The sequence below is a fragment of the Schistocerca nitens genome, chromosome 2, assembly GCF_023898315.1.
Source record: "Schistocerca nitens isolate TAMUIC-IGC-003100 chromosome 2, iqSchNite1.1, whole genome shotgun sequence".
NCBI classification, from domain to species: domain Eukaryota; kingdom Metazoa; phylum Arthropoda; class Insecta; order Orthoptera; family Acrididae; genus Schistocerca; species Schistocerca nitens.
The window spans coordinates 170,175,229-170,716,212 of NC_064615.1; the positions used below are offsets into that span (position 1 = coordinate 170,175,229).

At 43.2% G+C, this 540,984-nt stretch overlaps 1 protein-coding gene, 1 non-coding gene and 2 pseudogenes across 2 annotated transcripts; 1 reads left to right on the forward strand and 3 right to left on the reverse strand.

Annotated features, from left to right (window-relative positions):
- Positions 1 to 18,092: 18,092 nt before the first annotated feature.
- Trnas-cga (transfer RNA serine (anticodon CGA)) lies at positions 18,093 to 18,167 on the reverse strand. The gene has a single exon. It is a non-coding gene; the product is annotated as a tRNA-Ser (tRNA).
- A 16,460-nt stretch (positions 18,168 to 34,627) lies between these two features.
- LOC126234901 (uncharacterized) lies at positions 34,628 to 482,589 on the forward strand. The gene is made up of 12 exons (XM_049943641.1): positions 34,628 to 34,745; positions 71,095 to 71,247; positions 184,048 to 184,239; positions 279,971 to 280,250; positions 347,430 to 347,559; positions 367,707 to 367,931; positions 386,076 to 386,233; positions 425,322 to 425,410; positions 446,565 to 446,719; positions 446,813 to 446,993; positions 463,580 to 463,950; positions 476,426 to 482,589. Exons 1-12 carry the CDS (start codon positions 34,628 to 34,630, stop codon positions 478,760 to 478,762), a joined length of 4,389 nt encoding a protein of 1,462 aa, XP_049799598.1. The 3' UTR covers positions 478,763 to 482,589.
- LOC126237733 (U6 spliceosomal RNA) lies at positions 179,056 to 179,154 on the reverse strand (annotated as a pseudogene).
- On the reverse strand, positions 455,247 to 455,364 carry LOC126238633 (5S ribosomal RNA; annotated as a pseudogene).
- Positions 482,590 to 540,984: the final 58,395 nt, after the last annotated feature.

Below are 540,984 nucleotides of genomic sequence, written 5' to 3' on the forward strand. Positions count from 1 at the left end.
ATGTAAATAAAAGACAGGTTCAGGAGTGGAATTAAAATTCAGGGTAAAAGGATACGATGGTGGTGGTGGTTAGTGTTTAACGTCCCGTCGACAACGAGGTCATTAGAGACGGAGCGCAAGCTCGGGTTAAGGAAGGAGTGAGAAGGAAATCGGCCGTGCCCTTTCAAAGGAACCATCCCGGCATTTGCCTGAAATGATTTAGGGAAATCACGGAAAACCTAAATCAGGATGGCTGGAGACGGGATTGAACCGTCGTCCTCCCGAATGCGAGTCCAGTGTGCTAACCACTGCGCCACCTCGCTCGGTAAAAAAAAAAAAAAAAAAAAAATACGATTTCCTGGTTACATTGCTATTCTGAGTGGAAGTGAAGAAGAAATACATGATCTGCTGAATGGAATGAACAATCTGATGGATATAGAATATGCATTGAGAGTAAACCGAAGAAAGACCGCAGATATGAGAACAGGGTTAAAAGATATCAATGATACGATTTCCTGGTGACATTGCAATTCTGAGTGGAAGTGAAGAAGAAATTCATGATCTGCTGAATGGAATGAACAATCTGATGAATATAGAATATCCACTGAGAGTAAAACGAAGAAAGACCGCAGATATGAGAACAGCGATAAACGTAACATCAAGGTTGATGGTCACGAAGTATACGAAAGTAAGAATTCTGCTACCTGCGCAGTAAAATAACCAGTGATGGACGGAGCAAGGAGGGCATAAAAAGCAAACAAGCTTTGATAAAAAAGGCATTTATGGCCAAGGGAATTACACTAGAATCAATCATAAGCCTTAATTTGAGGAAGAAATTTCTGAGAAAGTACGTATGGAGCACAGCATTGTAGGGTAATGAAACACGGATTGTGGGAAAACCGGAACAGAAGAGATTCTAAGCATTTGAGATATGGTGCTACAGACGGAAGTTGAAAATTATGTGGACTGATACGGTAAGGAATGAGGAGGTTCTGCACAAAATCGGAGAGGAAAGTAATGTGTGGAAAACACTGACAAGGAGATGGGACAGGTTAATAGGATGTCTTTTAAGACATTAGGGAATGACATGATGCTAGAGGGAGCTGCAGAGGGCAAAACCTGTAGAGAAAGACAGTGATTGAAACAATGCAGCAAATAATTGAGGACGTAGGTTGCAAGTGCTACTCTTAGATGAAGATGTATTAGTGGCGGGCCGCATCAAACCAGTCAGAAGCCTGATGACTCAAAAAAAAAGGAAACAAATTCAACTCTCAACGAAGGACGAAGCAACCTCAGTATAGTAAGACAGGTAAGAATCTTGAATAGAACTCGAGCAGACCTGATTAAATTTTCGATGTCTATACTTATTTTCGAAAATAATAGTACTGATAAATGAATAAGTTGCATCTGATGGCGTAATATTTCAGGAAAGATGATCTTCAGCATACCTGTAACAGAAAAGTAAGCAGCATATTACGATATCGACGTAAGAATGACTAGTGAGCTCCTAGGAAGGATGGTATAAGACAGGAAATTAGTTTTCAACTGTACTATTTACATGGAAGAGGCAATGACGGAAATATAAGGAAGATTCAAGCGTAGGATTCAAGTATGCGGTGAAGGGATATGAATGATAAGATACGTTGACGATATTGGTACTTTCACTGAAAATAAAGAAAAATTGCAGGGCTCGTTGAGCGTAATGGAGTACAGAGTATAAAAATAATTATTAGTAGCAGTATTGATATTAGCTATAAAACTGGCAACACTGGGAACCAGGAAGTAGATGAAGAAATTCGGCTGCCTTGGATGAAAATAACACATGACGGACGGAGTGAAGTTGACATAAAAAGCAGATTCGAGAAGGTAAATATGGCTTTCCTGGCCAAGAGAAGTCTACCAGTATCGAACTTCGGCCTTGATATGAGGAAAAAATTATGAGAATGTACGTTTGGAGCATATCATTGTGTGGTAATGAATTATTGACTGTGGGAAAATCGGAAAAGAAGAGAATCAAAGCATTTGAGATGTAGTCCTACAGAAGGACGTTGAAGATTAGGTGGACAGATAAGATAAGGGATTAGGAGGTTCTCAGGTGACTCGGCAAAGAAATGAATAGATGGAAGATTATGACAAGAAGATGGAACGAGATGATGGAATATGCGTCAAAATATCAGGGACTTATTTGAATCGTATTAGAGGGAACTGTTGAGGGTAAAAACTGTGGGGAAAACAGAGACTGGACAACGCCCAACAAATGAATGACGACGTAGGATGCAACGGCTACTATGAAGGCCTATTGTAACCAGTGAGAAGACTGATGACCCAATAAAGGAAGAATAACGAAAAGGTCTGGAAGGAGCTGGAATAGGCATTGTAGTTTTTCTTTGCGATTTAGTTATTGTGGTCTTCAGTCCAAACACTGGTTTGATGCACCTCTCCAAGCTATTCAGCCCGGTGCAAGCGTCTTAATGACCATGCCCCTTCCTCTATCTTTTACTAATTGATTGGTTTTCTTTTTCTACAGTCTGATGAAGCCTAACAATGGGAAAAGACGTCACCGACCTTAAATAATTTCGCAACGAACACTGTTTTTTATTCTGAAATGAAAGCCTGTATTTTATTGACTACCTAACCCCCCCACCAATTCGCGGCTAACATCTGTGGCACACACTCCTCTATTCCGCGATAATACAAAACGAGCTGCCATCTTTGGACTTTTTCGATGGTCTCCTTCAGTCGTATCTGACACCGCACAGCAATACTTCAGAAGAGGGCAGACAAGGGCGCTGCAAGCTATCTCTTTAGTACACCTGTTACCTTTTCTATGTGTTCTGCCAATAAATCGCAGTCTTTGGTTTGTCTTCGCCACAACATTATCTATGTGATCATTCCAATTTAAGTTATTCTTAATTGTAATCACTAAGCACTTTGTTGAATTCACAGCCTTTAGATTCGTGTGGTTTAGTAGAAGTCTCCTGGTAGAATTTAGCTCAGAGCATAACTTAATCATAGCTAACACTTGGTTCAGGGGCAGATGTGGACTCTGACCACAATCTATTGGTTATGAACTGTAGATTAAAACTAAAGAAATTACAAAAAGGTGGGAAATTGAGGAGATGGGACCTGGATAAACTGAAAGAACCAGAGGTTGTAGAGAGCTTCAGGGAGAGCATTAGGGAACGATTGACAAGAATGGAGGAAAGAAATACAGTAGAAAAATAATGGGTAGCTTTGAGAGATGAAATAGTGAAGGTAGCAGAGGATCAAGTACGTAAAAAGACGAGGGCTAATAGAAATCGTTGGGTAACAGAAGAGATATTGAATTTAACTGATGAAAGGAGAAAATACAAAAATGCAGTAAATGAAGCAGGCAAAAAGGAATACAGACGTCTCAAAAATGAGATCGACAGGAAGTGCAAAATGGCTAAGCAGGGATGGCTAGAGGACAAATGTAAGGATGTAGAGGCACATATCACTGAGGGTAAGATAGATACTGCCCACAGGAAAATTAAAGAGAGCTTTGGAGAAAAGAGGACGACTTGCATGAATATCAAGAGCACAGATGGAAACCCAGTACTAAGCAGAGAAGGGAAAGCACATAGGTGGAAGGAGTATATAGACTAGAGGGTCTATACAAGAGCGATGTTCTTGAGGGCAATATTATAGAAATGGAAGAGAATGTAGATGAAGATGCCATGGGAGATATGATACTGCGTGAAGTGTTTGACAGAGCACTGAAAGATCTAATTCGAAACAAGGCCCCGGGAGTAGACAGCATCCCATTAGAACTAATGACAGCGTTGGGAGAGCCAGTTCTGACAAAATTCTACCATCTGGTGAGCACGATGTATGAGACAGGCGAAATACCATCAGACTTCAAGAAGAATATAATAATTCCAATCCCAAAGAAAGCAGGTGTTGACAGATGTGAAAATTACCGAACTATCAGTTTAATAAGGCACGGCTGCAAAATACTAACACGAATTCCTTACAGACGAATGGAAAAACTGATAGAATCCAACCTCGGGGAAGACCAGTTTGGGTTCCGCAGAAATGTTGGAACTCGTGAGGCAATACCGACCCTACGACTTATCTTAGAAAATAGATTAAGGAAAGGCAAACCTACGTTCCTAGCAATTGTAGACTTACAGAAAGCTTTTGACAATGTTGAGTGGGATACTCTCTTTCAAATTCTGAAGGTGTCAGGGGTGAAATACTGAAAGGCTATTTACAATTTGTACAGAAACCAATGGCAGTTATTATAGTCGAGGGGCATGAAAGGGAAGCAGTGGCTGGGAAGGGAGTGAGACAGGGTTGTAGCCTCTCCCCGATGTTATTCAATCTGTATATCGAGCAAGCAGTAAAAGAAACAAAAGAAAAATATGGAGTAGTTATTAAAATCCATGGAGAAGAAATAAAAACCTTGTGGTTCGCCGATGACATTATAACTCTATCAGTGACAGCAAAGGACTTTAAAGAGCAGTTGAAGAGTGGACAATGTCTTGAAAGGAGGATATAAGATGAACATCAACAAAAGCTAAACGAGGATAATGGAATGTAATCAAATTAAATCGGGTGATGCTGCCGGAATTAGATTAGGAAATGAGATACTTAAAATAGAAAAGGAGTTTTGCTATTTGGGGAGCAACATAACTGATGATGGTCGACGTAGAGAGGATATAAAATGTAGACTGGCAATGGCGAGGAAAGCGTTTTTGAAGAAGAGAAATTTGTTAACATCGAGTTTAGATAGAAATGTCAGGAAGACGTTTCTGAAAGTATTTGTATGAAGTGTAGCCATGTATGGAAGTGGAACGTGGACGATAAATAGATTAGACAAAAAGGGAACAGAAGCTTTCGGAATCTGGTGCTACAGAAGAATACTGAAGATTAGATGGGTAGATCACATAACTAATGAGGAGGTATTGAATAGAATTGGAGAGAAGAGAAATTTGTGGCACAACGTGGCTAGAAGAAAGGATCGGTTGGTAGGACACGTTATGAGGCATCAAGGGATCACCAATTTAGTAGTGTAGGGCAGGGTGGGGGGTAAAAATCGTAGAGGGAGACCAACGGATGAGTCCACTAAACAGATTCAGAAGGATGTAGGTTGCAATAGGTACTGGGAGATGAAGAAGCTTCCACTGGATAGAGTAGCATGGCTGCATCAAACCAGTCTCTGGACTGAAGACCACAACATCAACAACAGTACTCACGTGGATGACTCCACACTTTTCATTGTTTAGAGTCAACTACCACGTTTCGCACAATGCGAATGTGTTGTCTAAATCATTTTGCAGTTGATTTTGACTATCTGATTACTTTACAAGAAGGTAAACGACAGCGCTATCGGTAAGCAGTCTAAGAGAGTTGCTCAGATTGTCTCCTATGTCGATTAGTTATATCAGGAGCAGCAGAGGGCCTTGGGGAGCGCTAGATATAACGTTTTACAGTATGACTTCCCGTCAGCCTCTAGGAACTGTGACCTTTCTGAGAGGAACTCACGAATCCAGTCTCACGGCTCACTCGATACTCCACAGGAAAACAATTTGATTTTAAGTCCGTTGTGAAGGACGGTATGAAAAGGCTTCAGGACATTTAAAAAGTATGTAATCAGTTTGACATCCCATGTCGATCACACTCATTACATCGTGTGAATAAAGAGCCAGTTGTGTTTAAAAGCACAATATTTTCTGATTCCGTGCTGTCTATTTGTCAATAAATTGTTTTCTTCTTGGTAATTCATAATGTTCAGACACAGTATATGTTTGAAAATCCTGCTACAAATCGACTTTAGTAATATGGTTGTGTACTTCAGCGGATTATTCCTATTTCCTTTCATGGGTATCTGTATGTCCTGTGCAACTTTCCAATCATTACGTACTGAATTGTAACAGTAAATTGTTTATTTTGTAATGATATCAGTCACATTATTATTTTTTTAATACGTTGGTACACGTTTAAACTTGTTTCGCTAATCACCAGCACGCAAAATTGAAACAGAAATTACTGTAATTATTTGAAATTAAATATTTGATAACACACAAACTACAGGTAATCTTGATGTAGATGTTCCTAGAGGGGAAATGGGGTGGGGAGAGGTTTCGTGGAGGGCAGCTGAAATATTCGGAACACCTTACCTTGTCGACAGTGTAATTACCTGTGTTGGGCCCTTGATAAAGTTTTGGCGTCAGTTACTTGGTTACACTATTAAACATTATCACTGCTTGTCAGAGGTTTTCCTTTCGATTTCTGCGTTTCAAACATGAAGGAACAATAAGGGGAGAATGCCCAAAGGGCTAACGCTGTGCGTTGCTTTAAAGCGGCGCCTCCATATTTGATGCCCCAAAACGTTAACAGACTACAGTTTAAAAACGTTTCTTGTTCTTAATTTCTGTTGGTGTGCATAAGCGGTTGTTTTAAACAATAACTGTAGAGTGCTTTCGTGAATAGCACTGTTGCAGGAAGACATTTTTAATAGTTTCTTGGTCTTAAATGCATATCTGATCCAGTAAAACGACGCATTTGGTCTCGTTGATCTAACTTCCGTTTTGTTATACGTTCCAAATAACGAGGAAGAGAAGAATGTGACGGTAGAAGGCTATTTTCGTGACCCAGCATTTTCCTTGACATGGACTGACAAAATATTTCTTTCTGTGTCCTTTTGCCAAAAATGCTGAGAACGTAATGTCCTATGTTTGAACGGTTTTCAATCTTTCATTCTCCAAGAGTTTTCTCTGAGACATTTTCGAGTTGGACTAAGAGTAAATCTTAAACCAAATGACAGAAATAGAATCACCACCGTAAAAGTAAACAGTGCAACAACAACTTATGTATAGGCAAGGAAACATCGTTTGAATGAGTCCACTTACTAAACAAGTACAATTCATTTACAATTTGCGCTGCAGTCAGGACAATTTGTGCACCCATAAATGATGGAAGCGGGCATTTTTTTCTCAAAACCACCAGAAATTATAATTTGGGCAACTCACATGGCAGATATCGGCTTCAAATTTGTGACGCCATAGCAAATCCCCTTATTATACTTCCGAGGTTCCAAATTTCTGCGTGACAAAGTCCGAAGTACCACCTCTGCCATGCAAAGAGAATACTACATAAGCAGTGCAACATTCATTTCCTAAATACACAAGATGCAACACAACGCCATACCAACAGCAGTCGATAAAACCATTCCGTTCGTATCCTCCAATCCACAGCCATCAGCATCAAGATTACATTACACAGTTTATGAGTTATCAAATAGTTAATTTCGAATTATTTCAGTACTTTTTATTTTCATATGCAAGTAATAAAATACATTTGTTTATAAGCAAAACTTGTTCCAAATGCAAAGCATTGTATTGAATTTAAAAAAAAAATGTGGCTAGTAAGAGCACAAAACAAATAAATTAAAAGCTAAAATTTTCTGCTCCTCAGTACGTCTTTCTTTGGTTGGTTCTGAACCCACTTACAAACCTTTCTTTTAATTTCTTCATTGTCTCTTTGATTACGGAGTGCACAGTAGAGGAGAAACACTGCCTTCAATTCTTTTTAATTCTAGTTATTTTCTCGTGCCCTTCCATTACTATTGTCTCCTCTTGACTGTTGTACGTAGCAGTTTCATCTAGTGGAAAAATATCTTACTGTGTGATATTTTTCGTTATTATTGTAGAGTTTAGGGTACTAGTACATCGAGCACACTGATGAGTTTCAGCGCTAAACTTGGAAATAAATATGAGTTTCCTATGACTGAACAGCTGTCGTAGCTAACGTATAGTGTGTTCAGTCATGCGCCAAATACATCTCACCTAAAACCGTAAGTAACAGCTAAAACAGTGTTGATTGTTTCCATTAGTATTACAGCCAATGTGAAATGATAACTGAGTTTAGCGTTGTAATTTAATACAGAGCTAGATTAACAGTACAATGCGCAGAACATACATCGTGTTGCAAACGATAACATCTCGCAAGCGCGAATTACAAACTTTAAATCAGTTTGATTGTTACTCAGTATAACTTAGTTTAGCTTTCTGTCAAGAACAAATTTCGTTAAACTGTTACCATGAAGTAGACGTTAAAATTATGAAAAAGCACAGTTTTTCTGAAAGAGAACACGAATGGTTAAATAAATTCCAAAATGCGACTCACTTCACGTTATTAGGAAAAACTGGATAATTGTGGTAATATCCGCAATAGACGCTTATATTTAAGTAATTTTGGTCTGCTATACAACAAATAACATGGTGTTTCAGTTAGGTAAATTTTGAAAATACAGAATGCTAAACATTTGTATAATTCAATTATAGGAGTATGCAGGTAAGCAATATGTCATTATAGAATTTTTCCAGATTGTTCACTTTTAAATACGAGGATGTCAGGAATTTTTCATCTCGTCGTTTTGAGCGATTGCCGCATTCCTGCCCCAATATTTCCTTCTTTTGTTATTTTTTTAAGCAGATCTTTATTCGGTTCGGCGAGAAGCAGCAGCTAGTTCAACGCGCTGCCGCAACGAGCGCTACATGTCAGTATCTGTTGCAGGATCCATCTACCGGAGGGAAGCCGAACTTTTTATTATGTGCCGCACTTTGCAAATAAAGCTGCGTCCATGCTATAATTTCCCTTTTTTCGGAATAACAACACTGTTATGTAAATAAACTTCTCACAATGGTTAATATACACAATACTCTGCCCCAGAGAGAACGTACATCTCTCCTGCGGTGACTGAACATGATGGCCGGAATCGAAAATCATTTATTTCATGCGTCATCGCTTGCTGACCATTTGTTACTGTCAAGGTAATTTATAACGAACGTGCGCACAACTCATTTTACCGATAATTTATAGTACCGTATTTTCCTGGTGACTTTTATTGCCCTTTTTTGCCGGTAGAAGGTCAGCGAAACCACAGAAACGAAACAGATTTTGATATGTAGAACGCGCTTGCAAAATAAAGCGTAATGGAACTGTTGGCCACTGGTAGCCTTGCAATCCCGGTCTTGCACCAGTACTTTTTTCACGAAACGCAATACGTTTATCAACAAAATACACGACGAAGGTAACAGATATGCTAATATACTGCATAATTAATTCCTTGTGGCCACATAACGTCAGACGCTCCAGAGGAAAGCATGATAGGACTGCTAACTTCCTCAAGGAAATGATAAATGTCAAAAACAATTTTTTTTAAATCTTTGTCTTAAAAATTCTTCGTAGTTTCCTGAGGAATAAAAAAGTTTACTTCGAGGAAATTATACCCGAAATTAGAGGAATTTAAAAGTGTCTGCACATATGACGACGCACCCATGTGACGCAGACACTTCAGTTGAAAACGAAATTTTATTCTCATTTGTTTGTTTTTTATGACATTTTCGGCTCGAATGCCGTAGTGACAAGAGTATTAGGGAATTAATTATACGGTAGTACTCAAAACCCAAATAAGAGTGTTAACAATTGTACGTGGGAACGCATACTAAAATATGTTCCGGTAGGATGTGCTCTGCTATGTTTCAATAATGGTGCAGAGTCAAGATTTAAGGTTACTGTATTGGTGGTAGTCCCAGGTGGACTAAATAAACAAAGATCTTTAAATGACATTGGCTGCAGTAGACTCTTCGAAGCGGAGAAAGCAGTGCTGGAAGTCACCGCAGAAGCATTAATAAGATTAAGTCTGAAAAAGAAAGGGGAGGGAGAACAACACTAGATACAGGAGGGACATGGATCTGGGATACATTAGTGCTATGTAGGGTAGCTTTATCTTGAATTTCTCGGACGTTCACTTTTTTGATGTTCTGGTATACAGCGGTTAAAACTATTAAACTTATCTAAAACGAAGACTACTGTCATGAGTCAAACATGAAAATTAAAGCCATTTTTAAAACAAAACTCATGAGTCAGTACTGAAATTTTTGATAATGATTATTAAAAATGTCCTGATCCAAATTTGTGAAAGCAACATTTTTCTTAAAAGTTTCTTTAAACATAACAGTGTAAAGAACTTCCAGTATAAAAAGCTTTCTAGATATGTGTACCTATGCTGTACATAATTAAGTGTGAGACCAAAAGCTGTTGTTCATACATCAAATACTTCCCAAAAGATCCGTTGGAAAACAGTAAGCATTACGTGGGCTTCCAACTCTTATTCTTTGAGCAGCACTACTTAGAAATAGCAGAATTTGAAATCTCCTCTGTTCACAAACCAGTACCCTTAAGATGTTAGGGGACAAGATCTTGTTCACTAACGGTGTGCTGTGGATGACTGCAAGAAAAAGAAGAACGAGCTAGCGTTGCAGTCAGTCCAGCAGCACCATAAAAACTCGGTTAACCCACAGTAGCTGTCGTATTACATCAGAAAATTTACCACTTCAATCGAATTTCGGATAATTAGATTTACAAATTGAAACACAGGTTACAAAACACCGTCAGATCCTAAAGTTACTCTCTTATCGATAATATGTTTAAGTCATAAAATTAAGACGAGGCTGGCAAGCTGTTGATTTAGCAACAATTGCAAGCACACGAGGCCAACTGAAAACGAAGATAAAAACCTTTCAGTAGCCAAGATCGTATGAAATCGTCTTTATTTTAGAGAAACGCTTTTGACAGATGTATCGGTCGTTCTTTGGTCTTCAGAACTAATGAACGTGTTCATCGTGAGTTAGAGCCTAATGCCACGTTGTCATTATGGTGGATAATGTATATAGCACCGCATACAAATGTTTGTCAGAAACACAACATTTGCAGTTAAACAGCAGGTTGTGCTCAAGGCCGTGTCCGTACACGTACCGCTCACAGACGATGATTAATTCTGAAACATCACAAAACATAGTGAAGTGCCACCTTTTATCCACCATAATGACAGCGTGGCATGAAGCTCTAACTCACAATCAACGCCTTTAGTAATAAACATTTTTACTAAAACAGCTATATCTGTCGAAGCCATATGTTAATAATAAATAGGAATTTATGCTGTCTTGTTTACTGAATGTTTTTTAACAAGTACAACAGACCCCTCCTTCTAATTTCGCAATATGAGAAATTTCAACCAAACGTGTAGTGATTGAATGGTTACAACACGTGAGCACGCAGAAAATTCCGTTGTACAGCCCCATGCTTTAATAAAATGCTCGTGAAATCGCCCATAAAAAGGGAATTTCAGGGGTGTGTGTTCTGATGGCTGACAATAACGTTCTCAGAAGAGGCATAAAATCAATTTTTTTTTCAGTATCTGCGGGAAACACATAGAGCAAACGAGGAAAATGGCAATGGGTGGGCGCGGGAACTTCAGTGGAAGCTCTCTGATTTGTGTCATGCAAGATATGTGCTTAATATGGATAAGCCGGCGTTTTCTACAACTTGATACTTGAAAAATACTACATGTCCAAGGCGAGAAATGTCATAGAGGAAGACGGAGCAAGGAGAGAGTGACGGCAGAGGGATAGAGAAACAATTAAAATCGCTCAAAACAGGAAAGGCCATTGGACCAGATGGGATACCAGTTCGATTTTCCAGAGAGTATGCGAAGGAACTTGCCCCCCTTCTTGCAGCGGTGTACCGTAGGTCTCTAGAAGAGCGTAGATTTCCAAAGGATTGGAAAAGGGCACAGGTCATCCCCGTTTTCAAGAGGGGACGTCGAACAGATGTGCAGAACTATAGACCTATATCTCTAACGTCTATCAGTTGTAGAGTTTTGGAACACGTATTATATTCGAGTATAATGACTTTTCTGGAGACTAGAAATCTACTCTGTGGGAATCAGCATGGGTTTCGAAAAAGACGATCGTGTGAAACCCAGCTCGCGCTATTCGTCCACGAGACTCAGAGGGCCATAGACACGGGTTCCCAGGTAGATTCCGTGTTTCTTGACTTCCTCAAGGCGTTCGATACAGTTCCCCACAGCCGTTTAATGGACAAAGTAAGAGCATATTGACTATCAGAGCAATTTTGTCATTGGATTGAAGAGTTCCTTGATAACAGAACGCAGCATGTCATTCTCCATGGAGAGAAGTCTTCCGAAGTAAGAGTGATTTCAGGTGTGCCGCAGGGGAGTGTCGTAGGACCGTTGCTATTCACAATATACATAAATGACCTTGTGGATGATATCGGAAGTTCACTGAGGCTTTTTGCGAATGATGCTGTGGTATATCGAGAGGTTGTAACAATGGAAAATTGTACTGAAATGCAGGAGGATCTGCAGCGAATTGACGCATGGTGCAGGGAATGGCAATTGAATCTCAATGTAGACAAGTGTAATGTGCTGCGAATACATAGAAAGAAAGATCCCATATCATTTAGCTACAATATAGCAGGTCAGCAACTGGAAGCAGTTAATTCCATAAATTATCTGGGTGTACGCATTAGGAGTGATTTAAAATGGATTGATCATATAAAGTTGATCGTCGGTAAAGCACATGCCAGACTGAAATTCATTGCAAGAATCCTAAGGAAATGCAATCCGAAAACAAAGGAAGTAGGTTACAGTACGCTTATTCGCCCACTGCTTCAATACTGCTCAGCAGTGTGGGATCCGTACCAGATTGGGTTGATAGAAGAGATAGAGAAGATCCACCGGAGAGCAGCGCGCTTCGTTACATGATCATTTAGTAATCGCGAAAGCGTTACGGAGATGATAGATAAACTCCAGTGGAAGACTCTGCAGGAGAGACGCTCAGTAGCTCGGTACGTGCTTTTGTTGAAGTTTCGAGAACATACCTTCACCGAGGAGTCAAGCCGTATATTGCTCCCTCCTACGTATATCTCGCGAAGAGACCATGAGGATAAAATCAGAGAGATTATAGCCAACACAGAAGCATACCGACAATCCTTCGTTCCACGAACAATACGAGACTGGAATAGAAGGGAGAACCGATAGAGGTACTCAAGGTACCCTCCGCCACACACCGTCAGGTGGCTTGCGGAGTATGAATGTAGATGTAGATTTAGATGATCATGATGATCTTGTCTTGCAGTTCAGATGGTTCTGAGAAGCTCAAATCATTCGTGATTGGAAAATACATAAATCGACGTTGTTTTAGAAATGTCAGTCTGTTCAATCTGCCACGCTACTACAGGAATAACAATAAACACTGGATGACCAAATCTCTGTTACGCAGCTGGCCCTTGAAGGTTCATCTACAAATGGCTGCGAGGAAGACAAATGTTTTGCTAACTCCGAAACACTGCTCGACACGTCCGTTTGATGATTTGAGACTTGCAAACACAGTCGTTTGAAACCATGAGCCGTTTTCAGCCAATGGATCAAGGAATAATCGCTTCAATGAAGCGTAATTACAGACGCCGACTGGTTAAGGCTGCCATGAGACAAATCGAACTAAAAGAGACAGTTCTACATTGGAACGTACAGTAGGCTATCTGCAGTATATCTGTTGCTTGGGATGAAGTTGTATTAGAGACTATACCTAACTGTTTTAAGAAGGCCTGGACAGCAACTGATAACGCCGCGGAAAATGAAGAGGAATCCTATGACCCAACATCTGAACTTACAAATGTGGTTACAGCTGTACCCCGTGATACTGCTCTCCTACAGGCTTACCCCAGTTTGGTGCGCTCTTGTAGCGCGAGTATGTAACGGTGTACGCAGGCAGAAAACAACATCTGTGCTGCTAAAGAACCAGTCACCAGTTCTACTGATAATGCGGAACAGAATGACAGTGCTTTACTGTCATATTCTGAGGAGGCACATGAAGATATAATAATGCCAACCCGCGCTGGAGTTGCAGCTGCACTGCAGTTGCTGTGCCTGCGAGATTTGCTGCCACTTACGATGTCTCCATGCCATTTCAGGCTCTTCTGGGTATGGTATCTACAAACAGTTCCATAAATTACTAACAAAAGTCCGAAAAACAACATTTCATGCATTTTTCAAATGATGGTATGAGATTAAAAGTGTGGAAAGGATTAGAATTGCTGTTGACTATGACGTGTATTCTCATTACAACTTAGTGCGTTTAAGAAGGGTACATTAAAGTGTTCCTTTAGATTATCGTTAGTTGTATTTCCTGACGCAGTACGTAAATGGGTACAGTACTGCTCCACGAAATGTGTGAAAACAAATTATCGCAACCATTTGAACAACATGTACATATCCTCTCTTATTAAACAAATATCAGAAATACTGTTATACATATACATATTTTTTTCTTAGAGTTGGTGAAAACAGATCATCCTCATTGGCTGGTACCCTCAAGAAGAGAAAAAGTGAACTCAACAGCCCATATTTTTACAACTAAACACGAAGACAGCAACTTTACAAATTGCTCCATTCTACATAGACCCCCTAAAGGGAAAAAGTTAACTGTGTTGGAGAACTTCGAAGTAACGAAACATCTTAGATCATCGGGTCACTTAAAACTTAATGACTAATTGGTCAGTAAAAATCAAATCCTCTATCATACCACGATGTCCTCATTGCCAAAGTTTTCTTGATTTACTTTCAGATTTATTCCATGATTGTTTTTGTCTCTCTCACGTACTTGGCTCCCACCACTGTGTTTTGGTGTTCACTTACGTTTGTCCCCTGAACTTTTTTTAAAATCTAACCAGTCCTTTTCCCGTCCTCCTTTCCACCTTCAGGGGATAGGCAAAATAATGTGAATAGTGGTAGTAATGCGATGGTTGTATTTGACGATCAACAACGCAGGTAAGGCACGTGTCGCGCTAGACTGTGCGTGTTCATTACGAATTAGGCCTCACTGCAGGTTGTTTACGAGTAGTGCATTCAGGGGCCTAGGTCGATGTGCAATGAAAGACATATCAGAGTTCCAAAGACGACAGATTGTGGGGGCCCGATTAGCTGGAGCATCAGCAACCAAGACAGCCAAGTTTGTTTCAAGAGCAACTGTTTCAACAGGCATGACAGCCTACACAAAACTTGGAAATACATCATCGTGTAAACGTAATAGTGGGCGTAAATGAAAACTAAATGACAGAGATCGTCGTGCGCTAACACGAATTGTGTCAAAACCACTGACAACTTACGGCGACTAAACTTACTGTAGAGCTCAATACCCATCTTCGAGACCACGTATGTATCGACAATGTCAGCGAATATTCACGGACTAGCTGCTTCACCGAAACCATTAGTGGACAACCAACGTAAAGAAGCGTAAAACATGGTGTCAGGAGCTTAAATCCTGGACGGCTGATCAGTGGAAACACGTCAGATGGTCCTACGAGTCAATGTTTTCGTTATTTCTAACATCGGGCCGGGTTTGCGTCTGGAGAACGCCAAAGAAGCTTATAATCCTGATTGCTTGATTCCAACCGTTAAGCATGGAGATGGAAGTGTAGTGGTATGGGTAGCCGTATCATAGTATTCTGCCGGTCCCATCTTTACTCTCAAAGGCCGTGTTACAGCCAACGATTCTATGAACATTTTAGGTGATCAAGTGCACCACATGACTCAAATGTTGTTCCCCAACAATGATGCCAGATTTGAAAACGATAATGCACCAAATCACACAGCCAGGACAATAGAATCGTGGTATGAGGAGTATGCAACTGAACTGTAGCTTCTTCCCTGGCCAACACAGCCCCCAGACTTCAACATTATCGACCACTTGTGGAAGGTACTGGAGCACAGACTCATCAGCAGATTTCCGCCTCCCTCGTCACTGCAGGAGTTAGAAGAGGTTTTCATCGAAGAGTGGCATAACACTCCACTGGTGCCTATACAATAATTGTACGCCGGTATTCCAAGAAGAATCGCAGTTCATTTATGGACAAATGGGGGTCCAACCCCTTATTAATAAACCACAGATACAGGTACAGGTACAGGTGTTCACATTATTTTGCCTATCCCCTGTACCTATGTCATACCAAAGCGTCTTTCCCCTCCCTTCTATCCCCTCCTACCTTTCCTATCCTCACCAAACCCTCTTTCGCTTCCCTTCTTCCCCTCCTACTACCACCTTTTCTCTCTCTTCCCACCCTCCCTCCTCCCCTCTCCCCTTCTTTCCTCCCTCATTCTTTTTTCATAATTTTCGTTTTCTTTTTTTTCTATTCCATTTTATTCCTTTATTTGAAGATTTACGCATTCGATTACTATTTTGTTATTGACCACTGTAATTGTCGTTTCATTCTTGTTTATTTCTTACACAAAATTTTTCTCATTCTAACTCACATTTTATAACTCACATTTTTTTAATTATTTTTTTTGCAGTGGGAACTATTCTTATAGGCTCACTACTTAACGTCTCGATTTTATATCACTTAATGATGTGTACTTTATTATTTTAATATCATCAGCCTACATAAGTCGTTTAATTCATTTTACGCTCACTACTAGCACCACCTCTCGGCGCCTCCCATCAACTTCCGCTTTAACCTCAATTTACTCCGCATTATCGTCTACAGTACATGTTGTAGTGAAACATCTGCCCTTGAACCTGCATCTGTCTACGCAGTTTGCTACTGGTCCTTGCTAATTGTATTTATTTACGTTATGCTGAATACTCGGCTTCGCGTGTATTTCGTGGTTTGTCGTTCCTGGTCTTCATTTTTGTCGTTTCAGAATTTTTATCTTCAGTCTGATGATTGCCTTTTCGCTTCAATTATTTTTCCATGGTTTTAATAATGACTAAAGCACCTACCACCTTGGTTTTTAATTCTGACTAGTTCGGCCTCCGCTGCCTTTTTATGGTATGTTTGCGTCCTCGCACGATTAGCTTATTCTGCCATTTAAAAGATTAGATAGGTACAAATGGCTCAGAGCCCTATGCCAGTTAACATCTGAGGTCATCAGTCCCCTAGAACTTAGAACTACTTAAACCTAACTAACCTAAGGACATCACACACATCCATGCCGGAGGCAGGATTCGAACCTGCGACCGTAGCGGTCGCGAGGTTCCAGACTGTAGCGCTTAGAACCGCTCGGCCACTCTGGCCGGCGATTAGATAGGTTCGCGTATCTGAAGTTTTATGTAATAATTACATTGTCACGTTTTGCTGTTAATCTGGTGATGCGCTATAAGCGCGACATGCGCTATTAATCATAAATTTTGCAACAGAGACTGCTTTTTATTTTCAACATCGTTAATTGAGACTTCGTTAAGCTGAAATACCTATTTTTCGGTCCCTCGAAATTCAGTCAAAGGATGGTCTACTGTACAATGAATAACAGGAAGAATTCAGTACTGTGATATTCTAAGGTTAATATTAAACTTTTGAATGTTTTGACGTTGTTCAGTTTTCTCGGAGAAGCTTTCCAAAAGCAGCATCGACTGGAACGCTTATATTTCGGAAGCGATAGTTGAGTAAAAGTGTGTGACAGTTCCGTCATGTACCTCGTGTAGCCATGAAAGGAATAGGAAAAATTGGGAAAAGTACCTACGCGTACCGACAGTAATTTTCCTGCAGTCAGGAACAGGATATGGAGTACCTAATACACATTGGCGTGTACTGCATGTACATTTACATGTACATACAGATTTATACCGGGTGATTCAAAACAGCGAATACAAACGGATCTGGCACACCGTACATACAGCAAGGTAAGCAATCACACAGGGACCAGGGATCGCAAGGGCCATCCTGGGCTACTAAATGGCCCTGCAGTTATTTAATTACATGCTACAAATGGACGCCCACTACAAGAGATGATCGAAGTTTAGTCCGGATGCATCGAGACACGCCTGTCATCTACACAGCATTGAACGACCCACACTTTCAAAGATACCTGATGTATCTCAAAGATGTCATGCTGCCGCAATATCCGTGACTTCTAGGTCGTCCAGAAATATAACAGGGTTTCACAGACAAGGTTTTTCAGAAACTTCCTGGCAGATTAAAACTGTGTGCCCGACCGAGACTCGAACTCTGGACCTTTGCCTTTCGCGGGCAAGTGCTCTACCAACTGAGCTACTGAAGCACGACTCACGCCCGGTACTCAGAGCTTTACTTCTGCCAGTACCTCGTCTCCTACCTTCCAAACTTTACAGAAGCTCTCCTGCGAACCTTGCAGAACTAGCACTCCTGAAAGAAAGGATATGGCGGAGACATGGCTTAGCCACAGCCTGGGGGATGTTTCCAGAATGAGATTTTCACTCTGCAGCGAGTGTGCGCTGATATGAAACTTCCTGGCGGATTAAAACTGTGTGCCCGACCGAGACTCGAACTCGGGACCTTTGCCTTTCGCGGGCAAGTGCTCTACCAACTGAGCTATCGAAGCACGACTCACGCCCGGTACTCACAGCTTTACTTCTGTCAGTACCTCGTCCTCTACCTTCCAAACTTTACAGAAGCTCTCCTGCGAACCTTGCAGAACTAGCACTCCTGAAAGAAAGGATATGGTGGAGACATAGCTTAGCCACAGCCTGGGGGATGTTTCCAGAATGAGATTTTCACTCTGCAGCGGAGTGTGCGCTGATATGAAACTTCCTGGCAGATTAAAACTGTGTGCCCGACCGAGACTCGAACTCGGAACCTTTGCCTTTCGCGGGCAAGTGCTCTACCAACTGAGCTACCGAAGCACGACTCACGCCCGGTACTCACATCTTTACTTCTGCCAGTACCTCGTCTCCTACCTTTCAAACTTTACAGAAGCTCTCCTGCGAGAGTTGGTAGAGCACTTGCCCGCGAAAGGCAAAGGTCCCGAGTTCGAGTCTCGGTCGGGCACACAGTTTTAATCTGCCAGGAAGTTTCATATCAGCGCACACTCCGCTGCAGAGTGAAAATCTCATTCTGGAAGGTTTTTCAGATACTGTCACAGGAAAGAATCGATGGGGACAGATTGGGTGATCATGGTGGCCACGCGACTGGCCAACCGCAACCAATTCAGTGGCCGGAAAGGCTTGCCTGCAGATGTGCCCTCACTTTGTTGAAATGCGCGGGGGCTCCGACGTGCTGAAATCGAAATCGGCCACGAACAGACATGTGAACATCATTCAGCATGTCCGGCAGAATCTATAGCAAAAATACGAGATATACGTGCGACCTTCAAGTCAGTCCGGGAGAATGTACGGCCGAATTAAACAACCTACGACAATGGCAGCCCAAAAGTGAAGGATACGTTTGTGTTGTGAGGTATACTTACGTGCAGCACGAGGGTTCATATCCGCCCTCGTGTGCAGGTAGCGAACGTCCATCACAACCGCCAGTGAGAACTCTAACAATACCACCACTTGCAAAGTAGATTAGAAATCAGATTAATAATGTTGCTCACGCAGCATATGTTCGCTTTATCGGGCAACAAAAAAGCTATTGACTGTGGATGGTATCGTCAGAATCGAAATAATGAGGTCACTGTAAATAAGTCATTAATTTGGAACTTATCTTGAATGGATTCCAACTTAGATTTCGTCGAAGTCCTTATGGCTCATCTTGTTGATCCTAGGGAGATTCCACTTCGGCTGCTAGAAGGTCCGGATCTGTATTTTGGCAATATTTGAAGACCTAATAAATGCGTTTTTCAGGAAATTCTTAATGATCAACCAATCCCAGATCGGAACAATGGCATGGTAGAAATAATTTTTGACTTGGTATTCACGATCCACATTTTTAATAAACTTCTTGTAAATTCACATATACTTCTTAATTGTCACATCATCAAGAAAACAGATTTGTATCAATCTTCACATATTTAATTTCCACTTTAACCAAACACAAGGCTTGACTGTTATTTTACAAAGCGAAATAACGACATAACTTCTCCAAAGTCAAACAAAGACTGCCCTGTGCGCATTCGCACCAAAACGGTTACAAGTGAGTCAAAGATTATGACAGTCTCACAGAAATGAATACACACAAGAACCATATCACTGTAATATATCGATACATCGGAGTAACTATACATTAATAAAACCAAATGTGTATATTGTCACAAAAATATGTCTGTTACTTCACAGAAAAATAGTTCGATATTACTGGTATCGAGTACTGAGGTTGGACTGTCGTAATGGTCACGTAAATAAAGAACCATTACAGAACGCAGCCTCGCATTTGAATTGGGCACTCGCTATGAAGCTTCTATCCGAAGCGGATTCCTGGAGAAATCCAGCTGCAATAACTGGTCGCCTTGGAAACGAAACGGCTGCAGTGTTTCGTCTTGTCTAGGGAATATTAGTGGCGCGGGACCAACCTCGTGACTTGTTGACGGCGCACATGGCATGCTTTTGAGAAAGCTTTCTTCCCCCGCAACTGTCCGTATTGTTCGTTGGCGACCTTCATCCGGCTTGTGCATGTGGAACGAACCGGTTTCGCGCAATCGGCGATGCAGGTTGGCAAATAATGAGTGGCACGATACCTTTCTATCTGGATGCTTCGCACGATACAGTCGCATTGCCTCTCGTCCACTGCAGTTGGCTGTGCCACCAATCAAATGCATCTCAGCCATTTCGCGGTACTTGTAGATAGCTGTGGTACTCGGAAACCTCCAAGGCGTTGAATGGCGACGGTCTCAGTGCTCACCGCCCGTGCTCGTATAGCAACACACTCTCGTCACCGTAGCGCCCTCTCGTGGTGTCTGCGACCCCGGTTCCTATGTGATTACTGATCCTTGTATCCGCGGCTCGTGGTCTTGCGGTGGCGTTCTCGCTTCCCACGCTTGGGGTCCCGTGTTCGATTCCCGGCGGTGTCGAGGATTTTCTCTGCCTCGAGATCACTGGGTGTTGAGTGTCTTTCATAATCATTTCAGCCTCATTCACTTGCAAGTCGCCGTAGTGGCGTTAAAGAACTTGTGGAGCGGTGGCCGAACCGCCCCGCGAGGGGACTCCCGGCCACCAATGCCATACGCTCATTACTATCATTATTACTGATCCTTGTTGCATGCCTGATGTGCCACGTCAGTTTGTAAAGATTTTTTTGAATCACCCTGTATCTAGACACACAAACGGCATTTCAGACACTGAAATAATTAGGTCCAAATTCAATAGCCAGAGTAGCTGAGATAGTAAACAGAATTTATGACACACAAATTTGACCCAAAAGTCTTTACTTAAGAGGCGAAACTCAAAAGAATGAAAAGACTATATGATAATTAGATTTATGAGTGATTTTCTAAAGGCAGGTACGAGAGGCATACTAACGAGAGCTGAAGTGAAAATTGAGACACACGTTTGGGAAGACCAGTTCGTGTTCAGAAAGGCTAATGGAACAGGAGATGCTTTAAGTTGTCTCAGAATAACTGGATAAATAATGATAAAAATTAATAAGTAAGCAGGCATATATTAATTTTATCGAATAGGAGGAGGCATTCCAAAGAATTATTTGGAGTACAGTGCTGACAGTTTTAAAATATTTTGGTGTAATCTGGCAAGAAGGTTAATAAAGGACGTGTACACAAAGCAGAAAATGACAGAGTAGGGAAGGAGGAGACAGAAGAGATGACCAGTGGAAGGGATGTAAGGTAATCATGCTCACTGTCGCCGAAGTTGTTCTACATACATGTGAAGAACTGGTAGGTAGGGTAACAAAGGACGCCAGTAGTACTGTGATTGGAGGAGAAATGATACAGACTGTAAGATACGCGAATGAGCAAACAGTCGTAAGAATAAGATAGAAGGAAGCAGGTGGAGATTAGTGTTTAACATCCCGTCAACAAAGAGGTCATTAGAGACGTACACTACTGGCCATTAAAATTGCTACACCACGAAGATGACGTGCTACAGATGCGAAATTTAACCGACAGGAAGAAGATGGTGTGATATGCAAATGATTAGCTTTTCAGAGCATTCACACAAGGTTGGCGCCGGTGGCGACACCTACAACATGAGGGAAATTTCAAGCCGATTTCTCTTATACGAACAGCAGTTGACCGGCGTTGCCTGGTGAAATGTTGTTGTGATGCCTCGTGTAAAGAGGAGAAATGCGTACTATCACGTTTCCGACTTTGATAAAGGTCGGATTGTAGCCTATCGCGATTGCGGTTTATCGTATCACGACAGTGCTGCTCACGTTGGTCGAGATCCAATGACTGTTAGCAGAATATGAAATCGGTGGGTTCAGAAGAGTAATACGGAACTCCATGCTGGATCCCAACGTCCTCGTATCACTAGCAGTCGAGATGAGAGGCAACTTATCCGCATGGCTGTAACGGATCGTGCAGCCACGTCTCGATCCCTGAGGCAACAAATAGGGACGTTTGCAAGACAACAACCATCTGCACGATCTGTTCGACGACGTTGTGCAGCAGCATGGACTATCAGCTCGGAGACCATGGCTGAGGTTACCCTTGACGCTGCATCGAAGACAGGAGCACCCACCTTGGTGTACTCAACGACGAACCTGGGTGCACGAATGGCAAAACGTCATTTTTTCGGATGAATCCAGGTTCTGTTTACAGTAACATGATGGTCGCATCCGTGTTTGGCGACATCGCGGTGAATGCACATTCGAAGCGTGTATTCGTCATCGCAATACTGGCGTATCACCCCGCGTGATGGTATGAGGTGCCATTGGTTACACGTCTCGGTCACCTCTTGTTCGCACTGACTGCACTTTGAACAGTGGACGTTACATTTCAGATGTGTTATGACCCGTGGCTCTATCCTTCATTCGATCCCTGCGAAATCCTACATTTGAGCAGGATAATGCACGACCGCATGTTGCAGGTCCTGCACGGGCCTTTCTGGATACAGAAAATGTTCGACTGCTGCCCTGGCCAGCACATTCTCCAGATCTCTCACCAATTGAAAACGTCTGGTCAATGGTGGCCGAGCAACTGGCTCGTCACAATACGCCAGTCACTACTCTTGATGAACTATGGTATCGTGTTGAAGCTGCATGGGCAGCTGTATCTGTACACGCCATCCAAGCTCTGTTTGACTCAATGCCCAGGCGTATCAAGGCCGTTATTACGGCCAGAGGTGGTTGTTCTGGATACTAATTTCTCAGGATCTATGTACCCAAATTGCGTGAAAATTTAATCATATTTTAGTTCTAGTATAATAAATTTGTCCAATGAATACCCGTTTGTCATCTGCATTTCTTCTTTGTGTAGTAATTTTAATGGCCAGTAGTGCAACATAAGTTCTAATTAGGGAAGGATTGAGAAGCAAAGCGGCCGTGCCCTTTCTAAGAAACCATAGCGGCATTCGCAGTACGCAATTTAGGGTAATCACAGAAAACCTATGTCGTGATGGCCGAACGAAGATTCGAACCGTCGCCATCCCAGTGCGAGTTTAGTGTGGTAAATGCCCGCACGGCATTAAAAGAAGCACCAGTTAATGTAGTCATAGACGGTAAAAAGGTAGGACAAGTAAAATACTTTCTGTACATAGTAAGATTAATGATGTGGTACGGAAGGTTCCACAAGAAATAAGGAGAATGACATCTAGGGGAAAAAGAGCAATTGATAAGTTGAAGCACCTACTAACATCTAGAAGAATACCAATGGAACTGAGGAAAAGATTTGCTGGATGTTATGTGTAGAGTGTAGTGCTGTACACAGTGGATCATGGACAGTTAGAAAAGAAGGAAGAAATTTTGAAAGTTTTGAAATTTGGGTGTTGACAAATATGCTTAAGGTGAAGTGGGCCAGTAGATGGTAGAATGAGGAAGTGATGAGTACAATAAGAGAAGAAACAAAATTATTGGAATTAATCAGAAAGAGGGAAAAAATTTTGGCTGGGGCATATACTGCATAGGAATTGTCTGTAATAAATACTTATAGGGGGAAAAATGCAAGTAATGGTAGGAAAAAGTGGGAAGAAAATTACAGTCATAGACGACATTAGAAACCTATGAAAATAAAAACAGATGAAGGAAGATTCTAAGAACAGGACACAGTGGGGGGCCTCCAGTTGAATTCTGTCATGAGATAGTATACTAAAAAAGAAAGAAGAAGACGCAAATGCAGCTGACTTTTTAAATACTCTCCCAGCGGTATGAAGAAACCTAACTACGTCTCACTTACCGGTAAAGTAACTGTCTGGACTATTTAGCACGACAAAGAAAAATTAGCCTATGAAATATTATAGCTCAGTAGTACAAAAGGGCATTCCATGAAGTTTTAATTACAACCTGAACAAAAGTAAAGTTACCTAATTATCTACGTCTGTTTGTTTGTTTGCAGGCACACAACACAGTATATGCGCCACAGTAGCGGAGCACGCCTTAGGAGCTAAAGCAAAGTCACACACCCCACTGGTAAAATGGGAACGTACTGAGCCCTCCTACTTGGGGCGATCCAGCGGCGTGTCTCGGTATTGTGGTGCATGGGTATAATGCGTACCAGCAGAGGGAGCATGTTCCTGCAATTAAAAAATAATGATTACGTAACCATTTTCTTTCACGATGAGAATTAAAACTGTGTCTGCCCCCCATTTCACTTGTCCTGCAGATAAAATTCAAATGTATGTAATGGCAGCTATCAGTTATTAGCCCCACTGACAAAAACTAAAAGAGAGAGAGTTATTTACGAGTTGGTAAGGAGGAAGCGACGCGAAAAATTTTATTTTCTTATTTATTTTCTTCTGGGTGGATCTCAACAGCATCAACACGTTTCCACCAGGCAGTGTTTTAAACTACTTTATTTGCGCGAGTAGCTTTCAAGTGCATCTATAGAAGCCGATATGGGCACATCGTTGTCAATTTGATGAAGACTGAAAAAGGACAACGTCTAGAACAAGCAGTGCAAATAAATTTGTTTAAAACACAGATGGTGGAATCATGCCATTTTTCAAATTTAACAAGAGTGTTGGTGCAAGGAATCAAACAGGATGACCATTATTGAACTATATGAAAATAATGTAAATGAATTTTCAAATAACTTTCGGAATTCAGCCAGGTAACACTTTCAGCGACCGCCGAGGAACGTGCATTGGAGTCGGCGCCTTTAAAACCCGCCTGTTTCTTTAGATACGTCGACGATACCTTCGTTGTTTGGTCTCACGGTAGGGAGAATTTGAATGTCTTTCTAGAACATCTGAACTCGATCCACCCGAACATTCGTTTTACGATGGAGGTGGAAGAGGATGGTTGCCTTCCCTTTCTCGACGTGTTGGTTAGGAGGAAGGATGATGGATCATTGGGACATGCAGTCTACAGGAAACGTACTCACACCGACTTGTACTTACAAGCTAATAGTTGTCACCATTCTGCTCAGCGTGAAGGGGTACTTCGTACCTTGGTACACAGGGCACATGTCGTTTCTGACGCTGAGACTTTGCCAGCTGAGCTGTCCCATCTTGAAGTTACATTTCGTCAAAATGGTTATAGTGATAGACAGATTGAACGTGCGTTGCGCTATCGACCAACTGTACATCGGGTGATTGATGATAATTCTGAGTCAACACCTAAGTCTACTGCCTTTTTGCCTTACGTAGGAAACACGTCCAATAAGATCGGTCGTATTTTACGGAAATACGATGTGAAATGTGTTTTCCGACCTCCATCTAAAATTAGAGCACTTTTGAGTTCCGTTAAGGATGATCTTGGACTGCGTAAGGCGGGTGTATATCGTATTCCTTGTAGCTGCGGCATGGCTTATATTGGTCAAACTATCAGGACCGTGGAGGACAGATGTACTGAGCATAAACGGCACACACGATTACAGCAACCAAACAGATCTGCAGTTGCCGAACATTGCTTGGATACTGCTCACCCCATGTTATATAATAACACCGAGATATTGGCATGCACGTCCAGCTATTGGGACAGTGTCATTAGGGAGGCAGTTGAGATTAAATTAGCGAGCAACCTCGTTAACAGGGATGGAGGTTTCTGTTTAAACTCTGTTTGGAATCCGGTTCTCTCCCCTGTCAAAAAACAGGAACAGAGTCAATGCTGCCTCACCTGCGAATTCATAGTCTCACTATCGATAGCTCTGACTTTGGTCATCTTTGGTGGCACTAGTGTTCAGTGTGTGTGTGTGTGTGTTATCTTTCCTGCTTCTGTCGGAGAACCGAGGTATTAAATTTGCATGTACGCCGCCTGTCCGTTGCAGTTTGCCTTGAAAATGGCGGGGTGTTCTCCCGCCGAAATATCGGCGGTCGCTGAAAGTGTTACCTGGCTGAATTCTCGGAAGTTATTTGAAAGTTGTATACGCCAGGAGAAACTCAGGTCTCAAAATGTAAATGAATTTCAAACTAAAGTGTTCACACACTTTATTTAACATGTAAACGTCACTACAGATATTCGGATTTAGATAATGACATGTTCGATATGCCTGACATCATTGACGATGATGTGGCGCAGATGAATAGCGAAATTCTGCATGACCCACTGAAGTGTCCGAATATCGCTGCTGTCGATGAACTCAAGAATTACTGTTTTCAGCTCAGAAATGGTTTTGGGATTGTTGCTGTACACCTTGTTTTTAATATAGCCCCAAAAACGAAAGTCGCATATGCTCAGATCCGGAGAAAATAGCGGCCAATCGAGGCCCAGGCCAGTAGCCTCTGGTTACCCCAGACGAAGAACACGGTTCCCAAAGTGCTCCTCCACGACATCACTCTCTTGCTTCGATGGGGTCGAGCTGCGTCTTGTATGAACCACATCTTGTGGAAATCAGGGTCACTTTGTATAGTGGGAGTGATATCACCTTCCGATACATTTACGTACCGTTCGGTAGTCACCGTGCCTTCGAGAAATATGGTATCAATTCTTCCGTGACTAGGCTGCTCACTACACAGAGACTTCTCGATCACGAAATGCGGTTTCCCAGCCCCCAAAATGCACTAATTTTGCTTATTGACGAACCCATCCAAATGAAAGTGGGCTTCGACGCTAAACCAAACCAAATGCGCATACTAACTCCCATCACGCCGCGCGGCCAACCATGCAGTTTGAACGTCCTAACGCAAACCTTTCAAATATTGAGACGGTTTTATTTCATATAGTTCAGTAATTGCACTCTGTATGTAAATCGTCAATATACAGTATAATTTTACAGTTAGAGTGGATACCAAACTGTCTCTTAAATGTTTTTTGTACTACACGGAATATTCTGCGCTCCGTAAGGTTCGGTACCTTCGCAGACCATATATGACAAACGATATTCGATCTTAAAGAGAGCTGATTCGGGAAACACGTCGATAAAATAATTATATGAAGATATTACACTTAAGAGACATGAAACTTAAAAGTGAAAGCCCCATCACTTTGTAAGGTCCAGTTATAGAGTGAGAGGGAAATCCACTAAAAAGCTTCTTTTTTTCTGGCTGGGAATTTACCACTGCCGCATTTTGACCTTCTTTATTCACTTGATTTTAATTTTGGTCGTCACTTTGTATTTTCAACGTCCATTTTTTTATCGTATGTTAATGTCATTGTATACCAGTAGCATCATATCATTTCACATTTGGGGTGCGCAGTAAGGTGCAGCGCCAGTTTAAGACCCAAGCGACAAAATCCCTTTGGGGCCCAAGTGCAAAATTTGCGTACAGAGGGCAACTTAATTAGTAGCGAATACTGACACGGTTGGAAGAATATCTTAAGAGAAGGAAAAATAATCATTAAAATGAGATCCAAAACGAGCCGTTTACGACGCATTTTGGGAATGTATCATATACAGTCCAAGTTAGCATAAAGACATTTCATTAAGTTCCCATCTAATTGGTCTCCAATTTTACTCAGTGCTTGAGTTAATAAGAGATATAATCCACTGCTTTTTGCAGTTTGTGTTTCATGTGTCACCCTCGCAGTACTTTATTAATACACTGGCGTACTAAACTTAAATACGAAAGTAGCTTTGTTTGACGTGTCACTGCCAAGCAATAAAGCTCAATGGAACTTGGACCATACATAGATAACTGAAAGAAGTACGAAATGAGATCAGGAAAATGCTGGGATGGTTCCTTTCAAAGGGCATGGCCGATTTGTTTCCCATCCTTGATACAATCCGAGCTTGTGCTCTGTCTCCAATGACCTCGATCTCGATGACACGTTAAACCAAATCTTTCTTTCATCTTCCTTCTTCCTTTATTCAGAATGAAACTACCAGAAATGACATAAATAGCACTGAAGTGCACGCGATTTATGGTGATTCCCTACACTACGAAAGGCGGAACATTGTTCTTATTAGGTTGTGTAATCATCACGGACGGTAGAGCATGATCTGTAACGTTCTCCCGTGCTGGCCACAAGATTAGTAAGTCATAGTTCTTGTGGTGTCGCGCTGCGATGCTTCACCAGTGCGGCTGCAACTGCTGTATGGCCGTCATTGCACGTGGAGGTGCCGCAATACGTCACCCCAACGCATTCCAGACGTGCTCGATCGGATTTAAGTCGGGAAACAAGCTGTCAATTCGCTGAATATCCTCTTGTTCCAAAATCTCCACCATAGTTGTTCTATGGTCGCTTATTGTCATCCTTAAAAATAACGTCAGAGCCAAATGCACCCCTAAAATGACGCAAATGGGGAAAGAGTACCTTTATAAGTTTGTGTACCACGTTCAAAGACATGGAGATTCGTTACACTCAACATAAAACCAGGGCCACCAATACTCTACCATGTTCGACAATTATCCTGTGTGCATTAATTCATTACATATTCCCACCTCTCACTATAAAGGGGTGTCCACCCCCGGTAGCTGAGTGGTCAGCGGGACAGAATGTCAATCCTAAGAGCCCGGGTTCGATTCCCGGCTGGGTCGGAGATTTTCTCCGCTCAGGGACTGAGTGTCGTGTTGTCCTAATCATCATCATCTCATCCCCATCGACGCGCAAGTCACTGAAGTGGCGCCAAATCGAAAGACTTGCACCCGGCGAATGGTCTACCACCGGCCGGGGTGGCCGAGCGGTTCTAGGCGTTTCAGTCTGGAACCGTACGACCGCTACGAGCGGAGGCGCTAGCCACACGACGACCCGACGACCCGACTATAAAGAGGTACGCCCAGAATCATCACTCACTTAATCTGCTCTCATCCGAACAGAGAACGTAACACCACTCCTCATTGATCCGGCGCTATACTCTTGGCACCATCGCAAATGTTGACGCCGATGTACGGATGTAACAGGAACACGACGTCACCCTGTCGCCGTGGGGCTTGAGATTATGTGCCCCGCAGTCGTATTGAATGTAATTGCTATTGCACCTGCCCTTTGACATGGGTCCGTTTTTATTTGCTGCTACAGTTGACCAAAGTCGACCACATACCCTGCTTCAGGCAGCAATGCCTGTGTTTCGAAACACTCCCTATCCACGTGAAACAATGCACTCAGCATTACCAGATTCCTGGGCCAGAGTGCGCCCACTGTAACATGGCCGGTAGATGCGTAACCGGCAGGGCACAACGTGTGGGAAGAGAATTAGTGTGGGAATTACAGACAGGCGCTGTAGGGGAAATGCCGAGCGCTGGAGGGGAAATCCGTTCTAAACTGAAGCGTATGTAACACATTTTTGCAAATATTAAGCGGAACCCATCCACGCCCACACTTCCGTGGTCACCATTCAAACGTCACCTCTGCTTGGGTACTATATAAAAAGAATTCCCCTGAAAATGGAACAAAAGCTGTGACACATTTTCGCCTGACTTGTTACCCATTTGTTACTTTCAGAGAAATGTCATGAGTGGAGAATTTTCAATAAGACATACATTATTCTCGTTGCCATGTGAAAAATGGCTCCTTCTACCAAAACAAAGCGGATTTTACACAGTGTCAATTCACTAACATGTTGTGCAGACGCAACTGTCAGAGACTACTGGAAGAGTTGTTTATTAAGTTTATTATGTGAGGAACTGAGGAAAAGTAAGGTCAGTAGTTCATGGAAAAGCACATCCTCATTACAAAAATAAGTGTGTAATGTCTTCACTCCTGTTGTTCCAAAACCCATAGCATATCTAATTTAACCAGCTATCGATTGCCCTTAAAAACTACGTTCATTTATCTATAAAGTCCGTAGTTAGTGGAATAATGTGGTAGATAATGAAGTTTTGTGTAAAAACCGTGTGGCAAAATTTGTGTGCTATCATTTGCCAAAACGTCATTTCAGTATTTCAAACAGTTTTTGAAACATGAGGAATGTTGTCGGTATTTCACTCTGGCTTTATCGCTGGCGCACACGATCGCAAATGAGTGTGCTACAACAGATCAGTTTTCTCAGACTGGTGACAAATACAGACCTCCACCGAAGTCTAAAGAAAAATTCAATATGTTAACCGTATTTCACACGCAGCAACATACGAAAAATCGTGGTGACACCTGTTTTTCATTGCAAACTTTTAGAGGTTTCACTCAGTGTCTTACTTCAACGTAAATATCACAGTTACTATGACCATTAATGAAATGATGAGTACATTATAGTGAAACTGACAATTAAAACTATAAGCAAAGCAAAAATAGGTTTATCTACAAAGAAGTTTCTGTAAAACCGTTTGAAAAGGACTGCAGGGTGCGCGCCTCGATACCGTCATCGACGACTGACCGACATGGGGACGCACACTGTCGCCATCCACCATCGAATGAACGAATGAACTTGACCAGAGCTTTGAACTAAACCTGGCCACTCCGTATCGCCCACCGTGTCCTGAGCGGATTCTACTCACGTCACACATCGTCCTCCTTCCAGTTACTCGATGACATTCGTGTGAAGTCGTTCAGATGTTGCCTCCAGGCCATGTTGTAACGAAGAACGCCACCACAGTTCGTCGTCTCTGCTAGCTGATTGAACCCCCCCCCCCCCACACACACACACACGCAGTCTTTTCCAGTTCCTTCAAATGCCTAGTGTTGCGAGGCCAGCCCCATTTGGCACTTTGCTCGCTCACCTCACGCTAAGTGACGTCCAGGTTTCTGTGCATGATTGCGAGACTTCTGGCACATGTTACCACTCTTTCATTCATTTCCACCGAGTTGTTAATGTTATACGTCACTTTATCTATCTCGTTCTTAAGTTCTGCAGGGCACTGTAGAATACTTATCATTCGTACCAGCCATAATTTCTTTTTTTCTTTTTCGGTTGGACACGTAAGAAGTCTGCCCATGTTTATCAAGATTTTACTATTTCCATGGCAGATCTTCTGAAATTTAATAACTTCCTGGTCGTTGCCTTCACATGTAGCATAAAACTTACTTTGTTAAGCTGTGACTTACAGCTAACATGTCAATATAAACTTATGCGGTATGTTATGTATTTCTCTCCCACTTTTTCCAATGGAAAGTGAAATAACTTGTAAAGTATTGCTAAACTAAAGAACAGTACAAATTTTATATTTTACACTTATTTGGATAATGGCCCATTTTTATTGAAGCTACAATAATACGGTAGGTCTAGTTGCTGTTAGATGTCTGGAGAGCACACACTACTCGAAAGATTTCTACAGGATCCAGTTACTATAGGCGACCTGGATTATGTGCACATACTACTGGAATACTTCTGACGTTCCCCAGCGTTGAAACTAGTAGCCTGAAAACTTTATTTAGGCTACTAGTTTCAACGACTGATAGTATATGTTTCTACAAGAGTAGGACCGACCGCTGTTCCTCACTTTATATACTTTTATGATAGATTTACGATTAATTAAATCAGATGGTAGCTTTAAGGCGCCTTTACAGATGTTAAGTGGAGTTAGTGAACTCATCACCACCAGCTACATGTGGTTTATATTTGTTGTATACATTAACGAATTTTAATAAAGAATGTGACAACTCCGCCGGCCGCTGTGGCCGAGCGGATCTAGGCGCTTCAGTCCGGAACCGCGCTGCTGCTACAGTCCCAGGTTCGAATCCTGCCTCGGGCATGGATTTGTGTGATTTCGTTAGGTTTAAGTAGTTCTAAGTCTAGGGGACTGATGACCTCAGATGTTAAGTCCCATAGTGCTTAGAGCATTTGAACCACTTTTTTTTTGCGACAATTCCTACACAGTACATGCTGAGCGGTTCCTTTTCTACTTGCGAGTTCATGAACGTGCTCTAATTGCCTAATAGACACTTGTTCACCAGCCGTTTCCACAGCACTCCATTTTTGGTCTGTTCGATACAAGTCCCTAAACAACACATATAAAATTTTTAATACACTCGTTTCTCTCATCTTATTTCAGAGCCTAAGATTTGCGAAACTGACACATGGTAACAGGCGCTACACATTCTTATGAGGCGAATTAATCTACTCTCAGGAAAACCTACCTAAAATGCACCGAAAAACTAACATTTGCAGCCTACACAAGTTTAAGCAAATTCTGCCTACTGTTCTTTGCTTCAATTTTCTGATACGAGTACAGACAAGTCTAGAAAAAAACTCAACTCTAATAAAGCTCAAATGCATCAGATGATCCTCCACGCAGAGAAGTTAAACGCATACTGATAGCATGGAGCCCACAACCAGAGCCTATGTTGTTAGGACTTGCCTCTATCCTAGGAGATTTCACTCTCCCAGGCTCAGCACCTGTTTTGTGACGTCACATACGCTTCCTGTCAGCTGTCGCAGGCTCTACATACCGGAGACAACGTGTTGTCTCATTGAATACCCGCTCTCCGCCGTATTACCGACGTTAGGTAACGTCGACTATGGCCGAAATTTCGATAGGTAATCCGCTGGGTACGTCAGGCGCTGCTGGCTGTTTCCCCTTTGACTTTCAGCAAAGGGCAGTTCCTGATTACCAGATTTCGCGCCAGTGTCATGGATTAAACACCACCTCTCCTCCTTGTCTCGTGAAGTACGTATGCGATACTGCTGACGGGCACCGTCCATCGGAGGGGATGTTAAGGTCGGTGGCACCCTTGGCGCCCTTCGAGAGAAGTAGGCTATATGCCAGCACCAGGTTTCACCCTCTCCCTTCCCTCATCGTCATATAACGCAAACAAGTCGAAACACTACACATCCGTCCATTACAGTAGTCTACACGTATCAGATACACTTAAAACACAGTCCTCGCACCTTACGAAGGAAAGGTGCCAGTGTGCACCAAGAACAGGAAAAACCGTTCCAATTAAGCAGCTTAACCTGCCCTTCGAGGTCTCCCAGCCAACCGTGACGTACAATTTTAAAATCTCTTCTCTCCTACTTTCTCCAAATATTCATTATACGAGGGTTGGAACTCTAATAGTGGCAATTATATATTTACAGCTCGTACAAAATAGATACGCGTTTCAAAGTTTTACTGAGCTTCAAAGTAGTCACCAGCATTGTGTATAACCCGTTGCCAGCGATGTGGAAGTCGTAGAATACTCTTAGCAGTGCCAGCTGTCTTGACAGTTCGAGCGGCGCGGTCTATTCCCAGACGAATTTATAGCAGTTCTGAAGCGTAAGCCGTGAAGTGTTTCCTTCAGTTTAGAAATTGAGCTGAACTTACGAGAGCTTAAGTCAGGGGAGTGCAGAGGGTGGTGTAGCACTTAGCAGCCCCATCAGTCAAACAAATCAGTAACAGCTTTCACTGTACGTTTCTGAGCATTGTCCTGCAAAATGCAAGAAAAGGAACGAACGGGTGAGACATTCTTGAAATTAAAGAGAACATTTCTAACCGCTCCAAGAAGAGAGTCCCAACGGAGGCTACAACAGAGGCTACTCTTCGGAAACTGGGAAGAAAGGCCTTTTCATCTAGGTCTCTGATAGATGTAACAAGCAGTGGAAGACCCGAGACATATGGCAATGATACTGAAGTCCCTGAACGCTTAAACGCATCATTGCTTTGTTCGCCAGATGACCCTGCGATTTAACTTAGGAGATAGACTAAAAATCAGGATTTACAGATTTAGTACATGCCTTAGCCTGTCTTGACTGTGACACACTCTTTGGAATCACGAACTTAGCAAGAGTAAACCACAAGGAATAAAAAGTTATGTTCAGGATGTATATAAACCATACTGCACTCATAAGTATCGAACGACATTAAAGGGAATCAGTAGCCTATCCCTATCATTCTGCAAGCTGTAAAGGAGACCAAGAGAAATTTGGCAACGTGATTTAAATACAGACAGAAGAAGTAACAACTTCAAGGTTTACGGATAACTCGTAATTCTGACAGGGATGAGAAAGGGTCTGGGAGACGGAATGGATCGTGACTTGAGTAGAAGTTATCTGGTGAACGTGAAGAAAACTAACCTAAGGGTAATGGAGTGCAGTAAAATTGTGTTAGGTGATTCAGAGGGAATCACATTAGGAAATGGTGCACTGAAAGTGGTGTACGTGTATTGCCCTTCGAGTAGCAAAATAGACGATGTTCATAGTAAAGAGGATATAAATGACAAACTGGCAATAAAAAGACACACCTTTCTGAGAGACAGAAATACTGTAACATCTGATATAAATGTTAGGAAGTCTTTTCTGAAATTATAGTTATTTATCTTGAGTGCTTTATGGATTGGAACGATAAGTAGTATAAAAGGTTTCGAAATGTGGGACTACAAAAGATTGCTGAAAATAAGATGAGCCAATTATGAAGAGGTTGAATTACTGAATTGGGGAGAAATTGTTTGTCACGAAACGTCCTGAGGCACCAAGGTGCAGTAAATTTGCTTATCGAGGGGAGGGTGGATGATGAAACACAGTGGAATCACACCACGTAGTGACTACATCAAATAGGTACGAGTTGATTTGGAGATGAAGAGGCTTCTACAGGAAAATTGGCACTGAAAACTGCATCGAACAAGTCACCGCTCTGAAGGCGACAACAACAACCGAAGCGATTACACGGGAATTCTCGAAAGGTGGCATTACGTACAGATAAATACATTAGAAAAAATCCTCTTCTGTTTTCTGGTAATGGGCTCAAGTGCTTACGCACATCTACTAAAAAAAGACGATCGGAATACTATGCTGCACGAGCAGCTGCGCGTTCGTAATCCTGATTCAAACTGTGACGTCGCACTGCTGGGCGAGGCACACCGGAACCGTAATTATGCAGCTATGGCGGGGAATAACCTCGAGACTCGTAAACACATGCACACCCACGCACGCAAAAACACGCACACACATACGCACACATACAGAGCAGTGTTTGGAGCTTACCGCCCCGCGAGTGCTGCTCAACTTAGAAAAGAGGCTTACCACAGCTTAGGTTGGCAAGTGGGTAACTACTTCTGCAGCGCCCCAGACGCCAACTAGTCCAGACCGTGTAGCACCCCCGCTCACCTCCCACCACCCGCCCCCTCTGACCAGATTTACCTCCTGCGCGGTGCATTTAACTTGCAGGAGAACAGGTGGGCGTAGCGAGCGCTTTAGCTGCACCGCAGCAGCAACGCTACCTGGAAAACTCGTAGCGACATGGCCACGTTTTTTTTTTTTTTTTTGCTTGCCTTTCCTTTTCAAGCAACGAGGTCAGGTGTTTTATTTTCTTGCAAATAAAAATTACATTTTCGCTACGGATGGGGAAGTAAATGAGTTGTGTCGCATCTGGGCACACATTTAACAAGAAATATTTGTATATGTGGTGAATATGTTTCACGGTTTCGGAATCTAAACGCCTGCTTGTAGTATCGAAGGATTCAGCTTAGAAAGTAAGTCATGTATCAACTACTGTCGATGGAGGCTCAACCTCTGTTGTATCTCTGTGAACTACCAATGAGTACTGTGGTGTCCCGATAGAGTGCCTCGTCTCCCGCCTTTTAGAATGCTGTCCGCACTGTCTTTCTCTCACAAACAGAGGTCCTTAGCAGTGGGATCCACCTTTTGAAATCACCTATGTGGTGATGTACACTCAAGCGCATAAGATACTGGTACAGGCATGCGTATTCAAATACAGAGATATGTAAACAGGCAGAATACGGCTTTACGGTCAGCAATGCCTATATAAGACAGCAAGTGTCTAGCGCAGTTGTTAGATCGATTACTGCTGCTGCAATGGCAGGTTATCAAGAGTTAAGTGAGTTTGAACGTGGTATTGTAGGCGGCGCACGAGCGATGGGACACACCATCTCCGAGGTAGCAATGAAGTGGGGATTTTCCCGTGCGACCTTTCCACGAGTGTAACGTGGATGTCAGGAATCCTGTAAAACATCAAATCTCCGACATCGTTGCGGCCGGAAAAAGATCCTGCAAGAATGGGACCTACGACGACTGAAGAGAATCGTTAAACGTGACAGATCTGCATCCCTTCCACAAATTGCTGCAGATCCAATGTTGGCAACTAGTGTCAGCGTGCAAACCATTCAAAGAAACATCATCGATTTGGGCTTTCGGAGCCGAAGGCCCACTCGTGTACCCTTGATGACTGCACGACACAAAGCTTCGCTCTTCGTCTGGGCCATCAGCATCGGCATTGGACTGTTGATGCCTGGAAATATGTTTCCTGGTTGGACGAGTCTCGTTTCAAATTGTATCGAGTGGATGGACGTGTACGGGTATGGAATCCATGGACCTGTATGTCAGCAGGGGACTGTACAGGCTGTTGTAGGCTCTGTAATGGTGTGGGGCGTGTACAGTTGGACTGATGTGGGATCCCTGATACGACTCTGATAGGTGACATGTACGTAAGCATCGTGTCTGATCACCTGCCTCCATTCATGTCCATTGTGCATTAGGACGGACATGGGCAATTCCAGTAAGACAATGCGACATCCCTCACGTCCAGAATTGCTACAGAGGGGCTCCAGGAACACTGTTCTGAGTTGAAACACTTCCGCTGGCCACCAAACTCCCCAGACGTGTACAATAACGAGCAATCTGAGATATCTTGCGACCTCCACTCCCTCGCATTCTTACGGATTTACGGACACGCTGCAGGATTTTGACGATCTCATTTTCCTCCAGCACTACTTCAGACATTAGTCGAGTCCATGCCACGTCGTGCTGAGACATTTCTGCGTGCTCTCGGGGGCCCCACATGGTTTTAAGCATGTTTACCTATTTCTTACGCTCTTCAGCATAGATTAAAGTCCCAAGTTTCACACCCTCCAGTCATTCGTGCTGCTGGGCTCTCGTTTGCGAGTAATCAACGAAAAAAATTCTGTAATGTGGCGTTATTCTCTTCAGCTTCGAAAAATGTGCGTTAGATAACTTACTTGAGCAGGGTAACAGTTGAGGTACAGGCCTCACGTGCCAGAGGTTGTAGTATCCGATCTCATCAGAAGCTCTGGAATTTTTTATTTTTAAATCTTTATCATCATGTAAATTTGCTTATCATTTTTATTCAGTTAATTGAATTACATGTAAATTTATATGTGATTTGCTTTGTCGGATCGTTTTAATCAGAGTGCTCTCATTTTTCTTCCTATAATTCTATTTCCACTTGGAATATTTGTGCTTGTGATTTTAATTATTTTTAAGTATTAACTTCGATTTAATTTCTTCCGTTTTATCACCCTATATTTTTGCCCATGTTATTCCATCCGCTATACGTTCTTCATTTTGGCTGAATTTCATTTTATGTATAACCCCATCTTTCGTTTAAACCTTTATCTGCGTAACTTTGTCGATAGTGGAATAAGAATTAATATTTTAAATATTTTTATGACGTTAAACACCCAAAAAAGTATATCATGTAACGAGAAATACGCAGTTTCAAAGGCTTTTGATTTTTAACATATTAATCGGTAGTTTCAAATGTCTGAATATTATGATATATAAAAAGAAATAACTATATGCACATGCACAAGGATCCCAAGTGCAAACTAATGACTGGAATAAAAATGAGAGCAGTTGGAAACGCTAATATATCGATTAAAATGATGTGTCAAAGCAATAAAAATAAAAAATACATATTATGCAATTAATTGAATGTAAATAACGTTCAAAGCCATTTCAGTACAGATTTAAAAGTGAAACATTACAAAGAATTTGATGCGAGCTAACCGACAACCTCTTGTACTTGTGGACTGTGTCTTCACCATCAACACGGCGCAACCAGTCTGTTTAACAGTTCTTCTTTTAAAGCTACAGTGCATTAAGCAAAATTCCAAAATTTTTTTCGTCTATTGCTGGTAAACGAGGGCCCATCAGGGAGAATGGCTGCATTGTACGAAACTTGGGACCTTAACTTACATCACCCTATACATGATTTAGAAACCTCGATACCACCGATGGATACCTAACCTTGTGAGTCGGTGTTCGTCGCCAAGTCCATTCGAGTCTCCCTGTAGCTATCCAGTGGACACGGCCCCTGTTGTGTGTCGCGCTGTTCACTCTAGCTCATTAGAAGACGCGCACCCGCTGCACTGCATTTTGAGGAAACTTACTGTAATCAAAAGGGTCGGGCTGGTGACGGACCGAGGCGAGCTGCGTCTAAGGAACTAGCTGTTTCCGACTTTGTTCACTGCGCAGCCAGCGGACCGCAAAAGACCATTAATTTGGTGGGACGCCTAGCTTAAAACATTGTCTTTCAGTCTTTCTGTGTCCCATAGCCAATTACTGGAGCATTGGCAGAAGACAAATCTTGGGTAAATTTATTTAAGTTGTAAGGTTGCAGATTACTGCCATTAGAATGAGATTTTCACTCTGCAGCGGAGTGTGCGCTGATATGAAACTTCCTGGCAGATTAAAACTGTGTGCCGGACCGAGACTCGAATTCGGGACCTTTGCCTTTCGCGGGTAAGTGCGGGTAGCTCAGCTGGCAGGGCACTAGCCCGTGAAAGGCAAAGGTCTCGAGTTCGAGTCTCGGTCCTGCACACAGTGTTTATCTGCCAGGAAGTTTCATATCAGCGCACACCGCTGCAGAGTGAAAATCTCACTCTGGAAACATCCCCCAGGCTGTGGCTAAGCCATGTCTCCGCAATATCCTTTCTTTCAGGAGTGCTAGTTCTGCAAGGTTCGCAGGAGAGCTTCTGTAAAGTTTGGAAGGTAGGAGACGAGGTACTGGCAGAAGTAAAGCTCTGAGGACGGGCCGTGAGTCGTGCTCGGGTAGCTCAGTTGGTAGAGCACTTGCCCGCGATAGGCAAAGGTCCCGAGTTCGAGTCTAGGTCCGGCACACAGTTTTAATCTGCCAGGAAGTTTCACTGCCATTAGGTTTGTTATTCGTACACTCATCCTAGGTTATGTCTTATGTTCTATTTATGCTCTGGATTCCGCACTGTTTGTTTTCCTTTCTACGTTTTTCAGAAATTTAACAGCTTTTATTGAGTAATTACAGGCTCTGTACGTAATCTGAAGTCTGTTCCCACATCTTTATTATTTGCTATTTTTTATCCATTCGTACTGTTTTATGAGAACTGCGTTATGAATGATACAGCTGGCGTGTACGGCAAGTTGCTGCGTGGAATTTTCGCCTGCATGAGGTGGGGTGCACGTCCAGTCCCGGTGACAGTGAATGACTAATGATTACACTAAAACACTGCCATAAATTAAAGTACCGTTTCCGAGCCTATCAGCAACTGGACTGTGCAGTTTTATTTGTTTGTGCAGTACTGGCTACAAGAAATAAAATTGTTTTTTTTCGAATAAATATTTTCCTGCTGCTGTTAAACCTTTCGGCGCGTAAGGTCGTGGTCCACGAGATTCTCCTGATCCTAACATTTCGACCGGAACCGCGCTAAACTTCTTTAGAGGCGTTGCTTCTCCGTTGAGTCTGCAAGACTCAGCGGAGGAGCGACGCCTCTGAAGATGTCCAGCTCAGATCTGGACGAAACATTAGAAAAAGAAGAGTTTCGCGGACCACGACCCTATAACCAGAATGGTTTACCAGCAGCAACGTCATCCAGTCGCGAAATCCTTCAATCTATATAATTTCTTGGCCTGGCAACTTCCATCCTAGCTTCTCGCTCTCAACCTTGCAGAAAGCCTTTCCTTTTTTGCCGACTGTGATTCGAATTCCTCACCCAGCCCGACAATCGATACAGAAGACAGGTCAGAGATATTCAGCCAATACCGCAGAAACAAAATAAAGCTGTTAGAGAACTGAAGTCTACTGAATGGAAAAAGGCAGAGGCAAAAATTTTATTTTTTTCTTGCTATTATGGATTGTAGAGAGAATTCATCTCTTCATCCTGTGCCCTCGCCCCATTTTGCACTTCATTTAAACGCTGGTATCTGCAAGGTATTGCAATCAAAGACACTGAAACTGAGAATTTCGCAAGTAGAGGCACAGTCTCTAGTCTTCGTTGTCGCCTCGCCTAGTGCGGCTGTTAAGCATCTTTAATTAAAGATGCTGCAGTCTTCTACATGAAACCTGGAATTTACCAACATCACTACTGTAAAAGATATTCTATGTTACCTCTGAAGCCTAAGAACATCAGAATTGTTCTATTCTGGTTTTGCTGAGGCAAACTATGTATGTAAAAAATTGGCAAAGTGAGGAATGCACTTAATTCTAAACTCAAACAGTTAAAACGACGACCCCCAGTATACGATAAACATATCATCGCCCACTTGCATGCTTCTCTTTTTACTCAATTATTCATTACTATTCAGTAATAACAGAACTCACAATAGGTAAAAGTGCAGTTGAAGATATAGAAAAAGCTAAGAGCAAATGTCAGGCTACCAGAAAAGAACTGATGCGCATCCACATCTCCATAGCGGATACTTTCCAGTCAGGACGAAGGATGGGAGCTCGGGAGCAGAGTCGATGTTCCCCATTTGTATTTCTGATATACGGTAATCCATCTGCTTCCTGATATGGGCGTTTATACACATTGCAGTTATAGAAGAACGACGTAAACAGATGACGAGTAGCTTAAGAGCTCTGGTTCAAAGCGATGATGTCACACGTATGAGAGTTAGAGCAAAGGAGTTGAACGACTAATAATAAAGAGGGAACTGGAATTCGTTAGTACGCTGTTTTTCTTTCAGAGTATCAGAATTTCTTCCTTTCGTCTATTACGTGGTCTCCAAATGCTGATTTTCCTCATTTCTGTAGACTCTCATCGGCTTCTTCTCAGTCCATTTTCTGTGCTGATCAGATCGTTGACTGCATTCAACAGGTCCTGCAATTATTCCTCATTTTCACTGGTAGCATTGTTATCAGTGAATCATGTAGTCCCGGCGGAGATTCGATTCCTCCCTCGGGCATGGGTGTGTGTGTTTGTCCTTAGGATAATTTAGGTTAAGTAGTGTGTAAGCTTAAGGACTGATGACCTTAGCAGTTAAGTCCCACTAGACTTCATACATTTGAACATTTGAATCTTATAACTGAGATCCTCTCACACAGACCTTTAATCCTACTCGTAAACCTTTCGTTTATGACTATCATTACTTCTTCGATCTGTAGACTGGACGGTGGAGTAAAAGAGACTGGAGTGGTGGCGTAATACCCTTATAAAATCAAAAATTGTCTGTTTGTTTTTGATTCTTATAATTCTGTGTTCGGTCTTATACAAAATATGAACTCTATGGGTCACATTTTTGGCCGGGAGTCCTCTTCCACGGAGATTGGCCACTTGATCAAAGTTTCTTTGCGAGGGGTGTTCAATAAGTAATGCAATACTTTTTTATCGGCATATTTCGGTCGAAAAAATGCGGGATCTGCTGTGGAAAGTCGTGGAATATTACTGCTTCAGCCCCTATAGCTTCAAAAGTTCTGGTAGGTGGCGGTCCTGTAGGTACCTTCCAAAATGGCTTCTGCAACGGAGGTGCGTGGCAAGCAGACAGCAGTCCTTGAATTCCAGAGTATCACAGATATTCATAGGCGCTTGCACAGTGTCTGCGGAGACCTAGCAGTGAACAAAAGTACGGTGAGTCGTTGGGCGCGGCGCCTTTCATCACCGAAACGAGGGGTTACACCGACGTGTCAGATCTCACACGTAGTGGTCAGCCGTAGACAGCTGTGACTCCTGCAGTGTTGGGACTTACGGACGCTATCATTGAAGTGGCTCGACAGATCGCAATCAAACACCTCAATGCACATCCGTACGTCTCTGTTGGCTTGCGCACCCCAGTGTGGCTAACAAACTTTCATCGGTCTGTTTTTCTTCATTCACCCTTCGGCCTGGGTCTCGCATTGTCGGACTTCCATCTGTTTGGCCCAATGAGTGATGCACTCCACGTGGACGATGGAGAGGTTACTGATGCAGCAAGACGTTGGCTCCGACCAGCAGAGTGGTACCATGCGGGCATATGGACCCTCCCAGTAACATGGTGTAAAGCCGTCGCGTGGAAGAGATTATGTTGAAAAACAGAGTTTTGTAGCTAAAAGAGTGGGGAACAATATGGTATATCGGAATACTGAATAAAACCAATCTGCTTTCAGAAAAAAATGTGTTTCATTACTTACTGAAGGCCACTCTTATTTGACGCTGATACGTGATTCCTTAATCGTACCACACTTACACACCATATCTTAAATACCATAAAAGAGGAAGCGGGATGGAATCATGGTTGGCAGTCACAATTTATAATTAAGACAATTTATTGACATTACTCTTTTAAAAAATTTGACAATTACAAATTGTGGACGAGCCATTGGATAAAACTTTGCAAATACAGTTAGAAACCCAACGTACTCAGTACTCTAACATACAATTCCAAATTAAGATAACAGGGTTACTGACAAACTCCCAAATATCACTTCCCTCAAAATAGATATAATGAAACAGTTAGAGGTAAATGGCGACTTAATAACACTTGAACACTAGTGCCAAGCTAAGATGTCATTACATAACATGATAGAACCACTTAAATCAAGAAACTACAACAGAAACACTGATCTTAGAAACATAAATATTCACGTACTCAGACGTGTTAAAAAAAATTATTAGAAAAAGCTGCACAAAGAACTCAGCAGATGTCATGCAGTTTACTGTTTAGCCAGTTGCCAGTCCCTAATATTTAAGAAAACAAGTTCATACACAAACAGGTTGCATACAATATATATCTATATATATATATATATATATATACCAGCTGGGGATTTTCTCTGCCTCGGGATGGCTAGGTGTTGTGTGATGTCCTTAGGTTAGTTAGGTTTAAGTAGTTCTAAGTTCTAGCTGTTAAGTCCCATAGTGCTCAGAGCCATTGGAACCATATATACCAGCTTAACCCGCCTTGACGGAAGGAAGATAAATATTAAACTTAGAAGGACGATATGTGAACAACTCCGGTAGTGGCCAGGTTCTTAAACACTGCCAGGCCTGGACCTCGGATAGCATTTCACTCCCCGCCAAGGCGCTGGCACAATTGAAAGTTTCTGCCCGAATCACAAAGACATTCCAATAACTCTGAAGCATAGAAACACTCGAGAGAACGTTTGACTCACTTACACAAGGACAACTGTATTAGTAGAATGCAGGCCTTAAAAACGGCAACATAAAATAATTTGATTGCAAGAGATACAAAGCACTAGTAAAACTTCTGAGAAGATTTCAAATAACGGCCACCATTTAACTAGACCAACTGAACTCTTCCACACCGTCTTAAGGTTCAACGAAGAAAGTCTCACCATAATAATAAGTTTAAAATCTCTGAATGCGTCGGTGAACAAACAATTAAGATGACTTACTCCGTATCAGGTACACAATACGAGGGAGCGGGTTCCACAGCTTCACCGTTTCCCTTCAAATTTTGTTCCCAGCGAAGTCACAGAACTTTTATCTCCAAGATGCTCATGTCAGCAAAACGCCCAACCAATTCACACCACAACGTGTAATGGCCATCACGCTCGTTCGTCAGCCGTTGACACTCGTCTCCCCGCGAATGTCTCGAGATCTCGAGGGTTACCCGCCGAAGGCTAACAACCAACTCGCTTCGCCTGCCAAGCCACAAGATAAGACACGCGAAAAGCAAAGATAGCGTACCTCAACCACGATCGATCTCAACGATACATGAACAAAATAAGACTGGAGCCACCTCGCCATGGCTTAGACGCGACTTCGGAGAATTGCACGTCCACAATGATGAAAGGACACACACAAACACACACACACACACACACACACACACATATACACACGAGACGAGCTTGCGCGCACGCATTCCAGAGTGGAGGTAAGTTCTGACTGGGCTGGGAATCGAACCCGGAGTAAGGCAAGAAAAAAGGAATAAAAGTGAGATAGTGTTAATACTTTCATCCTTCTTTACCCCCTCTGCATTACAGCAGATGACGTGTCATTGAGCACATGCAGTACACGTGAGGTGCCTAGTTGTTTCCACTGCCCTGTGTGGAATACATAAGTTCTTGTACACTTCACTAACCTGCTGTCTTCATGATGATGATGTCCCCAGCGCAGAAAACAGCACGCAGGTCGTGGATTCTTTTTCTTGAGGCTGAAATTAACTTCGCAAGGAACTGCTGCTACGAATAAACTATAACTCATTTGGGATGCCACTCGCGTTTTTATTGATATAGACACGAGAAACTGTTCTTGATCACAACGTACTGAACATATCTTTCCACAGTCATTACATCTGGCTAAAATAACATGAAATAAATCCTGCCACAGATGACATGTCTGTCTACTGGAACGGTCAGAACTGGAGAGCCGGACTGCCCGAGACACTTCGCGCGCCAAGCCAGCAAGGCGTGACCCGAAGACCACCGAAGTGCATCGGCAGTAGTATCGTCAGTCTTTTGTTTTAGTAATACTTTTATTTTAATAATTTTGAAATGACTGATTGATAGCTGGCTTTTGAGAGACGTTTATTTAAAAATGAATTAATTTGGATGACAGGTTTAATTAATAATAGCAACTAAAGTTGAACGTTTTGGCGCCCTACCGCCGCGTCATGCTGGCGGTCTTTCTCACGGGAATGGTACCGAATCTAACATCTGTCACCGGTACCTCATCCCACATTGCGTCATCTCTATGCTTCTTGCATCTCCACTGCCCTGGGAATAGCTTCCTGGAGACTAATATGATGGCTCAATAAGCCAGAAATGTTACAGGGGTCCTGTGGTGCAGAGTCATCAACGCTAACCCCAAGACCAAGAAATGCTGATTGTATTTGTACAAACAATATATCACCCATCTTTCCTTATAATGTACATCTATTTTTCCAAGAATTTCAACACCAAGCGTTATTTTACGTCGTCGAAGTCATTTTCTTGGACGTCACATCCTTTGTGTGTGTCCCGTTTTTCTTCAGACCTGTCCAGTATTATGAAACGCAACGTCATGAGGGCCTCTTTGGTGAGTTCACCTTTCTTGAAGCCAGACTGACCGCCATCCAACATATCATGAATTCTCTTTTCCGTTCTTCTGTATACGATTCTTGTCAGCAACTTGTTTCGAGCGATCTGAAACAGGGATATAAATATAGTTCCCAAGTGCTATGATGTTGCTTACCGCCATTTGCGTATCTCAGAGCCAGAGTGCGCTGTGACCTCCGCACTGCCAGAGTGCAGCAGCTCCTCGGAGGCCTGCTATGTGCAGAGCGGGCTCGCGCAGCGGCTAACAGCCCCTGTCCCCCCTCCCCCCCCCCCCCGCCCTTACTCATACCCCGCTCCAGTTGCTGCGCAGACCGCCACCAAGCCTCTCTGGCCAGAGGGCGCAAAGTATAGCCAACTAGTAGGCGGCGGTGCCGTGATAGGCTTATCGCACTGCTGCTTGTACATTGACTGATACATTGTACTTACCCTTTTTTAATCCCTGACGCGAACAGAGGGGTGTTACAAGCTCAACGTCTGTATCAGTGTATCTTTATGTGGCTTCATAGTTCACAAAAGAGAAGACAGATTTTAATTCTATTTTTTTTTAATTTGACAGGTATTTTAATCTGGATGTCTCTTAGCTATGTTCCAAGAAAGTCTGTTCAGCTGTTTAAATTTCATCAGGTAAATTAAGTAAAAATATTTCCCCCTCAGCATGCTGTTTTCTTACGCGCAACACAATACGTAAGAGCTACATCAGGTTACGTAGTAACATACTGTAGAACTCAAAAACGTTCAAATAAAAGCCCAGGACAACAAATGTTTATCTTTTACGGCTCGCCAAGAATGATGATTTTTTGCTTTAAAATTCGCCATTTTATCACCTAAAAAGCAGACGTTTGGATCAAAATACTGTAACCTTCATGTATAAATAAAAATGAAAATAATTAAATTAGGGTAATTAAATTTTGACGTATGAAAACTGATAAATCTTGCATAATGAAAAACTGAAAAATTTTGACGTAAGCAGCGCTACGCCAAGGCCCTGTGAAATCAGTCTGACACTGTCCGCCGGCCGGAGTGGCCGTGCGGTTCTACGCGCTTCAGTTTGGAACCGCGTGACCGCTACGGTCGCAGGTTCGAATCCTGCCTCGGGCATGGATGTGTGTGATGTCCTTAGGTTAGTTAGGTTTAAGTAGTTCTACGTTCTAGGGGACTGATGACCTCAGATGTTAAGTCCCATAGTGCTCAGAGCCATTTTTTTTCTCTGCCCGTGAGAAATAAACTGAAAAGTTCTTACCTTTTGATGGTGTCTCCGGATGACGCTATCTGTACATCTGCTCGTAAATGGCACTGCTTAGTGCAATGCTGGCCGATCTACTAACAGTGGATAACATTTGTCTGATATCTGAATTACAAGAAAAACTGACCCTACTTAGTGACACAGCTGGTCGTCTGATTACCAAAGAGCGCATGACTATGATGTGACAAAATTTCTGGAATATTTTAGTTTAGATAAATGACTGGATCGGGACTGGCAATGACTTAGGAGAAATTATTCTTTTATAGTTGACTGGTAAAAACAATTACATTCTGAATTTTTTTTTACTTAATTGATAAAGATCTACAATCCATTACACGGGAAAATTGAATAATTTTACAAATCTGGGTCAACTGGTGCTGAAGAATCACAAAAGAAAAGATTGAACCAAACTCATATTAACATTTCAGACAAGTAGCTTATCTACGCGCATGCCAATAAAAATAATAAAATTTACCTTACAATAGATGGTTGACCTAATTACACTGTTGATTTTTCATTATCTTAACAATTATTCATTTATTCATCATCATCTCATTCCATGGTATCACTTAGCTCTGCGGATGATCACAATTATTATTCAGTTCTATATAATAAAATTTTACAATTTTTCCTGCACAGTGACTTTAACAACTACAAACTATAAACTGCGCTGTACCAGTGACAGACTACAACTACACTGTAGCAGCGAGCGACTGCAACTGCCGCAGAGACTGCTCTGACCTGCGACTCTATTGCAGCTCTCTTTTAACAGGGGCAAAGATATTTTGTGTCTCAGGCAGCGCCTGTGAATTGTCATTCTAGCAAGTGAGCAATACATCGAGATTACATTTGCTCCAGCAGGGTGGTGAACTCTTATATTAAAGTAAAATGGGCATTACATATTATTTTTTACTACTTAGAGGGTTTTTCTGTCAAAGCTTTTTTTAATTTTAATTTAAGTTTTCTGATTAGAGACGCGATCTCAGGTGCCTCATGTGTTGCTAACTGAACTATGACTCGATTTCAGCCGATCGAGAACTGCAGATGGCGACAAGCGTTGGGTAAGAAAGTCGTGCGACGTTAATGCTCTGCATTTAATGTGACAAAGGGGAAAACATACGGCTCTGAACAAAGTTTGGACCGTAAAAATCCTATGGACGAGCCGTACGACGTCTGTTTACGCCCTGTACCAGTGTTAGTAAAATAATTTACTAAAAGATGATCATGCGGTCGAACAGCTAATAGTAGACAAGTTATGCGAATTACAAATTAATGAACACAAACAGAGAAACATTTGAAATAAACGTACAGCAACACTGCAGACTGAAATTTCAAGAACAGATGGCCGATTCAGTACGAAGTAAACTCTTTCTGTTTAAGCCCTGTTCCTGTGTTAGTAAAATGATTTACTAAAAGGTGATCATGCGGTCGAACAGTTAATGGTAGACAAGTTATGGGAATTATAAATTAATGAACATAAACAGAGAAACATTTCTAATAAACGTAGGCAACACTGCAGACTGAAATTTCAAGAACACATTGCGCATTCAGTACGGTGTAAACTACTGCTGAATTGTGATCCTACAAAGCAGCTATTTTATATGTAAATAAAGCTAATTACTGAAACATATCAACAGAACTTGAATTATCTAGAGTGACACGAAAGATTACAGAATCTCCACTAAAATGAAAGTGTGACGTTTGACCAATACACAAGTTCCTCACCCGCATTCTTAGACGCCCGTAACCAAGACCCGATAAGTCATCCGAAGTGTCTCTACCTGAATAAAATCACACCACTCTGCCGTATTCTCTGATGGCAGAAAGCTATTGCCTCTCATTTTCGCTCAGTGCCCAGAACTGCTCTCTTTTCTCTTCCGTCCCTCCTGCTTCCAGAAGCACCTATTTCCCCATCAACATCCACCAACGTCATCATACCTCTGTAGCTCCGTACCAGGTTACACACTTCGTACAACGCTTTGACATACACATAAACAGCACTAATGGTCAGGTTATGTCATGATGTGTCTGCTGACAGCAGTTTTTACCGTTTTTACTTGCAGATTTGTGCTTCTGCCGCACCCTCATTTATACTGTTATGTGCCTGCTAATTATCATTTGTTATCATTTTTAATTGCATATCTCATTAACACTGACATACTTGCACTTTAACCGCACCCCTACTTTTATTATGATCAACACTGACTACGGATTAAAAAATCGATTCACTAATAACTGAATACTGCTTCATTTTTTCAGTGTAAGTGTAGGGAACGGTCTGCTTCGACACCCTTATATACAGGGTGTAAATTCTAAGTTGACAAACCAGAATAACTCGAAGAATAAGCTTCTCACGAAAAAATGTGTAGAATCCAAAGTTGATTATTTTCGAGGGGGGACATCTGCTGGTGCTAAAATTATCCCGCCGCCCCAGCCCCCTGGGAGTGGGGACGGAGGCAACGTAAAAATTTCAAATGGGACTCCCATTTTTTATTGCAGAATCAGATTCTACATAATAAACTACCTACATTTTGTCTTAAACATTTGTTTTGATTCTTGGTAGTTGGTGCTGTAATTCAAGAAAGTCCATGTTCTCATTGTTGAGTGGAAAATGATTGTTGTTGTTGTTGTGGTCTTCAGTCCTGAGACTGGTTTGATGCAGCTCTCCATGCTACTCTATCCTGTGCAAGCTTCTTCATCTCCCATTACCTACTGCAACCTACATCCTTCTGAATCTGCTTAGTGTATTGATCTCTTGGTCTCCCTCTACGATTTTTACCCTCCACGCTGCCCTCCAATGCTAAATTTGTGATCCCTTGATGCCTCAAGACCTGATTACGGATAAATAAAAAGTACTTATTTACTTACTAAATTTTGAATCGCTAAAGCTAAAACTCTCCCTCTCTCCCCATAGGGTGAGGTTTGAGAGTGAAGAATTAGGGAGTTACAAATGTGGAAACCAGGGGCTGGGGTGGCAGTCTAATTTTAGTACCAGCATATGTCCCCGTCGAAAATAATCAACTTTGGATTCTACACATTTTTTCGCGTGAAACTCATTCTTCGCGTTATTCTGGTTTGTCAACTTAAAATTTACATCATGTATGTAAACTCACTATTATATAATGTTTTATATTCGTTGTTTGTACATGGTGATGGCTTCTTTGCAACACAGTTACCGGACATTTTTTATTGTGTATCTTAAAATCATTTATCACCTAGTGTTTGTAAACATTTGCGGTGGAATGAATGGTTTGATTGTGAATATGTTCATGACTGCCCTTGGTAATTTTGTATACGGTGCATTCCATTCGATTGACTGACTCACTGCTCCGCCATTTGCTGTGCCAGCCTTCCTGGCTCATTCCAGTTTATTAAAGTGTCTGCTATGTCTGTCATTAGCCAGCTAATCCTCTCTTGTCCATGGGCCTTCTCAGCATCTGCTCAGCGGAAACCATTTCCAACCTCCTTCTCCTCACTCTGACTTAAAATCTACTTAACTAATTGTTATGTCACCCTGCAGTTCTGGGATTCTCCTGACACCCATTAAGTTAAGGTCTTCTATTGTAAGCGCTTCCCGGTCGCACTTGCTGGGCGGACACTATATCTTGACCGCACAACAGATATTAACTACTTGTTATGGTCAGTTACATCCTAGGGCTTCTTCCTAGAGTAGGTACTTGATAGTGGCCATACTTCCAGCCAACACACAATCTGCAGAAAGTGAGCTCGCGTGTGGGACAACTCGAGGCTTTTCCCCCATTATGGTGACATTCGCTGATCCCGCTGCGCCGACCTTCACGTACAAGCGCCGCCTTTAACGATTTTATAGAGACAATCAAATAATTTTTCTTTGTGAAGATTGTTGTATTGTTTCTGAAAATATACACAACTCAAAGTTATGTTGTGAGCCTTTCAACCAGTTCTCGAAACACATTTCTACATTTTTATAGTTGTACTTCAAGAATTTTGTCTACAGCTCCTCGAAGTGATGAAAACTGCAGCAGATGAATTTTAATTTTTTGTTTGCAAGAGAAGAAATATGAGCCGTTAGGTGATATTCTGGATGAGTACGGGCAATGAGACATTAACCAGACACAAGTATATAGACTGTCACAAGTATATAGACCGTCTCATGCTACAGTAGTACATTATTTAGACCATACGTGTTTAACTTTTTTCAAAGAATCTTCAGTAATTACAATAGCAATGTCCTTATTCTTATCAATCTTTTTGTCAAGATCGTAAAATGTTCGCGTTTTCTAATTTACTATTATTTATTGCTAAACAGTATTTTTTTTGGTCATTAGCCTTCCGACTGGTTTGATGCGCCGCCACAAATTCCTGTCCTGTTCCTACCACTTCTCCTTTGCAACCTAAGTCCTCAATTATTTGCTGGATGTATTCCAATCTCTGTTGTATTATATTTAAAAAGTTACTTGAAATTTTTGGTTTCCTGCGCCATCACTAATGTTCTGCTACATATAAGTGTTCGATTTTAATACACGACACTTCCACTGACACTGAATATACTTCTGTTTTCATGTTGTGTAGATTCACTTGCGACCCGTTCTTATCTTTTGATGTCGTTGCAACCGATGGTCTTTTCTTGTGGTTTTGAAGTTGTGGAAGCGTCTGATACTCCTCTGAGTATATGTTTATATCTTTCTATAGATATAAGTGTGTGTGCGTGTGTGTGTTTGTGTGTGTGTGTGTGTGTGTGTGTGTGTGTGTATGTGTGTGTGTGTGTTCTCGTGATATACCAGCCTGGCACCGGATCCGTTTTTTCTAAGAAAAGCATTTCCCGCGAAAAACGGCGTTTCACCCATGTTTTTGTTTGAGCAGAGAGACCGCTCTGTAAAAAATATATTTATTCTGCGCTGGCCAGATGCCTGGCACCGTTCACTGTACTGACCCTTTTCAGGTACTGACCCTGGGGCCTGACGTAGCGTGGTCACGGCTAATGGGATCTTGACCGCTTGCCGGCCAACACAGGGTCATGCAAAGGTCTAACTGCCACTGTCCTGGTCGCTCCACCCGCTCCGAGAGGAAGCACTCGTGCCCACTCTCCTTGCCATATTGTTTTCGTGCCTACTCTTCCTGTTACATTGCTGTCGTAGGTACTTTTGTCATCACTCGTCCTGTAGCCATCGCATTGCCGCTTTGCGATCGGTCCTTACGATGTTGCCGTCATCCCAGGCATTCCATTTTTCTCAAAGTTCAAAGTTTGCAATAAGCTGAACTTGTAACACTTCTGGAGAAGATGTTCTGAGATCCCCATCTGGAAAGTTGCAGTAACTTTAGAAAAACCCAACAGTGATCATATTCTCACCCAGTCTTCATACGGAGGAATTGCTTTTTTCTCTTCTGAAATTCAGAATACAAAAGGCTCAAAATTCTTCCATTACATCCCACTCGAGCATATCTTTCGTAACCTTGGGTCAATTTCAGCTAGTGATGCATAAAATCTTAACAAGAAATTTATGTTAGGAAACTGTTTAAGATTTCTGTGTTTTAGTTAAAACAGATAAGACTTTCCATGTCTTAAGGACAATAATGTTGAGTGGTGCTGCGTCTTATATGCGCACTACACATGAATCCTAACTTTTATACCAGTACAATGCATCTCTACATAATTAACCGTCATTTATCGGAGACTAGTACTTTGAGACAATATATATAAAAGGTAGCTTTTCGTGTTTCTCTCTATTCCTTAACAAGCCATCCACACACATTATAAAAATGGAAGCACATGTATGTATGTATGTTCCACATCTCCTCTTAAACTACTTGTCCGATTTCAAGCTAGCTTGGTATGTATATTACTTACTGTGTGGAAAGAAACTCTGTGGGGGTAAGACCACGTACCTATCAAAGGAGCGCAAGTTGCTGTGGAAGAGCAGTATAGCTCACGACGCTCGAATTCGTAGACCTCATTCATCCAATATTTGAGAATGAGAGAACCTGGCGACTTGCAACGAACGTTACACATAATATCAGACCATAACAAAACTTTTCCTCGCTGAGAACCGCTACATAATGATGAAAAGAAAGAAGGTAATCACTCACTACGTTTTGCTCGTTCAAGCAGTAAAACTGCAATATTTTTGCTACTTACTGATTGACGACGCATTTTGCAGGCAATATTCACATGTACCCTTAAATGGACCTGCAAAATTTTATCACTGTACGACAAACAGTTCAGGACAAAAACGCTATAAACACTGAGGTGCGTGAAAAAAGCTACCGCATTGGGTTTAAATTAATTACTACCTTGATATTAACTCTTCTCACAACAGATTCCTTAAAATGTATCCAAGTATTCCGCTAAATGCTCTACGAAGTTATATCATTGTACGATACATAGTTTAGGAGATATGGGGTCGTAATTAAAGAGACGCGTGACAAACTGCCACTTCATTCATGATTTTTAAATTTATTACATCTTTACAACTTACTCTGTTCGCATCACATTTCGCAGATAGTATCCAAATATACCACTGAAGGTACCTGCGGAGTCATGTAGTTGTATCACACCGTTTTCCAGAGATATGACGTCACAGAGATTGAGCTGCGTGCAAACGAATCCGCAGGTCGAAATTAGCTACAGATACCGGTGAAATACGTGTACAAATACGCGTTAAATATGTTGAACACATGTGACAAATGCGCACCCTAGCAAAGCCGCAGGTAAATAGCTCCTCCTAAACACCTGGACCGATTTCTTACCAAATTTGGTACACATATTATTTACTATCTGGAATGAAATAATGTGGGTGAAGGAACCAACAGCCTCCTATTGTTGTGGTGGTGAGAAGGTGGAGAGAGAAGGGAGGAAGAAATAGAGGCATACACAGAGAGAGGGAAGTAAGACATGACACGGATATGAGAGAGGTGGAGATGTTCTGTCTGAGAGGGAGTGGGGGAAAGTACAGAATGAAAGGATGTAGACAGAATAAGAGAAGGATATGGTCAGAGGGGGGGGGGGGAGGTGGATATGGAAAGGGGAGAAGATGGACAGAAGTAGGAGAGGAGAAGATAGAGAACTTGGAGCAATGATGGACATAAGGGGAGGAGGACATAAGGGGAGGAGGACATAAACAGAGAAAGGAAGGAGGAATGGGAGGAGGGGGAGGGGACACAAAAAGGAGAGGAGGAAATGGACAGGGGGGAGGAGATAAAGGGAGTGAGAAGAAGATAGAGGGGCAGGAAATTGACATTGAGGACTCAGAGAAGGGTAAGAGGAGATGGGCAGAGATTGCAGGAGTAGTTGGACAGGGGAGGAGTAAGTGGACAGAGTGGTGAGTAGCAGATGGACAGAGTAGCAGGAGGAGATTAGGCTGTGTCGGAGTTGAACAGAGAAAGAAGAGAAAAGGAAATGGGCAGAGAGGGGGAGTCAGAAAATTAAGATGTGACGGAGATGAACAGAGAGAGGAGGAAAAGGAGATGGACATAGAGGGTGGCAGTGGAGGTGGAGATAGAGAGAGGAAGGAGGAGATGGGCCTATAGAACTGGAGTAAAGACTCGCTCGAAAACGTCGGCTACTCTGGTAGTTTATCGAGTAATACAGACGATCCCTAACTGCAATACTTTTTTGTGACTTCTAGTTCTGTTGTGGTTGAATTTGTTATTGGTGCTTATTTTATCCGTTCCTTGAATTTCCTCTAGAATTTTTATCCCCACACTTCCCTCTATTACACTCTTCCCTCTGTTACCAAGTTCACCATTCATTCATTAGGATGTGTCACTTTTATTATAAAGCTTTGCCATAAATTTTTTCTATAGACAATTCGATTCAGTATCTCATTAGTTATTCGATCTACCCATCTAATCTTCGACATTCTACTGCAGAACCACGTTGAAAAATCTTTCTATTCTCTTTATGTCTGAACTGCATATCGTCCACTTCCATTTCTGTACAACGCCACATCGCTGACAACTCAGAAAACTCACTTGTGCTGTATGTTTCTCACTTCACAACCGCACAAACAACACTTCGTACAGTATTTTCAAAACTTCTGTTGATCGCAACCGATGCAACCCTCTAGCGGTTCTAGGCGCTCAGTCAGGAACCGCGCGACTGCTACGGTCGTAGGTTCGAATCCTGCCTCGGGCATGGATGTGTGTGATGTCCTTAGGTTAGTTAGGTTTAAGTAGTTCTAAGTTCTAGGGGACTTATGACCACAGATGTTGAGTCCCATAGTGCTCAGAGCCATTTGAACCATTTGATGCAACCCTGGGGAGACCACATCTGTATAACATAATGTTATGTTAGATCGGATGAGATCCTCATAGTATCTAAAGGTAGTCCATGGTTTACTTTTGAAGAACTATGGGAACAAATATTTGTTTCAGTCATGGACAGATACTTCTGCAAATTACTTTTTCCTGCAAATATTTTCAATATTATTTATTTTATGCAAATTAACAACATTTCTACTAGATGACAGCATTTATTTCATCGACCGGTTTTTAATCACGCCAACTGACTGTATTAAGGATTATTCTATCTGGCTGACAATAATGCCAAAATTCATTACTCGTACAGAGCGAAATGGAGCAGTGATTGCCACATAGGACTCATATTCGGGAGGGTGGAGGTTCAACTCACGATCTCGACATCCAGACTTAGGTTTACCACGACTTTCCTAAGTCGTGATCCAAATATCGGGATAGTTTCTTCGGAAAGCGTACGGCAGATTTGCTTCTCTGTCCCTTCGTAATCCGGACTTGTGCTTCGTCCCTAATGACAGCACTGTCGATGGGACGTTAAATTCTAATCTTCCTTCATTCCTTTTTATTATGTGTACATAATTCCTATCCTTAAGATAATGAGAAACCACATAACGAATGTTTGTAAAGACAATTTTCTGCAATAAACATTTTAAATAGAATGGGGAGAATGTTTTAGTAACGGAAGGAAAGTTAATACAGCTTGTCATTTATAAAACTCTTTGAATGTGGACTTAACGGTCTTATACGTCCATTTATATCTATTTCGTTTGATCTCTAACAATGGAGGCTTTTAGTTTCTCCGCTCCTGTGACTTTGCATCAGCATCGCCTTCTCGCTCGAATATTTCACATGCAGAAATTTGTCTTTCATATGACGTGCGAAAATTGGAAGTTCAATGAAAACTGGGAACAACGCTATTAAGGAAGAACTGAGCGCAAAGTAAACTGTAGGTGTCAGAGGCGGAAATATATGGCCAAGGTATTCAAATTTATTCGAGAGGGGGGGAAACGATTTGCTGGAAATACTTCTTAGACTTTGCCATTTAAATTGGGAAAACATTATAGCCTTCTCCACTTCCGTGGTAGCTTCCTTCTGCATATTCTCATATTCTCGCTTTAACTTCATAGAAAGGATTTCATTTTGAAGAATTTGCTACTCTCAAGCAAATATTTGCGGTCGCCCTGTTCCTTCTGCTTTATACGAATACTTCTTGCAGTCGTCTGCTGGCATTATACCATCTGTTCCGCGGAACTGATCTTTCTTATCAGGAAGTACTTGAATAAAAGAAAAAAATGGGCAAGAGCGAGTATGACTTAGAATTATTTTTTACACCTGCCAAGGGACCAAAGACCGTAGCTGTGACATAAATTAATAAATTCTATCCGATCCTGAGAAAAAGGAGTCTTTACAGACTGGCAGACAAACAGACCGCCGGATAACCTTTTACATATAAATATATCGTGTGATATCATTATAAATTAACAGTTTTCTGATTTATTCCTTTGGTTGTGCTTTAGAATCTTGTTTTGTGCCGAATTTCATGATTCTAGATCAACGAGAAGTGCCCTGGAGGTTCTGGTGAGTGAGTTTGTCAGAATGAAAATATGTGACGTAAATAGCCGTACCTCAGAAGCTTACATTTATTATGCCGTCAAGGGACATAAATTTCAACTTGGTACTTTTACCCGTTCTGTCAGACAGACAAACAGAACAACAGCCAGAAAGACGGTCAAGAAGGTGATCGTATAAAGGTTCTGTTTTACCGATTCAGGCACAGAACTCTAAAAATGAACTGGTCGTACGGTGTTATTGGCCGGGAAACCCCTTCGGAGGTAGTTCGGCTACCTAGTGCATGTCATTTTATCTGACGATAATTAGGCCCATCCCTTTCAAAAAGTATTGTTGTTTGTTGCCCTCGACAATCTGAATTCTTCTGCGGCCTACGACATCCTCTGGCCCATAAGTTCTGCCCAGGCTTTATTTCCACTTTTAGTATGTGTTCATTTGCAATATGCTACACGCAATTTATTTTTGCTGTAATTACTTGCAGTTCATACATTCCAAAGAACTGCGAGACAGTCGGCTGTCCCTCATATTGGGAGAACAGCAGAACACAAGTTTGTGTAGAGCCGTCGGATGTCATCGCTATAATTCACTAACATCAGAAATGTGACTCTCTGGAACCGTTATAAAATGAACCCGGGTCGCTGATCTACACTATTCTGTGAAACTTATGGGCGAAAGTATGATGTGTCACTGCCAAGTAACGTTGTTTGATGAAATATATCCCATAAATAGATATAACTACTATAGAGTTGTACAAAAGGTAACTGAAAGAAATACGCGGTGACAAGAACAGAAATGACACTTTTATTCAAAGACAATAATTACCATTAAGAAACTTTCCTGACAGATTAAAACTGTGTGCCGGACCGAGATTCGAACTCGGGACCTTTGCCTTCCGGTAAGTGCTCATCCAACTGATCTACACAAGCAGGACCCATACGCCGCCCTAAGAGCTTTACTTCTGCCAGTACCTTGTCTCCTACCTTCCAAACTTTACAGAAGCTCTTCTGCGAACCTTGCAGAACTAGCACTCCTGAAAGAAAGGATATTGCGGAGATTTGGCTTAGCCACAGCCTGGGGGATGTTTCCAGGATGAGATTTGCACTCTGCAGCGGAGTATGCGCTGATATGAAGCTTTTCTGGCAGATTAAAATTTTATGTCGGACCGGGAATCGAACTCGGGACCTTTGCCTTTCGCGGAAACATCCCGAGTTCGAGTCTCGGTCCGGCACACAGTTTTAATCTGCCAGAAAAGTTTCATATCAGCGCACCATCCGCTGCAGAGTGAAAAATCTCATTCTGGAATTACCATTAAGTCACCGCGATTTTTTATAGTCTCTTGGATATTAAAAACGGCGGGACGTGGCTGTTAATATGTTGTGTGATCACCACACACAGCAGTGCATCTTCTGCAACGTGCTCGTGTGCTGTCCACAAAGTTGACACGGAGTTCTTGTGGTAGGGCGTCCCATTACTCCATCGGCGTGGGTGAAAACTGCTATATGGTTGTATATGCATGGGGACGTTCTGCAATTTGTCTCTCCAATGGCTCCCAACTGTGTTCGATGGGATTTAAGACGAGAGGGAGGGTCAGGCCAGTCCAATCGCCGAGTATCTTCACATTCCAATAGCTCCTCCATATGCACAGTTCGATGCGGTGGCGAATTGTTATCCACCTGGACCACCAGAGGGGTCCTGTTCGATAATGTTGGAGGTATCTTGAAATGGCGAGAAGTGCGACCACGTAATGCAACCAGGAGCATTGTCAAACATATTCGTTCTAATGGTCCTTGTGTTTTGGCGTGAGGACGAATAAGGTTGTATGACCGTACTTACCTCCAAATCTGTGAACACAGTACATCAAACCGCTCAACCTTATTGCGACACTGCACGCCTGCTCTATGTGCGCCTTACCAGGGGCGCATCCGCTCCTGACTTGATATTTGTGGGTGACAGATAATTCGCGACCACTCTGAACAGCGCAGCTGTAGGAGCTCTTGAAACGAGAGCATATCCAACGACGGACTAGCCTGCACATTCCCCCATCTCAAATCCCTTCCAGCACAAGTGCGATGCGTTGCGGATACGTGTAGCAGCACGTTCACATGCACCAACGACCGCGCTGGCGGAGGAATGGAAAACCCAACTTCAGTGCATTTAAAGTCTTTGAATAGAAGTTTCATTGCTGTTTGTCTCACTGCTTGTTTAAGTTAGTTACCTTCTGTACTGTACTGTGGTAGTTTCAACTAACGTCCAAGTTTCTTCCAACTTTGTTAGTTGGCAGTGACATATCATACGAAAGTTACTTTCGTCCTTAAGTTCTGCACAGCATTGTAGTAGGCTGTTACATTTGTATTTGCGGTTGACGCTTATTCATACTGATGTCAACGTTCGGTCAGCGGCTCCCGCGCCTTCGACATTGATGAGGAAGGTGCAAACCAGCAAGTTTCTAACGAGCTACGCCTCGAAGCAGTTCGTTCGAAGTCTGACAGCAGAGGAAATGCTCGTCAACTCAAGCAGCGAGATGGTAGCGTGGAGATTTTGACAACTCAAAACTGATCCACCCTTATGTCAGCATCTGAACCTCCCTGCAGTAACGTGGATTACACTCGTCTAGCGGGAACGTTTTACTCGGTGGTCCTATGGGTACTTCCCTGATGGAAACGGCCCAAATTTCATCATCTCATTTGATGTCATCTGTACATACAGTGGCACAGCATTGCCTTCTACAATCACTCACCGACGGTATCCAATTACGCAGCAGTCAGATTCAACTTCAGTCACTGCAGAGCCTGATTGTTGAAGCGAAAGAAACAATCGATACTAACTACCAAAGGGTGCGTTTACCCCCTATACATGTAGAATATGGATTTTCATTGAATATGTTTTATGCTCTTGACTTACGACTTCCGGGAGAGTACCAAATCTACTCTGTGGCTTTGAAAGTAGAATCTACAAACATCGAACGTGTAAAACTAAGATCGTTCTGTTTGTGTAAGTTGTCGTAGACATCCAGAAGGTGTTCGATTCAGTCCCTCCTGTCAATCAGTGAACAAGAAAGTAACTTAGAAATATCCGACCAGCTTTGTAATTAGTTAAATAATTTCTCGGCACGTGGAACAACATTGTTAACAAGATGGAATCGAGAGATGTGAAAACAGCGTAAAGCGGCAGTCTAAGAGAGTTTTGTAGCGTCGTTGCTGACCGCGGTAAATATGGCGGAGCACAATGACACGGTTTAAGGAAGATGCTTGCATCTGTAACGTCCTCACAACGCCAGAAAAGCGTAGTGCAATGTAGAAAGGCGTGCAACGTATGTAAACTTACTCCAAGGATGATCCCCAATATAATTAAAAGTTAGGCATGTATATATATCCTACTTATATCCCACATCAAACCAGTCACAAGACTGGTTAGAGAGAGAGTCATATATATATATATGGTTCCTATTTAAAGAAACGCTGATATGTGGCCCGGTCACGATCACTGTACGAGAGAGAGAGAGAGAGAGAGAGTCATCAGCCTTGTGACTGGTTTGATGCGGCATGTAAGTAGGCGAAATGAAGAAGCAGTGATGACTAATAAGTGATAGTAATGAGTTTCTCAAGGTTGGAATTCAAACTCACGTAGAATTTTTTTAAGGACATCATATTCGCCACTGACTGTAGAAATTATTTGTTTCAAAATTACAGTTTCGGCCTTTGGGCCATTTTCAAGTGCTACAGTAGAAACTAAAAATTATACAAAAAATAAGCACTGAGTGTATACACAGAAATGCACAAACATGTCATGACAGTAGAACATTACAAAAATGATGAAAATCATACATTACTTATATTTGGTTTTAGCACGTGTTAGCCTTTAAAATACTTCGACATGTATTCATGTCATCGTTAGAAATAAGGCTTTTCATTGCAGCGAAGCTCTGTCTATCGCGAAATGATGTAAATTACCTGAACTGTTACCAGTGTTAACTTCTTCATATAAATCACTAAAAATCAATGTTATAATACGCACTTTACATGTTAACTAAGTCCGTTGGCTTGAAAATACGTTCACAAGCAGGCTGTCTGTGCACTTATCAGAGATAGTACATTTCAGTAATAACAGTTGTGAGCTTCATATCATAACATCTTTGTATATCTGTTGACAACATACAGATCTGTAGGTGATGACGCAGTCGTAAGGTACGAGACGACAAGATAGGAAAAAATCTATTTATAAATCAGTAGCGTAAAAATACACACGTTATTCACTGAAAAGGTCTCACCCTGTCTTGGCTACTCATACATAACATGGCAACAAAAATCTTATAACAGAGTAGCGTAGAAACACATACGTTAATCGTTCAAAAGGTCCTACAATGACTTAGGTAATCATATAACACATGGCAAGAGGAATTTTGTTTGTGTATGCATTACAAATGATTAAAAAACACTGTATATAGAAAACGCTTTGCAGTGATATATGTTGTGCTCCAATGATGTGACCAGCAGTGGAGCACAACAAATCAGAACAATACATCACAAGACGCAGCCTCGTGAATACAGGATGTGACTTTTTACCGAGACCTAATAGAAGAATGTAGTTACGTTAAAACATATTTAGATACTATGACAAATTCCGAAGTGCTTAAAATACAGTCAATAAGGGAGTAAACCGTAATTATACAGTACTATGTTGCACTGCTAAAACAGATTTGGTAAGCACTCTAAAGGTAAAATGAAATGAAGATGATAAATTTAATTTACTAAAATAAATTGTATGGGAGTGTACTTGACTCTGTCTCGTTATCACATATAAAAACTGCAACACAATAAAAAATATCGGCAGCACTTGTTACACAGCATTTGTGAAGAGCTGGTAAAATACATCACATAGCAATAAATTAAATAAAGACGAAAATAAAAAGTGGTTACACATATGATTCTTCCATGTTACCAAATAAAAACGTTGGAAGCACCATGAATATTATGAAATCAAGGTACAAACGTTTCTGTAAAAAATGTTAGGGCAATAAACACACATCAGATGGGAAGGTAATGCGCCCTAATTCCATGTTACGTGCTGTCATTTGCACATAAAATAGAATGGAAATTACCTACAAAATTTATTTGTGGAATCAGTTTGATCGTTACGTAAGTCATTAGGATGATTTTAATGCAGTTCTAAATTTATATTTCTTGAAGAATCTTCATAATTCTACTTTTAATCACTCTATGTATTACTTTGAGAGTTGAAACTGTGTTGCTCTTCATACGTGTATTCTCAATTATAAGCTTATTGAAGAGGAATATAATGCTCTCTGTCTTCCTAATATGTTCTATAAACAAAACAGAATGTGGTACATGCACAAAACGTTATCTTGGACAACTGGGTGGGCGTTCACTGACAGGAAGAAAGAAATCTCCAACTACAAGGAGACATCCCCACAACGAACATACTAGAAATATCAGCTGTACTGCAGCTCATCACACAGTACAACTACTACACATTCAACAACAAATTTTTAATCAACAAATAGTAAATCCAAAGCAATGCAAAATAAAATATTGATACAGATATGTAGTCGTTATAATTTGCCTAACAGATGAATTGCAGTCTCGTATGAAGGAACTTCACGAGGAGAAAACACCATCCACCCACAAATACAGTTCACGATAGGAACACAAACCGATGAAAAACTCAATTTCTTAGATCGCATCGTACACAAGAGAAACTACAAATACAAGTTTACAATTTATAGGAAATCCACAATCACCAGCCCATCAGTCATAACCAATCGAATCACCCCATAATTCATAAAGAAGTGAGCTTCAGATATTTACTACACAGACTAAACAAAACAATAATGAACAAACATAATTATACAGAATAATCTAACGCAATGAAAGAAACTGCGCGGTAGAATGGGTATGATACATAGGCTATAGGTAAAACGAAATCACAAAACATAGACACACACAGACACAACACAACTCACAACGAATCAGCAGACAGTAAGAAACTAATGGTGTATAATGAGTTACAACAACAAAGTTACAGACAGGGTGGGAAATTAACTTAAGAGACACGGGCTCAAAATAGCACACAGAACCAACAACACAATACGGAAGAGTCTCTGAAGAAACAGAGCCAACACTGACAAATATCATCCAGTCTGGGATATATCAACTAGCTTGTAACTGCTGTCAATCCGTATACGTGAATCAAACACGCAGGCATTTTAGAACGAGGTATACACAACACCCCAGAGGACTGAAAAGCGACATCGATTGTTGGTATGACTCGAATTGTGGTTCAGAGCTGAATGCAGTAAGATTTATCAAAATGTAGGAAGACACCATCTTCAGAAAATCGCTTAGGACTTTTTTAGAAAAGATTTTCAATAATCTCTTCTTTGGCTTTCTCTCTTATGGAGTTTATTATAACACTAGTATGATCTGCAAATGTACCGACTGTTGAATGTTATTTGGAAGATTATTCACATACATAAGTGGATCGAAAACTGAACCCAATGGGAGTTCCTTCATAATTTCTTTCTTGTCTAAAATTTTCTACCCTTCCTTGTTTGAATTATTCAGCGCAACGTTTTACTTTCTGTTTGTGAAGTATGGTTCAAACTAGTTGGGTACAAAGCTGCCAAAAACATTGAACTTAAGTTTCTCTGAGAGCGTACCGTGGTTTGCACCAGTGGTCACGAAACTTATAAAGCTTCCGAGCTGTTGTTCCGTTTTTGAATCCTACTGTGAGCTGCCAATAGAAACGACAGAAATAATAACTTTAAAAAAAAAAAATCTTGCGTTTGTTTATTGCCTGTCCACTTACATTTACAGTACGGTAAACAATAAATAAAATTTAATTAAATCAGATATGAGAAACATAAATTGAAACCGAATTGTAACTAACAAGGAAACCGAAGAATACTTTGTAATAAATTACAAATGTAAGAATCAATTTTTACAAGATATTAACTTTGATGAGAGGGATGGCAAAACTCATCAAAAAGTTTTCTAACGTTAGGAGACCAGCTAGTAACTGCGCGGAAGAAATACGCAGTTATTAGCGTGTTATGAGCTCAATGGAGCAATCCAGGTTATCTAACGTGACCGTTCATGCGATCTACCGAAAACGACTGAACTGTGCCGTCCAGCGCCTTCGCAAGATCACAATAAATTCCAGCTGGCGTATTTTATTACTAGCTGTTGCTCGCAGCTTTACTCACATGTCAGTAAAATTAAATGCAGTGTGCTTACGGCTTTATTGCCCAAGACACCCCATTTGGGATTTGCTACCGCTTGCTGCAATTGAGTCTTGTTATTTGACGCTCCTTCGCCGACGCTGTGAAAATTACGAACTACCAGTTTAATAAGTCACGGCTGCAAAATGCTTACACGAATTCTTTAGAGATGACGGTAAAAACTCGTAGAAGCGGACCTCGGGGAAAATAAGTTTGGATTCCATAAAAATGTTGGAACACACAATACAGACCCTACGACTTATCTTAGAAGATAGATTAAGAAAGGCAAACATACGTTTCTAGCATTTGTAGATTTACCGAAATCTTTTGGGAATGCTGACTGGAATACTCTTTTTCAAATTCTAAAGGCGAAAGGGGTAAAATACAGGGAGCGAAAAGCTATTTACAATTTTTACAGAAACCAGATGGCAGTTATAAGATTCGAGGGGCATGAAACGGACGCAGTGGTTGGGAAGGGAGTGAGACCGGATTGTAGCCTCTCCCCGATGCTATTCAATCTGTATATGGAGCAAGCAGTAAAGGACACAAAACAAAAATTTGGAGTAAGAATTAAAATCCATGGAGATGAAATAAAAACTTTGAAGAATGCCGATGACATTGTAATTCTGTCGGAGACAAGAAAGGAAGTAGAAGAGCAGTCCAACGGGATGGACAGTGTCTTGAAAGGAGGATATAATATGAACATGAACGAAAGCAAAACAAGGATAATGGAATGTAGTCAAATTAAATCAGGTGTTGCTGAGGGAATCAGATAAGGAAATGAGACTTTTAAAGTAGTAAATGACTTTTGCTATTTGGGAAACAAAATAACTGATGGTGGTGGAAGTAGAGAAGATATAATTGTAGACTGGCAATGGCAAGGAAAGAGTTTCTGCAGAAGAGAAATTTTTTAACATCGAGTATAGATTTAAGTGTCAGGAGGTCGTTTCTGAAAGTATTTGTATGGAGTGTAGCCTTGTATGCAAGTGAAACATGGACGATAAATAGTCTAGACAAGAAGAGAATTGAAGCTTCCGAAACGTAGTGCTGCAGGAGAATGCTGAAGATTAGATGGGTAGATCACATACCTAATGAGGAGGTACTGAACAGAACTAGAGAGAAGAGAAATTAGTTGCACACCTTGACTAGAAGAAGGGATAGGTTGGTAGGACATGTTCTGAGGCATCAAGGGGTCACCAATTTAGTACTGGAGGGCAGTGTGGAGGGTAAAAATCGTAGAGGGAGACCAAGGGATGAATACACTAAGCAGATTCAGAAGGTTGTGGATTGCAGTAGTTTCTCAGAGATGAAGAACCTTCCAGAGGATAAAGTAGCATGAAGAGCTGCATCAAACCAGTCTCTGGACCGAAGACCACAACAACAACAACTACCTGAAGCCACGAATTGTTGACGAAGAGTGATGATGATGGTACTAAAATGAAATGTGGTCTTCCTAAAATTATTAAATAGCTTAAAATGAGAAAGAAATAAAATAAAAAAAATGTAATTTAATGCAGCGCAAATTTTTAACATTTTTTTGTGCATTAAGGTCACATGTCCTGAGGTATCTGCCTATCAAACACGGCTGCAGTTGCGCATTATCATCAAATGCAGCCTCACTGAAAAAAAAAACCATGTTCTATATGTACAGGTACGACTTCTCTCTATTTTTCTTACGGCATTTAAAGGACTTAGTTGTTGTTAGTCTCCAAGTGTCTCAGAAGCTATAAGAGACGCTGAAGTTCAGCGGCTAAAATGCGACGTGCTTGTGTCTGAAATTAGAACAGAAGTATGGATTAAACACGATGAGGCTTGTACAATCGTTGTATTCGTTACGTTGAATCGTTATCTAAGTAGCATATAAAACAATAAAATTCGTAAATGTGACGAAGTTCAAAAGTCAAAGTGTAAATAGCTTTCTGAAAGAGTAATTATTGTTCCATATTTCACGTTATACTCTTCAGATGTATAAATACCTTGTACTACCAGCTTTCTAAAGTAGACTGTGTCCTTCCCCTGGGTTAAAGCTATTTGCATTTTGCACAACAAATTTCATCAAAATCGGTTCAGCGGTTTAGCCGTGAATGCGTAACAGACAGAGTTACTTTCGTATTTATGATATCAGTATGGATTCAAGGCTTGTAATATTTGGTGAATAAATGTATAATCAGTATTCTCAATCGACAAAACCTCTGGAAATCAAACTGAGACATGCTAAGAAATTCTCCCTACTTAAATGTGTGTGCATTAGTTTTTCGAATATTTTCGAGAGAGAGATAGAGAGTATACAATACTAGAAACTTCAGTGACGGTTGTTAGTTATCCTAGTTGCTTAAAGTTTTGTGGAATGACGTTTTTTATGTATTCTCTTCGTTTTTTTAACTGAATGATATAACCCTATTTCTGCTGCTGCATTTAGAAATTAACTGTTAAAAGTTCTCGCAGGTTGTGAGCTATCAGTCACAACATTGCCCTATTATTTAATTATTATGTTATTTTGTACACTGACTAGTTGGCCTGTCTCAGAATATCCCGTACAATTTTCATCTACATGTACATGACTACTCTGCAATTCACATTTAAGTACTTGGCAGAGGGTTCGTTGAACCACAATTCCACTCCCGAACAGCGCGCGGGAAAAACGAACACCTAAACCTTTCTGTTCAAGCTCTGATTTCTCTTATTTTATTTTGATGATCATTCCTACCTATGTAGCTTGGGCTCAACAAAATATTTTCGCATTCGGAAGAGAAAGTTGGTGACTGAAATTTCGTAAATAGATCTCGCCGCGACGAAAAACGTCTTTGCTGTAATGACTTCCATCCCAATTCGCGTATCAATCTGCCACACTCTCTCCCCTACTACGTGATAATACAAAACGAGCTGCCCTTTTTTGCACCCTTTCGATGTCCTCCGTCAATCTGACCTGGTAAGGATCCCACACCGCGCAGCAATATTCTAACAGAGGACGAACGAGTGTAGTGTAAGCTGTCTCTTTAGTGGACTTGTTGCATCTTCTAAGTGTCCTGCCAATGAAACGTAACCTTTGGCTCGCCTTCCCCACAATATTATCTATGTGGTCTTTCCAACTGAAGTTGTTCGTAATTTTAACACCCAGGTACTTAGTTGAATTGACAGCCTTGAGAATTGAACTATTTATCGAGTAATCGAATTCCAACGGATTTCTTTTGGAACTCATGTGGATCACCTCACACTTTTCGTTATTTACCGTCAACTGCCACCTGCCATACCATACAGCAATCTTTTCTAAGTCGCTTTGCAACTGATACTGGTCTTCGGATGACCTTACATGATACTTACAGTATCATCTGCGAACAACCTAAGAGAACTGCTCAGATTGTCACCCAGGTCATTTATATAGATCAGGAACAACAGAGGTCCCAGGACGCTTCCCTGGGGAACACCTGATATCACTTCAGTTTTACTCGATGATTTTCCGTCTATTACTACGAACTGCGACATTCCTGACAGGAATTAATTTGTATAAGGGCGTACATTTTCAGCACAATATTTAGTCTTTCCAACCCTTTATTCGTAGTAATTTTGCTTTAGCGTTTTAAATCAGCTGTTCATCATAGTCGCGTACTTCATTTAATGTTTTACGTAGTATTTTCATCTCTTTCTGTGTTACACTAACCCTCGTTTCAGTTGCCTCTTTTTATCTCTTTAGTATTAACCTGTGTTAAGGTTGGTTAGGGGTGCCCAAAGATTTATTTGTTTACTTAAATTTTAAAAATGAACGGTATCTATTAGATGAATTACTCAAATTTATCTTGTGTTGTGCTGTGGATAAAGAGCCGTTAAGCCCTGAAAATTGATTCCCATGGTGGCAGGGGGGGGGGGGGGTCGCGAAGTTATCTTTGGGATAGCAGAGCTGTTTCTGGTAACCTGTGTGCCGTAAGCCCTCCATTGCGTGCAGTCCAGTGGCTGCTTACGGAAGCGAATGGAGGTGTGGACAAGTGCCGTCAGTTGGTGGAGAACCAAGAACAGAACGCCTTCTCCGAGCTGGGACACCAAGGAGCTGTCTACTGGACCTCTTTAATAGTCAGCGAGGGGCGTGGCCGCAGTGTTGACACAAAAAACCCAGTGGGGTGGCTGGTGTCTTTTCCCGGGCAGAAGGTGATCACATTATTATTACGCTGTCAACGTGACTGAATTTGTTGATGCCATTTAATAGAAAATTATCTTGTTATTTTACCCTGTGAGAGCGATCTGTTCTGTATGTCGTATTGTACATGAAACAGCATTGAGAAATTTGCCTAGACAGTCCGATAGAAGCTTGAATGTAGCTTCGCCTCAGTCACTTCTCAGTGACAGGAATGAGCATAGATCTTTATTTAGCTGAGTGCTATTAGTTATCCTTAGTTAAGACAGAGAGTTGTCTACTAGTTTCTTGTACTGCGGTTAATTCCCGAGCCCACGGGCCAGACATTGTGAAGTATTATAGACTCACTGTTAAAAGCTGGGGAAAAGTCGAGTGCAATTTGTTTTTATTATGTTAAAGGTTTTTTATGAAGAGTTTTTCTTGTTGAGTCCTGCCCTCAAGAATCTTTTGAGCTGTGCGTTAAGTTCTGTTTTGTTATCATTTCTCTTTTGTCGAGAAGAATATTTTCTGTTCAAGAAGTTCTCTGTAAAATTGAGCCCAAGCCTTCACAACCCCCAGCCAAAACCCTGTTCCACCCACATCCTACGTTATTTCGGTGTAGGATAAAGAACTAACGGTTGCTTCGCGTAATCTTCTGCAGTTTACTAATATTAACCCAAACTAACGCTAATTGTAGCATACAAAATGCTATCTGTGGTTAATTTTCTTTTCTGTCTGTTCGGCATCTAAGCAATTATAGTACGTGTTTTACGATGATGCCGTGTACTGGTATAAGGGTATAAGTCGTGTGCGTCCGCTGGGACTTTCATGATGAAATTTAAAAGCCCTCCCTGCTGCTCGGAGACTTTTCAAATCACGGAGGGGTAATTCATGTTCGAGGTGAAAGGGGAGGGGGCTGTGGAGTAAGGGTGGGAGGAGGAGGGAGGAGGGTGGCAGGAAGAAGACTTTTTCGAAAGTAAACAGCCGTTTTGATATTTATAAAGGGCTGCCCCCGATGCGACGGAGCTGATAAATGGGCGATTTCTCGCTCAGCAAGTTTTTAAATTTCAGCTTCTTAATCGAGTTTCAACCGCAGTTCCGTGTTCCTTGACGGGTTTAATTTCCTGGTGACGCATTACTTAATCTTTGAAACATATTTCTCGATTAAAAAGTTCCTCAAATGGGATGAAATACTTGCCAAAAGTCTTATTTAGAATTACTTGATAATCAGGTATTTAGTGATCTGCAGAGCTGAGCTTTCAGAGATTGTGCTGAATGTGAAGCCTTACCAGACAACATTATTCCCCTTTCGTCTTTAGAAACTACTGACTATTTGTTTCCGTTAGAAATCCTAGCTGGTACTCGTAATCTGGTCTCTAGTTGAAATTACAGCTGCTCGTGCAAACTTACCACATTGCGAACATGCTTATTAATTAAAAAACTGTTCCAGAGAAAAAGGAAAAACACGCCTGGTAATTTTTAAAGACAAATGTCTTTGCGTAGGACCTATCATAAACGCAGAGGATCAGATTGTAAAAACTAACTGTATAACGTAACCTGAAATACTTTAAACCTTATTCTCGTGTGAGGCGTAGTCAAGATTTAAGCATTGCAAATCATCAAGCAAAACTGTTTTCATTATTTTGCAAGATATCATACGAAATCTGTTAATCTTGTAACTACTAGGTCATGTACTCACTGAAACTGAGATGTAAATTCAGGACTAATCTGAAATTTAAAAGATGATACATGGGAATGTAAGTTGAACCTGTCTAAATTCTGATTTTCATATATTGAAACAAGCTGTTTGTCTCGTTTCGTATAAATATCATTTATCTGATTAGTAATCAGCCTGCTACTTTTTAGTATACTTTTATTCTGTGCTTAGGGAAAGGAAGGCCTCGTCGCCTATGAATTCCATATTTGACTGCTGTAGACAATTCTTTGTTGTTACGTAGAAATATTGGTCAGTATTCCACATATTTCAGACATTGAAAGATGGTCCACACCTCTACCGACTCTCGGAAGGAATGAACGCCGTCTCAAATTGTATTTCCAATTTCCGTTTACCTTTTTCCGGTGGGTATGACGTGTTAAGAATTTCAATGTACAGTGCAGTGCTATTCCAGTTATTTTATCATCGGCTATCCAATTTTCTCCATTTCAGGCCAGTCACGTATCATCAGTACCAAAAAAACAAACATAAAGAGTGTAGGTTGACTACATCTATGGTCTTATAAAAGATTATTCGTACATACATTATACACGTATTGTGTACATACACTGTGTCACGTAATTATATAAAAATACGCTTACAAAAACTGTTCAACTGCTTGTTCTACAGTTGAAACGCTTAGACATTCTAAAAGGTTCTGCTACTGTATAGTATGCTTTGTATATAATATGAAGTTTCCTAGCTTTAATTCGTTTTCCTGTTACTATTCCCTTGTTCTAGTTAAATGGGAAAAGCAGCTGATTTGGTCGGTTGAGCGATAGTTGCGTATCTGCTTAAAGCTGTTGCAACATCTACTCTACAAATGCTTCTGCGTGAAAAGTAGCCCAGAATCACCTCCCACTCTATAAAAAATCTACCTACAACCAAAACTATGTATCCACAAACTGTTATTCAACTTTAACTCGTACACTAACGTTTAACTACAAGGAACGTAATCTGCATTGAACTTTAACTGGCCTGAGTACAACTTGTCCTTATATTAAATGCGCAAATGAAGTAAAATAATTATCTGTACCCTAATAAAAATATCCACTTACCTCGCGTCTTGACAATATTGTTGCAGATTTCTCGAAAGCACAACAGCAAGCAGGCAGCGACTAAGCTAGACGTCAGTTTTTAAGTAAAATTTCCAGTCACAATTCAAACTGTTGCAAAGCATATGGCGTAATGTGGTAATGCGTAGTGATAAACCAGCTTTCAACAGTGAGATGGTGACAGAAACTATTCCTATGAAATGATACTCCAAGACAATTACTTTAGAATGAAGAATGTATTCAAAAAGACAGAGTTAAACTTCGCGTGATCTTCACACATCACGCTGGTCTGAACGATAATATGCTTCATATACTGAACAATGATTTGAAAACCATGTTAACAGAGAATTTCTATAAAAACCACACAGCTTAGTGAGTTGGCATCTCAAAGCATTATTCAGGGAAGTGGGCCGATCTTATTGTAGTTCTGAGCAAGTTAACCAGCAGGCCATAGCCATTCGACAAAGTAGCTAAGCAGTGCTACAGTCGTACCTCGAACTTCAACTCTTCAAAAAATAATAACATCATTCGAAATTTGTATTCTTGTCGCCTTCCACTTTATACATCATATCCATCCTTTCTATCCTTTACAATAAAATTTTCTTCGTCTAACAGATATAATCACAAGCCAACACAGCACTATTGAAGATGTCCATCGCCTACCACATTTCAACTAAGACTCCACAGAGACAAAGAATGTGTCTCCACAGGACCAAAGATTGTTCAACAGTAACAAAAATTTCTCTCTCTCTCTCTCTCTCTCTCTCTCTCTCTCTCTCTCCCTGACGTGCACATCGAAAACTTACAAAAATCAAAATGACATGCCCACCTTATACTGTATCTGGTGACTTGAAACACTGCTCGTAATGTAACAAGTTGTTGTCCTTCTACAATGTACAGTCGCATAAGGAAAAAGAAACAGGACATTTAGATTTGTTAAGTGCTAATTTTTAGCAAATCTTTTCACAATAATATTTCGCAGACGCCGGTAATCGCCTCATAAGACTTAAGAGATTTTGGAGGTGGATAATAATTGTGTCACGTTGAGAACAACGTACGCATCATGTAAGACTGTACCGAGTGGTAAGCCGTACGCGTTCCTTTCTCTGTGCAGTGTCGCCGCGAGTGCGAGAGAAGTTCCCCGTGCTGGTGTTCATCCACGGCGAGTCGTACGAATGGAACTCGGGCAATCCGTACGACGGCACCACGCTCGCCAGCTTCGGCCGCATCATCGTCATCACGCTCAACTTCCGGCTCGGCATCCTCGGTAAGTACTGTGCAAGTACGCGTGAGTGACTGCCTATACCGCTGTCGCCTTACCTCGTCCGCAAAAAGCATCGATATTGCGCACACTACTAAAGAACAGTTTCTCGTGGAATAATACGGTACGTTCAGGACAAATCCGACCCAATGCAGTAAGCAACCCACTGTGGTTTTACAAACAGTCCTGTCAGAGGAACATCCGCAACTGAGCATTAAACCAGAGGATTAAAATACCACTACAGCTGTAAGGTCCAATTATTAAACACATGACCCGTTTCGAGTTCTTATACGCCCATCTTCAGGTTCTCATGCTCTGCGCTCGCTGGTAGCACACCGCATCTTGTAGGCGTCCACCGCGGCGCTCGGGGTCACAGAACCAAGTTACGACACCCGAGACCGGTCGTGTGTGTTTAATAAAACAACCTTACAACTCTAGCGGTATTTTCAACCTCTGGCACTGTGGTTTTACTTTTTTTCACTCATCCTATCTTGCAATTGCGTGACTTGCATGCCATTTGTCGCAGCAACTGTTGTTATTTACTCCTTGACAGCGCTGTGAGAGTCTTTAGAATAATTTAACTGTCCGACACAAACACATTTAAAATATATGATCAAAGTATCCGGACAGTTTTGCGTAATGCGGAATTGACTACTACACTGGTGTCGAAAATTAAAGCAACAAACGGAAATTTATCAAGTTTGCATTTATTTTGCCACAAAACAGTATAAACAGGCGACAGTAAAGTAGAAACAATGTAAAGAATACATAACGTAAACAATTCAAACATGCATAACGGTAGACAAAAATGTTTTTCGTTTTTTTCAACTTAACGGATTTGCACACGCATTCCGACAACTGGTTAATGTGCTCAGTATGGGATATGACCACATATGGCAGCAACACAGGTCTGACAACAACGGGGCATGCTGTGAATAATGTCATAAATCTCATATTGAGGAAATAACGCCCATACTTCCTGCAGAGCTGTACACTAGTCATGGAGTGTGGTTGGTGGTTCCAACCCGTGTCCCTAGTGCATCTTAGACGTGCTCTACGGGATTAAAATCGGAAGAGCATGTAGACCACGATATCAGTTCAATATATTCCTCTCAAACAAAACATGAGCCCGAAAGGGTACAGTACCGCCCGACATTGAAAATAGGTACAAAATACTTCATTATTCTTGTCAGAACAACACATTTTTTGTGTAAAAATAACTCAATTTCAATTAATGCAGCGAAGCCGGATACCAGTGTGGGAAAGAATGACAATTTATTTATTTAATTGATCGCATGTGCACTCCCACAAAGTAAATCCCTACATCCAGTTTGGTGAGATCTGTGAAATGAATGAATGTATGGTCGTCTGCTAACCGCAGATAGTGAATGTGGATATATGATCATCTTTGAGTCGATCCTTTGGCCACCTTTGGTGGGACCAAAGAGATGAAAGGTACCAGAGCTTTGAGCGCCTGAAATGTGGCTGACCAATACGATAGCAAGGTGCTTCCCCCATCTCGACAGAGGTGCGAGATGACCTACAGAACGGCCATATTTCAGCACTCTGCCGCTGGATCTTCTGCTGTTAAGACCTGTTTTAGTTGTGCTCAGTAATGACGAAAGACTGGAGGCATGGTATGCATGTGGAATATTTAAGAGTAGTTTGAATTAATAATTTCTCTTTCTCAGGAACTTTTGTGGGGAGAATTAAATGTCAGGCAGGTAATATTAAGGGGATTGTAGTAATCTTCGGTAGTGACCAACGGTCACAATGAAACCACGTGTAGTTATAAGTTGAAATCCTTCCGTGTGCTTAAGTTAAGCTGAATTACTAGCGTGTGTACAATAAGTTGAAATATTTAAGAAATAGCGTGTGTACCATAAGCTGAAATATTTAAGAAATGGCGTGTGCAGGACTTGAAATTAGGGACGAGTACTTCCACGTGGTGAGTACTGTGTGAGTCTCAATCTGTGTATGAGACAAAGGATAAAGAGAAGTACTCGTCCATGATATCTGTTGAGGACTCGCGTGTGTGATGATTATGTTCTTAATGTTAAGTTGCGTGATAGGATTCCGTGTGACGCTAGATTTAAACTCTGAGAGAGAATCAACGTGAGTCGGCCGTCTATCCAGCAACGCCACTTGGCTTGCATTGCACAGGAAGACGTGCATGTATCTCCAGAGTTCATAGTAGGAAAGTAGAATTACAAAGTGGGGCAGTGTCGTGTGAAACTGGGATAAATATTAATTGAAGTGGGAAAGCTGAAAGTGATAATGTTGTAACCATTCTTTGTGTAGTATTTCATATTGTTGTGTGGTGTATGTCATGTAATTTGGGTATGTGTGGTTTGCATGGGGGAGTAGCGAGGTAGTTTCAAAAGATTAATGGGTTATGCTTGTTCCTTCTATATCGCTCGGTCTGGAGGAAAGTTTCGTGATGATGATTGTGAGAGTCGAAGTGTGAGGTATAATAAAAGATCCACCATCCTATCCAGAAAGTGCACTGTAGCGGTAAATAAATTACGAGACCATAATATAGAGATTCACTAATGTAAAGCCATGCCCACTGGGCGGAATTTCTCATGTGATATTGTTGTAGGTTATAGAATTTGTGTGTTTAGGTTAGAGAATTTATCGGAATAAATCAGATAGTGAAAAGAAAGAGATTGGTAGACTTTTCCCTCAAATTGTATGTTGTCATAATGTCCCGAATTTATAATGTGTGCGCCATTCATATTCAGTGGGATGGCCACGTGTTAATAAAAGCCGTTAAATAAAAGACAAAAAGAAAATGTGGTATTGCCAGTGCGTAATGTACAGTCAGAGTTCTGTAAATTACTGATAGTCAGATATGCGTTTCCGTTGCGTAGTAATCATATAGGAGGATAACTTGTAACTAAGTGTGAGTACTTGAGTTCGTTACTCGTCAAATAAGAAAGAATCCACTCGCTTGGCAGACCACTCATCTTGCAGGCCTGACTGCTTGATGCCACAGTATGAGCAAGGCATGTGGGTGCCTCTCAAGCCATCTGTTCTCTAAGAGATCCAGCATTATTGTCCATCAGTAGGAAGTCAAGGGCACATGAGGTCTCAAGATCTCGTCACGATACTTGACAGCAGTTAAAGCTTGCCGATTGACCCGTACAATTTCAAGAAGAGGTGTTCGTGTGGTCATTATAATCCATGCTCACACCTTTAGGGATCTCCTCGATATTGATTTCTTTCCACAAGATCCACGTTCCCTCCACATGAGAATCCATCGAAAATCATTCTCCGGATGAAACTGGGACTCATCTGCCAAAAGACCATTGGTTCACTATTCGATCGTCCAGGTGGGATGTTGACGACTCCATTATAACGTTTTCTTCTGCAAAGATGTATCAGAGTTACACATGCAGCAGGTCTCCAATAATGAAGACCGTTCTGCCGAAGCCTTCTGTACACTGTTTGCCACGATACAATGCATCCTGTGCATGCTGCGATGTAAGATGGCAGTAGCCGTGCAGTACTAAGGGCGTACCGTCTTGCCTTTACAGCCAACGTCAAACGTGGTCGGCCCTGCCCTAGTCTTCGCGATACAGGTTCGGTCTCTATAAACTATCGCCACACCCGGGAAACAACAGAACGATTCACATTATGCCAGCGGTCCATATGGGTTTGGGACTGTCCTGCTTGCATTCTTCCTAGGTCCTCCACCTCAGAGAATCAGGTAGACGTCTTCTCTGTGCCATGCTGCACCGTCTGTGATTGTGTACACAGCGATTGTGGATGTGGGACTACCCGGCAAGCACTATCCAGTTTGATAAGCGCCCTATTGTCATCGTGGGCGTGGTTGTCCGTTGCCCGAAATGCCATGTTCCGTGCAGAACATGATCGTACGGACATCTGTTCAGAGTGTGTATGATTATATCGTGAATGAGACACAGCACGGGGAAATAACAGTTTATACTTATTTTGTAAATAAAACCACCTTTTCTTGCTGCAGCTTAATTTATTTTTCCCAGACGCGTTTCGCCTGTTTCATACTCTAAGGCACATTCAGTGGGATAGCTTGTTGGCGTCTGCGTTTCCTCTCATCTGGTCTGGAGGTCGCACTACCATTTTATTTCCGAAACTTGACCACAATTTCGTATTCTGAACTTTTTCTTCCACATTGTTCACCATGTTTCTCCTTCTCCTTTGTGGTGCACTACTGTTCTTTTGTCACTAGTTTCGAACACTCTGCTTTTAACAGTTTACGTTGTTAAAAGCACAGTGTTCGAACAAATAGCTGTATCTAGTGATAAAAGAACAATAGAGCACCACAAAGAAGAAGGATAATCATGGTGAACAGTTCTGAAACGTCCCCTTAGAAGAATTATACAAGACTGTGCTTAAACTGACACTCAATATTTTTAGCGCAACGCAATCTGACTTTCAAAAATCCCTACAAAAAAAATGGCCCTGACTAACATTAACCTATACGTTTCACAAATCGCTTACCTCACAAAAATCTTGGTTACTCGAACTACTGCAATACAGCGAGCGCCACTACTGCCAGCTAAATAAAAGATTCAAACTACGGAAGGCACTAACTACTGATAGGGATAGTTAGCAAATGAAAGATTTTAATAGATAACAAACAATGTATTTACCTTAATATCAACTAAAGTCACAATATATATAGCAGTTCATGACATCCAGTCTTGCAAATTTCAAAACTCCGCCATTTCTTTCCCCACATCCACCACTGCTGGCGGCTCACCTCCAACTGCGCAACGCTACACGCTGTTCGCATCCAGCTGCCCAACACTACAATGGCAGACAACAATGCAAACTAGCCACAGACTGCACACAGCACAGCCAGTGATTTTCATACAGAGCGCTACGTAACGTTGCCAATAAGAAAACATAAACAGCCTACTTACACAGTGTGAAAGAAGAAGTTCAGAATATAAAATTGTGGTTATGTTTCGGAAATAAAGTGGTATTGCGACCTCCAGACCAGATGAGACGAAACGGAGATGCCAACAAACTATCCCACAGAAGATGCCTTAGAATAAGAAACAGGCGAAACGCATCTGGAAAAAATAAATTAAGCTGCTGCAAGAAAAGGCGGTTTTATTTACGGAATAAGTAATTCTGTGCTTGCTGCGGAGGATGATCACGTAAACAAACTGGTTAATAACAGTTTGTTGCTTTAATTTTGGACACCAGTGTCGATGTCACGAGAAATCGACGAAAGATTATAAAATAAGGCGGGCCGTATTGAGTTGCCAGTAGGGAAGCAGTAAGAGTGCAGAGCGTCGGTCAGGAGAGCGAACTTACAGGAACCACTGGATGTCACCTGTGTAAACAATCCATCAGGGACATTTCAACCCTTCTAAAACCACCCAGATTGACTGTTGGTGATGTGCTTGATAAAATTTAGGCATGAAGAAACATACATAGTTAAACCAAGACCAGACGGGCGTCATTGAACGGACGGTCAAGGACCGTCGAACATACGGAGGTTGGAGTAAAAAATCGCGTGAAATCATTAGAAGGAATCATTCGTTACTTCCAAAGTATTACTACCAGTCCAGCTGGCACAATGACCGTGCACAGGGAGTTAAAAAGGATGTTACAGTGGTCGAGCAGATCCCCAAGAGCCAAACATTTCTGTAGTCAGTGCTAGATGGTGTCAAAAACGACGTCACTGCACAGTGGATGACTGGAAAGGAGTGGTTCCGCTTAATGAATCACGCTGCATCCTATGGCAATCCGATGGAAGGGTTCGAGTTTGAGGAATGCCTCCCATAATGCGTAGCGCCAGCAGTGAAGTGCAGAATAGATGTTGTTCGGGTGTGGCGTGGGCGGTGGGGGTCGGAGGGGTGGTGTTTTCCGAGGTTAAGATTTGACTCCATTATTACCTTTAAGAAAGTGCCGAATGTGGAAGAATATGAATACGTTTTACAGCATAGTATACTGAGTACAGAAAAGGAACAGTTAGGAGACGATGATTGTTTTTATCAGCATCATAATGCACTCTGTCATAAAGGAGCAACTGTGAAGCAATGCTTAGTAGTCAATAATGTTCCTCAAATGGACTGTCCTCCGTGGAGCCCCGACCTGAAACTTGTGCAACAGCTTTGGGATGTGTTAGAAGACCGATTTCGCCCGAGAATCTTGTGTCCAACATCATTACCCTTTCTGATTTAGGGTCTTGAGGAAGAGATAGCTGCCATTCCTTCACGTACATTCAGACAGCTCAAAATGACCCCAGAAGGTGTGAAGCCGTCATGAACGCGGATGGTTGACACACCACCTATCAATGTGCACTAAAATATGTTCGTAAGCTTTTGATAAGATGGTGCATTTCTAAACAAATTACGAGACTATGAAATAGAGGTCGTGGTGCAGTCCCATCACTAAATGGTTAGCTGAGCACCGACTGAAATAAACTTTATAGTGCAAAGCAATATGCTCACTGATGCACTCAGCCACGTTGACAACCTAGCTTCCACTGTGGTACGACTGAACCACGGCCTGTATTTTTCATCTGAGGATGGCCGAAAATGAACATGTGGTCGTGCCAGATAATAAAATTATTCTAAAAACACTAACTCAGGTCTCTGTTTCGACAGTAATGAATGTATTTTCGTAGCTCTTTGAGTTATTCGAGTATAGTCTATCGAATTCTGTGAATGAATGGTTGCATATAATTGAAGCTTACATCCCTATGTGTTCATTTAAGTAAACACGTCGAATTTCTGAAGAACTATTCCCGAATTCCGGTATTCTAACGAAAATTTCATATTTTCCAAGTTATTGGTTGACCACATTTATGCATTATAAAATTTATTTCGGTCATACTGGTTTTCAATGTGCAGTCATTATCAGTAGTTTCGTGGAAACTCCTGTTAAACGAATGTAGGAGCCTGAATGATACGTTGACTCTTGACTAGTTTTGAAGCACTGTGAAGCACTTATCAACCCAAATGAAGTTAATCGCTTTCGGCTGCCTTTGGTACTAAATCTTCCAACACAGATAACGCTACCAGGCAGCGACTTTCAATTAAAGTGTCCTCCTTTGTTCGGGAATTACATAATGTTTGTGCGAGAACAGGTTGTGACGTAGGAACGACGACATATGGAAGTTTGGGTCTGACCATGTTTCGTGCATGGATAGCTAAAGCGTTTAAGGAGGCCGCTCGCTAAAGCGGGAAATCCGGGTTCGAGGCCCGGCAGGCTCAAATTTTCATTTTCATCATATACAGAATATGGTTGTCAGTATTCGAAACAGATACCTATAATTAAATGAGTCGCTAGCCTCACTATAAAGCCTTGACCCCGTGGGACAAGCGAAATTCACTGACGCTTTCTGACTTCTCATTTCCAGAATGCTTCGCATCCGTTGAAAGGATCAGCAAACTATGGAGATACCAACGCATAAAAATGCGGGTCAGTAAGTCAAATTAGGTGAATAACCCTTATGTGACTTACATCTGCCATACAAAAATGTAACAACAGTCTGTAATGCAGCGGCAACACAAAATATCTGACAACACTATAAAGAAAGAAAAGACTACATGCTTAAAAGAGCACGTCGAAATAAATGCGGAGCGAAGCTCTTTGATTAAAATTATATCCGAAGTTAGACTATTAGGATAATGCCAAGAAATTTCTGGCTTCAAGTAGTTTTTGAGACATTATTAAGTTTCAGTAATAGCCTTAGTGACTCAGAAGTCCACCTAGAAACTAGTCACAGAAAGAGAACACTATGGATCATCCAGTCCTTTACCGAAAAAAATGTCCCTTCCTCTCTCCCATAGACGAACTAAGAATTCCCTTCAGCGCAATACCTTGAGTTACGCTGAGGTCTCCACTTTCCGCCCCTCGAAATAAAAGAACAACCTCTTCCTTCGTCCAGCGTACCCACTGCTGCCTTAACATCTCTAGTCTGATTTTACGCTCGCCAATAAGACCTGGCGGCGGCAAACATCATCCTAAAACTGACTGTACCCGCCTCCTACCACCTCCTATACTCCGATATTCATTGCTGATCTCTTCCCTCTTCTGACTGTTTCTCTCACAAACATCCACAGAATGGTGCTCACATTGGTCACTCGGCTGCTTTACATCCTTCCGCTTTGCTTTCCCCTCCCAGGTTATTTTCCCTGTATGGCTAACGTCAGTGAACCACAACAATCACCTTTAAAAATAAAGTAACACGTGGTAGCTTCCAAACCGATATACATTCTATGTCTGCAAATAGCCTCGGAGTTCCCTGAGCTGCTGTCTTGACTGCAAGTAGGATATCTCCCTGGTAATGGTCTTTGGCGAAAGAGTGGGCATGGTGTATATTGAGGGCAGGAGGCCGGCTTAACTAACCCACTGGTTCAAGTGCCGTGGGCGCGCCGGACGCTGAAGAGTTAACACTTCCTCGACAATGTTTACTACTAAGCCATTCAACCAAAGAGTGACCGTTATAGAGCTTACCGATTTCTACCGTTTACAGTCTTATTAAAAGACACGTTTTTCTTTACGGGACATCCACAACCGCTATTCGTCATGAGTGATGAATTCCGCTACAGTTGTAAAAACTATTTATTTCTAAAAAAGAAAGCACATTCCAGTTTTAGGACATGTGTCCCATTTTCAGATGCACATTAAAATTTGAGTTCACAAAGGATGCATAACTGAGATTAGATAATTTAAAATGTGTTAAAATAGTGCACTCATTGTAAGTGGCGTGCCAAAAAAATCCTCGTCGTTTCTAGGCCTGCCACAAAGCGTTTCGCAGAAGAGGACAGTAGTCTGCGTTTGGGGGAGCCCCACGCTCGTTCCGCGTGAAGAAAGATGTGCGAACACAGTGCTGTAGAGACACGTATCAGACATGTACGAAGCGCAATCCACTGCTGGTGGGAGCGGCCGTGTACCCGCAACGTTAGCGGGGTTTCGCTGCAGCGGATGATACACTCCTGGAAATTGAAATAAGAACACCGTGAATTCATTGTCCCAGGAAGGGGAAACTTTATTGACACATTCCTGGGGTCAGATACATCACATGATCACACTGACAGAACCACAGGCACATAGACACAGGCAACAGAGCATGCACAATGTCGGCACTAGTACAGTGTATATCCACCTTTCGCAGCAATGCAGGCTGCTATTCTCCCATGGAGACGATCGTAGAGATGCTGGATGTAGTCCTGTGGAACGGCTTGCCATGCCATTTCCACCTGGCGCCTCAGTTGGACCATCGTTCGTGCTGGACGTGCAGACCGCGTGAGACGACGCTTCATCCAGTCCTAAACATGCTCAATGGGGGACAGATCCGGAGATCTTGCTGGCCAGGGTAGTTGACTTACACCTTCTAGAGCACGTTGGGTGGCACGGGATACATGCGGACGTGCATTGTCCTGTTGGAACAGCAAGTTCCCTTGTCGGTCTAGGAATGGTAGAACGATGGGTTCGATGACGGTTTGGATGTACCGTGCACTATTCAGTGTCCCCTCGACGATCACCAGTGGTGTACGGCCAGTGTAGGAGATCGCTCCCCACACCATGATGCCGGGTGTTGGCCCTGTGTGCCTCGGTCGTATACAGTCCTGATTGTGGCGCTCACCTGCACGGCGCCAAACACGCATACGACCATCATTGGCACCAAGGCAGAAGCGACTCTCATCGCTGAAGACGACACGTCTCCATTCGTCCCTCCATTCACGCCTGTCGCGACACCACTGGAGGCGGGCTGCACGATGTTTGTTCTTTTTTCGATTTCCAGGAGTGTAGTTTGTGGTTCCGTAGACCTGATGTTGGCGGTTACATTAATCCACATTTTGAGCGTCAGAGGGCATGAGCAGTCCACTCGTTAACGTTTCGGGTACAGGGCCACACCCGCCGAAAATTCAACTATGGTTGTGCTATGCACAGATCTAAACCTGGCAGGCCTGGGAATCAAGAGGATATCTTAAAGATCTTAAACATGGCTGTGGATCAGCACTGTATAAATCTGAAGAGGTTGAAAAAATCAGCCAACCAGTTGCATAACAAATGTTTACTAGCCCTTGACGTAGGTTTAGATATTCCGAAGAATATCTTCTTCAGAAGAAGTGGGCCCCGTTACATCACCTGGCGGCTTCAGCTAAGGTAATGTACCACGAAGTGATGTAACAAGGCTCACTCCTTCCGAAGAAGATAGTTTTAGAAATATCGAAACCTAGGTTAAGGGCTAATAATCCTTTATTTGCAACTGGTTGGCTGATTTTTTTTTCAACCTTTTCTGAAGAGGATATTCAGTTGCAAGCCATGTTACAGGGATGCAGTATTGTAACACATTTTAACCTAGTTTAACCTCAGTTATGCATCCTTTGTGAACCCGCAATTTGATATGCATCTTAATATGGGACTTACGTATGTTCTGAAACCGGTCTGTGCTTTCCTTTCTAGAAATAATTTTGTACAACTGTAGCGGATTTTATCACTGATGCTTATTAAATGAGTTGTCACAGAAAACATAGTCAAGAGAATATTAATGGGTTATTGATAACGACTAGAAAGCTGAAACCGGTGTAACTGCAAGATAATATTGTGACCATTGACAGAAAAGGACTTCCTACTAACAACAAGTAGTGTTTATAAGTTGATAATGCATTGACGGCCTGTTATGACGTATCCAATTCTAAATGTAAACGAAAGCCCTATGTTGGACCCATTAATTATGGACAGCCAGAAAAAGCTTCCAGGTGGCTACCAACAGCTTTCAGACGTACATTTTATCATTGTGCACATAAGTCCTCATATCTGAGATCTCACCGCGTTTCGTGTCATGGAATACTTCAAACTGTTAAAAGGGGTTCAAGTATAGGAAGTACTTACTTGAAATCATCTTTAAATGGCCAACTTGACCCGATCTTGAATTTTACGGATGATCAATCTTGGTTTTACAATTACATTCATGTAGCTCTCATTGTGTAGGAATAGCGTCTGTGACCAGTGATCATAACGTCTGCGGTCACGGGAAAAAATTCAGGCAGCCCTAGAATTCTGAACAAAAATCATCAGAAAAAGCGACCAGTATAACAAGTCAGTCTCGTTCTACCGACGACAGAGAGCGGAGGAGCGGACAGGATATTTGGGGAACCTCTTGCTCTTGGGATGAGAGCGCCCCAAAAAGTCGGATGAATACGCAATGGCAGACGGCATGAGGATGAGAAAGGCAATAAAACCACTCCATTAAAGAAACGTAATTAGATTAGGAAATGAGGCACTTAAAGTAGTAAAGGAGTTTTGCTATTTGGGGAGCAAAATAACTGATGATGGTCGAAGTAGAGTGGATATAAAATGTAGACTGGCAATGGGAAGGGAAGCGTTTCTGAAGAAGAGAAGTTTGTTAACATCGAGTATAGATTTAAGTGTCAGGAAGTCGTTTCTGAAAGTATTTGTATGGAGTGTAGCCATGTATGGAAGTGAAACATGGACGATAAATAGTTTGGACAACAAGAGAATAGAAGCTTTTGAAATGTGGTGCTACAGAAGAATGCTGAAGATTAGATGGGTAGACCACATAACTAATGATGAAGTATTGAATAGAATTGGGGAGAAGAGGAGTATGTGGCACAACTTGACAAAAAGAAGGGACCGGTTAGTAGGACATGTTCTGAGGCATCAAGGGATCACAAATTTAGCATTGGACGGCAGCGTGGAGGGTAAAAATCGTAGAGGGAGACCAAGAGATGAATAAGCAGATTCAGAAGGATGTGGGTTGCAGTAAGTACTGGGAGATGAAGAAGCTTGCACAGGATAGAGTAGCATGGAGAGCTGCATCAAACCAGTCTCAGGACTGAAGACAACAACAACAACAACAACAATGTGTATCCACAGAAAAAGTAGTTCACAGGACAAGTAACCTGTAATTGACAAAGTTCAATGATTGTATGTCCATTGGCTAAAGATACCTTATTGGATCCCTGTTTGGATCTCCGGAGGGGGATTGCCAATGTGGAGGTAACCATTAGAAAGAGACTGAATAACCAACGAATGGGTAATACTCTACAAGTCGGAGCAGCGAAGATCAGATGCCTGAATCTAGTAGGGAAGCTACAAAATATGAAAAGTGTAATGCAAAGGCGTAGTCTAGGTGTAGTGGGAATCATCGAAGTGGAATGGAAAGAAAATAAAAAATTCTGGTCAGAGAAATACAGGGTAACATCAAAAGCAGCAGGAAATTATATAACAGGAATAGGATGCGTCATGAATAGGAAATCAGGGAGACTGTGAGTTACTGCCGATAGTTAAGTGACATGGTAGTTCGCATCATAATCGACAGCAAGCCAGCCTCAACAAACATATTTAAGGCATACATACCGACGCCATAAGCAAGGTGAAGGGATCGAGAAAGTATTTGAGGATACTGAATAATTCAGTGAAAAGAGGTGATTATGTAGTAGCAATGGGGGATTGTAACGAGGTAGTACGTTAAGGAAGGGAAGAAGGAATCCTGGAGAATATGAGCACGGTAGTAGGAATCAGAGAGGTTATTAATTGTGCTCTGCAGTGAATTTCATCTAATAACACTATTCAGATACAGCGGGAGAAAGAAGTATACCTGGAAAAGGCCTTGAGATACAGGTAGATTGACTACGCCATGATCAGACAGGTATCTGAAATTATATGTAGGGTTTATGGCGTATCAAGGGGCAGATACACACTCGGATCACAGTTTAGAGATGATGGAGAGTGGGCTAAAGTTTACGAAAACAGTCTAGAAGAGTCAGTGAGCAAAGAAATGGGATATTGAATTAATGAGGGATGAAGAGATGTCCTTAATGTTCTGAGTGTATTGTTGCTATAATGAATACCACAGTAGACAGTTCAGGTGGTGAGGAATGAACTACTCTAAAAAGGGTAATAAAAGAAGTTGGACAAACAAATGTACAATGAAGGTGACTGCGAAGAAACGTTAGGTAACAGAAGAGATACTTCAGCTGATACAGGAAAAAACGAAGAAAAAATGTTCAGGGAAATTCAGGAATACAAACCTACTTCACTAAGCAGTGAAATAAATAGGAAGAAAACGGACGCAAGAGCGAAATGACTACAGGGAGATAGGATAAAATCGAAAAGAAAATTTTGTCCAAAGAACTGATTCTGTAAATACATTTAAAATTCAAAACAAATTTCTTTGAAATTAAAAACAAGGATGTCAACATTGAGTGCCATGGTAATTCTACTTTTAAGCGCAGGGGAGAGAGCGGATAACTAGAGAGAGTATACTGAAGGCCTCTACGAGGGGGAGGATTTGTCTAGCGACGTGTTTGAGGAAGAAATGGGAGTCGATATACACTATGTGATCAAAAGAATCCGGATACCCATAAACACATACGTTTTTCATATTAGGGCATTGTGCTGCCACCTACTGCCAGGTACTTCATATCACAGACCTCAGTAGTCATTAGACATCGTGAAAGAGCAGAAAGGGGCGCTCCGCGGAACTCACGCACTTCGAACGTGTTCAGGTGATCTGGTGTCACTTGTGTCATACGTCTGTACGTGAGATTTCCACACTCCTAAACATCCCTAGGTCCACTGTTTCCGATGTGATAGTGAAGTGAAACGTGAAGGGACACGTACAGCACGAAAGCGTACAGGTCGATCTCGTCTGTTGACTGAAAGAGGCCGCCGACAGCTGAAGAGGGTTGTAATGTGTAAGCAGACATCTATCCAGACCATCATACAGGAATTCCAAACTGCATCAGGATCCACTGCAAGTACTATGACAGTTAGGCGGGAGGTGAGAAAACTTCGATTTCATGGTTGAGCGGCTGCTCATAAGCCACACATCACGCCGGTAAATGCCAAACGACGCCTCGCTTGGTGTAAGGAGCGATTGAACACTGGAAAAATGATGTGTGGAGTGACGAATTACGGTACACAATGTGGCCATCCGATGGCAGGGTGTGGGTATGTCGAATGCCCCGTGAACGTCATCTGCCAGCGTGTGTAGTGCCAACAGTAAAATTCGGAGGCTGTGGTGTTATGGTGTGGTCGTAGTTTCCATGGACGAGGCCTATACCCCTTGTTGTTTTGCGTTGCACTATCACAGAACAGGACTACAGTGATGTTTTAAGCACCTTCTTGCTTCCCACTGTTGAATAGCAATTTGGGGATGGCGATTGCCTCTTTCAACACGATCGATCAACTGTTCATAATGCACGGCCCGTGGCGGTTACACGACAATAACATCCCTGTAAAGGACTGGCCTGCACAGAGACATGACCTGTATCCTATAGATCACCTATGGGATGTTTTGGAACGCCAACTTCGTGCCAGGCCTCACCGACCGATATCGATACCTCTCCTCAGTGCAGCACTCCGTGAAGAATGGGCTGCCATCCCACAAGAAATCTTCCAGCACCTGATTGAACGTGTGCCTGCGAGAGTTGAAGCTGTCATCAAGGCTAAGGGTGGGCCAACATCGTATTCAATTCCAGCATTAGCGATGGAGGGCGCCACGAACTTGTAAGTCATTTTCAGTCAGGTGTCCGTATACTTTTGATCACAAAGTGTAGAAGGCATAGAAGATCCGGTATCAGAGTCAGGGTTCAATATAGGTTTGGAAGACTTGGGATCAAATAATTCAGGTGGAATAGACAACAACAATCTTTCGGAATTTCTGAACTCAACCAGAGGTGATGCATGCAATCGTCTATTCAAGTTGGTGTGTAGAATCTATGAGTTAGAAGACATATCATCAGACTTTCGGAAGAGTATCATTCACATAATCCCGAAATAGCAAAATCAAATACACTCCTGGAAATTGAAATAAGAACACCGTGAATTCATTGTCCCAGGAAGGGGAAACTTTATTGACACATTCCTGGGGTCAGATACATCACATGATCACACTGACAGAACCACAGGCACATAGACACAGGCAACAGAGCATGCACAATGTCGGCACTAGTACAGTGTATATCCACCTTTCGCAGCAATGCAGGCTGCTATTCTCCCATGGAGACGATCGTAGAGATGCTGGATGTAGTCCTGTGGAACGGCTTGCCATGCCATTTCCACCTGGCGCCTCAGTTGGACCAGCGTTCGTGCCGGACGTGCAGACCGCGTGAGACGACGCTTCATCCAGTCCCAAACATGCTCAATGGGGGACAGATCCGGAGATCTTGCTGGCCAAGGTAGTTGACTTACACCTTCTAGAGCACGTTGGGTGGCACGGGATACATGCGGGCGTGCATTGTCCTGTTGGAACAGCAAGTTCCCTTGCCGGTCTAGGAATGGTAGAACGATGGGTTCGATGACGGTTTGGATGTACCGTGCACTATTCAGTGTCCCCTCGACGATCACCAGTGGTGTACGGCCAGTGTAGGAGATCGCTCCCCACACCATGATGCCGGGTGTTGGCCCTGTGTGCCTCGGTCGTATGCAGTCCTGATTGTGTCGCTCACCTGCACGGCGCCAAACACGCATACGACCATCATTGGCACCAAGGCAGAAGCGACTCTCATCGCTGAAGATGACACGTCTCCATTCGTCCCTCCATTCACGCCTGTCGCGACACCACTGGAGGCGGGCTGCACGATGTTGGGGCGTGAGCGGAAGACGGCCTAACGGTGTGCGGGACCGTAGCCCAGCTTCATGGAGACGGTTGCGAATGGTCCTCGCCGATACCCCAGGAGCAACAGTGTCCCTAATTTGCTGGGAAGTGGCGGTGCGGTCCCCTACGGCACTGCGTAGGATCCTACGGTCTTGGCGTGCATCCGTGCGTCGCTGCGGTCCGGTCCCAGGTCGACGGACACGTGCACCTTCCGCCGACCACTGGCGACAACATCGATGTACTGTGGAGACCTCAAGCCCCACGTGTTGAGCAATTCGGCGGTACGTCCACCCGGCCTCCCGCATGCCCACTATACGCCCTCGCTCAAAGTCCGTCAACTGCACATACGGTTCACGTCCACGCTGTCGCGGCATGCTACCAGTGTTAAAGACTGCGATGGAGCTCCGTATGCCACGGCAAACTGGCTGACACTGACGGCGCGGTGCACAAATGCTGCGCAGCTAGCGCCATTCGACGGCCAACACCGCGGTTCCTGGTGTGTCCGCTGTGCCGTGCGTGTGATCATTGCTTGTACAGCCCTCTCGCAGTGTCCGGAGCAAGTATGGTGGGTCTGACACACCGGTGTCAGTGTGTTCTTTTTTCCATTTCCAGGAGTGTAAATGCGAGAACTGTGGCACAAACATGCGGCTGATGCATCCAGTTGCTGAAAAGAATATTATACAGAAGAATAGAAAAGGTAACTGAGGATCAGTTAGATGACAGTTTGGATTTCGAAAAGGTAAGGGCACCAGAGTGACAGTTCTGACGTTGCTACTGATAGCGGAAGCAAATCTTAAGAAAAATCGAGACAGGTTGAAAAAATTTGTCGACCAGAAAAAAGCGATCGAAAATTTAAAATAGTACAAGATGTTTGAAATCTAGAGAAAAAGTTATAGATAAGACCGATAATACAAAACATGTACAAGAACGAAGAGGAAAAAATGGTGAATTAAAGAGGAAAAACGAAGTTCTCGAGTAAAAAAATGTGTGTGAAATCTTATGGGACTTAACCGCTAAGGTCATCAGTCCCTAAGCTTACACACTACTTAACCTAAATTATCCTAAGGACAAACACACACACCCATGCCCGAGGGAGGACTCGAACCTCCGCCGGGAGGAGCCGCACAGTCCATGACTGCAGCGCCCGAGACCGCTCGGCAAAATCCCGCGCGGCAGTTCTCGAGTTAAAAAGGCATGTAATCTTTCACCCTTATCATGAATATATACATCCAGAAGCAATGACGGAAAAATTCAGGCGGAAAGGTTATCAATGATAAGATTCGCTGATGACATTGCTCTCCTTAGTGAAAGTGAAGGGGAATTAAGGGACGTATTGAATGGGGATGATCAGTCTAATGAGCAGAGAATATGTATTCACAGTAAACCGAAGAAATACGAAAGTAATGAGGAATAGCAGAAATGAACTAGCGGTAAACTTAACATCAAAAATGATATCTACGAGGTAGTCGAAGTTAAGGAATTCAACGTATAAGTGACACAACAGTATTCTCAACTGTTCGCGTAACGACGGTAACAGGAATTGCGGATCTGTCTGAAGGCTGTTCCATATTTTATGTATACAAAGTGTTTCCTGTTGAGAATGTACTTTTGTACAAACATAGATAACTAATGTAACAAATCGAGTAAATCATGATTAACATTATTGTTCTGTAACGTTCGTCTGGAGACCATGGGTTCCTTTTACCACAATACTCAAAAATATCTCTTAACCTGCTCCGGACGTTTGTCGATCGATTTCGTGTTCATGTTATACAACTTACCAAACGGCTTGCATCTATGATTCTCAGGATATTATGTGTGCTAGCGGCCTGCTTTGTTCCATGCGAGCAGTGCTTTCTGAATTAGTACTGAATGAGGAACAGCAAATATTATCCAGTAAGTGGAAAATAAAACACTGACAACTCTTTAAAGAGACAAATGATATCGACCGGTAAAAAGTATAAATTAGCTTCAAGACCTGAAGCCTACGAAACGTTCATAAGTATCAACACTGGTGGAAGAGTCCTCTACGGCCGCATCGCTTAACCTCCATGCGCTCGCGCTAGTAACAGTCACGCGAGCGCTCGCGCGGGCGGTCGGCCGACCGCCCGAGAGTTTTCATCAGTCTCTTGAGGTTTTCCGTTTTTAAAGGTCATATTTCTATTAAATATCGACATAGGATATCTCACACAATATTGGAAACACATTTGTAATCAAAATTCTTTATTTAACAATAAAATATACAATGGAATACAAAAAGGAACCCAAATATCCAAATGAAATATAAGAACATTTTCTTAATTGTAATGTTTTGGGACTATGTAATGTAATACTTGAGACTAGAATTATTCCTGTCTTAACTCGTCACAAGAAAAGCTAATTTTGCTTTGAAAAAGGATTTTTGATTGAAAACGTCACAACATCTCTGTCAGATGAAAATGCTGATCAGTCTGTATCCATTTCATTTTCGTTTTGAGGCTGACAACAATTATTGCACGTAACTGTCGTGGTTGAATGTCGTAGAGAGAAGGTTTCTTCCACATTCACGGCATTCTCGCTTTGTTTTTATATTCTTTTTTGAGCCACACAAATAACATATTCCTCTCCTTGTAGGGGTTGATACAGCTGGATAAACTACGTCATTCTCTCTCTAATTTTCCAAAAATACTAACAAATCTTTTGGTAAATGCTTCAATTCAGCTCTTTCTTTCAGGTTTTCGCTCATCTGTACCAAAGATAACGCATGTAAGAATTGTCTTCTCGTTTTTTTCTTTCATATTACCTGCGTTGAATTGAAAAGTGCGTAACGAATTTATTCCTGCCAAGTCAAGTAAGCGGAAAAATATACATGCAGGCCACCTTTGTGTTCTTCTTGATGTTGAAATTCTGGAGCACATGCACATTCACTAGAGAATCGGAAGAGTCTATAAAATTGAGGAATTATAGGGGAATTACAAAAAGAAATACTTACATTCCGAAGTAGACGAGTAGAACAAAGTCTCGTAAGAGCTCGCAAGGCGGTAACTGGCCTTTTTGTAAGTCCCGTAAGTGCTCGCAAGGCGGTAAACTGACCGCCGAACGTGTTCGGACCTATTTGAACTTGTCCTGAGAGGCAGAGAGGTGCGACTTGGACGAACTTTGAGCAGCATATGTCGGAAAAAGGTGCAACTAGAGAATACATGTCCCTCCCGCCGCCTCGTTACCTTTGTGGAGTAAGTATGGCGCGAAATTGCAAGAAGGTGGTCACTTCACCGCCAGCGCGAGCGCTTGAAGTTTAAGTACTACGTTTACCCTGGTGAGTTTGTTTACTATCTGTCTTTTTCTCTACATTTTTCTCCACGCTCTCTACGTACGTAACGGCATTAAGCCTATCCCCGTGATACGCTTTCAGGTGCCCTCCGGTGACGGCTTTGAACGCATGCAGTATTCATCGCGGTGTCAGCGAGTGCAGGAACTGACGGCATGTTCGGCCGCCACGGAATTGGTGGCGCCACGGCGCGGCGGTCGTGAAAGCGGCGGTGCGCCTTGAAACTCAATCCGCAGCGGTCGGCCGGTCCATTAGTTCCCTACCCCCTTCCCCTCCCTCTAGCCCTGCCCACCCAGGCGTCGATAAACGTGGTTGCCGGGGGTCCAGCGGTCAGCGGCGGCGATCAGAATGACTGCCTGCCTCGTCAGCCACTTGACCGCATCACTCTGCTACTGGGTGGGAGTGGGGGTGCGGGTCGGCGAGCTAACGCGATTGGCTTGGCTGGAGCACAATCAGACACCCCACTAATAGATCTGAACCTCCCTCCTCCTTCTCCTCCTCTTCCCAGCCTTTCCACACAACTTGTAGAAGTCCCCCGCCTAGGTTCAGAATTTTTTACAATTTGCTCTACAATCAGTTCACCTTTAGTTTAGTCACTATGTTTTATTTCCCACAGCAGATTACCTTTCATTATGTCTACTGCAGACATCGAACGCTGCTGCAGTTTTTATACGAGGGTGAGTCAAATGAAAACCTTAAATTTATAATAACAAATCGAAATTTCGGGCCGTTATCCTATATGTTGGTAAGCGTGCTACAAACAGCGTGCAGAAAATGGCCTGTAGGTGGCAGCATAAAGCAGATGCACACATACCATCGCAGTATCAGTATAAAGATGGCCGCCCCACTTGCGAATTGCACCAGGGAAGAACAGCGTTCTGTTATTCGGTTTTTGCATAGTGAAGGTGTGAAACCTGTTGAAATTCATCGACAAATGAAGATTCAGTGCGGTGATGCATGTTTGTCACAGCAGCAGGTCTACGAATGGAGTAGGAAGTTCGCAAATGGCGTGACTTCAGTGGAAGATGCTCCTCGTCCAAGTCAGGTACAAAGAGTTGTGACTCCACAGAACATTGCAGCAGTTGAAGCCATAGTGAAGGAAAACCGCCGAGTGACACTGTATGACATTGCAGCATGTTTACACATTAGTCATGGGTCAGCACACCACATTGTGCATAATGTGCTCCAGTTTCACAAAGTGTCTGCAAGATGGGTGCCACGGCAGCTGACTCCTGAAATGAGAGAACGACGTGTTGATGCTTGTGAAGAACTTCTTCGGCACTTTGAACGAGAGGGTGATGGCTTCCTTGCTAGAATCGTTACTGGGGACAAAACCTGTGTTCACTTCCACCAACCGGAAACGAAGAGAGCGAGCAAGGAATGGCGCCATTCCTCGTCACCAAAACCAATGAAGTTTCGAACAGAAACATCAGCAGGGAAGGTTATGATGACTCTCTTTTGGGACGAAGAAGTCGTCATTTTGGAGCATTAAATGCCTAGACGGACCAATGTCACTAGTGCATCATCCGCAGATCTCCTAAAAATCATCTCCGGCCTGCAATCAAATCAAAGCTACGTGGATTGCTGTCAGCAGGTGTCCTTTTGCAACATGACAATGCAAGGCCCCACACTGCCCGTACAACAGTTGCAACAATCACAGACCTGCATTTTGAGTGTCTTTCTAGTCCACCATATTCACCAGACCTTGCCCCAAGTGATTTCCATATGTTTGGACCACTCATAGACGCAATGCGAGGAAACAAGTTCCGTTCTGATGAAGAGGTACGCCACGTGGTGCATAAGTGGTTGCGCGGACTAGGAAAAGAATTTTTTTTAAGGAATTTATGCACTTTGTAAGTGCTGGAGGACTTGCATTGAGCGTGGGAGAGATTATGTTGAAAAATGATACAACCATGTACCATTTCTGCACAATAAATAATATTTTAAAAAATATTTAAGGTTTTCATTTGACTCACCCTCGTATAATAGCTACCTGTCTGGCAGTGCTTGAAAGACAATCCTTAGGAGAAACACAACGTACACAGCTCAAGGGTATCCAGACAACTGTTAGCGGACATTCGTATGGGGTGTGTCCATCATTCACCTTTATGACCACTTGAACTCTCCTGGGGATATGTTAAGTGTGTGTGCGAGTGCCTGTGAAGAAATGCAGCCTATTATTTCCCAGGAGCAAAACCCGACAAGGTATTGTACACTGGTGTTGACAATCCAGTACATCAACAAAGTTTCCAGCTGGGTTCATTTCAGGATTCTGGGCAGGCTAGTCTGTTTGAGAAATGTTATTTTCCTCAGACCTTTGGCTAGTAGACGCTGCTTTACGAAAGGGTTCAATGTCATGGTGATACAGTCATCATCGCCAAACTGTTCCTCATCTCAGTACACAACATCTACATCTACATCTACATCTACATGGTTACTCTGCAATTCACACTTAAGTGCCTGGCAGAGGGTTCATCGAACCATTTTCATACTATATCTCTACCATTCGACTCTCGAATGGCGTATGGGAAAAAGGAACAACTATATCTTTCCGTTCGAGCTCTGATTTATCTTATTTTATTGTGTTGATCATTTCTCGCTACGTAGGTGGGAGTAAACAAAATATTCTCGCATTCGGAAGAGAAAGTTGGTGATTGAAATTTCGTAAATAGATCGCACCGCAAAGAAAACCGCTTTTGTTTCAGTGATTGCCACCTCTACTCGCGTATCATAGCAGTGACACTCTCACCCGTATTGCGCGATAACACGAAACGAGCTGCACGTCTTTGAACTTTTTCGATGTCCTCCGTCAATCCTACCTGGTAAGGATCCCACACCAAGCAGCAATATTCCAGCAGAGAACGGACAAGTGTAATGTAGGCTGTCTCTTTAGTGGGATTGTCGCATCTTCTAAGTGTTCTGCAAAAAAAGCGCAGTCTTTGTTTCGCCTTCCCCACAATATTATCTATGTGGTCTTTCCAATTTAAGTTGCTTGTAATTGTAATTCCCAGGTATTTAGTCGGATTAACAGCCCTTAGATTTGTGCGATTTATCGTATAGCCAAAATTTATCGGATTTCCTTTAGTACCCATGTGGATGACCTCGCAGTTTTCATTGTTTAGTGCCAATTTCCACTTTTCGCACCATACAGAAATTCTCTCTAGATCATTTTGTAACAACGCAGTGAAATGTATTTATATACCTCCACAAGTAGTGTTTTATGAAGTGTAATTAAAGGGCCGAACCCTACCCATGAAGGAACACCCTCATGACGTAACACCATATCTTCCGTATATCACTTTTGGCACTACAAGTGGTAGCAGATAACGTTCCCCAGACATTCACAAAACTCAAACTCTTCCATTGGACTGCCACATGGTGTAGCATTATTCATCACTCCGTACCGCTCGTTTTCAGTCTTGCATTCTCCGGTGGCTTTGCTCTTTACATAGCCTTAAGCCTCGCTTAGCATCAGTGCAGAAATGCTCGACCGTTCTACCCCATTCTTTTCCAGACTGGACTGTTTCGAGTTTTGAAAACCACACCTCCGCAGTGACTAACGGCCCATTGTGTGTCGGTACATGAGGCCTACTTGGTCGTGGTCCAGCAGTGGTTGTTCCTTCACGATTCGACTTCGCAACCACATCGCAGACAGTCTACTTGGGCAACTTAGAAGGGTTGAAATGTTCCGGATGGGTTTGTTACTCAGATGCCATCGAGTCACTACGTTCAAACTTACTGATATCTCCTAAACAACCAGTTCTGCTTTTCTACTGACAAGATAATACTCTCTGCCTCGTTTCATAATGGCTTGCCTGTCTCTCGTGACATCTGCGAGGGTAATCGCAAAAGTAAGGTATTGTTGGTCGACTTTATGCCCACTGGGACCACAATTAACGGTGACAGGTACTGTGAGACTCTGAAAAAACTGAAACGGGCAATTCAGAACTAGAGAAGAGGAATGTTGAGCAAGCCGGCAGGAGTGGGCGAGCGGTTCTAGGCGCTACAGTCTGGAACCACGCGACCGCTACGGTTTCAGGTTCGAATCCTGCCTCGGGCATGGATGTGTGTGATGTCCTTAGGTTAGTTAGGTTTAAGTAGTTCTAAGTTCTAGGGTACTGATGACCTCCGAAGTTAAGTCCCATAGTGCTCAGAGCCATTTTTTTGAATGTTGGGCAAGAGCGTACACATTCTGCAAGACAACCCTCGCCCACACACCACTCAGCAAACCGTTACTCTCCTGCAACTGTTTCAGTGGAATATAATTACCCATCCACCCTATAGTCCTGACTTGGCGCCCCGTGACTAACGCCTGTTCCCTAGGTTAAAAGGACATTTGGCCAGAAAGCGATCCAACTCCGACAACGAGGTGAAAGATGAGGTTCATAACTTTGTGAACAGCATGGCGGCGAGCTGGTATAACATGGGCATACAGAAACTGCCTCAGCGTCTACAAAAATGAATCGACAGAAGTGGTGATTATGTCGAAAAATAGCTAAATGTTAAAACTATAAACTGATGTGAACCATTGTAGAAATAAACAGGTCTGTGTACTTAAAAAAATAGGAGAGCTTTCTTTTGGGATTACCCTCGTAGTTGTCAATTCTGCCTTACATAGAGGTGTTTGGATACTTTTGATCAGACAGTTTAGTTCTCACGAAACCTTGTGGGATAAATTTATAGTTTTCGAAGTGGACGTTGCGACCAGTACCAGGCAGCACCTAATATTATGATCATGAGAATATGGTAAAGTAAATTAGGGCATATGATAAGAAACTTTCCCCTTTCCCATTAAGCGAATGGAATACTTATTTACTCTTACTCTCCTGGTCCCACAAACAGCAGTCGGTTTTTGGCCTCTTCAAGTATCCTCTTCCACAGTATTCTGTCTTCGGCATCTTCTTTCCTGGCTCTCAGGACCTGGAGATCCTTGGCAACCAGGTCTCCTAGAGGTCTTTGTCCTTCCGGTTTATCCTCTGAGACTTCTCTCAGTAAAGATCTTTGCTCTCTTCTATAGACCGGCCAGTCTTAGTCTTCTTGGAAAGCGAAATGTAGTAAAAATAAAAAATAATATTAACACGATGCACCTTCGGTCGTGTTCTATACAGTGCGGAGTGCTTGTGCTCATTGTCGCGTCTTTCACTAGATTCTTGTTTTCTTCTTACACATTTGCCGTGGGGCCCTAGGCGGGAGGCACTGACGGCGCCTCGCGCAGCATATACAGGGTGGTCAGAAAATGTATGAAACTCTTGTAGGAATGTTGCACGGCAGTTTGTACTGAAACATAATTAAGAAAAAATGCGATACGTTGCGACGTTTGTGAGTTATTTGTAAGTGGGCTACTTCTGTGTTGGCAGCGCTGTGTAGTGCTTTGCATTGGATCTCTGACTGCGCTCTCTTTGTAAGAGACTCTGTGGCTGGTAGGACTCGTTGTTGGAAGTTAATCGGCAGTTGTGTTGGGCAGTTGGAAGTTAGTCGCCAGCAGTGATGGAAGTACTGTTGGGCAGTTGGAGGTGAACAGCGAGCAGTGATGGATGTTAAATGTGAGAAGTTGGCATTGATGGAGGGTAGAGGCCTGAAGTGTTAGCGTAGGCTAACGATCAAGAAGTATCCGACTTGGGGACTGAAAATTATTCATGATTATATACCTTTCTACTAGATGTCAATGGCGATTTATATTCGTGTTTGTACTGGATGTCACATTATTAAGGTAAAAAATACATTGTTTGGTTTGCAACAAAATCTTTCCTTTGCTAACCACATGCTTATTAGTAGTTAGTGGATTTAGTAGTTAGAATCTTTTAATTACTTGGCAGTATTGACGCTTGCTGTATTGCAGTAGTTTGCGTAATGATATGTGAGGTAAGTGCTTAATGAAATGTATAGGTTACTGTTAGGATTTCTTTTTAGTCAGGGCCATTCTTTTGAATTAATTATTTGAAGTCAGGTTATTTTTTTTTTATTTTGTGGTTCAGTGTTGACATGATAAGAAAAGGTAAAGAGAAAGTAGGCTCAGTACGTTCATTTTTACTCAGCTGTTTCAGAATAGGATAACGTACAAGTTTCATCTTCTCAGTCATTCTGCAATTTAAGTACAGACACACTCATTTAAATAAAGAGGCTTCATATTTAGCATTGAAATTAGCCAACCGGGTCGTCGCGCGCTCACATTCAAGCAGCCTTCCAGGGGCGGTGTTGCCCTACGAGTGCTTTGTTTGGTCAGCTGAAACCTGAATTTAGGCGCGACGACCTCGTCGGCTAATTTTTATTAACATTTATGTCTCGGTACAACCTACATCACTGGAAGCGTTTCATTTCTGACTACACTGTAAATAGTGTGAAATTGTAAGCTCGGACCCTACTGTTCAAAAGATGCGGGAATTTGCAGCCTCAGAACTCGGCGCCCAGGCCAGCATACGGAATCCACAGGAGTCCGGTCAGGCCACAATTCGGCGTGCACGGTGGTGACAGAGGGCGTCGCCAGACACACGTCTTCACGCATTCGTCGTGTCACATGCTGAAAATAGACACGCAAGTATCCCACCGCGAGGCGCTTGAGCTCCGGACAGAAGTTCCATTGCAGCCAACAACTGGAAGACATTCACCTTCGCCGTGCCCAAGGACTCAGCCGCCGCCCTAGAAATCACTGCGCTTCCACGACCACGGGACTCTTACGTGCTCGGCAACGAACCAGCTGAGATTTGGGATCATTTGTGCTGTTGTTCTACTGATCGACAAGATAGTGCCACACTTCAGGGTCTCTGTCCCCGTTGGATTTAAAAACTTTTCGTGACTGTTGGACTCTCGATACTTCAGCAAGTGAAGTTCCTATGCAGGCTTTTGTCAGCTGTTTTGTTCTTTCTATACACTGAAGTTGGCTGCAGATTTGTTTACTAAAACCGAGTTCACGTTCTGAATACTGCTTTATTTGGTTACTTAAAATGACTGACTATTTCAAGCATTGTTGATTAATTATTTAATTCGTGAACTTGTCATTCTAAACTAATTGCATTGGGAAGAAATTTCATTTATTTAATTTTTGGAGGCTGATGTTACGTTCAGGCTCTCAGGAACTGGAGCAGTATTGATACTATGCTTATTGGTAAATTCGTGTGATTAGTTGCCTTCTTTGTGGATCTGTCCTAGAAAAGGATACAGAAGTTTTCAAATTCTAGACCAAAGAGTGGACCAGGGTGGGGGAGTTTGAGATCCGACCCTGTACAGAGTCACGGAATTTTCCACCCAATTACCAGGGATGGTGCTAGCGACATAGAGGGGTTTCCAATTCTGAACAAATGAACTGGAAGCTGGTGTAACACCTTTGCATTCTGAACATGGAGAGACAACAAAAAATGGACGATGTGACTTTTCCAACTAAATTATGAAATAAACAGGTAGTAACTTGTTCCATTACCACCCATTGTCTTAGTAAGTTGCTATCTAAACTAATTATTTGTAAAGAATCGTTAATCCACCCTGTGAAGAAAACAGTTCTCAGAGATCAACTATGCGTAATGTTAACCATGAACTTCGATTATTTAAAATCAACAGAAGCCCGTTTTACTTCTCAAACTTAAAGAAAGTAACCACATCAGAACTTAGCAACACACATCAAAAGCTGCTGAGAATATTTCCGGGTTGTACGGCAGTTGTCCATGCAACTCTTCGATCCCTAACGCTTCATCCAAGGCTACGTTGGACATCTTCGGAGGTGCTCCTGGTTGTGCTAAGTCTTACCGACTGACGAGTCGGACGTCGAAGAACGGCCTAAGTACTGTGGAAAGTGGTCGTGGTCTGGATTTCACGTGATAGAAGAGATAAACCTTGTCAAAGATAAAATATTTTTAACTATGGATTATAGTTCCATGGACCACGGCCATACAACCCGGAAAAATTCTCAGCAGCTGAAACATCCGGTCGTGAAACCCTTCATTGTATGATTATACATCAAAAGAACGTATAACACAAAATCTCCGACAAATGAATTGTTCAAATGGTTCAAATGGCTCTGAGCACTATGGGACTTAACATCTATGGTCATCAGTCCCCTAGAACTTAGAACTACTTAAACCTAACTAACCTAAGGACATCACACAACACCCAGTCATCACGAGGCAGAGAAAATCCCTGACTCCGCCGGGAATCGAACCCGGGAAACCGGGCGCGGAAAGCGAGAACGCTACCGCACGACCACGAGCTGCGGACGACAAATGAATTCGTGAATAATTAAGGAAACTATTACAGTTTCCAGAATGAGATTTTCAGTCTGCAGCGGAGTGTGCGCTGATATGAAACTTCCTGGCAGATTAAAACTGTGTGCCGAACCGAGACTCGAACTCGGGACCTTTCCCTTTCGCGGGCAAGTGCTCTACCAGGAGAGCTTCTGTGAAATTTTGCAAAGTTGGAGACGAGGTGCCGGTGGAAGTAAAGATGTGAGGACAGGGCGTGAGTCGTGCTTGGGTAACTCAGATGGTAGAGCGCTTTCCCGCGAAAGGCAAAGGTCCCGAGTTCGAGTCTCGGTCCGGCACACAGTTTTAATCTGCCAGGAAGTTTAGATTACAGTTTCGTTTAGTTACAACTGTAGAAGCTAACTCAAGTCGCACTTGGTAATGAGAATGCATAACTTCTAATTTAAAGTAAACCCAGTTTACGTACTTGACAGCTGTCATACCACCACCAGCAGCGTGCCCAAGCCAATAGGGAACGAGCAACTTCGGTACGATTGGTCGGCGCCCGAGACCTAATGGTGGACGCTGAAAGTTACGCGCGCTGATCATATCATTACAAAACACGAAAATATGTCTCATACAACACTGTACATATACATCAAAACACACCATCTGAAAGAATAAGTAAAAAACGCATGCAATAACAGCTACAATAAAATAAGTGAATGAGGCAGAGAAAATAAATAGTAAAAACTACTGTTAAAGGTAGGCTAAAGAATGTCAACCCTGCTTTACGGACACACTTTATAGAGACTACATTTAGTTTTAAGAAAACTAAATATTTAATTACAGAAGAAAATGAAAGAACAATTTAAACAGTTTAAAATGCTTTCAGTCTTTATAGGTGGAGAGCGCTTCTCTTTGCAGCTTATCTGTTTGTAGATGATGTTTTGTGACGTCAGCGGCAGTTTGTTGGTGCTGGTGGGGTAATTAATGTAGCTCCATCAGTAACTGGACTGTCATGGAAACTTCTTCTTGCTTGGTATGGGTTGTTCCAGGTGGTTAGGTTTGGTTGGTTGGTTGTTTGGGGGGAAGAGACCAAACAGCGAGGTCATCGGTCTCATAGGATTAGGGAAGGAAGGGAAAGGAAGTCGGCCGTGACCTTTCAAAGGAACCATCCCGGCATTTGCCTGGAGAGATTTTAGAGAAATCACGGAAAACCTAAATCAGGATGGCCGGACGCGGGATTGAACCGTCGTCCTCCTGAATGTGAGTCCAGTGTGCTACCCACTGCGCCACCTCGCTCGGTCCAGGTAGTTATTCCAGCCTTCGTTACATTCCTTACTCCAGTTAGACATACATGTTGTGTACCTCCAAGTTCGTATGTGTACATCATCGTCAGTGCAACACCCCGTACACAGTTCCAAAAACAGTCAGTGAATCCTGACGACGATGGCGGAGATGGTCAACGAAATCTCGAGGATTTTATTCGAATTGACGCGGCTTGAAAACCGAGAACGTTCTATTCAAAGACGTGACTATACAGCAAGCAGGACTAAACTGATACAGGTTGCAGTAGTTATTCAGTGATTTAGAGACCTACACGGTCGTCTTCTGACTGATACCACAATTATTTCCAAAATGACAAATATTAATTATTCCTATTAACAAAATATAAACATCTTTCATAAATTGTGGTTTGACAATAGACAATAGAAATATCCACGTCTTACATGGTTTTCACTGTGATCTTATCTGTCAAACATTATTTGATTACGTTTTTGCCCACTATGGGGCGATAAGCGTTTTAATTTCCATGATATGTAAATCATTTTCCATAAAATACTTTATTTTCTTTCCAGTGTGAGGCCTCTCATTTTTAAGTCTCGGTATCCCATTCGAATGTACTACAGTATTTCGTGTGCCGCTGTGTTCAGTATAGCGCATGGAAAAGATTCGAATAGTGTCCCATGCGGACATTCACATATAAATTTTGACATAAAGGACTCTGCGGCCATGATGATACTTCACGGCCTGCTCATTGTAGGCTTGCCATTACCACCTGCGTAATATTCTACTGTTATCCTAGAATACTTTTGTAAGTTCACTTCTTGCTGGACATAGTCTGTCGGGATACCGCTGTGGGAACAGCTCAACTCTTCTCTTCGTGTTCCTCCTGCATCCCAGCAAAGAAATAGTACGGGGTAGAGAAGTAGCATATCTGGTTTCCCTTGGTTTGTGAAGTACATAATTTTTTCCACATAAGTAGGACAAAAAGCACTCCAGCGACACAGACAGAATGAAATCCATTTCCTCTGTACGATTTTTCCAACACTATCGCGGCGTCGCAACACTCTATTTCGTCCTTATCAGACGTGGCGTATTTCTTTATTTGGGCACGAAATCACGGACTTCCGCAGAAGACAGCGACCAAATTAATGCTCAAAACAGATAAGTCTCAAGTTACAAATATAGTAATTTTTCCCAAAATACCAATCGGATTTTGAAGAGAGAAACGCCATTGAATTCGCCTCTTTTAGAATTACGAACCAAGGAGCAGAAATTACTATAATTCCATTTGAAAAAATTTAACAATTAATGTTGCTGTGGAAAGAGACTAAATTTCGTTTAGTGGGGCCTACTTCACAATTCACATGGGTGAAAACAGAATTACGGAAGTCAGCAGATTTTCATGGTTTCGTCATTCAAGGTATAGTCTTCTAGGAGGTTGAGCCGCGTCGTGTTCAGTTACTTCCCAACGATTGACGTTTCGGCCCATTTGTTTGGATCTTATTCAGGATCTGTAGCTCAACGTGAACATCAGAAGATCTTTTTGACTTATTTGCTGCGATATTCTTCAGGATTTTTAGATAACTGTGAAAGACAGAAGATTCTGAAGAACATCCCAGCAGAGAGCTCGAAACGTTGGCCGTAAAGGGTAGAAGAAATCGAACATGCCGCGGCGAAACATCCTTAAGCCGGCCGTTGTGCCCGAGCGGTTCTAGGCGCTTCAGTCTGGAACCGCGTGACCACTACGGTCGCAGGTTCGAATCCTGCCTCGGGCATGGATTTGTGTGATGTCCTTAGGTTAGTTAGGTTTAAGTAGTTCTAAGTTCTAGGGGACTGATGACCTCAGATGTTAAGTCCCATAGTGCTCAAAGCCATTTGAACCATTTGAACATCCTAAAAGATTTTACCTTTAGAACTGCGATATCTCAAACGGTTCCTTAAATATATGAAGAGAACAATTAAACTAAATCGCCTTGTATGAGGAAAACATTGACAGAAAGACAGGGCAGAACGACAGGACAAGTGTAACGACGTCGGAGATTATCTTCTACGACCGCAGAAGACAGAAACTTTAGTGGAAGACAGATATTGGAGTTTATACAACAAATGATTTGGGACTTCTGGTATTAGTGCCAGTCTAAGATGATCTTGGAACAAGAGAGGCAGTTGTGGCGCGCTGCATCAAACAAGTAAGGAAACTGATGAACAGAACAAAATCAATAGCGAGTAACGTGTCCCAATGTGTATTTTATGGGATTGGATGACACATCAGTTGAAACGTCCCCTTAGAAAAATTATACATGACTGTGCTTAAACTGACACACAATATTTTTAGCGCAACGCAATCTGACTTTCAAAAATCCCTACAAAAGAATGGCCCTGACTAACATTAACCTATACGTTTCACAAATCACTTACCTCACAAAAATCTTGGTTACTCGAACTACTGCAATACAGCGAGCGCCACTACTGGCAGCTAAATAAAAAAATTCAAACTACGGAAGGCACTAACTACTGATAGGCATAGTTAGCAAATGAAAGATTTTAATAGAGAACAAACAATGTATTTACCTTAATAGTCATCAAAAGTCATAATATATATAGCAGTTCATGACATCCAGTCTTACAAATTTCAAAACTCCGCCATCTCTCTCCCCACATCCACCACTGCTGGTGGCTCACCTCCAACTGCGCAACGCTACGCGCTGTTCACATCCAGCTGTCCAACACTACAATGGCAGACAACAATGCAAACTAGCCACAGACTGCACACAGAGCAGCCAGTGATTTTCATACAGAGCGCTACATAATGTCGCCAACAAGAAAACATAAACAGCCTACTTACATAGCCCCCATGCTCCCCACAAAAAATTTTACAAATTGTTTTGGGCAGTGGCCAATAATGATTTGATAAAATTTTTCATAATTACAATAACAAAGATATCAAATGCACACTTATTGATACAATGTTGGTCAAAAGCTAAAAATTTTTTCACAGTCCCATAAAGACAGTCCTGATCATTCATCATAGTAAAATTACAGTGTTTTTCTTTTTTCCTCAAAGTCTGAGCAGTAAAAGAGAATGGACACGGAAGTAGTGGATTTCCATGCAATCTTGAAGAAGTAGTGTTGTCCTTCCAACGGAAAGACAGTGCTGACTCTTGACATGCAGACAGGTAATGGGCCACAACAGAGCAAACCCACCGCAGAGTCAGTCGAAGTATTGAAGGATATTGGTAGGTAGGTCATCACAGAGCAGTTGAGATTATGGTATTGGTGGGCCACCAGAGGTGCAGAGCCACTACAGTCCTTGTAGAAATAATGTGATTGGTGAGTCAGCAAAGGTGTAGACCCACTGTAGTCCTTGTAGAGATGGTTAGCAGCCATCTGTAGCAACTGAGCAGGTGCACAATCACCATAGAAGAGTCTTGTGGACAATATAGCAAGTCCATGAACCACCACTTGTGCACTCACAAAAAGTTTTTTGAAATTTCCTTAGAACCAGCAATGCTGTTATCCAGTCCCTTGCTGAATTATTAACACACGTGCAAACACTATCAGTCCCTACTTCTCACATATTGTCCATATACCATGACCAACAGAAACGTGTGCCGTGAAATCTAACTTACAAGTTACTTAATTTGATGAACTTGTGTCAATTACAATTTTATAACATACGAATACAATAACAAAGGTAAAAAATACATCATTAAAGAACATAGTAGTACAGATAACATTTGTAGTAATATAGGCTTTACAAAAGAATCGAACTAACAAATACATCAGTGTTACAGGAATTATGACATAAGTAAATACATATAATAATGAGAATAGTTTTCGAAACATTAATTTCACACATGAGCATTAAAACAAAACAGAATAAATAATGTCTAAACATCTTTACAAAGTAAATAACGTAGTATTTGATAAATTCTACAACATAAATCTTATTAGCTAAAAACTTAAAGACAGGAAAAAGACAAATACACAAGGGTACATAAACACATAGCGGAATAATACAAAAGGAAAGATAGGGTTCGTTTTCAGTGTGACATTTGGTATTGCAGTCCAACCCAAAACTTCGTTCTGTAGATCTTTCCCCCTGTTTCAACATTTGTTTCCACCAAAAAAAATCCTATCCAAGCATGCTTTCTGTATTCTGTTCACATCCTCTTTCAAAATTCTTTTTTGGTCAAACCATTTTCTTATAGCTTCCCAATGCATTTCTTCCAATTCATCACAACTCGTTCTCTTATATAGCCTACCCCATCTTAAGCTAACAAATAAATTAACTGAGCTCAGTTGCTAAACTAAGGGACGAGGCAATGCAGCAGCACAAAACAATTAACACAAACAGCAATGACAAAAAAATGTAAATTGGCAAAGCAAGCTACAGTAAATCTAAATTACCAAGCAAATGCAACATTACAACTAATATGAGCCAATGTGCGGCAACAACAAAAATAGATCAGTAGTAAAACTAGCTTAACAGAGTAATACAAAGTGAAATTTAGTAGCACTATGCCTGGCACAGTAGCAGTAAATGCAATAACTTATACCTAAACATGACAAAGCTCAAGCAGAAAAAATATTACAGTAAAAATGACCATGTCTAATATCTATGTCACATCTTAACACTAGAGTGATGCATCACCTTGACTTACTTTAGCAGATAAGTTACCAACCTGTTAAAAAACTATTTTTGCAATTCCTGTGAAGGGAAATGTCTATTTGTGCTCTCTTTTCTACGAAAGTACATCATAAAATTATTCTTTACTGGGTCTGTAGACAGAAAATAGTGATATTAGTACATCTATTAATTTTATTTTAACCAATGCTGCTGCAGCTAGAAACTTGATATTAAACAAAATGAGCAATCTCTCAACTAGAAAGACAATAGATGTAAAATGTTTCTCATCATTTCATCAGGTATTTTAGTAAATATCATAAATTAAGAGCTCCACATTGTAATCATATGTTTTCAAGTGTGAGCGTGTTGTATTTGCGATGCTTTCCGTAAAGGAATGTCAATAGCGAGGATAATGGCCTCTTTTTTTTTTCTCTCCACCTGTGCCTCTAAAAGGCACACACTAATGGCTTTCTTCCAGGCGACTGTCGTGCAGCTGGGTGCCCACGACCCATTACGTGCAGGTGGTCACTTAACTTTCTTAGCCCGCATCTCGTGGTCGTGCGGTAGCGTTCTCGCTTCCCACGCCTGGGTTCCCGGGTTCGATTCCTGGTGGGGTCAGGGATTTTCTCTGCCTTGTGATGGCTGGGTGTTGTGTGCTGTCCTTAGGTTAGTTAGGTTTAAGTAGTTCTAAGTTCTAGGGGACTTATGACCACAGCAGTTGAGTCCCATAGTGCTCAGAGCCATTTGAGCCATTTAACTTTCTTACCGAAATATTTACGACAGCAGTTTCCGCTACAGTGGCAGTCTCATATAAAAAAATTTCACAGGCTGAGAATTTGCGTTACAAATGTGTAGAAACAAAATGCTATAAATATAACAGTATCCAAAAAATTTTCGCTGGCATTGTGATACATTCACGCATTTACACACATTTCATAACTCTTAAAGTACGATTCTTGGTTTCCAACATCCTTTTTCACAAGTCAGAGTCCCTAACCACTACTCATTATTCCTTACCTTATTGCACGTATAAATATTCGTTGACACTTCTTCAATATTTCATTATAACAAATACGTAGCATAATCAAATTCCCCATATAGCATCAGCTTATTGATCAGAAACATACCTCAGCAGCATAATACACATCGTCGTCGTAAAAATAACATCATAACACCTCAGTCAAATCTCAAAAACGTCGGAGCTTTCTGCAATAATTTAAAAACCTAAAAAAAATTCTCTGCTCATTTCAATAGTGTCATCTACCTCAAACGTACTTTAAAAATCATGATCCCCCACCAAATACATCATTCAAAGCTCTCATAGCATCACAATGGTTCCGAAAAAATATGAACAGTTCACAAAGTACAGACAAAATACAATTTCATAAGTATGAAATTATCCAACTGTGTGATTGCGTAAACATGTGTCACTGATGTAGTAAAAAAAATGTTGATCTCTCAGTTAAATGATCAGATAGCTGTGTAATTTATGTGTTAGAGAAATATGGTACCGAAGTGTAAAGTTGTATAAGCAAATACCATATTAGCTAGGGCTCCTTGTGCTTGCCAAACACATGGTACACAAAGTAAGCGTGTACCCCCCTGAGATTAATGTAATTATACTGTCAGGTGTTACAGACTACAGCAATGGAATGAAATGTATCAGGGAAAACCTTCATATCATTGTAATTCAAAAATCTTTAAAAATAAATGTTTTAAGTTCAAAATTAATCACTCAGATATGTGTCCCGCTATAAGATAATTCTGTGGAAGTGTCGTAGTTATCGTCCTCCGAAAACTAAGTTCTGCAGAAGTCAATGTACTTACCTCACAATCAACAACAGTGAAATGCTATGCGTATAGATATCGTAGTTATTACGTACATTACTGTATAAAGAAAGTACTATACTGTAACGTATTGTTGTGCTACGAAAAAGACTGACTCATTGTAGCTATACCACAAAGTTACTACTAAAACATGTTTTACTTTCCAGAAGAATTCAGAAAAACTGTGCAGATATAAAACAGAAACACCGCAAAAGCAACATTGTAAATGGTCACTCATTAGTAGCGTCATGATAAAATCGTGTATCTGTCACATAAACTAACCACTATGTTCTCTGGTATCTCTCAGAAAGTACTTTAAATCCAGAATGAATTTTCAAGTAAACCTAAATGTTGCATTAAAATCTCATTAGCAGTACCAGTATATGTTCTAAATATGTGAGCCTGATAGTCGTTGCGTAATCATGCAACTAACAAGCAAGAAAGTACAAATAACAACACTGTGTCGTCTGTTCACTATAACAATGCATTTGTAATTACTTCTCTAAATAAGTTCCTTAGGTTCTTGACTGGATAGTTAACTTCAAAACATTGTTGCATGTTAACAGTTTCTCAGTGTAACAAATTGTACTAGTAATGTAAAGTGAAAAATTTTGTGACAGAGACTAAACTAAAAAGCAGATTATCTCTCAATAAACGATTTTACATGTGAAATGTGGTGCAATCTTTTACCGTTTCTAGTATGCAGAGCTCCAGCTTCAACGGAATTGTCATATGGTATATGGTACATCGGTAAAGAATGGTCATTTTTCTCAAGGTTAGCGTCTATGTTATTGCCTGCGGTGTGAGTCATTGTCTGCTATCTCTTTGTTGGCGTGCGTCGTTATTGGGATTAGGAGACCTAACTTCTACAAATTCACCTTGTCAAGAGTGCCCTTCTCTGTTTGAATCCCGCCAGTTCTGATGAAGTTCAGGTCTGTCGTTATGATTATATCGTCTGTCATCATGTCGGTAGTTCCTGTAGTTTCTTTCTTGTCAGTTAAGTGGTAGAGAACTTCTCCCTGAATTATCACTGCACGGTAGACCGTTGCATCTGAAGTTATTCTGTCTCCCGTGATAATAATAGTTCTGGTTGCCATATTGTCTGTTTCTATGACTGTTTCTGTCATACTCATTACTACGGAAATGCGATCTTTCTCTGTAACTATTACTACTCTGCCAACGGTCTTCATACAGGTGTCTGTTTTGGTCAGGAGTGTGTTGTGAGAATAGCCTTGTCGTGTCCAGTTATTATTTCTTTCATCGCGGAATTGTGACGGATATGACCTGTAATTGTTGTGTTCTTGTTTCCGCATTCCGCGATTGTCAGTGTCAATTTCCAATTCTTGTAACAGTCCCTGAAAAGCTACAATGTCATCTTTGCAAAGTCCTGCCAAAATAATATGTCGTAAATGTTCAGGTAATTTGATTAAGCAAATGCGGATGAGTTCTGAGGGGCCGTATGGGTTTGACAGGTACTGATTCTTGTGCAACATGTGTTCAAAATATTTCACAAGACTGGAAAATTCAGATTGTTCGAAATGTTTCATCATTATGATGCTATGTTTTACTCGGTCTTGTGTAGCTTGAAACCAATATGCTGAGAGGAAGGCATGATAAAATTCTCCTTCACTGTGGCAATCGTGAATGACCGATCGCATTCTTACATCTGGTTCATTCTCTAAATAGCCACACATAAATTCTAATCTGTGCTCTAATGACCAGTTGTGAGGAAAACAATGAGAGAATTGATGAAGCCACGCCTGTGGATGAATGTCGTTGCTCGAATTCTTAAATGTTTTGAATTTATGTGTAGTAATAAACAGCTTATAGTCAAAATCATCATGTCTGCGAGTCGCATATCGGTCATTGTTACGTCGTGTCGGCGGTTCCATCTCAAAATTCGGTACACGTTGCCAATTTCTTTCATAATTTCCGAAATGCCCTGTGTTATTATTTTGTGACTTTTCCGTATTTCTAAGTTCCTCTTCCTGTGTTGGAGCGCGAGTGTCCTCTGAAATATGTAATCCTTGTATTACTTGTGCCAACTGATCTTGTACTTCCCGGATTTCTCTTTTGTACTGTGTATTGATTTGATTTCGATTTTGTTTGAATTTTCTAATTTGTTCATACTCTTCAGTGTCAGTGAAGGCTACTGAACTAATTTCCTCCATGTGTCTTTCAGAACCAATTTTCAGAGTATCTACTGTGTCCTTTAAGTTTTCATGAGTTTTTGCAAGTTGCGTAACCGAATCGGTAGATGCAACTGAGTCAATCTTAGCTTGCAAGGTCTCATGATTTTCATGAACAATAGTTTGCAATTATTTTATGGCTGCTTCGTGATTCTGTAATACATTTTCATGCCGCGAAAAAATAGGTTGGAAATGCTCACAAATTTGTGTTTTTACGTCATTACAGACTTTTTGACATTTCAATTCAATGTTATGTAACTCAGTAGTTAAATCTTCACGTGTTTGTTCAAGCGTGGTGTCTAACTTCCGAAGATTTTGTTCCATTGTGTCTAAGTTTTAAAGCTTTTGCTGTGTTTGTCTCTGATTTTGTTCCATTGTATCTAACTTTTGAAGCTTTTGTCCCATTTGTTGCATTAATTGTAATAACAATGCACTGGTGTCTGAAACATATTCCTCAGTGCTTTTCGGCAGTGAATTTGCACCGGCAACATTCACATTTTGACAAGCGGAAAATGTGTCTTGACTCATTTGAGAAAACGGTGAGAACCCAAAACCTGAGTCTACAGTATTTCTGAGGCGAGCTGTTGCCGACCGATCTATCGATAATGCTTCCCTGTTCACTACCTGTTTCACTGTCTACACCATTATTTGACGCCCGCTCCATTTCGCTATTCACAGTTACCAAATTGCTACTTTGAATGTCTGTTAATTCATTACACAGTGGTGCTGATAAGCTACGCTCGTCGTCACTATTATTTCTCAGTTTACTTTGGAGCCTAGTGTTACGTTTTTCACAGGCTATTATTGTCACAATATTTCACATGATAACACAGAAAAGTACAATTTGAAGAGAAAAAATAAGAGAACACATTAACATAGGGCTGTAAATAATATCTAGTTAATTGCAAGCGCAGCTGCGAAATACTTGGTGCAAATCTACATGCATGCCACAACTGTTTTACTGTACAACAGTGACAGACTGCAACTACAAAGGAGATTCTCTCTACAATTACGCGCTAGCAATAAACAAAAGCTACACTAATTACACAAACTACAAGAAAAAAATCAGAAGATTCCTGTGAGGTATCCTCAGCTAAGGGTCGACATATGAAACGTCCCCTTAGAAAAATTATACATGACTGTGGTTAAACTGACACACAATATTTTTAGCGCAACGCAATCTGACTTTCGAAAATCCATACAAAAGAATGGCCCTGACTAACATTAACCTATACGTTTCACAAATCACTTACCTCACAAAAATCTTGGTTACTCGAACATCTGCAATACAGCGAGCGCCACTACTGGCAGCTAAATAAAAAAATTCAAACTACGGAAGGCACTAACTACTGATAGGCATAGTTAGCAAATGAAAGATTTTAATAGAGAACAAACAATGTATTTACCTTAATAGTCATCAAAAGTCATAATATATATAGCAGTTCATGGCATCCAGTCTTACAAATTTCAAAACTCCGCCATTTCTCTCCCCATATCCACCACATCACCAACTGCGCAACGCTACGCGCTGTTCACATCCAGCTGCCCAACACTACAATGACAGAAAACAATGCAAACTAGCCACAGACTGCACACAGCACAGCCAGTGATTTTCATACAGAGCGCTACGTAAATGGTTCAAATGGCTCTGAGCACTATGGGACTCAACTACTGAGGTCATAAGTCCCCTAGAACTTAGAACTACTTAAACCTAACTAACCTAAGGACATCACACACATCCATGCCCGAGGCAGGATTCGAACCTGCGACCGTAGCGGTCGCGCGGTTCCAGACTGTAGCGCCAGAACCGCTCGGCCACCAGCGGCCGGCAGCGCTACGTAACGTTGCCAATAAGAAAACATAAACAGCCTACTTACACAGTTTCATTAGGAAAAAAAGTGAAAACTGGTTGTGTGATGAGTGCGTTGAGAACAGAGCAGAGTGAGGGGTTTGTAACGCGTAGGGCGCGTGGCCGGAAATGGCGTGTCAGATCACAGAGTGCTGCTCATGCGAACGCGCGGTCGTCATTAATCCCGCAGCTGTCGGCACGCAAATAGTCTGCGGCTAAGCGGCACTTACCCCGGCGCGGGCATTCGGAACTGGTGTTGCATAATCTCGCGCACTGCTCGCTGTTTCTGCCTGCGTGTAGCATGCGCAAGTCGCCCTAGCAAGCTGTTGACGAGGCAGCTTAAGCGCTGTGTCGCAGCACGTCATCTAGCTGGCGCACTAAACATTAAGTACTGAACGTACAGCGCGAGCCGCTGTTTGCTTCTCATATCAAGTCACCACTTAGTCTATACTTCCGAATGTACCACATAAATCTCTGCTAGCACACTCATTTCTGAACGTTGATGCACTCTTGTTGCGGCAAATCCCTTCCTGTTTACGTTAGGTCTGTTACTCTATTGTCTCACGTTTCTCGCTTTCTGATGGGCTGTTACTCATATAATTTTAATTGTCTCATACAATAACTTTAGCATGCTTTTCCATTACATCACTGTGAAACCTTCCCGTCTCCTCTATATCTCTTTTCTTTTTGTTTTTACGCAACCTTCCCTTCTATAATAACCTATGAAACCTTTCCTTAGGATTTCTATCTCTTGGTAGCAGTTACTTCTGTAAAATATCTGGGAGTATGCGTGCGGAACGATTTGAAGTGGAATGATCATATAAAATTAATTGTTGGTAAGGCGGGTACCAGGTTGAGATTCATTGGGAGAGTCCTTAGAAAATGTAGTCCAGCAACAAAGGAAGTGGCTTACAAAACACTCGTTCGACCTATACTTGAGTATTGCTCATCAGTGTGGGATCCGTACCAGATCGGGTTGACGGAGGAGATAGAGAAGATCCAAAGAAGAGCGGCGCGTTTCGTCACAGGGTTATTTGGTAACCGTGATAGCGTTACGGAGATGTTTAATAAAGTCAAGTGGCAGACTCTGCAAGAGAGGCGCTCTGCATCGCGGTGTAGCTTGCTCGCCAGGTTTCGAGAGGGTGCGTTTCTGGATGAGGTATCGAGTATATTGCTTCCCCCTACTTATACCTCCCGAGGAGATCACGAATGTAAAATTAGAGAGATTAGAGCGCGCACGGAGGCTTTCAGACAGTCGTTCTTCCCGCGAACCATACGCGATTGGAACAGGAAAGGGAGGTAATGACAGTGGCTTGCGGAGTATGAATGTAGATGTAGATGTAGATGTAGCTTAATAATAACAAATGAAATCTTCCCTTTCAAATTTATTCTCTTTCTCAATCTTCGCATACAAATTTAAATGCTGCTTTTTAAAAGTTATTTTCTGATTATTTCGACGAAACATAGAATGTGTCGTCGTCGTGGCCCTCAGTCGTTATCTGCAATAACCCAAAACTGTTCCTTACCTTTTTTACTGTTACTGGATCTCCATCTGACTGCTACATCGAACTGCGACATGACTATACTTACTCTGGTTTAATATACTCTATTAAATGCTAGTGGGCTGTCATAATAAGTGGCTGTATTTATTACTAAAGCTGACGTTATGCTTTAATAGCAAAGCTGACGTTATTCTTTAATTAATTTGACTGAAGTTACGTAATTCATAGCTACACTTTTTCTTGACAACAATAAAACTTTTGCAAAGTTCTAAGTTGATGGTTTTTGGGATGGATTATAATCAGTAATGCTACATTGCTGTCAACAATTAATTATATTCTGAAAACGTTTCTTCAAATATTTACTGCTGGTTATGAAATTATTTTACAAACGTTCAAATTGGACTTACTTTTTACAGTAATCGTACAACTAGCATTGCGCAAACATACCTTCAGTAGTCTTGAGTTTCTCAAAGAAAATAATTCAATAATATTAGTTCCTCTGATGATAATAGTTAGTTGATGTCTCTGTACATCCGTTTATAATGTCTTGTAAATCATAGCTGGTGGCTGGCAGGCACACTGCTCCTCTTAACCTCTCGCTTCAGACCTGCTACCAACTCGCTTCACATCTCGCTTACTATTGACTTCCTACGAACGCGGAAGTGAGGCAACTCCTGCCAATAATGCTTTCTGGTGCTGACAATCCCTGCTTTCATTACAAAATGTATCAATGCCGGTCTTTCCCGCTCTTTCTTAAAATCTATCCAAACGCGGTCTCTCCCGCCCTTTTTAAAATTATATCAATTTGCGATCTCTCTTGCCAACAATACTTGGTGCAGACATTCCCTACTACCACAATTATTTCCAACATGACAACTATTAATTATTCCTACTTAATCCTATTAATAAAATATAAACATCTTTCATAAATTATGGTTTGACAATAGACAATAGAAATATACACGTCTTACAGCTGATTTACTAATACAGAACAGATAGTATTTCTTACATCTTCCTCATCGCAGACATTAGGTGACAGTAACTGTGACCATCAATTTTGATGCTATAGCTCCAGTTCCTCAAAAAATTATATATTTACAAGACCGGTTTCGACCCCGAGGCTTTTATCAAATGCTCACTTACAAGAGGAGTAGTTTTGTGAATTGACGACAAACTGCACATGGTTCTATGTCTTACATTGGCGCAAAGGATTCCATCGTATATTAAATGTTTTTCTAGTTTGTACTAATCTTTCCATCTTGCACATAAAAGAGATCAAATTAATACTCCAACACGCTTTACTAAAATTTATTCTACTAGTTTTGTGAAATTCTTGGATAACAACAATCTAAATATTATTATTTTTACGGACTCCTTTTGACTAAAAGCAACAATAGCGGTAAAAACGTTTAATCAACGCAGTTCCAAAACAGGAGTTGGTTACCATGACCACATCTTTATATTTTATTGCTTGAGTGATTTTGTTTACTTATTTTATTTCTTAAAAGAGACTGGTTCCTGAATTGTACTTGATATATCAAGTGCATTTCTGACACAGCTCGCAGTCTTGAACCTTCAGGGCCCCAATACGTTCGATTGGGTTCAAGCTTTGAGATTTTGTGGGCCATTCGAAGACCAGTACCTCCTGGTACAGCCAATTTTATATTTTCGATGTGGGCACGATGATGTTGTCGTAAACGAAAACAGGCATCTCTTCTGTTGGATAAAGAGCTTCAGTAGTTATCAACATACATTCCTCCAAAACGCGCGGGCTATGTGTGTGCGATGCATTTAGTGTTTGCAAGTTACGTGCTCATCGTGCCGTCTCCCGTTGCGTCTATTACAGCGCTGCGTGACGCGGAAAATGATAATCTTTACATCTTCGTTACTGTGTGAAAAGGTAAAAAAAACTATGGATACCCATCCGCGAAAGAATATTTTCATAATTTCGAGATTGGAATTCGCCAAGGCGAACGAGTGTCCAAATGCTCTCGAAAAACAGTACTGTAAAACTAACATCCTACATCAAAGTAAGAAGAGAGCAAGTAGAAAATCTACAATTTAATCATAAGGAGCGAACCTACTTTCAAACTTTGCTCTTACTCACTTGTTAGTGTGCCAGCACGTAATCTGTGAGTGTGCTGGTAGCTTTGAGTTAACATTAGCGACAGGTTCTATCTCAAAGTTTATCGTTAGTCCAGTGGAAGGAAACTTGACGAATATGAGTGTTTTTAACAGTCCCATGAAAGTTCGCAAAGAAGCAATAAAATATGGAACCTAAAATACCTATCAACCCGTAATTACAATAGTATTAGGGGCTATCAGGTATAAATTACTTACTATCAGTACGCTATACATGTAATAAAACACTACTCGTCAAACAGGACTGTCCTAGACGAGAATTTCGTCTTGAACTCTAATTAATTGTAAATCTTTGTTTTCTGACCGTAAGAAACCAGTAGAGAACCGGTAGGAAATGTTGCCACATCAGTTGAAAGTAATTCAGTTGTTATTAACAACCCCGAAACTAAATAATAATCTTGAACACAGTGGAGGCGTCCAAAATGCTTTAAAACAATGTGCACTTCCACCTTTGGGAGTATGTAGAGACAGCCGTGAGAATTTAAGAACGTGGGATAATGATTCATTACCTAACAGTCAAGGCCGGCTAGTAGTATAACTGTAGTAATACCGGGGCAAAAAACTGTAGAAGTCCCAACCATTAAAGGGTCATTACAGTCAGTCATTACAGTCACTGTCGGACAGTTTACAACAAACAACTCAGAAACATCCGCGATAGAGGTCGTTCAGGGGAACGCGATTGCGGTGCTACGGTGATAAGTCTTGAAATGCGATCGATGGACGATCCGGTGGAAATTTCTGGAAATTGGCTATCTGGAAGAACAGAACATCTGCTGACGGACACAACGGAGTCTGCTGGCACAGAAAAGCCGAGTCAAGTTCTGACTGAAGTCTAAAAGGAATATGCCTGCAAGTAGTAACGAGAAGTGACAAAGCAACGTAAACAAAGAGCCGACAACTTCTAACAGCGCGACTGAAGATATAACAGTATGTGACTCGGAAGCGATCGCCCATGCCGATCACCATTTGTTAGCGCGCAGTAGTAAAGGAGTAAAGAAAAGGACAGAAGCTGGGGATTGCACAGTCAATTAGAACCAAGCGGAAATACAGGAAAAGAGAGGCGAAACTTCCAATCATTCCAGAAACCAGACTTATTAAAATATCAGGAACAACAAGTACAGACTACCGAACTGAAAAGAAGTAATTTACACTCACAAAGGACCGTATTGATTGATCAAAGTTATAAAATTTGCGCTTCAAGTGAAAAAAAATATCAGTTAAGCTAAAACCTACGTGTCTAAAAAGACTCTTGTAGTGGCGTGTAAAGCCCTCACACTTTCCTTTGTATTAATTTTGGCGGCTATTGGACAAGAGTAGGTGAAGCTAATGCCCACCCGGTCAGCCGTCGGTCTAAGGCACTGCTTCACGGGCGGGAAGACGTCACGGTCCCCGGCAGGAATCCGCCCGGCGGATTAGCGTTAAGGTACGTTGTGCCGGCCAGTCTGTGGATGGTTTTTAAGGCGGTTTCCCATCTGCCTTCGCGAATGAAGGCTGGTTCCCCTTATTCCGCCTCAGTTACACTATGTTGGCGGTTGCTGCACAAACACTTTCTCCATGTACGCGTACACCGTAATTACTCTACCACGCAAATATTGGGGTTAGACTCGTCTGGTGTGAGACGTTCCTGGGGGGAGGGGGGGGGGGTCTACCGGGAGCCGAACCGCACAATAACCGTGGGTTCGGTGTGGGACGGCGGTGGGGTGAGTGATCTGCTGCAGCCTGTTGTGGGGCTGTGAACCACTGAGGACTACGGAGGGGACGAAGCCTCTCCGTCATTTCTAGGTCCCCAGTTCAGTACAATACAACGGGAAGCGATATGGAGGAACATTCTTTGTTCCTGAATGAACCTGACTGTGTTGCCTAATACGAACATGTGTCTCTTTTACTTTGAAAATATTAATGTTCCTCAGTAAAAACGGAAAAATTTGACTATGATACAATAACAGTGCTAATCGTATTATTTCGTTCTATTGACCTTCTGGCACGTAAAACACTTCCAAACAATGGCTAGGTCAACCACGCTTGTATTACCTGTAAAGCATGTTCCACTTTTAAACTGAAGTTGCAGTTGCTGTAATGGGTTTCCGAATTAATCTATCACGTTAACACTTTTAACAGCTGCATTTTTATGATATTTGATAATGTTTCCCATCAGCCTAAGGTACAGAGCAACTACGACCAAACGATTTCATCAACAGATTTCATAAATACTTGCTCAAAGCTTTCACGAATAAACTGAATAACTAATTAACGTTTCCTTACCAACCGAAGTTTGGTTTCGTAGTTGCTTTCAGTTTCGTAGTTGCTCACTTTAGCAAATTATTGATAGAAGTTTTTGCTCCTTACGAGCCGTGAGCAATGACTATGGTCACATAACTGCGTGTGACCAGTAGTGCTTGGGCACTGTTGGCGTGAAGAGCAAGACAATGTCCCCCACCAGGGAAAAGGCATGCTCAGGTCCAAAAGTTCCAGAAACCGGCGATGTGTGAGGGAACTATTTACTTCTTTAGCTCACCAAAGATACATCATGCTTTACACCCACCGCAATATATTTTTTTTCAAAATAGCCAGAAAATTTTGACCCAACAAGAAGATTCCCAGAAAAAGAAAATAACTGCACACTCACGAAAAGTCCAGTGTATTGTCGTCACAATGTGGTACACTGCTTTGCGAAACTTAAGGACGAAATGGATAAAAGAACGTAACACATTACTTGCTTGATGACAATGAATGAAACATGTTGCCAAAGGTCATCAAACTCGCATGTCACACGACGTGAGTTGAGCTCGACTAAGGAGCCAAATGCCCCCCCTCCCCTTCCCCGCCCACCAGATACGAAGTAGTTGAAGGAACGGAAAAAGACAGTCCGTGCCAGTCAGCGAGTAGGTATGGTGCAAATGTGGCTGCGTTCTTCATTATGACATGCCCAGTGACAACACCTCGATGACAACATTGAAATGACTCCACACTGAGAAGAATCATCGTGAAACTAGAAGAAGGACGAAGTGTGGTAAGTGCAGCCCAGGGCTTTCGTGTTGCTCATAACATTGTTTTACGTGCATGGGGAGCGTTCCAAACCACAATCACAGCTTCCAGAAAAGAATGGAGATGGTTGAACACGGTCAGCTACAGCATTACATGACCGCAACACTGTATAACAGAGATGACGGGACCCACATAAAACAGCGGGTGCAGTGGAGACCACATTTAACAGGACAGGAAGGTACACAATCTCACTACGCACAGTGGTATGGCCACTGCATGGGGATGGTCTCTCTGCCCGGTGACCAGCATGTTTCGTTGCGTTGCGTTGACAATCGCACATCGATGGCATCGTTTGCGATGGGGCCAAGAACATAGAAACTGGACCAATCAGGAGTGGGGTCACAAGCTAATCTTCTCGGGTGACAGGAGACTTATTCCGTGTAGCGAATCTGGACTACCGTTGCTGTAGATGCACTAGTTACAATCTTTGACCCTACAAATGTTTCAATGCGCGCATATTTACGAACTCTGCACCTGACGATGGCGGGACAGTGGAAAATCGCTGTGTAAAACGGAATAATAAATATTGTAGAATTTTGTAGAAATGTCGAGTCTGTTTTCATTAATAAAAGTAAATAGCTCATGAAAGAAATATGTGCCGATTTTCAAATAATAAGGAGCCGGCAAAGTACCCTGTGTCCTTGATTTGGCGCATATAAAGAAACTTGTGGACTCTTTTTCTCCTCGAATTGAGGCCATCGCCTAAGCGAGAGATGGCGTTACACGATGGTAACGTCATGTTTGCTTGGGGACAGTGTGCTAATGCACCTTGACACAGTTCATACGTAACACCTGAGGCTGTCTCTCATTCCAGTGCCAGAAGTAATAGGCGCACGAGGAACGCTTTAGTTGATAAATAAGAGAAGAAGAAAGCTCTGTTTACCGGTACAATCCCAGCCAGTCCTAGGCTGAAGAAAGTTTTCGGTATGACTGTACGAGTATCGTCCACATATTATTTGTGAAGCAGTGGGATCCACTCGTGTATGGTATAGGTATCAGAGATGTTAGCCTGACCTGGACCGATACTACGCCACAAAGTAACGACCGTTATCCTGCGACAACGGCCACCCTGGGTAAGAGATTTACTCGGCCTTTCACGCCCACTCAGCCTAACACGGTGGCTGTTGTTTTTTACGACACATGCGGGTTCCGTTCACAACCGGTTCAAACATCGAAATGCACGATACAAATGCTAAATAAGGCTACAGAATTAAGGGATATCCAACTTTAAGCGTATTTTAAGGCCATGTTGTGGTTCCGAAAAGGTCATTCACCTACGGATATAGATTTCAAATTCAAAATTAAATGGCTTCTTTTCATTTGGTAAATGAGCATAGGATATTGGATAGTTAATGAGATTATCGAATTTAAACACTTCAGCAGGCACGCACATGCAACTCCATCATTAGGAAAAAAAACAGGGGGGGGGGGTGTAGATTATGAAAACAACCCTAACTATTAGATCATAGTCCAACTTATTTTCGTGACAGACTAAATGTTTTGTCTCCTTCAGTGGAGGATATCTGCAAATAGGTCGTGGCTTTTATTTTCTCTGAACACAGTAGTTAGTTGTCAACTGAAGTGTCACGTGTTAGCCGTGGTCGTTGTACCTACTCTTCACATATCAAAAGCTGGAGATCATTAAACGTAACTCCACCCTTATTCCAATAGACTCTGTAATCGCACTTAGCAATCTCAGTTGCCTCTCTCTGGTTCGTGGACTTTCAACTAACATTTATTAAACAGAGTTCTGACATTGGAAAACTCTACTCTCTCGCACTTTGGCTCAAACAGAAAAATATTCACATTGACAACGGATTAATTTTTGGAACTAGTTCTCTGTGACTAACAAAAAGATCGCTAAATAACTATGAAAAAGTCGTGTTTGTGTAATTGATTAAATATTGCTGTAGAAAACCATTGATTGTTGACAGACTTGTTGTCTGTGTGGATGCTGACTTTGCCGTCACCCTTACTTATATTCTTTTCCTTAAAATTTGAATAACTGATATACGAGTATAAGGCTGTTCGTCTTCGCTTGTGATTCATCCTCTGTCATTTTATCTGATTATATGTTCCTTTGATCATGTTTTCTGCCATGCTGCAGGATGGCTAGAAGACAAATGTCAGGATGCAGAAGCATATATCACGAAGGGTCAGATAGATACTGCCTACAGGAAAATTGAAGAGACCTTTGGTGAAAAGAGAACCATTTTACAAATATCGAGAGCTCAGATGGAAAACCAGTCCTAAGCAAAAAAGGGAGCAGAAAGGTGGAAGGAGTATGTAGAGGGTCTATAGAAGGGCGATGTACTTGTAGACTATGTTATGGAAATGGAAGAGGATATAGATGAAGATGAAATGGGAGTTATGATATTGCTTAAGAATTTGACAGAGCACGGAAAGACGTAAGTCTAAACAAGGCCCCGGGAGTAGACAACATTCCAATAGAACCACTGATAGCTTTGGGGGACCCAGCCATGACAAAACACTTCCATATGGTGAGCAAGATATATGAGACAGGCGAAATACCCTCAGAAATTCAAGAAGAATATAATTATTCCAATCGAGAAGAAAGCAGGTGTTGACAGGTGTGAAAATTACGGAAGTATCAGGTTTATTAAGTCACGGTTGCAAAATACTCACACCAGTTCTTTACAAACGAATGGAAAAACAGGCTAGCTCTTCTGGTGATCCGGCTGGCGGCTGCAGTTCTGATATGATGAGTGACCTTCGCAATAGATTGTATAATTCGGTCCTCTCGGCATCTCAGTAGAAAGACAAGGGAGGCCAAAAGGTGCTCCTTCCTGTTCCGAAGCTTGTCCAGCTTCTTGATTTTGCTGTGCATCTCCTCGCCGTAGAGTTACTTGATGTGTGATCTGAGGTTTCCCCGGCTTATAGAAATCTTGAAAATTTCTCAGGTATTCAGCTGGGTAGCGTCGTCCAAAAGGCGCGATATTTCGGCAAGCCGACTTCTTGCAATCTTCAGGCATTCTTGGAGTCTGATTGATCTCTGACAGATGCCGACTTTCTATAATCTCGATCCTTCTCAGACTGTGAAGCCTAGCAGCTGAATTGCAGCACTTGCAGGCCGTGTTCCGCACGAACGGTTATAACAACTGGCAGATAAAACGCGCCTAAAGACCGAAGAAGCCGAGACCACAGCCTTCCGAGGACGAAGACAAACCGGTTGGCAAAGATTGGCAGAATACTCAGAAAATATAATGTCAAGTGCGTGTTTCACCCTCCATCCAAAACGAAAATATTATTAGGATCAGTTAAGGACGACTTAGGACTCCGGAAACCGGGAGTTTACAGCATCCCTTGCCAGTGCGGGTAAATATATATAGGCCAGACCACCCGGACGGTACGGGAAAGATGTAGTGAACATAAACGGCACACAGACAACGCAGAGCCGACCAAGTCCTCCGTGTCAGAGGACTGCATCTCACATGGACATGACATGAACAACGATGGCAGAAAGGTGTTACAGCAATCGAACACCTTCTGGGACTGTATCCTCAAAGAGACAGTGGAGATCCGGCTGCATGAGGAACTAATAAATAAAGACAGCGGTTTCCAGGTAAGCAAAGCCTGGGATCTTTGAGTATGATTAAAGCACAACGACAGATTACACGGAAATCCACTCCTGTCAGGGCACCTGAAGAAGAAGAAGAAGAAGCATTGTCACCACGACGGCAGAGATCCTCGAGCGGAAGGACTGCGGAAGGACTGCGGCCCACGATCTGTCGCGGGGCGCCACGCTTCCCCCACCACCCAGCGCCGCCCTTCCCCCACCACCGGCCGCGGACCCCACGGAAGCGCCCAGACGGGGGCTGCGGGAGAGGGGTCGAGATAATATGAAGTCGGCATCCATCAGAGATGAATCAGACTCCTAGAACGCCTCATTATGGCAAGACGTCGGCTTGCCGAAATATCGCGTCTTTTGGACGACGCTACCCAGCTGAATACCCGAGAAATTTTCAAGATTTCTGTACGCCTAGAAAGCCTCAGATCACAAATCTACTATTGTCAAACATAGACCTTAATTTGAAGAATAAATGTGTGAGAATGTACGTTTGGTGCACAGCGTTGTATGGGAGTGAAACATCGATTGTGGGCCAAGCGGAACAGAAGAGATTCGAAGTATTTGTGATGTGGCGCTACAGATGGATGTTGAAAAGTATGTGGACTGTTAACGTTAGGAGTTAGGAGAGGAATATGTGGAAAACAGTGGCAATGAGAACGGACAGGATGATAGGACATCACTTGGGACATCAGGGAATGAGTTACATGGTAATACGAGGAGCTGTAGAGGGCAAAAACTGTAGAGGAAGACAGAGATTGCAATACACCCAGCAAATAATTGAGAACGCAAGTGCTACTCTGAGATGAAGGAGTTGACACAGGAGAGGAATTCGTGGCAGGCCGTATTAAACAAGTTAGAAGACTCATGACTCAGAAAAAAAATTAAAAAAAGGAATGAAACTACCGGCCAGCTGCAACAGGCGTGGGACTCCACCCAACAATCCGTCATCGGCCACCTGTACAACACAATGCATGCACGCTTCCGTGCTTGCATTCAATATTCTGCCGGTTACACCGGTTATTAATTTGCCAGCATTTCACATTTGCAATGACCTGTCTTGTGCTTAAATTAAGATGCGACCTACAACTTTAATTCTCTAAATATGTACCTAGAAACGTGTTATTCCCGAAAATTCATAGCTCTACATTTATTTTTCTGGTGTTGCGATTTTTTTCGTCAGTGTAGTTCTATTGTATACTGTACCATACTGTCAAATATACCGTATCATTGTAGACGTCTAGGCTTTGATGCTTGCATAGCCCGCTGTTGGTCTAGGAGAATCACGACGCTCAGACGATGTTACGTCAATTCAACGCATGAACCTGCAAGATCAAGCGAAAGCGGAGCGTCCAGATTTCAATTTCTATTTACGAGAAAGTTAACCTTCGATAATTTAGAACGTTTGTTTCGCGAGCGGAAGAGTGAAGGGAAAAGCGTTACGTAGAACTGCCTTGGTGTAAATGTTACAAAACGTGAGTAGCCACAGGAAAACACCGACACAGGTAATCATTTTATCTGTAGCGTGGACATGAAAATATGACTAGTCAGAAACAAACAGACAAAACGTTTCGCAAATAGGCAAAAGTATTTTATACGCCTAATTTCTTTCTTTTCCTCCTCCCAGAGCTGCGTTTTCCATGAATACGTTTAATTAAGCTGTCTGTTCCTCTCATCACGCATTACCTAGAATGTTTCACTCTTTTTTTTTCTTTCTAGCACTGCTTCGCTTCATTCTCCAAAGGCCCAACATTATTTTATGTAACAGAAATTATTCTCCTCTAGTTTCACCTACGCTATGGGTACGTTGTGCTACTCTCGCTGGTTGCAATCTCAGCCACGCAAATAATTTCATAGTAACAAATATTGAAATACCTGAATGCTGACTTCAGATCTCAATGGTACTGCATCCCACTACTAATTAGAATAATCTCATGAACCATCAACACTGGCCTTCAGTTCTAACAGAATAAATTCTGCTTTCTACTGTCATTTTAGCTACCAAATTGCCTTTTCCCACAATTACTCGGTGTGTGAAATATTTAAGACAATGTACTATTTTCATATATTATACAAGTCGTATAATTACCTTATATAAATTTGAGGAATAGAAGAAAAAAATTATTCAAGACAGAGTCCGATCTTGGATAGCAGAGGCATGTACTGTAAAACACGAGGAAAGGTAAGATGATACACGAAGACGACGTACGTGTTTATGCTGATAAGTTTCCAGGGGAGCAGCATCCGATACTGTTTGAAAGGTAAGAGAGTTAGGTGATCGGAAACCTACATAAATATAATGTAAAGAGTGTAAATATCGTTTGCTGGTCAGTCAGTGGAATCACCCACAACTTACAAGTATCTAGGAGTTTCTGTTCGAGGTAATTTAAGGTGTAAAGACGTCTAGGAGTGTGTAAGGCCGGTAACAGACTCAGATCCATTCGAAGATAAGGAACCGTCGCTCGACTGGCTACTGAGCATTGTTTATCGATCGAGGACACTTTCCATATATGATTAAAATATTCAAAGAGGATTCGCATGATTCTACAGAGGTTTATTTAGCTGACATGGGAGTCACTGAAATGTTTATCGAGCTGCAGTGGAAGACATTCGAAGGAAAAATATTTTTCCATTAGTCTTCCTACTAGATTAGTGCAGCTCGCTACAACTTCCTCTCCTATGCCAATCTTTTCATCTTGCAAGGGACATCTCTCACACGAACAGGAATTTGTATTTAAACATTTCTATGCAGACGCATCTCACACTCCTAACCAAGCCTGCGATGGCGTGTAATTGTGTCTCGCTCTTGGGCTGTACACATCAGTGCTAGCAGTCCTTGATGAGGAGCGAGGGGGGGGGGAGGGGGAATTAACTCTTACAGGCTATCAGCTACCACAGGAAATAGTTGTCGTGTTTAGTATACTTGTGTCAGTACTGACGTATACATATACAGCAAAATGGAAGGAAACCGTGAATGTCTGGAACGTTTTAAATATATTGGTATCGAAGTTAAGAAGGCGGTATCCAACGGAAGAACAGGAGGATTATACTTTCGCAATGCTTTTAGTGGATCCTATTATTAAAAAAAATGAATATTAATTTAACCGTTCAGCTGAAGCTACGTTGGATATGATTGCGGATGAAGAAAACTACTTTATAGACGATAACGTGAATAACAGTTGTAATGGAAATGGAAATGGCGTGTGGCGAGAGCCTCCCGTCGGGTAGACCGTTAGCCTGGTGCAAGTCTTTTGAGGTGAAGCCATTTCGGCGACTTGCGTGTCGATGGGGATGAAATGATGATGATTAGGACAACACAACACTCAGTCCTTGAGCGGAGAAAATCTCCGACCCAGCCGGGAATCGAACCCGGGCCGTTAGGTATGACATACCGTCGTTGTGACAACTCAGCTACCAGGGGCGGACAAGATTATAATGCTAGAGGCAGTGGTGGAAAAAATACTCGTCTTAGAGAAGCTAACAGTTCTGGCGAGTATGAACCTTCATAAGAACATAGCCAGAGCGAGAGCACCAGCAGCAGCGAGTACTGTTTGTATAAAGCGTTTATTTTGCATTTTGTTTACGACCTTCCACTAAGGAAGGGATTCTATTAGTGTTTATCTGCTCTGCATAGTAACTAACAGTTCTTGATAAAACTTTACGTAGTTTTCGTGTTAGATTTCTTAGTGTTTTCTTGATCGTTTAGAACAGAAAGCGCCCTAAAACCGTCTTTTGTTTGTTTCGCGGCCGTTAGCCACTAGTCACTTGAATCAGCAGTTGTCTTGAGACAGCCAGAGCGAGAGCACCAGCAGCAGCGAGTACTGTTTGTATAAAGCGTTTATTTTGCATTTTGTTTACGACCTTCCACTAAGGAAGGGATTCTATTTGTGTTTATCTGCTCTGCATAGAAACTAACAGTTCTTGATCGTTAGGAGAGAAATTTATTTTGTACTTATTTGCTGCGCTTAGCTTTTAAATAGTTTTTCTGGGAAAACATAGCGTAGTTTTCGCGTTTCGTATTTCAGTGAGTGTTTCTTGATTATCAGAGTAGCTCATCAGAAGATTATCTTGGGAATTTGTCACCGTATAGAGTAGGGTAAACATAGTCATGTGTAGGGACTGTGGTTGTTGTGAGCGGACGCAAGGAGAATTGGCCACTCTTCGGGGGCAGGTGGAGGCTTTGTCTGTTAGGCTCATCGAGCTCGAGGCGCAGGCGTCGGCTCGTAGTGGCGTTGGGGCAACTGTGGTGAGACCTATGCCTACTTCGGTGGCCTTGGAATCACATGGAACCCCTGATGTCGCTGCGTCTTCCGGCAGTGAGCATCTTACCGGTCAGCCATCACTCCAGGGTGAATGGCGGACAGTGGTGGGCTCGCGCGTGCCTGGCCGAAAGGCGAAGGTGGGATCTGGCAGCGTGGCAGCTGCCTTACCCCTTTCCAACAGGTACGGGGTACTTCCTAGTGGTGATGACATCGTTTCCGAGCCACCACAGGATGCCTCGCCTGTTGGGCCAGTGGCCGATTCTCCGGCAAGGTCCCGACAGTCACAGAGGGCGGGCCTATTAGTTATAGGGAGCTCCAACGTTAGGCGGGTTATGGAGCCCCTCAGGAAAATAGCGGGTAGGTCGGGGAAGAATGCCAGTGTGCACTCGGTGTGCTTGCCGGGGGGTCTCGTCCGTAATGTGGAGGAGGCCCTTCCGGCAGCTATTGCACGCACTGGGTGTGACCGGCTGCAGATAGTAGCACATGTCGGAACGAATGACGCCTGCCGCTTGGGTTCTGAGGCCATCCTTGGTTCCTTCCGGTGGCTGGCTGATTTGGTGAAGACAACCAGCATCGCACGCGGAGTGCAAGCTGAGCTTAATATCTGCAGCATAGTGCCCAGAGTCGATCGCGGTCCTCTGGTTTGGAGCCGTGTGGAGGGTCTAAACCAGAGGCTCAGACGACTCTGCGACTATAATGGTTGCAAATTCATCGACCTCCGTTATTGGGTGGAGAACTGTAGGGCCCCCCTAGACAGGTCAGGCGTGCACTACACACCGGAAGCAGCTACTAGGGTAGCAGAGTACGTGTGGCGTGCACACGGGGGTTTTTTAGGTTAGAGGGACCCCCCCCCCCTTGGGCGAAACGATAAAATACCTGACGGCTTACCAGAGAGAACATCAGCATCGTTGATAAAGAACGTCCGTCCTCAGAGACCAAAAACAGGAAAAGTTAACGTAATATTGGTAAACTGCAGGAGTATCCAGGGCAAGGTTCCTGAATTAGTATCGCTTATTGAAGGAAATAGTGCGCATATAGTATTAGGAACGGAAAGTTGGTTAAAACCGGAAGTGAACAGTAACGAAATCCTAGACACAGAATGGAATATATACCGCAAGGATAGGATAAACGCCAATGGTGGAGGAGTATTTATAGCAGTAAAGAATTCAATAATATCCAGTGAAGTTATTAGCGAATGCGATTGTGAAATAATCTGGGTTAAGTTAAGTATCAAAGGTGGGTCAGATATGATAGTCGGATGCTTCTATAGACCACCTGCATCAGCAACCGTAGTAGTTGAGCGCCTCAGAGAGAACCTGCAGAACGTCGTGAAGAAGTTTCGTGATCATACTATTGTAATAGGGGGAGACTTCAATCTACCAGGTATAGAATGGGATAGTCACACAATCAGAACTGGAGCCAGGGACAGAGACTCTTGTGACATTATCCTGACTGCCTTGTCCGAGAATTACTTCGAGCAGATAGTTAGAGAACCAACTCGTGAAGCTAACGTTTTAGACCTCATAGCAACAAATAGACCGGAACTTTTCGACTCCGTGAATGTAGAAGAGGGTATCAGTGATCATAAGTCAGTGGTTGCATCAATGACTACAAGTGTAATAAGAAATGCCAAGAAAGGAAGGAAAATATATTTGCTTAACAAGAGTGATAGGGCACAAATCGCAGAATATCTGAGTGACCACCATCAAACGTTCATTTCTGAGGAAGAGGATGTGGAACAAAAATGGAAAAAATTCAGAAACATCGTCCAGTACGCCTTAGATAAGTTCGTACCGACTAAGGTCCAAAGCGAGGGGAAAGATCCACCGTGGTATAACAATCATGTACGAAAGGTACTACGGAAACAAAGAAAGCTTCATCATAGGTTTAAGAGTAGTCGAATCATAGCTGATAAGGAAAAGCTGAACGAAGCGAAAAAGAGCGTAAAGAGAGCAATGAGAGAAGCATTCAACGAATTCGAACATAAAACATTGGCAAACAATCTAAACAAGAACCCTAAAAAGTTTTGGTCATATGTAAAATCGGTAAGCGGATCTAAATCCCCTATTCAGTCACTCGTTGACCACGATGGCACCGAAACAGAGGACGACCGAAGAAAGGCAGAAATACTGAATTCAGTGTTCCGAAACTGTTTCGCTGCGGAAAATCGTAACACGGTCCCTGACTTCAGCCGTCGCACGGACGCCAAAATGGAAAATATTGAAATAAACGATATCGGAATTGAAAAACAACTGCTATCACTTAGTAGCGGAAAAGCATCCGGACCAGACGAGATACCCGTAAGATTCTACAGTGATTATGCTAAAGAACTTGCCCCCTTTCTATCAGCAATTTATCGTAGATCTCTGGAAGAACGTAAAGTACCTAGCGACTGGAAGAAAGCGCAGGTCGTTCCCATTTTCAAGAAGGGTCATAAATCAGATGCGAATAATTATAGGCCTATTTCGCTTACGTCAATCTGTTGTAGAATAATGGAACATGTTTTATGTTCTCGTATTATGACGTTCTTAGATAATACAAATCTCCTTCATCATAACCAACATGGATTCCGCAAACAGAGATCATGTGAAACTCAGCTCGCCCTATTTGTCCAAGAAATTCACAGTGCCGTAGACACTGGCGAGCAGATTGATGCCGTATTCCTGGACTTCAGGAAGGCATTTGATACGGTTCCGCACTTACGTTTAGTGAAAAAAATACGAGCTTACGGAATATCGGACCAGGTTTGTGATTGGATTCAGGATTTCCTAGAAGAAAGAACACAACATGTCATTCTTAACGGTTCAAAATCTGCAGATGTAGAGGTAATTTCGGGAGTACCGCAAGGAAGCGTGATAGGACCTTTATTGTTTACAATATACATAAATGACTTAGTTGACAACATCGGTAGCTCCGTGAGGCTATTTGCAGATGACACGGTTGTCTACAAGAAAGTAGCAACATCAGAAGACTCGTACGTACTCCAGGAAGACCTGCAGAGGATTAATGAATGGTGCGACAGCTGGCAGCTTTCCCTAAACGTAGATAAATGTAATATAATGCGCATACATAGGGGCAGAAATCCATTCCAGTACGATTATGCCATAGGTGGTAAATCATTGGAAGCGGTAACGACCGTAAAATACTTAGGAGTTACTATCCGGAGAAATCTGAAGTGGAATGATCACATAAAACAAATAGTGGGAAAAGCAGGCGCCAGGTTGAGATTCATAGGAAGAATTCTAAGAAAATGTGACTCATCGACGAAAGAAGTAGCTTACAAAACGCTTATTCGTCCGATTCTTGAGTATTGCTCATCAGTATGGGACCCTTACCAGGTTGGATTAATAGAAGAGATAGACATGATCCAGCGAAAAGCAGCGCGATTCGTCATGGGGACATTTAGTCAGCGCGAGAGCGTTACGGAGATGCTGAACAAGCTCCAGTGGCGGACACTTCAAGAAAGGCGTTACGCAATACGGAGAGGTTTATTATCGAAATTACGAGAGAGCACATTCCGGGAAGAGATGGGCAACATATTACTACCGCCCACATATATCTCGCGTAATGATCACAACGAAAAGATCCGAGAAATTAGAGCAAATACGGAGACTTACAAGCAGTCGTTCTTCCCACGCACAATTCGTGAATGGAACAGGGAAGGGGGGATCAGATAGTGGTACAATAAGTACCCTCCGCCACACACCGTAAGGTGGCTCGCGGAGTATAGATGTAGATGTAGATGTAGATACTTAAACAAAATTTTCGGAAGAACGTGTTGAATGTTTTTATGGTGTTTCGTGGTGAATAAAATACGTCTCCACGTACAGTTGCGACCTAACGCTTCTTACTGAAGAGACAACCATCTATTAAAATCACATCGGAAAATTAATATTTGATTATGGAGGAAAAAAGACGTAATGAATATCCATTTCAAAGAAATAAGGCGATCAAAGGACTGGAGGTGAAACAACACATTCTATCACAGTTTGACAAGAAATGGTGGAAACGCGTCAATTACAGGTACCTGAAATTATGGGCAATGCAAAAAGCAAGAGAAATTGGGCACATCAAGTTTCAATCTTCTTCAGCTTTCATAGCACGTCTCAAGAAATAACACAGAAAGTGCTGTAGACACATCACTGCTTTCATGACAGCCAGAGATGTGCTGGAAGACCAAGATATACGGCAGTCTGGGGCCCGTTTCGTCGAAGAAGTAAACCAGAAAACAGCAAGTTTCTAGATATAGTCACAACTCACAATGCATTTGGACCAGTGATCAAAGTGGATTTAAATATGAACTTAGTTGTGGGGCGACACTATCTAAAAAGGGGAAAAATCGACAGTTACCTCGGTCCAATCTTCACACAATAAAAGTCAGAGTTATATCATAGAAGTTAATTATATAATGGATGTTGTGCTTTCAGTGAGTGGACGCCTGACAAAAAATGTATATTTGTCTTCAGGAAAAAAAATCAGCCCGAAATTTAAAAAGGCTACTGAAAATAGTATTCCACCAATCATACATTTGGAGGCTAACAAAAATGGAAAAATGTCGAAAGATACTTAAATCATTTTTCGTTAATGTTGTTGATGACAATGTCGCAAATAACCAGAAGTGTATACTGTTTTGTGATTTTTGGAATGCTCACAAGGACACAACAATAGTAATTGCTTCATCTGCGGGTAAAGACATTGACTGCATGCTCATTCCGCCAAAAACAACAAATTACGCACAGTCTGCGGAGGTATATTTCTTTCGGCAACGCAGAATATATGGAAAAAGGATAACAGACTCCGTAAGGACTCTCTGCAGCGATTTCCTCACTAAATTAGGAAGCAGAATTTTGATAATAAACATCCATTGCATTATTAATAACCAGCTGTCTGCTCTAGTGTATCAGCCTATATGATTCATTATTTGTAGCAAGCGGTTGGGTACACTATTCCCGCACATACTGCTTAATTCAGGAATCTGATTCAAGTGACATTTGGCTTTGCATATCAAGTATGTTATTCTGACGACTGTCCAGATACTGCTTTCGCCAAATATACATATTGTTTCATGCATTTTGTTGACGAGTCTCACGTACATATTTAAAGTCCAACAATGAGCAAACTAACAATGACAAAGGCAATGCTTTCACTTTCCTCATTACAGTGACACGTAAACCTTCTAAAGACAACTGGAACACCGAATTCCTCTTCGAGCCGAGTAACTTCCCTTGTCAGAGCAGCATTTACGCTAAACGTCCTTCATTATTTGTCGGATGCAATCTTCTACGATTTCTCCCTGTCCTTCTAGTACCATAGAAATTATTCCTTTACATCTTAACACGTGGCTTACCATACTGTCCCTTCTTCTTGTCAGTATTTTTCGTATGGTCAGTTTTTCGCGAACTGTGGAGGACCTCCTCATTGTCCAACTTAGCAGTCCGCCTAATTTTCAACATCCTTCTATAGCACCATACATCAAACACATCAGTTCTCTTCCTTTCCGGTTTTCACACTGTTCCTGATTCACTACCACACAGTGCTGAGCTCTTGATGTACATTCTCAGAAATTTCTTCCTCAAATTATAAACATGTGACTTTTGCTAAATATTTTACATACACGTGGAGAAGCCATAGTGAACGTTTCGTTGCGTCCTTACAAATAAAGATGACGCAATTATTAAATTAATATAAAATCCACTAACATATTCATACAGCATGGGAAATAACGAGTCCAATGAGCGCAATCATGAGTCGACTGCGTGCACATTAAGTGAGTTGTATATCTAAATATGCAAAGTTCTTGAACAAAATCAATTTTATTCGGGATTCTGGGCCCGCCGATGTGTTGCTGCTGTGTAGGACTACCGGATTATAAGATCAGAATAATTTTGATACCCACCAAGCATGTTGAAAAAAGGCTCAAGATAGCATGGACCATTGAAGGAAAACGAGCTTTTTAGTTAAAACTGGCTTTGCGACCACGCTGGCAGGAGGAAGACCTTTTTTCTAAGTGTGCCCGAGTGGTGCCATCTCAAAACGGACAACTTAACAGCCTGGAAGTCGTTCTTGACCCGCCGCACAGAAAACCGGAGGAGTGACCAACGCAGCCTCCCCTGTAAGGTTGGCTGCGGGAACTACGTTTTACTGAGAAATTCACACCGTCAACGCAGTAAAAATAACGAAAATTGTTCTTCCACGCACTTCAACAGTCTGTTGTCGATGCATTTCGTTTTTTAATCGTTAGTGGAAATTGGCGAGGAAGTCTGTCGGCAATTTAGGTAGCACCATGTTCTGGATTCCATCACCTTGGAGTCAGTTGTCCATAGAGTAATCACCGTAAGATCCAGTCTCGCTGTAAGGGGAGGTACGCGGTACGACTGTCACCAAAGCTACGTACGCCAGGAATCTGTTCTGTGAGCCCACTGCACACCACACTCCGATGCTACTTTGGTAAAAAATTCTGTAGACACCGCCCTTTGCATACGAATATTATTCATCCACACAGTGTAACAAAGTCTCCCCACTTTACCTCACAGCTTCGTCTCGGGTTTTTTGCTAAATTTGGCTCCCCAGGGGCTGGACGAGCTTCTTATACATCTTCTGGATTTTTCTTTTATAAATACATGGCACATGGAGACAGGAGATTAGTGCACAAAATCCAGCATTGTGGACTAATGTGGTCCCATTTTGCAAAGACTACTTCGATTTTCTCCTTTTATGTTTAAAAATATGCAAAAATTAATTGACACTGGACCTCTTTATTACTTGTTCGTGGCCTTGCCCCTGTTACCACTTCCGCAACTCTTTTTGGCCGAAATATCTGCTGTAGCTTTCGTTCTACGATGTTACCACCGTCAAGCAGACAGGAAGATCTTTCAGCTATGCTATCACGCATCTGGAGATAGTGGGAGGAAGTTACAACTGGGGCAGCAGGTATGATAGTTACCACCAATAGTATTCGACCATTTCATTTGCTACCATTTATCGTGATTATTGAGACTAATTTCATTTAACAGTCACCTCTAGAGTTGCTAACGCAATGGAGAGAAATTAATAAATTGTCCATGGTTGTATATAAAATGTCCGCTGAAAGGTCAGCGCTGCTGACTGCCACGCGGAGGAGCCGGGTTCGATTCCCGGTACTGCTAGACATTTTTCCTTTGTGGAAAGACTGGTTCAGGATGCACTCAGCCTCGTGAGGCCACCTGAGGAGCTACCGGATCGAGTAGTAGCGGTTCAAAGGCCAAGAAACCCGACAACGCCCGAGGGAGAGGTGCGCTGGCCAGACACTCCCCCCCCCCCCCCCCCAACACTGCGTCCAGGGACGCCAGTGGCAGAAGATGATATGGCAGTCAATCGGGTCCGTCTGAGCTGTCTAGAGCCACAACGGGTAACTGTACCTTCTTACAGATGAAAAACAAATAAGCCAGCCATAAAAATAAGACCTGCGGCTGATACTAGAAGACCTTTCAGCCAGTTATGTCCCCTTTGGGAATCTTAATCTACTTCTTGCACCATATTTCCTTCGTCCTTCAATCCTTGCTTGTTTCTATTCTAGCAGAATTCCTTCATTACATCATCAACGTGATACACCAAATGTGATGTTAGGTTTATAATTTGTCTCATAATTCGTCTCTAATAATTCGCATTGCTCTCCTCTTTCTTTAGGTTCATCTCAATCCATTTTACCTATTCATTCCATTCAACCAGCCCTGTAATTCTTCCCCGGGTATCCGCGGATGTGTTCTCGTACCACCGTGAATTTTAATGCCTATCCAGAACTTTCCATTTACTTTCGTCATTGCTTGTTCGATGTGAAGCGTTAAACAGTAGGAGAGAAATATACCTCTACTATTTGTTCCACATAAAACGTCCCCTTAGAAAAAATTGTGAATTACTGTACTGGTAAACTTGCTACGTTGTTTGATTTTCAAACAGCTGAGCTAAACTGAACGCACTCAGACATTTCTCTCTCTACTTATTCTGATCGTCACTAAACTGAGACACAATATTTTTAGCGAAACGCAGTATGACTTTCAATAATCCACACAAAAGAATGGCCCTGACTAACAATAACCTATACCTTTCATGAATCACTTACCTCCCAAAAATCTTCGTTACTCGAACTACTGCAACACAGCGAGCGCCAGTACTGCCAGCTAAATAAAAGATTCTAACTACTGAAGGCACTAACTACTGATAGGTACAGTTAGCAAATGAAAGATTTTGATAGAGAACAAATATGTACTTATATATCAGTTCATGACCTCCATCTTCACAAATTTCCGTTTTCTGGCTGACACACGTCCAGATCGTCCGCTTATAGTAACCTCTCAAAACTCTGGCATCTCTCTCTCCACACCCGCCACTGCTGGCAGCTCACCTGCAACTGCGCAACGCTACACGCTGTTCCCATCCAACTGTCCAACACTACATAAGCGAATATTCCAACAATGAGTCCAACCAGCCACAGACTGCACACAGCACAGTCAGTGATTTTCATACAGAGCAATACGTGGCGTTACTAACATAAAAACCTAAACTGCCTACTTACACACAGTGAAAACGGTAGAATTCATACAGACTTGTACCGAAAATCTCTAGTTCCTTGTACCTTTCTCGAATGGAACGGGAATGAGGCGTGAAACAGGGAAGGGGCAGGCTGGGACAGAGGCAATGATACTAGAACGCTGCGTATGTCCAGCATACATCATGCACATCATGCGGAGCCGTGTGGATTAAATGTGCAGATCTGATTACGTAAGTTAGGTTGCCTATCCTAAGGTGTGTGGAATACTTCTCGAGTTTGTTTTCTTACGTCCAGTCTCTACTAAAACATCGATAGCTTTTCCTAGGAAAAAGAAAGAAAAACTTTATCAAATGAGAGGAAGTGTGCGATGGTCGTTAATGGACGAGTTGACGAGCTTTAGAAAAAATTAATTAATAACTCGTAAATTTGTGAATTTGGCACAATAGATTCGAAGGAATATGTATAGTGTGTGAGGTGCCCTTCTGGTTACATTGAGGTCATTGACACCAAGCATTCATTTTAAGCCCACACTTAACGATAAGATAAACGGTAAATCATATACTCAGTGGAACTCGTCTGTAAATTAGAACATCTAAAAAATGGTTCAAATAGCTCTGAGCACTATGGGACTTAACATCTATGGTCATCAGTCCCCTAGAACTTAGAACTACTTAAACCTAACTAACCTAAGGACAGCACACAACACCCAGCCATCACGAGGTAGAGAAAATCCCTGACCCCGCCGGGAATCGAACCCGGGAACCCGGGCGTGGGAAGCGAGAACGCTACCGCACGACCACGAGATGCGGGCGATTAGAACATCTGGAGGACTTTCAGTGTTACATGAGGTTTGGTCCTCCTGCAACTACGTTTATATTCCGTGGAGAACGGCGACATTAAGATGGATAACGTACAGATTCAGAAGGATGTAGGTTGCAATAAGTACTGGGAGATGAAGAAGCTTGCACAGGATAGTGTAGCATGAAGAGCAGCGTCAAACCAGTTTCAGGACTCAAACAAAAACAAAAACAAACAACAAAATATAACTTCACGTGTTGAGAGTGTGTGTGATGCATACCTTCAGTGACAGTATCAGTACCTTCTCTGCCCTGGACGGTGTACTCTGATACTTCAGGGAAGTATGTCATAAAACCTTTGTCCACAACTGCTCTAACTGGCCCTTCATACTCTGCGACAGAACTGGTCCCACACATATTATATCGCTGACAGATCTGGAGATCTCGCCGGCCTCGGGAGTGTCTCAGCTTATGCAGACAGTTGACACAGACATGTGTCATCCATGTACGGGTATTATCCTGTTGAAAAATGCCACCAAGACACTATTGCATGAGATGTAACACTACCATTCGTGACCTGAAGACATACTCGATGGGTCTCGACAGAATGACGCCAGGAGTAACACCGTTCTTCCTCTCCAAAGCACTGGAAAAATGGCATCTTCCCCAGGTCGTCGCCATTCTTGACGACGAGGGTCATCCAGGGTAGTGGGTATCGTGCTTCACCACTGCATCAGGAGTCCATAATTCCCACTCACGGCACCTCGCCAAATGCAGCCGTTTGTGTTGTAGTGTTAACGGTAGTTTGCGCGTTGGACGGTAATTCTAACCCGGCTGCTGACAGTCTCCAATTAATGGCGTGGGATGATACAGTTCGTTGCAGGGAGACCAGTACTTGTTTTCGGAAGGCAGGCGCTGATGTGAAGGACGTAATGTTTTGGAGCGCAATACGGTGATCCTCGCCTGTGATGGTCAGAAGTGGTGGACTGTGGAACCTCCCAAGTGAGGGTACTGCACGAATCGACCAACCGGCCCAATAGTGCAGATCCTCCATGATGCTCCTTTCAAACTATATAAGTTACTAACGACGCTTTCTCACTAGAGTGTGCAGCATCTCCTTATCACCGCAATGATCACACGACAAGTGACGTATGCCCTATCAGACCTAGTAACCAGTGCACTCTGGTTGTCGTTCTACCTGTCACTGAGAAATGCAGCTCTAATCATTTTCATACCCGCCGACTGTGTGTTCAAGACGTGGACAATATCTTCTGGTCGCATCACGTTTTCTAACAGGCAATGTATAATTATTCTTCATTCCTATTAAATTTTCTAGTAGTGTACAGGAAGAACGTGCTACTGTACTGTGTTATATGAACCTAGATCCGTATAATTTAATGTCACGCTATTTTTGTTTTTCACACAGTGGTACAATCGTTAGCATTTCTTAATTTAAGTGGAAATACACATAAAGAACCTGTAGCACTCTTAATTAAAATACGCACATTATCATTATACTCTAAAAGCAGTTAGTGGCAAATTGTAATTCGTGTGATTTAATATTTATTGATAATACTAAATGCATCGAAATAGAGGAATATGACATTTATATTAGAGTAACTGTTCACCTGTATCAGTTCTTTTATTTTTTTTAAATTAATATTTTCCACAAGTTTTTAAGTAACTTCTTTTTAATAACTGTCCTTAACATTCTCTAATTTATAAGATGTTGGAAGGTAAACGCTAAAATTGATATCCACGAAGAAAATATTAATATTAAGAGAGGGTTCTACATTTTTTTGGAAATATTAACCGGCTTGAAAACAGCAGAAAAGTTATTACGTGGCCTTGGAACTTGGGTACAAGCGTTTAGTGGGAACTGAAAAGCATTGAAAACCGCCTGTTATTTAAAGATAACATAAAAACCGCAACAATAAAGCGTCCCGCATGAGACCGCTCGCAGATACACGTGTATCGGCACGTACGTAAAAGAGAAAAAGATCACACGTCAAATGCTGGAATAATGATTGTTTTCTCTGAAAGTAAATTACTTTCGTTGCTCCGCGAAAGGTCGAAACAATGGCACGAAATCGGATTTCGCGGGCAAGTTCAGAGAGTTTGAACCGTCAGCGAGTGCTTTCACAATGTCATTTCCAAGCCGAATATTGTTCGTGCGCCATTTATGCAGCCGTACCTCTTTTATTTCTTTTTTCCTTTTATTTTCGTCGAAAACGGGGAGTTTCAAAAACTCTGCACGCTCGATAATGAACAATGCAGTTGGCGTAGTGTGGTGGTGAGGGCAGCGCGGCGATCAGATGAGTGGGCTGCGGGGGATGGGGGGGGGGGCGGGAGGAGAGTGGTGGCAGAGTCGGAGAACAAGTGAAAAGCTGCAAAACGCTGGCCACGGTGCTTTCGAGGGGCGGTAACGGGGCGAGTTTGTGGCGAGCGTATATAACAACGCTTCCTGATCGCAGGATTTCATCAGGGCCCATACGTGTGTCTAACGCAGCAGGTGGGACAATTTTAGAGGCTTTCTGAATCGCTCTGACGTCTGGCGGAGCGTGCGAACAGGAGTCACAAGACGTATGTTCGTAGCCGCCATGTCGTGACGTTTCCAACGCGCCACAACAATACACAGTGGCGTGTAGTGCGTGTCGAGTGCTGCGTAAATCACGAGATGGAAATTGGCGGTCTGTGTCCTGAATCCAGAGTTCGCCCGAGTGCAAAGGGCGCGGAAGGCTCGCACAGTCGCGAGCGTGAGCGACAGGGCGATGTGGTCAGCGCAGTTCGTCGCGAACGCTACGGTGCGTGTAAGCCCGGCAAAGAGCGTTCTGTTACGCAGGAGCGGCTCCGAATGTCGTCGCTGTATTCACTGGCGTGTAACCGCAGTCCTGCCGCGTGTCAGTGACCTCTGAATTAATGGCCGAGTTTTCCTAGAACGTATGTCGTTGGGCAGACCCACCACTCTGGCAGAATGAGCACCAGGCAACAGTGGATCTCCATGACCGCACCATGGTTTGGCGGCACTCACTCGTCTGCAGTGCAGGCATCCCGCTAGTAATTTCAGTATTTTGACTGTAACACTTATAGTGAATAGTGAGGTATTGGGACAGTTTTTGAAAGACTAATCAACTGGTGTGCAGAAAAACTAGCGATAGCAGAACACAAAATAGTTTATATGTTAGTAAAAGGAACATTATCAAGAACGAGAAATCCCACAATCAGAATAAATGACCATCCTGTGAAAAGAAAAGATGTAGATATCTTGGAATTAACATCGACGGAGAGCAAAATTTTCGTACACATGTAGAAAGAGCCTGCCAGAGACGAAAGCGTTACGGAGATGATAGATAAACTCCAGTGGAAGACTCTGTAGAAGAGACGCTCAGTAGCTCGGTACGGGCTTTTGTTAAAGTTTCGAGACCATACCTTCACCGAGGAGTCAAGCAGTATATTGCTCCCTCCTACGTATATCTCGCGAAGAGACCACGAGGATAAAATCAGAGAGATTAGAGCCCACACAGAAGCATACCGACACTCCTTCTTTCCACGAACAATACGAGACTAGAATAGAAGGGAGAGCCGATAGAGGTACTCAAGGTACCCTCCGCCACACACCGTCAGGTGGCTTGCGGAGTATGGATGTAGATGTAGATGTAGATGTAGAATTAAAACCCTGAAAAAAGAAACAGGAGCACTTGGCCAAAGAGGATTTCAGCTGCCACTAAGCGCAATTAAAAAGTACCACAACGCTTACTTATTCGATATTGTGGGCTGTTGGCCACACGTTTGGACTCATAGTCATGAAGGTAAGGATAGTACAGGCTCTACGGCGAGCACAGAGACGTGTACTCCTGCGCCTTACAGACGTATACGGAGCAACACCGACCGAGGCGCTGTTCGTAATATTAGGTCCATAGACATAGCCGTAATAAAGAGACGTGCACAATATTGGCTCAAAAGAAGCGAATATGATAAGCTACCGGAGACATAAGAGCAGTGTCGTATTAGGAGATAAAGGTTTGCATTGATAGAGAATGACAAGAAATATGGGACAGGGCAGAACAGGGAGCACAGCCTGTAATTTCCTTCCTAACATAAAAGAAAGAACCAGAACGTGTGACGCTGTTCACTCTCAGCTCGATGGTGATGGGTGTGCCAGTCGATATGACGTGGAACGGCGTCCATCGATTAAAACGCCAATCTATAACTATTAAAAAAAACTCCTCCCGTGGTTTGGTTACTTTCAGATACTTTACCTCGAAAATGATATCACTGTCTCGATGGAGCAGCGCGCCGGAGTGTGTGCACCGCCCTTGCTTGTAACGAAAGCAATTGCCTTCCTTGTTTGTCGATCTTCGTCACTTATAAATCTAGTGCCTGCACCACTCGATAATGCGATGCCTCCATTGATCTGAAATGACCAAAAGGCCCTTGCGTGTTCGCGACAGACTCTTCAGTTTACGCGAACTTGCTAACTATAGTTCTTATGCCCGGTTTGAGACTGGTTATTCAAACGTTGAAAAATAGTGTCTTGAATCATCATTCCATCACCCGAACCGAGGCCACATTATTAATTTTGCGAGGATATTAAGTGGGTTAGTTGTTATTCCGTCGTCAAGGCGTCGCTACGTCGCGTATTCAACAACTGCACGACTTAACTCCAGAGATAACATACCCTTGAGCAATGTTCAGAATGCGTCGTAATTTTGGTGTACAGCTATTGCTGTTCACATTTAAATTACAACTATTTCACTTGGCACTTTATGTTATCAGAATAATCAGTTAATTCCACGAATACACTTTAAATGTCCATGAAATGATGTAGACGAAACGGAGAATAAAAGTTGAATTAATGTTTATTGTTCTTCATAATTACTGTCTGGCCCTACGCTGAGCACACACATCGATGTGTCATTTAGGGAATTACGTCCGTTAACATAAGTAATCCTGACTTTGACGATAACTTGTGACAATACGGCGAAATTGTTTAGTTGTGGCCTACTCAAGTCTAATAATCGAGTTTATGTCGGCGATCAGTCTCTTTCGATGTCCTTTGATGTTCTTGACTATTAAGTATCACGAAGGCTAAGTCCCATCACAAATCGATAATCACACGATTTACTTTTCTGTCACATACATCAAAATCCCGTTATTTGTCTAACGGTAAAGATGATCCTATTCTAGTCCGTCTTCTGACTAATACTGACAGGCTAAATCGTATAACTTTAAACTTCAAGTCAGTTTTAAAACAATCTAGCAACGCTTAAAATGCGTACTACTGTTGCAGAATACAAGAGAGAAGTGAAGTTAACATATTCATTGCCGAGTTACATTGTAATCACAGCGAACTTAATGCAGCTACAACTCTCTTCTGGGATAAATGTTATCTTTGGTCGATTTATGGTCTGGGTATAAACCTTTGTCAATAATAATTTTTGAATTCTTTCTTTAAAGTTTCTGTTTTGTATCACATGGTATCCTTTCAGTCAGTCCTTTCTTCATGATAATCAGTAGTATTTATATAACTACCCTGTTACTCAAACTGACAAGAGTGTAAATTTTGTTGTCAGAAGCTGCTGTCACTGTGAGGATGACTAATTTTGCTATTTCCTTTGCAACAAAAGGGTGGTCATTATGGGTTCTGTATTTGGTGTGTTACAAATGACATACTTCCTTCTGCGTTAAGGGAGCTATACACTATTTTTCGGGACATGTTCCATATCACAGCTGCTTTCTAAAAATACGACATCACCCTACACACTTTGTAAGGCTCCGCATTTTATGGACGTCTTACATGAAGTAATTAAAACAGCACTTGTATTTAAATTTTGGTTAAAGATCGAGTACAAGTTATTTAGAACATGGACATGTGTGGGCAATAAGGATGATGTTATTAATCCTCTATATTGCATGCTGAAGGGATAATTGCAAGCCAGAAGACGGCACAATATTTCTTCTGTGAAACCACGGGAAACATAAACGGGTATTGTAAACTTGTAGGCTGCTCTGCGCTGTGTGGCAGGGACGGTAGCATCTCTGTATGGGCTGCCTCATGACAGTGTCGCTGCGGACGGCCACGTTCCATAGTCAGTGACACTGCAGAGGACGCTGGCCTGCTGGCTAAAAGCCATCTCTTAGCAGTACACGTTAGTATAGACTCGGGCCGTGAGAGTTTGCGGAAGGTGGAGTGGGAAGCGAAGGCTGTTGCGGCGAAACGGCTCCAGCCACCTGCAATCCATTGGCCACAACTTAAATAAAAAAAAAATACAACAGCCATCGTCTCTTCTAAAAACTAGGCCGGAGTGGGAGTTTTGCTGGAAATTTCCACTGAACTGCTACGTGGACTAGCACGGATTGGCGGAAGCTGTATGTCTCAAAGTAGGAAGGGGGAAATGGCTTACAGACGAGCCCTATGATTGGACAGGAAAGTTCTGTCCTGCTGCTGTTCATTTTCAATAGTAGAGATGTGTTCTGTGTCAAAGGCAGTCGGGTCTGAGCGTTCTCGGTTAGCGGAAAGGACGTGTCTGTGTGTGCGCCATTTCGTGCACAGTAGAGGCACATAGCGTCCGATTGATTATCTAGTGGATGTACCAGCGCATCTCTGTGAGCTGTATATTCGACTCTCAGTAAGCAGATTGGGGGAATTAAGGAACTCTGAGAGCAGTTGGACGTTTGAAGTACCATTTATCCTCGCGTGCCTGTAGTGAGACTCTACCTAGTCAGTAGGTTAGCAGCTGATCTGACTTGTACATGGCACGATACCAGAGCTTTCAAAGGGAGGAGTATTACCGATAATATTAGATCAAGTGAGTGGGCACCTTTCAGAGCTGCAGCGAGTGTCAGCCGATGATGCCCGAGTCGCTTTCACTGTTGTTCGTTCAAAAAATGGTTGAAATGGCTCTGAGCACTATGGGACTTAACATCTGAGGTCATCAGTCCCCTAGAACTTAGAACTACTTAAACCTAACTAACCTAAGGACATCACACACATCCATGCCCGAGGCAGGATTCGAACCTGCGACCGTAGCGGTAGCGCGTTTCCAGACTGTAGCGCCTAGAACCGCTCGGCCACTCCGGCCGGCCACTGTTGTTCGTTTTGGATATCGTGATACCGCAGCTCGGTAGAATATAGGGCATCAATTTAATAAATGTGTTGAGTTCCATGCCATTGTGCCGTATTCCAAAGCTGTCAGATACATTTAGGCGTTGGTTACTTTTCTTGCTATAACTCGGAGTCATCCTTTTTTGTCAATATTTAGTCAGATCTCGCAATTTATTTAAGAGGGCCAATGAGTTCAATACGTATTAATACCAGGTCAAACTCAGAGTGATATTTAAGGATAGGAGATATTATTGTCAGTCGAAACTTTCAAGTGAATACAAAAAATGATTTTGGCAATACTTCTTTTGCATATTTATAATGGGTGGTTATAATTAAACTTGTCTGTAACACGATATAACATGAAAACTAATCACTGTACACGTACCAAACTAGGTAGCATTAATGTGCAGAGTATGGGAAGCATGATTTCCGTGCGTCACAGCGCCACCGTCCAATTCCAACTATGGCCTCCAAGTGCCTTCATCAGTCATCGTGATTCATAGTCTCACATACCTGACCAGTCCAAGTGCACTTGCTGACGTGTCAACATGAGATTGGACACAAGGAGCAGGGCATTATTGGTGAAGCTCTGTTATCAGAACAACAGTAATATTGCGGCCTCACTTCGAGAATATCACTGGCTGAAGGGTTACGTAAGGGTCCTCTTTCTCCACCTGCTGTGTGGAGCATGACGAAGACGTTCGAATCAACTGGAGAACTGGGCATCGCTCTGGGAAGAGGCCGATGACCGGTTGCACCACAAATGGTAGATGAAATCGCTGCTGCTACGGCAGACAATGCTGCACGCAGTTCCTGATCATCAGGCAGTACGTGTGCTGTGTCGTGGCAGTTGAACATCACATGGTCCACTGTACGGAAGGTGCTTCGAACCATTCTCAAATGATATCCAAACAAGATCCGTATCATACAGCAGTTTTGACCACATAACGACATGTTGACTTCGCTCTCCACTTTCTCGCAACGATAAAAGTTGACGAGGGCTGGCCATGGACCATCCTATGGACAGACGAAGGTCATTTTTCTTTGATAGTTGAGGTGAACACACAGAATTGGTGAGTGTGGGGATCTTCACCTCAGTCACTAAACATGAAGTTCCTCTGCGTGGTGAACATGTCACCATATGGTTGGGCTTCACAGTTACGTTCATCATTGGTCCATTCTTTTTTCAGTAGTCTATCACTTGTGAGACAGGTTCAGATCTGTCTTCCTAACGCAGTTGTGCAATGGCGCTCTAGTGTGTTTTAGGAATTTGGTGTTGACCCTACGGCATGCAAGGTGGGAAGGTACTATCTCTTGCATGTAGAGTTCAGAAGAGAGCAGCAGTACAGACAGTCTTGTAATCAGACAATGATCTCAATGTTGGTTCCGCTACACTTCCTGTAAAGAAAATGTTATCACTAACAGAATTCAGGTGTAACTATATGTTAGCAAAAAATGAAAACCTTAGATATTCGTTATTAAGGTTTATTTTTACTGTTATGTATCACTTCATGACATAGCAATGTTGGCAAAATTACGTACAGGATGGTAAAATATTGATACAGGGTGTTCACAACTGTGAAGCCAAATTCCTAACTGTTATAAGGTTCTTTAATGGTAAGATGGTTAATGACCATGTCTAGGTGTCGATAAAAATACAAGCAAATGAAATAAATTGTGGCCAGAGAATCAATTACGCTAAAATGCACAATGAAAATAACCAAAATTGGATGGGGGTCGGTAAAGAGCATTCAAAAAGAAGTACACAATTAAAATCATTCCGTAATCTAAGAGTAAAAAGCACTCTACAGTGGCTGATAAATCCTTTTCATTAGATCAGATATCTCGTGTTTCTGCTTCAGTTAAGCCCGACAATCATGAATATGTTTAACTACAGTTCATGGTTGAATGTACAAAAATTAGGAGAGACGGAGAAGACCGAAGCTCTGAGTGTCAATTGAATATCACTTGCTAGCATGATCACCTTGCATTGGCGGCGGCAGTGGGAGCTGTCAGCGAGAGCTGTTAATCTAAGAATGTATTCTAAATCTCTCTCAACTGTTAAACACCAGTCTGATACATTTCCTACAGCTTCTGTGAAGCCGAGTCTCCTGTTTACACCCTAGCCAAAATAACTGGCACAGTACACGCTATTTGGTTCAATAGTGCATACATCATTGCCCTCAAATCGCTCGCAAGCGTTAACTGTCAGTGATGCGATTCTCCATGCTAGGAAGCTTTGCAGTTTAACTCCTTACAAGACGAGCCTGTGAACAAGTGTTCACATAAGTACTCTCGCAGTCGCCTCAGGGCAGTGCAAGTAGCCTTGCTGAAACACTCGACTATTTTCTGCAAGACCAGAAGCAAATTACTCTGTCTACAATTTGCCTGTATCAAAGCTGGTAGCCACGTGTTTTCTTTCTGGAAAATCAGGGCGCTTGTACTTGTCATATCTCCACCCACTAGAGTTTTTGTAGCCAATCACAGATGTCGTTTCTTTCGTAGGGCACAGTTTAACATCTGCTACGTAATACTGAGATAAACAGCTATTTCTTTCGTGAGAGTTTTAACGTACGTGGCTACAGTTAGTCACCAATGTTTTGAGTTGGGTTTCTCCGGATGTTTATCTGTGATCTCTGGCCATGTACCTGTAGAAAGGGTTTCTTAATGGTCGTCATTAAAAGCAGGAACTTGGGCTGCTTTGCCAGTGACCTACGCGGTGGCTGCGGTGCTTCATTGTGTCCACTATGTGTCCCGTGGCGAGGGTTTCTGCTGGGTGAGATGGCATACCACCGAAAAATTCTCCTTCCGCCTCAGAACTGCATCTCGTAGATCAGGTCAGGGAAATTACTTGCGTGCAATTACCAGTATGAGTGTTAGTGGTTTATACTCACGAAATGTCAGTTTGTTAATTTGCTTTGCTTTGCCTATCAATAAAATTCGTACATTTTCACGTAAGTATGTCGTGTGACATATTGCGTTAGCTGGAACTGTTTCAGGAATTCAGTGTAAGGTATAATATTTATTTGACACCTTACAATAGCTTCGCGCTCAAGGTCCAAAGACGTCCTATGTGACTGGCCAATGTTACTGCTATATGCATCTTCAGCTCATTATTCCCGCCCTACAGGAGAGAGATACATTGAACTCAACAGTTTTCATGCAAGATGTGGCCCCACTGCACATCACCAATCAAGTTCACCTGCTTCTACCAAACACATTTGGTCGAATTAGCAGCCGATCGTTTCCAAATGCTTGGCCAGCATGATCATCTGATCTCACGCCCTGTGATTTCTGATTGTGGGGCTACCTGAAGGACAGGGTTTACCAAGGGAACATTCACACACGTGCTGATCTGAAGCGCAGTGTATCAAGAGAGGTAGCCAGCATACCTAAGGACATGCTTTGTTCTGCTGCGCAGATGGACGCTATACTGAGCCCCTTTCGTAACAGTAACGGGACTGGTATGTAATGGTGTGATGTACCATAGCAACACATTAAAAGTTTTTCAGATGAATTGGTTCTGCATTATTTCCCTGTCCAATGTCCTCGACATTAATGCATTAAGCTTGGTACTTGTAATTAGTTTACGTGTTATAACTTGTTAAATAGGGAAAGTTTAGTAATAACCACCCAGTATATAAATTCTTTTCTCTCTTTATCATTTCCCACCATCCCCTACCAGCTTGTGAATGTGGAGCAATCGGCACTGTGGATCACATCGTCTGGGAAAAGTATTATTAGACAACGTGTTACAGACAAAGACAGGAAAGCATTTGGTAATACGACAGTCCGTAACACAATAAGGAATGGGGAGCCATGGCATAAGTTGAACTCGCTGACAGCTAAAATACCGGCTTATGAACTGCAGGCCTACATGGCTGAGAGACCACCAAGAAGAGGCCAGGGCAGAACATCAATCTACAACAACCTTCTGGAAGCAGTGAGGAAATAAACCTCGGGGAGGACCAGGAAAGATGTCCTGAGACCCTGACAGCAGCGCAACCCATGTGAATCCTGAGTTGCACTTCAGCGCGCTGGGGGCTAACCATCCCGACAAACGAGAAATACAGCTTGGTTCTGTTGCCAATTACAGCAGTGTAATGCAGCGTTGTTTAGTTTAGTGCTTTGTATGTAGTGTTGTGTAGTACTGTAGTCCAGAATTATAAACTACAAAATTTGTGATCTGCCAGTGCTGCAGCAGCGTGTGCCTTCTGGATTCTGGATGAACAAACGAGGCGTATTCGGAAAATAAGGCCCAATTAAGCGCGAAATGGAAACCACTGATGAAAATCCGATGAAACTTCACACAGATATGTTGCGCAGTGTCTTTAGTGTGCCTGTCGGTCGCTGCACGTAGAAGTGTTTCCCGCCAAGGATGGGGATATGGTGAAAGATTTTGCCTGGAGCTATGCAGCCCACATAACATAAATGTCATGCGTTTCTTTCTTCAAGACAATTTTCAGCTGCATTTTGCCAGGGCAATGAAGATGCTCCCGCATCGTTTTCGTTGGACAGTGTTTGATCACCCACAATAAAGCTCTTAATTTGGTCCCTCCGTTGTTCATCTATGCTGACATGAACCGCTGGCTACGAAGACAACACTTTGATACAAACAACGAAAGGCAGATAAGGGTAGAGAAATGATGGAAAGCACAGGCGGCTGCTTTGTGTGACGAGGGTACTACAAAGTTTGTACAACGCCACGACATATGTCTATGTCGGAGCGGCGAACATTTAGAGAGGTAGCTGGAAGGTGTGGCTAACAGTTGCAAATAATTTTTTTTATTTTCTCTGTGGTTTTCATTTCGCGACCAATCGGATGTCGTATATCTATGCGATGGATGGCCAAATGGTAATAAGTAGACTCGTTTCTTAGTTATTATTATTTCTCTTTTTATGTAGATATTCTACACATATTTTTTTCCATTAAACAGCATAATGCTTAGTTATTGGCTGGTTTGGTTCAAATGGCTCTGAGCACTATGCGACGTAACTTCTGAGGTCATCAGTCGCGTAGAACTTAGAACTAATTAAACCTAACTAACCTAAGGACATCACACACATCCATGTCCGAGGCAGGATTCGAACCTGCGACCGTAGCGGTCGCCCGGCTACAGACGGTAGCGCCTAGAATCGCACGGCCACTCCGGCAGGCTTTGTTATTACTAACTCATTTCTAATTAATTATGTCAAAATATTATGTACTATATTCATGCCAATTCATGTGCAACGTTCGGTCTGTTCTTTCATGTAGATAACAGACTAAAATTCGGAGTGAGTGGAGGGAGGTGTTACTGCAAACAACAGCTGAAGGCACCAAGCCTACTTACGGCGCAACATCGTTATCGGGCCGTCAGTGAAGCATTTATAACGTGGTCGCGTTTGTGTTGACCGCTATGCTGATACTAGTGACGCAGCGGAGCCTCTTCTGCCTCCAGAATGTGGCATAATGTGTCAGCTAGTAGCGTAATGGTAAAAGTCCTGCACCATAGATAAGATGTCGCCAGTTCGAATACATTTACTGCTAAATTTTTTACCGTCTCCCAGGTAGATGCTATTTTTCTTGACTTCCGGAAGGCGTTCGATACAGTTCCGCACTGTCGCCTGATAAACAAAGTAAGAGCCTACGGAATATCAGACCAGCTGTGTGGCTGGATTGAAGAGTTTTTAGCAAACAGAACACAGCATGTTGTTATCAATGGAGAGACGTCTACAGACGTTAAAGTAACCTCTGGCGTGCCACAGGGGAGTGTTATGGGACCATTGCTTTTCGCAATATATATAAATGACCTAGTAGATAGTGTCGGAAGTTCCATGCGGCTTTTCGCGGATGATGCTGTTGTATACAGAGAAGTTGCAGCGTTAGAAAATTGTAGCGAAATGCAGGAAGATCTGCAGCGGATAGGCACTTGGTGCAGGGAGTGGCAACTGTCCCTTAACATAGACAAATGTAATGTGTGGCGAATACATAGAACGAAGGATCCTTTATTGTATGATTATATGATAGCGGAACAAACACTGGTAGCAGTTACTTCTGTAAAATATCTGGGAGTATGCGTGCGGAACGATTTGAAGTGGAATGATCATATAAAATTAATTGTTTGTAAGCCGGGTACCAGATTGAGATTCATTGGGGGAGTCCTTAGAAAATGTAGTCCATCAACAAAGGAGGTGGCTTACAAAACACTCGTTCGACCTATACTTGAGTATTGCTCATCAGTGTGGGATCCGTACCAGATCGGGTTGACGGAGGAGATAGAGAAGATCCAAAGAAGAGCGGCGCGTTTCGTCACAGGGTTATTTGGTAACCGTGATAGCGTTACGGAGATGTTTAATACACTCAAGTGGCAGACTCTGCAAGAGAGGCGCTCTGCATCGCGGTGTAGCTTGCTCGCCAGGTTTCGAGAGGGTGCGTTTCTGGATGAGGTATCGAATATATTGCTTCCCCCTACTTATACCTCCCGAGGAGATCACGAATGTAAAATTAGAGAGATTCGAGCGCGCACGGAGGCTTTCAGACAGTCGTTCTTCCCGCGAACCATACGCGACTGGAACAGGAAAGGGAGGTAATGACAGTGGCACGTAAAGTGCCCTCCGCCACACACCGTTGGGTGGCTTGCGGAGTATAAATGTAGATGTAGATGTAGATGTCCTGTGCGGCAAGCTGTGTGTATGGGATCTTCCAGTACAGCGGTGTGTGTGGATTGAAGAATGCTGGCTGAATAAAAGTTTTCGACACTCCTCACACAATAGGCAGGTTGAGGCCCACGTGATGATCGTGGCACAGAGTCAGTCAACGTAACAGCGGCTGACAGCGATGGTAGACCTGTTGACGGATGGCGGTTGTCCCATTCGCAGCACTGCGAGCTTACGACCGGGCTTTCTTATTATGACCGTGGCCAAAGGAGTGTGTGCAGACGCCCAGAGTCGAACCTAGGTCGTCTGAACAGTGAGGCTGTGGAACCCAGTGAGAGATCTCGCAGAACCATAATAACTAGCTTACATCTCGTTCACCGACGTCGTCATTCAGATAAGGGTAGGCCACGGCATGCGAAAACACAATCGAGGATGTTGAGCTGCATGAATGGAAGCCAAAGCACGAACTGTCTCAACTTTTCTCGGTCCTTCTAGGAAGTACTGGGTACAGCATGTCATTTCATTTAGCACTGCGAAGAGGAATTTTTCGGTCGGCACGACTTTCTTCACTTCGTCAGAATTGCGGTGTCTGCTCTGTTTATCCATCCCTATTCCTTCGTGGTATAATGGGACAGGGCCACTGGCTGTCTGCACCAAAGGTGACACTATAATCAACGGTTATCCCAAGCTTTTAAAAATGACCAGGAATGACAGAAGAATTATTCAGTTGCATAATCAAAGGGTACCGCAGATTAACTATGAAACAGCATTGCAGCACCCCCCCCCCCCCCAGAACATATTTAAAGGTTTAGTTGACAGAGGAACAGTAAAATGTCACAGCGATCGACAGAATGGGTTCATTGATATGATTATCAAGAAAGAATTAGTGCTAAATTTGCGGGCATGAAGTACATGATGAGATTGATGGTACAAAAGGTAAATTTTCAGAAGTCAAATGGTTCAAATGGCTCTAAGCACTATGGGACTCAAAATCTGAGGCCATCAGCCCCCTAGACTCAGAACTATTTAAACCTAACTAAAAAAAGGACATCACACACATCCATGCCCGAGGCAGGATTCGAACCTGCGACCGTAGCAGCCGTGTGGTTCCGGACTGAAGCGCCTAGAACCGCTCGGCTACAGCGACTGGCCTTCAGAAGTCACAAGTACTATAACAACTGCTACAGTTTTCGATGGCAATGAATGAGGAATATGGAGACTTTATGTAGTAATGAAAGGTACACTGGTTAAATCAAGGAGCATGCCTGGAGCTACTTCGTGACCTACAACCCACTATTGCTTAATTTATAAGGGAAAAATGAAAGCAGGAACGACCATTACAACGTCTAGAATGGATTGCAGACCTCTCGTTTTAAGTAGACTTCGCCGCCCATTCCCTGCAGTAAGACGCCTCAAAGACCGACGTTAGATGCAATAGGGCAACGAAATAACTCGATGGTGAAAATTTGTGCCGGACTGGGATTCGAATCCACTTCTCCCGCTTGATGCGAGTGGTTTTCCTTAACCACCTCGGCCATCCGTACACACTTACTGTCTGACAAAAATTCTCAACTTGATACGCACTAGTAGCGTCCCCTGTCTATTCAGCTACTTGCTCGTAGCGTGCCATACTCCTGGGCATGACTGACTTGGTAACTTCAGTGCGGATGCACAACAGGGTCCGAGATGCTTGTGGGAACTCAGGGCTCGCTGCAAGCAAGTAAGTGAATGGCAAGTAAGTGTGACACGTCAAGTATTTGGGACAGGTGGGAAGTGTGTCCAGCCGAGGTGCTAAAGGCAGCTGCTTGCATTAAGCGGGAGATCCGTGTTCGAGTCCTCGTCCAGCGCAAATCTTTTCTCCAACGAATTATTTCGATATCAGATTGGGACAGGCGTCAGTCCCTCCTTCAAATTTTGATGTATACGGCCGCTGTATAAAAAAACAGTGCGATATCTGTTCCGTCGGGCAAGTCTGACAGAAAAGACACCATATTTATTTTAGATTTGATAGGAATGTATTTAAAAAGTAACCGTCCTGAGGAAGGAATAAATTCTGACTCTCATTCATATGTACATTTTAGAGCATTTTTCGCGACCATTTGCCATTATATATGGGCAAATGTAAAAAGAAAATGGATCGTCAGTGTAATTCGGACTAAATAAAACAAATCCTTTTACTTTAACACTGTTCAGTAGGCTTACGTTGTTTTCCTCAGGAAGAGTTTCCGCATCTCCATAAAGAAGGTGCAGACGTTGTAAGATATTTCGATGAACATGTTGTTGTTGTTGTGGTCTTCAGTCCTGAGACTGGTTTGATGCAGCTCTCCATGCTACTCTATCCTGTGCAAGCCTCTTCATCTCCCAGTACCTACTGCAGCCTACATCCTTCTGAATCTGCTTAGTGTATTCATCTCTTGGTCTTCCTCTACGATTTTTACCCTCCACGCTACCCTCCAGTACTAAATTGGTAATCCCTTGATGCCTCAGAACATGTCCTACCAACCGATCCCTTCATCTAGTCAAGTTGTGCCACAAACTCCTCTTCTCCCCAATTCTATTCAATACCTCCTCATTAGTTATGTGATCTACCAATCTAATCTTCAACATTCTTCTGTAGCACCACATTTCGAAAGCTTCAATTCTCTTCTTGTCTAAACTATTTATCGTCCACGTTTCACTTGCATACATGGCTACACTCCATACAAATACTTTCAGAAACGACTTCCTGACACTTAAATCGATGTTAACAGATTTCTCTTCTGCAGAAACGCTTTCCTTGCCATTGCCAGTCTACATTTGATATCCTCTCTACTTCGACCATCATCAGGTATTTTGCTCTCCAAATAGCAAAACTCCTTTACTACTTTAAGTGTCTCATTTCCTAATCTAATTCCCGCAGCATCAACCAACTTAATTCGAGTACATTCCATTATCCTCGTTTTGCTTTTGTTGATGTTCATCTTATACCCTCCTTTCAAGACACTGTCCATTCCGTTCAACTGCTCTTCCAAGTCCTTTGCTGTCTCTGACATAATTACAATGTCTTCGGTGAACCTCAAAGTTTTTATTTCTTCTCCAAGGATTTTCATACCTACTCCGAACTTTTCTTTCGTTTCCTTTACTGCTTGTTCAATATACAGATTGAATAGCATCGGGGAGAGGCTACAGCCCTGTCTCACTCCCTTCCCAACCACGGCTTCCCTTTCATGTCCCTCGACTCTTATAACTGCCATCTGCTTTCTGCACAAATTCTAAACATCCTTTCGCTCCCTCTATTTTACCCGTGCCACCTTCATAATTTGAAAGAGAGTATTCCAGTCAACATTGTCAAAAGCTTTCTCTAAGTCTACAATGCTAGAAACGTAGGTTTGCCTTTCCTTTATCATTCTTCTAAGATAAGTCGTAGGGTCTGTATTGCCTCACGTGTTCCAACATTTCTACGGAATCCAAACTGATAATCCCCGAGGTCGGCTTCTACCAGTTTTTCCATCCGTCTGTAAAGTATTTTGCAGCTGTGACTTATTAAACTGATAGTTCGGTAATTTTCACATCTGTCAACACCTGTATTCTTTGGGATTGAAATTATTATATTCTTCTTGAAGTCTGAGGGTATTTCGCCTGTCTCATACTTCTTGCTCACCAGATGGTAGAGTTTTGTCAGGACTGGCTCTCCCAAGGCTGTCAGCAGTTCTAATGGAATGTTGTCTACTTCCGGGGCCTTGTTTCGACTTAGGTCTTTCAGTGCTCTGTCAAATTCTTCTCGCAGTATCATATATCCCATTTCATCTTCATCTGCATTCTCTTCCATTTCCGTAATATTGACCTCAAGAACATCGCCCCTGTATAGACCCTCTATGTACTCCTTCCACCTTTCTGGCTTCCCTTCTTTGCTTAGAACTGGGTTTCCAGCTGAGCCTTTGATATTCATGCAAGTGGTTCACTTTTCTCCAAAGGTCTCTCTAATTTTCCTGTAGGCATTATCTATCTTACCCCTCATGAGATAAGCCTCTACATCCTTACATTTGTCCACTAGCCTTTCCTGCTTAGCCATTTGGCACTTCCAGTCGATCTCATTTCTGAGACGTTTCTATTCCTTTTTGCCTGCTTCACTTGCTGCAGTTTTGTATTTTCCCCTTTCATCAATTAAATTCAGTATCTCTTCTGATACCCAAGGATTTCTACTAACCCTCGTCTTTTTACCTACTTAATCGTCTGCTGCCTTCACTATTTCATCCCTCAAAGCTACTGATTCTTCTTCAAGTGTATTTCTTTCCCCCATTCCTGTCAATTGTTCCCTTATGCTCTCCCTGAAACTCTCTACAACGTCTGGTTTAGTCAGTTTATCCAGGTCCCATCTCCTTAAATTCCCACCTTTTTGCAGTTTCTTCAGTTTTAATCTACAGTTCATAACCAATAGATTGTAGGCAGAGTCCACATCTGCCCCTGGTAATGTCTTACAATTTAAAACCTGGTTCCTAAATCTCTGTCATACCATTATATAATCTATTTGATACCTTTTGGTATCTCCAGGGTTCTTCCATGTATACAACCTTCTTTCATGATTCTTGAACCAAGTGATAGCTATGATTAAGTTATGCTCTGTGCAAAATTCTACCAGGCGGCTTCCTCTTTCACTTCTTAGCCTCAATCCATATTCACCTACTACGTTTCCTTCTCTTCCTTTTCCTACTGTCGAATTCCAGTCACCCATGACTATTAAATATTCATCTCCCTTCACTACCTGAATAATTTCTTTTATCTCATCATACATTTCATCAACTTGTTCATCATCTGCAGAGCTAGTTGCCCTATAAACTTGTACTACTGTAGTAGGCGTGGGCTTCGTATCTATCTTGACCACAATAATGCGTTCACTATGCTGTTTGTAGTAGCTTACACGTACTCCTATTTTTTTATTCATTACTAAACCTACTGCTGCATTACCCCTATTTGATTTTGTATTTATAACCCTGTATTCACCTGACCAAAAGTCTTGTTCCTCCTGCCACCGAACTTTACTAATTCCCACTACATCTAACTTTAACCTATCCATTTCCCTTTTCGAAATTTCTAACCTACCTGCCCCATTAGGGGATCTGACATTCCACGCTCCGATCCGTAGAATGCCAGTTTTCTTTCTCCTGATAACGATGTCCTCTTGAGTAGTCCCCGCCCGGAGATCCGAATGGGGGACTATTTTACCTCCGGAATATTTTACCCAAGAGGACGCCATCATCATTTAATTATACAGTAAAGCTGCATGGCCTCCGGAAAAATTACGGCCGTAGGTTCCCCTTGCTTTCAGCCGTTCGCAGTGCCAAAACAGCAAGGCCGTTTTGGTTAGTGTTACAGGGCCAGATCAGTCAATCATCCTGACTGTTCCTCTGCAACTGCTGAAAAGGCTGCTGCCCCTCTTCAGGAACCACACGTTTGTCTGGCCTCTCAACAGATACCCCTCCGTTGTGGTTGCACCTACGTACGGCTATCTGTATCGTTGAGGCACGCAAGCCTCCCCACCAACGGCAAGGTCCATGGTTCATGGGGGGGTCGATGAATATATGTGATTGAAAGCCATTTTTATGGCAACCTGAAAGAGAATGTCTGCATCTATCCATATGCCCACAATTTGTACCTGATAAAAATTATATTACGTCTTCAATGCACGAAGAGTAATTAATTAATACTGAAAATGTGATCTGATTGTGATCTACGTTGTTGAGATATTTTAAATATAAATGGAAGTCCTAGGCAGTGTGAGAGCATTGCCATCTAAATACGGCACGTTTGCACGATCCCCGTATTCCCTCTCCTCATTCTTAGACAGCCTGGCATGTCAATGTGGAAATGTGTAGCCAGACAAGAGAGCCACGCACGCATGCAAGAGCACACATTGCTCGCATGCTGCATTCTGGACCGTCCCTGTCCTGGACGTAATACTTACTGATGAAGTTACTTGGCTGCCTATCCGACTGATATGACTGGTTCTCAAACTGCACCATACAAGAAAACAGTGCCAATGGAATTAAACTACTGGCTGAACTAGAAGATGTATATACTTACCATGCGCAGGTGTGTTATGAGAGAGGCTCGGGTCCTATCACGTGATTGCGTATGAAATATTGCTTTACGGTATAGCATGTAACATTCCAGCTCACCGCTACTGTAGACTTCAACTTTGACGAACGCTATTCCAACATCATTGTAGTGCACAACTGACCAGTTAAGTAGTTGGCTGGACTGTGTAAACCTTGGCTAGTCACTATGGTCTGCCTAAGGCTGCTGCTGCGTAATATACTACTGGCCATTAAAATTGCTGCACCAAGAAGAAATGCAGATGATAAACCGATATTCATTGGACAAATATATTATACTATATCTGACATGTGATTACATTTTCACGCAATTTGGTTGCATAGAGCCTGAGAAATCAGTACCCAGAACAACCACCTCTGGCCGTAATAACGGCCTTGATATGCCTGGGCATTGAGTCAAACAGAGCTTGCATGACGTGTACAGGTACAGCTGCCCATGCAGCTACAACACGATACCATAATTCATCAAGAGTAGTGACTGGCGTATTGTGACGAGCCAGTTGCTCGGCCACAATTGACCAGAAGTTTTCAGTTGGTGAGAGATCTGGAGAATGTGCTGGCCAGGGCAGCAGTCGAACATTTTCTGTATCCAGAAAGGTCCGTACAGGACCTACAACATGCGGTCGTGCATGAAAGGTTGGGTTTCGCAGGAATCGAATGAAGGGTAGAGCCATGGGTCGTAATACATCTGAAATGTAACGTCCACTGTTCAAAGTGCCGTCAATGCGAACAAGAGGTGACCGAGACGTGTAACCAATGGCACCCTGTACCCTCACGCCGGGTGATACGCCAGTATGGCGATGACGAATACACGCTTCTAATGTGCGTTCACCGCGATGTCACCAAACACGGATGCGATCATCATGATGCTGTAAACAGAACCTGGATTCATCCGAAAAAATGACAATTTGCCATTCGTGCACCCAGGTTCGTCGTTGAGTACACCATCGCATTCGATCCTGTCTGTGATGCAGCGTCAGGGTTAACCGCAGCCAAGGTCTCCGAGCTGATAGTCCATCCTCCTGCAAAACTCCTTTACTACTTTAAGTGTCTCATTTCCTAATTCCCTAATCTAATTCCCTCAGCATCACCAGATTTAATTTCACTACATTCCATTATCCTCGTTTTGCTTTTGTTGATGTTCATCTTATATCCTCCTTTCAAAACACTGTCCATTCCGTTCAACTGCTCTTCCAAGTCCATTGCTGTCTCTGATAGAATTATAATGTCATCGGCAAACCTCAAAGTTTTTACTTCTTCTCCATAAATTTTAATACCTGCTCCGAATTTTTCTTTTGTTTCCTTTACTGCTTGCTCAATATACAGATTGAATAACATCGGGGAGAGGCTACAACCCTGTCTCACTCCTTTCCCAACCACTGCTTCCCTCTCATGCCCCTCGACTCTTATAACTGCCATCTGGTTTCTGTACAAATTGTAAATAGCCTTCCGCTCCCTGTATTTTACCCCTGCCACCTTCAGAATTTGAAAGAGAGTATTCCAGTTAACATTGTCAAAAGCTTTCTCTAAGTCTACAAATGCTAGAAACGTAGGTTTGCCTTTTCTTAATCTAGCTTCTAAGATAAGTCGTAAGGTTAGTATTGCCTCACGTGTTCCAACATTTCTACGGAATCCAAACTGATCTTCCCCGAGGTCCGCTTCTACCAGTTTTTCCATTCGTCTGTAAATAATTCGCGTTAGTATTTTGCAACTGTGATTTATTAAACTGATAGTTCGGTAATTTTCACATCTGTCAACACCTGCTTTCTTTGGGATTGGAATTATTATATTCTTCTTGAAGTCTGAGGGTATTTCGCCTGTCTCATACATCTTGCTCACCAGATGGTAGAGTTTTATCATGACTGGCTCTCCCAAGGCCATCAGTAGTTCTAATGGAATTTTGTCTACTCCCGGGGCCTTGTTTCGACTCAAGTCTTTCAGTGCTCTGTCAAACTCACGCAGTATCTTCTCTCCAATTTCATCTTCATCTACATCCTCTTCCATTTCCATAATATTGTCCTCAAGTACATCGCCCTTGTATAAACCCTCTATATACTCCTTCAACCTTTCTGCCTTCCCTTCTTTGCTTAGAACTGGGTTGCCATCTGAGCTCTTGATATTCATACAAGTGGTTCTCTTCTCTCCAAAGGTCTCTTTAATTTTCCTGTAGGCAGTATCTATCTTGCCCCTAGTGAGACAGGCCTCTACATCCTTACATTTGTCCTCTAGCCATCCCTGCTTAGCCATTTTGCACTTCCTGTCGATCTCATTTTTGAGACGTTTGTATTCCTTTTTGCCTACTTCATTTACTGCATTTTTATATTTTCTCCTTTCATCAATTAAATTCAATATTTCTTCTGTTACCCAAGGATTTCTATTAGCCCTCTTCTTTTTACCTACTTGATCGTCTGCTGCCTTCACTACTTCATCCCTCAGAGCTACCCATTCTTCTTCTACTGTATTTCTTTCCCCCATTCCTGTCAATTGTTCCCTTATGCTCTCCCTGAAACTCTCTACAACTTCTGGTTCTTTCAGTTTATCCAGGTCCCATATCCTTAAATTTTCACCTTTTTGCAGTTTCTTCAGTTTCAATCTGCAGTTCATAACCAATAGATTGTGGTCATAATCCACATCTGCCCCTGGAAATGTCTTGCAAACGTCCCCATCTGTTGATTCAGGGATCGAGACGTGGCTGCACGATCCGTTACAGCCATGCCGATAAGACGCCTGTAATCTCGAGTGCTAGTGATACGAGGCTGTTGGGAGCCAGCACGACGTTCCGTATTACCCTCCTGAACCCACCGATTCCATATTCTGCTAACAGTCATTGGATCTCGACCACCGCGAGCAGCAATGTCGCGATACGGTAAAGCGCAATCGCGATAGGCTACAACCCGACCTTTATCAAAGTCGGAAACATGATGGTACGCATTTCTCCTCCTCACACGAAGCACCACAACAATGTTTCACCAGGCAACGCCTGTCAACTGCTGTTTGTGTATGAGAAATCGGTTGGAAACTTTCCTCATGTCAGCACGTTGTAGGTGCAGCCACCGGCGCCTACCTTGTGTGAATGCTCTGAAAAGCTAATCATTTGCATATCACCGCATCTTCCTCCTGTCGGTTAAATTTTGCGTCTGTAGTACGTCGTCTTCCTGGTGTAGCCATTTTAATGGCCAATTGTGTATTGGCCAGTAGTGTATTAAGTAACTTACGTCAATGAATGTTTCATAAATACTATTATGGTGTAAGCAGTTCGACACCAAGGAAAAATTCGTCACTGTCGTCATCGAAGATGGAACTAGTGCTGCAGCCGACAGAAGTTACTATTCTTTCAGAGGTCCAACAATTCGTGGTTTCTTAGGACGTTTATATGAAAGTGTTGTTCATCTGTAAAGGTGAGAGTGTATAGAACTTGTGTGACCCATTCTTGAGTACTGCTCGAGTTTTTTCGATCCCCACGGCACATATTAAAGGCAGGCATCGGAGTAATTCAGAGGTGTGGTACTACATTTGTTGCCAGGAGATTCGATCAACACGCGAGTATTATGGAAATACTCCGTTAACTCATGTGGGAATTCCTGGAGGGAAGTAGTTCTTTTCATGAATCATTACAAGTTTAGAGAACCGACATTTGTGACTGACTGTAGAACAAATCAACTAGCACCATCGTACATATCTGGTATGGATCGTGAAGACGAAAATTAAATGAGTAGTGGTAGTACCTTATACACTGTGTGGTAGCTTGCGTATTATACAGGCTGTAAACGGTACGAGCTACCAAAATTATAAAGACGGTACATCTCGACGTAATTGACAGAAAAGTCTAATGAAATATCGTTGTAGCATGTTCCTTATTTTCGTATTTCTAAAAGAGATATATTTGTGGGGTGGATAGTAGAGGCATTTCTGTTTACATTTACAACCGTCGGTACACGACGTGGCTTGTGGATTGTCGACTTTAGACACGGCGGTCAGAGAAAGGTAACGGACGAACCAGATCAATGTAAAAGTTGGACGTGCACAAATGGTTAAAATGGAACTCAGCACTGTGGTACTTAACATCTGAGGTCATCACTCCCCTACAACTTAGAACTACTTAAACCTAACTAACTTAAGGATATCACACACATCCATACCCGAGGCAGCATTCGAACCTGCGACGGTAGCAGTCGCGCGGTTCCGGACTGAAGCGCCTAGAACCGCACGGCCACCGCGGCCTGCTGGACGTGCACAACGACGCGGCGTGGCGGTCAGCTGCTGCCGAAACAAGCAACGTAAACTGTCAGTGGGTTGTCAAAAGCGTGTATTTCGGTTTACATGAACAACGAATTAAGTACAACCAGACGTTTTCTCTTTTACAACATTACCATAACGAAGGGCGTCGTAGTAAAGAAAATCTGACATTAAATAATATGTGTACAAAATGAACCAGTACCACGTCATTCTTTGTTCAGTAATTACAATGAGTTGTTTCCTCTTTTACAAAAATACTATAAAGTTAATTAAATTCAGATTGTGTTCCTTTTCTATAACAGTACCGTAAATAAAATGAGACCCACATTCGTTTGCATCCTCTTTCACCCGTACTATAATAAGTGTTCAAAATGCGCAATATACTATTGACAAAGGCTTCATTACGGCGAACCCAGTTGCGTCGCACTCCTTCAAAAATGGTTCAAATGGCTCTGAGCACTATGGGACTTAACTTCTGAGGTCATCAGTCCCCTAGAACTTAGAACTACTTAAACCTAAGTAACCTAAGGGCATCACACACACCCATGCCCGAGGCAGGATTCTAACCTGCTACCGTAGCGGTCGCACGGTTCCAGACTGCAGCGCCTAGAACCGCTCGGCCACTCCGGCCGGCAGCACTCGTTCAAACACATGCAACATCGAAAATTCTCTGTGTAAGTTCGTCCACATTATTTATTTGTCGAGTGTAAGTTTGTTTCTTCATCTGGCCCTAAAGGTAAAAATTCCATGGATTTAAATCAGAACTACCTGCGGGCCATCGACATGGATCAAAACGTCCTATCCACCGTACTGAAAATCGTCTACTCGAAAATCTTCGTACACTGTGATCAATATGGGTTGAAACACCATCGTGAAGGAACCACATGTTATGACGCATGGCTGACGGAGTGTCTTCTAATAATGTTGGTAGCAATGTTTCCTTTACAAAGGTTCGGTAATTTGTACCAGTCAGTCGTGCAGGTAATACCAAGGCGAAATAACGTAATCATCGATGACAGCCACCTCTACATATCCGGAAAAGCGATGCTGAAAATGTGTTGTTACTACTTGTCGCGGACTGTGTACACTCCACGTGTGCACGTTATGGAAATTAGTTATTCTGTCACTATTGAAACATACTTCATCTGTTACGAGCATTTTATTTACAAAATCATGCTGCGCACTTTGTAACAAAAAACCACTCTGAGAACTGTCGTTGCGGAGGAAAATCATTCTCTTCCAAAGCGTGTGCACGTTGATGAAAATCTTTTGGGTTTCCAGTTGTGTGGCCGTACTATAAAACCACGACGTTTCTGTGAGTGACATACTCATCACCTTCTGACGAACTATCGACATTTTGCTGATGCAATGTAGATGTTAAATGTGGTAAGGCCGCAGACGTTCCTCTGTGAAAGTGCGGTGAAAGATTGCGAGCGGTACACCCACTTGGCAGGCGACGCTTCTAGTACTTTGGCTATGGTCTTTGTTCTTCAGCTTCCAATGTACGTTCTTCGCGTTATTGGCCTCTGCCTTCTGCGCAGGGCAGTAAAGAGCCAGGATCTCTCAGACTATTCAAATTAAATACGTACTCTTAGGTTATATTCCCTCTCGTTATGTTTAACAATAAAATGAAAGCGTATCAGAACAGACAATACATTTCATACATTAAATGTAAAACGGTTAAGATAACTATTCTACAGGGTGATTCAAAAAGAATACCACAACTTTAGGAATTTAAAACTCTGCAACGACAAAAGGCAGAGCTAAGCACTATCTGTCGGCGAATTAAGGGAGCTATCAAGTTTCATTTAGCTGTACATTTGTTCGCTTGAGGCGCTGTTGACTAGGCGTCAGCGTCAGTTGATGCTAAGATGGCGACCGCTCAACAGAAAGCTTTTTGTGTTATTGAGTACGGCAGAAGTGAATCGACGGCAGTTGTTCAGCGTGCATTTCGAACGAAGTATGGTGTTAAACCTCCTGATAGGTGGTGTATTAAACGTTGGTATAAACAGTTTACAGAGAATGGGTGTTTGTGCAAAGGGAAAAGTTCTGGACGGCCGAGAACGAGTGATGAAAATGTAGCACGCATCCAGCAAGCATTTGTTCGCAGCCCAGGAAAATCGACTCGCAGAGCTAGCAGAGAGCTGCAAATTCCACAATCAACTGTATGGAGAGTCCTACGAAAAAGGTTAGTTATGAAACCTTATCGTCTGAAATTGGTTCAAGCACTGTCTGCAGCTGATAAGATTAAAAGAATCGATTTCTGTGATTTTATCCTTGCTCAAATGGAAACAGATTAATCTTTCGTTTCAAAGATTGTGTTTAGTGGTGAAGCAACTTTCCACACTAACGGGAAAGTCAACCGTCACAATGTCTGTATATGGGGCACTGAGAATCCGCGGGAAACAACTCAGTATGAACGTGACTCGCCTAAGGTGAACGTTTTCTGTGCCATTTCAGCCAATAAAGTTTTTGGTCCCTTTTTCTTCGAAGGTCCTACTGTAACTGGACTACAGTATCTGGATATGTTAGAGAATTGGCTGTTCCCTCAGCTCGAACAAGAAGCACAACAATTCATATTTCAGCAGGATGGAGCGCCACCACATTCGCACTTATCTGTCCGTAACTACCTGAACGTCAACTACCCGAGGCGATGGATCGGCCGCCAGGCAGCCCGTGACAGAGCACTTCATCACTGGCCTCCAAGAAGCCCTGATCTTACCCCCTGCGATTTTTTCTTATGGGGGTATGTTAAGGATATGGTGTTTCGGCCACCTCTCCCAGCCACCATTGATGATTTGAAACGAGAAATAACAGCAGCTATCCAAACTGTTACGCCTGATATGCTACAGAGAGTGTGGAACGAGTTGGAGTATCGAGTTGATATTGCTCGAGTGTCTGGAGGGGGCCATATTGAACATCTCTGAACTTGTTTTTGAGTGAAAAAAACCTTTTTAAATACTCTTTGTAATGATGTATAACAGAAGGTTATATTATGTTTCTTTCATTGAATACACATTTTTAAAGTTGTGGTATTCTTTTTGAATCACCCTGTTCTTCGTTACGAATGAATTAGAAAGTAATGGAGTAAAAGTAGAGAATTATGGTGATACAAACTTTTGGTGAAAACCAAGAAATGTCGATCGTGCAGGAAATTTTTCGTTGTGGGAAGCCTTCTTGATAAATTCGTACAGCTGCCTCCACAATACTTTTTACCTTGCCATAAATCAAATGAATGATGCCCAAACAGCGATGTTAAACCTCCAGTCCGTCCCAATGTTTAACGGAATTGCAATAACGTGTGCACAGGTAACTCGACTCCTGTCAACGATCGGCTTACTACAATGACTCAATACGCAGGCCGTAGTTGCCTCAGTGTTTGCGAGGCACGCTGACGATATTAATACGCGCAGCAGTAACTAAGACCAACCAACTGCTTAGATAATTGGACCTGTGTTGGAAAAGAGCGGAGCAGGTGCCCTGCAGTGTTTTAATCCTATCTGATGAATTCTCCCAGTCCACTGTGCATAATGTTTACACAAGTCACGTAAAATCCGGGTGCACAGTCCATTGTCTACTTGTGTGAAACCGCCGGCCACGGTGGTCTCGCGGTTCTAGGCGCGCAGTCCGGAACCGTGCGACTGCTACGCTCGCAGTTTCGAATCCTGCCTCGGGGATGGATGTGTGTGATGTCCTTAGGTTAGTTAGGTTTAAATAGTTCTAAGTTCTAGGGGACTGATGACGACAGCAGTTGAGTCCCATAGTGCCCAGAGCCATTTGAACCATTTTTGTGTGAAACCGTTGTCCCGCAAGTAAGTATTTTTTCCTGAGACAAACGTAGGAAATACCATACTGCTGTGTCTATGTTTTTCTGAATTACGATGCAAAGTTCCTTTTGTAGACGCATGGTTGACGACATATAGAAGTTTGGATTTGACCGTGAGTCGTGCACGGATAGCCGAATGGTAAGGCGACCGCTCGCGATGAGCGAGAAATCTGGGTTCGAGTCCCGGTCCGGCACAAATTTTCATTGTCGTCATTCCGATCTGCAGCCGATGGTTGTCCATATTCACAGTTTCAAATACATTTAACGTAGGAAACAAACAAACATGCTATTAGACGTTTTAAAGTAATTACTTCTGTTCTATTAATAGAATTTTTGGGCCCCGTATACCGTTTAAATCCTGTATACTCGTATTTGGACTCAGATGTAGATGTGCTGCGCACAACTCGCAGGCTGTTCTTCCATCAGCACTTGCACGTCACTGAGGTTATCTTTTTCTTGCCACGTAAACTTTCACCTATGCTCGTATGAGTTCAATAGAACTAAAAAGAGCATGATGCGGTGGACGACTGATAATACGCTCTGTCCTTTCGCCACGGTCAGTTCTACGACATACTAGCGTGGGGATTTTGGCTTGTACGGTTTTACAGGATCCATTAATTTCAACTTATTCAACGCGGGTTCGGTTTTGGGGATTCCGGTTTGTACAGCTTTTCACGTTCTATTAACATTTTGCAGTCCGCACGTCTCGTACAAATTTATTCGCTTCACGCTGGCAGCCCTAATTCGGATTACTTGGTTTGTAGCCAACCGCTTGTCACCTTTCCGTTGATGACAAGTTTCAAACACATTGACTGCTGCGCGCTTTAATTTTTCCGGAAATCCTCTATTTTGCCGTTTCGTTCCACAAACTCAAATTTTCATTTCAAGTAACTTCTCTGCAAGTTCTACACTGTTATAATAATTATCAATGTATAGGTGATGCCACTTTCCATAAGAAGGTGTCAATAGTTCCCTCACTGTTTTAGCTAAAGGTTGTCCAGCGCTGGAATATATCTGGAATGAGGAAATGTATCCCGTACTTGAATCACACAGCATCCGAATGAGTACGCCGTATTTCGTTATTTTCAACGGATTGTAAACTCTAAAATTTAACTGTCCACGCCACGGTATCATTCTTTCATCAGTTGAGATTTTTCGGCTTAGATTAAACTTTTCTTTAACCTTTTTCGAAAAGTGATCAATTATGAATTGCACAGTCTGTCTTCTTCGTCTGATTCATCCGAATCAGTTGGGAACCGTAGCGTTTGCCGAATTCTTCTTGGACGTATTTCACTATCTTCCGACGACTCTGCTTCATTTTCATTTTTGATATCCAATGTCTTCTTCCCAATCGTCGAAGTTGTCCGGAACGTCAGACAAGCCGTCCGCGCATTAATCGTAAATAATCGTATCGTCTCATTCGTCTGAAAAGTGCACAAGCATTTATAAAAAAAAAGTCTTGTTGACGTGTGTAACTTATTTTTACCACAACAAAACACGAACAGAATGAAAACGATACTAAGTGCTGTCACCGGCCACTGCGCGATACTTTGCACACGACACCAATGCGATGTCGCCGGACGGCAAAGTGTTAATCTCACCTTGTTGACTGCAGGTTCAGTTTTGGGGATTTTGGCTTACACAGATTTATAGTTTCTATTAATTTCATCTTGTTCATCGCGGGTTCGGTTTTGAGGATTTCGGCTTGTACAGCTTTACAGATTCCATTAATTTCTCCTTGTTCATGTTGGTTCAATTTTCTCCGGTGGAGTACTTCTATGCGCCCAGAGCAAAAAAATATCCTCTTTCCTCAACTGCACTGTCGGAGCCACGACTCGTACAAGGAAGAGGTATGGTACATTGTCCGTTACTGTCATTTGAAAGGTTACTACTTTTTACTTAATTAATTTTGATTGGCGTTCTCCGTGTAATTCTGTTCGTAAAGCTCAGCTTTAATGTATTTTTATGGAAATGTTCATTAACAATCTTACACATTGCTCAACAAGAAAACAATGTAAACTGATATTGAAATTCATTAAGATCAAAAACGCGTAACGCAAGAATGAAACACCACGTACTGTTGACGGAACAAGTACGTCTTTCTTTTATCATCATTTATTTGCTCTTTGCTTTGCTACGCTCTTAGGCTCTCTCGACAAAAAAGTAAATATTCCTGGGTACAGTATTATCTTTATGGGTGAATGATGAATGGGGATAATTGCAGTGAAAGCGGAAATATTTCACAAAAAAGCACATTTATTCCTTACACTGACTGTCAGAAAGCATTTTAACTGACAGTAATATTCATGTCCACTGAAGGTGGAAATGGTAATGGTTTTCACTAATCTTTATATTGGTCTCCTAGCACATAAGGGAAATCGTCACACAAAATTTGAAAGTGAAGTTAGGACGGGATCTGAAGACGTGGCATCTCACAAACATTCACATGCAATTAGTGCGACACTGGGTGTGTATCCAGAGCTACGTGATATCGAAACAACGTAAGCAAAGTTAGAAATTGTCAAAGCAAACACACTGCCTCTCTGGTCGCAGCTTCTGATGATCCACATGCAGTTGACAACATGTAATTGAATGAATTTAGTTTGGCGCTTCACGTTAACCCATTCATTAATCACCATACAGAAAAAGGTGATGCGTAGATCTTGGACATAAGGCCACATGTCTGATTCTACCATACGGGAGAGGGGGTTGGAGATGTGGTACATTGAACGCTATCGAAAGTCCAAGGAATTATTTTGAAGACCTATTTTCGCTAAAGTTTGAACTTTGTAACAAAAAATACTTCGTACAAGAATATTTATAGTACTGACACGATTATCACGAAGCAGATACCTGCACAGCAATGGCGGAAACATGGTCACACACCAGTTACCAGAAATCTCATTAAAACAGGAAAAATATTTCTTGAAATGGGGCCAGCTTCTTATTCCTTGAATCTAACTCTTGATGGAAATAAACTTACTCAGATAGTTCATTAGGACCCAATTAATTCACAGCACAGAAAAATGGCGGTTGCAGAGGAAGGGGGGATGGAGTATCCGAAATATCATTAATATTAACAGACAAACTAATTACAGCCTCATTGATTTCAAATTAACAAGCCTCTAACGTATGAAGGACCACACGAAAGCGTATTCTTGACACTAGGCAATCTATAACACAGGTGATGACGGGAACAGGTGGTTTAATGCCACTCACCAAGAAATTTCCCTTAAATTAGAGTGTGTTACTGTGAACAGTTCAGTGATAGGGTTGTTCTTATCAGAATCGACAGCAAACCATCACCGACACCGATAGTTGAGGTATACATGCCGACGTCCCAAGCTGAAGATGAAGAGATACAGAAAGTATACGAGGATATTGAAAGGGTAATACAGTAGGTAAAGGCACACGAAAATATAATAGTCATGCAGGACTGAAATGCAGTTATAGCTGAAGGAATAGACGGAAAGGTTACAGGAGAACATGGGCGTGGGACAAGGAACGAGAGACGAAAAAAACTAATTGAGTTCTGTAATAAATTTCAGCTGTTAGTAACGAATTCTCTGTTCAAGAATTACAAGGTAAGGAGGTGTTCTTGGAAAAGTCCGGCTGACACGGGAATATTACAGTTAGATTACATTATGGTCAGAAGAGATTCCGAAATGAGATACTGGATTTTAGGGCCTACCCCGGAGCAGATCAGACTCAGATCACAATGTAATAATGATGAAGAGTAGGATGAAGTTGAAGAGATTAGTCAACAAGAATCAATACGCAAAGAAGCGGGATACGAAAGTACTAAGGAATGTCGAGATACGCATGAAGTTCTCTAAAGAATAACCCAGTAGACAGTACAGTTGAGGGCGAATGGACATCTAAGAAGAGAAATCATAGAATTAGTTACAAAGAAGGTCGCTGCGAGGAAGCCAATGGTAACAGAAGAAAAACTTTAGTTGATCGATGAAAGAGAAAAGTACAAATGGAAATTCAGGAATACAGAAATATGTCGCTGAGGAACGAAACAATTAGGAAGTGCAGGGAAACTAAGAGGAAATGCCTGCATGAAAAATGTGAAGAAATCGGAAAGGAAATGATAGTCGGAAGGACTGACTCAGCATATAGGAAAGTCAAAACAAGCTTCGCTGACATTAATAGTAAGCGTGGTAGCATAAAGCGTGCAACGGAAATTCCACTGTTAAATGCAGACGAGAGAACGGATAGTTGGCAAGAGTACATTGAAGGCCACCACGAGGGGGAAGATTTGTCTGATATGATAGAAGAAGAAACAGGAGTCAATGTAGAAGAAATAGGGGATCGAGTATTAGAATCAGAATTCCAGAGAGCTTTGAAGGACTTACGATTACAACAGGCAGAACGGATAGATAACTTTCAAATGGTTCAAATGGCTCTGAGCACTATGGGACTCAACTGCTGAGGTCATTAGTCCCCTAGAACTTAGAACTAGTTAAACCTAACTAACCTAAGGACATCACAAACATCCATGCCCGAGGCAGGATTCGAACCTGCGACCGTAGCGGTCTTGCGGTTCCAGACTGCAGCGCCTTTAACCGCACGGCCACTTCGGCCGGCAGATAACTTTCACTAAGAATTTCTAAAATCATTTGGGCAAGAGAAAGTTTAACCACTATCCACGTTGGTGTGTAGAATGTTAGACTCTGGTGACATACCATATGACTTTCGGAAAAATATCATCCACACAATTATGAAGACTACAAGAGCTCAGAAGTGAAAGAATTATCGTACTATCAGCTTAACAGCTCATGTATCAAAGTTATTTACAAGAATAATACACAAAAGAATGGAAAAGAAAATTGAGGATGTGTTAGATGACGGCGAGTTTGGTTTTAGGAAAGGTAAAGGCAACATTCTGGCCTTGCGGTTGATAATGGAAGCAAGACTGAAGAAAAATCAAGACACGTTCATAGGATTTATCGACCTGGAAAGAGCGTTCGATAATGGAAAATGGTGGAAGATATTCGGAAGTTTGAGAGAAATAGGGGCAAGCTATAGGGAGAGACTGGTCATGCGCAGTATGTAGAAGGACCAAGACGAAATAACAAGAGTGGACGACCAAGAACGAAGTGCCCTGATTAAGACAGGTGTACCCCGGGATGCCGTCTTTCGTCGCTACTTTTCAATCTCTACAACGAAGAAGCAATGATGGAAATAAAAGAAAGGTTCACGAGTGGAATTAAAATTCAAGGTGGAAGGATGTCAATGATACGATTCGCTGATGACATTGCTATCGTGAGTGAAAGAGAATTAGATGATCTGGTGAATGGAATGAACAGTATAATGAGTACAGAATCTATATTGAGAGTAAATCGAAGAAGTACAAAGTAATGGGAAGTACCAGAAATGAGAACAATGTTAAAATTTAACATCAGGATTGATGGTCACAAAGTAGATGAATTTAATGAATTCTACTACCTTGGCAGCATCTACATCTACATCTGCATTTATACTCCGCAAGCCACCCAACGGTGTGTGGCGGAGGGCACTTTACGTGCCACTATCATTACCTCCCTTTTCTGTTCCAGTCGCGTATGGTTCGCGGGAAGAACGAAAGCCTCCGTGCGCGCTCGAATCTCTCTAATTTTACATTCGTGATCTCCTCGGGAGGCATAAGTAGGGGGAAGCAATATATTCGATACCTCATCCAGAAACGCACCCTCTCGAAACTTGGCGAGCAAGCTACACCGCGATGCAGAGCGCCTCTCTTGCAGAGTCTGCCACTTGAGTTTGCTAAACAGCTCCGTAACGCTATCACGGTTACCAAATAACCCTGTGACGAAACGCGCCGCTCTTCTTTGGATCTCCTCTATCTCCTCCGTCAACCCGATCTGGTACGGATCCCACACTGTTGAGCAATACTCAAGTATAGGTCGAACTAGTGTTTTGTAAGCCACCTCCTTTGTTGATGGACTACATTTTCTAAGCACTCTCCCAATGAATCTCAACCTGGTACCCGCCTTACCAAAAATTAATTTTATATGATCATACTACTTCAAATCGTTCCACACGCATACTCCCAGATATTTTACAGAAGTAACTGCTACCAATGACGGAAGGAACAAGGAGGGCATCGAAAGCAGACCAGCATTGGCAGAAAGGGCATTCCTGGCCAAGAGAAATCTACTATTACCACACATAGTCCTTAATTTGAGGAATAAATTTCTGAGAATTTACGTTTGGAACACAGTACTGTATGGTAGTGAAACATGGGTTGTAGGAAAACCGGAACACACGAAAATCTAAACATTTGAGATGAGGTGCTATAGACGAATGTGGAAAATTAGGTGGACTGATAAGGTAAGGAATGAGGAGGTTCTGCATAGAATCGGAGAAGAAAAGAAAACGTGGAAAACAATGGATGAGAGGACATCTGTTAAGACATCAGGGAATGACTTCCATGGTACCAAAGAGGGCTGTAGAAGGCAAAAACTGTAGAGGAAGGCAGAGATTGTAACACATTCAGCGGATAATTGATGACATAGGTTACAAGTGCTACTCTGATGTGAAGAGGTTGGCACGGGCGAGGATCTCGTTCCGTGCCGCATCAAACAAACCAGAAGACTGATAACTCAGAAGAAAACAACAATTAAAACTTCCATGTATTTTATCCGCTTAAACTGATGCTGAAAATCAGTCATTACCGTTTTCTGTCACTAACCAGCGCTTTTTAATGCCTTTCCTTTTACCTTTACCCAGGAACCTTACGGCACGCCCGCCCACTACACCCCCCAGTAAAGTAACTTAAGTATGGTGGAATCGCAGAGACAACGTTTCCCTATTCAAACTCCTTGGAGGGGAAGGTTCTTATGGGCTCCCTTATCTTTTGTGTAAAGTTCAATTTGCTGGAGTTAACTACTTAGGTTAGGTTGGTACTATTTCATTCTATTCCCACTATCTACGGTTAGCTCTAAGCTTTCCTGTCTTTACCTCATTGTAGCCCAAATACTTGCACACACAAACACACTGGAGTGGAAATGGATACAAGGAAATGGAGTGACACATTCCAGAAAAGGCTTCATATTTCTGTCAACTGAGCATAGTATACAGGATGTTACAAAAAGGTACCGCCAAACTTTCAGGAAACATTCCTCTCACACAAATAAAGAAAATATGATATGTGGACATGTGTCCGGAAACGCTTACTTTCCATGTTAGAGCTCATTTTAGTTTCGTCGTGCACCTACGCTCAATGGAGCACGTTATCATGATTTCATACGGGATACTCTACCTGTGCTGCTAGAACTGTGCGTTTACAGGTACGACACAACATGTGGTTAATGCACGATGGAGTTCCTGCACATTTCAGTCGAAGTGTTCGTACGCTTTTCAACAACAGATTCGGTGACCGATGGATTGGTAGAGGCGGACCAATTCCATGGCCCCCACTCTCTCCTGACCTCACCCCTCTTGACTTTCATTTATGGGGGCATTTGAAAGCTCTTGTCTAGGCAACCCCGGTACCAAATGTAGAGACTCTTCGTGCTCGTATTGTGGACGGCTGTAATACAATACGCCATTCTCCAGGGCTGCATCTGCGCATCAGGGATTCCATGCGACGGAAGGTGGATGCATGTATCCTCGCTAACGGAAGACAATTTGAACATTTCCTGTAACAAAGTGTTTGAAGTCACGCTGGTACGTTCTGTTGCTGTGTGTTTCCATTCCATGATTAATGTGATTTGAAGAGAAGTAATAAAATGAGCTCTAACATGGAAAGTAAGCGTTTCCGGACACATGTCCACATAACATATTTTCTTTCTTTGTGTGTGAGGAATGTTTCCTGAAAGTTTGGCCATACCTTTTTTTAACACCCTGTATAAAGTTAATTACAGTTTATCATTCAGATACCATTTAACCGTATTAATTTAGGATCATTTGAACCTAACAGGCCCGCCCTGCGTTGTATTCAGCGAAATATTTAGTGTCAGTGATTTGGAAATCGGTTCCGTGAAACCTGCAGAGTTCATTTCGTCATGATGGTCGTTTAGCTTCCTGGAACGAAACAGCAATAAGCTGTTCAGGAAGCAGCCGCTCACCGAGCCAGCATGGAGGACGACTGAACTGCCAGATTGTCTTTCCAATGCATATTGCTTTTGCTGTTTGTTAAGCTGTGCGCTTCGTTCAGCCTTCTGTCAGAGTATTAAGTCCGTGAGAGAATGTAATGCTCCTCATAGCACAAAAAAAATGGTTCAAATGGCTCTGAGCACTATGGGACTCAACTGCTGAGGTCATTAGTCCCATAGAACTTAGAACTAGTTAAACCTAACTAACCTAAGGACATCACAAACATCCATGCCCGAGGCAGGATTCGAACCTGCGACCGTAGCGGTCACGCGGTTCCAGACTGCAGCGCCTTTAACCGCACGGCCACGTCGGCCGGCCTCATAGCACACAGATAACGGCATTTCCTCTCTATCAACCTTCTAATAGATAATTTTTTCTTACTGGAAAGCAAGGTCATCGAGACAGTTTCGCACACGCTACTTACTTCCATCAAATAACTTCGTTTCCTTGAGACTGAAAAGAAATTTCTTTAACATATGGTGCTCCTTGCGCTAATAATAAACAGGTACAGGCATTCAGATGAAATGTGTCCACATTGGTTATCTAGTCTGCCGTGTTTCTTCTTGCCCGATGTTTCTCACGTTCCATCTTTTATTTCTGCCGTACAATTAATAGTACCGTACGCCTGTAAAAGTATAGTGCGGAAGCTGTTCAGTGCATCACTTTTAAAAAATCTAAAATCGGATTCCCAATATTGCACTCCAATTCAAAGTACTCTACTAGAGAGCACACAAATGTCCTTTCCAACTTTCGATACCTGTGGAGCTGGCGAACGGAATCTCCGCTGTTTATTTATTTATTTTCTGCAGTCATAAAATCTGCTCTCCTTTGTATCCGACCAGGTCGCTCAATATATCAGTACACTGTAAAGATGGACGCCTGTTTTTACGATTTTCAATTTCAGTTATGAATAAACGTATTGGCATCACGGCATGCTAGCATGTAAAACGTAAGTTGTGACTTTTTTTATAACTTTTGGCCTTTTTGAAATCTATCAATACCCATTTAGGCACGTAGATAGTCGGCCATTCTGCTGTGTTTTGAACATGGCCATTCACTTCGCATTTGTGATAACATTGTAATAACATCTACTGTATTTACACTGTCTTTTTATAAAATGTTAATAAGGTAATCCTAGGTAATAAGACCTGTCAAAAAGGACCACGTGTATGGATTAAAACCTAGGTCAAAAGCTTTTGACTACTATCTTCCGCAACTGGTGGCTGTTTTTACTAACTATATTACATTTCCACAGTTGCTACTGCAGCCATGCTTAAGATTCTAGACATGGATTCGATGATTTCCATTAATCTGACCTGGTGGGAATCCCAAACACTCCAGCAGTACTCAAGAATTGGTCGCAAATTATCTCTCAATAAACCGGGGTTCACAAATCGGCTTCCCTACACCCGATTTTACGCGCTCATGATATTTCGTTGCACTTTGCAACAATGTGCCTAGATATTTGATCGATCTAATTGTCTACAGCTTCCCTCAACTAACAGTGTATCTGAGTATTAAAGGATTGTTTTCTCCTACTCAACTACATTAACCCACAATTTTACACATTTACAGCAGGCTGCAATCCATCACACTAAATCGAAATTCTGTCCAATTCATCTTGTATCGTAGAGTAACTTAATGTGACCCTTTCCTATAGACTAGAGCGTTATTATCAAACTGTCAGAGACTGCTGCCCAATGTAACCGACAGATCATTTGTGCATATAGAGAACAAGAGATGCCCTACCATACTTCCCTGAGGCACTAAAGACGATACTCCTATCCAGGACAAAGTACGGAGCTCTATTAAAAAAAAAGTCTTCAAGACACTCACCTATGTGAGAACCTTTTCTTTATTGTCGGGTCCTCTTTAACAATCTGTAGTGAGGCAACTTGTCGAACGCTTTCTGAAAATCTAGGTCAATGGAAGCTGCTTGCTTCCCTTTATCCAAGATTCGCAGGATATCGTGCGAGAAAGGGATCAGTCGAGTTTCGCACCAGCAATGCTTTATAATGCCTGCTGATAAGTGGAGAGAAGATTTTCTCTCTCAAAAACATTTATTGTATTCGAAGTTGGAATACAGCGATGGATTCTCATGGAACGTGTCAGTACATGAAATTACAACATAAAATTAATAACAGATAAAAGTAAAATGTTTATGAACCAGAAAAAGCCGAGCTATAAGAGTAAGTGAACACCATCAATAATACAAGAAGAATCACCTTAATTTTTCAAGGAACTCGTCGACAGAGTAGAAAGAGTGACCTATGAGGAAACTCTTCAGTTTCGGTTTGAAAGCGCGTGGATTAAAGATTGACAAGATTGCGCACTTAAGGTTTAAATAAGGATATACTGAAGGAAACGTCACAAATTACAGTTATATTTTTACTGTCATTTCATCTGAATTTTGCCTGTTATATGAGAGAGTCTGAAAGTCATAGAAACAATTTAAATTGTAATTCGCCCTTAGTAAAAAAAGTGAAGCAAATGCGCAATCTTACCCGACCGTGGGGTAAGAGTGCGTTTCTAGTGGGGTAAATCTGCGCATTATTATCAGATGAGAAAAACATATGTATCATTTAGTTCTTCGTCTTTTATTTAATTTATAGCGTACATAAACGTAATATACCTTGTTTCTCAGCATATAACAGTTACTGTTGATAGAATATTTGACCTAATGAACAAATCTAGGCCTGTCATCAAAAACATGCAAAAATATTCCTGTCGGACGAAAATCTTTTTAACAGAGATCACAAATGAAGTGTCCAGAACATTAATAACAAGAGCAGGATTCATGCCACCACTCCTCGCACTTGAGACATTGAATCCAGTCGTCTGTTCGTGGATTATTGTATTTTTCATTACAGCCTGGACAGTGAAAAGTTTGTGAGTTTTGTGAGTTTCTGTGTTGGTTTCCGATATATCTTCATGCCAGTAGCTGCCAACACCCTTCACAGACCATAGGTGTCCTTAAGACCTTAGTGGATCGGGCGCACTGTATATCCGATAAAGGCAATTTGCAAGAAGAGCTCACAAACCTCAAGAACATTTTTAAATCAAATGGATTTTCTCCGTAACTAATTCGTAGAGCTTTCGATACAAAACGTAAAATGCAGGTATGTGATGGGGAAGAAGATAGTACTTCTTTCAGATCTAGTGCGTTTTTGGCCTATGTGGGTGCTCTTTCCTCGAAGATAGGCCGTATTCTTGAGAAACACTGTGTTAAGGTGATCTTCCGGACCCCACGAAGATTGCAGCTTTACTCGGCTCTGTGAAGGACGATTTACAGCTTCGTAAAGCGGATGTGTATCAGATTCCTTGAGAAGTCGTACATAGGTCAAACAATACTCATCGTTCATGAGAGGTGTGAGGAGCATCGAAGATGCACACGCTTATTACAGCCAGACAAATCAGCTGTGGCCGAACATTGTATTGATACAGGGCATTCCATGAATTACAGTGAGGTGAAGATTTTAACATCCTCCTCTTATTTTTGGGAATCTGTCCAAGGAAGCTATAGAGATTAGATTAGCTAATAATTTATCAAATAGAGATAATGGTGTAATTTGGACAAAGCATGGAATCCGGCTCTTGGGGGTAATTAAACTGCAGAGGAGCCGTCATGGTGTCACCGCCGCCGATCGTACATCCATAAGCGAATCGAATGTCTGTACGCATTCGTCACAGGCGGCGCATGTGTAAGCGTATTTCTCTGCCGCCGACCAGCATCTGTGACCCGCATGCGCAGTACCGCCGCGGCGGAGCATGTAAGACCGCGCTTGGCATCTTGTCGTCAGTCTTGTGACTCACTCTGAAGATGGCCGGACGATACGCGGCCGAAATATCAGTGGAGGAAATTTTATTTTCGCGGCTGCGTGACCGAAATTTAATGGACTCTTCATTACGCCACGATAAGTTGAAAATAAACAACAATTAGTAGTTTAGTTTCACTAAATTCAACTGCGCCTGCACAACATTCAAATATCTGTTCAGTGCAGTGTCGTGATACGTCTATGGACTCAAATGGAATACGGTATTTTACGTATATGCCCACTCCCCCACCCCGCAAGGAACTTCTTGAAAAACAGCCGGCTGATCCGTATCCTAGTAAAGGAAGCCTCTGAACTGTCGAATTATTTAAGTGGTGCTCCTACATACCAATAATTTCACAGTCAACATCTATAATCATTTCACTAACTTTATCTCTAATACCTCTTATATTTTGATGAAATGTGCTAATTCCTTCTCTACTTGGAAAGATGACATCCTCTGAAGGTGAGCCCTTAGAGGGACTTCCTTTAAGCAGGTATACCTATCAGGTGACATCAATCTAAAAAAATGCAGCTCCAAAACCAACTACTACAGGAATTTTTGTTATCTGCATAAACATAACTGTTGTTTTTCTGCTCAGTACTAATGTGATTATTTTGCACATATACTTGTTTAATAAAATATTTGGTTTGGAACCGTTTTATTTGAGCAAAACAACGAGAGAACGATGCTCCACAGAAGGTTGAGCACTTACGAATGATAACAGGTGCACCAGTAGAGATGGACGATCGATGCACCAGCTGGTAGGCACTGAGTAAAACCGACGGCCTTAGGGGACGAGGCATCTCATCCATCCTCAGAAGAGAAATGTAAATTGGCCGCCTGAAGCCGCGAAACTTCGCGTAAGTTTCCCTGCGTAACCAGCGCGAATACTCTGGACACGGTCGGTTGTACCGATTTTGCCGCCCCTACAGAATTTTCAAGCGCCGCCTTCCACCCCTCCCCCACCATACCCCCTCCCGTTTTAACCCCTACTTGTATTTTCAGATATAATGAACTTTTTTCACAATGTCATTCATCCATGACCTCTTATTTCCACGTATCACACTTACTCATTCGTCTATTTGACGTTTACACGCCCATAAGACCAGAGCCTGGTATGGGGAATCACTCAGTGAAGCAGAAGTGAAAATTTGCAGTGTCTTGCATCTTCAGTTATAACTGCAAAATTAATCATGGAACGAAAATAGTGTCCCTCTCAGAACACATAACTAAAATCCGTTCACTTTTTCTCTATCCCTGAGCTGATGGTAGCGTGGGATGTGAGACCTGTTACAACCAGCACAGCCGAGTACCGTATCTTCGATAGTATCGTCTTCTGCCGTTCAAAGTTGAACATCACAATATAGCGCGTTCCTTACATATAAACGCTGAGTTTGTTGAAAAAAGTATATAAATCACCAGTGACTGTTTACTGTGTTCGTAGTGCTTAAAGGGAAAACAGCTAAATTCGAATATCGAGATGGAGCACTTTTCGTCATACTACAACCAAGATTCACTGCACAAAACAAGCAGTTTTGAAAGCACTTTACTGTATCGAAAATTAATAATTATGTAAACAGTTCGTGCAGGTAATTTTAGTTGTCTTAGCTCCAAAATAAGCTCTGACAGTTTTCCGTATTATTTTTAACACTTAGGAAGAAAAGGAATCAGGGAAAAGTTAAAAGAAGATCCAAACTAAACAGAAAAACTAATTAGGGAACTTGATGATTGTGATCATGATGGTGTTTGGTTATGTGGCGCTCAACTGCGCTGTTATCAGCGTCCGTACTATATCCCAATCTTTTATCAGTCCGATCTCGCCACTTTCATGGATGATGGTGATGATGAAATGATGAGGACAACACAAACATCCAGTTCCCGGGCTTAGAACGGGGGCAGTGGCAAGAACAAGAGCAATGTAAATGGTATTAATGGCAGATCGAAAGGAGAGGGAAATCTGGGGAGACAATGGCACACATCCTTCCACGTGTAAAAGCCCATTAATCACAATGTCTGGATTCAGAAGGCTGTGGCTTGTGACGGGAAGTGCATATTTTACTTCCTCTTTCTCAATTTATTACAAAGTGTTTTTTTGACGACAGCGCTATAGGTATTTACGGAATAGTTATGCCATCTTATACTGACATTTACCTTTTTTTCTTTATTATGAAGTTTTTCGCATCCGCAGGGGTTTTCAAGCTGACGTGTTGTGTAGGCGTACGACAGCAATATAATTGCCAACACTGCGAGTTGCAATCTTTACTGTCTGAAAGACGCAGCCAAGCAGACCAACTCCAGCTCATCCCTTGCCGACTTTTTCACAACACCATAGACAATTTCCAGTAGGACACTCTATTTTATGACTGATTTATACTTACAACTTATACTCAAACTTCTTCATTTACACAAAACTTCCGGTGTTTAATACATTCTTTTGTAACCATATTAAAATTTAAGATTTCGGCTCCCCCAAAAATCTGCTGCATTGGAAGGTGGCACGATTCGAGCTTCCTACCCTTATCCCTCGAGCCGGCCCTTCTTCTGTGAGAAAGCAGAGGGAGGAAATTATGGGAAAGTTATTGCTGGAAGTAAAGCTGTGAAGACGCTACGTGAATCGTGCATGGATAGCTCACAGCCGGCCGCGGTGGTCGAGTGGTCCTAGGTGCTCAGTCCGGAGCCGCGCGACCGCTACGGTCGCAGGTTCGAATCCTGCCTCGGGCATGAATGTGTGTGATGTCCTTAGGTTAGTTAGGTTTAAGTAGTTCTAAGCTCTAGGGGACTAATGACCACAGATGTTAAGTCCCATAGTGCTCAGAGCCATTTGAGCCATCTTGATAACTCACAAGCTAAAGAAATTGCCCTCGAAAGCCGAAGGTATCGAATTCCAGCCTCGGTCCGGCACACAGTTTTAATGTCTCAAGAGATTATATAAAATTATCCGGGGGAAGCTTCTCTTATTGTGTGTGTTCTTTATCATCTATCACTTCAATATAATGCTACACGACAGTGTTAGCGCCGGCCGTGGTGGCCAAGCGGTTAAAGGCGCTACAGTCTGGAACCGCGCGGCCGCTACAGTCGCAGGTTCGAATCCTGCCTCGGGCATGGATGTGTGTGATGTCCTTAGGTTAGTTAGGTTTAAGTAGTTCTAAGTTCTAGGGGACTGATGACCTTAGAAGTTAAGTCCCATAGTGCTCAGAGCCATTTTTGACAGTGTTAGCTCTAGCTGCAAATACCCCTATAACTGATGGAAGTACTGTCACACTTTTCAATACGACCCTGATGTTCATGTATCGTGAATCTGTTGCCCACTGGGTGACATAATTATCTTAATCACCTTCTTACTTGAGCCGATGGCTTTAGTTATTGCGCTTCGCCCAGATGTATTAACTGTAAAGTATACTCATGTGTCTCTACCGGTCTGAATTCATACATTCGGCCAAAGTTATGATTATTCACTCTATTCAAACTATGCTGTTTTTGTTCCTCACATTCAGAAACACCGCACAGGATTAATGAATGAGGGGAAAACTGTGAACGTTTTAAAAATATATTCTTTTTACAACTAACGTAGGTTGTAGACAATATTTCGACTGTAATAAAAGTCTTATTTAGACCAAGCGTGTTTCGATCTCTTTCAAAGTATCTTCAGGGGTCACTGTAAGAGTGCGGTTTCTCTTATAAATCCGTTTGCCAAGATCATAAACATTTATTATGTCTTAAATTACACCTATTAAACAATATTAAATTAATATTACAATTCATGGTTTTTCCCTATCTTTCTTCAACACATTTTAGGTTTTACTGCACTGCGTTTCTTTAACATGGTATATATATGCGTTTTCATGTTATGCAGATGCATACACATCCCACATACTTTGTTTTGCTGTTTTGCTGTTGAGGATATGGAACGCGCTGCTACTCTTCAGTGTCTATGCGTTTACATTTTTCTTTCCCTGTGTGTATGTGTGTGTGTGTGTGTGTGTTTGTGAGTGTGTGTGTTCGCGTCTGGGTGCGTTTATGTTCCACACAGAGGAATAGCAGGCGCTTTCACAACCAGAAAAACAAAATACGACCACATTCCGCGACATCAAAACAAAGTACACTAGCTGACATTCTCTTTATCTCATGTACGATTGTACAACTTTGGTCTTAAGCGTTTTCAAATATTTCATGGATTCATTATTTGTATATTGCTCCTATCACTCCACGTAACGGTCATAAAAAGGTTGGAAATAATTTTTCGTTATTTTAGGAGCACGTTCTCTTCGTCCGTAAAATATTTGAAAATGGCCTGAGGCCGAAACTGTACAATCGTACGTCAAATAAAGAGAATATCAGCTGAAGGCATCACAAAACAATTCTAGAAATTCATCGCAAGTGGAGATACTGTCACAGTGAAGTTTATAAAACATACTAGGTTTAAGCTGTCTCCATACCAATTTCATCGAAATCGTTTCATTGTGTTAGTTGTGAAAACATAACAGACACAGTTACCTTCGCATTTATAAAATTAGTATGGACTGTGCTGTACATCTTGCTCAAAGCGAAACCTGCATAGCAAAAAATTACTAGTGCAGGTAGGCTCGACAAACTAGAGGTCGCTTAAATGACTCCCAACTACAGACACGATACGGGAGTTACTAACTGCTCACTGGCGGTCGGAAATGCACGGTTAATAACCAGTGTGAAACGGTGGGTCAAACTAATACTGGACAACCTCTGTGACCAGCTCTCCTGGACTGTTCAGCAAACACTTCGATGAATTCCTGTACGATGAATCAACAGTGTATAGCTGTGTGCAGAAGTAGATTCCGCCGTGCGGAATGGCCGTGCGGTTTCAGGCGTCATATCACGGACTGCGAGTCCTCCCGCGGGCATGGGTGTGTGTGTTGTTCTTAGAATAAGTTACTTGAAGTTAGTTTAAGTAGTGTGTAAGTCTAGGGACCGATGACCTAAGCAGTTTGGTCCCTCAGAAATTCACACACACAAGTTGGTTTGACTCTGTAATTGAGTTTCCTAGTATTTAGTATTCCCCATTTTCCCTTTCTTTTTAGACAACTGATCTGATGATTACTTCCTATGAAATCTACTCCGGTAGTGGTTCAAATGGCTCTGAGCACTATGGGACTTAACATCTTAGGTCATTAGTCCCCTAGAACTTAGAACTACTTAAACCTAACTAATCCAAGGACATCACACACATCCATGCCCGAGGCAGGATTCGAACCTGCGACCGTAGCAGTCCCGCGGTTCCGGACTGAAGCGCCTAGAATCGCACGGCCACCGCAGCCGGCTAAAAAATGTGGAACGCTTCACGATTTTGCGTGTCATCTTTGCGCAGGGGCCATGCTCTGTATCGTTCCAATTTTAGTATATGTACCGCCGAAGCGAGTACGACTAGTGATATCATAGAAACAAAATGCCTTTTGTGCAAGCCGTGAATTACGATTTTAAGAAAATTTTACTACGAACTTCATTTTAAGTGTACAGCGGTTTATTCTAAAGACTGGTCGAAAATTCACGGACTCTGAAGACACAGAGTGGAGCCCTCTGACCGAACACGCTGAACTACCATGCCGCGCCATTTGGCTCTCCGTCCTCGGCTCACGACCAAACCCCAACTTCCATATGTTCTCAACCGTGCTTGTGCAGCCTGTACTCGTACATCCATTATGTGTATTCCAGTACAGGCGAGACATTTTACTTGAAAGTCACTTACCCGACGTCGGCGGACAAATACGATATTGTATGCGTGTCGAAAGGAACTTGACGCCGTAATTCAGAACAACAAAGGCACTACAATATCGTATAATAAAAATGGGGTGAAAGAAGGATAGATGGGACGAGAAGGAGAGGGCTGGATTCCGTATGTTTCTTTTCTTTTTACTTTGACGGAAGGCTGTAATGAAACTCCAGTGAAACAATGAACAGGAGTCCGCATCTCGTGGTCGTGCGGTAGCTTTCTCGCTTCCCACGCCCGGGTTCCCGGGTTCGATTCCCGGCGGGGTGAGGGATTTTCTCTGCCTCGTGATGACTGGGTGTTGTGTGCTGTCCGTAGGTTAGTTAGGTTTAAGTAGTTCTAAGTTCTAGGGGACTGATGACCATAGATGTTAAGTCCCATAGTGCTCAGAGCCATTTGAACCATTTTGAACCAATGAACAGGAAAATAAAAGCAAATATACACCTAGATCCATAACTCAAATATTCCATTACTAAAACCTATAGTCACTGCACTTAACTTGACAGAGCAGCTAGGCAGTATTCATTGTCAAACAAGTGACTGCGGGGTTGCCAAATTGCTTTTTTTTTTTTTTTTAACGTCCTCTTTCTACCGAAAATATTCACGGGAGACTTGCACTATTAGTGCACGTATTCTGCGTCAGTCTATGTACACTGACATTAATAAATATGCCAACGACAAGAAAGACATGTGCGTAGTAATGAAAAGCTGATAGGCATGTTCCTACATCATAAAAGTGACGTCTGTTCAGATTTTGCGGTAATAGCATAAGAGTGACGCAAGTAGCACCATTATGAGGATGCAAATCAGACTGGCTTTAAATAAACGCTGTAACTGTCGATGAACCATAATTAGCCGGCCGTGGTGACCGAGCGGTTCTAGGCACTGCAGTCTCGAACCGCGCAACCGCTGCGGTCGCAAGTCCGAATCCTGCCTCGGGCATGGATGTGTGTGTTGTCCTTAGGTTATTTAGGGTTAAGTAGTTCTAAGTTCTAGGGGACTGATGACCTAAGAAGTTAAGTCCCATAGTGCTCAGAGCCATTTGAACCAAAGTTACCTTTGAGATTGGACATGGTGAGTTGATGTTAGTCAGGAATGCCTTTAACACAACAAAGTCACCATTATCAACAGATCACTCAGTTTGAACGACCTCGCGTAACAGGGCTACGAGAACCTGGATGTCCCTTCCGCGATACTGCAGAAAGACTTGAGAGAAATGTATCTGCTGTTCATGACTGCCGACAGCGGTGGTCACGGGAAGGTATCGAAGACCGGGCAATGGTCACGTGACACTACGGAGAGGGAAGCCCGTCGACTTCGACGCATGGATGTAGCTTGTCGTAATGCGTCTGCAGCAGCAATTTCAGCGTCAGTTTACACCAGATTGACGCAACGAACTGTTGTAAATCGGTTACTTCAAGGACGCTTACCTCCAACAGCCGCCGTGTGCACTTCTGTGGTGACAAGCGAGGGGTTACTGGAGGACAGGGTGCAGATTAGTTATGTTTTCTGCTGAAAGCTGATTCCACCTCGGTGCCAGTGATGGCATTATGTTGGTTAGAAGGAGAATGGGTGAACGCCTGCAACCAACCTGTCTGCATGCTAAACACGCTTGACTCCATCTACAGCTGTGGTCTGGGGTGCGATTTCGTATGACAGTAGGAGTACTCTAGTGGTTATCCCACGCACATTGACAGCAAAACTCTATATCTGTCGATCTGTTATGCTGGCGTTCATGAACAGCATTCAGGGTGATGCTGTCCAGCAGGATAACACTCACCCACATACCGCTTCTGTAACCCAACGCCCTCTACAGAGTGTCGACGTTTTGCCTTGGCCTGCTCCATCAGCAGATCTGTCTCGAATGAGGCTCGTATTGGCCATCGTCGGACCATAACTTCAGCGTTATCCACAACTGGTATTAACCGTCCTTCTATTGACCAACAGGCATGAACTACAAATCACTAACTGACGTCCGGCATCTCTAAAACACAGTGTAAGGAAATTTGTATGCTTGCATTCAACATTCTGGCGGTTACTCCGGCTCTTAATACACTACTGGCCATTAAAATTGCTACACGACGAAGATGACGTGCTACAGAAGCGAAATTTAACCGACAGGAAGAAGATGCTGTGATATGCAAATGATTAGCTTTTCAGAGCATTCACACAAGGTTGCCGCCGGTGGCGACACCTAAAACGTGCTGACATGAGGAAAGTTTCCAACTGATTTCTCATACACAAACAGCAGTTGACAGGCGTTGCCTGGTGAAACGTTGTTGTGATGCATCGTATAAGGAGGAGAAATGCGTACCATCACGTTTCCGACTTTGATAAAGGTCGGATTGTAGCCTATGGCGATTGCGGTTTATCGTATCGCGACGTTGCTGCTCGCGTTGGTCGAGATCCAGTGACTGTTAGCAGAATATGGAATCGGTGACTTCAGGAGGGTAAGACGGAACGCCGTGCTGGATCCCAACGGCCTCGTATCACTAGCAGTCGAAATGACAGGCATCTTATCCGCATGGCTGTAATGGATCGTACAGCCACGTCTCGATTCCTGAGTCAACAGATGGGGACGTTTGCGCAAGACAACAACCATCTGCACGAACAGTTCGACGACGTTTGCAGCAGCATGAACTATCAACTCGGAGGCCATGGCTGTGGTTACCCTTGACGCTGTATCACAGACAGGAGCGCCTGCGATGGTGTGCTCGACGACGAACCTGGGTGCACGAATGGCAAAACGTAATTTTTTCGGATGAATCCATGTTCTGTTTACAGCATCATGATGGTGGCATCCGTGTTTGGTGACATTGCGGTGAACGCACATTCGAAGCGTGTATTCGTCATCGCCATACTGGCGTATCATCCGGCGTGATGGTATGGGGTGCCATTGGTTACACGTCTCGGTCACGTCTTGTTCGCACTGACGGAACTTTCAACAGTGGACCTTACATTTAAGATGTGTTACGACCCGTGGCTCTACCCTTCATTCGATCCCTGCGAAACCCTACATTTCAGCAGGATAATGCACGACCGCATGTTGCAGGTCCTGTACGGGCCTTTCTGGATACAGAAAATGTTCGACTGCTGCCCTGGCCAGCACATTCTCCAGATCTCTCACCAATTGAACACGTCTGGTCAGTGGTGGCCGAGCAACTGGCTCGTGCCAATACGCCAGTCACTACTCTTGATGAACTGTGGTATCGTGTTGAAGCTGCATTGGCAGCTGTACCTGTACACGCCATCCAAGCTCTGTTTGACTCAATGCTCAGGTGTATCAAGGCCATTATTACGGCCAGAGGTGGTTGTTCTGGGTAGTGATTTCTCAGGATCTATGCACCGAAATTGCGTGAAAGCGTAATCAAATGTCAGTTGTAGTATAATATATTTGTCCAATGAATACCCGTTTATCATCTGCATTTCTTCTTGGTGCAGCAGTTTTAATCGCCAGTAGTGTATACTAGCATTTACATTTGCAAAAAAAAAAAAAGGTTCAAATGGCTCTGAGCACTATGCGACCCAACTTCTGAGTTCATCAGTCGCCTAGAACTTAGAACTAATTAAACCTAACTAACCTAAGGACATCACACACATCGATGCCGGAGGAAGGATTCGATCCTGCGAACGTAGCGGTCGCTCGGCTCCAAACTGTAGCGTCTTGAACCGCACGCCCACTCCGGCCGGCTTGCATTTGCAATGGCTTTTCTCGTGTACCTCTTAGCTAGTGAACTTATGATGTTAATTTATTACCAAGACAAATCTTTTGCCGAAACTTCGTCGCTCAACATGAAATATTGCTTGATGATGGGATTTTTTCCGTCTGTTTATATCCATGTCAAATCTGAAATTTTTTTCTGTATAAGGAAATTTGTTCTTTATGCTGTAATGCTCTTAGGTGACTTTTTAATGATTTTAGACGCGAGATTGGTACAAAACTATGTACCAGTTTTCAAAATTGTAATATGAACCTAAATATTCACTGTTGTAACAAAAATGGTTCTAATGGCTCTGAGCACTATGGGACTTACCTTCTGAGGTCTACAGTCCCCTAGAACTTAGAGCTACTTAAACCTAACTAACCCAAGGACATCACACACATTCACGCCCGAGGCAGGATCCAACCTGCGATCGTAGCGATTGCGCGGTTCCAGACTGTAGCGCCTAGAACCGCTCGGCCTCCACTGTTGTAACAAATTAACTGATCAATCACTAACCACCAAGCAAAATGGCAAAAATAGTATTCAGTTATACTGTGGACTATAACTAATCAACTACTTACATGTATTCTGGCTGGCACAAGCTGCTGCAAACTACTACATTGACTTGATATATCTTTATAGTGGTACCCAACGGTTGCTAGCGCTTGTATATTATGAAATGACTAAACATTCACAAATGTGTATATGAGGTTTCCATTGTGGAATCATATTTCTGTTGCAGCTAAGACACACTAAAAGACAATGTACACAATTGTAACCAGAAGCTCTTGAAGGGTTAAGGAATTTGTATACGTGTGTAACGTGGAGTATCGCGCTGTTGCAGGTTTCCTGCGCCCGGAGTTCGGTCCGGACTCAGCGAGCAACCTGGGGCTGCTGGACCAGATAGCGGCGCTGCAGTGGATCAAGGACAACATCGCCGCCTTCGACGGCGACCCCACTAACGTGACACTCATGGGCCACGACACAGGCGCCGCCTGCGTCAACCTGCTGCTCGTCTCGCCCATCACGGAGCAAGGTAAGTGGCCAGGCGGTCACGTCCGAGGGGACAGTGCCGAGCAGGTGGGAGCAGCGAGCACGAGGTTGGACCCAAGGATTCAGCGCGTTAGCTAGTTCGGACTACACTAGGAGCTACAGTGTCTCGTTCTTTGACAGTACGGGTGTTGTTTAGTACGTAAACTAACAAGATGATAAACCTTCCAGCTTGTCAGACCGCACCCTTTTGGTCTTGAGTTTCTTCTTGCACAGCCCACGTTTGAACCTTGAACTGGAATACGAAGGAAGAGGACCACCTTCTCATTCTTTTATGTACGGTATGAACGCACATTTTTCAGTCATAACAAAATAAAGAAACCTTTTACTTGATCAGTTCTACACTACGGATGTCTGTAAAGTGATGTGTGGCTGTTACTGTGTCCACATTATATGATAAAAAGTATGAGGAACCCCTATATAATGTGGAACTGACTGTTACATATCGAGAGCGGCAGATTCGCCAGTATAAAAGGATGCGAGGATTATTGTGTTGTCAATAGGGAAGTGGTAACAGTAGAAAGGTTCGGTCAGCAGAGCTCAGTGACTCTGAACGTGGAGTAGTCGTTGGATGTCATCTGAATAACAGATCCATCGGCAACGTTTCAGTCCTTCCGAAGCTGCCCAAATTGACTGTTGGTAATTTGACTGTGAAGGAATGACCACAACTAAACCAAGACCAGGTAGACCACATGGAAGAGATAGCGGGGCAAAAATGGTCATTGCGGGCAAAGTAGTCGGGTTCTAAGAACCCTACCTCAACAAAGGTCAAAAATTAATTAAGATTGTAGTGTTGCTCACGCTGCTAAATATTGCATTTTCGGGCAGCCACAAAGTTATATTATGTTGCAGGTGTCATTAGAGCACAGTTAATAAAGTCATTTCATGAAATGATGGATAAACTAGGCACTCATCTTTACGTGTTTCCCACGCTGGTCTCGTTGTGAACTCATGGCCCAATTGTCGAAAATCTAAGTGGTAATGATTCCAAGCTCGGATGCAAAGAGGCCTTGGTGTTATTCTACGATATTCAAAAGTTTTATAGATGTGTTTCATAAACCATTCTTGAAGATTAAGCTTTTGCAAGTTAGCACAATGGTGATGGAAAAAAGTAATCAGCACTCCGAATTTAAGTTACACTTCTTCTTTATTACTTTTGTTGCAATATCACGTAACTCACAAAACATCACTTCAAAATATAAAACGTACTTGAAATTATGTTCCTCACTGTTAAAGTTCACATTTTATAAACTGACTACAATTTGCGTCTTTTCAACATGACGACCCGGACTTGACTCTCTAATAACCGCTTACGCGCTCAAAAATCAGAGTTACAAGTACGATAAAGATTATAGTGACAAAAGAAAGTATTCACATAAGAATAATACCATTGCAACATAAACATATCGAAGTGTCAAAGAACCTCTACATTACTGAAATCAAATCTGAATGTTGTCTCAGAAGTATGTTAACTACTTTACAGAAACACAGTAGAATATTGCTGGTATCGAGAAGTTGAAGTGAGGTGCCGCAATGGTTACGTAATTCAAGTACCATTACAGGGTGGTGGTGGTAAGTTCCTATGGGACCAAACTGCTGAGGTCGTCAGTCCCTAGGTTTACACACTACTTAATGTAACTTAGACTTACGCTAAGGACAACACACACACCCATACCCGAGGAAGGACTTGAACCTCCGACGGGGGTAGCCGCGCGAACCATGGCAAGGCGCTCTACGCAGCACGGCTACCTCGCGCGGTTGGTCGTCGGAGTACTGGGGGCTAGATGGTGCTCACAGGGTACGGGAATTCCTATAACTTATTCTACCTAGAGGATCCAATCACCCTATGAAGCCTAAATCTTCTGCTGTGTTACTCCTTCGAGTTGTGGATTTCAGTTACCCTGATGTAAGGTAATTGGTTAATTTGAGTATTGCTACGGAGAGCAAACGTACAGGTCTTTTTTAACGAAATTGTTGATTCCATAACCGTACCTTAATTACTGAAAGTTCGGTCATGGTATTAGAGGGTATAAAGCTTTTATGTAAAGGCTTCATTGATGGGAAAGAGGCCATCTCTACGACGGCTTCTGGCTAATTTTGTATAATGGGAAATGTAAAAGCAAGAGCCGTAAGAAGGGCTCCGCAACCATATTTACAGCAGGTTCTTGTAACCGTGAACTAGAAAAGAGACGAAAAGGAAAACAAAAGGAAGATTTCGTGGGAGTACTGGGGGCTAGACGGTGCTCACAGGGTGCGGGAATTCCTGTAATTTATTCTACCTGCAGGATCCAATCACCCTATGAAGCCTAAATCTTCTGCTGTATCACTCCCCCTAGTTGTGGATTTCAGTTACCCTGATGTACGGTAGTTGGTTAATTGGCGTATTGCTGTGGAGAGGAGATGCGCATGTTTTTCTAAAGAAATTGTTGATTCCCTAAGAGTACCTTAATTACGGCCATGGTATTAGAGGGTATAAAGCTTTTATGTGAAGGCTTCATTGCTGGCAAAGTGGCCCCTCGACGACGGCTTCTGGCTACTTTGTATAACGGGAAAAGTAAAAGCAGGGGCCGAAAGGAGGGCTCCGCAGCCGTACTTACAGCAGGTCCTTATAAAAGTGTATTAGAAAAGAGAAGGAAAGGAAAATAAAAGGAAGAAAAAACGGAAAACAGTTGCAGAGAAGAAAGATGGTAAAAGGAAGACTGTGAAGAGCAGGAAAACCAACCCCAGAAGAGCTATTTTTCACGACAACGATCAAGACAGAGAGTGCATGTACTGCGGAAAAATATTTTCAAATTCAAGGCCAAAAGAGCAGTGTATTTAACGCCGATTGTACTCCCTCTGATCCCCCAGACTTTCTTCAGGAGTTCAGGGACGCAGTTTGACTTTCGTGTTTTGTGTAATTAGAATCAAATTTCACATTGAAATATACACTGAAGCGCCAAAGAACTTGGAAGAGGCACACGTATTCCAATACAGAGATTTGTAAACAGGCAGAATGCGTCACTGAGGTCGCCAACGCCTATATAAACCAACAAGTGTCTGACGCAGTTGGTAGATCGGTTACTGCTGCTACAACGGCAGGTCATCATGACTTAAGTGAATCTGATCTTGGTTTTAATAGTCGGCGCACGAGCGATAGGGCACAACATCTCCGAGGCAGCGATGTAGTGTGGATTTTTCCGTACGATAATTTCACCAGAATACCGTGAATATCAGGAACCCGGTAAAATATTAAATCTCCGACATCGCTACGGTCGCAAAAAGATCCTTCAAGAAGGGGACCAATGACAACTGAAGAGTATCGTTCAATGTGACAGAAGTGCAGCCCTTTCGCAAATTGCTGCAGATTTCAATGCTGGCCGTCAATATCGACGCGCAAGTCGCCGAAGTGGCGTCAAATAGAAAGACTTGCACCAGGCGGGCGGTGTACCCGGCGGGAGGCCCTCGTCACACGCCATTATTATTATAACAAGTGTCAGAGTGCGAACCATTCAAAGGCCAACTCGTGTACCCTTGACGACTGGACGACATAAAGCTTTGCTACTCGCCTGGGCCCGTCAACACCGACATTGGACTACTGACGACAGGAAACATGTGGACTGGTCGGACGAGTCTCGATTCAAATTCTATTGAGCGGAGGACGTCTACGGGTATGGAGACAACCTCAAAAATCGATGAACCCTGCATGTCAGCAGGGGACTCCTCAAGCTGGTGGTGGCTCTGTGATGGTGTGCGACGTGTGCAGTTGGAATGATTGGGACCTCTGATATGTCTAGATACGACTCTGGCAGGTTACACGTAAGTAAGCATCCTGTCTTATCATCTGCATCCATTCACGTCCATTGTGCATTCCGATAGGCTTGGGCAATTCCAGCAGGACAATGCGACACCACACACGTCCAGAATTCCTACAGAGTGGCTCCAGCAACATTCTTCTGAGTTTAAACACTTCAACTGGCCACCAAACTCCCGAGACATGAACGTTATTGAGCTTATCTGCGATGCTTTGCAACGTGCTGTTCAGAAGACATCTCCACCACCTCGTACTCTTACGGATTTAAGGACAGCCCTGCAGGATTCATGGTGTCAATTCCCTCCAGTACTACTTCAGATATTAGTCGAGTCTACGCCACGTCGTGCTGCGGCACTTCTACGTGCTACGCGATATTACGCAGGTGTACCACTTTCTTTGGCTCTTCAGTGTATCTAGTTCTTCTTAAAGCAGTTTTTATATTTGTTTTTTTTTATTTAAGACTTAGTAGTCGCTTTGCCCGCTTATTTCGGGCAATGTGTCCATTTTGCACATTGTGAAAAATGAATTGTTTACGTACTTAATTTGATCGTAAGCTAGTTAAACTAGTCGATAATACACTTCAGTGGTTGCAGATTATAATCGCTCTTTTCTGTGCATTACCGTATATTGCTGCTTTGCTTAAAATAAAGGAATATCTTAGCCTTGCCAGTCTGGCTCGATCTCCCTACTGATCGTCAAGAATTGCGGATGATGATGATGACGTTTGGTTTGTGGAGCGCTCAACTGCGCGGTCATCAGCGCCTGTACAAAGTCCAAATTTTTACACATTCCAATTTTTTTGCAGTCCAATCTACCCACTGTCACGAACGATGATGATCGTGATGATGATGATGGAATGATGAGGACAACACAAACACCCAGTCCCCGGGAAGAGAAAATCCCCAAACTTGCCGGGAATCAAACTCTGGACCCCATGATCCAGACCACGAGCTGCGAACTGTGGAGGATATTCGTAAATAGCCGTATGAAGTGAGGGTAAGGAATCAATCCTTAGTCCCAAAGTTCTACCAGCAGTCCCTCTAGCATAATGACTGTGCAGAGGGAATTAAAAAGTATGGGCTACAGTGGTCGAGCAGATCTTTATAAGACACAAATTTCGGTAGTCAGCGCTAAGCGACGCTTGAGGTGATGTTGAGAGCAACGCCACTGGAGTCAATGACTTGAAACCAGTGATTTGGAGTGATGAATCACGCTGTATTCTTTTGTAATCCGTTGGAAGGGGTTTGGTATCGCGAGTTCCAGGAGATCGATAGCTGTCTCGTGTCTAGTGCAAGCAGTGAAGTACGGAGGCAGTGGTGTTAAAGAATGGAATTGTTTTTCTTGGTTAACACCTTATCCCTTTGATACATACAGTAGAGGAACAGTTCGAAGACGATGATTGTATCAGCGTGACAGTGCATTTTTCCATTAAGCAGTTTCTGTGAGGCTACGGTTTGTGGACAATGTTAATCCTAAAATGACACTGGTCTGCTCAGTGCTCAGAGTCACGACATGAAACCAATGTAATACCTTTGCGATGAGTTAGAACATCGACTTCGCTCTAGATCCTAGCATTACTATCTTCTCTCGTTTCCGTTCTTGAAGAAGCCTGGCAAGAACACATTCAAAGAATGCGAGAAGTGAGAATACCTAAAATAATATACAAAAAAGCACTTCAAGGAAAAAGGAACGTCGGGATTCCTAAGAAGAGCTGAAAATATAGCTGCAGTTGAAATTGGAACCGGTAAGGACGCCGAAAAGAAACTGGATATGATAATGATGCGGAAATAGAAGGGGCGATCTCAGTCTTAAAAAGCTGTAGGCACACGAAGGCAGCTGTCCCGTTCATGAAACGCCATTAACGGGTAAGCTTGCGCTACCGTACGCCTCAGTACCTAGAACACTACATAGCAGAGCGAAACCAGACGTCTTAGACTTTTAACGTCGAAGGTAGAAGTTCTCACAACCGGCCATGGTGGGGGTTAACATTGAAGTGCAGCTGCCTTCGCTGAATTCTAAGGAGCGGGACCCATGTGGGAGGAAGCATTGAGGTCCGAACGGAGGACGACTGAGATACCTGCAGAACTGACAGAATAAGTCTACTGGCACTGAAGTCACCTCCATTCCGTGCTCAGTTACATAGGGTGAGTCTTACAGGCTAAATAGAATTCATTTACTGTAAGATCTCCTCTCTTTTCGCAGTCGCATTATACAAGGCGTAGCAAAAGATGTGGGAACACGAAAAACACACACATTACTGTGCCTAATACAATGTAGGAAAATCGTTGACATTCAAAACGGCTTCCAGTCATCACGGAATCGATAAATGCAGGTCCTGTATGATATTGAGCGTGTACGATTTTTGTACAAAATAATGGCAAGTCCAGGTAACGACTATGGATGTGGGTATCGGTATGCACCCTTTTCTAAAAGTACACCACAAATGCTCAATGTTACTGACTCCTGGAGACTGTAGTGGTCAGGGTCGACGCGACAATTCATCCCAAAAACAGTGCTGGAAGAGGCTTGCTGTTTGTACAAGGACCGTGTCATCTTGGAACACAGCCTCACCAATGGGTAACAAATATTGTACCTTGGGAAGGATCTGATCGGCCAAATGTTTGACAGTAATGAGACTTGTCAAGGTACCCATAGAGCCCACGGAATACCAATATGGCTGCCCAAATTATCACCGAACCCTCACTATGTTCTGGGACGTAAACTCTGCCAGAATTTTGAAATAAGGTGATGCAAGGCTCGTCCGAACAGTGACTTTCTTCCATTTCTCTAAAGTCCAGGCACCATATTTGCCAGTTACCGACTCCTATACCACTGATGAGTAGTTTTGGACTTCCAGCACGTACTTTCGTCCGCCTTGTGAATTAGCGGATGATGTTCTTCCGGGTTGCCCGTATGCGACATAAATCTTCCATATAGTGCGTTTTGAAAATCCACACATTTCAGCTCCATTGGGTGAGGAATTTCCTCGAGACAGTGAAGTTGCTGTTCATGCATCAGCACGGCTTTGGAAACCATCGCTCCTGTGAAACGCAATTCGGCCTTTTTACACATGATATCTTGCGAACCATGGATGAAGGGTATCAGACGGATGCCATATTCCTTGACTTCCGGAAAGCTTTTGACTCAGTGCGCCACTGCAGACTCCTAACTAAGGTACGAGCAAATGGGATTGATTCGCAAGTATGTGAGTGGCTCGAATACTTCTTAAGTAATAGAACCAAGTACGTTGTTCTCGATGGTGAGTGTTCATCGGAGACGAGGGTATCATCTGGAGTGCCCCAGGGAAGTGTGGTACGTCCGCTGTTGTTTTCTATCTACATAAATGATCTTTCGGATAGGGTGGATAGCATTGTGCGGCTGTTTGCTGATGATGCTGTGGTGTACGGGAAGATGTCGTCGTTGAGTGACTGTAGGAGGATACAAGATGACTTGGACAGGATTTGAGATTGGTGTAAATAATGGCAGCTAACTCTAAATATAGATAAACGTAAATTAATGCGGATGAATAGGAAAAAGAATCTCGTAATGTTTGAATACTCCATTAGTAGTGTAGCGCTTGACACAGTCACGTCGATTAAATATTTGGGCGTAACAATGCAGAGCGATATTAAGTGGGACAAGCATGTAATGGTAGTTGTGGGGAAGGTGGATAGTCGTCTTCGGTTCATTGGTAGAATTTTGGGAAGATGTGGTTCATCTGTAAAGGAGGCCGCTTACAAAACACTAATACGACCTATTCTTGAGTACTGCCCGAGCGTTTGGGATCCCTATGAGGTCCGATTGAGGGAGGACATAGAAGAAATTCAGAGGCGGGCTGCTAGATTTGTTACTGGTAGGTTTGATCATCACGCGAGTGTTACGGAAATGCTTCAGGAACTCGGGTGGGAGTCCCTAGAGGAAAGGAGGCGTTCATTTCGTGAATCGCTACTGAGAAAATTTAGAGAACCAGCATTTGCGGCTGACTGCAGTACAATTTTACTGCCGCCAACTTACATTTCGCGGAAAGACCACAAAGATAAGATAAGAGAGATTAGGGTTCGTACAGAGGCATATAGGCAGTCATTTTTCCCTCGTTCTGTTTGGGAGTGGAACAGGGAGAGAAGATGCTAGTTGTGGTACGAGGTACCCCCCGCCACGCACCGTTGGTGGATTGCGGAGTATGTATGTAGATGTAGATGTAGGAAGTACCAACCATACGCGCGCTAACGATTTGCCAACGTCCCCATTCACTTAGCTCCGACATACGCACTCAGTGCACAAAATTCTTTTCTGACGACGACTGATACTTACAACGTATTGAGGACATTGTTCAGGTGACGTTCGCAGTAAACTGTAACAGCACAACCTGAAGGCTTGGCTAGTATCTGCATTTATCTTCAAGCATGCATTTCTCGCGGTTTTTCCTTGTCCAAATTCTGTAGGTTAAAACAGGCTTTTGGAACCGTAATAAGAGTCACATTTAGACCACTGCCTCAATAAGACTTTAACTACAATCGCAAAAGATTTCTATAGTCTATATTTCTTGCATCCGAATACGTCTAGAAAGGGTAATTATATATCCTGCGGATTTCTTCAAGCTATATCGTGCGATGAGTAAGTTTGTGTAGCTTATGATGTTTATTATTCTCCAATTATGACACCGACAGTGTTTTTTATCTTTTTGTAAGGAAATGCACGATTTTTTTCTGATACTATAAAGAGTTTTAGGATTTGAAAAATACAGCAAGCGTAGAACTCAATCAAATAGTAGCAAAGAACGCCGCAAACCTGTCTTACCGTCAGGAGAAGGGGTCCGTACCACATGTAAGCGAACCCGTGCCTCAGGCACTGTTTCTAGTGTGTATCTTTGTGTCTGTAATATCACGTGCTCACAATGCTGACGTTAGTGTTGAGAGCCTTCTCGCTACAAAGCGATTCTGGCCCGACGTTACTGCACGCGGAATTTCATCTGGATTTATCGGAGCGTAGGCAGGTGCTGCACGGCATTTCATGTCTTCTGGAATCGTATTTCCTTTTGACATCTTCATTGAAATTTACCCACACAGAAAATGCCAGAAGTGCACCCACGGAGCACGCAGGCCATTTTGTGTTTCGCGAAGACAGGTCTAATTCCCTCCAACTGTTCTGTTCAGATGGTTTGGAATTACCTACGTGGAGTGGACGGGACATCCGTCTTGCGTGGTACCACACGGATGTCTTATGTCCCGTAGAGTGCCTAGTTGGCGAATGTAGTTACTTGTGCCTTCTAGAAGGGATCAACGATACGACTGCTCAAAATCCCACACCATGCGCTAACCACTATTGTAATTTATCGGCTTCTCTCAGCCGACGTGAATTTACTACTGACTAGTAGCGCATAGTGCGAATATAGATTTGTCCATGTAAAAGTTGCTGCATTCGCCGACATAAGCTCGCATAGAGTCGCAGCATCACTTTGCAGTTTTGTATTCGCTATTCGTATGATCAGTTTGGGTTCCGCAGAAATGTTGGAACACGTGAGGCAATACTAACCTTATGACTTATCTTAGAAGAAAGATTAAGAAAAGGCAAACCTACGTTTCTAGCATTTGTAGACTTAGAGAAAGCTTTTGACAATGTTAACTGGAATACTCTCTTTCAAATTCTGAAGGTGGCAGGGGTAAAATACAGGGAGCGAAAGGCTATTTACAGTTTGTACAGGAACCAGATGGCAGTTATAAGAGTCGAGGGGCATGAAAGGGAAGCAGTGGTTGGGAAAGGAGTGAGACAGGGTTGTAGCCTCTCCCCAATGTTATTCAATCTGTATATTGAGCAAGCAGTAAAGGAAACAAAAGAAAAATTCGGAGTAGGTATTAAAATTCATGGAGAAGAAGTAAAAACTTTGAGGTTTGCCGATGACATTGTAATTCTGTCAGAGACAGCAAAGGACGTGGAAGAGCAGTTGAAAGGAATGGACAGTGTATTGAAAGGAGGATATAAGATGAACATCAACAAAAGCAAAACGAGGATAATGAAATGTAGTCAAATTAAATCGGGTGATGCTGAGGGAATTAAATTAGGAAATGAGACACTTAAAGTAGTAAAGGAGTTTTGCTATTTAGGGAGTAAAATAACTGAGTGTGTCGAAGTAGAGAGGATATAAAATGTAGACTGGCAATGGCAAGGAAATCGTTTCTGAAGAAGAGAAATTTGTTAACATCGAGTATAGATTTAAGTGTCAGGAAGTCGTTTCTGAAAGTATTTGTATGGAGTGTAGCCATGTATGGAAGTGAAACATGGACGATAACTAGTTTGGACAAGAAGAGAATAGAAGCTTTCGAAATGTGGTGCTACAGAAGAATACTGAAGATAAGGTGGGTAGATCACGTAACTAATGAGGAGGTATTGAATAGGATTGGGGAGAAGAGAAGTTTGTGGCACAACTTGACTAGAAGAAGGGATCGGTTGGTAGGACATGTCCTGAGGCATCAAGGGATCACAAATGTAGCATTGGAGGGCAGCGTGGAGGGTAAAAATCGTAGAGGGAGACCAAGAGATGAATACACTAAGCAGATTGAGAAGGATGTAGGCTGCAGTAGGTACTGGGAGATGAAGAAGATTGCACAGGATAGAGTAGCATGGAGAGCTGCATCAAACCAGTCTCTGAAGACCACAACAACAACAACATTCGTATGATTTTAACCAGTATGAATATCGTTGCCTCCAAGATTTTGCTGGAGTGAAATGCTTTGCAATGTACTGGTACTCGCTGAGCATCCCTTCGGCTAATCCGTTCTGCACAACAAAGCTGTCTCATAGTGATATGAGCAGTGTGTGTTACCACTGCTAAGTATAAGGTTTCTTTTATGAACTAAAATAATTACCTGCTTCTGTCAGAAAAATCGCCACATTTGCCGCTACACATTAGTGAAAACGACTCCCCTATTTATCTTGGTCTGGATATGTTTAAGGTAGTCTGCCTTAGCTGTGTGGTACTAACAGCGACTAGATGACCGTAGGTGTATTAACATTATATGCATAACAAAACAATAATGACGCTTTATTGAGAGTGTTGTGCTATTTGGTACATGAAGTAATCATCAGTATGTCATAGTAAAATTCATTACTTTAATCGTCTGAATGTTATATTATTTGATAGCTTACCGTTTCTGATGGAAATATCACACGTTTGCATACTATCCGACGAAACTCAGCTTGACAATAACTCTCGCCGCGGATAAGAGTAACGGCCTTATGGTGTAAGGTGAGAGCCTAGCCGATGTCGCATATAGAGGCACGTGGGTCCGTCACTGATGATCTGTCCATGAAATAATGCGCTGAAATATGGTGCCTTCCATATTTGGTGTTCGTCTATCATTTACAACGCCTGATGACTTCTCCAGTACTATTCAATTCAACTACCTCACATGACGGGCTGGGAGGAAGTGCCGAGCCTTTAACGAGACGTGTAACTCCAGCTGATTGTTTTCCATGTGGAACTGTATTAATAATTAACATCTCTCACAGCTTCATACGAACTTATGTGTCCCATGAGTTAACTCCCCCTGTACTCTAATGATACTAGTAGATATGTGCCTGTGTTTGTATTATGTGTGTACGATCTGTGTACTACAGTAGATGATGTTAGAGCTAGAGGAAGTTTATCTGCAGCAGAAGTCACCAAATCAAATTATTTTCGACTTTACTGTGTACCAAATCAGAATGTAGTGTCTGCCGACAAACTGAATGTTGGAAAAATTTGCGTAAGTTCTAACACAGGTGTAGTTACCAAAGATATTGATACACCATTCTCATGTACTGGAGTATGTAATTTTTAGAAGTTGTAAGTTACTAGTAGTAATGCTTTGCACTAAATAAATGTTAAGAATTAGTGACAATGGGTCATGCATGGCTCAGTTTAGAATTGTGGCTTGATCTAGTCATAGGGTCGAGCAACACATCACTGCTTTCATGCCCAGCAGCTAAGCTCGGAGCAGGAAATAGTTGTAACCTGTATCCTTCAGTCTAATTATCCAAGCATTTTCACGTAATTCGAATTTTGAAATAAAAACTAGTCGTAATAAAACAGTAATAATAACAACAATAACGGAGTTGTATCCTGCTGAATAAATCATGTAGTCCACACAAAAGTATTTAAAGTAGAATGAACTGATCATTTATTCAGTCACTATCATCAAGGAAATCGTTAAAAATGGTGGCCATTTAGTAAGTCACTTACATGAAAATAAAAAAAATAATATTTTCAAATGCAATAAAGTTTGCTTGTATATGTAATTAGAATGGTAGTAGATTTAGCAAATATTATTTAAACATCCCTGGTATGCAAAAAGCAGTCCCATTCCGTGAAACACAAAACATTCGCCCGCTGATAAATACATAAAGTCCACTATTTGCGATCAGCATATCAAAACTAGCTAAATCATTAGTAGATTTAGCATTCTGTTCACTATCAGTTCCAAAATCCAACCAGGATAATTGAAGCCTCGTGAAATGTTAAAAGTCCTGGCCATCTCCCAATCTTTGAGGCCCACTTACCTGGGGATTTTTCTGAGTATGAACCAACAACTAGAAGTTTAAGAATAATCAGTTAAAACATGATTTTAGTACATGCTTGCTTATGAAAGACAAATTTGTCAAAATATGTAGAACAGTAAAGTTGGCCAGTTCAATAGATACATCTCTTTAAGCAGTGGTGGTATCACATATTATACACAAATCACCACTTTCAAATTACGAATGTCATTAGTACGGGCCAAATTAATATTTCCTTAAATAAACTAGAAATCAAGGAATAGTCTAGATATATATAGGGACAAGTATAAGGATTTCCATGTTGTATTCATTTTTATGTAACTGTGGAGAATATGATGATCTGACACACTCACATAATTAAAAAGATATAAAATATATAATAACTCAATAAATAAAATATGTGCAATAGTGTTTCTTTCAGGGATGATAGCCAATGTCCTAAGACATCATCCACTACCTTATTTGTCATTTACTAATTTTTAACAGTTTTTGGAAGATTATTCGTTTATTGTAGTTTTCGTGATATTTAAAACATTAACATTTCAATGCATGCATCCCAGTGCCGAGAACATGCTGCTGTGATCGGTTTTGTCTTGCACTGAAACCGTGGATTACTGGTGAATTTCCAAATATTTAAAAGCAGTCATATTCTGCCATGTTGTGAACGCCGCCATCTTTGGAGCCACATACACTTGGACCACGTAGCAGACCGCCGATTACCTGCCGCTGGGTGTTCCCTTGCCGACAAATCCGTGGCTTAGCACGACAATCCAACTGGCTCCCCTCACCTTTGTCTCACCAGCTGAACAAATACTTACAATACCATAACTTGATAGCTTTTATTTGATTTAATTCTCACTTATTGTGCAGTATCACTTGCATTTTTTTGAAAATTTTATGACATGTTTCGGTCACTGTGGATCGTCTTCAGATGTACATAGTCGAACAGACAAGACCCGTTGTAGACACATCTACTGAGATCTGAAGACGATACAGAGATCTCGCAACATGTATACAGTTAAACTTTTCAAACTGAAACTGAACAGTAATTGCAAATAACGAGTTTTTTAAATATCAGTACAGTTGCTGTTTCGCTCGAGACGAATAGTTCGGCTGCAGAGAGAACTTTTATTTGGTTGATAGCTCGCCAGCATATGCATTATGATACACGTCTATTACGAAGGTATGGAAGGATTTAGCATTCCATTGATGAAGAGATCTTTAATGACGAATAATTGTATCTGACTGTCTCCACCCTTTCACAAGTAAACTTGACTACTGGTTCCTAATCAGCTAATCACTGTGTGAGATCTTTGGTTGTCGATCTTAATACCCTGTAAATTCGGATAACACACTGAGAATAAAATCTTCTCTCTTTTCAAGCCGCGTGAATTCGAACAAAATTCTGGAGCTTTCGATGGCCATCTCAGCTATCGAAAGCTCAAGAATTGTATTCCAACTGAAACGTCTTGAAAATCGAGAAAATTTTTTTCAGACACGCAGCCGTGAAAGACTCCAAGGACAGGACACTGAGATTCCCAGAACTGAATTATACAGAGGATCTATCGCACTCGTGTTGTAGTTCTTCTCAAATCATTTGGAAGGAGCATTACATGTAGAGATGAGTAATGGCAGAGATAGAGAATCGGATTAGAGGCTGATCATCAAACATAGGTTGTCTTATAACCGATAAATAACTATATTGGTTTTTTATACTGTAGCCTCGTACTTATATATTACCCTACATCATACTTTTCTTTATTCTATTGGTATTATTGATGTACGTCAAAGTGTGGCGTTACGGTTGTGCCAATTGAAGACTCTTTCGTGCAGTATTACGAAATGTTACAATTGTGAACTATTTTTTTTATTTTCACAGGCTGCACATTTAAAAATGAAAATGTAAAGACCTCGGATCCAGAAATCTCCACAACATATTTTCCTTCTTGCTGAATTATTGTGCTTTTACTCTTCCCGAGTATTTTAGTTTTTTCCCTCCCGACGTCCATTTCCAGAGAAACACAAAATTTGCTCTTAATCCGGGCTCCTGAAACGCACAAAACCGCGGCCACGAGGTGGAGCTTTATCAGATGATTTTTACCCTCTCGGCACTGAGAGCTCTCCACAGTGGCTTAGCTCGAGCCGTTCTTTTTTCCTTGAGATAATGTCCATTAAAACGTACATCACAATGTGAAAAAAATATTTTTAATGGCCGTGCATTCTTGTACAAAAATCCCTCATTTGCATAGGCGTAAACTCCGCTCATAAAATACCGCTCAGGCGTTGCTCGTTAAATACGGGTATCTTTTACCGGATTCACAGATCTGAGGAAGGAATCTGGATCGCTATTTCCTGGAGTCTTCTGAAATTAATAGGAGACAGGTATATTTTACTACGTCACCTCATTTAGCCTATATTCCGATGTCCTCGCCATATGCTGTATTAACGATTCTCACCACTCTTCCTTCCGCTTTCCAACGCCATCTCACAGCCTTTTTCTCATTTTTCTCCACCCTTTCCATCCACATTCGTATTCTACAACCCGCTGTTAAGTGCATGGCGGAGGTTACTTCCAACTGTACTAGCATTAGGACTTTTTCTGTTCCTTTCACTTAAGAAGCATAGGAAAAATTTTGGAATGTTTCTGTGCGCGCCTTAATTAGCCTAACCTTGGCCTCGCCACTGCTGCAGGAGCGATACGTAGCGGGTTGTAGTAAGAGGATGGTTTTATAAGTCTGGTAAAAAAGAAAGAGAACATGTTTAAATGATAATTAATTGAAACCCTCACTTGCCGACAAGTATTGTTAATATACCTCGATGGGGACAACTGAAAATCTGTGCCCCAACCAGGACTCGAACCCGTGATCTGCTTACATGGCAGACGGTCTATCCAGCTGAGCCACCGAGGACACTGATAAATAGTACGACTGCAGGGACTTATCCCTTCCACGCTTCCCGTGAGACCCACATTCCCAACTGTCCACAATCTACATACGTAATGTACCTAATAGGTATTTGCCCATCCACTCATTACTCGCGCACACTAAGGTAACGATTCCCGTAAGAGTTGGGGTAACATGTGCGCATTCACCCAGACGAAGGTCAATGGCTGGGTACCCTTTAACTACATATATGAAGATAGTATCATTGATGACCGTGCAGCTTCTCTAGAATAAATGAGGGTTTCAATTAATTATCACTTATTCTAGAGAAGCTGCACTGTTATCAATGGTATCTGTTCTTTCGAGAACAGTTACTATGTTCGAAAACATGTTTGTTTCTTAAACAACTCACCTTAATTCTCGACATAGTCTCCTTTGACGGACGTACACTTGGTCTAGCGATCCTATAGTTTTTTCGGTCCATCCGGAAAACAGGTTCCGTCAAATTCTGCAAAGTACTCGTTGACTCCAACTTTCGCTTCCTCATTTGACGAAAATTTCTTCCCAGCAAGCAAGGTTTCTATTTAGGCAACAGAAAGAAGTGACTTGGGGCTACGTTTAGTGAATGGGGTGGATGGGAAACTCATTTAAAGCCCATTTCATGAACTTTCGCCATTTATCGTTGCTGTGTGGGTTGGTGCATTATCCTGGTGAAAGAGCTCTTTTTTGGGTGCCAACCTCGATCTATTTTCAGCGAACCCTAGTTCCAAACGATCCACCAGTGAACCATGTTAGGATCCAGTTATGGTTCTGCCTTTTTCAAAGTAATCTGTGAGGATTAATCACTGGAACCCCAAAAAGCGGTGGCCTTCACCTTACCAGTTGACAAAATAGGCTTCTTTCTTCTTCGGTGCACTTTCACCCGCCTTTGTCCATTGCTTTGAGTGGCGTTTTTGGCATGCATTAATAGAACCAGGTTTCATCAATATCAACCAAGAAATTTTTGCGGATTGTGATTTAACATCGCTGTTGAAATTTTGTGCCGGATAGGCTTTTGGTCGACTTTGAGCAGTCACGACAGCGACTTTGCAGACAATTTCTTCATTGCCAGTACTTGGTTAAAGATATAATGCACTCACTCAGTTGGGATGCCTACAGTCTAATTAATCTCTCGAATCTCTATTCGGCAGTCTTGTATTGTCATATCATGGATTTGGTTAATGGTTTCCTTTGCAGTGAGCTCAACTGGACGACTGGAAAGCGCGTCGTCTTTTGGTGCTTGCCCGATGTGTGTATACAGCATCTCTCTGACACTCTCCTAATCGTTCAACAAACTTTTAAACGTTCGTGCTGCCGTTCTTTCGACACGTTTACAACACACTATTAGTACAAATTGATTCGGGTTCCACACACATCGGAAACAGTGTAAAATGTATCGCACGAGTATTTTATTAGAAACTCCCTGCATGTAACGAAGTCTGCCACCTGCTTTACTTACGACTTCGCCCATACCACCATTCCGTTTCAAATCCCTACGTCCAGGTATGAGTTGATTGATTCCAGTTGTGACTCATCCATACTGTACTCGCAAGATACTTCGTCTTTTCGGTGTGTTAACTATTCTATTTTACATTCCTGAACATTTAAAGTATTTTGTAAATACTTCAGCCATTCTGAAATCTTATCAGTATCCGACTGAGTATTTGTGCTGTTTGTTTCAGACAGGAAAATAATTCCATCTTCTGCGGAAAGTCTGAGACTGCTGTTAATTACAACAAACATTAGCTGATCAGGAAGAAAGGAGAAGGTGGGAATCGGTGTGGCCGGCAGTCTGTGGTGCTAGCGGTACATTCCTTATTTTTCTTTTTTTTTGTGGACACAACGTGCTTACTATAAACAGAGAACGAGAACAAAATGTTTTGAGACCTTCAGCCGCATTAAATATCTACGAGCACACGGCCGAGTACTTCTCAGGTGCCTAATTGCTTTGTTCTCTACCTCTCGCTATCTCTCTCTCTCTCTCTCTCTCTCGCTCTCTCTCTCTCTCTCTCTCATACTAATTATGGGGTCGGAGGGCCCAACCATGCTAAGGATAAAACAAGCGTGGCAGACACGGAATGAGCACATTGCCTTATTCGGCGATGGACTAAGCAAGTGGCGTCAATCCGGTATCCTAACTGTATAAGGACGAGGCCAGTAAACGTACGGCATTATTTTTAACCTACTTTCCTTACGGACTGACGAAAAAAACGGCTCTGTAACTTGTCAGTATTACTATCAAGCCCGCTTCCACAGTTCATCCAATTCAGTTGTAAGCAGCATTGAGCTGTAACAGTCGATTTTTCTTCAAAGAAAGCGTAGTTCAGCAATTACAGCACACCGTCACTCTTTTCGTAGTTTCTTCGTGTCATTAGAAACGCAATACAGGATTTGTAGGTCCGTCTTGCTGTGAACACTTTTTTTGCTATCCCCGAAAACGGCGACATGAACTATTACGTTTTATCAGAGCTGGACATATTCGTCACTGTTAGGCTATCATATAAATATAGTGGGGAGAGTTAAGTGCGTAAGATATAAACTTTCACGGCAGAAAATGTCACAATAAAATATTACGGGCTGTCATGCAGTCTTCGAACAGATTTCACTTTGTAACCCACCGTTTCGTCCCCATTTGAGGGGTCATTTTCAAGGGAAATCGTAACTTCTTTAAGGGCCCGGTCCAAACCCTGGACCGCTATTAACTGCAGAAAAATTCCGTTTACGCGTCCTCCTGAGCAGTGGTGTAACGTCAGATGCTTTGCTACCCGAGCTCAATTGACCTTTGTTTATCACCCTCCACTGTTGCTTTCACCCTGGTACACATCTTCTTCAGCACCAGGATCCAGATGTCAGGAGGAGGGCGTAAATCAGACACTTAAAGTAGCTATGACCCCCTCGAAAATGTCATCAGCAGATGGAAACGAAACGCTGGGTGTTATTGTGAAATACATTCGACTACGGCATAATAGCCCGGAATATTTTATTAATTGTGATTTAAATGTGTCTTGCAGAACTATGGAAGTAAGATTAGGATATATCGTCCTATCGACGACTTAACTAGAGACGCCTTAGGGGAGGTTGGGGAAGGAAATCGACCTTGCCCATCCAAAGGAACGAAGTCAACATTTGCCTTCAGCCATTTAGGAAAGTCATGGAAACATAGATCTGTATGGCCTAACTGTGGGTCAGCATCGTCATCTTCCTGCAAATGCAGTGGCTATTCACTGCCCCAAACGATTAGGACTCAAAGTATTCATTAAGGTACTCGAGGACAACTATCGACGTTCCGCATGAGGAATCACAACACGTTAACAACGTTGTAATTTATGAGCAAACCGAGTTCCGAATTCGAAGAGTTCGTCCGGTTATGGAGCACATTCTCCTTCAGTTCGACAATGCCAGACCATACATGCGATCTGCGACATCTGCAGCAGTCTATTGCCTTGGGTTCACTGCCATCGACCATTCTCCGTATAGTCCCGGTCTGGCCCCATCCGATTTTTATATGTTTCCAAAACCTAAAGAACACCATAGAGGACTTCACTTTCATAGTGATGAGGCAATGCAAGCAGAGGTGAGGTTCTAAGTCAAACTGGTCTCTCGTTGAGAGAAACTTGTTCGTTGCCAAGTAGGTTATGTTGAGAAATAAAACATGCCGGGTGTTTCCGTAAGAGCAAGCAAAAATTTAGCAGGATATGGAGGAAGCTCCACTGAACAACCTGAGGTAAGGGAACCTGGGGTCGGAGAAGCCAGCTTAAAGAGGTAATGGGAATAAAATCACATTAGTGTACTTTTTTAGTAACATTTATTACAGTTAACTGCAAATACAATCATTGACACAATGAACGTACCGTTTGCACTGTATCTTACAAAATATGCTGAAACTGACGGCCGTGAACCTCAATGCTAGCATGACATTGGCGAACAAGATTCTGACGCACGCTAACAAATATCCCTGGTGTGTTTCGAATCACATCACAGGCAGCTACAATTCTGGCAACTAATTTCATCTCCGGATCCGCTACGGTCCCGTACACTAACGCCTTAAATGTCCCCATAGGAAATAATCGAGGAGACTGAGGTTAGGTGGCGTGGTAGGCCATGGAATAGGACGGCCCCTTCCTATCCAGCGAACGGGAAATACAGCATTGAGATGATTGCGGACATTCACATTGAATTGAGGACGTTCACTGTCGTGTTGTACTCACATCCTCTCACGAACAGCTAAGGATACGTTGTCAAACAAGTCAGGTAGAACTCTTTGTATCGACCTCAAGTACTGGTGGCCATTCAGATGGCCAGGTAGAAGTTGTAGGCCAATGAGATTCTCGCCTACAATGCCGGCCCAGATATTCATAGCAAAACGTACTTGATGATTCTGTCAAGGGACAATGTAAATACGATACAACAGCACCCTTCTGGACAGGTAAAGTAAACGAAACCTGCATCATGACTTCTTAGTAATCAGACTCGTCCTCCTTGCTTCCTTGGGGGACATAAATTACATACATGTAAATAAACAGTATAGTACATGTAAGCTTGTACGCAATAAATAAGCAGGAAAAAATATTCGTAAACCCCCCCCCCCCCAGGTTCCCCATGTCAAATTGTTTAGTGGAGCATTCTGTACGTCCTGTTACATTGTTGCTCACTCTTAGGCAAAAAGCATGCGCAGACCTGAAGAATAAATATCTAGCCGGCCGAAGTGGCCGTGCGGTTCTAGGCGTTGCAGTCAGGAACCGCGAGACCGCTACGGTCACAGGTTCGAATCCTGCCTCGTGCATGGATGTGTGTGATGTCCTTAGGTTAGTTAGGTTTAACTAGTTCTAAGTTCTAGGGGACTAATGACCTCAGAAGTTGAGTCCCATAGTGCTCAGAGCCATTTGAATCAATAAATCTCTAGAATGTTAATAATTTTTGTTTTATGTGAAAGCTTGGGAAGTCTTCGCATAAAAAATTCGGAGGCAATAATTTTCAGCACGCCCTTGTAGAAGAATATCTTACTGTTGAGTTCATGGTAGCGTTCTCGCTTCCCACGCCCGGGTTCGATTCCCGGCGGGGTCAGGGATTTTCTCTGCCTCGTGATGGCTGGGTGTTGTGTGATGTCCTTAGGTTAGTTAGGTTTAAGTAGTTCTAAGTTCTAGGGGACTGATGACCATAGATGTTAAGTCCCATAGTGCACAGAGCCATTTGAACCATTTTTTTTTTTTTTTTGGTTGAGTTCACTGACAAACGTTTCCCGCTTGTAGTTCCATTTAGCGTAGACTTCGCCAATGGACAGGTCATTCTCTCCAATATAGCCTGCTCCCTGTCGGCATCTTTGTAACTACATTTCTGTGTGCCTATCTAGACCATCAGTCCCTTCGTTCAGGTCGAGCCGGTAGTTGCGAGACACCGCAGAGAGCAGACAACTGATTCAGCCTGGCAAGCTCCATGGTGAACGGAATGCATATTATTGTTTCTTGTCATTTGTTACATTAAGAGTGTTGTACTTCTAAAAAACATTGTGTTGTGTTTAAACATGTGAGCGGAAATAAATAAAGACTGGAGAGTAGTGAGTACTCCTGCAGTATACACTACTAAATTAGTTGTACGAACGCAGGAGCTACAGACCTTCAGCAGAAGAGTTGCGTACACTTACTTAATGTTGAGAAATAGTCACCGGTACTAGTTCGGATAAGAAAAAAGGCGTGCACATCAATGCAGACCGAAAAGGCCGCGTTCTCTTTCAGTAACACATTAGAGCGTATTATATGGAAAAACATGTGAGTTAAGAAGAAAAAAAAACATGGATCATTCGAAGGCAAAACTTCATAGAAATGTGTGCAGTATTTCATATGATTCTTGCGCAAAACTACTTTAAAGTGTGTGGAAACTGTAAGTGACGGTGAATCTTGGTTTGTAGCGTTTAAATTTCGACTTACCTTAACAACTCATGTCATAAATGGCTCAGACTATTTCACTGCACTAAGCAGTATGTTGTTATGCGCAGCACTCCTCAGTTACAAATAATTTCTGTTAATAGCACGATCGGTTTCGAAGGCTGAGTTTGATCTTCAGTTGCTACCCGATAATTATGTAGTGATAAATGGTGGTGGTCGAGCCAGTCAATCACCAACATCAAAGTAAAGCATGGTAAGGTGTTACCAGCAACCGCGGCGCCTGCCACGACAGGACTAGACGACACGACACGAAATGAGGAGATTAAGGCTCTAGTAAGGGGTACTGGCGGGTGCCTGCAAGCGCACTATGCTGCACTTCTACCTAGTCTGGTGTAGCTCTCTCTCTCTTTCTCTCTCTCTCTCTCTCTCTCTCTCTCTCACACACACACACACACACACACACACACACACACACACACACAAACACACTCACTTTCGAAAATGGCAACACTGAGCGACCATAGCATAGTTTCGGCAGTTTGACTCGAGTTAAGAATATGTATTTTGCGCTGTTATTTGTGCAATTTATTTAGTGAGTGGAAACGGTCGAGTAACTTGAAAATGGAAAAGCAGGAAGAAAGAGAGACTTCCTCTGTGCCAAGTGGGTCGAATTTCAAAACAACTACAGCAAGATGCACTTTGACAGGAAGAAGACGGCGACTGAAAAAGGCAACTGATTTTAGGCGGCAAAGCAAATCCGTAATGCACAGTGTCTACAAATATTTAAAACTAATTGTGGACAATGGTGATGAAATGTTAGCATCTGTGTGCATACTCATTAGGAACGATTTGTGGAAGGCCGACATAACCAATAGCGATGATATCAAGAAAGGCAATGATATGTTATCAAAAAATCAATTAATATAAGAAAAAACATTGCTTTCGTACAGGCTATTTGTGACGTTGGATTACGAACCATGCAGCGTGCATGACGTGAGGGAAAATTCTTGACATTCAGTTCTGCAAGGAAAAATATTTAACAACTCAGCACTTAACCAAACCAAGCGATTTTGATAAAGACGTTGCCAGTCGGACAGTCAATGAGTTGACTTCTGAAATTTTCCCGGCGTATTTCGTCTTCCAATAATTTCCGGGTATGCAGCCGGCAGAATGTCGACGGGATCCGGCTGCATACCCGGAAATTATTGGAAGTCAATGAGTTTTACGACAGTGGCGAGTACCCAATATCAGTAATATTTCGAAAAAATTTAATTGGAAAATAAATTTTACTGGCTCTCCTGGCTCTATGAGAAACATATTCAACAATATAAATTTTAAATACAAGCGTCCGAATGACGATAGAAGATTTCTACATGAACGGAACGACACAGCGGCTTCCAGACCTAAATTTTTGCGGAAAATGCATTCGCTGCGTACTTTGAGACTCATATTCTATTTGGATGGAGGGTTACTTAGAAACATTCACTAAAGTCCTTATGACAGAATTCGATCCAAAGTGGGATCTTCAGGTACATGCTGGGAAAGCGCCCATGCAGATTGTTGAGCGCGTGGCGTCAGTGAAAACTCGTTTTCTTAAAGAAAGTAAACGAGTCTACAGATGTTGCACAAGGAACATATTAGAAAATCTCCATCCGGGAATGAACATAACTAAGTTCGACCAATTTTGTATTCTCGTTAGCGTGTTAATTTGGTCGATATTGCGTTAGTTATATTTTCTGCCCTAATATGCGTTTTTGTCAATGGTTTACATCCATTTACACTTCATATGTACATATAATTCCTAGTGTCGTCTATAATGATTCTGTTGTGAATTTTCCAGTTCTTCTTATTTCTGTGCTCGCTCTCCGACTGTCTATAGTAATTTTACGTGTTGTAGAGACTGCAAATATAAATCGAATAACAAGGCTTTTATAATGTTTTTAAATTCAAATAACGTCCATGTACATTGCTTCTATAACGATATGACTGACACAGCGTATATCAATATTTTACCGAAAAGACGTAGTTATATTGATTTTGACCAAAGCAGCAACTACTGTAATGAGTAACAGAGGGGCATGTGACTGTGAAGTGCCTGTGACACATGGCCTGGCAACATAGTACTAACAGCCACCTGCCAATATGGTGACCAGAGCTATAGTCACTTCCTTGTCATGCTGTAAACTCGGGTATCATGACTGGTAGTCCTATGCTCCTTGCTGTTGTTTGACACGAATGAGTAACTGGCCCGATCGCCACACATTTATGTTTCCACAGATGCGAGTATTTAGTGACACCTGAAGATGAAGCCTTAGGTCTCGAAACCAGTCGATCATAAACAGAAATTACTGGCAATATATGTTCCTCAGTTGCGATTATTACTCAGATCAAATATTTTCTGCATCACAAGAGAATATATGAATGACGTAACTTACAAATAAGGCTTTAAAGTCTTTTATTTTCAAATTAATCATCTTTCTGCATCTACATCTGTATGCCTACTGTGCAATTCACATTTAATTACCTACCAGATAGTTCATCGAACCACTTTCACACTATTTCTCTACCGTTCAACCCTCGAACAGCGCGCCGGAAAAACGAATTCTCCTGGAGCCAGTTCCGATTCTCTTATTATGATCATTATTTCTCCCTTTGTAACTGGCTGTCAATAAAATATTTTCGCATTCAGGGGAGAAAGCTGAAGATTGAAATTTCGTGAAAAGTTCTCACAGCAAAGAACTATGCTTGTGTTTCAATGATTGCCAGCCCAACTCACGTACCATATCCGTGACTCTCACCCCCTATTTCGCGATAATACAAAATGAGCTACACCTCTTTGAACATTTTCGATGCCATCGGTCAATCCTATCTGGTAAGGATGCGACACCTCACAGCAATACTCTAGTAGAGGACTTACAAGCATATTGTACACCGTCTCTTTAATGGACTTTTTCCATCTTTTAAGTATTCTGCCAGTAAAACTCATTCCTTGATTCACCTTCCTCACAAAATTATCTATGTGATAGTTCCAAATTACGTTGTTCGTTACGTCCAGGTATATATTTGAACTGACAGCTTTTACATTTGTGTGATTTGTCGTGTAACCAATTTATGGCTAATTCCCACTTCTCACAGTACACAGATATTTTGTCTAAATCATTTTGTAGTTAGCTTTGTTATTGTGATCACTTTACTAGACGGTAAATGACAGCATCAGCTGCAAACAATCTAAGACAGCTGTTCAGATTGTATACAAGAAATCACGAATTTGGTCTCATAACTGAGTCGATACTCCATAGGCTTAGAATTTGATTGGAAGTCACTTATGAGGAACGGTATCAAAAGGCAACTGGAAATCTCGATGTATAATATCAATTTCAGATGTCCTGTTGATAGCACTCATTACATCAAGAGAATAAAGAGGTTGTAGTCTTACACAAGAACGATATTTTCTGCGGCTGTGCTGACTGCGTGTCAATTTTTTTTGGGACTTAAAAAACATCTATGGTCATCAGTCCCCTAGAACTTAGAACTACTTAAACCTAACTAACCTAAGGACATCACACAACACCCAGCCATCACGAGGCTGCGTGTCAATAATTCGTTTTCTTTGAGGTAATTCATAACGTTCCAACATAATTGAAGAATATATCTTTAGACGCATGCACACACAACGTTGACGTATTTTTTATAATTACGTTTGAGAGCCAATGTTTCACTTACCCGTCACAAATGTATAGTGTCACCACCACTGGCTGCACAACAGACGTCCTGATGGTAGCAAAACTCGTCCCATATCTTTAAAAGTGTGTCTGCAATACTTAATAAACTGCCGTTGCTGTTGCTATACGACGTCATAGTTCAATCAAAAATGTTGTAAGTAACTGGCAAATTGACGCCGGTAGTATGGCATTCGTTCACGTGCAGAGTGAGAATCCAAAATATAGTATCAGCTCGGAGTCCTCCCCGACCTGAACAGGTAGGAAATCTTCAGACTTCTGAACCATATGATAACGTGGCTTGGTGAGTGGAAAACGCATGTCCTCCAAAAGGAGAAGGAATTGCGGGTTGCCCATCATTGGAGGGGCGCAGAGGTAACGCGATAGTAACTGTTGTCGAGTTCCAGAGACGATGCTCATCAGTATCCTCGCTGTGGCAGCGTGTGCGTAATGGTGGTTCAGCCACTCCAATAAGGTGAATTCGCTGCTTTGTCGGGTATATATCGCTGACGACACGGTACCACAGGCCTCGTGCGTTGGTCGTAAGGAACGGCACATGGAAGTTCTTAAACACCATTGTCCAACGGTTATCTGAGCAGAGGTTCTCCAACGTATTGCGGTGCGTTGCGAAAAGAACTTGTAAAAGTCTTTCATTCGTTGTGCGCGCGTGGTCGGAAGGGCTTCACGTACACAGATGAGTTCGGCAAAGTAGATAGATACGCGGGAAAGTATTGTGGCAAGGTGGGCCACATTGGCCAGGATAAGAACCTCAGAGAGGCTGCGCCTAAGGGATGTGGAAGGTCGACGCCAACAGCTTGTCATAGTAATTACGTATAAAGCGGATGTCCTGGCTCTAATATGGGCGAGATCGTGGACCCTGCTGAGATGGGGAGGTTGAGGGTATCATAGGTGATCTTAAAGATCTTTCCCACCGATACGAAGTACCAAAAGGCCGCCTGGGATTGTCGTCCTGTGACCATTGGCAGAGGGAAAATTTGGGCAACATGTACAACCTTGTGCGTGACATAGGTGTTGACATCGCCACTCGTTGGAGTGGGTTCAGCCTGTGGTGGGAGCTGTGTTAGATGTTGACTCCTATCGTCTGAAGCAAACGGCGGAGGCGTACGCCGCCGTGGCGTCTTAGTGTCTGGTAAATGCGATACCCAGGTAACGGGGTTTGTCCACTGTAGTCAGTGGCAGTGTTCTCTCGCCTTGGAGGCCACGACCCATGTTTATAATCGCTTATTTGACCACACTCCCTTATTCACAGTAGTAATGGATGTTGATACACGAGCATATTTTACATCATAAACAACAATTAATGGCGTAAAAGATGCATCCCGAGGTTCTCAAGTGCTGTCGAATCCATGCGATGGCGTATGTAATTTCGTAGGTTTAAGTGCGAGAAGGAGGTCGTCGTCATATGCCCGGCAACTGAAGGTATGGCTACTTAGGGTGATTCCCGTGAAGCGGGGTAGGAGGCCTCCGATATGGGGCTCGAGGGCGATTGCAAACCTTCTAGACCACCGTTCTGATTACCATAAACAAATTCGAATAAAAATTCGATATTATGTGTCTCCAATTTTATTGGTTACAGAGAGAGAGAGCTGTTAGATTATCTCTTCTTAAGTTGCCAATCCTAAGATTGATTTGCAGCAGCTCTTCATTCAGTGCGATTGTCGGCCAGCCTCTTCAATTCCGTGAAACTTCCGCATCCTAGGTCCTGCATTATCTGGCTTATGTACTTTCTTCTAGGTCTGCCTCTTGCCCTTTTGCCCTCCACAAGGCCTTCCGTTATAGTGTGGAGAAGACTTTCATGTCTCAGAATGTGTCCCATCCATATATCTCTCCTCTTCTTGACCGTCTTCCAAAGAACTGGAACTTCCTCCGCTCTCTGCAGGACTTCTTCATTTCTCATCCTGGCCGTCCATGGAATTTTTAACATCCTTCGCAGACACCACATTTCGAATCCTTCAATCCTTCTTCTTTCGTCCTCTCCAAGTTCCCAGGTTTCGCTGCCGTAGAGAAGCACACTCCCAACAAAGGTCTTTATTAACCGCTTCCTTAACGACAGACTTATCATATTTCATATAGCCCAAAGTAATACTTGCGGAAAGTGTTAAGCATTAAGTTAAAGTTGATTTGCGTAAATTCGACACTCGACTTCAGTATATTACGTCGCGACGTCGTGTACCTCGTCTGAAGTCACCTTAGAATTCCTCTATCAGAGCTGGGCTTTTGATTACCCGAGCGATAAATTCGGTTCTTATGTTTACTTCTTCTTTGATGACTTTCCCATTCAACATCCACACAGGCAAACATGCAGAGGGGTAGATCTGACGACGTTGCTGGGCAAGAGGCGTCACCATTTCTATCGAGTCATCGTTCTGGGGATGTTACATATGATGCGTTTCCTGGCGATTAGAATGTGGAGCGGCTCTGTCATGCTGAAAGAATATACCCATCCTTGCAGCCTAAAGATCCTCTTCTGCAGTAATAATGCTAGAAGCCCGTTTTCCAGGAAGTGTTGGTAAGCGGTCGCTATAAGACGTTGATTTAGCACAACAGTTCCAATGAACTGTCTATCTGCCTATATGTAATAACATACCAGACCTTTACAGAGAAGCGTTCTGAAAGTGTGTACCCACAAAGACGTGTGGGTTTTCGTTGGACCATGGAAGAGATTTACTATTTATACTGATAAGGTCATGAGTTAAAGTACTTCATCAGTAATCAGTATTAATGGAATAACACGACGATTCGCAATTAGCCAACACTGTAATTCCAATGGGGACAGTACCGTACAAATGCTGAATAGGTCGCCTAGGAATACGTCTCTACTGGTGAATGAAAGACTAATATTACGCATTGCAGGACGTCGCATTATCAAATATTAGTCAGATATGAAGTTATTAATTCGTCAGTTGTTGACGTTTTACTAAGTGACCTATTGAGCATATGTGCAGCATTGTACCAGATATACGTATGATGTGGTCGTATGGTTTCTGTACGGCTTCTAGTCGCATCTCCAAATAATTCCAATCGTCTACATTCATTTCGTTCTTCAAGATGTTTAATTCGCTGTAATTAAGGGTAGGGTCTGCTTACGTAACGGCCATCACGTGCACGTAAGTGAAATATCCACACGTTTACAATTTCTGCGTCTGCTTGTTGATGGACTATGCTGTAGCATCTGAATAATGCTTCCTTCTTGATCCACATTCCGTCCTTCTGCCTGTTCAGATTAGATACGACTCCTCCACACAACACCAGTTTCACTCAGTTTAGTGATAACACGAATACACACTCTTAACCTGGACTGGTAATTTCTCTGTTAATGATTGGACAAATATTACAAGTAATTCGAGAATCAGCCGTTGTAATACTTCAAACTTAAGTCTTCTCAACTCTAAGAACACTTTATTCTAGAGAAGTATAACAAGCAACAAACAACTCAATCAAATCACCCATTTCACTTTGTCGATTATAGACCTCGATGTACCTCAGTGGTTTTCAAACTTTCTGGGTCCGCGGCTGTTTTGATCTGAACGTAAACACACGCCTACTGAAAGGATCTTTGATCCAGCTGTATTGATAAGCTTGGTCTGGAAAGTACTTCTGATACTAATTGCTGAGCTCAATTAAATGATCCACAAACATAGACTTCAATTCTTCACTCAGCTGAAAGACACTGTCTTCCAAAACAGCGTGAGGAGCAGGTTAAAAATTTGTGTAATTTGTTAACCCTGAGGGTCAGGGAAAACGCACTTATATACACTTTCTTCCAGAATAGCAATTTCCATCTGGAGGGTGGAATGTTTCTGACAGTTGTAGAATGGTGGCCTCATTACCTTGAAGACATATATTCGAATAATAGGGTTCTCCAAAGACGTCACAAGGATACTTCAGCTTCAAAACAAAATCACTATGAACTTTTCGGAATTTATATGATTCTCCTACACTAGGAAAGAGTCAAATACATTCTTGAGTACGTACATCAATTTCTACCCATTTGCACGTGAAAATGAGTGAGAGTTACTGGAATAAATGGAGGGTCAACGCACGTTTTCTGAAAATAAACTGCGACAGGAAATTAGTGCAATCTTTAAGAGGTTTCCCATTCACTCAAGATTTATTTTTGCAAACAGTATACAGACAGGGTGGTCCATTGATCGTGACCGGGCCAAATATCTAACGAAATAAGCGTCAAACGAAAAAACTACAAAAAACGAAACTTGTCTAGCTTGAAGGGGGAAACCAGATGGCGCTATGGTTGGCCCGCTAGATGGCGCTGCCATAGCTCAAACGGATATCAGCTGCGTTTTTTTAAATAGGAACCACCACTTTTTATTACATATTCGTGTAGTACGTAAAGAAATATGAATGTTTTAGTTGGACCACTTTCTTCGCTTTGTGACAGAGGGCTCACAATTTTAGACGAACAGTTGGAAACCGGTAGGTTTTTTAAAATTAAAATACAGGTACGTTTGAATATTTTATTTCGGTTGTTCCAATGTGATACATGTATCTTTGTGAACTTTCTGATAACGTATGCTGTAAATACCACATTGATGCAATAAATGCTCAAAATTATGTCCGTCAGCTTCAATGCATTTGGCAATACGTGCAATGACATTCCTCTCAACAGCGAGTAGTTCGGCTTCCGTAATGTTCGCACATACATTGACAATGCGCTGACGCATGTTGTCAGGCGTTGTCGATGGATCACGATAGCAAATATCCTTAAACTTTCCCCACAGAAAGAAACCCGGGGACGTCAGATCCGGTGAACGTGCGGGCCATGGTACGGTGCTTCGACGACCAATCAACCAGTCATGAAATATGCTATTCAATACCGCTTCAACCGCACGCGAGCTATGTGCCGGACATCCGTCATGTTGGAAGTACATAGCCATTCTGTCATGCAGTGAAACATTTTGTAGTAACATCGGTAGAACATTACGTAGAAAATCAGTATACACTGCACCATTTAGATTGCCATCGATAAGATGGGGACCAATTATCCTTCCTCCCATAATGCCGCACCGTACGTTAACCCGCCAAGGTGGCTGATGTTCCACTTGTCGTAGCCATCGTGGATTTTCCGTTGCCCAATAGTGCATATTATGCCGGCTTACGTTACCGCTGTTGGCGAATGACGCTTCGTCGCTAAACAGAACGCGTGCAAATAATCAGTCATCGTCCCGTAATTTCTCTTGTGCCCAGTGGCTGAACTGTACACGACGTTCAAAGTCGTCGCCGTGCAATTCCTGGTTCATAGAAATATGGTACGGGTGCAATCGATGTTAATGTAGCATTCTCAATACCGACGTTTTTGAGATGCCCGATTCTCGCGCAGTTTGTCTGCTACTGATGTGCGGATTAGCTGCGACAGCAGCTAAAACACCTACTTCATCATTTGTTGCAGGTCGTGGTTGACGTTTCACATGTGGCTGAATACTTCCTGTTTCCTTAACTAACGTAACTATCCGGCGAACGGTCCGGACACTTGGATGAAGTCGTCCAGGATACTGAGCAGCATACATAGCACACGCCCGTTGGGTATTTTGATCACAATAGCCATACATCAACACGATACCGACCTTTTCCGCAATTGGTAAACGGTCCATTTTAACACGGGTAATGTATCACGAAGCAAATACCGTCCGCACTGGCGGAATGTTACGTGATACCGCGTATTTATACGTTTGTGACTGTAACAGCGCCATCTATCACAAAGCGAAAAAAGTGGTCCAACTAAAACATTCATATTTCTTTACGTACTACACGAATATGTAATAAAAATGGTGGTTTCTATTTTTAAAAACGCAGTTGATATCCGTTTGACCAATGGCAGCACCATCTAGCGGGCCAACCATAGCACCATCTGGTTTCCCCATTCAAGCTAGACCAGTTTTGGTCCTTGTAGTTTTTTCGTTTGACACATATTTCGTGAGATATTTGGCCCGGTCACTATCACTGGACCACCCTGTATATGGAGTATATGAAATGCATACATTTACAGATCAATAGCCCAGGAAGTTTTGAGTTACGGGTATCGACCCATGCTGAAACATCCATACTGTAACAGGTGTAGACTCCACGGGCAGTAGTGCAGAAGCTGACACTGGCAACCAGTCGATCGTCCAGACGGCGAATGCTGTCCTTGGGTACATTATGCCACGCTAGCTCGATCTATTCAAGTGCTGTGGAAGATTTGAAGGTGGACGAGTCGCACGAGTCACTTCTCGTTCCCTCATATCCTGCATGCGCTCAATGGGAGGGAAGTCCAGAGATCGTGCTGGCCAGAGAAGTTGCTATACAACCTTCAGAGCACGTGGAGTTTCATGGGCAGTGTATAGGCGAGCAGTATCCTGTTGAAACAACACATTACCTTCCTGTTACAGGAACGGTGAAAGGACGGGTATAACAACTTTCTATACGTACTGAGCGCTGTTTAGCGTCGTCGTCCCCCCGCCCCCCGCCCCCCCCCCCCGCCCCAGAAACAACAATAGCGGTCGAGAGTTATAGCTTATAGCACCCCGGACCATAAGGCCTGGGTAGGGGCCAGTGTGGCTTGGACGATTGCACTCTAAGAGACAGTGGTCATCAGGTCTGCATCGTACGCCCAGATGACCATCTAACTAAACTAAACTCCTCCCGCACAGGCCATGAAGGCCCAAAGGTACCGACAGCCCACAGGCGTCACTGGATGCGGATATGGAGGGGCATGTGGTCAGCACACCGCTCTCCCTGCCGTATGTCAGTTTCCGAGACCGGAGCCGCTACTTCTCAATCAAGTAGCTCCTCAGTTTGCCTCAAAAGAGCTGAGTGCACCCTGCTTGCCAACAGCGTTCGGCAGACCGGATGTTCACTCCAAGTGCTCGCCCAGCCCGACAGCGCTTAACTTCGGTGATCTGACGGGAACCGGTGTTACCACTGCGGCAAGGCCATTGGCAGACGACGATGACTTGCATGCAAACAGAATCTGCTTTCATCGCTGAGGATCACGGCGTGGTCGAGCCGCGCGTCGATGCTGCTGCGTGACTGGAAGACGGAGGTGTGCGTGTCTCTAGTCCCACTGCTAATAACCGATTCGTGCCGACACGTCTGAGCCCATAACCCCTCTTATCTGTGCTGTGGTAGCCAGGAAGCACGAATGCGTCTCCCTGGCCTGCTTGCTTCACACGTTAGCGCCACACTGAGCCTACTGGCATTCCCTTATTAAAGGGTGGATGCAGATGACGCTCTGTTAGCAATCCCACTACGCTCTCTGTTGGCGAACGACGTTGAAACCGTAATCAGTAAATCTGCTATACCCGAGGTTGCATATGCCTATTTGGATCAACACTGAGTCTTCTTTCCACGTGTACTACTTTTTTCCCTTCTATGTATCTCGATTAGAGTGGCCTCTTTTTAATAAAGTTTACCATCTCTATCGCAGATTGAAGGATCTCATGAAGGGCAGGAGCCACGCTTTTTGCTCTCATTGATCCTCGGTGAATAAGACACTGCGTACAAATAGCATCAGGAAAGACTTCACAAATCAGAGCTTAGAATTCTGTGTAACAGCCACCCATAGTAACCTCCATCTGTACACACACCATCACGAGTTTCCCAATTAGTATTGTTTCGTTGCATAAAAAAGTGTACTATTTCGAAATATCTGTTGCTTTAGTTCCAAGTTTTATTTTTAGTAGAAAAGAAGAAATTCATGAGATTTGTTGTCGTATCTAAATCGCTCGTAAGTAATTAGAAGCGCTCGTCATGGTTGTCTGTAGCTTCACCAAAGTGATAGCGAAGCCACCAATACCTTTGAATTTTCCAAGCAACTGGTCTTTACTGTCGTCAGCCACATCGAATATTCAACTAATAATGTCTAATAAATGCCCACTTGTCCGTAGCTTGTCAGTTGACTCAAAGACCATGTCCAGAATAGCTGGTAAAATAGGGAGGCTTCTTGCTCTTTGCTGTACGGTAGGAAACTTTGTAAGATGGAAGAAATGCCTTTTTAGGAACCGTAGCTTCTTTAGTGAAAGATTTTTTTCTTGTGGTTTGCTTACCAGACTACTGAGATTTGACTCCAAATGTAGTTTCATTTCTTTAGGAAACATGCTCTTAGTAACTAGCACTTTGATGCGAACGACACACTGTGATCGTTCTTCATTTCGAACAGTAGTATACACACAATCGAATTACTGCCGTACTACCTGCAGTTTCGTTTATTCGTGTCTCCAAAACAACTTGACACTATTGAAATATCACTTTTCTTAGTCACATTAAAAAATATTATCCCTGTTGGCAAAGAGACACAAATGACAGATCACAAAGAACAATTATAAACGATCTGCGTTCGACAAAACTCATCTTCACACCGATTGTTAATAAAAACAAACAAGTCACATAGTAAGTTTCGACTACCATAGTAACAACATTTACTTGCCAGCCCGTTAGACGTCACTACTAGCGCGCACTCAGTTCCTTGCTTCAGAAAGGAAAATAAACGAAATTACCATTTTTCTGAAACCACCTTGACGCTCCTAATGCAAGAGCACATGACGTACTGTCTAAAAAGTCATGGTTTACCATAAATTCTCTACAGCCTAGTATTCGTTACAAAACCCATACGCAAATTCCTTATCTTCAAACTCAGCATTTGCAAATAAACACAGCATATTTGAGCGATACTATAGAATTATACATGAAGCCCCAATCAAAGTCAAAAATTTTAATTGTGTAGTTTCAAGCACCACATCACAATTTTAGTAAACCCATTTCAACTTGGGTACCAACATGATAAATGAATACTTAAATCTGTCATCAGCTGTATCTCAGAAAACAATAAAAATTGAATAAGCTATGTTGAAGGTTTGATTCAGATTTCTTGTTCCTACCTTCTCCTAAAATATCTATTATTCCTCCTGGAACAGCTTGTACTTCATTTCGACAGCATAATTACACCCCTAAGACAGATCATCTTCAAATACACGTGAATAATATTGCAAAGCGCTCCTTGGCAGTGGAACGAGGATTCACACAAAACTCTGAATTCTTTCCCGTTTCAGAAGCTACGCTTCGCAGTGTGTATCTGAAGATTATCTGCGTTGTGGGCAAAGGTGAATTTAGGCCTAGACAGACTAGGCAGCTGCCTAGTGCTAGTGATGGGGCTATTGACTGTTTTTAACAATCGATTCGTCTGTCGATTCCTTTTTCATTCAGTCGGTTTTTTCAGTCGAATTCAACAAGCGTATAAAGCTAATCTCAGCTGCATTGTCAGCTATATAAAATTTTTCACTCACACACCGTGTTGGAGTGGTTTCATTCACTGCGAGACAACCGACTGAAACAAGTCTCCGTCGGTTACGACCGTTATATGAATGTTTTCACTCACTCGCGGGGTTTGAATGATTATATTTGCATACTTTTTCTGCCTTTTCTGTTATACCAGATAGACGACTAGTGTTGATAGCTTTCTTAGAGACAAATAAATTATCTTATTTCAAGGAGATGTGAATGAAGAGTATATTTCTAAAACTAAAGTAAATCCAAAATGTATGTACACTCCTGGAAATGGAAAAAAGAACACATTGACACCGGTGTGTCAGACCCACCATACTTGCTCCGGACACTGCGAGAGGGCTGTACAAGCAATGATCACACGCACGGCACAGCGGACACACCAGGAACCGCGGTGTTGGCCGTCGAATGGCGCTAGCTGCGCAGCATTTGTGCACCGCCGCCGTCAGTGTCAGCCAGTTTGCCGTGGCATACGGAGCTCCATCGCAGTCTTTAACACTGGTAGCATGCCGCGACAGCGTGGACGTGAACCGTATGTGCAGTTGACGGACTTTGAGCGAGGGCGTATAGTGGGCATGCGGGAGGCCGGGTGGACGTACCGCCGAATTGCTCAACACGTGGGGCGTGAGGTCTCCACAGTACATCGATGTTGTCGCCAGTGGTCGGCGGAAGGTGCACGTGCCCGTCGACCTGGGACCGGACCGCAGCGACGCACGGATGCACGCCAAGACCGTAGGATCCTGCGCAGTGCCGTAGGGGACCGCACCGCCACTTCCCAGCAAATTAGGGACACTGTTGCTCCTGGGGTATCGGCGAGGACCATTCGCAACCGTCTCCATGAAGCTGGGCTACGGTCCCGCACACCGTTAGGCCGTCTTCCGCTCACGCCCCAACATCGTGCAGCCCGCCTCCAGTGGTGTCGCGACAGGCGTGAATGGAGGGACGAATGGAGACGTGTCGTCTTCAGCGATGAGAGTCGCTTCTGCCTTGGTGCCAATGATGGTCGTATGCGTGTTTGGCGCCGTGCAGGTGAGCGCCACAATCAGGACTGCATACGACCGAGGCACACAGGGCCAACACCCGGCATCATGGTGTGGGGAGCGATCTCCTACACTGGCCGTACACCACTGGTGATCGTCGAGGGGACACTGAATAGTGCACGGTACATCCAAACCGTCATCGAACCCATCGTTCTACCATTCCTAGACCGGCAAGGGAACTTGCTGTTCCAACAGGGCAATGCACGTCCGCATGTATCCCGTGCCACCCAACGTGCTCTAGAAGGTGTAAGTCAACTACGCTGGCCAGCAAGATCTCCGGATCTGTCCCCCATTGAGCAAGTTTGGGACTGGATGAAGCGTCGTCTCACGCGGTCTGCACGTCCAGCACGAACGCTGGTCCAACTGAGGCGCCAGGTGGAAATGGCATGGCAAGCCGTTCCACAGGACTACATCCAGCATCTCTACGATCGTCTCCATGGGAGAATAGCAGCCTGCATTGCTGCGAAAGGTGGATATACACTGTACTAGTACCGACATTGTGCATGCTCTGTTGCCTGTGTCTATGTGCCTGTGGTTCTGTTGTCAGTGTGATCATGTGATGTATCTGACCCCAGGAATGTGTCAATAAAGTTTCCCCTTCCTGGGACAATGAATTCACGGTGTTCTTATTTCAATTTCCTGGAGTGTATTTACTTACTGAAATACGAATTTTCGTACTTGTGGCATTAAATATCAATTTTTGGTTGGTTTTAAAGGTTTAATATCTGGTACTGCATTGTAAATTGGTGTATGCATGAATGAACAATCACTTTTTAACATGCTTTTATTAGGGTCGTTTCTTGTCTTTTTTGGGTACAAATTTTGCAATTGATTTTAAACTAACCTCCTGATAAGCTATAGACTAGAAACTCTCAACTCAGAATTGGGTGACAATGCAATCGCTTTCTTTCCTGGTGTGTGACGGAGAGTTGGTACTTGTGCAATATTAATTCTCTTTCAAGTCTGGTGTGTACTTCGTTTTTCAGTCGGTCTATCTGCTCGGTACAAATTTTGCAACTGATTTTAAACTAACTTCCTCATAAGCTATAGGCTTGAAACTTTCAACTCTGCTTAGAACTGGATGAGCCTGCAATATTTAACTCTTTTTTCTGCTGTATGACGGAGAGTACATAATTGGTGTAACACTGCCATTTCCCATTTTTCTTGTTGCAGTGGTGAATGTTACGCACTTAAGAACCACTGCTGCTAAGCTTACCTGTCAGTTCCATTCTCTCTAGTGTTTACATTCGCGATATTTTCGTGAGATATGCCTATGAGGAAGCAATACATTGACTTACTGATTTGAACAGAAACCATATGTCTTGCTGTTATCCCATCAAAATGTTTGAAATCAACTGAAAAGTTTCACGTTAGTCTGAAAAGCAGAGAATAGCTATTCAAATAGGAAAACTCTTTAATATAACGTGGCTTTAAAACTGACTAATAAAATTAAGTAATCTCTCCTGGCCCGATACAGATTTCTAAGGCCGTACATATAGTCCAGAAAATCTGTGCTTCTGAATTTAAAACGTGTGGCGTATATATGTAGCTATTGACGTAGATTTCTGTACAAAATATTTACCTTTCACACATATAAATGGCTGAATATTCAAATGATATTGCATTTGTGAACATCATCATATGTTACGTATAAAATGGAGAGAAAACTGTCGATAAAGCGAGACAAGGTTCCTTCCTTCTTCATATATCATTAAGGGGTCGATTGTGCTTACCTTTACACCCTCAAATAGGCTGTAATACGTACGGATATCCTTGATTTGGTCCTAGTTTTGAAGTCGTGCAGAGACGTGCTGGATGAATTTTTATACAACCGTCCGGGGTAAACCTGGACCTTTCCTCTCGCCTGTGGAAATTCGCTTGATTAAAAATAGATTTAATAAACCTTGGATAAAATTCATTAAATGAAGACCTGACTATAGATAGTTTCTTCGTTTTAGTCTACTAAAAACGCAGCGGGAAGCACGCTTAGCCACTTTCCTATGCGCCTACAACATTGATGACGTATATTTTACAAATGGGGATAGGTAGAAAGGTCCGGTTCGCGGCGTAATGTTCACACACTCCTTAAGCTGTTTTTTTCTTTCTTATTTTCACGTGTTGGCTATTCTAACTGCGGAAACTGTGAGAAAGAATACAAAACTCGCTGTGCTATCTAAAAATCAAACGCAGCACCTTGTTACAGCTCTAAATCGAGTCTATAAACGTCAGGGTGTAGTACTGTGGAGTCTGATAATGCAGTGAACGATTTCTAAAATAGTGCAGCGTTTGGTTTATCTGAGTCAGGCGTTTCCGATGTTAAAAACAGTAATAATGACGGAAAAAAATAATTTCAGTTAACCGAAATGACGTATATAATGCAATGATGATAGTAATTCAACGTAATGGATAATAAATGAATTCCTTCGAGATCATATCAGTAAACGTGGTGGTACAGAATACGGATTGTGATTACAGTGATTCATGATGCTGGCAATATAAATACTGACTTTACAAAGTAAATAAAGGCTGGTTTAACAGAACCAAAAAGAATGGCGAAAAACAACTAAGTCCGTTTTAGTTTACTCTCAAAGCAGGGATAGAGTACTTTGTTTCACATGTTTATTGTCTATTGTAACATCACAGTTTGCGAAATTGAACTTGGGTCTTAACGTCTGGAAAAACGGTCAGTCCGGATTAGCTGCCCATGAAAATTCAGCAGAATGTAGGAAATGTCCGTTAACTTTAAAAATAGAGGACAAATCACGGGCAGAATAGATAAGATGTTAACATCTCAGCTTGAGACAGAAGAAAAGTATTGGATGGACCTGTTGAAACGAGTTGTTGCTATGGTCAAAAATTTTTCATACAAGGCCTGCTTTTTAAGGATCAAAACCTTGGATCTGCGTCAACAAATTTCGGAACTCAGAGGCGGCACTACAGCTAATGGCAGAATTCGGCGCTTTTCTAGGGAAACAAATACAAGGGCAGCACATCGTATCTTTCCTTTCAAACGTGTTAAGTATTTGTGTCGATTCTGGTAGGAAGGGTACTGAAATACATTTTAGAAAATGTGAAGGAAACTAATCATTTTTCCACTCCACCTACGGGATTACACATGTTAATCAGCTGTCTTTTATTATTCCTGCGAGATTACGGTCCACAACCAGGCTTGCTGGAGGCCATGTTTTTAAATTACGTATTCTACATCTACATACATACTCCGCAATTCACCATACGGTGCTTGGCGGAGGGTACCTCGTACCACAATTAGCATCTTCTCTCCCTGTTCCACTCCCAAACAGAACGAGGGAAAAATGACTGCCTATATGCCTCTATACGAACCCTAATCTCTCTTATCTTATCTTTGATGTCTTTCCGCGAAATGTAAGTTGGCGGCAGTAAAATTGTACTGCAGTCAGCCGCAAATGCTGGTTCTCTAAATTTCCTCAGTAGCGATTCACGAAAAGAATGCCTCCTTTCCTGTAGAGACTCCAACCCGAGTTGCTGAAGCATTTCCGTAACACTCGCGTGATGATCAAACATACCACTAACAAATCTAGCAGCCCACCTCTGAATTGCTTCTATGTCCTCCCTCAATCGGACCTGATAGGGATTGTTGTGTCGATTCCCTAAGGTCTCGACACAATGAGTGGCTAGGTGCACGCGAAACTAACGCAGACGGGCGTAAATTCTGAAACAGGAGACTGGATGAAAACTATAAAGAAAAGAAGAGAGATTTTAATATACTTAACTTTAATGTAGTCTTGTTCTTGTTGAAATACATCTCTTGCATAGTAGTAAGCAATTAGCAATGATACAACTGGCGCCTTGCTAGATGGTAGCTATGGAATAAGCTGAAGGCTATTCTATCAGTCTCTCGGCAAATGAGAGGAAGACTTGGTAGGTCTAGTCGCAAGCTATGTCGTCCGTACAACTGGGGCGAGGTCAAGTCCGTGTCTTGTGACCTGCCCTGTGGTGGCGCTACGTTTGCGAATACACAGTGGCGACACGCGGGTCCGACATGTACTACAGGACCGCGGCCGATTTAAGTTACCACCTAGCAAGTGTGGTGTCTAGCGGTGACACCACATTCCTCCCCCGCAAATCGGCGAACGGTCGTGAGATAAGGCTTCCGCCCGCCGTGGGGAGGACCCCATGTTGACGTATGCGATGAGGTGGGGAGCCTAACAACAGGCGAGGCTGTGCCACCCGCACCCGGCCATTCGGTCCGAGGGGAGCTAGGAAACGCCTGCAAACCTAGTCCAGGGTGCACGTCAACATGAGGTGTATGCGCACTTAATGAGACAGAAGGGTCGACCTCCATGTGGTCGGAGCACCCGACGGGCGAAGACGACATCTGGTCCGGAGCGGGCAAGAGGTCCATGGCGGAGGACGGCTGGTCACGGGAAGCAAGCGGCGGCGCGTGACCCAGGGAGGCGCGAGGCGGCTGCAGCGAAGCGTCCGCTGCTGGCGGCGCCGGCGGCGGCTGCGGCGGCGCGACGCCATGAGGCAAAATGGAAGGCATCGTCGGTAACACCTGGGGATGAGGCGAGCCAGTAGATGGGTCCCCAAGGCGCTGACCGGACGGCTCCGTCGCTGAAAGCAGACGGGGAGCGGCAGAACCCAGGCGACGACAGAGGCGCAGCTGATTGAGATGCCGACGCACCTCACCAGAGGCCCCCAAAACCAAATACATCGCGCGGCCGAGGCAGCGAAGAATGCGCCCTGCGAGCCAACGCTGTGAACCGCGATAGTTGCGATAATAGACAACGTCGCCAGGAGCAAAAGCAGGAGTCTGCCGCTGCACAGGAACCTGATGTGGCGGATGCAACAAAGACATCAGAGTTCGATGAGGACGACCATGGAGCAATTCAGCCGGCGAGCGACCATCGCGAGGCTGAGAGCGATATGAGGACAAAAAGAGCAACAAAGCGTCCTCCCGAGAATGCGACTCTTTCAACTTCAACATCTGTGACTTGAAAGTCCGGACCAATCGTTCAGCGGCACCGTTTGACTGAGGCGAAAACGGCGCGGATGTCAGATGTTGAATACCATTGGCCTTGCAGAACGACTGAAATTCTGCGGACATGAATTGTGGGCCATTGTCGGAAACAATAGTCTGCGGAAGACCTTCAATGCAAAAGATAGCAGACAAGGCTTGGATTGTGGCAGAAGACGTCGTGGAAGACATCCGGACAACAAAAGGAAAATTACTGAAAGCATCAACCACAACCAACCATCGAGCATTCCAGAATGGACCAGCAAAATCGATGTGCAAGCGTTGCCAAGGGGAAGTGGCTTTCGGCCATGCAAAGAATTTCCGCGGCGGTGCGGATTGTTGCTCTGCACACGCCACGCAAGAGGAGCACATATTCGTCATCGCAGCATCGATTCCGAACCAAGTACAGTGCTGTCGAGCAAGTTGTTTCGTTCGCACTATACCCCAATGTCCTTGGTGAAGAAGCTTTAAGACAGAGGACTGTAACGAACGTGGGACCACGACTCGGGATTGATCATTATCGGAACGCAACAACAAAACACCACGTCGGACAAAAAGTCTCTCCTTGTGAGCAAAAAAACGGCGAACCAAAGGATCCTCGATCCGTGACTTTGACAAGGGCCATTGCGTAGCAACAAAACGCAAAACGGGAGCAAGGACAGGGTCAGCAGCTGTGGCTGTAGCTACACGACGAAAATCAATCGGAAACGATGCGACCACGTCATCGGCTTCCGAATCAATGAACATGCAAGCAAGTTCGGAAGAATCGAATGCTTTATCCTCAGCAACAGGCAAACGGGACAACGCATCAGCGTTGCCGTGCTGAGCAGTGGACCGATACAAGATATCGTAGCGGTACTGCGAGAGAAAAAGTGACCAGCGAATGAATTTCGGCGCTGTACGTGGAGGTACAGGCTTGTTCGGATGAAAAAGCGATGTCAAAGGCTTGTGGTCCGTGATGATGGTAAAGTGACGACCATACAAGAAATCGTGAAACTTTGTGACACCAAACACAAGAGCTAAAGCTTCTTTCTCTATTTGTGAATAATTTCTTTGCGCAGATGAGAGCAATTTGGACGCAAAGGCAATAGGGCGATCATGCGAGCCATCCTTGTGCGCAAGCACAGCACCGATCCCGAAATCCGAGGCATCTACCATCAACAAAAGGGGTTTTCGGGGATCGAATGGCGTAAGGCAAGTATTTGAAAGTAACGCCGATTTCAACTGGCGAAAGGCGCGTTCGCATTCCGTCGTCCAGACGAACGGAACACCTTTACGGCGTAAGCGATGAAGCGGAGCTGAAATGGAAGAAGCATTGCGCACAAATCGGTGATAATAATTTACCTTACCCAGCACACTCTGTAGCTGTTTTAAGTTCTGAGGTGACGGCAAGTCCTGAATGGCACGAAGGTGCTCTGGACTCGGATGTATTCCTTGGGCATTTATGACATGCCCCAGGTACGGTAAGTCACGAGCAAAAAACACACATTTGTCCTTCCTCAAGCGAAGACCATTCTGACGCAATACCTGAAATAATGTTCGGAGATTTTGCAAATGTTCTGCTTCTGTCTTTCCTGAGATTACAATATCGTCCAGATAGTTCGCAGCAGTAGGGACCGACGCACAAATAGTTTGTAAATATTGCTGAAATAAAGCAGGGGCGGATGCACACCCGAATGGCAGTCTTTTGAAGCGATACAAGCCAAGATGCGTGTTTACCACCAAGACGCGCTGGGATTCTTCGTCCACAGGTATTTGCAAGTACGCATCTGCTAGGTCCAATTTTGAAAAATATTTTCCCGGGCACAGTTTGTCAAAAAGATCTTCCGGGCGGGGCAAAGGAAAAGTAGCAGTCACAAGTTGCGGATTCACAGTTGCCTTGAAGTCCACACAAAGTCTCAATTTTCCGGAAGGTTTTGGCAAAATTACTAAGGGTGAGGCCCAGAGAGAAGCCTGCACACGTTCAATTACACCTTGAGATTCTAATTCGGCCAATGTTCTTGCGACCTCATCACGCAATGCGTGGGGAACATTGCGCGCTCTGAAAAATTTTGGTTGCGCGTTATCTTTCAGTTCCAAATGCGCTTCATAGTTCTTAGCGCAACCAAGGCCCGGTGCAAAAATGTCTGCAAATTCTTCACAAAGACTAGAAACACTGGCGGAAGGCACAGTCTGATTCACGGATAGGACCTGATTTACAATAGACAAATTAAACAATTGAAACAAATCTAAGCCAAACAAGTTCACTGCACTAGAGGAACGAAGAACATAAAATGACACAAGTTTTGTCTGTCCCTTGTATGTTGCAATAAGGCTGCACTGTCCTAACACAGGTATGTGCTGTCCTGAGTAACTAGTTAACGTAACATTTGCGGCACGCAATGGCGGGGCGCCCAGTTGTTTGTACGTGTCGTGATTGAGCAATGAAACTGCAGCTCCGGTATCGAGCTGGAATGGTATCACTTTGCCTGCAAAGTCTAAGTCCACAAAAAGTTTATTGTCTGGTTGACGACAAGAGCGACTGTCTCGTGCAATTTGAACTGATACAGGTCCAGAAGCACTTGCAACTTTACGGGATTTCCGGCGACGTCGACGCACACTTTGGGTGGGACGAACACAGTCACTGTTAGCTAAAGTGTCACTGGACGGGTGGGAATGAACGACATGAATGTCCATGGGCGAAGGTCCACGAGCCTGATTGTCCTGGGTTCGATTCCGGCGCGAAGCAAAGGGCCTGGAATTTGTGTGATTGTCTGATCTTAACTTTTTCTGGCAAACACTTTGTACATGTCCTTTCTTTTGACAGTAAAAGCAAATAGCTTGGCGTGACGGGCAATTTTCACGCGAATGTCTAGTTGCACACCGCGGGCAAGATTTCACTGCAGTTGCTTGCTTACGCGGCGCACGTGGTTGCAAGCTAGGCGGCCGCTGCGAAGTCGGGCGCGAGGGCCGCTTAGCGTCCCGTGCAGCGGGCCCGGCGGGCCGATTAATGTGACACACTGCTGGCGAAGTTTCAAATGATTCCTGAGCAGAGTCAAGTGTGTCTTGCCTGTCCAAAATGTCTATCACTTGTTGCAGGGAGGGATTAACTAGCTTCAAAATCTGTTCCCTTATGCGAACATCAGAAACGTTCTGTGCAATTGCATCACGCACCATAGTATCTGAATATGGGAGGCCACATTCACAGGCAAACGCGCAGTCTCTAGTAAGGCCTTGCAAAGTTGCTACCCACTCCCTGTTAGTCTGACCGGCCGTACGTTTTGTACGAAAAAACGTATACCGTTTGGCAACTACATTTACTGTTTCTTTGAAATAGGCATCTAAAGCAGACAAAATTTCGTCGTAGGACAGAGTTGCGACGTCGCGTCGGGGAAACAATTTCACTATCACACGGTAGGTAGACACACCGACACAAGAAAGCAAAAACGGCTGCCGCTCTTTACCTTGAATTCCATAAGCAGTGAGGTGGAAGTTGAACTGATCGGCCCACTCAGTCCAGCTTTCGTTATGGGCCTCAAAGGGCCTAAATGGCGGTGCGACAGCGTTGTGTGGCTGCGGTAGCGATGAAGCGGCTGCCGCCGCATCGGTTTGCAGCGCACGTTGACCCTGGACGAGCTGTCCAAGGGCTTCCAATAACGCCTGCGTCTGCTGATTCTGCAAGCGAAAAAATTCGGACAGTACATCTGGAGATTGCGGCGAAGCCATGACACAAGCAAATTAGAGCAAGTATAACACAAAGACTGTAACGTGGGCGCGGCACCACACCTCGTCGCCAAAATATTGTTGTGTCGATTCCCTAAGGTCTCGACACAATGAGTGGCTAGGTGCACGCGAAACTAACGCAGACGGGCGTAAATTCTGAAACAGGAGACTGGATGAAAACTATAAAGAAAAGAAGAGAGATTTTAATATACTTAACTTTAATGTAGTCTTGTTCTTGTTGAAATACATCTCTTGCATAGTAGTAAGCAATTAGCAATGATACAACTGGCGCCTTGCTAGATGGTAGCTATGGAATAAGCTGAAGGCTATTCTATCAGTCTCTCGGCAAATGAGAGGAAGACTTGGTAGGTCTAGTCGCAAGCTATGTCGTCCGTACAACTGGGGCGAGGTCAAGTCCGTGTCTTGTGACCTGCCCTGTGGTGGCGCTACGTTTGCGAATACACAGTGGCGACACGCGGGTCCGACATGTACTACAGGACCGCGGCCGATTTAAGTTACCACCTAGCAAGTGTGGTGTCTAGCGGTGACACCACAGGGATCACATACGCTCGAGCAGTACTCAAGAATACGCCACACCAGAAATTCTATAAGCGGTCTCCTTTACAGATGAACCACATCTTTTCAAAATTCTACCAATGAACCGAAAACGACCATCCGCCTTCCCCACAACTACCATTACATGCTTGTCTCACTTCATATCGCTCTGCAATGTTACGCCCAAATATTTAATCGACGTGACTGTCAAACGCTACACTACTGATGGAGTGTTCAAACATTACAGGATTCTTTTTCCTATTCACCTGCATTAATTTACATTCATCTACATTTATAGTTAGTTGCCATTCTTTACACCAATCACAAATCCTGTCCAAGTCATCTTGTATCCTCCTAGAGTCACTCCACGACGACACCTTTCCGTACACCACAGCATCGTCAGCAAACAGCCGCACATTGCTATCCACCCTATCCAAAAGATCATTTATGTAGATAGAAAACAACAGCGGACCTACCACACTTCACTGGGGCACTCCAGATGATACCCTCACCTCCGATTGTTATTGTTTTGGTATGTACGAATGCATATAATTGCTTTCGAATGCTAATTCTCTGTTTTTCATAACTACTTGAAGTTGAATGCAGAAAGCAACAGAAACTAGTTACCATACTTTAATTGTGATAAGAAAATTGGGGTCTAGGCTTTAAAAATTTCTTTCCTTTTTTTTGTGGATTAATAAATCCATAGCAAGCTGCAACAGCTTGCGGAATACAAATTCTTCTGTTAAAAAAAACATACTATTGTACATACACGCCTGTAGTGAGAATTCGTCATGCAGTACAAGTTCGGAAGCAGCTGTGATTCCAGCGCACGCGCAGAGGAAGGCAGGCACTGCGGCGGCTCGGCGCCTTCCAGCACCCGCGACGGCGCTGTTTCCGCACGCCGCCGCTAGAGTGTGCCACCCGCAGTTGCCGGCGCCTCCTCCACGTCGCCGCCGCCCCCGTCGCCGCCGACGCCGCTGCCGCCGCCACGCAGCCGAGTTAATGTCAATAATGGCCCGCAGATTGGTTTCATGCCCGCAGCTGTACTTCAGCGACAAAAAGCTGCCTCCGCCTCTCGCAAATACACGCGAAATGAAAAAAATCTGCACCACGGAGGACCAGTTCCATTAGACACTGCGGTTGGAGCGGGCTACGGCCCGGTGACGTCGGCATGAGGGCGGGGGAGCGGGGGCAGGAAGTGAGTGGTATGTGGCGGGGGGAGGCAGAGGCGGGCCTCCCATGTCCAGCCGGCGTTCTTCTGTCGCTGGCGACTTGCGACCCTCGTCCACATACCACCGAGATAGCCGCCGCTGGCTATAGATATCAACTTTATCCATTAGCTCTCAGAGTCATTATTGAAATGAGAATCGGCCGTTGGTTTGGAGTGAGGATAAATATCGCAAGAGTACCTGCCGTCGGGGTGGTACGAGAGAGACCTCTAGAGGCAAGGAAAGAGGGAATGTGTGTGTGTGTGTGAGAGAGAGAGAGAAAGAGAGAGAGGGAGAGAGAGAGAGAGAGAGAGAGAGAGTGAGGGGCGGGGAGAGATAGTATGAGAGGTGTTTGAAAGAGAGGGAGAGAGACGGTTCAGTGATGAAGAAGTGGTGTAGGTGATGTGAATTTCCTCTGATGATAAAACTGCCGGAGCAATGTTTGGTTTCTTCCCTTCCAGGGGTAGCATGCACCCCTCTGTTTTTATGTTCCCAGGCAATTTGTGGATGAAACTTATGTAACTGATTTTTATTCATCTGTCCGCTAAATGGTTTCATACTGCCGGCGAACACTTCCTCTCCTGTGCTAATCATTCCATATCGGAGCAGGATTATTGGCTGGATATATTTCCCATCGTGTTGTGCTTGTGATTTAACCTGTGTCTCATCATATTATACCATCTTTTATTTACTTATTTATTTATTTAACCTGATCTGATTAGCGCCATATAGCCCTCTCTTACAACGGACCAGGGTTTCACACATACAGTATCTATTACATCACAGTTACGTCAGAAAATAACAATTTTAGTAGAACTACACTCCTGGAAATTGAAATAAGAACACCGTGAATTCATTGTCCCAGGAAGGGGAAACTTTATTGACACATTCCTGGGGTCAGATACATCACATGATCACACTGACAGAACCACAGGCACATAGACACAGGCAACAGAGCATGCACAATGTCGGCACTAGTACAGTGTATATCCACCTTTCGCAGCAATGCAGGCTGCTATTCTCCCATGGAGACGATCGTAGAGATGCTGGATGTAGTCCTGTGGAACGGCTTGCCATGCCATTTCCACCTGGCGCCTCAGTTGGACCAGCGTTCGTGCTGGACGTGCTGACCGCGTGAGACGACGCTTCATCCAGTCCCAAACATGCTCAATGGGGGACAGATCCGGAGATCTTGCTGGCCAGGGTAGTTGACTTACACCTTCTAGAGCACGTTGGGTGGCACGGGATACATGCGGACGTGCATTGTCCTGTTGGAACAGCAAGTTCCCTTGCCAGTCTAGGAATGGTAGAACGATGGGTTCGATGACGGTTTGGATGTACCGTGCACTATTCAGTGTCCCCTCGACGATCACCAGTGGTGTACGGCCAGTGTAGGAGATCGCTCCCCACACCATGATGCCGGGTGTTGGCCCTGTGTGCCTCGGTCGTATGCAGTCCTGATTGTGGCGCTCACCTGCACGGCGCCAAACACGCATACGACCATCATTGGCACCAAGGCAGAAGCGACTCTCATCGCTGAAGACGACACGTCTCCATTCATCCCTTCATTCACGCCTGTCGCGACACTACTGGAGGCGGGCTGCACGATGTTGGGGCGTGAGCGGAAGACGGCCTAACGGTGTGCGGGACCGTAGCCCAGCTTCATGGAGACGGTTGCGAATGGTCCTCGCCGATACCCCAGGAGCAACAGTGTCCCTAATTTGCTGGGAAGTGGCGGTGCGGTCCCCTACGGCACTGCGTAGGATCCTACGGTCTTGGCGTGCATCCGTGCGTCGCTGCGGTCCGGTCCCAGGTCGACGGGCACGTGCACCTTCCGCCGACCACTGGCGACAACTTCGATGTACTGTGGAGACCTCACGCCCCACGTGTTGAGCAATTCGGCGGTACGTCCACCCGGCCTCCCGCATGCCCACTATACGCCCTCGCTCAAAGTCCGTCAACCGCACATACGGTTCACGTCCACGCTGTCGCGGCATGCTACCAGTGTTAAAGACTGCGATGGAGCTCCGTATGCCACGGCAAACTGGCTGACACTGACGGCGGCGGTGCACAAATGCTGCGCAGCTAGCGCCATTCGACGGCCAACACCGCGGTTCCTGATGTGTCCGCTGTGCCGTGCGTGTGATCATTGCTTGTACAGCCCTCTCGCAGTGTCCGGAGCAAGTATGGTGGGTCTGACACACCGGTGTCAATGTGTTCTTTTTTCCATTTCCAGGAGTGTAGTATTAAAATGATTTGAGTATCTGAAGTGGCGGTATGAGTAAACTATACCGATTATGAACTAACAAAGTTAATGCTGGAATTTCTTGTGCTACTGCAGCTGCAGCGACTAATAGTGATAATATTAATAATAACAATAATAGTAATAACTGTGACATTAACAAACGACAGTGACATTGCCTGACATAAGATGAATTTATAGGACTGCAATATAGAGGTTTTCTGATGTAGCAAGATCTGGGAAAAGGAAATTTAAGGAGAATTGCAAGTTCTGGGAAAAGGAAATGTAAGGAGACTACTTCGACTAAGAAAACTGGGAAAAGAGGAAGATTAGGCTTGAAAGGGGGATGTATAAGGACAATGGTAGTCTTAGTGTTGCTTCAGTAGATAAGACATTGCCTGTCTTCTGAAGCAGGAGATGTTATTTTGTTCTCTAACGTGATGCGGGAGGTTGTTAGAGAGTCACGTTCCTGGTACTTGGTTGGTTTCGGGGAAGGAGACCAGACAGCGTGGTCATCGGTCTCATCGGATTAGGGAAGGATTGGGAAGAAAGTCGGCCGTGCCCTTTCAGAGGAACCATCCCGGCATTTGCCTGGAGTGATTTAGGGAGATCACGGAAAACCTCAATCAGGATGGTCGGACGCGGGATTGAACCGTCGTCCTCCCGAATGCGAGTCCAGTGTCTAACCACTGCACCACCCCGCTCTGTCCTGGTACTGAGAAAGACTTCGAGAAACTGGCTGAATGATGGAGTGGGTCAGAAAGAATTTTGCTCTGATGAGAACGGATGTTGGAAATAAAAGAGCGTTTAAGTCGAGCAGAGATATAAAGGACAGTGTTCACTGGGTAAGACAGCAGAGAAGACAGAGGGTATGCAAATCTCTGCGCCTGTCTGCACGCACCCAGGATATCTGTGAATATAAAGGTTAAATATGAGCAAAGAGTCAAACATGACAGATGTGAACGCTTACTAATTTTCGGCAAATGTTATAGCGTCGAGAGGCACGTTTTTCCTTTTTTGGTTAATGTTTTAGCGCTGATATCATCGGAGGTTCTGAAGCAAGTACGTTGAAATGGAACCGTACATTTTTTATTTATTTTATTTATAACTGTATGCGATAGTTCTTGAGAAGTTACAGTGATAAAACGTTTGTTAATGTTGATGTTGAAACCTGTCGTAAAAAATTCGAGAAATATCCTAGAATATGAAAGCATGGCAGCCGGAAACGGCATTTGCGGTACAAACACTGCCAAGCAGCCGTGTCGGACCCCGCTGTTTAGTTGTATGCCTTAAGGTAGAACTGCGCTACGAGAATGAAGCTTTATTTTCCCTTAAACCACCTTACGACCAAGATGCAAGTTCACCTACGAAAGCAGTGTATGAAAATACCATATAGGCTGGAATCTGGCGTATCACAAAGGGCTTAGGAAAACTATTTCACATTTGTGTATCCCCCAGATTTACTTGAGCTGAAACAGAGAAATCAAGTATATTCGATAGATAGTGTACGATACTGGAAATTCTCATGAAAATCGTTAGAAGATGTAAAAAAAAAACACACAAGTAACACAATGTATATATGCACACGACCGACGATGGATGAATAAGAATGGAATACTAAGCGCTTGGATTAACTAGGTCGCAAGACAAGAAAGCAGTCTTACTCTCTTATTGTTCAAATCGCTTTAGGCAAATGCCGGGATGGTTCCTTTGAAAAGGCAACGCCGACTTCCTTTCATATCCTTCCCTAATCCGATGGGACTGATGACCTCGCTATTGGTCCCATTCCCTGAAACCAGCCAACCAACCAACCAGGCCTACAGTTCAACATGCTCATCGAATAAATAATCGCGGAATGAAAGGGAAGTTTTAGGAATATAATCAATATTAAGGCTGAAAAGATATGATGGTACTGCTATCCTCAGCAGGACCCGTTGTACTTTATTACCAGTGAAACTTTAACTGGTTGGTGACATGCTATTGAAATAGTGTACTGCTAAAAAATGGAAACCTTTTTGGATCAGAGAAAGTAACCTTCAGTCATTGATACTCTTCGTATTCCAGGTATCTTGACCTTTTTTTTATTATGGGGTCGTCCGTCTTCTGAACAGTTTGATCAGACAATCATTATGACCAGTGCCCACGGGACTAACTTCTACGTGGTGGCGTTGCGGGCGGTGGGCGTGAGAGAAACATGGGCCCTGCTACGAACATGTGACGTCACACTAGTCGGCTTGCCCGCCAGACTTGCGAAAGCTCGACTCCGTGTAGGGCTCACGGGAAACTGATATGATATTAAAAGGTACCCACGAAAGATGTTACCTTTTTGGTGTGCTGTCGAGAGCTTGCATACACTGAAAAGAGCAGTCGAAAATCATTAAACTCGTCTGAAATAGTTTCTCGCTCCCTGCCAGAGGCGGCTGCTGGGACTCTTCAGACCTCTAGTGTCACATTTTGTGGCTTACGCACCACATACTTACTTTCTCGTGGGCCTCTTCGGGCACGGGGTATAGTAAGGAAAGTGAAAAAGACACAAACAGCGAATTATTGTAGTGACAGTACACTCCACAAATCGGGAAATCCTCTGATATAAGCGGCTTTGACAATAAGTAGGTGTTCAATGGCCTGGTGCCTAGGAATAAGTTGGTAGGCTGTTCGTGTGCTAATGTCTTGAGGATCTACACTGAAGCGCCAAAGAAACTGGTATAGGCAAGCGCATTCACATACAGAAATATGTAAACAGGCAGAATACGGCGCTGCGATCGGCAAAGCCTATATAAGACGAAAAGTCTCTGGCGCAGTTGTTAGATAGGTTACTGCTGCTACAATGACAAGGTATCAGAAGTGAGTTTGAACGTGGGTAATAGTCGGCGCACGAGCGAGGGGACACGGCATCTCAAAGGTAGCGATGATGTGGCTGCTTTCTCTACGACCATTTCAGGAGTGTACCGTGAATATCAGGTATCCAGTAAAACTTCAAATCTCCGACATCGCTTCGTCCGGAAAAAGATCCATCAAGAACGGGACCAACGGCGAGTTAAGAGAATTGTTCAACGTGACAGAAGCGCAATCCTTTCGTAAACTGCTGCAGATTTCAGTGCTGGACCATCAATCAATGACAACGTGGGCACCATTCAACGAAACATCATCGATATGGGCTTTCGAAGCCGAAGGCCCATTCGTGTACCCTTAATGACTGCATGACACAATGCTATATACCTCGCCCTAGCCCATCAACACCGACATTTGACAATTGATGACCGGAAAAATTATGCCAGGTCGGACGAGTCTCGTTTCAAATTGTACCGAGCGGATGGACGTGTACGGTTATGGAGGCAACCTCATGAATCCATGGACCCTGCACGTTAGCAGGGGACTGTTCAAGCTGGTGGAAGATCTGTATTGGTGTCGGGAATGTGCAGTTGAAGTGATACGGGTCCCCTGATATGTCTTGACGAGATCACCTCCATCATTCATGTCTGTTCTGCATTCCGACGGACTTCGGCAATTCCAGCAGGACAACGCGGCACCCCACAAGTCTAGAATTGCTACAGAGTGGCTCCATTAACATACTACTGAGTTTAAACACTTCCACTGGCCACCAAACTCTCCAGACATGAACATTACTGAGCATGTGTGGGATGCCTTGCAACGTGCTGTTCATAAGAAATCTCCACCCCCTCGTACTCTTACGGATTTAAGGACAGCCCTGCAGGATTCATGGGGTCACTTTCTCACAGCTTTACTTCAGACAATAGTCGAGTCCATGCCACGTCGTGTTGCGGCACTTCCGCGTGCTCACTGGGGCTCTACACCAGGTGTAGCAGTTTCTTTGGTTCTTCAGTGTATACATATAATGTGCTTTAGGCCTGTAATTGAAGAAGTGTCATGATGATCTCTCCATCGGCAAAAGATTCCAGAATAGTCCCCCATTCGGATCTCCGGGAGGGGACTGCCAAGGGGGAGGTTACCATGAGAAAAAGATTGAATAATCAACGAAAGGATAACGTTCTACGAGTCGGGGCGTGGAACGTCAGAAGCTTGAACGTGGTAGGGAAACTAGAAAATCTGAAAAGGGAAATGCAATGGCTCAATCTAGATATAGTAGGGGTCAGTGAAGTGAAGTGGAAGGAAGACAATGATTTCTGGTCAGATGAGTATCAGGTAATATCAACAGCAGCAGAAAATGGTAGAAAGGTGTAGGATTCGTTATGAATACGAAGGTGGTAGGGTAGAGGGTGTGTTTCTGTGAACAGTTCAGTGACCGGGTTGTTCTAATCAGAATCGACAGCTGACCAACACCGACAACGATAGTTCAAGTATACATGCCGACGTCGCAAGCTGAAGATGAACAGATAGAGAAAGTGTATGAGGATATTGAAAGGGTAATGCAGTATGTAAAGGGGGACGAAAATCTAATAATCATGGGCGACTGGAATGCAGTTGTAGGGGAAGGAGTAGAAGAAAAGGTTACAGGAGAATATGGGCTTGGGACAAGGAATGGAAGAGGAGATTCCGAAGTCAGATACTGGATTGTGAGGTGTACCCAGGAGCAGATATAGACTCAGATCACAATATAGTAGTGATGAAGAGTAGGCTGAAGTTCAAGACATTAGTCAGGAAGAATCAATACGCAAAGAAGTGGGATACGGAAGTACTAAGGAATGACGAGATACGTTTGAAGTTCTCTAACGCCATAGATACAGCAATAAGGAATAGCGCAGTAGGCATTACAGTTGCAGACGAATGGACATCTCTAAAAAGGGCCATCACAGAAATTGGGAAGGAAAACATCGGTACAAAGGAGGTAGCTGCGAAGAAACCATGGGTAACAGAAGAAATACTTCAGTTGATTGATGAAAGGAGGAAGTACAAACATGTTCCGGGAAAATCAGGAATACAGAAATACAAGTCGCTGAGGAATGAAATAAATAGGAAGTGCAGGGAAGCTAAGACGAAATGGCTGCAGGAAAAATGTGAAGACATCGAAAAAGATATGATTGTCGGAAGGACAGACTCAGCATACAGGAAAGTCAAAACAACCTTTGGTGACATTAAAAGCAACAGTGGTAACATTAAGAGTGCAACGGGAATTCAACTGTTAAACGCAGAGGAGAGAGCAGATAGGTGGAAAGAATACATTGAAAGCCTCTATGAGGGTGAAGATTTGTCTGATGTGATAGAAGAAGAAACAGGTGTCGATTTAGAAGAGATAGGGGATCCAGTATTAGAATCGGAATTTAAAAGAGCTTTGGAGGACTTACGGTCAAATAAGGCACAAGGGAAAGATAACATTCCATCAGAATTTCTAAAATCATTGGGGGAAGTGGCAACAAAACGACTATTCACGTTGGTGTGTAGAATATATGAGTCTGGCGACATACCATCTGACTTTCGGAAAAGCATCATCCACACAATTCCGAAAACGGTAAGAGCTGACAAGTGCGAGAACTATCGCACAATCAGCTTAACAGCTCATGCATCGAAGCTGCTTACAAGAATAATATACAGAAGAATGGAAAAGAAAATTGAGAATGCGCTAGGTGACGATCAGTTTGGCTTTAGGAAAAGTAAAGGGACGAGAGAGGCAATTCTGACGTTACGGCTAATAATGGAAGCAAGGCTAAAGAAAAATCAAGACACGTTCATAGGATTTGTCGACCTGGAAAAAGCGTTCGACAATATAAAATGGTGCAAGCTGTTCGAGATTCTGAAAAAAATAGGGGTAAGCTATAGGGAGAGACGGGTCATATACAATATGTACAACAACCAAGAGGGAATAATAAGAGTGGACGATCAAGAACGAAGTGCTCGTATTAAGAAGGGTGTAAGACAAGGGCCTTTCGCCCCTACTCTTCAATCTGTACATCGAGGAAGCAATGATGGAAATAAAAGGAAGGTTCAGGAGTGGAATTAAAATACAAGGTGAAAGGATATCAATGATGCGATTCGCTGATGACATTGCTATCCTCAGTGGAAGTGAAGAAGAATTAAATGATCTGCTGAATGGAATGAACAGTCTAATGAGTACACAGTATGGTTTCAGAGTAAATCAGAGAAAGACGAAGGTAATGAGAAGTAGTAGAAATGAGAACAGCGAGAAACTTAACATCAGGATTGATGATCACGAAGTCAATGAAGTTAAGTAATTCTGCTACCTAGGCAGTAAAATAACCAATGACGGACGTAGCAAGGAGGACATCAAAAGCAGAATCGCTATGGCAAAAAAGGCATTTCTGGGCAAGACAAGTCTACTAATATCAACTTTCGGCCTTAATTTGAGGAAGAAATTTCTGAGGATGTACGTATGGAGTACAGCATTGTATGGTAGTGAAACATGGACTGTGGGAAAACCGGAACAGAAGAGAATCGAAGCATTTGAGATGTGGTGCTACAGACGAATGTTGAAAATTAGGAAGACAGAGATTGGAATACGTCAAGCAAATAATTGAGGACGTAGGTTGCAAGTGCTACTCTGAGATGAAGAGGTTAGCACAGGAAAGGAATTCGTGGCGGGCCGCATCAAACCAGTCAGTAGACTGATGACAAAAAAAAAGGACGGAGAAACCACAAGTACACGAGTAGGAGACAAGTTGATGGACTTCCACATCTCGTCTCAAAATGTGATTAGGACAGACAGCAACCTGTGGAAGATGCGACGACAGCTTGCGCAGAGACAAGTGTTTCGTAGCACACTGTAGAGCGCACGTTGTTGAAGATGGGGCTCCGCAGCAGAGTACCCGTACGTGTTACCATGTTGACCCTATGACATCCCCAATTACGATTGCAGTGGGCACGGGTGCATCGGTATTGGCACGTGGATCGATGAAAACGTATCACCTAGTTGGGTGAATCACATATGTTGTCACACCAGGTCGTTAGTCGTATCAGAATAAGACGGCTGCTGGAAACATTCGCCCTAGACTCAGGCGGTTGAGTATATTATGCTATGGGAAACATTCATTTCTTGTTCATGGGACTTGTGGTAGTAATTGAAGACGCCATAAGAGGGTAGGAGTACGTGAATAATACTCGGTTTAAGCATATAGGCAAACGAAAGAAAAATTCTATTTAAAAACATATTTCTAACTTGTTGCCTTAACTCTCTGGAAGGTAACTAAATACACAATGTTCACAACTCTGGAGAAAGACAGAGGTTTTTTTCGATTTTATATCGGAATGAATACTCTTTCATTCATTATTTTGTAAGAAATAAGAATTATTTTGTAAGAAATACAACTAATCTGAAACAATTTCTTATTTATTTAGCTAGAAAATACACTATGTCATCAAAAGTATCCGGACACCTGGCTCAAAATGACTTACAAGTTCGTGGCAACCACCACCGCTAATGCTGGAATTCAGTATGGTGTAGGCCCACCCTTAGACTTGATGACAACTTCCACTCTCGCAGGCATACGTTCAGTCGGGTGTTAGAAGGTTTCTTGGGGAATGGCAGCCCATTCTTCACGGAGTGCTGCACTGAGAAGCGGTATAGATGTCAGTGACGCCTAGCACAAAGTCTCCGTTCCAAAACATCTCAAATGTATTCTATAGGATTCAGGGCAGGACTCTCTGCAGGCTAGTCCATTACCGGGATCTTACTGTCGTGTAACCACTCCGTCACAGGCTGTGCATTATTAACAGATGCTCGATCGTGTTGAAAGATGCAATCGCCATCCCCGAATTGCTCTTCGACAGTGGGAAGTAAAAAGGTGCTTAAAACATCAATGTAGGCTGTGCTGTAATTGCGCCACGCAATACAACAAGGGATGCAAGCCCCTCCATGAAAAACACCACCACAACACGACCGCCTCCGAATTTTACTGTTGGCACTACACACTCTGGCAGATGACGTTCACCGGGTATTCGCCATACCCACACCCTGCCATCGGACTTCCATATTGTGTACCGTGATTTGTCACTCCACACAACGTTTTTCCACTGCTCAGTCGTCCAATGTTTGTGGTCCTTACACCAAGCGAGGCGTCGTTTGGCATTTACCAGCGTGATGTGTGGCTTATGAGCAGCCGCTCGACCATGAAATCCAAGTTTTCTCACCTCCCGCCTAACTGTCATAGTACTTGCAGTGGATCCTGATGCAGTTTGGATTTCTTGTGTGATGTTCTGGTTAGACGTGTACCTATTACACATTACGACCCTCTTCAACTTTTGGCGGTCTCTGTCAGTCAACAGATGAGGTCGGCCTGTACGCTTTTGTGCTGTACGTGTCCCTTCACGTTTCCACTTCACTATCACATCGGAAACAGTGGACCTAGGGATGTTTAGGAGTGTGGAAATCTCGCCTACAGACGCATGACACAAGTGATACCCAATCACCTGACCACGTTCGAAGCCTGTGAGTTCCGCGGAGCGCCCCAATCTACTCTCTCATAATGTTTAAAGACTACTGAGCTCTCTGACATCGAATACCTGGCAGTAAGTTGCAGCACAATGCTCCTGATATGATAAACGTATGTTTCTTTTCTGGGTGTCCGGATACTTTTGATCTCATAGTGTATATTACGTCTGCGACCACGAGACACAGCACGCATAAATATAATCAAAGAGAACAGTCTGTCAAACAAAAATGAAACTGTGGAATTGAAGAGTAATGCGCAGCCCCGTTACAGACAACCATCCATGGTCTCCCAACATAAAAAGAGACCATGTAACACAAAAGATATGAGAATATGAACACCGGCAATGCGCCGCCGGTAAGTTTGAAATTTGAGTCGTTCACGGGCCGTGTCCGGATGGCTGAAGAGGTTAACGCCACTACTAATGAGAAGCTGTATATCCGGCTTTGAGTTCTGGTGTGGCACGAAGTTTCAGCTTTCGCCGTTCCACTACGAAAGTGCCCTGAGCGGATGAAAGTCACGAATACCCACCAATCCCTCCCTTTCTTTCCCCACTCCTGATTCGTATAAATTACATGGGATCATTGCAGAAAAAAAAATCACAGAAATACAGCAACAAAGACAAGTTACGGGCGAACTGATTTAAACCATGAGCTAGATATCAGGAAAGCGTTTCATGCGGTGTCACATTGCATTCTGTTAACGACGGTACGAGCGAATGGAATACGTTCACAGATATCTTAGTGACTCGAAGACTTGTTAAGTTATAGAATCCAGTGTGTCGTCATCGACTGCGAGTGGTCATCAGAGACGAGGGTATAATCAGGAGTGCCCCAAGGAAGTGTGGTAGGACTGCTATTATTCGCTATATGCATAAATGATTTGGAGAACGGTGTGGGCAGCAATCTGCGGTTGTTTGCTGACGATGTTGCGGTGTTCTACAAGGTGTCGACGTAGAGTGACTGAAGTAGGATACGAGATGACTTAGACAAAATTTGTAGTAGGTGTAATGAATGGCAGCTTCTCTAAATGTAGGAAAATGTAAATTAATGCGGATGAGCAGGAAGAAAGAACCTGTATCATTCGGATACAGCAATAGTAGTGTCCCGCTTGACACAGTCACGTCGTTTAAATATCTGGGTGTAACGTTGCGAAGCGATATGAAATGGAACGAGCATGTATGGACTGTGGTAGGAAAGGCGAATGATTGACTTCGGCTTATGGAGAGAATACTATAAAGTGTGTTTCAGCTGCAAGGAAGACCGCCTGTAGGACGCAAGTACGACCTATTCTTGAATACTGCTCAAGTGTTCGGGATACGTACCAGATAGGATTAAAGGAAGACATCGAAGCAATTCAGCGGCAAGCTGCTAGATTTGTTACTGGTAGCTTCGAATAGCGCGCAAGTGCTACGGTGATGCTTCGGGAACTAAAATGGGAATCCCCGGAGGGAAGGCTACATTCTTTTCGAGGGAATACTACTGCGAAAATTTAGAGAACCGGTATCTGAAGCTGACTGCAGAACGGTTCTGTTGCCTCCAGCATATACTGCTCTTCAGGGGAGCCGGAGGTGGTCAAATCCAAAAAATTAAATTTTTTTTTTTTGCTGCCGAAAATTAATTGGAACATTCCTCTTTAATGTAAACTTTGAATTATTGTTCTACTCGCCCTAGAAGTGGCGTTATTACCAATTTCCCCCACGCCTGCAGAGGAGATGGGCGGCCGCTGAATGCATCTAACACACTCTCGTGACTTCCTGGCGAACTGCTTGGAATTTTCTCGGCCTGTTACGCATACAGCGCCTTATGTTACGCATACAGCGAATGTGCAAGGGTTGGCTACATTGTTTTCTGTGACAAATGAAGCGCTAAGTGCGCGGATCATCGTCTCTTTGCTGTTTACCGTTTCGAATTAGTTCAGTGTTGCGCCTGTTGTTGGTAGTATTATACTTCTTGTGTAAAGCGTTGTTCTGGTTACGATGCCACGTTTTAGTAACCGTGTATATAAGAAGAGGAAGAACGTAGGGGAAAGAAAATTAACACTAATACCAAGTTGCGATACTACAATTACTGAAACAGTGCGTTCTTCTGCTAAGCAACACATGGCCGGCCATAGCCCTGTGACATCTTCTAGCAAGAAGCTGACTGGTGGAAGTGACAGATTTCGTGAATATGTTAGTAACAGTGATGATATTAACAAAGTACTGAATATTGGATTATTATCTTCTGTGTTGAAAGAAAGTGTTCTGTGCAAAATGTTTTCAAGTGTAGGAGTGGGACTAGAGATAACAAAGCACTTTGGTTTAGCTTGTGAGATGAAGATAATCTGTGCATGTTGCAAGTATCAAGTGACTTTCTACAATTCACATGCCAGTCTCTTTGGTGAAAATGGACGATCTAGAGTGTTTGATGTGAATGTTCGACTTGTGTATGGTCTTCGATCCATTGGAAAAGGGTCTGCAGCTGGTAAACTGTTTTGTGGTATTATGAACTTGCCATCGCCTCCAAGCAAATTTGAGTACTACTGTGAACTGGTAGGATCCTCTGTTGAAGATGTGGCTTTGAAAACCATGAAGGAAGCAGTGGAGGAATCTGTAGAAATGAACGGCGGTTCTAGGGATTTGGTAGTGGCATTAGATGGTTCCTGGCAAAAGAGGGGTCATAAATCCCTGAATGGGGTTGTAACTGCTACTTGTGGTGATAGTGCAAAAGTGATAGATGTTGAAATATTATCAAAACATTGTAGGTGCAAAAATAAAATCAAAGGAGAGCACAGTGGAACCTGTGAGGCAAATTTTAGTGAATCAAGTGGAGCAATGTAAGTGGATGGAGTGAAACAAATTTTTTAACGTTCAGTTCCCAGATACAATGTTAGGTACAAATACTACCTTGAGGATGGTGACTCCAGACTATAGAGGAACTGAAACCATATGGAAATGAATTTGTAGTTGAAAAGTTGGAATGCATTGGGCATGGGCAAAAGCGTATGGGTGCACGGCTTCAAAGGCTCAAACAAACTTTGGGTTCAAGTAAGCTCAGTGATGGAAAGACAATAGGAGGGAGAGGAAGGCTTACTGATGAGGTGATTGAAAGTCTACAGAGATACTATGGGTATGCTATAAGACAAATACTAGTAATGTTAGTGACATGCGAAAAGCAGTGTGGGCATTGTTCCTTCATACTGCCTCTTCCAATGAATACCCTCAACACAGCCTGTGCCCAAAAGATTCCTGGTGCAAATATAATGCAAAAAAGGACTATGATCACAAATATGGTTTGCCAGCAGCTGTGATAAATAAATAAAACCAATTTTTCATGACTTAGCACAGCCAGAATTCTTACACAAATGTCTACACGGAAAGACGCAGAATCCTAATGAGAGCATAAACAATTTGATTTGGAAAGTGATTCCTAATAGGGTGTTTGTAAGCATAAAAACACTGCACTTTGGCATTTATGATGCACTAGCAACCTATAACCAAGGGAACAGTGTGAAGTGTGAAGTTCTGAAGGCATTAGGATTTACAGCTGGGGTGAACACTGTACGAGCACTAAGAAATATTGACAGAGAAAGGATAAGAGGAGCAGAAAGCAGAGAAAGGCATATGAAGTATGATGGAACAACAGGCCAGAAAATAAGACAGAAGAGGAAGCTTTTGGAGGATGAAGAAGAAGACCCTGATAATCCATCCTATAGGGCAGGAATGTATTGAGAAACTTTGATAGCCATTTCCTGTAAATTAGAATTTTTCGAGTATAAGGAACATTTTCTCAAAATCCACTCAAGCTAGAGTGATGAAATTTTTATACAGCACTCCTAGTGGTCAAACTTACATTGTAACACAGCCATTTGGCAATATGTTCAGTAGTTTCATATCAGTTTCATTATAAAGCAATTACTTGTAAAAAAATTGGGTCATTAATAAAAAAATAATTGGAAGGAAACTAGAAAAGATACTCCAAAATCCCTCTGTCATAAGTGCAATACTAAACCTCTCTATATGTAAAAAAATTCAAATTTCTGTATTTGGTAGTTTATTCATAAATGTTCCTCAAACTTAGTGATTTTAACATGGGCAGCATAGGCACCTCCGGCTCCCCTTAAGGACCATGAACATACGAGAAATTTGGGTTATTACGGAGGCATAGAGACAGTCGTTTTTACCTCGCTCTGTTTACGATTGGAAAAGGAAAAGAATTGCCTAGCGGTGGTACTGGGTACCCTCCGCCAGTTCGATTGCGGAATATCGACGTAGAGGTAGATGTATCAGCGATTGACATGAGAGAAGAGATCGAAGTGGAAGACAAGGAGTACCACAATGACTGAAGATGGGTGAGAAGGTGGCTTAGTAGTTATGTTACAACCAATGAGTTTGATACCAGATCAGTTCTATGATTTCTGTCCGTTACTAGATACTTCTTTCACAACTGACATGTCTGTTAATGTGGAAAATGTTAAGTTGCACCGTAGTTCGAGTGCACGTTAGACTGTAGAGCTCTCTACAACTGGCTGGGTAAGTCAGTTCAGGCAACGGCATATCATCTTCAACACGACCATGTCCAGTGAAGCACTCAGGGTCTCAAACTAACCTTTCAGCTGACATAAGCTTTATTTTTGGAGGCAAAAGGAAGTGGCGTGACTAACTGGGAAATGAAAATAGGAAGAACTGTAACCGGGAGACGTTCGGAGCACGTGTTTTGGTGCTTGACACAGGTTCAAATGGTTCAAATGGCTCTGAGCACTATGGGACTTAACATCTAAGGTCATCAGTCCCCTAGAACCTAGAGCTACTTAAACCTAACTAACCTAAGGACATCACACACATCCATGCCTGAGGCAGGATTCGAACCTGCGACCGTAGCAGTCGCGCGGTTCCGGACTGAAGCGCCTAGAACCGCTCGGCCACCACGGCCGGCTTTGACGCAGGTGAAACTAGCTCTATATGTTGACTTGTGGGGAGACGTTATGAGGGTGACAGTACTAGGTGCTTCTGCTCTTTCTTAAGCACGACAGCACATTGAATTGTGCGCAGGGATTAGGCTAGCTTGTTCCAGAGAAAGAATTCGTGAATGTTTTTATTTTACACATGGACACGGCATACTAGGTGGCTATAAGGCAAATTTTAATATGGTGAGGTGTGTATAGAGAAGCGTTATACCAAAACTACCCGTGCCTGTGTAAGAATCCACTCTGGATGGGAAGTAATTTGACTGCGATGTGTTCACTTCATAATTTCGAAATCAGTAGATTCATGGCTGAGCTGACCGTTAGAGCCGGTCATTCCACCATTTGTACTCACCCGTAAGATCTATCGAAAGAAAAAAGTAAGTAATTCCTGTAACCGAAAAATTTTGTTCAGGGGTACGAAGGTGTGTCATGGACAACATACTAAATATCATGACTGGTGCAGGCTGAGCGCGGTGGTAAGGGAGCGTTTGAAGAGAATTTTTTTCACATTTTTCTTGAATAACACGACAGACATGGCCTCTAGCGGAAGCGTAATACCAGCATAAATTTAAGCTACATTTAATGTACATGTGATATGAAGGCATACAGAGGCAGGCTACCATTTTATAATAATCGGTGGATGTGCATTCAGTCTGAGTGGGTTGCAAAGGTAAAAGTCAGACATGAGGCAAGCAAGGATTTCCCTGCTCAAAAGACGTGTTATGAATTTATCCATCATCAGATATCTACAAAAAGTCAAATAGAAAAATGTTTTATAAAACACAGTAATGGATGTCTACAGACAACCACAGTTATTGAAATCACTTAGCAGAAACTGCACTACACCTACCCAGGAGCGATAGCTGCAAGTAGATATTGCATTTCAAGTTGTATGGGAAATAAGCATTCGCAGACTACAGATACAAATCTGGAGAATACAGACCGAGAAGATATTTTTGCCATCAAGTGGCACTACAAATTATATAGTGGCACAAAGGCGCTTCAACTAATGTACACTCGACAGCAAAAAAAGTGGGTCACCCATGAATTCCAATGTGTAGGCTGCACCTGAATGTATGCAACCAACATAGCATATCTGTGTTGCACATAGTCGCAACCCTCCACATGTACAGTCGTTGTAAGAAACACAATGGGTACCGCTAGAGACTACTAGAGAACACCAGTCTTTATGACAGTCCGTCCAGATGTAAAGTAACACCACGATAGTACAGAAGAGATCAGACAGTCCTTAACGTTTGTAAACTAAACTTAATTACAATAAGTGAAATTTCAAATGTTATGGGACAACTAGTTTTGTCACATAAAACGTTCAGTAATCCTTAGGCACAATTAAATACACTCCTGGAAATTGAAATAAGAACACCGTGAATTCATTGTCCCAGGAAGGGGAAACTTTATTGACACATTCCTGGGGTCAGATACATCACATGATCACACTGACAGAACCACAGGCACATAGACACAGGCAACAGAGCATGCACAATGTCGGCACTAGTACAGTGTATATCCACCTTTCGCAGCAATGCAGGCTGCTATTCTCCCATGGAGACGATCGTAGAGATGCTGGATGTAGTCCTGTGGAACGGCTTGCCATGCCATTTCCACCTGGCGCCTCAGTTGGACCAGCGTTCGTGCTGGACGTGCAGACCGCGTGAGACGACGCTTCATCCAGTCCCAAACATGCTCAATGGGGGACAGATCCGGAGATCTTGCTGGCCAGGGTAGTTGCCTTACACCTTCTAGAGCACGTTGGGTGGCACGGGATACATTCGGACGTGCATTGTCCTGTTGGAACAGCAAGTTCCCTTGCCCGTCTAGGAATGGTAGAACGATGGGTTCGATGACGGTTTGGATGTACCGTGCACTATTCAGTGTCCCCTCGACGATCACCAGTGGTGTACGGCCAGTGTAGGAGATCGCTCCCCACACCATGATGCCGGGTGTTGGCCCTGTGTGCCTCGGTCGTATGCAGTCCTGATTGTGGCGCTCACCTGCACGGCGCCAAACACGCATACGACCATCATTGGCACCAAGGCAGAAGCGACTCTCATCGCTGAAGACGACACGTCTCCATTCGTCCCTCCATTCACGCCGGTCGCGACACCACTGGAGGCGGGCTGCACGATGTTGGGGCGTGAGCGGAAGACGGCCTAACGGTGTGCGGGACCGTAAGCCAGCTTCATGGAGACGGTTGCGAATGGTCCTCGCCCATACCCCATGAGCAACAGTGTCCCTAATTTGCTGGGAAGTGGCGGTGCGGTCCCCTACGGCACTGCGTAGGATCCTACGGTCTTGGCGTGCATCCGTGCGTCGCTGCGGTCCGGTCCCAGGTCGACGGGCACGTGCACCTTCCGCCGACCACTGGCGACAACATCGATGTACTGTGGAGACCTCACGCCCCACGTGTTGAGCAATTCGGCGGTACGTCCATCCGGCCTCCCGCATGCCCACTATACGCCCTCGCTCAAAGTCCGTCAACTGCACATACGGTTCACGTCCACGCTGTCGCGGCATGCTACCAGAGTTAAAGACTGCGATGGAGCTCCGTATGCCACGGCAAACTGGCTGACACTGACGGCGGCGGTGCACAAATGCTGCGCAGCTAGCGCCATTCGACGGCCAACACCGCGGTTCCTGGTGTGTCCGCTGTGCCGTGCGTGTGATCATTGCTTGTACAGCCCTCTCGCAGTGTCCGGAGCAAGTATGGTGGGTCTGACACACCGGTGTCAATGTGTTCTTTTTTCCATTTCCAGGAGTGTATTTGAGACAGTATATGGATTTATAAAGTTGTATGGCAATTGGAAACAAGATCTTTGCTGTCTAAAAGGTTTACCCAACACAAGCTGAACGTCGTTCAACGTTCAACGGGGAGTGGTTTCGCATCAACTTTATGTAATACTAAGCAGTTAAAAGAAAACCTAATTAACGGCGGCAACCACTCTACGGAAATCCCAACATTAACAGCGAATGACAAGTAATATCATTGTTCACATTACTCATCAACAGTTACTTGTACACGAAGTTGTACTTTAAATGACATGTCCAAAGTCTTCGTTCTAGATCCGGATGCAAACCCAGAACGTAAAGCCATAGTTAACCAAGCAAAGCTTTTTGCCTTATCGAGACTCGATCACTAGGCAGAAAGAGACGTCAAATATTGACGTTTGCACCAGTATCAGCTATCAGTTCTCAACTTGAACGTAAATGACGATAATGTTTGTACGAAAGCAGGAACCCTAACATGACAATTTCGTTATTGGTATTTAACCTTGAAAGACGTTGTATAGCGTTGCATTGTCAAGGAAAAAAGATGCACATATTTAAAATTGAAATGCCATCATGTAATGCTGGGGACAAGGATGCGAACCCAGCACCTAATCGGATTGTTGAATAAGTATGTAAAATCAGAATGTAGATATCACAGTTTGTCACCAGTAGTGGGGTTGAAACCTTAAATGACGACTGAAGTTGTATTGCCTGACCGGGATTCGAACCGGGCGCCTACCGCAGTCATTGTCTAACCAGGAACAGACGAGAAATGTCCAATGTTGGTCCACCATCAGCGAGATGTGCACACGTTTAACAAGAAACAAGGTGACGAAAACGTCTATGCTGACTGAGAGTCGAACGCCGCACACATGGTTATGAAGACACGTTAATAACTAACTTCATATTCAGCAGTAGCTAGGAGTAGCATGTTTAGTTGCAAACCTTAAGGCCTTACTCATCCCTAGTAACGTGTTCCCTAATATCTGCGATATCATGATGTTAATTTACAAGTGGATTGTCTGCCGTAAAGAGCAATGTTCTCTAGTAGTCGTGTATCATTGAGATGTAAGTGAAGTGCCTCAGCAGAAAGTAATTTCCGTCGTGCAGCACGTATTGTTTGAGAGACACTGAGTACATGTTATAAGTGCACAAAACGTGTATTATATACTAAGAATATACTATTATTTGGAGAAGCTGCCGCCAAACCTGTTTACTTTTACATTCCGCTTAGTTGTCGTGGTTGAATACAGGTTTTCTTAAGGTTACATCTAAAGCACAGCGCTTACAAGAAAGTATAGTTACCTGCGTCATGCTATTGCTAACTAGGTTAAATATTTTGTGGTAGCTATGTTTAAAATGAATGTATTTTTGAAAGTATTGTTCGTCAAATATTTGAATAAATCGTCAACTGTAGGTGTGCCTACACATGTTATAGCATAATAGCTGTAGCTGCGTTAGTTTGTACTACAGACTTGGGTAGGTTAGGTGTAACTTTTGATCCTTCAAGGGGTGATCGTGGCCATGCGGCCCGGGTCTGTACTAGCCGCGGTTCGCGAGCTACGGGCCACCCAATCTGGACGAGGCGAGATGCAAATGAGCGAGCTGGCGGTGGCGTTGGTGGGCTAACAGCCCGGGCCGAGCCAGCACGGCTGCGCCGCATGCCTCTGCCTCTGCCGCTCCGTTTGAAGTAAATATGTTTACCTCCTCTCCTGGAATCAGTATAAGAGCGGCAAGTAGAGATACACAGCAGGCTGTCTACCGTAATGGCTCACTGGGAGAGGTCTATTCGAGGTAGAGTCAAAAAATGGTTCAAATGGCTCTGAGCACTGTGGGACTTAACATCTTAGGTCATCAGTCCCCTAGAACTTAGAACTACTTAAACCTAACTAACCTAAGTACATCACACACATCCATGCCCGAGGCGGGATTTGAACCTGCGACCGTAGCGGTCGCGCGGTTCCAGACTGAAGCGCCTAGAACCGCTCGGCCACTCCGGCCGGCCGAGGTAGAGTCGTCGCTTTCATTGAGGAAGGAGGATGATCCATCAGAGAAGCTGGCAGACGGTAAGGCGTACCACATACCACTGCAACGAGATGGTGGAGGATATGCCTTGGAAGAGGCACCACGAACAGGGCTCCTGGCTCAGGCAGGAAGAATCTCACAGCAGGAAGACATGGACCAGTGTCTAGGAGCAGAGAAAATCCCTTTCTGAACGCGAAGCAGTTGCGGCGGGAGACCAACTTCCCCGGCTCCAGTGACACGATTCGCCGAAGACTGAGGGGTTCTGGACTGCATGCACGACGATCTGCCGTGAAACAAGAGCTCAGCGAAGACGTTTTATACCGGCTAGCATTTGCGGAGCTCCATCTGAGGTCGTCGTGGGACAACGTCATTTTCACTGATGAGAAGGTGTTTTCACCAATAACGACGGTCCACGAATCGTTTACAGGCCGCAAGGGACTCGCCATCGACGCGAATATGTAACCACGACGAGAAGAAGTGGCCGGCTATCTGTTGCCTGCTGGGGTTAGAATTCTGCGAGAGGGGCGGGAATTCTTCACAGGAAAGAAGGAAATCTGGACAGCGCGCAGTATGCCCATATACTGGAAAATGTGATGCTTCCGTCAGTGCGAATGCTGTACGCAGAAGGGGACGTCACATTGGAAGAGGACCATTCTCCCATTCACAAGTCTGCATTTGTTCAGCAGCGGCTCTCCACGATTGGGGTCAACGTCATGGACTGGCCGCCACGGGCGGCTGGTATGAACTCCATGGAAAACATGTGGGCTGAGGTCGCCAGAACATTAACAGAGAACTGGCCACGAAACCAACCAACTACTGCGGACGCTCTTTGGGACTGCGTCCTGGAAGCCTAGGAGGAAGTTGTTTCTTCAGGCTGTTACGTCCGACGGCTTATACATTCTATGCCAAGACGCGTGATAGAAGTACAAAATAATGAAGGATTCTGGATAAAATATTACAGTTCTTAAAATGTTTTGTTATGTCTTCTTTTTCGCCATTTTTCCTCATTGGAAGCTAGTGGGACATCGCGTGGCAACAGAAAAGATACAATATGCGTTAGCTTTCCTTTGAGTTGCCCTTTTAATTCAAGCGAGTTTCTTTTGAATATACAGTTTGTTAAGGATTCCATTTTGATTTCATTTATACCCTGTCTACATACTTACAAACTAATCAGCGTAGGTGGACTCTGTCACAGTAGTTTTTGTTATTTCAAATACGTCTCTCTCTTCCCCTCCATCCATGAATACACCCTCCGTCCTCCACACAATACGCCAACGATTTCATATTATGTTTACTCGCCGCGCTCGATTAGCCGAGCGGTCTCATGCCAAACAGTCATGGACTGTGAGGCTGGTCCCGGCGGAGGTTCGAGACCTCCCTCGGGCATGGGTGTGTATGTTTGTCCTTAGGATAATTTAGGTTAAATAGTGTGTAAGCTTAGGGATTGATGACCTTAGCAGTTAAGTCCTATAAAATTTCACACACATTTGAACATTAATGTTTACTCGTTGTTAATATCTCTTCTATCCTCTCTCACACACTCTCTCTCTGACACTATCGCCGCAAGTGCCCTTCTATTACACTCCCCCAAAACTTTGTAAACAAATCTAGCGGTTTCAATGACGCTACATTTTCTCTTTTAATTGCTGCTGTCTTTACTCTCTGTCATTCCTCTCACCACCTATGAAACCGTATTCTTCGATCTCCCCTTCCCTATAACCCTTTCTTCTTTCTGAGAACAGTCCTTCCTTATCTCTGTGTCCTAAGATAAAACGAACTGTGGCAGACATCTAAGTAAGCAATACTTTGCAAGCATTTCACGCTTATATTTTGCACTTCTGCACTTCTATCCATTCCCAGATCCCGCCCTCCTTCCTGTTACGCGTCCCTTTACATCTGTGTCTACATCTAAATGAATACTCTGCAATTCATAATTATGTGCTTGGCAGGGGTTTCTGTGGTCTGGTGGGTTAATCTTGTATTGATGTGTAAAACGTGTAGGTTCACATCTCATGTCAGGCGTAGATTTTTAACACACACAAGTAGCTCTCCTTCACCCCTAGTAACGCCAAGTGCAGAATGCCAGTAAGCTCCGTAGTTCAATATCCGCAGTAAAGATAACATCCCGTCGCAGCCGCTGTGACTGATGGAGAAACCCCGTAAGGCAGAGACTCTGTCACCAGCAAGCCGTCGTAAACTAGAAAACGTATTTCATTTAATGAACCAATCGCCATGTAAGTTCACAAGGCTCTTACTTTATTGGAAACTGATACGTAGAAAATTGTGGTGCTGGACTGGGATTAGAATTCGATTTCACTGTGTTCCCGAAGATTGCAAACTCTTCTAGGCGTCCTCGAAAGGCACCTATCCGGTTTCGAAACCTGATCAGCACAAAATATTCATTATTTCATTTCAAGCCCTAGCAAGTGCACTCCTAACTACTGGTGAAAAATAGTTGCATTTTCAACGTCTCTTCGTGCGTTGTCAGCTGTAACGTGTTCGTTTCAACTCACAGCCACATGATGAGCTTTTTATCACAACATTACAAGATCAAGGGTTTCAAAAAAATGGTTCAAATGGCTCTGAGCACTATGGGACTTAACATCTATGGTCATCAGTTCCCTATAACTTACAACTACTTAAACCTAACTAACCTAACGACATCACACACATCCATGCCCGAGGCAGGATTCGAACCTGCAACCGTAGCAGTCGCGCAGCTCCGGACTGAGCGCCTAGAACCGCTAGACCACCGCGGCCGGCTCAAAGGTTTCCTTACATCTTTTCAAGTTCAAACATTCCTCTCCACCCTACTGGTGAAAACGGATTTGGGTTTGACGTTGTGATCGTTGTGATCACCAACGACGACATGTTGTGGATTCAACTTCTAGCCAGAAGTGTATTTTCCATCACATCATTGAAAGTACAAACATGCCATTCCCAGCTATTATTGGAAAAGAATTTCATAGTTAAAGTTTCTTCATGACCACGTGTGCGTGGTTTGAAAATACATTCAGCACCGAACTTTTCGTCGCCTGCTGTCTAGCTAAAGATGCGCCCATCTCGCTACTGGTGAACCAACAATAGCTATTTATCGTCTGTTCCTGGCTAGAAGACGACGGTGCTAGATGCTGGGTTCGAATCCCAGTCAGGCAAAAACAATTCTATCGTCAATAAGGTTCCAGCATTTCACTATTGGTGAAAACATTTGATATTGAACTTCTGATTTTATGTACAGTCACGCTCAAAAGTATCCGAACGAACTGAATTGCATTTCACCTGATTCCCATGCGACCTACATAACGCAGCTGTCTAGCAGGTCCTCTAATCACTTCTTGGTACAGTCGTTTGACTATTGAAAATGGTTCCAACAAATCACCACTAGAAAACACTGCTCTGTATCGCAATAACTCAAGATGTAAAGTAATACCACGATACTAAAAATATCAGGGAACACCTCATCACAGATAAGACCGTCCTTAAGGCTTGTAAGCTCACATTTATTGCAATAAATGATATACCAGAAATGTTAGCACGTCAGATAGGTAATGCACCTAGTACGTTCGTCGTATTCATGATTTCCTCTTCAAAGTAACAAACAATACTTGATATTTAACACAAAATGTCATTAAAAATTTACGTTATTCACGAGCAGCTAGTTGAGAATATGTATGAACTTCAAATGACACGACGAACCGCCTCGTTCTGCATATAGATTCAAACCCAGGTCATGCAGGCTAGGCCGCGGTGGCCTGCGGTTCTAGGCACCTCAGTCCGGAACCCCGTGACTGCTACGGTCGCAGGTTCGAATCCTTCCTCGGGCATGGACGTGTGTGATGTCCTTAGGTTAGTTAGGTTTAAGTAGTTATAGGTTCTAGGGGACTGATGACCTCAGATGTTGAGTCGCATAGTGCTCAGAGCCATTGGAGCCAATCATGTACGCTAAGATTTCGTGGCTGACGGAAATTAACAGTCATTCCTGACTAGGCATAAAGAGAGTGATATACCTCATTTTTGGACAGTATCAGTTAGCTAATATCAACTTTACATTACATAACGTAACATTTTTAATGGACGCGAATTCCTACAAAGCATCTATTGTCCCTGTTAACGAACTACGAGATATGTTAAATATTGCTACTTTAAAAGTAACTTACTTGAAATGCAGTGAGGTAAAGCTTTGTGTTGGACAGGGAATCGAACCAAGAACCTAATCGGATTGTTATCGAAGCACAATCAACTTTGACATATCGGATTTTCTCGGCAGTAGCTAGACGTATTAACTGAAATGACGAGACGAAACATTAATTTTTCCTTCCCAGGATTCCAACCCGGCAAGTATCGCTGTTATATTCTAGAGAAAAGGAACGTTAGGTATGGGTTTGTTACACCAGCAGCGACATGTGAGCATGTTTGAACTAGAAATAATATGACGAAGTGTTCAGTGCTGACTGAGAATCGAACCCCAAACATATCGTTGTTGACTACACACAAAGAGAGGACACTTACCGAATTTTTCTCCACCAGCAGCTCGGAACAACATCCTTGAACTTACAGTGATCTCGCAAATAGTTCTGTGTCTCACTGGGAGTCAAAAACGTCAGATATCGTTAGTGTTGTCAACGAATGAAAATGCATTAAAAATGGCCGTCGCGGTGGTCTAGCGGTTCTCGGCGCTCAGTCAGAAACCTCGCGACTGCTACGGTCGCAGGTTCGAATCCTGCCTCGGGCATGGATGTGTGTGATGTCCTTAGGTTAGTTAGGTTTAAGTAGTTCTAAGTTCTAGGGGACTTATGACCACAGATGTTGAGTCCCATAGTGCTCAGAGCCATTTGAACCATTTTTTTGCATTAAAAATAAAAATTAATATCCACCAGCAGATAGGTGTTCTCATGCTAGAGCTTGATAATACATAGTGAAAGGTTTAGTGCTGGGTCCTGATTCCAACCCATACGCAATATGTGGATATTTTGAGGATTGTGCAGTTTTGAACAAAAAACAAGTTGTAGTCGAGATGTATTGTCACGAAGGGATCAAATTCCGCGTTAAAGGCGGTCTGAGTTGCATTCCCAGTTCAGAATCAATTTTATCGACATACAGAAGCTCAAATAAAAGACAGAATAAGTGTCCTGTGCCTATACACAGGGTTTGATTCGTCACTAGAAATAAATAACTGGTATAAGAATGGTTACTGGTGATAGAGTTTCTACATGTCGCCACTCCTTACTTTATTGTGGTTCCACCTAATGTCTACTTGGTAGAGAAGGAATATCATATTTAATGAGATTTTCAGACCGCAATGCCATTATACCTTCTTCACTTGGCGTAGCCAGAAGAGAATAGAATCTGCCTCTCCGTATCAAAAAACATTGGCAGAAGTTGGAATCGAACCCAGACCATCATCATAGGAAACTATCATCAGTCCAACACATCACCAAACAGTCTTCTCCACGATTCATTTCCCTATGATAACACCGTTGCGGCACACAAGATGAGAATTCTGAAACACAGGCTCCCCGTAGTGGTTTGCAGGATGTTCAGTACATTCATTTACTTGGTTGACCGAATCGCCATGAACTAGCTGCCTAGGCTACCCAGTGCATACATTCGACTCTATTTTGTAATCATCGAAATAAAATAACGTAACTGCTACCTACACAGAACTGCCAACAGTGTAGGATGCAGAAATTTAAATAGGAAATGTTCCTTTCCATTTGAGCTACTCTATTGCGCTATCTGTTTGTTGAAACCATCGTGCAGTGCAAAATAAATCCTGTAACTGTCTGTCTCTCAAAAGTCTAGATCCAGCCATATGCATTATCTCACAGTACTTTGGAATGTCGAAGTTCTGGTGGAACTGTTGTTCACTTTCAGAGGTGCTGCAGCTACACCACAGCTAGTAGCGTAACGGCAAGCGTCGCGCACTGTTGATAAGACGTCGCGTGTTGTCGTCTTGTATTACATTCGCTACTACATTTTTTTAAAACGCAATTCTGCTGTCTGCTGAAGTTATAAATTTAACGGAACATAATTCTCTTCACTTCGCAACCCAAAACAGTCGCATGTGGAGAAAAGGCTAACTTCTGCATCATTTTGTTCTTTTCATGTTTAATAGACGGCCAGGCAGCAGATGCGCTCGAAGCTTTTGTATTATGTATGGGGAGAGCGTATCGTGCCAAAATAGTCAGAAAAGTGTTTCCTGCACTAGCTGTCGTCTGGTAGTGGCTTTTTATTCTTCTTCAAACCTTGTTTGACAGCTTTAACTGAGAACAAGTTTTCTACATGCATGTAATCAATAAACTGCATGTGCATTGTCAGACTGTAATAGATAACATCAGAGAATTCGCATGTAGCGATGGTGAGTAATTTCTCTCTCATGTTTAGTATTGTTTTAACAACACTAGAAGAAACCTTACGAAAACTGTGCACTGTATTGTATGAAATGAAATACAACTACCCACGATAACCTCACGAAGAGAGTAAGTCTGTTTTAACAAAACTGAGTATCTGTACACAAGCGTGCCTCTATGTGCACGAATTAGTAAAATACTACTCACTTAGATTTCGATTGGGTCTGTGTTTAAATGATATGCTGTGTCATACTCAACAGGTATGCAAATGAGGCATTTCATAAATAAAGTTACGTATTCCTAGAAACCAAAATTTGCTTGTCAGCAGCGGAAAGAGGCGTTACTTGTCGCGCAGCATTGTAAGTTTTTCACCTCTGCACATTGAGCTGAAATTATTTTCTTGCGATTTGCTTATCAGTTCATTTCCTTCATACTTATCACCCTGGCATCGGAGTCTTAAGTGAAGAACATTATTGAATTGCGTATCGTTGACGGTCGATTCGAATTTATTCAGAGACGCTTGTATTGTATAGCAGCTTGGCAGTCAGAAAGCCGAGATCTACGACCATTAACACAACTTACTGAGTCGAGCAGCCAAGAGGATTTGATGTGTAAAGGTTTTCTTCTGATTTTGTTACAGAATTTTGTCTGGGAATTCGCAGCTCCATGAAATAATACACAAAAAAATCTCGCACGCGCTGCCCCTACCACGGTTAAAACTGACTATTTTCTTAACCGTTGGAACACGAGACACGGGCGGTACCACGGGGCTACTTTTTTTTTTTCGGGCCTCCTTCCTCCCCTACAGCCCGTCCTTCCGCTCGCCATTTGTGCCTTCTTCGGCTAGCTTCTGTGCTATGTTTGTTCCATAAGAGATAGTTGACCAAACGAAGTAAATGTGTACAAGTAAACAAAATCCCTTCTTTTGGGGTTGTAGGTCCGCCACATTCTTCCATCATTGTGCGGGAGCGATTTTTATAGGAGAGCCAGGCGTACTTCAGGCTGCTGGCGTCTCATGTTTGCGTCAGCAACTTATTAGTGCTGCTACACGAGGGCAAAGGGTAAACGAAATAGCCACCTTGTTGGCGTAAAATGAATGAGAAACTTAATAGATAATTTCATAAAGAAAAAAAAAGGAATCCTGAGATTGAACAAAATGTCGTTTGATCGTTCTTCAGCTCTGTCGGTAAGACAATGTTCGGTGCAAGAAATTTGCGTAATTTTCTTTGCATTACTTTTGTCGTTCGAGCTTTTGATGTTCTGTCATCAGGTACATCCAATAATCTGCTTCACTCTTTGGCATAGCCGTTGAGATGTAATGGACTGTCAGTCCTTTGAGCCAGTTGGCTGACCTTCTTTTAGTGTTAGGATATGGCACGTCATCAGGCTGAAGGACGTGTGTCGGTGTAATCGTGTTAGGTGACGTGCGGAGAACATGCGCTAGTTTTTGCCTGAAGAGATTCCACACGTCTTTCACATCGTCACAGACGAAGCGATGTTCTTCAGTGTCGACGATATTGCAGCTGGAACAGTTTGGTGTGTGTGCCAGACGTATCGCGTGCAATTTGGAGTTGGTGGGGATTTTTCTACTGACTGCGAGGTACCACGTCGATCGCACATTGGATGGTAGATGGGGGTCCGATATGTTGTCCTATATGTTTTTCCAGTTATAATGTCGAAACTTGTTTTCTATTTGATTGCGCAATTTTCCTTCCAGCAAGGTGTTGTAAACCTCCTTAACCCGATATATGTCCTTCTCCGGTATTCTATGGCGTACATAGCTGTATTCCACAAGAAAATGTTCATAGTGGTAAAGCTCGTGGGAGATGTGATGCACATCGATTGGTGGATCTCTGCTGACTGGGGTGATTTCACGTAAGAGATGAGCCACTAAGGTCCGCGGTGATCGTTGCCACTGTTTATAAGGTTTGCTAATGTATAGCGCTTGCGCTTTAAGGTAGATGTCTGTCAGATGTAGCCCTCCATTGCGTGTCGGTAGCGTCAAGGTATCATATGAAACCTTAAATATCTGACCTCTGCTGACAAAATAACCAAGCGCTGCTTGCATTTGGTGTGCTATGGTTCGTGGCAGAGGCAGCACTTGAGCAACATAGTTGACTTTGGAAGTGATGTATGTATTGGCCAGTTGCACTTTTTGTATTACGTTTAAATTACGCAAGCTGTGTTGTTTTATGCTTGCCCGTAATGTGGTAAGTAATTTTCTATAATTGAGAGCGGCCGTGCGGCGGATATTACTCGTATATTCTATTCCAAGGCATTTTATTTTTTCCACAGTGTTGATACGTCCAACGGCTCTGATCTCTATACCCCGACCAAGATTCATAATACCAGATTTATTGCGGTTGAGTTTAGCTCCTGACGCCAGTTCGTAGGTCGCCACAACTTCAAGTACTGTTTCCACCTCGCTTTCGTCAGTCACAAGTACTCCTACATCGTCCGCGTAGGTTTGACATATGATCTTCTATCCGTGTATATGTTGTCCACGGAGTTGCCGAGTCAGGGATACTAAGAGAGGTTCATGCGCAATCGCGAAAAGCGTCATGGACATGGGGCAACCTTGTCTTACCGAACTATGAATATTGATCGGGTGACTGAGTTGTCCGTTGACACTGACTCTTGACGTGCTATTCGTCAGTATGTTTTTCACGGAGGCTATAATTTTCTGGGGGAAGATTAACTTTATCAAAAGCATTTTTCAAAGTCAAGCGACATCAGAGCGCAGTGAATGTTGCAGGCTTCCGATATCGCTATAATGTCTCTGTAGTCGCATAAGGTCTGAAATATCGTTCTATCCTTTCCCACACTTGTCTGGTAAGCTCCTGTCACTGTACGAATAACTGAATTGTACCATTGCATCATGATAAGTGCGAAGATTTTATAATCACTATTGAGAAGTGTTATGGGTCGAAGATTCTCCACGGTTTGGCCTCCTGGTGTTGTGGGGACTAAGACTACTGTACCTTCACAGAATTCCTTCGGAAGGTCAGTGTCGGCATTTAGTATTTCATTGCAGACGAGTGTCAATTTAGCAATTATCTGTTCGCTAAAAGTTTGATAAAATTCAGCGGGTAGCCCATCTGGTCCAGGTGATTTATTCTTTGGGCTCCTCGAGATGGCATCTTCGACGTCTTCTTCCGTTATTCTCGCTGCGAGCACATCTGCTTCTTCTGGAGTGAGTCGCTCTGTCGTCCTAGCAGTGAGAGCTTGCTGCGCTGTTTCATCTGTCTGTGTATTGGCCAGCAATTCACTAAAGTGTCGATGGATCTCGTCTCGTATTGCAGCTTGACCTGTCAAGAGTCTCCCGTCTGAAGTTCTGAGTTCCGTCAGAATTTTCCGTTTTTGTCTTTTGTTCTCTTGGAGGATGTGGTACATCGATGTTGTTTCTTCTCGTGTACCGTTCTGCAAACGCGTTCGTATTTTACAGCCTTCGAGATGGTGTCTCTGCAGAGTGAGCAATTTTGCTTTTATTCTGTTGATTTGCCCATAATTTGTTATGACTGTAGCATCCCGAACGCACAAGTCTCTCAGACAGCTGAAGTAAAAGTCTAATGTCCGCTTCCGCCAGGCGGCTTTTCCACGGGAGTGCAGGCCGATGTGGCCGTGCGGTTCTAGGCGCGTCAGTCTGGAACCGTGTGACCACTACGGTCGCAGGTTCGAATCCTGCCTCGGACATGGATGTGTGTGATGTCCTTAGGTTAGTTAGGATTAAGTAGTTGTAAGTTATAGGGGACTGATGACCACAGATGTTGAGTCCCATAGTGCTCAGAGCCATTTTTTTTCCACGGGAGTAAGTTTTCATTGTCTTTATTATTGCGGGCTTCGCGCAGTTTAGCCACCACTTCAGCGCCGTACCGTACAAGTGGAACTTCCTTTCACATTCTGCCCAAGTGGTGTGGAAGGCGGCGTGACATCCAGGATCCGAAAGATGAGCAACGTTTAGCTTCCACTGACCTCTCGCACTGTAAGTTCCTTGTTTCTCTAAATTTACCGTACATATGTACGCGATATGATCAGAGAAAATAGTGGGCATAGCTCGGACCGTAAAACGTATCTGCTTAAATTGGATGTTGCGTAAATCCTGTCGATACGACTGGCAGAATGGCTGGTGATATAGGTGAAACCTAGCCTATCACCGTGCTTTAGTTCCCAAGTATCAAACAGATGGAAGTCTCTGACGATGTTCTCCAACTCCAGAGATTTGTTAAAATTCGGGGGCTACGGACACACTGCTCCGAGCACGCCACTCTCGTCATGGTATTGGTCGCTCAGCCTCATAACGCATCGTGAAAGATATTAAAAGTTGTCACTCATGTGAAGAATAGCATTTCCTTAGCCAAAAAATTGAAATTTCTGTCTCAGTGTCTTAGTTTACGTGAGGATTATATACCACGAGTCATTCAAATGGAAAGGGAATATCAAGTGAATTTAGCGAGTCGGTTCAGTACCACACGCGGAAGTGATTGTACTGTCACAGTGTTGCCAAATGTGTGACGATATTGCCAATTCTCAGCTGTGCTAGGAACAGCTCTAGAGCGTTGTAGGAGGAGAATCCTGTCCACGTATCATAGGAGGATACGGAGAGGAGACCCGGGATTTGGTTAATATGCAGCGTTTTTTCCTACCAGCTGTGTCAAACATTCAGGTGAGTAATCTTCCATCACGATTACAGTTTCCCACAAAATATATACCTTGTTACTTTGTTACAAATGATTATTTCAGTACAATAAAAAGTCTTTGGAAGTCAACTTTGCCAATCTGTCACGAAAAGTAAGATAACAAACACTTTGCACCTCGAAATATATTGCATCTCTGTGCAGTCTTGTGATCATAGAAGTAGAATTTCTTGAATTGCGCGAGAATGTAGAAAAATGTTGGTGCGAATGGAAGCTGTAAGAAACACAATTACCTAATTATTCTGTAACACGTAATAATCAATTCATTTGATAATTCAGAAGAGAAGAAACTAAATATTATACCCATTAAGACAGAAACTAAAGTGCAGATGCGGGCACTGTGCAGATCTGCGCTTTTTCATCTTCAGATCTATACAAATAATGTGTAATAACCAGCGTATTCATTGCTTTCGTAATGTTTCCCTTTTGTTTAGTCTTCTTATGATGAACTGGATCCACACCCATGAGTCTGATTTTTTTCTTTGTATCCTTCCATCTACTATCTTTGTGTGTTATTGTTCGGTGTTCAAAAAGCAAAATATTATGCCTGCTCCCACGAGGTATTAAAATGAGGTCGCAAAAAGGCTAACGAATTATAATCAAAATACAGTGAGACGTCAATTTGTCTGTCGTCATGGTGTTAAGTGGACAGAAATACTTGGGTGTTATTGTCGTCTTTCTTATTGAGATTTTCATATCACCCTGACACAATACGCCGAGATAAATGTGTATATTCTCCGTGACGAAACATCCCACATTCCATTCATCCTGATCCATTCGTTACGTGCATCGGCAGCAATGAGTGATAGGAAAGCTGTTGTGTGGTGACGAATAACAATAACAATGGTAGTAATTACAAATCAATAATCAAGGAAGTTTACTGCATTACAGACGATTAACAAAATAACCAAGAATGGCTGAGTGTTTAATTGGTGCACTGAGTAGGTGTTCTTACCACTTTGTTACTGAATTCTGTTCTAGTTGTTTGCAGAGAGAAAACAAAGAACCCTGTAGCCATACATATTGCTAGTACGACGAGATATTACCTATCAACTATCCTTGCTTTACATCACGAGACGAACATGGCGTCACTGAGCTGATATTTGAAATACATTTCTGTTTTCTCTCTCTGTCTCTCCCTATCTCTCTCTCTTTTTATTTTTATTTTATTTTCTTGAGGAAAGCATCGAGAAGCGCGATAATAAGCAAGTAGGCATATAAGCTGTTTACAGTTATTTTCATCTGGCTACATAATTCAAAAATAAAACTTTTAAGTGTGTTACTGCGTAATTCCAGTTATTGACAGTCTATTCGTGAGCTTGCTCGCATTCAGTGGGGTGAAACCTATCACAGAAGCAAGCAAAACACAAATATTTCTTGCACCATGCGCAACGCATAAACGAAATCTCGCTGGACTGACGTGTTGTCCGATATATTGCACGGAAAACACATCTGAAAAAAAAAAATGGCTCTGAGCACTATGGGACTCAACTGCTGTGGTCGTAAGTCCCCTAGAACTTAGAACTACTTAAACCTAACTAACCTAAGGACAGCACACAACACCCAGCCATCACGAGGCAGAGAAAATCCCTGACCCCGCCGGGAATCGAACCCGGGAACCCGGGCGTGGGAAGCGAGAACGCTACCGCACGACCACGAGAAAACACATCTGATTCATGTTGCTAAATACAGCTCTATCAGATATCAATTTGGAAGCGTACCAAGTGTATAAAAGTATATCTTGAAATATGCAGAAAGGCCCATAGAGGTATTCGACTGAAACATAGCCATGACCAAAATAGTAACTGGGGTCGACAGCATCGTCGTCTACCACCTTGACAACTCGAACGGTGACAGTGCTCGGCTGGTTACTTACGTTTACTGGTATCAAAGCTACAGCATGAAAACACAAAAATGTTAATAACCCGAAGATCATTAGTTTTGGAACCCATAGAAAGTAAAGATGTTAAGTCCCATAGTGCTCAGAGCCAGCCCACAGAAAGTAAAGCATTCATCAGTCGCAAGAGTGGTGTGAACACCACAGTGCTTTAATAGGCACGGACTTGTTGGAGGTGGTATGCTGTTGCTTTCATCCGACCTTTGAGTTGACTTACCTAGCCAGTTAATAGGGGAACCTACAGTTTTACGTGGCTTTCGGACCGCAGTGCAACTCGGCATTTTTCACATCAGCAAACACTGCCCCAGGGCAAATACGTGTAAAACGGCACATAAAAAATCGTGGGAATGGTGAGGGATCGAACCTGAGACCTTCGTATCCATAGTCTTGCTCTTAATCACCTTGCCACCATGGAGACAACACTGTGGTTTCTGCTTGCCATTAAAATTAAGGATCTCTCGTTTGTGCCTGCGTTGGCACTTGCGTGTCCCTTAGGAGACCTTACCTTTGGGGTTACCCTCGTATACGTGTGTGTAAACGCCTTCCAATGCCCACTCAAGAAAGACAAGTATACCTAGTCTAGCTTCAATATTACAAATACGCCTGTGTTTGTGGATGAACGCAGACTTAGGTTGATAATCATTTTGAATATTTATCAGTACTGTACCCATTGGTGTGAAAACTCGTTTTCTACCAATGATTCCCACAGCTACAGGAACACTACTTTAATACCTCTTACACAAAATACTTACGCAGTGCTATCAGACGAAAAGATCAACCTGATACAAACTGTGGGAAGTTTGTTTTACAACCTTCGTACCTGGATAAAGAGCTTTTCCTATTTGAGATATCTGTGAACGTTGCTGCATAAGACGATTTAAGAAGAAACTAAATTCCTTCAGCTACGCTAATGTTTAAAGAAATCGTGTTAACAGCACTAAATCGTGGTTTGTAAATCGTTTACCAGCCGTACTCTGCCGCATTTCACTGGTTCGAAGGCAAAAAGCTTACTGACAACTTTCGCAGAAGGGAAAGTGGGACGAAATGTCTCCCACTCGAACGTCATATTGTTTTACTTAAATGATTACAAAACTGTATAAAACGAAATATGAGGTTGTCAGTATAAGCAAATTACTGTCGTCAATATGATGTTGCACCGCCCAGGGCCTGTAATGATAAAGGGCCCGTTTATGTCAGGCATATTGTGCACAGAAGTGGAAGAGAGAGCACCACTAAATTCTACAATCCGTATGCATTTCATACACACAGAAATTACGGTTACAGTTTACTTACGGAGCCCAATGAGTGAATTGCATATTTTCCAGTGAGAAAGAGCACTGGAAAACAGTTTTCGCTACATTAGGTTACTTTGAGCTAGAATTTATGGCCAGCGCCTAAGTGTAAGGACAGTGAGTCGGATGCAGGTTTTGCAACTGTGAAATACTTTCCTTACATTATGGAAGTGAATATTAAATTTGAACTAATATTGCGAAAATTTTGCACTTGGATAGCTTAGAATGAAAATCGTTCTGTTTATTGCAAAGGAAAACAATTGATTTTCTAATACATTCTGTGTCATACACAACTTGAAACAGGTCACGTCGACCAAATCATATGGAAGAACCGACAGCGACGTATATTGGAAGGCAGTAAGATCCCTTGGCTTTTGGTTTGGCAGTATTCGACAGCCATTTCTAGGCGCAAGTAAATGAAGAAATGCTGCGCGTTTTCGTTATCAAGTAACGTCTTCATCAATTACTTTAGTTTTAATGTGATTTACGAGTAATTGCTGATGTTTGATATTAACATGAAAAGGATTCCGTAGACAGGGAAAGAACTTGTTCTTGGGCAACTACATCTATAATGACCAAAATGACTTAAATAATCTTCAAGCACATGTGTTCCAGCAGCGGTATGAAGAAAATGATAGTAATAATGACGGTGATAATCGAATTATCCGGTAACTTCACACTTCACAGTGGATTTTCTGTAACTAAAAAATTTCCTGAATTAGTGAAAATTTCAAAATGGCTTCAAATCGAGGCTATGACGCCTAGAAGAGTCTTTACATCCTGCTGACATGAGAATAGCATAATCTCCACGTCAGAAGCTTGCTTCTACTTAACCACTTAATAGACTCGCGTTTTTTTCCAGCGTGATTAGTTTAGTAACCTAAGCACATCATCCATTACAGCACACTCCTGGGGCTGGGAAATGTGGCCACAATGGTCCGGTGGAACGAAGTATCACATGTGCAATGCGTGGGTTTAGGCATTTACTTTTAAGAGGCACAAACAGATTTACTTTACCTCTGGTAACCTCAAGAGAAATCTGTTACAATCCAGAATCCGCATTAAACATCACGTTCCTTCATTCCAAACTGGGCAGAGCCGGTTTACTTTGGAAAATGACATAGGTGGAGGTCAGGGTAAACAGAAACACTGTCACCAGTAAACTTACTTACATTAGAAAATTTCATTTTATTTGATGAACTGATAGCCGTCTAGAGGAACAGGGCTCTTATTTTACTTGTACTTGATTGAACTAGAGACGTTGAAAAATTTGGTGCTGGACTCCGATTCGAATTCGTATCTCCTCTTTCGAGGATCTGAATCTCTCGGAACAGTATAGTTCAATCATTTCATTCCTTTTCCGAAGACTGCAGTCTTCTCTAGGTCTCCTCCAAAGGTAAATATGTGGGTCCGAATCCTGATCCAGTACAAAAATATTCATAATTTCATTTCAAGCCCTATCACGTGCACACCGGCCTGCTAGTGAAAATTAACGTGCATTTTTAATGTCTGCTCATGTTACCAACAATTTATGGACAAACACGCACGCATCTAACTGTTGGTGAGTAAGTAATTGATACTTAAGCAATATTCGTGGACAATAAAGAAGAACGATTGTCGCTCAGGCACAAAAATTTGTGTCCTTATTTTAGATTAAACACCTAGCAGCTGGCAAGAAAAACCGATACGTAACATTTGATTTTACTTAGTTAACAATCCGATTACGTCTTGGACTCATATCTCCGTCGCAGAACTTCACATCATGCACTTCATCTTTAAATTCATACACACTTCGTTACTTCTGAATTGAGGTATATCAGACATCTTTCATGGTTAGTTAACAGGAATGAAAGGGTCTTGATAGGAGTCCCGGTTTATTACAAAAACTGTCGTCCTTTATTTTCAAGTTTAGATTTGATTACTGATATAGGCGAAAGTTTCGGTACTTCATGACTCTTCATGGATAGTCAGCAATATGATATGATTAGATTAGATTAATACTTGTTCCATAGATCATGAATACGACATTTCGTAATGATGTGGAACGAGTCATTTTAATGAAAGATTTCTTTACATACAAGTATTCAATTTCTTTACAACAATTTTTTACCCTCTCTCTCTCTCTCTCTCTCTCTCTCTCTCTCTCTCTCTATCTCTCTCTCTCTCTGTCTCTCTCTCTGTCTCTCCCCCTCCCTCTCTCTCTCTCCCTCACTCTCTCTCTCTCTCTCTCTCACACACACACACACGCACACACACATTCTCTTTTTATTTTTATTTGTTTCTTGTGCTCGACTATCGGCGAAGCACGAAAACGTCCGTGAATGAGTTTCTTAGTTTTGAGTACAGTTACGAAAGAAATATAAAAACAACTATGAGAGTTACTGATTTATGATGCTTAGTAGCAGTCAGTTCTGAGTATTATTAGCAACTGAGCTCCAGTCCCTAAACCTAGTTACAGAAATGCGAATCAGACGCATTACGTATTCCAGGCCGTAGCAGCCGCGTCTTTGAGGCGCCAGCTACGGTCACTTCCCAGCCCGCTGTAGGATCACATCGGTTCGTCTTCTTCCTGCAGGTAATGTAACTGAGATTTGGCAACAACGCAAGGTATGTTTGGCAACTCTGTGATCGACGAGTTACTTCCTGGTGTGCACGGAATTAAGCGTCAAAGTTCAATTGATTTCTCGTGTCATTTCCATTGAATAACCTGAGTTGTTGTTGCTTGAGGTATAACAGAAGATTGTAAATTTACGGTTTTCAGCCCAGCAAAGTCATTGAACGTGGCAATCGCAACTAATCTTATCCTGTAAATAGCGGTTTACGAGTACTAGCCACTCTTGGCCTCGTAAGAGGAAGACACAAGCCAAAGTTCAATTGATTTCTCGTGTCATTTCCATTGAATAACCTGAGTTGTTGTCGCTTGAGGTATAATAGAAGATTGTAAATTTACGGTTTTCAGCACAGCAAAGTCATTGAACGTGGCAATAGCAACTAATCTTATCCTGTAAATAGCGGTTTACGAGTACTAGCCACTCTTGGCCTCGTAAGAGGAAGACAAAAGCCATGTCTATTCGCTAGCTCTGTGTTGACGTGCTGACCTCTGGAAACGCGACTGTTATGGTTCGCGGTTCCAGCCTCGCTGAATGCAACGTTTTTATCCCTTCTGTGTAAGAGCTGCAAGCAGTCAGATCAAACATCGATAAGCAAATCGTAAGAAAATACTTTCAGCTAATAGCGCAATGGTGAAAAACTTACAATGCTCCACAACAGGTAACGCCTCTTTCCGCTGCTGACAAGCAAATTTCGGGTTTCAAAGAATGTTGTTGTTGTTGTGGTCTTCAGTCCTGAGACTGGTTTGATGCAGCTCTCCATGCTACTCTATCCTGTGCAAGCTTCTTCCTCTCCCAGTACCTACTGCAACCTACATCCTTCTGAATCTGCTTAGTGTATTCATCTCTTGGTCTCCCTCTACGATTTTTACCCTCCACGCTGCCCTCCAATGCTAAATTTGTGATCCCTTGATGCCTCAAAACATGTCCTACCAACCGATCCCTTCTTCTAGTCAAGTTGTGCCACAAACTTCTCTTCTCCCCAATCCTATTCAATACCTCCTCATTAGTTACGTGATCTACCCACCTTATCTTCAGCATTCTTCTGTAGCACCACATTTCGAAAGCTTCTATTCTCTTCTTGTCCAAACTAGTTATCGTCCATGTTTCACTTCCATACATGGCTACACTCCATACAAATACTTTCAGAAACGACTTCCTGACACTTAAATCTATACTCGACGTTAACAAATTTCTCTTCTTCAGAAACGATTTCCTTGCCACTGCCAGTCTACATTTTATATCCTCTCTGCTTCGACCATCATCAGTTATTTTACTCCCTAAATAGCAAAACTCCTTTACTACTTTAAGTGTCTCATTTCCTAATTTAATTCCCTCAGCATCACCCGATTTAATTTGACTACATTCCATTATCCTCGTTTTGATTTTGTTGATGTTCATCTTATATCCTCCTTTCAAGACACTGTGCATTCCGTTCAACTGCTCTTCCAAGTCCTTTGCTGTCTCTGACAGAATTACAATGTCGGCGAACCTCAAAGTTTTTACTTCTTCTCCATGAATTTTAATACCTACTCCAAATTTTTCTTTTGTTTCCTTTACTGCTTGCTCAATATACAGATTGAATAACATCGGGGAGAGGCTACAACCCTGTCTCACTCCTTTCCCTACCAATGCTTCCTTTCATGCCCCTCGACTCTTATACCTGCCACCTGGTTTCTGTACAAATTGTAAATAGCCTTTCACTCCCTGTATTTGACCTCTGCCACCTTCAGAATTTGAAAGAGAGTATTCCAGTTAACATTGTCAAAAGCTTTCTCTAAGTCTACAAATGCTAGAAACGTAGGTTTGCCTTTTCTTAATCTTTCTTCTAAGATAAGTCGTAAGGTTAGTATTGCCTCACGTGTTCCAACATTTCTACGGAATCCAAACTGATCTTCCCCGAGGTCCGCTTCTACCATTTGTTCCATTCGTCTGTAAAGAATTCGCGTTAGTGTTTTGCAGCCATGACTTATTAAACTGATAGTTCGGTAATTTTCACATCTGTCAACACCTGCTTTCTTTGGGATTGGAATTATTATATTCTTCTTGAAGTCTGAGGGTATTTCGCCTGTCTCATACATCTTGCTCACCAGATGGTAGAGTTTTGTCATGACTGGCTCTCCCAAGGCCATCAGTAGTTCTAATGGAATGTTGTCTACTCCCGGGGCCTTGTTTCGACTCAGGTCTTTCAGTGCTCTATCAAACTCTTCACGCAGTATCTTATCTCCCATTTCGTCTTCATCTACATCCTCTTCCCTTTCCATAATATTGTCCTCAAGTACATCGCCCTTGTATAAACTCTCTATATACTCCTTCCACCTTTCTGCCTTCCCTTCTTTGCTTAGAACTGGGTTGCCATCTGAGCTCTTGATATTCATACTAGTGGTTCTCTTCTCTCCAAAGGTCTCTTTAATTTTCCTGTAGGCAGTATCTATCTTACCCCTAGTGAGACAAGCCTCTACATCCTTACATTTGTCCTCTAGCCATCCCTGCTTAGCCGTTTTGCACTTCCTGTCAATCTCATTTTTGAGACGTTTGTATTCCTTTTTGCCTGCTTCATTTACTGCATTTTTATATTTTCTCCTTTCATCAATTAAATTCAATATTTCTTCTGTTACCCAAGGATTTCTATTAGCCCTCGTCTTTTTACCTACTTGATCGTCTGCTGCCTTCACTACTTCATCCCTCACAGCTACCCATTCTTCTTCTACTGTATTTCTTTCCCCCATTCCTGTCAATTGTTCCCTTATGCTCTCCCTGAAATTCTCTACAACCTCTGGTTCTTTCAGTTTATCCAGGTCCCTCTCCTTAATTTCCCATCTTTTTGCAGTTTCTTCAGTTTCAATCTGCAGTTCATAACCAATAGATTGTGGTCAGAATCCACATCTGCCCCTGGAAATGTCTTACAATTTAAAAACCTGGTTCCTAAATCTCTGTCTTACCATTATATAATCTATCTGATACCTTTTAGTATCTCCAGGATTCTTCCAGGTATACAACCTTCTTTTATGATTCTTGAACCAAGTGTTAGCTATGATTAAGTCATGCTCCGCGCAAAATTCTACAAGGCGGCTTCCTCTTTCATTTCTTCCCCCCAATCCATATTCACCTACTATGTTTCCTTCCCTCCCTTTTCCTACCGACGAATTCCAGTCACCCATGACTATTAAATTTTCGTCTCCCTTCACTACCTGAATAATTTCTTTTATCTCGTCATACATTTCATCTATTTCTTCATCATCTGCAGAGCTAGTTGGCATATAAACTTGTACTACTGTAGTAGCCATTGGGTTTTGTGTCTATCTTGGCCACAATAATGCGTTGACTATGCTGTTTGTAGTAGCTAACCCGCACTCCTATTTTTTTATTCATTATTAAACCTACTCCTGCATTACCCCTATTTGATTTTGTATTTATAACCCTGACCAAAAGTTTGTTCCTCCTGCCACCGAACTTCACTAATTCCCACTATATCTAACTTTAACCTATCCATTTCCCTTTTTAAATTTTCTAACCTACCTGCCCGATTAAGGGATCTGACATTCCACGCTCCGATCCGTAGAACGCCAGTTTTCTTTCTCCTGATAACGACGTCCTCTTGAGTAGTCCCCGCCAGGAGATCCGAATGGGGGACTATTTTACCTCCGGAATATTTTACCCAAGAGGACGCCATCATCATTTAATCATACAGTAAAGCTGCATGTCCTCGGGAAAAATTACGGCCGTAGTTCCCCATTTTGCTTTCAGCCGTTCGCAGTAGCAGCACAGCAAGGCCGTTTTGGTTAATGTTACAAGGCCAGATCAGTCAATCATCCAGACTGTAGCCCCTGCAACTACTGAAAAGGCTGCTGCCCCTCTTCAGGAACCACGTGTTTGTCTGGCCTCTCAACAGATACCCCTCCGTTGTGGTTGCACCTACGGTACGGCCATCTGTATCGCTGAGGCACGCAAGCCTCCCCACCAACGGCAAGGTCCATGGTTCATGGAGGGTTTCTAGGAATATGTAACATTATTTATGAAATGCCACGTTTGCATACCTGTTGAGTATGACACAGCATATCATTTAAACACAGACCCAATCGAAATCTAAGTGAACAGTGTCTTACTAATTCGTGCAGATAGAGGCACGCTTGTGTACAGATACTCAGTTTTGTTAAAACAGACTTACTCTCGTCGTAAGGTTATCGTGGGTAGTTTTATTTCATTTCTTACAATACAGTGCACAGTTTTCGTAAGGTTTCGTCTAGTGATGTTAAAACAATACTAAATATGAGAGAGAAATTAATCATCGACGATACATGCGAATTCTCTGATGTTATCTATTACAGTCTAACAATGCACATGCAGTTTATTGATTACATGCATGTAGAAAACTTGTCCTCAGTTAAAGCTGTCAAACAATGTTTGAAGAAGAATAAAATGCCACTACCAGACGACAGCTAATGCAGAAAACACTTTTCTGACTATTTTGGCACGATACGCTCTCCCCATACATAATACAAAAGCTTCGAGCGCATCTGCTGCCTGACCGTCTATTAAATGTGAAAAGAACAAAATGACGCAGAAGTTAGCCTTTATTCCACATGCGACTATTTTGGGTTGAGAAGTGAAGAGGATTATGTTCGAAGTTCCATTAAATTGATAACTTCAGCAGACAGCAGAATTGCTTTTAAAAAAATGTAGTAGCGAATTTAATAGAACACGCGACATATTATCATCAATGTGCGACGCTTACCGTTACGCTACTAGCTTGGCGTAGCTACAACACCTCTGGAAGTGAACAACAGTTCCACCAGAACTTCGGTATTCCACAGTGCTGTGAGATAATGCATATGGCCGGATCTAGACTTTTGAGAGACAGACAGTTACAGGATTTATTTTGCACTGCACGATGGTTTCAACAAACAGATAGCGCAATAGAGTAGCTCAAATGGAAAGGAACACTTACTACTTAAATTTCTTCATCCTACATTGTTGGCAGTTCTGTGTAGGTGGCAGTTACGTTATTTTACTTCCGTGATTAAATTGAGTCGAATGTCTGCACTGGGTAGCCAAGGCAGCTAGTTCATGGCGATTTGGTCAACCAAGTAAATGAATGTACTGAAAATCCTGCAAACCACTACGGGGAGCCTGTGTGTCAGAATTCTCAACTTGTGGGCCGCAACGGTGTTATCATAGAGAAATAAATCGTAGTGATGAGGGTTTGGTGGTCTTTTTGACTGATGATAGTTTCTTATGATTATGGTCTGGGTTCGATTCCAACTTCTGCCGATGTTTTTTGACAGGGAGAGGTAGATTCTATTCTCTTCTGGCTACGCCAAGTGAAGATGGTATAATGGCATTGTGGTCTGAAAATCACATTAAACGTGATATTCCTTCTATACCAAGTAGACGTTAGGTGGAACCACAATAAAGTAAGGAGTGGCGACATGTAGAAACTCTATCACCAGTAACCTTTCTTATACAAGTTATTTATTTCTAGTGACGAAACCAACCCTGTGTATGTTCACAGGACACTTATTCCGTCCTTTATTTGAGCTTCTGTATGTCGATAAAATTGGTTCTGAACTGGGAATGCAACTCAGACCGCCCTTAACGCGGAATTTGATCCCTTCGTGACAATACATCTCGACTACAACTTGTTTTTTGTTCAAAACTGCACAATCCTCAAAATATCCACATATTGCGTATGGGTTGGAATCATGACCCAGCACTAAACCTTTCACTATGTATTATCAAGCTCTAGCATGAGAACACCTATCTGCTGGTGGTTAATAACTTTCATTTTTAATGCATTTTCATTCGTTGTCAACACTAACGATATCTGACGTTCTTGACTCCCAGTGAGACACAGAACTATTTGCGAGATCACTGTAAGTTCAAGGATGTTATTCCGAGCTGCTGATGGAGAATGCCCGCATCTCGTGGTCGTGCGGTAGCGTTCTCGCTTCCCACGCCCGGGTTCCCGGGTTCGATTCCCGGCGTGGTCAGGGATTTTCTCTGCCTCGTGATGGCTGGGTGTTGTGTGCTGTCCTTAGGTTAGTTAGGTTTAAGTAGTTCTAAGTTCTAGGGGACTTATGACCACAGCAGTTGAGTCCCATAGTGCTCAGAGCCATTTGAGCCATTTTGATGGAGAAAAATTCGTTAGCTGACGTCTCTTTGTGTGCAGTCAACAACGATATGTGTGGGGTTCGATTCTCAGTGTGCACTGAACACTTCGTCATATTATTTCTAGTTCAAACTTGCTCACATGTCGCTGCTGGTGCAACAAACCCATACTTAACGTTCCTTTTCTCTAGAATATAACAGCGATATTTGCCGGGTTGGAGTCCTGAGAAGGGAAAAATTAATGTTTCGTTTCGTCATTTCAGTTAATACATCTAGCTACTGCCGAGGAAATCCGATATGTCAAAGTTGATTGTGCTTCGATAACAATCCGATTAGGTTATGTATTCGAATCCCTGTCCAACACAAAGCCTTACCTCTCTGCATTTCAAATAAGTTGCTTGTGAAGAAGCAGTATTTAACATCTCTCGTAGTTCGTTAACAGGGACAATAGATGCTTTGTAGGAATTCACGACCGTTAAAAATGTTTACGTTATGTAATTTAAAGTTGATATTTGCTAACTGATACTGTCTAAATCGAGGTATATCACTCTCTTTATGCCTAGTCAGGAATGACTGTTAATTTCCGTCAGTAACGAAATCTTAGTCTGCATGACCTGGGTTTGAATCCATATGCAGAACGAGTCGGTTCGTCGTGTCACTTGAAGTTCATACATATTCTCAACTAGCTGCTCGTGAATAACTTAAATTTTTAATGACATTTTTTGTTAAATAACAAGTATGGTATGTTACTTTGAAGAGGAAATCACGAATTCGACGAACTTACTACGTGCATTACCTATCTGACGTAAGCCGGCCGCGGTGGTCTCGCGGTTCTAGGCGCGCAGTCCGGAACCGTGCGACTGCTACGGTCGCAGGTTCGAATCCTGCCTCGGGCATGGATGTTTGTGATGTCCTTAGGTTAGTTAGGTTTAAGTAGTTCTAAGTTCTAGGGGACTAATGACCACAGCAGTTGAGTCCCATAGTGCTCAGAGCCATTTGAACCATTTGAACATTATCTGACGTAATAATGAGAGTGCTAACATTTCAGGTATGTCAGTTATTGCAATAAATGCGTGCTTACAAGCCTTAAGGACAGTCTTATCTGTGATGAGGTGTTCCCTGATATTTGTAGTATCGTGGTATTACCTTACATCCTGAACTATTGCGCTACAGAGCAGCGTTTTCTAGTGGTGGCTTGTTGGAACCATTTTCAATAGTAAAAACGACTGTATCAAGGATCGATTAGAGGACCTGCTAGACAGCTGCGTTATATGGGTTGCATGGGAATCAGGCGAAATGCAATCCAGGTCGTTCGGATACTTTTGAGCATGACTGTACTTCGTTAACAATCCGATTACGTGCTGGGTTCGCATCCCTGTCACAAGCTTTGTATGATGTCATTTCAATTTTAAACATGAGCATACCTTGTTCCTTGTGAATGCCACCATATTAAACGTCGTTGGGAGTAGTTCCCAGGACGGTAACTGCAGTACAGTGCAAATATTTTCGTCATTTATTTTCTGGATCTGAATTGATAACTGATACTGGGGCAAACGTCTATACTTCATGTCTCTTTGTGCCTAGTGATCCGGTCTCAATAAGACACAAACAAAGCTAAGCTTAGTTAGCAATGGCTATAGGTGCTGGGTTTGAATCCAGGTCCAGAACGACGACGTTGGTTGTGTCATTTAAAGTTCAAATTTGTGTACACGTAGCTGTTGATGTGTTACGAGAACAATGATATTACTGGTGATTCGCTGTTAATGTTGAGATTTCCTTAGAGTGCTTGTTGCCGTTAATCGCGTTTTTCTACTGGTTCGTCCAATATCCAGTTTCCAGATCCACTCGCCGTTGAGCGACCTTCAGCATGTGGATGGAAAACCTTTTAGAGAGCGAAAAACTTTTTTCCAATTGCCGTACAGCTTTGTAACTCCATATATTGTCTCAAGTATTTAATTTTGACTAAGGATTAGCGTACGATGTATGTAAATTAATCCGTTTTCTCAGAACTTTTGGAATTTCATTTGTTGTAATTAAGGTTAGTGTATGAGTGTTAAGTGGTGTCTCATCGCTAAGAATGTGTTTTCTAATATGTTTTGTATGACGATATTAGTTGATGCTTAGACTGACTGCCATAAAGACCTTTGGTCTTTTAGTAGTCTCTTGCGGTACCCATTGTGTGTAGTCAAACGACTGTATCCCACGGGGTTTTGTGTTTAGAGAACCTGCAACACAGCTACGTAATGTTGGTTGTATTCGGCAGTGACCGACTTTTTTTTGCTGTCAAGTGTACATTTATTATAGTATGTGTCAGATGGCTGCCAACCAACTTATTATAACAGGCATAAGAGAAGTATTTTCTTTGTATAAATGGTAATGACGAATTTACGGTGCTTACAAAAATTTGTTTAAAGTCAGGTATGTTACGTGGCGCCACACATCGTCATAACCTACAAACAGAACAATTGTGTGATAGGACAAGGAACATAAAATCAGAATATGAAATTGGAGTACAAGCATATGTTCCAAAGTTAGATACAGGAGGCAGAAAGTGGAAAGGGGAATACAATGTTTTCGATGAAACTAGAGCAGAACTTCGATATAACCCAAGTCCGATAGCAGAAAGTACCCAATAAGCGCCACTCCTCTTCCATAAAATCCAAAATCCATTTTCAGCTAATGATTACAATCAGTTCTTTGCAGAACACAGGAAATATTTTGGTATAAACAAAAATTAGTCGTGGGAGATTATACGTCATGATTTTAACGTTTCACTATTCATGACACCAATTAATAATTCCTACTTTTAAATGAACATGTCGTGTATTATCCCCCCCCCCCCTTTCCACTCCCCGCTGTTTAAACAAATAGTTTGTGTCACTGTAATTTCGTCATTACTATCTGTATAAATAAAATATTTCTTTTATGTCTATTGTAATAAGTGGGTTCACAGCCATAAGTTACATTGTATAACATTAGTTGATGCATCGTGGTGCCGCTACACATTCTGCAATGCCACGTATTGGTAAAAATATCTTCTTGGCCCTCACTCTGCAGAACTGTGTCTGTAGGCTGCCAATGACTGTTTCCCATAAAACTTGTAACACCTTTGAACGTGCTGTAGTCGCTCTTGGGTAGGTGCAGTACAGTTTGTGCCCAATGATTTAAATTAATGTGAAGTTCATTAGCTATCCATTACTGTGTTTTATAACACTTTTTTTGTTTGATTTTTTGTAGATATCTGATGAGGGATAAATACCGAAACGCGTCATATGAGCCTGATGTTGGTCTCTTATCTTTACGACCCAGTCAGCCTGGATGCAGAACTACTGATTAAATTACATTAAATTTCCTACAAAAGAGGATCTATTCATCTTTTCTCTAGAAATAATAGTTTGAGGGGTGCAGAGTACAGAAAAATCGCAAGTTATTAAATGTTTTACTTAATGCAACAGAATTTATGTTTATTGTTAAATGAAGCTGGGATAAAACTAATATTAACTATGTTTCCCACATGTAATTCCAGTAGAGCCACTTTATGGGATAAGTTGTTTTTTCTAGGAGTGTGATGACGTGGCGGAAGGACGGAGATGGGATATTAGTGGCTGGAAACTGAGGGAAGGTATGTAGTTGGAATGTGGTCTTGAACTTCCCTGCTTTTCGCATATGCATACTTTGAAGAGCTACCAGGCGGGAGCATGATTATTGTACCCCACTACACCACAACAAGCAACATGGCTGTTTCACAAAGTTATTTCGACCCTTCCGCAACAGTCATGATCTTTAGCATGTTTCTCACTCTAATACTGTAAAAAAAAAATAAAAAAAATTCTTCCACACGATTTATTTCTGCTATTCGAACGTTTTTGATCTTCTTTGAGTGGGCTATCACTGCAGCGGCTGATATTCACAGCCACGAGGAGCAGTGGGGCAACAGGCGGCGATGGACATTTGGCATAGCGGCCCCTCAGGTTTACACTGTGCTCGTAAAACTTATCAACACCTCAGTTCTCCAGAATGAGATTTTCACTCTGCAGCGGAGTGTGCGCTGATATGAAACTTCCTGGCAGATTAAAACTGTGTGCCCGACCGAGACTCGAACTCGGGACCTTTGCCTTTCGCGGGCAAGTGCTCTACCATCTGAGCTACCGAAGCACGACTCACGCCCGGTACTCACAGCTTTACTTCTGCCAGTAGTAAGTTTCGCCTTTATGCACCTGGGCATTGAGTCAAACAGAGCTTGGATGGCGTATACATCTACATCTACATTTTTACACCGCAAGCCACCCAACGGTGTGGGGGGGGGGGGGGGAGGGCACTTTACGTGCCACTGTCATTACCTCCCTTTCCTGTTCCAGTCGCGTGTGGTTCGCGGGAAGAATGACTGCCGGAAAGCCTCCGTGCACGCTCGAATCTCTTTAATTTTACATTCGTGATCTACTCGGGAGGTATAAGTAGAGGGAAGCAATATATTCGATACCTCATCCAGAAACACACCCTCTCGAAACCCGGACAGCAAGCTACACCGCGATGCAGAGCGCCTCTCTTGCAGAGTCTGCCACTTGAGTTTTCTAAACATCTCCGTAACGCTATGACGCTTACCAAATAACCCTGTGACGACACGCGCCGCTCTTCTTTGGATCTTCTCCATCTCCTCCGTCAACCCGTACACCTACAGCTGCCCATGCAGCTTCAACACGATACCACAGTTCATCAAGAGTAGTGACTGGCGTATTGTGACGAGCCAGTTGCTCGGCCACCATTGACCAGATGTTTTCAGTTGGTGATAGATCTGGAGAATGTGCTGGCCAAGGCAGCAGTCGAACATTTTCTGTATCCAGGAAGGCCCGTACAGGACCTGCAACATGCGGTCGTGCATTACCCTGCTGAAATGTAGGGTTTCTCAGGGATCGAATGAAGGGTAGAGTCACGGTCGTAACACATTTGAAATGTAACGTCCACTGTTCAAAGTGCCGTCAATGCGAACAAGAGGAGACCGAGACGTGTAACCAATGGCACCCCATACCATCATACAGGGTGATTCGCCAGTATGGCGATGACGAATACACGCTTCCAATGTGCGTTCACCGCGATGTTGCCAATCACGGATGCGACCACCATGATGCTGTAAACAGAACATGGATTCATTCGATAAAATTACGTTTTGTCATTCGTGCACCCAGGTTCGTCATTGAGTACCCCATCGCAGGCGCTCATGTCTGTGATGCAGCGTCAAGTGTATTCCTTAGAAATTTAGGAACATGGGAGGCAATATTGACCCTACGACTTATCTTAGAAGCTAGATTAAGAAAGGGCAAACCTACGTTTCTAGCATTTGTAGACTTAGAGAAAGCTTCTGACAATGTTGACTGGAATACTCTCTTTCAAATTCTGAATGTGGCAGGGGTCAAATACAGGGAGCGAAAGGCTGTTTACAATTTGTACAGAAACCATATGGCAGTTATAAGAGTCGAGGGGCATGAAAGGGAAGCAGTGATTGGGAAGGGAGTGAGACAGGGTTGTAGACTTTCCCCTATGTTATTCAATCTATATATTTAGCAAGCAGTAAAGGAAACAAAAGAAGAAATCGGAGTAGGAATTAAAATCTATGGAGAAGAAGTAAAAGCTTTGAGGTTTGCCGATCACATTGTAATTCTGTCAAAGACAGAAACGGACGTAGAATAGCAGATGAACGGAATGGACAATGTATTCAAAGGAGGATCTAAGGTGAACATCAACAAAAGCAAAACGAGGATAATGGAATGTAGTCGAATTAAGTCAGGTGACGCTGAGGGAATTAGATTAGGAAATGAGACACTTAAAGTAGCAGATGAGTTTTGCTATTTGGGGAGCAAAATAACTGATGATGGTCGAAGTAGAGAGAATATAAAGTGCAGACAGGCAATGTCAAGGAAAGCGATTGTGAAGAAGAGAATTTTTTAACATCCAGTGTAGATTTCAGGAAGTCTTTTCTGAAAGTCTTTGTGTGGAGAGTAACCATGTATGGAAGTGAAAAATAGGTGATAAATTGTTTCGACAGAAAGAGAATAGAGGCTTGCGAAATGTGGTGATACAGAAGAATGCTGAAGATCAGGTGGGTAGGTCACGAAACTAATGAGGAGACAATGAATAGAATTGGGAGAAGAGGAATTTGTGGCACAACTTGACTACAAGAGACCGCTTGTTAGAACATATCTGAGGCATCAAGGGATCACAAATTTAGTATTTGAGGGCAGCGTGGATGGTAAAAATCGTAGAGGGAGACCAAGAGATGAATACACTAAGCAGATTCAGAAGGATGTAGGTTGCAGTAGGTACTTGGAGATGAAGCTTGCACCGGATAGAGTAGCATGGAGAGCTGTATCAAATCAGTCTCTGGACTGAAGACCACAACAACAACGACAACAATATAATAAAATATTTTCCATTACGGTTCGAGCACTCCAGTCCTTTTCGTCAGCAGTTACTGTGCAGTTAAACACCGCCTAAGAGACCTTGCCTCTTCTACCAGAGGGGTAAGTTGCGGAATTCAGATAAAGGGATTAGCCGACCTTTCCTCGACTTTTTCTGGGCGCTGATTTCACCGACCGAAGTTCACAGGACGTCGAGTGAACTCGACGTGCGTTCTGCTCGCTCCCTCTGGCCTTTTCTGACAAAATGTAATGTACGCTATCTGGTATTGTTTGTAGCGGTACACTTGCATGCAACTAGCGCAGCGTTTGTGCAGAACGTAACGGCGCGCCGCTCCCTGCCAGGGCTGTTCCAGCGCGCCATTCTGATGAGCGGCTCCGCGCTGTCCGACTGGGCGCTGACGGCGAACCCGCGGCCGGTGACGATCCAGGTGGCGGACGCGCTCAACTGCCCCACGCAGAACGAGCTGCTGGCCTGCCTGCGCCGCCAGAGCCTCCAGGACCTGATGGACGTCCAGGTGAAGGCGGCGCCCTTCGTCTCGCCCTTCGCGCCCGTCGTCGACGGCACCTCCGTCCCCAACGACCCCGAGCAGATCATGGGCGTCTACCATAGCCTCTTCAGCAGGTACCGCCGACCCACTCTATTTACTTTACTACCGCCACACCCGGCTGTTTCATAAGTCTCTTTCTTCAGAATGAAATTTTCACTCTGCAGTGTAGTGTACGTCGATACGAAACTTCCTGGCACATTAAAACTGTGTGCATGACCGAGACTCGAACCATGGACGTGATACTGGCGGGACCATGGCTCTGAGAACGGGTCGCGGGTCGATCTTGGGTACCTCAGTCGGTAGAACACTTGCCTGCGAAAGGTTGTGAGCTCTAGTCTTCTTCCTGCTCATACACTACGTGATCAAAAGTATCCGGACACCACCAAAAACATGTGTTTCATATCAGGTGCATTGTGCTGCCACCTGCTGCCAGGTACTCCATACCAGCGACTTCAGTAGTCATTACACATCACGAAAGAGCACAATGGAACGCTCCGCCGAACTTCGAACGTGGTCAGGTGATTGGGTGTCACATGTGTCATACGTCTGTACGAGTGTTTTCCACACTCCCAAACATCCCTAAGTCCTCTGTTTCCCATATGATAGTGAAGTGGAAACGTGAAGGGACACGCACAGCACAAAAGCGTACTGGCCGACCTTGTCTGTTGGCTGACAGAGACCCCCGACAGTTGAAGAGGTTCATAATATGAAACAGGCAGACATCTAGATTTCATGGTCACGCCTGTTAATGCCAAACGACGCCTCGCTTGGTGTAAGGAGCTTAAACATTGACGATTGAAGAATGGAAAAAAATTGTTTGGAGTGATGAATCACAGTACAGAATGTGACGATACGGTGGCAGTGTGTGGGCGTGGCGAATGTACTATGAACGTGTGCCAGCGTGTGTAGTGCCAACAGTAAAATTCGGAGGCGGTGATTTTATGGTGTGGTCGTGTTTTGCAGTTTTGAGTGGCACTATCAATGCACAGGCCTGAATTGATGTTTTAAGCACCTTCTTGCTTCCCACTGTTGAAGAGCAATTCGGGGATGGCGATTACATCTTTCAACACGATCGAGCACCTATCCATAACGTACGGCCTGTGGCGGAGTTGCTACACGACAAAAACATCCCGGTAATGGACTGGATGGACAGAGTCCTGACCTAAATCCTATAGAACACCTTTGGGATGTCTTGGAATGCCAACTTCGTGCCGCCGGCCGGTGTGGCCGAGCCGTTGTAGGCGCTTCAGTCTGGAACCGCGCGACCGCTACGGTCGCAGGTTCGAATCCTGCCTTGGGCATGGATGTGTGTGATGTCCTTAGGTTATTTAGGTTTAAGTAGTTCTAAGTTCTAGGGGACTCATGACCCCAGACGTTAAGTCCCATAGTGCTCAGAGCAATTTGAACCAACTTCGTGCCAGGCCTCACCGACCGGCATTGATACCCCTCCTCACTGCAGCACTCCGTGAAGAATGGGCTGCCATTCCCCAAGAAACCTTCGAGCACCTAATTCAACGTATGCCTGCGAAAGTGGAAGCTGTCATCAAGGCTAAGGGTGGGCCAACACCATAGTGAACTGCGGAGTTACCGATGGAGCGTGCCACGAACATGTAAGTCATTTTCAGCCAGGTGTCCGGATACTTTTGATCACATAGTGTATCAGGGCACACTCCGCTGCAGAGTGAAAATTTCATTCAGGAAGCATCACAGGTCTTACTAATTCAAGTCTCCTCATTGGTCATGCAAGTTTCGGAGATGAGCTTCTGTGGAGTTCAGAAACTAGAAGATGAGGGACTGGTGGAAGTAAAGCTGTGAGGACGGGTCGTGAGTCGTGCTTTGGTAGCTCAGTCGCTAAAGCAGTTTCCCGCGAAGGACCACCAGTTCACGCATCAAGTCCACCACACAGTTTTTATCTTCCAGTAAGTTTCAAGTCTCTTTCTTACTTATAAGGAACTGTCAAATGAAAACCGAACACCGTCACAACGAGATCATGGATTGAATGCATTCAGAAGTATTCACAACACGTGTTCAAAAAAATATGTGTGAAATCTTATGGGACTCAACTCTAAGGTCATCAGTCCCTAAGCGTACACACTACTTAGCCTAAATTATCCTAAGGACAAACACACACACCCATGGCAAAGGGAGGACTCGAACCTCCGCCGGGACCAGCCACACAGTCCATGACTGCAGCTCCTATAGACCGCTCGGCTAATCCCGCGCGGCGACACGTGTTCTAAGACATCTGTCCCACTGGGAAACAACAGGACCAACTCCTGTTTCGTACAACACGGACGGTCGCTGATGGACCCACAACTGCACCCGCTTTTGCACTACCTCGTCCGAGTGAAAGCGTCTTCCACGTGTGTCGCCAGGGATGTGAAAATCACAGGGTGAAAGATCCGAACTGCACGGAGAATGTCCTAGCGTTTCCCAACCATATCGATGAAGCATAGCCCTCGTCCGATTGGCACTGTGGGAGTGGGTGTTGGCGAGCAATAGGATGCTCCCCTGCTCGTCGACTTCCTCCAGCGTGAAACCACAATCAGTGTGCAGCACTATGAAGACGCTTTGCAGAGACTGCGACGCGCCGTGAAATCAAAACGCCCAGAAATGCTGTCGGACGGAACAATAATGTTGTACGATAACGCACGCCCTCACTCTGCCAATAGGACCAAGGCTACGCTTCAGCGATTTGGTTGAGAGACGCTGAAACATCCTCCATACATCCCGGACCCAACTCCTAGTGATTTTCACCTCAGTGGCGACCTGACGACTTCCTTCGATGTTGGTTGTAGTCGGACGATAGAGTGCAAGAGTGGTTGCAAAGTGCAAGGGTGGATGTCATTGTGTATCAATCAGCGGCCGACCACGGTCTACGAAACAGGAATTAATCATCTTGTCTCCCACTGGGGTAAATGTCGTAACATGTGCTGTGGTTACTTTTGGAAGGAACCATTCCATTCTGCAGTTGTGGCACGTTTTCGGTTTTAATTTGACTGCCCCTCACATTAGGTTGGCACTTTTAAAATTTTTGATAATTTTTTGGTTCCATTCCACGTAAAAAGGAGCTTTGAGAAATTAGGGCTCAACAGGGCAAATGGGAAGAGTGACCTTGTGCTTTAAACAAGGAAAAATCAGGATAAAAACAATACCATCAACACTGCAAAATATGACTCATGCATCATAAGCCCATTCATTACTTATAGTAGGGCGGTGTTCACCTTATTTTCCTTGAAAGTGCCCTCATTTTACAGATAACACCTGTCGAGTGATGTGACACTTCAGTGACCCAAGGACAGGTAGAGAGAGATTGAGGAAGATGGTTGTAAAAAATCGCATGATATGAGCGAATGGAATCACTCGCAAATTCCAAACCGCTGGCAGGAATCCTGCTAGCACAATGACTTTCGTATTGAGTACAGTCTGTAGCAGCTCCACGTAAGCCACACATTTCTTCAGTCATTGCTACACGACGGTTGAACTGATGTAAAAGCGATTCCACAAGACAGTGAATGAACGGAAACGAGTGATTTGGGTACCCTAGTGGCAATCCGAAGTAACGGTTTAGGTTTGACAAATGCCTGGGGAAAATTATCTGCCATCATATATTATGCAGTTAGTGCAGTACAGAGAATCTAGTGGTACGGCATGTGGGTGTTTCTCGTATTTAGAGTGGTTTTCCCATATTGTGCTAAATTTTAAAGGATATGAACACATCTTACAGCATGATGTTCTGCCTACAGCAGAGGAATAGTTCGGAAACTACAACTGCCATAAAACAGCATCTGCGAGTGAATCGTTTGTGGACAATAACGCTCATGAAATGGACTAATCTGGTCGGTATGCCGAACTGAATCTAGTGTATCATCTTTGGAATGAATTAGAATGTTGACTTCATTACACACCCCAGAGTTCAGCATCACTAGCTCATCTGTTTTGGACTCTTGAGAAAGACTCGGGTGCTGTTCCTCCACAGATTTTTAGTGGCCTTACTGAAAATGTCCGCTGCAGAGTTTAAGCTGTCTTAAAGGCGTCCAGATACACAGAGTGTATTTACTTTGATATTATTCGCCTGAAGTAACTTGAAGTAAGAGACATTTGTGAAAGAAACGTCTACATTCTGCAGATGGGTAGATTAACTGTGCCTCAAAGTTGACCATTAGAAGCGTGGGAAGAGATTATTTTCTGGGGAGGAGTACGCTTCCTGCAACAGAAGCGGCGAACCTGCATACCAAAATTAGAAGCTTTATGTCAACAATGTCAATTATGAAATTACGTTGGAACAGCATAATAGGTTCAGGTGTGAAAGGAAAATTGAGGAAGTGGCACACGCTAATTCTTTGAATGTAATTACTGCTGAATATGATGGTCACATCAATGACAGAAAAGAAGACCAAGTTCGATGGTCATGATATCTCCAATGTGACTTTACAAAAACTGAAAAATGTATTATGCTGTCTCTTGTTCTCTCCCCGTGGTCACTTTTGATTATAATTATTCTCCTGAATAAAAAATGGAACTTGTCTTTAGGTCCACTAAGAACGACTCCACATCCTCAGATGTGGTACCTGAAGCAGTGATAAATGCTCGTCCTTAGCTGTCAACTGACCGTAAAGCTGAGTCACAATCCTCTGTCAGCTGCGTCACTTTTTCTAACGCGCTGCTTCTGATTCCGACACAGATTCCGTCTCTCATTGCCATTGCGGTACTCTTACACTCCATTACACGTAGTAATACAAAAATAAATTACAATACCAAAAGATCATCACAAATTAGTTCTTACGTCATCTCATGAGCCACCTCGACGCTCTACACTGCCCAGCGATACGGCCACATCGACGACACGTGTAACTAGTTATAAGTACTAACGCTGTGTATGGCGCAGTATACTAAATTACGTTACATTGCGTACATCCTACAGTCACGAAATATAGCTATCTGCAATATGATACTGCAGTGCTGGTGTTGTTCAGAAGTACATGTCGGAAGGAAATTTTCATCCTACTTCTGAATAACACAGACACTCCAGTATCGTATTTATCAGCCGACACCGAACAAGCGACTTTCATTAAATGGCCGCCCCTCTACGGGAATATAAATAATGAATATATGGGTGCAGGTTGTAGACACATGGAAGTTTGTGTCGTGTTCGGATAGCTTAATGGCAAGACAACTGCTCGCGATAAGCAGACAATCCGGATTAAAGTCCTAGTCCGCTACAAATATTCGTTGTCGTCATTCCATATACAGCTAATGGTCGTCAATATTCGCAACTGAGAAAGCATTTAATGAATTACCCTTAAGGATACAGAGTACTTATAAATGGTGGAAAAATCTAAATTTTTATGACTTTATTAAATTCTGTAGTCTTTCCTGATTACATCGATATATACATTATAGGGTTTCAAATGAGAAATGACCTATGTATACAAAATTTTAAAGTTACGGTCATGTATGCCGCCATGCCCCCTTTATTTCAGTTACAGAAACCAGTACTATTTCGAAAAGAAGTGTGAACTTTCTGTTCCCAGCGATTATACGTATGGTGGATGCATTGTGTATGTGGGTAACAGTGCGGGTCTCTAGTGTCTGTAAATGATTATCTTTGGTAGTATTTACCTTTGTTTGACTGAAGCAGTTTTCTCACGTGTTACTGAATATTTCTTGCCCAAGTGCTACATATATTTATGGGAAGTACATATCCTTTAGTGTGCAATAAATATGAACTATGCCACGCATCAAGAAATTCAATAAAAGGAAATTCCGTGGTAACCAGTTCATAAACAAAGCAAGCCACACTGTTGAAAGTAACCTATGTATCAGTTGTTCAGGGAAGAAACTCCCACTTGGCACGCCTCCTGGTGATTCAAATTTTTGTGTTAACAATGACGCTGTTTGTAGTGGATTTGTTGTTGTTGATATGAGCGTTTTATCTTCTTTGATAAAGGAAGTGGCAAAATTTAAACAATGTGATGGTGTAGGCTGTCTGGAAGTAACTGAAAAACAATGTAGCAGGAAGGGCTTTGCGTCAAAATTAGTTGTTCTGTCTATATCCTGCAATAAATCTACTTCGAAAATGACTTCGAACGTTGTGCTTAATTCACATGATGTGAATTTGAAGTTAGTGTATGCAATGTGTGCAATATGAAAAGGAAAAAAGGCAGCTCAAACGTTTTGTGGTTTGATGGACCTTCCTCCTCCTCCCAGTAGGTTCAGCAAGTACATAAAAATACTTTTAGGTGCCTTGGCGGTTGTGTCTAAGGCATCTATGAAACGTGCAGTAGAAGAAACTGTAAATATTCGTGGAGCCAGGGACATTGCTGTTGCACTTGATGGGACATGGCAATGTCGAGGACATCATTCCTTGAATGGTGCTGTAAGTGCTACTTCTCTGGAGAATGTAAAATTTTTTGATGGTAAGTGCTTATTTAAGTACTGCCACACCTGCCATGGTAACACTGAGGGACTTTTTTTTTGGACGTCAGTGTTCTAAGAATTATGATGGTTACAGTGGAGGTATGGAGTGTGATGGAGCTCTAAAAATATTTCAGAGGTCGGTGCTCGTTTATAACGTTAGATATACGAAGTACGTAGGCGATGGGGACTCTAAAACTTCCAATAAAATTAATGAGTTCAATGTTTATGGTGATACCTTTGTAGCAAAACTGGAGTGTTGTGGACATGTGCAGAAGAGGATGGGTGCTAGATTGAGGAAGCTACGCAGAGAAATGAAAGGAAAGTTGCTCTCTGATAAAAAATCTCTGTCTGACCAAGGCAGAAGACCTTCTTCAGAGTTATTATGGACTGTCCATTAGACGAACTGCACCTCTGAATGATGTTACAGCAGTGAGAAAAGCTGTAGTGGCCACCTACTTTCATAAGTTGTCTACAGATGACCACCCTGTTCATGGACTTTGCCCTAAAGGAGCAGATTCTTGGTGTGGTTACCAAAAGGCAAAAGAAAGTGGTCAAATATACCATCATAAGCGTTTTCTTTCTGAGCCTATTATGAATGAAATAAAACCAATTTTTAGAGACCTGAGTGACCCTGTTTTGCTTAGTAAATGTCTTCATGGGGACACTCGGAACACAAATGAAAGTTTCAACCACTGCATATGGGAAAGATTACTAAAGTAGGACTAAATACATAAAAAGTTGGTGTACTAGATGCAGTGATATGTTTCAGTGGCGGAGTGACAGGAAGCTTGGAAGTCTTGAGAAATTTAGGGATAAAATGTGGCTTTAATATGGAAGATCAATTGCTTGCATGTGACAGACAAAGGTTACTGCCTTGTTTCCCTTCTAATACAGAAAACGAATTACCATTTAGCAATGGTCTGCGCCATTTCGTTTACACTGTTGTAGTGGCGCTATGTCAATGTGGCACTAGTTTCAACGTGTTACAAGACTGCAGCCATGAAGTGGACACCAGTATAATAGCTGTAGGAAAGTAAACATTGTCGTCTGGAATACTTGTGCATAGCGTACATCCAGTAGTATGAGGTATAGTATGCCGACAATTGCGGTGAAATGGTATCGCTTTTGATGTCAGTAGTACAGTATATAACGAGACATTAACGGTTCAGGAGGCAGAGGATGGTATAAAACAGTCGGCTCTATGCGGTGTTAGTGTGCGGTTATGCGCGTTTACTGCAGATAGGAAACACACACTGTTAGTGACATTGCGCATTTGTACAAAAACCACGTTTGTGATGATGCCCCGCGGGGAACAATTACTATGTGATGAAAAAACAAAACTCGATGCGTATAAAGAAAAGAGATTCTAAAATCGTCAAATCGCTAAGAAGTTGAACCGTTCAAGTACAGTGATTGATAATTTCATTAAATTGGGAACACGATATGGACAGAATGGAAAATATGAACAAGTAAAAAATTACGCCATACAACAACAAAAAAAACTTTTTCCAGGTACAGAGATAAAACATGGTAGACCTAACTAACTTGGACTTCCTAAATCTGAAAATGCAGTTAGACTTTCGCCATCAGCCTCCTATTTTCTGTTATGGATACTTTTAAATCCCTATATCTAAAAAAAGAGATTAGGATGGTCTACACTAAATTTAGACAATATATAACTTACTTAATGCCGTAAAACTTTCTTACTCTGGTATCCTGCACCTAATGTACATTTTTACAAGAACAACTGCCACATTCAATGATGATGTTGATATGTCCTTATGGAACCTTTCTCCTGTTCGTCACTAACCGCTCCCCAAATTGGTAGGGAAGAAATTTAATTGAAAATGAAGGAAGTGCATTTTTAGTGACATTCTGCATCCAAGATTTTTATCGTTCTCTAAAAGAGTTCCCACTAATTGGTCACTGTTTTCTGCTCTTGTATTCCCTAGGAAACCTTCAACTACATCCTTAAAAGAACGCCAGATTGCAAGTTCTAACTGACTTAATTTTTCTTCGAAGTTCTTATCATTCACTAACTTCCTAGTTTGTGGCCCAATAAAAATCCTCTCTTTCACTTTGGCGTCACTTAATTCAGGGAACACTTCACGTAGATACATGCAACCATTAGCATTTTCGTCCATTACCTTGGCTAAATTCTTCATAAGGCCGAGCTTAGTATGAAGTGGGGAAAGGAAAACATTTTGGCAATCAACCAAAGGTACATATTTCACGTTTCTGTCCCTGGACCCAATTCCTCTCATGATGGCCACTGTTTAACGGTATAATGTTTATCTATTGCACGGCTGTCCCAAAGACAAAGGAAATAGGAAACCTTTGTGAAACCACTTTCGAGACCAGCTATTAAACAAATATTTTCCCACTTTCTTCTTTATACTTTATAGCTTTAAGTATCTCTGACAAATTGACGTAATTCTCTTTCATAGTCACAGAGTACCCCACAGGTACAGATGGAAACGTATGACCATTATGCAATAGTACAGCCCTCAGACTTGTCTTGGAAGCGTCAATAAACAAGCGCCACTCAGCAGCATCGTATGGAATGTTTAACTGTTTCATTAATCCTACTACATCACTGCAAGCTCAAACGTTGCCCACCGTACGGTAATATGTCATCAGATCTTGATTACGTTGCCTAAAGTGAGTTATTCTTGTTTCTTCATGACGTAAGTTCCATTCCTTAAGACGTGAACATAAAATTTCTGTATGCTCCTTGGATAAGTGTAAATCACGAACTAGGTCATTCAAGTCTACTTGTGTAATGAAATGTGGTATTTGTTCTTGAAAGTGCTCCTCTTCACTTGATTGGTATTGTGCTTCCTCGGCGTTTGTAGATTCATGATCAGAACTTCTTCGCACACTAGTGGAGGAGTTTGGAACTGGCAGGTCTTCACCGGGGAGGGGGAAACTTGTGTAATTGTAGAGGGCGTATTAGGTTACTTACTATTCTTGTTATTCTTTGATGAAAGGCCAGTTACATTAGTCAAACAGAAGTATCAATCATCAACATGATTTTGAGGCACTCGCCAGATCATTGGTTTGCCAAATGGTAAGTGTTCTTTGTTTCTTTTCAGCCATTGTATTAGTTTAGAATTGCACCTAGTGCAAGTTATGTCAGGTGCCCAATCATCATCCTGATCTCCCAGTTGGCATTTGAAGTATAAATGATACGACATCTTCAGTAAGTTAGAAATTGGCCGTATTTTTTCCTTCTCGTGAATTCACCACCTATATAACAAAATTAATCGGGATGGTTTGTAAATCCACGTTTTGATTTCTTCATGTTGTATATTCAATGCCTACAAAACACTTTTCTGTCGAATGTACTTAGACAGATCAGTTTCTGAAAAAAGAAAGAAAAATTCAAAGACTTCAGATAATATAGAAGGAAGACTAAGCAAATGTATGTGGCTGGAGGGTTTAAATACAAAATGTAAAATACAATAATGTTACATATTACATTTAAAAAGTAGTTCACATTAAAGTTAAGAACAAAGAAGGTCACTGAATTAACTTTTATCAAACTCCTTTCAAACACACAGAACTTAAAAATTATACTTTAAATTCAACTATGTTATATAAATTGCTGGTCATAACTTTTAATCCTGACGTGATGGACACTTTCTGATTTCACATTTTATGTCCCATTACAACACAGAATTAGGTTTTATATGTGCTTTGTCTCTACCATAGTCACTGCTGACTGGTGAATTAACTGAAGCAGCGAAACGGTTACTTTTGGGCAAATTGGGAACACAGACCGTTATTTTACTCAAATTTTTGCCGGTTTACAGCTTCCAATGGGTGCTAGACGTGTAAGACGTATTTTGTCACTCGGAAAACAACGTAGATTCTAGATCGACTGCAGAGACCTGCTCTAAGACCCAGGCATGAACAGGCAAGATTGCTATAAAACGTATGTCTTGGACTTCAGAATGAGAAAAGTGATTTTCAGTGATGAGAAAAAGTTTAATTTAGACGGGCCGGATGAATTTCAATATTACTCGCATGATCTGACAAAAGAGCAGCAGTTAAGAACGAGCAGAAATTTTGGTGGAGGAAGTGTTGTGATTTGGGCAGCCTTCTGCGCTGTAGGTAAATCACGCATTGCTTGGCTGAACACTAGAATGAACTCTAACATGTACAGTGACAGTCCTGAGATGCTAGAGACAGGACTGATTAGAATGTATGAAGAGGTAGGGGACGAAAGTCTGATGTTTCTAAGAGATAATGCATCTGTACACGTTTCTGTTATAACCAAACAGTGGTTGAAGATAAAGATATCGATGTCTAGCCCAGGTCTGCATCTAACCCGCGTTTGAACACCATGGAAAAACTTTGGGAAATACTTTAAGGACTTGTTTGTAGCATGGAAAGCAATTTGAGGCCATATGCGAGCTGAAAAGTGTCATACTAGAGTGGTTGGCAACAGTTCCACTGCAAGAACTACAAAGCCTAAAAAAATCAATGCCAAAGGGAATTTGGTTGGTAATTAGGAAGAACGGAGGACAAAGTACTAACGGTGCAATAACAAAACAGGACAGTTAGTGCCTTTGTACCAATTTTATCCACGAAATCAAAAGCCTTATTTTGTTATTTATGTTATGAAAGAAACTACGTAATTCCGTCTGCTATCTACTAACTTCTTTCGTAATAAATTCAAAATAAGTGGCTCTATGCTTCAGACATTGAACTAATACTTTCGTAGGAGCCCCGCCTTCATAGTGATTTCCACTACTATACCTCCTTGAAACTAAAAATTAAACGCTTCGTATAGGTTGAAGACCGCCCCTACGTTATAAGTTTTGTCATGTGTATGATATCTGAAACTTGCAACTAGCCACTTTCTTCTAGCGCCAAGCATATGCCAACCACTCTTCTTCCGGCACTGGTCACCCTTTTGTTGTTCTGTGCGTTGTAAGGAACTAGATAATAAGCTGCTGGGTTATCGACTGGATCGCTGCTCTAAATTCCCGAGCCGCCCGTATGAACGTGTGTGACGCAAATTGCTCGCGCGCGCTGGGTCGCTATAGCGAGGCAATAGAATGCTCGTTAATAATGCGTCCATCGCCTGTTGTAACAATTCAGTGATGTTTTGCAAAGCCTGTGTCACGGCGGCAGATTGATTTACGACCGTTCGAAATAATTGGACCGGAGGTTGATTACTCTCTAGCGCGTAAATTATGGCAAAATGGTGCATTTTGTATGAACGGGAGATTAACGGAGAAAGAAAGGAACGAATGCTCGTCATAAATTTATCCACAAGTTGTGCAGTGGTTCCCAGAATTCGGAATGCGCTACTGAGTGAAATTTTGCGTTATTTCAGAACCAAACATAGACAGCCTTTTAGTAGCCCTTGTCGTTTATCGTGTTCGGTTTGAACTGACGCTTGCAACTCAAATAGGGAAAATTATTCGGAGGGTGGCGTCAGCGTCAAATAATAACCGTACATGAAGAACAATGTTCATCATTTTCTTCTTATGTATGTATGTATGTATTTCAAGGTATTGGTTTATTTGTTTTTGATTTCGACGCTATAATGCACAATCTTCAGGCCCCTCTATGAGAAACTTGATGATTACTGCTGGCGGGAGGTCTTCTGGATATATTGCTACTGTCGGTACCGTAAGCTGGAAGGAAGAAATTCGTCCTCGCGCACATCTATCTGACTGTACCATATGTCAAGGTGTGTTATGGTGGCTACCCGATTATCCATATACAGGTATTACCAGGTTTATCGTAGAGGGGCGTGCAGATGGTGGCTCATGGTAGCGTCGAAAAGGTATGCAAATAAAGTGAGATCTTTCCAAAACAGCTCAATTGTTCATTCATTTAAAAAAAGACAAATAAAAAAGAATCATAGTAACTTCAGGCTCTTCCGGTCTACCTGAATATGGATATGCGCAGAGTATGATTCTGGTATTTAAATACCAATCATAGCGGAATTTAAGACTCGATACAGCATGGCGAGTTTTAAATGCGACTAAGTGAGATGATGATCATCAATTCATAGAATACTTCTCATACTCCCCAGTATCGTTTTCTGTAGACTCGCCCTTTTCTTTATGGAGGCTTTTACACTTGGGTGAATATTGTGTAAGGGGACCAAATGGTGATTCCCGACAACAACAAAAAAATGGTTCAAATGGCTCTGAGCACTATGGGACTTAACATCTATGGTCATCAGTCCCCTAGAACTTAGAACTACTTAAACCTAACTAACCTAACGACAGCACACAACACCCAGCCATCACGAGGCAGAGAAAATCCCTGACCCCGCCGGGAATCGAACCCGGGAACCCGGGAGTGGGAAGCGAGAACGCTACCGCACTCCCGACAACAAAACGGACGAATAAGTTCGTATCTCTGTATGTCCGGAAAAGCACAGTGGATCTAAATGAAGCAATTAGTAGGCCCTGCTGGTACATTAGATTACACATTACGCATTTCAAAAGATATTCGAAGGGGTGCGATGCGAGAGTTCACACGCTCATCAAGGATTGCTTCACTCTTTCAAATGTTCTAGGCTACAACCGAATAGCGTCACAGGCTATCCGGACAATTTGTTTAATAATCCGCTCGCCAGCAAGTGATTCAATATACACAACACTTTCCTGGAACTCCCACAAGCCAAAAATCATAGGGTTTGGTCTCAAAGTCGTGCAGAATCTATTGTTCTACAAAAGGTGTACGAACATTTTGCAGTCACCCAGGCCGTTCGTCTGTCTGAAAGCAGCCATTCCCACAGAAACATCGATAAATGGTTGCAAGATTTTGTGAGTTGGCCAAGCTACGTGAATTCTAATTAGCCAAAATCACCCAACCTAAAACACAGAGAAAAGCTGCTTCATGAATGTCATCTACACTGGCAAATATGTATTAATTAAATGACCAATTAATGCATTCCGTAGTGTAATGTAATGTACCAGTAATAACTGCTTCGTCGCAGACTTAGTGCTCGTTCCCATACTTATAGTCAGACAACTTTTTTCCCTTTTCAGTCGAGATTAACCTCCTAAAGTCTTTTCCCTTGCTTAATATTGCTCATATAAAACATCAAATCAAAAAGACTTCGTTTAACGTGACATATGTCGTTGCTCATGGTACATCGTATGAAAGTGCAGAATGTTACTTTGACACAAAAGAACTCGAGAATTTTCAGATTGGTAAGGAATTCTTTATCATGATGTGCAGTGCGCATCTTCTCACCATTCGTGAATTGTACTCAAGTGCATTCATGTATCACACTAAAGATAACTGACGCTGCCAATTTACGCACTTCCTCAATATGCTCCACTGGTGGCAGGAGACATTCGAGTCCTCCCACTTCTTAAAACAGGCAAACCAGGAAAAATAATATATCGCCGAAAGTGGTAGCCCATTTAATAACAGTTTGGAAATTGGACGGCTGAAAGGCGTCTGATTTGACATTCTGAGTATCTGTAAGTTTGTCATGTCTAAATGGAGCTACTGCTTGCTCATTAGATCCAAAAGTGCTACCAGATTGAGGTGATGTTGCCAGGTTTCCGCTCTCCCCTCCCACTGTCATTTATGATATCACACACCTATGTACAAAACGGAGGGAACTTCATAAAATACTGGGAACATAAAAAATGTCGGTAAATTCAAAACTGTTCTGTGGGGTTTTCCCCTTCATTCCTAAGACCTCACTTTGGGAGTACGGCCGTTGTCCTAAGCATAAACTGACCAAAAATTTAAAAAAAAATGTCATGCTGGCATGCAAGATGGTTAACCAGTCAGCTATCCGATTTTATAAATTATACCCTGATTGCACTTACCTGGAACAAATTACGTTTCTTTCCCTTGCAGGTCAAATCCTGCCTGCTAGACAAAAGTTGTTTTTCTCATGCCAGTCTGTGCCTGGAACGTGGGGACAATCACTGTTGACTCCCGCTGTACCACATCTAGAACAAAGGGCATTGCCTCACTCAAGACAAAGAAATCCAGTATCCACTGACATAATGGCAAGCAAGATGGCAACTATTTTTTTTTTTTTTTTTGCCGCCCTCCGACAAGGAATATTCGTTTCCCTGGTGCAGGTGCTAATCAATAGGTGTTTATTTTCCTTGTAGGTTAAAACCTCTCCATTAAACAAAGAATGCCAGTCTGAGACTGTGGATATGGAAAAATATAAAAATATTTTCCTTGTATAGGCAGGTCTGCAGACCTACTTTCAGTGACATCAGAAACCACTTATTTTCCCAAAATTATTATTCATTCAATCCGACAGGGCTATATATGTAACAGTCATGCCACTTGTGTAATTCACGAACACATCCACGTATTGCTTTTCCTAAGTTGAACTCCAATTCTCCTATGTGGACATATCCACTTCTCTGGCCACCCCAAACAGGACTGGGAAGCTGAACCACGCTGTATGTTACCGATGGTGACCAGAGATCTCTGTAGGGCCAGCCTCACCTCTGGTACCAAGCACCGCGGGTTTCGAATCCACGCCAGACGGCATGGACCTCGATTACCACTAGAGGTCTCTGTAACCATCGCGCCGTAAGCCGCGGCTGCGCGCGCTACTGGCCCGCGTATAATGTGAGGGCGCCACGGTGGAGCACGTGGTCCCAGCGGGTAATAGCGATGTACCCTGTCATGTATTTAAGCACCTGCCTCTCGCTCAGCGAGGTCCTCCCTCTCCCGCCGCCCCTCCTACGTTACCATCCATAATGCCAATTCCCACACCTTCTACCCCTCTGCAGGTGTGCCCCAGGGCTCTCCTCTACCTCCTGTACACGGCAGATATGCCCCAACCCCCCCCCCCTCCCTCCAGTACACCTCTTGCAATATGCCGATGACACCACATTCCTCGCCCTCGCTCCTACCCAACGGTCCCAACGCCTTCTTCAGAATCACCTTGACCCTTTTGCCGCATGATGTAACCAGTGGCTCCTGAAAATCAATCCTTCCAAGACAGCAGCAGGCTGCAGGCGTACCACAGCCATCCCACGAAAGGTCTGCGGCGCTGATATTCCAGTCGCATAGATATGGGGCTATTAATAACTCCCAGCCACAGCAGCACACACCGTGCCATCAGGCAACAGTTGGGCTACAAAGTGTCACAGTGTGGATCGAAAAGTCTTGTCGTTTCATATCCTGTCAGTCAGTGTAGAATTTTTATCTGTTACTCACGAGTTTTTTCGACTGTGTTATTTTGTGTTCATATAGAGTGAATCACTATGGTTGTAGATAATAGCCTAATACCATCTCATTTTAGGGCAATTTATAATTTGATAAGATGGCAATAGAATTATTGAAAGTGTTGGACCCAATATAACCGATCTTCATGTAGTCTGCAACTTGTATAGCAATATAGTAAACGAACTGTAGTTTTAAAAACCTGTCAAACTTATTTCCACCTTCCATGTGCGCAGTGTGATCTTCTTAAAATCCAGTGGACAGATTGCACAATACTATTTGCTAGTGTGATAAATACCTAGCAACACCGAATAATTAGAAACATCAGCTTAATACTATGTTCCTTAGCCAGAAATGTATATCTTCCCTGGCCAGAGGACATGGTATTACCAGACTGGAAGCTGCGATTTCTAACTATAGAATCAATGGTGTATTTAACCGTAAGGAATACTGCCTCATGTATCAAAACCACCAAACTTACGAAGTACTTCACTGTATCCTGTGATAATCTCTTCTATGCAATCAACTCGACGGCTTACAGATGGCTTCTTGCCTTGTGTTTAGCAGTGTTCTGCAGTTTGTCTATTGGGATAATAACAATACTCGAAACTTAAATTGAATACAAGTAAACTTTTCAGAAAGTCAAAGCTGAGAAAATAACTACGTTATCTGTGTCTGTAGCTTTAATCATTTGTCTGCAGAGTATGTGGAGGTTGTTAACACAGTCTCGAACCAAGACGTAGCAGCATCATACAAAGTGTTGTAAGTAATCTGGAGCTACATATTTTTCTCAAATGCGTTGTTCTCTAGAATAGCGCTTAATTTAGATATTGCAGAATTAGGATTGATTCCCACACATAAAGTAATTCAACAAATCTTAAGAAAAAGAACTAATGTACGAAACAGACTTAAGCCACTCCCTATTAAAGAAATTACTTCTTTAAGTGCATTGAATGTGTTGCACACAAGCACAAAAACTTTGAAAGTAAAAGATCGAAGTCAACAAAAGAAAAATAAAGTATTTGATGAGAATAACTACCTTCAAGAAAGACAATAATCTGCTACTGGAAAAAGAAAAATCCATTCCCAGTGTGTAAACAAGTCTTACAAGTTATTTTATACACAGTATGTGGAAAAAACTGGATATTAATTGGGAATGCTAAATTTCAGTGTTTACTGTAAATTACAATGGAAATTGGCCACATGTTGGAGTAGCTTGCTGAAAACGATGGATTTATGGGCTTTTACAACATTAGAGGGTACACAAAATCTGTTTATAAACCTCCATTCGCATTTCAGTTTGCTTCAGTAGGATGGTTATATTGCACCGACATGTGATGGACTGGACATCGTGCATGTAGCAACCGAAGAGACTTTTGCAGAGTTTAAAGCTGTGGAATAACTATATTTAATGATCATTAATTTCTTTAAAGTGACCAACGTAAAGTTTTGTATGCCACAAGACCTCCACAAGAACGTGAAGAGTTGTCAACGTACATGAAAGAAGATGTAGCCTGCTACAACGATGGTAAAATGGAAAAACTACAAGGCAAAATTAAAATTCACCGATGCTGTAACTTAGAAGAATTGCAAGAAAGAATGGAGCTAATTTTTAGGACCATATGAGAGGTGGTCTGTAGGAATAAAATTAGATATGTATTACAATTTTAAACTTAACTTCTTTTTTTCTATCGAATTACATCATGATGGGATAGAATTAAATGATTCTCATGTAAATTTAAACTATAACTTAAAAATTAGGTCAGATGCTGTTAAGGACACACCATAAAAAATGAGGAGAGAGAGAGTTGTTCTTGGTGTATATGGTATGTTCAAAAATTAATGAAGATTTTGTGTAGGAATATCTTTTTTCTTATTCATCAGCCTGTCAAAAGACGGAAAAAAGTATCCTTTTACAAATTGTTATCCACCTTCCAGTCTAATAAAGTCCTGTGATATTCCTTATTTTCTTGACTCAAGAAAATGGTATTACCAAACTGGGAGCTACGATTTATACTTTCAATGATTGACCCCACACATGGCACCAGTGTTTACAATGCGCTGCATGTTTCCATGTGGTATAAACTATTGAACAATGTTCTGGAATGCATCCACTGGGCCATGGCTTTAGAAATACGGTTGTGTTCTAATGGCAAATGGTCTCTTAAGTGTAAACTTAGCGCATCAGAAACTATCTGCTGTACCCAAGTGCATTGATCAGAGCGGACTGCTATCCTCTCCTAACGTCAGCCTCGGTAGATGTAGTATTAAAGCTGACAGTTGCAACTTCTCATACTGATAGGTATTTATCACGGCGAAAACGTAGATTGCGTAACAGTGATCTGCAATGTATCCACTATAAGAAAACCTAATTGTGCATCTAGGAGGTGGAAAGTACTTTGCAGAGATTTTAGACCTGGAGAATAGGTACATTTAGCGACGAGTCGTTTTCTATAGTGATAAATTGACATTTAGACTGCGTGGCAATCAGTAACAAAGAATTTAATATCATCATTCATTCTATCGCTATCTTATCGAATTTGAAAGTGCAATGACTACAGGAAAGGATGGTATTAGGCTAATACATTGTTTGCCCCAGATATTAAGAGAGTCTAAATAAATGGCAAATAAGAGATGCAAATCCTATGACGGACTGATAGTGTACTGAATATCGAGACTTTTCAATCCCTTTGCAATTTCTAGCACAGTAATATAATAATATACACCAACAACTGTTATATTACTATTATTTTATTAGGCAACCAGTTTCGACGCGCCAGTCACGTCATCTTCAGGCCCATCGTATAAACAATACCAAGTACAACTCATGTATGTATAAGACTAGGCACCACTATTCATATCTGTTTCGATAGATGTCGAACTTCATGAGTATGTGTGAAGAGCACAGATCACAGATGGTAACACCTGCTCGCGGTAATAGTGTAACTTTTTAACAGAAAACTTTGTGTCACCTGCAAAGACCAATGACCAATGATGGTCATGAAACAGGCGAAGACAATTGTCTACAGCATACTTTCACATATGGTAATGTTTGTGATATGTCTGCAGACCCTAATAGCTTATCTTCTTAACAGGAAACTTGGTATCAATTACAAAGAGCTAACTAATATATCTCTACTGACCAAAGACGTCAGTAGAGATATTCTACTTAGCTCTTTGCAGTTGAAACACAAATCTATGTTAGAAAGTTATTCTTTTACAGGCAGCAGATGTATCACAGGCTTTATCATATGTGAGGTTGTCGTACAGACAAATGTCTTTGGTAGTTTCATGTATGTATTTTCCATGACATTTGCCCCTTATACATTAATCATTGTGAAGCATTTTTTCGCTTTATATATATATATATATATATATATATATATATATATATATATATATATATATATATATATATATGTGTGTGTGTGTGTGTGTGTGTGTGTGTGTGTGTGTGTGTGTGTGTATGCCATTCCTGAATCCTTGTTTTATATTGTTATTTTTGTGTATATTTCAGAGTATTAACAGATGTCCCATGATTATGGTCTATGACTGGGACGAGAAGACATGTAGATTTTTTGAAGTAAACAGCTGATGGTTAAAAATGCATTTTGTCATAAAAAAGGTTGTTAGGTTTCAACAGTACAATTGTCTCATTGGTTCATTAGTCTCTGCGTTAATGAAGCACCCACAAAAACTAAAAGTCGATCATCTTTTGTCATTTTAAAAGTGTAAGAGTCCAAACAAATTCTTTTTATTTTAAAGTTTAGTTCGATGTTGAATTTGGTCATAATTGGGGGTGTGGTGGTGGAGGGTCGGAGAGGAGAGAGGTGGTGGGTGTGAGGGGAAAGGGAACAGCTAATATCTGACAGCACTCAGGGATAATGGTGTAAGAAAGGTTGGCAACCACCAACCTATAAAGTTACGGCACAGCAGTTTTATCCTCTTAAGGTTTGTGACACTAGTGTGTGGAATGCTACAGAGGCAAACCTTGATTGGAGAATTTATACATTGACATGTTATTCGTGTACAGTTCAGATGACTAAGAAGCCAGAAACCTCACATTTCTAAAAATTACACTAATTTTAAGGGCAAATGCATGTAGTTTTACAAATACATCTGAAAGCACGCCAGCCATGGTGGGGACGGTACACTGTCCATAGCTAACATTCAGCATTTGCCTACATTCCTACCCAATGTCAAGGCACTGGTATGTCCGCATACATATAGTGCTTATAGTGCAGGTAGAAGTGGGGCCACTTGACTGTGTGGTGGTTTGGTTGGAGAGTACTACACGGTCGTGCCCAAACTGCCTCCGCAGCACATGACCTCTTGATGTCGGGAGTCAGCTTGCAGTGCATAGCTGTGATTTGCCTATCATCAAGTGGATCCAGCCTCTGTAGGCGTTTGACGCATGCACACTCCTCATGGGGGGCTGTGGCGTTGGCAAGGACAGCATGGAAGAGACCTCCCTGTGTGGTATCTGTTTCAACAAGCAAATGCTATTTCCCTGTTCTGTCCTATAATAAAACACAGACACACACACACACACACGCACTTTCAGCACTAATCGCTAAAACATTAAAAATCTCATATTTATGTTAATTTACATATGTCTTTGGATGGTTATCTAGAAAAGTGGTTTAAACTGTGTAATTAGGCAACACTGAAAAGCAGTCACAAATGGGTGGTTGAAGACACTGCATGGCTTGTTTCTTCCCTATATGACCGAATAATAGCTTGGGGAATACATGATAACTGATTTTTCATGTCGCTGAAAGACTGAGACTGGGGAAAACATCCTTTGTTCAGGTACGGGGATATCCTTTGTCCTAGAACTGCCACAAGGAGGGAGGGAGTGAACTTTAGAGATTACATTCTTTTTCACAGAACCATAGGCACAGATTGGCATGAGAAAAACATCTTTTGTTAAAAGGCACTCTTGAATCTGCAGGGAAACAAAGGTCTCAGGGGAATAATGTCATGGCAAAACCAGAAAATCTGGCAACAATACACTGCATGTCAATATCACAAGTCAGTCATGTTCAATTCCAGCAGGACAATGCCCCAGCTTGTATTTTTTAATTTCCCCTCAATTTATACTTAGAACAACCCTACTTCCAAAGTGTCATTATAAGAGATGGGGTGAATCCTATTATCACAATTGGTCAGTTTTTGAATTTCCCACGAAATTATTAATTTTCTGCCATTTTATATATAGGTTAGTTTGCCTATTATGAGAAATGCCCCAAAAATGCATGACGTCATAGACGACTTCATTATGGGGAAGTGAGAGGGCTGGGGGAGGGAAGGTTGGAGAGGTGGTAACAATACAAAGCGTGCCAGAACCATCACTGCCTATCTACTAGGCTACATGCTAGAAATATTCAACAGACTAGACCACACGAAATATTTCTTCATTTAAGGTCACTGGTTTCAACAGACTTTGCTGTCGACTTGTGGTCGTTTTGTGGTCTTAAAAATCATTTTTTTTATAGATTTGTTTATTTTACGTTGGACCTCACATCCATATGACAACTTGGAGTGAGGTCCAATGTAAAATTAACACGTTTCACAAAGAAGAGAGTTTTAAGAACTGAAGATGACAGCAAAGTCTGTCGAACCCGGTTGTCTTAAATAAAGAAATATGTTATGCCACCTAGGCTGTTGAATGTTTTTAGCAAGTAAAACATTGCTCCTTCAGTATTCACAAGATGAGAAAATTCTTCTACTAGGCTAAATTCGGCTGCTACAAAACTTTCCAAATATCTGCTTCAACTTTGATGCTGATCCTCAAAACAGCGTTCGGCAACAGTCCGTGTAATTGGCCCATGTAACATCTGCCACTCTTTCGAAGAATAATATAGGGACTTGATACTCTCAAGTCGAGATCATTTTTAAGGAGTAGCAACATTTCTTTAAATATCCTAGGTGGCCAGAAGACTAGTGTGATTCCTTGCTTGTTTAGATCTTACTAGCTGCTGTACCCATGCGGTTATGGCAATTTCTAATCACATACCACACACAACATTAAATATAGTCTACTCAAAACTATTAAAGAAACACTCTTATATTGTCGTTCAGCTTTACTGACAAGACAATGTAGGGTGCATGAAAGAAGACTTTACAAAGGAAAACTCATATCGAATTATTCATTTTACATATAGACATTGTTTTGGTGTTATTTTATAGAAAAATATGCCAATTGCATATACCTAAAAGCAGTTAAAAGTGACTTCCATCGGTTATGTGGCACACATCCCATCTGAAGTCGACTTCTTGACAAACTATCTGCAGCATGTCATGCGTGAAATGTTCGCTATGAAGGTAGATTCTGGCTCTGAGCTGTGACAGAGAACCTTGTAAGGGTGGGAGAAACAAGTCTCTCTTAATCATTCCCGAAAGAAAAGGCAAAGAGGTTTCAGATCTAGTGAATGTGAGGAACATGGAACTGACACATCTCTGCTCATTCACGTGCGTGGAAAGCGGGCATTTATGAAATCTCAGACGTCTTACCAAACAGTAAAAACTGGATCTGTTTTCCTTTAAGATAACACCAAGACTAGTCTGTAAGTCGTATGAATAAATTTGTACAAATTTCCAAGGTTGTAAAGTCGTTTTTGATATATCCTATATATGGCCAAGACGAGGCTTAAGCAATTTTGAAAATATTTCAGAAATGGAACTTAACATTTATGACCTGTCAGACAGTTCAAGTGACTTGTTAGAATGCCATAAATATTACTATTTTCTTTTACACTAAGGTACGCTTGCTAAATTTGCTTAACGGCAGCAGTGCCAGGACCAACGAAGAATCGTGACACTGTTTTACCATACGTTCTGAGCATGGACCGGTTACGTGCTAATACGAGTCGTAATTATTGAGCTCAATACATTAGGTTAATTTGACAGTAACGACTCAGTAGGTTCCAGTAAACATTATACAGTTAATTTTAATACCAGTTGGGTATGAAGCATAGAGACTTATAGTAACTTTCGTGGTACACGCCAAATAATTTAAAAGAAAAATCGTTTCATCTACAGATAGGCAAACCAAAATACCAAGAAGCTAATCGCTCTTGCAGAGCTCTAGTTGTTTGCCACCGATACTCAAATTGTTTGCAAGCATTCTGCCAATAATAATAACAATAAACGACAGAATATCGCCAGTACAGAATGTGGAAAAAAGAGACAAAACTGGCATACAGCAGTCACGGGCTATGTCCAAAGTCAAAGCCTATTTCATAACGGCGAAATTCAACCAAAAAATCGGTCACCTTTATATTCCGTTATTCTGCAGTGAAATAGTTCTAGAATCGGCTTCCTTATGAAGCTCTTCCCAGCACTATATTACGTAATAAAGACTACAGTGCAGGTCGGGGGGCTGACAACGCACCCTGCCCCTTCCGTCACGGCCGCAGGCCCACTGTCGATATCAACAAGCAACGGATAGCCAAGGACCCCACACCGTACTCGCGCTTCCTCGTCCAGGCGACTCTCCACTGTACTTTCTATACTATTTCTTAAAAACCCGTTCCTCAAAGGCCACCGCCACCTAGGAACCCAGAAGTTTGTTGCGACAGAAGCGACCAAAGAGAACAAACTAAGATTAGAATCGACGTGTCTGTTTATTCGAACCTGTGATTTTTGCCTTTCGTAGCTAATACTATACCGACTGATATACCGTCTGTTTTCTTCCAACAGTACGCCTCCCCCACATTCCAAACTTCACAATAGTACTACACCATAAGCTGGACTAGCACTCCTGGCAGAATGTGTTTCGCGGAGAAATGCAGTGACATCCGAGAGCCGTATGAAGTCAGGTCTTGAGTCAGATTTGGATAGCTCAACCAGTAGATCATTCCTTGCTAAAGCTTTGGTTCTGGGTTCGAGTTCCAGTCCAGCACACAGATTTAATCTGCCAGGAAGAATAGTGTGTGAAGCTGTTGCCACTCGATGGCAGAAATGTATTACTTAGTATGACCAAGAGTTCCTCTGTCCTCGGTGCTTTAACCTTCGTTTCTTTCTACGCTGCCTGACAAGTAAAGTGAAGACACGATCGGAAAACAATATACATCCTACAGGTAAATGATTAGAATTTCAGTGTTTAGTGCTGTTAACAGACCTGTTAGGATCTATAAGGGCCCGAACAGTGTCAGATGAAAGACACCTAGATACTGCGCACTCGTTTGAGAAGAGTTATCAGCACCTGACAGAGTTTGCAAGGGGCCTCATAGTGGCTCTCGACTTGACCAGCTCGTCATATCGTGCAATATCCAGATTTGGGGGGCATTCGGATAGGACACTGATGCTATTTTTTAATTCCTGAAAACATGAGGGCAGACATATTTGTCGTGAAGATTCCAGTAGCCACGTCTGACCACCGCAACACATCGTAGCTCCACCACATCCGTGCCAGCCATCCGAGAACTAGAAATAAGCTCTCTACAACATAGTGTCATCTGTCATCCTAATGATTATGTTGCTTCTTTTGGGGCGTTCAACTGCGCGGTCATCGGCGCTCGTACGAAGTCCCAATTTTTAAACAGTCCAATTCTCACACAATCCAACCTACCACTGTCATGAATGATGATGATGATGAAATGATGAGGACAACACAAACACCCAGTCCCTAGGCAGAGAAAATCCCCAACCCGACCGGGAATCAAATCCGGGACCTCGTGATCCAGAGGCTCCAACGCTAGCCACTAGACCACGAGCTGCGGACGGTCTGTCATCCTGTACCATCGATCAGAGACTATCAGTAGCCATACTGGGGAATTATTGTCCTACGCATAGGCTGCCATTACTACCACAGCACAAATGTCTACATTTGGATTGGTTTTGAGGTGTAATGAGATCGACAGGAAGTGTAAAATGGCTAGGCAGGGATGGCTAGGGGACAAATGTAAGGATGCAGAGGCGTATATCACTAGGGGTAAGATAGATACTGCCTACAGGAAATTTAAAGAGACCTTTGGAGAAAAGAAAACCACTTGCATGAATATCAAGAGCTCAGATGGAAACCCAGTTCTAGGCAAAGAAAGGAAAGCAGAAAGGTGGAAGGAGTACATAGAGGGTCTATACCAGGGCGATGTTCTTGAGGACAATATTATGGAAATGGAAGACGATGTAGATGAAGATGAAATGGGAAATACGATACTGTGTGAAGAGTTTGACAGAGCACTGAAAGACGTAAGTCGAAACAAGGCCCCGGGAGTAGACAACATTCCATTACAGCTACTGATAGCCTTGTGAGAGGCAGTCCTGACAAAACTCTACCGTCTGGTGAGCAAGATGTATGAGACAGGCGAAATACCCTCAGACTTCAAGAACAATATAATAATTCCAATCCCAAAGAAAGCAGGTGTTGACAGATGTGAAAATTACCGAACTACCACTTTAATAAGCCACGGCTGCAAAATACTAACACGAATTCTTTACAGACGAATGGAAAAACTGGTAGATGGTTCAAATGGCTCTGAGCACTATGGGACTCAACTGCTATGGTTATCAGTCCCCTAGAACTTAGAACTACTTAAACCTAAATAACCTAAGGACATCACACACATCCATGCCCGAGGCAGGATTCGAACCTGCGACCGTAGCAGTCCCACGGTTCCGGACTGCGCGCCTAGAACCGCGAGACCACCGCGGCCGGCAAAACTGGTAGAAGCCGGCCTCGGGGAAGATCAGTTTGGATTCCGAAGAAATGTTGGAACACGTGTGGCAATACTGACCCTACGACTTATCTTAGAAAATAGATTAAGGAAAGGCAAATCTACGTTTCTGGCATTTGTAGACTTACAGAAAGCTTTTGACAATGTTGACTGGAATACGCTCTTTCAAATTCTAAAGGTGGCAGGGGTAAAATACAGCGAGCGAAAGGCCATTTGCAATTTGTACAGGAACCAGATGGCAGTTATAAGTGTCGAGGGGCATGAAAGGGAAGCAATGGTTGGGAAGGAAGAAAGACAGGGTTGTAGCCTATCCCAGATGTTATTTAATCTGTATATTGAGCAAGCCGAAAAGGAAACAAAAGAAAAGTTCGGAGTAGGAGTCAAAATTCGGGAGTGAGACAGGGTTGTAGCCTCTACCCGATGTTATTCAATCTGTATATTGGGCAAGCAGTAAAGAAAACAAAAGAACAGTTCGGAGTACGAGTTAAAATTCATGGAGAAGAAATTAAAACTTTGAGGTTCGTCGATGACATTGCAATTCTGTCAGAGACAGCAAAGGACCTGGAAGAGGAGCTGAACGGAATGGACAGTGTCTTGAAAGGAGGATATAAGATGAACATCAACAAAAGCAAAACGGAGATAATGGAATGTAGTCGAATTAAATCGGGTGATGCTGAGGGTATTAGATTAGGAAATGATATGCTTAAAGTAATAAATGAGTTTTGCCATCTGGGAAGCAAAATAACTGATGATGGTCGAAGTAGAGAGGATATAAAATATACTGGCAATGGCAAGGAAAGCGTTCTGAAGTTGAGAAATTTGTTAACATCGAGTATACATTTAAGCGTCAGGAAGTCTTTTCTGAAAGTATTTGTATGGAGTGTAGTCATGTATGGAAGTGAAACGTGGACGATAAATAGTTTAGACAAAAAGAGAATAGAAGCTTTCGAAATGTGGTGCTACAGAAGGATGCTGAAGATTAGATGGGTAGATCACATAACTAATGAGGAGGTACTGAATAGAACTGGGGAGAAGAGAAATTTGTGGCACAACTTGACTAGAAGAAGCGATCGATTGGTAGGGCATATTCTGAGGCATCAAGGGATCACCAATTTAGTATTGGATGGCAGCGCGGAGGGTAAAATCGTAGAGGGAGACCAAGAGATGAATACACTAAACAGATTCAGAAGGATGTAGGTTGCAGTAAGTGCTGGGAGATGAAGAAGCTTGCACAGGGTAGAGGAGCATGGAGAGCTGCATCAAACCAGTCTCTGGACTGAAGACCACAACAACAACATGTGGTGTCGGATGAGCAATTTCGCATAGCCCTGAGGGGCTACAGAATCTGTTCCCAGTGACCTACTGTGATAGACAGCGCCCATTAGATCTTGCACATTGAAAGGAAACAATGTGATGAGATGAATAACGGCTTACATGATTAAATTTCCAGGGGTGGCCCAACTAAACATGAAAATGTGTGTACCTCACCTGACACAGAGTTTTTGATCACGGGATCCATCAACGTATGAAAATGCCATAACAATCTTGTTTATTATTAAAAACATCCAAATTGTTTTATGGACTTAATCAAGGATACAGTAATTTTTCAAGTAAATCAGGGATTGCAAACACTTACGAAAGCCTTGGCAAAGATGGGTGGATGCATAATACAAATGATATAAAACTGTGCTGATAAATATGACAAATGATTGTGGAAGAAGTTAACGTATTAAAGAAAAGTCTCAGAAAAGCATGAACGAACAGCAGTAGTCTCGCCCAAGTGCAGAGTCGGTGCAGCAGCTGGTTGTGAGAATTAGATCAGCAAAACGAAACCCTGATGCAAGATAATTCACTTCGCACTCACCTCATCTCCGTGAACGTAATACGGCCCATTCATACCATTCTAATGATGTCCAAGATCAGAAGACGGCTGCAGTAACGGCTGAGAATTTCAAGTTCATCCCCAGCATCTGAGTAGTGTTCTAACTTGATTTCGCTCTGCAGCTCCATGATGTCCCTAGAATAAGGGTTCTGTCCAGTGTACTCCCAGCAACTGTTTTCTTACTCTCCTCTACCAAACGTAGCTGGTTCTATCAGGATCAGGATCTCAACAACCTGCTGCAACAGACCTCTTGAGTTCTAACCAATGATAATTTAATAAACATCCTAATAAATATCCTACTGTTACGGATTAACCGATGAGGAATGAGAGCACGTGGGGGAGTAAAGCCTCCGATTTTTTTACGTGAAAACTCTCAAGCTTTTCAAGCGAAATAACCGTTATTAATTTTTATTCTTCAAGTCCATATATTTGCAGCCCTCTGCCAGTGGAGGGCTCTGAATTGTAGCCTCTAACATTGCAGTGTGTAAAGTTACTACATTTACACGTGACCATGCTGCAATCGAGTTTCTGTTCGAAAAATTCATCCACACCCTCTTCTTCAGCTTGAATGTGACGTGTAGCACACAAACGCTGCGACATCTGCGGCAATTCGACGCCTTGGATCCTCCATTCAGTCCCGACTTCGCTCCATCCGATTTTCATCTCTTTCCAAAACTTAAACATTCGAGGACTTCAGTTAAATAATGATGAAGTGTTGCAACCAGGGGTGATATTCTGGCTACATCCACAAACTCAATATCATTCTACAGCGACAGTATCAAAAAACTGATCTCTCGTTGAGAGAATTGTGTTCGTCGCCAGGGTGACTATGTTGAGAAATAACTATTTAAACATTGAAGAATAATGATGTAGACTTAATAACGTTTGTTTTATTTGAAAACAAGCTTTAAGAGTGAGACATGAGTTTATCCTGGCGTATACAACTTTCAAAAAACTTCCGGGAATTCAGCCAGTTAACACTTTCAGCGACCGCCGATATTTCGGATGCTGTAGCCAAGTAGATCTGCTATTGCCGAACATTGCTTGGATACTGGTCACCCCATGTTATATAATAACACCGAGATATTGGCATGCACGTCCAGCTATTGGGACAGTGTTACTAGGGAGGCAGGTGAGATTAAATTAGCGAGGAACCTCGTTAACAGGGATGGAGGTTTCTGTTTAAACTCTGTTTAGAATCCGGCTCTCTCCCTTGTCAGAAAACAGAGGGACAGAGTCAATGCTACCTCACCTGCGAATTCATATTTTCACTACCGATAGCTCTGACTTCGGTCATCATTGGTGGCGTGCTCAGTGTGTATGTTATCTGTCCTGCTTCAGTCCGGGAACCGAGGTTTTAAACTTGCATGTACGCGCCTGTCCGTTTCAGCTTGCCTTGAAAATGGCGGGGTGTTCTCCCGCCGAAATATCGGCGGTCGCTGAAAGTGTTACCTGGCTGAATTCCCGGAAGTTATTTGGAAGCTTTAAGAGTTTTCACATAACAATTCGGAGGCATTACTTTTCAGCACACTGTCGTATATTCCACTCTTGGAGCAGGGTAGAAGGGAAAAAATCTAGCCCACTATATAACAGACCTCTAACTACGGCCAGTGAGGTGCCAGTATGCGCACATGCGGGAACTCTCCCCCATTGTTAAAACAATTACTGTGAGCGATTCAGACATCATCCTACCAAATTTTCAGCAAACTCTCCAGATAGTCTCCTAAGGTCACAACAGTTGTTTCCATGCTAACAGGATCGTATTTTCTCCTGCCCTTGGCCAGCCTGTGTGGCCGAGCGGTTCTAGGCGCTTCAGTCTGGAACCGCGCTTCCGCTACGGTCGCAGGGTCGAATCCTGTCTCGGGCATGGATGTGTGTGACGCCCTTAGGTTGGTTAGGTTTAAGTAGTTCTAAGTTCTAGGGGACTGATGACCTCAGATGTTAAGTCCCACAGTGCTCAGAGCTATTTGAACCATTTTGGATCTACTGTCCTTTAGATTCTTATCTTTGCTAAAAGGAATTCTTTTCACTTCATGAACAATGAAGATTTATAACAGGCTCTTCCCCCTCGCTAATCATGCCTGCAGCATTCGCTAATCAGAAGCTCTTCCATGCGTTCAACTGCCTGAGACTTTGTTTTTCACAGGAACGTCCTTGCAACACATGTTGGCCCCTAGTGACGCTCAATAGCCACCAACCAGCTAAAGGCTCCACGTTGCCCCACATTACAAGACTCTTACAGCATACCGAAAGCCAAAGAGATTTTGAGTTAATTACAATTGCAATTTTTTTTACATTTGTTATTATTGCTTCCAGTTTTCAGGCAGCATTAGTGATTTGATTTAGTAGTCGAATATTCATATTGGACCATTAATAGGGTTACGGGACAGTGCCCTATTGGGAAGCGTGGGCTGTTGATGAATGACTTCACATTGTACTCATTGGTGATCGCAGCTCTTCACTACCCCAGACGACCATTACAGGTCAGTATGGGGGCGAACTGGATAGATGTCCAAACTTCCAATGTTTTGGACGTGCACAACGGTGTTATTCATATCAAGTAGTGTGGGGAGTCTTCGAATATGACTTCGGGACACAGCTGGTAGTGACTGACGGATTTCTGAGGGCACAGCTATAAGTCACAAACATCCTATTTACTTATTTGTTACCTTACATGTGACAATATAATGGTTCAAAATGGTTCAAATAGCTCTCAGCACTATGGGACATAACATCTGAGGTCATCACTCCTCCAGAACTTAGAACTACTTAAACCTAACTAACCTAAGGACATCACACACAACCATGCCCGAGGCAGGATTCGAACCTGCGACCGTAGCGGTCTCGCGGTTCCAGACTGCAGCGCCTAGAACCGCACGGCCACTTCGGCCGGCGTTCACGATGTCTTTGTGGGTGCTCTGAACAGACTTGGAGGCCAACTGGAGCACTGCACTTTAGTTAGGCGATGTGATTGCTACACGGTGACAACGCGTGCAGACATATAAGGGACTCAGGCAGTTACCACGGATATTTACGAGCTTCTCACAGGGGAGCGACGAAAGCCGCGACACAGTTTCCGATGAAGCGCTCCAGCGCCGGGTGTGTCGCCATCTGCGGCCAACCGACGGACGGCGACCGCCACGTAACACGTATCTAATATAGCGTCGCACGAGCCCGGCGAATTTATGTGTGCGCGGCTGGGGGCGGCGGCGGCGGCGTCGCGGCGGCCAGCTGCCGGGGCATATTGCGGCGGCGCCGGGCCAGGGGGTCAGCCGGCGCCGCGGCTCATCTACATATCTGGGGCCGCTCCTGGCTGTCTGTCTGCCTGCGTAGCGCCGTGCTGCCGACTGGTTAGGGGAAACACCGCGCAGGCAGCTCAGGCTGGACGCTCTATGAACAACTTGGCAGCACGCGCCTGTGCTTTCTGACTAGAGCACAGACAAAACGTAAACAAACACACACACATATTAAGTTGACAAAGCAGAATAACTCGAAAACTATGCTTCACACGAAAAAATGTGTAGAATCCAAAGTTGATTATTTTCGAGTGGGACATCTGCTGGCCCGCCACCCCAGCCCCATGGGGGTGGGGTGGGAAGCAACTTTAAATTTTCAAATGGGAACCCCCATTTTTAATTGCAGAATCACATTCTACATAAAAAAATACGTACATTTTGTCTTAAACATTTGTTTTGATTCTTGGTAGTTGGCGCTGTAATTGAAGAAAATCCACGTTCTCATTTTTGCGTGGAAATGGTTACGGATAAATAAAAAACACCTATTTACTTCGCAATTTTTGATTCGCTAAAACTATAAATCTCCCACTAGGGTGGGTTTTGAGAGAGAGGAATTAGAGTTTTACAAATGTTGACCCAAGTTCCTCAACTTAAAATTTACAAAAATCGTTCAAATGGCTCTGAGCACTATGGGATATAATTGCTGTGGTCATCAGTCCCCTAGAACTCAGAACTACTTAAACCTTACTAACCTAAGGACATCACACACATCTATGCCCAAGGCAGGATTCAAACATGCGACCGTAGCGGTCGCGTAGTTCCAGACTGTAGCGCCTAGAACCGCTCGGCTCCCTGTGTATATATGAACGGTTACACAAATCTAAATGCGGTTTTCGGGAAATGTTAGGGCGTCCAGAGGCACGTGTGTTTTTGTTTGGTTAATGTTTTTAGCGCTGGTATCAACTAAGATATTGAAGTAAGTTCGTTTTTCTTTTTTAAAAAAATAGAACCGTATACTTTCTATAACTGTATTCGATAGCTGTTGAGAAGACAGATGCAGCGATATAATGTTTGTTAAAGTTGACGTTGAAACCTCTCGTAAAAAATTTCGTGAAATGTCCCAGAATGCGAGGGCACGGTGGCCGGAAACGGCATTTGCAGTGCAGACACTGCCAAGCAGGCTTCTCGGACCAGGCTGCGTAGTTGTTTGCCGTAAGCTAGGACTGCGCTACGAGAATACAGCTTTAATTCAAATGGTTCAAATGGCTCTGAGCACTATGGGACTCAACTGCTGTGCTCATAAGTCCCCTAGAACTTAGAACTACTTAAACCTAACCAACCTAAGGACATCACACACATCCATGCCCGAGGCAGGATTCGAACCTGCGACCGTAGCAGTCGCACGGTTCCGGACTGCGCGCCTAGAACCGCGAGACCACCGCGGCCGGCAACTTTAATTCCCCTTGAACCAAGTTACGACCTAGGTGAAGGTTCACCTGCGAATGTTGTACATGGAAATATGACATAGGCCAGGATCTAACGCATCACAAAGGGCTTAGGAAAACTATTTCACATTTGTGTATCCTCCCCGACTTACATGAGCTGAAACAGAGCTGTGTGTAAAATACGTGCTGTCGGACAACTGTCTGTATATACACTGCACTAAATTATATCACATAGGATACATCAGTTGAACTAAACATTTTATTAAAAATACTTTGGTGACAATCTGTGGACCACCAAATAAATATTGTCCTTAACGAAACGTCATTTCATGCTGAACGTAAGCGCATAACGACAGTGTTACCAATTACGTGCAGTACATGCTGTCGACTTATTTGACATCACAGTGCAATATCGTACGCACATAACTGAAATAAACAATTTACTAACAATGATTTACTAACCATCCAAACCAAATAAGATATATTTTGTCTTAAAAAATATTTTTATCCTTTATTGAAGCATGTGTTCAAATTGTGATCATGAACTGAAAAAAAAAAGTTGTTCAAATGGCTCTGGGCACTATGGGACCTAACGTCTGAGGTCATCAGTCCCCTAGAACTTAGAAATAGTTAAACCTAACTAATCTAAAGATATCACACACATCCATGCCCGTGGCAGGCTTCGAACCTGCGACAGTAGCAGTCACACGGTTCCGGACTGAAGCGCCTAGAACCGCTCGGTCACTGCGGCCGGCTGGACTGAAAAGCCCATTTGCAATCGCCTTTCGAAAGTACAATGAACAGATACAATTACAGTGGATATTTTGGTATTGTATTGTATTGTATGTTAACCGGGGACCTAGAAACGTCGTATAAGCTCCGTCTCCGCCGCAGCCGCAGTGGTCCACAACCTTAAGACGACTACCGCAGCCCACTTCACCCCTCCGCCGCCCCACACCGAACCCAGGGTTATTGTGCGGTTCGGCCCCAGGTGGACACGCCAGGGTACGTCTCACACCAGACGAGTGGAACCCCTATGTTTGCGTGGTAGAGTAATGGTGGTGTACGATTACGTGCTGAACTTCTTGGCGCAGCAATCGCCGACATAGTATAGCTGAGGCGGAAGAAGGGGAAGCAGGCCGCATTCGCCGAGGCACATGGAAAACCGGCGAAAATCCATCCACAGACTGGCCGGCACACTGGACCTCGACACAAATCCGCCGGGCACATTTGTGTCTGGGACCAGGCGCTCCTTCCCAGTCCGGAAAGCCGTGCGTCAACATTAACAAACACCATGACACAGCAGTTGTTTGCGCAAGAGCTATTGAATGCAGTTATAAACGCTATATAGTTATATTTTTAAAAACATATTTGCTTCAATATCTCCGTTGATACCAGCGCTAAAAACATTATCCAAACAAAACAATACGTGCCCCTCGCCCGTATAGCATTTCCGAATTCGCATTTCGATATGTGTAACCGTTCCCGAAATAAAACGGGTACTATCTCTTACGTGGCCAACTGCCTTGCCGCAGTGGTAAAACCGGTTCCCGTCAGATCACCAAAGTTAAGCGCTGTCGGGTTGGGCTAGCACTTGGATGGGCAACCATCCTGCCTGTCGAGCGCTGTTGGCAAGCGGCATGCACTCAGCCCTTGTGAGGCAAGCTGAGGAGCTTCTTGATTGAAAGGTAGCGGCTCCGGCCTCGGTAACTGACATACGGCCGGGAGAGCGTTGTGCTGACCACATGCCCCTCCATATCCCCATCCAGTAACGCCTAAGGGCTGAGGATGACATTGCGACCTGTCCGTACCTTTGGGCCTTCATGGCCTGTGCGGGAGGAGTTATACTTTTTATATCTTACGTGAGTCACCCTGCATGTATGGTAGGCGCATTTCAGCATCTGAAAGACGATGTTTATTCAAATTTCCCGTCAGTGTTCGCGCGCTTCGTACGGAAGACAGACCGCCGCTACAACAGCGGTCAAAAGCATTGATATGACACGAAGACGTTAGTTAGTCAACAGACGTAAGGCTACAATGGATTGAGATGGATGGTCGACACCAGTGGAAAGGAAAAGGAGGAGCAGCGCGTCCGCACTGTTTCAACTGTTAATTTCATTTGTATTGCTGTCGAAAATCATGCCAAATGTTTAGTATGTCATCGGAACATCATGTATTTAAAAAAGTACTCGACTGAACGGCACTTTAATAGCTGTCATAAAGATCAGTTCGAAAATTGGTCGGAAGAGGAACGCCAGTCAAAGCTTGAAGAATTGAAAGAAAATTTCAAGCAGCCTTACAGTGAAGTACGTGTTCCTATCATATCACTCTTTATTATTTATAAAGATTATAAATAAAACTGTATTTTATAATCTGATACGACACTTAGCAATGTGCCAGTTATCGAAGATCAGATTGCCAGCAACAGGGATCATTTCTTTTCGGTTAATTTTTTTATTTGGGGTGCATTAAATCGCATCGCACAGACATGAGAAAAAGTTTTAAGTGCGTTATTTTTTGCCACTTTCTGAAAACTCGTCGCAAACGTTTTCTCGGGCAGCAAAGTGTCATTAAGAGTCATTCATTGTTTTCGTGAATATGTGTTTTGATTGATGGGAAAACATATGTTGTAGTTTGATCTATGTTTTCAATTAATTAGAACGCAAATATTCCAATAGATGAAAATATGTTTTGCGCCCACATTTCGCAGACCTTGCTAGCGTGTATGACCACTTTTCAGACGAACTGGGGAAAAACGCACCTAAAACCAATATTTTTTTGTTAGTTTCTTATTTAGGTTTCAATGATTGAAACAATTAATTGTTAAAATGACACAAGTATTTTACAAATAGGATTGTACAAAATTAATTAAAAGATTTTTTTCCGTGGTAGGGACAGGAAACAGGTGGACAGTATCTACTCTCAAGTTACAAATGCTCGCTGAGAATAGCGAAAGCAGGGAAACCCTTTGCGGCTGGGACTCTCATCAAGCATTGCCTAGTCGACTCGGCGGCTTGTATTTGTCCAGCAGAACTCACGGAAAAATTTGAAAAAACAGCTTTTTCGTCTCAAACTGTTGCTCGCCGAGACGAAGATATGGGCTCAGATATGGAGCAGCAATTAATGGAGTGAGCGACAAACTTCGTTTCATATTCTATCACTCTCGACGAGTCCACAGACGTTGAGGACATAGATCGTCATACTCATTCGGGGTATCGACGACTATCTGCGTGTAACAGAAGAATTTCTCGAGCTTATACCATTGAAAGACACAACCACGGGTTTGGATATTTTTCTAGTCGTGTAGATCGTGTTCGAGTCATTGGGTTTAAAATGGTAACACCTGACCAGTGTAACAACGGATGGAACCCCTGCGTACGAGGGATTCGGACTGAATTCCTGGTTTACGTCAGATCAAAAATGGCTGAAGTCGGCTGCTCCTTATTCGCGGCAGTCCACTGTCTGATACACCAGGAGGCACTTTGTGCGAAGGTTGTCAACATAAAAAATGTTATGGACACAGTTATAAGAACGGTTAAATATCTTCGCTCACATGGACTCACACATTGCCTGTTATAAGAATTTTTGGCTGATATCGAAGCGGAATACCCGGACATCCCCCACCACGCCGAAGTAAGGTGGCTGACCAGAGGGAAGGTGCTTCATCGGTTTTTCTCCTAGAGCGACGAAATCAATACGTTTTTGGAAATGAATGGACATCCAGAATAATTGTTTCCTGACACTAATTCAGTGGCGAATTTGGCTTTTGTGAGTTACCTAACTAGTCAACTTTTAACATTTCACCCCAAGGCGAAAATCACTCTGCCACTGTATTAGTGCAGACGATTGAAGAACTTCAAAAAAACTTATTTTGTGGGAAAAACAGTTGCGTGAGGAGAATTGTGGACACATCCCTGTATTAGACAGCGTTAAGGAAGATGTGGATTTTTCAGAATATGTTCAAATCATTTGAAATCATTTGCGAGTTACAAGAAGAGTTGGAAAACAGATTTCTGGAGGTAAGTGAGCTTCAACCGACCTTAGCTATATCTCTTCGCCCGTTTTCCCTTCGTGCAGAGGATGTCTCACAAGTGTTTCAACTAGAGCTGATTGATCTACAGTGTGATATCCGCCTGAAGGATCGATTTTTTATGTGTAAAAGTTTGGATGACTTGAACAGCTGTTTTCCACGAGAGAAGTATTCTCTTTTTCACGGGCATGCGGCCAAAGTCCTCTCAATGTTTGGTTCCACGTATATTAGTGAGCGCTTTTTCTTCCTTTTAAAGCTTTCTAAAAACTAAGAATCGTTCACTACTTAGCGACGAAAATTTGACTAATTCTTTGAGGTTAGCAGTCTCCCTTAATATTGTGCAAAACCGAGACCAAATCATTACCTCGAAAAAGAAAAACAAGTAAAATGTTAATTGTCTTCTTTAACAATGTTGACTGTAACGGTTAAAGGTCTCTATAATATTAATTCTATTTTTTGTAATAAGGTTCCAAACTTGGTCAATTAAAATTATTACGTAGAAAACAGCAAACAGAATCCGATGTCTACACTCTGGAAAGGAATACAAAAAGCTGTAGCTCGAAGTACAACAAAAAGTATTTACTTGTAACTACTAACAGTAAGAATGAGACTCTATATCCCTTACGTAAAATTATTTCTAAAACTGAATATTTATGGCACTAGTTCAATTGAGAAACTGATGTATCTTTCAGAAAACGCCTACTGTCCATATGACGAGTGTGCATGTGCAGTACTAATAGAATCAAACTGCGGTTCTTCGATTCTTGTTTTGGATGTTGTTTTCTAAAGCTTTGCGTAGTGATTCTGCAACACGAACAGTAATTGTTACCTAAACAGTAGATGGTTTGCTTGTTTTACCGCTCGTCGACCTCTTTTACAGAGCTGCGCTTCCTCTTTTATTTTGTTTACGTTGGATCTAACCGCGGGGCAGTCCAGCGCAGAGCTGCGCTGTGTGGTCTCACTCGCTCCGCAGCTATCTCTCTCTCTCTCTCTCTCTCTCTCGCTCCTATGCCGACACTAGAGACACACGGTCGGGTACGGGGCGCTGAACTACACTGCCTTGCGCGCTTGGAGCGCGGCCACGCCCGCCGGGCACAATTCTTGGATGAGCCTGATATAGAATCAAGATAACAGAACCGTAAACTACTGTCCCCCGTTAGGAGGAGAGCGTACACAGGCGTCTGCCGCTCACAGGAGTTATAACATTTTTTGTGGTTTCTAGTTACCCTGATGTACGGCACGTGATCGCTTTGTGTGTTTGCCATTGAGATGGAATTTCACTTAGGTCTTTATGATGAAATTGTGATCAAAGCGCCATTTCTAGGCTCCATAATCCTGTTTTAGTTCTTGAAACTTTGGCCATCCGCGTGGCGGATATACAACTTTAGTGTACAGGCGTCAGTGTGGGTAAAGTGGCCGTCTCGGCGGTGGCTTTATTCCACTTTGTGTAGGGGGAAAAACGTAACAGCAGCGGCAGAAAGAATGGATCCGAGGCCATACTTACAGGAAGTCCATGTCCGAATGATCTAGACGCTTCAAAGAAATAAAAAGAGAGTAAAAAGGAGGAATAGTGGAAAGCAGCTGAAGAGAAGAAAGGCAGTAAAAAGAAGAGTGCGAATAGCATAAAACCTAACTCTAGAAAAACTCATTTTGTTGATAACAATTAAGACACACAGTGTGTGTACTAAATAGAAATATTTTCAAATTTAAGGATAGAAGAACAGTGGATTAAGTACCAGTTGCGCTCTCTCTCTGGACTCATGAATGTTGTATGGGAGGTGGGGAATACAGAGAAAAAGTGTAATTACATTCTTGTTGTACGGTAACATATATTTAGTTCTTTGCCACAACACTTTTATATCTCTTATTTTTTAGTTTAAAGCTAGGTAGCCACTTTGCCTGCATGTTTCGGGCAAAGTGGCTGTTTTGCCATTTTGTGTAAACCGAATTGTTTAAAGTACTTAATCTGATTCTACAGTGATTAAACTATTCTGTATTTTACTTCAATACAGTAGACTATAATCACCAATTTCTATGCATTTCTGTCCATTGCTGCTCGGCGTAGAAACTAGCGATACCTTAGCCTGGCCCCTTAGCCTAGCTCTCCCCTATCTAAACTGGCAGACGCTTGAAGACAGACGCCAACTTTGCTGTGAAAATGCGCTTACATATATTAGAAAAGAGTACCTACTCCGCTCTGGAAGATGATAGTCATGGACTGAAATCTGTTGTAGAAGACTGTGGTCGATAACTGTAAGAGACAGATAATCTACTAAAATAGTCTCAGGAACCAGAATGAAGTGAGGAATCAAGGATTTTATTACAAACGCCTACTTATCTCGCCAGCAGTAATTACAGCGCGCTGAGAGACATTTAAGCAGTCACTCTTTCCACACTACATTTATAAACGTAACAGGGGGTTGACTTACTAACTGATTCAAGTAACCTCTGTCATGCACTTCAAAGTGGCTTATAGAGCACTGATGCAAATGCAGAGTTTCTTCTAAACTAAATGGAATTCATGGAAGCCAAGGCACACTCCAGAACAAAGAAACACATATTATTCACTGAAGAAGACATAATAATATTGCTCCAATTTTCCTGTAAACAAGAAAACCAAAGGGCCACAATATCAATACGCAGTACATTACGGTGCACTCTTCCCACCGTCAATTATCCTTTCAAATGCTTTTCAAATAACAGAAGGAGGCCCCCGTCACCAGAGTTTCAGAGCACGATCCTCGTCACCTTCCTTAGGGGCTGCCCAGCATTCGACAAGTCACTGAGCGATCCGGCTGGGTACATGCGTTGGCAAACCAAAATTGTCCCAATCAAACCCCGCCCCCAGACACTAATGCTCTAGCCCTCCTCCCTCGGTGACGTGCCGTTCACAACTCACTCCGACGTGCCAAGCCTCCAAACCTCAACCACGAAAACCGATGATAAGTCACGAGGGAGGTGACTATCGATACCGGTGCCAAAGGCAATTAGGGCTGCAAACCGAGCTACCACGGCTCACCCATTACCGTCAAAAAGTAGGAGTTGCCTATAGCTACAGTTCATTTGGAAATAAAGAATAGGATTTAACGTCCAGACCCTGACGCGATCATTTTGAGCGTTTAGCAGTTTAGAATAGTCCAGCACATTTGGCGCTCTCCCAACCTCTCCGTAAGAGCAGCAGTTTATAAGCATATAACAAGAATCTGCTTCGGAGATCGCGGGTGACAGTAATAGGGAGGGAGATGGCGCCTAGAACTATTTGCTGCGGTTCCAACCAAGTATTCCCACGACGACTGTGACCAAAATGAGCAATACTGTATACATCAGCACTACACCCTATACAGTTAAAACGTTTTGTTATTAACCAGCTACCTCTGTCTCTCATTCAGTCCTGCACCTGTACCGTAATGGTATTTCCAGAAGGTAGTGCCCCACAGCCAAGATCTGCTGGTTCAGTTTCGGTCTTCGGACTATCATCAGATTCGTAAAAGTATTTACGTAATGCCACGGTAAGCTATATAAAATTATTGTCGGCAGGTAATAAAATCCATGCATTCGAGACTGTTGTCACATAGAAATATAAACTACAAAGTCAGTCATAATCTGTGCTAGACAGTGCAGTCTTTCATGCTATTTGAACAGTCAGCATTAACGTTGAGAACGGAAACATTCTACGTACTTACAATGTGCCTTTTTTCCTAACATTAATATTGATATTGCATGAATGAGCGCACTGCTGGCACATCTTATGATTGACGACGTGCTTAATTATACTATGCGTAATTCATGGATTTTATACGGGATGCTACTGATATTATGTCAACTTGTAGGATGTTATAGGATGATGGTCCGTGGATGGAAACTGGTTGTTCAACTAATAAATTTTATCAGCAGCTCTTGGCAGTAAATCGTGGCGATCCTCAAAGTATTGCAATTTCTTTTCAAATAACGTCATATTCATTTATAACGGTTATTTTTTATTTACTTTTGCAATTTCGACATTTGTACCTTTTTGAAGCATCTATGAAATACCATACACCGTACTGAGAAAAAAGATGGGTTTGACGGTGTCTACAACCACTTTTTGTAGTTTGTTGAGATTTATATACACTCCTGGAAATTGAAATAAGAACACCGTGAATTCATTGTCCCAGGAAGGGGAAACTTTATTGACACATTCCTGGGGTCAGATACATCACATGATCACACTGACAGAACCACAGGCACATAGACACAGGCAACAGAGCATGCGCAATGTCGGCACTAGTACAGTGTATACCCACCTTTCGCAGCAATGCAGGCTGCTATTCTCCCATGGAGACGATCGTAGAGATGCTGGATGTAGTCCTGTGGAACGGCTTGCCATGCCATTTCCACCTGGCGCCTCAGTTGGACCAGCGTTCGTGCTGGACGTGCAGACCGCGTGAGACGACGCTTCATCCAGTCCCAAACATGCTCAATGGGGGACAGATCCGGAGATCTTGCTGGCCAGGATAGTTGACTTGCACCTTCTAGAGCACGTTGGGTAGCACGGGATACATGCGGACGTGCATTGTCCTGTTGGAACAGCAAGTTCCCTTGCCGGTCTAGGAATGGTAGAACGATGGGTTCGATGACGGTTTGGATGTACCATGCACTATTCAGTGTCCCCTCGACGATCACCAGTGGTGTACGGCCAGTGTAGGAGATCGCTCCCCACACCATGATGCCGGGTGTTGGCCCTGTGTGCCTCGGTCGTATGCAGTCCTGATTGTGGCGCTCACCTGCACGGCTCCAAACACGCATACGACCATCATTGGCACCAAGGCAGAAGCGACTCTCATCGCTGAAGACGACACGTCTCCATTCGTCCCTCCATTCACGCCTGTCGCGACACCACTGGAGGCGGGCTGCACGATGTTGGGGCGTGAGCGGAAGACGGCCTAACGGTGTGCGGGACCGTAGCCCAGCTTCATGGAGACGGTTGCGAATGGTCCTCGCCGATACCCCAGGAGCAACAGTGTCCCTAATTTGCTGGGAAGTGGCGGTGCGGTCCCCTACGGCACTGCGTAGGATCCTACGGTCTTGGCGTGCATCCGTGCGTCGCTGCGGTCCGGTCCCAGGTCGACGGGCACGTGCACATTCCGCCGACCACTGGCGACAACATCGATGTACTGTGGAGACCTCACGCCCCACGTGTTGAGCAATTCGGCGGTACGTCCACCCGGCCTCCCGCATGCCCACTATACGCCCTCGCTCAAAGTCCGTCAATTGCACATACGGTTCACGTCCACGCTGTCGCGGCATGCTACCAGTGTTAAAGACTGCGATGGAGCTCCGTATGCCACGGCAAACTGGCTGACACTGACGGCGGCGGTGCACAAATGTTGCGCAGCTAGCGCCATTCGACGGCCAACACCGCGGTTCCTGGTGTGTCCGCTGTGCCGTGCGTGTGATCATTGCTTGTACAGCCCTCTCGCAGTGTCCGGAGCAAGTATGGTGGGTCTGACACACCGGTGTCAATGTGTTCTTTTTTCCATTTCCAGGAGTGTACTTACAAGATTTGATACTATAGTATTTCATAGAAATGGGACTTTGTTACTCTTCATGATAATATAGTCATTGGTAATTACTAATAACGTAGCTAGGTTTGTTACTCACATGGTGGTTGTAGTGGCGAGAGGTAACAACGTAAGACGTTGAATATCAAAGAGCAGCTACTAATAGCAAATTACCGATCGAGGTTCTCCATTTTATTTATTGTAATCTTGAGTTGACTATGTAGCTATATCACCTTATGGTTTACGTATCTTAAATAGTATGCTTACATTACATTACAGTAAATGCCTAGAAAATTTTTCATTCTGAAGTCCTATCGTTCATCCAGTATGTATTTTGTTGTTTTTTGAGGGCGCTATAAATCTCATTTTCTTCTACACAATCCATTAATCTGACATACTCCACCCTATGCTATGCAATACTTTCAAAGATTCTTCTCGCCATAAGAGGACTCTTAACGCACTTAGGAACATTGTAGAATATGATCATTTTGCTGCTCCAGGTGTTGCGATGTGGGGTGGCATAATGTTGCATAGGAGCTGTACGGCTACTAGCTTTTTTTTTGCGTTCAATGAAAGTGATGCGAGCTCCCTTTTTATTGGATCTGAGCACTATGGGACTTAACATCTGAGGTCATCAGTCCCCTAGAACTTAGAATTACTTAAACCTAACTAACCTAACGACATCACACACATCCATGCCCGAGGCAGGATTCGACCCTGCGACCATACCGGTCGCGCGGTTACAGACTGAAGCGCCTAGAACCGCTCGGCCACTCTGGCCGGTCGCTCCCTTTTTATTCAATGCATTATATTTCATATTTGTACACTGGATATTTTTCAAACAGAAGTCTTCAATAGTCAATATGTTACGCCACGCAGCTTCTGAGAACAAGAAAAGTGATCCTTGGTTGTCAGTGACATTGTTATTCGCAGTAACATTCAGTGAGAAGTAATTGAGGGAGTTGGGTGATTGTAACGCTGCAGTGCGCTTTGTAAGTAATCAGCTGAGCACAGACATGTAAATGCTGTTTAGATTGCAAAATATAATTTGGTAAATATTGATTTGCGTATTGTGAAGATACTCATGTAATGTTGTCGCTGTATTGCTTGCTCGTGCGTAATTTATGATGAGTTTGTGAAAGGCATATTTTCGGTGATTTTCTCTTTGTTGGTTCGAGTCACTTAGATTATTATTCAGACGTGATCAGGTAAAAGTACTTGTTCACATAGTTTTCGCTCAGCGTTGTAGACGCACCACTGCTTTACCATTCTGTTAACTAATTCCAGGGAAAAGTAATATTTTTAATAAGAAGTATTTTTTGTGAAGATGATTGTAATTGTTAAGGAATGAGATTAGCAGTGTAGTTCTTCAATGCTAATCTCTTCTGCATCATTCAGTCATTCAGCGTTTGCAGTTTCTACCACTATCCCCTCAAGCAAGTTTTATTCTGTAATTGTGTTTTGGCGCACTGCGCGCACTGGAATACAGTCATTGAAAGATGTGTATAGTGAACTTAACATAGCTGTACATTTTTGCATTGAACTTGTGCAGGACTTTCTTTTATTTAGCTGGTTTGCTGCAGCGCTTCATTTTAATGTTAACTACTTTTAGCAGTACCGAATTTCCGTTGACACAGATAATTCACAAAATTTGTTAGGACCATTTTAAAATCAGTGTGCACGGAATACGCTCATACGCAGTTAATCTTTGCATTTCAAAATTATTAAGTTCAGTTTAATTTACATTTCAGACATTAGCAGTGCAGTGCTACATTCGCGGATGTGTCACCTAATGTCTGCAATTTTATTCAGTCAGTTGTGGTACGTAGATTAACAGGCCATTTTATAGCAGAATTCTGTAGAGTTATTGTTTCAGAATTCCGTTTGCCATTTTATGTTTAAGTTTTACTCTGTTTTGTATGTTGGAGCCACAAGTTATGTACGGTGACGTCACACATTGCAGCACTGCTCACCACATTGTGCAATGCACAATTTCACGGGACACCTCAGTTAATATGCAGTTTGGCGTTTTCTAAATGTTAATTGCAATACAGTTTTACAATTTGAGACATTTGGCGACTTTTATCAGACAGCGCTTACGTAAGCAAACCAGTTGCATTGTTCAGTGTAACAATACAGACATGCACGGAAGTTTTAAAAAATAGGAAATGAGTCCAGTTCAGTCCAGTTTAGTTCACAACAACAAACAACATAAAACATGAACACTTACAGAGTACTGACCTCCAAATCGCCGAACTGGGCACACACACTGGTCGACGTTATTGTAGTACTGTATTCGTTCCCCGGGTGCGTCCTTTTAGGGGTGCATCCGGCCTTCTCTTCAATTTTATGAATGGCAGTGTGTGACGGCATCGAACTGCGCAGGTGAAGGAGCTTTTGGGACGAAATGATATTCGACTGCTGGACAAGCCTGTTCCTTACCCCGGCTTAAATCCCGTCGAGCACGTGTGCACGCCTACACGCACCATCGACCATACAGCAGTTGTCAAACACTCCGGTGAAGGAATGGAACGTCGTTCCACAAGAACTCTTAACTAACTTTGGAGCCAGCATGAGATCACGTTACAGAGCATGCAGGTGGAGACCATACACCCTATTAAGAAACATGTCCCGTCTTTTGTAGTGTTCAGGGGACCATCATGTTTGGCAGTAGCTTTAGTGTAATTATGGTCTTTGAATAAAAGTGCCATTTCTGTTGGTATCATTTCTCATTTCTTTCACTTACTATACTGTAGCAGTTCTTTCTATAAACGGTCCAAATTTCATCCATCTACGTTATTCGGCAGTGACACTACATGCGGAAGTTGTTACGCCGTCGCCAAGGTAGCCCCTGCGGCCGACAACACATCTAACACCACATGGGACCGAGGTTGTCTATGCCCAAGGCGTAAGCAACGGTAAACGTCGGCTGTTTTGGAAACAGACATTCCGCGTACTACTTCCTGCAGCGGGAGGTCGAGATGGCCTGCAGGAAGTATTACTACACCAACATCTGATTGGCTGGCCAATACTATTGAGAGGCTAGAACCAACACCGAACGTCAGTTCACGCCGAATACCGACCTCAAGGACGTCTCCGTGGAAGACTACGTCTTCGCCATCGGAATAGGACTTGGAATTAAGTGTATGTGTCTTACCACGGACTCTTGTGGGGAACTAAGAAGTTACCTTTTCTTGCCTCTAGTAGGAACTTCTTACTGGCTTTGTGATTGACTTTTCGTTGTAATTCAGTCATTTCCATGTAGACTCACGTAAATAAAAGATGTGTTGTAACTTTCAAATTGTAAGTTACAACAGAAGTTATTTTCGTCTTTAGGTTTTGCTCACTTATCGATCTGGTTTGACTAATATAAAATACGTAGTCGCCTGTGGCCTTACGGAAGGAAACATAACGGGTTTTTCCTCAATAAATTTAAAAAAATCGTGGAAAACCTAATTCATGGTGGTCGTATAGGGATTAGAGCGTCCATCCTCTGGAATACAAAGCGTGTCTGTTAACTATAGGAAAACTTCGTTCGGTTCATCCCTAATGTACAATACCGTCTCGTTTATACACACTTGCAAAGAAAATTTCGTATTGTAAAAAGACCGTGTTACACCATTCCTTTGATTCTCAAGGTCGTTCATTGTACATACAGGACAAACATAATTCACACACTATCAGATGACACTGATTGCATGAAAATGATGTTTGGTTTCCTTTTTGCATATCGCTAAGTCCTATTAGAATGCCTTTAGCGCTATCATATTAAAATTTCAGAAAATGGTACCTAGTAAGTTTCTAGGTAAACAACATGTACAGCAGTCGCCAGTTTAAAGTGCGCCAAGGTGAAAAGAAGAGCAGATGGCATGTACTCAATGATGGCATGCCTCAAGACTCCATACTTGCTCCGGTGTTATCCTGTCTAAACACAGCAGGTCTGCTGAACTTCACCTACGGCAAATTCCTATTTGCAGATTGACCTTGCAATTTCAAATCAGAGAGAAGTTATTTCTGATTGCGAAGAACCCATAACAAAAGGCCGCACTAAATTTTATGCGGTTTTTTAAGACACGACTATTTGCATTTAATGTTTCTTCAACAGAAGTATGTCCTCTATCATTAGCGAAGATCAGCGTACGGTTCGGACCTCTTAACATAAATACAACCAGAAGCTAAAGTACGTGGATGTAATATTAGCCAGAACGATGACAACGCGTAAGCAGCTCTTCAACACAGTGAAGAAGGCACATAGTGGATGGTAGTACACAAGGAACAAATTCATCAGTTCTCTGCGGAGCATCCGTTGTGTTGGTATTCTGTGCAGCAATATACTGTGCACCATTAAGCTTCGCAGCGCCTATGTGAAGAAAGTTGACTTTGATTTGAATGCAGCTATGTGAGCCTTTAGTGGTAAATCAGACTTACACCTAAATGCTGACTACGAATACTGTCGAACATATATCTAACTCATCTTCGTCGAAAAGTGGCACTCTAGAACCTCCGGCATGAAACTACTAAAAATGTATCAATCCCTCTTCACAAATACACTCCTGGAAATTGAAATAAGAACACCGTGAATTCATTGTCCTAGGAAGGGGAAACTTTATTGACACATTCCTGGGGTCAGATACATCACATGATCACACCGACAGAACCACAGGCAGATAGACACAGGCAACAGAGAATGCACAATGTCGGCACTAGTACAGTGTATATCCACCTTTCGCAGCAATGCAGGCTGCTATTCTCCCATGGAGACGATCGTAGAGATGCTGGATGTAGTCCTGTGGAACGGCTTGCCATGCCATTTCCACCTGGCGCCTCAGTTGGACCAGCGTTCGTGCTGGACGTGCAGACCGCGTGAGACGACGCTTCATCCAGTCCCAAACATGCTCAATGGGGGACAGATCCGGAGATCTTGCTGGCCAGGGTAGTTGACTTACACCTTCTAGAGCACGTTGGGTGGCACGGGATACATGCGGACGTGCATTGTCCTGTTGGAACAGCAAGTTCCCTTGCCGGTCTAGGAATGGTAGAACGATGGGTTCGATGACGGTTTGGATGTACCGTGCACTATTCAGTGTCCCCTCGACGATCACCAGTGGTGTACGGCCAGTGTAGGAGATCGCTCCCCACACCATGATGCCGGGTGTTGGCCCTGTGTGCCTCGGTCGTATGCAGTCCTGATTGTGGCGCTCACCTGCACGGCGCCAAACACGCATACGACCATCATTGGCACCAAGGCAGAAGCGACTCTCAGCGCTGAAGACGACACGTCTCCATTCGTCCCTCCATTCACGCCTGTCGCGACACCACTGGAGGCGGGCTGCACGATGGGGCGTGAGCGGAAGACGGCCTAACGGTGTGCGGGATCGTAGCCCAGCTTCATGGAGACGGTTGCGAATGGTCCTCGCCGATACCCCAGGAGCAACAGTGTCCCTAATTTGCTGGGAAGTGGCGGTGCGGTCCCCTACGGCACTGCGTAGGATCCTACGGTCTTGGCGTGCATCCGTGCGTCGCTGCGGTCCGGTCCCAGGTCGACGGGCACGTGCACCTTCCACCGACCACTGGCGACAACATCGATGTACTGTGGAGACCTCACGCCCCACGTGTTGAGCAATTCGGCGGTACGTCCACCCGGCCTCCCGCATGCCCACTGTACGCCCTCGCTCAAAGTCCGTCAACTGCACATACGGTTCACGTCCACGCTGTCGCGGCATGCTACCAGTGTTAAAGCCTGCGATGGAGCTCCGTATGCCACGGCAAACTGGCTGACACTGACGGCGGCGGTGCACAAATGCTGCGCAGCTAGCGCCATTCGACGGCCAACACCGCGGTTCCTGGTGTGTCCGCTGTGCCGTGCGTGTGATCATTGCTTGTACAGCCCTCTCGCAGTGTCCGGAGCAAGTATGGTGGGTCTGACACACCGGTGTCAATATGTTCTTTTTTCCATTTCCAGGAGTGTATTTATTTACACTGTTTGGAAAATGCCTCAAATCCAGAGGACCGGCGTATGAAGAAGTAGTCCAAATGCTTTCCACTGGATTCAACCGGGATGCTGAATGGATACGTGAGTGCCAAGCTACGGAAACTCGGAACCACGAACTTACTGACAAATCAGCTGCTTAAGTTCCAGGCTTTCATTACCGTATTTAGGTCTGGGTACAGCTTAATAGACTCTGTTCTGGAGAAGGTATGCGCAAAAACAGCATGCACAAGTTGGGCTTTTCCGTTGACATTACAAGTGATTATGGTGACATTCATAAAATGAGACACATTGTAAATGGATGCCCTAACAGACGTTTCTCTGATGCTCTCAAGAGTCCACGTGAAGCATTCGACGAAGCTCTCCACAGGATGCACTATTTCAATATTAGTAGGTTGTTTGGGCCGTTGAATGTTTATACACTAAGAACAATTGCACATATGTACTTTATGTTGTAGGACCGTTCAGTTGTTATAACATGCATGCAATACTACTACTACTAATAATAAATATGAATGCCTCTAACACCGAATCATTATTCCTCCAATGAGTGAGATGTTCAAGTACAGAGGTGTGATGTGAAGTATTCCAGGGAAAAAAATATAGTGTACAAAGTGTTCTGTTTTTATTCATTTGTTTTACATTATTTTAACGAACATTTTACCTGTGCTATCTATATAATCATTCACCGTATACAATATATTGCTCGAAATTTAGTTTTTAAGTATTTAAGTAAGTTAATCTTAGTAATCTTTTTAGTCTCCTTAAGAGACTAACTCTACAACTTTATACCATGGTATGAAATGCTATTTTTATCAGTAACTATCAGGGCCTTTTGGTGCTTACATGTGCTGCGCAGAAGTAATCCAATGGTTCAGTTAAAATGCTCAGTGTTTTAAAAAGATCTTTACGATGAGTACGAGTGCTGCTTTTGGGGATTATTCTTAATGTCTTTTCCTGGTGGGTGTTTGTTCCTTCGAAAACAATAAGCGAAGAATTGAGGGTATGTACGACTAACATCAAGGTGCGCTAGATACGCACACTAATAACACGTATCTTAGAGCATAATTTACCGATGAATTTGTAACTATGTTTATGTTTTCGCATCACCTACATTCATATCATATCATCTACATTACAATTAACAGTCTCATTTTTTCCTGATTAATGCTGAAGATCATGGCATGTTCTGTGGAACACAAAGGCCATTCAGAAAGTAAGGCCCGATCTGGCTCGATTTGGAAATCACAGTGAAAATCACCTTGAAGATTTCAACAGATGTTTTGGGCAATGTCTTTGGTATGTCCGTCGGGCGCGTCACGTCGCTCTTTTTTGTTCTGAGCGCACAGTAATGACATAAACATGCCCGCATGGTACCACTATGATGGCTTACATTGGATTCAGAGTCTTACTGCATCAATAACTTCCCCATCATTTACATCCTGGTTTTCCGCGGAGTGCATCTTTCATTGAGCCAAACAGATAGAAGCTGGAAGGTTCGAGATCCGGGCTGTAGAGTTAGCGAGGAAGTACAGTCAAATGTACTTTCGTGAACTCGTCCAGATCGCGCAGACTTGTGTGAGGCCCTGTGAGTTCATGGAGAAGGAGAAGGACAACGTTTCCGATGGGAAGTGTTTCATAAACCTCAATACAGACAGTAACTGGTTCATCCTCAATTCCGTTTCTGTTCACATGAAATGTTGGTTATCAGGACAACATTATGGCACATATGAGCCGTAGACCAGGGTAGAGAGTTGGCAGAAAGCAAAGGCGGCTGCATTCTATGACGAAAGTAATGGAAAGTTGTACAACGCTACGACAAATAGTGGGAGCGGCGACTATGTAGAGAAGTAGGTGGAGATGTAGCTAACTATACGAAATAAAACATTTTTGATTAGGACAGCGTCTTCCATTTCGCGTCCGATCAATCTTACTTTCCAAATAGCCCTGATATTCAATGTAAAGATTCTACATCTACATCTACATGATTACTCTGCAATTCACATTTAAGTGCTTGGCAGAGGGTTCATCGAACCACAATCATACTATCTCTACCATTCCACTCCCGAACAGCGCGCGGGAAAAACGAACACCTAAACCTTTCTGTTCGAGCTCTGATTTCTCTTATTTTATTTTGATGATCATTCCTACCTATCTAGGTTGGGCTCAACAAAATATTTTCGCATTCTGAAGAGAAACTTGGTGACTGAAATTTCGTAAATAGACCTCGCCGCGACGAAAAACGTCTTTGCTTTAATGACTACCATCCGAACTCGCGTATCATATCTGCCACACTCTCTCCCCTATTACGTGATAATACAAAACGAGCTGCCCTTTTTTGCACCCTTTCGATGTCCTCCGTCAATCCGACCTGGTAAGGATCCCACACCGCGCAGAAATATTCTAACAGAGGACGAACGAGTGTAGTGTAAGCTGTCTCTTTAGTGGACTTGTTGCATCCTCTAAGTGTCCTGCCAATGAAACGCAACCTTTGGCTCGCCTTCCCCACAATATTATCTGTGTGGTCTTTCCAACTGAAGTTGTTCGTAATTTCAACACCCAGGTACTTAGTTGAATTGATGGCCTTGAGAATTGTACTATTTATCGAGTAATCGAATTCCAACGGATTTCTTTTGGAACTCATGTGGATCACCTCACACTTTTCGTTATTTAGCGTCAACTGCCACCTGCCACACCATACAGCAATCTTTTCTAAATCGCTTTGCAACTGATACTGGTCCTCGGATGACCTTACTAGACGGTAAATTATAGTATCATCTGCGAACAACGTAAGAGAACTGCTCAGATTGTCACCCAGGTCATTTATATAGATCAGTAACAGCAGAGGTCCCAGGTCGCTTCCCTGGGGAACAGCTGATATCACTTCAGTTTTACTCGATGATTTGCCGTCTATTACTACGAACTGCGACCTTCCTGACAGGAAATCACGAATCCAGTCGCACAACTGAGACGATACCCCGTAGGCCCGCAGCTTGATCAGAAGTCGCTTGTGAGGAACGGTGTCAAAAGCTTTCCGGAAATCTAGAAATACGGAATCAACTGGAGATCCCCTGTCGATAGCTGCTATTACTTCTTGCGATAAAGAGCTAGCTGCGTTGCACAAGAACGATGTTTTCTGAAGCCATGCTGATTACGTATCAATAGATCGTTCCCTTCGAGGTGATTGGTTCAGATGGTTCAAATGGCTCTGAGCACTATGGGACTCAACTGCTGAGGTCATTAGTCCCCTAGAACTTAGAACTAGTTAAACCTAACTAACCTAAGGACATCACAAACATCCATGCCCGAGGCAGGATTCGAACCTGCGACCGTAGCGGTCTTGCGGTTCCAGACTGCAGCGCCTTTAACCGCACGGCCACTTCGGCCGGCTTCGAGGTGATTCATAATGTTTGAATACAGCATATGCTCCAAAACCCTACTGCAAACCGACGTCAATGGATTACTCCTACTACTCTTCTTAAACACTGGTGCGACCTGCACAATTTTCCAATCTGCAGGTACAGATCTATCGGTGAGCGAGCGGTTGTATATGATTGCTAAGTAGGGAGCTATTGTATCAGCGTAATCTGAAAGGAACCTAATCGGTATACTATCTGGACCTGAAGACTTGCCCGTATCAAGCGATTTGTGTTGCGAACGGCACAGTCGTCGGTAACAGTGCAATCGGCACTGTGCAGCGAAGGTATTGACTGCGTCTTGCCGCTTGTGTACTTTACATACGACCAGAATTTCTCCAGATTTTCTACCAAATTTCGAGACAATGTTTCGTTGTGGAACCTATTAAAGGCATCTCGCATTGAAGTCCGTGTCAAATTTCGCGCGTCTGTAAATTTTAGCCAATCTTCGGGATTTCGCATGCTTTTTCCGTTGCCTCTGCAACAGAGTTCGGACCTGTTTTGTGTACCACGGGGGATCAGTTCCATCTCTTACCAGGTTATGAGGTATGAATCTCTCAATTGCTGTTGCTACTATAGCTTTGAATTTGAGCCACATCTCGTCTACATTTGGATAGTCAATTCGGAAGGAATGGAGATTGTCTCTTAGGAAGGCTTCTAGTGACACTTTATCCGCTTTTTTAAATAAAATTATTTTGCGTTTGTTTCTGGTGGATTTGGAAGAAACGGTATTGAGCCTAGCTACAATGACCTTGTGATCACTAATCCCTGTATCAGTCATGATGCTCTCTATTAGCTCTGGATTGTTTGTGGCTAAGAGGTCAAGTGTGTTTTCGCAACCATTTACAATTCGCGTGGATTCGTGGACTAACTGCTCGAAATAATTTTCGGAGAAAGCATTTACGACAATCTCGGAAGATGTTTTCTGCCTACCACCGGTTTTGAACAAGTATTTTTGCCAACATATCGAGGGAAGGTTGAAGTCCCCACCAACTATAACCGTATGAGTGGGGCATTTATTTGTTACGAGACTCATATTTTCTCTGAACTGTTCAGCAACTATATCATCGGAGTCTGGGGGTCGATAGAAGGAGCCAATTATTAGCTTAGTTCAGCTGTTAAGTATAACCTCCACCCATACCAGTTCGCACGGAGTATCTACTTCGACTTCACTACAAGATAAACCACTACTGACAGACACAAACACTCCACCACCAATTCTGCCTAATCTATCTTTCCTGAACACCGTCTGAGACTTCGTAAAAATTTCTGCAGAACTTATTTCAGGCTTTCGCCAGCTTTCTGTACCTATAACGATTTTTAGCTTCTGTGCTTTCTATTAGCGCTTGAACCTCAGGGACTTTCCCAGCACAACTACAACAATTTACAACTACAATTCCGACTGTTCCTTGATCCAAGCACGTCCTGCATTTGCCATGCACCCCTTGAGATTGCAGCCCACCCCGTACTTTCCCGAGGCCTTCTAACCTAAAAAAGAAAGAGAACGGTGTGTCAAGTTCCGTGTGAGATGAAAACTAGTCGACAAGAGATGGAGTAGATATATTCCGACCGGCCGCAGTGGCCGAGCGGCTGTAGGTGCTTCAGTGCAGAACCGCGCGACCGCTACTGTCGCAGGTTCGAATCCTGCCTCGGGCATGGATGTGTGTGTTGTTCTTAGGTTAGTTAGGTTTAAATAGTTCTATGTTATAAGGGACTGATGATCTCAGATGTTAAGGCCCATAGTGCTCAGAGCCATTTGAACCATTTTAAGATATATTCCATAGAGGAGAGGAATAACTAACAACGGCGGTAACTGAAAAGGTAGAAATTTGGGCGGAATTTTCTTCAGGACAATTTTACTTATTACAGTCGCATTTTCCAAACGTTTATTTGCAATAACTTTCTGTAAACCTACTCTCTACATTCTTTTGGCACGTGTTGCCATTTGTAGATGTCAAACAATGCCGATTGGCGTTAATATTACGACTATATCTTTTTCGTACTCTCTGGTCTAGTAAGGAGAAATGCTTCACCGACGACGGGTGTTTGCCATGGTGAAACCTGCAGCAATATGGAACATACCGAAAGACCGTAAGAGGAAGAGAAGTGAGAGGCGAGCGCGCAAATTCTAGCACTAACATAGAGGGCCATTAATTCTCGTTTGCGCCTCGGTACCTAAGAGCGTGCTGGCAGGTATTTGGAAAGGATTAACTGGCTGTCAGTATAAATACTCATCTGCTGCTGCCATAGGTGACAGATTTATGCACAGTAGCCTCGCGTCGCCAAGCTGGTAGTGCATAAATAAATTTAGATCGTAGGTTCGAGAATAATTCAGAGCAACGTCGATTGTGCATTCTGATTTTATTACTGTTTCCACTCGTAGCGTTTGTTGATTTTGTGCTTTACTTGTTTGACGACTCATACATGCTGCTGTAGGATGACGTATCTGATTCCCTTGTTTTCAGCGTAGGATTTCTGTAATGAATAGAGCTATTAGCTGATATAGCATGCCGGCCGGTGTGGCCGTGCGGTTAAAGGCGCTTCAGTCTGGAACCGCGTGACCGCTACGGTCGCAGGTTCGAATCCTGGCTCGGGCATGGATGTGTGTGATGTCCTTAGGTTAGTTAGGTTTACGCAGTTCTATGTGTGTATGGGACTCATGACCTCAGATGTTAAGTCCCATAGTGCGTAGAGCCATCTGAACCATTTTTGAAGCTATACGTAGTCTTCAAAACGGCATCTGTACAGGAGGAGCGTTCCAAGCAGACAGCTGTCACTGGATTTCTTTCGGCGGAAAACTAGATCATCGTATTCACAGGCGCTTGCAGAATGTCGACAGGGACCTGACAGTGAACAGAAGCACGGTAAGCTGTTGAGCGAGGCGTCTGTCGTCATAACAACAAGGTCGCGCCCATCATGTCCGGTCTCCCGCGTGCCGATAGGCCGCACAGCTGTGACTCTTGCAATGTTGGGACGTGCGGACACTCTCATTCGAAGTTATTAACGGATCACAATCAAACGGCTCGCTGCGAACCTGGATGTCTCTGTTGGCAGTGCTGATCACACTCGTTCACCTTTTGGGGTACTCAAAGATGAGGGCCTGTTGGGCTCCTCGGCGATAATAAAAGGCCACAAAGAGCAACGGAGGACCATCTCTGCGCAACTCTTCGCGCGTTACGAGGCTGATCGTGACAATTTTTTGTCAAATATCGTCACATGCGGTGAAACATGGGTTCAGCAAATGGAACCGAAACAAACCGGCAATTCAATTCCTCCGAAGAAGAAGTTCAAAGCCGCACCCTCAGCCGCTAAGGTCATGGCGAAGGTCTTCCGAGTCTCTCAAGGGGTTATGCCGTTTGACTTCCTCCCTCGTGGTGCAACGAAAAATTAAAGTAACCACTTCAAAGTCTCCGTCACCACAACAATGCAAACGAAGTTTTCCTTTTCCATGACAACGCAAGACCAACCCGCGCACCCGAGATGAGTTCACTAAACTTCATTGGACTATTCTTACTCATCCATCACACAGCCCGGATCTCGTACCAAAACAATGGTTCAAATTGCACTGAGCACTATGGGACTCAACTTCTGAGGTCATTAGTCCCCTAGAACTTAGAACTAGTTATGCCTTACTAACCTAAGGACATCACACACATCCATTCCCGAGGCAGGATTCGAACCTGCGACCGTTACGGTCTCGCGGTTCCAGACTGCAGCGCCTAGAACCGCTCGGCCACTTCGGCCTGCCAACGGATCTCGTACCTTCCGACGTCCAACGTTGCGCACCGTGGGAAGCAGTAGGTGGATGATGGGGAGGTTATTGGTGCAGCAAAACCAGTGGTCTGGTGCCACGGTGGTATACAGGCCCTCTCAGTAACATGTCGTATGTCAGTCGCATTTAAAATAAGATTTTGTAGCCAAAAGAGAGGTGAATAATACGTTGCATTGGAATCCTGAATAAATCCAACCTGTTATCAGTAAAACATACATTTTGCATTACTTATTGAACACCCCACGTGCTTGCCGCGCTGACATCTGTGGACCTTTAGCAAATCATTAATATTGTCGTTCACTTCTAATTACCAGCAATGGTCGTTCACTGGAGAGGGGCAGTGCAGGCACCGTTTATGTTGAGAATTTTCTGTTTCTAGTTTAAACTGTACTCCTGCTTGTGAATTCCGACGGCTGTCCAAAGCAAATGGAGTGTCAGACCACCTCTGCAGCGAGAACAAGCGTATAGGCGTCTCTTATTACATGGTTATTGTTATTGTTGTTGTGGTCTTCAGTCCAGAGACTGGTTTGCTGCAGCTCTCCATGCTACTCTACCCTGTGCAAGCTTCTTCATCTCCCAGTACCTACTCTTCAGTTTAGAGACTGGTTTGATGCAGCTCTCCATGCTACTCTATCCTGTGCAAGCTTCTTCAGCTCCCAGTACCTACTACAACCTACATCCGTCTGAATCTGTTTAGTGTATTCATCTCTTGGTCTCCCTCTACAATTTTTATCCTCCACGCTGCCCTCCAATACTAAATTTGTGATCCCTTGATGCCTCAGAATATGCCCTACCAACCGATCCCTTCTTCTAGTGAAGTTGTGCCACAAATTTCTCTTCTCTCCAATTCTATCCAATACCTCCTCGTTTGTTATGTGATCTACCCATCTAATCTTCAGCATTCTTCTGTAGCACCACATTTCGAAAGCTTCTATTCTCTTCTTGTCCAAACTATTTATCGTCCACGTTTCACTTCCATACGTGGCTACACTCCATACACATACTTTCAGAAAGGGCTACCTGACACTTAAATATATACTCGATGTTAACAAATTTTTCTTCTTCAGAAACGCTTTCCTCTCTACTTCGACCATCATCAGTTATTTCGCTCCCCAAATAGCAAAACTCCTTTATTGCTTTGTCTCTTTTCCCAATATAATTCCCTCAGCATCACCCGAATTAATTCGACTACATTCCATTATCCTCGTTTTGCTTTTGTTCATGTTCATCTTATATCCTCCTTTCAAGACACTGTCCATTCCGTTCAGCTGTTCTTCCAGGTCCTTTGCCGTCTCTGATAGCATTACAATGTCATCGGCGAACGTCAAAGTTTTTATTTCTTCTCCATGGATTTTAATTCCTACTCCGAATTTTTATTTTGTTTCCTTTACTGCTTACTCAGTAGACAGACAATAACATCGGGGACAGGCTACAACCCTGTCTCACTCCCTTCCCGATCACTGCCTCCCTTTCATGTTCCTCGACTCTTATAACTGCCATCTGGTTTCTGTACAAATTGTAAATATCCTTTTGCTCCCTGTATTTTACCCCTGCCACCTTCAGAATTTGAAAGAGAGTATTCCAGTCAACATTGTCAAAAGCTTTCTCTAAGCCTATTACGTGGTATGACTCACATACTACGTGCTCAACAAAGGCCGATTCCTCCATATACTGCAACCAGCAACGCCGTTTATATTCGATGATCCTGGTTCTGGGGGATAGTCCGCTCGTTCCAGTACAGCCTTTTCCACACGTACTCGGTTTGTGGTAAACTCCCATCATTGTTAGTGGGGCTCGTTTGTACTTCGATGGTAATAAGAGTGCCTGACGTCGCGAAGGACCAAAGATGAAGCAAAGAACTCGCCATAAATTTATACACAAGTATCCAACCATTTTATTTCAAGTGACAAAAGCAGGTGTTAAGATAGTTTACAAGGAACGTCGGTGTTCATTACATTTTTGATGTTGATCCTGATACTGTAGGACCTAGATTCTTTTAGATGAAGCTCAGTTAGAGAATCCTGTTTGCCACAGTCGCAACAGATACTGAGGAATTATTCTGAAGATAAGTTCACAAAACGTAGAAAAAAAAACCTATCATGCTCAAGAAATTTATTAGCTTCGTGTCCAACTAGAACGTACCGTTAGCTGTAATTGCCCCAGATATTCCTAATTTTTACGTACCACGGTTTATTCTGTCTTTAAATGTCTTAAAGGTTCTCTTCCTGGTCTCTCAGCTACTTAATCAGTGCTTTTGAACCTCATCGAATTCTGTCGTACTTAACACCGGGATTTATCTCTAACTCAAGCATAAAGTAAACGTAATTTGGTAAAAAAATCTCGACAACAGGATGGATGGTGAAAAATACTTGGTCTAAAGGTGCTATATATAATTCACTGGCAGATTTATCCTCGTTGCTGATTTCGAATAACTGCTGAAGCCATAAGGGTTATTCATTGGTACACTTATTTTTGGCACGCTATTTGGTGACTAACTACATACACTGCTGGCCACCGTAAATGCAACACCAAGAAAGACAAGAGGTAGCACAACAAGATTTATTTTGTAGATAACATGTTGACCAACTATGAAATGATTATGTTTACAGACGTCTGTGACATGTGGTTCCTGCCAGAATCAGTAGCCAGAGTAGCCGCCATTGTTGGAGATCACCGCTGCCACACGTCTCGGCATTGAGTCAAAGAGACGTTGGATGTGTTCCTGGGGTACAGCAGCCCAAGCAGCTTCCACACGTTGCCAAAGATCATCTGGTGTGGCAGCTGGGGATGTAATCTGGGTCACTCGTTGAGCAACCATGGACCACATGTTTTCTATCGGCGAAAGATCCGGAGAGCGAGCCGGCCAGGGAAGCAATTCAATCTGGTTATTGACGAATAACCTTTCGACAATGCGTGCCACGTGTGGTCGCGCATTATCCTGTTGAAATATGACTGTGGCCAAGCCCTAAAGGTAAGGAGGGACAACTGGCTCCAGCACCTCGGATATGCAGCGCCGGCTATTTAAAGTACCGGCAATGCGTACTAGAAGCGTGCGAGAGTAATATCCAATACCGCCCCATACCATAATACCCGGTGCAAGACCAGTGTGGCCGTGCATAATGCAGCTGTCTAGCATCCTCTCTCCACGGTGTCTCCACACTCGAATCCGACCATCGTGGTGCTGCAGACAGAAGCGTGCCTCGTCAGTAAAAAGACAACGTCATTCCATTCTGCCGTCCACATCCGTCTGTCATCACACCATTGGCGACGGAGACGTCTGTGGTTCTGCGTCAATGGTAGACGAAGCAATGGACGTCTTGCGGACAGACCACTCTGCTGTAAACGGCGTCGAATGGTACGCGCAGACACTGGATGATGCGTTACAGACGCAATGTGCTGTGCTATGGTTCGGGATGTCACTGAGCGATCCGTCACTGCCATGTGCACAATTTGCCTATCAGCACGTGCAGTGGTGCACCGAGGTGAATGCGATCGACCACGTCGGTCCGTCGTACCCTCCTGCATCCAACGGTCACATATCCGCATTACAGTTGTTTGGTTTCGTCCAACACGACTAGCGATTTCTCTGTATGATAATCCACAATCTCGGTAAGCCACTATCCTTCCTCTGTCGAACTCGGATACTTGATCAAAAGATGTTCGCTATTGTCTACGAGGCATAACTGATCGTCTTGTGAAACAACCACAAGGTAAACACACGTGCCGAACGTACACTCGTCGAAATCGCCAAGCCTTAAATGGCGCTATGAGGTGGCGCCACAGGGGCGCGTGATGTGCGTCTGCGCTGAAATTCTAATCAGTTGCAAACCCATGGTGTAAATTTCACTTGATTCGGATGCTTCCTTCAGGGTGTTGCATTTACGGTGGCCAGCAGTGTATTTACAAGGTACATCTGAACACGATCAAAACAATTTTGGAGGTCGTTCACGGACATTGATGTTAGGGACAAGTAGTCTCCGACTGCTCGTTTCAGAGTAATAAAGTAACTACACCTGGCTGACAAAAGATTGAAACGCCCGCAAGGGGAAGAGTAATCAAAATGAAACACACGTTTATAACGTATGTTATGTTATTTCAGTGATCACAAAATAGTCATCAGGAGGAAAGTAAATGAAGCAACTTGAGTCGAGGGAATATGTGATGTTAGTGCAGTGACTACGTAATTGCGAGAATTTTACAAAAAAACTTGTCAATATTATCCAGTTTTGTAGTATACGATGCAGCCCCTCCATCTTGGATGCATGTACTCGTTTGGTGTGGCGTAATAGACCCGTTTTGCCCGCATCTCGTGGTCGTGCGGTAGCGTTCTCGCTTCCCACGCCCGGGTTCCCGGGTTCGATTCCCGGCGGGGTCAGGGATTTTCTCTGCCTCGTGATGGCTGGGTGTTGTGTGCTGTCCTTAGGTTAGTTAAGTTTAAGTAGTTCTAAGTTCTAGGGGACTGATGACCATAGATGTTAAGTCCCATAGTGCTCAGAGCCATTTGAACCATTTTTGAATAGACCCGTTTTACCCTCGCTTGAGGCCATCTGGCCTACAACTGGTGTAATTGATCCTTGATATCTTGGATTCGACACTGAGACTAAGAAGACAACCGAGCTGTTACCGCACACGTTCTATCGTGGACAGAAATGAGGCTCTAGTGGTCACGGGAGTATCTCATTAACACGCAGGTAATTCGTAGAGACAAGTGCTATGTGTGGACGAGCATCGTGCTCTTGAAAAATGGCACCACGATACTGTTGCATGACAGGTGACACATGAGGACACAGAAAGTTTGTGATGTGTCACAGAAAGTTTGTGATGTGTCGCTGTGCCTTCAGAACCCCGACGGTCGCTACCAACCGTGACATGAAATCATAACCGATGGCTTCCTGTGCACCATGACCCCACGTATGTCTCGAAACCATTGGAAGGATGGGATCTCTACCCAAGGGGTTAAAATGTACTTGGTGCACAATATGGTAATCGTCCAATTTGGTGGTCATACGCGGTGAAGGATAGTATTAACGACTAGCACACAACACCGGTTTCACATGCGATCCAACATCGGGCCACTGTCAAATACGAATGCTCCAGAAATCTGGATAATGCACGATTCCACCTTCTGGCCTGGTGAAGACCCACAATGAGGCCTCTCCCAAGCTCTGTTAGATGCTGATAAAACTCTCTCCAGTAGGCGGTACATCAATGAGTTTTACACTGATCACTCGTCATGTAACGCTGTTCATGCCCCCTATACGATGGGGGGCAAAAGTAATGGGATAGCGATATGCATAAATGCAGCCAGCGGTAGTATCGAGCGCCCATGGTGTAAAAGGTTAGTATATTGGCGGAGCTGTCATTTGTGATCAGGTGATTCACGTGAAAAGATTTCCAACGGGAACTAACAGACTTTGAACTTGGAATGGTAGTTGGAGCTGGACGTACGAGACATTCCATTTCGGAAATCGTTAGAAACTTCAATATCACGAGGTCCACAGTGTCAAGAGTGTGCCGAGAATACCAACTTTCAGGCACTACCACGCACAATGCAGTGGCCGATGGCCTTCACTTAACGACGAGAGCAGAGGCATTTGCGTAGGGTTGCCAGTGCTAACAGATTGGTATATCGGAGCACCACGTAAATAATTTGACAATTCAGAGGCTCCCTTTACCAGGGTACTGATTAGCTGGCTGTTTTTCAACGAATTCCTTGCCAGGAAGGGGAGTGGCCATTCCATTTGAGTCCATAGACATATCACAGTACTGCACTGAACAGATATTTGAATGTTCTGCAGGGGCAGTGAAACTAAACTCTGACTTCAGAGCATTTCTCTTCAAGCTAGAGAGGGTTCATGATTTACTTTATAGGAAGTACTAGAGATTAGTTATATGTGGTGACTTCAATATTAATTTTGTGTATGACTGAGCAAGGAAAAAGAAGTTGGTAGATCTCCTAAAATCATATGATGAGATGCACACTGTGTTTTTTCCAACTAGGGTGCAGGGAAACAGTAGCACAGCCATATACAATATTTTCATTCATTCTTCATTACTAGATGGGCATTCTGTTAGTAAAATGGTGAATGGCCTTTCAGACCATGATGCACAAATTTTAACACTATAAGGCTTTTGTACTCAAACAGATGTCACATATATATACAAACTATGTAGGAAATTTAATCCCACAGCAACAGATAAGTTTTTAAACCTTGTCAAGGAAGAAGAGTGGCAGGATGTTTACAGTGCCGATAACATAGATGACAAATATAATGCTTTCCTTAACACATTTCTCATCTTCTTTGAGAGTTATTACTTTCCATTAGAATGTTCTAAACGGGGTACTAGCAGTAAAAGGCAGCCTGGGTGACTGACTAGTGGAATAAGGATATAATATATATCAACGTGGGAATTATATCAAAATGTTAGAAGTAGTCACAATCAAGCTACAGTAACCCATTGCAAACAGTACTGTAAGGTACTTAAATGATATAAGGAACGCAAAGAGTATGTGGTACGCAAATAGAATAGCTAATTCACAGGATAAAATTAAAACTATACGGTCAGTTGTGGAGGAAGTGTCTGGTCGGCAGCACAGGGTCGATGATACAAAGTCAGTTCGTAGTGAAAATATTTCTGTTACTTATAAATCAGTTCAGCGCTTAACAATCATTTTCTGAGCGTTGCTGCTGAATTAAAAAAAATAGTTTCTACAGGGAATCATATAACTCTCTTGGCAAATGCCTTTCAGAGATTGATGTCTGAAACACTCCTCTGTAATACATGCAAGGGGGAAATTGAGTCAATAATTAAATCACTGAAGACTAAGGACTCTCATGGACATGATGGAGTGCCTAGCATAATATTAAAATACTGTGCTGCGCATGTTAGCCCTGTATTTAGCCATATTTGTAATATTTCCTTTAGAAATGGTCAGTTTTCTGAACGATTAAATTACTCAGTAGTAAAGCCGCTTTATAAAAAGGGAGAAAGGGATATTGGAGACCATTTTAGACCTATTTCTATGCCATCAGTGTTTGCTAAAGCTATTAAAAGGCTTTGTATGTAAGGATAATTGATCATTTTATATCACATGATTTACTATGAAATGTACAATTTGGCTTTAGATGTCGTTTAACAATTGAAAATGCTATATTCTCTTTTCCCTGTGAGGTACTGGATGGGTTAAACAAAAGGTTTCGAACGCTAGGCATATTTTTTTTATTTAATTAAGGCATTTGACTGTGTTGATAACAAAATATTGCTCCGGAATTTGAACGATTACGGAATATGGGGAGTAGCTCACCTCTTACTTCAGCAACAGACAGCAAAAGGTCATTATTCACAGTGTTGAGAATGGCTGCGATGTGGGGTCTGAGTGGGGTACAGTCAAGTGGGGGGTGCCCCAAGGATCAGTGTTGGGGCTCCTCCTGTTCCTTATTTATATAAATGATATGCCACTTAGTATCACAGGTAACTCTAAAAGATTTCTGTTACTTATGACATTAGGACGGTAGTAAAGGATGTTGTGTGGAACATTGGCTCGGTTTCAAGTAGTGCAGTGACCTGTAGAAAATAAAGGAACGCTAAATCAAAGTAAGACTCAGTGTCTACAGTTTCTAACACACAATTCAACAAAACCTGACGTTTTAACTTCACAGAGTGGGCATATGATTAATGAAACTGAACAGTTCTGATTTCCAGGTGTTCTGATAAATAGTAAACTGTCGTGGAAAGCCCATGTTCAGGATCTTGTTCAAAGACTTTATGCTGCCATTTTTACTATTCGAACGGTATCCGAAGTGAGTGATCGTTCGATACGAAAATTAGTCTACATTGCTTATTTTCATTGCCTTATGTTGTATGGCATTATATTTTGGTGTAACTCTTTCCATTCTAAAACGATATTTTTGGTTCAGAAACGGGCGGTTCGGGCAATAAGTGGTGTAAGTTCACGAACCTCGTGTAGACCCCTGTTCACTAGTCCGGGTGTTTTGACATTGATCTCTCAATATATATATATCCATTACTGCCATTTCTTGTTAACAATATTAGCTTATTCCCAAGAACAAGTAACATTCACTCAGTTAATACTTGGCAGAAATCAAACCTGCAGTTATGTCGGACTTCCTTAATTCTCGTACAGAAAGGTGTCCAGTAGACTGCTGCATCCATTTTCAATAAGCTACTACAAGAATTCAAAAATCTTAGCAGTAATCCACGCGCTTTCAAATCGAAACTGAAGAGTTTCCTCATGAGTCAGTCGTCCTATTCTGTCGAGAGTTCCTTGAAAAATTAATCTGATTCTTGTGGTATTGTTGATTGCATTCACTTAAACAGTACTTGACCTTTTCGGGTTCATAAAAATTTCATTTTAACTGTTATTACTTTTATGTTATAATATCATCTACTGACACGTTCCATGACATTGGAGATTTGCTCCTCAATTTGGTCCTACGCAACCTGACTTGTACATAAATAAAATAAATAAGATAACCAACACTGCGTGAAATAACCTCAGAAATCAATGTGGGACGTACAAAGAACGTACCCATTCGGACAGTGCAGCGAAATTTGGTGTTAATGGGCTATGGCAGCAGACGACCGACGCGAATGCCTTTGCTTACAGCACGATATCGCTTGCAGCGACTCTTCTGGTCTCGTGATCATATTGGCTGCACTCTAGACTACTGGAAAACCGTGACTTGGTCACTTCCAATTTCAGTTGGCAAGAGCTGATGGTAGGATTAGAGTGTGCCGAAGGCAGCACGAAGTCGTGGACCCATCAACAAGGCTCTATGTAAGCTGGTGGTGGCGCCATAATGGTCTGGGCTGTGTTTACATGGAATGGACAGGGTCTTCTGGTCCAACTCTACCTATCATTGAATGGAAACGGTTATGTTCGGCTATTCGGAGACCATTTGCAGCTATTCATGTATTTAGTGTTCCCAAATAATGATGGAATTTTTATGGAGGACAGTGAGTTATGTCACGGGGCCCCATTTGTTTGGGATTGGTTGGAAGAAAATTGTAGACAATTCGAGCGCTCGACATGAATTCCATCGGACATTTATAGGCATATTCGAGGGTTTGTTATCGTGCACAAAATCCTGCACCGGCAGCACTTTCCAGCTATGGATAGCAACTGAGGCAGCATAGCTTAATATTCCTGCAGGGGACTTGTTGAGTCCATGCCACGTTGAATTTCGGCACTAATCCAGAGGAAAGGAGTTCGACACAATTTGAAGAGGTCTCCCATGACTTCTGTCGTCTTAGTGTATGCCCTACCAGGCCCGGTAACAACAGTAAACACGAACAACACTAATTTGCTTCTTTCTGTCGCAGAGAATTTCAGTTCTAATCTTTTACATACCAGCTGATGGTGTGCCCCTGTACAAATTTTCTCTGACATGCGATCATGTATTCCGGGTGCTTCACTCTCTCAGTCAGGCATTGTATGATATATTCGATTTGAGGTCTCAGTTACTTTTGTTTCTTTGAAAATACCTTCACAACAGTGAAAAGTCCTAGAAGAACATGCGATCACCAAAAAGTGTAATACAAAACATAAAGTAACAACGCATATGTGCTAAAGTACTGTGATGTTTTTGTTGTCGTCACGAAAACAGTTCAGTATAGCGTCGATTCATTGCATTTAGTCAATTAGTACCGAATGTGTATCGTGGTCTACTCTTCATCACCAGCAAATCTATGCATACTCGTGTATATCACTGCTAACGTACAAGTAAAGCAGACGGACAATCACACCAGAGACAGATCCGACCAATAGTGAAGCAAGAAATCGAGAAAAACCCAATTACTCTTTCACGGTCCACCGAAGGCCACGAGTTTCTTGTACCAAATGCTAAAAAATATCCCTGAATAACAATCAAAATTTTGTCGGTGGCGTTCGGGTTCACCCTATGTACGTTCTCCCACTACTAGTGTACTTTGCGGATTATTCTGGTTCACGGATCGGGTCCCTTGGAGCAATATATTTACATGGTGATGCTATGTGACAATTCGAACTACTTGCCCTTAGGCATCACTTCCCGCGGAAGAAAGCAAACAAAAGTTTGAGAATGTGTTTATAAAGCTTGGTCATCGAGATTTCAGGATTGCAGCCGACATCTTGTCACGATACTTCGCACCTGATGATGGCGAAATGGCTGTCAACCGAAATATAGCGGCAAGATGTCGAAGTCATCAGTGTGTTTTACATTCACATGAAGATGGCTGAACGCTTGTCAGCCGAAATATCTTAGCAAGATGTCAACGTCACTGGGCTTCAATTTTGAAACCTTATGGATTACTCATTACATCGAGAAAACTTCAAGCATCACCTCACATAGCGAGATCATTACTGAATACAAGCCTGAGTGAAATGGGCATTGTTATTAGGTACGGCTACGAACGCGAGTGGAACAACTTTGTATGCGAACAAGAAACACAGCTCACACCAGTGACATTTGCCCTTTTAAGCAGATATTTTCAGTGCCGTATACTTACCAGGACAAAACAAATCTCACACCAGTGACGTTTTCCCTTTTAAACAGATATTTTGAGTGCATTATACTTACCAGGACAAACGGGAGCAGTAAATCGAAATAAACGCAATTACTCTGTGACGTGCAACAGAATACCACGAGTCTCTTGTACCAAATGCCGAAAACATACGCCTGAAAAATATCCAAAATTCTCTCGCTGGAGTTCGGGTTTACCCTATACACACACCGTCACTACTAACGTACCACCGGAGTACTCTGGCTCAGGACTAGTAAGGTAATCCCATGAAACTATGCAGCTACCTGGCTGTGTTACGTTGCAATTGAAATCACTCTTCTGAACTGTCCAGAAAAGTGACCTTAGGCATCTTCTTCCGGCTGGGAGAAAGCAAACGGAAGTCTGAAAATTGTTTTTACAAAACGTTAGCCCGCAAGGTTTCGGGACTGCTGCCGGATGAAGTGACACATTGCCACAGTATTTCTGCAGATTAACACTCAGCCGTCGCACCATACGATTGATGTGTGGTTGTACGCCGAAATATCGTGGGAAGATGCAGAAGTAATCCGAGTGTGTTACACTCACCTGAAGATCGCTGAATGGCAGTCAGACGAAATATCGTAGCAAGATTTACAACGTCATCGAATGTTTTGCACCCACTTGAAGACGGATGATTGGCTAAGAGTCGAAATATCTCGGCTAGATTTCGATCTTATGCCGCCGCGGTTGCGCAATCGCGCAGCGCTACTTGCTGTGGCATACTCTATGCATTGCAGGGGGGGGGGGGGGGTGGGGGCTGCGCCCCACCCTGACCCCCCCCCCCCCTGCCAAAAAAAACACCCAACCTAACCTCGTATTCAGGGCTACGCTACAGATCACTTTATTTATGGAAATACAGTGTACAATCTCCAACAAATTTAAGGTATTCACAAACTCCTTTTCCTTTACACCAAATAAATACACTTTCATTTACATTAATCTTACGTCTATTACGAGTATACAGGAAGAAGGGTGAGGGAGACATATATGATGATTTGCCAAAGTCTTTATTAGCAGTTTCGGTGACGTGAAACGTTTTATAGGCTATGATGTCTCTGTCCACGAAACTCTCCAGTCCCGACACGTTAGCCACACCTGTACCACCACGTACAATGGCTACCGTTAACCAGCCATTACCATGCGAAAATGTGTCATTTAAATCAATACTGAAGTTCAGTCTGCATCCACAAAACACAGACGGTCCATCCAACAGTGCATGTGCGGCGACAGATTTAATTGCATTCTTCTTCTTGTCTGCGGCTGATGTTGTCATTTCGACATCTTCAATTGTTTTATATATTGTCTGTCTTACACGACGTCGTAGCCTTCTATATCTCAATATATATACCATGGTATTCTATATATATATAAAACAATTGAAGATGTCGAAATGACAACATCAGCCGCAGACAAGAAGAAGAATGCAATTAAATCTGTCGCCGCACATGCACTGTTGGATGGACCGTCTGTGTTTTGTGGATGCAGACTGAACTTCAGTATTGATTTAAATGACACATTTTCGCATGGTAATGGCTGGTTAACGGTAGCCATTGTACGTGGTGGTACAGGTGTGGCTAACGTGTCGGGACTAGAGAGTTTCGTGGACAGAGACATCATAGCCTTTAAAACGTTTCACGTCACCGAAAATGCTAATAAAGAGTTTGGCTAATCATCATATATGTCTCCCTCACCCTTCTTCCTGTATACTCGTAATAGACGTAAGATTAATGTAAATGTGTTTTACTCTCACCTAATGACGGCTAAACGGCTGTCAACCGAAATATTGTGGCCAGATGTCGACGTCATCCGACTGTTAGACACTCGCGTGATGAGGGCCGAATCCTTGTCAACAGAAAAACCGTGGCAAGATTTCGTCGTCACCGGGCTACAACACCGGGAAACTCCAAGTGTCACGTCGTAAAGCGAGACTTCAGCAATCTCTGCAAACCTTTTGCTTGCGAATGGTCGTCGACGTGCAATCTATGGTGTATTATAGCCGACATTGCGGACAGCGTGAAAAAATCTTGAAGATGTGCGTTACCTTTAAACAACAAAACCCGACCCACCCACTAAGACATACTCCTCTCACGGTTCTGTCTTCGTTTGTTTCAGGTACGACCTGATGTACGGCGTGACGCAGATCGAGAGCTACCAGCTGTTCGGCAAAGAGGCACTGGTGTACGGCATCCTGGAAAAGGTGTGCCTTGAAACGCTGAAAGATTACATGCAGGCGAGGTTTCAGGTCAGTGGTCCCACCCCACGTGGCTCACACCTGCTGCTTGTCACTGCTTCGGCCTTTCCTATTCCTCGCCTGATAGCCGCTTCTGTTCTTAGTTTGAAATTTAGTTTCTTGGACACTGGTGCAGGCCAAGTAATGAGATGTGGTCTTTGTAATGAGATGTGGTCTATGACTTTCCTACAAGGAATTTGAAATTAACACTGGCACTTAATTTGTGACACACAAAACGTCTATGCCGGTTCGAAGCTCAAACCGGGATACCTACTATGTACGAACAGTGCACTACTAATCGCACTTTCTGTACAGAACTCAGGGTTCACTTCGATATTTCACTTTCTCACTTGTTTCCAACCTCACTTTTCAATCCCAGCAGATGTTTTACTCCCGCTATTGTCGACTAACACTTGTCAGAGAAAGGGTAGTACATTGATCCAGATACACTGCATGTCGAGCTGCAACCGTGCAGACGCTCAGGCCAAAGAGCCTTGTAGATCGTTCCTCACCCGACCGCAGCAAAAAAAATGATTCAAATGGCTCTGAGTACTATGGGACTTAACTTGTGAGATCATCAGTCCCCTAGAACTTAGAACTACTTAAACCTAGCTAACCTAAGGACATCACACACATCCATGCCCGAGACAGGATTCGAACCTGCGACCGTAACGGTAGCGCGGTTCCAGACTGTAGCGCTTAGAACCGCTCGGCCACCACGGCCGGCCGACCGCAGCAGGGCGACCACGAAGTGCCTGTAAAGTAAAATAAAATACTTTTCGATTCTGATCCCATATCAGTCTATAGCATCGGATGTTCCATATTACTGGTGATGAATGGTATGGTTTTTCAACTACTGCTAATAAATGGTGAAAGTTCTCACGTATCATCTCAAAATTGTAGTATAATCCGGACAATGAAGCGTTGATTGTAGCCTTGGTGCTGCTTAATTTTACTAGGGCTTCACTCGTACGTTCCACTGTCCAGCAAAATAACGCCATGTAAGCAGTAGAGACAGAAAAATTAGGTACTATTAAAAAGGTGCCACATATTCCTAAATGAGATTGTATTGGCCAGAATTAGAAGAAATGATAAGTCCAGAACCCAATATCTTATGAGATACTGGCCGATCTTTACTCTTTTTCCCATGCGTCACACAGAAATAGACCTTATAGGCAGCGCTGCATGTGGTTACCAGGCGTCCTGGCACATCTCTGAGCTGTGCTTCGCTACTTCACAGTGAACGACGCACTTTTCCAAACACTCCTGGTTTCTTTCTGACTGTGTCATATGCATGGTCGCACGTTCTTGTAACGTGTGCACATTCTCTATGGGTTCTGAGTGCGCCAGTGACATTAAATGTTCCCCGAAGCCAGGAATCCGACGGACTCAGAACCGGCCAGGAGTTGGCCACGCTAAGGGACCTCCAAGCTAGACTTTCGCCCATGAAATGTGCAGTGATGTACTGTGGTACAGTAAGCAGAAACGGAGAAGGAGGGGCTGAGGGCGGGGGTGGGAGGTGCCTCGTATGGGAAAAACCACAATTGTCCTTCCGCATTGGTAACGTTCTCCAAAAGCGCTGGAAAATTACGTGGACAGAAGAGCAGTCCTGAACAGCTTCATCGCAAAGTCGTTCACTGTATTGTTATTTTTGTCAGTTCCTCCCTTCTAAACGCATCCGTAGGGAGTTCAAGATCTTCCTTTATAACAGACACCAGATTTTTGCCGTCATATTCTTGTATCTGTTGTACTACGGATTTATTTTTCATGTGTGAGGTGCAGGTGAGGTTAGGGTCGGGAATGTGACGCAACCCATCCTCTTTCCACGAGGAACCCAGTTCCTAACCTATACCCATTCTGTTGAAGACAATTCGGAGCATGTTACCGTATTTCTTATTGTGATTCTGATACTTGTTTTCTCGAATTCACTTTCCACATACATCTTGAATTCAACATGTTCATCGCTCCCAATATTTCTAAAAATGTAACTTATATATTTGCCCATTAACCAAATCACTGCGTTATTTTTTGCCTGGGGGTAGTAACTTTCTTCTGGTCTCAGGAAAATATTAGTCCGTAGATTGATTGCTGAAGTTCTTGTTATTTCAGCAATTTTCTCCCTGGTCCACCTCCAGTTGATAATCCAATCTCCACATGTGTAACGATGAGGCACACTATCAACGAGGTTGCATTTGCTGCAGAGGTTAGTGTCACTTAAACCGATGGCAAAGAGACGCTCATTAGTGCTGATGATGTTATTGGCTACCTTGTACCACGCTGTTCTCACGTCAGACGAAAGAACATCAAACCACTCGACTAGCGCCGTGTCATGGTAAAATGGCCACGCACTGGTATATATTTGACGACCGAAATTATCTTGCGATTTTATCAATACCGCTTGAGAAGTACGCGCTACTGCTTACACATCTTGTTGTCCTCGTGGAGTACTACAAGTGTACGAAATTTACAGTAAATCCGCGTTCCAAACGTTGTGGCCTCCCCTTGTGAGAGGAAGTTCATGACCCATCGTTTTCTTCGACCGTGAAAGAATTGTGTTCACAGAGTTTATGGCAAAAGGCACAAACATTAGCGTCGATTTGTACTGTGTAACAATTATATCACTGTGCAGCGCCGTAAAGAAAAAGAGGCGTGGAAAATTAAGCAAAGACATCGTTCTCGTTCACGACAGTGCGACACGTCACTGCGCTCACAAGTTTTGCTACAGCATTATGGAGAGTAGCTTTGGAAGCATCCGCCTTTCAATCTATATTTTGCACTAACCTATTTTCAGCCATTAGGCAAGCTGATGTTAACAATGTAGTGGGAGCGGCTGTGTGGAGGTATTAAATGAAGAGGTGACATCTTGAAATTTCTAAGCTGACCGTTCACTGTAGGAATACACTCTGCTGAGCAGAATATCACCTCAGTGGTATTAAGTTTACGTCACTGTTTATTTCGAAAACTCGCTAAATCTAACAAGGGTTGGGTAGCACCATTGTCTGCCTTTTTCTATGCGCTTTAAAGTAATGATTGTGGACCAAGTGAAAAGGCCAAGGTAATTAAGCCTTCGTTTTCGAAAACATAATTTCTCTTTTCCGCCGGTGAAGTAAATCTCTCAATTGTTTGTTCTTCCAAGCAAAGCGATGGCGTTGCACTTACCACGATTAGCTACACACGGATTCGAAACAACCGGAAGAAGAAGAGCAGAACGAAACGAAACGGACCTGGACACTGCACCCGGGAAGGCCACAGCACTGGTTCAGAAATAACTGAAACCATGGCCTACACGGAAGAGCGCTTATTCCCTGAAGTATCACAAAGTAGTTCTTCAAATGGCGCAAATGGCTCTGAGCACTATGGGACTCAACTGCTGTGGTCAACAGTCCCCTAGAACTTAGAACTACTTAAACCTAACTAACCTAAGGACATCACACACACCCATGCCCGAGGCAGGATTCGAACCTGCGACCGTAGCAGCAGCGCGGCTCCGGACTGGAGCGCAAAAGTTCTTCACATGCGAATAGAAGACTGAGGGGACAGTCTTATGCAACACTGACATTATTACTATTATAGTGATGAAGGGTTAACTTAATTCATAATCGTTCGATTCTCCATGTTAGTTAAGATGTTACTGCAAGTACACTGCACAAGTGGACACTTACATTTCGCATGCTAGCAGGCGCAATTTCATCGACGTAGCGCTTCTCAGCTGTGGAGTGACGAAATGTTTGCACGTCACACGAGAATCAGTGAATATACAGGAACATTTTTAAAGTTCCCAACAAAGGCGCGGAAGTGGCACTGGGTAGTCTTAAAAGGAACCTAACCTAACCTGTTTTATTCACACCTGTGTCAAGGTCACGTTGACCCCTCCCTCCCCCTCCTGTGATCACGCCACAGGAGGGCTGAAAAAACATAAACACCCTTTGCGGCTTCAGATCACATTAAACCTTCGGTGAACGATTTCAGTTGGTTCCTAATGGTACCACCCTGAACACCAGAGCAAACATCTGTGACCGCGCTACACTCCAGAGAGGTCAGATCATATTCAGTGGAGTTGCAGGCCTACAATGTCCTTGAAGAAGGGTGCTGAATGGGCAAGGCGGGGAGGAGAAGGCGTGGGGGTTGCCAGCAGTGTCAAAAGTTGTTGAGAATGTCGTTCCGTTGCACATTGACCTGCAGATTGTCGTTTTCAACCGCAAAACGTGTCTAATGAATGCAACAAGAGAAGGACTGGTTTCATTGACGCCCTTTCGCCCTTTATGCCATCTAAGGCCGTTTCATCGATTCCGAGCAGCGGTGTGCCTGAAATGTTTTCCTCAGCCACCCGTAAGCCAATCGCGCTATTTCAACGGTGATAGTGGCGTTTCTGATGTCCGTCGCAGAGGCGTCCGTAGAAGGAATAAGGAAAGTGTGTGATGACCTTTCCATCATGCGACTCGTCTAAGGCGGCATTGGGAAGAGCTTTAGTGCAACTTGGTGAAATCTGGCGTCTTTAACCCCCGTCACAAAAAAAAAAAAAATGTTCAAATGTGTGTGAAATCTTAAGGGACTTAACTGCTAAGGTCATCAGTTCCTAAGCTTACACACTACGTAACCGAAATTATCCTAAGGACAAACACACACACCCATGTCCGAGAGAGGACTTGAAGCTCCACCGGGACCAGCCGAACAGCTCCCGTCACACCTCACATGAACTTCTAAGCCCTAGACCTTATTGCGCATGTGTTGACACTATGGTGTTTGAAGCGTTTCCGTGCCCGAGGCTGACATCAAAAGGAGCTTCGGGTTTTCACAGAGGGAGATTGTGGGCACCTCTGAGTTCAATATACAATTTCTGCAACGCAATGAGAGATAATTATGGCGTCAGGTCAAGTGACCCTTTTTGTTTTGCGCAGTGTAGTTTTGATCACACTCGACTTATTATTTGATTACGCTATAGATGTAAGCCATCAAAACAAGATTTACTGGAAAGAATGATCATCGTAGAGGAGTACTGATATTGCATTTGCAGTTAATTACAACATAATATAATATGGAAGAGTGGGGGAAGGGGAAAAAATGGGGCGAGGAGTTGTAGTGCCGTGGTTCAGGCACTTGTTTCGTCTCTGGACTGTACTGAATCAATGTTTTGTTTGTATGCACTTCTCTGGTCTTGTACACACTGAAATTTCGGCACAAAATTACCATAAGATGCAGCTATATGAGTCAGAACAAAATTACGCAGCTCATTGATAATGTGCATATTCTGCGGTAATTCGTTTCCAGCAGCAGCGGAAGTGTATCTGCTGTGTCAGGGCAATCCAGGCGATTTCTTTAGCCATCTGGAATGGCGAGCCACAGCTGTAGGTTTAGTGACGCTGCCTAAAGCGAGGTAACTGGAGCAAAGAAATAAGTAATTAAGTAACTTGTATGACTGGTGTAACGCAAGACTTTCATTTATGATATGTCGTCTGGTTCTGAACAATATTAGTGTTGTAGAGCCTAAGTTGCTGTTCTAAAGCAGTTTTGCAAACGTTATTGCTATACAGGATGAATCACCTAAAACTACAATATTGGCCATTGAAATTGCTACACCACGATGATGACGTGCTACAGACGCGAAATGTAACCGACAGGAAGAAGATGCTGTGATATGCAAATGATAAGCTTTTCAGGGCATTCACACAAGGTTGGCGTCGGTGGTGACACCTACAACGTGCTGACATGAGGAAAGCTTCCAACCGATATCTCATACACAAACAGCAGTTGACCGGCGTTGCCTGCCGAAATGTTGTTGTGATGCCTCGTGTAAGGAGGAGAAATGCGTACCATCACATTTCCGACTTTGATAAAGGTCGGATTGTAGCCTATTCTGATTGCGGTTTATCATATCTCGACATTGCTGCTCGCGTTGGTCTAGATCCAATGAATGTTAGCAGAATATGGAATCGGTGGGTTCAGGAGGGTAATTCGGAACGCCGTGCTGGACCCCAACGGCCTCGTATCACTAGCAGTCGAGATGACAGGCATCTTATCCGCATGGCTGTAGCGGATCGTGCAGCCACGTCTCGATCCCTGTGTCAACATATGGGGAAGTTTGCAAGACAACAATCATCTGCACGAGCAGTTCGACGACGTTTGCAGCATCATGGACTATCAGCTCGGAGACCATGGCTGCGGTTACCCTTGACACTGCATCACAGACAGGAGCGCCTCTGATGGTGTACTCACCGACGACCCTGGGTGCACGAATGGCAAAACGTCATTTTTTCAGATGAATCCTGCACCATGATGGTCCATCCGTGTTTGGCGTCATCGCGGTGAACGCACATTGGAAGCGTGTATTCGGCATCGCCATACTGGCATATCACCCGGCGTGATGGTATGGGGTGCCATTGGTTACACGTCTCGGTCACCTCTTCTTCGCATTGACGGCACTTTGAACAGTGGACGTTGCATTTCAGATGTGTTACTACCCGTGGCTCTACCCTTCATTCGATCCCTCCGAAACCCTACATTTCAGCACGATAATACACGACATCATGTTGGAGGTCCTGTACGGGCCTTTTAGGATATAAAAAATGTTCGACTGCTGCCCTGGCCAGCACATTCTCCAGATCTCTCACCAATTGAGAACGTCTGGTCAATGGTGGCCGAGCAACTGGCTCGTCACAATACGCCGGTCACTACTCTTGATGAACTGTGGTATCGTGTTGAAGCTGCACGGGCAGCTGTACATGTACACGCCATCCAAGCTCTGTTTGACTCAGTGCCCAGGCGTATCAAGGCCATTATTAAGGCCAGAGGTGGTTGTTCTGGGTACTGATTTCTCTGGACCTATGTACCCAAACTGCGCGAAAATGTAATCACATGTCAGTTCTAGTATAATATATGTGTCCAATGAGTTCCCGTTTATCATCTGCATTTCTTCTTGGTGTAGCAATTTTAATGGCCAGTAGTGTAGCACCACAGATATTGCGGAAATGGAAAGTACTATTGCTAGCCGCGGTGGCCGAGCGGTTCTAGGCAGTCCGGAAGCGCGCTGCTGCTGCGGACGCAGGTTCGAATCCTGCCTCGGGCATGGATGTGTGTGCTGTCCTTAGGTTAGTTAGGTTTAAGTAGTTCGAAGTTCTAGGTGACTGATGACCTCAGGTGTTAAGTCCCATAGTGCTTAGTGCCATCTGAACCAATTGAAAAGTACTATTGATGGGTGGTTTTCACAGAATGGATTGGTAGTTAGGGGCTCGTATTGTAAGCCAATAAACAGATTATAGTAGTACTTGTGTATTTTTTGTGTAAACACACACTTTTTTGAATGGAACAGTGCCTATTGACATCAGCAGACTAACAGCAGGGTAAATTAGAATGTCCGTGGTATTTTTTGCACGGTTCTAGTGCGAGTAGTTTACGAGGTATCGTAGTTTGAGAAGTTTCCAAACCGACACTTGTTTCTGACATTCAACCTGCGTAGTTGCTAGGCACGATGTCGTTGTTTGCTTACAGCGTGCTTGTGTGTTTCTTGAGTGCACTGCAGCTTGCTAGTCAGTTAGTGTGTGACAGTCCAAGCAGTAGGTAGTGAGTGGACGATGGGATCTACCCATGCAGAAAAAGCAGATATGCTCATGGTGTATGGAGAGCTTAGGAAGAATGCACTTCGTTCTTGTACGGAATATGCGGCAAGATATCCCAATAGACGTCAACCATCTCGGTAATTACTTATCAACTTCTTCACCCAGTTGCGTGAAAGTGAAAGTGTAGCACCTAGACAAAGTAAAAGAAGGAAACAAGTGAAAACAGAAGACGGGGAAATTAATTCTTGCTTTTTTTTCAGTTGATGTGCACTTTAGCTAGCGCACAACCACACGAAGAAGTGGTATGAGTCAGAAAAGTATCCTTCGCATTCTCTATAGACATAGGTTCCATCCCTGTCGCACCTCTATCCATCAAGAGCTGCATGCAGACGATTATGAGAATGCTATTAACATGGCCATTACGACACAGTATTCTAGATGTGTCATGTATCTATTTACCTGTGAAATCACATTTACCAATCGTGGCCAGGTAAACCGCCGAAACATGCACTACTGATCTGTGGACAATCCAAGTTGGCTTCGTCAGCGTCCATATAGTATAAACATACGGTGTGGGATGTGTATAGACCCTTGTTTCATAGACGGAACACTGAACGCGCACAAGTACCGCAGCCTCCAAACAGACCATCTTCCACAGATGCTAGAAGACATTTCTCCGCAGACTAGGAAGAACCTGTGATATCACCATAATGGCTGTCCAGCCCATCATGCACGAAGTAGTACAGCGTGTCTTCGTGAATTGTTTAAAAATCGTTGGACTGGACGCAGAGGATCTGTACCTTGGCCAATCAATTCCCCGGATTTGATGCCTGTAGACTTTTTTCTGCGTGGAAAGGTGAAAGACGCTGTCTAAAAGGCCATAACAAGTACATTAGATGATATACAACGACGTGTACTGCAGCCCGTTCGGACACGTCCATTGAAGTACTGGCATGTGTGAAGCAGTTGTTCCACACCAGACTGGAAACGTGTCCTGCCGCTGCCGGTGGTCATTTTGAACACAACCTGTGATGGTCAATTTGTCTCATTACTGGTCAGAATGCAAGTAACTAGTGTATACACTTGAGTTGTTCTTTAGTGTGTACAACCGCGGGTATTGTACAAGTGTCGGTGAGGGAACTTCTGAAAGTACGGTGTCTCTTATTAAACGACTTGCACTAGAACCCTGCAACAAACACCATTAACATTCTTATTTACCCTACTTCTACTTCCTTAATGTAAATTGGCATTGCTCCATTTAAAAAAGTGTACATTTGCACAAAAATTACGCCTTCAAAGTATTACTACCTATTGACTGGCTAAAAAGACGAGCCTCTGAATACCAATCCAATGTATGAGAATCGCACATCAAAAGCACTTTCCATTTCCGCTACATCTGCGTGGAAGTCTTAGGTGATTCACCCTGTATACGGTAACATCACCTGTATTTTATCCTTCAGGCTGATTAGATAGTGTACAAACAGTCCGAAACCGGTCGTCAATAGATAAATAGTCTTCCTGTGTGACAGTTACTGGAATAAAAAAAGAACTGCGGATACATTCCAAAACCAGCATACAAACTAACTCAACTTTTTCGCGGTTCTAATTGAAACTTTATCTCCTCCTCGAATAGCTACTCACGTCACTGCTGTAAGGTGTTCCCCCATATTCCTCCGATATATACTACCTGATCAAAATTGTATAGGCTCACATTAGTGGTCACTAATATGGGGTGTGCCCTCCCTTAACCTAAATGACGAATGAGGACACTTTCAGTGAAGCTTCTGAATGTCTATCGAGGAATGGTAATCTATTATTCCTCAATAACCAAAACCAGAGAATATAATAATGTTGGGTGCTGGGGTTTGGAACAAAGTCGACGTTCTGACTCATCCCAAAGGTGATCCGTTGCTTTCAGTTCGAGAGTAAGGACGGCCAGTCAGTTTTGGGAGTGTTACTGACCACACACCATTGCCTCACAGATTCTACTTTATGACAGGGTACATTGTCATGCTTGTACAGTTGTCGTCTCCAAACTGTTCCTGAACTGTACGCAATGCACAACGCTGCAAAATACCTTTTTATCCTTCCACATTTAGCATTTTTCTAAGCGCTGTAAGGAGACCGCATCCAGATCGCGAAAACGCTTCCATAACGTCATACCACCTCCCCCACACTTCACTGTAGGCACAACACATGATTGTACGTAACGTTCTCTAGACGTTCGCCAAACATACTCCGTTTCATCACATTGCAAAAACGTATTGTAGCTCACTCGATTCTAGTCATACACAGTCGCTATTCACACGACCTCGAGCGTCGCATAGCAGTGAGTACAGAAATGAATGGAATATGGGGATCTCCTCGACCACTGTATCCCATTCGCTCTAACTCGCTATGCACACTCATAGTACTAGTTGGACCGCTGCGGGTACTCTGGAACTCAGGAGTGATTCCTTCCGCTGTTTTCATGCAATTTTTTATAGCCACCCGCCGATCCGTGTCCGTCAATACTTACGTTTCAAATGGCTGGCTCTGAGCAGTATGGGACTTAACATCTGACGTCATCAGTCCCCTACAACTTAGAACTACTTAAAACTAACTAACCTAAAGACATCACACACATCCATGCCCGAGGCAGGATTGGAACCTGCGATAGTACCGGTCGTGCGGTTCCAGACTGAAGCGCCTAGAACCGCTCGGTCACCTCGGCCGGCGGCTGAAATGTCCCTGACGGGTTTGTTACTCAGGTGACAACCGGTGACTAGCCGAAGTCACTGACATCTTCTGACCGACCCATTCTGCTGTTAGCAATAATAGCCTCTGGTGACATCCATTTCAGTTCCGCATGACATAGTGTGTCTGCATAGTTGAGAGTAGATAGTTCAGGGTTCATTATTGATGTCGCTGCTTCACATGGCATTTAACGCCTACAAACGTAAAAGAATCATCCTTAAATATGTAAGAGGCTGTGAGTGTATGGGTTTTATTCTGTCAAGTTGCGCAATGGATTGATCCAACAAGTACCCTTCGGTTCCTGCAAGAAACAATTTCCACCTCACACTACTACAGAAGTCAGACAGACGCTCTTAACGTACCAACAAGAACTGCTTGAAAAACATTCATCAACAAATATCTCCTGGAGTCATCCGCTTTAAGGAAATGACACAAAAATATTCTATATATTCTTATGTAACTAGTGGGATACTTGGGTACTGGAGTGTTGCTAGTTAGTGTAACAAAAACATTAAACGAACGAAAAATATTATTTATTACAAAAAATTCTGAGAAATTAAGTGAAACTTTTTCTTTTATAAAATAATAATAAATTCCCGGTTTCTTTTCGGAATAGTAGATTACCTCTTATGGATAGGAATGCTATTATTTTACGAAGTGTAGAAAGGTTCTTTTCTCCCTTTTCTTTAAGAATGTGATTTACTCGGCAGAATGGCTGAGAGCCGCGCCTACACAACTTGAATAACTTTTCTAGGTACGGTCACAGCTGTCGCGTGAGAAATGTAGTGGAGTGTACTGTTAGGGAGGACAGATGGGGCTCACATAAGCTGTAGCGCACAATACCGTGAGCTGCGGCGACTGCTGCCTGCGTCACTCGCTGCTGACAAATAACACAACTACCTCTTTCTATCTGGATTGACCTTCGCCAATCAAACTCCCCCTACGCCTTGATGAAGTCAAGGACTCCTATCCGCCCCTAGCCTAACTACTGGCGTAGTACACCGGTCAGATAACCAGTCCACTCTGTCCGTGTTCACGCCGCACAATAAGTGTGGCGGCCAACACAATAAACAGCGCTTAATCGCGAGCGACTCAATATAGAGTGTCACTCCGATTCGCTAACGACAGAGATGCTCTCCTACTGAAGTACTGAGCAGAGGCTTTGTTCCTCAATCTTTGCGTACACGTACGAGCGCACCCGCTCTCGTTACGTGTTCCCGCTCCAAGTGCGACAACGGAACGGTCCCTTTTTCTAGAAAAGTTGCAAGGGTATATGATTCGCTGTCTTTCGTCACTTCTCTGACCCTTTGCGTCAGAAGTATTCCGCCAATCAGCGTTGCTCTTTTAAACGGGAGAATGACGTTTCGTTTGAGTCGACCAGTGCGGGAATCTGTAGCATCTCCGTTAGGCGTATACTGTCCCCCTGTGGGAACTCCGTAAGTACGCAGTCGGACCGTGAAAAAATGTATCTTCTGGGCGCTCCCACACAATGTAGCGGAATTTGCTTTTAAGTCGAACACGGTGGTCGTTATCCCTTCTCTCTGGCAAAAGCTGTCTTCTCTCTGGGCGGTCACTTTGGCCGAAGTAGGTATATTGTTGACCCAGCCCTCTGAAGGGACGGTCTTCCCAGCGGACTGGTTTCGTCTTTAAACCGAAAACTCCAGTGGCCGTCATGTTGTGTACGCCAGCCTCGACTTTTACAACCTCAGTGTGCACTTGCGATTTACTTATTAGATTTGCATATCGCTTACATCTACCTTATCGAGTCTGAGTTCGAACGAAGCGTCTTGATGTGCAGAATACAATTGTGAGGACGGAATATGTAAGAAATGAAGGTCAGGAGACAACGCCACCTTACAAGGTCATAGTTAGAACGTGTGAGAACATGTCATATGTTTTGACAACAAATGCAAGAATAATAAAGATTATGTAATGCTAAAAGTAATATACATTAGTACCAACATTAATTGAATGAATGAACACATATTGGCAAAAAATGTTATTGTTGTTGTGGTCTCCAGTCCTGAGACTGGTTTGATGCAGCTCTCCATGCTACTCTATCCTGTGCAAGCTTCTTCAGCTCCCAGTACCTACTGCAACCTACATCCTTCTGAATCTGCTTAGAGTATTCATCTCTTGGTCTCAACCTACGATTTTTACCCTCCACGCTGCCCTCCAATGCTAAATTGGTGATCCCTTGATGCCTCAGAACATGTCCTACCAACCGATCCCTTCTTCTGGTCAAGTTGTGCCACAAACTCCTCTTCTCCCCAATCCTATTCAGTACCTGCTCATTAGTTATGTGATCTACCCATCTAATCTTCAGCATTCTTCTGTAGCACCACATTTCGAAAGCTTCTATTCTCTTCTTGTCCAAACTATTTACCGTCCATGTTTCACTTCCATACATGGCTACACTCCATAAAAGTACTTTCAGAAATGACTTCCTGACACTTAAAACTATACTCGATGTTAACAAATTTCTCTTCTTCAGAAACGCTTTCCTTGCCATTGCCAGTCTACATTTTATATCCTCTCTACTTCGACCATCATCAGTTATTTTGCTCCCTAAATAGCAAAACTCCTTTACTACTTTAAGTGTCTCATTTCCTAATCTAATACCCTCAACATCACCCGACTTAATTCGACTACATTCCATTATCCTCGTTTTGCTTTTGTTGATGTTCATCTTATATCCTCCCTTCAAGACACCATCCATTCCGTTCAACTGCTCTTCCAAGTCCTTTGCTGTCTCTGACAGAATTACAATGTCATCGGCAAACCTCAAAGTTTTTATTTCTTCTCCATGGATTTTAATACCTACTCCGAATTTTTCTTTTGTTTCCTTTACTGCTTGCTCAATATACAGATTGAATAACATCGGGGAGAGGCTACAACCCTGTCTTACTCCCTTCCCAACCACTGCTTCCCTTTCATGTCCCTCGACTCTTATAACTGCCATCTGGTTTCTGTACAAATTGTAAATAGCCTTTCGCTCCCTGTATTTTACCCCTGCCACATTTAGAATTTGAAAGAGAGTATTACAGTTAACATTGTCAAAAGCTTTCTCTAAGTCTACAAATGCTAGAAACGTAGGTTTGCCTTTTCTTAATCTTTCTTCTAAGATAAGTCGTAAGGTCAGTATTGCCTCACGTGTTCCAGTATTTCTACGGAATCCAAACTGATCCTCCCCGAGGTCGGCTTCTACTAGTTTTTCCATTCGTCTGTAAAGAATTCGCGTTAGTATTTTGCAGCCGTGGCTTATTAACCTGATAGTTCGGTAATTTTCACATCTGTCAACACCTGCTTTCTTTGTGATTGGAATTATTATATTCTTCTGGAAGTCTGAGGGTATTTCGCCTGTTTCATACATCTTGCTCACCAGATGGTAGAGTTTTGTCAGGACTGGCTCTCCCAAGGCCGCCAGTAGTTCTAATGGAATGTTGTCTACTCTGGGGGCCTTGTTTCGATTCAGGTCTTTCAGTGCTCTGTCAAACTCTTCACGCAGTATCGTATCTCCCATTTCATCTTCATCTACATCCTCTTCCATTTCCATAATATTGTCCTCAAGTACATCGCCCTTGTATAGACTCTCTATATACTCCTTCCACCTTTCTGCTTTCCCTTCTTTGCTTAGAACTGGGTTTCCATCTGACCTCTTGATGTTCATACAAGTGGTTCTCTTATCTCCAAAGGTCTCTTTAATTTTCCTGTAGGCAGTATCTATCTTACCCCTAGTAAGATAAGCCTCTACATCCTTACATTTGTCCTCTAGCCATCCCTGCTTAGCCATTTTGCACTTCCTGTCGATCTCATTTTTGAGACGTTTGTATTCCTTTTTGCCTGCTTCATTTACTGCATTTTTATATTTTCTCCTTTCATCAATTAAATTCAATATTTCTTCTGTTACCCAAGGATTTCTACTAGCCCTCGTCTTTTTACCTATTTGATCCTCTGCTGCCTTCACTACTTCATCCCTCAAAGCTACCCATTCTTGTTCTACTGTATTTCTTTCCCCCATTCCCGTCAATTGTTCCCTTATGCTCTCCCTGAAACTCTGCACAACCTCTGGTTCTTTCAGTTTATCCAGGTCCCATCTCCTTAAATTCCCACCTTTTTGCAGTTTCTTCAGTTTTAATCTACAGGTCATAACCAATAGATTGTGGTCAGAGTCCACATCTGCCCCTGGAAATGTCTTACAATTTAAAACCTGGTTCCTAAATCCCTGTCTTACCATTATATAATCTATCTGATACCTTTTAGTATCTCCAGGGTTCTTCCATGTATACAACCTTCTTTCAGGCAAAAAATGAAGAACATGAAAATTTAAGAAGGAACTTTATACTAGACATACAGACTTTAACAGTAAGACGCATTTTAAATAAAATACTGAATAAGAATCCTAAGAGAGAAGATGAACAATAAATCTGAGATGCACCAGAATATAAATTTATGAGTGCATATTTCCTCGGAAGTGGTCCCTGAGCACGTTACTGATCTCTCTTTGCTCCAACCATTACCACTTCTTTGGGTTTGTGTGTAAGCAGACTGGCAAAAGTATGGGTACTGTTTACAGAACTGTATTACACTTCATACGTTATGCACCTTGCTCTGAAGTTCTGTTTCTTTTCTCCCTCTCTAGAATTCAACTGGATGTGTTGACGAAACTCAGTGCTCGAAAAGTAAGCAGGTAATGCTGATTATTTATTAATTCTCCATCCTTTTTTATCGTCCGTGGCCTCTGTTTACTGACTTAGTCATGCACTCTCTTCGGTCGCACATAATGTCACTGTACTCCGCGGCACTGTTTTCCATGTAGTCGACCACAGGAAGCAACTCGCGCACATGGGTAATTTTGAATGGATAGCAAAGAAGGATGTTTCGTAGGATTTTACGCACCGTGCTCACGGGTATGTCCAATGTTAGCGGAATTCTCCGTGCACTACACGTTTGCACACAACCACTCGTCCTCCTGCACTGCTGCGACCACTGCTTCCACTACGTCCAATCAAGTCGTTTCCTCCCTCTACCACGTTGCACCAAAAGAACCCGTCTTTTCGAATTTCCGAATCATTTTCTCCAGACCTAGGACAGTCATCGGACCAACGCCTTTTTTCAAACCCTTCAGTGTCCTGAACTTCTGCAGAGCGACGTGTGCACAGGCATCATTCTTGTAATACAGCTTTACAAGCAGAGCGCGATCCTGCGTTGAGACAGTCATGGCGAACGTCGCAGACGTGAAAGAAGGAAAAGCCGTGCACCCGGCGTGTGTATACCAACTTCAATAGATCGAGCGCATAAAACGCCATCTACTGATCAATTTTCACACTATTTCTTTTCTTCTGCCATACGTTTTCCCCCTTCTCTGACAATATTCCGTTGCAATTTGACATCATTCTGAGCAGTGGTGTTATTTCTACGGCGTTTTGAAAGTTTAACTTTAATTGTATTCACCCTGTACATAAATGACATGACGGAGAGGGTAAGCAACAGTCGGTAGTTGTTTCCTGATGACGCTGCAGTGTACAGAACATATCAGTGGTGGTGAGTGACTGTAGGAGGATACAACATGACTTAGGCAAAATTTCAAGTGGTATGACGAATCGCACCTTGCTCTAGACGTAGAAAAACACAAGTTAACGTAGATGAGTAGGAAAAACCATCCTTTAATGTTCGAATGCAGCATGAGTATTGTGCTTTTATAACGGATGATTATAATTAAAATGCAGCTATTCACGGAAGTCCAGCGTGGGTTGTGATAAACGTATGGCAGCGAAACTTGGCAGGTATGTTAATGCCTTAATGATAAACCTATTTACGCTCGAAAAAGATTATTTCCAATTTTGACGACCAGATGAATATCTAGCGCTGTGTAACTTCTCGTCGACGTCTCCGGGGCTCGTATTCAACTAATACAGGGTTATTACACATGATTGAAGCGATTTCACAGCTCTACAATAACTTTATTATTTGAGATATTTTCACAGTGCTTTGCACGCACAGACAAAAACTCAAAAAGTTTTTTTACGCATACACAAACGTTCGATATGTGCCCCTTTAGTGATTCGGCAGACATCAAGCCGATAATCAAGTTCCTCCCACACTCGCGCAGCATGTCCCCATCATTGAGTTCGAAAGCATCGTTGATGCGAGCTCGCAGTTCTGGCACGTTTCTTGGTAGAGGAGGTTTAAACACTGAATCTTTCACATCACTATGCGTGAAACTTGCCCGCACGCGTTCAACCGTTTCTTCGCTCACTGCAGGCCAACCCGTTGATTTCCCCTTACAGAGGCATCCAGAAGCTTTAAACTGCGCATACCATCGCCGAATGGAGTTAGCAATTGGTGGATCTTTGTTGAACTTCGTCCTGAAGTGTCGTTGCACTGTTATGACTGACTGATGTGAGTGCATTTCAAGCACGACATACGCTTTCTCGGCTCCTGTCGCCATTTTGTCTCACTGCGCTCTCGAACGCTCTGGCGGCAGAAACCTGAAGTGCGGCTTCAGCCGAACAAAACTTTATGAGTTTTTCTACGTATCTGTAGTGTGTCGTGACCATATGTCAATGAATGTAGCTACAGTGAATTTTTGAAATCGCTTCAATCATTTGTAATAGCCCTGTAGTTTAAGTGACAGATACACACATCAATAAAAGTTATGCATCACCCCGGTTCCCGTAACACCTGAGGATAGACGTTGACTGTGGGTATTGTATCACAGACACAGTCCCTTTGACTGTTCAGAGATGTCACTAAACCCGCCCAAAGATATAACAACCATGCATGAGCGGCGCCTATTAGATGGAGGGGGGCCGACAGCCGATCACTTCCAGTCACTCCACCAGGAAGTAGGTACACGGCTCGTGTTGTCTGTAGTTCAGCGATGCCTGGAGCGTCAGTACCGCGCTTCGATGGGGTCCGCATTGTTACTTTGTGCCAGGAAGGGCTCTCGACGAGGGAGGTGTCCAGGAGCCTCGGAGTGAACCAAACCGATGTTATTCGGACATGGAGGAGATACAGGGAGACAGGAACTGTGGATGACATGCCTCGCTCAGGCCGCCCAAGGGCTAGTACTGCAAAAGATGAGCGCTACCTACGGTTTATGGCTCCGGGGGACCCTGACAGCAACGCCACCATAATGAATAATGCTTTTCGTGCAGCCACAGGACGTCGTATTACGACTCAAACTGTGCGCAGTATGCTGCAAGATGTGCAACTTCACTCCGGACGTCCATGGCGGGTCCATCTTTGCAACTACGACACCATGCAACGCGGTACAGATGGGCCCAACAACATGCCGAATGGACCGCTCAGGATTAGCATCGCGTTCTCTTCACCGATGACTGTCGCATATACCTTCAACCAGACAATTGTAGGAGAGGTGTTCGGAGACAACCCGATCAGGCTGGACGCCTTAGACACACTGTCCAGCGAGTGCAGCAAGGTGGAGCTTCCTTGCTGTTTTGGGGTGTAAATTATGTGCGGCCAACGTCGCCACTGTTAGTCATGGAAGGCGCCGTAACGCTGTACGTGTACGATACGTGATAGGCGCTTCCGACCGATAGTGCAACCATATCGGGAGCATATTGGCGAGGCATTAGTCTTCATGGACGACAATTCGCGCCCACATCGTGCATATCTTGTAAATGACTTCCTCCACGACAACGACATGGCTCGACTAGAGTGGCCAGCATTTTCTCCAATCATGAACCCTATCGAACATGCCTGGGACAGATTGAAAAAGGCGTGGCCCACCAACCACTCTGAGGGATCCACGCCGAATCGCTGTTGAGGTGTGGGACAATCTGAACCAACAGTGCCTTGTGGAACTTGTGGATAGTATGCCACGACGAATACAGGCATGCATCAATTCAAGAGGACATGCTACTTGGTATTAGAGGTACCGGTGTGTACATAAGTCTGGACCACCACCTCTGAAGGTTTCATTGTATGATGGCACAACATGCAATGTGTGGTTTTTATGAGCAATAAAAAGGGCGATAATTTTGGTTTTGTTGATCTCTATTCCACCTTTTTGTACAGGTTCTGGAACTCTCGGAACCCAGGTGATGCTAAACTTTTTTTGATGTGTGTATGGACGAGTGGAACAGGAAATCAAATGACTAACAGTGGTACAAGGTATTCTCTGCCATGCTCCACACAGTGATTTTCAAAGTAAGTATGTAGATGTACGTATGGGATATGGGATTGTTATATACTACTTCGAGAGAAACCTAGATATTTTGAATGTAGTCAGTTATTTCAGTCATTCTCCTTACGAAACTGGAACCATGTCATCACGGCGCTACCTCGCTCGATGAGAGCAGCGAATGTCCTACCCGACACTATGCACAGAGTGGCATAATGAAACGGCCCTGAAAAAAAAAAAGTTTCATGTTCCTTAATATAGGCAACACAGCTTACATCATCTGCATCCTGTACAAACTGAGTTCATACACTATGTGATCAAAAGTATCCGGACACCTGGCTGAAAATTATTTACAAGTTCGTGGCTGCCTCCATTGGTAATGCTGGAATTCAATATGGCGTTGGCCCACCTGTAGCCTTGACGACAGTTTCCACTCTCGCAGGCTTACATTCAATCAGGAGCTGGAAGATTTCTTGGGGAATGGCAGCCCATTTTTCACGGATTGCTGTACTGAGAAGAGGTATCAATGCCGGTCGGCGAGGCCTGGCACAAAATCGGCGTTTAAAAACATCCTAAAGGTGTTCTATAGGATTCAGATCAGGACTCCGTGCAGTCCAGCCCCTTACTTGAACGTTATAGTCGTGTAACCACTCCGCCATAGGCCGTGCAATATGAACAGGTGCTCGATCGTGCTGAAAGAGGCAATCGCCATTCCCGAATTGCTCTTCAACAGTGGGAAGCAAGAAGGTGCTTAAAACGTCAATGTAGGCTTGTACTGTTATAGTGCCACGCAAACCAACAAGGGGTGCAAGGCCCCTCCATGAAAAACACGACCACACCATAACACCACCACCTCCGAATTTTACTATTGGCATTACGCATGCTGGCAGATGACGTTCACTGGTCAGTCGCCATACCCACACCCTGCCATCGGATCGCCACACTGTGTACCGTGATTCGTCACTCCACACAACGTTTTTCCACTGTTCAGTCGTCCAATGTTTGCGGTCCTTACGCCAAGCGAATCGTCGTTTGGCATTTACCGGCGTGATGTGTGGCCTATGAATAGCCGCTCGACCATGAAATTCAAGTTTTCTCACCTCCCGCCTAACTGTAGTAGTACTTGCAGTGGATCCTGATGCAGTTTGGATTTATCGTGTGATGTTCTGGATGGATGTCGACCTGTTACACATTACGACCGTCTTCAACTGTCGACGCGCTCTTTCAGTCAACAGACGAGGCTGGCCTGAACCCTTTTGTGCTTAACGTATCCCGTTTCCACTTCACTGTCACATCATAAACAGTGGACCTAGGGATGTTCAGGGGTGTGGAAATCTCGCGTGCAGACGTTTAACACAAGTGACACCCAATCACCTGACCACGTTTCAAGTCCGTGAGTTCCGCGGAGCGCCCCATTCTGCTCTCACACGATGTCTAATGACTACTGAGGTCGCTGATATGGAGTACCTGGCAGTAGGTGGCAGAAAAATGCACCTAATATGAAAAAAGTATGTTTTTGGGTGTATCCGGATACTTTCAATCACATAGTGTAGCTCAGGCGTCTACCGTCGTTATATTCACAGGTAATTTTTCCATTATATATATATATATATATATATATATATATATATATATATATATATATATATATATATACTGTTGAGGAGCAGTGAGATACGGCCAGTCGCAGGAGTGGTGTGAGTGTGTGTGCGTGCCTGCAGATCCGGACGGAGCTGGCGGTTGGCGAGGCACAGGCGCTGTACAGCCGCGGCGACTGGGACGCGCCGCTGGACGCCGAGGACCACCGCGACGCGCTGCTGCACATGCTGACCGACGCCCGCGTCGTGGCGCCCGTCGTGCGCACCGGCGACTACCACTCCAGGGTCAACGACCGTTCCTACTTCTACGTCTTCACCCACCGCACCGTCTACGGCGACTACTCCAACGTGAGTGCCTCCGCCTGCTGCCTGCTCACGCTACTCAGACACGTCTACTGCACGGCTCGCCCTTTATTTCAACTCTAAGAGCCGACTGTTGTCTTCTAAGTTAACTGAACTCCGTCCGAACAAGCCTTGGGAACCTCAACGGTGGCGACCGGCCGCCGTGTCATCCGCCGCCCACAGGCGTCACCGGATGCGGATATGGAGTGGCATGTGGTCAGCACACCGCTCTCCAGGCCGTAGGTCGGTTTACGAGTCCGGAGCCCTTACTTCTCAACCACGTAGCTCCTCAGTTTGCCTTACAAGGGCTGAGTGCACCCCGCTTGCCAACAGCGCTCGGCAGACTGATAGTCACCTATCCAGCCCGCCCGGTTGGCCGTGCGGTCTAACGCACGGGCGGGAAGGAGCGCCTGGTCCCCGGCACGAATCCGCCCGGCGGGTTTCTGTCGAGGTTGGTGAACCGGCCAGTCTTTGGATGGTTTTTAGGCTGTTTTCCATCTGCCTCGGTGAATGCGGACTGGTTCCCCTTTTTCCGCCTCAGTTACACTATGTCGGCGATTGCTGCGCAAACACGTTCTCCACGTACACGTACACCACCATTACTCTACCCCGCAAACATAGGGGTTACACTCGCCTAGTGTGAGACGTTTCCAGGAGGGTCCACCGGGGGCCGAACCGCACAATAACCCTGGTTGAAGTGGACTGCGGTAGTCGTCGTGGGGTTGTGGACCACTACGGCTGCGGCGGGGACGGAGCTTCTCCGTCGTTTCTAGGTCCCCGGCTAACGTACAATAAAATACAATACAATATACCTATCCAAGTGCCAGCCCAGCCCGACTGCGTTTAACTTCTGTGATCTGGAGGGAACCGGAGTTGCCACAGACGCAAGGCCGTTGATTTATAAGTTAACTACGCAAAAACAAATTACTAACGTTATTCGGAAAATAAGGTCTGATCGGTCGCGAAATGGGAAACACAGAAAAAAAGTAATAGTTAGCTACATTTCTCGTTGCTTTGCACCAACTTTCGAACACCATCGTCATAGAAGGCAGTCGCCTGTGTTTTCTGCCAATGCTCCACGCTCCAGTGCAACTTGTTGCCTGTGCTGTCTTCATAGCCAGCGGTTCACGTGAGCAGATAAGAAAATTGGACGGAGCCAAGTTCGGGCCAAAAGCTGGGCCATCAAAATCTTCTCATCCAAAACGCTGCAGGAGCGTCCTCATTGCCCGTGCAGTGCCCAACCGACAACTATAATGAAGAAGGAAATGCATGACAGTTACGTTGTTTGGGCTGCATGAAATCAGGCGAAATCTCTCACAGGCCCTCATACTTGTCGAAAGACACTAGTTTCGAGGTACCTTTATGATCTCGCTGTGCGCTCAAGAAAGAAAAGAGCGACTGGGCGCGATCGACGGGCATACTAGAGGCTTGGTCCGGCACATCTCTACAAAGCTTCATTGAGTTTTCACTGTGGTTCCCAATTTGCAGTCGAACTGACCTTACTTTCCAAATAATACTAAACTCCGCCCTAACAGGCCACGAAGGCCCAACTGTACTGACCAGTCACCCTGTCATCTTTAGCCCACAGGCATCATTGCATGCGGCTGGTCCCGGCGGAGGTTCGAGTCCTCCCTCGAGCATGCGTGTGTGTGTTTGATCTTAGAATAATTTAGGTTAAGTAGAGTAGTAGAGTGTAAGCTTAGGGACTGATGACCTTAGCAGTTAAGTCCCATAAGATTTCACACAATTCTTCTTCTTTTTTTTTTTTTTGCGGATGTGTAGGGTCATGTGATCGGTACACCGCTCTCCCGCGTGTATGTCAGTTTACGAAACCGGACCTGCTGCTTCCCAATCAAGTAGCTCCTCAGTTTGCCTCACAAGGGCTGAGTGTACCCCGCATGCCAGCAGCGCTCGACAGACCGGATGGTCACCCAACCAAGTGCTAGCCCAGCCCAGCAGCGTTTAACTTCGGTGATCTGACGGGAATCGGTGTAACCACAGTGGCATGCCGTTGGCTGCTTCCCAAGTAGCTCTCGTAAATTATATGTTACTGATCACAGCATTTCCCGACAAGCCTCGGTGAAAACGCGTCCGACATTTTATTTGCTGACGACAGTTAACCTCCACATACGCAATGAAAAACTGATTCACTTGCGATAGAAAGAAATTATTAGTTAGCACTCCAAGGGGAATAAGTGCCATTAAGAGGTTTCTAAGTTTATGATGTAATAATGTAATAGAGATCGCCTTATAGATGATTTTCCGTGCAATGCACACATTTATGCAGTTTGTATAATGTGAAACTACTCTGAACCTTGCTTATATGCAAACTCTATGGCTTCTGAACACAAAAAAAGCTCTTCTCTTAGAACTGGTGGAAGTTGAATGCAGCGTGTGTTGACTCCGCTGCTGCAGTTGCTATCAGCCTGCTGTACAGATACTCACCCTGAAATGCTGGAAAATCACGTAGTAAATAATAATACTCATCGCGTTGCGAAATGTAACAGGTATTTATGAGCGCCTGTGCAATTAAACAGGGGATGATATTATTCCGTGGCCTGTTGCAGACCATGAGCTTACACAGCCAAGTGGTTGCAAAAGTAAAAAATAAATAAACAGAAAAACGAGCACAACCACACCAAACTTGTTAACCACCTGCTGTATCAGATAATCGCTCCTCTGACTAAGTACACACACGTACATGAACCTCCTCATTCTACATCGAAATTCAAACTGAGCGCAAAAGATACAAATCATTTTACAGTATATACAATTTTTTTTAAAAAAAAGCTGAAGTAAGTTGTTATTGATTTATTTGGGGTTTTAATATCTACACGATCAAGACTGACAATCGAATGTACGGATACAACGGTCACAAGACAATAATATCTACAACAAGCATCTGCTCCAACCGCATATGACGTAAGAAGCACCTCATCTTGCCCATGCGCAAAGCCTGCCCTCAGACCTTTTCTGAAACTGCTAAATATTTGTGGCAACGGAGTTTTCGCATATACTTACTGCTTGTTTCATTCACAGCAATTTAAGCTGTCCTCTTAGGTTCTTGCCTAACCACATATTAGGAAATTGCCACGCATTCGGAAATAAACAGTGACACATTTGTGACAATGAATAATATGAAATTTATTGCTGCTCATTATACATGAAGCGATTTAAGCTGCCCTCTTAGATTCCTGTCCGACCACACACTCGGAAATCACCACATATTCGATAATAAACAGCCACATACTTATTACATTCTTCGTTTTCTAATCAAACATAAGTATAAATAACATAGAATATTGCAGAACGTTCTTGTATGACATTCATAAGGAAGCCCCCGAAGTGTAAACAACACAAAAATGAAGGGAAGAAAGTACTTGCACATAGTTCTTCCTTCACCTCTATAGCCCACAATATTGCCCATTACACTGCATTGTAGTAGTATGATTTCGGTCTTTTGTCATGGTTATCGTAGTACCTCTTGAAGGCTTATATCATTGATGCATTATTAACTGACGTTTAATGATATAGATGAGGCGTTCGTGATAGATCTTCAATGCGCTGTTGCGGTGAAACGGCATCCTGCAAGTTATAATACAAAACAGTTAAATATGCCTCTATAATTATGGTGCCTGCCGCATCGAGTCACTTCCGTTTGGAAAAGATGCGTGTTGCAGGTTTAACGTCTTCAGTTGCTATCGACATGGACACGTGACTCAATCCAGACCACAAAAAAACTAAGTCCGTTTTCAATTGGAATGGCAACTAAAGTGAACAGATATACTGTGTGTGACTGCGACATTTGAAAACAAACTAATCCCACATGAATATAGCAGATTACATTTGCAGTGCATTGCTTAACCCAACAGCATATTTCGATCTTACCAACAGATCTGGTGCAGCGTGATGTAGAACAGCAATTTTCATTGCACCGCCGAACAGAGCCAAGGCAGCAAGAAATGTGTAAGTTTCTCAAGCAACACAGTAACTGGAAAGCTGTCTGAATGGCTGCCAAAAACCAAAGAGCCTCCCACAAGACATTTCTCGCATCTGGCCAGTCCAGAGAGCTACACTAGGCAGTACACCATCGATCTCAGAGGGTCAACAAGCATGCCCTTTCTATAACACAAGATAGCGTCATGTTAGCTTACCAATGAAACGAGTCGACGTGAAATCAGACGTGTTTCGAAATATAAAGCAACGCTAATGAATTTCACCTGCAGTAGTAGTCTAGGCGCAGTTATATAATGGCTTCCTTTTAGATTTCCAGGAGGCTTTATACACCGTACCTCACAAGGAGCATCTAATCAAATTGTGTACCTATGGAGTATCGTCTCATTGTGGGACTGGATTCATGATTTCATGTCAGAAAAGTCACATTTCGTACTTATTGACGGAAAGTCATCTAGTGGAGCGGAAGTGACATCTGAGGTCCCCAAAGAAATGTTATAGGCCTTCTGCTCTTCTTAACCTATACAAACGAACAGCTGACCAAGCTGGCAATGCCCGAGTGTCCATTATGCCAATTTTCTATCAGTATTAGTATCGAAGATATTTCATTTCCATGTATTCGTGAAAACACCATTGAAATTGTGAAGCAGTCTTACGAAGAAACACGCATAATGTACGAATGTTTAAATACAACTCATTCGTATGTGCACAACGCTGTTTTGTAAATTTCAGTATCGCAACGCCTCTTCATAGCTTCATAGATGACTGCTTTTTCGCCCACAACCATTTGCGCTTCGCAGTGGATAGCTGTCAAAAGCACTGGCATGTACCAGACATTTCATTAAGTTCACTCAACTGCAGGAGTGTCCACGCATCTCATTGTTAATGACGTCATACCTCTTCAACTGTGTGTCCTACAATGATGTACAGGGTGTTCGGAAATTTGCATTACGAACTTTTAGGACCTGTTACGGGTAGTCTTTTGAATGGGAACCCGTGTCCAGCGCTACAGAACGTCGAAGTTATAGGCGCCGGCGCCAGTAAATTTATGTATATACAGGGTGATTCCGTAATGACGTTACAAACTTTCTAGGATAATGGAAGATGATAAAAGCATCAATGTGAGGTGAGGGTCCCTGTACCGGAAACGAAAGTGTCGAAAGTTACACGTAAACAACGATCTAATACCTCTGACGTGTAATACATGTACCGGTACCGTTGTTGCTAAGATTGTAGGGTAGGCAACTTTCAGTGGTGGTAGTACGGACAAAAACGGGAAAAAAACTCTGGTAAACTTGAGTTCTAAAATGCATATCGTAAGAGCTATGAGCACTTCTTCATATTCGATACTGTGACGAAAATCTCTTCTCCTGCTAGCTCTTCGGTTTTCATATTTTTGGAAGATGTAATATGGACATCACCTCAATAGAGGAGATGTGTTTCACACCAGCGACGACGAACAAATACCCGTAGCTCCTCAGGTATGCATTTCACTGTATGTATTCGACGGTCAGAGGTATCAGAATGATTTTTCTCTTATAACTTTCTCCTCTTGAAATTGATACATTTAACCTTCTCTATAGTCCTATAAAGTCTGTGACATCATCACAGAATTACCCTGTATATACACGCATTTACAGGCGCCGGCAATTATAACTTCCACGTTTTGTAGCGTCGACGTTTCAGGACATGGATTCCTCTTCAAAATCTTATGTACTCAGTCTCTCCCCATCACTTAAGGTGGAAACAAGCTCTACTGAGGGAAGCCAAGAAAATCTCTGCATCAACTCCTCTACCACAGCGCCAGGAATTCTGTCATCCACCACAGCAACGATTGCGATCAAGAAGTCCAGCAAGAGTTACTGCAGGACAACTCATCGCCGATGGTTTCGATCTAAATGAAAGCTGGAAGCATGGAAGGCCAACAAAAACATTGGGAACAAGAGCCCATCACCTTGATGCCACAAAGGAGCCAAAAGGTTTTGACCTACCGAGGAAACTTTGGTGCCGCCTCACCAGGTTAAGGACTGGACATGGTTGTTGTAGCTACTTCAGGTACAAATGGGGCTGGATCAGTTCACCAATGTGTGAATGTAATCAAGAAGAGCAAACAACTGAACATTTAGTCCAACGCTGTCCACTTCACTCATACCCTGGAATTCCCAATGACTTGTTCACTCTCACACCCAGCTCAATTAACTGGTTGAAAAACACGGACTTTAAGGTTTAATCTTGTCTTACATCATATGTATATTGTATAAAATCATTTGCCTTATATCAACTGTATACTGTATAAAATCACCATACGATTAAATAGTAAAACTCCCTTCTAAAGTACTACAAGTCTGTAACAGGAATTACCGAACACGCTGTATTTGTTTAGGTACTTTCAGCGGCCATTGTGAATACTGTCCGCGAAATAGTTAGCAGCAAAGAAGTAGTAAATATAAACTTCATATACGATGCGGCAATTTTTCACGCACCTCAGTGTTTATGACGTTATATCTCCTGAACTGTTTGCGGTGCCGTAACATAATTTTATAGATGCATTCAGCAGCATTTGTGGATACTGTAAGCGAAACTTACTGCTAATAGAGTTAGAAGCACAGTAGCAATAAATTTAAACGTCGTGGATGACGAGACAGTTTTTCACGCATCTCATTGCTTATAAAGTCATATCTTCCGAACTATGATAGGTAGGTGGTTCTTAACCCCCCAGCGATATTTATGTCAAGCTTTGCTGATACCGATCCAGTGGTTTAGGAGGAGATGTGGAGCTTATGGACAACATACATCCATTTTTATAATATGAATACATTTAGGACACAATCTGAATAGCCCCCTCAGATTGTTTGCTGATGACACTATCGTCTACCTTCTAGTAATAAGAACATCAAAACTAACTGCAAAATTATTTAGGCAAAGTGCCTTTAGTGTGAAAAGTGGCAGTTTCCACTAATCAACAAAAATGTGGGGTCCTCCACATGTGTACTACGAAAATCTTAAATGTCGCTGACACGATACATCACAATACTGCTAAACGTGTCTAATTAAGTACATAAGTATTAGACAATTACGAGCAGCTTAAGTTGGAACCGTCACATAGAAATTGCTGTGTGGTATGTGAACCAAAGACCATTTTATTGGTAAAACACATACAAGCTACAATAAATCTGCTACATAGATTATCTACACTCCGTTTGTGTCCTCTTTTGGATTATCGTTATGTGGTATGGGATCCATGCCAGCAGGACTGACAGAGGACATGGAAAAAGTTCAAAGGAAGTCAGCCCTTTTCCTATTATCGCGGAAAGAGGAGCGTCTGTCGCCAATATAATAAATGAGTTGTGGTGGCAATCATTAACACAAAGGCGTTTAGTTCATTTTGGCCTACTTAGGACAATCAACCAGCCGGAAAAACGAAGACCCACAATGTGATCTGTGTCCACATCTGTTTGGATACTCTGCAAATCACACATAAGGGCCTGCCAGAGGGTTACCGAACAGACTTTACAATATTTCTCTATTATTCCCCTGTCGAACAGCGCGCGGAAAAAACGAACATCTATATGTTTCCGTGCGAGCTCTGATTTCACTTATTATGATGATCGTTTCTCTCTACGTAGGTCGGCGCCAGCAAAATATTTACGCATCCGGAGAAGAAAGTTGATGATCGAAATTTCAAAATGGTTCAAATAGTTCTAAGCTGTATGGGACTTAGCATCTGAGGTCATCAGTCCCCTAGACTTAGAACTACTTAAACCTAACTGACCTAAGGACATCACACACATCCATGGCCAAGGCAGGATTCGAGCCTGAGACCGTAGCAGCAGCGCGAACTGAAGCGCCTAGAACCGCTCGTCCACAGCAGCCGTTGATCGAAATTTCGTTAGAAGATTCCACTGCAACGAAAACGCCTTCGTTTTAATGATATTCACCTCAAATCGTGTATCAAGTCCGTGCCACTATTTCCCCTATTTCGCGATAATACAAAACGTCCCTCTCTTCTTTGAACTTTATCGATGTACTCCGTTAACCCTATTTAGCAAGGATCCCAGACCGGGCAGCAAAACCCCTAAAAGAGGACGGACAAGCGTAGTGTAGGCCTCTTAAGTAGAATTGTTACATTTTCTAAGTGTTCCGCCAATAAAACACAGCCTTCCACACAATATTTTCAGCGTGTTCTTTCATTTTACGTTATTCCCAGTTGTAATTCCTAGGTAATTAGTAGAATTTATGGCCTTTAGATCTGACTGATTCATCGTGTAACCGAAGTTTAACAGATTGCTTTCAACACTCATGTGGATGACTTCTCACTTTTCATTATTTAGGGTTAATTGCCAATTTTCGCGCCATACAGATAGTTTTTCTAAATCATTTTGTAGTTTTGATCTTCTTATGACTTTTGTTAGACTATAAACGACAGCATCATCTGCAAACAACCAAAGACGGCTGCTCAGATCGTCTCCTAAATCGTAATGTAGATAAGGAACAGTAGAGGGCCTATAACACTACCTTCGGTAACGCCAGAAATCACTTCTGTTTTACTATATTACTTTTCGTGACCTACCTCTCTGACTGGGAATCACAAATCCAGTCACATAACTCAGACGATATTTCATAAGCACGCAATTTCACCAGAAGCCGCTTGTGTCGTACAGTGTCAAAAGCCCTCCGTAAATCCAGAAATAACAGAATCAATTTGAAATCCCTTGTCAATAGCACTCAACACTTAATGCGAGGAAAGAGCTAATTGTGTTTCACAAGAACGATATTTTCTAAATCCGTGTTGACTGTGTGTGAATAGACCGTTTTCTTCAGCCGGCCGGGGTGGCCGAGCGGTTCTAGGCGCTTCAGTCTGGAACTGCGCGACCGCTACGGTCGTAGGTTCGACCCTGCCTCGAGCATGGATGTGTGTGTCCTTAGGTTTAAATGGTTCTAAGTTCTAGCGGACTCATGACCTCAGAAGTTAAGTCCCATAGTGCTCAGAGCCATTTTTCATCGAGGCAATACATAATGTTCGAACACAATGTATGTTCCAAAATCCTACTGCATATCGACGTTTATTGTATTAACCTGTGATTTAGTGGATTACTTCTATTGCCTTTCCTGAATATTGGTGTGACCTGTGCAACTTTCCAGTCTCTGGGTACGGATCTTTCGTGGAGCGAGTGCTTCTGTTATTGTTAGGTATGGAGCTATTGCATGAGCATACTTTGAAAGGAACCTAATTGGTATACAGTCTGCACCGGAAGACTTGCTTTTATTAAGTGATTTAAGTTGCTTCACTACTTTGAGGATATCCACATCTAAATTACTCATCATAGCAGCTGTTCTTGATTCTATTGTCAGGTGATGATAACGTAGTCTCAAACTAGTACGAGGTATCTCATCATTTTTCATAATCATTGCTCAATATCTGTGACCGTTAACCCCCCTCAAATACCTTCCAGACCTAGTAGCAACACTAAACAGGAACAACTCTGATGTGTAGCCGGCCGAAGTGGCCGTGCGGTTAAAGGCGCTGCAGTCTGGAACCGCAAGACCGCTACGGTCGCAGGTTCGAATCCTGCCTCGGGCATGGATGTTTGTGATGTCCTTAGGTTAGTTAGGTTTAACTAGTTCTAAGTTCTAGGGGACTAATGACCTCAGCAGTTGAGTCCCATAGTGCTCAGAGCCATTTGAACCATTTGAACCAACTCTGATGTATCCTTGTGCCCATTCTATCTGTCACAGAGAGTTGCAATTCTCAATCATTTATAAATCCACCGATGGTGTCTATGTGTGCGAAGTTGCTTCGACTTCCGACCATGCCTTCTGGGTACTTCACTTTCTTGTCAGTCAGCGTAATACAGCCAATTTGAAAGTTGGTCTTAAAATGAACAGCGACAGGAGAAAAATATCGATAAGAAAATGCTACGTATTAACAAGGAAGTCATAGAATCAGACGATAAGTTTTTTGGTTCAATTCTATATAATGTTGATACTGCTAGCGAAGGATATAAACACAAGAACACAAACGACCTACAGTTCCTTTGGTAAACTAGATAAGGTTTTCAAAGCTTATCTTAAGGTTTGCGTTACAAAAGAATTTACATAGAGCATGTTTTAATTATTTAAGTGGGACTTTGAATTTTTTTATGTGAAAAGTCATTCAAATACGAGTAATAATGGTTCACTGAAAGCTGCTTTCAAGGGTGTTCTAGATACGAACAATGTAATTGCGTGTGTAGATGCACGGCCTGTAGATAGCTATTACTGTTGGAAAATTCCGAGTCTACCTTCTACAACATTAACGAAGTTCCAGCACATTAACTGCAGCCATTTAATGCAAGTGGCAAAGCAGCAAGCTTATTCGTGGTACCAGCGTTCGTATTATTTCCGCCATTTCCACATATAGCCAGAGATAGCAATTAATGTACTTAATTGTTAATTCATCCCAATGATTTTCTCTCTGGTACCTACTAATTTTCTCTTAACGTACACGTTTCTTACCCTCCGAACTTGCCTCACGTGATATGGTCTACAGAAAACGACGTATGAGTGACCAACTGAATGTGTAAGACATCTGTGAGAAATGAAACTTCTGATAATTACGTTAATATTGCTTGGTTCTCTATTACATAAGTTATTTCAGCTGCAGAGTGAACAGAAATTTAAAATAGGCGCCTACTCTGCATGTCGTAAATATGACGGTTCATATGCCTCATGGGAGTTAAGCTCCCTACTTTTATATTCGTATCTCCTCTTTAGTTCTTTTAATGGAGTAGATATTCTCCATAGATAACATCAAGCACGCTGCTTATTATCCATCCATCATTATTTCCGAGAAAGATACGCGTTTCAAAGAACCAAATTTTCGTGCTACTTGCTGTAGTTTATCGTGTACTCCGACGAAGTAACTGATCTAAATACGTCCTTTCCAATAGGCCTATAAAAATAATTGAACAATTTTAGCTTTAGAATGCGCAAATATAAAAATATAAAAATAATTGAACAATTTTAGCTTTAGAATGCGCAGACTTCTGCTATCATTTCATCACAACAGTTGTAGATAATTAAAAACAAGGGACGTCCCGTTCTTCGTCTCCATTACACTTTTCGATCACGGCAAACAACCAGCCTCCAACACTGCGTTCTCACTCAAAAATTGTTACGACCAGGAAGAATAAGGAGCCGGATATTAATTTATTTCACTTGTTGCAGTTTTTCTAAAGCTCTACATTACCTATTCGCCAAATATGGGACCCGTTCACGGTGACCCAATAAAACGTCGTACTATTTGATCGAGTGTTCTTCTTCTTCATGTGCCGTCTCCTCTAAGAAGTTTGGCTGTCATCATGGCAATTTCTGATCTTGATTTGGCCAATCTAAGGAGTTCTGACGTTGAACAGTTGTACCAATTTTTTAAATTGTCAATCCAGGATGTCCGTCTTCTACCCCTCGTTCTCTTCCCACAAATTTTCCCTTCTAGTATTATTCGCAATATTTTGTAATTTACTCCCCTAATAACATGGCCTAAATATTGTAGCTTCCTTACTTTAATAGTTTTAATTAATTCTTTTTCCTTTCCCATTCTTCTTAGGACATCTTGATTAGTAATCCTCGACACCCAACTAATTCTAAGTATTCTTCTATATGCCCACAGTTCAAAAGCTTCTAAACTGTTCATGTCCTTCTTTTTCAATGTCCACGCTTCCATTCCGTATAATAATTTTGAGAATACATAGCATCTTAGCAACCTCATTTTTGTGTTTAAACAAATGTCTCTCGAACAGAATGCATTTTTCATCTTATTAAAGATACTTCTGGCCTGTCCTATTCTCGATTTAATTTCTTCTGAGCTTTCAATCTCCTCATTTACAATTGTTCCGAGATATTTAAATTTACGTACTTGATCGACTCTTTCCCTATTGCTTGTAAGATTTTCTTGTTGGTGTGTTTTAGATATCACCATGAACTTAGTCTTGCTTACGTTAAGAGTCAAGCCAAATTCTTCACTTTTTTCTGCGACTTTGTCAAGAAGTAATTGTAGATCTTTGAGGTTTCCAGCTAGTAGTACAGTGTCATCAGCAAACCTAACATTGTTAATGTTTAGCCCATTCACTTTAATGCCAGCTATTTCATTTGATAGAGCTGCCAGGATTATGTCTTCTGAATACATATTAAACAATAAGGGTGAGAGAACGCAACCTTGTCTCACACCCCTCTTTATTTCTATATCATTCGATAATTCATTTTCTACCTTCACGGTTGCGGTTTGATTGTAGTAGAGGTTGTATATAATGCGGATGTCTTTCTTATCAAGTGTTTTCTTTTCTAACAATTCTATGAGATGATCATGACGAACTTTGTCAAATCGAGTGTAGCCCTTCCAATAAAAGGGTGACGGGATGTAGGGGTCGGCGCTTCCTCTCATCACTCGCTCAGCGTTTTCAGTCGCTCGGTCCACAGAGGGTAGCTGGCCAACGCCGTAGAAGTGTTTTTCAATGACAACAGCTGTGTTATTGCAGCTCAGAGAGCTTTTCCCTTTCAATTTAAGGTCCCGCATTGGGAAAAAAGCACCTAGTCGACCATAAAAGTCTCATACGATTGACAATATTGAGACTGTGAAGTAGTCTGTTCTGCAGCCCATAAAACGTTTTGCAAGGAAACTTCCTTCCTTGGGAAGTGTACGAAGAATTTAACAGAAAGGTCTGCTTCTACACTAACGTAAAATGATGACTGTCCGGCCGTATTACCTTCTGGAATTCGGCTGTTCTGAGGACAATGTGAGGATATGGTGGGGAGGGGGGGGGGTAGGGGGCTATTTTCTCACACGGTGATGTTTCTGCAACGGAATAATGAGTAAGGATTGGATCTGAAAAGGTTTACCTCTGAAAAGTGTGAAACTGACATGAATTATTTGCTTGTTAAAGAAGGCTTTCCATTTTATGATCTGCGCAATTAAAAACCAAACAAAAATTGTAACACTGCAAGCTGTATTTGATTCAGTTATTTTCTTCAGTAAAGACAAGTGACAAATTTTAGTGATATTTGTGTGAGGTACACTTCTGTTTCTATAGCAGAAGTAAAATTTGTGGGATGGCACTATTTTATTACTAAGTACATTTTTAAAATATATAATTCTTTTGCGAGGGCTAATTGCTTTTTGGCAGCTTACAAGTTTAGTAGCGCAAGCATTAAAGATAATTTAAATCGCAGCTTAAAGAAACTATTTCACACTTGACTGCAACCAAAAGCTATCTCTGAGGTTTCTCCCTTACCAAATCTAGCATGTAACTATTTGATCTACAGAGTTACACAAACACACACACACACACACACACACACGCACGCACACACACACACACACACACACACACACACACACACACACACACACACACTACTCATACACGTATTTCGACAAATGGTCACATTTATAAGAGAAAGGGAAAGAAGATAAGACTCAGCACTGTTTCAGTTTAAGTAAAGAAACTGAAAGGGACTGATTTTGAAAACACGTGTTCAAGTTCTTAGTAGGAAGAATATGTTATACCTTGGAATAGTATACTGATTTTTGGAACTTCGTTTTAAATAACGGCGAAAAATTCTCTTGACGAAATCTACTGCGGAAACACTACTGAATACAAGAGAAAAATACGCTCACCAGCTAGCGGAATTTTAGAAAAAATGGTTCAAATGGCTCTGAGCACTATGCGACTTAACTTCTGAGGTCATCAGTCGCCTAGAACTTAGAACTAATTAAACCTAACTAACCTAAGGACATCACACACGTCCATGCCCGAGGCAGGATTCGAACCTGCGACCGGAGCGGTCGCTCGGCTCCAGACTGTAGCGCCTAGAACCTCACGGCCACTCCGGCCGGTAGAATTTTAGAACAGTTGATCATTTGCCATAAGGTGCTTTCTTTCGTGCACCGTCGCTGTTGTCATGAATTGAACGAAGAAATAACTAAATGGCACTCGTTTTGATTCTGTGCGCATCTCGAGGGCCGGCCGCGGTGGTCTCGCGGTTCTAGGCGCGCAGTCCGGAACCGTGCGACTGCTACGGTCGCAGGTTCGAATCCTGCCTCGGGCATGGATGTGTGTGCTGTCCTTAGGATAGTTAGGTTTAAGTGGTTCTAAGTTCTAGGGGACTGATGACCACAGCAGTTGAGTCCCATTGTGCTCAGAACTATTTGAACCATTTTTTGCATCTCGAGGCGAAATAAGAACTACCGATCTTGAATTTGCACAGCGCCATAACACACGAGTGGCGTCTTCTCAGAAGCAACCTTCCATACGGCCGACCAGAGCACAGTTCACGTTCAAACTCTCCCGCTACTCATCCCAGAGTGCCGACCAAAGATATCTCTCCTAACGGCTACTCCACAAGCTGCGTGGAGGGGGACAGATATAGACATAACTCTACAACCGGTGGAAAGCTGGTATTTCGTGAAGCGTATTGGTTAGTTACATGTATCATAAATCATTTGAACGATTCTTTTATCAAAATACTGTGGAGTAAGTCATCTTAAAGGATATGTAGTCAAGCTTAATGTCAATATTAACGAATCAATTATTTTATCCTACCAGTCCAACTACACTTTAAAGTGAGTTTTTTTAACAAACTACCAGTTTTTAATTAGAAATCCATCAATGGAATATAAAAAGTTGTCCAGGAGAGAAGATTTTAGGTTAGATTTAAACTTGCTTCGCTCACTGTCAGCCATTTTATATTATTTGGCAAATGATGAAGATTTTCTTTGCTGAATTCTGAGCTCCTTTCTGAGCCACTAACAGCTTTAATAATCCTTTAGTGTTGTAGGTATGTTATTCTCAAATTGTGATGGATTATTTGTGTGGAATTTCATCAGCGAATATACGTAATGTGTTGGAGCAGTTAAAATGCCTAACTCCTTGAAGAGATATCTAAATATGACCACGTGTGGATACTATATATTAATCTTTCTGCTTGCTTTTGTCCAACCAGTACTTTATTTTTAATCCATGCGATAACCCAGAAAATTATCCCATAAGACATTACAGAGCGGAAATATGCAAAATATTTCACTAGTCTGATCCATTTGTTTCCAAGACTAACAATTGTACAAGGAGTGAAAGCAGCTGAACTGGTTGAGGAGTTCAGTAATACGCTTGTTTCAGTTCAGTTTCTCGTCAATATGTACACCTAAAAATCTGGAACTTTCCATCTTATTTATTCACGTGCTACCTCAGTGTGATAACTCAACATATTGCACAGAACTGAATATAGTGTTTCTTTTTTCAAAATTTATAGAGAGTTTATTTTCAGGGAAACACTTAATAATTCATTGAAAAACATCGTCAACTTTCTCTTCTGTTGCTTTCTCTCTAATGGGATTTATTGTAACACTAGTATCGTCTACAAAAAGAATCAGTTCTTCTTGTTAAGCCTTAAGTCTGGGCACCGTAACGCCGTAATAGGGATACCTGCACTGTACTGAATCCTGTTGTAGGCTATTGTTGATCTGCGCTTTGCGGCAGAAGCACTACGAATATTTTGTCTTGTTTCGTTCTCAGGAATCACCGTGCAGTTTGTTACAAATGTTTAGAAACTCTATAATAATAACGTAGTGTGAAGACACTACCAATCAGCGACGGTAAATGTGATATATTTCTTTCACATTAATGTTCACAGCGTATTAGTACTGCAGATTATTATGACACATATATTTTCAGATGCTGAACTGTGATATGGTCATTAAGAAGCGTCCAGTGATCTAAATCTACACATGCACTCCGTAAACCACAGTTAAGTGCATGGCGGAAGGTTCTTCCCCCGTATTGGAGTTTCATCTCGTTCCATTCATGTAAAAAGCTCGCGAAGAGTAACCGCTCCGAAGCAGCCATCAGCACTATAATTAATCCAGTTGTGTCTTCACGGCACCTACAGAAGCGGTAAATTGTGGAATGTGGTGCGTCCCCCATTTAATATTTGTTCACCAAATTTTGTAACTAGGCCTTCGCGAGTTAGCTGATGTTTGTCTTCAAGTCTCTTCTTATCTAGGTTTTTCAGCATTTCAGTGAGGCTCTGTAGTGGTTCAAACAATTCGTGGTGCCCTTCTTTTATACGTTCAGTATACTCTCTTAGTCCTTTTTGGCATGGTTCCCACACACTTAAGCAAATGTTTTAGGACCGATCGTACCACTAATTGTTAGCAATCGACTTCGTAGATACATTGCATATTCCCAGTAGCAAACCAATGAACCTACGTCTACCATCTTATGTCTCTTGAGTTTGTTACATAAAGTTGTTTGTATGAATTGGCTCATTGTCACTGATACTTATTGATGCTCTAGTCTGTGATATTACGTAACCTGCGTTTTGTGAAGTGCAAAATCTTACATTTATGAGCATTTAAAGCAGGTTGCCAAGCATTACGCCATTATGAAGTCTTATCATGATCCGACAGAAAATTTGTGTAGCTTTTTTTGTATTTATATTTTTTTTATTTTCTCTAGGCAGTACTTCCTAACAGATACCTGTATCATCTACAAAACACTGAGGTTACCGTTATTATTATTATTATTATTATTATTATTATTATTATTATTATACTTTTCAACACGAGTAGCTGGGGTCCCAGAGACTAGCGTGACGAAATATGGAAGTCCACTCAGAAAATATTCTTGATTTTGTTGAGCACTACACATGAATTAACGCTGATTTTAATTATTAATGAAAACCATCTTAGCTGTATTACTAAACATTTATTGCGCAGCAAGATATATTTTAAGGGGAGTTTTACTATCTTTGGCCCGAAGAAAACATGTTCTTTTAGAATTTTTTTCTCGGGATGTTTTTAGGTATCAGTGTCAAATTTTGTCAAAATGTTTAGTGATACTTCCTCTACAAACTGAAATTTTTTCGACCGGAAATGTTCAAGAGCAAAGGCGGAAGTGCCGTCGGAACGAAACTAAAATTTCGATGTAGACCTCCACGCGCGGTATGTCACAAGTCAGCCGGTTCGTCTGAAATCAAAATTGAGTTGACGTTAGCAAAGTGTATAAGATTTTTTAGGAGTTGTACCTCGCTTAAGGTATTTGGACCATAGGAAAGAAAATGGCTGCCATTTGAAGAAAATAGGGTTTTTTCATCGATTTTTCGACTTCGTCGGCCAAGTGCAAATATTTATAGTTGATGGATCGAAAGAAAAGTGGTGCAACTCCTAGACAATTTAGTTAGCTTCGTCGGAAACAAAGAATCATGCCAATCGGTTCAGTAGATTTGAAGTTACCATATCGCGCGATAAAAAAAATTAAAAAATGTCATTTAGAGAAAAACGCGTTTGAAGTTTTGACTACATATAAATGCAATATTATGCAATGTACGTTCAATCTGCTATTCCGGGTCTATAAACTAGTCCTTCGTCTTCCTCATAGAGGGCGTTCTGCTCGATCTGGGCCATCCTGCGCTGCTCCAGAGCCGCTCGTACGGCCGGTGACAAGCGGTTTTCGGCCGCTTGAATCCGGTGGTCGTCCAAATGCTCTGCGTCGAATAGAGTCCCAGGGTGACGTCCATCGTTCTCATGGTCTTCAGAATTGCTGAATACCCTTCGTTGAAGCTGCTCACTGCCAGTAAAGTCGCAATCTCCACAGTTTTCGCACCAGAATGCAAATGCTTGGGGGCTAACTTCCAAACACACGCTTTCAAACTCTCATTTGAATTTTGTGTGCTTCCTCCCAAGCACCGATACAATAACTCGTCCTCGGAAAGAAAAGAAATTGGCGTGTGAAAAAGGCCAATTTCAGACAGGTGCATTTTTTTGTTCAACCGCGAATAACAAACACTTCCGTTCCGTATTCGGAAAAACCGTTCAGGAGTGCATTCTAAACACTTTTATTGATCCAAAAATGATATTAAAAAATCGATTTTTTGAACCAAAAGGTAGTAAACCTCCCCTTAACAAACTGCATCTACATGACTGTGTGGAATCTGCATCAGTCTTCGGACGCAAGAGTACTTTATACTTCATTTGATTACTAATGTCGATTAACTATGATCATCTTACATCGGCCAGTGTTATTAAAATGGTGTGAAAAACCGAAATTTTGTAGCGCATAATGCTGTAATCAGTAAATATGCAACATGATCGCACGGAGACAACTACTTTTCTCATTTTCAGCTGAAGCGACTTCGGAGTTCCACGGCCGTGTTTCTGTGTTTCAGTCCAAGCCGCAAGGTAGCATTAGCGGCGAGGAACTGGCGTACGTGTTCGGTGCGCCCGTGGAGGGGAGCCGCCACCAGCACCCGCACATCTTCACGCCTTCCGAGAGGATCCTCTCCGAGAACGTCATGACGCTGTGGACCAACTTCGCCAAGACTGGGTACGTCACCACCCACCACACCTTGTCTGCTTATTATTGTACTCGCCATCACATGCGCACGATGCACAATGTAAACTGTTTGTCCACTTACGTTAATTCGTCGTTCGACTCAAATGAAAAATATACTTCTCTGTAATTGAGGCCCCGCAGACGAAATAGTCCACTCGTGAAGTGTAACTCCTTGTCTACGAATAGTTATAATAATGGTTGTACAGGGTGTATCATAACTAATAGCGCAATCGCATACAGTTGAATGTATGCGATACTTGAAGCAAGAAAGTCTCAGTAAAAATACGTCCGCAAACTAACCGTATGCGAGATAACTGCGACTATTTAGGTTACCAGCCTCTACTGACATGAGGCCGGTCCGTGGTGTGGTCTTTGTTTACATATTCTAGACGTGGAATTGGAAACAAAATGGATAAAATAGTACAGTACACATAGTGCCACACACGTCAGTTGTCTGCGAAACTTCAGTCTTGCTGTACACATGGAACATTATAGTAACGAGGAGTATGCGGATCTACATCTACATCTACATCCATACTCCGCAAGCCACCTGACAGTGTGTGGCGGAGGGTACTCTGAGTACCTCTATCGGTTCTCCCTTCTACTCCAGTCTCGTATTGTTCGTGGAAAGAAAGATTGTCGGTATGCCTCTGTGTGGACTCCAATCTCTCTGATTTTATCGTCATGGTCTCTTCGCGAGATATACGTAGGAGGGAGCAATATACTGCTTGACTCCTCGGTGAAGGTATGTTCTCGAAACTTCAACAAAAGCCCGTACCGGGCTACTGAGCGTCTCTCTTGCAGAATCTTCCACTGGAGTTTATCTATCATCTCCGTAACGCTTTCGCGATTACTAAATGATCCTGTAACGAAGCACACTGCTCTCCGTTGGATCTTCTCTATCTCCTCTATCAACCCCATCTGGTACGGATCCCACACCGGTGAGCTTTATTCAAGCAGCGGGCGAATAAGTGTACAGTAACCTACTTCCTTTGTTTTCGGATTGCATTTCCTTAGGATTCTTCCAATGAATCTCAGTGTGGCATCTGCTTTACCGACGATTAATTTTATGAGGTCATTCCATTTTAAATCACTCCTAATGCCTACTCCCAGATAATTTATGGAATTAACTGCTTCCAGTTGCTGACCTGCTATATTGTAGCTCAATGATAAAGGATCTTTCTTACTATGTATTCGCAGCACATTACACTTGTCTACTTTGAGATTCAATTGCCATTCCCTGCACCATGCGTCAATTCGTAGCAGATCCTCCTGCATTTCAGTACAATTTTCTATTGTTACAACCTCTCGATATACTACAGCATTATCTGCAAAAAGCCTCAGTGTACTTCCGATGTCATCCACAAGGTCATTTATATATACTGAGAATAGCAACGGTCCTACGACACTCCCCTGCGGCACACCTGAAATCACTCTTACTTCGGAAGACTTCTCTCCATTGAGAATGACATGCTGCGTTCTGATATCTAGGAGCTCTTCAATCCAAACACACAATTGGTCTGTTAGTCCATATGCTCTTACTTTATTCATTAAACGACTCTAGGGAACTGTATCGAACGCCTTGCGGAAGTCAAGAAACACGGCATCTACCTGGGAACCCGTGTCTATGGCCCTCTGAGTCTCGTGGACGAATAGCGTGAGCTGGTTTTCACACGATCGTCTTTTTCGAAACCCACGCTGATTGCTACAGAGTATATTTCTAGTCTTCAGAAAAGTCATTATACTCAAACATAATACGTGTTTCAAAATTCTACAACTGATCGACGTTAGAGATATAGGTCTACAGTTCTGCCCATCTGTTCGACGTCCCTCCTTGAAAACGGGGATGACCTGCGCCCTTTTCCAAACTTTTAGAACGCTACGCTCTTCTAGAGACCTACGGTACACCGCTGCAATAAGGGGGGCAAGTTCCTTCGCGTACTCTGTGTAAAATCGAACTGGTATCCCATCCCTTATCACGTATGGTAGTACAACGGTAAGACAGGTTAGGCTGCACGCTTATACCAAGAAGCGTACTCCTGCCAGAAGGAATCCTGAGAGTCGAATGTTTGCAGAGGTGCATCAACGCCTCCGAAATTTTGGAAATTTATGGTAAGTTCCTATGGGACCAATCCGCCGAGGTCATCGGCCCCTAGGCTTACACACTACTTAATCCAATATAAACTAACTTACGCTAAGGACAACACACACACATCCATGCCCGAGGAAGGACTCGAACCTCCGACAGGGACAAGCCACGGTAACCGTGGCAAGGTGCTCCAGACTACGCAGCTACCACCCGCGGCAGCGCCTCCGAGAAACTGTGAGCTTCGCACATGCTGCAGGAGAAGTTAGGCCTACGCGACTGACACCCACGCTTAAACATGTGGTGTTGGAAACAGTCGAACACTCGCCACGAATCCTGACAAGGAGATTTGTCACACAAATTCCCTCGAAAGAGCCATAGTAGTATCTGGAGAATAAGCATAACCAATTTCTCGTTCCATGTTTTGCCTCAAGTATCCACATTCAGTTCGTGGTTACGTGTGCTTTATGTTTATTTCCATGTATGGAGTGCAAACATCTTTTGTTTGGTTTTTGTGGCAGTGACAGCATGCCTATTGACAGGTCTTGCTGTTCAGCTTTGTGTTTCTACGTATGCTACTATCTCTCTCCCTCCCTCCCTCTCTCTCTCTCTCTCTCTCTCTCTCTCTCTCTCTCTGTGTGTGTGTGTGTGTGTGTGTGTGTGTGTGTGTGTGTGTGTAATATCTTTTTAAGCTGTCTGGAACAGTACCAAAAGAGGGGAAAAGGGAATGGAAAGTGGAAGGGAGAGTGTATGACCTAACTTGTGTCTTTTGTGTTTAATGTTGTGTGAGAGTCCGTGAGAGGTCCAATTATTACTTTACTACAGCTGTGTATTATGATACTGGGAAGGGTGCTCTTGTATCGTTTAGGTGAGAAAGTTTTCATGGTGGTTAGAGGAGGATCAACGGCATAGTCCCAATGTTAATTGTAAAATTGAGACTGCGAAAGAGAATCTTCAAACACTAAAGACAACATTTATATTCAGTTACGTTTGTTCTACAAATCACCGAGTGAGGAGGCGCACTGGACGCATTCTGGAGGACGACGGTTCAGATCCCCGTCCGGCCGTCAAGATTTAGTTTTTTCCAAGATTTCCGTAAATCACTCCAAGAAAATGGATCCATTGGAGTGGCAATGCCGATTTCCTTCCTCTTCCTAGGCGCAATCCAAGTTTATGCTCCGTCTCTGATGACCTCGATAGCGTTAAACAATAATCTCCTTTCCTTCCTTCCTTCCGACTAACTATATGTAGTTTATTTATTTTAATTTAATTTATTCACTTACTTGTTTAAACTTAAACGATTAGGGCCATTAGGCCCTCTCTTACACCGGACCAGGGTTTCATACATATGGTATTTATGACGTCATAGTTACCTTAGAAATAACACGGGTATAATCATAGAAACGTAAACAGACATGTATGTGCCATGCTTGTGCACTATTTAGTTTATTTTATGTCAAAATACCCAGACTCGTGAACAGAGGTCGAGAAGAGGTTCGTGAACTTACCCTTATTGCCCGAACGGCCCGTTTCTGAGCCAAAAATATCATTTTAGAATGGGAAGAGCTACTCCAAAATTTAATACCATACTACACAAGCGAATAAAAAAACAAAGTAGACTAATGTGCTGTGTTTTTGGTGTTCCATGTTTTTTACCCATCCCCTGTACATCAGATATCGTGTTAATATGTACCCGATCTTTGCACCAGCGCCCAGAAGGCTTATCCTTTATTTGTGTAGGTTCTCTTTGCAGTGCGTTGCTGGGCGTCCTATAACTGTTTTTATAAGTATTCGTTTATAAGAATAAGCAGCTTTCACTCAGTTAATACGCGGCAGAAATCAAACCTGCATTTGGATCGGACATCCTTAACTGCTGTATACTGCTGCATCCATTTTCCACAAGCTACCGCTAGAATTCAGAAATCTGAGCAGTAATCCACGCGCTTTCCAATCTAAACTGAAGTGTTTCCTCATGGGCCACTCCTTCTATTCTGTCGACGAGCTCCTTGAAAATTTAGCTGATTCTTGTTGTATTGTTGATTGCGTTTACTTAAACTTCTGGCTTGACTTTTTTCGGGTTCATAAACATTTTGTTTTTGTCTTAATTCAATGTTGTAATTTCTTGTACTGACACGGTCCATGACCCTAGAGATTTGCTCCTCATTTTGGTCCTACGGAACCTGAATTGTAAATAAAATAAATAATAAAACCACGAGCCTCAGACACGAGTTGTGTGGTTATAACAGTGGTTCAAAGAGTGTGCACGCTGTCAGACGAACAAAGCCGCGCTAGATAAATATGGAAATGCCGTGTGGCTAGGGCCTCCCGTCTGGTAGACCGTTCGCCTGGTGCAAGTCTTTCGAGTTGACGCCACTGCGGCGACTTGCGTGTTGATGGGGATGAGATGATGATGATAAGGTAACACAACACCCCAGTACCTGAGCGTAGAAAATCTCCGACCCAGCCGAGAATCGAACGCGAGCCTGTAGGTATGACATTCCATCGCGCTGACGACTCAGCTACCAGGGGCGGACTCACTAAAGAAATGAGACATTTGAGGAAAGTCTTCCGGAAGAACGATCACTTAGAAAATCAGTTATAGGACGCCCAGCAACGCACTGCAAATACAACCTACACAAATAAGGGATAAGCCAAAGTCGCACACCTTCTGTATGCTGGCGTAAATATCGGGTACATATTAACACGATATCTGATGTACAGGAGGTGGGTAAAAAAAAAAAAAACATGGAACACCAAAAACACAGCTCATTATCTGGCCTAATACGGTGTAGGAAACCTGTTGGCATTCAAACCAGTCGTCCCTGAATGTGTAAATGTAAGTCGTGTATGGTTTGCAAGGGAATCTGATACCAATCTTCCTGCAAGAAAGTAGTAAAGGTAACGACGATTGAATTGGATAGCGATCACGCACCTTTCTCTCAACAGCAGATCATAAAGGCTCAATAACATTGAGATCTGATGACTGTAGGGGTCAGGGGAGAGGCGAGATGCGACAATTCATCGTCGTTCTGACAAAACCATTGCTGGACGATGCGAGCTGTGTGGAAATGGGCCCTCTTGTCTTGGAACACAGCATCGACATTGTGAAACAAACGTTGTACAGTGGGCTGGATCTGATCAGCCAAAATGGTCACATAACTCTTGCTCTATGGAATACCACGATATGCCTGGCAAGATCATCACCGAACCCATTCATGTTTCACTCTTGGGAGTTAAACACGGCCAGAAGCTGAAAATAATGCAAAACAGGATTCGTTCGACTACGTGACTTTGTTACATTGATCCCTACTCCAGGATTTTGGGCTTTGGCACCAGGTTGACCAGCTATGGGAATTTCCATCGCCTATGAGTGGTTTTGGAATTCCAGCTAGCCCTGCCTCGCTAAAGACATGAAACATTTGAGGAGAGTCTTTCGGAAGAACGATTACATAGAAAAACAGATATAGGACGCCCAGCAACTAACTGCAAAGAGAAACTACACAAATAAAGGATAAGCCAAAGTCGCACACCTTCTGTACGCTGACGCAAAGATCGGGTAAATATTAACACGATATCTGCTGTACAGTGGGTGATTTTGGAATTCCAGCTCGCTCTGCCTCGCTAAAGAAATGAGATGCGGCGCGAGAGCTGGATGTCCTTGGGCATGACGGTGACACGCTTGGCGTGGATTGCGCACAGGTTGGTGTCTTCGAAGAGGCCGACGAGGTAGGCCTCGCTGGCCTCCTGCAGGGCCATGACGGCGAAGCTCTGGAAGCGCAGGTCGGTCTTGAAGTCCTGGTCGATCTCGCGCACTAGGCGCTGGAAGGGCAGCTTGCGGATGAGCAGCTCGGTGCTCTTCTGGTAGTGCCTGATTCCTCGCAGGGCGACTGTTCCCGTCCTGTAGCGGTGGGGCTTCTTGACGCCGCCGGTGGTGGGCGCGCTGTTCCTCGTCGCCTTGGTGGCGAGCTGTTTGCGCGCCGCCTTTTCGCCGGTGGACTTGCGGGCCGTTTGCTTTGTGCGGGTCATAGCGGTAGCGGAGCGGCGTGGAGGTGCGTGCGCGACGGTGTCTGGTGCTTCCTTGACGGATTTGCAAGACAGTGGTGTCATTGAACCTGTTTCTGCTTCGCAACGGGCTTCGCCTATCGTGAGTGTGAAAAAACCGAATGGTCGTCTCCGTATTTGTGCTGACTTTAAGTCAACTGTAAATCCCCAGACAGTGGTGGCTACGTTTCTCTTACCGCGTCCTGAAGACATTTTTGATAAGCTTGGTGCGGCATACAAAACTTAGAAAAACAGATATAGGACGCCCAGCAACGCCCTGATTATGGCGCTCCCTTCGTGTTGTTTTGGGCTGACAGAGTTCGTGATTGAGACATTCGGAGCCGGCCGGAGTGGCCGAGTGGTTCTAGGCGCTTCAGTCTGGAACCGCGTGATCGCTACGGTCGCAGGTTCGAATCCTGCCTCGGGCATGGATGTGTATGATTTCCTTAGTTAGGTTTAAGTAGTTCTAAGTTCTAGGGGACTGATGACCTCAGATATTAAGTCCCATAGTGCTCAGAGCCATTTGAACCATTTGAGACATTCGGCTCTACAACTGTCATCCTCTTATTTTTCGTCACCGTCCTCTGCAATTATCGTCTTGTCACGTTCCCTCAGAAAAGTTTCGTCGGTGTTGTGATTTAGCAGATGATGTTTTTACGCTTTCCATGTACGCGGTGTAAATCTTGAAGCACCGAACACTTCGGCTACTTTGGTTACGGAAGCATCCACCATACGAGCACCGGCAATTATCTCACGTTCGAATTCTCTTAACTCCAACATAATTTATTCACAACTACAAACAACACTGTTCTCACTACGACAGAGCCGTGACACGTATTGAGGGCACTGCAGAGGTGCCGTTTGTGGTCAAATACAACAGCTCCAGCCACAGGCTCGGCTAGCGTCTACATTTATGTCCAAGCTTACATTCGTCGCTGTGTCCCTATATTTTTGTCCCATATCTGTATATCGATCCATCGGTCCGCGGAAAGGTCTACTTACTTGTATAACATACGACACAGGACTGCGGAAACCTAGTGTATACTACACATCTTTAGAATGTGACATTGTGTATTGGACACAGTATAAGAGCTGTCGAATTAAGACGTGAAGAACCTGTTATAACTGCCTTGCACACTGTGTGGTTCTATAGTGAATACAGGAATGAGGAAGAGATGCTGTTCATGGACAGAGAATGCCGATATTCATTTATTCTACATATAGTGTCAAACTGTAAATATAATGCGTAACTTTGTCACTTTAGTTGCAGCGTCAGTTGTTAATAGTAGCTTTGAATGTTGAAACACACACAGATACCGGAGATTTAGAAATCAGTCTTCAATACAATAACTAATCAGTACGAGCCCTGGCCACAACGAAAGTCTGTAAATGTTATTCAAGTGGCAAACACACAAAAAGGGCTCAATGCGTAAATGTTCAAACTCAAGTACACTCTCCGCTGGAGCCCGGGAGAGGGGATGCTTGCATCTAATTGGCAGCGGCGTAATCGTTCGTGGCAGCGCCCTCGTACCGCTGTGGCGGCTGTAGGAAACGCCGCGGCGTATAACGCGGCGATCGTATTTGAAAGTGCGGCCATCCGGATGACCTCTGGCGCAGTGTAATAAACGAGGCAATCGAGTTTAGTGTGGCAGATAATTTATTTACGCAAAGAGTAGCTTTAACTTAGGTAACGCGTGGGATCCGCCAAAGAGAATATATGCTGCTGCCTGATGATGGAGGGAGGGAGGTGAATATTTGTTATAACTACCGACAACTACACCTGGAAACACTTGTAACTAGTCATTGTCTATTATGGGGTTCTGGTTTCTTCAGATCAATACTGAACCTATCTCGGAGTCTGAAGAGCAATGTTGGGGAAGCTACTGAAATATCTTCCCTTTTCATTTTCAGACTTCTGACTGGTCTGATGCTTCACGTGGCCCGTCACAGCTTCCTTTGCTGTGCCGACCTCTTCATCTCAGACTAACGCTTGCGCCCAATGTCCACAATTTTTTGTTGGAAATAATCCAGTATCACTCTTCCCTATTGCTTTTACCTTCTTCAGCAACATGTAGTATGTAGACGTCATTCTCTTAATCTTTACACATATCTTATTGTCTGGTTCCTGCTTGTTGTCAGTCTTCTTCGTATGTAATTACAATTACATTCAATACCATTAGCTGCTGACGGGCGTTGATATGCATCAACGGGGACAATTGAAAATATGTGCCCCGACAGGGACTCGAACCCGGGATCTCCTGCTTACTTCAGGGATTTATCGCCGGCACGCTCTCCGTGAGACCCACATTCTCAACTTATAGTCCACACACTACATTCGTAATGTCCCTGCCATTATACCAATTACTCGCGGCAGGCAATCCACCGAGCCCCGTAAGAGTTGAGGCAAATCGTGTGCATCCGCACTGAAGAAGGTCATCAGCCGGTTATCCTTAAACGACATAAACATGGCATCTGTTCTTTCGGACATGTCTGGAAGAACAGATGCTATCTTCATATGTTGTTTTCGGCGCTGTTTCTGCAGAGAACCTCTTCATTTCTTACCTTATTAGTCCAACTAAATTTTCGTCGCCCTTCTATAGCACTGCAGGTCAAACACTTTGGTTTTCTCATACTGAATTCCACTGCGCTGAGGTGCTAAAAGTCGTGGGTCAACGATATGCACGTATACTGATAGCGGTAGCATCGTGTACGCAAGACATAAAAGAGCAGTGCATTGGCGGAGCTGTCGTTTGTACTTACATGATTCATGCGAAAAGGCTTCCGATGTGATTATGGCTGCACGATGGGAAGTAAGATACTTTGAACGCAGAATGATAGAGCTAGACGTATGTGACATTTCACATCGAGAATCGTTAGGGAATTCAATTTTCCAAGATCCACAGTATCATGAGTGTGCCGAACTGCCTTTCATCACGGACAACAAAATGACCGACGGCCTTCACTTAACGATCAAGAGCAGCGGTGTTTGCGTAGAGTTATCAGTGCTAACGGACAAGGAATACTGTATGCAATAACCGGAGAACTCAATGTAGGACGTATGATGAACGTATCCGATACGACAGTGCGGCGAAGTCTAGCGGTATTGGGATATGGCAGCAGACGACCGACGCTAGTGCCTTTGCTAACAGCACAGCATTCCCTGCAGCGCCTCTCCTGGTCTCGAGACCATATAGGTCATAGATGCCTGGAAAACCGTTGGCTTCTCAGATGAGTCCCAATTTCATTTTTTAACAGCTGATGGTACTGTTCGAGTGGCGCAGGCGCCAGGAAGCCATAGACCCAAGTTATTAAGAAGGCGCTGCGTCATCTGGTGGTGGCTCCATAATGGCGTGGAATATGTTTACATGGAATGGACTGGGTGTTCTGGTCCAACTGAACCGATCATTGACTGGAAATAGTTATGTTCGGTTACTTGGAGACCATTTGTACACGACGGGCCATTAAAATTGCTACACCACGAAGATGACGTGCTACAGACGCGAAATTTAACCGACAGGAAGAAGATGCTGTGATATGCAAATGATTAGCTTTTCAGAGTATTCACACAAATTTGGCGCCGGTGGCGACACCTACAACGTGCTGACATGAGGAAAGTTTCCAACCCATTTCTCATACACAAATAGCAGTTGACCGGCGTTGCCTGGTGAAACGTTGATGTGATGCCTCGTGTAAGGAGGAGAAATGCGTACCATCACGTTTCCGACTTTGATAAAGGTCGGATTGTAGCCTATCGCGATTGCGGTTTATCGTATCGCGACATTGCTGCTCGCGTTGGTCGAGATCCAATAACTGTTAGCAGAATGTGGAACCGGTGAGTTCAGGAGGGTAATACGGAACACCGTGCTGGATCCCAGCGGCCTCGTATCACTAGCAGTCGAGATGACAGGCATCTTATCCACATTGCTGTAACGGATCGTGCAGCCACGTTTCGATCCCTGAGTAAACAGATGGGGACCTTTGCAAGACAACAACCATCTGCACGAACAGTTCGACGACGTTTGCAGCAGCATGGACTATCACCTCGGAGACCATGGCTACGGTTACCCTTGACGCTGCATCACGGACAGGAGCGCCTGCGATGGTGTACTCAGTGACGAACCTGGGTGCACGAATGATAAAACGTTATTTTCTCGGATGACTCCAGGTTCTGTTTACAGCATCATAATGGTCGCATCCGTGTTTGGCGACATCGCGGTGAACGCACGTTACAAACGTGTATTCGTCATCGCCATACTGGCGTATCACCCGGCGTGATGGTATGGGGTGCCATTTGTTACACGTCTCGGTCAGCTCTGGTTCGCATTGACGGCACTCTGAACAGTGGACGTTACATTTCAGATGTGTTACGACCCGTGGCACTACCCTTCATCCGATCCCTGCGAAACCCTACATTTCAGCAGGTTAATGCACGAGAGCATGTTTCAGGTCCTGTACGGGTCTTTCCGGATACAGAAAATGTTCGACTGCTGCCCTGGCCAGCACATTCTCCAGATCTCTCACCAATTGAAAACGTCTGGTCAATGGTGGCCGAGCAACTGGCTCGTCACAATTCAGTCACTACTCTTGATGAACTGAGGTATCGTGTTGAAGCTGCGTGGGCAGCTGCACCTGTACACGCCATCCAAGCTCTGACTCAATGCCCAGGCGTATCAAGGCCGTTATTACGGCCAGAGGTGGTGGTTCTGGAGCCGGCTGGCGTGGCCGTGCGGGTCTAGGGGCTTCAGTCTGGAACCGCGTGACCGCTACGGTCGCAGGTTCGAATCCTGCCCCGGGCATGGATGTGTGTGATGTCGTTAGGTTAGTTAGGTTTAAGTAGTTCTAAGTTCTAGGGGACTGATGACCACGGATGTTAAGTCCGATAGCGCTCAGAGCCATTTTTGGTGAAAATGTAATCACATGTGAGATGTAGTATAATATATTTGTCCAATGAATACTCGTTTATCATCTGCATTTCTTGTTGGTGTAGCAATTTTAATGGCCAGTAGTGTATTTGTGAAATTCATGTTCCCAAACAACGATATCATGTCACTGGGCGCGATTGATTTGAAGAACATTATGGACAACTCGACCGAATGATTTGGTCCTCCAGATAGCCAGACATGGATCCCATCTAACATTTGTGGGACCTAATCGAGGAGACAGTTCTTGCACAAATTACTTCACCAGCAACACCTTCGCAGTTGTGGACGTCTAATGAGGCAGCAAGGCTCACTATTTTGGTAGGTGACTTCCGACGGCTTGTTGAGTATGTGCCACGTTGAGCTTTTGCACTACACCGGGAAAAGGGTGGTCCGGCACAACATTAGGAGGTATCTTTTGTCACGTCAGAGTAATGCTGTGCTACAAATGACTTTCTCAGAAATTTGCTCCTCAAATTAAGGACGAAGTTGGATACTAGTAGGGTTCTTTTGCCCAGTAATCCCGTATTATTATATTGCGCGCATCCAGAAACCTGTAGACTATCATTCAGATGGTTGATAGAGATATTACTGGATATTACTGCGTTGTACGATAACCCTCCCATAACGAAGTAGCCTGAATAAAAGTTTCTAGACGAGAGCTGCTGCGCCATAAAGGTGAATATGCCTTCTGGCCGGTTCGTGATAACCCAGAGACCAACAGGTAGCGGATCTCTGGGACGCCACTGCACAGTGCGGCGCGGCCTGGTTTTGGGGTGGCAGTGGCAATTAGGCGTGGCGCGCTCAGCCATCAGTCAGCCGTGGCCATTGTCGCGGCGCACGATGGAGCGGCCGATAGCTGCGCCCCAGCCCCGTCCAGGTCATTACGCGGACCGCTCCCTCCCCCCTGCCAGTAATTGAGGCGCGGTCGGATTTCCGGCAGCCGGCCAGGACGGCAGCGGAGGGGCGAGGACACCCGCATCTCCGCGTCCCGGAAGCCCCCGCCGCTGCGCTCGGTGCCGCCCAGTCGCCGCTGGTCTGAAGCGCCTTGACTTTCCCCTAAGTTTGCCATTGAAGGAAAAACAGCCGTGCTGAGGATTACAGTTCCTGGAGAAGAAATAGTAATTGCCAAGATTACTGATGACGCTGCAATTCTGTCAGACAGTAAAAGGACTTGGAAAAACATAAATTGGTGGTGGTGTACAGCAATCAGCCACAAATTGGTATCAAGTTCCCAGCTGCAGCGGAGTGTGCGCTGATATGAAACTTCCTGGCAGATTAAAACTGTGTGCCGGACCGAGACCCGCAGGAGAGCTTCTGTAAAGTTTGGAAGGTAGGAGACGATGTACTGGCATAAGTAAAGCTGTGAGGACGGGGCGTGAATCGTGCTTGGGTAGCTCAGTTGGTAGAGCACTTGCCCGTGGAAGGCAATGGTATCAAGTTACTGGTTTCGAATTTTGCAATTCATCATCAGACTGTTTTTTCATTCTTTCATCCGTACATACACTGAAGCCCCAAAGGAACTGGTATAGGCATGCGTTTTCAAATAGAGAAATATGTAAACAGGAAGAATACGACGCTGCGGCTGGCAACGCCTATATAAGATAACAAGTCTCTGGCGCAGTTGTTAGACCGGTTACTGCTGCTACAGTGGCATGTTATCAAGATTTCACGAACGTGGTGACATAGTAGGCGGACGAGCAATGGGACAGCGATGTAGTGCGGATTTTCAGGTACGACCATTTCACGAGTGTGCCGTGAAGATCAGAAATCGGCCAACCATCAATCTCCGACGTCGCTGCTGCCTGATAAAGATCCTGCAAGACCGGGACCAACGACGACTAAAGACAATCGTTCAACGTGACAGAAGTGAAACTCTTCCGCAAGTTGCTGCAGATTTCAATGCTGGGCCGTCAACAAGTGTCGCCGTGCGGACCAATCAATAAAACATCATCGATATGGGCTTTCGCAGGCGTGTACCACTCGTGTACACTTGACGACTGCACGAGACAAAGTTTTACGCCTCGCCTGGGCCCGTCAACACCGGCTTTGGATTGTTGATGACTGGAAACATGTTGCCTGGTCCTACGAGTCTCGTTTCAAATTATATCGATCGGACGGACGTGTTCGGGTATGGAGACAACCTCATGAATCCGTGGACCCTGCATCTCAGCAGGGGACTATTCAAGCTGGTGGAGACTCTGTAATGATATGGAGCGTGGGCATTTGTAGTGATATGGGACCCCGGTTACGTCTAGATACGACTCTGATAGGTGACATGTACGTAAGCACCCTGTCTGATCACCTCCATGTCCATTGTGCATTCTGACGGACATGTGCAATTCCAGGAGGACAATGCGACACCCCACACGTTCAGAATTGCTACATAGCGGTCCAGGAAAACTCTTCTGAGTTTCAACACTTGCGCTTGCCCCAAAACTCGCCAGACATGAACATTATTGAGCATAATTGGGAAGCCTTGCAATGTGCTGTTCTGAAGAGGTCTCCACGCCCTCGTACTCCTATGGACTTACGGACATCTCTGCAGCATTCATGGTGTCAGTTACCTCCAGCACTACTTCAGGCATTAGTCGAGTGCATGCCAAGTCGTGTTGCGCATCTTATGCTTGCTCGCTAGTGTCCTGCAGGGTATTAGGTAGGTGTATCAATTTCTTTGGCTCCTCAGTGTATTTTATATTGGGTTCCCGTAAGATGCCTCAGGATAAAAAATAATTTACAATTTACAAACGTTAACCAAAATGGCTGAGCCACGTAATTAAATTGTAATGCATGTTACCTGAAATGTCCACCTGGTGCATTTTTTTAGCTGTTTTCTTGCAATTAGATACAGTCTCAATGATGTTTATATTTTCACAGTTATTCTCAGGGTTAAAATACAGCCTGGAGCGAAAGGCTATTTACAATTTCTACGGAAACCAGATGGCAGATATAAGAGTCGAGGGGCATGAAAGGGAAGCAGTGGTCGGGAAGGGAGTGAGACAGGGTTGTAGCCTATCCCCGAAGTTATTCAATCTGTATATTGAGCAGGCAGTAAAGGAAACAAAAGAAAAATTCGGAGTTGGAATTAAAATCCAAGGAGACGAAATAAAAACTTAGAGGTTCGCCGATGACATTGTAATTCTGTTCGAGACAGCAAAAGACCTGGAAGAGCAGCTGAACGGAATGGACAGTATCTTGAAAGGAGAATATCAGATGAATATCAACAAAAGCAAACGAGGATAATGGAATGTAGTCGAATTAAATCGGTTGATGCCGCGGGAATTAGTTTAGGAAATGAGATGCTAAAAGTAGTACATGAGTTTAGCTATTTGGGAAGCAAAATAACTCATGATGGTCGAAGTAGTGAGGATATAAAATGTAGACTGGTAATGGCAAGGGGTGCGTTTCTGAAGAAGAGAAATTTGTTAACATCGAGTATACATTTAAGTGTCAGGAAGTCGTTTCCGAAAGTATTTGTAAGGAGTGTAGCAGTGTATGGAAGTGAAACATGGACGATAAATAGTTTAGACAAGAAGACAACAGAAGCTTTCGAAATGTGGTGCTACAGAAGAATGCTGAAGATTAGATGGGTAGATCACATAACTAATGAGGAGGTATTGAATAGAATTGGAGAGAAGAGAAATTTGTGGCACAACTTGACTAGAAGAAGGGATCGGTTGGTAGGGCATATTCTGAGGCGTTAAGGAATCACCAATTTAGTATTGGAGAGCAGCGTGGAGGGTAAAAATCGTAAGAGAGACCAGGAGATGAATACACTAAACAGATCAGAAAGATGTAGGTTGCAATAGGTACTGGGAGATGAAGAAGCTTGCACAGGACAGAGTAGCATGGAGAGCTCCATCAAACCAGTCTCTGGACTGAAGACCACAATGACAACAACATGTACCTTGACTTGATAGTTTATGTAAAAATGCCGTTTTAAGAGAAAAATAAGTGGCGCTCTGTAATAATGCTAGAAGGCCAGAATTTGGTCAGAATGTGCCTTTATAACTCATAAATAAGTGGTGCAAGTTTCAAAAACATAGAATAAAAATTAACACTGGAATCCATGTTTTTAGGAAAAATCAAAGACGCTAAATATTGGACTTCGAAGCGTAAAAATTTGTTTTATGCTTCAGTTCACCATAAAAATCATAACTGAGAGACCACGTTAAGTCACCTCTTACATACACAATTGTAGTAGATTAAGTACCTGTAATTTTAAGAGAAGAGAGTTTTGGTTAAAGCAGACGATAAAACCTGTTAAATAATAGAGCTGTACCAAATTTGAGACATGTAGTATTAATAACAGCCAATACAAGTTCTAGGAAAGGTATGATGCAGAGATAACGTTCTACCGTTAGTTCCAGTATAAAATTTCTAGAAGGCAAAGTTTACATTCCAGCGAGATGAAACATTTTCTGTGCTTTCAAACAACTTAACTGAATGCATGTAAAAATTAAGAAGTTCCTGAATCAGTTAATAACTATGATTTTAAAGATGATGTGTCCGAGAAAGCGGTCGTTCGGAGGCTGCTGCAGTAAGCAGAAAGCCGTAGACAACAGACGTTCCCTACGCCGTCCGCTCCGGCACCGATATAAATAAAGCCCGACAGGCAGCAGAAAGGTTGTGCTTAAGTGGTTCAGTGTTATTCGTTTTGTGCACCTACGTTCGCGTGTGACAATTTTCGTCTCTGTCTGTGTCCAAGTGTCTGAACAAATTTTATCGTGGACTCTACGCCCGTGATCGGCTCCATGTATTTTAAAAAGTGTTTGTCTCCGTTTCTATGTCCACCATGTTTTTTCTCTCATTGTCTTCATTTGTATCTTTTGTGTTTCTCTGAGGCCAAAGAGCGGCGTAGTATGCTGCTGCTGGCCTGCCTGTAAACAGGTTTAAAAATAATAAAGAAAAAAAAACAGCAGAAAGGTTCACTTCGCACTCAGCCACTGTAAGATCCTCGTCTGTTGCACGTCGGATCTTGCTCTGCCTCTGGTGACGTCAGATCTAGACTGTATCAAATCGCGTATTTGCGGTAAAAACGGATAGTGAACTAGCGAGGACTGTACACCAACCTGGATCGCTTAGAATTCGCCAACGTAACTGTTCGTGTGCCGTCCGTGAGAATTACAAATCAGAGTTGCAAGTGGCGACTATTATTTCCACTTTTATGGTGAGCATTAAGTTCGAACAATTAATGCAAACATTTATTGAGTATTATTAGTCAGGGCGAAAGACAATCTGGAAGGAACGTACCGTGGAGGTCGCCTCTGAACTGTTAGAGGTGCTGCTTATGATAGAAAAATTTACTTTCGATTGAATATTGTGAATCTCCAAGTGTTGTACGTGTGAAACTTTACTCAATATATGTATAATAACGGGAACTTTATACTTTCTTTTAAAATCGTAGTCCTGATCCCGCTAAGTAGAAAGAGAATAGTAACTTTTCTTTCAGTGAAATGGATCAGAATGTGGCCGTGTAGACTGGAAACTAAGGTCAGTATGTTTCCCTTCGTTTTCTGGTTGACCACAAGATTAGTTGCCAGGCTCGCGTGTGAAAGACGGCGTAATATAACAAACTCTATAATAGTAATTTCATCTCAGTCGCCCCACAACATATTATTTATCACTTAACTTCTTGGACATTAATTCCAGTTATGTCAACATTCCGTCAGAAATTGCGGTAGCATTAGGAGAAACAAGGAATAAATCGGACTACACGGTGTATTGTGGCTCGATGATTGTTATAGTCATTAAAGAGCAGAACAAAAACTGAGTACCTTCGAAGTCCAAAGAAAACATGTGCAGTAATAGCTTTCAGTGACAAAGAAAAGTCGGTAATGTATACATGCAGTATACATACTAAGATGGCATCTGTTCTTTCGGACATGGCCGAAAAAACAGATACCATCGGTGACCACGCAGCTCGTTAGAATGAAATTACAATGTAATGAACACCGTTAGCTGCTTACAGGCGTTAACATACGTCAACGGGGACAGATGAATTTGTGTGCCCAAACCGGGACTCGAACCCGGGATCTCCTGCTTACATGGCAGACGCTCTATCCATCTGAGCTACCAAGGACACAGAGGACAGCGCGACTGCAGGGATTTATCTCTGGTACGCCTCCCGCGAAACCCACACTCTCAACGAATTGTCCCGCACTTCATTCATTGTGCGCTATCCTCTGTGTCCTCGGTGGCTCAGATGGATAGAGCGTCTGTCATGTAAGCAGGAGACCCCGGGTTCGAGTCCCGGTCGGGGCACACATTTTCATCTGTCCCCGTTGACGTATGTCAACGCCTGTAAGCAGCTAAGGAAGTTCATTTCATTGTAATCTCATTCTAACGAGCTGCATGGTCACCGATGGGTTCTGTTCTTTCTGACATGTCCGAAAGAACAGATACCATCTTAGTATATATATATATATATATATATATATATATATATATATATATATATATATATATAGTTAAGGCTCACCGGCCAGTTGCCCATCTTCTTCTTCTGTGCGAATGCACAAACAGTGCCCGAAATCTTACGGGAATCGGCAACGCTCCGCGAGTAATGAGTATAATGAGCGGGGGCACTACGAATGTAGTGCGGGACAACACGTTGAGAATGTGGGTTTCGCGGGAGGCGTGCCAGAGATAAATCCCTGCAGTCGCACTACCCTCTTTACACCATACAAATACACTTTCATTTACAGAAATCTTACGTCTACTACGTGTAGAGAGGAAAAAGGGTGAGGGTGACATATAATTAGATTTGCCAAAGTCTTTATTAGCATTTTCAGTAACATGGTAGGTCTTGTAGGCGATGATGTCTCTGTCAACGAAACTTTCCAGTCCTGAAACATTTGGAACACCTGTTCCTCCTCGAACAATGGCCACTGTCAACCATCCGTTGCCGTGGGTGAATGTATCGTTAATGTCAATGCTGAAATTGAGTCTGCATCCACAGAATACAGCTGGTCCATCTAGAAGGGCGTGTGCAGCGACAGATTTAATTGTATTCTTCTTCTTGTCGGCAGCAGATGTTGTCATTTCCACGTCAAGACAGACAATATACAAAACCATAGAAGACGTGGAAATGACAACATCTGCTGCCGACAAGAAGAAGAATACAATTAAATCTGTCGCTGCACACGCCCTTCTAGATGGACCAGCTGTATTCTGTGGATGCAGACTCAATTTCAGCATTTACATTAACGATACATTCACCCACGGCAACGGATGGTTGACAGTGGCCATTGTTCGAGGAGGAACAGGTGTTCCAAATGTTTCAGGACTGGAAAGTTTCGTTGACAGAGACATCATCGCCTACAAGACCTACCATGTTACTGAAAATGCTAATAAAGACTTTGGCAAATCTAATTATATGTCACCCTCACCCTTTTTCCTCTCTACATTTTCATCTGTCCCCGCTGATTTATATCAACGCCTGTAAGCAGCTAAGGGTGTTAATTTCATTGTATACATGCAGACTGAAGTGATGAATGAAAATTTGTACCAAGGGTGGAATTCGAACACATGTCTTCTGCTCACGAGGTACAAGCGCTAACCACTGCGCCACCCTTACACAGTGTCTTTGAATAGCTCTCTAGCATGTCTGCCTCCTCAATGCAAATTCCCAGTCACACCTCAGCCCATTTGGTGTTCCCCCCCAAAACTCGAACAGCTTTGCAGAGGCTCTGAAACTGTGTTATAATAGCACCTCAGCATCGAAAGAAGTTGGGGGAAAACCAAGGAGGCTGATGCGTAAATGGGAATTTGGATTTAGTAGGGAGGAATGGTAGGCTAGTCCATACGACTGTGTAAAGTCACTGTGGTTAGCGTATTTCCCTTGTGAGTAGGAGACCTGGTATCGAATCCCATCTTTGGTACAAATTTTCATTCATCGCTTTAGTCTGTGTATATACATCACAGACGTTTGAGACTTGAATAAGTCTATGGGGCCATGTAGTTTCATTTGATCCAAGGACTGATAACTGTGTTTCAGACAGAATCCTCTATTTTGTTTGATGCTAAGGCGATTTTTCAATACAACTGGAGAGCCTCTTTAGTGCTGTTCAAGTTCAGAGGGCATACCATGTGGGTTGAGGCATGAGGGGGTTGAGGAGAGAGGCATGCAAGGGCAGTCAGGTGCAAATTTGCAAACCCACTATGCCAGGATGGGGTAATGGTTAGCGCATGTGCCTAGAAAGCAGCAGACCCTGGTTCGACTCTGTCTTGGTATAAATTTTCATTCACTTCTTCATTCTGTATATGCAGGGTGGTCCATTGATCGTGACCGGGCCAAATATCTCACGAAATAAGCGTCAAACGAAAAAACTACAAAGAACGAAACTTCTCTTGCTTGAAGGGGGAAACCAAATGGCGCTATGGTTGGCCCGCTAGATGGCGCTGCCATGGGTCAAACGAATATTAACACCGTTTTTTTATATAGGAACCCCCATTTTTTATTCCATATTCGTGTAATACGTAAAGAAATATAAATGTTTTAGTTGGACCACTTTTTTCGCTTTTTGATAGATACCGCTGTAATAGTCACAAACATATGGCTCACAATTTTAGACGAACAATTGGTAACAGGTAGGTTTTTTGAATCAAAATACAGAATGTAGGTACGTTTGAACATTTTATTTCGGTTCTTCCAATGTGATACATGTACCTTTGTGAACTTATCACTTCTGAGGACGCATGCTGTTACAGCGTGATTACCTGTAAATACCACACTAATGCAATAAATGCACAATATGATGTCCGTCAACCTCAATGCATTTGGCAATACGTGTAACGACATTCCTCTCAACAGCGAGTAGTTCGCCTTCCGTAATGTTCGCACATGCATTGACAATGCGCTGACGCATGTTGTCAGGCGCTGTCGGTGGATCACGATAGCAAATATCCTTCAACTTTCCCAACAGAAAGAAATCAGGGGACGTCAGATCCGGTGACCGTGCGGGCCATGGTATGGTGCTTCAACGACCACTCCACCTGTCATGAAATATGCTATTCAATATCGCTTCAACCGCACACGAGCTATGTGCAGGACATCCATCATGTTGGAAGTACATCGCCATTCTGTCATGCAGTTAAACATCTTGTAGTAACATCGGTAGAATACTACGTAGGAAATCAGGATACATTGCACCATTTAGATTGCCATCGATAGAATGGGGGCCAATTATCCTTCCTCCCATAAAGCCGTGCCATACATTAACCCGCCAAGGTCGCTGATGTTCCACTTGTCGCAGCCATCGTGGATTTTCCGTTGCCCAATAGTGCATATTATGCCGGTTTACTTTACCGCTGTTGGAGAACGACGCTTCGTCGCTAAATCGACAGCAGCTAAAACACCTACTTGTTCATCATCATTTGTTGCAGGTCGTGGTTGACGTTTCACATGTGGCTGAACACTTCCTGTTTCCTTAAATAACGTTACTATCCGGCGAACGGTTTGGACACTTGGATGATGTCATCCAGGATACCGAGCAGCATACATAGCACACGCCCTTTGGGCATTTTGATCACAATAGCCATACATCAACACGATATCGACATTTTCCGCAATGGGAAACGGTCTATTTTAACACGGATAATGTATCACGAAGCAAATACCGTCCGCACTGGCGGAATGTTACGTGATACCACGTACTTACACGTTTGCGACTATTACTGCGCCATCTGTCACAAAGCGAAAGAAGTGGTTCAACCCAAACTTTTATATTTCTTAACGTACTACACGAATGTGTAAAAAATAAGGGTTTCAATTTTTATAAAAACGCATTTGATATCCGTTTGACCTATGGCAGCGCCATCTAGCGGGCCAACCGTAGCGCCATCTTGGTTTCCCTCTTCAAGCTAGACGAGTTTCGTTCTTTGTAGTTTTTTCATTTGATGTAGATTTAAGCCGTGTGCAAAGCCAGTTTCCTTTAGAAAATTGAACATGAATGGTATAAATGGAAGAAAGATTTATATGAAGAACGAAGTATGCGCCAATTTAAAACTCGCAAAAGTGTAAAAGAAAAAGTATTCGAAAGATTCAGAGTTTCTCCTGATAGTCAGTGAATGGTTACCGAGAGATTTTTACGAGATTTGGTGCTCTGAACTAAGAGTGAGATGAACATTACTGATTTCCAGGCTCCTTCGGCCTGGTTAACTAGATTCAGGAACTTATATGGAAAAGGAAGAAGCAAAATTACGAAGTAATACTATAGAGAAATTGGTAGCTGATGTGAATACGAAGTTTCTTGTTTTCCCCTACAATCAGTCATATTTCGTGCAAAAACTGCATGTAAACCGCAATTCATTATTTCGATCGAAATAAGACAGAGTCGCTTGTGCAATGAATGAAACCTATGAGACATTTGCATACAACAGTGCCAGTGATAATCATTATGGGATTACTGTTTCTGCGGCTATATATATATGTCTTTAGGAACAGAAAGGCAAATCGGGACAGAAATTAAAACAAAACAACTGTTTACTTACAGAAATCTTGTAATCTTCGTGGCCAAATCCGGCGTAATGGGAGAGGGTACTACTAAATGCAGAAATAATTCATTGCTTTTGGTGGACTCTTGCACTGGACATAGTGACAGTTCAATCTTTAGGAGCGTGGTGGAAGCACTGTTACGGTAATCTCGGTTCCACCATGAACAAATAATGTGATTCAACCTCTCGAAACAAACAATTTTCATCCTTGTAAAGCATTTTTCACAAAATTGTCAAACAATATAATTTCTGATAGCTCAATGTGATTTAGATTTATCAGGGTAACAATACTGATAAAGTTCAGTCATTTCTGCGTTGTCAATTTGCATCATCACAGTTTACAAATGGAGTCAAGTATGCCTCGTACGCGGCACAGTATGCAGAACAACAGCCGCAATCATTCCTTATTCCGTTCCTGTTTTGTGTAGATAATACTTGTAAGTACTGCGAAGTGGCTGAATGCATTGATCTTTTGTCAGATGTGCCTGGTATTAGGAAAGTGTTTTGTTTTTGTTATCCAATTGCCATTTTGCACTTTTGTGACGCTTACAGGGAATAAACGTCTACCTGTTTCATTGTTAGCAAAATATACATTATTCAAACATTATCGTAAGACCTGTCCGGCAGGAATTGTCATAAAATAGTTAATGCCAACGAATTAAAGTCCAGATCGGTGGAAGTCGTATGTAACGTTCACTGTCTTGATTTTCTTTCCTTTTCTAGTCACTTTCGTAACAATTACATCTGCAACAGTTAGCTGTGGATGTGAACTGCAAGTTATCCAAAAAATTTATTATTTGAGACATTTGTGGCATGGTTTAAGTGCTTAAATGGTTAAAATGGCTCTGAGCACTATGGGACTTAACATGTGAGGTCAACAGTTCCCTAGAACTTAGCACTACTTAAACCTGACTAACCTAAGGACATCACACACATCCATGCCCGAGGCAGGATTCGAACCTGCGACCGTAGCTGTCGCGCGGCTCCAGACTGAAGCGCCTAGAACCGCTCGGCCGGATAAATACTTAAAAATAGCGTGTGTGCACCTTAGACTTCGTGATGCATAGCACTATGTTCTGTTGCCACAGCGGCGTATACTTATTCGCCGATTGTATGCTAGCGGGAACGGCTGTACAAACCGCTATAATAAGCTGTTCATCGTGAGGCAAAAATGAGGAGCTTTAAAATTTTCCATAAAAAGTACTTGCAGTGCATCTTAGCAGCTGAAATGTTTACGGTACATTTCTTTCGGTGTATTCCTCCTGTGCGAAAAACATCAAAGTAGGTTCTGCCATATCGGGTTCCATCATTCACTTGTAAGCTGAAAAGCAAATGCGAAATTTGTCTGCATTGCTCCCTTAATAGTTGAATTTAATTACTGCATGGATTACCTACATAAAAAAGGACGACTAACGGGATTCCGAACCAAAATGTTCAATCGTAGGGACACTCGAGAGCAGCACGTGCTATTCACCAAACAGTCAGACCACGAATTACTGGTCTAAAAAACTTTCTGAAGCATCCCAGACTCTGTATTCTGGTGCAGCTACCATGAGTGGGGGTGGCCACCAGCCACTCATCGCGAAAAACGAGCCCACAACAGCAAACGCTTCGCCCGATCAGGAGGATGTTGAACATTCCAGTGCCCGTTACTCTGCCTCCTATCAGTTTACCGAACAAAAATTCGAACAAGAGTTCAGTGGAAAATTCCACAGCCTCTGCATAGGCCTGACTGACTAATAGCAAGATGAACTTTTAAAAACCAATGTGTAAACTGTGCTCTCCTGTCTGGTCACGCCAACAGCCAGCTTTGAAAGTTAAAAATTCAGTAGACGTTCAGTGCTTCTACAACGAGAACCAAGAAAGCTTTGCTGATTCTACAATTGCACATACACTCCCAATTTACCATACATTCGCAGAGCTAACCGAGATTAGGCTACAGGTATGGGTGATACAGGATGCTGATAGCAGATGAAAGGAGAAAAATCAATAAAATTAGTTCCTCACAAAGTCCTTCTCCCAGGCGTGGATGTATGGTAAGCAGACAACCGGAAAGCAAACTGCTGGACTAGGTGGTGTCAATTTAATTATTACAAATAATACCTTTATGAAAGGTGGCTCAGACAGACGGCTTTCAATAACAACAATGTGGCAAGGCCTAGAAACAGAGTGGGAGGTATTTTTAATTTTTCGTATCAATGAAGAGTAGGGAGTAGGCGCATTGACTTTGAACGGTAACTACTTTTCATCACAATATCAAGAAATATCGTTCCTGGAAAGAAATTGGAAGCAGTGGGAATAACTTAGGAAAAATAGATAACAGGTCGCCGTTAAATGTAGAGACCCTAGGAGATAATAAAGCTGATAATGTTAATTGTCCTTAGAACGAGTTCATCAACATTTGACACTCATAGACGCTGCATTTCGCCTTCAAATGGATGTAGTATTTCTCCTAGAAGACGCCAGAGATAACTGTTTGCTCACAGCTCTCGCTGTTGCTGCAGGTTTCGAAATGATGGTTTGTAAACGCTGAACTACCTCTCGGTAACTTCCATGAAATGTTCGACGGAGTTGATATACAGTTAATTATGGTGCTGGAATTCGCCATCGGTGTGTCTAGAGAGCAATACGTCCGGGTTCGGCCATCCGGATTTAGTATCTCAATAGCGCGGAGGGAAAAGTAATGAGATAGAGACACGGATATATAGCTTTTATTAGCGCTTCGAAAAAATCAAATTGCGGCAATGAAAAATGATTATGTTGTTAGTCCTTCCTACATATACTCTTCAACACATTTTTTACAACAATGGATCACATGGCGTTCAGACCCTTTCATCTCTCGCCATGCATCCGACCAAAGAAAAGGAAGTCACTTCGTGCCTTGTTACTAATGGTGAGGCAAAATATATACTCCAGATAAGCAGCATACATCATTGTGTCATGTGCAGAATGAGCAGGCCCACCTCAATGGACAGTTTCCCACGGCACTTCATCTTGACAGCCTCCCACACGATGTATGAGACGTACTTGTGCAGACAAATAAATTGCTAGAATATCAGAAAAACTGGGTGATTTATGCAGCAGACAGATCTTCATAAATTGAGCAAGTCAGTTACGCTTTGCCCCCCCCCCCCCCCCCTATGGCCCTTATTCATCTTCGCACTGATTAACTGAGTTGTTGGATGCCTCCTGAATGATATCGCGCCAGATCGTGTCCAATGGGTGTGTTAAATCGTCAGAATCCTGCCCATTATGCTCCAAACGTTCTCAATTTGTAAGGCCTTGTTGGCCACGGTAGGGTTTGGCAGGCTCGAAGACAAGCTATAGCAACTTTCGTCGTGTACAGGCGTTCATTATCTTATTGAAATGCAAGGCTAGAATGGTTTCGACGTCCCACTGTACGAGTAACGCGGATAACAACCAAATGGGTTCTACTACGAAATTAAATGGTATCCTAGACCATCACTCCTGATTATTGGCACGTATGGCGGGCCGCGGTCGGGTTGGCATCCTAAATCTGTTTGGGGAGTCTCCAGACACGTCTTTGGCTTGGAATTTTAATGACGGCAATAGAATCGTTTTCAGCGATGAGTCCCGGTTCGAACTGAGCCCCGAGGACCAGCGAATTCGTGGCTGGAGATACCACGGACAGCGGTGGGATACCAACCTAACTGTCACCCGCTATACTACCCGATAACCAGGAATGATTGTCTGGCGTGCCATTTCGTTTCATAGCAGGACCCTTCCGTGGCACCATTACAGCACAGTGTTGTTGTTGTGGTCTTCAGTCCTGAGACTGGTTTGATGCAGCTCTCCATGCTACTCTGTCCTGTGCAAGCTTCTTCATCTCCCAGTACCTACTGCAACCTACATCCTTCTGAATCTGCTTAGTGTATTCATCTCTTGGTCTCCCTCTACGATTTTTACCCTCCACGCTGCCCTCCAATGCTAAATTTGTGATCCCTTGATGCCTCAAAACATGTCCTACCAACCGATCCCTTCATCTAGTCAAGTTGTGCCACAAACTTCTCTTCTCCCCAATCCTGTTCAATACGTCCTCATTAGTTATGTGATCTACCCACCTTATCTTCTGCATTCTTCTGTAGCACCACATTTAGAAGGCTTCTATTCTCTTCTTGTCCAAATTGGTTATCGTCCATGTTTCACTTCCATACATGGCTACACTCCATACAAATACTTTCAGAAACGACTTCCTGACACTTAAATCTATACTCGATGTTAACAACTTTCTCTTCTTCAGAAACGATTTCCTTGCCATTGCCAGTCTACATTTTATATCCTCACTACTTCGACCATCATCAGTTATTTTACACCCTAAATAGCAAAACTCCTTTACTACTTTAACTGTCTCATTTCCTAATCTAATCCCCTCAGCATCATACGATTTAATTTGACTACATTCCATTATCCTCGTTTTGCTTTTGTTGACGTTCATCTTATATCCTCCTTTCAAGACACTGTCCATTCCGTTCAACTGCTCTTCCAAGTCCTTTGCTGTCTCTGACAGAATTACAATGTCATCGGCGAACCTCAAAGTTTTTACTTCTTCTCCATGAATTTTAATACCTACTCCGAATTTTTCTTTTGTTTCCTTTACTGCTTGCTCAGTATACAGATTGAATAACATCGGGGAGAGGCTACAGCCCTGTCTCACTCCCTTCCCAACCACTGCTTCCCTTTCATGCCCCTCGACTCTTATAACTGCCATCTGGTTTCTGTAAAATTGTAAATAGCCTTTCGCTCCCTGTATTTTACCCCTGCCACCTTCAGAATTTGAAAGAGAGTATTCCAGTTAACATTGTCAAAAAGCTTTCTCTAAGTCTACAAATGCTAGAAACGTAGGTTTGCCTTTTCTTAATCTTTCTTCTAAGATAAGTCGTAAGGTCAGTATTGCCTCACGTGTTCCAACATTTCTACGGAATCCAAACTGATCTTCCCCGAGGTCCGCTTCTACCAGTTTTTCCATTCGTCTGTAAAGAATTCGCGTTAGTATTTTGCAGCTGTGACTTATTAAACTGATAGTTCGGTAATTTTCACATCTGTCAACACCTGCTTTCTTTGGTATTGGAATTATTATATTCTTCTTGAAGTCTGTGGGTATTTCGCCTGTCTCATACATCTTGCTCACCAGATGGTAGAGTTTTGTCATGACTGGCTCTCCCAAGGCCATCAGTAGTTCTAATGGAATGTTGTCTACTCCCAGGGCCTTGTTTCGACTCAGGTCTTTCAGTGCTCTGTCAAACTCTTCACGCAGTATCTTATCTCCCATTTCATCTTCATCTACATCCTCTTCCATTTCCATTATACTGTCCTCAAGTACATCGCCCTTGTATAGACCCTCTATATACTCCTTCCACCTTTCTGCCTTCCCTTCTTTGCTTTCTATTAGCCCTCGTCTTTTTACCTACTTGATCCTCTGCTGCCTTCACTACTTCATCCCTCAGAGCTACCCATTCTTCTTCTACTGTATTTCTTTCCCCCATTCCTGTCAATTGTTCCCTTATGCTCTCCCTGAAACTCTCTACAACCTCTGGTTCTTTCAGTTTATCCAGGTCCCATCTCCTTAAATTCCCACCTTTTTGCCGTTTCTTCAGTTTCAATCTGCAGTTCATAACCAATAGATTGTGGTCAGAATTCACATCTGCCCCTGGAAATGTCTTACAATTTAAAACCTGGTTCCTAAATCTCTGTCTTACCATTATATAATCTATCTGATACCTATTAGTATCTCCAGGATTCTTCCAGGTATACAATCTTCTTTTATGATTCTTGAACCAAGTGTTAGCTATGATTAAGTTATGCTCTGTGCAAAATTCTACAAGGCGGCTTCCTCTTTCATTTCTTCCCCCCAATCCATATTCACCTACTATGTTTCCTTCTCTCCCTTTTCCTACTGACAAATTCCAGTCACCCATGACTATTAAATTTTCGTTTCCCTTCACTACCTGAATAATTTCTTTTATCTCGTCATACATTTCATCAATTTCTTCATCATCTGCAGAGCTAGTTGGCATATAAACTTGTACTACTGTAGTAGGCATGGGCTTTGTGTCTATCTTGGCCACAATAATGCGTTCACTATGCTGTTTGTAGTAGCTAACCCGCACTCCTATTTTGTTATTCATTATTAAACCTACTCCTGCATTACCCCTATTTGATTTTGTATTTATAACCCTGTAATCACCTGACCGAAAGTCTTGTTCCTCCTGCCACCGAACTTCACTAATTCCCACTATATCTAACTTTAACCTATCCATTTCCCTTTTTAAATTTTCTAACCTACCTGCCCGATTAAGGGATCTGACATTCCACGCTCCGATCCGTAGAATGCCAGTTTTCTTTCTCCTGATTACGACGTCCTCTTGAGTAGTCCCCGCCCGGAGATCCGAATGGGGGACTATTTTACCTCCGAAATATTTTACCCAAGAGGACGCCATCATCATTTAATCATACAGTAAAGCTGCATGCCCTCGGGATAAATTACGGCCGTAGTTTCCCCTTGCTTTCAGCCGTTCGCAGTACCAGCACAGCAAGGCCGTTTTGATTATTGTTACAAGGCCAGATCAGTCAATCATCCAGACTGTTGCCCCTGCAACTACTGAAAAGGCTGCTGCCCCTCTTCAGGAACCACATGTTTGTCTGGCCTCTCAACAGATACCCCTCCGATGTGGTTGCACCTACGGTACGGTGGTACGTCGTCGTATATTCTAGGCCCCGTGTTGTTGCCCTTGATGGCAAGCCATCCTGGGCTTACATTTTAGGAAGATAATACCCACCCGCACACGTCGAGAGTTTTTACTGCTTGTCTTCGTGTTTGCCAAACCCTACCTTGGTCAGCAAGCTCGCCGGATCACTCTTCACTTCAGAACGTTTGGAGCATTAAGGGCAAGGCCCTCCAACTAGTTTGGGATTTTGACGATCTAAAGAGCCAGTTTCAGAGAATTTGGGACGATATCCCACAGGAGGAATCCAACAGCTCTATCAATCAATGCCAAGACGAATAAGCGCTTGCATGAGGGCCAAAATGGACTTGCTCAACTTGTGAAGCTCTTTCTCTTAAATAAATCTTCCAGTGTTTTAAAAATTGTAATCATTTGTTTGTCAGTACACGCACATCACATCTAACGATATCCGTCCCATTCGTATAATTCCTTCGTGTTACGTATTTCTTTTGTCATCAGTGCATTAACACCACACCACAGAAGTCTCAAAAAACACTCAGCATCACATAATGATGCTTAATGGAAACCAGCTCTCCTATTGTCGTCATTGAAGTAAAGCATTGTTGTCATTGTTGAAGTAAAGCTAAAAGTGTTATACAAGCGGATAATTCATCTCAATGAACGCCGGTTAGTGGTACTGATGTGTACTATTACGTGTTAACTATTTGTTTTCTTTTTATTCTGAATGTAGCTGTTGGTCAATAGGAGTGATGTAGTATTAATTGAGGTCGTTAATAGCAAATGGTTGTAAATGATAACACTGAATATTTGAAAATACGTGCAGAATTTTGTGGTGGAAGACACAATTTATTTGGTCTGCTTCCTATCGTTTACCCGAAGAACTGCACAATAAAAAGAGCTTCCCCTTTGGATGCAAAGAGATGCAAATGCATATATACGTCATCGTCAAAGACATCCTAACCATATGGCAGATCACTGGCAATCAGGGGCCAAGCACACATTCTGCTGATGATGTAGTGCCTTCTGATGATGCTATGCTGGAGTCGAACTAGACATTTCCAGTAATAAAAACGAAAGGGAGTATCTGTGTATTTATGTGCCAAGAACTTGCTTGGAAATTTATATCTCCGTGTGTGACAGTGTTTATTCATTTTTCTTATCTGCTGCATTACATTTTTAATTAATGAAAGTTACGTTTATGGATTAATTCCATACGTGAAAATGGGACAAAATATTGTATTACATTGTTCTGGGTCGTTTCAGAAGTAATATTAACGGGATCTAAAGGAACTGACATCTTTGGAGGCAGAGGAGTGTGTGTGTTGACTAGCTTAATGGTAGAAACATTCTACATTTAATTCACCGATATTGTATTGATATCTGTATAATTTCATTAATAACCACTACATTTGATACTTACTGTGGGCAATATGACAAATGGACGAAGCATTTTAAATTTCATAAAAAAAATTGTAGCTCATTGTCTGATTCATGATTTTGTCACACCACTTTTGCTTTTAACTGCCTCGTTCGTGATTCAGGCTGAACTGTTAAATGAGTCAGACCAGCAACACGCACTGTGACACTGCTTATTAGATGACAGTGCATGTTGCAAAGTACATGAATGTATGGAAAACTGACGTAGCAACAACAGAAAATGTCAAATTCCAGCACAATATCAGCTGTACTTCCAGTGGGACACAGACACAAAAACATTAGTATGTGATACTAAGAAAATCCACTGAGGACTTTTTGGGTGTTAAAGACAAAGAATTTCTGTTTTCTTAAGGCAAAACTGTATTTGCATAATTATGTACATTTTCTTATTATTCACAATTTCTGTGCTTCACTGGCTCCTGCCTAGGCAGTATGTAAATTACATAGCATTTTTTAACATTTAGGTGGTAACTTTTCGGTAGTTTATCTGTTATTAAAATGCTGCCATCTCTTAGTCTATAGTGGTATTGGCTCAAATGGCTCTGAGCACTATGGGACTTAACTTGTAAGGTCATCAGTCCCCTAGAACTTAAAACTAATTAAACCTAACTAACCTAAGGACATGACACACATCCATGCCCGAGGCATGATTCGAACCTGCGACGTTAGCGGTCGCTCGGTTCCAGACTGTAGCGCCTAGAACCGCTCGACCATCCCGGCCGACCTATAGTGGTATTCAGTCCTGTCAGTTTCCACACTTAATTCCATTTCTTCCGACGCTATCGCCAATAGAGTTGTTTTCTTCGGAATATGCTCGGTCGGAGGCAAATTACGTAGCGTTAGTAGATAACAACAACTGTTGACCTATGACATTCTGGTCTCTCCACAACCCTTAAATATGACAAAAGTAAATAAAAAATATCCTTACAATAAAATTGTTCTTTTTCATTAGCGTGAGGAGTCTTAGGCATGTTAGCAGCGATGCCTTTTCAGTTACATTCGGGGCATTCTGAGGAATTATGACAGGAAAATACTGTCCCTCACATTCTAGCTTAGTGGAAGAAAGTTGCAGAAATAAATCAGTCGCCATCATTTCACACAAAACGTTCCTGGTTTTGAACGTAGCGACTACGACTAAACAGAGAGCCTGAATCTCACTGTGGACAGAAACATGGACCGGTTTTTTTTCCATTTTCTTATCCTTTGCTTCATCTCGTTCAGTAAATTAGTTCCTCAAATCGTTCAACAAATTAATCCTACATACGATGAATGATAAGGCAAATGGAGAGTTAAAAGCTGAAGTGGGGTGACCATATAAAACAGACGCTTTCTCCAGCTGTTTGTCATCAGTAGTGTAGCTGTACGGTAATGGATTTCTTTTCCTATGAATGCACAGTATGTTACATTTATTTACGTTCAGGGTCAACTGCCAGAGTCTGCACCATTCATCAGTTCTCTGCAGGTCGTTCTGCAAATTCTTACTATCTTCTGGCGTTGCTACTTTGGCATAAACAACTGCGTCATCTGTGAATAGCCGCCGACCGCGTGACCGCTACGGTCGCAGGCTCGAATCCTGCCTCGGGAATGGATGTGTGTGATGTTCTTAGGTTAGTTAGGTTTAAGTAGTTCTAAGTTCTAGGGGACTGATGACCACAGATGTTAAGTCCCATAGTGCTCAGAGCCATTTGAACCAATTGATTTTTCTGTGAATAGCCTTGAAGAGGATCCGACGCTTTCTACTAGATCGTTTATATGCGAGTATAATGTGAACAGCAACGGTCCTATCACACTTCCCTGTGGTACTCCAGCCGACCACTGTGGCCGAGCGGTTCTAGGCGCTTGGTCGGGAACCGCGCCTGCTGCTGCGGTCGCAGGTTCGAATCCTGACTCGGGCTTGGATGTCTGTGCTGTCCTTAGGTTAGTTAGGGTTAAGTTGTTCTAAGTCTACGGGACTGATGACCTCAGACGTTAAGTCCCATAGTGCTTAGAGCCATTTGAACCTGTGGTACTCCGGATATTACCTTTACATCTGTCGATTTAGTTCCAGTCGAAGGGACGTGTTGAGTTCTATCTGCAAGAAAGTCTCGAATCCAATCGCAGGTCTGCTCCGATATTCCGTAAGCTCGTACTTTTTTCATTAAACGGCAACGCGGGACGGTGTCAAATGCCTTACTGAAATCAGAGAACACAGCATCAGCCTGAGCGCCGTTGTCCACTGCGCTGTGGATCTCATGGAGGAACAGAGCGAGCTGAGTTTCGCAGGATCTCTGTTTGAAGAATCCATGTTGATTTTTACAGAGGAGCTGTTCATTTTCCAGTCCACCCCGATAGCTGAGTGGTCAGCGCAGCGGTCTGTCACGCCAAAGGGCCCGGGCTCGATGCTCGCCTGGGTCGGAGGTTTCCTCCGCTCAAGGACTGGCTGTTGTGTTGTCATCATTATCATTTCGTCATCATCAGTGGAAGGGAACAGGAAACCATCACTGAAATCACTTCCCTAGAAGCTCATGCGGTGGACATCTCTGGCGAGGCTTCCCCTAAGACAAGACCTTCTGTAATGCAGAACACAAAGTTTCATTTTCCAAGAACGTCATAATTCTTGAGCATAAAACATGTTCCATAATTCTACAGTAGACTGACGTCAACGATAAAGATCTATAATTGTGTGGATCTGACTTACGGCCTTCCTTAAAAACGGCAATGACCTGCGCTTTTTTTCCAGTCGTTGCTCAAGCGATCTGCAAGAAGTTACTGCTAGAAGGGGAGCAAGTTCTTTCGCATTATCTTTATAGAAACTTATAGGTATCGCATCTGGTGCTGAAGCCTTTCTACTACTAAGGGATTGTAGCTGCTTTTCAGTTCCGCGATCGCTTATCTCAATATATGCCATTTCGACGTTCGCACAAGGATTGAAAGGAGGGACAGAGTTACGATCTTTCGCGGTGAAACAACTTCGGAAGACCGAATTCAGTATTTCGGCTTTCTCTCTGTTATCTTCCGTTTCGGTGCCGGTGAAGTCGCTGAGAGAATGAATAGATTATTTTGACCCACTTCCTTATTTACATACGACCAAAATCTCTTAGGGTTTCTACTCAGGTGGGTTGACAACGTCTTACTTTCGAAATCATTGAATGTTTCCTTACGCTCGTTTTCGATTCGTTCAGCTTTTGTTTGTCAGCTAGGTTTTTACTTCTCTTGAATCTGAGATGAAGTGCTTTTTGTTTACGTATCGCTTTCCTAACACAGCTATTAAACCATGGTGGACTCTTCCTATCCCTCAGAACCTTACTCGGAACATACTTGTCTAGGGCATATTGAACGATGCATTTGAATTTTTTCCATTTGTTCTCCACATCTTCGTCCTGCTCACCGAATTTTTTATGCTTACTTCTGAAATATTCTGTAATTTGTATCCTGTTAACCTTGCTGAGCAAATATAACTTCCTACCAAGCTTAATTTTCGTTGTAGGATCCGTCGTCATATATGCTGTCACAGCCTTATGTTCTCTGATACCTCCCTCTACGTCAACAGATTCGATAAGTTCAGGTCTGTTTGCTGCCAGGAGGTCTAACACATTACCCTCACAAGTTGATTCTCTATCTGCTCAAGGTAATTTCCGGACAAGACATCCAGAACAATGCCACACGATTCTCTGTCTCTGGCCCCAGTTTTGATGGCACAACACTCCCAATCTATACCTGCCAAGTTGAAGTCTCCCCCCTACTACAAATTCTGCAAGCTCTGTCTGAAGCACCCTACAACTACAGATACTGACCCAGGTGGTACATAAAAGCATCCGATTACCATTTTTGACCGTTCTTGATACTCAGTTTCATCCAGATTAATTCACCTTCGGAGTCTGTGATAACCTCGCTAGATTTTATCGAATTTTTTACCGCAATCCAATCCTTACGACAAACATTCCAGTCTGAACTTAGGTTTTCATTGTCACTGAGGCCTGGCTTCAACCAGCTTTCTGTTCCCAATACTATCTGTGCATTATAACCTTCAATAAGCGATACTAATTCTGGGACCTTTCTTTGGATGCTCCTGCGGTTTACTAAAATCACATTAATCTTTTCTATCTCTGATCTGCGAGAACCAAGATTCTCTGAAGCCACGCCGGCCGCGGTGACCGAGCGGTTCTAGGCGCTTCAGTCCGGAACCGCGCAACTGCTACGGTCGCAGTTTCGAATCCTGCCTCGGGCATGGACGTTTGTGATGTCCTTAGGTTAGTTGGTTATAAGTAGTTCTAAGTTCTAGGGGACTGATGACCTCAGATGTTAAGTCCCATAGTGCTCAGAGCCATTTGAATTTGAATCTGAAGTCACTGTGGCTGATTTAACAGGCAAATCGTATTTGCTCCTCTAGCCTAAATTCTGCATCCGATAGCAGAGGTCAAGAAAATCGCATCCGATACCGTCGCAGAGCCGTCTGAGCCTCTGGTTTAGACCTTCCACTCTGCTCCAAACCTGATGACCGTGTTCAACCCTGGGTACGGTGCTACAAATAGACAGCTTAGCCTGCACCCCACGTGCGTTGCTAGTTGCCTTCACCAAATCAGCCGAAAGGAGCCAAGGATGGCCTCAGAACCCAAGCGGCTAGCGTCATTGGTGCCGACATGTGCCACTACATGCAGCCGGTTGCACCCAGTGCGCTCGACAGCCACCGGCAGGGCCTCCTCCACATCAAGGTTGAGACCTCCCGGCAAACATACCGAATGCAAACTGCAATTCTTTCTCGCCTTGCCTGCTATCTCCCTGACGGGCTCCATAACCCGCCTAACATAGGAGCTCCCAATGGCTAGCATACCCATCCTCTGTACTTGTCCGGACTGGGCAGGAAAATCGACCGCTGGCCTAACAGGAGAGGCATCCCGTGCTGGCTCAGAGTTATCGTCAACACTGGGAAGCACCTAGTACCTGTTGGTAAGACGCAGGGAGCCAGCCACACGGCCTGCTCCCTCTTTCGCCTTCCGCCTAATGACACGCGAACCCATCACTGTCTCCCACCCACTCTGGAGTGAGGACGGACCGGTCAGATGTTGCGTATCGGAAGTCGCAGTGACGTCCGGGCCACCATGAGATACCAGTGGCACCAAAGGTGTCGCAGGTCTCGTAACTGGCGCCCCGACGTCACCGAAACTACGAGCATTAGCTAGAAGCTTGTCGACGGTAGCCAACGCAGCTTCCAGTTGTTTACGGACAACCGCCGACTCTCCTTGTGTCCTCTCACAACAAGCACAGTCCCTAGCCATATCGTACCATGTATAAAATAGATATGAGTTCTCAAATGGTGCTACTGAGTTTGAAAATATACCAAAGAAGAATAAAGTAACACTAAAAGTTGATGTGCAGATTTCTCACTGAACTCTGAGACTGCAAGATATTAAACAGAGATAAATTTCTCTACACGGAAAATTTACACTGCGAAGCTGCCCTACACTACGATATTCACAGGACTTGAGTAAAACCAAAAAAACTACGATCAATTTTCTAACCTCTAATCTACACAGTAAAATATATACGTACAGTTCACTTCTTTGCTGAAGCACGTGAACAAAAAACAAAGACTAAATTAATCTACAGTTTATCACACAAGTGCTGCTGCTGCTCTGTTGTGCGTCCTATCGGCTCGGTGGTATCTCAGTAACCATACAAGAAGTACTTACAGAGTTTTGCTAACAGCAAGTGTTAGAAGCATATAAAATACAATGTCAAAAATATAACAATAAAAAATATTTAGTCATGCAGAGGGAGATGTATGGAAATAAATTACGTTTGCGTGACTAAACGCAATTTACAAATACCATATTTCTGACATTGTGCTTTTTTTAAAGTATGTATGCAAGTTATCATACTGAAGCGCCCAATTGAGGCGGACTCATTAATGTAACTACATAACAAAAATCACAAGGAATGCACAATTAAGCGTGGCTGAGACGTTAATGGACACGATCTCGGAGTATGTATCCCCAGATCAGGCTTAATAAATAACTCCTTTATATTACCAAACGACTAATTCGGTCGCAGTTACAGACTGCCTAACTAATGGCTTTCAGGAGCAACAATAATTCGATTTCCTATATTTCATGTAATAAGTGAACGAATTTAAACATTTAAAATGCTGTCATAAACTACTCATATAATAATCTTATGTTAAAAGTTTAACACTGTAAGATAAGTATTACATTTACAAATCGTGTACATCTCTTGGGGCAGTGCAACTCGCCACACGCAAATATACAGACTATATTCATCCAATATGTGCGAAAGAGAGCACTTAGCAACTTCCAACAAACTCTAATCATAATTTCAAACCTTTATGTGACTTTTTCCCGCTGACACTGTTCGCAAAATAATGACAGGAAAAAGATTTATCACTTACTACATTTTTGCTATTCATGCAGTATACAGCTTGAGTGTTAAATATTCATTAATTCTTTATTTTTAACTATATTGGCCACATATTTTGCATATAGTATCCACATACAGCATATACCTGCCAAATTATACCACTGTACACATAATTCAGGAGATTTGACGTCTTAAATAATGAGATGCGTTAAAACCTAGCTATTGCTTAAAACGGAATGCAGATCACCCAGGCTATACTCGTCCAATGCTTCATAAGCTACATCCACATCAGTACTCTGTAAGCCATGTGACGGTGTGTGGCGGAGGATACTTCGGACATCACTTACTGATCCACGCTTCACTTTTGCAAGTGGCAGGTGGGAAAAACTATTAGATCTAATTTCTGGAATTTTCTCGTTGTGGTCATTTCACGGGGTGTATGTAGGAAAGAGCGATATGTTGTCCGACTCTTCCCGGAAAGTGCTCTCTCGATATTCCAACAGTAAACTTCTCAGTGATGCACAATGCCTCTCTTGTAGTGTCTGGCACTAGAGGTGGTTTTTTTTTTTTTTTGCATTTCAGAAACGCACTCGGGCCAACCAAACGGTCCTGTGACGAAATGCGCCGTTCTTCGTTGGATATTCTTTATTTCTTCCACTAGTCCTATCCGGTAATGGTCCCAGATTAATGATCAATACTCAAGAATTGGTTGAACAATGGATGAGATACATTTCCTTAACATTCTTGCTATGAGTCTCAGTCAGGCATCTGCTTTTGATACCACGTAAGGTCGCTCTGGATAAATACTCCTAGATATTTTACGGTACATACTGTTTAAAGCTATTTGTCATCAGTTATGTAGTTGTACAATAGTGGATTACTTTTACTGTGTATGCACAGTAAGTTACGTGTATTGACGATCAGAGTCAACTGCCAGAGTCTCCACCGGTCATCACTCCTCTTTAGGACATTCTACAAATCAGTAATGTCTTCTGGCATTGCTAATTTCCTGTAGGGAACCCTGCCATCTGAGCAGTCTTAAACAGCTCCCGACTCTTTCTACTAGATGATTTATATTCACCATAAATAGTAACGACACTATCACATTCCCTTAGGGTACTCCGGAAGTTACGTTTACATCTGTCGATTCTGTTCCGTTAAGCGCGACGTCTTGAGTTCTGTCTGCAAGGAAGTCTTGATTCCAGTCGCACATCTAGTCCGCATGACATCGGCGAACAAGATTCTGACCCTGGCCAATATCCCAGGTGTGTTCCGAATCACATCACAGGCATGTACAATTCTGCCAACCGATTCCATCTCCGTCTCCACTGGAGTCTCACACACAAGTGACTTTAGACATCCCCACAGGAAGTAATGAAGGGGATTAGGTCAGGTGACCTCGCATTTCATGGAATAGGATCTCCACTTCCAATCTAGCTATCAGGAAATACTGCTCCATCGTATTGCACTGTACGCCTCTGAATAGCGCTGATTAATGTATTCGTCTATCGATATTGATGCCCAGCACGTTCTGTCATGGGACAATGCAAATATGACGCAACAGAGCCACCTTATCAACAAGAAAAGTAAGCAAAACCTACCTCATGGCTTCCTGGTAATCAGGCTCCTCCGCCCTGTTTCCTTTCAGGAAAAAAAGGAATTTACATGTAAATAAACAGCACAGTACGTGTAAACGTGTAAGCATGTTAGTTGCAAATAAGCTGAAAAACAGTAACGCCAGACAAAGCGGTAGATAAGTTTACTTCCATATCTCCTTAAGCAGGCTTCTCCGACACCAAAGTTCCCTGTCCAACTTGTTCACTGGAGCATTCTCTATGTCCAGTTAATTTTTGCACGCTCTTACGGAAACATACTGTATGTACCTGCAGTCATTTGGCAGGTTTTTATTTTATCTTTGGTGTAAGTCTGTTTTCGGAAGCAACCAACATTACTCTCTGTATCAAATTTCGTTATCTCGCTTTGCACAGACCCAGTTAATACATGGCAATACTAAAGGATGGGCTTTACTTTAATACAGCTCCTGAATGTAGTATGAACTTTCTCTTGTTCGGCAACTGGCCACTTCTTGCTGTCTGAAAAGCGTCCTTTGGAAACGGAGTGTGTGTGTGTGTGTGTGTGTGTGTGTGTGTATGAGTGTGGGGTGGAGGGAGGCCACGTGTGTGGGTGGTCCATCATCAAGAATTAATAATCTGTATGAAATATTTGCGAATCCGGAAAATCAAACCTGAGTTCCATCACATCGTATCGACACTCCACCTGGGGAAAAAAAGAAGAAAAAAAACAATTGCCCATTGGCTCATTCGGCTTTTAGAAAGGGTGTGGGGCGACTGAGTTTTGAAACAACGGATTGCAGCTAAATATTTAGCCTCCGGATGAATACTTTATTTGCGGCATTTTTTAAAATTCAAGCACGCAACATGTTTCTGACTTCTGGCTATTTCTGCTGAAAAAGACATCGGAAATAAAGCAGACGTGCCATACGAATGTTGCTCTACTATATTCCCTATATACCATCGACGATTACCTTTGTCGCATTAGTCTCATATGGTCACATTTTCTTCCGGTTCCGATGTTAGCTTGTTCCCTCTTAATGAATATATTTAGTTAGCAATTGGAATTCTGTGCTTTTTAATTAACACAGAATATGGTTTGCCCAACATTATACTAAAAATAATTTGACATGCGTATACATAACGGCATAAAATTCCAAAATTACGGAAATCAGCTGAAGTCTATACAAATTATTAACATATGCAAATAAATTATACTTGTTATCATCTGTTAATTTTGGTCCTTCTACTTGTAGCAACTTATCTTTCATATTTCAGTAATTAATAATACTTATTTTTTACTGTTGGTGGAAGCCCCTATCTTGAAAATTGTTATTTCCATTCCTGTGCTCTCATACGATTTACAATGCATTCGGACAAATTATTTTTGTTCCGGAGTCAGTTGTATCATAATTTTTGAAGATCCTCCACAATATGTTACTATATTTCCTAAACTTTTGTATTTTGCAGGAATCCAAACGAGCCTCACCCTGTGACGAGCAACGAACCTGTAATGTGGCCCAAGTACGACCGTGAAGGTCAAAGGTTTCTTCAGATAGGTAACCTCAGCACTTCCTTATTTCGTGAGAACTTTCCTAGCAGCCAAATAATAACGGATTTAAACCACTATAGTTATTTAGGAACAACGCATATTACTGTACAGCTCCTGCCAACCTCTCCTGCAGTTTATGAGAATACTCTGGCAAACATTAATGGCACATCTATCAATGGAGTAATGTGGGTATTAGTAGATTTGCGATAAAGTTCAGGTACCCAGTCAACTGCCTACTTAATGGCTAACTGTGCTAATGGAAGGGTCTCGTATCGCTCGGAAATACTGCAGTTTTAATGTCGTATTAGGAACATTTACCCACAGTTTTAATTTGCCAAGACGCCCTTTCACATAATAGATACCTGGTAATAGCTAGAAACGTTTAGTTCATTAAATGCAACTGTTCTCTTAAGACAATCTTATTTCTGTTACTCACGACTCGGAATCAAAGAAGAATATTGTAAATTTGATAGATAAAATGAATATTTTGATGAAATCTGTTCTCACAACAGCAATGCAGTAAAGCTATTTGGATCTCGCAATCTGTTGGCTGGGCTGTACTTAATCATTCCGTTTGTGATTCTGATGCCTGCTCGTTACTAACACGAAATTTAGCTGTATATATGCATTAAAGAGATATCACTTCCCACAATATTGCAGCTTGACAGCTATATGGCATCATTCCGTGGTAAAGCGATACATTCTGCAATGCTCCATTCTATTTGCTACGTTTTTAATGATTGTGATCACATACAGGAATCACTGACTTACTAGAGAAGTGTCTGTGGATGATAAGCTTATTACAAAAACGTGCTATATGTAGTTCTGTGTCACAGATCCATGTTCTGTTCTATGTAACATATATAAGAAAAACTTGTGCAGCAGAATGCCTTTTCCATACAAGAATCAAAGGAAGCCGTTCTCCACTTTACTGTTTACGGAGCATAGCACCTCTGCCAGTGATTCCTTTGCTTATAAAAGCAGTAATGACTTCATTTTTATAGAATGAGAATGATCTAGACATTTTTAAAAATCTAGGAATTCGACATTGCTGTGTAGTTTCCTTACAACATACAGTGGCGCAGTTGTAATTTGCAATGGATATAGCATTGTGCTCCATATCCATAAGGTGTTTGAACCATGATTATTCTGACTGCGCATTAATTTGTTACAATTTTTGCCATAACATAGCGAAATATGGAGAAAATTGCCACAGTTCTGTTTGCTTACCTTAAGCAAGACCACTGTTAGGAATCCTAAAAGAATCTATTACACGAACCAATTTAACATAAAATGCATTGCTTTCGCTTCCACGTCACAATGAAATATATTTTAATACATAATTCTGACATCTTATTAGTTTGCTGTTAAGTTCTTTACTTTTACAAAATATGGAGGATATTTGTAGCATTGCATATGTATTTAAGAGTAGGTATATAGTGTCATTTCTTTCTTGCATCTAGTATTTATATTAAAGTTCCCCAGCTTTTGCTACAAATTCCAATTACTTTCTTTGAGTATTGTTTTTTCCTAGTGTACCTACAAATCAGTGTAAGCTTACTAAAGCATGAATTTTAAGTAATTCTGACTTATGGGTATGAACAACGAAATATAGCTGTTATGTTCAGGACGGTTTGTGTGGTAACAGAATGGAATATTTTCCATGCCCTGAATCCTATTGCAGTCTCATGTCATCAGGCGTCACTGCAAATCTGTTGGTAACATACGGTTCAGAACTGGTAGTACATGTCTAACTGTCTTAACAACAGTACTCTGGAGCACTGTCTTCATCGACATACAGTTGTACTGTGCGGACTCTTGTCTGACAATTCTACGTTTTGGCACTGTAATCAAGGTTATTTAGTATTGGTCAGCTTTTTTCGAAGGAGGTGTTAAGATCACGACCTAATCATACCTATCTTATTACGAACTGACCTATCTAGATATTATCTGTATCAACATAGAATGTTGATAAACTGTGTCTAAAGTTAACGACACAACCTGATCCTTAGGGCACGTACATTATAGAGCATGTTGCTAACTCCAACATAGGATGTGCAACAGTGTATATCTAACGCAACGTAAACCTTGGAGCATAACCAAAATGTCTGCTTATGCTCTATTTTTTCATTTCCACAGTACAATATAAACTGGCGTGTACTACCATATGCCACCATAGTACGGCACATTATCACTGGAGCCCTTAGAAGATGGAACAAAACTACTAAAGAGAATGCATGCGCTGCACCTGCCACTAACCGAGAGCTTTGGGAGATTTCAATTTTGCACTTTATTTTCTGCACTTTCTTAAGTAGATCCTACTGGGAATGGAGGTTTACAAACAGATCTTCTTTTGAATAACGTCTAATGTAATGCAGTAAATGCCCTCAAACCCATCATTTCTGGCAGGTACACCAACTTGTGATCATTCTTCATTAGTATTTACACTTGTATTTTACAGTAAATTTGTATTCAGATTTTTTCAGTACACTATGTTTCAAGTAATTTGTAATCCTTGTTTGCAAACTGGCATTGCTGCTCTTTATCAGGTTGCAGTTTATAGTTATCCTCTTCGGAACCCGTTTCTGCCAAATACATCAGTTTTCATTTTTTGACCTCAGTCACTTCCATATCCAGTTTTCCACATTAATTGCGCCTAAAGGAGTAATTTCTTTAAGAGATATCAACTTAAGTCTATTCTACACACTGCTACGTTTTCGCAAGTCATGTTAACTAACATTTGTGGGAACAGGAAAAGTTTGAGGTATTTTTTTCTAAATACCCATGGAATAAGAAGATGCACAATGTCCAGTCCACTACAGTTGATACCATATAACCATCTTTATTTTTTCTTTTTGACAGATCCAAACAGGAATGCATATGGCCTTACGTAGTAAATACCCCCAATTCCACCATTTTCTGGAATTTCAACAATCTGTGACCATCTTCCATTAGAATTTACAGTAAATGCAGACATTCTGTACTGCCAATTTGCACCTTCTTGCAATATCTGTGTGCAAGTGCATGTGCAATAATTAATAAAGATCTATGTACAAGAATATTTGTATTATTTGTTACCCCACCAGGTGCAGCTTGATTTCCTTAGTGTCCAACAGTGATTCAGATTCCCTCATCCAGCCAGAGTAGCTACAAAGTGTTTACAGCACGACTTCCTCTCCATCTTACGAATGTATACCCAGAAAAACTTCCATAAATACAATTCCAGCTGTCAAAAGCCACCCCTTATATATATAAAAGCACATGGGCTGTGGTGGAGGTTTAGTGCATTACAATGTTAGTGCATCGTAGATGAGTGCACTTACTAATTATTACAAAATGTCATTCCATGGCGGCCTAACAAAAGTAACACTCATTTTTCATTTTCTCTTATGTTCATACCACAGAACACTCATACTACAGCTATCAAAGCTTCTTGTATCTAAGATCTATGTAATGAAAGCATACTTATGCTCACGGAACTGACTGTATCCAGTAGTAAAGTCCTAACACAATTGCTCTATATCAGGTGTGTGTGTGTGTGTGTGTGTTTGTGTGTGCGTGTGTGTGTGTGTGTGTGTGTGTGTGTGTGTGTGTGTTTCGGTTTGAGATAGTATCTGTGGACGGATCCACTAGCTTTAGTCTTGGAGTAATGTGTCAATGGCTCTGAGCACTATGGGACTTAACTTCTGAGGTCATCAGTCCCTTAGAACTTAGAACTACTTAAACCTAACTAACCTAAGGACATCACACACATCCATGCCCGAGGCAGGATTCGAACCTGCGACCTTAGCGGTCGCGCGGTTCGAGACTGCAGCGCCTAGAACCGCTCGGCCACTCGGGCTGGCCATGGAGTAGGGTCTGGTGTTACCCACAAAACACACACACACACACACACACACAAACAAAAAATTGCAAATTGGTTAGGAGTTTCAGTTGGATAAAGTCAGTACCTCGAATACTATTTTCATCTGTTGGCACGTGTACACAAGTCAAGTGTTGGGAATTATAAGCTACCCCTAGCATAAAATGTAAATAAAAAAGTATAAAATTACTACGGCTAAAGAAAGGTTTCTGTGTTTGTACATAAAAATAACAAAAATAAATGAGGCGCGATCAATGCTGTGTGAATTCTCGTCGTAATATCTAATACTTAGCAACAACTACTGCCAACCCTACGGTGTTTAAGCAAAGTCAAGACACAGCACCCATCGTCTTTATGTTCACAACGAGTATAACAGAACAGGTTGACTTGCAGAACAGTAGTTGCGCTGGACTTCCGTAAGGCTGGCTGAGTGACAACTCGAGGACACGTCTTATCTGTTCCTGATGCAGTGTACTGTACAGGGTAAGCGCTTAATGTGTTTATCTAGATGCACTCCCAGCGGCTCCCGTTGCCTTGTGCAGTGCTGTGGGCAGCGATATTAAAGTCTTCCCAGAATGAACCTTTGACTTAGCCAAATGCGGCTGCTGCCAGTGCCTGCTTTTGCTGGCCAGAGGCCGAGCGGTACAGCACATTAGAAGTGTGGTCTGATTTAGCTTATACTGATGGCACTCGACCATATTGTTAGACATCTGTCGCTGCTTGTCCAGTAGAGCAGTAGAGGCCGCAAGCGGAATTTGTTTCAGTAAATAAACATTCTTGTCCCATTCTATCCGACAACATGCGTGCAGTGGTACTCGCTTTAACATTAAAAGTCTCATATTCAAGGTAACCTACTTCTATCTGGATACCAAAGGTACTCCTGGTAATATTAGGTCCATGCAGTGCTAACACCAGCTCCTTACAGTGGCTACATTTTAAAGGATTCGTGTTTTATTCATAACAATGCAAAAAAATGTTATAATACGCGTGTAATTTTTAAATAAGAGAACGAGCTCGCATTTTTTGAATTTCCAGTCATTTTTGTACTAGGTTTTGTCCACTAGAATGTCATAGCGATGAAAGTATCTTACGGAGCCATTTCTGATTGTGACATAGTACTGTGTGATAAATTATACTGATTAAGATGAGGCTGTCGTGAAAAAATATGCAGCAGCTATATAGAGTCACAGCTATACCAATTAAGATAAGGCTGTATTAGAAAAACATCTGGCAACCATCTTGGGTCATAAATTATAGCGTTAAGAATAGTTGACTGTGTAATAAATTAATCCTAAATAAGCACCAACGTCTGCGCTACAACCAGTACTATAACACCACAGGCTCATAAATGTAGTTATAAATATATAAAGAATAACAGCCTCATTGCGTGCCGATTGGGGCAGAAGAGGGAAAAGAGGAGGGGCTGTAGCGATGGCAGGTGCCTGTGTTTCGGTAAGTGTCACAAATTATTGCGCCAGAAACCGCTCTTCCCTTTCAGGGACTGCTCAAGTACTGCACAACATCTATTGATCGATTTCTCTGCACTCACTGATGCATCTTTCCTCATGGTGGTGACGTTTGGACTTCGAGGCTAGGATGAACATAGGTAGAAGTGTTCAAATAACTTACGCGTTTGCTGCCGGGTGACGTCGTCGACACCGCCGATACTTCGACAAGAGCAGAACCTGCCATTCTCAGTGACAGTTGTGCCTTGAGAATGGCAGGGTGTGCTCCTGTCGAAATATCGGTGGTGTCGACGACGTCACCCGGCAGCGAACCCGTAAGTTATTTGAACATTCAATTCACCGGGAAAAGTTAAGGTTACATAGATTGAAGTTTTAAACTCTACAATCATGTCTATGTCGTGAAATTTCTCTGCTAGTCTCTGTGGTTTAGATTTATTTGTGGTGAAATGTCCACAAATTCTCCACATAACATTCTCCGCAATTGTAATACACAGATTGAACTCCACTTACATAGTTTCAGAGGTTTTTCAGGAATACGTCCCGTGTATTTTGGTATAAGGAACACATAGTCTCCAGCTGCTCGCTGTGGATTTAAGCATTTCGTTTGATGTCTTGCCCCAGTTAGCTTTGTATCGATACAGCACTGCAAATAGAAAACGGCAGTGCAGATGAAGACGGTATGCGCTGTCTGTCATGTTTCCATTCACTCACGTTACCTGCCGTTGACAATAGTAATGTCCTCTACAACCCGTTTCCCTCAGCTTTGCATTTATTACTGCTTGGTTCTGTCTACGGTTTTGTTTCCAGCACTGTTAGTTGCGCATTGGCTTTGATACAAAGTAGTGCTGTGAACAGTATTACGGATGAAGAGTTGGCTGGTATGTATCTCGAACATACGTTCACTGAATGCACTGAAAGAGCGGCAGAACGACGTAGATTTGAGCTGTCCCCGAGGTGACGCAAACCGTGTCAGCTGTACATAGTCGCCTATGAGAAAACAAATCTTGTGTTTTGTGTTTTGTTTTTTGGCGGTTTAATATTACAGGGTTTTTTTATTGTTGTGGAAGTATTTTCCGAGAAACAAAGGTGAATAAATCATAATTACCTAGTTATCTAATTAAGTGCTTCCATAAACGGAGCATTCCTTATACCATCCCTGAAGAAGCTTTGAAAGTTTAAATTCTTTATTAGTATGGCCATAGTGTCCGTAGTTACTTTATAATTCTTGAGGGTATTTTTGGTCTGACGTTGCAACAGAAAAAATGTGTCATTTTTCACCAGAGGTAAAGCATCATCAGTGCTCTGTAATTAAGTTATTTACATTTTGATTTGCTTTTTAGGTAGAAAACAGTTCTTTAAGGATAGGTTTATTTCTACTTAGGGTGAAAGCAGCCGAAACATCACTGAGTCTCCGTCCGGCGCACGGTTTTAATCCCACAGCAAGTTTCATATCAGCGCACACTCCGCTGCAGAGTGACAATCTCACTCTGGAAACATCCCAAAGGTTTTCTATAGGATTCAGGTCAGGACTCTGTTCAGGACAGTTCATTACAGGCATGTTACTGTAGTGAAACCACTCCGGCTTGCTGTGCATTATGAACAGGTGCTCGATCGTGTTGAACGATGCAATCGCCATTGCCGAATTGCTCTTCAACAATGGGATGCAAGAAGGTGCTTATAACATCAATGCAGGCCTATGCTGTGATAGTCCCACGCGAAACAACATGGGCTGCAAGCCCCCTCTATGAAAAACACGGCCACACCATAACACGACCGCCTCCGAATTTTACTGTTGCCACTACACACGCTGGCAGACGACGTTCACCGGGCATTCGCCATACCCACACCCTGCCGTCGGGTCGCCACATTGTGTACCGCGGTTCGTCACTGCAAACAACGTTTTTCCACTGTTCAATCGTCAAGTCTTTAAGCTTCTTACACCAAGCGAGGCGTCGTTTGGCATTTACCAGCGTGATGTGTTGCAGAATTTTGGAACACGTATTATGTTAGAGTATAATGACTTTACTGGAGACAAGAAATCTACTCTGTAGGAATCAGCATGGCTTTCGAAAAAGACGGTCGTGCGAAACCCAGCTCGCGCTATTCGCCACGAGACTCAGAGGGCCATAGACACGGGTTCACAGGTAGATGCCGTGTTTCTTGACTTCCGCAAGGCGTTCGATACAGTCCACCACAGTCGTTTAATGAACAAAGTAAGAGCATATGGACTATCAGACCAATTGTGTGATTGGACTGAGGAGTTCCTAGATAACAGAACGCAGCATGTCATTCTCAATGGAGAGAAGTCTTCCGAAGTAAGAGTGATTTCAGGTGTGCCGCAGGGGAGTGTCACAGGACCGTTGCTATTCACAATATACATTAATGACCTGGTGGATGACATCGGAAGTTCACTGAGGCTTTTTGCAGATGATGCTGTGGTGTATCGAGAGGTTGTAACAATGGAAAATTGTACTGAAATGCAGGAGGATCTGCAGCGAATTGATGCATGGTGCATGGAATGCCAACTGAATCTCAATGTAGACAAGTGTAATGTGCTGCGAATACATAGAAAGATAGATCCCTTATCATTTAGCTACAAAATAGCAGGTCAGCAACTGGAAGCAGTTAATTCCATAAATTATCTGGGAGTACGCATTAGGAGTGATTTAAAATGGAATGATCATATAAAGTTGATCGTCGGTAAAGCAGATGCCAGACTGAGATTCATTGGAAGAATCCTAAGGAAATGCAATCCGAAAACAAAGGAAGTAGGTTACAGTACACTTGTTCGCCCACTGCTTGAATACTGCTCAGCAGTGAGGGATCCGTACCAGATAGGGTTGATAGAAGAGACAGAGAAGATCCAACGGAGAGCAGCGCGCTTCGTTACAGGATCATTTAGTAATCGCGAAAGCGTTACGGAGATGATAGATAAACTCCAGTGGAAGACTCTGCAGGAGAGACGCTCAGTAGCTCGGTACAGGCTTTTGTTGAAGTTTCGAGAACATACTTTCAAGCAGTATATTGCTCCCTCATACGTATATCTCGCGAAGAGACCATGAGGATAAGATCAGAGAGATTAGAGCCCACACAGAAGCATACCGACAATCCTCCTTTCCACGAACAATAGGAGACTGGAATAGAAGGGAGAACCGATAGAGGTACTCAGGGTACCCTCCGCCACACACCGTCAGGTGGCTTGCGGAGTATGGATGTAGATGTAGATGTAGATGTGTGGCTTATGAGCAGCTGCTCAGCCATGAAATCCAAGTTTTCTCACCTCCTGCCTTACTGTCACAGTACTCGCAGTGGATCCTGATGCAGTTTGGAATTCCTGTGTGATGGTCTGGATAGATGTGTGCCTATTACACATTACGACCCTCTTCAGCTGTCGGCTGCCTCTGTAAGTCAATAGACGAGGTTGGCCTGTACGCTTTTGTGCTGTACGTGCCCTTCACGTTTCCACTTCACTATCACATCGGAAACAGTGGACCTATGGATGTTTAGGAGTGTGGAAATCTTGCTTACAGACGCATGACACAAGTGACACCCAATCACCAAACTACGTTCGAAGTCCGTGAGTTCCGTGAAGTGCCCCATTCTGCTCTCTCACTATGTCTAATGACCACTGAGGTCGCTGACACGGAGTACCTGGCAGTAGGTGGCAGCACAATGCATGTAATATGGAAAATGTATGTTTTTGAGGGTGTCTGGGTACTTTTGTTCATATTGTGTACCTCTGGCGTGACACGATAAAACACCCACACGACATTACTGCCGAGTAGGAGACAGTGAGACTGGTAGGACTCTGCAGAGTTATTATTTACACTCAGCGGTTCTGTTCGTGCAATGACCCCTGTCGCAATAGCCCGCATCTCGTGGTCGTGCGGTAGCGTTCTCGCTTCCCACGCCCGGGTTCCCGGGTTCGATTCCCGGTGGGGTCAGGGATTTTCTCTGCCTCGTGATGGCTGGGTGTTGTGTGATGTCCTTAGGTTAGTTAGGTTTAAGTAGTTCTAAGTTCTAGGGGACTGATGACCATAGATGTTAAGTCCCATAGTGCTCAGAGCCATTTGAACCTTGTCGCAATAAGCAGCGCGCCGTCTCCGGTCCATAGATCGTTCACAGCCATTGGCAGTGATGTATCAAACTATTTAAGGTGATAAGACTATTTTTGTTGAATTGGGCTGGATGAGTGGTTAAAACCATTCACGAACACATGGCAAATTCTTTCGCACGAGTTTGGCACGTCCATATAAAAAGTTATACAGTGCTCTTCCTCACAAAATTTATCTATGTACGTTAATCCGCTTCATTTGCAGATCCGTGGGCGATTCTTAGACACCCACTACCGATGGCCGGAAAACTTCGTCTCCCCTCCGTGTTTCCTCAGCATAGTACTTGTACTAAACCTCCAGAAATGTCTCAGTTCAGCCAGTGAGTCCATAGGGGATGGCATAAGAGGCGAACAGTATGACTGGCGCTGCTTTCCCGTCCAAGTTTTTTGGATATTAAAACAATCCGTCCTTGGACTATCCTAGTAAGTCTTCGTGTAGGATTCTTGCCATCTGTTTTGCCGAGAAGCTCTCGAAGTTTATGTCCCTCGCAGAAGCAGTGTCAGCGCCGTCGGGTTTTCTGTAAAGTGCGACTCTACTTCCTGTGATTCTAAGTGATAAAGCGGCGAGTTCTATTATTTCGATAATGTTCAAAAGGGACGTCAATAAGATCTATTTATTTACTAAATACCATAAACTGATAATACTAACACAACTATTAGAGGTTAACTGTAAAATAGTGATTTCCTGAGAGCATGGTGTTACGACAGAATTAGATGGGAAGGTATCCTGTCGGCGACTGACGGCTGGGACGCGCAGCCTGTACCTCGTTCTTACTCTCGTTATATTTCGTAGCCGTTCGTACACTTTCCTTAGCTAAACACATTTATTAAGATGATCGATTTCTGTGATTGTAAATTTGTTATAAGAAAAGACTTACGATCTGTAGGCTTCTCCTAATATTTGTGATGGAAAAAAGCTACTTATATTAGCAAATATTTATTAAGCAAGGTTGCTTGCTTCGCGCAAGGATAACTGTGCTTTCCCTGCGTACATCGCAGCTGACGTAATGGGCGTTCTCATGTCCAGCCACAGCGCCTCACACCACCGTCCACTGGAACAGAAGGGATACCTTACAATCAGAAGCCTCCGTTCTTCCTTACCCAGAGAATTTAGAATCCAGGAACCACCATATTTCGCTTTTTTTAATTTTTAAAAATATTTTTTTTTCCTTAGCCTTCTGATTACTTCGAGGCGGGCTACTAGAAATTCCTGTCCTGTGCCACACTCTTTGTTTCAGAGTAGCACTTGCACCAAAAGCCTCAACTATTTGTGAACGTTGAACCCTTCTCTTCCTTGCTTCAATTTTTGTTTGACGTATTCCAAACTCTGTCTTCACCTACAGATTTTATCCGCTAAAACTCTAGAAGAACATGAAAGTTATTCCCCGATGTCTTAAGAGACGTTCTACCATCCTGTCCCTTCTTCTTGTCAGTGTTTTCCATACGTTCCTTTCTTCGACGATTCTGCCGAGAACCTCTTCATTACATTCACCTAATTTTTAACATCCTTCTATAGCACTACATCTCCCCGTTTTCGATTTTCTTCGACTCTGATTCCTTATAAAGTACAATGCATTCTCTATCGTGGTCTCGAGTTCAGTAATGGGAGATATGCATATGTATCATTGCCTTCTAAGGTAATAGGCACCTGTTATCTAGAGGTGATCTATGTCTAGGTGTAACGTCTTTGATTAGCAATCAAAACTTCCTGAGTCCCCGGTTCGCATCTCGTCAGTGTTTAACTTCTGAATAAAACTCATCAGCAACGCCAGCCGAAGACTTTTGGCACCAGAACTCACTCTCGTTGTGCCAACGGCCACGTCGAAGAGGGCGGAGTAGTGGACAGAGGTTCAGGGCTCTCGCATGCCCTTGGCGTGGAAAACAGCAACTAAATGAAGGAAGAATCAGTAATGATCAACGCCATGAGGTTGCAAAAGAAAATTGAAACCACCGAATTAAAGACACATAATGTGAATCAAAATGACCTGTGTTATGATGATCTTCCCGTCGGCAAAATATTCCGGACTATTCCTCCATTCCGATCTCCGGGACGGGACCACCAAGGGCAAGGTGACCTTGAGAAAAAGGCCGAATAACCAACGAAAGGGTAATGTTCTACGAGTCGGGTATGGAATGTCAGACGTTTGAGCGTGGTACAGAAGCTAGAAAATCTGTAAACGGAAATGCTAAGGCTCTATCTACATGTATTGAAGGTAGTGAAGTGAAATCAAAAGAAGGCAAGGATTTCTGGTCAGAGGACTATAGGGTAATATCAAAAGCGGCAGATAATAATCTAATAGGAGTAGGATTCTTTATGAATAAGAAGGAAAGTTACAGAGTGAGTTACTGTGTACGGTTCAGTGATAGAGTTGTTTTCATCAGAATCGACAGCAAACCGACACCGACAATAGATCAGATATACAGGCCGATGTTACGAACAGAAGTTGAAGAGAGAGAGAGTGCATATGGCTGTACTAAACGGGTAATTCAGTATGTAAAGGGAAGTGAAAATGTAGTAGAGACGCGAATGTGGTTGTAGGGGAAAGATTAAGAGAAATGGTTATGGGAGAATATGTGCTTGGTAGTAGGAATGAGAGACGAGAAAGACTGAATACTGCATTAAATTTCAACTAGTAGCAGCGAATACGCTGCTCAAGAAACGCAAGAGGATTACATATACTCGGTAAAAGCCGAAAAATATGGGAAGAATTCCAGTTTGTTTACATTAGCGTCAGATAGTGACTTGTAAATCAGATATTGGACTGTAAGCCGTACCTAGGAGCAGATACAGACTCAGATCACAATTTAGTAACGATGAAGAGCAAGCTGAAGTTTAAGAGACTAGCGAGAAAATTCAATGTGCAAGTGTGACACGAAGTACTAAGGGATGAAGGGACACGCTTGAAGTTCGTTGAGACTATAGGTACTGAGACAATGAATAGCGCAGTAGGAAGTTCAGTTGAAGTTCTGTTGAAGAGAAATAGACATGCCTGAAAAGTGCAGTCACAGAAGTTGGAAAGAAAAACATGGGTACAAGAAAGGTAATTACGTAGAACCCATGGGAAACAGAAGGAATAGTTGATTTGTTCGGGAAAAGAAGGAAGTAGAAAAATATTCAGGAAAATACAGGAATACAGAAATAAAAATCACTAGGGAATGAAACAATAAGAAGCGCAGGGAAGGTATGCCAAAATGGGTGAATGAAAAACGTGAAGAAATCGACAAAGATGTGATTGTCGGAAGGACTGACTCAGTATATAAAAAGTCCAGACAACCATCGGCGAAATTAAAAGCAAGGGTGGTAGCATTTATTAAGAGTCCTACGTGATGTCCACTGTTAAACGCAGAGGAGAGGGCAGATAGGTGTAAAGAGTACACTGAGGACCTCTATGAGGGGGAAGTAGTTATCTGATGACGTGGTAGAAGAAGAACCAGGTGAAGAGATAGTGGATCTAGTATTAGAGTCAGAATATGAAATAGCTTTGTACGGCTTAAGAATAAAAAAGGGAGAAGGGATAGATAACATTTCTTCGGAATTTCTGAGCTCGTTTGTGGGAAGGAGGGGGGGGGGGGGGGGGAGTGGCCACATAGGACGTTGGTGAATAGAATGTACGAGACGGGCGATATACCTTCTGACTTTCGGTAAAATATTATCCACACAATTCCGAAGATAACAAGAATCAACAAGTGCGAGAATTGTCGCACAGTAAGCTTAACAACTTTTGTTGCTGATAAGAATAATATAAGAAAGCAAATCTAGGATCTGTTAGGTGACGATCACTTTGGCTTTAGGGATGGTAAAATCACCAGAGAGGCAGTGCTGACGTTGCGGTTGATAGTGGAAACAAGACTGAAGAAAAATCATTACGCGTTCATAGGATATGTTGACCCAGAAAAAAGTGTTCGACAATGTAAAATGGTGCAAGATATTCGAAATTCTGAGAAAAATAAGGATAATCTATAGACAAAGATGGATAATATACGATCTATAGAGGGAACAATAAGACTGGAAGACCAAGAACGAAGTTCTCGGACTGAAATTGGGTGTAAGACAGAAAAAAGTTTTTGGAAATTTATGGTAAGGTATGAGGTCATCGGTCTCTAAGTTTACGCACTACCTAACCGAACTTAAACGAACTTACGCTAAGGACAACACACAGGGACGATTCGAACGTCCGACGGAGGGAGCAGCTCGAGCCGAGACAAGACGCCTTAGACGCGCGTCTACAACGCAGACGTGTAGTCTTTAGCTCCCGTTGTTCAGTCTATACATCGAAGAAGCAATCAGCGAAATATAAGAAAAGTTCAAACGTGGGATTAAATTTCAGGGTGAGAGGATGTCAGTGATAAGATTCCCTGATGACATTGCTATCCTCATTGGTAGCGAAGAAGAATTACAAGATCTGCTGAATGGAATGAACCACAGGATTGGCGAGAAAAGGAATACATGGGAAACATTGACAAGGAGAAAGGACAGGATGACAGGATTCCGCTAAGGCAGCACGGAATATCTGCCGTGGTACAAGAGGGAAGTACAGAGGACAAGAGACGTAGAGGAACACAGACATTTAAAAAGAAAGGTTTCATGTGCTAATCTGAGATGAAAAGGTTTGCACAGGAGAGAAATTCGTGGTGGGCGGCATGAAAGTAGTCAGGAGGTTGGTAAGTCAAAATCGAACATGGAAATATAACGTGTTTCATCTCGATGCGAGCCCGTGTCTCTGAGTATAAGCCGCTTTCCACGGTACATCATCTGAAAGAAGCTTACCCCTGAGACAGCTTCTTTGTTTTAGTTGATATGCGAGAGTAATTAGTTATTTCGTTAAAAGCTCCCACGAACCCAGAGGCAACGGAACCAAATTCAGACAAATATGGCGGATCTCCTGTCCTTCCACACAGATTGTTACAGACCTTCTGAACAGAACATTTGATAATCGTTGGATCTGTCAGTCGGCAAACACAATGGGGCATCACTACACTTCACAACTATAGTCATTATGAGTAACATTAAAATAAAAAGTCTACAAAGCAGCAACGACGAATTCCGAAGACTTGTTGCGATGTAATTCAGCTGAAATTCATTGTGTAATATAGCCCAGACGGAATCGCTTTATAGCATGTATCAGTGCACAAGGTTATATGACACACATAACAATAAACACTCGAACGGTATTTCCTGAGTTAAGTTTTCGTTTGTATTATAATGCAGACGTTAAGGTCTGCATAATCTTATGCAAACCGTATTCTTTCCAACGAGAGTGCAAGGGAACAGTAGAACAACCATAGACAATATTTTTGTTCATTCGTCATTACTAGAAGGGCATTCTGTTAGCAAAAAGGTGAATGGCCTTTCAGATCATGATGCACAAATTTTAAGTCTAAAAGATTTTTGTGCTGCAACACATGTTAAATATAGTTACCAACTTTTTAGGAAAGCTGATCCAGTTGCTGTACAGACTTTTGTAAGCCTTATCAAGGAACAAGAGTGGCAAGATGTTTATAGTGCTGATACAGTAGACGATAAATATAATGCTTTCCTCAAGACTTTTCTCGTGCTCTTTGAAAGTTGCTTTCCGTTAGAACGTTCAAAACAGGGTACTAGCACAAACAGGCAGCCTGGGTGGCTGACTAAAGGGATAAGAATATCTTGTAGAACAAAGTGGCAATTATATCAAAACGTTAGAAACAGTCAAAATCTAAATGCAGCAGCCCATTACAAACAGTATTGTAAGGTGCTTAAAAAAGTTATTAGGAAAGTAAAAAGTATGTGGTATGCAGACAGAATAGCTAAGTCTCAGGATAAAATTAAAACCATATGGTCAGTCGTAAAGGAAGTGGCTGGTCTGCAGAGACAGGTCGAGAATATAGAATCAGTGCGTAGTGGGGATGTCCATGTTACTGATAAGTCGCATATATGCACAGTATTTAATAATCACTTTCTGAATATAGCAGGTGAACTAAATAGAAACCTAGTCCCAACAGGGAATCATGTAGCGCTCTTAGAAAAAAGTGTTCCGAGACTGTTACCTGAAGTGCTCCTCCATGATACTGACAAGAGGGAGATTGAGTTAATAATTAAATCACTAAAGACCAAGAACTCTCATGGATATGACGGGGTATCTAGCAGAATACTGAAGTATTGTTCCATGTATGTTAGCCCAGTACTTAGCCATATCTGTAACTTTTCCCTTAGGAGTGGTCGGTTTCCTGACCGATTAAAGTATTCGGTAGTGAAGCCACTTTATAAAAAGGGAGACAGGGATAATGTTGACAATTATAGACCCATTTCTATGCCATCGGTGTTTGCTAAAGTTATCGAGAGGGTTGTATATACAAGGTTACTGCAGCATTTAAATTCACATAATTTGCTGTCAAATGTACAGTTTGGTTTTAGAAATGGCTTAACAACTGAAAATGCTATAGTCTCTTTTCTCTGTGAGGTTTTGGACGGGTTAAATAAAAAGTTGCGAACGTTAGGTGTTTTCTTTGATTTAACGAAGGCTTTTGACTGTGTTGACCACAAAATATTACTGCAGAAGTTGGAACATTATGGAGTAAGGGGAGTAGCTTACAATTGGTTCGCATCCTACTTTAAGAACAGAAAGCAGAAGGTAATCCTCCGCAATATTGAGAGTGGTAATGATGTTCAGTCCCAATGGGGCACTGTTAAATGGGGCGTTCCCCAAGGGTCGGTGCTGGGGCCACTGCTGTTTCTTATTTATATAAATGATATGCCTTCTAGTATTACCGGTGATTCAAAAATATTTCTGTTTGCTGATGACACCAGCTTGGTAGTGAAGGATCTTGTGTGTAATATTGAAACATTATCAAATAATGTAGTTCATGAAATAAGTTCGTGGCTTGTGGAAAATAATTTGATGCTAAATCACAGTAAGACTCAGTTTTTACAGTTTCTAACTCACAATTCAACAAGAACTGATATTTTAATCAGACAGAATGGGCATGTTATAAGCGAGACGGAACAGTTCAAGTTCCTAGGCGTACGGATAGATAGTAAGCTGTTGTGGAAAGCCCATGTTCAGGATCTTGTTCAAAAACTAAATGCCGCTTTATTTACCATTAGAACAGTATCTGAAATAAGTGACATTTCAACACGAAAAGTAGTCTACTTCGCATATTTTCATACGCTTATGTCATATGGTATTATTTTTTGGGGTAATTCTCCTGATTCAAAAAGGGTATTTCTGGTTCAAAAACGGGCTGTTCGAGCTATGTGTGGTGTAAGTTCGAAAACCTCTTGTCGACCCCTATTCAATAGTCTGGGAATTTTGACATTGCCCTCACAGTATGTATTTTCTTTAATGTCGTTTGTTGTTAGCAATATTAGCCTATTCCCAAGAGTTAGCAGCTTTCACTCAGTTAATACTAGACAGAAATGAAATATGCATGTGGAATGCACTTCCTTGACTCTTGTGCAGAAAGGAGTGCAGTATTCTGCTGCATCCATTTTCAATAAGCTACCACAAGAACTCAAAAATCTTAGCAGTAGCCCAAACACTTTTAAGTCTAATCTGAAGAGTTTCCTCGTGGCTCACTCCTTCTATTCTGTCGAGGAGCTCCTGGAAGAGCTAAAAAATTAAGCAAATTCCAGTGTTACATTATTGATTTTCTTTATTTAAACTAACGACTTGTCGCCCGAATATGTTTCTTATATTTCATTTTATCTGTTTCTACAATCGTGTTATAATTTCATGTATTGACTCGTTCCATGACCATGGAGACTTCTCCTTAATGTGGTCCCACGGAACAATAAATAAATAAATAAATAAATAAATAAAGGTATTTTTCCTCCTCACGTCTGGACTCTGGTTTGTGGCGCGTCTATGTTGTCACTGTGTCATCATGTTCCACAATTGTTGCGTCACTGAAGTCCTCTTGGAATGCTCTTTCAAGTGGCGCACGAAACAGTGCGTTTTTCCGGAAAAAAATGTCGGTATCAAACACTTTGTAAAGGCAAGGCTACCACTATTTGAATCGGTAAATAATAGACCTGCAAACATCAGAACGGGAAAGAGAAAACTTACCTAGGAAGGCATAAAGTCAGTTTCAGTTTTCATGTATCTGCCGCGCGTAAATAATACTTAGTGATCATAAATAGGAACATCAAGAAAGTCTTGAAATAATGTAAATGATTCGTTGGCGTATTTTATTCTCTTGTTTACTATTTGCTGAAACATTAAATGTCTTCCTTATACTCGCAAGAGACGTCCTCTGTCTACATGACTATAGACACAAGAAAAAAATTGTTCAAATGGCTCTGAGCACTATGGGACTTACCATCTGAGGTCATCAGTCCCCTAGAACGTAAAACTACTTAAACCTAACTAACCTAAGGACATCACACACATCCATCCCCGAGGCAGGATTCGAACCTGCGACCGTACCGGTTGCGCGGTTCCAGACTGTAGCACCTAGAACCGCTCGGCCACCCCGGCCGGCCTCTAGACACAATACTCTATGGTACTCCCGTCTAATAGCTAAAAGGACCATTTTTCCTCCTCAGCGGCTCAGACGTCACAATCTATTCAACCAAGCTTTCGGCAATCTGATTGGGCAGGTTTTGTCACGTGAGACCTATATTTTCGTATTTTGTCAGCCACTGGAAACTCTTTGCGCTGAAAATAGTGATCTCTGTCTAAATTGGACGTAGAATTCCAACCGGCTTGCGTGTTAGCCCACAAGTGTCACTGGAATAAACAAGTCAATAATTACCGATTCTGTTCTAACTTTTAATATCGTATGTTAAGGACGACTGGAGAAGAACAACATAAACTCATTCGGGGATAGAGCAAAGACCGGTGATACTTCCGCTGTATTACTGTAAAAATATCGTATGATCCGAATATTGACAGGCTGATCAGAAAATAAATGCTGCATTCAAATGAAACTGCATTATTTGACTTACGCTTTAGTGATAAATTCCCTTGCAGTGCGAAAGAGCGATAAGAGTTGGAGCGGAAACTAAAATTAGGTACTGTATCAGCTAAACTTTTAAATATGTGTAATTCGTAAAATCAAGAGTTGAAAACAGTGCGGATGCGTCTTGAATGAATTTGACATAGTTTGTTCACATATGCCACTACTGATAAACGTTATATATGAATAAAGCAAGTACTTAGTAAGTGTAACTGATGTTCAAGGGAATCTCTCAAACGACGTACATTTTTATATAGGACTACTTGTTTTCTGAAGTGATGGATTGCTTACTGGCGCTTAAGTTACGACACTATGACACAGAGACATAGGGCAAATGACACATAACACTTCCTTGGACAGGGCACTTAAAATTCAGTTTTCACTTATCTGTGGTATATGCGCCCCATTTTGAAATCATATGTACAGCGTGACAGACGATGAATTTCGTGAGCAGTGTCGCAAATGCATGTCAATTTCGTACAGGATATACACAGTAAAGATACAAAGCCAACAAAATATTTCGAGCAGTAAATTTCCTCTTGCCATTTTGTAAAAATAAACCACAAATATATTGTAAAACTCGTAGCTTACTTCGAGGAAGCAATTGTTCTGTTTAGCTTGACGTCTGCTAATGAAGAATTGAAATCTCGTGATGATCTGATAATGCGCTACTGCAGTTATTGTTATAGTCTATGACAAAATGTACATAATATGAAATGGATGTCTAATCTTTATCCACGTATAGATCGATCTAAGTGTTTTGTCTAACTACAATATGGCTGACGGTGCAGTCTATAGAGATTTTCGTACACGCCGAAGAGATTGAAAAGCCGTGAACCATAAACATGCAGGAAAGCCATAAAACATAAGTACAAAATAAAAGGTAAAAGATTCTACGATATAGAAAGAAACAGTAATTTCTTTTCTTTTCCAACAACGTCCTCTCCTCTGCCGTCCTCTGCCTTTCAGAGCATCCGTCATCCTCAGTTATTTATTGGACATATTTCTGACATCCCCTGGAATTAATAGCCCTTACAGCTCCCCCTAGTACCGCTCAAGTTAATCCTTATGTCTTAACGCATGTCCCATCATCTTGTTACTTTTTTTGTCAGTGTTCTCCATGTGCTCCTCTCCTTATCGATTCTGCCAAGAATCCCATCAGTCCTTATCAGCCGGCCGGAGTGGCCGAGCGGTTCTAGGCGCTACAGTCTGGAGCCGCGCGACCGCTACGGTCGCAGGTTCGAATCCTGCCTTGGGCATGGATGTGTGTGTTGTCCTTAGGTTAGTTAGGTTTAAGTAGTTCTAAGTTCTAGGGGACTGATGACCTCAGAAGTTAAGTCCCATAGTGCTCAGAGGCATTTGAACCATTTTTTGAGTCCGTATCAGCCCACCTGATTTTCAGAATCTTTCTATAGCACCACATCCCGAAAGTTTCGTTTTTCTTCATTTGGGTTCCCCACAGCCCGTGATCCATTCTCATACAATGTTGTATTAGAAATGTACTTCGTCGGAAATTTCATCCTCAGAGTAACGCAGATGTCTGACAATAGTATCATTTTAGCCAGCAGTTCCCTCTCTCACTGTATTAGTTCATTTTTTTGCCTACCTCGCTGAGGCCATCATGTATTACTTTTTTTACCAAGGTAGAAGAATTCCTTAACTTCGTCTGCCTGGTGGTCTCCAATTTTGATATTAAGTACATCGAACCCGGGCCCCTTAGGACGGCAGTCAGTCACGCTGACCATTCAGCTATCGGGGCGGACACAGTCATATTATAAGGGCAGCAGTGGCGGATCGTACAGCTACCACAGCACAGATAAGAGGGCTTGAAAGCCCAGACCCGTCAACTGAACCGTTTGCGAACTAGTTATTAGTAGTGGGACTACAGGCACCCTCACCTCTAGCCCATGTTCCACTCACGCCACAGCATCGACTGCACAGCTCCATTGTTGCCGTCAGAGGATCACCTGGACGACGGGCCGTAGTCTTCAGTGACGAAAGCAGCTTCTGCTTGCACTCAAGTGATTGTCGTTTGCGCTTACGACGTAGATGTGGTAAACGCTGTCTCACAGAGCGCATTCGACACTGTTCACAACCCAGGCCCTATTTTCTGGGGTGCAATAAGCTGAAATTCTCGTTTACCTTTGGATTTTCTAGCGTGGACGCTAACCAGAATGTTGTTAGACCCGTTCTTTTGCCGTTGTTGCAACAGGAAGTTTATGTGTTGTTCCAACAGGATGATGCTCGTCCACTCAAAGTGCTCTGCAAGACGTGAAGCAATTTTTATGACTGGCACAATTTCCGGACTCCACTCGAATGGAGCGCGTATCGGATACGATGGGACGTGAAGTGATTCGTGAGGCTCTCATCGCCCAACCACTCTTACAGGAGTACATGAATAGGTCGAGCGGGCGTAGAGTAATATATGCCATGTCAGCATTGGCCATCTCTACGATCGACTCGATGCCGGAGTCAGCCCTTGCCCTGTCGCCTGTGAAGGCTACACCATGTACTAAAATGGGTGTTTTGCATGAGTCGATACCTGGCACCTCAGAACCTCTTGTGCTGTTGATCTGTACATCTAATCATTTGATGTTCTCCACATCTACTGTTGACATGACAAATTTTGAGTGAATTGGAAAATTATAAATGTACTGTTCTTTCCGGCAGTGTATATCGGCAATATAAGGTATTTGTGGCAAGCTGAAAGCAAAAAGAAAAAATTACAACCCAATCTCTTGTAAGAGCAACTGTGCTACAGAACTAATTGCTCGGTTTACAGACGAGCGGCTGTCGGTGGGCAAGCAGTACCGGCGGCGCTACACGGACTTCTGGAACCGCGTGCTCCCCGAGAAGCTGAACAAGTCGTCGCGCGAGAGCTTCCCCAACACTATGTCGCCGTACGGGCCGGCGCGCGCCCCGCACCCCGACGTGCAGGTGTCCCCGGCCTGGAGCCCGCCGCCCGCCTACCCGCCGCTGCGCCACCGCCCGCTGCCGCCCCCGCCGCCTCCACTGTCCGTGCCGCCGCAGCGCACGCGGCCCTTCGACCCGCACTACAACTTCGAAAAGCCCTTCGGCGCCTCCTCCGGCAACAGATGGGCGACGCCGCAGCCGCCTGGGGGCGGCGTGCCGTACGGCGAGCGTTCCATCAACGACCCGCCGGACCACAGGGGCGCCAACGTCAGCGCCGCGGACAAGCCGCACGCCGCAGGTACGCTCCTGCGTATCGCGCCTGAAACCCGGAAAAGCGGACTGAGTAGCTGCTTACTGTGGTTCCGGCGACGTGTTGTAATGTTCACGTCTCTTGTACTTGTTGTACTATGTGTGAGCCGACCTGGGTTCAGAAGTCGTTTGCGCAAGTTGTCTGGCACGCTCGCAAACTTATCACACAAATGACCAAACAAGCGACTCTGCAGTGTCTAACAATACCACCACTTGCAAAGTAGGTTAGAAATCAGATTAATAACGTTGCTCACGCAGCATATGCTCGCTTTATCGGGTAACTACAAAGTTATTGACTGTGGATGGTATCGTCAGAATGGAAATAATGAAGTCACTATAAAAAAGTCATTAATTTTGGCACTTAACTTGAATGGATTCCCACGTAGATTTCGTCGAAGTTATTATGGCTCATCTTGTTGATTCTAGGGTGATTTCACATTCACTGCTTGAAGGTCCAGATCTGTATTTTAGCAATATTTGTAGACCTAACAAATGCGTTTTTCAGGAAATTCTTAATGATCAAACAATCCCAGATCAGAACAATGGCATGGTAGAAATAATTTTTGACTTTGTGTTCACGATCCACATTTTTATTAAACTTATTGTAAATTTACATATACTTCTTAATTGTCACATCATCAAGCAAACAGTTTTGTATCAATCTTCATATATTTACTTTCCACTTTAACCAAACACAAGACTCGACTGTTCTTTTCCAAAGCGAAATAACAACTTAACTTCTGCAAAGTGAAACAAAGACTGCTCTGTGCACATTCGCGCCAAAACGGTTACAAGTAAGTCAAAGATTATGACAGTCTCACAGAAATGAATACACACAAGAACCATATCACTGTAACATATCGATACATCGGAGTACGTATACATTAATAAAACCAAATGTAAATATTGTCACAAAAATATGTCTGTTACTTTGCAGAAAAGTAGTAAGATATTACTGGTATCGAGAACTGGGGTTGGAGTACCGTAATGGTCACGTAAATAAAGAACCATTACAAGTGACGTCGCAAAATCGTGGGATAGCGATACGCACGTATACAGACGGCGGATGAATCGCGTACCCAAGGTATGCAAGGTAAGTGCATTGGCGGAGACGTCATGTGAAAAGGTTTCCGACGTGATTATGGTCGCACGACGGTAATTAACAGACTCTGAGGGCGTAATAGTAGTTAGAGCTAAATGCAAGGGTCATGTAATTTCGTAAATCGTAAGGGAATTCAATATACCGATATCCAAAGAGTCATGACTGTGCGGAGAATACCACATTTCAGGCATTACCTCTCACAATGGACAACGCAGTGGCCGTTAGCCTTTGCGGCGGCGCGGTTCTTTCCGTCCCTTTACGACGAACCTGCACCTACCTGTGAACATTGTCTCAGCAGATCATCAGTAGGGAAGCCGAGTGAAACCAACTGTACTTCGACGTGAACCAGGCTGCAATTAAAGTCATTAAATCTACGTTTCGGGAGAAAGTTTTCACACGAAATGAAAGGTTGGAAGATTTGTCCTTAATTAACATATTCTGGAACTTAGGAAACAGGTATCACTGCCAAGCCCGTGCTAGCCTAAACACAGTCACTCACAATCCCTTTCCCTCACATTAGAAAGTTTATGGTGTTGCATTTCTCGAAAACGTAATAGCTACAAAAATACGGATTGTTTTTGATTGAGAATGCTCGACAAATATTAAGTCTGTCGGTACCTCATGCAGTCACAGTTTTTAGCCACCGACCTACTCAATACGCCACGCGGAATTTATGTCTTTTCTCGCCACAAAATTCACTTAACATTTCCGAAATTTCTACACACCCATCGGAATAATCATGCCGTCACTTGACAACACTTTTGATGTGTGAAACACTGCTAGATCCGGCAACTTATCATTTCCATCGGAACTACTACTACACACGTCCGAACTGTTTCATGGCTAGGCTCCGAGTCCTCTCCAGAATACTCTTAAGTCTTCTCTCCCAGCAGAGAAAGGCGCGCGAAGAATATTACTTTACCATTGGTCAGTTTACTCAACAGCCAATAGCAAAACAACATTCTCCCGCGTCAGTCTGCGCTTTTCGTCAGTAGCGAATTCAAAATAGTAAACCAACGACTGCACTTTTTACCGACGTAATTATCTAATATGCTGAAATTTTGTTTATGCATAAAGTTATTTACTATTGTTATTTATACCTGAGTTAACTTTCCCATTACCATAAACTTACTTTACAAATCTATTCTACTAAAATCCCCTTTGTCCACATCCATACTTCTTCAAAATGTGCCCACACTAAATCCCACTACATAACTCGTTAAACAATTATCTTCATACTAACCTTAAACCACACTCAAGCATCATTCATACTGCTAAAACACATTTATAACATTTTACATAGACAAAAAGACATAATAACACTTTATGAAAATACTAGAACAGTTTATGAAAAACATTCTATTACTTTAGTGCACTCTAGTGGGCACAATCGAAACTAAAGTCACAGTCCCCCTATCCAATACTGTCCTCTATCAGCTGATACATAAACTACGTGCGCGTCCAGTCCCGCGTCACCATCTGTCACTATCCAACTCTGAGACACATGTCCCACTTAACCGCCTCCAAGGCAGGATCGATATACGGCGCTACGCCTCACCTTCACTTAACGAACGAGAGCAGCATTGTTTGCGTAGAATTGTCAGTGCTAAGAGACATGCATTACTGTGTATAATAACCGCAGAAGTCAATGTGGGACGCACGACGAACGTATCAGTTAGGATAATGAGACGAAATCTGGCGTTAACTGGCTGACAGACAACGCCCGACATGAGTGCGCTTGCTAACTGCATGACATCGCGTGGGCTCGTGAAGATATCGGTTGTACCCTAGACAACTGGAAAATCGTGGCTTCGTCAGATGAGTCCAGATTTCATTTGGTAAGATCTAATTTTAGGGTTCGAGTGTAGCACCGACCCTAGCGCCGACCCAACGAAGCGATGGTCACAGGTTGTCAACAAAGACACTGTGCGAACTGGTGGTGGCTCCATAAAATTGTGAGCTGTGTTTACAAGGAATGGACTGGGGCACTGACTGAAAATGATTAGCTTCGACTACTTGGAGACCATTTGCACCCATTCGTTGATATCATGTTTCCAAAGAACGAAGGAACTCTTATGGATGACTGTGTGCCAAGACACAGGTTGTTCGCGACTTGTTTGAAGAACATTCTGGACAATTCCAGGGAATGATTCTGTCACCCAGTTCACCCAGCGTGAATCCCATCGAACATTCATGGGACTTAATCGAGAGGCTAGTTCGTGCACAAAATCCTTCCCGATTATGGGCAGCTAGAGAGGCATCATGACTCAGTAGCCCTGGTGGGGACCTCTAACGACTTGTTGAGTTGTTGCCACGTCGAGTTACGAACTACTCCGGACAAACGGAGGCTCGATGCAACCTTAGGAGATATCTTATGTCCTTAGTCATCTCAGTGTATGCTCAGATAGAGTGCAACATAATCGTAAAAATGTTAAATCGATAATTCTTCACGCTCCTAAACACCAATTCAGGTGAAGTTTCATTATATAGAAGACAAAATTTAATTCAGTTCGTGTAATTAGAAAGGACCCAGCTAACTTTCCGGATTAAAAGAACAGAAAATATCTTTCATAATGGCACCTGCATTACATTAGAAACACCGTCGGAGTGAGACTTCGGCTCAATGAACTAGAATCCTCTGATGATATTTATTTTTATTGAAAAGTGTCGCCTCATCAGAACGTTGTGGGAGGAAATAATGGCGTGAGAAAAAATTATCTTACAAAGATTAATTTGTTTGGTCTGATGATATACAGATTCATAAACACTGTATCTGTGCAGAAGGCACCCGAATGCTCTCCGGAAGAGATAAAAATCACTTTCCAAAGCCTGGCCACTTCACGAAAAGCACTGGATAGCATCGACCTTTGATCCGAGTATGATAGAGAACTAACGACAAAGAGCAATCACAAGTTGCGAAACTGACTCGCAGATTTTGAGCTACGCGTTGCAAAGACAATGTAAATGCTAAATTCGACACTTACTCCAAAACAACTAAAGGAGCGGCAAGCTGAACAGGGAACGAAACAGAGACTCTCCAACGACAAGACGCAAACCGGGCCGTATGCTTCCCCCAAAATCGAATATTGACTTCCTCCTCTCACACACTACTTAGAAATGTCACAGGCGGCGAGGGAACTCACAAGGTTTGCCACAGTGGCAACCGAAAAGCTCCTTCTCTCTTCCAGCGTACAGCCAAAGCTTGTAGAATTTTCTCCTCCAGCGCTTTTTGTATTCTCTGTCAACAAAGCAAAAGTTGACAGTGTACTGGCCCTCGCCTTATTCCTGGCAGAACGATGTCTGGACGTGTAAATACAGCTCGCATCCTATGCTGTTTACAGGAAGATAGCGGTGGCTCTGTTCCCTGCTTCGATTTTACGAAAACCTATGTTCTTAGGCTGAATTCCCTTGCACTATTCTGAAAAGCACTTTTGACATAATCTGGCTTAGGATATACCCAAAGCGGTTTACTTGCACGACCGCTGTCTGTGGGTATTCCTTTTAGGAAATATCCCGGTTCAAATGATTCAAATAGCTCTGAGCACTATGGGACTTAATATCTGAGGTCATCAGTTCCCTAGAACTTAGAACTACTTAAGCCTAACTAACCTAAGGACATCACACACATCCATGCCCGAGGCAGGATTCCAAACTGCGACCGTAGCGGTCGCGCGATTCCAGACTGAAGTGCCTAGAACCGCTCGGCCACACAGACCGGGAAACCTCCCGGATTTCCGGTATTGTCTACCCACTGCCTAAAATGCAAAGGTGGCATATCTCATCACATTTCGTCAACTGGGAGAAACATGAACTAAAATGTAGAAATCACAGGTCTTAACTCTTCCACTCAGAAAGTTTATGAGAATGCAACATAAAATGATCATATGTGTATATTGTCACTTAACGACATGTGACAAAGCAGTATCATCACAGCGTGAGTAGGAATTCGTTACAACTTACGTGCCTTCCACTATTCTTACAACTGGAGGTGCTGTCACATGTAAGTGCATGATTCAGCATGAACCACACAGTTCCGCGAGCAAGTATGCTCACGAGCGTAACCTCACGAAGTGGGGAGGTGTGCAGTTCAGCGGCTGGTGAGATGCGCCTTTTACTTGCACTCCTGCTCATTAAGTGCCCGTCTACACATTGCATAGAATGTATAGCAAAGCGAGCACTAATGCAAATGAGGAAAGTCGCATGCCGTGAGACACACCACGAAATGCACAGCAGTAGCCAGTGAACGCAGGGAGTGTCTTTCAGTCACGAAAGGAAATTAGCGGAACTTGTTTTCTCTGCGATCACTGCAATACGAGGGACATTCAATAAATGACTCAACAATTCCTTTTCTTGCCCAATTTCGGTTGAAAATATGCGGAATCTTATGTGGGACATCGTGGAACATTCCTGCTTCAGTCCCTATAGTTTCACGTAGTTCTGCTAGGTGACGTCTGTAGCGTAGGTGTATTCCAAGTAGAGAGCTGTCATTGAGTTTCGTTTAGCAGATATTGTTAAGCACTTGCAGAATGTATACGGAGACCTGTTAGAGAACAAAAGCACGGTGAGTCGTTGGGAGAGGCGTCTGTCATCATCGCTACAGTGTCGCGCAAATCTCTCCGATCTCCTGCGCGCTGGCCGACCGCACACACTTGTAGCTCTTGCAGTGTTGCAACGTACAGACACACTCATTCGAAATGATCGACGGGTCAGAAACACCTCCATACACAACTGGACGTCTGTGTTGGTAACTCTTACACACTCGTTCACCATTAGGGGTACTGAAAGGTGTATGCCCGCTGGGTTCCTCTCGGCCTAACAGAACACCATAAAGAGCAACGAAGGACCGTCTGTGCGGAATTTGTTGCGCGTTACGTGGGAGATTATTGATGTAGTAAGACGTCGGCTCCGACGTCGCCAAGTGAAAGGGTTCCATGCGGGCATACCGGCCCTCCCTCTAAGATGGCGTAGGGGGCGTCGCAATAAACGGAGATTATGCTGTAACAGGTGTTCATAACCAAAAGCGTGGAGAATAATATGGTGTGTTGGTATCGTGAATAAAACCTATTTGAGAATGAGATTTTCACTCTGCAGCGGAGTGTGCGCTGATATGAAACTTCCTGGCAGATTAAAACTGTGTGCCCGACTGAGACTCGAACTCGGGACCTTTGCCTTTCGCAGGCAAGTGCTTTACCAACTGAGCCACCGAAGCACGACTCACGCCCGGTACTCACAGCTTTACTTCTGTTAGTATCTCGTCTCAGGAGACGAGGTACTGGCAGAAGTAAAGCTGTGGGTACCGTGCGTGAGTCGTGCTTCGGTGGCTCAGTTGGTAGAGCAGTTGCCCGCGAAAGGCAAAGGTCCCGAGTTCGAGTCTCAGTCGGGCACACAGTTTTAATCTGCCAGGAAGTTTCAAAACCTATTTGCTTTCAGGAAAAAAAATTGTGTTGCTTTACTTACTGAATGTCCCAAGCTGCCTCACGAACAACACTAGGTCTTCCATATGAGTACCAAAAGGAATCCCCTTAATTTTTATTTACCCTATAAATCACTCTAAACTAATTTATTTGAATCCTTAGAGATAACAATTACGAACAACTGAAACTGGAACCAGCATATAGAAAATGTTGTGGAGAAGGCGGAGTAATGAGTGCGTTTTATTGGTAGAACACTTACAAGATGCAGCAGATCTACTAAAGAAACTGCTTACACTAAGTTTGTTTTTCATGCGTGCTGTTCGGGAATGCAGCAACAGACAAAGAGTCTGAAGGTGGTTCGATGAACACTCTCCCAAGCTCGTATGTGTGAATTGCAAAGTGACCAAGTAGATGCTGACGTAGAAAAGAATAAAACTGTCATTTTGAGTCAAAGAAGTGGACGAGAAGATGAGAGGAGAAGCTTAAACTTTTTCTCGAAAGTAGCTGCCTTTAGAGTACTCGTTTCGAAATTAATTCATGAAGAGTTAGGATAAGTATCGATAGCCACTGGACCTCGTGAAACATAAATTAACGAAGCTTTTTCTGAGAAGTTATCAGCTAGTTTACGATTCCAAGCCACTGGTGAATAGAAATATGTTGAAAAACTATACTTTAGGTAAATAAACATCCACAAAACTATTTCTATCTGAAGTCTATATGACATTTGTTTCTCATTAGTACTGTAAACGCAGAGTTTTCGTTTTCTTTTTTATTTCTTCCAGTTGTCTGCGACCTACCATCTTTTAAGGTACATCATATTTCGTTTAATGCTGTATACAGTTTGTTCCTTTTGTGATAATCATATTGTTCAGTGAAAACACTCACACGCTTTTTCCACCAAGTCATAATCCACATTCTTGTCGAAGTGACATCGTCAGTGGGCCGCGAGAGCTGTGAAGCGAGCAACAGCAGACTTAATAACTGCTTGAAGACACACTTTTTTGAGTGAACGCTTTGGCTTCTACCGGCAGCATTCGTGTAACATGTGATTTCAAGGGTGAAAGAAGTATTATCTTCGGCTCTGTGCAACACTCGGCACCAGGGTGTGGATAGCGAGTTTTGGCAGCCCGTGCAACTCCATGGACTACCGTACACAATAGTGCTTGTATGAAGTGAAAACTAAAGACTATATGAATAAGAATTTATAACTGAGGCTTATGATATGATGGTTGCATTTTGCAAAACCAGATTTCCGCGGAGGGGTCGTGAAATTGTTGGGAAAATGAAAGCAGGTTGCGGCACTAATCTAGCTCGGCTCTGAAGAAAGTTTGTGACAGCAAGCATAGTGGCAGGTCTTTCTGTGCAATAGTGTGAAAAAATTTCGCATGGCGTGTCACTATCAAGTAACATGCCCCGATGAAACTTGGACCATACATGAAAAGAACTGCTAAAGTGTTGCACAGAAGGTAACTCTAAGAAATACGCGTTGAGACAAATAGAATAACTAAAACAACTAAATTCCTCCCGAATGGGCCATGGAGGCCCAACGGTACCGACCGGCCGCCATGTCATCCTCAGCCCATAGGCGGCACTGGGTGCGGATATGGAGGAGCATGTCGTGAGCAGATCGCTCTCCCGGCCGAATATCAGTTTCCGAGACCGGGGCCGCTACTTCTCAGTCAAGCGACTCCTCAGTTTGCCTCACAATGGCTGAGTGCACCCCGCTTACCAACAGCGCTCGGCAGACCGGATGGTCACCCATCCAAGTGATAGCCCAGCCCGACAGCGCTTACCTTCGGTGATCTGACGGGAACCGGTGGTACCACTGCGGCAGGGCTGTTGGCCAAATAGAATAACACTTATATTTAAAGACAATAATTACACTGAGGTCACCGAGGTTTATAATGGTCCCCTGGATATTACACAAGGCGGGACCCGGTTTTTTATAGGATTTGTGATCACCACGGACAGCTCACATGCTGACCACAAGATTGCTAAGGAATTCTTGTAAGGCGTTCCATTTCGCGACCAGCGTGGTTCAGAACTGCCGGTTGGTCGCTGATGAATGTGGACGTGGGCGCAGTATGTCTCCACAGCGCATCCCACATGTGCTCTACCAGTCGGGGGGAATGGGCGGACCAGTCTTTTCGACGAATATACTCTCGTTCCATGAGCGTCTCAACCTGGGCTGTTCGATGCTGTCGCTCATTGTCATCCATAAAAATAAAGTCAGAGCCGAATGCACCCCTGAAACAGTACGCCCATGCAGCTTTATGCCTGCCCACGTTACAACACATGGACAAAAGAAAACGAACATGTTTGAAAATGCTGAACGTACTCTCATATGGCGAGAGGTGCGAACACATAACGCACCCAGGAACATTACCGAATACGGTTGTTATGGTCGTCCAGGTGGTAATTCGATTACGCGACAAGTCACACAAATCTGAAGGCTGTAAATTCAGCTAAATACTTAGGGATTACATTTACAAATAAACTAAATTGGAACGATCACATAGATAGTATTGTGGGTAGAACAAACCAAAGACTGCGATTCATTGGCAGAACACTTAGAAGGTGCAACAGGTCAACTAAAAAGACTGCTTACACCACGCTTGTCCGCCCCCTTCTGGAGTATTGCCGTGTGGTGTGGGATCCGCATCAGGTAGGACTGACGGATGACATCTAAAAAGTACAAAGAAGGGAAGCTAGTTTTGTATTATCGCGAAATAGGGGAGATAGTGTCACAGACATGATACGTGAATTGGAGTCGCAATCATTAAAACAAAGGCGTTTTTCGTTGCGACGGGATCTTCTCATGAAGTTTCATTCACCAGATTTCTCCTCCGATTGTAAAAACACTCTGTTGGCACCCACCTACATAGAGAGAAATGATCATCACGATAAAATAAGAGAAATCAGGGCTCGCACAGAAAAATTTAAGTGCTCGTTTTTTCCACGTGCCGTTCGAGTGTGGAACGGTAGAGAGACAGCTTGAAGGTGGTTCCTTGAACCCTCTGCCAGGCACTTTAATGTGAATAGCAGAGTAATCTCGCAGGTGTGGATTTAGATGTAAGGTGTTGGGTGGCATAATGTTGCATGGGCGTTCTGACCTCCAGATCGTTGAACATGGATACTCACCGGTCAGCGTCTCCGTCACCACGTGCGTCTTTTCAGGAGTGCATTCGACCCTGACTTCATTGTTATGGAGGACAAAGCGCGACCGCAGCGAACAGAGCAGGTAGAATAGCTCATCGAACGAGAGGATATTCGGCGCGTGAACTGACCTGCCAGCACCCCCAGACTTAAATGATATTGCACGCCTGTGATATGTGTTGGATAGATGTGTTGCAGCACGTCCGTATGCGCCAACGATCATCCAGCCTTCGTCAAATGCACAGGCGGAGGAATGGAACGCGCTACCAGAAGAACCCCCTTCGTATCTTGCGGCCAACATCGCATACCCTACTAAGAAGCGTGTCCCGCCTTTCATAAAGTCAAGGGCAGCATAATGAGTCGCGGTCACTTCAATGTAATTATTGTATTTGAGTGAAAATGTCATTCCCGTTCGTCTCATTGCGTATTTCTTTCGGTTACATTCTGCAATACACTGTAACAGTTCTTCCTATGTATGGGTCACATTTCATCGTGCTATTTTACTTAGTGGTGACACTTCATGCGAAAGCTACTACCGTCCTCAAGTTTTGCTTGTCAGTGTAATGCTTAACTCCTCGAAGAGGTACCTACAAGACGACTGCGAGTGAACACCACATATTCTTCTTACTTCTCGCTTTTGTACAATCAGTACTTCCTTTCTAAGTCATGAGTCACCCCAGGAAATTGTTGAAATATGCAAAATGGGTTGCGAGGCTGATTCGTTTGTCCGCAAGACTACCGACTACACGAAGAGCAAAAGTAGAGGAACTTAATTGTTTGAGCAATTCAGTAGTATTCTTCTCAAAGGTCAACCGTTGTTGGAAACTGACATTCCAAATATCTGGAACATTCTATGCTGTTTTCAGACTCTTCTTCATGCGCTACACCAATTTTGATATGTGTATTGTGTGTTCTAAATCGAACTGGGGACCTAGAAATGACGGTGTGGCTTCGTCCCCGCCATAGCCCTCAGTGGTTCATAAACCCACAACGGGCTACAGCAATCAACTCATCCCACCGCCTCTCCACACCAAACCCTGGGTTATTGTGCGGTTCGGCCCCCCAGTGGACCCCCCCCCCCCCCCCACCCCAGGACCGTCTCATACCAGATACCAGTCGAGTGTAACCCCAAATGTTTGCGTAGTACAGTAATTATTGTGTACGCATGCGTGGGGACAGTGTTTGCGCAGCAATCGCCGACATAGTGTAACCAAAGCGGAATAAGAGGATCAGACCGCATTCGCCAAGGCAGATGGAAAACCGTCTTAAAAACCATCCACAGGTTGGCCGTCACACCGGACCTCGACACTAGTCTGCTGGGCGGATTCTCGCCGGGGACCGGCACGCCTTCCCGCTCGGAAAGCAGCGCGTTAGACCGCGTCGCTAGCAGGGCGGGTAATTTTGATATGAGTCTATTAGTTGTACAGAACTAACTACAATGACTTTTACCAAAATTTAGGGAAAGTCCACTTTCACATAACACTTCTTCTCCACATGATCTTACCTACATGATAAAATACACAGAAGAGCCAAAGAAACTGTTAGACTTGCCTAATATCGTGTAGGGCCCCCGCGAGCAGGCAGCAGTGCCGCAACACGACGTGGCATGGACTCGACTACTGTCTGGAGTAGTGCTGGAGGTAACTAACACCATGAATGTTGCAGAGCTGTCCAAAAACCCGTAAGAGTACGAGGGTTCAGATCTCTTCTAAAGAGCACGTTGCAAGGCATCCCAGATATGCCAAATAATGTTCATGTCTGGGGAGATTGGTGGCCAGCGGAAATGTTCAAGCTTAGAAGAGTTGTTCTGAAGTCAATCTGTAGCAATTCTGCACGTCCTGCTGGAATTGCCCGAGTCCGTCGGAATGCACAATGGACATGAATGGATGCAGGTGATCAGACAGGACGCTTATGTACGTGTCACCTGTTAAGAGTCGTATCTAGACGTATCAGCTGTCCCGTATCACTCCAACTGCACTCGACCCACATCATTACAGAGTCTTCACCAGCCTGAACAGTCCCCTACTGACAAGCAGGTTCCATGGATTCATGACTCGTTCGACCTGGCAACACGTTTCCAGTCATCAACAGTCCAATGTCGGTGTCCACATGCCCAGGCTAGGCGTAAGGCTTTGTGTCGTGAACTCATCAAGGGTACACGAGTGGGTCTTCGGCTCCGAAAGCCCATATCGATGATGTTTCGTTGAATGGCTCGCACGCTGACACTTTTGTTGATGGCCCAGATCTGAAACCTAAAAGAGCTTGCGGAAGGATTGCACTTCTGTCGCGTTGGACGATTGTCTTCAGTCGCCGTGGGTCCCGTTTTTGCAGGATCTTTTTCCGGTCGAAGTGATGTCGGAGATTTGATATCTTAACGGATTCCTGATATTCACGGTACACTTGTGAAATGATCGTACGGGAAAATCCTCACTTCATTGATATCTCGGAGATGCTGTGTCCCATCGCTCGAGTGCCGACTGTAACAGCACGTACAAACTCAATTAAATCTTGATAACCTGACATTGTAATAGCAGTACCGATCTAACAACTGCGCCAGACATTTGTTGTCTTATACAGTGTGGTCCATTGGTAGTGACCGGGCCAAATATCTCACGAAATAAACGTCAAACGAAAAAACTACAAAGAACGAAACTCGTCTATCTTGAAGGGGGAAACCAGATTGCGCTATGGTTGGCCCACTAGATGGCGCTGCCGTTGGTCAAACGGATATCAACTGCGTCTTTTTTAAATAGCAACCCCCATTTTTATTACATATTCGTGTAGTACGTAAAGAAATATGAATGTTTTAGTTGGACTACTTTTTTCGCTTTGTGATAGATGGCGCTGTAATAGTACAAATGTATAAGTACGTGGTATCGCGTAACATTCCGCCAGTGCGGACGGTATTTGCTTCGTGATACATTACCCGTGTTAAAATGGAGCGTTTACCAGTTGCGGAAAAGGTCGATATCGTGTTGATGTATGGCTATTGTGATCAAAATGCCCAACGGGCGTGTGCTATGTATGCTACTCGGTATCCTGGACGACATCATCCAAGTGTCCGGACCGTTCACCGGATAGTTACGTTATTTAAGGAAACAGGAAGTGTTCAGCCACATGTGAAACGTCAACCACTACCTGCAACAATTGATGATGTCCAGGTAGGTGCTTTAGCTGCTGTCGCGGCTAATCCGCACATCAGTAGCAGACAAATTGCACGAGAATCGGGAATCTCAAAAACGTCGGTGTTGAGAATGCTACATCAACATCGATTGCACCCGTACCATACTTGTGTGCACCAGGAATTGCATGGCGACGACTTTGAACGTCGTGTACAGTTCTGCCGCTGGGCACAATAGAAATTACGGGACGATAACAGATTTTTTTTTCCGCTTTCTATTTAGCGACAAAGCGTCCTTCACCAACAGCGGTAACGTAAACCGGCATAATATGCACTATTGGGCAACGGGAATCCACGATGGTTGCGACAAGTGGAACATCAGCGACCTTGGCGGGTTAATGTATGGAGCGGCATTAAGGGAGGAAGGATAATTGGCCCCCATTTTATGGACGGCAATCTAAATGGTGCAATGTATGCTGATTTCCTATGTAATGTTCTACCGATGTTACTACAAGATGTTTCACTGCATGACAGAATGGCGATGTACTTCCAACATTATGGATGTCTGGCACATAGCTCGTGTGCGGTTGAAGCGGTATTGAACGGTATATTTCATGACAGGTGGATTGGTCGTCGAAACGCCATACCATGGCCCGCTCGTTCACCGGATCTGACATCCTCGGATTTCTTTCTGTGAGGAAAGTTGAAGGATATTTGCCATCGTGATCCACCGACAACGCCTAACAATATGCGTCAGCGCATTGTCAATGCATGTGCGAACATTACGGAAGGCGAACTACTCGCTGTTGAGAGTGCAACGTAACCTTCCAGTACTGGTGGTGGTAAAAGTCCACCTAAGTAGGTAGATTACCGTCGCTTTGACATGTCCTACCGCTCCTGCAAGCTACCGTCTGTAGTAAATGGTCTCTTAAATTCGTGTGGTCCACGAAATTACTGGCCTCTGAGAGTTATTGCTGGGTATTAATAATTTCTAGCGGAAGGTTTTAACGAACCGGTAGAAATCTGAACGCAACGGATAACGCATTTTTTTAACCACTACAGAAGGCACCTATACAAGGGTTAACAGGCAGTATATAGCTTTTGTTTGCTTTCATGGCCCAGAATTCGACTGTGGTACTGACTGCCACCTATTGTTTATGATGGAGGGAGTAAATAATGAGTCGAGGGTAGAGATTAATTGATATTTATTCAGTACCGATGGTATCTCAACAACTAGTCGTGTTTCTCTTGCAATGTACATCATTAAAACCGGTCTCTAGTTAATATGGTTCAGTTTCGCCACGTAACTATGGAACGGGACAGAGTGTTGTGTCTAGCTCATACAGCATAGACACAATGAGGTAGCTAGGTGCACGCTAAACTAACGCAGACGGGCTTGAAGTTCTGGAACATGAGACTTATTAATGCACTAAAGAAGAAAAGTACGTAGATGTTACTTAACTTTTATTCTCTTGTTGGAATACATCTCTTGAATAGTAGTAAGCTATAAGCACTGATACAAAGGCGCCTTGCTAGGTAGTAGCTATAGAGTAAGCTGAAGGCTATTCTATCTGTCTCTCGGCAAATGAGAGGAAGGCGTCGTACTTCTGGTCGCAAGCTATGTCTTCCGTACAACTGGGGCGAGGTCTAGTCCGTGTCTTGTGACCTGCCATGTGGTGGCGCTAGGTTTGCGATTACACAGTGGCGACACGCGGGTCCGACATGTACTACAGGACCGCGGCCGATTTAAGTTACCACCTAGCAAGTGTGGTGACTAGCGGTGACACCACACAGAGGAGCGCAGACCTGGCTTCAATGTAATTCTATACAACAGCACAATTATACCTAAACCCTCGGTTATTACATTCAGTTACTATAGATTACTCAGAACAAGTTCCGCAAAGACAGTAAAAGCAAAACTAGGTCAGGGTGGAAGAGTATTTCGCAAATATTTATCAAATCAGTGGGCATTAAAATGCGATACTTTTCCTACTGGCACGAGTGTTTTACTTAACGCACAACATCGCCAACAAATCAACTCTTTATGCGGGTGCACAAGAAACATCACTTCTATGCTGTTCAACCCACATGGCCAAGTTTCAGTAGCCAACAGAAACCCAGAAAAATATGGACACACACGATTATTCCTTCCCTATTTTAAACTCGCTCACTATCGTATGATTATTCATCGTGTCATTTATCAATGCGGCGGTTGCTCCAACCGACCACGTGGCGCGAAAGCAAGTTCACAAAGAAAACATATGGAAAATAAATAAAAAACCCCAAAATATTACTGTAAATGGAAGAGCAGATTAAAATACATTGAATGAGTGAATTTCCGTTAAGCACAGAGCAATAACGTGACCGTGAGCTTAAGGCACATGGTGCGTTGCCTGAACAAGGCACTAACGCAAGGTCTACTGAAATTCGAGTAAATTAAGAAAATCAATTCCCTTATGGGGTTCAGTGGTAATTTCGCACCTGATTTCAATATCTGGACTTCATTACAGAGCAGATTTCAGACAATCTAATATCTATGTTAACATTACCAAAACGAGAGCTGCGACTCCATGTCTGTCCAGCACCACGACCCAGGAACAAGTGCTCTTCCAACCGAATTCGCCTAACCGTTCCGTTTACAAACGTGGTGGGGGTGGCGCGCCAACCTGACAGAGCCAATTCGCGCGCCTACGTGTCATCTTTGCCCTGACCTGCAAACTTGGTCTCTGCTAAACTTGTTCACGCTTGGGGGGTTGATACTACCCTACCTCAGAACGACCATTCACGCAGTGTTACAATCTGTGACTAAAGCTTTCTACTAGTTCACACACTCATTTATACCGTCCAGGCCGCACAAAGGAAAGGAAAATGGGAAACGTGGTACACAAAAGAAAAATTCAATAAATAACCCTGTTTAGTCCATTCTCTCCTTTTGGATACCAGCTGAGATATTACCCGCAAGAGAAGAAACTCTTGGTGATAATTTCTGCGTGCTAGCAATTTTATAAAAAATTGGAACGGTTCAAGAAGTTCCGTTTCAAGAGGAATGTCGTTACACGTATCGCCAAATGCATTGAGGTTGACGGACATCATTTTGAGCATTTATTGCGTTAATGTGGTATTTACAGGTAATCACGCTGTAACAGCATGCGTTCTCAGAAATGATAAGTTCACAAAGGTACAGGTATCTCATTGGAACAACCGAAATAAAATGTTCAAACATAGCTACGTTCTGTATTTTAATTTAAAAAACCTACCTGTTACCAACTGTTCGTCTAAAATTGTGAGCCATATGTTTGTGACTATTACAGCGCCATCTATCACAAAGCGAAAAAAGTGGTCCAACTAAAACATTCATATTTCTTTACGTTCTACACGAATATGTTATAAAAAATGGGGGTTCCTATTTTAAAAAAAGCGCAGTTGATAACCATTTGACCTATGGCAGCGCCATCTAGCGGGCCGACCATAGCGCCATCTGGTTTCCCTCTTCACGCTAGACAAGTTTCGTTCATTGTAGTTTTTTCGTTTGATGCTTATTTCGTGACATATCTGGCCCGGTCACGATCAATGGACCATCTTGTATAGGAGTTGCCGACCGCAACGCCGTATTCTACCTGTTTATACATCTGTGTATTTGAATACGCATGCCTGTACCAGCTTCTTAGGCGCTTAAGTGTGTAATCACTGGACGAGAGGACTGCATCGTTACTAGGTCTACTGATAATACGCGACACGCTAAGGCCAGAAAACACCACTTCACGAAGCCGTCTCTTCCGCAGGCGACGGAGGCGGCAGCGGCGACGAGTTGGTTGGCGAGGGGGAGGGGACGGCGTCGCCGGGCGCGCTCGCCGGCTCCTCGTCCGTGGCGCTCACGGTCGTCATCCTGATCGGCGTCTGCTTCCTGCTGGTCAACATGTGCGCGTTCGCGGCGCTCTACTACCAGCGCGACAAGCTGCGCGTCCAGCAGCAGCTGATGCGCCAGCGCTACGAGGACGTGACGGCGCTCGCCACCTCCGACGAGGACGACGGCGCCGAGCGCTACGTCCACAAGAAGGCCGACGCCGCCAGGCCCGCCACGTCCGCCGCCGCTGCCGCCGTCGCCGCGCGTGTCGCCACCGTCGACCGGCGACTCCGCAGGAAGAAGGAGCTCGTAAGTCCAACAACCCCTCACATACGTATACATACACTGAGGTGACAAAAGTCGTTGGATAGCTGTATGAACACGTACAGAAGCCTGTAGTATCGCGAAAATTTGGAAATTTGTGGTAAATTCCAATGGGACCAAACTGCTGAAGTCATCGATCCCTATGCTTACACACTACCTGATGATGATTACGTCCTATACTCCTTGACAGAGCGTAGGGGATGATGCGGGAGACCGCACCGCCTTACTAGGCAAGGTCCTGTCGGAAGTAGTTTGCCATTGCCTTCCTCCGACCGTGATGGGGATGAATGATGATGAAGACAATACAACAAGACCCAGTCATCTCGACGCAGGTGAAAATCCCTGACGCCGCCGGGAATTGAACTCAGGACCCTGTGCTCGGGAAGCGAGAACGCTACCGCGAGACCACGAGCTGCAGACACACACTATTTAATCTAACTTAAACTAACTTACGCCGCGTGGGATTAGCCGAACGGTCTGGGGCGCTGCAGTCATGGACTGTGCGGCTGGTCCCGGCGGAGGTTCGAGTCCTCCATCGGGCATGCGTGTGTGTGTGTTTGTCCTTAGGATAATTTAGGTTAAGTAGTGAGTAAGCTTAGGGACTGATGACCTTAGCAGTTAAGTCCCATAAGATTTCACACACATTTGAACATTTTTTGAATAACAAATCTATCGGCAACATTTCAGTCCTTCCAAAGCTGCCCAAATTGACTAAAGGTAATGTGACTGTGAAAGAACAAGCACAAATAAACCAAGACCAGGTAGACCACATGGAAGAGAAAGCGGAGTAAAAATGGTCATTGTGGGCAAAGTAACCATTGGGGTGGTGGTGGTAAGTTCCTATGGGAAGAAACTGCTGAGGTCGTCGGTCCCCAGGCTTACACACTACTTAACCTAAATTATCCTATGGACAAACACACACACCTATGCCCGAAGGAGGACTCGAACCTCCTCCGGGACCAGCCGCACGACGTCATTATAGCCGTACGACGGGAATTAACAGAGTTTGAAGGCGAAACAGCAGTTGGAGCTCGACGCATGGCACATTTCATTTCGTAAATAGTTAGGGAATTCAATATTCCGAGATCCATAGTGTCAAGAGTGTGCCGATAACACCAAATTGCGGGCATTATCTCTCACCATGGACAACGCAATGGCCTACAGCCTTCACATAACGACCGATACCAGCGGAGTTTGCACACAGTGGTCGTGCTAACAGACTGGCATCACTGCGAGGAATAATCGCAGAAATCAAATGGTTCAAATGTCTCTAAGCACTATGGGACATAACATCTGAGGTCATCAGTCCCCTAGACTTAGAACTACTTAAACCTAACTAACCTAAGGACATCACACACATCCATTCCCGAGGCAGGATTCGAACCAGCGACCGTAGCAGCAGCGCGGTTCCGGACTGAAGTGCGTAGAACCGCTCGGCCACAGCAGTCGGCCCCGCGCAGAAATCAATGCGGCACTTACGACGGAAGTATCCTTTAGGACAGTGCGGCGAAATTTGGCTAAGGCAGCAGAGCTCGACGCTAGTGCCTTTGCTAACAGCACGACATCGCCTGCAGTACCTCTCCTGGGCTCGTGACCATATCTGTTGGACCATAGAAGACTGAAACACTGTTGCCTGGTCATATGAGTCCCGACTTCAGATGGTAACAGCTGATGGTATCGTTCGAATGTGGCACAGGTCCCACGAAGCTATGCACCCAAGTTGTCGACAAGGCACTGTGGAAGCTGATGGTGCCGGCCGCAGTGGCCGAGCGGTTCTAAACGCTTCAGTCTGGAACCGCGTGACTGCTACGGTCGAAGGTTCGAATCCTGTCTCGGGCATGGATGTGTGTGATGTCCTTAGGTGAGTTAAGTTTAAGTAGTTCTAGGGGACTGATGACCTCAGATGTTAAGTCCCATAGTGCTCAGAGCCATTTGAACCATTTGAAGCTGATGGTGGCTCTATAATCGTGTGCACTGTGTTTACTTGCAGTGGATTTGATCCTCTGGTCCAGTTAAACAGATCATTGACTGGAAACGGCCTTGAGGGCACCATTCCGAGCCAGTGATGGACCTCATTCTTATGTATGACAATGCGCCATGTCACTGGGCCACAATTGTTCACGACAGGTTTGAAGAACATTCTGGGCAATTCGAGCGAACGATGTGGCAACCTAGATCGCCTTACATAAATCCCATCGAGCAATTATGGTACGTAATCGAGAGGTCAGTATAAGCAGAAAATCCGCACCGGCAACACTTACGCAGTTATGGACTGCTATAGAGGCTGCATGGCTCAATATTTCTGCAAGGGACCTCCAGGGTGCATGCCATCTGAAGCTGCTGCCACAAGCCGGGCAAAAGGAGGTCGGTCACTATATTAGGGGGTATTAGGGGGTGTCCCATCACTTCTGTCACCTTACTACACATTTTTATTCATTTAGGGCAAACTGCCATTCATCAAACCAGATGCGTTGTCTAAGTCTATCCTACAGTCACTCCACGACGACACGTTTTCTGATACAATAGTGTCATCATCCAACATACGTGAATTCCTGGTCGCTCTCTCTGTTCAGATCATTAGTGTGTATCGAGATTAAGAGCGGTCCTATCACACTTCCTCTGGGTGCTTCTCATCGTACTCTAGGATTCAATGAATACTCGCCGTTTAGGACAACTTAATGGGTTGGGAGAGCCTAGGGAGAGCCAGTCATGACAAAACTCTACCATCTGGTAAGCAAGATGTATGAGACAGGCGAAATACCCTCAGACTTCAAGAAGAATATAATAATTCCAATCCCAAAGAAAGCAGGTGTTGACAGATGTGAAAATTACCGAACTATCAGTTTAATAAGGCACAGCTGCAAAATACTAACGCGAATTCTTTACAGACGAATGGAAAAACTGGTAGAAGCGGACCTCGGGGAAGATCAGTTTGGATTCCGTAGATATGTTGGAACACGTGAGGCAATACTAACCTTACGACTTATCTTAGAAGAAAGATTAAGGAAAGGCAAACATACGTTTCTAGCATTTGTAGACTTAGAGAAAGTTTTTGACAATGTTAACTGGAATACTCTCTTTCAAATTCTGAAGGTGGCAGGGGTAAAATACAGGGAGCGAAAGGCTATTTACAATTTGTGCAGAAACCAGATGGCAGTTATAAGAGTCGAGGGGCATGAACGGGAAGCAGTGGTTGGGAAGGGAGTGAGACAGGGTTGTAGCCTCTCCCCGATGTTATTCAATCCGTATATTGAGCAGGCAGTAAAGGAAACAAAAGAAAAATTCGGAGTAGGTATTAAAATCCATGGAGAAGAAATAAAAACTTTGAGGTTCGCCGATGACATTGTAATTCTGTCAGAGACAGCAAAGGACTTGGAAGAGCAGTTGAACGGAATGGACAGTGTCTTGAAAGGAGGATATAAGATGAACATCAACAAAAGCAAAACGAGGATAATGGAATGTAGTCAAATTAAATCGGGTGATGCTGAGGGAATTAGATTAGGAAATGAGACACTTAAAGTAGTAAAGGAGTTTTGCTATTTAGGGAGTAAAATAACTGATGATGGTCGAAGTAGAGTGGATATAAAATGTAGACTGGCAATGGGAAGGGAAGCGTTTCTGAAGAAGAGAAATTTGTTAACATCGAGTATAGATTTAAGTGTCAGGAAGTCGTTTCTGAAGGTATTTGTATGGAGTGTAGCCATGTATGGAAGTGAAACATGGACGATAAATAGTTTGGACAAGAAGAGAATAGAAGCTTTCGAAATGTGGTGCTACAGAAGAATGCTGAAGATTAGATGGATAGATCACATAACTAATGAGGAGGTATTGAATAGAATTGGGGAGAAGAGGAAATTGTGGCACAACTTGACAAAATGTTGGTAGGACATATTTTGAGGCATCAAGGGATCACAAATTTAGCATTGGAGGGCAGCGTGGAGGGTAAAAATCGTAGAGGGAGACCAAGAGATGAATACACTAAGCAGATTCAGAAGGATGTAGGTTGCAGTAAGTACTGGGAGATGAAGAAGCTTGCACAGGATAGAGTAGCATGGAGAGCTGCATCAAACCAGTCTCAGGACTGAAGACCACAACAACAACAATGGGTTCTATGACTTCAGAAGTCTTCGAGCCACTCTCATATCTGAGAAACACTTGACTCCTTCTAAATAGGGATTATGTCAGCTGTAACTACGAGGAACGACAGTGTTTCCACCAGACTGACGGTATAAAGTACTAGAGCTTAACAGAGCTCTCAAAGACTTGTGATTAAGTAAGGCGGAAGGCGTAGATTAAACTCTTTCGGAATTTCTAAAATCATTGGGGAAAGTGGCAACCAAACTACTACAAAAAAAAAGAAGGTTCAAATGGCTCTGAGCGCTATGGGACTTAACATCTATGGTCATCAGTCCCCTAGAACTTAGAACTACTTAAACCTAAATAACCTAAGGACAGCACACCACATCCAGTCATCACGAGGCAGAGAAAATCCCTGACCCCGCCGGGAATCGAACCCGGGCGCGGGAAGCGAGAACGCTACCGCACGACCACGAGCTGCGGACAAACGACTACTCAAATTAGTTCGTACGATCTACGTATCGCATAATTCCGAAGATACCAAACGCAAATCAAGGTAACAATCATCCTAACTGATCGTGCATTCAAGTTTCTATCAAGAATAATATACAGCAGAATGCAAAATAAAAGTGAGGATCGATTACATGAAAACCTGTTTAGCTTAAGAGAAGTTATAGGGGGCAGAGAAACTGTTCTCGCTTTGCGCTTAATAATGGAAGCATGACATAAAAAATAGAGACCCCTTCACTTGATCTGTCGACCTAGAAAATGGTTCGACAGTGTATTTGAGAAGGGCAAGCAATATAAGTGTAAGCTATAAGTAGAGACGAGTAATACATAACATCTACAAGAACCTAGAAGGAAAAATAAGATTGGAACTAAGTAATCAAGTTAAAAAGGCGTTAAGACGGGGATGTAGTGTTTCACCCGCACTGTTAAACGTATATATCGAAAAATCAATAATGTAACTCAGTATTCAGGAACGTTATTGAAATGTAGCTTGAAAGGATATTATACAATCGCTGTCCAATCCTCAGTGATGATAAAAATTACAGGAGGATTGAATGGAATGAACAGTCTAATGCATACAGAATATAGAGAAAGTAATGAGTATCAGAAATGAGATAATTTATAAATAGGGCATCAAAATTATAGACCACGAAACAGATGAACTGAAGGAATTCGTCTACCTTGGAAGGAAAATAAGACACGCCGGACGAAGAAAGGAGGATCTAAGAAGTAGACAAGTGTAAGCGAAGAGGGCATTAGTGGCCGAAAGAAGTCTGCTAATATCAAACGTTAGCCTTAATTTTAGGAAGAAATTTTTTAAGACTGTACGGTTTGATCACAGCCTTGTATGGAAGTGTATTATGGATTTGGGAAAAACATAAAATAAGAGAATTGGAGCGTTTGAGATCTGGCGTTACAGAAGGCTGCCAAAAATTAGGTGCATGCCAAACGGCAACCCGAGGTTTATGTGGAAAACAATGATAAGAAGGGATACGATGATAGGGCATTTGTTAAAACATCAAGGAATAAATACCATGTTACTTGAGAGAATTGTAGAGTGTAAAAACTGAAAGGAAAGCAGAGAACAAATAACTGAGGACATTGAGTTCAAGTACTTCTCTGAGATGGAGAAGCTGTTTCAGGAGAGGAATTCGTAGCGGATAGTATCGGAACACTCAAAATACTGACGACGAAGACAAACCTAACTTATGAAGCACTGCTAGCTTATTTACAAATGTCATTTATGTCGTGTAGTGTGTGTGAATTCCTAAGGGACCAAACTGCTGAGGTCATCGGCCTCTAGACTTACACACTACTTAAACTACCTTAAACTAACCGATGCTAAGAACAACACACAAACCCATGCCCGAGGGAGGACTCGAACCTCCGGCGGGAGGGGCCGCGCAATCCGTGACATGACGCCTCAAACCGCGTGGCCACTCCACGCGGCTTGTTGTGTACTGTTTTCGAGTATTGTGTACCTACAGCAGTGAAACACTTCAGAGTGAGCAACACTCGAACTTGTTAGTAGTGCTTAATAAAGTACTTTTTTAAAATAACAGCCTGCTGGATAGGACGTAGTTCTTGAAAAGCTCCTCTTACCAACTGTTTTCACGTTCTTTTATGTCTTCTGTAACTATAGTAGGATTCGTTATGAGCAGGAAGGCAGGGCAAAGAGTGAGCCTCTGCGAACAGTTCAGTGACTGAATTATTCTCAGCAGAATTGCTCAAAATGGCTGTAAGCACTATAGGACTTAACATCTGAGGTCATCAGTCCCCTAGACTTAGATCTACTTAAACCTAACTAACCTAAGGACATCACACACATCCAAGCCCGAGGCAGGATTCGAACGTGCGACCGTAGCAGCGCGGTTCCGGACTGAAGCGCCTGGAACCGCTGGGCCACGGCATCCGGTGTGCATGCCTTCACAAACATATGATGAATCATATTTTTTGACTCTTATCGTCTACATGTCCACAGCATTTTTAAAACGACAGCATTTTCCGCCTGTGTTTATTAGCCTTTTACCTGCTTAGTGCGCTTAGTTCTGTCCTAGTATAACCATTCAGGAGTAAACGGTGCTAGAAGAGCGAATATCGGGTAAATACGTTTCGAAACTTCGTTGTTGTTATTGTCTTCAGTAGGAAGACTGAAATGACGCCGCTCTCATGCTAGTGTATCTTGTCCAAGACACTTCATCTCCGAATAACTACTGCAGGCTACATTCATTTGAATCCCCTCATTCTTTTCATCCCTCGATCATCTACAATTCTTCTCTCCTTTCTCCTCCATTACCAAACCTACGATTTCTTGATGCCTCAAGATGTTTCATATCTACACCCAGAATGTGTGCATTTTCCTTTTTTCCATTTTCATTCAGCAATTCTTTGTTAATTACTCACGTACCCATCTAATCTTCAGTATTCTCCCGCAGCACCACATTTAACAATCTTTTCCTGAATGGAATTTTCAATGTGCAGCGGTGTCAGCGCTGATACGAAACTTCCTAGCAGATTAAAAAATGTGTGCCGGACCGACACTCGATCTCGGGATCTTTGTCTTTCGCGGGCAAGTACTCTACCAACTGAGCTACCCAAGCACGACTCATGACCCGACCTGTAAGTTCACAGGAGAGCTTCTGTGAAGTTTGGAAGGTAGGAAACGAGGTACTGGCGTAATTAAAGCTGTGAGTCGCGCTTGGGTAACTAAAAAAAAAAACTCAGTAACTTGATCAACGATGAACTTGAACAGGTGTCATGCGACGTCCGCCTCAAAGACATGCAACGACCAATAACGAACATAATGAGATACAACAAGAAAGTTGATAGAGCACTTGCCCGCCAAAGGCAAAAGTCCCGAGTTCGAGTCTCGGTCCGGCACTGTTTTAATCTGCCAGGAAATTTCTTCTATTCTCCTACTCTCTGAAATTTATCGTCCCTCCGCACAAGGCTACACAAATACCTTCACTAAAGACTTCCCGTTACTTGAACTGATATTAGAAGTTAACAGATTCCTCTTTGCCAGAAATGTTGTAGTTGCTATAGCCATTGTGCATTTTGTATCCTCTCTACTTCGACCATCATCCTGTGGTCCAGATAGCGAAACTCCTCTACTAATTTTAATGTCTCATTTCCTAAATTAATTCCGTGAGCATCGACTGATTTAGTCCGACTACATTTAGTTACCCTTGTTCTGTTTTAGTATAAGTTATTGAAACACTTTAAATCTCATTCAGTTGCTCTTCCAAGTCCTTTGCTTTCTGTGATAGAATTTTTTATTTTATTTCCTTACACTTTAAAATTCCCATTGAAAATTTCTTTCTTTTCCTTTATTTTGTTCATTTATTTTTTACTGCTCTAAATTGGAATTATTATATACTTCTTGAAGACAGGAAATGTATAGTTTTATCATGACTGGAATTCCCGAGGATCTAGTGATTCTAAGGGAGTGTCGTGTAAGTACCTTGTTGGCACTTAGGTCTTTCAGTACTCTGTCAAATTCTTCTTGCAGTGTCATACCTCTCTTCTCATCTTCATTTAGTCCGTCCTCCTTTTCTACAATACTATCTTCAAGTTCACTGCCCATGTATAGCCCTTCTGTATGTTGTTTCCCCTCTCAGAAGTCCCTTCTTTTCTTACTTCTGGCTTTCCATTTTAGTTCCTGATATTCATACAGCTGCTACTCTTTTCTTCTAAGGTCTGTTTATTTTTGCTATAGGCGGCATTTATCTTTTCCTCAGCCGTGGCTATCTGTACAGCCTTGCCTTTGTTCTCCAGCCTTTCAGTCAATTTCACTTTTTACACGTGTGTATTGATTTCGCCTTCTTCATGTGCCGCATTCTGTATTTACCTTTTTCCATCAGTTAAGTTATTCGAAGCTGAAGGGGCTTGAACGGAATAGATCAGAGTGAACAGCTGCATCACATCTGTTTTACGACTGCAACAAGAACGCTTCGATGTTTAGTGCAACATACGTTCACCATTTGAACTACAGCGCTTCGTGAAGCTGTTGGTGGTATTGGTAACCAAATTAAAGTTGATTGTAGATGGTAGAAACAGCTTTATTAGTTGCCCCTCGCTCATGTCACGAGATGACTATGTGGGAGCGTGTTACGAAGACGTTTGACGAAGTACAAGCACTGATTATTAAATGAGGAAGTAGAAGGATTATTTCTCAGTAGTGATAGTGAAGATGAATTTAATTCTGTATCACCCTCCGATGACGATGCAGTGGCTGTTGTTGATCCTGGTACGGTCTTCTCAGGCCGATGAAGTCGTTCTTCACGCCTCTCGCGCTCACTTCTCAAGAGTGAAACTGAAGCAGATGATAGCGACAGAGAGAGTTCCCCTCCGGTCTGTGGACAATTTTTAGTGCCAGGTATAGACATCATGCCACTCTCGAATAACTGCTTCACCAGCATATATTTGTAAAAGACCAACACATTATTAAGGATACACGAACTATAAGAAATGCATTCGTAGCTGCGAATATGAGCGATCATCGGCTTTATATTGGAATGACGACAGTGAAAATTTGTGCCGGTCCGGGACTGGAACGCGCATTTTCCGCTTTACGCGAGCAGTAGCCTTAACCGCTTCGGTTATCCGTGCACGAATCACATCCAGATCCAAATGCCTTCGTCCATGTGTCACAACCTGCACTCGTGTGTTACGTATAATCCCGTCCAGGAAGGACATATTTATTGAGACTCGAGGGCATGGTATTTAACCGCCAATACCAGGCCCTCGACTCTCTATAAATATGTCCTTCCTGGACGGGATTATACGTAGCGTACGAGTGCAAGTTGTGGCACATGGATTACAGCATTTGGACGTATGGGTATGGTCGTGATTTTTGGACGGATAGCCCAGGCGGTCAAGGTCACGCTCTCTTAAAGCGAGAAATCGGCGTTCGAGTTCGGGGCCGGCACAAATTTTCATTGTCGTTTTTCCAATATAAAGCCGATGGTCGTTCATATTCGCAATTGCTCAACATACAGCCGATGGCTGTTCATATTCACAATTGCAAATACATTTCCTATGAAGGATATATTCGTTTCTCAAAACTATGTAAAAGCCACATTTTAAATAAATCACTTCGTACCTTAATGCAAACTGCGTCAGTGCATCTTCATTCCTCGGGTCAAACACGTTTACATGTTTCTTATTGATGTGCAACCCCATATGTATTGAAGCACTACATAGTGGCATAGGGAGTAGTACAACTTTTTAAAAAATTGGGTTTTCTTCATTTTTGAGAGCATAATGTTTCCCTAAACTGAAACGATGATTTTAAATTTATGTTGCTGCAGTTGTTACCTGAAGAGGCACTCCTGCCGGAGACATGATAGCATATCAATTAATACATTTAATATTAACGCAGGCGGGAAATTTTGTCATTTCTAACATGATGAAGGCATAGAGAGCGTAACTGAAAGCATTCAACGACTGACTCAGTGTTTAAAGAGAAATGGAAATCTAATGATCTCCGGCTCAGTAGTACAACTGTCAGAGAAGAAATACTCCTAGAGCTGTACAGTAAGTTTCACCTAATAGTAGCAAATACACAATCCAGAAATCACATACACTGAGATGGCCTGGAGACACAGGAAGAAACCATTAGAATTTCTTTACAGTGAGAAAGAGAGTCTTAAATCAGATCCTGGACTGAAAAAAGTCATACTGCGGAACTGTCAGGAGTCACTCATGTAATAACTCTTTATGAATTACCTTATTCGATCATTTCATCATCTAGGCACCATAGAATTATTTACAACTATACGAACAGCAACGTCCTTAAAGTTCCACGAGGGCTGTCGTAAAAAAAAAAAAAAATAAAATAAAAAATTCTGATACCTGGAGATCATCATATGATCAGACGAGAAATTAATAAATATCTATTTCATTCGAATCTCTTTGCGTTTCTGCAATATGACCTTTCTTTTTTTTTTTCAAGTATTACAGGATTGTGGAAGCACCGACATAAAAAACATTTAGATTATAAGCTGTACCCAGGAGCAGATACCAACTCAGATCATGATTCCATAACGGTGGGACGTATATTATAGTTTATGAAAACCGTCAAGGAGAATCAATCTGAAAGAAGTGGTATAGTGAAGTGAAATGTGCGTTTGAAGTTCTCTGGGGACGTGAACTGAAGATATGAATATGACAGCAGTCACTTCACTCCTAAAAGGGAATGTACAGAAGCTCGACAGACAAATATAAGTACATGGGAGGTAACTGGGAATAAGCTTTGGTTGACAGAAGAAATAGGCCTATATCAGTTGGGTCGACGAAAGAAGAAAATAAAAAAAAATGTTGGGAAAAAAGGACTGCAGCAATATGGCACTTACGAAAAAATCTGAATTAATTGCAGGAAAGCTACAGCTCAATTTTTACCAAAGGAAAGTAGCCAAACAGCCACATTTTTTCAGAAGTTATTTTATTTAGACGACTAGTTTCGGCATCTCATTAATGCCATTTTCAGGCCCTTACACACTCCATATACAGACACTCAGATACATCGTTGTATGCATAACTTCAGCCATCAGTATCTGGATTCCTTAAAATTTTTGTGAGGCTCGTACCTCGAAGACCTGACAGCAGCTCAAGCTCCACAAAAATCATGGACTGCAGATATTGATTTCTCCATTTACGCACACTTTGATGTATCTCATGGTCTACACACGGAGTGCACAGAGACCTGAAGATGGAATTAATGAGATGCCGAAACTGATCGTCTAAATAAATTAAGTGTTTGGCGATATTTCTTTGGTGAATACATGACCAGCCGCTGTGCCGAATCCACGATGGACGATAGATACTAAAGCTAATAGGCTTTAAAAATGTAAATAAATCGCAAAGAAAATCAGATGAAGTTATGTGATTTCAGAGACCTTTTCTAGTCTCAAAAATCTATCATGTATATAACTACACTGATGCGGGAAATGAAAATTTGTACTAAGGCTGTGGTTCTATACGGGGCTCCTGCTCACTGGCCGATGCTCTAACCACAACGCCACAGAGGCTTTGCGTAATTGCACGGAGTACCCCTCCCCCCCCCCCCCCCCGCCCATTTGGTATTCTCCCTAAACTCGATCAGCATTACAGAGGTCCTCCAACTGCATTATAATGGCAACTCATAATCGCATTTAATCAAACGAAACTACATAGTTCCAGAGACTTTTCAAGTCTCAAACATCTATGATGTACATATGTAGAAATATATGGAGACAATAACATTCCTGAAATGGACTGGTCTGCCCAGAGTCCTGACCTAAAGCCAATGGAACAACTTCGTTCCAGACCACAGAGTCCAACAACATTTCCTTCTCTGGATTCGGCTCTAGAGGAAAAATAGGCTGCCATTCCTCCGCAAATAGATATCTCAATGAAACCGTCTGCATCAGAGTTCAAGTAGTATTAAAGAAGTTGCATCGCAACGCCCCGTATCAGCATCCAGTAGTAGGTGTCCGGATACTTTTCATTGGATAGTGTGTATTATGACTGCTGATATGTACCTGCAGGGTATCAAATATCAATTACATCACTTTATTTCATTGAGGTGATAATAATAACTTTATGACTAACCACCTCGTAGTTTAGCCGGCCGCTGTGGCCGAGCGGTTCTAGGCGCTTCAGTCTGGTACCGCGCGACTGCTACGGTCACGGGTTCGACTCCTGCCTCGGACATGGATGTGTGTGATGTCCTTAGGTTAGTTAGGTTTAAGTAGTTCTAAGTTCTAGGGGACTGATGACCGCAGATGTTAAGTCCCATAGTGCTCAGAGCCATTTGAATTTTTGAACCTCGTAGTTCATGAATTGGCATCATTTCGTATGTGTTCTGAACACGTATGTTTATTTTAAACAGATTGGCGCGGACGACGACTACGAAGCCATCCGCAGTGCCGGCCGCACGGTGGAAGGAGCAGTGGCCGTCGCGGCGCCAGAGGCCGCGCTGCCCGCGGAGGACCTGCCGCTGGCGGGGGCGCCCGGCGCGGGGGCGGTGGCGCGGCGCAGCGCCTGGGGGGCGGCGCGCCAGTACAGCGGCAGCACCATGGACCCGCACACCAAGGTGCGCGAGTGGATCGCGCAGGAGATCGTCCAGCGCTACTCGCCGCGCTTCCTCCGGCGCGCCAAGAAGACCGAATCGCACGTGCCGGTGCTGCAGTCGTCGCAGAGCATCCAGACGTCCTTCGACCAGGTGTCAACGTCCACGGCGACGCCGAGGCAGCTCAAGCGTCAGCACGCCATAGAGACGGCAGAGGTGGCTGTCTCAGCTACACCCGCCGACGTGTCCGGCCACGGTTCCCACAGGTCAAGGCCGAAGAAAATTTCCGTCGCCATTGATGCCACTCCGTCTGGAAGAGGCTCGAGCGTAGAGCACTCTATGAGCAAATCGATGGACGAGCTCGGGACCTGCGTGTCAACGTCCATGTTAACCCTCAAGAAACCCGCTCTCAAGCGGTCGCTGACCATGGCGGAGGACCTAGCTGTTGTGTCCACTTCTATTTCGCCGAGAAGCTCGTCTTCTGGGGAGCTGTTGAGCAGGAGCACTGCCAACATCAGCCTGAAGTACACCCTTCCCAATCAGCAGGCCCAAAATCTCGATGTCGTCAGAGTGGCACACGCTCATTCCAGATCAGATCCAGCGGCCAATTCCAACCCACACGTGCCGTCACAACTGTCAGGTTCTATGAAGAGTGGACATTCTCAGCCAACAGAACTTCATGCTGTAAATATCTCCTTAGATCCTCACACAGCGCCATCGGTGATCTACGTCCCTGGCGGAAAGAAGCAGCAATTGCAGACGTTCCCAGCAGGGATTCAGCTTAGGTCTAAGGCCCTGCCAAAGAAAGATGTTGCAATTACTGCATCGCCCATTCCCGTAGACGTCAATGTGACGTCCAGAGATAGCAATGAAGAAGAAACAGTCCATGCGGGTGATCCTCTGTCAAATATTCAGAAGAGAAAATTTCCAAAAGTGCTGCCAGACTTCCCACAAGACGCTCCTGCCAATGAGGTCGAGATGACGGCAGCCCAGGCGACTAACTTTAAGAGGAGGTCGCTTCCACCCAATTCCCTCTTCATGGCGTTGCCAGTCTCAGAAGTACCTGGCTCTCAGTCACCTTCTGTTGCCTCATCAGCAGCTCCTTCCAAAGACATTCCAGGAAAGTCGAGTCTCACAAAGGTGCCGCCACCGCCACCGCCTAGGATATCCTCGACTCTGGGCCGAAAGCCCGCCAACACGGCTCCCATCACACCACTTCCCACCATTCCAGCTGGAGCTGTGCCGGTGCACACTAGTTCCGAAAAGAAGACCCAGACAGCTGCGGAGGTTCCTGCCGCAGCTACAACTTCTGCACCGTCCCATTACCAGAGGATCGAGCCGAGGGTCATCATCAAGCCGACCATCACCAGTCCGCAGACGAAGAAGGCTCAGGTAGCCCGCGGTCTGCAGAGCATACCTCGCGTCACACCTAGCGATCCAGTGACGCATCCCGCAGCCGGACCACCGTCGCCGCGCTCGCCGGTGCAGGTGGATAAACAACCTCAGCTTAGACCAGCGGATCCGTATGCGCTTCCTGTGGCCAGGCAGCTTCCGACAGTTGCCACTGTCCACCAAGCTCCGAGTAGTCCTCAACAGCCTCTACAGAGCCTTCCAGTTGTTCAAGAGGAGGTTAATCACCAGCAGCAGCAGTCGGCTGTAGCTTTCGTCGCGCCCCAGCAGAAAGTCCAAGCGAAGCAGACAGCGGCGGGAAAACAGGCACCGTCCTCTCCGGGCAAAAAGCGCCTGCAGCCCGTTCTCAAAGTTGTCGCGGAGACGTCGACGGACCCCTTCGAGGACACTGACTCCAGTACCGGCACGGTAAAACGCGTGAAGCGCCCCGCAGCGAAAGCCGCCCAAGGGCAGACTCAGACGCAGCGGAAACCAGCGACCGAGGCAGCGCAGCACGCGAGTCCGAAATCGACGCAGAAGGCTGCGCAACAGACGAAGCAGCAGACCGCTGCGCAGCAGACGACGCAGCCGGCGGCACAGCAGGTGTCGCCGCAAACCAGACCGGCGGCGGCTACGGCCAGCGCCACGACGAGCACCTCGGAACTGAGTTCGCCCTTAACCGAGGGCCGCGCTCACCCGCCGAAGAAGTGGTACAAGCAGTACCAGCACTCTTTCGTTTCCAAATCGGAGGACGACCAGAAGACATAATATTCGCGCGAGCAGTATTCGTATTTCCAGAGAGCTTATTATGCTTTTGTACAAAACAAAAACTTTTTTGCTTAATTTTTCTTTTGTAATTTCACTTTTTTTTTTCATCGTCTCTGCGCTCCTACTTTGAGAGGCGCTGTTTCAGAGGCGTATCGAGACACTTGGGCACGTCCTGTATTCCGTCTGTTGTACAAAACTCGAAGTATTATTATTACTACCTGTCCGTATTGCTGAGAAGTTTATTACAAGTTCCTTCCGCTGTAGACACTAACGTTGATGATGCTGTTTTTTTTTATATTGTTGTCATTTGCGCATCGGAGCTGAAGCATGCGGCAGACAGAAACTGTCTCCTCACCTTTCCTTTACACGCTGTTAACAGTAGATTAGTAGTAACTTCTGACCACATTAAGCACGTGTAGTCATCTCCTCAATGTTTCCATAAGATGTTGTAACAGCACATTTAACTCTCGCATGTAAGAGAAAGAACGCGAATAAAATAATACTTTAAATGTTAAGAGTAAATACGGTTTAACACTTTTGTATCGCTCTCTGTTTACCATGAACGCAAAAGATTTACTACGCTGTGACCTTAGCAGAGCTGAGTATTGATGCTGTCAGTGAAATAAAATGTTTGTCACCCCTAACACACCGCCCAATTTTTGGTATATGTTAAAGTGTGCACCAATTGTTATGCAATATATAGGGTGTAACTAAATCCCCTTACAGATTTTGAGGTTAGGTTCCTTACACCAAAAGAAGAAAAAATATCTAGTACCATAATCTAAAATATCTAGTACCATGAGAGCTCTGAGCACTTGTTCGTGTTTGATACTGTGAAACAACTCTTCTGCTGAAAGCTCTTTGCTTTCTATATTTTGGAAGGAGGTAGTATGGACCAATATGAGAAAAAAAGTGTACAAATATGGCCTCTAAAATGCGTACCTCAGGAGATACGCGCACTTGACATAAAACTTTTCTTAGTATCGTACCGCGTTATAATGTAAAAACAAAGAAAAAGAAAAAAATTATGCTGGAGAAGCCAATGTTTCAGTCACAGCTACATTTACCTTCTTCCGAGTCTACTGATGTTTTTTATCTGTGTGGAATCGCTTATATTTAGCCATTGTTGTTGACTGCGCATAACTTTACGTCATAACTTTGAAAGGTCGTTGTTGTGATTGGTCACTTGAGGCGGACGGAGCGGAAACTTTATTTAAATAGGTTGCTACGGTGCAGGAAGTGGGAATCGGCTGTTGTGTATCGCTTCTTGCATTGTTTGCTACGATTGGTGCTCATCGGTAAATGAGGTGTGCGCTCCTGTTTTCCACTTGCTGGATGCAGGCCGCGTGGCTGCGGCTACTCGCCTGTAGACCTCGCGTCACTTGTTGATTGTGCCGTCTGTTCGACTCTGAGGATTGGCAGCCAGGATGGGACAAGCCTGTATCCAGCCTCTCTGTTCTTCTTATGAGATTTGATTATTTCTGTGGCTTCTCTGATGTTGCGTTTCGAAAAGATCTGCTGCCTAGCCAGTATGCGGGTTTCTTGCCGCAGTTTATGGTTTATGGTATTCGGCCACTGCAGGCATGCTGTGCTGTCCCAGACGAATGTAGCGCTCATGTTTCCGTACGCGCGTTGCCATGGCCTGCCGGCGTCACCGATGTATACTTCTCCACACTGAACTTCTCTACACCGACATTCCACCTAGTACGCACCAGAAGTGTGTAAAGTTTCTGTCTTGTCCTTCGTGGAGCCTAGCATATTTTGGATCTTAGAACTGCTGTTGTAGACAGGCAGGACGCCAACCCCACGAACAATTTTACCAATACAGTCAGTGACATTTTTCACGTAAGGTAAGCACGCTGCTGGCTGCAGTTTGTCGGTTTCTTACCTATCTCACTTTCTTTTGTTTGTTGCCATGGCTATTTGGATCGATTTGTGATTGTAGCCACTGACCACAAACGTTGTACACAGATTTTTAAGCTCTTGTGTTAGGTTTCGAGCACCGCTTAGGCGCTGCGCATGGACGGCCAACGGGGGGATACCTGAGTTGTTCTGCATTGGGTGGTGGTTTGATTGTGTGTGCTAATACCTGTCCATATGTGTAGGCTTCCTGTATGCTCTGTGTCCCACTGTGGCGCATGTTGCAGAAAAGTTCGTTTCCCTAGCAGAGCTCTTTTACATTATGACGTGGTACGATACTCAACAAACTTTTTATTTCAACTGATTCTGACCGAGGAATCCTATGCAATTACACCTAAGAGCACTTGTTCAGTTGCAGAGATATGTTTCACTGTAGCAGGAATGAGGAAGTGCTTATGATAGCTCTTAAAGGGAACATTCAGACCCCATGTTTACTCGACATTTTTTTTCTTGTTTTGGTCCATAGTACCTCCTCCCAAACTGTGAAAGGCAAAGAGCTTGCAGTAGAAGAGATGTGTTTCAATGTATAGAAGATGAACAAGTGAACATAGGTCTTGAGGTATGCATTTTAGAGCCCAAGTTAACTAGACACCTTTTTCTTGTTTTGATGTAAGAAACCTGTCCTCAACGTATATAAGGGGAATTTATTTACACCCTGTATTTTGGAGTGAAACACATTTTTACAAGGCAAAGCAGCAGTTTTGATGCAATGTTAATAGGAACTGCGTATGTCTCGTAGTATTATCCTGAAGAAGTGTTAAATGCTGATTCATTCATCGGGATGAATTTACACTTGTTGCTTGCGTTCAGATGTGCAACGGGTTTCGTTCTGAAGGGGGAACACGCTTCATAAACATACATCATATTCTCAATGGTTTCATAATTCCTATTGCTGGGGTCTTGGAGTTGTAGAGAGGACTTAGTAGATAAAGTTTTGGTAAGGGAACAATAACCGGAATTGTACCTTTTGGGTATGAAAGTAGTTTGTAGATAAAATCTCTTTACAATCTTCTGGTTCCCAGCACGCACACGAGGGAGACAATGATCTCTCAGCCGTATACTCTGCAGGAAACCATGGCGTAGACATTGTTTCGAGTACCAGTCCCATGTTTCTCGTCTTCATCACGACGCACGTCCTCTGTGAAGTCGAGAGTGTGACGTACCAGTTTCTCGCAGGCGCTGTTGTAGTCAGACGAAAGTAGTGTAATTACAAGAGGCACTAAGGACGGAACCCTCTTTTCAGATTATGTGCATACCGTGAAGCGGGAGATTTGAAAGAGTTTTGATCTTCAAACTCGCTTTAGACCTAGACGGTACATTTCCGAACATGTCTCCCTTGCCAAAATTCTATCTACCAAGGCCCCTCCACAACACCTAGAAGTGTGAAACAGGAGTTATCAAACAAATGAGGAAGAATCACCACAAACATTAATCTAATGTAGAAGATCAAGGAGCTGCCATAGCAATGGTCGACAGTTACAAAAAAATATCTCCACTCCGAATCCACTGAGAGGAGGGAAAATAAGGTCCAGTTTCATTTACCATTGCCCTTTCCCACACTATTTTCGCTCCCATTAACTGTTGACAGTAAAATTAGATACGCCACAGACTACGTTCCCTTGGTGTCTGCTTGCAATACGACATAGTCACGCTCGGCCTAAACCTGCCTAAAGATAAATTTCTATGTATAATTGCTGCTCATGTTTACTGGAGTCGCTGTGCAACGCAAGCTGTATTATCGAGATATCAGTTTTATTTGGAAGTGAAACGTAATTTGTAAAGAAATTAACTCTTAAATAACTACCTCATTTTCCAGAAACTATTTTCTAGTTTTGTAATCATATGAAAGTTAATTATTTATAGACACGTTTATTCAAATGTGAAAACTGAAATTGTAATCTCTACAGAGCACATATTAAATTTACTGTAAAAAAATTTGGAAATCCTAACTGTAAGACTCTTGTACAAAAAATACCCTTCTTGTTGTGTAGCGTGTAGTCCCAATACGCAAAAATGCGCCTAAAAAAGGATGAATTCCATATAAAACTATCCTGAATCCCTCATGCATAAATCGAGTCTAAATAGAAGTGTATGATGTATGTTTTGCGACTGCATACCTCAAAACAGTCTGTTACTTAAAACGAACGCATAATGGTGTCTGTTTTTCGCACAATTCTTAAATATGTAATGATTACATTGAAGTACCAGACTGAACTGTTTGTTTAACGCTACCGCACATCTTTCCATTCTCGGTATAGGTTATGACTGGGGAACATCTGATCAAGTTTGCGTTTGTTGAAAAATTTCTGAAGACTTCGAGCCCCATGCAGTGGCTCATGTCGTCTAGGTCCTTACTGAATGAATTGAAAAACGTTTTACCTTATACCTTCCATTCCAGAACAGGTATTTGTTAGATTACTGTTCTGAGTGTAAGCTACGATGAGACTGCCACCACCATTGTTTGTGAAAACATGGTAAGTTCAAATGGTTCAAATGGCTCTGAGCACTATGGGACTTAACACCTGTGGTCATCAGTCCCCTAGAACTTAGAACTACTTAAACCTAACTAAACTAAAGACATCACACACATCCATGCCCGAGGCAGGATTCGAACCTGCGACCGTAGCAATCGCGCGGTTCCGGACTGCGCGCCTAGAACCGCTACACCACCGCGGCCGGCAACATGGTAAGTGAAGTAATCAATAATGAGCAGCGTTTTCTATGCCCACTGGTGCAGCACACTGTTTCGTGCAACGTATGGAATAAACAGCTAGAGTGGTTTATAAAAATTAAGTATTTACTATATCTACTTCAGATCAAAGGAGAATACGATTTAATGATATTGCAAAATTTCTGAAGACTTGCCAGGCAAATTGAGGCTCCAATTGTATGACTGACGTCATCCAGTTCCATACCGGATGTATAACAAAAACGTTTCACATAATATCTTTCATTCCGTTATAGTTATTTTTTAGCTTAATGTCTTGGTTGTAAGCTACGATGAGATTGCCACATTAGTACCTTATAAGAACGTGGTAAGCAAAGTCAGATGAATGATGAACTAACTGCCCTTTCTATACCCACTGGTGCACTAAAATGTTTCGTTCACCGTATAGGATAAACCGTTGGAGTGGGTTATAGCAATCAAATATTTACTGTATCTGCTTCACATCAGTTGAGTATACGATTTAATGTTATCCATTCTGTCGCACTTTGGACAGCGGTTGTTACACAATAAACTTGTCAATATTACCATGATAGAACATCTAACAAAGTTTTAGTAAATACGAAATCCTAAATTCAGTAGGCAGCAGGAATAAAATACAGGGAGCGAAATGTTATCTATAGCCTGCACAGAAATCAGACTGTGGGTGTTACAGATATGAAAGGGGAGCGCTAGTTGCGAAATGTCAGAAGCAGAAATTCGGAAAGGAAATTTTTACCAGCAAGTTATTCTTAAACTTCCTGGCAGATTAAAACTGTATGTCGGACCGAGACTCGAACGAGGGACCTTCGCCTTTCGCGGGCAAGTGCTCTACCGCCTGAGCTACTGAACTTCACAGAAGCTCTCCTGCGAAAGGTAGGAGACGAGGTACTGGCGGAATTAAAGCTGTGAGGACGGGTCGTGAGTCGTGCTTGGGTAGCTCAGTCGATAGCCGGCATTGTAGCTCATCGTGTTCGGTCAGAGGGTTAGTTGCCTTCTGTAATAAAAAAAAACTGAGTGAATGGATCAACGACGAACGGGAAAAAGCGTCATGGCACGTCCACCCCAAACAAATACAAAGAACAATATGAGATCAACAAATTTTAAAAAAGTCGGTAGAACACTTGGCCGCGAAAGGCAAAAGTCCTGAGTTCGAGTCTCGCTCCGGCACACGGTCTTAAGCTGCCAGGAAGTTTCGTATCAGCGCACACTCCGTTGCAGAATGAAAATTTCATTCTGGAACAATAATTTAGCCGGAGGTTGCAAAGGACTTGGAAGAACAGCTGGACGGAATGGATAACATCTTAAAAAATCAACTTAAGTAAAACACATATGTTAAGCAGTCGTATTTGGATATGAAAGTAACAGACGAGTGTAAGTCATGAAGTAGAAAAGCTGTAATGTGTGGACTTGCGTTAGAAATAAAAGCTTTTCTGTTTAACAGAAACATGTTAACGTGTGCTACAAACTTAAGTCTTTGCAAGTCGTTTCCGAAAGTACTTGTCTGAACTGTAACCTCACACGGAAGTGAAAAGTGGACAATAAACAATATAAAGCAGAAGTGAACACGATGTATTGAAACATGGTGCTACAGACCAGTGGTGAAGATATGAGATCATTTTATAGAACACACGCCGACACATCAAGAAAGCGTTTACCTGGTAATAGAGAGAAGTGTGAAGAGCAAATGTTGTTAAATTAGGCCAAGATTTTACTGGAGTTAACAGTCTCAGTTGAGTGTAGGTGGAATTGTTGCGGAGAGATGACGAGATTTTGACAAGATAAATAAATTTGGTAATGGAGGGACATGTGGTGAGCAAAAGTGGCTATTTGACAACCGTGTTATAGAGTTGATATGAAAGGAAATGGAGCGTCACTGCAAATTTAAACGTAGCCAAAGCCTCAAAGGCAAACAAAAACCAAACAAAGGCCAATTAAGCGTAAGGAGACTCATGCGTTAAGCGTCCACCGAATTAGAAAGTAAAATTATGTCTGCTGACGTTACAGAAATTACCGTATGTCCAGACACTTTGTAACCGTAATACTGCTGAAGCGGAGGATAACAGGGAAAAAGTCGAAATACTAAACTTCTTTTTCCAAACTGTTTTCAAACAGGAAGATCGCCCTGTAGTTTTTACTTTAAACTGTCGCAAGAAAGACAAAATGAAAGATAGCGAAATAAATCACTAAGGGATAAAGAGAGAACTCAAATCGCTGACCAGAGGAAAAGGTACTGGACGTGACAGGATACGAATTCGATTCTGTGAGTACATAAAGTAAGTGAGAGAACTTTCCCCTTTTCTGACAGCAGTATACTGTAGGCCTCTGGAGTAGTGAAGTTTTCATAACGATAGGGCAAAAAAAAAATCGCCGGTCATTCTCGTTCACAAGAAGGAGGTATTATAAAATTTCTGGAGACCAAATGACTCCTTTGTGGGAATCAACATGGGTTCCGAAAAGAACGATCGTGTGAAACGCAACTTTCTCTGACCGTCCATGAAACCCAGAAAGCAGTAGACACAGGCGTCCACGTAGATTCCGCGTTCCTTGATTTCCAGAAGGCATTTTATACAGTTTCGCACTGCCACCTTACGTACAAAATACGAGAGCACTGTATATCAAGCCAGATTTGCGACTGCACTGAAGAGTTGCTAGCAAACAGATCACAGAATGTCTTCTTCTCAACAGAGTGAAATATTCAGATGTAAATCAGGCATGCCCCAAGGGGGTGTTATTGAACCATTACTTTTCACAATATATGTAACCCAGGGAATGATGCTGATGTATACAGGTAAGCTGCAACAGCAGAAAATTGTAGCAACATGTAGAAAGATCAGCAGAGGATAGATGCAGACTGCTGGGAGTGTCAAACTGATCCTCAACATAAGCAAATGTAACCTACTGCACATAGACAGGAGGGAAGAAGCGTTATCAAATGGTTCAAATGGCTCTGAGCACTATGGGACTTAACATCTGTGGTCATCAGTCCCCTAGAACTTAGAACTAGTTAAACGTAACTAACCTAAGGACAACACACACATCCATGCCCGAGGCAGGATTCGGACCTGCGACCGTAGCGGTCACGCGGTTCCAGACTGAAGAGCCTAGAACCGAACGGCCGTGATTACATTATCGAAGGACAATCAATGAAACAAAGGAACCTACTGTGCATAAACAGAAGAAAAGACTTGTGGTCATACGATTGCACTATTGCAGAACGATCACTGGAAGCTGTTACTTCCACAAAATATCTAGGTGTATGCGTACAGAGCGATCTGAAGTGTAAGGACCACATAAAATTCATCTCAGGTAGCGCAGGTGCCAGACCGAGATTCACTGCAAGAATCCTCAGGAAATACAGTCCATCAAGAAAGGAAATAATTTACAAAACCCTCGTCCGACCTCAGTACTTCCTGGTCATGCTGAAAAAGTTTCATGAATGTATTTGTAAAAGTATAGACAGTTGAAATTAAAATATCCTGTGGCGCTTTCCCTGCTCCAAGTCGGCCCGTTTGACGTCCTACCCCCCTTTATGTACGCAGAAAGACACTGTGTACACACAACTGTGGAATTCAAAGGACAATTGAATGTGCGTGTTTCATACCGCTATGACGTCGTCTGCTGATGCGATGCGCTTTCGTTGTTGTTGTGACTGTTTAACATCTACTTCTTTCTTGCAAATCTCTCCGGCGACTCGAAACGGGTTCCGTTCAAAATTCCGCGTGTCCGATTTACAAAATTTTTCATTATCGTTCACTATAACGTCTTTCAAGAAATTTCTCTCAACCACATATTCAATGTACTACGGCGTTTTAACTGTTTTCCCTGCACATATGCACCATGTGCGGCGGCGTCATTCCTTTCGTCCATTAACCTGCACATACGTGTGAACTCGCTGCAGCAGATCGCGTATAGGAAAGCTGAGCAGAAACCTACCGTACTGCGACTCGCACCAGACTGCGTACAATAAAACTATTCTAAGAATCGGGAAAAGGTCTTAATTTTGAATGAAAGGTGGAAATACTGGAAAAGCTTCGCTACATTATGAACCCTAATAATGTACACCTTTACTGCCAAGCCCGTGCTAATCTTAACACAGTCATGCACAAAGCCTTTCACTCACGTTAGCAAGTTTATGGTAACGTATTTCCCGACATCTGAACAGCTACTAAGTACGGATGGTTCTCAAATGAAAATGCTCGCCATGCTATTAAATTTACCGGTGTCTAATGTACTCAAGTTTTTAATCACCGATCTGCTCAATATGTCACGCGGAATTACTGTCATTTCTCATACACAAATTTACTTAAAAAAATCCGTACTTTCTAAAAATTGGTCAGCTTCTTTAAGGCTAATAGAAAAACATTATTCTTCCACGTTAGTCCGCGCTTTACGTGACTAACCAATCAACAAATAGTACACTTTCGAACTGAACTACACTCCTGGAAATGGAAAAAAGAACACATTGACACCGGTGTGTCAGACCCACCATACTTGCTCCGGACACTGCGAGAGGGCTGTACAAGTAATGATCACACGCACGGCACAGCGGACACACCAGGAACCGCGGTGTTGGCCGTCGAATGGCGCTAGCTGCGCAGCATTTGTGCACCGCCGCCGTCAGTGTCAGCCAGTTTGCCGTGGCATACGGAGCTCCATCGCAGTCTTTAACACTGGTAGCATGCCGCGACAGCGTGGACGTGAACCGTATGTGCAGTTGACGGACTTTGAGCGAGGGCGTATAGTGGGCATGCGGGAGGCCGGGTGGACGTACCGCCGAATTGCTCAACACGTGGGGCATGAGGTCTCCACAGTACATCGATGTTGTCGCCAGTGGTCAGCGGAAGGTGCACGTGCCCGTCGACCTGGGACCGGACCGCAGCGACGCACGGAAGCACGCCAAGACCGTAGGATCCTACGCAGTGCCGTAGGGGACCGCACCGCCACTTCCCAGCAAATTAGGGACACTGTTGCTCCTGGGGTATCGGCGAGGACCATTCGCAACCGTCTCCATGAAGCTGGGCTACGGTCCCGCACACCGTTAGGCCGTCTTCCGCTCACGCCCCAACATCGTGCAGCCCGCCTCCAGTGGTGTCGCGACAGGCGTGAATGGAGGGACGAATGGAGACGTGTCGTCTTCAGCGATGAGAGTCGCTTCTGCCTTGGTGCCAATGATGGTCGTATGCGTGTTTGGCGCCGTGCACGTGAGCGCCACAATCAGGACTGCATACGACCGAGGCACACAGGGCCAACACCCGGCATCATGGTGTGGGGAGCGATCTCCTACACTGCCGTACACCACTGGTGATCGTCGAGGGGACACTGAATAGTGCACGGTACATCCAAACCGTCATCGAACCCATCGTTCTACCATTCCTAGACCGGCAAGGGAACTTGCTGTTCCAACAGGACAATGCACGTCCGCATGTATCCCGTGCCACCCAACGTGCTCTAGAAGGTGTAAGTCAACTACCCTGGCCAGCAAGATCTCCGGATCTGTCCCCCATTGAGCATGTTTGGGACTGGATCAAGCGTCGTCTCACGCGGTCTGCACGTCCAGCACGAACGCTGGTCCAACTGAGGCGCCAGGTGGAAATGGCATGGCAAGCCGTTCCACAGGACTACATCCAGCATCTCTACGATCGTCTCCATGGGAGAATAGCAGCCTGCATTGCTGCGAAAGGTGGATATACACTGTACTAGTGCCGACATTGTGCATGCTCTGTTGCCTGTGCCTATGTGCCTGTGGTTCTGTCAGTGTGATCATGTGATGTATCTGACCCCAGGAATGTGTCAATAAAGTTTCCCCTTCCTGGGACAATGAATTCACGGTGTTCTTATTTCAATTTCCAGGAGTGTATTTCCCGAAATAAATACTTAACAGTCTGATATTTTGTTTATTCCTTACGTTAGTAACTATTTTACTTGCACCCGAATTAGCTTTCCTTTTTTCATAAACGTACTTAACATATTATGATACATAATTCCCCGTCGTCTGCATTCACAGTGTCTTAAAACTTTCTCATTCTCGTTCGTACAGAGTTCATCAGTAGAACAATGATATACATATTTACTTTAGACCACAGTCATACATCATTCACACTACTAAAAGCAAATACAAAACTGTACAAACATAAATAAACAAAACAGCCTTCAAGAAATAAAATGAACAATTCACAAAAGCGTTCTCTTCACCTGTTTCATGACTGACTCTCTGCAGTTCTGTCGTCTAGTGGATGAAAATTAGAACTACGTACTCGACTGAACCCGCTTCAGACCATCTGTCACTGTGCACGCTTGAGTCATTCTCACGATACACAGGTTCTAGACAGGAGCGATGTAAGGCACCACACCTCGGGGTGTTCAATAGGTAATACAAGACATTCTTTTTCCGAAAGCATGTCGGTTGTTATCGGATTCCATCCTCCACACTTCCCGACTCTCAATTGGTCGACGTCGGAGCCAACGTTTTAACGCATCAATAACGTCCCATCATCCACGTAGCGCTTCCGACGCAGTGAATCCTTCGTTGGTGCAGACAGGTGGAAGTCGGAAGGTGCGAGATACGGGTTGTAGGGTCCAATGAAATTTTCTGAGCTCCTCTCGGGTTCGCAGACTTGTTTGAGGCCTTGCAGTGACGTAGAGAAGGAGCAGTTCATTTGCATTTTTGTGGTGACGAACAAGCTGAAGTCGTTTCTTCAATTTCCTGAGGTCAGCGCAATATGGAGTTAGTCGTTGCACCATGAAGGAGATTATCAAACAGAGTAGTCCCTTCAGAGTCCCAGAAGAGCGCCGCATTACTTCACCGGTTGAGGATTCGCATTTGAACTTTTCGTTCGGAGGAGATATGTGGCGCTACTCCCGGGATTACCGTCCTCTTTCAATTCAACGTGATGGTTTTCCATCACCTGTGACGATATTCGACTAAATTTTGCCATGAAAAGTCTTGTAAACTGCAGGAAATTTCTCATACATGGTCCTTAGTTAATACACTCCTGGAAATTGAAATAAGAACACCGTGAATTCATTGTCCCAGGAAGGGGAAACTTTATTGACACATTCCTGGGGTCAGATACATCACATGATCACACTGACAGAACCACAGGCACATAGGCACAGGCAACAGAGCATGCACAATGTCGGCACTAGTACAGTGTATATCCACCTTTCGCAGCAATGCAGGCTGCTATTCTCCCATGGAGACGATCGTAGAGATGCTGGATGTAGTCCTGTGGAACGGCTTGCCATGCCATTTCCACCTGGCGCCTCAGTTGGACCAGCGTTCGTGCTGGACGTGCAGACCGCGTGAGACGACGCTTCATCCAGTCCCAAACATGCTCAATGGGGGACAGATCCGGAGATCTTGCTGGCCAGGGTAGTTGACTTACACCTTCTAGAGCACGTTGGGTGGCACGGGATACATGCGGACGTGCATTGTCCTGTTGGAACAGCAAGTTCCCTTGCCGGTCTAGGAATGGTAGAACGATGGGTTCGATGACGGTTTGGATGTACCGTGCACTATTCAGTGTCCCCTCGACGATCACCAGTGGTGTACGGCCAGTGTAGGAGATCGCTCCCCACACCATGATGCCGGGTGTTGGCCCTGTGTGCCTCGGTCGTATGCAGTCCTGATTGTGGCGCTCACGTGCACGGCGCCAAACACGCATACGACCATCATTGGCACCAAGGCAGAAGCGACTCTCATCGCTGAAGACGACACGTCTCCATTCGTCCCTCCATTCACGCCTGTCGCGACACCACTGGAGGCGGGCTGCACGATGTTGGGGCGTGAGCGGAAGACGGCCTAACGGTGTGCGGGACCGTAGCCCAGCTTCATGGAGACGGTTGCGAATGGTCCTCGCCGATACCCCAGGAGCAACAGTGTCCCTAATTTGCTGGGAAGTGGCGGTGCGGTCCCCTACGGCACTGCGTAGGATCCTACGGTCTTGGCGTGCTTCCGTGCGTCGCTGCGGTCCGGTCCCAGGTCGACGGGCACGTGCACCTTCCGCTGACCACTGGCGACAACATCGATGTACTGTGGAGACCTCATGCCCCACGTGTTGAGCAATTCGGCGGTACGTCCACCCGGCCTCCCGCATGCCCACTATACGCCCTCGCTCAAAGTCCGTCAACTGCACATACGGTTCACGTCCACGCTGTCGCGGCATGCTACCAGTGTTAAAGACTGCGTTGGAGCTCCGTATGCCACGGCAAACTGGCTGACACTGACGGCGGCGGTGCACAAATGCTGCGCAGCTAGCGCCATTCGACGGCCAACACCGCGGTTCCTGGTGTGTCCGCTGTGCCGTGCGTGTGATCATTGCTTGTACAGCCCTCTCGCAGTGTCCGGAGCAAGTATGGTGGGTCTGACACACCGGTGTCAATGTGTTCTTTTTTCCATTTCCAGGAGTGTGTTTATGGTGTTTTGTTAGGCACAGAGGAATTCAGCAGGAACGTACCTTCGTATACTCCAAGAGGTGGATGAGTGTATCAGCGCTAATAACAGAGACGTTCGGTTAAGCGGCGAGGTGTTTGATTGTGATCTTTTGATCATCTCGATTGAGAGTGTCCGCACTTTCCAACACTACAGGGGTGAGAGCTGTGTGCGGCCGGCTGGCACAGGGGAGATCTGACGGGTTTGCGCCACCTTCTTTTGATGACGATGAACACATTGCCCAACGACTCATCGTGCTTTTGTTCACTCTCAGGTCCCCGTACACTTCTGTAGGCCCCTATGGAAACGATACTGTCCTTTTCCGCCAAAAGAAACTAAATGACTGCTCTTTGCTTGGAACTCACCTTCTTTACAGGAGCCATTTTGGACGCTACGTATAACGCTGCCATCTATTGGAACTTCATGAAACCATAGGGGTTGAGGTGGGAATGTTCCAAGACGTTGCACAAAGAATTCCGCATGTTTGCAACCAAAAGGCACAAGTGTTTCGGAGAACCTATCTGTTGCACGTTCTTCAACGTCGGACCGCTACATGTATCTACGTTGACCCCTAGACGTCAATTATGATTGTTGTGGACACAGTATCATCGAAATTTGACCGTGGACCAGTGGTAACGTGTCACGTGACTGTTTAATTAATGTTTCCTGTTACATCGGTTAAAATGCCCAAGGCACCCCCACCTGTCCACCTTCTCCAGTATGCTGATGACACTGCATTCCTGGCTCTCTATCCTACCCTTCAACGGTCCCAACGCACCCTCCAAACCCGCCTTAACCAGTTCACCACTTGGTGTAACCAGTGGCTCCTCCATCTCAACCGCTCCAAAACCCAGGCAATCATCATAGGCCGCACCACCCGCTCCTTCCGTCTCCATGATTTCTACCTCTCCCTTTATGGTCGTCCCATCCAACTCACCCCCACCCTGAGATACCTTGGCCTCACCCTCGACCGTCACCTCACCTGGACCCCTCACCTCCAGACCATTCAGCAGAAAGCCCATTCCCGCCTCCGCCTCCTGAAGCTCCTGTCTGGCCGGACATGGGGATTGTATTCTTCCACCGTCCTCCACACCTAAAAATAACTCATCCATCCTATCCTCTGATATACCAGCGTTGCCTGGATCTCCACACCCACCCACTTTTACAAGGCCCTCCAAATCCTTGAACACCATGCGCTCCGCCTTGCCTTCCGTATCCGCCTTCCTTCCCCCACACGGCTCCTGTATGAACTCATCCCCTTCCCCCACCTCCTCCTGTTCCTCCAACATCTCCGCATCCTTTACATTGTCCACAGGCTTGATCCACCCACCCTCTGGTTTCCTCCTTCTCTCCACCCCCTGCCCATTGCCGCGCCTCTGTCGCTGTATCCTTCCCTCTCTTCATCTCCACACCCTCCATCTCCTTCATCTGGGCAATTTCCAGCACCTCCCCCTCCTGGACGATGAGCTTCGCCTTCCTTCCAACTATAACCTGGTCTTGTTCCCCCCCTCCCCAGGGCCCCCTTGTTTTCCTCTCCTCTCCATCTCCCTAGAGCAGATTTTCCTCCTTCCCCCCCTGAGCCCCTGCCCCCATCCTTGCCTCTTTCCCTCCCATGTTCCTCCCTACCTGACCGTCTCTGACGCGCCCCCCGCCCATCTCCTCCCCTCTCTTCCCCTACCTCCCTTCTTCCCTTCTCCCTCATCTCCTTGCACCTGGCAGATCCTCCGTTTTGATCATCGTCAGTGTGCAATGTCAGTGTTGTGTTTAGTGCTGTTTCTCCTGTGTGTCGAGAGGTGTGATTTTAATTGTGTGCTGGCCGTGTACTTAGTGCTACTGTCAGTGTTTGTTATGTGCTGTGCCATACATCGATACTTTTATGCTCCGATATACTGTGACTTGTGCTCTTTTAATTGTCCCAGTGTGTGGTTTTTGTTTTGCATGTGCTACTTTTTTACGGTTTTTATCTCCATTTTACAGTCGCCCCTTTTTTGTCTATTGTCTTCCATAGTGTCCCCCCTTTTCTGTATCTATGTTCACCATGTTTTCTCCTTTGTTATTTTTAAATGTCTTGTATTGTTTGTTCTATGTCTTTCGGCTGAAGAGCAGCGTATATGCTGCTGCCAGCCCGCCCCAATGGGGAATTGAAATACAATAAAGGAAAAAAAAGTCGGTTTGAAGATCGGGTGCTTAAACACCGTCATCCTGGCGAACGGTTGCTCGAAACATGCATCGCACTAGTAAGAAAACGCCGTGCGACTAGGGCCTCCCGTCGGATAGACCGTTCGCCTGGTGCAAGTTCTTCGAGTTGACGCCACTTCGGCGACTTGCGTGTCGATGGGGATGAAATGATGATGATAAGGACAACACAACACCCAGTCCCTGAGCGAAGAAAATCTCCGACCCAGCCAGCAATCGAACCCGGGCCGTTAGGTATGACATTCCGTCGCGTTGACCACTCAGCTATAAAGGGGGGGGGGGGGGGGCATCGCACTGGTGAGAGCAGCATTTTGTTATGGGGGACACTGACCCAGTCATCGATGATGGGGCCTGTGGTAGTAATCGAAGGCAGCGTGACTGGTGCGGGGTACGTGAGTATTTTTGCAGACCACATGCATTCAGCTTTATGTTTTACACGATGGCAATGGCATTTTCCGGCAGGATGACTATGCGTATCACAAGGCCAGTATAGTGCTGCCGTGGTTTGAGGAGCATGATGGTGAACTCAGTTGATATATCGGTCATTAAAACAGCAGTATCTGAAACCGTTGGAAAACATTTAGGACTATCAAGAGCCAGCTTCGTTCTCACGGGAATCACTTTGACTTGTACATAACTGGAAACCTACCAAGGATGATTGGAACCCATGTCAGGCAGAACTGCCGCTGCATTACTTACCAAAGGTGGACGAACACCCTATCAGGCAGGCAGTCATAATGTTTTTCATCTTCAGTGTATCAGTGTGTGTAAAGTATATGCGGTAGCAACTGTTAAAACATTAATAACCATTTGTTACTCTGGGGAAAAGATTTTTGTTTTTAATTATAAAGCAAAGAGATAATATTAGAGTTATCCTTTAATGGACGGTAGGTCGTTAGAGAAGGAACGCAAACTCGAACTGGGGCTGTATCCACATAACATCTGACATGGCTACTATGCAAATCACAAGTACAGGATTCATCGAACAACCTCCAAAATAATTCTCTGTAATTTCACTCTCTAAAAGCGCGAAGAAAAAAACTAATAGCTATATCTTTCCGTGCAAGCTCTGATTTCCTTTATTTTAATATGATGATCATTTCTACCTAAGAAGGTCGGCGTCAGCAAAACATTTTCTCATTCGGAGGAGAAAGTTGATGACTGAAATTTCGTGAGAAGAGCCCGCCGCAACGAGAAATGCCTTTGTTTTAATGACATCCACGCAAAATCCTGTTAATGTCCGTGACACTCCATCCCCTGTTTCTCGATAGTACGAAAAAACGTGCAGCCATTCTTTGAACGTTCTCGATGTACTCCGTTAACCCTATCTCGTAAGGATCCCACAGCGTGCAGCAGTACTCCAAGAGAGGACGGACAAGCGAAGGTTAGGCAGTCTCTTTGGTAGATCTGTTGCATCCCCTAAGTGTTCCGCCAACATTTGTTGGTAATTGTAATTCCTTTCTATTTAGCTGAACTTACGGCTTTTAGATTTGATTGATTTATCGTGTAACCGAAATTTAGTGGATTCTTTTTATCACTCATGTGGGTGGCCTCACATTTCTCATTATTTGGCGTCAATTGCCAATTTTCGCATCGTACAGACATCTTATCTAAATCGTTTTGCAGTTGCTTATCATCTTCTGATGTCTTTACTAGACAATAAAACACAGCATCTTCTGCTCACTATCTATGACTGTTACTCAGATTATCTCAAACATCGTATAAATAGATAATGAGCAACAAGGGCTTACAACGCTACCTTGGGAAACATCAGAAATCACTTATATTTCACTCAATGAGTTTCCGTCAGTTACTATGATATGTGGGCTCCGACAGAAAATCACGAATCCAGTCGCACAACTAAGACAATATTCCATAAGCAAGCAATTTGTTTACCAACCGCTTGTGAGGTACGTTGTCAAAAGCCCTCTGGAAATCTAGAAAAAAAACGAGAAATATAGAAATACGGACCAATTTGAAATCCTTTGTCCCCAGCACTTAAACACTTCGCGAGAATAAAGAGCGATGTTTTCTAAATGCATGTTGACTGTGCGTCAATAGACCGTTATCTTCGAGGTAATTCATAATGTTCGAATGCAATAGAGGTTGCAGAATCGTGCTGTACATCGACGTTAATGATGTGGACCTGTAATTTAGTAGAATACTCCTATTGCCTTTCTTGAATATTGGTGTGACCTGTGCAGATTTTCAGTCTTTGGGTGAGGAACTTCCGTCGAGCAAGCTGTTGTAGATGATTGTTAAGTATGGAGCTATTACATCAGCATTGTCTGAAAGGAACCTTATTGGTATACGGTCTGGACCGGAAGAGTTGTTTTTATTAAGTGACTGAAGTTGCTTCTCTGCTCCGAGGGTGTCTGCTTTTCTTGGAACAACTCACAGCGAAAAATGTCTTCAACGTTTGAGGGAACCGACTTAAAACCTAAATCTGGATGGTTGAAAGGGGATATAACTCCACTACTCCCACATACAAATCTATTTACAATAGCCACAACAGCGCGCATGGTGATATAAATCGGCTTGTACGACCTCATTCTCTTAATCACAGTGCCACCTCGTTTCTTAGTTTTCATTTCATCCGTGCATATACCACAGATAAAATTTATAATTTCCACCGGTGACATCGTAAAGATTTGCTGCGTGAGTCAAGAACTTATTTTTAATGAATCTAAGGTCTTAAATTTCGTGCTGCAGAAACGAATACGAAAAATAATGTCATCCAATTGCGCACTTGCTGGATGAAGGACGGATAGTAATTGATTGTAAATCTGACTGTTAACACATTCGTGTCGAAACGAGTCGCGTGGGAACAATGCGAGACGCAAAGCGGAAGGTGAAATGAAGTTTGTGTTGACCTACACTCCGCATTGATGGCATTAAACTTTCACGTGTACTGAACTACAATAGTGAGTAACAAGTCGCGATACGGGAGACATTTCGTTCGTTCGTTGCAGAGAATAGTTTTAGAAGACTAACGAGGTGCTTAGAAATTTGATAATTACCATAATTAATAAAACTATTACTTGACATTGTAAAATCGGAAGACATGAAATCTGCTATGTTGAAATGTGTGGATAAAAGTCCTAGGTCAAGATCGCTAAAATTCCTTTATTGAGTACTAGTTTCAGCTCATTGACGAGCCGTCTTCGGACCAGTAAAAATTATTACTTAATTCAGCGCTTTATCGGCCTTGAGGCACTACACATCGTCGTAACCTATTGAGCTGAATCGCTCTTGTTGTCATGTATGCACTGAAGTAGGACGTCATGGTTTCACAGTTTACAACGTTAGCCATACATATCTCCAGTGGTCACGAACGTTCTAAATTACGTAAACATGACGACATACTTTAGTGTGTACATGTCAACAAAGCGTTTCAGCTCAACAGATGAACTGATGAACCAAAACTTTATGGCCACCTTCTCAACAGCTTATTTGTCCATTTTTTGGAACGAAATACATCGCTCATTCTATGTATCAGGGATCCGACAGTGTGTTGGTAGTTTTGTGGAGGTATGTGGCATTAGATGTCTAGGTACAGGTCATGTAATTCGCGTAATAACTGGCCGCTGATTTGCGTACGCGGCGATGCCGCCCGATAGCGACACACATGGGTTCTATAGGATTTTCATCAGGTGAATATGGTCGCCGAGATATTAACGTGAGTTCACTATAATGCTCCCCAAACCAACCACGGTAGAACGATGCTAACTCCGACACACGGACAGTTATATTGTTGAAAGATGACATCCCCATCGCGGAAGACATCAAGCATGAAGGGATGCAGATGACTCGCTGCTGTCAGAGTGTCTTCGATTACTGCCACAGGTCTCATACAAGCGGAGGAGAATATCTCCCATAGCATAACACTGCTCCCACCAGCCTGCGTCCGTGGCGCGCTGCGTGTTTCAAGCCGCTGTTCACTTCGATGACGTGGTTTGTGGAGACGACCAGCGACCAAGTGTAGCAAAAATGTGATTTATTCGAAGAGCCGTCCCATTTCCATCGATCGACGGTCGAATACCGATGGTCCCGTGCCCACTGCAATAGTAATTGACGATGTCGTAGGGTCGACATGTGAACACGTACGTTTGGTCTGTTGCAGATCTCCACGTTCAACAATAGACACTGAGCTCCGAAACACTAACGCGTGCACCAGCATTGTGCTCTTTCGGCAGGGATGCCACGGATCACCATCTATTCTATTTTACAAAGCAGACAAGTCTCCGAACCCCACGGTCTGAGAAGAGTCGTGGACGTCTAACCATTTAGCGCCTAGCGGTAGTTTACTCTCCTAACTCTTCCCGTAGATGCTCACGACAATGGCACTCGAACATTCAACAAGCTTTGCCGTTTCCGAAATACTCGTTCACAGGTTCTGCGTAATAATAATCAGCCCTTTGTCAAAGTCGCTTATCTCAGTGGATTTCCCCATTTGCATCCCATATCTTCCATAGGGTTATTCCCCAACCGTCTCTAATACGCTTACATATTTTTCATAGCGCTTCACAGGTTCACAACGTCCCAAGACGCCATCCAATGTCGTGATGAGCAGTGGTCATAACGTCTTTGCTTATGTAATACCTGGTGGCTGATAACACACTGAATTAAGTAATAATTTTTATTGCTCTGAAGACAGCTCAACAATGAGCTGAAACCAGTGATCAATAAAAGAATTTTGGCGATCTTGACCTAGGATTTTTAACCACACATTCTATCACCCAAAGAAACTATGAAAATGGATGTACATAAGTATGTATGTTTCACACTTCCTCCTTAACCACTGGATTGATTTCGACCAAACTTGGAGCGCTTATTACTTATTGTCTGGAAAGAGCCGCGCGCTTTAAGGCGCCTTGTCACGGTCAGTGCGACTTCCCCCACTGGAGGTTCGAGCATGGGGGTATGTGTGTTGTCCATAGTGTAAGTTACATTAAGTAGTGTGTAGGCTTAGGGACCATAAGACCTTACCACACATTTTTCTTTTTGTCTGGAAAGAAGCGCTATGGGGGTAAGAACCACACACCTGTCTAAGGGGTGGGGGTGGTGGTGAAAAATCAGTGCAGCCCATCACGTCCGAAGAACCATAATTTAGTTGTCCGACATTTGAAAATGAGAGCAGTTACAAACTTGCAACAAACCTTACACATAATTTCAAACCATTACGAATATTCTTCTCGCTGCCGACCCCCATAGAATTATAAACGGAGAAAAGATTATCGCGTCCTACATTTTCGCTGATCGTGTAGTAAAATTGGCACATGAAGCATGACTTTTCAATTTATTACTTCTTTACTACCAACTGTATTCGTGACACAATTTGCAGACCGCATTCACGGGATACCACTGGGTGTACCAGGAAGCTACATCATTGTGCGACACTTAGTTACGGAGATATGTCGTCATAACCACTGAGAAGCGTGAAAAACTACGGCATCATGCAAGACATTTAAATTTATTACGTCGTTGCTGCTAACTCTATTCGCAATACATTTCGCAGACAGTATCCAGATCTGCCACTGAAGATACCTGCAAAACTGTATAAGTGCACTACTCATAGTTTAGGTGAAACGGTGTCAAATATTGTGATGCGTGAAAATGCGGTTTCATATACGACGTTTTAATTTGTTACTTCTCTTCGCAGCATATTCTGCAGACTGTATTCACATGTATCACTTGATTCACCTGCAAAATTTTCATCGTATGGCCCATAGCTTGGGAGATAAAACGCTATACCCACTGAGCTGCGTGATAATGAAACTGCAGGGCGAAATTCGCTGCACATTCCTGAATTATGTGTACAAATATGTGTGGAATTTGTTAAATATATTTGAAATATTCTTGAAATTTGTGTATGCGGAAAAAGCCACGAGTAGAAAGCTCCTCCTAAACCCCTGGAATGATTTCAACTAAATTTGGTACACATTTTAGTTACAATGTGGAAAATAGTACTTTCGGGGTAGGAATCAACACCCACCTACTGGGGTGAGCGTGCTAACGCGGAGAGATAAGGGGAGGGGGTTCAAAAAATTGTTCAAATGGCTCTGAGCACCATGGGACATAACTCCTGATGTCATCAGTCCCATAGAACTTAGAACTACTTCAACCTAATTAACCTAAGGACATCACACACATCCATGGCCGAGGCAGGATTCGAACCTGCAACCATTAGCGGTCGCGCGGTTCCAGACTGTAGCGCTTAGAACCGCTCGGCCACCCCGGCCGGCGGGGAGGGGGTGATGGAGAAATAACAAGGAGGAAGGAGAGTATAGGCAGACATAGGAGGGGATGGACAAGGGTAGGAGAAAGGGACATAGACAGAGAGAGGTGTAGAGGAGGAGATGGGTAGAGAAAAGAAAGAGGAGTAAATCGACAGAAACAGGGGCAGGAAGAGATAATCAGAGAAAGGGGGCAGGCGGAGACGGTCAGAGAGTTGGAGATGGGGATGGAAGAGGTGGTCAGAGGAGATGAACAGATGGGAGGTGAAGGACGAGAAGAACAGAGAGAGGGGGGAAGGAGGAAGTGGACCAATAAAAAGCTGTAATAAATGCATACCCGGACAACGCCGGATATTCAGTAATTAATAAATCACTCCCCTTATTTTATAAGTTTATTTGTACAATTCAGAAACGTACGTTTCTGACCATGAGCTGCTATTACAAATCATATCCATTGGTCTTACCCACAGTTTCTCAGACAGTTACTGACAACGTGTTCTTCAGTTCGAATACTGGTTCGATGCAGCACTCCACGCTGACCTATTCTGTACAACATCCTTCATATCTTTGAAACTATTGCAATCTACCTCAGCTTCAGCCTGCTTACTGTAGTCAAGCCTAGGTGTCCTTCTACAATTTTTGCCGCCCACACTTTCCTATATTAGCAAACTGACAATACCTTGATGCCTGTCACCAATCCCTTCTTTTGATCAAGTTGTAAGACCAATTTCTTTTCTCTCAGAATCGATTCAGTACCTATTCATCAGTTATCAGAGCGCCCCATATACTCATCAATATCATCCAGTAACACCACACACACCCTGTATTTCTTTCGTATGTACAGCATAGAACTGTCCAACATTATTGTTGTGAGACGGGAGTAAGACAATCATTTGCAAAAATCATTTATTAGATAGCACTGGCGATTTATATGGGTATAATATAAACCAGACACTTTTGTTTTTTTTAATTTCTGTGCCATTAGCTTGTTTTGAAGCCACTTCAAGCTCATCATTTGATAGGGGTATTATAGAATACTATGTGGACCATGCTAGAAACCGTACACTGTGGTCGTGGCGATATCTGATATAACAGATAATTGATTACTGGTAACCAAAAGTTTATGAAACGAAAATGTTTTAGCATACATGCATTGCTTTGCCTCGTGGTATCCGTTGGAAATTTATTCTGATGAAGTTTATTTTTAAGGCAACATGCACAGTACGCAGTATTTAGGTGCACTCGGTTTCATATTCACTTACAGTAAGTGAACACTGAACGTAGGCACAAGAAAAAAAAAAAAAAAAAAGGATATGCCACATACCACAGTTGGCCGTATCGTGATCTTTGACCTGAGATATATTCCATTGTAGAACAAATATTTAAAAGCGCAGATTATGGATGTACGGGAACACTGTAAGCTGTAGGGGCGTTCATACGTTGTCAATATACACCTAATACAAATCGGAAAGGTACACAAATGATAAACAAATACAGTGAAGTACTTTTCTTTGTTGGCCTTCCCAATGTAATTAATAAAGACGGAACAGTTATAAGTAAACAGAGTGACGTACATGCTATACGTGTAAATGAATAAGAATTTATGTCGGTGTATGAATATGTCTTACTAATGTCTTTTTTTAAAAGTGTTTAGGTGCCAGACTATGTTTAATAATTCCGGAAGAAAAAGTTCTGTGATGATTAAGTGTTTTCATTTAGTATTTTCTGAAGCTGAATTGGTGTCTACACGTTCTATTGTAAATAAATATGCTCTATAATGACGTCATCGTGCTCTTGCTTGCTGACTATTACTAGCTCACATATGAACTCTGCGCTCAGTCTGTTCCTATACCGCTGTGTCTGTCTTCACTGTTGACTACATTCTGTCTCTTCACTTCTATGCAGATGTTACATTAACAACTACTGCGCACTCTGCTTTCTTAATAAGTAATTGACCCACAGCATAAAATGATAAACAACCTTCCTTGTAATTTGTTGTTTTGTAGGGCGGGCACCGCACTGGCTGTATCAATGATTTTTATTAAATCTGCGACCGGTTTCGCACCACTTATCGGTGCATCCTCAGGCAATATGCACTATTTATAACATGGTAACGTTGAACATTGCTCTGTAGCCACTCCCACCATTTACGTCCAATATACCGTCATCTGGTGAAAGCGGTAGTTAAAATTTAAAACTCTTTTTAAAAATTTTTTTAAATGATGGGAGCAGCAATGACCGTGCAAGCTGAGAGGAGCCGCGCGGCAGCGGACACGTCCTTCGGTAGCAAAAGCGGAGAGTTACAAGGCTAACCAAACGGGAGAAGAAACTATTAAAGGCTTACGGCTCACAAAAATAAAAGGAATAGCAACTCTATATTAACTGGTGTTGATGCTTTAAGTAGAAGTTATTTGATTACGATTTTTAAACACAATCTGCAAAAACAGTTAAGAATTTTCAAATCTCACTTTATAGATCAAATAATAATGAAACGGTGAGACGTCATACAACATATTTAACCGTGGTAGCCGATCTTTCTGGTTCCAGAAATACCTCCTATCGTGATTAAATATGTGGCATGCCGTCTCTTGGTTTCGTTATTATTTTATCTGTAAAGCAAGGCTTCAAAACTGTTAATTGTTGTTGCAGTTCGTCTATAACAACGTAATGAAATAACTTCTATATTTGTTTAACCACAATAATGAGGATCAGTTATACTGCATTTAGAAAATTACGAATTAAACGGGCCAGCGTAGAACATATTTAACGCCTGTAGTAATATAGACTGTGGGAGAAATACTTTAGTGTTATATTAGCTAAGGCTTTCATTGACATTATACAGCAAAAATCTTTACTGTTCACAAAAATTTTATAATTGCCTACGTTAGTCCAGATTAAGTCTCAATTAGAGCTTTGAGACAAAATTCGGCAGGAAAATGTTTAGAAACTGTACTGCTCAGTTTTTCTGCTGTTCTGAAAATGAAACAATTTAAATCGTTGTAGCTTGTGCGCCTTTTGCACAGTTATTTTAAACTCATACAGTATTTACCGCATAATGGCGGCGGCTGCAGCTCGTCAGCAATTATGGTCGAATATCTAGAAGTACTAAATGCTGAAAAATCGTAACGAATTTGACGTGGAAGGGTATTACAATGCTTCAATATTTCCAGCAAATGCTCTATAATCATAAGCTGAAATATTTAACAGATTTACATCCACGGACACACAGACACACACACACACACACACACGTGATTACTCGAACAGATACAATTCGACCATTGACATCGAAAGCACACAGAAGAGAGAGCGAAATCTGTTATGGCGCTCTTTCTTTAATAACGAAAAATGAACATGACCTCAAATATTATTATAATGTAACTCTAAAACACATATTTTTAACACACAATTTTTCATTGATGAATGCATTAATTACAAAAATAATGTTACATTTTCAGCACACAATGATTCTTAGTGTTTTGTGAATGTTTGTTAGAAAAAAGGTTTATGTTATTGCCTATTATCATAGTTCATAAGGGGATGTTATGCCACCCCCTAGAATGTTACGAGCACACTTATTCAAAGTTTGTATCATGCAACAACACTCAGTCTTGTTTATCGCTTCAATTTAAAGTTAATTTTTTATGCACAGTTGATAAGTTCGTTGCACACCTTCGTTGTAAGACTTTGCACAAACTGTCATAAGATGTGAGTACACACATAACAAAAAACACTGGATAAAGAATTACATTAATGAGCAAAAATATAACTGCTTTCTGTCACAAGTACTTTAACACATATTGTGTTATTTTCGGATCGACACATCATTTGGGATGGTCCGCATTGTTCAGTCCTTGGAAAATTTAACTTCAGCTCCCCCAGCTCGGTAAAAGTCACTGGCAAATCGACGAAAACCAGGACGGAGCCTTGGACTATCCACTTTTCACTTTCACTTTACAATGTTTGTGACACACATGTTAAACGACATTTATAAGATACAATGTTGTGTTTGTTTGAAATCTTTCCGTAGTGAAATTCAAGCTACTGTTCATGTTTCACTTCATGACACGTCTACATCTAAATCTACGTGATTACTCTGCTAATCAGAGTAAAGTGCCTGGCACTTTCATATAGTTTATGTTACACATTCAGTTTTATGTCATTTTTTCATATAATATTTCAAAATTACGGAAACTCTTTTTAGAGGCAAACTTACAGAATTCTGGATTACACACGTGTTGCCTCATTAAGTTCATTTGTGTGAAATGGATAAACGTATTGCGGTGTAAGTCGTATCTTGTGACGGCTGCCGTAGACGTCGCCCGCCATCGCCTCGCGTCGCATCACGAACACGCCGCTGTCACGTAGGCAGCGCGCGGTTCGAACAGGAGTCAGGCGTCGATCCCGCGGCCTCCAGCGCTGCGTGTGGGTGGCTGTAAGCACCTCTGTCCGTCTCCGCCTGCGCCTCCTCATCTTGGATTGTTCACCTTGGCTGGACAACCCCCCAGCTGTTACTTGAAATAAATTCACAGCAGCGTTACATTTCTGTTTATTAGCTGAGGGTTTTGCTGCGGGGAGAAGGCACGAAATGAGTAGATTTTTATTGTTAAGTGCAGAGTTAATTCTATAGAGATTTGTCACTTCATTGTGTAGGATCGCTCTTGTCACACTGCCTAACCAGTTTGTCACAGAGTTTGCATGCGCCTTTTGATTATGAACAGCCACGATTATGTCACTAATAAGCACTTGGCGAGTGTCTGTCTATTTATCGGTGACTGACCGTTGATACACGCCATTGTACGAGGGTTGCCAAGTAAATAATGCACCGCATTTTGTTCCTTCAACAATTCTTTATCGAATATAATGAAAATTACACAAACGAAAGAGTGGTGTTTTATCTACGCACCCTACTCTTCCACGTAATCTCCATACCGTTCCTTGGCCTTCCTCCAACGCGAAACAAGGGCCTGAATGCGCCGTCGGTACCAGTCCCTGCCCAGGTGGAGGAGCCAGTGCTTCACTGTGTGAATCACCTCCTCATCGTCCTCAAAATATCTTCCACAAATGGTATCCTTTAATGGCCCAAACGCCCGTAGCTCCTGGTCGTGCGGTAGCGTTCTCGCTTCCCGCGCCCGGGTTCCCGGGTTCCCGGGTTCGATTCCCGGCGGGGTCAGGGATTTTCTCTGCCTCGTGATGGCTGGGTGTTGTGTGATCTCCTTAGGTTAGTTATGTTTAAGTAGTACTAAGTTCTAGGGGACTGATGACCATAGATGTTACCATTAAGTCCCATAGTGCTCAGAGCCATTTGAACCAATGGCCCAAACAAGTGGAAGTTCGAGAGGGCTAGGTCAGGGCTGTAGGGTGGATGGAGTAACACTGTCCAACTCTGTTTAGCGATGTGTTCAGCAGTCCTCAGACTTGTGTGGGGCCGAGCGTTATCTTGTTGCAGCAAAACATCTCCTGGATTGCTGTAGCGCCGAAGTCCCAGAAGCGCGTCTTGTGTTTGTTAATGTGTTAGCATATGCTTCAGAATTAATGGTACCGTCTCTTGGTATCACATCAATGGGTATCACATCGTCACAGTCCCAGAAAACGGTGATCATGACCTTACCGGCGCAAGCAGTTCCTCTGAATTTTTTTCTTCTGTGTGGAGTGGTAATGACACCAATCCATCTACTGTCGTTTTGTTTCGGGCTCAAAATGGGGAAGCCAGGTTTCATCACCTGTCACAATCCGGAACAAGAAGGACTCCTCCTCAGCTTCAAAATGTAGCAACAAATCAAGACAAATGTTTTTTGTGTGCGATTTGTGATCCACCGTAAGATACCGTGGGACCCATCATGCACACACTTCTGAATATCTAAAAGTGCAGATAATAGCATCCACACTTTCTTTGCTGATTGCCTGACGCAGCGCCAACTGCTGAGTCGTAACGCGTCTGCCCTCGCGAACGACAACATCAGCTCGCTGCAACATGTCAGGTGTGACAGCCGTGGCTGGTCTCCCCGACCGCTGCAAACCGTGGAACTCCGCCGAACCGCCTTCTGATGACCTCACCCTCCGCGCCCAGCGATTAACTGTACTTCTGTCGACAGCAGATGCTCCACAGACTTTGCACAAGTATTAGTGAATAATCACCACAGTTTCTTTCTCTGCATTGAAAAATTCAATGACGAGACGTTGCTTGTAACTTACATCACCTACAGACGCCATTTTGAAACTGTCCTACAGCTACGCTATCTGTCGGAAGTGGCGGAAACTTGCCGCGTTCACTCAGGAGACTTCAAATAATACACACGTAACGTTTCGAACATGTAGCATTGTTTTGGGCTGAGAAAAAAATGCTGTACATTTCTTTTTTGGCGACCCTCGTAATAACATTCGTCGTGGCGACTTTTTTCGTGTGCTGTGTTTAGCATCCGTCGCTCGTGCGAAAGTCAAATTGCTGCTCGAGCACAGCTATTATCCACCCTAAAAGTATTGACTGTGGTATCTTGTCGTCTATGCCACTGACCATACACCCAGGTTGTATCTGTTTCAAAGTTAGTTCACACTTTTTAAACGAATGTTACTGCGCATTCTCTTAACACTTTCACTATAAACCTTTGCACTCATACTGACGTTATTGTTCGAGGTGGTCTGTTGCCTACAAAACGCTCTATATCGCACATGCACTTTATCACCGTTCATTAACAGTTACTGTTTTGTTACTCCGTCGTTTCGGAGCTCATTTACGAATCCATAATAATACATATTTACATTTTCAGTTTTACTTGTATACATACAGTCTTTACTTGCATTGACCTTTTCATGTATATCCATATTCTGAGTATGACTACATTATATACGTAAGTGTAATGGGTGTACAGCCTCCCATGTCGAATTTTTGTGCCGGCCGGGGTGGCCGAGTGGTTCTAGGCGCTCCAGTCTGGAACCGTGCGACCGACACGGCCACAGGTTCGAATACTGCCTCGGGAAAGGATGTGTGTGATGTCCTTAGGTTAGTTAGATTTAAGTAGTTCTAAGTTCTAGGGGACTGATGACCACAGTAGTTAAGTCCCATAGTGTTCCGATCCATTTCTTTTTTTTCGAATTTTTGTCTCTGAGAAATCATTATGATCTTCTGGGCAGATTCTGGCCTTACTTTACAATAGCATTTATATTCTATCTGAAATCTGAGATCTCGCCTCGTAATTTCATTTCTCATCTACTTAGAACCGCGGTACATGTTCTCTCCAGAGAAACAGCGCGCAACTATCGGTTCTAAAATTTTGGAAAAAGCAGTTCTAACAAATGCTTCAAGTTAGAAGCAGGCATGCCACGAAGGCATGAGTTCGACTCTAACATAAACTATTATTGCCTCATACAGGCATTGAGAGCACACAAGAAGGCTTCTGGTGCCTTAAAACTCTGTTTTTATTAGTTTATGAATTCCTACTGTACTATCTCGTATGACATTGATATCACGTTTCACTATGTGATCGAAAGTATCCGGACACTCCCAAAAACATACGTTTTTCATATTAGGTGCGTTGTGCTGCCCCCTACTGACATCCACCTCAGTAGTCATTAGACATCGTGATAGAGCAGAATGTAGCGTTCGGCGGAACTCACGGACTTCGAACGTGGTCAGGTGATTCGGTGTCACTTGTGTCATACGTCTGTACGAGAGATTTCCACACTCGTAAACATCCCTAGGTCCACTGTTTCACACGTGATAGTGAAGTGGAAACGTGAAGGGACACGTACAGCTCAAAAGCGTACAAGCCACCATGTTGACTGACAGAGACCGCCGACAGTTGAATAGGGTCGTAATGTGTAATAGGCAGACATCTATCCCGACCATCTCACAGGAATTTTAAACTGCATCAGAATCCACTGCAAGTACTATGACAGTTAGGCGGGAAGTGAGAAAACTTGGATTTCATAGTCGAGTGACTGCTCATAAGCCCCACTTCACGTCGGTAAATGCTAAACGACACCTCGCTTGGTGTAAGGAGCGTAAACATTGGACGGTTGAACAGTTGAAAAGCGTTGTGTGGTATGGCGAATCACGGTACACAATGTGGCGATCTGATGGCTGTGTGTGGGTATGGCAAATGCCCTATGCGCGTCTTTTGGCGCCGCGTTTAGTGCCATCAGTAAAATTTTGAGGCGGTGGTGTTATGGTGTGGCCTGTTTTCCATGGAGGGGTGTTGCACCCATTATTGTTTTGCATGGCACTATCACAGCACCGGCCTACTCTTATGTTTGAAGCACCTTCTTGCTTACCACTGTTGAAGAGCTATTCGTGGATGGCGATTGCATCTTTAAACATGTTCGAGCACCTGTTCATAATGCACGGCCTGTGGTGAAGGGGTTATACGACGATGACATCCCTGTAAAGGACTGGCCTGCACAGAGTCCTGACCTGAATCCTACAGAACACCTTTGGGATGTTTTGGAACGCCGACTTCGTGCCAGGCCTCACCGACCAACATCGATACCTCTCCTCGGTGCAGCACTCCGTGAAGACGGGTCTGCCATTCTCGAAGAAACCTTCGCTAAGGGTGGGCCAACACCATACTGAATTCATCGTTACCGATGGAGAACACCACGAACTTCTAAGTCTTTTGGAGGCAGCTGTCCGAATACTTTTGATCACATTGTATATCAATAACAAAATTAATCAATTCACTACACATTTAGCAAAAACACTATAAGATATAAAATAACTTTTACTTTTTATGCTAGTATCTACTATGATATTACAAAACTTGTGATAGTTAAAATATTGAAACATCATAACAGTCACTTCCCTGTACAGAATATACTGACAGGTTTCTCTTTTAAGCAAAGTTATTTACTGACATTGTTTAGTGAAATAAATATTCAAGGATTTACATACATACTGGACTCAAATGCCATATACACAAGAAATTAAAGACACCTGTGACTACTACAGACAAATACAAAATTTCTGTTTACAAACAGTTCTCATTGTGCTAACATTTCAGATCTTGAAAGGAGAGAGATCTTTTAGTTTGCCTGTTTCCACATCAGGTAGTGGGTAGCTGCTTCAGTGTGAAATACGATCTATTTTATACGGTTCGGCATAACTTATATCGTCCAGCATAAATTAATTGTCACTTTTAATTTCTCTTGTTAACAGTGAAAACTAAGGGTGTGTCTTCAGTAACACCAAGTATCCTTGTTGTAACTGTGTGTTATTCTTACTTATTTGCTTATCATATTTCATTTCTCTACTTTCTTTTGTAACTGCTACTTTTCTTGACCATGGGACGGAGTAAGCAGCATGGCAGGTTTTATGAGGACATCGAAAAAGTGCAAAGAAGAGCAGCTCGTTTCGTGTTATCGCGCAATAGGGGTGTGAGTGTCACTGATATGATACGCGAGTTGTGGTGGCAGTCACTGAAACAAAGGCGTTTTTCTTTGCGGCAAGATGTATTTACGAAATTTTAATCACCAACTTTCCATTCCGAATGCGAAAATATTTTGTTGACACCCACCTACGTAGGGAGGAATGATTATCATAATAAAATAAAGGAAATCAGAGCTCGAACGGTAAGATTTAGGTGTTCCTTTTTCCCACGCGCCATTCGAAAGTGGAATCGCAGAGAAGTAGTACGAAAATTGTTCGATGAACCCTCTGCCAGGCACTTAAGTGTAAATTGCAGAGTAACCATGTAGATGTAGATGTAGATGTAGAGGTACCATCTCTATAGTGTATGTGTAGCCTTCGAGTATCCCACAGCGCTCAGAAAATACACATACATAATTGTTTAGTAATTGACTGAGATCGTTCTGTTGCTCAGTGATTAAATATTCAGTTTTCTTAACTTTTGAGCTAATCCGTTGTAGTTTGGCAGGTAATTCCTGTTCCGCGTCTGAGTAATAATATTCTCGCTCAGATAGTTGACATGCGATATGCAATACCTTCGGCCATTCATATTTTACTTGGATCCTCTGGCATTATTTACCATTGATTTCTTTTGCCCGAACCATTTCAAAAATGGTTCAAATGGCTCTGAGCACTATGGGACTCAACATCTTAGGTCATAAGTCCCCTAGAACTTAGAACTACTTAAACCTAACTAACCTAAGGACATCACACACACCCATGCCCGAGGCAGGATTCGAACCTGCGACCGTAGCAGTCTCGCGGTTCCGGACTGCAGCGCCAGAACCGCTAGACCACCGCGGCCGGCCCGAACCATTTCCGCCGGCCGCTGTGGCCGAGAGGTTCTAGGCGCTTCAGTCCGGAACCGCGCTGCTGCTACGATCGCAGGTTCGAATCCTGCCTCGGGCATGAATGTGTGTGATGTCCTTAGGTTAGTTAGGTTCAAGTTGTAGTTCTAAGTCTAAAGGACTGATGACCTTAGATGTTAAGCCCCATAGTGCTCTTAGCCACTTGAGCCATCTGAATTTTAACCATTTCCAGAGCTAATCATCTACCTCTGTCCTCGGGCTTAATTTCCCAGTTGAGAGGTCAATTTTTGCTTTCCTCAGCTGCAAGAACTAGCAACCAAGTATGCGGGCTACCACAAGACCCCTTACCACGAGAAAAGAGCGTGAAATCTCGTTTTATTTTATTTAAATCTCTACCTGTAATTGGTGCTTTCTAAGTGGTGAGTGGGCGCCAATAGCACCGGTAACTTAACTGTTGTTGTTGTTGTTGTTGTTGTTGTGGTCTTCAGTCCTGAGACTGGTTTGATGCAGCTCTCCATGCCAACCTATCCTGTGCAAGCTTCATCTACCAGTACTTACTGCAACCTACACCCTTCTGAATCTGTTTAGTGTATTCATCTCTTGGTCTCCCTCTACGATTTTTACCCTCCACGCTGCCAACGCTAGAATTGATGCCTCAGAAGATGTCCTATCAACCGGTCCCTTCTTCTTGTCAAATTGTGCCACAAACTCCTCCCCAATCCTACTCAATACCTCCTCATAAGTTATGTGAACTACGCATCTAATCTTCAGCATTCTTCTGTAGCACCACATTTCGAAAGCTTCTATTCTCTTCTTGTCTAAACTATTTATCGTCCATGTTTCACTTCCATACATGGCTACACTCCATACAAATACTTTCAGAAATGACTTTCTGACCTTTAAATCTAAATTCGAAACTAACAAATGTCTCTTCTTCGGAAACGCTTTCCTTGCCATTGCCAATCTACATTTTATATCCTCTCTACTTCGACCATCATCAGTTATTTTGCTCCCCAAATAGCAAAACTCCTTTACTACTTTAAGTGTCTCATTTCCTAATCTAATTCCCTCAGCATTACCCGACTTAATTTGACTACATTCCATTATCCTCGTTTTGCTTTTGTTGATGTTCATCTTATATCCTCCTTTCAAGACACTGTCCATTCCGTTCAACTGCTCTTGCAAGTCCTTTGCTGTCTCTGACAGAATTACACTCTCATCGGCGACCCTCAAAGTTTTTATTTCTTCTCCATGGATTTTAATACCTACTCCAAATTTTTCTTTTGTTTCCTTTACTGCTTGCTTTACTACTTTACAGTTACTAACTGTAAATGTCAGTGCTTTGTTACCGTGACCTTCCTCTTTGAATAATTGCGTATCCATAACATTCACTGAGGCTCCGGCGTCAGTAATTAAGTTTACAGGTACCTGACAAATTTCTGTCCCAACCACTGCTTGTAGCAATTCAGTGTTGGATTTATTGCATTTGTTGTGTTCAGTCAAAAAATCCTGTTCTATGCCAACGCCCTCGCTCTAGTGCAACGTGCTAATTCCGTTTTATGCATAACTGCTGGGGCTGTCACTCCGGCCCACTGTCAACAATTGAGTTCAAATTACGGCTGTCTCTAGTTTGTTCGATACGAGGTCCCCGGACGGTTGTCATCCGTTACCTCAATCATCCGCAAGTGATGATTTTGACTGTACGATGGAGGCAGATTGCTTTATCCCTGTGGCGCAGAAATATTGATTTCATTTCTTGTTATATTCTGGTTGTTATGCGGTAGTACTCACTTTTTGTCCCCACTGATGTCGGTATCCACCTTACCCTTGATTATGTGTTTTCCTACCTTTGGAACTGCTATTGTAATTTGTATTATATCGGTCGTCATGTCTACGCTTCCTGTTGTACTGAGATTGGCCAGTCCCATTCGGTGAGCTCTTGTTGTTATGGTTGTAACCATTGCGTCTACCGTACCGTTATTGTTACGGTTGGGTGATTTGTGCCGCTTTTCATGTCTGGACTCTGGTTCACCACTATTTCCGTGACCACTGCATTAAATCGATGGAGTGTAGCACTGACATACCGTGTTCAGGGTCATGTTCTGGTATATTATTTAACTTTTACTTCACATTAGACGGTAGCTGTGCCTTCAGCAAGCGACTTACGTCTCTGTTTGAGATAGGCTCATTCCAGTAACGGGTTTTATTTATGCACTTTTCAAAATATTTTCTCAAGTTGTCTTGTTTTGGATTCTATGCTTCTGGTCTATAGACTTGTTTTCTCAGCCTCTCTGCTCACAAGTATAACAGATGTTAGCAGTTTCCATTGTCCACAAGGCTGTACGTGCGAAATAATAAGTTGTATCTTTTGTCTTTCCGTACTTGCTGACGGTAAAATATTTCTTTTATGTCTCTTTGATATCACAGTGTGAATTGATCGTTTTTCGTTTGTGAACACTTGGAATTGTCGGTGCTTCTTTAAGCTTTCCTCCAATCTTATATCTGTCTGGTTGGATACTGCTGCCACCTTCTCAGTTTGGCGTTCTGGCGGGTTACTAAAGTCACCCGCACCGAATGCGTATGGGTATTCAGGTGAGCCAACCACACGATGTGCATCTCTGTATATATTGTTTCGTGACACATCTGTATCTATTGATCGTCTGTTGTCTATCATTCCTTTATCTTCTTCAGATATACGCTTTATGACTTCATTCTTCCATATCGGTATCCCAGTCTTCAACTGGTCTTTAAATTGCTCTATCTCGATGGGAATATCTTCGATATCCCCTCTGTTGCCTACTCTAGCTTCTTTGTTGACTTACCGTAACGAATCTTTCACTACAGTGTCAACATGCTCGCTTATTTCACTATCCATCCTTTCTAACCATAATGCCACCTTTTGTTCAACCTTTTTAGCCTGAGTTGCGAGATACTGCTCAATGTTCATGCTACCATCTAGCTCCAAGTATGCCATTCTATCAGATAACTGTTGTACGTCATCTTTTATTACCGTTTGTGCAGACTGTAGTGTCTCTACATTCCGTGCCAGGTTCTGTATCAATGTTGTTTTCATAGGCCTGTTTCATTCCTTTCACTTTGTTACTTAGCTCTTCTAATTCATTTTTTATCCGACTAGCCAAATCTTCGTCCCTTTCAGTTAATTTAAGTTGCCTATTATAATCTTCATTCTTCTAGTTTGAGTGCAAATTGTTTGTCACATTTTCTACCACGATCTTCTAACGTGAATGGAAAAGTTGCCTGTTGTACTCTACTACAAATTGATAGACTTTTTTATATTCATATTGTTATATATTTGGGTTCCACCTTCAGTGCAAGTTTATGCCGTCTCTCCTTTTCACAATTTGTTAAACTATAAAATGAGATTTGAAAGCTGTTAATTAGTGTTGCATATTGTCTTCAAAAATTGGTTTCTGTGTAGAACTTACTTAGCATCTGCAAGAGAAATCCTTTACTGTTGTATTAGATGATGTTTTCATTGGCTTTATATAGCAAACGTTTTACTATTCACAAAATATTACAAGTGCCTATTGTAGCCCAGGCCACGTCTCAAGTTGGGCTTTAAGTTAAAACACACACACACACACACACACACACACCTGATTACTCAAACAGTTACAGCTCGACCCTTAACATTGAAAGCGAACAGGAGAGAGAGAGCTAAATCTGTAATGACGCTCTTTTTTTTTAATGACAAATAATTAACATGACCTCATATATTGTGTTGTAATCAAAGCTAAATCTTTTTGACATTGTTTTTATGGATCATTACATTAATTTAAAAAATTATGTGACAAACGAAGTGTATATTACATTTTCTAAACACACTGGTTCTTAGCGTTTTGTGAATAGTTCTTAGAAAAAGGTTTAGGTTGTTGTTCATTATTCATCGTTCGTAAGGGAATGTTATAGTGGCTAGCCCAATAGTGGACTGAGGTAGATGCTTTAAATTAGTCTGTAGAGGAGGGGTGTGCCATGAAGAAATATGTCGTTAATCTCGTGTGTTTCTGTCACAGGCATTATGTCTGATATCACTGTAGATTATTCGTACTGAATTAACCCTAATCATAATTACACTACTACAGTAGTACAAGTTTATATGCCAACTAGCTCTGCAGATGATGAAGAAATTGATGAAATGTATGACGAGATAAAATAAATTATTCAGATAGTGAAGGGAGACGAAAATTTAATAGTCATGGGTGACTGGAATTCGTCAGTAGGAAAAGGGAGAGAAGGAAACATAGTAGGTGAATATGGATTGCGGGGAAGAAATGAAAGAGGAAGCCGCCTTGTAGAATTTTGCACAGAGCATAACTTAATCATAGCTAACACTTGGTTCAAGAATCATAAAAGAAGGTTGTATACCTGGAAGAATCCTGGAGATATTAGAAGGTATCAGATAGATTATATAATGGTAAGACAGAGATTTAGGAACCAGGTTTTAAATTGTAAGACATTTCCAGGGGCAGATGTGGATTCTGACCACAATCTATTGGTTATGAACTGCAGATTGAAACTGAAGAAACTGCAAAAAGGTGGGAATTTAAGGAGATGGGACCTGGATAAACTGAAAGAACCTGAAGTTGTAGAGAGTTTCAGAGAGAGCATAAGGGAACAATTGACAGGAATGGGGGAAAGAAATACAGTAGAAGAAGAATGGACAGCTCTGAGGGATGAAGTAGTGAAGGCAGCAGACGATCAAGTAGGTAAAAAGACGAGGGCTAATAGAAATCCTTGGGTAACAGAAGAAATATTGAATTTAATTGACGAAAGGAGAAAATGTAAAAATTCAGTAAATGAAGCAGGCAAAAAGGAATACAAACGTCTCAAAAATGAGATCGACAGGAAGTGCAAAATGGCTAAGCAGGGATAGCTAGAGGACAAATGTAAGGATGTAGAGGCTTGTCTCACTAGGGGTAAGATAGATACTGCCTACAGGAAAATTAAAGAGACCTTTGGAGAGAAGAGAACCACTTGTATGAATATCAAGAGCTCAGATGGCAACCCAGTTCTAAGCAAAGAAGGGAAGGCAGAAAGGTGGAAGGAGTATATAGGGGTTTATACAAGGGCGATGTACTTGAGGACAATATTATGGAAATGGAAGAGGATGTAGATGAAGACGAAATGGGAGATAAGATACTGCGTGAAGAGTTTGACAGAGCACTGAAAGACCTGAGTCAAAACAAGGCCCCGGGAGTAGACAACATTCCATTAGAACTACTGATGGCCTTGGGAGAGCCAGTCCGGACAAAACTCTACCATCTGGTGAGCAAGATGTATGAGACAGGCGAAATACCATCAAGAAGAAATGTTGGAACACGTGAGGCAATACTAACCTTACGACTTATCTTAGAAGAAAGATTAAGAAAAGGCAAACCCGGCCGCGGTGGTCTCGCGGTTCTAGGCGCGCAGTCCGGAACCGTGCGACTGCTACGGTCGCAGGTTCGAATCCTGCCTCGGGCATGGATGTGTGTGATGTCCTTAGGTTAGTTAGGTTTACGTAGTTCTAAGTTCTAGGGGACTAATGACCACAGCAGTTGAGTCCCATAGTGCTCAGAGCCATTTGAACCATTTTTTGAAAGGCAAACCTACGTTTCTAGCACTTGTAGACTTAGAGAAAGCTTTTGACAATGTTAACTGGAATACTCTCTTTCAAATTCTGAAGGTGGCAGGGGTAAAATACAGAGAGCGAAAGGCTATTTACAATTTGTATAGAAACCAGATGGCAGTTATAAGAGTCGAGGGGCATGAAAGGGAAGCAGTGGTTGGGAAAGGAGTGAGACATGGTTGTAGCCTCTCCCCGATGTTATTCAATCTGTATATTGAGCAAGCAGTAAAGGAAACAAAAGAAAAATTCGGAGTAGGTATTAAAATCCATGGAGAAGAGATAAAAACTTTGAGGTTCGCCGATGACATTGTAATTCTGTCAGAGACAGCAAAGGACTTGGAAGAGCAGTTGAACGGATTGGACAGTGTCTTGAAAGGAGGATATAAGATGAACATCAACAAAAGCAAAACGAGGATAATGGAATGTAGTCAAATTAAATCGGGTGATGCTGAGGGGATTAGATTAGGAAATGAGACACTTAAAGTAGTAAAGGAGTTTTGCTATTTAGGGAGTAAAATAACTGATGATGGTCGAAGTAGAGAGGATATAAAATGTAGACTGGCAATGGCAAGGAAATCGTTTCTGAAGAAGAGAAATTTGTTAACATCAAGTATAGATTTAAGTGTTAGGAAGTCGTTTCTGAAAGTATTCGTATGGAGTGTAGCCATGTATGGAAGTGAAACATGGACGATAACTAGTTTGGACAAGAAGAGAATAGAAGCTTTCGAAATGTGGTGCCACAGAAGAATGCTGAAGATAAGGTGGGTAGATCACGTAACTAATGAGGAGGTATTGAATAGGATTGGGGAGAAGAGAAGTTTGTGGCACAAATTGACTAGATGAAGGGATCGGTTGGTAGGACATGTTTTGAGGCATCAAGGGATCACAAATTTAGGATTGGAGGGCAGCATGGAGGGTAAAAATCGTAGAGGGAGACAAAGAGATGAATACACCAAGCAGATTCAGAAGGATGTAGGTTGCAGTAGGTACTGGGAGATGAAGAAGCTTGCACAGGATAGAGTAGCATGGAGAGCTGCATCAAACCAGTCGCAGGACTGAAGACCAAAGCAGCAGCATAATTACACTGCAGTCTCAAATAGAGATGTCAACTGCGTAACGATTATAATTTGAAATGTTCAAAGCGCATAGTGTGACAGTATTCTTTGTCTACACATATACCATTTTTTTGTGATAAGTTACAATACAGCATCACCGGTCTATTCCGGTCTAACTGTGTTGGTGAGGCAGTAAATTTATCCACAGGGCAGTGACTGCGTCACTGCAATTCACTTTGGAGGTGTGGCGGTGGGACTTGTAGTCCCGTACCACCCTCTGACGGTGACAGTACTACATGAGTCAGGCAGAAAAATTTAGCCTAACGTGGGCAGGTATGATTGGAAAGTATTGGACGTAGAATAGGGGCTAGTCCCGCCAAAGGATGCGTCCTTGGTGGGCGTGCCAGACCTATCGTTAGCCATGGTCGGAATCCGATTCCTCTAGGATGGTTAGGGGAACCGGATGTCGATGCCAGCGGCGTGGAAGTGTGGTCCCAATGTAGCGTAACCCATGGACAGTGTCCCGCAAGGCATCCACTTTCTCATAGAGCCACCGCGCGTTGTTGCGTATGGTTCTCTTTAGGGGGACGATATCCGCTTCCTCGTGGAGAGTGACAATTCTCGTGAGTGGCGGGGCGTGCAGGCTCCACCTGAGCACCTTGTTCTGCAGGCGCTGCAATGTTAGCATCCTGGTGACACTAATCGTGGCCCTGCAGCAGATCCATACGTGAGGGCGGGCAGGATAACTGTTCGGTAAATGCGGAGCTTCGTATGCAGGTTAAGTTCCCTACTGCGAAAGAGCGGGTACAAAGCCCTTGTTAGCTTTTGCCCCTTGTTGGTGACATACTCCGCATGACAGTGGAAGAGTAACTTGTGGTCCATCTGGACCCCGAGATAGGTGGTTGTCGGGGACCAGAGCACCTGCACACCTGCAATCGAGATATTGCGGCGGAGGACTGGGTGCCGTTTCGTGAAGTAAACTGCCGTAGTTTTGGCGGGATTTAGAGCTATTTTGTTTGTCTGGCACCAGGTGATAGTGGCGTCCACCTGTCGCTGGAGGCAGGCAACGACTGCGTTAGTAATGCGGCCAGTGGTGTATAGTGCTGTATCGTCAGCGTATTGTGCTAGGTGGCACTCGGGGATGACCGGCATATCATTGACATAGATATTAAAAAGGATGGGAGATAGCACCGATCCTTGTGGAGTGCCTGCCGACAATTGGCGAATGCCAGAACGCATTCCCCGTTGAGCCACTAGGAAAGTCCTACCACGGAGGAAGTCATCCACGATCTTGACATAAATATCCGGTATAGGGGTCTGTGTCAGCATCTTGTGCACAAGGTTGTCTTGCCAGATCTTGTCGTAGGCGTTTTGCAAGTCCAGAAAAACGGCAGCTGTCGACTTGGCAGTGTTGAAGCCTTTGCTGATGTGTTCAGTGATCTGTAGGACCTGAAGTTCAGCAGAAAGGTGCGAAGTGAATCCAAACTGTTCAGGACGGATCGTCCCGGCTGCCGCAAGAGGTTGGGAAAGTCGGTGAAGGATCACAGATTCAAGGACCTTCGCCATACTGTTTAGGAGGCTGATGGGCCTGTTGTTGGTGGGGACTGTAGGGTCCTTGAACCTCTTGGGGATCGCAATCAGCTCGGCTTGTTTCCACTGAGGGGGAAAAAGGCCAGATGTGAGACAACAGTTTAAAATCTTGGTGAACAAGATGAGTGGTGTGCGGGGAAGGTGGCAAAGATGTTCATTTAAAATTCCGTCCAATCCAGGGGCCGACCGGCCACGTTTCCGTCGAAGGATGCGCTGAATTTCTGCCATGGACGTAAGAAGGAGAGCAGACTGGGGTGGGCGGTTGCGGAAAGCAGCAACAGCTGTCAGAACTTCATGTTCTTCCTGTAGTTCGTTCGGAGAAAGGTCCTGGACCAGAGGGCGGTTTTGGGCCTCGAACGCATCTGCCAGCGTTTCCACAATTTGAAGGGTATCATATGACAAGCCCGCTGCTGTTCGAATAGTATGGGCAGTCGCTGGCTTTGAACGCCGCAGGGTGCGAATGACAGCCCAGTCAGATTTTTGGTGGAGTAGGAAAGTGGACATCTTGTCCTCCCACTGTTCAGACCTCCATTCGGCGAGCCGGTGGCTGAATTCGCGTTGGAGGCGTCTCATTTGGCGTTTGTCCTGAGGGTCACGAAACTGCTTCCACCTCCGGCGTTAGCGGTTCTTTTGCACCTTCAGCTCTCGTAACAGAGGGGCAAGTCGTCCAGGGGTGTTAAATTTCGAGGTGCAGTGGAGGTGGAGATTTTCACTGCTTCCTGTATTTTGGCGGTAAGGTAATCCACAGCACGGACTATATTGGCCGGTGTTGTCAAATCGAGGTCGTGTCGAGTGGTGTTATTAACTACCCTGGCAAACTTGTCCCAATTGGTGAGGGTCGCTGTGGAACGAACATCAAATGAAAGGGCAGCATTGGTGAGGTGCTAGAGTATTGGCTCATGATCAGAGGCCAGTTCGTGGAGAACTTCCAGTGAAAACTGAGCGGTGATGTTTTTGAGGATGGCCACATCCAGAACGTCTGGCTGGAAGTTAGTACGGACTGGGATATGGGTAGGTTCGTGGGGGCCATAGACTGATAGTGCTAAAGTATCCTCCAGGTCAAGGAGGAGCCGGCCTTTGGGGTTAGACACGCGAGAATGCCAAGCTGGGTGCTTGGCATTGAGATCTGCCCCAATGATGAGCCTGTCGAAGGATAACAATGTGCGGAGGTCTGCTTCCAGCAGTGGCTTGTTTGGGCTCAAATACGCTGCTGCAAAGGTAATGGCACCAAGGCGTGTGGAGATGGTAACCGCTGTGGCTTCTATGTGTTCCATTGGCAGGAGAGTCTCTTGGGTATGGACAAGAGCTTTGTTGAGGAATACATTTGTGCCTCCACCACGGCGGTCGAGACGGTCAGAGCGGTAACACACCATGTTGCGAAGGCAGAAATCGTCTGCCGGTTTGAGGTGTGTTTCTGTGACCAGTAAAACATCCACACGATAGTCATGGAGGAAGGTGTTCAATTCCGTCTTCATACGTTTTATGCCATTGGCATTAAAAATGCATGTGACAGGATCCCGAGGGGGCTGGTGGTGGTGTGGAGGTCCATTTGCAATTACAACAATATCTGACTAAGCCCTTCCACTAGGGCGATGACCTTGGAGAGCCCGTCCTCCGACTGACGGATTTTTTGTGCAGTGTCACGAATAACAGCCCGGATGTGGGGTTTCGGGAAAAAGGAGATGACCTGGAAGATCTCGCGCATCTCCGCCCGAAAGGACGCATCAGTCTCCACCACTGGGGGAGGGTCCCGGGTGGTCTGCTTGCCCCTACGGCGCGCAGGTGCAGGTGTAGTAATAGGCAGAGTGGGGATAGGGGCAGAGGGCTGAGATAGAGCCACAGATGGACTGGAGGGAGCTGCAGCAGGCTCCTGTAGTTGGTGAACAGTGGGAGCCGTCACGGAAGACAGACAATGAGGAGGAGACCGGGCTGTAGCAGCAAAGGATGTCGTGGGAGTCTGGGCAGGAAGGGGCACAGGAGCCACCGAACCATCTGGTGCCTGAGTGGCTGGTACCAGAGTGGCTGCTGAGGACAGTGCACCAGGCTGACCCCGCAAAACAGGATAGTTGGTCATGTCCCTTAGCGGTGGGGGAGGTCGATTTGTTCTTGGTTTCTTTTTGGGCGGACGAGAAGACTTCAGTGCCTTCTGGTAAACAGGGCACTCCCTCCAGGATGCCATGTGGTGGCGATCGTGCGTCGTTCCCAAACATCTGGCACAGGTAGGTTTCTCCAAAGCAGGGAGTGTGCAGTTCTCCACTAAATGTGGGCCAGCACACTTAACACACCGCAACGGCAGGGAGCAGTAATTCCCAGTATGTCGTAAACGTTGGCATTTGTGCGACAGATGGCTGGCCCGTTGCGGCCATCGTACGATTCAATCCGGACTTTCGTGTACAGAAGATACCGGATTTGGTAAATCCGCTCTATGTCCTCCCTCCGGGAAAGGGAGACGACGTGGGTAGCGCAGGGGATCAGTGCCCTGGTCTCAGGATTCCTCTTGCTATACTGGTGGACCAAAGGATCTTCGAAATCGAGTCGAAGCAGTTCCTCCTTGACCTCCTCTGCCGTAACCTCTGGTGGCAAGTCCTTCATGACGATTTTGGTGCGGCGATTACCCGACGTCTGGTGGGTAAAGTAAGGCATCGCCTTTGATTTTACGAAATCGAGAACGGTAAGATAGTCGTCCCTACTGTCAAGCAGGTATTTCACATGATCTTTTTGGTAAATAGCTCTCAATTGGCAGACAATGAGCCGCTGGAGCTCAGTGTTCAGTTTCGTATAATTAGTGACATTATATACCACAATGGGGGGTATCTTCTCTTTCTTCAGAGGGCTTGACGGGATCTCTTGAGAAGGAGGATCGGGAGCATGAGCCATTTCCTCATCCACAGGACCATCCGGTGCGGCGTCCCACGGCAGGGGGGTATCGGAACACGATCCGCTGCCACCGCAGCCCGCGTGGGCGGAGGGGCGTCTGGAGCGACGGCCAGAGGACTTTCCGACTGGGTCAGGGTGTCCAGAAGACTCGCCACGGTGGCGGGACGGCGTAGAAGGAGGTGCAGGTACAGCCGGGTGGTGGGCAGACAGAGCCGATGTGTTTGCCGCCTCACTACGAGAAAGATCAATTACTAGGCGGTCAGGTGAATCGTCGGACGACGACGACGACGCGGATGAACGCACTCTGACACGCGACGGTGGACAGTCTTCATGATGATCGGTTTCAGTGCCGGCTATTTGTGGCGGTTGGCGCGATTCAGGCAATCCTTCGCCCATTGCGAGGCGGGCGGAGCATTGTGCGCGACGGGAGGCCGGGACGAGCGGCGCTTCCGACGCGGTTCTCCCCGAAGAGCGGCGGTGCAAGACTCGGAGGGTCGCGAAGGCTGCTCCGCAAGTTTCTCCATAGTAAACACGGGTCCGCCTGACATGGCCAGGGGCCCGACACGAGAGAACTACGCACACCAAAGCTTCCCAGCTGTCCTGGGGTAATAACTACTAAGACACCAACGCCGAAATAGCAGGTATACAAATACTGTAGTGACACGACACGGTAACGCACTCGTATACTTTTAGAGATCCAACCTAGAGCACGACATACCATTCTAAACCTGACTCGACTTATGCACAAATATAGTATAACCAACCGCGAGCGACAGTCTAGTACATTTACTACAACGCGATGTTACCAATTATGACTCTGGTTTTACCCTAGTTTCCTTTGGAATTGTCCCTAAAATACCCTACCAAACATTAAAATCCCTAGGTGTAGGGTGTATGATTGTAATAAAGATTAACATATTATTTCGCGTATTTAATGACATAAAATATCTTTTGTACATTATACAAAACGTTAATACACTCCTGGAAATGGAAAAAAGAACACATTGACACCGGTGTGTCAGACCCACCATACTTGCTCCGGACACTGCGAGAGGGCTGTACAAGCAATGATCACACACACGGCACAGCGGACACACCAGGAACCGCGGTGTTGGCCGTCGAATGGCGCTAGCTGCGCAGCATTTGTGCACCGCCGCCGTCAGTGTCAGCCAGTTTGCCGTGGCATTCGGAGCTCCATCGCAGTCTTTAACACTGGTAGCATGCCGCGACAGCGTGGACGTGAACCGTATGTGCAGTTGACGGACTTTGAGCGAGGGCGCATAGTGGGCATGCGGGAGGCCGGGTGGACGTACCGCCGAATTGCTCAACACGTGGGGCGTGAGGTCTCCACAGTACATCGATGTTGTCGCCAGTGGTCGGCGGAAGGTGCACGTGCCCGTCGACCTGGGACCGGACCGCAGCGACGCACGGATGCACGCCAAGACCGTAGGATCCTACGCAGTGCCGTAGGGGACCGCACCGCCACTTCCCAGCAAATTAGGGACACTGTTGCTCCTGGGGTATCGGCGAGGACCATTCGCAACCGTCTCCATGAAGTTGGGCTACGGTCCCGCACACCGTTAGGCCGTCTTCCGCTCACGCCCCAACATCGTGCAGCCCGCCTCCAGTGGTGTCGCGACAGGCGTGAATGGAGGGACGAATGGAGACGTGTCGTCTTCAGCGATGAGAGTCGCTTCTGCCTTGGTGCCAATGATGGTCGTATGCGTGTTTGGCGCCGTGCAGGTGAGCGCCACAATCAGGACTGCATACGACCGAGGCACACAGGGCCAACACCCGGCATCATGGTGTGGGGAGCGATCTCCTACACTGGCCGTACACCACTGGTGATCGTCGAGGGGACACTGAATAGTGCACGGTACATCCAAACCGTCATCGAACCCATCGTTCTACCATTCCTAGACCGGCAAGGGAACTTGCTGTTCCAACAGGACAATGCACGTCCGCATGTATCCCGTGCCACCCAACGTGCTCTAGAAGGTGTAAGTCAACTACCCTGGCCAGCAAGATCTCCGGATCTGTCCCCCATTGAGCATGTTTGGGACTGGATGAAGCGTCGTCTCACGCGGTCTGCACGTCCAGCACGAACGCTGGTCCAACTGAGGCGCCAGGTGGAAATGGCATGGCAAGCCGTTCCACAGGACTACATCCAGCATCTCTACGATCGTCTCCATGGGAGAATAGCAGCCTGCATTGCTGCGAAAGGTGGATACACACTGTACTAGTGCCGACATTGTGCATGCTCTGTTGCCTGTGTCTATGTGCCTGTGGTTCTGTCAGTGTGATCATGTGATGTATCTGACCCCAGGAATGTGTCAATAAAGTTTCCCCTTCCTGTGACAATGAATTCACGGTGTTCTTATTTCAATTTCCAGGAGTGTAGATTTCAGTGGCGGCTCGTGAGTAGACACTCTAGGTGTTCAGAAATTTTTAGATTCAGATAAATCTGAGACTGTGAAATTAAAGCATGTGATAACAGTTATGGTTATCAACAAGTTCAAACAACTACAGCCACTGTGAGTAATAATAACAGTAATAATAATAACAATAATAAATATAATGATAAGGTTCATAACTTATCTGGCGAAATAAAGAATTGTTTTTGTGGAATTTTGTTGTTTTGCACATAATTAAGTAGAGTTTGGGCAATAACGAAACAATATGTAAGCTTTCACAACTCTCCAGCTCACATTTTTGTGTAATTTGGAGTTTTTGTGTTTTTCCATTTTTTCGGACAGATGTACAAGCTCCCACACAGACTTAATAGTTCACAGATTTACTTCCGGGCTGAAAATCAGATATTCTTACGCTGTACCCACACAACTTGTGCTAACAGTACACTTCGCGTTAAATGCTCGCCTGTAGTCACGCTTATTTGAGTTCGCCATTCTCTCAATCATAGGATCTGTTCTCGGAGGCCATAGTTCCTTGCGGCTAACTTTTCCTGATAATTTACTTCTATGTTCCCAGAGTGAGATCGTCACTCTGCAGCCGAGTGTGCGCTGATACGAAACTTCATGGCAGATTAAAGCTATAAGCCGGACCCAGAGTCGAACTCGGGACCTTTGTATTTCGCGAGCAAGTGATCTACCGACTGAGATACCCAAGCACGACTCACGATCTGTCCTCACAGTTTTACCTTCCTCTTAGAATTTAAAACAGATTGAGATGTTTTTACTGCATACAAAAGCCGATTCAAATGGTTCAAATGGCTCTGAGCACTATGGGACTCAACTGCTGAGGTCATTAGTCCCCTAGAACTTAGAACTAGTTAAACCTAACTAACCTAAGGACATCACAAACATCCACGCCCGAGGCAGGATTCGAACCTGCGACCGTAGCGGTCTTGCGGTTCCAGACTGCAGCGCCTTTAACCGCACGGTCACTTCGGCCGGCACAAAAGCCGATTCCCGCACAGTAAACAACCAACTCCCAATACAAACTCAAGCAGTAATGTCCACCAAAACGATCACTTGAGCAGAATACAAATGAGCCGCTGAGATCCATAAGGGCCTAAAGACACGCCTCCGTCGATCCCACATTTAAGAGAATATCAGAGGAACCAGTGATACAGCTTTTTGGGAATTTTCACGTGTTCAATGTGGGCCTACAGCACAGATAAACCTGATTCATCATAACATCAGCAGATTTCAGAAGTACAGATAAATGCTGCAATCTCACAATCTACCGTGATGTGCCTTAGACTCTTATGATTTTCAACGCCTCGTATGGATTACTCTGTTATAAAATCCATAACTTTATAAACTATAGCTCATTCAGAAGCCCACAACACAGGTCTACTGTCAGTACAAATTTAACATATACTGACGTCCGACCGAATTTTACAATACAATGAGCGAATTAGCATACATGAGGAGTGTGCTATCATCTAGTGGATTTGCCGGCCGAAGTGGCCGTGCGGTTAAAGGCGCTGCAGTCTGGAACCGCAAGACCGCTACGGTCGCAGGTTCGAATCCTGCCTCGGGCATGGGTGTTTGTGATGTCCTTAGGTTAGTTAGGTTTAACTAGTTCTAAGTTCTAGGGGACTAATGACCTCAGCAGTTGAGTCCCATAGTGCTCAGAGCCATTTCTAGTGGATTTATGTCGAGCGAACGGAGATGAAGTCTGCCCAGTGTGGTAACACCTGGTGGCACTGGCGTAAACTTCTAGTTGAGTGGCAGGGCTAACTATGCACGTCATAAACCGTGCACATTGTTTATCAAATCCGTATATATTTGGCCCATAAGGCAATTACGTCTCGCGAGTTGCGCATGCGCAAAAGCTGTTTAAAACGCGCATGCCCTTATACTGCAGCAGCCACTGACAGGCTTACAGGATCAAAAGCTAGTGCATTACTTTTACACTTATTCGCTGCATTTAACATGGATCTGTTGGGTTCTAAAATTGAGCAATTTCTCGCTAGCATTAACAGTTTTTATGCAGCAAGCCGTTAAAGGTTTCGTTGTTATGGATATTTTGTGTCTCTTTTTACATTTTTGAGGTCACTGAATAATCTTTGTACCTCAGTATTTGAAGATGGAACTCTTCGTAAAATTGAAATGACCACTTCGAGCTTTTCGTAAATAAAGGCCAATTCACACAGGCCCTCACGTTACGTCACGTCAAGACACGACCGCGTTTCGGCACTGTATATTCACTCTGGCTGTCACGTCACAATGCGTCACGTCGATATCCTTAGCCCACTACCGAACGGCGAAAGCATGCTTATGAATTACCATCTATAATGTAAAAGTCGGCGTAAATTATCAGTATTGAGGAACTAACAACGATAAAGTTCATCAATGGCAAAAGCAAAATTCACAACGCATGTTCTCGATCAATTAAGTGTCGTGACGTCCTGAGAAACGGATCAACATTTCAAAACATCGATATTTATTTACCAGTGTGTAAATATAGACCATAATACGACTGGGCGTGGTAAAAACTGGTTAACTTCCGATGTTAGCAGATGACGATACAGCCAAAGCTCCCTTTCCAAAAAACCCTGTGGAGTGACGTGACGGTCCGTTGACGGACTGTTCGAGTGGTGCCATGCAATGTTTTGACGTGACGTGATGTGATGGCCGGTGTGAGCTGGCCTTAAAATTGCTGTGATTATCCTTCAAGCTTACAGCCATGCCAAAATAAATTTCAGTTGCCACGTTTTTCCCTTTTTTTACTCATCTTCATACCACAAAAATTGGCTTCGATGGGAGCTTTAAGCCTCCACTCATTGTCTGGTTGCTTTTTGTCACCAAAAACACATCTTTCAGAGACAGTTTCATGCTACTTAAGAATCTGCATATTTCAACAAATCGAGAAGTTTATCATCCAAATCGAACTGCTGCTGTATCGGCAATATCTTTTTCACAGAAAATCCGCTACAACTTGCAAAAATTTGTTCATTTTTTTCTGATGAGGTTTTTGTCTTTATCTTACAGTGTCACATTCCCTGCCATTATGACGTTAATATTGTCGTTATTTAGGTAAATTTCTGTTTCAATGGTCTCCAGTTTCATGAGGCTATTTAAATCAGATCTAGTACTCAGGTACTCATTTTTGACGAAATTGCAGAGAAAGGATTCCATGATCTTCCGAATCGTCTCACACATTATGTACAACTGTGGTGATTTTGACTGACAGTATTAAAATCATTGGTCACAGGGAGGACATAAGTCATGAGGTGTAACAATGCATTACCAAACAGGTTATTAAGACTGTTCAAGATAAGTTAGTATTATAGAGGTCCTCAAAACATATTTTTGTGAAAAATAGCTCCAGGTCGTCATATTGCTCTAGCACCATGTCAATTCAAGGTTGAAGTGACAGCCAAGTCGTATAAGCTAAAGAAAGTAATTTATGTAGATCAATCTTCAGGTAACCTTGAAACCGCTTTAATGATTCTGTCCGCGTCAGGCTCATAAGGAAGTATGCAGGCATCCTGCGACACAAATCTAAATTAGTAGGTAGTTTGCGGAACGCATGTAATGTCGCAAGCTGAATTAAATGACATGAGCACCATATAACGACAAGATGTGGAGGCTATTTCTTTAGTAAGGCATGAACCAAACTGTGTTTAACGTTCGTTGTATCCGATGTATATCCGAAAACATGAAAGAGATGTATTTCATGTTTTGCAAATTCGTCTTGTATTGTTTGAAAGGTGCCTTCACAGTTCCGTCAGTTGTATCGACCATATCAAAATGTCTGCGTTTCCTATTTTTTATCACACTGGTAAATAATATTATAATGACTACCAACTGTTGTTTCATTGACAGATCTGTTGTTTCTTCGATTATAACATTAAAATAGTTGTTCTTTACATAACGAACTTCTCGTATGTTATAGTAATTATTGCTTTATTGTTGTCATAAATGCACATCTTCTAAACATTTCGACTCCGGAAATAAGCTTCGCATTAGCGCCTCAAAATCATCGGCTAATGAAATAGGCAGATGTTTTGCAAGAAATCCGGACAATTTAACTGCATTTCTAACACCTTATCAGTATGAGTCTGTTTTCTGGTTAAAGATGTTGGCGTTCCCACATTTTGATATAACAGTCACCTGTCTAGAGCGTTTAACATTATTTGGTGTCTCAATAATTCAAGCATTCCTCACACAAGACCACAATCACAATTTTACTACAACCGTCTGTCTCACTTCTGTCAGCTTTCAGCCAAGACTTAAAATCAGGATGCTCCAACTAAAAAGTTTTAAATTTTTTCTCCCATTATTTTCTTTACTTGATGATGATCTTGATGATCCTGAACATCGAAACAAAGGAGGTGCTTGGTCATGATTCTCTTTCCATTTTTTGTTGTAATGATTCTCAAACAAATAATCGATAGAATGTTTTGTCGCTATTGTTCAGCGGTGCAGAATGAAAAAGAAACCAACTCAATAACCACACGAGAAGTTGCTCGACTGGGCACAAAAGTTACTGTCAGAGGTTGGAAACAGTGGGAAAACTTCGAGTCGGCTAAGTTTTTGTAGAGTGGTAGCCAACTTCAGCAACCTGACAGCTGTGGCACTACTAAATGCGTGGTATTATTACAGCCTTATTTTAATTTCGTGTCCCTTCCTACAACTAAGCGCCACTTACGAAGATGAGGGTCGGTATAATTCGCATTGACGAATCGAAGTTAAAAGTAATATTTTTCCCGTATCAGCCGATGAATACGAGGAGCGCACGGCCGTTAACAGACAGGAGAACAAACATGAAAAGATTTCCCTTCTCGCGTCCCGACACCACACAACAACATATCTGCTTGTCCTCCATACTTCACATGCATTGGTATAAGCGGTCAACTTTTCGTGCGATTGCTGTAGATATAACAGGAACAAGTTCCGACGTCATCCTTAACAGCGGTAATAACCCTCCTCCGTCCGAACAAGCATGGCAAGGCCCAACCATACCGACCGACCGCCGTGTCATCCTCATCCCATAGGCGTCATTGCGTACGGGTATGGAGGGGCATGTGGTCAGCACAGCGCACTCCCGGTCGTTGTCACTTTTCGTGACTGGATCCGCTACTTCTCAATCCAGTGGCTCCTCAATTGGCCTCAGAAGGACAGCGCAACCCGCTTGCAAACAGCGCTCGGCTGACTCGCACGGTCACCCGTCCAAGTGCCAGCCAATCCCGACAGCGTTTAACTTCGGTGACCTGACGGCTTACCAATGCGGCAAGGCCGTTGGCACTAACACCTGTAATAGCACAATTAGTACAGGAAGCTGAAATTAGACGGATTACATGTATTAAGCGTTTGATGGAATCTCATTTAACAAATCGGTGAGGCCACGTAATATAGTAACACATTGAGTGCTGCGTATGGTAAATGATGGGGTTGCCACCTTAAGTTTGATTTAACCCCAAGTTTCCCTAAATCTTTTAAAAAAATAGCCCTAAACCATATATAATAAAAGACTTTCACCCTGAAATAGGACAAAAACCCTAAATATGGAAACACTGCTGAACACCTAAATATTTTCACTGGTACTGTATTGTTCACTATCTTTAAAACATTACTTCCCACACGGTAGTAATTAACGAAGTTTAAATTTTCTTTGCCCATCTACAGCCTTCCCTTGCCGCAGTGGTAACACCGGTTCCCGTCAGATCACCGAAGTTAAGCGCTGTCGGGCTGGTCTAGCGCTTAGATGGGTGACCGTCCGGTCTGCTGAGCACTGTTGGGAAAGCAGGGTGCACTCAGCCCTTGTGAGGCCAACTGAGGAGCCACTTGATTGAGAAGTAGCGGCTCCGGTCTCGGAAACTGACATATGGCCGGGAGAGCGGTGTGCTGACCACATGCCCCTCAATATCCGCACCCAGTGAGGGCTGTGGTCTGAGGATGACACGGCGGCCGGTCGGTACAGTTGGGCCTTCATGGACTGTTGGGGCGGAGTTTACATCGGTTTATCGACAGCCTTCATGCGACCGTGGATCAGTTGCCATTCTATTCTAGTTTAAGAAAAATAATTTTCCTCACCTTGCGCTGTCGACACTCCTCTCTCTCCGTCCATTGATAATATGATCTCTGGATGCTAGCTCCGACCATGATTAGCACTGTCTGCTAATATGGCTGCGTGTCGTCTCGAAAAATTAATTAATTAAATGAAACTTTCTTGAACTCAAACTACAACTCAGGATCACTGTGTGGTACCCTGAAATGCTTTACATCTCTTAGGAGGAATATGTGGATGGGTTGCAGTGAGTTATTCGTTTTTCATAGACCACTCACAACATTTATCGGCGACAATGAGCTTCCTCCTAGTTATTTATTTCAGTTGATGGGGAGTAAGTTTATTCACTCTTTGACTCTCAACGAATGTGCTACGTCAATACATACATGAAAGTAGCTCAACACAGTGTAGCCACTTATCTACCGCCCAAATATATGTCTTCGTCTCTATCGACAAATAACAGTGCTTCACCTGCAGTCTGCACTGCTTTCCTCCACACATTATCAATATGAGTCCAAACAATTCTCGTTCTTCCGCTGCCTCTTTTCTTCTCTTCTTATCTGATTATCTGCGTCAAGAATTTTAGTACATACTACTTTTTCCGTTTTCTTCTGGTTCTCTTCTCCGCCGTACCGCCTCTTCTCCATCGAAAGGTAGAGAAACTGAATCTGCCGAACTATTCCACGATTCATTGTAACCACTGACACCACTATACCGTTTCCAACAAGCTTTTCATTACAGTGATACAGGCTCCGAAAACATCAATTCTCTATTTTGTCGGAACTATACGAGTATTCCTTCAGCACTCTTTCGACACTTCACGGCTCATGTATTGCCACTATATATTGATTCCTGGCACAAGTACAAACCGTTCTTCCACTGACAAACTTCTATGTCTCAATTCATCGTTCTACGACTGACTCCACCTTCCAAGTGTCTTCGTGAGCGTCTTTCATTACAGATATAATTTTTACCCTACTGGGACATAGAACTAATCTTACAGACGATCTTACAGAGGACAAATCACTGATTAGATGATGGATTATGTGTGACACAAGGCAGAGCTTTTTTAAGGTTTTGAATCGGAGGGCATCTACATGTTTGTACGATATAGAAAAAATTGCCCTGGATGAAAAACAGTTCTGAGTAACTCAAGTAATATGATGAGTTAATGAATTTTTGCCTTGCTTAGTTTTTATACAGGATTTTTTGTTGTTGTTGATGACACATTTGTATTTCCACAGTGTGTCTATATAAAGGTTTACTGCGCCAAAAGAGACAATTGTTGCTAACTAGCTTATAACTGTCGTTCATTGAAAAGTTTTTTAAGTGTATTTTTTCTTCAGTTTATCATGAGTTTTATGGTAATTTTGTGACCTGGGTTGTTTATGGCTTTTACAGTGGGACGTATGTGATAACAGCTTTAATGAATTTAGCCTGGGACCTTGTTTGTTCATTACCAACACACAGCTGGGCTTCATTATTCACAGTTGGTATATTGTTCATGCTAACAATATTACAAAATTAAAAATATACTCAACTCAAAAGTATGAAGAAAAGGTCAACAAACTACTTAAAATCTGCAATTTTCTACGGATTAGTAAGTAAGATTAACTACCTTTCCATAAACGTTCCGTTACCGGTAACAATATTTCTGTTATTTCTGCCCGCACTAGTTGCATTTGATCCACATAATGTTATTGAATCACGCCCACGTGATGATGAGCATGCAGTGGTTTGGAAAGTAGTTGATGGTATAGAAAACAAATTGCATAAAAATACAAAGAAAGGGATTGCTTCTATATAGCTCTGAAAAAAACGGCCAGTTTACATCGCAGTTGCAGTTCTCCATGCAGAATGGGTATAGTACCTTCTCCGTATTACCTAAAGGGTAATACCGTAGGCAATGTAGCATTGTTTCACTAGTACATGTTTTAAATTCTCGTTTACTATTTTGTCTTACAATCAGAACAAAAACCGATGATGTTTCGACAGTCAAGTTACTTTTACCCAGAACTGTTAAAACGTTGTAATTAGGTGAAAACTACGGTGACGACGTTTAATGGAATCTAAGACAAATCATGGTTAATTGTATGTGTATGTCTGGGTAACGCTTAACGCAATCGTATTGTACATGTGGTATGGTTTTACTATGTTACATATCCAAAGACGCTATAAAAAATAGCATACAAATGTGGCCTTTAAAAATTTTTATTCGTTGAGATTAGTGATATTAATTAAAAAAATTGAATACAAATCAGACCTTATCTTTGTGATAATTTTAATAACAATCTGTAACGACGCACGTTATTATGAGGCCTGAAGATGTATCTCATTGTAAAAATGTTCACTTTTGCGACAACGGAGGCCTACAGAAATGATTTCCAGATAAAAAGTTTTTTAATTTCGTTCACAACATTCATGAAGGTAACTGTAAACAGATTTTCTCTTCGTAAGGACAAAGCGCTGGTGACGTGAAAGCACTCTGCTTGAGATAAACAGCGCTCTTGGTCAAACAATGAAGACACCACCGCCAGTAAAACGAGTAGTAGCAGATATGGGAACGTCGGGACTCAGCGCTTCTGTCTTTTAGCACTAAAGTAACATTTAACCAACTCGGCTTCCGGTCACGGATTTCTGCATTGGTATTTTTAGTTGGGTTTCATACCGTTTTGTATTTCTTGGGTCGCAAACATGGGTGTACATCCATTCAAGTACGTTTTCACAATTGTCAGCTTCTAACTGAGGTTATGTTTTCGAGAAGTACAGCAAAAAAGTTATTGATTGTTGCGTTTCTCTTTCAATGAATGCAAACAACCTTTCCACTTAAAGTCAGAGTTCGATGCAGCAACAGACTGAAAGTAAGTATTAGTCTTAAATCAACCCTTATGAATTCATCAGATAATGATTAAACCACTTACACTTTCTGGACAGAAAAATACGGAAATTAACTTCCGATAGCTTCAAAAACGAGTAATAATGTTTGGTCAAACGCTTTTGCTCCGCTCAAACAAGACTGCCTAGAAATTACACTATGCAGTTTTGTCCGAATTTTCATAGCCAAACGAATCTTACATAAAATTGAGCAGCATGAAATATAGTTTTACAAGACAAGGTTTAATTACTTGAAAGTAATCGAGGTAATTAAGGAAAACTTAATTAGTGATTTTACGGAAAATTATAATGTCCGAATGTTCATTGCATAACAAAGAGTGAGGAATGGATATTAGGACACCAAAGTGAGCAGCGTGAAGATTACTTTTGCAAAATAAGATTTAACTGATTGAAAATAATCACGTTAATTAAGAAAATTTTAATCGCTGATTTGACGGAAAAGAAGCGTTTTACGAACAGCTGCCGCTTCCTAGGCAAAAAAAAAGTCAGAAAGTTCATCTGATTTATTTTGTGCATAAAAAGTTACATTGGTGCAGAAATTGTGAAATTCTTTCTTTCTTCTTGAGAAACTTAAGTAAATAGCAAAGTACGACATAAATTGAAACTTATAGATAGTCTGCCATGATGAGCACAATATTCTTCTACATTTGTAATTTCTACAGTTGTGACTTCTGTGACTTGTAATGAGCTATATGTGTGGCACTGTATGGTACATTTGCTTAAGGGGCCTCACGGCCAATGACGCCAAACGCTCATTTCCGTTTCATTTCCATCTATGTAATCGTTCCAGTTTCAGTTGCTCGTAAATATAGTCCGATGGTATTTAACTGAAACGACCGCCTGTAAATTTGTGAGATTTATCTCGCCGGCACGGTAGCTCAGCGTGCTCGGTCAGCGGGTTAGCCGCCATCTGTAATTAAAAAAAAACTGAGTTAACAGATCAACACCCGGCCAGGGTGGCCGAGCGGTTCTAGGCGCTACAGTCTGGAACTGCGAGACCGCTACGGTCGCAGGTTCGAATACTGCCTTGGGCATGGATGTGTGTAATGTCCTTAGGTTAGTTAGGTTTAAGTGGTTCTAAGTTCTAGGGGACTGATGACCTCAGAAGTTAAGTCCCATAGTGCTCAGAGCCATTTGATTTTAATACGTCAACAACGAACTTGAAAGGGTGTCTTACGACGTCCGCCGCGATCAGATGCAATGAACGAAGGCGAACAAAATGAAATTAAAAAGAAAAAAGGAAAAAAAATTGGTCAGCGCAACGGAATGCCATGCAAAGGGGCGCGGGTTCAATTCCCGGCTGGGTTGGAGATTATCTCCACTCAGGGACTGGGTGTTGTGTTGTGTTGTCTTCGTCATCATCATACGATGGTAATCCCAAAACGAAGGTCTTCTTTTTTTTTTATAAGTACATAGGCCTGTTTATTTTTACAATGGTTTACATCAGTTTACAGCTTGAACATTTTGCTATTTTTCGACATAATCACCATTTCTGTCGATGGATTTTTGTAAACGCTATGGCAGTTTTTGTATGCTCATGTCATACCAACTCGCCGCCATGCTGTTCATAAAATTATGAACCTCTTATTTCACCTCGTCGTCGGAGCTGAATCGCTTTCCGGCTAAAGGTTCTTTTAACCTAGGGAACAGGTGAGAGTCACTGGGTGCCAAGTGAGGACTACAAGGCGGGTGGGTGATTATGTTCCACTGAAACTGTTGCAGCAGAGCAACGGTTTGCCGAGCGATGTGTGGGCGAGCGTTATCACGGAGAATGTGTACGCTCTTGCTCAACATTGCTCTTCTCCGGTTCTGAATTGCCCGTTTGAGTTTTTTCAGAGTCTCACAGTACCTGTCAGCGTTAATTATGGTCCCAGTGGACATCAAGTCGACCAACAATACCCCTTTCCGATCCCAAAAAACGGTTGTCATGACTTCACCGGCAGACTGTGTTTGTTTCCATTTCCGCGGCTTTGACGAAGAAGGATGCCGCCACTGGATTGATTGTTGCCTGGTCTCAGGTGTAAAGTGGTATGCCCACCGGTAACAATTGAGTCCAGAAAGTTGTCCTGTTCGGCTGCAAGGTGGTGAAGAAATGCGCGGGAAGCATCAACTCGTTGCCGCATGTGGTCCTCAGTCAGCATGCGTGGCACCCATCTTGCGCACACTTTCCGGTAGTTCAATGTTTCCGTTAAAATTCTGTGAGCGGTGCTTCGGGAAACCTCAGGAACAAACGTGCAGAGATCAACCAGGGCGATCCGCCGATCTTCACGCATGCTTTGCTCAACCTTCAACACTGTCTCCTCAGAAATTGACGGTCTGCCGCTCCTTTGTTCGTCGTGAATTTCGGTTCGACCAGCTGCAAACTCCATACACCACTTACGAACCTTTTTGATATCCATGCACGACTCACCATACACTTCCGTCAATTGGCGATGGATTTCAATCGGCGCAGTGCCCTTTGAGATCAAATACCGAATAAGTGGGCGCAATTCGCACATGGCGATAACATCCAACGGGAGCTCCATTCTCAACGGCTGCCAAGCCAAGACTGAGAGCGTCAGCGCGGCGTGCGCATGTTTACACATAGCGCGTGGAGCACTATTCATAACAGCGTGACCGACAGCAACACAAACTTGAGTTCTGTAGTTATAAAAAAATAGGAGACCTTGCTTTTTGGATTACCGTTGTATCATCCCCATCGACATGCAAGTCGCCGAAGTGGTGTCAGCTCAAATGGACTTGCACCAGGCGACCGGACTACCCGACGGGAGGCCCTAGCCCCCCGAGATTTCACTTCATTTCATTTCAATAGTTACGACAGCACCACCGCTCATATCTGCAATTATTATAATCATTTACACAATCTCGAATTTCAGCTTCAATCTTCTTTCTTACCTGGCCTTTATCCCATATCGTCACGAAGTCGGCACGTTAGTAACAGGATTTGCCAATGTTAGTGGTAGAAGATGGCGGGATGGGACTTCTTATCGGTACCCGTTCCCCCACGCCCTTCGGCTCCACCTGTCGAGGACTATGTTTTCTGAATAGTCTGCGTCTTGTATTAGCGAGTATGAATGTATGAGAACAACATCGAATCGGATAACAGACGAAGACAACCGAGCAAGTTCTGTAACCAGTTTTTCCAGAAACTTCTTTCGGTGGAAGAGAGGTCAAAACAAACCGAACATGTATCTTAGCTGATACGTAGGTGTACAACCGTTTCTGATGGAACAACGATCAAAGTTTTCGAGTTGCGATATTTTTCTTTTAGCGAGAAAATGGCTCAACAGAACCGGTGGCACAATGGCTAGCGCCGTGGCTTCATAGTTTTGCACTCCGTGTTCGAAGCCAATTACAATTTTTATTTTTGTCTTTCATTTTTCTACCCATGTCCGTTGAAGATTACTACAAGAGTTCCAGTTTTTATTGAAATAACGTTGTGTACTTATTGTATGTCTGGTGAATAAAGTGGGAAAACAACAATAAATGCATGAAAAAATTATTTCAAGTTCCCTTAGTGTACCTTCATTCATAACCAACTGCAAGCTCCAGTTCCCGGAAAAGTGATCTGTTGCGCATGATTTGCGCGAAATTATTGCTAACAGCCGCCCGGTGTGGCCAAGCGGTTCTAGGCGCTTCAGTCTGCGCTCCGGTCGCAGATTCGAATCCTGCCTCGGGCATGAATGTGTGTGATGTCCTTAGGTTAGTTAGGTTTAAATAGTTCTAAGTTTTAAGAGACTGATGACCTCAGATGCTAAGTCCCATAGTGTTCAAAGCCATCTGAACCATTTTATTGTCAACACGTAAAATCTTCAGTAGCTTTAACAAACTATTTTCCCGATTGAGATTCAAACAATGAAACCTCACTGTCGCAAAACTGCCTTCGCCTGTTGCTTGTGGTATTCAGAATTTCTATGTTCCGAATGTGTTTGCTATACGTACCATCCAACGGTATGCACTAAATTTTCCTGAAGAATAAATATGAGAATAAAATATAAAAATTTATATAAGAACTGATTTGAGAATGACGTATAAGGCTATGAGAATTTAAAAAGATTGTAGTCCCTAAAAATGGAACCAGGGCCTCTGGCTTCCTAGGCAGGTGCATTAGCCACTAACGTTACGCTGCCCGGCAGATATGGTTCAGGGCCAGCGCGCCTCCACGAATCCCGAAGTTGCGCGACTATCCGGCCGAGTCGAATTTCTGCTACAGTCAAAACAAATGGCTCTGAGCACTATGGGACTTAACATCTGAGGGTCATCAGTCCCCTATAACTTAGAACTACTTGAACCTAACTAACCTAAGGACATCACACACATCCATGCCCGAGGCAGGATTCGAACCTGTGACCGTTGCGGTCGCGCGGTTCCAGACTGAAGAGCGTAGAGCCGCTCGGACACTCGGCCGGCCAGTCAAAACACTGTAGAAGTGTAGGTACCTTAGTGTCTGTACTTTTGTAATATCCGACCACAGTGTCATTACACTTGCCACCCATGGCCGTTAACGGAATGACATGACATAATGAAATTATAGTTAAGAAGTACATTAACAATTTAAAATGAACGTAAACAGTCTTGACTGCAAGAAACCTCTATTTTTGCTGTTACCGGTGTCATTCAACTTCCGACCATCTTCAGACCTCCTACCATGATGATAGGCGGTCGAGGTGAAAGGAGCACGCATTAGGAACTCCACGAACGTCAACAGTTGAGCAGTTGAACAGATTACATTCATGGAGCTCGTAACACTTGCTCCGTTCTCTGCCACCGTCTACCAACACGGTATGAAGTCTGAAGATGGTCAAAAACTGACCGAAACCGGTAACCACAAAAATAAAGTTTTCTTGCGGTCAAGACTATATATGTTTATTTTAATGTGCTAAAAAAACCTCTGTTCTCCTCGTGAATGTTCTCAAAAATTATTAAGTACATTGGTGACAGGAAACACATCGCACTGTGAATGATTTCAGGACAGTGGTGCGTACACCAGCAAGTGGTTCAGCGTGTCATCGTGAAATATCGCCATAAAAGTTCACAATAGGCAGACCGCAGCGCCCTCACTGTTAGGTCCAATAATATAGTGGTCGACCAATATCACTATGCTTCTTATCATATGCCAATTACGTAAACTGATGAACCAAACATTATGCCCACTTCCCAACACGAGACTAAACGCCATCTTGTGCCGTTGCGGCCATGTGGCGCCGAGAAGCGGAGCAGAGAAGAATGGGGAACGATTCTGCCGTCGGTGCGGGCCGCAAAAGCTTCAGTTGACTGATATACGCGACTTTGACAAAGGGCAAATTGTTGTGGCTCGGCTCCTGGGAACGAGCGTCTCGGAAACAGTGCATCTGGTCAGCTGCACGCTGCTGTTGTGAGCATTTACGGAAAGTGGTTGAAAGACGGTATACACCGAGTAGGCAATAAGGTGTGAGACGTCCTCGCTTCATCACAGAAAGTCACGTTTGGACGACCACGATCTAGTTTTGCTGTTTGGTACTTGAGAAAAATATCAGTAGATTTTATGCTGATTTTAGCAGTGTATTTGCCCTCTTGTTTGTTAAGGACCTCTTGATTAAAAAAAATTCTGCTGTTTTATATTTATTCTCGCACTGTGTTTTGTGACTTGTTGAGGTAAAATCATTTGTTGAAGCCGATTATTGCTGTAACCAACTAATTAGCCTTACCTTGTCATTCATAGAGATTTGTGATTATTGCATTTATTTATTAATGCTGTTATGTGGTGGTTAAATAAATGTAACCATTCAGATGTCAAATGACGCTGCTATTCTGGGTAGCCTTTCCATGTTTTCGTTGTTCTCCCTCATCCTGTGTTTAGGGATTTCACCCTCCATGTAGTAAGACTTTAGCACACGTCATGACATTTTAAATTATTACTTCTTTACTGTTACAACTATTTGCAACACAGTTTGCATGTAGTATCCACTTACACCGTAGAATATATCTGCAGTATTATGTTATTGCGCTACACAAGGTTCAGGAGCTATGTTTTCATGAGCACTGATATGCATGAAAAACTAGCTTTTCTCAGAACCGAGTTCAAGTAACCCAGGCTATACTCATCGTAGCTATGGATGAATAATCGAAAACTAAAAAAAAACTAATATAATTAGCATTGTTCTGTCTTCAGCCATCAACAAGCAGTCTACTCACATTAGTGTGAGCATCTGTCGAAGGGCAGATGCGCAGAAAGCGAGTCAGTGATGCTCTGCGAGGTACCGACAGGGTTGAGGAGCCGTACAGACTGCAGTGCCATGGTCAGCTGTGATAGGTTTCTAAGTTGACGATACATGGGGCGAACAGCCTGCTCGAGGTGGTCTCACAGATTCTCGATTTGGTTTAAATGTACGGAGTTAAATGATCGGAGGGTACGGTAAACTGATTATGGTGCTTTTCGATCGACGCACGTCCACTGCGAGCTGTGTAGCACGAGGCGCTGTCTAGCTCGTAGATACCATCGTGCCCAGGAAAGACAAAGTGTATGTTGGCGTGGACATGGTTCCCAAGTATAGATGCATACTTGTGTTGATCCAGTCTTCCAGAACGACGAAATTACCAAGGGAATGCCACGAAAACATTGTCCAGACCGTGAAGCTCCGTCCTCCAGTTTGGAGACTTACGATAATTGAGGCGATGAGATCAAAAAGGGGATATGTCACTCAACTGATGTTCTGATATATATTGAAAACTGTATAATTCTGAATAGCGTTATTCCCAAACCTTATAGTTAGTCCCACAGACTCGTGAGGAAGAATGCAATGTTACACCAACAATCTGTAATCATAGGATGAAGACAGCTAACAAAAAATGGTAATAGAAAATGACTGACATATCCCCTTTTTGATTTAAACAACAGTCATTGTACTGAAATATAGACTTAAGCGGCACAGTCTCTCCACTCGGCGTTTTGATATGTCATGGAGTGCATTAATTATGCTTTCTTGCATACCATAGTTTCCTTGAGGCCAACTTTAACCTGCACATACAAGTAAATTAGTATCATAAAACAAAAATCTACATAATCGTAATACTATAACCCTATTAAATATATACCTTAACTATTTGCCTTAAGGATTTTACAAAACGTGGATCAAAGATGCACATAATTCGAGAACGAAATAGTTAATAAAATAAAATTACAGTTGTCATGCCAGTTACCTTATAATAATAATTTGCTGTCCTTCCACGATTGGTAATGGACTTTGCGCATGATCTCCTTGCTTTTGGAAAGAAGTGAAGAATGTGAGCACTGTAGTACCCATCCTGTCCATCTTTCAGAAAATGGTTCAAAGGGCTCTAAGCACTATGGGACGTAACATCGGAGGTCATCAGTCCCCTTGAACTAACCTAAGGACATCACACACATCCATGCCCGAGGCAGGATTCGAACCTGCGACCGTAGCAGCCACGTGGTTCCGGACTGAAGCGCCTAGAACCGCTCGGCCACTGCGGTCAGGTGTCCATCTTTGTTGGGCATATTGTTGAATTCTGTCAACAGTAGTTCCTTTTCAGCAAATTAGAACTTCTCAAACATTTACACTGGCATCTGTAAACAGATATTAGCGTATTATTAAGCTATACACTCGGCGAATAACATATTTTTATCGATTTCCTGTATTACAACTGAAACATAAATTTAAACTTTGCATCCATGAAAGGAATTTATATTCACATTTTAGTACAATGTTTCTACACAACTTGCCTCTGCTGCAGAATATTACAGTATGCACAGACAATTCAAACAATGAACACTGCATGACTATTTATCTGCAATCTGCACCTGTTACCCTCCTAGGAACAATGTTTCCTTTCCAGTTGACATGGTCCAAACCCTTGACCTTCTTTTGTTTAATCACATTCCTCTTCGACAATTCGGAGTGTCTTTTCTTCCTTCTAAATTTATGTAAATCGTCTTCGGACTCGTCTGACGGTTCCGTCACCAAAGCCATTTGGAAATCCCACAGCTGATAACTGG

Excerpts from the sequence above, each read along its gene's own strand:
- LOC126234901 (XM_049943641.1), top strand. The coding sequence starts at position 34,628 with ATGCTGCACGAGCAGCTGCGCGTTCGTAATCCTGATTCAAACTGTGAC. Across the intron at positions 425,411-446,564 it reads TCAAAGGTTTCTTCAGATAG|ACGAGCGGCTGTCGGTGGGC; the intron begins GTAACCTCAGCA and ends CTCGGTTTACAG. Across the intron at positions 463,951-476,425 it reads TCCGCAGGAAGAAGGAGCTC|ATTGGCGCGGACGACGACTA; the intron begins GTAAGTCCAACA and ends TATTTTAAACAG.